This window comes from Astatotilapia calliptera, chromosome 16 (assembly GCF_900246225.1).
Source record: "Astatotilapia calliptera chromosome 16, fAstCal1.2, whole genome shotgun sequence".
In the NCBI taxonomy this organism is placed as follows: Eukaryota; Metazoa; Chordata; class Actinopteri; order Cichliformes; family Cichlidae; genus Astatotilapia; species Astatotilapia calliptera.
The window spans coordinates 22,745,011-23,257,510 of record NC_039317.1 but is presented as its reverse complement, the minus strand read 5'-3'; the positions used below and the strand labels follow the sequence as shown (position 1 = coordinate 23,257,510).

The 512,500-nt window shown below is 39.2% G+C and overlaps 2 protein-coding genes and 1 long non-coding RNA gene across 8 annotated transcripts; 1 reads left to right on the top strand and 2 right to left on the bottom strand.

The window, feature by feature from the left end:
* Positions 1 to 85,540: 85,540 nt before the first annotated feature.
* Positions 85,541 to 409,525, bottom strand: erbb4b (erb-b2 receptor tyrosine kinase 4b). Of its 4 annotated transcripts, none has more exons than XM_026144460.1 (28): positions 409,139 to 409,525; positions 255,560 to 255,711; positions 221,216 to 221,402; positions 193,974 to 194,105; positions 189,046 to 189,111; positions 182,156 to 182,274; positions 178,620 to 178,761; positions 177,029 to 177,142; positions 176,640 to 176,766; positions 175,501 to 175,574; positions 169,244 to 169,334; positions 167,551 to 167,750; positions 162,523 to 162,658; positions 157,204 to 157,297; positions 149,423 to 149,577; positions 148,260 to 148,304; positions 143,847 to 143,979; positions 138,909 to 139,031; positions 136,850 to 136,948; positions 129,777 to 129,962; positions 100,957 to 101,112; positions 99,107 to 99,182; positions 97,410 to 97,556; positions 95,620 to 95,717; positions 94,642 to 94,812; positions 89,325 to 89,574; positions 88,436 to 88,540; positions 85,541 to 88,203 (listed from the first exon to the last, which is right to left on the bottom strand). In XM_026144460.1, the coding sequence occupies exons 1-28, from the start codon at positions 409,215 to 409,217 to the stop codon at positions 87,533 to 87,535; spliced, it is 4,128 nt and encodes a 1,375-aa protein (XP_026000245.1). In that variant the 5' UTR covers positions 409,218 to 409,525; the 3' UTR covers positions 85,541 to 87,532. The 4 variants fall into 4 exon arrangements, with proteins under 4 accessions (XP_026000245.1, XP_026000248.1, XP_026000247.1 ...); XM_026144463.1 differs by having other exon boundaries at positions 129,777 to 129,959; XM_026144462.1 differs by having other exon boundaries at positions 162,523 to 162,655.
* On the top strand, positions 199,090 to 200,881 carry LOC113007668 (uncharacterized). Its single transcript, XR_003269929.1, has 3 exons — positions 199,090 to 199,119; positions 200,117 to 200,236; positions 200,319 to 200,881. It is a non-coding gene; the product is annotated as an uncharacterized LOC113007668 (long non-coding RNA).
* Positions 409,526 to 423,017: 13,492 nt separating the features above from the next.
* On the bottom strand, positions 423,018 to 445,796 carry ikzf2 (IKAROS family zinc finger 2). Of its 3 annotated transcripts, none has more exons than XM_026145241.1 (9): positions 445,615 to 445,796; positions 444,236 to 444,318; positions 442,865 to 442,911; positions 436,533 to 436,634; positions 433,571 to 433,759; positions 432,589 to 432,756; positions 429,519 to 429,656; positions 429,065 to 429,193; positions 423,018 to 428,147 (listed from the first exon to the last, which is right to left on the bottom strand). In XM_026145241.1, the coding sequence occupies exons 3-9, from the start codon at positions 442,890 to 442,892 to the stop codon at positions 427,336 to 427,338; spliced, it is 1,566 nt and encodes a 521-aa protein (XP_026001026.1). In that variant the 5' UTR covers positions 442,893 to 442,911; positions 444,236 to 444,318; positions 445,615 to 445,796; the 3' UTR covers positions 423,018 to 427,335. The 3 variants fall into 3 exon arrangements, with proteins under 3 accessions (XP_026001026.1, XP_026001027.1, XP_026001029.1); XM_026145242.1 differs by lacking the exon at positions 445,615 to 445,796 and adding an exon at positions 445,221 to 445,469; XM_026145244.1 differs by lacking the exon at positions 436,533 to 436,634.
* Positions 445,797 to 512,500: the final 66,704 nt, after the last annotated feature.

Below are 512,500 nucleotides of genomic sequence, written 5' to 3'. Positions count from 1 at the left end.
GTTGTGTCAGTCTCTGTTTCGAGTCTGACTTTGCTAACCTTCTTCAACTATAAAGCACTAACTTATACAAAATCTAATCAGACTACATTTTTTGGCTTCGGATCATCTGCCATGTGATAATAATATGCAGGGCTTAAATAGACTAATTCTTACCTAAACTTAACTTTGCCCTGATCAAAAACATGGATGATACAGCTGCCACAGGTACATGGAGCCATGGCCTTAGACTTGGAGGTGCTATACCCAAAAAGTTACCCTCTTGCCTTTTGCCTTGAAATTTTGTACATCAGTATTAGAAACATGAGTGGAGACAAAGGACAACCCTGGCTTATATGAATCACACAAACATAAATATGTAGCTGGGATGGTTGCTGCTAGGAGTGTTGATTAATTTGAAATTCCAGGAGAAGATGTTGTCAGGACAAGCACTCAGTTGACATTGGTGGATGTACAAAACAGTGCCAAAACTTTACTCATTATCCTGACTATTTAGAGCTGAACTCGAAATATTTCTGCTCCTTAATGATAAGGGCATTTTGATGTAATGGAGCAGAAATTAGGTGACATTAACTTAATGTGGAGCATCAGCAGGAGAGAGAGAATCCCAAAAAGTGTCTTGTGTTCTGTATTTCAGAAAGCCAATATATTTTTTATACTTAATTTTTCAGCCTACAGTGGTAAAAAAAAAAAAAAAAACAGTGGAAAAAAAAAAGCATGCATGTGCTGCACTATATCTGTCTATCTATATAAATTAAAAATAGATAGGTATCCATATTATATACACACATTATTTATAGATATAGATAAAAAATACACTCATACATAAATTTACCACAGAGGGACTCCAATCAAGTTGTAGAAACACCTAAGGTTGTAACATGACAAAATGTGGAACAAGTGAAGCATTGCAGATACTCAATGCACAACTCAAAATGAAGGCTCCAACACACGAAAACATCCATAAACAATATTATAGCCAATATTGTCCTATATTAATAGACATAAAACCTTCCCATCTCCAGTAAGCTGACTAAACAACAACAGGTGGTTATGAGCTATATCAGTTAATATATATTGCTTCCCCCCCCTCCTTGTATATTGTTTTCTTTTCTTTACTTTGCACCTTTGTGGTCCAGCTACCCAATTTCGCTGTGCAAGAAACCGCACAATGACAATAAAAAGCTCTAAGTCTAAGTCTCTAAGTCTAATGTTAGAAAGTCTCACTTATGTCAGCTGTGGTGGCAAGCCACACATGGTAAGCTCTTCACCTCACCACTAGTTGCTTCACTTTAGTTTACTTTGCAGTCACTACTTTAAATATATTTTTCTTATTGTCAAATATATTGTTTCTTTATTAAATTAGTTTAATGTTTATCTATCACACCTTCCAATGTTTAAATGGAGTACACACATATCTACAGTGCAAGGTCAAACTTCTGTTCTATGTTATATTAACAGATCTTTTTTTGGTTGAGTTACCTGGTGGGTCTGGCTTCTCCTTCCTGGTTAGCAAAAGGTGTGGCAAAGGGCCGGGGGATCTGAAGTACTGCTTGCTCACAGCCTCATTGGACTAAACCACATGCTTCATTGCCTGCCTGGGGGGTGTTTGGGAGTTTGTTTAATTGTTTTGTGTCAGTTGATTATATGGCAGCCATTTTGTTTTCCCCTTGTGTGTCATATGGTTTAGCTAAGCCATTATTTAAGTTCCCACATGTCAGTTGACCTCTTTTCTTTTTTTTAGTCTGCCTGTTTAGGTTTTAGCTTTGTTAATTATTTTTCATATTTTTGGGTCAATAAAACCCCCATTTTTGAATTAAACAACTGTGTCCTCTATGCTTTAATGCTTGGTCCCTGACATCCGCTAACAGTGGCAAAGACAGCAATGCTAGCCAACAGAAAAGTTCAGGATATCCTCAGCAACTCACCTCAGTATCGCTGTGAACAGAAATGGTAAATGGTAAATGGCCTGCATTTGTATAGCGCTTTTCTAGTCCCTAAGGACCCCAAAGCGCTTCACACTACATTCAGTTATTCACCCATTCACACACACATTCACACACTGGCGATGGCAAGCTACATTGTAGCCACAGCTGCCCTGGGGCGCACTGACAGAGGCGAGGCTGCCGGACACTGGCGCCACCGGGCCCTCTGACCACCACCAGTAGGCAAACACGTACTGCAAAAGATGAGCTTCACTGATTCATCGTATCTGACTCCTTTCACAAAGTTATATTGCCTCCAGAGTAAGTACATATTAGGCTAGCGTCACCTAACAGCCTACACTCACAACAGATGAACAGCGACCAGAGTTGTTTGCAGTGTTGCCAACTCCTCAGTAAGGAAAATCGCTATTGGTTGTCCTAAAAGTCGCTAGAAGTCGCTAAATGACGTCATCGCCTAATTTGCATAATTGGTCATGCTAATCTAATTGTAACCTATGTTGTTGGAGAGAGAAATAACATCTTGGAAGAGACATAAAGTGAGTAAAAAACGTCCTAAATGCATTTAGAGTTTATTTAGAACTACATATTGTGGCGTGTTGGGGGAGCGGCTAGTTCTCTCCCATCATGCCTTGGGACTGCTGTTTGGATGTTCTTGTTTTGTTGTTTATGGTTACACTGCTTTTAACTGTTATCTTGAATGTTGTGTTTGTACTGCGGTTCAAAGGCACTTACAGTTGTTGTTTTATAGAATGAATGCAACCATGGGTGAGTTCTGTTATGCTGTTGATGACCCTCGAAGCACAGTGTAGCATCAGTGTGTGTTGTAATAAAGAGCTCCCCCTACCAGCTTGGGGTTGAATAACAATCTCTGTGAGCTTCTTTGTAAAGATTCCTCTGCATGCCACATTGGTGTCAGAAGTGGGATTCCAAGAGCATGGCCACTATTCTGAAAGAGGAAGAGGAGCTGAGGAAGATTGAGGAGCTTATCACTCACCTGGAAGCAGTGAATGGAGCACAATCGAAGAAGTGGGGAGAGCCCCGGGCAGCAGCAAGCCAGCCAGGGGAAGATCTGTGGGGCTTACCAGATGGAGCCTCACACCCCCACCCACTGGGGAGCTGTCGGAGCCGCCAAGGCATGCTGCAGGCTCCAAGACCACGAGCGACCAGCCAGCCTCCACTCAGGGTGATGCCTGGGAGCAGCACACCCTCATCGTTGGCAGCCGAGGGGGACAACGCCAACTGTCTCCAGGACCAAGTGCAGCCGCCACTGCCATCAGGGGCTCCTGTCCGGGGGAGCATGAAGCTGCCACGCTATAATGGGGAGGCACCTCCAGAGACCTACCTTATCCAGGTACAGCTGGCTGCTCAGCTAAACGGTTGGTCAACAGAGGAGACAGCTGTCCAAGTTGCCCTCGCCTTGGAAGGCAGGGCCCTGCAGATACTCACAGATCTTCAGCCAGAAGAGCGTTTAAGTTGGCCTGCTGTTGCCAGAGCAATGCAGAGCAGGTTTGGCCTCCGTACACATGCAGATGATGCCCGAGATAAACTTGCTACACTTGCCACACTGTCCTCCGAATCACACTTGCGGGTTGGCCGGCTCGGCCAGACACGGGGACTGTATCTGGACTGTGACCTTGCCGGCACCACCTGTAGAGCCCTGATAGACACTGGATCCACGCTCTCCTTAGTACAGGCTGGAGTCCTCCCTGGTTCTGATGGCCCAATACCGCAGGGTTGGCAGCCTACTCAGCTCCACATCACCACAGTCACGGGGGAGCGTGCCAAAGTTAAGGGGGAAAGATCCCTCCCGGTGGCTGTTGCTAACTGCACCGTGGACCACCAGTTCTGGCTAGCCAGCATCCAGGACCAATGCATCATTGGCCTGGACCTGCTAGCCAAATGGGAGGCCACAGTGGATGTGTCCCGAGCAATCCTTTACCTGGGCACGGAGGCTGTGAAGCTCCACACCACAATGGAAGTCCCGCTGCCTGCCTCCACTTTTTCAGCCAGCGTCAGGAAGCCTGAGGACCTGTCACCGCTGGCGGGGGAAGGGGCCTCGCCTTCACCAGCAGTACCGCAACTGTCTGCAGAGACCAAGCAAGCTGTCGAGGACCTACACCAGAGGAGCTGCGAGGGTCTCCAGGCTGATCAGCGACGGCAGCTGCGAGAGATACTAGACTTGTTTGCCGACATCTTTGCAGCCAAGGATGAGGACTGCATGCAAACCAGCCTGGTACAACACGACATTGACACTGGGGATGCACGGCCCATCCGCCTCCGCCCTCGTCGCCTTCCCCTTGCCAAGCGTGCCGCAGCAGAGCAGAAGATCAGGGAAATGGCAGAGGCGGGCATCATCGAACCCTCAAACAGCCCCTGGGCAGCCCCGGCTGTACTGGTTCGGAAAAAGGATGGTACCTGGCGGTTTTGTGTCGACTATCGTCTACTCAACAGCATCACACGCAAGGACTCCTACCCATTGCCCCGGATTGACGATGCCCTCGATGACATTGCTGGGTCCTGCTGGTTCAGTTCCCTCGATTTGCGCAGTGGCTACTGGCAGGTGGAGCTGACACCAGAGGCCCGCCCAAAGACTGCTTTCTCCATTGACCAGGGACTGTGGCAGTTTAAGGTGATGTCCTTCGGCCTCTGCAATGCCCCAGCCACATTCGAGCGCCTAATGGAGAGGGTTCTGGCTGACATCCCCCGCGACCGCTGTATGGTCTACCTGGATGACCTCCTCGTCCACGCGACAGACTTCGAGAAAGCCTTGGCTAACCTGACTGCTGTTTTCCACGCTATCCGCCAGGCTGGCCTTCGCCTCCACCCCAAAAAGTGCCATCTCTTCCGAAAGGAGACGACCTTGGGTCACGTTGTGAGAGGAGCAGGGGTTTCCACTGACCCTGCGAAGGTGGCCGCTGTGAAAGACTGGCCCATTCCGGGCAACACCGCTGAGTTGCGGAGTTTCCTTGGCCTGGCATCATACTACCGGCGTTTCGTCAAGGACTTTGCTACCATTGCAAGCCCCCTGCACTGGCTCACACAGAAGGGCCGGGAGTTCCATTGGAGTCAGGACAGTGCCGTGGCATTTGATCGGCTCCGATCTGCACTGGTTGAGGCACCGGTGCTAGCCTACCCAGACCTGCAGCTCCCTTTTGTCGTGGACACCGATGCCAGCAACACAGGGGTGGGGGCTGTACTCTCGCAGGAAGGCCCTGAGGGGGAGCAGGTCATCTCCTACTACAGCCATTCCCTCAGCAGACCGGAGAGGAACTATTGTGTCACCCGTCGAGAGCTGCTGGCCATCATCCTGGGTCTCCGCCATTTCAGACCCTACCTCTACGGGAAGAAGTTCCTCCTGCGCACAGACCATGCGTCCCTCACTTGGCTGCTCAGCTTTAAAGAACCGGAGGGACAGCTAGCCCGGTGGTTGGAGACGTTGCAAGATTACCACTTTGAGGTCCGTCACCGGGCGGGACCACACCAATGCAGATGCCCTCTCCCGACGCCCTTGTGAGGAAAAACAGTGCAGGTACTGCCAACGCTTGGAGGACCGGGAGGGCATGACTTCAGTGATCGCGTCACCACAGGGCGGCCCTGAGAATGACTCTGTTCCAGGTGGGCATTGTAGCAGTCTTCAGGTTCAGTCCGCCGCAGGGGATACTGAGGGTCTGGAGGCCATGGATCCCTAACAGCTGCAACACGACCAGAACCAGGACCCTGCCATTTCCCAGGTTCAGTGTTGGATTGGAGCCGGTCAGAGACCATCATGGCCAGAGGTATCTGCACTGGACCTCGAGACCAAGGCTCTCTACTCCCAATGGGCCAACCTCACAAACCGAAACGGCCTCCTCTATCGCCGCTGGCAGGCTCCCGGGGATCACCGAGAGGTCTTCCAGCTCGTGGTACCTCAACAGTTGCGGTCCAGGGTGCTCCAGCTGGTTCATGGTGCAGCGGGGGCAGGACACTTTGGAGTTACCAAGACTCTGCGGCGACTCCGGTCTCGGTTCTACTGGCCCGGGTGTCGCCAGGACGTAGAGCTCCATGTCCATCGGTGTGATGCCTGCACGGCTCAGAAAGGGCCTTCCCAACGCTCTCATGCCCCCTTGCAGCAGTATCAGGTGGGGGCTCCCATTGAGCGGGTTGGTGTGGACATCCTGGGACCCTTCCCCACCACTGACCAGGGGAACCGCTACGTCCTGGTTGCCATGGACTACTTCACTAAGTGGCCTGAGGCCTATGCAGTCCCTGACCAGAGTGCTGTTACCACTGCTGAGCGTCTGGTCAACGAGATGTTCTGCCGGTTCGGGGTACCAGAGGAACTGCACAGCGACCAGGGCTGGAATTTTGAGGCTGCGGTGTTCAAGGAGGTCTGTCAGCGGCTGGGTATCAGGAAGACCCGGACGACGCCACTGCACCCCCAAAGCGATGGGTTGGTGGAACGCTTCAACCGCACCCTGGCCACCCAGCTTGCTATCCTGACCTCCCACCAGCAGCGTGACTGGGATCAACACCTTCCCCTGGTCCTAATGGCCTACCGTTCTGCAGTCCAGGAGTCTACTAAGTGCACTCCAGCGGCCTTGATGTTTGGTCATGAGCTTCGTACCCCAGTGGACTTGGTGTTTGGATCTCCCCCCAGGCAGGAAGTGTGCGGGGATCCCGGGTTGGACTACCTCCACAACCTCCTCGCCCGGCTCCGAGAGGTGCATCAGTTGACCAGGCAGGCTCTCCGAGATGCAGGCTGCAAGGGGGAAGGACTTTCGCCCAGTCAGCATGTGTGGGTCTACAGCCCGGAGAGGAAGAAAGGGCTTTCTCCCAAACTAATGAGCCAGTGGGTTGGACCCTGCACTGTTCTTGAGAGGCTGTCTGACGTGGTCTACAGGGTGCGGCTGGTCAAACGGAACAGGGTGGTCGTACTCCATCGCGATCGCCTGGCACCCTATCAGCCCTTGAGTCCATCCAGGGAGACGTCAGGGTCCCAGCTTCAACTGCAGGCCCCCAACCTGGCCTCGGAGGCAGCTGGGGGACCCACGGAACGTCCTCAACGAAGCTGTCGCCTTCCCCAACACCTCAGAGACTTTGCTATGGACATGCCGGTTGCTGGGGACAGCTAACCACTCAGGTGGGGGCTGTGTGGCATGTTGGGGGAGCGGCTAGTTCTCTCCCATCATGCCTTGGGACTGCTGTTTGGATGTTCTTGTTTTGTTGTTTATGGTTACACTGCTTTTAACTGTTATCTTGAATGTTGTGTTTGTACTGCGGTTCAAAGGCACTTACAGTTGTTGTTTTATAGAATGAATGCAACCATGGGTGAGTTCTGTTATGCTGTTGATGACCCTCGAAGCACAGTGTAGCATCAGTGTGTGTTGTAATAAAGAGCTCCCCCTACCAGCTTGGGGTTGAATAACAATCTCTCTCTGTGAGCTTCTTTGTAAAGATTCCTCTGCATGCCACAATATTAAATTTCTTTTAGCAATTATTGTTTTTTTTTTATGTCACAATTACACAAACCTGCTCCTTTACCCGGGCTTGGACCGGCAAAAGTGACCCGAAATAGGCACTCTGGTGGAGTTACTTTGTGTGTGTGTGTTTATAAGTAGTTTTAAACCTTGTGATCCACAAAACAGCATATGAGTAAAAGAAGAACTGACTGCGTTACAGCACCTGCTGCTTGTTGAGAGTAAAAGCGATACGCGCTTTCACGTCTTTTTTTTAGCGACTAAGGGGTCTGAAAACTCGCTAAATATAGCGTCAAAGTCGCTAAGTTTGTAACACTGGTTGTTTGTCCTATAGTTGGGAGGGGTTAAAAAAAAAACAAAATAGAATTCAGTTCATCGCAGTCTGCGAACTACTGACATCTAGTGGTGAGATTTTACACAGTGTACCTTATGTGACACCAGATGTAATATTGACTAAAAAAATACCTCCACCCTAAAGACACACAAGAAAAACAAAAAATTTAAAAGGATGGTGTGTACATTTACACTCTTAGTGCAGTAAAAGTAAAACATACAATGTTTTGTACTGCTCTTCTACAAACCCTATAGGTCACCTGTTGCACACGCAATCCAGGTTTGTTTGGTAGAAGAGTGTGCTGTAGAACTACCTTCCTCTGGATAGATGTTGTGCTTCTCCTGAGCTTTCAGATCCAGGGAACTACCGTCTAACATTCATACAGTCCCCAGCTATTGCTAAAGGAGTTCTGCCTTGTTTCAAAAACATTAATTTTCCTTCAGGTGCTTCATGGATCTAAAATTTCATATGGTTTCCAAAGAGAATCCAATGCATAAAGCCTCCACTAATGCATTACTCACTTATCAGGTCTGGTAATTCCTGAAAAAATTAAGTGGTTTAGTCTTTGTAAAATCATACATTGTTAATACATTACCCACAGAACTTTGTGCAACTGCAACCTCATGCTAATTTGCTCTGCTTAATATATCTGGCCCTAAGACACCTACTCATTCCTAAAATCACATTTCCATTCACTTGTTTTGGATGAAAGTTCCTCCATAGTTTGCACAACTGTAACAGCTTAATGTACAAGTAAACCCATGCTTGAGTGCAGAATAGTTAGAGGCTTGGAAAGATAATCCTATGATACTTTGAGTAGAGCTTCCCTGGGAGCATGTTACAGAGGTTGGCTGTGAGTTTTTAGCAGACTACACAGGTTTCCTCGAGTTGCACGGTTGCATGTACATTTGGGGGAGTGTGTGTGTTGAACAGCACACACCTCGTCTTTGACATTCCAGACAAAGCCTCAGTTACAACCTTCACAGACTGTGCAGGGAAATCTCCTCTCTACCACTAGAATACCAACACCCTTCCACATTGACATTTAATTGCCACCCTCTTTCACTAAACAAGGGGCGTGATTGAGCTTAGAGGAAGTTCTGTAATACTGATTGCAAAACATACTCGTTAAAGAACTCAAAGTCCTCCCTTGAAACCTGCAAGGTGGGAAAAAAATTAACAAAAGGGAGTTTGCCATCACTGCCGTTTCTCTTCCAAAGTGTTTCTAATTGTGTGTTAACAAGGAAGTAATCTAAACGTGGGCTCATCGGGGAAGCTTACAAATACAGGGATCTGATGTGATTCAGGGCTAGAGTAATTAGTTTTTTAGGCTTGCGATACATGTGCATGTCAAAACAATGAAGAAGAATGTACAATTTACAACAGACACCTTCTGCTAATCAAGATTTAAGAGATAGTCACACTGAACCGACTCAAAACACCTTAGTTGTATGAAATCACTTGACAGTATTACACTACTTAGTTGCACCACACTTATAGGTGTGACAAATTGTGCTTATTTGCTGGGACTTGCCATTGCTAAGATAACATTGCTTCACTTATTATCCTGGGTTTTTCTGTATTCAAAACATCAAAACAACTGAGCACGTTAAAGCGAACAGACAATCAACTGTTACTTTTATTTTCTTGCAGGTTTAAATCCTGTTTGTTTCTTTGTCTATACGTACTTCTGTTTTCTTGTTCTGAGGTTCCACGCAGGTCAACAGTTTATGAAGTGACCTGTCCAGCTTTTCTTGACTTTCATGGTGCTGGTGATGTCATGTTCAACATCACTGGGCTAAACCAAGCAGGTGAGTTTTCTTTCTGGAAATGTCCTCTCTTTTTTGTTTTTATGGATTTTGAAATAATTTTATGTAAGTGTTTGTCTTTATAAGGAGCCTTTTAACTAGAGATGGCACGATACCACTTTTTTATGTCCGATACCGATACCGATATCATAAATTTGGATATCTGCCGATACCGATATGAATCCGATATAGTGTTTTTTAATCAACAAAACTGTTTTTTAAAATATCTTGCTGCATTTTGCAAGTCTGCAAGTTCATACTCAAGTTTAAAACAACAACTACACTAAAGCTATTCTGTTATACCTGTATACAAAAAAAATATTTCATAGTTCAGCAATACTGATCAATCTAATAAACTTAGACCTACACCATCCTCCCTATTCTAGTATTTTAAAGAGTACTTAGCGTAAATATTAAGCAACCTAACTAATAGGGTTCCAACTCCCAGCAACAACAAACATAAATAAATAAAAAATAAGGAACCACCCCTCACGCGCCACCTCATGATGCTTAATCGACGTAATCAACCTTAATTTGATGCAGTGTGAAAAAAAATGCACAGAAATCAATTATTTTTCAAGAAATATTAAATAGATTCAACATCTTTCTTCAACAAAATTGCAGACTGCACAGATGGTACCTTCCCAAAGTAAAAAGTACTATAGCTTACTAGGGTATATATTAGACTTAATAGTCACTATATACAGTAATTGACTTCTATTCATTTTACATCAAATTAAAACTTTGGGTGTCAGATAATTATTTATTAAAAGCTCGACATTTTAAATGAGAATAAGAAAGAAAAGTATGTCTTTGTGCCCCCTTTTCCCTGTTCATGCCCTATCGGCCCCCCTGGCTAAACTTTGCTAGATCCGCCCCTGCACAGTTACCAGCCGTCAGCTACGTAGAAAAAGATCCTGGTGTAGAAAGAAATATTAAATAAATTCTAACAACAGCTTATCAAGCTTAAACGTTCTGCTGTTGTTCAGCCGCTGGTTTCCTCTTTCTGGTGCAACGTGGGCCAAAAGCAAACTAGAGACACGGACTCGCGACAGAAAAGCCGATCAGCTGATCATTTAAGCAGTTTCACGATTGAAGTAGCAGCCGGAGAGCGAGAGGCAGTCGCTTGTTAAGCTTAACGTGGGAATGCTTTACATTCAGAGATGGACTTACACACTTGCTTTACTTCTCTCGGGGATAACTTTGTCGGAGATGAAATGCCAGGTTGCTAGCGAAGCTCCACATGCTATCCAGACCACCGACAGGTCCGGCATGCCACAGCTGCTCTATCACGTGATGCATACTGCTCCGACTGCTAACGTTCTGAGGTGAGTTACGGCGTGTTGCAAGTTTTGTGAGGTGCTTTCGTGATATTTAATGGATCGGATTACATTTTTTATTTTTCTCCGATATCCGATCCAGTAATTTAGGTCAGTATCGGACCGATACCGATACGTAATATCGGATCGGTCCATCTCTAATATAAATATATATATATATTAATATATATATATATATATATATATATATATATATATATATATATATATATATATATATATATATATACACATATATATATACACATATATATATACACATATATATATATACACACATATATATATACACATATATATATATACATATATATATATATATATATATACACACATATATATATATACACATATATATATATATATATATATATATATATATATATACACACACATACACACACACACACACACACACACACACACATATATACGCTGGATAGCGTAGTGGTTAAACTACACGCCTTTGGAACAGAGGATCGCAAGTTCGATTCCTGCCTGGGGCGTCTGTATCCAGTAAGGGTCCTAAGGCTAGACCCCCTATGCTAAGCAAGCCTACCGCAGACATGAGCGAGACAGATAAATATGAAGGCATGCCGGCTCGGACGTCGCCCGGATCAACAAGGTCCGCGTCAGGTGTTGAGGAACCAGGGCACCCTGACGAAAAGTGGGCTACTGGAACAAGAAGGCATCGGTGGGCAAGGGACGAAAACAGGGCGTTGTTGGAATGCTACTACGCAAGTAACCCCGGCGGAAGGGGCTACATGAATAGGATGAGGGACCTATGGATTCTTCGATACCCAACATCCACAATGACGGCGAAACAACTAGTAGCTCAGTGTTCCAACATTCGAAAGAAGGGACTGCTCTCACAGCTAGAGATTGACGAGGTACAACACAAATGCTACGGCAAGGAGGAGTCAGGACGCCAGGTCAGGGGGGAGATATCATCACCCCCACCCGAGATTGGGTACATAGCCCCAAGTGCGATAGGAGAAGGATCGTTGAGTGCGAGAGGAACTGACCTGAAAAATAGGATCATGGCCAAGCTTGAAACCTGGATCCCCCGTAGCCGGTTACCAAGATTACGTGAAGTACCCTCAGAAGGTCTGCTAGATGATGTTAATGCAGCACTACGGGCAATACCTACAACCACGATTACCGACACTAACAAGCTGATCTACAATACGGCAGCAGTGATCAGTGAGATGCTTGGCTACAAGTTGAACAGCCACAAGGGGCAGTACCCTCCATGGAGAAGGAGGCTAGAGGGCAAGATCAAAGTAGCACGGAGGGAGGTTAGCCAACTAACAGAGTTGCAGAAAGGTGCGACAAATAAGGTGCCTAAGAAATACAGCAAGCTGTCCATACCTGAGGCCTTGGAAACTGCCAAGCAAAGACTCACAGCCTTGGCCAGCCGCTTGAGGAGGTACACCAGAGAGATAGAAGGCAGGAGAATAAACCAGCTGTTCTCCACAGAACCAGCAAAGGTGTACTCTCAGTGGCAAGGGAACAATAAGAGAACAGCACCACCAAGGCTGGAGACGGAGCAATACTGGAAGAGCATATGGGAGAAGGATGCAACCCATAACGGCAATGCTCAGTGGCTAGTGGATCTGAGGGCAGACCACAGCGACCTCCCTGAACAGGGTCCAGTAACCATCACAGTGGCAGATATCCAAGAAAGGGTCTCCAGTATGAAGAGTTGGACAGCACCAGGGCCCGACATGGTTCACGCCTACTGGCTGAAGAAGCTGACTGCACTCCATGGGCGTCTGGCAGCACAGATGAACCAGCTGCTAGTTAACGAGAGACACCCGGAATGGCTAACTGAAGGCCGGACGGTCCTGATCCCCAAGGACCCCAAGAAGGGACCGGTCCCCTCCAACTACCGACCAATAACCTGCCTCAGTACTACATGGAAGCTCCTGTCAGGCATCATATCGGCTAAGATGAACAGGCACATGGGTCAATACATGAGCGGGACACAGAAAGGAATTGGCAAGAATACCAGAGGTGCAAAACACCAGCTACTGGTAGACAGAACAATCAGCCGAGACTGCAAGACCAGACTGACCAACCTGTGCACTGCCTGGATTGATTACAAGAAGGCCTATGACTCAATGCCCCACAGCTGGATACTGGAATGCCTAGAATTGTACGAGATCAATGGGACCCTAAGAGCCTTCATCAGGAACTCAATGGGGATGTGGCGTACAACACTAGAGGCCAACTCCAAGCCCATAGCACAAGTCACCATCAAGTGCGGGATCTACCAAGGAGATGCTCTGTCCCCACTGCTGTTCTGCATAGGCCTGAACCCCCTCAGTGAGATCATTAACAAGACTGGCTACGGATACCGACTACGGAACGGAGCAGTTGTCAGCCACCTCCTGTACATGGATGACATCAAGCTGTATGCCAAGAGTGAACGAGACATCGATTCACTGATCCACACTACCAGGCTATACAGCAATGACATTGGAATGTCGTTCGGAGAAGTGTAGTCGGATGGTATCAAAGAGAGGGAAGGTAGTCAGAACTGAGGGGATTGAACTACCAGAAGGCAACATTGCAGACATAGAGGACAGTTACAAGTACCTGGGGATCCCGCAGGCAAATGGGAACCATGAAGAGGCCGCTAGAAAGGCTGCAACCACCAAGTACCTGCAGAGGGTCAGGCAAGTCCTGAGGAGTCAGCTGAATGGTAAGAACAAGATCCGGGCCATCAACACATACGCCCTGCCCGTGATCAGGTACCCTGCTGGGGTAATAGGCTGGCCAAAGGAGGAGATAGAAGCCACTGACATAAAGACAAGAAAGCTCCTGACCATGCATGGAGGGTTTCACCCCAAGTCCAGCACCCTGAGGCTGTACGCTAAGCGGAAGGAAGGGGGCCGGGGACTGGTGAGTGTCAGCACCACAGTCCAGGATGAGACAAGGAACATCCAAGAATACATTGGGAAGATGGCCCCAACTGACCGAGTGCTCAGTGAATACCTCAGGCAGCAGAAACCCAAGAAAGAGAAGGGAGACGAGGAACCATCATGGAAGGACAGGCCCCTGCACGGTATGTACCACCGGCAGATAGAGGAGGTGGCTGATATCCAGAAATCCTACCAGTGGCTGGACAAAGCTGGACTGAAAGACAGCACAGAGGCACTAATCATGGCAGCACAAGAACAAGCTCTGAGTACAAGATCCATAGAGGCTGGGGTCTATCACACCAGGCAAGACCCCAGGTGCAGGCTGTGTAAAGATGCCCCAGAGACAATCCAGCACATAACAGCAGGGTGCAAGATGCTAGCAGGCAAGGCATACATGGAACGCCATAACCAAGTGGCCGGCATAGTGTACAGGAACATCTGTGCCGAGTATAACCTAGAAGTCCCGAGGTCAAAATGGGAGATGCCCCCAAGGGTGGTGGAGAATGACCGAGCTAAGATCCTGTGGGACTTCCAGATACAGACGGACAAAATGGTGGTGGCTAACCAACCGGACATAGTGGTGGTAGACAAACAGAAGAAGACGGCCGTAGTGATCGATGTAGCGGTTCCGAATGACAGCAATATCAGGAAGAAGGAACACGAGAAGCTGGAGAAATACCAAGGGCTCAGAGAAGAGCTCGAGAGGATGTGGAGGGTGAAGGTAACGGTGGTCCCCGTGGTAATCGGAGCACTAGGTGCGGTGACTCCCAAGCTAGGCGAGTGGCTCCAGCAGATCCCGGGAATAACATCGGAGATCTCTGTCCAGAGGAGCGCAGTCCTGGGAACAGCTAAGATACTGCGCAGGACCCTCAAGCTGCCAGGCCTCTGGTAGAGGACCCGAGCTTGAAGGATAAACCGCCCGCAGGGGCGTGCTGGGTGTTAAAAGTTATATATATATATATATATATATATATATATATACACACACACACACACACACACACACACACACACACAGAGGGCGGAGACACAGTTGCATGTCATTAATGCTGTTGGGGATACAAAGCATGACATAAATAAGAGGTTGACAAAGGCATCTCCAAAACTGCAGCGCTTGTGGGATGTTCTCAGTCTGCAGTTTCAGTGATCATCTATCCATTGTGGTCGAAGGAAGGAACAGTGGTCAACCAGTGACAGGGGGAGCGAAGATTGCTGCCTGTGGTCCAATCCGTCCAAATTAATTTCACCCAAATTGCTGAAAAAGTGATTTTTGGTTCTGATAGAAAGGTGTCACAATACACGATGCATTGGAAATTATTACAAAGTAAATCGAACTCTTTGCAGAACGTTTGAGCAGCTTTATCAGTCATCCAAGCCTCAGTCTCCAAAGCAGAGTGATGAGCAGCATTCAAATGGTGGAACACTTAAACTCCATAGTTTTGTGAGAGACCTACACCGGTCAAGATAAATAACTTTCAGCCTATACACTGATACGAGTGCTCATAGCCGCATAGAAATATTTACCTATAACACATACATATACATATTGTTATTTTTGTGGAATCTGCACCTTTGTTATCCCTTGTATCTGCTGGAGCCACTCTTCCAGTTTCAAGGTTGCACCTCCTAACACTCCTATTACTGCTGGGACTTTACCTTCCACATCTGCTCCAGTTGTTCCTTCAGCTGTTGGTACTTCTTTCTTTTCCTGTGCTCCTTCCTTTCTAATGTTACTGTCAGGTGGGATTGCCACATCTATCACAGCTGTAGCCTTCTGCTCCTTGTTAACCACAACTATGACTGAATGTCTTGTTAGGTGCCCTGCAGCTGCTTCTCTATCTGAAACTTACGGTCCCACAGGACCGGTTGTTCTATACAACCTTTGGAGATGTCAGCATATCCCAATGGGAGACGCTGACTTCTAATACATATAATGCACTATCCCAACCACTTGGTTATGCCCCTCAGCTGTCCCAGCTTGCAATGCATTCATGTATCCATGTGTTCATGGATGCTTCTTACTTTATCTTGGGTCATGCACAGATGAAGCAAAAACTAGCAATTGTTGTCTCTGTGAAGTTTTCAGGTGGATCAAAATTAAAGACTTGCAAAGTAATAAGTTTATAGAAATGATTTTTGAGTTGCAGCTAGTGCATGTTAGTGTACACCCACTGACAGTCCAAACCAAATTCATTTGCTAAGGCAGATTTCTTTTTTGTGCATGCAGCAAGGATTTTTGTATTTTTGGTGATTCCCCCATATCCCCTCAGGGACCAACAGCTTGAATTTTACTGTTAACCTCAGAGGAATATTGAAATTAGGTGAACAAGAAAGATGTCAGAACTCTTATCTAAACATGAAAATCTTAGTAAACAGTCAAAAGAGCCTCACAGAACTCTTCAAGCAACATGAGGAGTTTTCATGTCTTGACATCATCTGTCATCAGTCGTCATCTATCGTCTCTTTTGGCCAGCTTATTATTCCAGCTATGAGATGACCACTAGGACGGGATGTAATGACAGATAAGATCTTATTCCTACTGTTGAGCTGGCATCAAATCTTTACTTACCTGTTCACCTGTTTTGCATATGGCCTTACCTTTGTCGGGTGCATTCGAGTGTTTTTCTTTTTTCACATATCTAGCTGCATCATTTGAGTTCCAGAAAGCTTATTTCATCCTTGGACCCATATGCAATAAAGTTGTTGCACTATTTCACTGAAGCATTTATGAATCAGCAATTAAATCATTTAAAATTGAATTAAATCTCACGTAATTAAAAAAGTGGCATTTCCCCATTGCAACTGTAAGTTAAGATCGTGCAGCAACATCCCAGTTTGGTTTCACAAAAACAGATGTTTTAGTTGAGTGTTACAGGAAAAATCTGGAGTATTTTCTAGGAGTAATCTTGGGTATTGATGTTGTACTAGTATGTAGTATTGATTACCTGCTCTACAGGCAATTAGGCAACGCTCCTCCTTTTAACTGGTAACCTTGCATGAACATGAAGAATACTTTAAAGGTTCATTTATATCCCTGAAATTGTTTTTTATTTTACTTTTTTCATCTGCTATTTCAACACAGTGAGCACTTAGTTACCGAAGCTCATCTTGGCGTAATTAAAAAAAAAAAACTCTTTCGTAATTGTTGTGAGGTTGTTTCACATTTTCTTTCCAGGACACGCCACTGGGTGCTCCTGTGCCCTTAGTCAAGTAGAACGAGAACACAGCTATGACCAGGTGTTACGACCCGGCTCAAAAGCCGCAACATTAAAAAAAAGGGAGACGAACAACAGAGTGTGGGTGAGAAGAGGGTTCATCCTAAAATGGAAAACCAGGTTGGCTAAAATGGCTGGTGCCACCAAGGCAAAGACTAGTGCACTGCCGGGAAGCTTGCCTCAGGTATGCTTTTATCCACACCTGACTAGGTGTGGCCAATTAGCACCAGCTGAAAACACTGAGACGATTAGAAGCTGCACAGGGACGTAACACCTCCTCCCTTAAAAGGGTTCCTCTAGGACCCCTAAACAAATTAAAAGTCCCTCTGAAGCCTTGATCCCTCAAAAGTAACTTGGCATCTTTAAGCATGGATGCCCCTACATGAGGATCTGAAGTTGCCACACTGAACACACAAAAAGTAACATGTGACCAACACAAAGGAGCACAACAGTCAAACCCAAAATGATTACCTGACCTGCTACAACACAAAACCAAAAGTAGCAACAAATAATCACAAGTGATCTGTTGTCTCCACCACACAGTCACATACAAGTGGCCCTATACCACAACAAGTTACTTTAATCCAAGAAGTTCAGTAAATCAAGCACACTAGTGACCAACCACAAACTGGAGAGCTATGGCCACACAATGATCACATCAAGGGTGGCTCAGCACCCCACAGTGTTATTGCCATCACCTGGCCAACAACACTCACAAGTGATCCAACAAAATAGCCATATTCCCCACAACACTAAAGGTCACAGCACAAGGATCTCATTAGCATCCATCCACACTGACATATGCACACACAGGGTGTGCACACAATGCCAACTTAAAAACAGCCTACCTGCCTCAGCTACAGACCATAATCATGAATGGTCTCAAACCTCCTACCAAGTTTGGTGCCACTGATTCACTATGTGCAACTCCCAGCCTAAAACACTAAAAACAACAAAACCCTTACTTTCCCTACCCTAGTCTTCAGTGGTGTACCAGGCTCGAGGCAACTTTAAACGCGAACTCGAGAGCAGGCAGCAGACCAGAGATACAGTCTCCTACCAAACTCTGAAGCGTACCCCCACCCAGGATAGCCACCAAACACAATAAACTAAAACAATAAAGCAAAACAACAAACAAGTGCTTCGATGGAAGGGCAGCACAGTCACCCAGCTGAAACACACTTACTAAAGGGAGTTTGCACAATTACACTGAACACCATCACTCACCCACTTAAAAGCAAAACAAAAGACTGATATTCAGTCTCCACTAAAATGTCCAAAGATCCCGGACGAGAAGAGGTTTCATCCTAAAATGGAAAACCAGGTTGGCTAAAATGGCTGGTGCCACCAAGGCAAAGACTAGTGCACTGCCGGGAAGCTTGCCTCAGGTATGCTTTTATCCACACCTGACTAGGTGTGGCCAATTAGCACCAGCTGAAAACACTGAGACTATTAGAAGCTGCACAGGGACGTAACACCAGGTCCTAATATACCAGTAGATTTAAATTCAGGAGAAGCAATCAGACTAACACACTGTGCATACAATTACTAGAACAAAAAAGGGCTACGCATACAAAAACTATGCAATATTTACATAAAACTATTTCCCGTGCTGTTTACAGCCTCCATTAATATTTACCAACCTCCAAATGCTCAATAAATACGGCTACATTGCCTTTCTGTGGGTTAATTAATTCACAGGTCAACAGCGTGGTGTAAATAGCCCTGTGTCACCTCTATGACCATGTAACTCACTGTACCCCGTCATTATTTAATCTATCTTGTAAGACGAGTGGTGAGGTAGTTGACACTGTCACCTCACAACAAGAAGGGTCTGAATCCAGCCTGGGGCCTTTCTATGTGAAGTTTGGAGTTTCTCTCTGGGTACTCAGTCTTCCTCAATCAGTCCAGGGTAATTTCAAGTTGTTCGTAGGTAGGAATGGGACTGTGGATGGTTGTGTGTGTCTGTGTTAGCCCTGCAACGGGTTGGTGACCTGTCCTCTAGTCCTGTGACAGCTGGGATGGGCTGCAGTCCCTTTGTTACCGAAATGGATAAATGAAAAAAGAAAAAAAAATGATGGATAGATAAGATGTGCTAATTTTGTGTATCAGTATGGCAGTATCATTTAAAGTGATAATCCCATACAGTGGCAATCACCTTTGAATGCCCCTGAAGAGCTTTGGATATTAACTGAGTTTATTCAAGCTGAGACTGACCGGCAGACCATACTAAACACAGAAGTATTTTGTGGAGGAAAGCAGCCTATTTGAAGGTTCAATAACTGGCAAAAAGGGATGGCTTCAGGTTCACACAGAAATATATTGCAGTTTATGTTTAAAGGAGAATGGAAACCAGTAAGGTCGGCCTGAGAGGCTGCAAGCTTCAAACAAGAAGTTTTCCCAACTGTTCCAGCTTACCTTGATGTTGCACTCTGCGATACACAACAGTCATAAGGAATCCTTGCACTGTTACAATTTCACACATTCTTATTCTTTTGAGGACTCAGAAGAAGGAAATAGTTCCTGGACTGTGAAACTAAAGATTCAGAACATTTTCCTGGCATATGAGTAAAGACAGAGCTGAGCTGGATTGGATTGTGCGTAGGTTGTGGAAAAAAAAAAGTTTCGTGTGTGTGTATGTATATATGTATATATGTGTATATATGTATATATTTTGTTAGGTGGGTAGAACGGTGACAATCAGAAGATACCTGATAAATTTAGTATCTTGTGATATCCTGGGTGTAGCCCGCTTCTCTGATCACATTAAGCTTTTGTACACGTTGGTGTACTGCTGTTGATAATGGCAACCTTGGTATAAGATCAAAAGGATGGTATAATAAAAGCAACATCAAACACACACACAGAGCTCATCACATAACTCAGTGAATGGTGGCGTATGATGTGGATGTTTATGCACAGTATAGTCATTTCACCAGTTTTTTTTTTTTTTACTTCTATCAAATCAAAATGTCAGAGCTAGAGTAACAAATTATTCTTTGTATTAAGTAAATTAAATGGACATTATTCAACTAATTTCATCAACACATTTCATATTATGGCATTTCCATTGTCTTCAGGGTATTAAATGTATAAATGTAATGTCATGTAATAAAAATACCTGGCATTCAAAACAAGGATGACATTCATTTCATTAAATATTAAGCAAAATCAATTTTTGGAAAACACTTTTTTTTTAAAAAACTTAGTCATTCTCTCTTTGTTTTAGGCACAGCTTGAGAGGGGGGGTCTAATGCAGATACACCTCCAAGAATTCGTTCCATATTGACATGATGGCGTTGCACAGTTGCTGCGTATTTGTTGGCTGAACTGCTGTGCTTCAAATCTCTTGTTCCACCACATCCCAGAGGTCCTCTAGTTCACTGAGGACCTGTGCTTTCATGTTGTTCAATACCAAATTCAGACTCTACCTTCTGAATGCCCCAGCAGAAATCAAGATACATCAGACCAGACAGCATTTTCTGTCTAATCTTCTAGTCCATGTTTGGCAAGCCTTCGCAAATTGTCGCCTCAGTTTCCTGTTTTTAGTCGACAGAAGTGACATGCAGTGTGGTCTTCTGTTGCTGTAACACACCTGCTTTAAGGTTTGATGCAGTGTGTATTCAGAAATGCTTAATTTTAACGTCATCAGGTTATCTTGACCATGTCTACAAGCCTAAATGCATTGAGTTGCTGCCATGGGAATGGCTAATTGGATAATGAAGGTGCAGTAGTTGGTGAGTGTATTACTACTTAAGCACTCATGATTATCTGTTAGCTTGCAGTCAATTTTACGTACTGTACATTGTGGCTTATAGTTCATTGCTCAGATTAAACTGTTACCCAAAAGTTGTAACAGCCACATTATATGCATTTTATAGAATTTCTTCACGTTCCTCAATGCGCTGGCTGATTGCCAGTCTAAGTCTTAGATCTGCCTGTCCATGGCTATAGCTTATTTCTCCCACTTATCTATGTTAATCCTCTAAATTACCCTTTCTGTGCTGAAGGTCCTTCCATAAAAGAGAGCGTGAGATCCATGTCCCCCCTTGATGAGCTCTTCTATTTACCTCATCACCCCACTCTAATCTCTGGCTCACTTAAAACATAATCTATAACTTTTGGATTGTCACCTTTTTAGTGAATGGCAATTTTAAAATGAGTTTTGTCATTATGGGAAGGATATATTAACAAAAAATGGGAAATGCAAGCATGCGTCTCTCTGTGATTTACTAGGAAGTTGACCAAGTATAGAGAAAGATGTATATATTCAACAATGAGTAAAGTGATAAAGTTTTGCACAGCACCTCTGCCACCTCTGGTATATAAATGTATTAATGAGTGCATGGCCAGGTGAATGCAGTCCATAAAGTATATTTTATTGATAGATATGCAAGAGTGTGGAGAGATAACGGCTAGCCAGGTTGGTTAGGAGGCAAAGCTTATTTACAGGTAGTACGGTATGTACAGTATGACATTTGTGACTCTTATGAGTATTGTGTTTTAAGATATAATCAACAAGAGCTGTACAGAAGAATGAAAACAAAACAAAAAACAGCCAGCGCTGATGTAAAGGTTTTAAATCGTAACCAGACTTAAAAGGGATGTGATTAAATTGGTGCTTTTGTCACAATTTACACCAAACACATTGGATTAATATAATTATTGGGCAGTTGTAAATTGCTCTAACTAATCACAAGTCCTCCATTAGGGTTGTTTGGGTTTTGAATGAAAGAGTTATTCATTGTGTTCCTCATTAAACTGTTAAAATTACAACATAATGTGCTTAGATCTACGCCACACTCCAGCTATCATTTAAAAGGAGTGCTCAGGCGCAGGCTTGTTGTTTATGGTTTTGTGTATTCCACTGAAAGCTAGTCAAGCACAGCTAAAGGTGGGCCCATACTCCATATTTATGAAATTGGCTCTGTGTGAAATTGGTTTTTGCCTAATGGATCCCTGCATGGGTGCTCCGTCTGATACCTCAGCTTCAGCTTATTGGCACCAGAGTCACATTGAGGACACAGAAACAAACTGGAAGAGGGACAAATGAAAATGGACCAAGACCTAAAAAGTTTAAAAATTTTGTAATTTTTGTAAAGAACTTGGACTAGTTTCAGCCTAGCCTTTAATGGTTAACATGAAATGCTTTCATTCTTTCAGTGGATTCATGGACTGTGTAATATTAATGCTTAACCCCAATCTGAGTATAAATCAATAAGCCACTTTATTTTAACTTCAACAACCTCCTCTACATTCTACATTCTTCTCTTTTACACAATCCTGCAGATTAGTCAGATGGTTAATGAGACTGAGGTTGCACAGTGCAGAATAACACTGGAAGTCATGCCATATTATGTGAAATAAGAATGGCACGAATCTCTGGATGAACCAGCACCATCTTCTATAAAACTCAGAGTCATTAGATAAGGCATATACTGTAAGGATTTCAGCATTGTTAAAGTAAATCAGTGTGCATTACTGTCTGGATCTTGGCCTCTTTAAAAAAAAAAAAAACTTTCATTCTTTTAATGTGTTCAACTTCATGTCGTGTCTGTGGTAACAATTGTTGTTTTCCCCAGCAATTTCCTCCAAATCCCTTCACTATGTGACTGGATTGGGGGATGTAAAACCTTCACAGTAAGTTCTTTTTTGTCTGCAGAAAGTGATAAAGGCCAGCTAGAACAGGCACAAAGAAAATCTTTGTAAAATCTGGCAAACGCACTCCTATTGCAGACTGATGTATGCTGTGTTGCATCAACAACTAATACGGGCGAATCTTTGCATCATTAAGTTGATTAACGGTCCAGAAAATATACTGTCAAGTTTGCACTCATATTCTTTATTAAAATGTCAAAAGATTTTTTTTAATATCTCCCCAGTTTTAAAGAAAAAATATAGTTCAGGATGTATTGTGGGTAGTCAACAGTACCAAAAACCTCACAGTAAGGAAAGACCCAGATAACAACACGTATGACCATTTAGTGTAAAACACCAACAATTTCTTTTTTCTTTTTTTTAACATAGGTTCAGAAGATTGAGCACCACTTTCAAGTTCTCTATAGACCCATATTTGGTTCATATTTGATTAGGTGCTTTAAGATGAGATATTATCCTGTAGTTGGAATTTGACATGTCTGATCAGTTTTCCCACGTGGCACTTTAGGCTTTGGTTTTTGTATTCTATTTTTAACCAGAAAAGTGGTGGAGTTTAAGGGAGGCGTGGAAGGAGCATGCAAAAGAGGAAACGGGGGAGGAGGGGGAGTGGATGGGTGGATGAAGGTTGGCTGGAGCTGTCAGTCTCATCTCTCTCCTGTCTCTCCTCATCCATTCTCACCATGCTGACAGCAGTCTTCCAAGCAGAACACCGCCTGCCTGCAAGGTAATTCATATTCCCTACCTGCACAGCCACCACCACCACTGACACAAGGAAACTGACATGCAGAGATGGGATGGTAGGAGAATAGAAAAGCACTGGGAGGTACGAAGAATAGAGAGATTTGGAGATATACTAAAACACAGATGGAAATCAATGGTCAGAAGCAATATTTTCATATAAGAGGGTAATATGAATGAGAAAATAACAATAGTGATGGCTTTTTTTTTTTTATTTCATCCTTGCATTGCCAATCTGCTCACTGTTTTCTCTGTGCCAAACCTCACCACCATTGTCAACAAATTATCCACAACTCCTTCCTTCCAATTCCCTGAAGGACTGTACAACAACACATATTAAAAACACAGAAAATCATATCTGACCCATCCCATTCTTACTACCTGTTATATCTTTTGTACTCCGCGGGTGTTGCAGAAGTCTGACCTTGAGGGTATTCTGTCCCTTAACTCCAGGATACACCCTTGCATTTATGCAACATTTCCTGAATATCTAGCAGAAGTTTTTTTTTTCTGATACCCAAGTATACCGTATTGAGCCCTATATTGTATAATGCATAATGTTGCTGCAAACACAACTTTGCTGCGATTTGGTGCTTAAATCAACTTTCAATTACTATGGCTGGTTAAAGTAATGAGAACCAAGGGTAAAATAGCATCTGCACCAACAGCAACACCACCAGTTAACTTCGTTTATTTTGTTTTTCGAATTACTGAAAAACTGCCCAGCAGAATAACTTTCTAAGACATTGTTTTTTAAAGTCAGTCAGCATAAGCACCATTTTCCTCTTAGATGACTGAGTAGACTGGCAGTGTATTATTTTGGTGCAACTTTTGTAAATTGCCTTTTGTGAGACAGGCATCTGGCCAGTGGGTGCAATATATCCTCTAAATTCCTCCAATAAGTCAACAACAAAGAAATCATCACAGTCACATTTCTTATTATAGGCAATCTGTGATTTTCTGCTGCCAAAGAAATTATGTTACTGTTCATTTAGGTATCATCCTTATAAGGACTATTTTTAAGTCTTGTTTAGATCTCTAAACAATTAGGGTGATATGAGTTTCTACATTAATGAAAGCCATAATATGGTACATGTTACATATATGTTATATATACATTATTGCTTCAAGAAACGCAGTGGGATTGTTTTTGTTTGTTTGCTTGTTTGTTTGTTTTTCTGACCAGTGACCAATACCAACGCCCTGCAGCGGTGTTACAAATGATTTTTTTTTAGTATTCCACAAACAGAATTTGATGGGTTTGATTTTAAAATTTGCTCCCTGACCAATAGCACAAGCAGCTATTATGTACCATTCTCGCACTCTCTGCTCCCCTTGTTCCTCTTGTGTCTCACTGTTCGTCCTTTGCAATTCAGGAGACATCACGTAGAAATCTCAGCCATCGGATGAGGACAGATTGTGGGCCTCTGTAGCGTAGCGTAACTGATAGGTGATTGGATTGAGAATAATTCCCTCTAATGACGAGGCCGGCTCAAGGCTGTTAGCAGTAATGAGAACACGGTACGTGCACCAAACTAGACACCGCTTCGCCTCCCAATGCACCACAGGAAACTACAAAACACACATACACACACACATCGTCAAAATAGAGAGACTTGCATATCCTGACACAAGGACAAGGCTTCAGTGTTGTGTTATAACACTGTTGAGTTGTACTTTACTAAACCTTAGTAGCCAACTGAAAAAAAGCAAACACACTGACCTGATATGTTAAGGCACACAAACTTTCAGAAAAACAAAACGTCACTATGTTTTGGTTTGGTTTGATTAAATATGCTTCAAAAAAGTCTGTCGGGATAAGTGAAGGACATTCACTTCTGCCTATTAGTAGCTGTTTCTCTGCCCTGAAAGTGCCCCATAGTGTTGGCATGAGATTGGCACAGCTCCCCTCTAGTGCCTGGTGCTACTAACTGGCACACACTATTGGTGTGTCACGAACCACCTGCCAGGCACACATGTTACATGTGTGTTGCCAAGAACCATATTTCCGCACCCCTGCCGTACTTATGTGAACGCAGCAGAGCATCCCTCTGTCTACCTATGTCCCTACCCTTCCATTCATACATGCACAAAAAGTACTACACACCTGCAACTCGCCAGCATTATGTGCACACCTACACACAAGGAAACCCACCCAGACACAATCCCAGAAACATCCAAGCAGAGCAGGTCACCTAAAAACCACCGTATGTGCATCAACAGATGTTGTCGCGCAGGTATCCACATATACAAACAAGGATTCGCCCACACACATACATATAAATGCAGTCACAATCACACAAATAACAGCAGGAAGATTGTGCGCTATGGTATTGGGAGCTTAACCAAACGATGCATGTCTATGATTTTAATAATCATAAAACTCGTCTGCTATCCCTTGTGTGAGTCACAACCGAGGAAGTGGCACTTCAGATGCAGTGCATAATGACGGACCGCCAGATGCTCAATGGTATGCCCAATGGAGCTGATCAGTGTTGAGTGTGATCACAAAACTCCCAGTATACCTGCTATTCTAACCTCCACTGGCAGGAAGACGTCCAGTGGTAGCAGTCAGGCAAGTCGTTCTGTTCTCCAGAGGAGAGCGAGAGCACAAATGCTGATCTCTTCATAATCACTTGAACATTCTACTGATTTGCTTTCAGACAGCAGCATCTCATGTATATACTCTTAAGGCCCTTTCATACTGTACCTGTGAATATTCTGTGCGTTAAAAATATTATTCCGACTCACCTATTGCACTTAATGCAGCCGTTCATACTTACTGCATAATTTCACTGGACAAATTTTTGGCATTTATTTTTTTCAGACCGAACTTGATTTTTTTTTTCTTCAGATTTTTCAGAATCGAATAAACAGATCTGACCAATCACATCGCTGTGCAACAAGCGCACTCGTAGCTCAAATCACACACCTCTACCGAATGTACAATGATATGGAAATAGTAAAATGATACTATTTTACCTCAGATACTCAGCTAAACACTGCTCTGGCTCACTTGGCTCTCTGAAATTATTTCTCTGCCTCGTCGAGTGTGGTCCCATTTGTCCTAACAACAGTTAAAACTGCCCCACTGACATCCTGAAATATGCACAAAAGCGGTTGTGATTCAGCGTCAACTCCTGGATCAAATCATAATATTCTCCCTGCTGCTGCCTCCTCTGAGAACTGGATGAAGCCAACGTCTCCTTTCTTCCTTTTTCATTTAGGACTATCAGGACCAGCTCATCCTCACTTCATGTCAACTTTATTTATTCTTTTTTTCACAATTTGAGCAACACATCCATTGTGTAACAGCCTTTAAACTGAAAACTTTTGGTTCTCTAAATACATATTTACATGTCAAGGTGTTGTTAGCTATACAAACTAATAGATGAGACTACTTACAAATTCAAAGCCCCCCCCAAAAAACTAACAAACTACTAAACACACGTGTATATACAGTACGTGAATATCAGCTGTCTAACATATCAGTTTCAGTTTTCCTAGTTTTAGTATATAATAGGATAATATGTTATTTTCATAAATTGCCTCCCGAGTATATATACTTAAAATGAATTTAAGGCACAAGCTCTCCATTTTTCCTTCTTCCTTTCACTTTGTGACATTTAAAGTTTTATGTAGTTTATTTCTCACATCTGATTTGACCCACCACGCCAAAACACCAAAGGCTTGAAAGCACCCCTCAAAGAGGGGAAAAAATGTTTAATTTGCCTTACATCCAGCAGGGGGAGGTATTGCAGCTTACCCAGAGTCAATGTTTACCCCCTGGTACAGGAGTTGAGTAACAGTTGTGTAAGATTCACTAGTGACACACCTGGGTACAAGAAAGCATTTTAATAATAATGATAATAAACAAACAAACAAACATAGATGCAGTGGATGGTACCAAATTTAGTCTCGTAACACCCCACTTTAAAAACATTATGTGAACTATCTTAATTTATGCATTGCATGTTAAAGACTGAGAACATTTTTTTTTTATTATCTGTGTGTAGTCCATCAATCTGGAACATCCAGGCACACACAGTACCAGTCAAAAGTCTGAACACACCCACCCCTTCATACATACAGTACATGTATAGTTGAGTAAACGGCTTCAGAGAAGCATAGTTAGATGAAGGATTTCAAAGGATGGAGCTTTGTCTATGGAACCATCTGGTGTTGCATAATTATATATAGTATATATCACAGTCAACAGTAACCAAATCATGTAAGATATGTATCAACGGTGTCCAGAAAAAAATAGTATTTAAAAGAGAACAAGGATGATGAGCAGTCTGAAAACATCGGTCTCTGTTGTGCCTCGTTCCAAAAGTAAACTCCGGGTATCCACCACAGATGATTAAATGAATTCACAATTATGAGTGCTCCTCATCATCTACCTACCTGCTGTGACAATGATGAGCCAGAGGATAGTGCTTCTTCCCATAGTCATATTTAGTAAACATATGATAAATGCTTAATGGGAGGCAAACTGTTATAATGTGATCTCTGCTTGTTTGTATCCTAATCCTCACACCTGTATTAAAGCAATTAATAGCCATATTCTGTCATCGGGGTACGATCAGTCATTGCTTCATACAGGAACATAATATATTCTTTGCTTATTGATTTCCAATTCCCTTCTATTGGCCAGGAGACATTTTTTTGTTATGTCAATGAGCACATGGAAAACGTAATGTTGCCTCTGAACACCACCTCACTGGATTTAAAACGATCAAAATTTGATTAAAATGCACACTTTTAGGTTTAAGAGACACTGTTGTGAAAGTAAATATACAGGCTTGACCAAACCACTGGTTACACTCAAAAACAGGAAGGCCAGATTAAACCTTGTTAGAAAACATCTAAAAAGAGGCTGTATAGTTCTGGAAAAAAAAATTTGAACAGAAGACAATAAATATTAACTTCTGTCAGAATGATGGGAAGAGAAAAGTATGGAGAAGGAGGGAAACGCCTAACATCTGAAACACACCACATGAGCTGGCAAACTTGGTGGAGGCAATGTTATGGCATGGACATATATGGCTATCAGTGAAAACCGCCCGCTAGTGTTTATTGATGATGTGACTGATAATGTCAGCCAAATTCTGCAAAACTGATTGGACAGTGCTTCACAGTGTAGCTGGATAGTGAGCCAAAGCATACTGTAGATGTCCAGTTACTTAAGAACCTCTGAAAAATGAGGGACACTGTATTAAAAAAAAAAAAGAAGCTGTAACTCCTAAACAAATTTAAAGCCTGCACTTCAACCACATTAATAAATAGACCTAAAACTGTATTTAAATCATTTTGCCAAATCATAGCTGTAAAGATCACATGCCAATCATCACGTTGTGTTAAATAAAGCATTTTTTTTTTTTTTTTTTTGCATTTATAACTAAATTCCACATAAGTTAGAGTGAAGTAATTACATGTAGAGTGTCCCAAAAGCTTCTGATACCTGAATTATGCTTTACATTACAGGTCACGCCGTAGATTTCCCACAGAGGTCAAAATTAGGCTTTACAGTCAAACTTCGGTTTGGTGGTGCAGACCAAAAATGTCATCTTGTATTAAGCACAACAGCTCAGGAAGCACTCATGCATATCATTTTGACAATTACAACCCAGTTATTTGAGAATGCAGTTTAGAGAACTTGGTAACTTCATAAATGTTAATATTTGAAATTCTCTTTTCTAGAAACCCAAGACAGCAGTCAAACTCATGTTTATTTTCTTCTGTAAATTAGCAAATCTAAATATAGTTTTAGTTGAACATGTGAAAATATTTTTGTGAGATGTTATGTTCTAAGTTGAAGGCATTGTATACGTTTTTGCTGTTCAAATTTAGATGATGAGGATGTAAACCTGAGGGGGTAGGGCTAAATAAGTATATACTTCTGCCTACTCCTTTTCAAACAACTGTATGGAATGATTTTATGAAACGTTGGTGAATGCATATGTTTGAAATAAAAAGGAACTGAACTGAACTAGAAACAGAGCAGCAAGTAATTTTGTAGACTGATTAAGTCAAAGAAAAGAGCCCAGCAGACTGACCCGCTCCCATTTTTGCCCCAAAGCTGCTTGCTTGTTTGAAATTTGCTTTTCCATGTTGCAGTAAGACTTTATAAGAGGAACAAAAATTAATTTTACTATTTTCTGTATCCACACTTGGAATCCAATTTCACAAATAATAGCTCCGGGCTTTGTTTGATAAGTCTGTCCTCATACAAATGCATGCATTATAAGTTGACAAAAGAGAGGAGAAAACCTACTTCAGAGTCAATCAATAATAACATTTCACAACTTGATGGGATAAAAAGAGCTGTATGGACGTTGCTTGTCAATCAGGCTCCATAGTCTGCTGTTCTCTTCTACAAAGCTGTCAGCTATGACAACTGACAGCAGCAGAACCCTGTCTGGTCCAGTATTTGCTGTAGGTGTGTGTATGCATACTGTCCTGGAAATAAATTCAACAAGTTTAGCTACATGGCTATTATTTTAAGGTAAGCTGAATCCAGCGTTAAGGTTGTTACTCAAAAAAAGTAATCTGTTGCACATTGTTTCTTTTCTTAAAAGTAATGCAGTATGTTGCTTAATTACTCACCAAAGAAAGTAATTAGTTACACTACTTGTTACTTTTTTGTAACTCATTGTCACTCAATTACCAGTTAACAATTTGAACCAATAGGCTACAGTCACACACACTAACACAAATGACTACCCTCATGAGAACACGCATAAAATCTGTGTTTTCGTTTTTACGTTTGAACACAAATCCAACAACACAAAGCAAAGATGAAAACCAGAACAAAGTGGCTTTGAAGTGATGGACACACTGATTCTACTTTAGAAACATGGACAGGTAGAAATGGAGGCTGCAGAGTGACAGCTCATCAGTTTACCTTTTGGAGATCAGGGTCCGGCTGCTGGGCTGTGGTCAGCATTCACTCAGCTTTAAAGTCGCTCTGGGTTCTTGTTCTGTCCTGCATGCAGATAACTGAAAAACCTTTGTAGTGAAAGTAAGAAAATAATTGTAACCCTAATGCAGTCACTCAGTTTAGTACAGTAATGTGTTATTACTGCGTTACTTAAAAATGCAATATGATTATAGTGTCTTTGTAACTCATTACATCCAACATCGGCTGAATTTGTATAGATATTTATGCAAGCATGCTTCATTACTTAATTTATTCAAATACTGTTTTTTGATCATGATTTTATTTACTATCAGTATCTCCGTAGAGATGAATAAGCGGTCCCAAAAGGTTGGAAATATTTTGATCATATATGCATGTTCAGTGAGTCTCAGCCACATATGACACAACCTCTACGTCAACTTTACAAGTATGGTAACTTTTTATGTGGGCGTGTTTTTAATTTGTTTTCATTTCCAATATTTTGTATGCACAGTTTTCCAAATCAGCAGCAAAATGCAATAGTACTTTAAAATGTCTGATTAAAAAAAACCAAAAACGAGCTGGGAATATATTCCATGAGAAATTTGGAAAACAATGACCACTTTGAAAATATTGGCACATTAGTAGGCTTAGAGGAAAATCTTTTCACAAAGCTCTTTTGACATGCAAGCAGCCAACAGAAGACAGAAATAAAACCTGGTTTTGTATAAAGCTATGTTAATGAAATCTGAATTGAATTAATTAATTGTGTTAGGAAGGACATTCGGTCTAAAAAAAATCTGCAGCTGAAAGTTGTTTATTAAAGAGAGAGTGCTTACTCATTACTGTGGATGTCCTTAAAAAAAGCAACACAAAAATTCAAATTAACATAAGGTAGCTGTGGTGATGAAGATGAGGGACAAGAGGATAAAGTGTGTTCTCATCATTGGAACAAGAGTGATAATGAACATTTTGTTGGTAAACACAAAGTCACATACACATCTGAGCTTCAGGTGCTTCTTTTCTTCTTCAGTCTTCTTTTCTGAAGAGGATATTTATGGTAATTAGCCACTTTTTGCTGCACTTGTTCTCTGAATGCTATAGTAGAATTTCTATTTCACTCTTAACCACCTGTCACTGCTAAGAAGATGAAAAATGGAGGGCGTACTGCAAAACAAGTGTGGATAGCGCAGTTGTACACCCTGCTCCTTTTTTGCTTTCTTAAAAGCGAAATCAAAGTGATTTATTGGCAGATAGGACATTCCTGCTGACGGTTATCTCAAAGATGGGAAAATGATTGGAAAAATGTGGAAAACGCACACGATCTAGTCGTAAGACAGAAGATATTTTCGTTGAAGGGGCATAGGTAGAAAGGCAACAACAAGAGCCATTGCAAGAAAAGCAAATATGCCTCATCCTCTGTTTGAAATGAACCGTTATTAATATTTTAACATGTTAGCTATGCGTGTGACTTTGAAGAAATGAGCAGTCTTTTTCAGTATATGCTAGAGGAAAGAAGGACAGAGATCGGAAGCTATGACAAAAAAGGATGGAGTTAAACAACGGAGTGAAATAATGGCTCAGAATGGAGCTCTCTCTCACACATAAAGAGCTCCGCAGCATTTTGTCAGCACTGAGCATAGGTAGGAGAGCATAGATGTGAAGTGGTTAAAAAGACCCCAAAGAGGAAGAAAAGTAGAGGAAGGTACATCTGCTTGTGCCTCTGTCATTACCCCTTCACTTTGCCTCTGCCAAGCCTATTACTTAATTTCCCTTGTTGTCCTTCACTATGACAGAGGTTCAAGTGAGTTAAAAGCAAGCCTGCAGAAGCTCATTTTATCAGAGAACTGTGATGAAAAAGTCAAATCAAACAATATCAGGCTTGAAATATGGTCACAAATGGTGCTGGTTGTTGGCTGTAATTGAGCAAAAGCTCAAAGGATTCTACTTATAATACATCACACAGTTAGTCACATTTTACATCTCTACATGCCGGAAACCCACTCTTTATATCCGATACTGGCACACACACAGACATATTCTGCAAAGAAACTATTCCTATGCAATCTCACAGATACAGGATTGTGGCCTAAGAGATTTGTGAGCTCATTTGCAGGCACATTATAGCTCTACTCACTCTAACTTGAAAAAAGAAAAAGTCTCAGCCTTCTGACAATTTTTTATTGTGGAAGTGCAAAACTCATTTAGGTGGTTGACACTAGGGTATAGATATCAGAGATACATGTACTTTTGGAGAGGAACTAGTGCGTGGAAGCAAGGTATGTCAGTAAATTGGATGTGCAAGCATTTTTGGTGCAGGGTGTGTAGGGTTAGGGTACACACGGAAAAAATATGCTTTTTTTGCTGTAATGAAATAAAGTGTATGCTTTCTGTAAGAGCAAGAGAGAAAATTCTCTGATAGGATTTTTCTGATGCCGGTCTAAACAGATGCTCAGATTTCAAGTACCCGCAGAGGTTGAAAAATATGCATATCAGCCTTTCCTATTTCAAAATGCTTTCCTTGAAAAATGCAGATTATAAAATACCAGCTGGGAAAAAGCATGAAGCTGACCCTATAGTTAGGTGCTTTGGGTGCAAATGCACCAATCACTATGTCCCCGCTTCAATTCCTCACTGACAAGACCCTTTGCTATTATTTACCTGGTGCCACAGATGCATATTAGGCAAAGTGCTTAGAAAATCTTGTCACTGTTAGTAAAAACCCATTACAGAAGAGTCACAACTGACTCATTTAGGTGCTGTGCAACTTTTTCAGAGGTCCAGAGCACCATCAGGTGAAAAATATCATATCCGCACAGCAAAACAAACAATTTTATCAAAAATTTTTTTTTTATCATTATTATTATTTTTTACATTTTTAGAAGGAAATAAAATTCTTAAATGCCATCAGTACTTACAAAGTAATACTAAGGGAAGAAACTATGGGAGCTAATATCATGCTCACTGACAAACTCATTTTGACCGAGCTGCAGCACCTTTTTTCACATCTGTCTGAAACTCACCATTTTAGGTCTTTATTATGCAAATGTGTTATGTAGCGACTTAGATAAGTCACGGAAGGAAAGCCTTGACTACAAACGAGGCGATCCGAGCAGTTCAGCTGCAGTGGGAAGTAGTAATTCAGTTTGGTGTGGACTTTGAATTTTGCAGCATGGCAAACATTTTCCATGCACAAAAAAAGCAATACAGTGCAGTAGACAAAAGTACAGGAAAAAAACCAACTGTAATATGAGTATTGTAATTCTTATTACTTTAACTATAGTGCAGCATGATTTTAATTCATCTGTTAAAAACTGTTTACATCAGGTGATCTGTGTTGTACGTAGGGGAAAACTGAAAGAGTACTCTTTCCCATTAATTTGGCATTGCAGTATTGTAATATTGTTGACATAGTATAGAAGAGAGAAAAAAGTACCAATATTAAACACATATTGTATCATATAATTTCAGAATTAATTACCTAAATGTTGTTTCAGATAATTTTACAGAATATAGTATAAAACCACTGATACTATTAACAAACTACTTTCAAAATGAATCTTGAATCCAAATTGACATGATGAAAATATTTTTTTTCACTCATTGATACTAGTTAAGGATCCATGATAACCTGCGATTTAGTTCCTGTGTCATCTACAGTTCGACTTGGCTGTCATGCCTGTCAGGCTGGCTGGAGCGGCTGTATGTGTGCAGTGGTTTTGACTAGTGTGTTGTGATGAAGAAAAAAGGGGTGGAAAAGAGTCTCAAAGCAAAATTCTTATTTTTATCAATTGATCTATAATCCCATCTTCAACTTATGGGGCGCCGTTTGTAAAGTGAAACATGCTGAAATTAACGGCAACATTTTTCCACATTTAGCTCAAAACAAGTCCTTTTTTTACAATATTTAGTAAAATATTTGTAACCTTTCATATTTAAAACAGAATTTTAAATGTTAAATATTCAATCTAAATATTATATTTAAATCTAAATGTTAAATCTATATATTATATTTAAATCTAAATGCTAAATCTAAATATTATATTTAAATCTAAATGTTAAATCTATATATTATATTTAAATCTAAATGCTAAATCTAAATATTATATTTAAATCTAAATATACATGTTAAATCTAAATGTTAAATCTAAATGTTTAGGCTAACATGCAAATTTATTGCACGGATCAGCGGAAATACCAAAATAAAAGCTTTCCGAAAACCTCCGGTGCAAAAGTGTGCTGGTAGTGGTCAGACACGTTCTCACTCCCTAAGCATAATAATTTTCGCTAAGTGACAAATTGTCAACATGTTATGCTTTCGGGTACCCAACACGTTCCTAAATGACAGCATCGGAAAAAGGAGAGCACATGAGAACCGTTTGGACTCAATCTACACATGTTCGATCATTTTCTAAAAATCGCTTTGGAAAACACTATTTTATGTCATTTAGCTGCTAGTTAAAGTTAGGGATAAGGTTAGGTTTAGGGCTGGAACACATGGCTGGAACGTCTATTATGGCGGGACCGTCATTCCACTGGAATTCAGCCATAACCAGGCGCGGACCATGAGAAAGCACGTCCGGCGATTTAGCTGAAAACATCGGAAGATCCGTTTTGTCGGCCATCCAAAGGTTTAGCAGTAGTGCACTCTTAGCAGCTGCAGTCTCCACTTCACAATCGCTGCAGCACATGTCCAGCAAAATCGCTGGACATGCTCGTAGGCAAGAAGTGAAGCAGCACATGGCTGGGAGAGGTGAGGAGGAGAGCAGACACAATTTTGCACCGGAGGTTTTCGGGAAGCTTTTATTTTGGTATTTCCGTTGATCCGTACAATAAATTTGCATGTTAGCCTAAATATTTAGTTTTCTGTAACATTTAGATTTAACATTTAGATTTAACATTTAGATTTAGCATTTAACATTTAACATTTAGATTTAACATTTAGATTTAACATTTAGATTTAACATTTGATGAAAAGTTACAAATATTTTACTAAATGTTGTAAAAAATTACTCGAAAACATGTTTTTGTAAGGTTTTGAGCTAAATGTGGAAAAATGTTGCCGTTAATTTCAGCATGTTTCACTTTACAAACGGAACCCCATATCAACTATGATGGCAAACAAATCAAATCAAATCACTTTTATTGTCACATCACATGTGCAGGTACATTGGTACAGCACGTGTGAGTGAAATTCTTGTGTGCGAGCTTCACAAGCAACAGAGTTGTGCAAAATACAATAATGTAAACACGGGCGGCTGAAATGATTTTCTACTCAGAGTAAGTAATTCTACTGCTTCACACTGCTGGAGCCAGCTGGAGTGGTTTCACTGGGATGAAACATAGATGCCTCCTTACACGAACTTTCAGGCATAGCCAACTGAGAGGTTACCATGAGGCAGAACAACATAATGCTCAAAAACATAGCTCATGGGATCACCAGTCCACCATAAGGTGCCAATTCAGTGATGAGCTTTTCTAAGTGTCGTTTATCTTATTCCCAGAAGAACTAACTAGTAACTTTCCACTTAGTAATCATCATACTAAAGGTATTTCTTGGATAAAATCATTGCTTCCTTCTTTGTTTGAACTCTTGAACTGTATTTCACAAAGGGATGCAAAGCGATGCATCTATCTATTTTTGGTATATGACTCCAGTAGGCTGAGTCAACGCACTTATAAAAGTTGTCTCGCTAAACATTCACTCACTTCCATCACCACCTCAACAATACCACCTCCCACATAAACCTCCCTGGGTTTTTTTGGGGTCCCAGGAGTGCTGTGCGTGTGATCTCGCATACATCCTTTATTCATGTAGAAGGAGTGTTTTTTGGTGGTCCTGCTTCAGACTGGGACATAATCTCTGCTGCTGGTAAACACCAATTTAATTGGCTCAGCTGGTTGGAAAGAGCTACAGTAAGCTGGGGGAAGATGGCATGTATAAGAAATGAGCAACACAGATGTGTCAGGCAAAAAGCAGCGAGAGGAATGAAGTGGCAGCATAGCAAATGTCTCAAACTAGAGAAAGACTAAGGGAGATGACAATGTGCTGGCGTGAGCTCTCCGTTCCCTCAGGGTGTAGGTACTGTATGCTGAAATGCTCTGAAATGTTAGTGCTGGCCCACTTTGCCTTTCTGAAACGGTGATACAGACAGGCAACCATGTTGAACACTTAACTCAAAGGTGACATATAGGTACATATTAGAGAAATTCCTGGGAGATAAACAAGTAAGCCCTGCATACGTGTGTGTGCACACAGTGGATGAAGGTAAGCAGTTATCTAGGGCACCAGAACACTCAGATCACTCAAAAAATGTAACATTACTTTTACTGAACATGGAAAAAAAAATCAGATTTGACAGTACAATTTGGACCATTCTCAGTTCTTATAATACAAAAACATCTTTCTTCCTCAGTTTACTATTTTGCTAATTCATTTGAAATATTTCTTAGAGGTGTAAATAGTAAGGGCTGTTGGAAAGATGACTCTACAGGTCCTGTGGCTCACCTGTTTTCCTGTATTTAAGGAACTAATGTTTCTTCTGAGAATTTCTTGGTCCCTTTTTCTAACGCTTCTGCCTTCCTGTTACCAGCGACTGCATTCTGAGGAAAAGGATGGATTATTCACCTGTGCCACTTCCTTCCATCCATGAATCCAGTCCCACGTGCACAGAAAGCATCCCAGGATCAACAGCTCTCACTACCTGCCTATTTGCCTGCCCCCCTAGAACCTGCCAGCCTTTCACCAGCCGCCTCTCCCACTTTCCCAAGTAAGTCAGAACATTTTCTCTGACAGTCTTCCTTACACTTGCACCACTTTCCTCTCTCCTAGTGGACCTATCTAAAGACCACAGCTTAAACAGTCCCCATCACTCTAGTGAACAAATCCTGCCCAGTTTTCCTTTCGAGTTAAATAAAGACTTTAAAACCGCTATCATCGTTTGGGTTTTATCTGCACTTGAGTCCTCCACTGTACAGGGCGGGCCATTTGTATGGATACACCGTAATAAAATGGGAATGGTTGGTGATATTAAAGTCCTGTTTGTGGCAACATTTCCAAACAAGCTATATTAGTTTGGTCTTTTTCGAATTGTACTGTCATCTACTTTAACATTTAACTCGTTAACTGAGGCCTCTGACATTGTATTATCTGACCCTGGGATGAATTAGTAAATTAGGGACGTCCACCACTCCTGCGAACACACACCGTAATGCTCCAGACCAGCAAACTGCCAAAAGCTCTGTTTTTACACAGGTGGTAACACTTGCTGAGGATCAATTATTCAAGTTCATTTCCTATGGATGCAGTAAGGATCTGCTTATTTTCTTCACAGAGTCCTGTTGAAACTACAAATATAGATTTGGAATTTATATGCAGACACTCCAATATGTGAGCTTGTGCTCAGAGTGGATGAAAAAGATGTCTAAAACATCAAGTTTGTGTCCTTATATGTTCCAAAGGAGCTTCATTAGCACAAACCTATCATACTCTAAGATATAGGAAAAGATGGGGGAATGAGGACAAGACAGCCGCTTGAGCTGAGAAGCTGAAAAATCAGCCGAGCAAAGCAGAGCAGACAGTAACTCCCCACACAAATCAGCAGGATAATGTCCATGAGTAGAAACAGCTCTGACACATACAGTGTTACAGCTACTGAAAAGGAGCTGAAAGAATTTCCCCTCCTTTTATGTTATGTCATATTGTGAAGATTTATGGAAACATACACGAGCATGGTGTAGCCTTCTTTGGTAAAGCTTAACAAATAAGTATGACAGAAATTGCTAGCTTGTGTCAGCGTGGCATGTAACACATTATTGTACCTGGAGCTGGTGCTATACTGATACTGGGATGTTGGCAACTCTTGTCTCCTCCACTTTGCATGTTGATTGTTCAACCAAACTGCTGTCAACCTCTACTCTCATCCTGAACCTGACAAGTTTTCACAGTCCTAATAAAACCGGTCTGAAGATGTTTTGAGGAGTAATGGAAATTAAATTAAATTGAACAAAGCCAGATAAATTGGCTTGGTGGCATTTGTTATTTAGAGAGTGTTAATCCACAGCAGTGCTGTCCAAATAAAAGCGAGGGCAGAATGAGCTGTTGCCTTTAAGCTAATGAGATATTAGCCAAATCCTCTTAGCCAAACTATTTTGTTAGGGTTCAGTGAGCGATTGCCTTGCTGGCACTAATATGGATGAAGAACTGTGGTTTTGTTAAGTGCCAGACTGAAAGCGACTCCAGTTGAGAGTGGTATTAACCATGGATGAATGAAGGAGGAAAAGTGAGAAAACTGAGATTGTCCTTTTCTCCATCAGGTCCTTCAGAAAGCTTGTTTTCATTTAAGATTTTACTGTTGTGCAAACCTAGACTTTTATATTCAGTGTTAAAGCAGAAAAATATGTCACTTAGCAAAGGAAATGAGATTGCTTTTCTGCATGGTGTTTGTAATGGATACAATGATACAAATGACACAACGAAAAATAAATCTGTATTTTCAATTTCTTGTATTCCACTTGAGAAATATTTTGTCGCTTTTGCTTTTAAACACCCCAAGGCAATTGATTTTGATCTTGATAAAACCAAACTGTCACCAATGTAGGCTTATTTTATTTGAAAGATTCTTTTAATTTATTTTGACGTAAAGATTCAGTTCTAAAACTGTGATATTTTTCAGGTTCAGTATATTTGATGGAGTTTTTAAATACTTGTTAATACTCCCCCCCCCCCCCCCCCAGATTTCTTCTCAAAATGTATTGGCTGCTTCTTGTTAAAAACTAGAATTGTATTTTCTTTTTACATGTTAGTTTGAGAATGCAATAAAATACAGAACTAATGATGTGTAATCCACTTCAACCAAACCAGTGGGGTATTGCAATAGAAGAACAGACGCTTCACAATAGATAGAATCAGTGGGAGTATAACAGAGTGGGGCACAAGCCAATTTTCAATCTGAGACGCAAAGCTTAGAATAGACTGACGTGCAGACGCTGTTTGTTTGCCAACTGACTTTCTTTTCTACACACAAGATGGCTTTACACGGGGTGTGAGTTTTACAAACTATAATGATAATTAACACATGACGACAGGATGGTCTTAGAAAAAAATAGGTAAAATGGACTCACGTGACCTCAATCGTAAGTAATCTATGCTAACCATAAACGGCATAAACAATACCTTGACATGAATACATGAGGAATATACAGTTACAAATGAGTGATGACAGTGCTGTGATAATACAGTCTCCTGCCAGTTTGTGACATAGTCACAAAATTGGTTTCACTGATTCTTGCTCACTGACAAAAATTGTCCTTTTGTTGGTGTTAAAGCAGCTGCCGCACAGTTTGAGGGCAGTGCATGAAATACTCAGGAAATTTGATCCTCTAGTTTGTGTTCATGGACACGAACTGCCAAATTGTAGTGCTTGCTCTTTGACAAGGTGATAAAGTCCACATTTGGTGCTTACTTCTGGTTTCACTTGCTGTTTGTCTGTTCTTGTTTAATTGAACAAAAACACTATGCTAGTTTTTAAATAATAAGTCATTTTTATTATTGTCGTACTTGTTTGTTTACTTATCTATAAGCGGAAAACCTGTTGGTAGCTTGAACGTTATTAATATTCTTTTGTTTTGTGGTATGGTGACCTCTATTGGCCACAGTTGGTATACTGGAGCCTTTGTTATACCTAACTATTTCAGTGCTCCGCATAGGCGCAGTAGCGGGTTTATTCCTGTAAGTTTGCATGCTGCCTAATATTCTAATTTACTTTATTTGATTTGTGATGCATGTATAACATGAGTACATTAAGTTGCTAGTTTGTTTGATAAGCTGTGTGGCTGTGTAATTATATATTACACGTATAAGTATATTAGCATTGTATTCTAACTTGTTCTGAGGAATAATGTTACTTCACTCAGTGTTAAGGTTGATCCAGGCTACTTTGAAATGTATGCATGCTCAGTGAATGAGAAAATAATGATCTGTGTTGTTTTGTGTTCGTTTAGTTTTTAGAAAAAGAGGAAACAGAAGAAAATGATTAAAGGATGCCATGTAGAGAAAACTCAAACTCTTTAAAAAATGCAAATGCAGATTTTATGTGTCAGTCACCACTGAAATTAACGTTAATTCAAATAATGAGGAATTTGTGTAGATATAGGCACCTATTGGTCTTATTGGCCAACGCAGCAGTTTATGATATAGTCACAACCACAAACTTATACCATGGGGATGCTACACCTTGCACAAATGGACTTAAAAAGTAGTCTGACTCCAGACTCCAGACAAACATTTAGTTTATATTGACAAGTTAATGAGTGAAAAGTTTAAACCTGCTTATTCTCATCAGTGTTTTGGGGGCAATTGGCTCTAAATGATTATATTATTGCCACAAACATTCTGCTCCAGGCAGCAGTAAAAGAAACATTTCCAGCACTAAGTCAGATTTATGTCAAAGTGTTAAATCAGCAACTGCTCAAATAAACCTAGAAGCCGATATTATCCTTAGTTAACACATTTGGACTACATTACATTGTAGTAACACAGCAGTCATTCAGAAAAAAATGCTAATAGCAAGTATAGCTTTATTTTCTTTTGTGACTTTCACAACTACAAATTTCTCAAAAAACACCTGTTTTCCTTTTGTCATAAGATATTAGATAATTGATGCAGTGTTTACAGTACTCCACCATAATGCTGTAGTTATGGGGCACCATTGAAGGAAATGAAATTCTAATATTTATATCTACTGACAATTTTACTTCACATTTCACATGATAGTGTTTGCTAGATTTACAAGGAAGACTGAAACTGATAGAAAGTATCAGTACACCAATCTTTGCAACTACCGGGCCAATTATAATACCACTTAAAAACACTAGGCACTCATCCTGTGATTATCACTTTAAAGTAGATGCAAACTCTCATGTTTAAACTGATCAACTTTGAAAACACAAATTTGCATATTTTTTTTTTCCCTCTGTCAATCCTGTGAAAGGATTGACAAAAAAAGTTGATTCTGTTCATCTGGACGTAGCGTTTTCAGTGGGAGACACGTTTCGTCACTCATCCAAGTGACTTCTTCCGTCTCAGCTGACTGCAGGTTTCCCCAAACTTACAAACAGTACATTTGCACAATAACTGAAACCGTGAGGTCAGTTTCCTTTTCCTGATGACACTCAGTTTGTGCTCCAGTGGATGATGAGTGAAGGTTTGACTCTCATCATCCACTGCAGCACAAACTGGGTGTCATCAGGACGCTACAACATAGAGCGAAAAACCATTCCCACAGACATAGCGGCCAGGGAAGCAGAAGAACATCACGTCAAGAAGGTCCTGAGTAAATGTGGTTATCCCAGCTGGATGTTTCTCAAAGCTGGGAAGGCACCTAAAAAAAGCTTCAGCTGATCCAGGAAAGAGGGGCAACTGCTGCCTAGGCTTAGTGATCCAATATGTGTCAGGAGTATCGGAACAGTTGACACACATTTTTCTCCAAACACTGCGTCTCTGTGGCTTTTAAACCCCAAAACACGCTGCTCCAAAAACTGTTCCACCGCAAGGATCGGGTCCCCCGACACAAACAGAGTAATGTCGTGTATGCTGTTAAGTGCCAGGAGGATTCCCATGATTTATACATTGGGGAAACCAAACAACTTTTGGCGAAGCAGATGGCACAACACAGAAGAGCTAACTCATCAGACCAGGACTTTGTAGTCCAGTGATGAGGATGTACACATTCTGGACAGAGGAACGCTGGTTTGAGCGGGGAGTCAAGGAGGCCATTTACGTGAAAAGGGAAAGAACATCTCTGAATCAAGGAGGGGACCTAAGGGTACATCTTTCACCATCTTACAATGCTGTGATTGCAGCCATTCTCCAACTCTCTCTGAATGGTACTCATGGCAATTGATTAATGGTCTTTGATCAGTGGGCTATGACTATTGAAAACGCTACGTCCAGATGAACAGAATCAACTTTTGGGATTTACTTACCTGGATTATTGAGCATGCATCAAGACAATCCTGTGATGATCTAACAGTTTTCATGTCCACCAGCTTATAAGGGCTTCATAGCTGCTAAATGCTGCACAGATTCCTCTGGCCGGCTTGGTTGCTAGGTAGCTTACTTTCAGTTAGTCCGTGAGACTAACTAGACAGTAAATTTGAGGCTCATAACAACATAACAATGAGCTGATGGATATTAAAAACAGTCTTTAAAGCTTTGGGGAGCTGCATGCTTGATTAATACAGCTAATGCAGGAGTTTTGCATGCTGCTACTACAGGAAGCAGTCTGTTCCTTGGAGGCAAACCTTGTGTTTCCCTGCTACATATGCTAATGAATTCTAAGGGCAAAAAACAGGTTGATTTACAAATTGACCCTTACCATCTCAAACGGCATTACAAACAGCTCTGATTTCCTTCTACACGGGAATCTGGGAAGACAGAGAGGGCAATCATATTCATCTGTAGCCACCCTCCCTCTGCATTTGCCTGGTCTGACAGAAACTGCAGGGGTTGTGTGCTCACGGAATGAAATGTGAATAAATAACAGCGAGAGAGAGAGAGAGGAAGAACAGGCAAAAGCATTAATTTCCCACCTTCATTCATATTCACATGGTGGGGCCATCGCTCTCAGACGTGTGATCTTAAACAGATTTTTTGGCGCTCACCCCCATCAGCGCATTTTTGCTGTCATGTATCAAAGCTGTCGTGTATATGAATAAACCCCGAAACCCAGCTTCATATCCAGCCTGAGCTAAAGTGATATGCGGAGGTGGGGTGGGTGCAAGGCAGCAAGGACCCAGTTGCACATTGCAGGGATCATGGCAGGAGACGACACCATACATCAGTGAGGACATAGGCTGTCAGAGCATGAATGGGTTTTGTCATGAATGAATAACTACCACAAATGTGCGGTGAGGGGAAGAGGAGAGCTTTACTTGCCTTAGCCTTTTCATCTCCTATGATCCACACTTCAGAGTTGGAGTGAAGAGGTGTGTGTTTGTGTGTAGTGAGCTTGTTGAAATAAACAGATTCCTCATTGGAAGAAACAAGGAAGGATAGCCTCCTCTTCACAATGAGAGAACACTAACGGAAAGTGAAGCCAAGCAAATGTTGCCAGGGCAAACGGAGTGTGTGCCGTCTGTGTCAGCATTGTGTTTTATACTCATGTGTACTGTCACCTCAGGCTTGTGTCGTCGGAACATCTCAACACTTTTGTCTCACTGAATAGAGCTAATTTCCCACCCAAAGGGAGTTCTGTCACAAGGAATGTGCAATGAGAAATGGACTCATTGCTCGTCACAGTCACTCAGTTGTCATCATTTTATTCCCAAGAGGTGTGTTCATTTCTGCCTACTATGTATTTGAGGAACAAAAACTACAGTAAAAATGACTCTCTAGTAAAAGAAAAAAAGATAAGAAAAACCCACCAAGATGGAGTGAGACAAAGAAAGATGTAGCCCCTCCTCTGGGATAAAACAGTCCATACTGTGAGGAGGTGGGTGAGACTGGGAAGGTGAGGAAACTGGGCTGAAACAGTAGGAGGGGGAGGGGATACTGAGTCTTACCCACCATACTGTGTTTGTACTTCATCAACAGTATCCCAGAATGCCGCATGCTGATTTCCCGTATGCCCTGGCACTCTCTCCCATGGCAGCTGGTGTCCATTCTCCTTGTACTTCCATTCCACATACCATGGCAACGACTAACTCCTTCCACCCCCTGGTTTGACTCTCCTGTTACCTGTGACCTTACTGTTGTTCTCACCAGGGGGTATGTTATCCTAACATACACATTCACACGTATGCATTTATATCTGCTCAAATATTTACAGATATGTTTTCTCTGTCCCACTTTGTCTGCTAAAAACATAAAAGTAATTACATTTTTTAAAAATATTTCGCATAGATTTTTTTTTCCTTTTGTTTTCTTTTTCCATTTGTGTCGATGCCAGCTGGACTGGACTGTTTCCCCTCAGCGCACACACATTTGCACATGGTTCTGCACTGTCCACTGTACCCTTGACTGTACAAGGTGGGAGTGATTTATGTATTTACAGGGACAGTGAACAATGAAAAACACTTATTAGGTGTCATGTTCTTCATCGTTCATGATCAAGGTTAAAGGAGGATTTTAAACATGTTCTGCAGCATAGGCGTTGGTGTGTGTGTGTGTGTGTGTGTGTCTGTGCCGGTCCCCAAAGGCCCAGTGGCTTCCCCTGAATAACTGTGTAATCGATCATAAAAACTGCTGATTAGCTCAGTGTGGACAAGAGACAAGAAGGCAGTCGTGTACAAGGGACATTGACTGAATTAATGATGGTTTATGTGATGGCCGGTGCACAGGCTATTTTATGATCAATGTATGAACTCAGTCACACTGGGCTAGTTTATTGGATAAAATTCTAATTTGTATTGGGTTAAAATAAATTATACTTTTGTTGAATCATATCCATCCTTTTTTTTACTCAATGGCCAATTTAGATATCAGAGCTATTGATTTGTGCCTTGCTTTCATTATGTGATTGCATGCAGACCCTGAACCACATAAGCATGAATTTTTGAAGCTCAAAGGAATACCTTAGGATTATTCATTCATTAGCGTTGCTGAAGATGAAGCCAACAGTTGCATCTCTTGCATGCACAACAAAGATCTTGTTTTCTGAACCATCAAGTCTAGTCAACGGTGTTACTTTTACAGCCCAATATTAGAAACTATGAATTTGCCACAAGCAGCTGCACATTATGCACAACATGCAACACCCTTTATACTCAAACAGTTTAAGACTGTTGGAAGTGTGAAATACAGTCACGGTATAATAATGCTTAATGCAAACAGTCTCCAACAAAATGATGAAGTACTAGACATTATTGGAAGTCATTAAAAGTCACCTTCAGTTTAGTTGGGCCCAGTTGGGTTGCATATATCCACAAGCAAAACCACAGTGGAAAACAATGAAAAATCAGAGTTAATTTAAAAGATTCTTTTAAAAAAACGCTGTGTTCAGTTAGGGCTACTGATATAATGTTGTTTAGATTATAGGTAAGAATTTAACCAAAGCATTCAAGCTATTTTAAAGTAATTAAGTATTCAAGGGATGCCCAGATGAACAGAATAAATTTTTGGGGATTTCCTTACCTGGATATTGAGCATGCATCAAGATATTCGAGGGATGATGTCTTTTCTTGTCCGCTGGTTCCTATCGCCTATTTCCAAATTAATTTCACATTGCATTTAAAATAAACCAAGTTTTGAATTTAAAAAGAAATACAAACAGATAAGATTCATATTACAACATATTACAACTTTGAGTTTTTCAAATCTCTTTTGTGAAAATGCCTCTATGGTGGGAGAAACTGGGGACGAACCATGTAAGCAAAGGTTGTAAACTCTAGACAAGAGGCCTACTAAGTTCAAATATGTGAGAAAATGTTAAACAAAGGATTTGGGCCTCCTAAAACAACGCAGTGATTGCCAGAAAAAACATCAAGAAAAATGTGCTTGCAAAGGACACCAAAACACAGACAGAAGAATCAAGCAGTGCACCCTGTCCTAATCCAGGCTGGATGGAGCCTGCAATACAGCGACTCATCCCTCCTTGTAGGCCCCAGTTCGTCTTTTATCTCCAAGGGACTGTTTACTTCCAGTAATTAGGCTATTCATCACACTAATGGGAACATCCCCCGCCACTAAATAACTTCTCTTTTCTCTGAATAAGGCTTACAATTCCGGCAAGGCATCATGAGAGGGAGGTGATACTCCTCCTAACCATGATGCCATAGCGGGCAAGTTGTCTAATCTGTCAACATTTCTTATCAAAAGGCCATTCATGGCCTACAATGCACTGGGGAGCATCATGAGCAAATATTAACAAAAAAAGTATAAAAATATAATAATTCCAAATGAAGTATAGAGGATTTGCTCTCCAAATGCTGAATATGCTATGTGAAGGAATTTTTGATCTACTTCCCACAAACAGCAATCTTTTGGAAAGCCACTAGATGAAAAATGTAATTTCAGTTCAGTCAGGGCCACTTTATTCTGAGTAAATTATAAATTACTGTGGATGGAATAATATTTGCTAGTATGGATCTTTGCTGGGACCTTTCTGCCCTTCACATGGAAAGCCTGAGGCGAGAAGAACAGCAGCAAAGGTAGAGGGCAAAGTAGGCATCAATGACAACAGTGATGACACTGATTAAGTCAGATACAGCTTAAAAAGCAGCATCTTTGGTGGTTGCAAAGAGGCATGCAGATGAAGAAGCAGAGTCAGATAGCAGCTCACCAGACTCATCTGAACCAGGGGCGATTTTAGCCCATTTTTGGGGGTCCTTCAAATCAAAGCGCCCCCAAAGATTTCTTACTTTTTTTGACAATATTTGCTGTTTGTGGGACACACTGCTAAAAATATAAAAAGCATACAGTACGTAATTGATTCGGAACATTTTAACAACAAAAGTATAGATAAGCCCTCCCTGTTTGAAATGGTTATTTTGTCCTATGTGTATGTGCCGATATTGAACCCAAGGTACTAACTAGCTAACTGGCTGGATGCCCATTAACCTTATAACTCCTGGTGTGTGTGTGTGTGTGTGTGTGTGTGTGTGTGTGTGTGTGTGTGTGTGTGTGTGTGTGTGTGTGTGTGTGTGTGTGTGTGTGTGTGTGTACAGAGAGACAGGAAGGTTTTTTTTTCAAACACATTCAGTGTAAGATCAAATGATCCATCAATAAAGGATAATGTTGGATCAGTGTTTCAATATTTATATCCTCTATTAGATGTACATGTGGTTTGGTTATTTGCCTTTTGGTTGAAAGTACGCTAAGAGAGGACTTTTTTTAATTAGTGATCTTAATAGTATTTTTTTTAAATCTAATTGAATACTATCTATTTGTGTATGATTGTCAGTCCAAAGAGGGAGAGAGGAAAGAGGAGAACATGAGGAGAAAGTACAAGGTCAGGAAGAACCAGGTAAGAAAACAGACAGGGAGTACTAACAGGCAAAACAGAAACTGTTAAACTGACAAAGAGAAAAAACAACACCTAATTTTACTCATACAATCTGGAAGTTGTGTTCTCCCTATATTAAAGCTGCTATACAGAATCTGCAAAACAAACTAGGTTGTCAGCCCTGGCACTGCATTACCATATTGTAATTCAGTCAGAGGAAGTCACAGTTGCCAAAAACCTTTTGAAGCTCAAGAGTGAGGCTGGTGCCATTCCAGACATGTTAACATTGTACAATCCTCTGGATAATCAGATCTTCCCCACACTGAAAACTGTTATTCGGGTTGTCCTAACAAACCCAGTTAGCAGCTGTAGCGGTGAGAGGTCTTTTAGTGTCTTGAGTCAGCTCCATACCTGGCTGAGAAGGACCATGGGTCAAAGCAGACTCCAGCACCTGGCTGTGATGTCAGTTGAGAAAGAGATGCTTGAGAGACTTGACCACCAAAATGTGATGGACAGATTTACCAACCTCAAGGTGAGGCGACATAGGTTAAAAGAAAAGAAAAAATTTCAAGGACTCTTCTATTTTTGGAGTGTATTTTTATTTATCTGTATTATATTATACATACACTTTAAAAGGGAATCTCTGTCCAAAAAATGCACTCAGTTTACTTTTTACTCACTATGAGCATCATTCATTATTCTCCCGCAGTAATTAAGGTTAGGATATGTATATATATATTTTTAAATTCCAATCCATTCTTCTTTTGCAGCATTTAAATAACCTTTATCAGATTTGATGGTTTTGTTACAGACTTTTCAGTGTTTTGCTTTTCTTTCACAAATGTGGGGATTAAATTGTGTTAGAATGTACAAAACAGTGACGTCATGTTTTGTGACGAGGACCCAGGCACAGAGAGACTTGATGAATTTAAGAATCTTATGATTTAATAAGGAAATTTGCAGATTTGCACAGAGAGGGTGAAACTATGATGACTGATAACGGAGACTGCTGAAGACAACAGACGATGAGGACAGGGAGGAACAGGGTTTTAAATGCACCAAGGAGACAGTCAGAGGGAACTCGGGACAACCGGAGACATTTAAGGATGTAGGGACTGACAGAGACAGGGAAGAAGTCTCATTGTGACGAGTAAAGTTTACCTTGCCTGCATGGGCAGCTCTCTGGGTGCTCAGCACCCCCAAAGCGCTGATCCTAGAATCGCCCCTGATCTGATCTTGGCTCAGAAAATACTGCAACAAAGTAAATTATAAACCAGCTCCAAGTGTTACAATCGTGAGCCAAAATGCTCTTTTTCTTCTGTTTTGTTTTTGTTCTACTTATTTGTAAGTTAGTGTTTAACACCAGCCTTTTCTGTAGTGCCAGGAAAATTGTTTTGCACGACCTTTTGATTTCATGAAATCTAGATAGATGTCTTAATTTGCAGCATTTGTAACTATTCCAAGGTACCATGCATTTTTGTACACAGCATCCACATCTATGCTAGTATTAACTTGTACCACTGCTGGTGTTGTTGCAGTGCTACTGACCTTCTGGACGATGGTTGTACTTTCTTTTCCAAGCAACCTGCAGGTTTTCTGCTTAGTCTTTTTTTTTTTTTTTCTGCTTAGTCTGAGTGACTGGAACAAAGTGCGATGGCTGCAGGTTTTCTTGAAATATCTTTCTTTATTCAAAAGGTTCCTTCAACCTTGCACTCTTGGCATCAACACCAGTGGCTGAAATGGAGAACTGAGTAATTTCTGAGATGTGCTCAAATAGTTGCTGTGAAGTCAGCATATGCTCACTGTTTGTTTGCTGCTTGTTGCAAATTGGCTCTGGCTACAAGGCGTTTAATTTAACCACCAGTTCAATCGCATACCTTTTAGCCATGGTTAATTTCAAGAGTAGCTTTTCTTTTGGCATTTATCCTCCGTGAAAACACAGATTTTAGAGGTTTCTTGATCCATGATGTTTTGCCACAATGTCTCAAAATAATATTCTCATCAGTACTGATTTTATGACATTTGCTGAGCGTCACATGTTTATGACGACTAGTTGGAAAACCTCTATTTTTCTGATCTTGTGACTATCAAGACTTGCCCTGTTGCAAACAACATCACCAAAGATCCAAGTTAAACTTGCAAACCACACTTGTGTCCATGTTGTATGCATGCATAAGTATTCACTCGACATTATCGTGGTTTAAATCTATGAGTAAACACACTGTCAAATTCAACATTTAATGAGTGTTAAAAATAACGATATTAAAAATAAAATGTAACAATGTTTCCATTACTATATGTTATAAACATTAAATTTGTAGAGTGTTGCTGCTGAAACTATGATATACTCAATGATCTCAATGCTCAAAGCATAAAAAGTGCTGGAAAAAATAAGGAAACTTAAAGGTGCCAAATTTCAAGCCATCACTCTATATTGAATTAAGATAAGATAAGATAAGATAGAACTTTATTAATCCCTCGGGTGGGTTCCTCTGGGAAATTCGACTTCCAAAAAAAGCACAGCAACGACCAAAGTTACAGTTACAGAACTGTTATATATATATACACACACACACACACACACACACACACACACACACACACACACACACACACACACACACACACACACATATATATATATTATATATAAATTAATCAATTTAACAGTTTTTTTGCAGCCACATTCAAATGTCTGGACCTCAGATTTGCACTGTAGTGAATGTGGATTGTAATCATAAAAAGTTAAAAATAGACAAACTTACAGATTCTGTAAAATTGTTTGCATATGTTTTATATCCAAATTCACCTCACAAGTACATACATATATAAAGTGCATATATGAATAAACCAAAAACATGTTGGAGTACAAACCTTTTTATCTAACCAATAGGCTTGGTGTCAGGCTTGGAAACATTTCTTTCAGTGGAGCTCAGTAGAATGATACAATTACTCATCATTTCTGGCTTCAAGAAGCTTCATCTCTCTACGAGAGCGAGTGAAAGCCATTGTGGCATGGAGAGACACCTTTGACAGAGCCATGGGAAGAGATGGGGGAGTATATTAACAAAACACCGGTGGGAGCTTTGGTGATGAGAGATTGGTTAGTTGATGGTTCCAGCAGTACAGCCTTTCCATTCATTACCCCGTGCTGCTGTATCGGCACACACTGAAGCCCAAAGCCTTGTCTCGTCCACGGGGAATGACTAGACGAGCTGGACTCCTCATCAACCTTTCTGATCACCACTCACCTCTCTGAGGTGCCTTTGTGTCCCGTCTCTCTTCATTAAGATAGGCCTTAATGGACTTTTTGCAGGCCTCTGTGCTTGCAGAGAGAGATAGACTAGGGAGATGTAAAAGGGAATATGAGGCTGTGGATGAATGTGTTCTCCATCTTCAACAGCCTCAACAGGCTAAAAAGAAAGTGCCTTTCAATAATGAAAGGGCTTCCTTTCTATATTTGGTCTTAGAGAGAGAAAAATGGGGGAAAAGGGGGATAACTGAGGCATTTTCCTGGGGTCTTTCTATGGACAATCATAATTTGAAGCAGTACCACCTTTTTCGTGACTGGAACTTATTCCTTGCCATATTGGCAAACTGAGACACAGTTAAATGACGATCAACTCCAATCATATTACACATATTTTTATCAAGTCTGATCTATTTAGGCATTCAGAAATACACATTTTCTCTGGACTTTTCCAGCACACTTTTGACCAAAGCAACTTTCACTGTTGCTCTTTATTTTCTACTCTTTAGCTCATTTTTTCATTTGTTTTTTTTCTGTTAAAAACAGAGAACAGTTTGGGTTTGATTTTTTTTCTCCATTTTCCCCTGTGTCACTATATCTCTGGTCAGACTAACTTGTCCTCTAGGCTACTCAGCCTGTGTTTGGTATGGGTCTACTCATAATGCTCATGCATTGTCTGACATAAACTGACTGACTGTTATACAGTAGTTCAGGGTAGAGCAGGGTCTGCCTCTTGTGTTTGTATATGACTTAATGGGTTATATTATACTTTTGTTTGTCTTTAACTTATCATACACTTTTTTACAGTGTGTATTCAGTATTTCTTCTCAGTTTACTGCTTTGATAAAATCTGTGTTATGCTGTTTGCCACTCCAAATCTAAAGAAGAATGACAATCACTTTGAGTGCACCTATTATTTAAAAAGTATATGAATCTTAATTACTCAGTGAATACAACAAAGATCTAAAAAGATTTTGTGTGTTAAGAACAGAGAGATATCTCATCTGGTTATGCCCCACAACTACTATAAGATGAAGGTTTTGTATTCAGCAAAGGGTCACTCTCATTAGTCACATCCTTATATTGCACAATAATGAATGAAATTAGGTAGCTCATTAGCAAGCGACTAGGTGATATGCGATCTCATTTGAAGAACATGTGCCTTCTTTAGTTTCAGTACTGATGAGGATGTTACTGGAACAGGAAGGTGTTTCACTTGGAAGCTGCTTTGTTGCTCATCTTTGAAGGTTTTACATAAGACATAGAAATGAAATCAATTTGTCACATATGTGATCTCAATTACTGAAAAAAAAATGAAAGCATCGTTAGATCATAATAAGAAAATGGTTCATCATCCACAACTTTCATCCTAACCTTTATAATGCAAGACTGAGATAACACTATTAAACCTACTATACTGGTAAACCCAACTTGAGAAATTACAGGTCAGGTCTACATACCTAAAAAAAAAAAAAATGGATGTATCCATTATGGATGAAATCCTATTCATTAAGTTAAAAGAGAAGGACAGAAGGATACAAGACAATTGTAGTATAATGCTGCCTGTATATTACCAATAAAAGAATAGTTACTACACAAACAGAACAGAAAAAGCCCCAAGCAGAAAAATAAATATGCCTTGTAAGTGTGGGCTAAATACATAATTTCCACATCTATGTGCAAATACGTTTGAATGAATAGAGCAAAATAATGTGGTAGAAGATCTTGGATGTGAAGTGTAAAAGGGTGATGATATATAGCCTTTAAAGTTGATGAGCAAAGTATGCCAGGTCAGTGAAAACAAGGATTAGACGGTCAGACAGTACTTTCCATCAGACAGGTTACTCGTATCTGATGGAAAATCAAATTGGCAAGACAGGGAGCAGGGTGGTTTCAAGACAGTGGGCATGTCTTACCATTGGTGTAGCGGTTTCCAGTGGCCAGGCAAGAGACTAGTAATGAAATCAGAAGCCCTCTGGGGATCGGGCAGGCAGCTAACTGCACAGGTGGGACCTCTGAAGTGGAATAGCTGGATACAGGACTTCCAGGCATGATAGAAGATGGCCAGAAGGTTGGAAGACATAGCAATCAGATACCAGATGGGTATCAGGAGACAGGCGGACAGATGTCGTCAGGGTGACTAAGAAGCCGTCCAATATTTTACCCATCACAAACCAGGTGCATTGTTATCTTACTCATTATTTCACAAATGTAACAAATTTGGTCAATGGGGGGGAAGACAAAAAAAGGTCTCCTAACAAGCCCAAAGTACAGTCTATTTGATAGTATTATTAGCTTTAATGAATTTAAATAAACATTTTAAATTAAAATGATTTTTACCGTTTCAGTTAGAAATAAGGCTTTATACCCATACCGCTGATTTTTGGTAAATTCTAGCATTGATGCTTCCACTGTCATTTGATGCAACTGCCAGTTTAAAACCTTTTTAGACCAAACTTTGCAAAATTGTAATTTTAATAGGTTCAAACTAAAAGCATTAAATATGTATCAAAACTTGGGAGAACAAAACATTCTAATAATGTTAGATCCACTTTAAAGAAAGTTTCACTAACAAAAGTTAACAGAGGCTAACAGCAAAAACAACAACGCTTATTGACAAAAAGGTTCAGCATGTCAGCTCGGTATCGCTGTTACTGGTGTGAGCTTCACTGACTCACAGACTCACATCAGCCTCCTTTCCCAGTGCTTCACAGCCTCCACAGTAAACGGACGTGGACAACAACTGAGGTCAACAGCAGACTGACAGTCTGTATTCCCTACAGATGAATGGCAGCCAGAGCCCACTGGAGCTAGGATAAAGCATTTGAATTGGGAGTGGTAACCTGATTATTTTATTACTATATAATAACGATTTAAGTGTAATTGGGAGACATCCGTTGAAGCATGGACTTCAATGAGCAACCCTTTTTCAGAATCTTTCACATTGTTTTAGGTTGTCTGTTTGAAGGACAAAAAAAATATCAATGTTAGGGTGTTGGGCCACAGAGGGAAGGGGGGGGGGGGGGGGGGGGAGAGAGACAGACAGACTTGCTTTCATGATTTAAAAGATTTCCCTGCTTAGTTTACTATTTCCACTGAAAAACACCTCTTCTCTCGCTCTCTCTCACACACACTAACAGGCACAGCCATGTGTACAAAACCACAGTCACATCACAAGGACAAAATGCACCATAATAAGAGCTGTGAGTATCCATTATGTTATAAAAAGGGGGGAAATGATTGATGCACATAGGAATTAAAGTTCAATTGAAGGACGCAGCTCCCTGTTATGGCAGCTATTCATCAATTAGTTCCAGAAACACCCCTCTTGCAAAGAGAGAAAAAAATTGAAGGTAACTCATAGTTTCTTTACTTTACTGGCTACTTTTAATTTGATGGGGGAAGGGTAACTCTCTCCTGATAATTTCCCTACAACAGAATATTTAAGAAGGTGGAAGCTGAGCATTTTTAACTTCGACTGTTGTTGGTTTTTTTTTAATGTATAAACTTCAAAGAATGTAAGGCTACCTGTAATTTCTTGGTCTGATTTTTAAACATCTCCAAAGAGGGGTGTAATGTTTTGCTAGTATCCAGACATGCAAACTGAACTGGGATGATGAAAGTGACAGCAACTAAGATTAATCCAAATTAACACTGCAGGCATTATTGATAATCTGTTTTTTGTTTTTTGTTTTTTGAAGATTTGCTGCATTGCTCTATTTTATTAGTTTATTTCTATTAGTTTATTTCATTACAATCTTCAGGTATTAAAGTCTACCATTTTTTTTTTACAATATACTGTGCTCCAGTCTGTCATAACACATTATACTGTAAGAGAAGTTGTTTTTCTGTTACATCACAAAAGGCAGTATCCCCTAAATTGAGCATGTCTGGTAGTAGTAAACAAGGACAGGCCAATCCCTATGTACACTTAGCAAAGGTCAAGCGATGTATGTGTGTGCAAAACATGTAACAATATCTAGATTTTTCAAGTAAGCAAGTATAAAAAGCTAGTAAGTTGACACTAGTATAATACTAAGTCCACAGTGTTGCAGATAATGCATGAAAGTTATGTTAGACCCTATGGTGTGTGTTTAAGGTCTTTTTTTTTTTTTTTTTTTTTAAATCTGTGTAGATTAGATATATAGCAAATTGTTTACTAGTCCTTGAGAGACCACAAGGGACTTTATGGAAAATGTATAAGAGTGTGTTATATCTGTATTTTGTTTTGCTGTTTTGTATGATTTCGGGATTCAGGAAGTAAAAAATAAAATGAAATCTACAATTGTCTGTAGTCATCGTCTAGTCTAGTATCCCAAGTACTGTATGTACTCTTTGACAATCATATACTTTATGAAACTGGTAAGGGTCTGCACAATAAAACATGTTCCACAGAGAGTGACAGTTCAGCAGCCTTTTGACATTGTGAATAGCGAAAAGCTCAGTTGCTCCATATTTGGCAACTTGCTTGTAACAGCAAATAACGCCATCCTCTAAGCTTTTTCAAAATCTTCACACGTTTTTCTATCACAGGTGCTGAATGCTTCTTTGAAATACCAGACAATGTCTCTTACACTTTTATACTGCAATTGAGCTGAAAACCAATAAAGCACCAAGCTTCCTTGACATTTTGCAGCTTTACCTGTGTCAATTTTACCGTACATTGTTTCTGACGGAGGTAATCCGTGACACAGAGCTTTGATCAGGCACTTGTTTATGGTGCTGCAATCTAAGGTCTTAATCTGCTAGGGAGATATCAGATAGTGTCATCCCTGGGTGGTGTTGAGTGGCTAGGAGAGTGTCTGGTCGTGACTTCGTGTGCACAGGAGGGGATTAGCTGAGAACAATACTGAGAGTAAGAGGAAAGTAGAGATACATAGAAATTATAATACAGGTAGAAAGATGCCTGTGCGTATATTTAAACAAGAGATTCATGATGACATTATTGTAATTGCAGAATATGCAAGATAAAAGTGAAAGAAATTTTTTCTGCAGTTATAAGGTGTAACTGCATGCTTACAGTTAAAAAAAGAAAGACAAACGGCACTCACTGAAAACAACTTCTGCTGTCTAAATGACAGAACAGGTTGGTTGTTTTTAGCGGCTCTAATGAGGCAGCATAAATATCAACATTACATTTAGAGTCTAAGGGCATGGTAATAGCTCAAATCAAAAACAGAATTTATACACCAAGTGTGCATATTGTATGATTACAATGTTTGCCCAGTTCTGGAAATTATAACAATTTGTTTGAAAGTAGTACCTTTCACTGCACAGTTAGGCACAGGCAAATGTCTCATGTTGGCATCATGGATGTATCTCCTGTATTCCACTGTGGGGAAACTGTCATTGCAAATGGCTATATGGCAACCAAATAGGTTGATTTTGGACTTGGGTAAGTTGCTTGTTTTAGTCTTTTTTTGAGCTACTTTACTGCTGATAGGTGGTTGAAGAGTTTTGCAAAAAAAAAATTTTGGCTTCGCAGTTTAAGCATCACCACAGTAAATCATCTGCCTCTATCTCACCTAGCTCTATAGCAGGGGTGTCCAACTCCAGTCCTCGAGAGCTACCGTCCTGCAGCTTTTAGACGCATTCTCGTTCCGACACACCTGAATCAAATAAATGGCTTGTTATCAGGCCTTTGCCAAACTTGATGGCATGTTGAAGAGGTAAACTAACCATTTGATTCAGCTGTGCTGGAGTAGGAAAGCATCTAAATGCTGCAGGACATTAGCTCTCGAGGACTGGACTTGGACACTTTTGGTAAAAATGGTAAATGGCCTGCATTTGTATAGCGCTTTACTCAGTCCCTAAGGACCCCAAAGCACTTTACCCATTCACACACAGGCAAGCTACATTATAGCCACAGCTGCCCTGGGGTGCACTGACAGAGGCGAGTCTGCCGGCCACTGGGCCCTCTGACCACCACCAGTAGGCAAACATGGGGTTAGTATCTTGCCCAAGGATATTTGGCATGCAGCCAGGAGGCAGCCTGGGATCGAACCACCAACCTTCTGATTAGTGGCTGACGTGCTCTGCCACCTGAGCTACAGCCACCCTCTTGCACTATAGCATCCACTTCTGTCACACCAACCCCCTGCATGTCCTGCTTCACTACATCCATGAATCTTCTCGGAGCTCTAAAACTCTGTGTCATATGTTTTTGTTAGTGCCATGGTCTCACTACAACCTTGTGAACCTTCCATTTCACTCTTGCTACTGTCCGTCTGTCACAAATCACCCCTGACAAGCATCTCCTCCCAGTCCACCGTGCTTCCACTTTCCTCTTCACCTGTTGTGTGGACTGTCTGTTGCATTGAGTGGTTGACCTCAGGTACTTAAACTCATCTACCTTCACTATCTCTACTGCTTGCATGCTGACCTTTCTATGCGCTTGTTTCTCATTCACACACGTTTTCTCTCTTGCTACTGACTTTGATTTCTTATTTATCCACAGCATACCTCCACTTCTCAAAGTTCTCTTCCACATGACCTCTACTCTCACTGCAAGCCACCATGTCATCTGCAAACATTAAAGTCTATGGAGATGCTGGCCTGGCTAGATATGTCACCCTGTCCATCATCACTTCAAAGAAGAAGGGGCTCAGAGCTCATCCCTGATACTCTAACCCCACCCCAACCTTGAACCCAATTGTAACTCTTCGTGCACATCTGACCACTGTCTTGCTGTCCTGTTTTTTTCCCTCTTTGTTTTCAAGTCTGTTTGTGGTTTGTTTGAAAATTCTAAATAGCAATTTAAGTCTTTGATTTTTATGTTTTTGATATTCTACTTTTCCAGAACTAGTTTGGGTCTCTTTATTTAGTCAGTCTCTGTGTGATGATCAGGCAAGGGTATAGTAAAATGCTAATTTATTTTAAAAAATTCCCTAATACTGTGAAGGGAGATACAAGGCTGTTTAGATACAAACAGCCTTAGTTTGGCAACACCTGGTATGCCACTGCCATGTTCAGATTAAAAGACACGAGAGAGAATTGAAGAAAAATGCCTAAAAGAACAGACGGAAAAGAAGGCTTATCATTTTTCAAACTGATGTTTTCCTCAGGACAAGTCTGGGAGGAGGACAGAGAGACAAAGCAAGAAAAAAGGGGAAAAATACCACAATAAGAAATGCTAATATGCACTGAAATTAATTAAATGATGTCAAGTTTGATTTTATCTGACAGGGAGGTAATTTGTCTCTCTTTGGCTGCCTGTGGACTATGGCATTGTCAGTATTTGTGTGTGTGTGTGTGTGTGTGTGTGTGCTGGTGTATGCATGAGTTTTGTAATTGCTTTGTGCCAATGAGGCACCTTCTCTCTATTCCATGTGACTGTAATATGAGCATTTTTTTTTTGCACTTCCCTGTGATTTTCAAAGTGGGATATGTCAGCTAAATCACATGGGGACAGGACATGAAAAACAGTCTTGTGTCGAGATCAGAATCGTGTTGATTTATTTGTGTAACGCTTTTAGAACAAAATCATATGAAGCTGCTTTAACAGAAACAGTGACGGCACACAACCAAGGAAAATTTGTACGTGGGGAAAAAATGGAAACCCTGAGAAATTATTTTAAAAGGCAGCTTTGGTTGTGTGATCAAAAAATTAAGTAATGCCATTTGAAATGCTACAGTAATGCAAATCCATTTAGCAAAACTGTATTCAGTCAGCACTGAATTCAAGCTGTGCATTCAAGCTGACAATACAACCCTAAAGACTCATTCAAATTAGAATGTTTAAAATGTCTTCCTAGCATTTTACTGTATTTAAATTTCAGTCTTGATCTTTTTCTGAGTGTAAACATCTTCATGAAAAATCTCTGGCAGACAAAGAGGTTGTGGATTAACAGTAGAAGAAGTTCTGGTCTAATAACCTGCTCCAGTAACCTTACATTCCCCTGATTTCTTCCACCAGGACTAAAGTCTTCTGACCTTTCCTCTGTTACGCATTTTCAGCCCTTGTGATTTGAGAAGGTGAAGGGTTAAGACTGGGATCTTTTGTGGGAGGATCCCAAAGGTTCTCCTTTGGTGTGGGTCTAACATGAGGAAAAAAAATCTAAGAAGAGGTCAGCACCAAGCAGCAACCTCAGGGGCTGAAAGTGAAGCCAGTGCTAAAATGCCAGTAACTGCAATTCCCAGTCATCAGAGGAATTGTATTAAAACTTACATAAATGCATACTTAAAGGTGTAGCCACTCAGAGTGAACTGTTTTACTATAAAGGGCAGTTCAGTGGTTCATTTCTTTATTCAGCAGTTCTTTATTTCTTTAAAACAAAAAGTCACATTTTTACCATGAAAGGTAACAGTGTAACAGTTTCAGCACAATACCATGATTTATACCCTTTTCTACTAATAACCTTTTTTGAGAGTTTCTCTACATGCAATCATCACCTCTTCTTTTGATATAGTGGTGTAAAATGCAGAACATCTTTGTGTCCAATCAGTACTGACTGTCCACTTGCAAACTGCACCTTAAAACTCTGTGCCCACAATCATAGCAAAACACTGGTACATCACTGTAGGAATTGTGCACTGATTGTCCTATTGTTATGAAAAAAAGCAGATTCAATTACAGATAAACAAACTTAAACATGGTGGATGGCAACAAGAAGCCTTGAAGATGGACAACATTAGGTGGAAACCACCTGAACTGTGCTGCATACCACTGTCACTGTGTGGGCACACAGATACCGGGAAGTGATCAAAACGGGTGGTAGAATGGTGGAAAATATAAAGCAAAAAGCACTGCAGTTTTGCCTTTTGCAACATGGTTTATGTTTTTAACTGACAACTGATAACAGCTGACTACTTAGACCTCAGAGAGATGAAAAAGCAGGAGTCTGTACCAAGACCTTTTTCACTTTCAACCTGTCCTGCTCTCCTGATTGGATGCCCTATGATTTCATCATATCTCCAAGAAATTAAATTCAACCAGAAAGGTCACACAGTGAGAGAGATCCAGACAGCATTGCGATGCAAGTGATGGACTTTCAGGAATGACCTAAATATAGCAGCTCTGTATAAAGTGCTTTAAAGGTTCATAAGAACATGCCCATGTATGAGAAACTTAATAATACATAGCTTTATTTTATTTATATTTTACCCATTTTCTTTTGATCACAGTGTGTGATCAAAACCATTTGTTACATCATCTCACATGTTGCTTTGACTTACAGTTCAACATTTAGTCCTCTTCATAGAAAATAGAAAGAAATATGTTGTATATTACGGTGGCCCCTAGAGACAAAGCACGTACAAACTCCAAAACACTTGCAAACTCCAAAACACATGCAAACTCCAAAACACTTGCAAACTAAAAAACAAATGCAAACTCCAAAACACTTGCAAAATCCAAAACACTTGCAAACTAAAAAGCACATGCAAAGTCCAAAACACGTGCAAACTCCAAAACACGTGCAAACTCCAAAACACGTGCAAACTCCAAAACACGTGCAAACTCCAAAACACGTACAAACTCAAAAACACATGCAAATTCCAAAACATAACGGAAGTGCTCCAGGACGCTAGGGGCAGTGTTGAGCTCGATTTGCAAAATAAACGGCAAGTTTGTCTGTATGGGACGGTCTAGTCTCCGTCGCGCTTCCCAGGTTGCCTAGCAACCATGATACTAATCGCTGGAAACGTGTCATACAACTTGGTTTGACAGAAATGAGGGAGAACATATTTTGTTCATTTGTTTGTTTGTTTCTACAAGAGCTTTGTGTGATTTGATAAGTATCTGAGGCTGAGACCACGGGACAGTGATTTTTGGGCTTCATTTCTGTACTGAACAGTTATTTCAAGATTAATTAGTAAATAAGAATTAGCTGATGTTGTTCATGAGACTAAAGTCATATCACTTTGGTAATGTAAATATAATATGGCCAATATTATAGTTATTATATTAATCATTATTAGCTATTACAGCAGTGAACATGAACTCTGTGTCAAATACTGAGCTTCAGTACAGATTCAAGTTGCAGTTATTTATATGTCTTATGACCTTAAATCTTCACTCAAAGACAAGTATCTTTGACAGTGCATATACAGGTGTATCATATATATGAGACAAATATTGTTCCTTCAGTATGTTGGCATTACTAAATTTGGCTCATTGCTTACATATATTTATAAAAAGAAAATGTACAAGCTGTGATAACTGTTTCTGATAAAATGAAGAGTAGACTGATATATGAAATATTCCTTTATTGGGTGAGAAAATCAGACCATGTCATAACTGCTTTAAGTCATACAGAATAGATATCAGAGCCTTAAACAGGCTGGCTTCTGCTAAATGGGTCAAACTGGGCACAAAGTATACAAACACATACAGTAACATCCTTATAGAATATGATGTAACACTATAGATCAACTTACCTCAGAATATATAAAGCATATAAACAATTACAGCAATATGATGCAACAAACACAGCAGTGCTACTGATCCAAAATACTCAAAGCTTCATAGAACTGGAACAAACATTTATTTTTAGGTCCATTCTGCTGCTGATACATACTTTAGGTTTCTGAATATTACACTTGTTACTGCCTTTCATAGTGTGTAACTTGAAGGCCCTTGAGTACTTTCTCCCACACTGAAAACACTGGAATGATAAAATGATTTGAACATTACCTAATAAGACTGATTCAGGACAGACAATTAGTTATTTTAAACTTTTCTAGCAGTCCTTCACAAACAGGGAACAGTCTGTCTATTCTCTCCATCTGTCAGCTGCTGCTGGCTCTTCCTCCTCCTCTTCCTCACACACTGTTGAGTTTGTCCTGGTGGATCATCAGGGGTGCAAAGCCTCACAGATGATGTGCAGCAGTGTGTCCCTCAGTCTGTCCTCACTCTGGACACTTGCAGTTGTCACACATGGAAATCAAATGTGTGATAAGCTGCAGGATTCAAACACAAGTGTGACTTATAAACACATGTTCATACTTTTATTACACAATCAGAGAGAAAGAAACAGAGAGCGAGTGCAGGACAGACAGACAGGTGAAAGTCTCAGGTGTATACACTGCTACAAAACAGCACAAAAGAAGGAGGATTTAGTGTTTGTGTTATTATGAAACAAGAGGAGTTCCCAGATGGTACAGTGAACACCTGTGTGACTCCTGCGATTAAAGCATCTTTCTTTCAGCTTAACGAGTGAACCGTCAGCTCGTTCAAACACACGTTAAAGTCCGTTTGGCTCAACACCACCGAACAGAGGCAGCAATATAGCAGAGCTAACATTAACAGTGCAGTGGATCCTGCTTGTGCCGTGATATTCAGGACTGCAAACCGAGCAGCATCACTGACTTTCAGCTTGTTGTGTTTGTGGATATATGACTGACTTTAATTATCCACAAAATCATCACAATCTCTGTAAGATTAAGGTCGACTATATATATATTTTTTAAAGTAAAGGCTTTAAAACCAAGTTAATTCTGAAAGTACAGACATCGCTAATGTCACATAACTTTCCCGACATGTGGCCAACAATAATGGTTTAATGTTTTTCATTAAAAAAATATTTGCGCATAAATAAGTGACATAATATTCAGTACTTACTTCTGAAAGTTTACTCTTCCTCCGCTCCGCTTCCACCGTTTTTTTTCGGCAAAATTATCCACACCACCACCGCACTATGAAGTCTGGGATATGTTGGGCCATGAAGGCTACACCGACCCATCCTTAAAATTCAGGGAAATTAAGGACGCATTTGAGGGCCGCATGTAGAGCAGCCTTCTCTTGTCGCTGTGACGTAATCGGCCTTAAAATGCAGCCTTTAAGGCTGCAAACCCCAAATCCGGTCATTGGTACTTCCTGGCTTGTGTAGTTACTAGGTAACAAAAGCTCAACACTGCCCCTAGCGTCCTGGAGCACTTCCATTGTGTTTTGGAATTTGCATGTGTTTTGGAGTTTGCAAGTGTTTTGGATTTTGCAAGTGTTTTGGAGTTTGTACGTGTTTTGGAGTTTGCACGTGTTTTGGAGTTTGCAAGTGTTTTGGATTTTGCAAGTGTTTTGTAGTTTGTACGTGTTTTGGAGTTTGCAAGTGTTTTGGAGTTTGCATGTGTTTTGGAGTTTGCATGTGTTTTGGAATTTGCATGTGTTTTGGAGTTTGCAAGTGTTTTGGAGTTTGCAAGTGTTTTGGAGTTTGTACGTGCTTTGTCTCTAGGGGCCACCGTAGTATATGGCCATTTAAACTAAAATAATGAGATATTCTACGAAATTGAATATAATAAGAAAAAATACACACAGGCACACAAATTCCCACAATTGGACAGTCACCATTTGTTTCTCTCAGCCGTAGAGGTCTATAAGCTCTTTTTAGTCTCTCACACTAAGTGCACAGAGGATAGGAAAAAAAAAACACTCCACATAGTAGAGATCTTCACCAAGGCCAAATAAACTGCTACATTCACAGTGAGCATTTTGCCATGTGGATAAGCCAAAGTTTACAGTCTAATAGTATTGCTGAGAGAACAGTCTCCGAAATCAATAATGCTCTCCATGGTGTAGGCATTAATGTGAACAAAAAGCTGTGATCAGGATATGCTCATTGACAAAAAAAAAAAAAAAAAAGAAGCTATACAGGGTGGGCCATTTATATGGATACACCGTAATAAAATGGGAATGGTTGGTGATATTAAAGTCTTGTTTGTGGCAATTTGTATATGTGACGGGGTAAACTCCTCAAGATGGGTGGTGACCATGGAGGCCATTTAGAAGTCGGCCATCTTGGATACAACTTTTGTTTTTTCAATAGGAAGAGGGCCATGTGACACATCAAACTTATTGGTAATGTCACAAGAAAAACAATGGTGTGCTTGGTTTCAACGTAACTTTATTCTTCATGAGTTATTTAGTTATTTAAGTTTCTCTTTGTTCACAGCCATTGACATGTTGAAGAGGTTAACACGTGAGGAGCGGATCGAAATTGTGTTGATATCTGGTGAACGCAGTAACCGAGTCATTGCAGCAGATTTCAATGCAAGAAACCCTACGAGACCACCCATCTCCCATGCTACAGTTAGCAAACTGCTTGCTAAGTTTCGTGAAACTGGTTCAGTGTTGGATTTGCCAAAATGTGGACGCAAGAAAACTGTCACTAATGAAGAAACATCAGTAGCTGTCCTAGCTTCATTCAGCAAGAACCCGCAGCGTAGCACTCGCCGCATGTCACTGGAGAGTAGTCAAACATCCCTTCGGCGGATATTAGCTACTCACAAATGGCACCCTTACAAACTCCAGCTACTGCAGCATCTCAACAAGGATGACCCAGATCGACGCACAGAATTTGCAGAATGGGCAAAACAAAAATTGGAACAGGACCCTCAGTTCACGCAGAAGATTTTGTTCAGTGATGAGGCAAACTTTTATGTGAATGGTGAAGTTAACAAACAAAACCACCGCTATTGGTCTGACACTAACCCACATTGGATGGATCTCTCCAAGACTGTTGGAACAACAAAAGTGATGGTTTGGTGTGGTATATGGGGTACAACGATAGTGGGTCCATTCTATATCAATGGAAACCTCAAGGCCACTGGATATTTGAAATTGCTACATGATGATGTGTTTCCCTCTTTATGCACTGAAGCTGGCACGTTCCCTGAGTTTTTCCAGCAAGATGGTGCACCACCACATTATTGGTGGCAGGTCCGAGCATTCCTAGATGAACAGTTTCCTAGAAAGTGGATTGGTCGTCGTGGGCCAATTGAATGGCCCCCAAGGTCTCCCGATCTGACCCCCTTAGACTTTTATCTTTGGGGTCATCTGAAGTCAATTGTCTATGGTGTGAAGATACAAGATGTGCAGCACCTGAAACTATGGATACTGGATGCCTGTGCTGGCATTTCTCCTGCGGTGTTGCTATCAGTGTGTGAAGAGTGGGAGAAGAGGGTTGCATTGACAATCCAACACAATGGGCAGCACATTGAACACATTTTATAAGTGGTCAGAAACTTGTAAATAACTCATGAAAGAATAAAGTTATGTTGAAACCAAGCACACCGTTGTCTGTGAAGGTTCTCAGTCATCCAGGTCATCGTCGTCAAATGAGCTTGCAAAGAAAAGCGTCTGGACTTCTTTAAGTTACTTGAAGACGTTTCACCTCTCATCCGAGAAGCTTCTTCAGTTCTAAGGTCAAATGGTGGAGAGTCCCAGATATAAACCTAGTGGGAGTATACCCCCACAGAGGGTCCCCTGATGATCCTCTAATTGCCTGAGCCAAGGTGTGAAACTGGGTGTGGGTCCCAATCAGCCAGAGTTTCGGGTGAGTTCATTGTGAAACCTGGCCCCACCTTATCATGCGAATTCCTGAGATCAGATGGCCCAGGATGTGAGTGGGCGTTAAGGGGTCTGGGAAGGGATCTCAAAACTGGATTATAGATGGCAGAGAGTTGGTGTCGTAAACCACCGCCTCTGTTCAAAGATGGTTGCTCACAGTGGAGATAGATGGCTTCTTTCACTCCTCTTTCAAACCATCTGTCCTCTCTGTCCAAAATGTGAACATTGGCATCCTCGAAAGAGTGTCCTTTATCCTTAAGATGCAGATGGACTGCTGAGTCTTGTCCTGTGGAGGTGGCTCTTCTATGTTGTGCCATGCGATTGTGAAGTGGCTGTTTGGTCTCTCCAATGTAGAGGTCTGGGCATTCCTCGCTGCACTGTACAGCATACACCACATTGTTAAGTTTGTGTTTTGGCGTTTTGTCTTTCGGGTGAACCAGTTTTTGTCTGAGCGTGTTGCTGGGTCTGAAATACACTGGGATGTCGTGCTTGGAGAAAACTCTCCTGAGTTTTTCTGATACACCGGCTACATAGGGGATGAAGTCCAGATGCTTTTCTTTGCAAGCTCCTTTGACCAAGCACACCATTGTTTTTCTTGTGACATTACCAATAGGTTTGATGTGTCACATGGCCCTCTTCCTATTGAAAAAACAAAAGTTGTATCCAAGATGGCCGACTTCTAAATGGCCACCATGGTCACCACCCATCTTGAGGAGTTTCCCCCCTCACATATACTAATGTGCCACAAACAGGACTTTAATATCACCAACCATTCCCATTTTATTACGGTGTATCCATATAAATGGCCCACCCTGTACTTTGTGCTAATCGCCACATACTAGTGTACTAACACTATTTAAGGCATAGAATATAGCCACTGTGATGCCATTCATTGGTTTTGGACTACCTGTTTTAAAACTAAACAATATTAAAGCAACATTAGGTGTAATTATGTGGACCACTGCATTACCCAATCAGGAGCAAAAAGGTTCTAGACCACGGGTAGACCACGCCAGGTCTCGAGTGTCCTGCAGGTTTTAGATGTGTCCTTGATCCAACACAGCTGATTCAAATTACTAAATTACCTAGCCAACATGTCTTGAAGTTCTCCAGAGGCCTGGGAATGAACTAATCCTTTGATTCAAGTGTGTTGACAGAGGGTGATACCTAAAAACCTGCAGGACATTGGCACCCGAGGCCTGGAGTTGGAGTAAATGTGTTAAAATCATTGAAGTAGCGACAAATTATTCATAACCGTTATTAAAGATGCATGTGTAAATATCCAAACATGTAAATACTAAATATAAACACAAATATGACCATGGTTAGCTCTGCAAATAATGTAAGAAAATTTAACTAAAGTATAAATTCACTGCCACACCTGAAATTAGTGTTTAATGTATTTTAGAACGAGAAATGACCATATTTGGATCACACTGTGCACACTACGTTATCAGCCAATGCTTAGGCTTAGTGAGCCATTTTTGTTCATACTCAGGGGCAGTAAGCAATTAATTAGAGCTTTGAAAAAGATCAATTAAATTCTAGAATTTCTCTCAACAAAACTGAAGTAAAAATATGTGGGGTGATCTGACACTCACAGAATTTATATTATTCAGATAATTCAGTTAAAAAGCTACAAAAAGAAGGCATCAACAGTACAAACACAGTAAAAAATGAGGTCTAGCAAACAGTGACTGACTCCAGCTGCCTGTGTTGTGACTCCAGTATGGATAAAATATTTTAAAAATCGACTTGCTATCAAAAGGACTGTGATCATATTAGATAGTTCTCACAGTTTTAACCTGTAGTCTTACTGTTTATTATACATTGATATACAAACTCTTGGCAGCACAAATATAACCAGTGTTTCAATCACTACTCCAACAAATAAAGTATCACACATTACACTTTACTTTTAAAAAGTTTATTTAATTATCCCTAACATGCTCTGAGAAAACAAGCACATAATTACCAACAATATGAAAATTAGCCTAAGCATTTTGCAATTTTGCATAATTTTAAAAAGTTTAAATTTGTTCAGTATTGAACAGCAGAAATGAGGCTTTCTTGTCGGAAATAAGTAAAAAAAAACAAACAAACAACAAAAACAAAAAAACCCAGCGGCCGACACCTTAGACTGGTTGGTAATAAGTAGGGGTGGGTTTTGATTAGAGATTGAGAGAGAGAGAGAGAGAGAGAGAGAGAGCTCTACATGAAGTGTGATATATATATATATATTTTTTTTTTTTTGGTGGTGGAAGCAAAACCGCAAATGTACGAGGAAATTCGTGACAATGTTTATGTGAAGCGAAATATGAAGCGAAATGTGAAGCGTAGTTTGGATAGTCTTTGTGGCTGCTGGTTCAGTCAATATTGTTTGGAGAGAGACAAAAACCTGCAGCTTCAGAATCGAGCGCTGTCGGCTTTCAGCCCCGAAGGCGTGTCCGCGTCCTCGTACGTGCTGTCGGGTGAGAAAGGCGACATCTCACTGATTCGGATGCGTTGGGTCCACGTTTTGTGTTTACGTCTTTGTGCAGAATCCGTGTACCTGCTCTCATTTACTGTTTTAGCTGTTTGGTGGTTGTAGAAAATTTGTGAGGTTTAACCTGAGATTCTGGCGCTTCGGGCAAAATAAATTTATATTTAAAAATCAATTCAGGATTTTAATGAATCAATATCATGTTGTCCAAGCCAGAATCGATTTTAATTGATATATCGATAATCAAAACCCACCCCTACTTACAACTCCTTCAGTTACATGCTAGACATAAGCCTAGTATGTAAGCCTCTCAGCAAAACAAATAGATAAAGTAGTGTTTATATCTCCTCTTCTCAAAAGTTGTAGATCCCTCTAGCATTTTCCTCACTCATGTACTAAGCTCAAATCACCTGAATAAAAGGGAAACTTGTCGGAGCGGCCCCTGCCAGCAGTGGAGAGCAAGCCACGCAAAAGCTGAGGCAGGAGTGCTGGAGGTTCGGACGGCTGGGACACCTGCGTCTGGGACATTGGCATGGTCCCAATCGGGTTATTTTACTGCAGTGCACCAGTTTGTATTGGTGGATTATGCAACATGACGTCCTGAAGCAGCGCTACTGTGCACCATTTCCGCAAAGACTTTGGCACGTGTGCTGTTTCAGGTCTGCATCCGGAAAGAAATACTGATTAGAAAGAAAGAAAGTGTACTTCATTAATGGGGAAATTCTTCTCTGCATTTAACCCATTCACTCAGTGAAGCAGTGGGCAGCCATTGGGCGCCCGGGGAGCAGTGTGTAGGGATGGTACCTTGCTCAGGGGTACCTCAGGGTAGCTGTTCAGGGGAATCGAACCCCCGACCTTCCGATCATGGGGCTACCACTCTACCTACTGAGCTATTCCTGCCCCAGGGATAGCTGGGGCATTAACCAGGACACATTGTTCATGTCATGCGTTCAGGGCCTTACAGGTTACATAAATATAAAATACAAATTGTTCAGAAGGAATTGGTTTAGATGTCAAAAATGCAAGTAATACAAGACTCACATGTGCTTGGTATAACCTGTTAGTTTTTGTGGTGAAAACAGATGGGCCTATATGGTTCTACCAACTATCACAAGGTGAATGAGGTCTTGCACTTTGATGCATATCTTGTCCCAGATCCACGTGTCCTGGACTGGTTAGGCACTGCTCGTTTTTTTTTCACAACACTGGATTCGAGGGTTACTGGCAGATTCTGTTGTCTGTTGTTTCCAAAAAGGAAAAAAAAAAATGACCGTCTCTACTCTGTAAGGTTTTTACCAATTTGTCAGACTTTCATTTGGCTCTTTTGGGGCCCCAGCCACCTTCCACCTCTTCATGGACTGACTGCTATGTCTGTAGGCAGCTTACTTGAATGATGTTGTCATCCATAGCGACACCTGGGTGGCATGTGCAGTAGGTGGCCATGGTCCTGGAATTCCTGAGGCAGGTTGGGGTCACGTCGAACCTGAAGAGGTGTGCGGTTGGATGGAGGGAGAATATGTATTTGGAGTACCACTTAAAGGCAGGTAGCTGCACCCACAGTTGGAGAAAAGAGCAGCCATTGCAGCCTGCCCGTGTCTTGGGAACAAACAAGAGGTGAGGTGGATTATGAGGCTGGCTGGCTGGCTACTACCACTGGTTTGTGTCCGGCTTCATGAAGCTGGACAGGGTGCTCCAGATCTGTTCCATTTAATGGTTTAACCGGACTTAAAAGGCTCTCTGTGGGGAACCCCTGGTCCATACCCTTAACTTTTCCCTCCTTGTCATTCTGCAGATGAATGCTCGGGGCTGTTTTGGCCCAGCAGGTATGGGAGGGTCAACCGCCCTGTTGTGTTTATTGGCCAGAAACTGAGAGGGAGGTATGTGGCGGGGTGTGGTCTGCGGCTCTGCTGCAGGGGAGGGGTGGTGCAGTGGATTTAGTGGGCAGTGCCAGATAGGCAGGCAGGACAGCTGAGACTAATCAGAGAAAGAGAGAACAGTGCCAGGAACAAGGCAACTGAAAAGCTGTACAAGCAGCCTCGAGAGAGAAAAACATTGTAAATAAATCAACACTATTCCTGCAGCATCATATAAGCCCCTTTTCCATTAGTACCTACTCAGATTGACTTGACTTGAAACGACTGGTTTTCCATTGCAATTTAGTACCTCCTAATGTGTGTGGTCATTGTCATTACAACGTTTCAGAGTGTCCTGCGACACAATTAATGCGAGATGATTGCTACAAAAAAGGTGGACGGGGAGGCAAGAATATACCTGCTGCTCAGTCTCTGCCTTTTTGTCAGACTCTGGGACAACAGCATTGTGGGGGTTTTTAGTAGCAATTTCCTTCATTGCTGGGTTCAAAAATGGTGGTTTTGATTTTCGTGAATGAGACTCTTTCATGACTCATCGATTAAAGCTACTCGCCAGCCAATTGGTGGCATGCAGTCTGATGATTAGTACCTGGTTCTAGATGTTTCATTTTTTTTATCCAAGGGTCTGCTTCTTCTGTTGTAAAATATGTTGTAGAGTCCAAGATATTTAACCCCTAGTGGGGGTTATTTTTTGGAAGTAGTCCTAAGGGTCAGTGATTCACTATTGACCATATGGGTCATCACATGACCAGTGTTGGGTAAGTTACTTTAAATTAGTAACTTAGTTACATTACTAGTTACTTCTATCAAAAGTAACTCAGTTACTTCAAGTTACTTGTTACTTTCAGAGTAACTAGTTACTGGGGAAAGTAACTTTGGTTTGTCTCAGAATTCTCTTGTTAATGTGTTGCTTCCGTAACTGGATACCCAGCAAGATTGCCAGTCTTCTAGCTTGCTTACTTGCCACAAGTGCAGTGTGCCACCTACCAATAGAAAGGAAAAAATAATGTGCACATTTCCACGAGAGAAATCCCACGCCTGATTCTATCCTAGCCTGCTTTTTACATCCAACACAAAAACTGCAGTCGTGGTGCTTTCGATTGTACTGAGATCTCGGAAATTCTGCCTTCTGAATAGGAAGATGTAGGTAACACCAGACTGCAGATGAGCTGCATACAGAGCTGGACTGGGACAAAAAAAATCGTCCCGGGCATTTTGACTAGAGACCGGCCCACCATTATAGGAAAAATCATAAAGCCTTTGAATGAAAATAAACACTGTTGTGACTGTGATGTACACTGTTCTGATGGTATATATGCATCAATCTATCAATCGTTTGTTGTAAGACTCAGATAATTATTTTTTTAAAAGTGAGACATTTTAAATGAGAATAAGAAAGTATTTCCTTGTGCCCCCCTCTCCCTGTTAATACCCTACATGGACCCCTGGCAACACTTTGCTAGACCCGCCCCTGCACAGTTACCAGCTGTCAGCTGCTTAGAAAAGGATCCTGGTGTTATTTGTCTCTCAGAAACAGTCCATAACTTCCCTTCAACTCATTCATGTCACCTAAAAGGTAAACCTGTTTCTCCATCACAGCTCTGATGATTCAGTAAGGACATCTCCTGGTTTCATCTTCATGTTTCCCTCTCACCACATATCCAAACCAATATCATGACCAGCAGGTTTACAGCTGTGGCTCCAGCAAACATCAGCTGATACTAGAAATTAATATTAAATAAATTCTAACAACAGCTGATCAAGCTTAAAAGTGCTGCTGTTGTTTACCGCGACATCCGCTGGTTCCCTCTTTCTGGCGCAAAGTGGGCGATAAATAAACAAGAGAGAAAAGCCGATCAGCTGATCATTGATCAGTTTCATGATTGAAGTAGAAACAGGAGAGGGAGGGTGAGAGGATGAGAGAAGAAGAGGCAGCTGTGCAGCAAAGACACAGAATAACTCCAGCTTTGTGTCTTTTTCAGCTGAAGTCCGGGACAAACTGTTCCTTTTCACCTCAATACGAAATGCGTAATATTTTCTCTGAATACGAGACGATTCCGTTTTTTACTGGACGGTTGGCAACTCTAATAATTAACCTTATGAACAAAATAAAGTTCAACATCAGTAACATAGCACCACCCAGCTGTATAGAAACTCCGTCATGCTAGCTAGCACGCAGTACGAAAAAGTCAGAATAACGAAAATAAACTCCACCTAAACTTGGTTCATATCTGACCCAGATGGACTGCAGGTTATAACTTCTTACCTGAAGTTCAGTTCACCTGACGCTCTCGGACCAGTGGCCGCTTCGGGTCTCTCCTCTTGCCTCCGTTTTCCTTCATCCACCTGTGGGCCTCCACCACTTGCTAATGTTATTGAATCTGTGGAAGCTCCGCGACAGCCACCACACGAAGTAACGAATAACGAGCCTATCTAAAATCCCAGTAACGAGTAACGCGTTCCCGGTTTTGGCATATTAACTAGTTACCGTGCTCGTTACCACAATAATAACGTAGTTACTGTAACGCGTTACTTAATAACGCGTTAGTCCCAACACTGCACATGACCCAAGGTGTGGAAAAATAGCACAAGTCATTGTCATTATCATAATCTGGGATTAAGAATGAAACCACTGAGATCTTGACTGAACCCATCATATGAATTTGAAGTCACCTGATGCAAGGTGTGAATGGAGCTTGATGCGCCTAAGAAGGAATGTTAACCCCTACATTGTAGTTGGCTGTTCAAGATGGTTGTTCAGAGTGGACATAGTTGGCCTATAACACAATTTACATCATTAAGGGATTTATAAATATTCTAAAAAGAATGTTTTTTCCCTTTAGTTTTGAGTCTAGTTATCCAGAAAACTCACAAAAAACTCGATTGTTGATAACAAGTCTTAACATACCAACTAGTTACGATTGCTGACACAAGAGTCTAATAAACTGATGGAATTTGTAGTAATGAAATAAAAGATGAGACACGTTATTTTAATACGGAATGGATGCTACTTAAATCAAAATATAGTGTTGAGATGTGCGAGCTTGATGTGTGAAAGGACACAATTACTCTACTGGAAGCCAACAAAGAACTGTCAGCAAGCCATTATGTTACACATGAATAGAGCAACATAATTGCAATGGAGTTGACGTTAACAATGACGCCTCCTCACTTAAGATCGCAGCTTAATTAAAATGCAGCTTTGCCACAACTGGTCTCATTTATCACTCTGCTCACATGTTATTAGTATATTCTATGAGTCAAAGTAATTTTAAAATCTTACTTCATTGCAATTAAGTCTGCAGACATGCTAGTTTGGCTGCTGTGTCCTTGATTAATCTTTAATGTGACTAAGAGGATGCGCTTACACACAACTTAATTAGTAAGAACTGGTATCATGATATAGTCATTTTTCTCTATTTTTGAAAAGACTTTATGCTTGACTGTGTTTTTGACAAAAATGTAATAGCTCTAAATACAAGGCTTTAAAACTAGCAAAGCCTACCCATACAAACAAAGATGACCAGGTCATGCATACAGAAATGGATTTTAATTTTAGTCTCCACTGTCTCTGTAAAAATAAAGCAAATAGTCCCAGAGTTGCAAGGCATATAAGTTGCAATATTTATACAGCTATAATTACACACCTGAATATGGGACAAATGTGGTATAAGCTTGTTGAAACTTCTTTTCATGGCTATAGTGAAGGTATATGCTGAACTTCACGGCACTACAAAAATCAGAAGCAAAGAGTGACTCTTTTTTTCATTGCCATCATTTCTGCTGGTCATATCAGGAAAAATGCTGTTGTATGAACATTAAAATACCGGAATTTCATCCACCTGAGCACCTTTTTCCTCCACATTGAACCTTTGTTTATTTATATACTATGAATGATATATTAAATATTTTTTTCCACTATGTTAAATGTCAGGACTTATGGTTCCAAATCGATGGTCTTCTGTGGTGAGTTTGTTCATAATTCGAACCTCAAGAATTTATAGCAACATAGTAACAGCACTGAACAGACAAAACGTATCCATCTGCAGGGAATTGATCAAATATGTGCCAAATAGATAAGACGGCCGCTGAGGAAGATGTCTGGATGACATATTTGTCTCTTTCGCACATGACACACTGTTCTAATTAAATGTGTTACTGCATGTAAATGCCCAACTGATTTAGAGTTTTACTTAATTGCTTTGGCACATTTCACGAGGCACATCTGAACTTGTCAGCACTAAGGATATACTTCCCAAAACAAAATAAACATGCAGTAAAACACTGTAAATACCCTGCAAAAGGCTTCAAATTGTTCATCACAATTGCTTAAATTGTGTGTCAAACAATGTTTTTATGTAAAAAAATTTCATTTTTTACCGAAATAATACAATTTCATTTTGTAAACCCAGATTGCCAGATTAGAAGTATCAGACTATAATTTTAGTTATATCTATCGGTGAAAACACTTAAGATGCTGTTTTCAGGAGAAGGTTATACATTTAAAACTGAATGTATTGTGTTCTTGTATGAACCCAGGTAGTGAATATGTTTAGACATTTTGTCAGAATGACAATGAATTCACACAACATAGTTCAACAAATTGAATAAAATCTGAAAAAAGACACTGATTATGACATGATTGCATTATAGTTTGCAGAATAAAAACTTTCATCTGATAGAAATCTTATTAATTTTGTCATATGAGATGAGCCAAGGCATTTGCAAAATGCCAGCAAATAATACAGAATGTTCTTCCTTTTGTGCACAAATACTATAATACAGGATTTCACAAACTGTTTTAAAAACTTTAACAAAAATGAGACAAAGCAACTGATCAAACTTGTAGAATTGGATCTCATGGAAGTAGTGTCCTCCAAGTCTTTTGCATGTAACCAGAGCACATTCATCGATTGTCACCAGGACCTCTGAATCAACTGAGCCAGTGTTAGCTAGAGTTCACAGAATGTCAATGAATTTAGTGACCTGTAGTAATTAGCAATGACAGGTGATGTAATGTGCTGGAGACCTGAGTTCAACTGATCTAAACTTTGACATGACACCTGAAGCAACTATCAGTGGGAGAGATGGATACTGTTGAGTGACATATGAGTGGGAAAGGCAGGTATAGCTGTTGGCCCCAGTACATCTACTAAACCTCTTTAGCAAAGACAAGAAGAAACATATGAAAGCAACACCAGGAAGGCGTTTCAGCAACTAACATTTAAGTTCTAAATATATGTTATTTCTAAAACAGTGACATGAAGGTAGCCTTTGAATTGCCCTGGATATAAGTCAAAAACTGGCAATGCCACCCTACACAGATGCACACCCTTTCCTCCAAAGATGTATTCAGTTCTCACAATGTATCTGCCATTATTGGAAGTGACAGAGAAAATAAATGAGCTGTAATGACCACTTTCTCATTTAAAGTGCCAATGCAGTTTCAACGGGAACCTCTTTGAGCGAATATTGCTTTGTCTAACAAAGCAAGTGATAAACACTAAATGCTGAGCAGCTAATATACAACACTAATCAGATGAGCTGTATTTCACAAGCAGTATGCAAATGACCAGAGAGATTGCCTTATTAATCTTAATGTTTTCATTTTCTAACCACTACTTGCTGAACTGTTGCGCTGTTTTAGGTTCTCCCAAGCTTGAAGTGGCATTATTTGAATGGAACAAAAAGGGAGTGCAAACCTTGCATATCTACTGGTCAAATTTAATATTGTCAATAAGTCATTAAAATGATTTTGGGTGCTCAGAGTTATGAAACTATTTAACCACTCATTGTCCTGACATAATGCAACAATTTGCAAGTTGTATATTTTTGCCACTTTATGTAGCACTGCTGTTGCCATTTCATTGGGGACATATTTCAAGAAACAAGTCCAATTAGAACTCATGATGTTCATTCAAAATTTGTTCAAATTCTTAGGGAGTCATGGAAAACAAATCCAATGTAATAACTATTCGCTGGTGTTTTACCTGTATTCACTAATTGAAAATATAAAATGTTCTAATGCAAAAACAGTGGCTAGGAGATAAACAGTGGGCTCTATTAAAATTTGTCAGCTGTCTTTCTCCAAAGTGTGACAGCACAATAGTTTTATACCCTTTATCAATGTTATGGTAATATAACCTTTGCAGTTTTTAAAAATACAGAAAGTATTACAGTTCTGCTATTGTAGAAATTCATAAAAATTCAAAAGTAGTTGCAGGCCACCCATGTAGCTAAAAATCATGTTTTCTGAGGTGAGGTACAGATGTGATATGAATATGAACCCATGTTTCTTGTCTGGTCTGTGGGCGTACTAGTTACTTTAGACGTCATGTGAAGTGTTTAATACCTGATTCAATAAGATTTCTTAGAATTTACTACTGGGTGGTCCTACATGCTGCCTTTTTAAAAAGATATTTGTGTGTGTGTGTGTGTGTGTGTGTTTGAGAGAATTCTTGGAGACACCAAAGCCTGCAGAGACAGACGCCCTGTGAAGAAAATCCAATATGCTGTTCCATAATGAAAAGGGGATCGCAACACTACTTAGTGGGCTTGATACAGTCCATTCAATCAGAGGCTGCCAACATGCTGGGATTTAGAGGCAGTAGCCCTCACCAGTGGCTCTCTGAGAAAAAGAGATAACAATGCCGAAACAGTGGAAACAACACAGAACAAGTTTTTGAGCTTTGCTGCTGTCATTCTAATATGAAAAATGATTGCACAGTTGCATTAGTTAAAATAAATAAATATATATCCAACAACAAAAATGATTATTTACTCCAGTGAAACATCTGTATGTTTCACCTGTGTTGAATTCTATTTAATGTGCTGTGACAACTGGTTCCTTCATAAAGCCAGCCAAAATGTTAGCAGTATAGACCTGTGTATGCGACACCCCGTGGCATGCTGTGGAAAACTGCAGCTGTGGTACACATGTCAAAGACAGCAGCACAAGCAATTAAAACAGCTTCACAAGCAAACGTGCAGACAATAAAACACGGTGGTAAAGAATGATGCATCATCAAATAGAGCCTTCACTTTTATTTGTTGAGAAGTGCCAGTCAATCGATTTACCTTAAGATCGTTTACATTCAGCTGTGCCGATCATCGCTCGCGTCACGTAAAAATCTATATAGTTTGTCAGGGCTGCTGGTGTGTGAGAGTGAGTGGATAGGCAGTGACAGATTGTTTCGATCACACTCTATTACCGTCTTAACGCAAGTGATTTGACTTTGCATGCGACAAGGGCTCTGAGATGCTGATCTTGTTATTGGATTTCCTATGATAATGTCATAAAATGTCATCAGCTGGGAAAGAGATGCATCTATCATGCATGAGCAAGTGTCAAAAGTAATAACACTTTACTATTGGCGCTCCTGTGTGATTTTTCTGGCAAGAGTACAAGTTTGTGTGTGTACGAGTGGCTTTTAATGTGAAAAAAACGTCTGAAAAATAGAGGTTGCGGTGATGGTAGCGGTGCTCTGTCTGGTCTTTCTAGCTTAAAGGCATAATATGCTGAATGGTGAGAGATGTCTGCAGCCTCATCTGGACAAAATGAAGATGTCGTGCTGTGTCTAGAGGCTACACAACACTCCCATGTGTCTGGCTGAACTACTTGAGAATGGTCTGACATTTGAAATAAGGACGTGCAAGGGCACTCAAAACTATTAGGGTTGAATTTGAAGAATCACTCAATCCCTGCTACAATGAGATAAAAATAGGTAACCACAGAAAACCAATAGAAACTCTGGATAATTAACACACTGAATTATTATTTTCTGCTAAAAAAAACCCCCAAAACATAATAACACTTAATAAGAGTGATCAGTGACATAAAGATCTCAAGTGAAAGGAAAACCACTGAATTTGAACCGATTTGGAGATGTCTTCGAAACATATTCAAACCACTTGGCTTATATTTAACAGTGTTTTGTTAAATATAAGCCAAAGATTTTGATGGATTTAATTTCCATTTAAGTTTTTCCAGTGTGTGCCAGCTGGGACTTTATGGAAAGCACTGTTAAAGTCTACAAAATGACCACAATTCATCTTTAAATATTGACTGATCTTTATTCATATTGAATTAAAAATATATTTTTGACAGATCCATGTAACAAAACAGAGGGAATATGTATTTAAATGTATTAGCTTGGGAAGGGTGTCAATTAACCAGTAAAAAGAAATATTTAAAACCGGTAAAATGTGACAAAGCAGGCCTATAAAACTAAGTTCTCAATCATTCTAGTGAATCGATACAAACAACTTATAATTTATGCTCATGTAATGATGGAACCTACTTTCTTCCTAACTTCAGTGTAATTTAATGAACAGATTCAAGGGCATTTGAGGAAATTTCCAAACTGACCACATTCCCAGATATACATGTAAGTGCTGAACGTTGCAAAATGGTAGGATTGCCACCAAAATCATCAAATGCAAATGCCAATATGCTATCTCAACATAAGTGTGTCATTGGCCCATATTTGTCTGTAAATGTAGTGTAAATATACAAAAACTATGACAAACATTTAAGTAATTTAGGAACATGCTCTCAGTAGTTATCATTAGTAAACTATACAGTGTCATCAGAAAACAGCACAAAACAAAAAGAGCTGTCTGGTTCATTTCCTGCATAAATAATGCAAGTTGTGTTTTTTCAATAGGTAAAATAATGCAACAGGAAGTTATACACCTAATTTTAAAATTGTGCATCCATTCAGTTTCCATAGGTATCAAGATTTAGGATCAAGATTTAGATCCTAAGTTTAATGGACCATTGAGCTTCAGTTCATAAACATTATGTCAGAATGAACTGCACTGCTTGATTGCTACTGACACATTTGCTACAATGCCACAATGATGATTTTGGTGGCATTATTCACATTAGATATTAGGTGTCATGACCAATCCACCATGGTAAAAATAATACAAAAATACCTGTAGTAAATATTTATTTTTGATGTCTTGTAAGACGTTATTTGTAGGCAAACGTAATTGTGACAATTAAGTACACCCCACTGAATCTCAAATGCTGCTGCTTTGTCAGAAACCCCTGACATTACAGAAAAATGCACGACTTAATCTTTGGTATTAGTGCCTCAATGTACTGATCATGTCAATACTGGAAATGGAGTTAACAGTCCAGTTTGGGGGAAAAAAAAGCGGCAGGAAAGATGGTGATGCAGTGAATCTTTGGAAGCTTTGCCAGTTACGCTTCATACTCAACACTTTTTTTGTTTTTCTTTTACTGTTTGATTAGGTTTTAACACCAAAGCTACTTTGTTAAATTCACAAAATGTTCAAATTTTGACAAGCCCCTTTACAACACGAATCCTCAACCTTTCAAAATAATTCTTTAAAGTTACCTATGGAAAATTTAGAAGGAGCTTTCACATATGAGTTGGGAATGAGGCTTGTTTCAGTACTGTCATGGCCAGTGCATCAAGGCTCCAATGCCAATGGACACTTTGTGCACTATTCTGCAGTATTCTGTGTGCCTAACTTCACAAAAGTCCTTTAAAAATCCAGTGAATTGAAAATATTAGCTTCATTTAAAAACAGAAGGTACCTACTTAACCGGCACAAGCAGTGCAATGCCAGCATCTCAGCATCCAAACTGTGAGAACACTCTTGGGGGTACACATGATTTTGCTACACCATTCAACCACTATTTTCCCAAATAAATGGATGTAAAAGAATCACTGAACTTACTGCAAATGGAAATTAAAGTATTGTATAGGTTCTCAAAATTCCTAAAGAGACACTGGTGGATTAATAGCATTAGTTAAGAAAAGGTTGAAAAAGGGTGATGTGATACTGAATATTCATTAGTATTGCGACAGCATTTTAAAAGTGTACAAAAACTTGAAAAAAATAAGACTCAAGAGGTGAATAATACTGAGAGATGTGTGTAAATGTAGTGTTGGTAATAATACACCCATTATTTAAAAAAAGGAGAGAGAAAAAATCACTCCTACAAAGTGAGCAAGAGCCAAGGTTGAAACACAAAATCCACAAAAGTTGTGTGGAAAACACAGTCACACATTACAGGAGAATGATGGCTTGGGGGAGGGGGTGACAAGAAGACCCTGCAAGCGTTTTTTAAAGTCAGAGTTCACGCTCAAATTACATTTACAGAATATATATATATATATATGTACTGTATATATATGTATATACATACAGAAAAGATATTCCCCAAAGAAATGATAAAATACAGTAGATCACTACTAATGCAATGATGCAAGGAGAAATTAAAAAAAAACAAAAATCCTGATAAAGAAAGCATCATTGTTCTATTTACAGCTGCACCTGGCCACCCTATTCCTGCCTATAAAAATATTATAAATTTTTTTTATTACTTTTTCCCGTGGTAAAACTGTTTAGCAATCTAATCTCTGAATGTATTTTCAAAAGAAAATTATTAGTTCCCTTGTGCAGTTTTACCATCAGTTCAGTACATTGTAAACTGTGCTTACTTAACCCCCTACCCAAATTTGTCATGGCATTGTAGAATTTACAAATATGAATCAGTGTAAAATAGCAACATCTGTTATAATGATAGATTATGTTTGTCAGCTGCATTGTGTTTGCCTTAAAAAAAAGTATTTTTTTGTTATGTACTGAACAAAAACTGATATCTAAAATGTAATGCAACCACACCACTCAGACCATTGGTGTACTGAATTTCCTTATACTGTAAAAAATATTCTAATGATATGAAAAAGAAATAAAGCAAATACTAGAGATATGCTGTCCTTCCATAGTCCCCATTACTAGGCTTGATGGATCTTAATATAACTAGCTGGTCTATTATTTGGGGCCTTCAGTAACCCACTCTCAGTTACATGTGCACCACTCAGTTTCTAACGCATTATGTTTTGACATTAATTACATAATCTTACCCTAAATATTAACACCAGCAAAAAAACATAACGGTGTGTAAATAATCTAAGGTAGATGGTAAACTTTATCTTTTTTTCATATTGACAATACACACATTTTAATCACATGGGGTTAGTAGCAAAGCCTTTTTTGGATATACAGTGGGGCAAAAAAAGTATTTAGTCAGCCACCGATTGTGCACGTTCCCCCACTTAAAATGATGACAGAGGTCAGTAATTTGCACCAGAGGTACACTTCAATTGTGAGAGACAGAATGTGAAAAAAAAATCCATGAATTCACATGGTAGGATTTGTAAAGAATTTATTCGTAAATTAGGGTGGAAAATAAGTATTTGGTCACCTCAAACATGGAAATTCTCTGGCTCTCACAGACCTGTAACGTCTTCTGTAAGAAGCTTTTCTGTCCCCCACTCGTTACCTGTATGAATGGCACCTGTTTGAACTCATCATCTGTATAAAAGACACCTGTCCACAGCCTCAAACAGTCAGACTCCAAACTCCGCCATGGCCAAGACCAAAGAGCTTTCGAAGGACACCAGGAAAAGTATTGTAGACCTGCACCAGACTGGGAAGAGTGAATCTACAATAGGCAAGCAGCTTGGTGTGAAAAAATCAACTGTGGGAGCAATCATCAGAAAATGGAAGACATACAAGACCACTGATAATCTCCCTCGATCTGGGGCTCCACGCAAGATCTCATCCCGTGGGGTCAAAATGATCATGAGAACGGTGAGCAAAGATCCCAGAACCACACGGGGGGACCTGGTGAATGACCTGCAGAGAGCTGGGACCAAAGTAACAAAGGTCACCATCAGTAACACACTACAATGGCAGGGAATCAAATCCCGCAGTGCCAGACGTGTTCCGCTGCTGAAGCCAGTGCATGTCCAGGCCCGTCTGAAGTTTGCCAGAGAGCACATGGATGATACAGCAGAGGATTGGGAGAATGTCATGTGGTCAGATGAAACCAAAGTAGAACTTTTTGGTATAAACTCAACTCGTCGTGTTTGGAGGAAGAAGAATACTGAGTTGCATCCCAAGAACACCATACCTACTGTGAAGCATGGGGGTGGAAACATCATGCTATGGGGCTGTTTTTCTGCCAAGGGGACAGGACGACTGATCCGTGTTAAGGACAGAATGAATGGGGCCATGTATCGTGAGATTTTGAGCCAAAACCTCCTTCCATCAGTGAGAACTTTGAAGATGAAACGAGGCTGGGTCTTCCAACATGACAATGATCCAAAACACACCGCCCGGGCAACAAAGGAGTGGCTCCGTAAGAAGCATTTGAAAGTCCTGGAGTGGCCTAGCCAGTCTCCAGACCTCAACCCCATAGAAAATCTGTGGCGGGAGTTGAAAGTCCGTGTTGCTCGGCGACAGCCCCAAAACATCACTGCTCTCAAGAAGATCTGCATGGAGGAATGGGCCACAATACCAGCTACTGTGTGTGCAAACCTGGTAAAGACCTATAGTAAACGTTTGACCTCTGTTATTGCCAACAAAGGTTATGTTACAAAGTATTGAGTTGTATTTTTGTTATTGACCAAATACTTATTTTCCACCCTGATTTACGAATAAATTCTTTACAAATCCTACCATGTGAATTCATGGATTTTTTTTTCACATTCTGTCTCTCACAGTTGAAGTGTACCTCTGGTGCAAATTACTGACCTCTGTCATCATTTTAGGTGGGGGAACTTGCACAATCGGTGGCTGACTAAATACTTTTTTGCCCCACTGTATAGCCTTGGCTGGTTAAACCTGGTCAAACCTGCCAGCTGTTGATCATGGGCGGAGATGAAACAAAATAATCTTAACAAGTCAGATACTGTGAAAACGGTGTCAAACAGCCAATTGTAGTTCAATAGTAGGTTGTCTGAAAACAACTCCTTGGTAAGTTGCATGAATTTTTTTTGTAGTCGGCAACTGATTACAAATTGTTGCGGTGACCACTGTCAACTGTGACGGAATTGCAATGTCACCTGGTGGGAGATGATGTGTCTCCAAACAGTGACATTGACCCTTAGAACGACCATAATCACCTCTATTGGTGAAGGTTTGAAAATAACTGGTAATTTAAAAATGCAGAAAGATTGTTACCATATTGTAATCAATCTGAGTCAGTCTGCATTGATGGGCGCATATCATCTTAATTAGGTCTCATTGTTACAGGGGACTCAAAACAACTGGTTGTATCTGGTTATATTCCTAAAAAAAATGTAGAGGAATTTCTGAATTTCCATTTCAGATCAGTAAGGCTCTGGTTGAACTCTGAAAGTAAGTACTTCAAATGAATTTCTGTTGTATATGCGAACAGATTTGCGATTTTCACAGTTGCCATATTATAACAGATTGTATGTAGTTTCCAGGTTACCCCGTTTACTCCCAAACTCTCTCTGTCTTATTGCTGTTTTATCTCTTTCTTGATGCACCAGAGATGCTTTGAAGACTCAAGTGGTCTCAGACCTGGTCCCTGTCTTCGAAGCAGCCACGCATCTACAAATTCATTACACACGACTGCAATAAACTGCAGTCTGCAATAGTGGTGCAACGGATCACGGTTGATCCGTAATCCGAACCGATCCCACTCCACGGTTCGGCACACATGATGTATGGTGGGCGTGGTCAGTCTGTCAAGCGATAGCTATGGTCAGCGCTAGCGGTCCAAGTGGAGGAGCAGAGGAGTTTGCGGTATTTAAGCAGCCCTTTGCTGCCCAATCCGACCGGGCTAAAGCTATTACAAAAGCTATTGGGGGTGTTAAGCTGCAGACGGGAGGCCGCATTCTGTTGTGCAAAACAAAGGGTTTAAACTAGTCAGTGCGTTAGTTGAGGCATTGACGCGTGCAGCCCCCACGCAAGGGGCAATCCGCGGTAACTAGTTAACGGAGATTTGTCGCGTTAATGCAGTTATGGCATTAACGTCATTTTAACGAGATTTACGCTGACAGCACTAGTTTAAACTATGATGAACGTGCTTGAGCCACGCTATGATATCCTGTCGCGCGTTCACTTCAGTGACAAGATCGCTCCAAGCATGTATGAGCAGGAAATGTTTAAAGTTATGGCTGAGCTGTCCCAGGCATCTTCTGTTGCCCTAACTACAAATGGACCTCCAGGGCAACGGAAAGCTACGTGACCGTGACCGCTCATTATATCACAGCCGAGTGGTAGATAGAAAGCCCTGAGCTGCCCTATATTGCACCTTAATTTGTTTTTATATAATTGCGTGGAATGAGTCTTGAATTGAGTGTTTTTAATAGGCAAAAAAATACTTAAATAAGTAAATGGCGAGTAAAATTTTTGTCTTCTGTTTTTTTTTTCTGCTGATCCGAAAATTGATCCGATCTGTGACGAAAAAACGGGATCCGATCCGAACCGTGAGACTTTTGATCCGTTGCACCACTAGTCTGCAACCACTGTTTTCCCTAATGTGACTGTATTAGACAACATGAGAGGCATAAGACGATGAAGCTACTTATTAAAAAGAAAAAAAAAATCACAATGAGACCCTGAAGACCAAAAGCTATAGTAAAACAAAATTTCTACTCAACTTAAAACATAATTACATTTTTAACACTCAACAAAAGTATGAAATATAAATACAAATTTTTACCAAAAAGGCTCATTTACTGAATTAGCAGTCAGCACTGAGAGGGAGTCATTGTGCTCCTTTACTACTTTACGCTTATGAAGCTTTCACGCAGAACATTACAGACTGCTGTATCGTTCACATTGTGCTGTGATTCATGTTAACATCTTTCATGATCACTTTTTCTCTCCGGACTCCTCTGGTTATGTTCACTCAATAATGACTGCTTTTCATTTTTCACTGCTTCAGCCGCACGACAGTGTTTGCTACAAAGAATTCTATAGTTACCACAGAGGAGGAAAAAAAGAATGGCAATTAACTCTGGTCCTCTCTGCCAGTTTCAGTGCTCTTGCGTCTTCCACCATCATAGCTTTTATAACATTGATGCATTGACTGGGTAACATTTCTTGAATGCTAATACCTACGTTTTAACCTCGCTGCAGGATTACAACCTATTGCCTGTCGTTCAGGGTTTCTCAGCTGGTGCACTGGGTGAGATGTTGGGTAACATGATTTCCCCACAGAACAACAAGGGAAAGTGGATGAATTAGCATTCAAAAAGCTAAAAGCCCCTTGTGATGGTTGCTGGCTGAGAGCACCAGTAGGTTTTCTCGTCCACAAGATTGGCTGTATTTTCCCACAGAGAGCCATTTCAAAGCCTTACAGTGACTCTCAACTGCTGCCGCTGCACTTAGACACACAGCCATATAGTAGTCCACAAGCACTACTGCTTTTTTACGGGTAATGGTAAAAATTGACTTACATAACTGACATTAATCTGTAAAAAATATAGAGGGGGCCATTTTGCTCCATAAATTAGGACAAATAATGTATACATAAGAGTATATTCAAATGATAGTAAATCAGAATACTTGATGATTTCAGAAGTGTAAGACAGTAGATCAGATTTCTAACAGAACAAAGGCCAAAGTGATACTTAACATGATAAAATTCACTATAAAATTCACATTTCTGTTGAGATGCATTTATTATGAGTGCTCTTATTGTGGTATTGTGGGACTAATCTGTCTTCCATTATGATTACATTTCAATAGGCCTGATGTCCCTTTTTGATTTAAAAATTTGTGCCTCAGCTGGAACTCTACTGGATGATTATTATTTCCATAAAACCTGAGAGGTGGAGAAATGCTGTGCCAGGGCAACATCTGCGTTTTGAACAGAAAATCATCGGCACCGCTCATCTGAATCTGTAATATTGAGGCACAACGTTGTGTAACTGTGCTTGTGTATTCTTTCAGCACTGATACATGCACAGGGGTTAGGCAGCTTCGGCCCTCTATAATACCACACATATATATGCTGTGATATTGTAAATGTTATTAAAATTAAGTCAAGCTAATCATATCTTTCAGAGTTTAAAGGCTAGGCCACCAGTTTTATTTATGGCACTCAAGCTACTTACTGCTTACCACTCTGCATCTGAAAAAAAAAGCTGAGAAAAATATCTCTGGTGATCTCATCACTGATGCCTTAAACAAAAATGTTTGGCAGGAAATACACATTTAGGAAGAAGGAATATAAGAAGTGTTTTATGAAGCAGGCTAGAGTTGCGTCACTGGTGATGTAGCTGACATTTGTGACCCTTACTCAAAACTAAAATTGAAGATATTTGATGGTGATTCTTTTTACACCTCCTCTTATTAATCACTTTAATCCCAAAACATTAGAAGTACAAAATCTAAGCACTAGAATATCCCTTTAATCTCTTGAATGTAATAAATAAACAATCAAAAGCGATGAAGAATCCTTCAAATTAAATATTGCTACCATGTTTGTGTTTATAGCTTCTTTCCCCTTGGTGTTGGTGTCACTGTCAGCCCAAAGTGATATTCTTTACAGAATGCTTCTTTGTTAGTTAAATGCAAAAAAAAAAAAAAAGCAAAATAACCCAAAAAACTCAGGTGTTATCTCACTGTAAATGAAAGTTGGAGTGTGATGGAGAAAATTGCACGAATTGTTGCTTATAGTGAGAATAACACCAACGCAATTTGGCTGTGCCAGAGTGTTAAGTGCTAATAAATTATCAGCCCCGACCTAAATTAGGCTTCAAAGTCATTTGACGACAGATGCTAGCACTCTCCATCATAATTTAATGTGGCATCTGGCAGTACTGTATGAGTACAGCAAGCTAGCCATCAGTAGATTTAGTGATAACTTACAATGTCAAACACCAAGACAGAAAATGTCCCTTTTTTTTTTTAAAACTTGTTACAGGGTAATAATGTAGCTGACCCTTGCTTTAGCTATCTTACAGCTAAGAGTAAGGGCAGATAGTGACTTTCTTAGTTTTCTCTTTTTATTACATACAACAGTATTAACACAGAGTGGTAAAAAAAAAAAACTCCTATAGGTGTTCTTTTCCTTTTTTGTTGCTTGTGTCTGTCTGGCGATGACATGTAATTGGCTTATTTCCAGCCATGGAGAGTTTTCCTTTTTCTGTCATCTCCAGAACGTTCTTTCGTGGCTGCATTACTGTGCTGTTCACCCCATCCCTTTATTGATCAAATACAGTACATTGTCAGACAAGTTGAGGAAATAAACAGGTCCCTGATGGATTAACAAACAAAGACAGACAAACAAAAAAATACCCCCGCTATACTCTGATAAAGATTTTAAAATACCGTCTTTCCCCCTCAGTTTGTGTTTCTCCAGAAACATGTTGTTGTACCTCTTAAAAGATTTGTCCATTCTTAAGCACCGGTTCCACTGAAATAAAATCTCTTCTACTGCAGTTACCAATGTTTTAGTCAGTCACATGAGCTCATGAAGGTAACATTGAACTGTGCGGTTTGTTCGCTACTCGGACTAGATTGGTAAAGATGAGGAACAGCATGGAAAATTACAGTGGAATTTAAAGGGTCATCTTGTGAGCAGTCAACCTTCTAATCCAAACTTGCCGTGGCAACAATGTGTCAAATGCTGCTCAATCAGGTACCAGGTGATATCACAGCTGTGGCGGTATGTACCGTCCTGTTGGCCCGTTTTAGTGCTGTAACTCTGGCTGCCATTATCGACATTATCTTTTTCAAGTACAAGGTCTAATGTTGTTTCTCCTTCAGAACATATTTCAAGTGGCGGCAGACTTATCTGTCAGTGTGCATGTATGAAATAATGTGTGGTTATTGTAGGTGTATCAAGCCTACAGGCATGTTAACGTGTTTCAGGTATGATTTGAAATATGTGTGTGATAAATGTCTGAATTTCATTACTGGTGCAGTGAAACGTAAAAGTCAAAGCAGCATGACGGCAGGCATGCAGGCCACATCTGGGGTTTTCAGCATGACTGCAGGTTTGCTGGTAAGTCATGACACAACTCTATGTGCATGGACATTTGATTGACTGCACCCAAGCAATAGCAGTTGTGTGAATAGTACAATGTGTGCATCTAGCTGGATGGAAAATGTGCCAAAGGGACAGTGAACAATGATTTAAGGGTGTATAAAGAAAGACATGTAAGGTCATGGAAATAACCGTGCTGGGGCTAACCACAGTTTATTTTTTCCTCCTCTTTTCATCTTTGATTGTGTTAATATTATTTATGTGCAATTTTGATTCTAAAAAAACTGGACTTTTTCTTTTCCAGGACAGAATACACCACAAAGAGATGTCTGTGTTTGCTTTAGGGGCCAAGGACAAAGTAACAAAAGAGGCCGTTAGTGAATGTTGTTATAGTTTTGTCATAGAAAATGCAAAACCAGTGAGTGAGAATACAAGATTAGCAGACATGACAAAGAGAAGTGTTAAGGAAAGGTGAAAGAAGAACCCAGTTTGAGAAGAACAGCATGGAAACGTGAGGACTGTTTACTGTCCATTCATCCCCACCCATACCCCTCTATTCATCGCTAATGTGCTACAGGTGGGTCACTACACCACAGTGTTCCTCTGTCTGTATGGAGGGGGTGGCAATACATTGCCTGTTTTCATAGCAGCCTCTGACAAGTATTCCTGGTTTTCAGCCACAGCAGGGCGAATGCGTCCATTCTGGCGGTAGAAGAAGCGTGTGCTGCAGTCCTGCAGGTACTCAGGGTTGTGCAGTGAGGACTTGGGAGGGAGACTGTGCTGCCAGTATTCAGGATTGTCAAAAGTGGCTTTCTTGCCTTTCTTATCAAACATAATGGTGCCGCTGGTGATGCCTGAGTGCAGAGCGTGTCCTGAATGCCCCGAATGCAGGGTGTGTGATGGATACGATGGGTGGGGGAGGTGGCCAGGGGGTACCACATATCCAGTGGAGGAGATGGTGTGGCTTGATGTTGGTGGGTTGACTGTCTGCAGTACTGATTGTGCAACAGAGGATCCGGAGCCAGAGATGGAGACTGTGCCAGCCAATCCATTCTTGGCCCCAGTGTTGAGGAGGGTATTCAGGTACAGTGGCTCGTTGACATACTCATCATCACCATGAGTGGATTGACTTTTGGGGGCAGCAGTGGCTCCAGCCAAATGCAGAGTGTGGCAGCTAGCTCCATCAATCACTGTGTGGGCATCTCCATTCCTACGCCGTGTGACAAAGGGGTTTTCCTCTACAGGGATGAGATAATCTGGAAACAAAAAGGGGATATTAGCATTAGCTAAGGTCTCTACAGTTCTGTTATTGAATGTTCTAAGTTATAGTGTACATATCAGATGCTTTCAAACCCTTAAAAGAACTGGGTACACATTTAATATATTATTTTAGATAAGTACTGTATCACAACACAAACTATGTCATTTAGCTCATTTTTTCCAAACATTTAGAAATTTGATGAAGACATTCAAAACTGTCAGAGTAACCTGAATTGCTCTTGTCTCTCATGGCATTGCCTTTTGCTCCTCGCTCTGATAAAAGACCAGTGGGATCGGCGCTGTAACGCTGTCCATTACTGTCCTCACCTCCGCCTTGCAAGAGGAAAGGAAGCAAGAGAGAGTTTTAAAGTATGCTACTATGAAAACCTTATGTCAAGATCCATATATATTTTCTAATAAACTACGAGGCAGAGCTATAACTGTAGCCAAGTAACTTTAATTTGGGTGATTTAGGGATGACATCTTTATTTTTCATGGGCTGACCGTACAGTACATGGATTCCGATTAGTGCTCGAACGCAGCCATTACCAATATGTTACACTCTTCTCTTTCACTTCTTACTTCTCCAATGAAGTGACATTATAGACACGCTTGCATTGTTAAACTCACTTTACCTACCCAAACAAATATTGGCAGCAAGCATAAAGGGAAAACGTAGAAAAGAATAACTTGAGTCACAATGTCAACAAATAATTCAGGACATTTTCTCTGTTCCGATCTCACCTATCTTGTCTACTGTGACATGACATTTTTGTCACTGTGTCACTGGCTATGGCGTCACCTTGTGGTACATTCAGGCTCAGTGACTGAAAATAAAATGAGGGCTGATTTTGTTTCGCGAATCCTCTCTTTACATATTATAATCAAACCAGATTTTAAAATAAATAAACTGTACCAAAGAATTCTTAGGATATGTCATTAAGTTTCAGTTTATTCATGTAGAGTTTGGTAATGTTTACAAAAACACAAAACATAATGACTCTATGCTTGATATTTGTTTTCAATTTACTGGTATGAGCAACCCAAAGTATTTTTCAGAGTCCCTCAATTGAATTTAATCCCATGACCGCTGCTTTTGAATGTCATTCTACTTTACCTTGCACTGTGGTGAGAGTTGAGCCAGCCTCAAGGGTGCTTGACCTTGGGGATGCCTGTTTTCTCAGAGTGCCATTACAGCGGGGGTCATCCTGGCTACCACGGCCAAATCCACCAACTATTTTTCCTCCTGAGGCAAGTTCCTGTGGAGCGAGGCAGCTTCCAGTAACAGGGGGACCAGAGATCACTCTCGGCACGGCAGCCAGCATATCCTCCATGCTGAAACTGGGATCCTGACAGCCAAATTGGTTCTGTGTAGAAGTAAATGAGAGAAAGGGTTCAGTTAGGATAGTAGGAATGTGAGACTGAATTCAAAGAAAATCAGTTTACTAAGACAGATATACGATGAGAGATTAATGGCAAATTGTGTTTAAAATCTAAAATCTAATGTCGAAGTCAATGAACTTTAAGTTCATTACCTTCAAGGGGAAACTGTTTCTATTCCAATCTTTTGTCTACAAACTAGTTTGATTTTCTGGTGTGGTACAAGTACAAAAGCAAAAAAAAAAAAACAATATAAAAAGTACAACAAAAAAAGTAAGACAAAGACTATTGTAAAAGTGACAATTGAAGTACTTTGTACTATTGTCCATCTGCAATATTAAAATGTGACAGGCAGGGGAGACAAACAGCAGTGCCAAACAATGATATGGCAGCATGACTGCCAAGTACAATTAAAAGGATTTTAATTAAAAGGCTCCATGCAGCAAGTCTTTAAGTAGCCATATCAGAAATGTCATGCTGTGTGCATTTGTGTCTACACTAATGACAAAAAAGGGCTTTTATGAACCTCAGCAAGTGCTTTACTCGGTTTATCTTTTCTCCCCCATATTTTCAGCAAGTTTTATTTTTTTAAAATTTTTTATTAACTTATCCTCAGGTTAATGCTGAGTCGTCTGTGATCTTACGGCAACAGTATATGGAATTTATTTCCCTTAAAGTGGACCTCTGGCTATTTACCTTATTTAATACTAAAAAATTGTTATAATAGTGGATGAAACATGGCTAAATTACCAGATAATGAGGTCAGCATATGATTAATAAACATTTTGAAAAATTTGGGATGCTGTGTAAAATGTAAATTAAAACAGAATGCAATGATCTGCATATCTCATGAACATATACTTTATTCAGAACCAAACCTGCATCAAATATTTAAACTGGGAAAACGTATCATTTTAAGAAAAGTAAGTACACGGCGATGTTTACAGGATCCCCTCGCTGTAAATTTCTGGGAACAGAAAATATAAGTTGCTGAACTTTTGGGGGAGGCATGCTGTCCCATTCTTTTTATCTCTCTCATATATATATACTACAGCTGTTCAACAGTCCTAGGTCTTCTTTGTGTTTGTATTTTTTGATTCACCACACGCCAAATGCTTTTAGCTGGTGAAAGCTCTGAACTACATACAGAACTGCATGCATACAAGCTGTTCCCTTTGTCCAAAGGATGTGGGTTCCGTGTTTTCCAAAAGAATTTCAAATATTGATTTGCGTTCTGCCTTGTTTCAGTCCACCTTAAAAAAAGCTTTGATATGGCTTCTTTGCATGATAGAGCTTTTACCTGCATTTCTGAATAGCACAGCAAACTGTGTACACAGTCGTGAAAGTGTTTCTGAGCCATGGATGGATTTCTATGAGTCTGACCTATTTTTAATTTGCAGTGCATTAAGGGCACAAAGATCACGAGCATGATCCAATATCGATTTTCATTCTTGTCCCATGTGCACATGTCCACATCCAAGAGATTTCTCAAGATCCTTTTTATCCTTTTAATGATCTTATATACTGTAGATGAAGAATAATTCACCGTCTTTAACATTGTTCCTTCAAGAACATTATTATGAAATTGTTCCACAATTTTTAGATGCACTTTTTCCCCCCAGATTGATGAACCTGTGTCCACCTTTACTTCTAAGAAACTCTGCCTCCCTGAGATATTCTATTTATACATAATCATGTTATTGACCTGTAGTCAGTTAATTTAATTCATTGCAAAATGGTCCTCCAACTGTTTCTTTTTAATATTGCTCACTTTTCCAGCTTTTTATTCCCTCATCTAAACGTTTTTTGAGATGTTATTAATACTTTTCATAAAATAGCAAAAAGTCTCAGTTTAAACATTTGCCTTTTCTTTATCCTTCTGTAAATGAAATATGGTTTATGAGATTAGTAAATTATTGCAACTTTTTTCATTTAGATTTTATAAAGTGTCCCAACTTTTTCAGAATTGGGTTTGTATCTAAGATACAAATGGCTTCATACTCTAAATGCCCAGTTTCCAACAATTTCTTTTTTCTTTTGGGTCTATATGGTGTCACACAGAGACAGGTACATACTGATGGAGAGATCCATAATACGCTCATCACAGGCACACATCTCACCCAGTGAACTGTTTGTTTACCATACCCAAATCAGTAGAAATCTGCCTTAAAAGATCAGTGTCCTTAAAGCGGGAGAAGCTTAGATTCCTTTTTTCAGACAGATGGTGAATTGAGGAGTTTTATCAAAGTACATTGTAGCAGAAAATTATTTTGAACTATGGAAAATAATTTAGTGAAGTCCACAAATACAAATCTAAAGCAGGAAATGAGCATACTTCTTTACAAGCTTACTAAGTTATTCCAATAAAGTTTTTACTGAGTGCCCAGTTACTGATGACATCTGACTCTTGTCGCACAGTCATGTAAATCTTTTTTGTTTCCTTTTTTTTTGTTAACTTAGAGATCGGAGTAATGCGATTATTAGCAAATAGGAGCTTTAAACAAAACTGTGCCTACTGCTATATTTTGTCCAAACCTTTGCTTGAAATCTCAGGAACTTCAAAGGGCAGAATTGAGGGGCATTCTCATTTTCTGTATGCAACAGCATCGTTCTTTTTTCCTGATATATTACATGTGGAGTCTTCCCCAGTTTCTCATCTAGTGCTCTACATTATAAGCCAGAAGCAATTAGTTGAGGCCTTAGAGCTCATGCTGTTTTCTCATTACAGTGTAACTGCAGGTATATCTACTAAATTTCCCTCTTTCAATCCTCATTTATACCTATCACTCATCAAAAAATAAAAAACAAAATCAATCACTAACCTTAACACAAATATAAAACTGTGGAGTTTCTTTAAATCATATTCAAACACATGCACAGCTGTATTACTTTGTACCCTGAAGATGAACAGAGACTTAATCCAGTGTGAAGTAAAATATTAACTATTACTTGAAGAGTCAAGTAAAGTGCCCCGTTCACCTTTTTATCAAAGCACAAGCTTTTGGCATCGCTTTAAACCAAATAGTTTTTAATCTTAGCATGCATTTTCATAATGACATTTCGGAGTATGGTGGCAATGTCTGTTTAAGTGAGTGCAGAACAAATTTCTTCCAGTTATGAGTCACAATAATAGAGTGAAATATGGCTGTATAAGTAAGTGTTTTAATAATCAAGCTCATTACAATAATCAACCTATTTGAAATTGAATGCAAATAACTTCATAATAATTTAAACTAAAAAGAAAGGCCCACTAGTGGAAGAAAAGTATAGGCAATAGTAGGGAACAGCAGGGGGATTGTAAATATATATACAGATCAGGCAAATACATAATCATTCACTCTCTGAAATGCACTAAAACAGGTTTGAGACATATCTCTCATTGGCATTCAGTGGGTATTTTTATTCTGACATAAACACAGGGGGATTTTGGAATAGAAAATGTTTGAATTCTGGCTGTGTGACTGGTGCTGTGATAGATTTAAGTCCAAAGAGAGACTATGAACATTTGAACAGTCCAAGAACTGAGAAGATCTAGCTGTAAACTCCAATTCAGAAGAAGGCAATTACAACAGTTACACAAAGGAGAAAGACGAAGGAAAACAGAAAGAGAATTGGACAGCAAGAGACAGATGGGAGTGAACGCGAGAAAGCTGTGTGAGTGCAGTTTTAAGGCCTCAGTCTTTTGTGCTTGAACAGAATAGTCCTGCATTGCACTGAGAAAACCATTCCCATATCACTTTAGAATGCATCTAAATGATTTGAGTACTTTTGCTATATTGTCCCATTTTTCATCTTTCAACCAGCCACACTGCTACTATGCTTAGAAAGAACTGGTAATAAGAGATGGTAATCCAGAGACCATGTCAAATTAAAAGATAAGAAACAAATTTAATGAAAAAAGTAAAAGAAAAACACACAAATTAAAACTTAAGTTCATTAAAGAAGTAATAACAAAAATAATGAAAAAGGGTTGGGCCACCAGTCTTCCTTACAGTGTTAATGAAGGGATTCACTTGGAAAACACAAACTGGCTTACCTAGGTTATTGCAAGAGGTTTCGAACTTTATGACTTTACAGTTTATCATTTAATAGATTTAATCTTGTGTACAATGTTAATAAGTTATTTAAAAATATTCCAGCTAAATATTTTTGTAGGAAAATCTGTGGACATCAACAACAGTACAGTGAACTGAAAACTACACTAAAATATTGGGTTAGATGTCTAGAATGTAGAAAACCATTATGACTAATGGCAGTTGGCACCTCCTATTACCACTGTTACTTCTAGCTTAAAATTCTGATAAAAACAGAGCAACAAGAACAAATTAATTGTTGAGTGAGTACATCAAAAACAGTTAAAATCAATAGCCCATCCAGCTTGACAATGACTACATTAGAAGGGCTAATGCAATCACATGTTCAACCAGCTGGCTAACCAGATCTGTCATCTTTTTAAAGCTCTATTTAGATATTTTACATAGACAAGAGCAAGTCATTTAAGAACTCTATTTGCTCTTATCACCACTGCCAGCTGGGTATACACAGAAGAAAATTAGTTGAACATTTTATGCACGCTTGATATTGTGAAGGCGTGTGAACCTACACCATAATCCATAGCCTTTTCTTAAGCCTATTGCACCATTGTGGTTCTGCCAGGGCCACTACAAAACCTAAAACTAATTATTAAGTGAAATCAACGCAGAACAAAGTCTGAAACAGGAGACAAACCGTGAGTTGTTGGCTGGCAAACTTGTGATTTACTTCACCACCACCACCCTTCTAGCCTCCAAATGTGGACTTAATCTCTCTTGTCACAGCACAGATGCCAGTGGCATCTGCCAGAATAGCAGTATTTGACATGCTAAGATGAAAACATGCTGTTAAGTCTAAGCTATTTTTAAAAATTCCTCCAAGTTTAAACAATCTATTTCTACCGCAAAACACATTGTGCAGTCACATTGCATAATGATCCACCTTAATAACACAATGTAAGTATATCTTCAGTATTTCTTCCACATATTGAACATTGTATTAGGGCGCTTGAAATAAAATACCTTGTTGGAGTCCATCCTTGTGCGGGGAGTGTATGCCAGTGGGGGGATGTTGAAGGAGTGGGGCACCAAGTACTCCTCAGCATCCATCAGGTCATCTAGTTCCTCCTCATCCAAGAGGCTCTGGAAGAACTTGCTGTCACTGGGGCTGGGGAGCTTCATGCGATCATCACCCTGAGTAAAGTTTGATTCAGTTCAATTCAGTTTTATTTATATAATGCTAAATCACAACAATGGCCTCAGTGCATTTTATATTGTAAGATACAAAGTCTACAATAAAACTGAGAAAATCCCAACAATCCAAAAAAACAAAAAACAAAAACCCACTATTAGCAACAGTGGGATTGAAAAACTCCCTTTTAACAGGAAGAAACCTCCGGTAGAACCAAACTCAGGGAGGGGCGGCCATCTGCTGTCACCAGTTGGAAGTGAGGGGAGGGAGAAAAACATTTATTGACGATAAAGCAACAAGTTAAGTCAGACTGTGGTTTGGGGCCTTGTCATTGGCAGATCCATCTGATACTTTTGAGAAAGGCTGATATGCAGAGAAACAAGAAAGGGAGGGTGGGGCACAGAAACCACAACAAATGTGTATGGGGTGGAAGTAGACATTAATAGATATATTATCAGACGGAGAGTGTTTGGAGTGAGGTCCAGCTTGTTATTCTGATAACACATTAGCTATTATTTTTAACACTTTTATAGCCTCTGCAGCTTATATTTTACTGAAGTTAATTTGAAAATATCAGAATAACAAGTGTGATAATGTCAGATTTGTTTCATGACTGTTTTACTTGTGTTACTTAGAGAAACCTTTTTTGAATGAGCACTTATTTTAACACAACATAAGCAAAATCCATGTTTTTTTTCTTTTACAAAGAAATGGGAAACAGAAAAACTCTCTATATGAAAAACTGACACAGTAACCGAAGACACACTATAAAGATAACATACATATTCCGATACCATCAATTTACCTACCTGGATGACCAGATATCTTTGGGGATCTCGAGCCATTCGAGTGAACTCGGCAGCCAGCTCCTTGAACTTGGGTCGACTGTCTGCATCAATCATCCAGCCTGAAAGGCATTTCTTTATTATATATTTAACAATATGATGTTCCAAATAAAAATAACGTGTGTGTGGGGTGGAGATGCCATCTATACATCTTATTGATGTGTATAACTTTCCCAGTCAACATTCAATTTGAGGCTTCATCTATCCCCATCAGGATCCTGTTTTTTGTTCCTGTGTAAATTTACTGTTACCCCATTTAACTATTAGGAACAATGTGTTGAGAAGGTGTCAGTGGAGATTTGGCAGTGCAGTTGAGTGGTCTTCCTACTTTGGTGTCAAGGGTAATGCCTCCATAGACTGAGGCTTTGGATTAAAGGCTACATAATAATGCACAATAATTAGACTTTGATATCATCTTTCAAGCATTATTTTTTGACATGCAGCTATCTCTACAAAGTGAATAATTCATTGTGAACGGGTATTTATACGTAAAGTGATAAATTGAAATTATTCTGAACTTATTTCCTGACTGGTCGATATGGTAGGTTAAATCTATCATGATGGTGGTTTCAATTGCACTCAAAGCAGCTCTGTATTACACCATTATGCTATTAAGTGGTGGTGATAGTGGAGTCTGGTGTGTTTGCTCGTGTATTGATGGGGCAGATGTGGTGGATTATCCCTGGGCCAACTGTGGTGGGAAGGTCTGGGTAACAAAAAACTGTAGCTAACCTGTGAAAGCTTGACATCAATCACATGACATGAAAACAGGCCATATTCCCCTACTTCTTAAGATTTTTGAAGATTTCATTTTTAAACCATTTTCCAGAATGCATTGTTTCATAATGATTAATTACATGAGTTTAAATTAAGTTCTCTTCTTTATTCAAATATAAATACTGTTTCATCGCTATAATGGCCATATGGAGCTATGTGCTCTTCTGCCAGTTTCCATGTGAACATGATGATATAATGCCAAAGCAATCATGTGGTCTGGCCTTGAGTACAGGCTGACTAGGTAAAGGATGGTTAAATGTGGCTTTAGATGTGAATACATAAATACATACACAAGCCATTTCAAATGTAAAATTGATTATCTTTTGTCTTGGTGCATAGCGTCTATTATTATTGCCAGTAAAGCAGAGGATAGTGAAATTAGTTAAAGCTTCAGAAGTACACTGAGCACATGAGCCTTTTCAGCATGTGCAGTGTTGCAGAAAGAAGTCAGATAAGAGGCAGGTGATAGTAACCTCTCCCTGCTGTGTCTGTGTCCACTTGCCAGATTGGCGCAGGTTGAGGGTGACCGTAAAAGCCAAGGTGACAGAAACGGCCAGAGGCTGAACCTTGGAGAGCAGTAGAGAAGGCTGAAGTGGTGCTGGCACCCAGTCTTTGTCCTGTCAGCAGTGGCCAGAGGGTATAGTGCCACCTGTGACCCCAGTGCCTGACAGTATAACAGCAGTGGCTGACCACTAAGGCCAACCTGTTCATGCTTAGCAGTCCTCTAAAATTTTATACAAGTATGATCAATTAAAAGAAAACAGGTGGGCTAAACTGTAGAACCGCAATCTACCGATTACCAAATGTTTTCTGAACATGTTTTCTATTCAAAACTAGCTAGCATGTTTCCTCATCGCTCTCAGTTTAACATGGTAGAAGCAGTAATTATTAATTCTGATTTATTTGATTTGTTGCATTTGATTTTAGTTTATTAAAGAGAGTTTCTGTTCTTCTGGTTACTTTGAGATTTTACTTACATTTGACCATGACCATGTAAACATCAATGGTGCAGATGGGTGGTTGAGGAAGACGCTCTCCCTTCTCTAACAGATCTGGGATATCTCTTGTAGAAATCCCATCATATGGCTTCCCTCCAAAGGTCATCAGCTCCCAAATGGTTACACCTGAAAGATGTAGGAGTAGTGATATATGAGCACAGAGGCAGACAGATTAAGTAAGGAGAGACAAAAAGATAATTACAAAAACAAGAACAAGTAGAAAGTTGAAAGCCCAAATTCACTAAGTAAGTGGAAATAGGAAAACAAAAATAAATGTTCCTTTTCTTTTAGAGTAAGGAAGCACAAGTGCACTTTGAAATCTTTTTCATTTAATGAAACAGACATTTGAAAAAGAGATGTCTTAAGAAAACAGTAAATGTTGTTTTACCAATAAGTCTCAGTCTCAAGCAAATTACATAAATAAATGACAGGAAAACATAGGCGTGACTCTGCTTTTAACCACCTTGCTACAGTGTCGCATTGTAAGCTATGGGTAAGATCTTTGTCAGACAGGTATGCAGAAATGACAAGGCTTGGATAAAAGCAACACCTTGTGCAAAGACTCATGATGTGACCAATAACAGTTTTATGCTTCCTTGTGCAAACTACACTCAAGTGTCCCCAAATTATTCCCTTATTCGCCGCAATTTTTTACAGATTGCAAAACCCACCAATCAGCCAGGTCTGGTCTGTTCTAATTAGCCACCAAGGAAAAAATCAACCATTCAAATGGTTCTTGATTCTTGTGAAACTAAAAAGATGAGTTAAAAATAATGTTCAGGATTTTATTAATCACAATTTACTTCACATTACACTACATGTATATGAGTTCAAAGTAAAGTGTCCATCCACTGTCTATTCACTGTCTCTTGGCTGCTCTTAGCGTTTTAAATGGACAGGGAAGAGTCGGAGCCAAGCTCTCAGCAGGAGCATGATCTCACCCTCTTTCCTCTCATGGTCCTTCTGTCCTCTCCCTCACAGCCTTGTACCTTCAATAGTTTTCTCCCACTACATGTATTTTGATGTAACTGTCTGTAAATAATGAATAAAACCAAGAATATGAAGATGGCCTTGAACACATTCTACCTCATGCACCCTTTTTCTATTCCCCTCTTTATTTCTTGTCACACACACAAGTCTTATTTTATTTTTTCCTTTGTCTGCAAATTCCTGCTAGACTGTCAGCGGTTGAGCAACTAAACTAGGCACACAGGTACACTTTAAAGGGCCTCGAATGCTCTTAGTGACATCTGATATTACGATGGCATCATGTTACCTAACAATCACCCACCACTGGCTAAAATAACCATTTGCAGTATTTATGTACCTAAAGCACCATACTAAAATATTCTATTGCTTAATTTCGGGACCGTAACATGTAATTTATATCTACAAAAGTTGAATTACACATCTGATACATTATGCTGCCATATGCTGCCTAGCAACTGACATTGTTGTTTCTAGTATATTGATGGCAACATGACAATAAAGTAGTAAGAAACAATAAAACTTTTTGCAAAACAGGTGATAAGAATCTGTGCTTTATTAAAATTGTGGCCATTTTTTTTAATTTCAGCTTTTCTATTTACATTTCATTGGATGAAGGTCAACCAGTGCCTTTGTTATCAATAAAATTATATAGAAAACTGTCATTGTTATATTCAAAGGACACTTACCATAACTCCAAACGTCACTCTGATGAGTAAACTTCCTGTAATGAATACACTCAAGGGCCATCCATTTGATGGGCATCTGTTAATAAAAGCAGAGATGTTAGTACCCTTATACTTAAGGAAAACTCTAATTTTCCATGTGTTTTTATACTAAATATCAGCTAGTTGGGTGTTGACAGTGATAATGGACCATTTTGGCAAAGATACATCAACAACACTGGTGATATGCAGCTTAACACTATAATTAGATATGAAATTCTATTTATTACAGCGATGGAAACTGAGAGGAGGGGCTATGGAAGATCAGAATTTGTCTTTCACTCAGCTGAGGGGAAAATACTACAGTGATCGTCACTGATATAAACCGTGTTGGAGACACTGGAAAGAGACGAAGAGAGAGGGATGAAAAAGACTTTCTTGAGTAAAGAGGTTTTGAAAACAAAATACAAAAGCGGCAAAGGATAAACAAAGATTAGAAGAGGTCAGAACTCAGTGTAAGTACAGCCTCAAGGATATATTTGTTTACTATGTTTACAGGGTTTTGAAATCCCCAAAGGTAAATAACACGGTCCAGTAGAGCAGAATACCATTTCACTCCAGTGAAACTGTCCTTTGTGATGGGCTAAGTTCTTCTTGTAGAATATGAAACCCTCATTAATGTTAATGTGTATCGCTGTCTTTTACAAAATGTCAGCCGTAAGGTTCAAAATGGTTATTTATTAATATTGTATCTCCTAAACCAACACTTTATTCAACAAATAACTGAGGTAGATGGGCCCTTATTACAAGTTCAAGTGATCATACCGGACCAATTGCAAAAGTAACAAAAAGCACTAACATGATGGTTACTGCAGCCTGTACACACTCCAACATTCAAACTGCATTTTTCATTTAAATGTTAAGGAAAGAATTATAAAGCAGACGTTTTTGGCACGTTTCTGGTTCAAATGCAAATGAAACTGAGATTTTTAAATGAAAGCTTTTGCATTATTCTCGTTCACTTTCCTGACAGTCAGAAGAGAAGAGACAGTCAGTCTATACAGAGCAGAAGCCAGCAGCAGATTAGTTTAGCTTAAATGCCTGATCTGGGTCTTTTTGAAGATAACAGGCAATCAGGCAATCAGCACCTCAAAAACTCACTACATAGTAGCTATTTGAGCTTAAAAAAACCAAAACAAAGCAAAGTTTCGGATCCCTTTTAAAATGACTCTCCTTCCTAGCTGTCACCATCTCAAGTAACATTATCTTCACTTCACCTGCCTCTCCTCTCCTCCGCTAAGAGTGTGCCTGCTTTACTCTGCTCTGTGTGTGACACATATAGGGGAGCAGATGAAGAGCACAAAAGACACAAGGAAAATGTGAAACAAAGAGCAAAGGAGAGGAACAAACAAACAGTGGAGACTTCAGACCAAAGAAAAAAAAATAGCCCATATAAACAACACAAGTCTTCAACTTCATACATTCAAATGTTGCTAATGTTAGATCGACCTTATTCACAATCACAAGCTCTGATAACTTCAGCCCATTCAGCTATGAAAACATAGTTATTAATTTATGTTTTTTGAGGCTATAATTTCGTACACTGCACTTCCAAGGTGAACATGTTCAGCGGTGGCATTGATGGCTTGTTTTGCTTGCGAAACAGTCTTCTACGATTTAAAAACTCATTGTTCTCTCTAGAGCAAAAGAAGGCTTCCCAGCCAGGAAATTGTTTAATGTTTGCTTTCCATGGCAGTGTGTGGCAGTGATCATCAACTCAGATTCTCAGAAGGAAATTAAATGTCTATTTACCCCCCAAAATTAACCAAATTTCATTATTTGACAATGTTTCTAAAGGAGATGTCACGATTTACCTTTCCTCCATCAGCATTATATTCTTTTTCATTGACATCCAACAGGCGAGCCAGCCCAAAGTCAGTGATCTTGATGTGGTTGGGAGATTTGACCAGGACATTTCGGGCTGCCAAATCCCTGTGGACGAGCCTACGCTCCTCTAGATACATCATTCCCTGCAACACAACAGATGCACATAAAGACAATATTTCCCTCCAAGTTCATTTGCAACAACATACATGATACTGCTGTCTATAAATCAAATGCATGCAAGTTAAGATCACCATATGTTGTCATCATTATCACTATCAAGTCAACGTTAGAATTTTTCTAATTATTTATATCAGCATCATTAAAACCACTTTGATATTTTTAGATTTATAATTCCCATCAATCAACAACTAGACTGTAGAAAAGCCCCCGTAACTGCCAAATGCTTGGCAATGCAATCAAAGGCAGTATCCATAAGCATGTTTTCAATTAAAACAGGACTCATAGGAGCAAGAATGTTGGAGTAAAACACTTCCATCTGTATATTTACTTAACAATTAGGAAACCAACCCTGTGCTCTGTCTTTACAACTGATATGCTTTAGAAAAAAACCCAACAAAACAAACTCTCAAAACATTTTACTGTTGCAGTTTTAGGTTAATAGGTTAATATTTTAAATCCCAATTTTAATGTCACTGGGATGTTTTCCCCATTTTTTTTGTGCTTAATAAAAACAAAACAAAAAAACAATTACAAGAAAACAAAAAAACATCATTACCATGTGTAGAGAGGCACGTGTGCACAAACATGTGCACCGGTAAAGAGGATATCAGAATTTGCATCATTACAAAAGCAGAAAGGCAACCTCAGCGTGAAGCAAAATGCCAGCCATGTCCTAAAGCTACAATATAATATCTCCATAAAGCTGTGTAAAGGCTTTTCACTTTCTACACCTTGTGCAGCACATCTTGAGCCTACACTGCCTATTGTGCATCACTGCTAGAGTGGACTTGAAGAGACAGAAAAATAGGGGAAAACTATTTCAAATTGGACAAGCAATAATGTAAGCCACTTTGTTTGAAGTGGTGAGAAGACAGAGAAAACGAGGCCTTATTTGAAGCCATAACAAATTGGATTTAGCTGGAATGGGCTGGAATGAAACGAGAAGTAGGAGCAGGAGGAGAGTAGAGGGATGGAGATAGGTGGGGTTGAGCTACACCAGTCTAAGAGGTGAGATAACATTCATACAGTTGTAAGGCTATGATCACACTGCCTCGTTTGGCTTAATCTCAGGAGCGAACAGGTGCTTTTAGCATACCTGCACATATACATACAAACCCATATGCACCTGTAGACATGAATATGACATAATATTGCTTTCATAAGACGCTGACATAATAAATCATTCTCATGAGCAGATAATTCTATTACAGTACATGTCCATCCAGCTATTCACTGCAGCGCAGTACAGGAACAAGTTCAATAACTGCATATGTGGGACTATATCACCATGCACCTACATCTGCCCTTAAAATTAAGGGCAGGAGGTGAAGTTATTTCACTTCATGAAAAGTATAATGATTTGTGCCAATCAAAAAAAATCACATAAATTGCTGTGGAGACTGAGATTCATAACTGTTGTAGGTAGCACCTCAATGAAGTAATCAAACATATCATACATAAACATACTATTACAGTACAACAGAGTGCATTCTTTGTTTTGGCTATTATATCAGAATGAATCAGTATCTCTCAGATTTGCATGGTCAGATTGTACAAATGAGTGCTTATTTATGAGCTTTAGCGTTAATGACTTTTACTACTGGCTCTAAGCTCAACAAGCACTTGTAAGGCAAATTTAAGCTCTGCTCTTATAGCCAGTGCTGCCAGTTTGGGAATATGTTAGGAGATTAATGTGCCCAATCGCTGAGACTGTGACTAATGGAAACTATGCAACTCGAGCAATGTACTTGTATTTAAACTTTTTTCTTGTAAAACATACGGCATGACTAATGTGCAGGTTTTTGCTATTTACATGAGCAATCTAATGATGTCTGATTCCACTCTGTGCCAGAGCTAAAAAAAAATTACAGTAACAATGAGGATCCATGAGCTGATATGTTATGATGTACCATATGCTCAAAAGCAGAATTTACATTAAAAGCAGAAACGCTGATATACACTAAGGGGATGATTATTAAATTTCAAACATGCCAACGTGTGATTTTCAGTGTCTATGAGAGTGTCTATTCTTTTCCCCACAGTGTTGTGCCAACTTTTGCAAGCATACCTTGCCCAAAATGCTGCAGAAGGGGTAGAATTGAAAATGGACAAAGGCCAAGCTGGTCATTGCCCATGGCTCATCGAGTCTGTGTGTATGTCAATGTATACACTGCCAGGTTTCTGACAGATTCTTATTTGTACATAAATCGCACCCAGTAATCTCCTCAATTTTCGAGACAATTAAGCAGCGGAGAGAGAATGGATGGTTTGGCAACCCATGAATTTTAATTTGCCAGCACGATGAGATTGAGAGGGGGAGGTGATGGTGTGTGTGCAGAGTGGGAAGTGGCTGCAGACGTGCGTAAGGAACAAACTTTTTTTTCTTTTTCTACTCGGTTGCTCTCATTTACTGGCCTCCCATGTGGACATGATGAGAACAACTCACTGCCAGAGGTTTTGTAATTGCAGCAAACCTGGATGAGACAGCCAGGCTGCTGCCAGTAGTGGAAGCTGTATTTCAGGTAAGCTTGCCACCAGAGAAAATCCACAGGGTTCAGACAGACTCTGTTATGATCGCACCTCCAGACGAGAGGTGCTTTCCAATCAGTAGGGATAAGACCTATGCCCTAAACCTTGCACACTGAGATTTTACATGGCAAAGCAAGCCAGGGAGAAAAATCTCTAGAATACCTAGAAGCGGAACAGTCTTCAAATGCCCCCATCAGAATTTTAGGAAATATAAGTATAACAGAACAACAACAACAACAAAACCCATTCATACCATGTAACTCTCACATTAAACAGGTTTTATTTACATATAATAAAATAGCATCACTGTAATCTACACTAACTCAGCCATCCTTATTAAACTTTCTGATGGGAAGAATGTTTGTTTAAAAAAGCTGCAAAGAAGATCTCATTTATAGAAGGGACGGTGAAAAGGACATAAGTAGATACTACAGGTATACAATCTATACAGGTGCTAAACCATCCTCATGGCAGTGAAGAAAATCGCTACTCTCTCGGAAAATATTCTGATATCCTGCCATGGTTATTTGGGCCTATTTCAGAGAGGCCTGCAAACAAAACCCAAGTGGAAGGCATTGTCCTTAGATGTGTTTTGTGAAGACAGATTTGGCAGCGAGTGGCAAAGGGCTGGAGATTAAATCAATAGGAGGAGAGCGAAGAGAGGTGGTGCCCATTTTTCACTGACTGGCACTTCCCACTGTTGTTTATTCTGGCAAGATACACACACACACACAGACACACACAGAGACACAGACACACACAGAGACACAGACAGATGCATGCAGAGAAAGCTGTCGACCCACATAGCCACCACACGCGCACACACAGAGAAATCTATAATCAAGTGATTCATCCTGAATAATGTTATTCATGAGGAAACACTTCTAATGAGACTGAACATCCAACAGAGGCTCTATAAACCTCTTGTGTGTTCGCTTTCTTCAGTGAGTGTATGTGTATGTGTGCCTGAGGTTATTCTCATGCTGTGCTTATGTAGGAGTGATGTTTCTCACTGTGGATTTATGCTCATAAAGATTCAGGAAGAATTTATAGATTGCACATGGTGACACATAATTAAAGCTGTATTCATAGTGTTACAATTTCCTACATGAACGGTGAACTTTAATTTCATTAAACAAATACAGTAACAGCATTTTTGTGAGGTGTGAGAGGAAAATAATATAGGAATACAATATCTTTCAGTTAAAACAACTCCGCACTTAAGACACAAACTAGTATTGACGATACCGTCACCAAGCATCAACAAATCAATTCTACCTTGGACTGCATTGTTCCCTTTCTGGCTAATTCTCTGTGTTATTTCTGCTTCCTTTGGTTTCTGTAGGCTAATATGTTTAAGTGGATACCATTTAACCAAGAACAGTCGTGAAAGCTTGAAAGAGAAAGCAACTAAACCTCTCTAGAAATGAAAGAAACCTAGTTGCCTGATAGCAGGATATAAGATGGAAGTTGGGACTGCATACACTGAGAAGCACAACTATGTGGCTGGGATAGTGTGCAGGAACATATTTGCCGCATACAGAGTAGAAGTCCCCAAGTCCCGATGGGAGACTAAAGGTTGTTGAGAACAACAAGAATAAGGTTCCAGACAGACAAGCAGATGCTGGCTAACCAACCTGATATAGTGGATGCTGATAATGAGTAGAAGAGCTGTGATTTGTAGTTGTTGATAGCAACATCAGGAAGAAGGAGCATGAGAAAATATAGAAACAGTGAAAGATACAAAGTCCAAAGTGATACCACTGGTAATAGCAGCATTAGGAGTTGTAACCCCCCAAACTCAAACAGTAGCTCCAGCAGACTCCAAATAAAATCAGATGTCATCAGATGCTGCGCAGATCCCCCAAACCGCCAGGCCTCTGAGAGGACCCAAGCCACCTGCTCACAAGCCTTCAAAGAGAAATGGTCCAGTCTTCCAACGTGACTCACAGCAGGAAGTAGTCAGTGCCCTGTCAGCCTTTGACAGTGTGTAATTCAGTCCACAGTTTGTTAGGTTGTTGTTTGCACACATCTTGCATTCAAGGGATCATCTCTGATCGCCCACAAAACCTAGACATTGCCCAGCTGTTCATTCCTGGGAGCGTCTGCAGCTTCTTTTTTGGAATGGGAGGTAATGTTGGAGCACCAGCATAAACTTATACACAAAAATTCCCTCTTTGCGAGAGAGTTCACTCTTTAGTAAATTCAAGGAACATTGCACTGAGCTACTAGGTGCTTCTTGGTCAGTATGGATGAATTCCCCCATGCAATGCATATAACCCCTCACACAGGATAAACTGGCATAGTAGCATCACATCAGCATTGCATACCATATGATCAGTCCTTGTCCATTCATGTCGACTACCTTATTCCAGTAGCACACTTTTCATCAGTATGTACTGGTTCCCCAACCCCTGATTTGTATCTTGTTAAGTATGGTTTATGTTCTGTTTTCAGTTAGGCTTGAGTATTGTTAGTAGCTCAGGAATTTAGATTCTATCGGAAATAATACCAACAGGTATATCAATCAAAGTGAAATGCACATTTTCTGTGATGTCGGTGTTGTTATAAAATACTGTGCATTTCCTTTTGAGTGCATAACATCAGACCCTGTAGAAAAGTGTGATTACAATGAATGATAGTAATTTTATAATACTGAATAGTGAGCAGCAAGAGAGCATGACTCATCTGTGCTATTTTTCTCTTTTATTATTCTGCCTCTTTTGCTCATTTTAACAGGGATGCCAGTATCTCTGGAGGGCACAGGATGTTTAGTGACTGTCTGTTTTGTGTTATCATATTGAGAATAATGGTGCAGTTTTATTGGAGACCGGTGACATCAGTACAGAGATCTGCTTAATGCGGTACATGTTTAATGTAGGGTTTAGATATAAAAAGACCCCAGTAGGCTCGGGAGAAGGTGAATCACCGTTTAAGGAATGAGGTGAAACAAATCGGACCAATGTGGAGGAGAAACTGAGAGAAAGGTGGGGGGGAATGATAACACAATAATGATGAAAGCGGTAGGCTTTCATTTCATTTTGAGCTCCCATGTCGGAATGAATTTAGAAAATGACATTAGTGGGCAGCTTGAATATGAACAATTTGTCTGTGCTCAGAATGAGTTAGCACTTTGCAAAAGGAAACCTTGTTCATATACATTTATTCTCTCTGATGAACCCTTAATGCAGATGCACTACCATACCTACAACCTAGACGAGGGGGGTTCTCTTTTATGTGAAAACAGACAAATCTGCACCTGCACAAATTGGCAATTGCACAAAGTGCATCTGAGCAATATGCATTCATCTCTTTAATTAAAGATCAGCTAGTAAAACACTAAAAGTTGTGAATTAAAGGTATTGAAGAGAAGGATAAGTGATACTGACAATGTATTTTTTTTTTTAAAAACTATGTCACCGTACAAACAATTATCCCCCACTGGTGAAAGTTCTTTTTGTTTTGAACTGTGCGCTGGGATGAATGCATAATGCCTATATGTTGTACTTTCATGTTTACTTCACTCTCTAGACAAATTATCTGTGATCTCAGAGACAAAACCGGAATATTGTGACAGAAGTAATTTTCCATAGTTTCTTTTGACCCACAACAATTCCAAAAATATGAAAAGTAGTACTTTTCCTGCATTTCGAGTGCATCTCAGAGTGATGTATTCCAAACTCTTTGCATACTCTTATGCAAATATGATGTGCCTTTAAAAAGAGATAACATTTGGCTTGCATTTCAGCATGTGTTGTGTGTAGAATTATAACACATACACACATTAGTACGCCCAGACAATCCTCAATTGTGCGTAAAGCATTCACGGATGCCTCAGAGCAAAGAGCTGGCCTGAGAATCTTTTTGTAGAATTAAGTCTCTTGTGTCTCGCTATTGCTACTATGTCAGGTTCAGCATTAATAAAAGGGGTTAGAGAAGCAATAAATGCCAGCTGAAGTCAAGTCAAGGGTTTTACTCACCAAGTGACCTATCATTTCTATTTTCTGACCTGTGCTCTGGCAGAAGCAGAGATGGAACACTAATAATAAATGATAAAAGATAAGTTTGTACACGTATAAAACTCAGCCCTTACAATCCCCAACAATTGCAATACTGGCAAAACTGTTTTGTTGTTTTGAATTACAACAACCAGCAATAAATATTTACAACTAATAATTTGATTTATGGGGCTATTTTGGATAGTTATTTTTTTCTGGGAGGAAATGTAAATTAACAGTATAAAACCGCTAATTCTCAGGTAATTGCTGGATGAAGTGTAATTTGAACTATTTTAAATTCTTTTAAAAAGTAGAACTGGTGAAATTCAGATTAGTTAAATGAGTTTTAAAGAGCAAATCAGGGCTGAATACATTTGTAGGTAAATTGGACTAACATAGGAAATTCCCTGATAATATGCAACTTAATCAGAGTAGTGCTTACAATATGGAAAACTATTGTACACTGGATAAATAGCATAATTGTTGTTGCTATTTTGTGAAAGCCACAGGCATCTGACAGATACTCACACTGTGTCCTTTTGCAAGAGACCAGTCTTACTCCTGACTTGTCACATTTGGAGACTTGGGCAGGCATCACGTTTAAACATTAGTAACTCATTAGTGTTATTTCTCAGTCTGTTAAAATTTTGAACCGAATCAGAATCTTTTCCTAATCCCTAATCCTAACCAAAGTTTTTGCCTTAATCTAGCCAAACATGGAGTAAAAAGAAAGCAGGGCTTTGCTACCCATTAAAAGCTGAAAACACTGTTCAGCTTTAAAAAAGTGACAAAGCCCTGCTTGATAAACCCGGTAATGTAAAGTTTGTCCTTATCATTGGATACAGTGGGCACATCAAAGTACAAAATACCTTGTATCATTGTCTGATATCCAGTGTCTTTTCTGTCTAACACAATGGGAATGAGAAGAAGTTGACTGATATGAGATTCAAGACCCACCAATGCGGATGATATTTGTGAATGCCAGCTTTAAAATTCAAAGTCCACTATAGGAAATACGTGAAGTATATAGAAATCTTATTGGAAATATTAAATATTTGTGATGTTTATGGGAGCTTCAGATATCGGGTTCACTAAAAGATTCAGCAGAATGAGTTGGCCAGTATGAGCATGGAATCTCTAATAGCATGTAATTCGTAATTACATGTGCATGCACCTTTTTATCTATACTTACATTAACCTCCTAGGACGTCCACATATGTGGACATCACATTTTGGGTTATTTAGACCAAAATACTCAATTTTGCTCTACAAGGGCCTGATATCCACTTACGAGGACATTATACCGCTACTGTTCTATAAAAATTGTAAACAAATATCCTCATATGTGGCTCTTATTTTTCATAAAAACAAACACAAGGTAAAAAAAAATCTGGCTATTCTTTCTTTTTACATTCATCGGGCCCCAATATGCTCAAATATCAAAGAGAAATTAAAGATGCATGCCGTGGAAGAGTTCGGGTCTTAGGAGGTTAAAGCGGGTGACTGTTAAAGATCAGGCAGTATGGATAATCTTCTGATCTTACAATCAATAACATCATAACTCAATAACATGAGTAAGCTAAGATGATACATACCTATGAAACTGTGCTTTATCTAATCACAGTGGAGATGAAGGGGAAGTGTCTCATTCCATATGCTGTAACGTATGGGGTATGTATGCTGTTGCTAAAGAGCTGTCAAGCAGCCATCATGATAAGTGGGATTTACTCTCTTGACTCTGAATGAGTAGAGGCTGACCTTACTTAGTCATAGCTGTAGGTGTAAGTTATCTACCGTCACACAATGAATATAAGCTGCTTTTAAATAGATAATGTATAATTCAGTCAAAGGTTTAGCTCATATCAGTGGAGAATAGCGTATGAACGTGATCATTTTTACTGGAAATTAAAATATCCATTTTTTCATGCAATGGAGAAAAAGCAAAAGGTCAAGTTTCATGTCACTGGTTGTATAAAAAAATCAGAAAAATATAAGAGCCTGAGAGAATAACAACAATAAAATATCATTAAGAATGCAAAGGGAATCCCTAAACTTTCTCTTTTTTTGGTTTTTGGAGCTTTTTCACCCATTCCTCCAACAATTACTGGTCTAGTCAAACACATATTTTATCTCAAGTCTATTAGGCAGTTTAAGCCTGCCTTTTAAGACTCATGCATTTTAGCTGGGAAGAGAGTTTTTTTTTTATAGCTTTGCTGTACATGTCAAGAATTTTAATTTTGTTGTGAATAAGTAGATTTAATGTTCACATAAGTGGGAGCTTGAATTGAGTGAAATAAACAAACAATACAAGAGAGTAAAGCGCCCAGGGCTCTTTGCTTGAGAGAAAGCTAATATTTTTGAAGCCCATCATCCAGCTGGCTCTTATGAATGAATGCATGAAGGGTATCTTTTGACCTCACCACCCACAGAAGAAGGGACAAAGAGAAAGCTCAGACAGAAAGAGAAATATAAAGAACAATGGCACAGATGGAAATAAAGTAACACATTACATTTAATGCAGCTTTATGTACTGAAAGTTTATGCGAAATGTATCTTGAAATGTCCAATATCTGGGAAAGTCACAGTTTTGCACTTACTCAAATCAATTATGGAGTTTAATCCCTTTAAAGAATGACAATGCACACATGCATTTTGAGTTGTGCCTAAAAAGTAAGAAATAATTTTGTTCAAAGAGCTCTTGACTCATGAAAGTCTGACTGCAAGTTGGTGGAAAATGTGAAACATTATTACTCATTATGTAATAATTATGTTTATCCACAAGGGTCAGTTTGACTTTGGAGATGCGCAGTATATGCGCATATAACGTGAAACAACAGGGAGGCCACAGAGGTTTTCAGAATGATGCGGCATTTCATCGACGTCTACATCATCTAAGATCTGGTGATGTCATAGGAATTCAAGGAAGCTGGGGAGAGGGGTTAGGTCTACAACGAAAGGGCACAGAAAAAAATCAGGTCTATGCATGGTGAGGGCAAAGAAATGCAAACACTCAGCAGAAATTTATCCATCCTTCCTTCTTTTTTTTTTTAAACCGAATCATCTTATACTGAGAGGTCAGAATGAAATGTTAAATGATGGTTTGGGAAAAGCTTGTTTCAGCAACTCACTCTTCACTTCTCTGTCTTTGTCTTTGTCTTTGCAGAGGCACTGGTTCACTGAACTCTAAAGTCAAGGCTGTGCATATAAAATCCTCAAGGGTCATTTGACCTTTCCAATCAGAAGCTGCAGAATCTATAGGGCATAGAAAACTTCCAAAGAAATGTTATTTGCTCAAGGAGATAAATGAAGGGAGGTGGTTGTGGTTTTACTTTCATAATTATATTTTTCGATCAAATCAATAAATGCTGTAGATGACTTTGGAGTGCTAACCACATAAACAATATGACTTCTGGTTTTGCTGCCTTTCTCTCTCCTCTCATTCTTACAGTATTTCAATATTACCATGTTTCACTCGATGCCTAGTTGCACTCTAGTTATGCCATCTGGCTGTTTACTTGTTTCAAAGATAGATGTTTAGATTGCAAAGATTGCCAATACGTGTGGCAGAAATACACTCATACGCATGTTAAGATTATACCATTATCACTGCCTGATGAAGAGAGACAAATACAAACAGAAAAGGGATAAAAATGGTGATTGAAAAAGACAGCATTGGCAAAAGGTGTTATTTTGTGGGAATACGTACGTGTGTGCATATATGACCCATATTATATTACTCTACCTTGCTTTCTATCAGTGTATAGCTACTGCTGCCACCGTGCCAACATGCTGGTATGCCAGGTCCCTACAGGCATCTTTGGGATCAGGTGGCAGGTTCATAACATACGGCAACAACATGACCTTGTCCTGGATGGGCCCGCTTGAGCCCAGTGACAGGGGCAACAGGGGCCAATGGGGTGAGTGAGAGTGGTGAAAAATGAGACACCAGATGGATATGTTAATATAGTTGGCATGCTGTAATCTGCTACTGTTCCTCTCTCTGTCTCTCTCTTCTGCTCTTACTCTTTTTCAGCCTGATTCGCTTGCTCAATTTGTCAATGAGCACACACAGCATAAAATGTCATTCTTAAAGCTTCAGAAAGAAGCAGATGACTGGGCTCCCTCTATCATGAGCCAGCCAGAGCTGTAGCCACACATAATCAAGTTTGTGGCGCAGACTCATTTAATTTGTGCCCTCTTCAATTACAGTAGCCTATAATTTACAAAAAAAAGTAAATACATAACAGAGGGAACTCAGCACACTAATTAAAACAGAGATCCAATCAAATATCAGCTAAAGCACTCAATACAATAATGATGAGTACAGATGGTGCAGTTGATGGGGTATTTTGTGGCAGTTTTTCTTTCTTTTTCACAGTTCCTGAGCCAAACATTTCAGCATTTGACTCTTTGGCATTGACTGGAAACCTTGTAAGTAGCATGAACCGATGTTTTTCTTTGAAAATTTTGTTCTTAAATGGATTTCATGACATTCTGCTATGAAATGTTTGCACACCCATGGGAACAACAGTAATCAGTAAGTATAAAAGATCAAAGTGTTTCTTAATTGCATACAGTATGTTGTATATTTTTTCAATTAATTTAGCACAATTAAGACACTTTTTGGTGTGACTAAGTGTTTTTGGTTTTTTGCAATGAGATGAGGTACTTGTAGATAGAAACATAATTGATTTGTACACTCTTTCTGAAAGAAGAGTCTCCCAAGACTATGAATCAAGTAATATTGATTCATAGTCAAGATAAATTAATCATCATCTGGAAGTTTATATTCAGAATGAGTCACATCTTATGAAGAGCAATGTACGTACTTTGTATGTACAAAGTGCTCTGAGGCAATGATAACTGAAATGGTATTCAAAATGATAAACAGTTTAAATTTTTATTTAAAATTTGTTCCTTTGGGGTTCCATCAGTCAGCAGAACTTTGTGTTTTTCTCAATCTGTTCTTCTCACATGAAGTATTGGGTCTGGTTGAATTTGCAGTTAGTGAGATGATTGCTGATATGTCACTATGTTTCAGTTTAAAGGTGTGTAGTGTCACTGACTGTTATATAATATAGTTAAAACTTGACAGGAGCTGTATATGACCCCTGTTACAATTGATAGTTTGACAAATCTCTGTAATATGTAATTAAAATTTGACATTGTACATTGTAACATTTTCTTCATACAGTCAAGTTTTCACGTCAATATATGCAGTTCTGTGAAAAACTAAGGATAGTTCCCAATTCAATAGCTTGTAGAACCAGCTTCAGCAGCAAGAACTTATATAATGATCATTTTCTATACGGCTTCATCATTCTCTCACATCGTTATGGAGGAATTTTGGCCCAATTTTTTTACAATGTTGCTTCATTCACTGATCCAGATTTGCAGGCATTCGTTTATGCACAGATCTCTTAAGGTCCTACTACAACATTTCAATTGGGTCTGAACTTTGTATGGACCGTTGCAAGACCTAGATTCTTTTCTTTTTCAGTCATTCTGTTGTGCATTTTCTGCTTTGCTTGAGATCATTGTTGATTGATCCAGATGAATGATCCAATTTCAGCCAAGCCAAGTCCCATTTGACTGTAGAATTTTTTGGTATACAGAGAAATTCGGCCCTGGTCCTATGGCTGTGAAATAAGCCAAAATAATCACCTTTCCACCTCCATGTTTGACAGTTGGTATCAGGTGCTGGTATGTGTTTATTTTTCACCAAACACAGTGCGGTGTATTTTGGCCAGTCATCTCTACTTTGTTCTTGTCTGTCCAAAGGACATTGCTCCACAAGTCTTGTGGTTTGTTCAGAAGCAACTTTGCAAACTTAAGACATTTTGCCATGTTCTTTTTAGAGAGAAGATGCTTCTTTCCTGGCAACCCATCAAAACAAACCATACTTGTTCAGTCTTCCTCTAATAGTAGTGTCATGACCTTTAACATTTAAGATGTTAACTGTGGAGCCTGAGATGTAGCGCTTGGGTTTTTTGCAGTTTCTCTGAGCTTTGCACAGTCTGACCTTGGGGTGAATTTGCTGGGATATTGACACAAGTGCATCTGATTAGCAGTGCCTCCATGTTACTTTTCTTTTTTATTTCCTATAGAAGCAATAATGATGTACTTAGACTGCATAAATTCCTGTGAGAACTTTCTTTTTCTCATAACTGTACACAACTTGGAATTACTGTTAAATGGATATGTTGTTTATTGATACGTATTAAGAAAGACATCTGTGTTGTTTGTGACAACATACTGAGATATAGATTTTGTTTGTCACCGTAAAGGAGTGCAGACTAAAAGAAAAGACTTACGAGTGAACTCTGCACGTCATACTGTAAGTTTAACAATTACTCCTATGAGTAAAGTTTAAAATTACTTTTTCTGTGTTACTTAACTCGACTTGTGTGCCTCACAATTACAAACAGCTGACCAATTAAAGAAAAAAAAAAATCCCCAAACAACATTAAGTGTCCCAGGAAGTTTCTGGATTTTTTGACTTGACTGGATATATGATTGAGCATTAATCTTCAAAAGCAATTTCCTCTCATTTGATGTTTTGATGATGTGGTGGAGCGCTATGTGACCAAGATCTTTTGCATGTGTGTGGGCACTATTATCTTTAAAGAGACCAACCACATCAGGATGGATGGGTTAAAGGTGACTCTGAACATCTTTGTGAACCTGCAATAATTTGCAGCAAGAAGATCAAACCATACCATCAAAATGCTCTTTATAGCGTAAGAGAGCAGCAGAATCGCGTCACTATAGGAGTCAGACGGATTTCAGGATTCATTCAATGTGTGTATGCTGTCGAGCTGAATGTAAATACATTCCTCTATGAACTGAGTATAACCCTACGGCCAATGAAAATGGTTCACTGCTTATGTCATTAAATCCCAAAATGCATGGTTGTCAGTCTAACCCTAAGTGTATTTGTCTTGACTCAGAGATATTTGACTCTCACGGAGATAATTTATGTTCTGCCAACAACATCATGATGCGATATTCCTTTATGTCCTTAATCGCATTGGTACAGCTTGTGCATCTGGCGTTTAACAACATAGGTTATGAGTCAGTTGTTGACTAAGGATGATGACTGCGAGAAACCGCAACTATTTAGAGCAGGGGTTTATTCGGATTTTTTCACCTCCCAAAGGTGGGACAGTCTCGCTATCTACTGAGCCTGGTCTGTTTGTGCTTTCCAGTGAGGGAGTGTATGGAGATTGCCTGGGGTTGTTTGCAAAGGGGTGGGTGTGTTGAAAGACTGCTGAGAAAGCACTTGAGTAAATATCAACTGCGTTTGATTTGAACTGTAATGTTGCCTACAGGAAGGGTCTTCAAGTGTGTACACTTCTTTATTTTCAAGTAGGATAGTGGGTAGTTCTTAAAGCTCCCTTAAATGGAAGCTGGACAAGACAATAACTGCACTGTACATGTTCAATACAAGCAATGAGCTGTCAGGTTACACTCTTTAGGCTGATGCAAATCTGGCTGGAGGCAATACTCGTGTGTAAATATAGTGTATAGACCTTCAATTGGCATCAACCCAAACCAAGTTTTTGAATCGGGAAGAAAAAAAGCATGGAATATTGATTTTCGGAAAATAACAAATTTACTTGTAGATTACTGTTTCGCTAGGTACCAGAGTGTGCACTGGTGCAGATCTTTATGGCAAATTGCCTGTGTGGTTGTTTGAAAGAAAATGTGATCAAGCAATTTTCCCTAGTGTGAAAATATTTTATCTGCAGGCATTTTCTTTTGAGTTACTATATTAACACAAAAGCATGCATTGGCCATATTTGATTTTCAATAATCAAATAGTTGTTTGATCTTTGATTGCCTCAATAAAATAGCTCATCATAAAATATACTTTACCCCCCTGGCTTTGCCCAACAGCAAATAGTTGTTTACATTGCAGTCAATCCTGTGAGCAAAGTGTATTAAATGCCTGCCCACTGTCAGTTATTTGTTTGGTGAGTTTGCCGTTTTACAGCCCAATAGTTCAAAACCCGGCAATAACTTGTCAGCTCTCAGACACTTTCAGTCAGAGGAGAAAACAGCATGCAACAAGGTTTGCACCTTACAACCAATCAATAAATGGAATAACTGCCACTTAGACCATTATACCATCCTTTTTTCAGTGCTGGAGTAATGAACTGTAATAGAGAAATGATAATAATGATGATAGTCATAATTAGTGGGATAATAACCAGGCAATCACTGGGTGTCGAAATGGGAGACATTAACTGTGATCTATGATTGATCTTTTGCGAGGCCGGCAGCTTGATAATCGAGCAGGAATTCTGTGGAATGGGTTGATGTAGAGAGTATCTGTTGAGTACCGAGTGTCTAATAAATGTTTGTTTTTTATTATTATTATTATTATGCTCCAGAAGCAAAAGTGTAATCAATCTGAATTCATGCTTGAAAGAAAATTATTTGCCGCATTTCCCCTTTCTTAATTGCAACCACACTATAAAACAACCTTGCTAACTGTGCAATGCAATTCAGCACAGTCACTCAAGTATAGCACCTTAAAGTGAAATTTGAGGAATTCAATTTGAGGTAGTCCTTTACTTGAGTATTTTTATGTTATGCTGCATTACACTTTCAATAAAAGCTACCAGTTCGTTTGCTATTACTATTAACCAAGAAAAAACATCCTTCAATATTAATCAAATACTCAAAAGGTATACTGAAAAATAAAACCAGACAGCATTGTCCATTCCTGAAATTCTTGCTATTTTTGTAATCTTAGTGTGTTTTGTCCACTGTCATTTCAGTAAATAATGCATACACTGTCTCCAGAGACAAAGGAGAGACTGTATCTGCACATATATGCACGTGAGCATACAAAGACGTGCATGTGTGTGCAAATGTATGTCTATATATATGATGGTGTGCATTTGAGCCCCCTTTTAAGAGTGCACTCTTGCCTGTCTGCACACTGAAACCCTCTATTGCGTGTGTGTGTGCATGTGTGTCTGATGGAAGTTGATTTTGTGGTAAGCCTTGGAGACAGTGAAGACTGTCATCAATATTGTACTTTCTTTTCCTCTGAGCTTTCGAATGTATCAACGTGTGTGTATGTGTGTGTGTGTGTGTGTGCGGGTGTAAGACCATGAGTGTGTGAGGCCTTTATAGACAGCCCCAATTTGACAAAGGCAGCGTGAGACTTGCCTGCATGCTGTCAACGAGTTCTAACAAAAGCCAAATTGTAACAGGGGGATCCTGTCTCTGCCATGATAACAGCTTCAACAATGTGGAACCTTGAGTCCTGATCAGGAGAAATGAGTAGGACAGGTTTTCTATAGTTTAGCTTCATTTGCTTCATTTCTCAGATGATACCGATGACATCCCAACACAACCTTGAGCTGTGACAATTCTACCGGGACCCTTGAAAGGGTTTAAAAAGAGCTGTTAGCTTATAAAATGTCCTATGCTGGCTTTTAAGATGTGCTCGGAAAAGGAATCTGCTCAAACAGGCTTCATAGGCACAGGGGCGCAGAAATGGATAAGGACAAGGAAAGTTAAATTACAAACATTGCAGTTTCATGTAATGATATTATTCAAATTTCCCTCAAACACTTGAGATAAGCAGGCCTGTATGAGCATAAACTAATTTCCAAACTCCCAAACCTCTAAACAACAAGTACCAGTACAACTATGCACTGAATAATTCTACAACTACTGTAGATGGTGTATTCACATCACATTTATATTGATAGCTACTGTATATCGCTTGAATCGCAGTTATGCTAAATAAAACAGCAGAGCAGAGCCTGGGACCTTGAATTAGGAAGCTTGCCGTTTTATGACTGTTAATGACACATCATGCACTTTCCAAACAGACAATATTTTCAAAGTTGTTCTGAAAAATGTAAGTTACACTTTGATCTAAACTTTTAATTTATTTACTTGGGAAAAAGTTTCTAGTGCAAGTAGTTAGCTATGTTTCTTGTTAAGGTAAGCTTCTTTTATGTAGGTTAACAGCTTAATTAAGCAGGTTATTTACTTAGGACATTATCACTTCCAAATTAGCCAAGTTAGTTAGTTTTTATGCTTAAAAGAAACCCCCACAAAATACAAAAACTATCTTTGCTTTGTTTTAATATATCACTTTGAAAACAGTTCAGAATAGACTGTGTCCATACATGAAGACATAAATAAACTTTATGGTTACTCAGGTTGGTTGACTCGATTGAAAACTATAAATATCTAGTTTTACATCCTCTGGGGTATGACATTTTGACACTCTATCCAAAATGTATTTCAAGGTGCCCAAGGTGAATCTTCATTTAACAAAACCCACCTGCTCTGGTTGTGCTAATGTAGGCAGTATGGCTCAATTCAAAGCAGGTGCTTTGGCATATCATTTCTCATGCCTCGATTGAGTAGAGACACAGAGTGGTTCTTTTCTGTAACAATGTCTGACTCTACATCTCTTGTCAGTCTGGTTATGCTTCTTGTTCTGTTCTGCAGTTTTAGTGAACTGGTTTTCTGGCTGCTGTAAGCTGTAGATCAGGGGTAGGCAACTCCAAGCCTCGAGTGCCGGTGTCCTGCAGGTTTTAGATCGCACCCTGGGTTAACACACCTGAATCAAATGATTAGTTCATTACCAGGCCTCTGGAGAACTTCAAGAAATGCTGAGGAGTCATTTAGCCCTTTAAATCAGCTGTGATGGATCATGGACACATCTAAAACCTCCAGGACACCGGCACTCAAGGCCTGGAGTTTGCCTACCCCTGCTGTAGATGACGCTGCTCAAACGGATCTTCCAGAGAGGAGAATAGCTTGGTTTTAAGGTTAAGTAGTTGCTAATGGCTTACAAGCAAAAATGTAAGCTTTATTAGTTACTATATTATTCCCTTTTAAGACACTAGGCTGTAATTTAGGTGGATGTCTTTTTATTATATGACATTTTCAGAAATGTTATTGCTTGTATACCTTTAATTAAAACAGAAAATAAGAAAAAAAATCTTTAAACATAATAAAGTCTGATGAAAAAGGTTTGCAGACACAGAGGAATTTGTGCTTCTGAAGTCTGACTCATGTACTTGAAATTGTATTTTTTCCCTGAGAAATAATTGAAGACAGAAGAAAAAAGAAAGAAAGAAAGAAATGTCCTTTCTATGAGTCAGAGACCACTGAAAATAACTGATGGTGTAGGTCTTTATGTGTGACCGTGTAACTTGACCTGCACTACAGCTACATCATAAGTCCACTCCCATTAACAATTTTATTGCTAATTGCAGTGAACTGGAATATGGAGAGGTTGAGACCATTAAAAGGTTTAATGGCATGTTGGTTGTACTTGACTTTGATTGCTTTTTCTTTGCAGTTAGTCTCTCTCATTTTGGCAAGTGCATTATTAAAACACCAAAAAGACTTCTTCTCTACCAAAATTGATAGTGTTGGGAGCTACTTAAGACACTTCTAACATTTTTATATAGCAATAAATGATATATGCTGGGCAAATCTTTTAGCAGGGAGAGTATTTCAATTACAAAAACAAGATGCAAAACCTGCCAAATGTTCTGCCTCAACCACCGTGACGAGATAAACTAAGGTTTATGTAAATGAGGTAAGTCTAATTAATGGAGCAAATGACTACATATATCAATAAATTATAACTATTAATTTGGACTTTACATTTCAAAGGGCTAGGGAGATTAGCATTTAATAATTTCTTGTAGATGTGCATTTTTGCAGAATCGTGGGTGTGAAAAAAATGTTATTACAATTTACAGGAGGAACGACTGTGATATCACCTCATACATAAAAAGTGAATCTTTGACAAAGTAATCTATGGAGGCCACCATCTGATATTGTCATGCAGTAAGCAATGTATCACAATTAGTTAGTCCGCTTTCACCTTGTCCTCAATTCAAAGAGCTGGCAGGTATGTTGCAGCCCGGGTGGGTGAGATGTCACAGAGCCTGGCACCTGGCTCTGGCAAAACAGCGGACATGTCAACCAGACATCACACTCAAAAACACAAATCCACTCATTGATTTATCTTTGACCATAACTGCTCAAATAGACATGTTTGTAATTCATTCAGACTTACAGTTCACATTACCAGACTCTTAATCTGTTATATTGTTACACACACAGCAAGGTTTGAGTCAATTCTAGAGTAGCTAGTGAGGATGTATCTACAGTGGCAGCTTAGTAATTGAAAGTGAAGTGGGTCTAAGCCACAGGTGTCGAACTCCAGGCCTCGAGGGCCGGTGTCCTGCAAGTTATAGATGGATTCTTGATCCATCACCAATGTTGGGTGTAATGCGTTACTAAGTAATGTGTTACTGTAATTAAATTACTTTTCCACTGAAAAAGTAGAGTAACTAATTACTGTTCATTTTTAGGTATTTTAATTACAGTTACTTACAATGTACTTGCAATACATTGTAAAATAATTAAACTCGCTGAATATCATTATTTAATTTCAATAATTTATCTTCTAAACGTAGAAGTAAACTCTGCCACTTTAACATCGCTGTAGTGCAGGTGCACGTCATTTCGCGCCAGTTTGCTGCATAGTCGTATTCTAAAGCGGAAGATGTCGGACTCGGCTGAAGCGAGTGGCTCAAGTAGCTGTTTTATGAAATGGACATGCTCTTCACTTCTCTGAAACAAGCAGACAAGAACATTACAGTAATATGTAAGCTATGTCCTGGGGAGAAAAAACTATCGGCTGCTGTTAATAGCAGGAGTAATCTACTGAAGCGCCTGACACGAGAGCATAGACGAACACTTCTGAATGATCCTTGTTCATCATCCATGGATGATGAACTAGGATCATTTTCGAGAAAAGTTAACCTCTGACCTTGAGGTCAAGAACACCGGAACTTGGACTTATCTGAGATTTTAAGTAGATGCACCTATGGTATGAACTTGAAAATCCGAGGTGATATCATTCTCGATTTATTGTGTTCACAAAATTTTCAGAAATCTTGACCTCTGACTTTAAATTTGAGGTCAAACGCATTGGGACAAACTCGGGTGTCCACACCACCTGCCCGCCCACCCAGTGAGGTCGACAATATCCCATCAGCCTTTTATGGCCAAGGGGTGAAAAAACAGACATCCTGGTTTTCAAGCATCTTTGTTTGCCGATAAGTGATGTGACTGGCTAAAAGTGAACTTTTTTTCCCTAATGCCAAAAGAAAAAAAAAGCCCAAAACAACCAGAGCAGGTAAAATTTGAGCAGTTTGCTCCTTACTACTTTACTTACTACTGACTCGAGACACAATGGAAAAGCTTATGGAACAATATATAAGCTGATTTTTGTGGTGACACCAACTCACAAATTCCAGAATTCAAAATGTCCTTACATATGAACTGTAAACAAAGAATATGTGAAACTTGGCCCCTTTACAGCTGCGCACAAAAAAAGAATCCCACAGAAAAGCTAGCCAAAACGCTTGTTGCCACACTTCAGTGTTGCCTTGTTCTTAATCTCATCATTACAATTTTACTCAGAAGATAGAATCAGGAGACAGAATCAATAACAATTACAAATGTGCAAAGCAGTTCTTTGTTTTTATAATGCTTTAAAAAAAATCTTTTGGTATTTTCTTGGAGTCCCGTACTTTTTCAAATGTAACATTAGAGTCCATGTTCACAACCTTTAGGTCACATAGCGATTTAAAAAAAAGACAGAAGGGGTTTTACACGAGCACACACACACATGCACGCACGTGTAGATCTCCAGATCTGTGTTTGCAGAGCCTGTTGATACATCTATATCCTCTGGGAAATAAATATAAAATGTGAGGGAGAACTTATCAGGTAATGAAAAGTGTGGGGAGGATATTTAGGTAGTTTAGTTTGTAAAAATATGCATCTCCAGCACAGTGTTTGGGTTTATTTCTGTTTGTGTTTATGAAAGGTTAAAAAGAAGTGAGATCATTTGTAGTTTGACACTGACACAGAGCGAAAGGAAAAGTGAAGTAAATAAAATAAAAAAATACAACAAACTATTATATAGTACATTTTCTATGCTAAACAAAGCCTGTGGGCGTGTGCTTGTTTACTTGAGGGCATCACAATATGTATTTGTGCTTGTTTGCATGTGTTCAATCACTTTGTTAATGTTTGTGTTTTCAAGTTCGGATGTCTACAAGCTTCCGTTTACCTGTGTGAGTTTGTGTGTGTGTTTGGCAGTCACTCATTAGTGTCGACCCGTCTCCCTGAGCTGCCAGTCTCATCCATTGTGTGGGCTGCCTGCAGTCATCTATTTCCCCCACCTGGCCACATCCATCTTCACTCAGCCAGACACTGTTAAAACCGTGTCACTGCTGCGTGTGTGTGTGTGTGTGTGTGTGTGTGTGTGTGTGTGTGTGTGTGTGTGTGTGTGTGTGTGTGTGTGTGTGAATGAGTGACTCAGTAAGGCAGAGTCAGAGGAAAAGAAAGAAAAGAAGAGAGAATGTTTTTTCTCTTGTCTTGTTTGTGTTTTCTTTTGACTGACAACACTGCAACTATAAGTCAGTACAGTCGTATAGTCTTTGTATAGCCTTCTGTCCTTTACAGTGACTTATCTGTCTGCTGCCTTGCGGTGTGTGTTTTTGCATTCAGGCCAATCCAAGTTTCATGACCAAGTGTCACTTTTCTTAAAAAAAAAAATCAACAAACATTTTTCAGGTAGAACAAACCCCAACTACTAAGACCACAAGGCCATCCATCTGTACATCTTCCATCTGTTGATTTTCCACTGCTTATCTGGTCTGGGTCATAGTGGCAGTGGACTGAGCAAGGTATCCCAGATGTCCTTTTCAATTTTCTCTAGCCAAGCCCTCGATCTCTTCCTGGGAAAATCCCAAGGCATTCCCTGTCCAGATGGGAAATGTAATCCTTACAATGTGTTCTGCCCTCCCCTCCTGTTCCCAGTTACATGATCCAAAAATGCCTGCAGAGGAAGGCAGCAAGGACGTAATACTAATTGTATGCCTAAACCAATCAAATTAGCACCTTTTGATGTAAAGACACAGCTATTCTAACTTAAAATACCTTTTGGCTGCTCGTATCCATGTTCTATTCTTTCTTTAACAAACCAAAGCTTGTCACCGTGCTGTATGTGAGAATTTGAAAGCAGGAAGACTGGCAAATCCTGAGCTAATGCCTCAGGCTCAACAACCTTTTCACCATGTTCCAACACAACATCTACACTGCCACTGATGCTGCACCAGTCAGTCTATCAACCTCACGATTATTCGATTTTTTTCCTATTCATTTGGAGCAAAGACCCCAACCAGGTGAAAGCAAAACAGTATTTTCACAGCTATAAATAAAAAACAGTAATACAACTGCAGGTTATTATTTCAAAACCCCAGTAAGTGATTTTACTCGAGATGTTTTACTAGCTAGCTCATTATGTGGTGACATCTTGAGTTTAAAGATATTTCTGATTTTAAATTACATGCTTTTAAATTTTTAAGGCATCTGGTATTATTCTCAGGTATTACCCATGTGTCTCATTGTGGCCAAAAGGACAACTGTGTACTGTTCAAAAGAACTAATGAATATTATCAAAATAGTTAACAATGAAATGTTCATTAGACAACAAAAAACGCTGTCTGCACACAGCAGTGAATACAAACCTAAATGCATTTGATGTGTGTCAACTTCTGCCTGATTGGTAGTGAGCAAATAAACTCTATATGGCAAAAGGCAGCAGTTTCTCAGAATGACACTTCTAGTTGACTCATAAATAAAATGATCGAAACCTGTAATTAATATGCAAACAGTATATGCTGTATATGCTAATGTGTTGGATTTCCATTAAACCCCTAATCAAGAGATATCAGCATCTCTGCAGATAGTGTTCCCTGTATCAATTATGATTTCATTTTTATTTGGATACACTGACAATTACAACAACATGTTGAATACAGGGTGCAACATGTTTCAAGACAGTCCTACAATTAAAAAAAAAAATGAAGATGGATCTTTACCAGGGCAATATCAGTAGAATCTCCAGATCTCAGCTATCCCTGTTTCAGTTTTTACACAGACTATCAAATGCTCTCCTCTTTCTCTCCCCTCTGTTTCTCAAAGCAAAACATTCAAATTGCATTCAGATGTTTGATTCCAAGCAAGCTTTGGCAGATTGCACCCTTGCTCTCAAACCTCATGTTAAGACATGGAGCGCGGCGCAGATCACAAGCATCGAGCCTTTGATACTACCAAACCTTAGAAACGTCAACAAGTGTCCGCCTATCTCTCTTCCTCTCTTGCTCTTACTGTCTCCTTCTCTTTCATGTCCAATCTAATTAATTCTGAAGCTCTTTTTTCTTTTTTTTTGCGGTGGTCTTTCATGATTACATAAATAACTATATGATTTAATGTTAGCGACCAGAATATAACCCCCCCCATCCCCACCTCCGATTCCCATGGGTAAATATTAGCTTGTTTAATTTAAGCGCATCTTCATGTCTGTTTTAATCACTTCTCAAGTTTAATTGAAACATTGTCCATTTGAATTTAAATTTAAGAGTAAGGAGTGCACCCCCTGCTAGGCTACCACAATCACTTCCTTCAAAAAAAGAAAAGAGGAAAACCAAAAACACTGCTGCAGTCATTTTAATTTATTAAGGTTTTCACATTAGTCCAAGAGCAGATCTTAGCCCTGAGGTCGATGGTGCCCTTGAAAAATTGTGTCTCGCCAAAAATAAATTTTTATTTAAATTTTTGCTTCCAATCATGACTACTAGGCAATAAATCAAAATACAAAATCATTAAATAATTTTTAAAAAGTAGTACTGCTGCTGCTACTCCTCCTCCTATTACCACTAATTATAATACTATTCCCTTTATATAGCCACTGTTAATATATGTTAAACACATACAAAGTCGGGCTGTGCCATATACAGCACAGTAACAAATCTATGTAGCACTGGTTGCTTATAGGAACATGGCTTTACAAAGTGGGCTCAAAGGGAAAAATAAAACAACCAGCCAGTGGGTAGTTTATCACAGAGATCTGCGTATGGTGAGTCAACACTGCCTTATTACTGACATGAGAATAGAGAGTCCAATATTTGTACCAACAAAAGATTGCAAACAAAAATAAGCATCCATGGGAGCCTAGGGTATATTCTTCTTTCTACAGTGCTCAGACAAGAGGTATAGAAAAAGAAAAATTGGAGATTCACATACTGAAATAAATACAGACAGGAGAGGGAGAATAGACAAAGTAGACTGGGGAAATGAGTGAACTGAGTTTTCATTGGAACCCTGGGGATGTATGTAATGAGTTGGAGAGAAGCATGTTTGCCTAGTCTGGTTTACACTGAGAAATGACCCTGTGAAACACACAGTGTGGCCCTCTCACCACACACACATTCACACAATCACTGACTTGGAGGCAACCCAGGCCAGCAATGTTGACAAAAGAAGTAGAAAAGGTGGTGGTGTATTCAGTAAAGAATTTCTACTATAATGCTTGGCTCGGCGAGGCATTCCTACAGCGTAACGTTGTCCAAAATGTGGCATTGAATTGCTGTCACTACTTGATACTGAGACAAGTCTTATAGTTAATGGGACACCGAGCTGTTAAATAAAATAAAAAATCACAAGCTCGATGGCATCATACAGACACTTCTTGTCACATTTTAATTGAACTTTTTAACACAGTGATTACAGATGCGTTATTAATGCATTAATCGCTAGCACTTAAATCTGATGCTAAACCAGGACTTGTGATTTATTGGGATTGAGACAAGTGTCACCATTGCCACAACCAAGCAAATGCCAAGGACCAAGGACACCTTGTGTGGATCATTTGCACACTAGCTGCTTTGCAAAAAAGCAGTGTTGGACTTCTGGGAGTATAAACACTGCAACCTAGCATGAGCAGATATCCCACTCTATGTGAGACTGCACAGCATTTGTATCTACTGTCCCATATCTTGAGAAAATATCCCACATTTTGATTGGCTTCGGTATTCTTGTTGAGTGTCTCAACAAGAAGTCCTTGCTGACAGTCTTGGTAGCTATAGCAATAAGTAATAGGGATATATATGTGAGACACCGTAGAAGACAAAAAGCAAGACAAAAATCCAAAGTTACGCACTAGGAAAAAGACATTTAAATAGAACAGACTATATGTCCTCCACGTGATCAGTGTCAATCCTTTTAACCCTCTCAGGCTCAAATTAAACTTTTTGTTGCTAATGCACAACCAAGTCCTGCAGTGGTACTTCTGAGTAAAAAAAACTCATAAAATATGTATGTGAGGTAATCAGGTTGTTAGTATTTAACTGTTGCAAATCTGCAACGCCTGCCTGGAGAGGGTTAACTGCATCCAACCACCTTCTTCTGCTCTGACAAAGATTGATGCAGAAAGATGTAGTTGACAGAAAGTTGAATAAGCTAAAAGGCTTAAAGAATTTCAGTACAATTCACGCAATATTTCCTCGATCTTTTCTTAGAATAGACATTGCCAGCTTGTCAGTCTTAGTCTGATTTTTTTATGTGATTTTTTCTTTTTCTTTTTAAGAGCTTAGTGGCTCGATGAAACTTCAGCAGACAGATAGAAATATGTTCCAGTGGGTAAATTACTGCCTGTCCCAAGTTTGATGGCAGTCCTTCACACATTTCAATTTTTTCCACTTAATGTCAAACTCATAGTAGGATCCAGTCCATGATTATCTGTGATTTAACTTAACTTTCTTTTTCTTTAAAAAATAAAAATAAAAAAATCAGTCTTACTTTAGAGGTGGAGATTCTTTCGAGAAACACTGAACAGTCTTTGAACTTTAAGAGAAGGCTTGAGAAAACCGACTCGGGCAAAGGGAGAACACACAAAGGAAGGCCATTACTTCAATTTGAAAGAGACCATTGGAGCCGATCTGCTAGCATGGTTAAAGGAAAACACTGGGAAGTGAAAATAATAAGTAATATGCAAGGCCAAGAGACAATATGAAAATTGTGTGGTGTTGTGTTCACAACAGTGCAGGCCTGCTTGTTATCCTCTTAGATCATGTGCACATTAGACTCAATGTGCCCATGAACACGTGTTCTATAGTATAACCTTTTGTATGGCTTACCAATAATAAATTCATAGTGGCGACTTTGTTTGAGGTGGTAGACAGTTTAAAGTCCTCCTCTTGTCAGCTGCATTCCAATGCCTGATTTAATCATTAAGATATAACACTTATTTATATCACAGTTATCACTCTGTATTGTAGTCCTTGTATTCAGTTGTGTAGAGCCAGAACTGACTAAACATATGACAAAGTCTACAAGTGGATTTCACTTCCCTTCCCAGGCAAATTAGTGTGATGGTTGAGCTGTTTCCACATTTCACCCATCACACTAATATAAAGACAAAGCTATTCATCAAGACCCTTGTGTAAAACTTCTCCAAGAAGCTGTCCAGATTGACTGGAAACAGCATTTCAGACTGCACTGTGCTTACCACAGCAAAACAGCAGAATAATCCTTTTTTTTTTTACTTAGCAGTAGCCAGATCAGTTCTAAATTACTCACATCACAACTACAACATATGGAAGAGAGTGCTGTTGGATTCAGAGAGTCAAAAACCAAAAAGTCATAGGGAAGAGAAAATGATTCTTAGTAACAGAACATGCAAGTATAAAACAAAATAGAGAAAAAATTCTGGGCATCATAGCTCTGCGTATGCGGTGGCTCTGATGAATATGCTCATTAGTATGGCTCTCATGACAGATCACTCCATTAATAATCTACAGCTATGATCATGGCCTTGACTGAGAGGGAGGACCACAGGGATGTTGCCTCAGAATGGAGCCCTGTCACTTGCAAGAACCTTAATAGCCATGTGAGGCTGCAAGAGTGCGTGCGCTGAAGATAAACAGAATAAAAAATGTGTATTTTCAAGACGCAAGTTTAGATAGACGTTATTATGAGTCTCATTCAGAGAATTCTTTTTGTATTTATGAAGGACAATTTGTGTTTGTGTCAACTCAAGGGTGGGCACCTTATTAACCGAGGCCCCTGGTGGCTATTTGAGTCTCCAGGAGCGGTAGCCAATTATTGAAAACACAAAACAATATATGCATGGGACACACTGTAACACAACACAGTGGTAAATAATACATTATCATATCTACCCTTTATGAATTATAAATCTCTCCATGTTGACAACTGTTCACAGCAGGCATATATTTATTCATGTACATGTAGCTTTTCTCATTGTTTTTTGACAACGTAATTTGTATGATTAATTCTATACCATGAAAATGTTACACAGCCTGGGGGTTTGTCAGCAGCGGCATGGCAAGACTAAATGCAAGCTATGATCGCCTTTGGTGTTAAATAAAAAGCACTTTATATGTGGTGTGATCACAACTGTGTCCCAAATTTAACTGATGGTTTAATATTTTCCCTTGGCAACTCACTTGGGCAAAGCCTGCTGCTGATGTAGCCAAAAACAGCAATTGAAAATTTTGTCTAAGATATAAAATCAGGGACTACAGGGATTACTAAGCCATTTTCCATTTTCATTCGGATTCTCCTGGCTTTTTAACCTGTTATTTTTCGGTGTGTATGACAATTTCATGAACCACTCAAAAAATGCAAGATATTTGGAGATTTAATCACAGACATGGGAAAACCGGACACATTAACACAGTCATAAGAAACAGAACGTTTTCATAGGACTCCGCAGTCCTGTGAATACCTACATCATCATACAGCCTATGATTCAGTAGCTTGTAGAACAACAACGAATAACTTGAAGTAATAATTGTCTGTATGACTTTATCAGTTTCTCATATCACTGTGGAAGATTTTTGACCCAACACTATTTTCCACTGTTGCCTCATTTCATTGTGTTTTGTACAGCTCTCTGAAAGCCCAGCCATAATATTTTGAATCAGGTTGAGGTTTGGCCTCTGACAGGGCCATTGCAACACCTTAATTCTTTTCTTTTCACCCATTTTGCTGTAGATTTGCTGTTGTGCTTGGGATCAATGTCCTGTTGCATGACTGAGCTGGCTTGGGGTAAACACTTTACTCCAAAATGCTTTGGTATACAAACATGTTCATGGTCAAGTCAGTAACACTAAGGTGCCCAGCTCCCTTGGTTGCAAAACAATTGTTCACCCTTCCACTACTGTGCATGAAAGTCAATAATTTGGTCTCGAGAGGTTTTGTGATTTGTTTAGATGCAAGTATGCAAACCTAAGCTGCATTGCTGCCATTTCCTTTTTAGAGGCTGGGGAATTCTCCCAGAAACCCTTCCAAATGACTCACACTTGTTCCACTTTTTTCCAATGTTACCGTCATGAACTTTAACATTTAACATGCTAACTGAGACCAGTCAGAGATGTAGCTCTTGGGTTTCTTGCAATTTTTTTGAGTGCTGTACAATTTGATCTTGGGGTGAATTTGCTTCCACCCCTGGGGAGGTTGTCGCATTGTGTTGACACTAATCTAAATGCTTGAGACCAGCAGCCTGCCCGAACTTTGCTGATGATCCCGTTAATCAAGAGTACTGAAGTAGAAGCATTTGGCTCTCTTATTTTCCATGAAAGCAGTAAAGGTACTGCACAGACTCCAGTGAAAACCTTTTTCATATGACTTCATGTGTATCTGTCAGCTATTGATACTGACAACAAAATTCTAAGAATTTGTAATAAACTCCATGATACTATAACATATTTCCTGCATTCCACACTTCCCCCACTAAAGTTAAGTAAGACTTTGAATTATTTACTTCACTTCTACATAGAGACGAAGAAACGGAAGTGCCGGTGTCTGCTGCTGAATCCATAAACACTCACACTTTACCAATAGCCACTCAGTTGTCCATGGCTTGCGGCCATGTGCTACGGACTAACATAAACACATTTTTTTTTCTCAGTTTAGAAATTATGTTGTAATGCATTTGGCCTCTATCGCTTGAAACATAATAGAACAGTACCGTAGTTGTTTTCCAAAGCAAATTCAAGCATGCATTCAATAAAAACCCTTGATGAATGAACCAGAATGCCACTCAAACCACGCACTAGGTTTATCACCAAATATCACTTAGAAAGTAAATACACTGACCATATTAGCAAATCGTGTATTTTATACTTAAATAGGTAATAATGGCTCAGTTTCCTTACCTTGGCTATCTGGACACACCAATTGAGCAATAGCTGTGATCCAATGTTGTCTTTGTGCTCGTGGACATAGTCGAGCAGGCATCCGTGAGGCATCAGCTGTGTGACCAGCTGGATTGTCGGACTCAAGCAGACACCCAGCAGTCGGACCAGGTGCGGGTGCTCCATGCTAGCCATGATCAGAGCCTCCTGAATGACACAGATATACACTCAGGCATGTGGAGGGTAATGATTACAGGTGGCTGTTTTAATCTGTAACAGTATGTCAGCAATGTTTATTTCCAACAGTCGTCATTTTCAATAAACACATAAAAAATATGCTATTTATTAGAAACATGTCAGATTGTGTGATGGGTATGAGGTAAACTGTGCCAAAACAATTTGGCTGCAGAAAAGACTGAAATGTATTTATTTGTGTTTTTCTTTCTACTGGTAATATTTTTTTATTTAATAATAAAAGAAATGTTTTTTCTTTTAGTTCTCCAAATTGTGAATGGATAAGAAGATGGCACTTTTCACAGCCTGAATTACAAGTTGAGTTTCAAGAAGTATTTTCTTACTGGGAATGCTAATTACATACCTGAGGAGACCACTACATTAAAAAAAATGACTAGGATCCTAGCAGCACATCTCTCTCTCTCTCTTCACATTTCTATTCATCTCTTCCTCATAGTTCCTGTCTGTTTTTCTTTGTCTGCAGGGACATATTGAGTGGAGCAGCACATGTGGCATCACCCCACAAGTATAATAAGCTTCCCTTTCACTTTAGCCAAAGAAGAATTTAATGCTAAATGATGTTTTTGTACAGCCTCACTTTTAAAATAATACACCTGCATTAGGACACAAGCCTGAAAATTGTGTTTTCAGCACCAATTTTATATTTATTCTGATGTCTTGTTTTAGTCTACAGTGTGACACTCTTTTGAAAATAACCTGGAAACAGCCTTGGCTGTCTGGTGCGAGTGCTGGTTCTGGCAACTCCAGCACTCACAACGCTCACTGAACTGGCACACCTGAGACTCATCTTCACATCAAGTCTCTTCACTCCATGTTCAGTATCCCATGTGATACATGTGTGATGGCCAAATTCTAGCTCTTGCATTTTGGTCTCTAAACAATTTAGTTCTTTTGTAATGCTCCTGTACTTCAGGTCAACTCCTTATTATTACACCAGTTAGGTCTCCAAGCCAACTCATTTCTGAACCTTGTGCCAGCCTCTACTCATGGCCTGCTACAAAGAGTCAGCTACTCTGGACTAATGCAGTAAACTTCAGCTTCATATGTAACAAAGTTTCTGTGTCTGCTTTTAGATGAGCGATTTAAACTAAAACAAATGTTATTGTAGCTTGATGTTGTTCCCTTTCATCTGTCAATATTTGTTGCTGCAGGGATTCCATTAAACAAAGATTTCACTAGTTAAAATCAAATTTGTAAGACCATGAATGCTTTTATGCCATTGTTTTTCTTGGTGGCCTAGAAGCAAAGGCAACACACAGATTTAGGTATCGGCTGTGTTTTGTGATATTTACGTCAACCTTAATGTTAGCTCAGACGAGCCTCTTGAACACACATTTATCATCTCTGACAGTGTCTTGTCTTCCCCCCTTATTTCTTACTTCTTCTTGCTGTGTCACCAAAACTGAGATGAACCACTCTCACAAAGGTAATTTTTAAACTTTCTCTTTCACTTCTATCAGTTTGATAAGAGTTTGAATGTTTCTTTCCCTAAATAAAATTCATACTCAAAACAACATTTCCTCATAGGTCAGGCTATTCTGCATTCTTTCATGATTGTTTTATGGCTTGTTTGTGCATGTGGAATGTGTCAGAATATTCACTGTGAGAACAGAGAACTAAGATTCTGACATATATGTATGTTTTTTGGAAACTGGTGCACATATCTTCCTGTGTTATCGAGGACTTCAGTTTTGGACTGACCATAACTGATTTCTGTCATCTGCTGAAGTCAAGCTTTAGATGGTCTAAGGGTGTTTTCACACCTTTGCTGCCTAATCAATTTAAATCAAACTCTGGCTCATTTTCCCTGGTGAAGTTCATTTGTGCAATCGCATTTGGTCTGGTTCACAACAGTTGAACTGAGACCCTTTGGAGGCAGTGATCTCAAAATGAACTCCAGAGTGGTGATCAGACCACAATCCAACTTAACTGCCAGATGTATGCTAAAGTTTGATCTGACCATCTTTGGGTAGCTAAGTATGTTTTGCATTCTGTTACCTTTTACCATAAATATTCAGAGGTCACAAAATTTAAACTAATCATCTTATATTACTTCTATTGCTCCTGCCCTACACCGAATGGTTGTAGCTTCGGATGTGATTTCTTTAGGAAGACATTTTGGTTCACTTGGTGTATACTTGGAGTCCAGACCTCCCTCTCCCCAGGTATCTCCTCCTACTCATCCAGGGGAACACAGAGGCTTCCTAGTCCAGCTGAGGGACATAATCTCTTATAATATCCAACACACTTTCACTCCTCCACTTGGGACAGCAACTAGTCCCTGAACGGAGTGGACACTTTACCCTTTAACGCTGAACACCATTATTGTCATTCCACTCCAGTGGGACTTGGGGACAACCACCTGTTGAAAGCAACAGAACCACATCATCTCCAAAAATTTGAGACGAGATCCTGTGGATCTACTGTACATCCACTATATGTACAGGTACTAAATGGCCAAACACCTAACGTACTCCTGAAACATCTCCTATAGGGGGGGGAAAAAAAAAAATATATATATATGTATATGTGTGTATATGTGTGTGTGTGTTTACATTTCTCAAAGTTATTGAGAAATTTAAAGCAGGCTTAGGCTACAAAAAGATTTCCCAAGCCTTGAACATCCCACGGAGCACTGTTGAAGCGATCATTCAGAAATGGAAGGAGTATGGCACAACTGTAAACCTACCAAGACAAGGCCATCCACCTAAACTCACAGGCCGAACAAGGAGAGCGCTGATCAGAAATGCAGCCAAGAGGCCCATGGTGACCCTGGACGAGCTGCAGAGATCTACAGCTCAGGTGGGGGAATCTGTCCATAGGACAACTATTAGTGGTGCACTGCACAAAGTTGGCCTTTATGGAAGAGTGGCAAGAAGAAAGCCATTGTTACAGAAAACCATAAGATGTCCCGTTTGCAGTTTGCCACAAGCCATGTGGGGGACACAGCAAACATGTGGAAGAAGGTGCTCTGGTCAGATGAGACCAAAATGGAACTTTTTGGCCAAAATGCAAAACGCTATGTGTGGCGGAAAACTAACTGCACATCACTCTGAACACACCATCCCCACTGTCAAATATGGTGGTGGCACCATCATGCTCTGGGGGTGCTTCTCTTCAGCAGGGACAGGGAAGCTGGTCAGAGTTGATGGGAAGATGGATGGAGCCAAATACAGGGCAATCTTGGAAGAAAACCTCTTGGAGTCTGCAAAAGACTTGAGACTGGGGCGGAGGTTCATGTTCCAGCAGGACAACGACCCTAAACATAAAGCCAGGGCAACAATGGAATGGTTTAAAACAAAACATATCCATGTGTTAGAATGGCCCAGTCAAAGTCCAGATCTAAATCCAATCAAGAATCTGTGGCAAGATCTGAAAACTGCTGTTCACAAACGCTGTCCATCTAATCTGAGCTGGAGCTGTTTTGCAAAGAAGAATGGGCAAAGATTTCAGTCTGTAGATGTGCAAAGCTGGTAGAGACATTCCCTAAAAGACTGGTGGCTGTAATTGCAGCAAAAGGTGGTTCTACAAAGTATTGACTCAGGGGGCTGAATAATTACGCACACCCCACTTTGCAGTTATTTATATGTAAAAAATGTTTGGAATCATGTATGATTTTCATTCCACTTCTCACGTGTGCACCACTTTGTGTTGGTCTTTCACGTGGAATTCCAATAAAATTGATTCATGTTTGTGGCTGTAATGTGACAAAATGTAGGAAAAGTTCAAGGGGGCCGAATACTTTTGCAAGCCACTGCATATACACACTAGCACCTTTTTCACAATATGTTGTACTGGGTCAGAATGTCAGAAGACAAATGCCAGACTCACACTTCTAGAAAATTCATCATGTTTACCAGTATAGACTGAACTGCCAAAGATCATAGGACCCCTTATTCTGTTTAAGGTTGAAGTTCCTCTTGAAGTGAACAGCAAGGTTCCACTCAGTCAAAAACAGTGCAATTTTATTCAAAACCTTGACATCAAAGTGACTTCGTACTTTGAGATTGTCAGCATTCTATGTAGTAAGCAAAAAAATGTAGTAAATAGACCAAGGTCAGATTGCTGCAAATCAGGAATATTTGCCTTTAAATATAGAGCAATGGTTTCTTTGTGCTGATGTTGTGTATTATGAAATCTTTCTGTTATACTCTACAGTATGTAGACACAAAGCAACTATACCTGAAGCTTGTAATATTGCATATTATTGCAACATAAACACTAACAGGCCCCTATTAATCCCATGGTATAGAAACTCTCCAAAAGACAGAAACAGGCGTAAATTTGCTCACCTGCAACTTTACAACAATTGAAAATTCATCATCGGGTGGGTAGGTATACGCCAAAATACACAAGACAGGCAGGTGTGGCCGTTTGCTTTTACTGGGGAGAGAATCAATGCATAAAGCTCCAATGAACACTAACAGAGAGATGCAACCACTATACATTTTAGAACTGATATGGCTCATCTATCACAATGCTTACATAATGAGGTCCCTGTTTACATGCCAGTGATGGGTATAGTTACACTGAGGGTAATGGCAAATTGGGCCAAAGTCTTTGACTGACTGGCTTTTCCTTTCTGCCTGCAGGATTCCGTACAAGCAAATTTATATTGTGGTGTTTACTTAGCACTGCAGTGGGGTATCCTGTAATCTGTTAGCCCTGCATCCTATTCAGATCCCTTCTGTGAGCTATTATCCAGAAAACAAAATACTTCCACAGCATCCTAAAGAGCATTTCTTGAGGTTTCTATATATAAAATAAGTATATACAAGAATTATACTAATTGAAAAACACATGACATGAGGAATTGTGACAATAGACTTTAAAGCCACTAAGTGGAGAGGTAGGGGCAGTAGTAGTTGTAGTTAGGTATTGTAAAAAGAGAGAGAGAGAGAATATGTCTGTGAATAACAAACCCTGTGAACATCCCTTTAGGCCCTGGAAAGCACTACTGTTGGGCTGAGATAACAGTTATATAAAACACAAAAAGGGATTTGCAGGGGTTGTTCCTTTTTGTACACTGACTGTATAAAGTTTACATCCCCACTGAATTGTAATTTTGCTGTTACAATTAAATACAAGCATTAGGAAACACTGTTTTTACAAACTTGTGCTACTTCTGTAGCTCGTCATGAAGGTAAACTGAAATAAGGTAGTTACAAATCTTCAGAATTGTATTAATATGTAATAATAGTAAAACAATTTCTTTAAAAAAAAGCTAAACTGAAACTTTTTCTCTTTTCTGTGGATCACTGTTGCGAAGTGCTTTATAGATTGCTGCATTTTGTGCATTGTATGGATGTCTCACATTATTAAAACTGATATATTGGAGGGCCTTGGAGAATAATACCTGAGTAAAACATTAATAAAAAAGAAAATAAGATTTTAATTATCTTTAATCAAAACTAAAGGAATAGCATGCTCTAGCTGTTATCCTTATACACAAACATGCACACTCCTAAATGCATGCAGATCGATACACACATGCCAGTACTGCAGGGAATAAACACCCTTTCCTTTTGCCAAGCACTTGCTGACAGCGTTGGTATTTTATTGTTAGCCATAAAAAAAGAGAGGTTCCCTTCTCTTACTGCACCACAGGTAAGGAGTGGCAAACTCCTACACAGAACCAACCACACACACACGCATGTTGAAAGACAATCAATTCTCTGTGACATTCTTCAAACAGTCAGTGGCAAGTGAGACTGGGGCTTTGAGTGGCCTGCAGCTAGAAGGTCACCAGTCAGAAATCCCAGTCTGCAAGGAAAATAATGGATGGCAAAGGAAATGAATGGCACTCTGCTTTCCCTTTGTAACTACCACTGGTGTTCCCTGGAGCAGAAGCTTGAGCCCCCAGCTGCTCAGCAGTCAGTCATTAGAAGACCACTGTGGATCTAGACAGAGGTGATGGAAGGTATTCTTAAAAAGAGAAAAGAAACCCCAAAACTATTTAGGAGGTAAATTAACCAAGTTTATGAGTAGATCCACATGGACACATGCCTTTCTGCTGTTATATACGTTATCTCCACTGTTTCTATTGCCCCTACATGTTGTTATCTCATTTCTCTGTCTGATTTTCTGATTGTCAGACAACCTCCCAAAGCACTTGGAACATAAATTAAACACATATGGGATATTCATCAAAGACATCGTGATAAAAATAGAAATGCTAACCCTCCAAAACTCTTCCTTTTAGACTGTCAAACTAAGTGCAAAACATGAGTGCAAGTGGGTCGCTTTCAATGTGTGTGCGTGTGTGTGTGTGCGTGCGTGCATGGGTACGTGTGTTGATATGAGTTATTTCATCTGCATTGCATCATCACAGGGTAATAATTTTGATTTTTTTTTCACTCTTCCTTTTGAAATGAGCCAAGATGTGAATGTTTTATAAATGGGGCCTAGTGCACTGTGCTAGGAGCCCATGGCATGGTGCGTGTATGTCTGCATATGTAGGGCTCCTACAGGCCCCTTATGGTTTCTAGTCTGCTGTTTGTGGGGTTCAACTTTAGTTGTTAGAGATTTCACTTTACAACCATCTGTGTAGCGCTTTTGTAGGCTAGTTTAGCGCTAAACTGAAGTTAACTTGTCAGCAACGAATGCAATGTACAGCTGGTTAAAGGCCTTTAAAAGAAAAGGTCAGTGTTCGCTCCCTTACATACTGTAAGTATAAATTGCAGCACCTTTAAACAGTGTCACTAACAGGCTTTGGAACAAAAGGTTGTTACATTACATTTAGCTTGTAATTTACCTGCGTATATGTTATCTTTATAAAAGCTGAGTTTGAATTGTATTGTCAAGTCTCTTTTTTTGGATTTTATTTTCAAGATACTCACATCCATGAATTCCACATTAGCCTTGGGTCCTGTGGCCTCATTTAGGATTTTAATGGCAACAGGGATTTTCACAGTTTCCCCCTCTGGGACCCAGATACCCTAAAGAAGAAACGCACACAGACACATACACACACACAACATGATGATGAGTCATTACACTAATTGCACAGTCACAAATCCTCTACTCACAGAAATGATGTTTAAAAAAAGTATTATAACTCCTGGAGGAACAGCAGGAATCTCAATAAATTGAGCGTTTTACACTCTAAATTCTACTTTGTCAGCTTTATAAATAACAACGTTCCATATTCTCACTGGCTGATTATAAAAATGAACTGCATGCTGTACGATTAAGGTTATTTCGCCCTTCAAAAAGACTTGGGAAAAACTATTTAATCATTTTGAAGTATCTAATTTTAGGGAGGTTTAAAGTGATTTAACAGCTGCCAAAGTGGATGGAATATTTGAAAGAGGAGAAAAATGAAGTACCTCTCAACTTTTTCAAAGTGATTAAAATGTGTTCCACCTTTGTTCCACCCTTATGTGACTACACATCCAGAGTGACAGAAGGCCTAGATTTCACACTTAGCCTAAAAACAACTATCCCATCAAAGAATTATCGTCATTAGGTGATAATGACGATCGATTTGATGCAGTTTTATGTTTCCTTTTACATGTAATTCTGCAGATGATCATTATTCAGCACAATAATTTAAGGGCACACTTTATGAAAGCTTGGACATCGATGTTCTAACTGGAAAAAATGGTTTACAGGTTTGTAAATGCCTCAGTTTATTAACAACACATTTATTTAAAACTGCATCTGCAAACGGGCTGCTACAGCCAACACTGCAGAATAAAATGACATATTTTACATTAGGAGGAGAAGATATCCATACACAGAATTTACCATTTTATTCTAAAATGTTTAGAAAACAAATGAAATTATTTACATATGTTACAGCCTGCTTTAGGGATTAGTACTTGTTTGTGTGTTTTGTGTTGCAGGAGTTGTGATACGGGAGGACTGTTTTGCTTTGAGTTTTCCTTTGAGTTTTTTTTTTTTGCACATACAATGTATACCATATACTTGCCTAGCCATCCATCACTATGCTACACCACTAATACAGACCTACACACACCTTTCTTAATTTATTTAATTACTTGTGATCTATGAGCGGGTTGCAACACATGAACTGCACATTGTGACAGAACATGTGACAGAAGAATCTATAGCTCCAAGTTGTTCTCTTAATGGTGAAATGCTGAGTTGAGCCAGTTAAGCATATTGCCACCAACTATGGATATGGGTCAAATCAAGGAACAGCATGTGGCCTTAGTTTTATTAAACATAAAACTAAATATTGCTACACTTTAATTAACTAACTGTGTTTTAGCTGTATGAGCCATCCTATAAAGCACTCAGTTTACAAGTTGGTCTAAATGCTGAACCTATGAACTCTCAGCTATGGAGATTAGGTACAAGTCTGATGTCTTCTGGCTGTAAAAGACCTGTCAGGGTTCTATAGCTCACCTATAAGACTTGAAACTGACTATACAGCATATCCTTACAAGTCTAGAAGTGCCTTGAAATTTCCCAGGAGAGCATGCAAGACCTTGCTTTGAAAAAGGACATACACTGATGCCACATACCTCTGGCCTAAAAAAAAGGTGCTACAATGAGAATGGGTGGACACAAAAAAAGACGAATTATAATTTCAGTGAGAGAAAGTCTGCTTTTTCTAATTTCAGATTTTTTTTTTCCAACTTCTACCCAACCCTTCATTGCTCTTATGGTGACCTCAGCTACCTCTTATTTCACTGTCACCCCAGGGGTCTCAGTGTCTGCTATTACTTATTCTTTTCATCTCCCGCCTCCAGCCTTCCATCTCATTTCCTGTCATTAATGATCCTGCAATGTCCCTCTTGTCTTTTTCTCATGAAGTGAGAATGTGAACACAATGTGACATCATGGTCTCACTTTTAGTAGAGGAGCAGTTAAGTATTTGAAGCTAAAATGCAAATAGTCACCGTTAATTCACATTTGATTGTATTTTACCTTGTAAACAGTTCCAAAAGCTCCGGAGCCGAGGATCTTGACTCTTTTGAGTTCTGTTTCTTTCAGGATGCGAAGCTGGGCTTGATTGGGTGCCGTTCCACTGGGTGTTAAGGGTTCCACCAACTAAGAATGCAATAAATAAGTCAGTGAGTGCTGGAAGACAAGTCTAGAATCTACATAACAAAAGCTACTAAGATTAATTCATGATACTTTAAATTAAAACATCACAACTTATCACAGGATTAGTCCAATTGCTTGTTGCTGAGCAATTAAATGCAATTTAGCTTCTCAGGATCTCAGGAACACACTTCCATATTAGAAAAAAACAAAACAAATAAAACCCCAAAATAAAACACACCTTTCTTCCATGCAAAATCCTTCTTTAGAGGATAGGACAGTTTCTAAAAGCTGTGACCCAAATTCCAGGAAGTCAGGTAGTGAAACAGGTTGTACAATAACAATGAAACTGAAATTACTATTTAAATTGTAGAAAAACAAGAGTAATTTCATACAAAAGTTTGACTCAAATGCAACATTTACTCTTAAGGAAGGTTCCAGTGGGTAAGAAAAGTACACACACACACTGGGTGGGTGGACAAGCAACATGAACACCCAAGTTTGTGACACTGATAACTCAAGAACAAAGCAACGTAGGACTTTCAAATTTATACTACAGGTGTTTCTACTAAAAATCTCAGATGAGTTTGAATCTCAGGGTTAGAGGTCAAATTTTCTGAAAAACTTGTGACTCAAGAACAAAGCGACATTGGAGTTTCAAATTGATACCATAGGTGTATCTACTAAAATCAAGACAGCTGGTTGTAGTTACGTTTATTGCCCCTGCACTTGTGGTTACAGTAGGGTTGTAATGGAATTTTTTTCCAGGAAGATAAATCTAGACTATGATGAACCATTATTATGACATTCTCTATGGTAAAAGGAAGTGAAAGCGATACTACATGGGAACAGAAGAGAGTGATGGAGAAAGGTGGATGAAAACAGAGAAAGACTGGGGGAGACAGATAATTGAGGCAGCTGAACGGGAGTTGAAATTTTTGTTGTCTCATTACTGCTCAAGTGGAGGAACAAACAGATGAAATAGTAGGAGAAGCAGAAAGATTATATCCGAGGAGGGAGGAAGGAAGATGTGGAGCGGGAAAGGAACTGTAGCAGAAACAACAACAAGACAGCGATGGAGAATCGAGCTGCTGAATTAGTCAGAGGATGCAAAAGCATAAGTGAGGGAGCAATATAAGGAGAATTAAAGGAGAGGGCGGAAGATTAGAGAGGGAGAGAGGACAGAGAGAGCCTAACAGACAGAGTGTAAATCAGCCTGGCTGTGCTTGGCAGCTTCTGTCCCTCTGGCTTATGGTTACCATTTGATTAAAAACAATAGCCATTCTTCATTTAAATGGAATAACAAATCAGCTTCTGCAGGGTGGAAACAAGTAGGCTGGGGGGCCACAAACACACCCAGGACAATACAGACGTCTTTAAAATGATCTAACCGTACACACACAAAGGCAAAGCTCTATGCTATTTCCACTGTGCTGGGAGCTGTCCAGCATTAGTGGTGCTGAAGATGTTGAGGCTGTGTAGCAGCCGAACAGCAGCAAATGTAGCTATCCACCTTCTCTCTCTACACTGCATTTCTGAAACTGAAGCAAGTGCTGCCTGAAATATACTGATCAAAATATTAACACCACATATCAGATCTTGATGAATGAAATATTTAAGTTAACATACACTATATGTGCAAAAATACTGAGTCACCTACACATTACATCTACTGGAGGACCAAGGTCCATGGAAACCATGCCATGGAGCTCTCGGTGCACGGTGTTTGTGTTGATGTTATTTGCCACTGTGCAATTATTGAATCATCAGAGCCATGGCAACCTTTACACACAACACACCTCAGCACTCAGCGACCCTTCTCTGTAACTTTATGTGGTCTTCAATTTTGTGGTTGAGTTGCTGCAGTTCCTAAATGCTTCCACTCTAAAATAATTCCACTAACAGGTGATTGTGGAATATCTAAGAGCAAAAAAACCCCCTGTGAATTGTCTTATTGTAACAAAGGGATCCTGCCGCAATATTGCACTCAAATTCAGTAAGTAAAATAATGTAATTTGTTGAAAACAACGGTTAGTGGAATCTAAAGTGCAATTCAAAATCATACCAAAAATCTAAATTAAATTGCTCAAGTGTTGCTTCATTGTTTTAAGAAGTTTATATGTTGCTATTCTATTAAAGTGGTGAGCTGGGCAAAATGACATTAAAACCATTAGACAAACATTTCACGTGCAGACTGATCTGATTAGATTTATAGTCCATCAACATTTTCTTTTAACAAGTCTAAAATTATTTGTTATATAGTGATAGGATGAGGGGGAAACTGTCATGGTCTGCGAGGGCAGACCGTATGGAGTGAGTTGAGGACCCAAGAGCAGACAGAGGCGAGGAGACGAAACTGAACTTAACAAAAAGCGAGCCTTTATTTAGGGCTGAAAACTCACGGAAAAAACAACAACAAAGTAACTGAGGGAAAACCTGAACATAGACTAGGAAACTATGACTCTTACTGAGAATTTAGACTATGACTAAACAATATACAAACTATGGCTGGGAAACTATGACAAGGGGTAGGGGAGATAACACAGACGACACGACGACGAACAAAGGAAGACTGAGGACTTAAATACACACATAAGGTGATCAGGGGAAGTGGAGACACATGAGAACACAGCTGACTATACATAACCGCATAGACAAGAAACATGACACGTAGACGCAGGAACCAGGGAGACTAAGTACAGGGGGAGATGACAGAAACAACTAAAAAATAAGGACTAACTAGCAACCTAGAAATTAACTGGATCGAAAATGAATACAAAAATACCTAAAACTCAAACACGGGGTCACACGACCCAGTACCATGACAGAAACTGATGCGCAGTGCCTGAAAACTAACTAGTTTCAGACTTTATTTTAAGCAAATGACTATTAATCAATGAACCTGCAATATAAGACTTTCCCTGCAATTACATAAAATGCATAATTTAATGTAAATACTAAAAATTAAGGAAAAATTATCTTCTTTTTTTTTGCAGCCCAGAAACAAATGAAGACAGGATGGTTTCAAAGACAAAAAAAGATTTCCCATTTCCTTCTCTGCTCCTCTACTTTTGGAGCATCTAATACAATTATTGGGCCATAAATACAGTATTTTTTATTAAATAAATGACATGTAACAAGAAAGGCTCTGTAATATATTAAAATAGTGCCTGGATTTATGTATGACTACTAAAAAGAGACTAATGTAAGTACTCAAGAAATAGTGGCAGTTTAAGGGTGGCCCATATATGAACGGGTATAAAAGAAGTATAATAATTTATCATCTTAATGCTATTTCTTTTTCAAGACTCTTCACTGATACTTGTGCCCTGAATAGAGCGAAAGCACTGAAATGAGACCTTATTCTCAGTGTGGACACATAAGTACATTAGATGAAGTACTCTTCTGGTTTTTTTAGATAAAGAAAGAGTACTTTTGCCTCTTCTAATGGTATACTCCCTTAGCTCTTCCTAAAAGAAGTGCCCCTATAATGCACTGTAGGATATTCAAACCCGAGTCGTCAGAGTTTCTAAAACTTTCTACAGTTCTGCAATAGTTATTTAGAATCCACCAGTCAGTCTCTATTTTATTTCTTTTTGCTTTTTTCAGTCTTGTTTTTCTCATATTTTGCACAAGCACAGGCCTGCAAGCACATACAAAGGAAAACGTCACATCCATATATATTTCCTATGTCTACGCATTTTGACATAACAAAGTAATGTCATGAACTGCATTGTAGTAACAACGGTGGCATTATGAAGGCTTTCTTTAAAACACAACAAAACACTTTTATTGCACAAAATGACACATTGTACATGTGTGTTCATTATGATGGAGACATTTGTTAGATAGGTTTATAGTCTTAAATGGTAATTATGTGACAATTTATCTTAGGCCATATTAAAAGTATTCCAAAAGTAATGTAACAAATTATTTTCTGTGGAGACTAATTAAGTAACATAGTGCATTACATTTTTTAAAATAATGAGCAATGTGTAATACGTTTCAAAAGCAAAACAAATATCTTGTGATTCCACAAAAGACCATTTTCATCCATTTGCTCTGTGATTGTGAATTAATGAGTCTGAGAGGAGGAAACAAACTAACTAATGAACCAAACACTGGTACGTAAGAGGCAAAATTCCAATCAACTTTGAAATGAATGAATACATTTACAAGGAAAATCTACGCATTTTAATAAATAATGGCCTACATTTCCAAAATTAAATACAACAAGCTCACTATAGTGAAAGGTGTAGCAGTAGGGGTGATGTAGACAGCAATAAACTTTCATTTGTCTATTTTGCACTTCCTGGTGAACAAAGATATATCCATACTTCTTTATTTATTGACATTTGTTGTTTTCTTCTGAATAGGTCATTTTACTGTAACCTCTCCTCAAAGTCTGGAAGGATGGTTTGTGATAACGTGTTGATTTGGGGACAAAATCAGGTGTATTTATTTACTGATAAATCCAATTGCAATGTAGCCTGTAATTTGATTATGTAATCTTCTCCAGGCATAACAGTACCATGGCATATTAGAGGGAAACAAATACGAGAAACAGAGCCAAGATTAAAGTAATAAATTTTACTTTTAGTTCTTTAAAACTATGGCAGAGTTATTTGCGCTAATGGGATCCAATTTTAGAGGCGTATACTATAAGATCTCTGTTGACACAAAACATTTAGCATAATTTGGGCCAAGGTAACTTAACCTATGTCCTTAGTTTCTGATTATCTTTCAGTGCAACAAACAGCATGCTCTTTCTCGCTGGAACATCAGCTTTTTTTTTTAAACTTAATCCACTTTCCTGTTTACCTCTGTCTCCAGGAAGCGGCGAAGGGCCCTCTTTTTCTTAATGTTCTTCCGTCGCACAGACACTGCTACACTGAGTACCATGATCACCACCATGAAGAGTCCTCCGATTACGCCTGCTGCAATCAGAGGGGTTCTGAAGAAAAGACATTGGAGAAGGAAAGGGAAGAAAATACATAAAGAACAAAGGGCATGCAATGAAATTACAGAAAAGGAAGAATGTTACTGGGTATCAGTAAAGAAGATCACACACAAGCACAAACTAAACTAAAAATACATCAAGCAAACATCGGGCTAATATAAGCACAAAGATTAACACACATAACATGTTTCTACAATATATATCCATGTGGCCGATCCCTTAAAAACCTCTTCACCTTCGGTTTTTGTGTATTTTCCCACTAAGCTTCATGTGGTAACAAATATCCCTCCATGCCCTCTCATTAAAATCGGGGCTGAGATCAAAAACATGGAAATAATCTTCAAAGAGAATCCTCAGAACCACGCTGATGCTGTCACTTGAAATGAAGAATCTCAATATTTTTACTGATATGCACCTCAAACTGTCCGAGTTGGCTTTCTGATATACTCGGCCATGGCTGGTTTATTTGATCTATCGGAAGAACCGTTCATAATCAAAATAAGGATGTTATTCGGGGTTGTATATTATGGACTTCAAGGATACACCTCTATAAAATGATATCACATTCAGCCCTGTTCATGGGAAATGAAGAATGCTTTATCTCTCTGTCATCACAGTCTGTGGCTGCACAGGGGAAATCTCTATACATGTGATGGTTAAAAGAAAGGGGGTCTAACCAATGAAGACACGCGGGCACTATTACCTTACTTTAGATAGAGACAGGTGTCAAATTAAAGGGAAAAAAGCAGAAAAGGTGCAACACATTATTGTATAGTTATGCAATTATTATCCTAGCATGCTCCACTGAATTTCTAAAAATGTTGAGCAGGCACAATTGATTCAGATTTTGTAAAAAGATTGCAAGTGACTTTCAAGGAGGGTTTAATGTTTCAGTCCCATTGACTTCATTATTCATAAGTGCTTCAGTAGCACAGTGACTAAATTACAGATTGTTACATTTGTATTTAGAGCTATCAAAAAGACACAAGTACATAACTAGGGTCAGAAATTATGGTTGTACCCATTTAGTGACTCTGGTGTTTGGGCATTAGTGCAGTATGCAAGAGTTACTCTTCTTATGGTGACTGAAAGTTTCAATACAAGATGTAATAAGGCCATAAGCACTGCTGTGCACCAAAAGAATGGCACAGCCTGAACATTTGATCGCTGCAATGACCGAGTGTTGTGGCTATGCTGTGATCGGGGCTTTTTCTGGTGTCTATTTATCCTCTTAGCACTATCACTGAATCACAATTAACTTGAGTCAACTTGATCAACTTTATCCTATGATTTGTGACTGGAGCTGTTGTGGTGGCATCACACTATATGTTATCCTAGTCTTAATTTTACCCCAATCTGTGTCTTGGAACCAACAGTGAAGGAGAAAAAAAATACTCTAGATATATAAAACCTGTGGTTCTTTAGATTGTCCACTAAAGACTTTGGATAATTATAAAATGCCCTGGTGACTCCATGGCATCATCACGATTCTTTGGTGAAACAGCTTGATCGTTGCCAACATACACAGGTTTGTTTCTCGGAAAGAAGAGATTGAGGCCATTTTAAAATTGCTCTGAAGCTACAACCAGGTGATGTTTACCTTATTTTTGAGGCTTACTAATATCTGCAGATGCAACACACTTACTTTATTATTTACATGTGATATGTATATACAAAGATAGCAACACTGGTTTCTTGCTGCCACAATGAAATGATTAGGCAGCTAGTAAATTCAGTGCACCCGGGGGTGAAATGCACCAGCATATAATGCCTGTGAAGCCCTGCACTGCTTCTACAATCTGGGTTTTATATGGATTAAACAATTGAGTTATGGTATAACGAGATGATTAGTGAGCTTTAGAGGTGCTGGTAGACTATTTTGGAAAATAATCTAGACTAATTGTTCTCCCCATTTCTCATCTTTATGCTGTTATCTATCTCTTGGTGTTACCTCCATATTTAATGGGCAGTTATGAAAGTGGTATCGATCTTCTCATCTAACTCTCAGCTAGACAGCAATGGTTTTTTTGTGTTTTTCTCCACAAAATATCAATAAAGTTCTTAAACAGAAAAGTTTAAGAGAGAGTGGTAAATGTAAATATTATGTTTGATTTCATTAACTTACGCACTGCAGTTTCACTATGGATACATTTCAAAGCAGAGGAATGAAGCTAATTTGTGTGAAATGAAAACCACACGGTTAATTTTGTGCACGTCTTATTGTTATAGAATGAAAAGAAAACTGATGGTGAAAGACACCGTCAGCATGGCACTGGCAGTAGCTACATGAGGCTTTTCTCACAATGACAAATGTCATTTGGCATTGGGATAAACAGCTAATGTGCAATTCATTCTATACACTCAAATTTGGTGGCTTTTGCACACTCAGCAGAAACTTGATAGCACTGGGTTGAATCTCCTGCCCTCAGAACTAGATCTAGATTTGAAACATTTCGACAAAACGATGGAAACACTCCTCACAGATTTGACGTCAGCTATACATTCATGTATGCAAAAATCCCAGTTCACTACAAAGGTGCTGTACTGGACTGAGATCTGGTGACTTCAAGGCCCTTTAAGAACTCACTGCTGTGTGTGAAACCAGTCGGAGATGGTGTGAGCTTTGTGGCATGGTCTGCTGCTTTCTGGTGAAGCAGCTATTGGAAGATGCATGTTCTATGGTCATAAAGGGATGGACATGAAAACAATACTCAGATAGGTTGTGGTGTTTAAATGATGCTCATTTGGCACTAAGGACCCTTAAGTGTGGGCTCCTTATCCCTCATCAAATTACACCACCACCACCAGCCAGAACTGTTAATAAAAGGCTGGATGGATCCATGTTTTCAGTTTTTTTTTAATATTGCCGCAGAAATCAAAATTCATCAAACCGGGAAAGATTTTTTCCTTCTATTGTATGATTTTATTGAGCCAATGCAACATGTAGTCTCACCTATCTGCTCTTAGCTGACAGGAGTGACACCTGGTCAGGGCTTCTGCTGCTCTAGCCAATGTGCTTCAAGGTTTGACATGCTGTGCATTTGGAATGGCTCTTCTGCATACCACAGATGTAACAAATGGTTATTTGACTTACTCTTGCCTTTTTGTCAGTTTGAAAAAGTATAGTTATTTTCCTCTAACTTCTGGCATCAACAAGGCATTTCACCCAGAGAACTGCTGCATATTTTTTTTCTTTTTCTTTTTTTTTCTCCATAAACCCTAGAGATGGCTATGTGGGAAAATCCCAGTAGATCAGCAATTTCAGAAATACTGCCATTAGAAGATTTTGTGTAAAAAAAAAAAAAAAGGAAAAAAAAGGCTTTGTGTAATGACATGACACTTTCAGCTATGCTCAAAAATGACACATCTAACAGTTAACAGATTTACTACTTGTGTGACACATCAGAGCAGGCAACTAGACCTGATAGCTGTGGCTACAGCTACATCCTGGCCAGAGATATCAGAGATCTGATAAAAGCTGATCTCTTCACAAGGTCGGCTGATAGTTACTTTCAGCCATCTGCTGCAGTCCCCATTCATCCTACTGGCAGTTTCCCAAATATTATTTCAGAAGCACACTTGTAGATTTAGTCTTTTGAAGGATATGACTTGTTTTTTTTGAGCTACAGTAGAAGCTTCAAGATACTGAATACTGATTGGTCAGTATCAGGCGGAATATACAGTAAATGCCTTTACAGTGATTATCTCTATGTGAATGTACGCTGTGCTGCAAGACGGTAAAAGCTTCTTTCGTTTCACTTTTTTTGACACCCACTTTGATAGTCATCTCATTACATTTACCTTTTACCTGAAATTTGTATATAGTATTCTTTTTGATGTGCTGGAAATCTCCATTGCAAAATAGTGAACTGCAGGCTGTTCCTCTTGCCTACCAGCCTCTTTTTTTAATCATCCCTCAAAACGCCACGCAACAATTTTTAGCACCACTTGATTCCAAACTGCTTCACTTATGAAGTCTTGAATCTATTTGCTGCAAACTATGAGCAGCATTTTCTTGCCTTTTCTCCCCCCAGCTTCAGAACAAATGCTAAAGCACAATCAATTTATCAACAAACAGGCACACACACACACACACAACCGTGCACAGAGAAGCATTAAGGACCTCACAGGGATTTGGGGCCTTAGAGCTATCCATTAATCAGAGACTTTGCTTACTGTACGGTTCTTCTATGTGTGTGCGTGTGTGTACTTCTGTTTAAGTGCGTTTGTACGTAAGCACATAATAGAGGGATCCAATAAAAGGAATTTTGTACCTGTCCATCCAGCCGATGCAGTCTTGAAGTCTCGGTCCAATGCACCTTAGTAAATAAATACAGGACAAATGCTGTATTTTATCCTATTCAAACATTAATATCGCATATATAAAAATGTTACCATAACACACAGGCAGCCAAAATTAGCCAGAAAGTGTTGACCGTCAGAGATGTTTTTGCTTGCTCATTGTAGAGCAGATGTCAACACAACAACGATACCTTTTATATGATTAACGCGTTTTGCCTTAAGTGTGGCACAAATGTGAATAAAAGCCTTGTTGGCTACCATTTTTAGCCTTGCTTTAGAACTCACTAAGAGTTTACTTTTAGAGTGACAGATTACAAAGTTATACTGACTTCTAATGAAAACTAACCAAATCTGTTGGACGTTTCACCAGTCGCCTTGTGTTAATCTTTCAGTGGCATCACACGTCACATATACTGTCTCTGAAATTTAGTAGCTCTTTTGAATGTTTGGAAGCCTCCAGCTCTGTCTCTCTCCCACTCAGAATATATATCCCTCCCCCTCGATCAGCTTGTTGGGTTTTTTGCTGCTCTGAGAGGCGGCCCTGCTTATGAAGCTGTACCTGTGACAGTGTCAGCCTGGTGTTTTCCATTTACGACAACATTGTTATGCTTAAGTGAGCTGGATGCTGTCACTCACAAGAGGAGAAATAACACACAGGGAAGTGACATAAACTCCCGGTGGAATTAAATACAAAATGATGTCTTTCCAAACCTTGTTGAATATTACATTGAGCGATCAGTGGCTAGTGAGCAGTGGAGAGTGGCAGGGTATTAACTACCCTTACTTTCATTCTTTTTTCTCTTCAGGTTCATTTTCTGCTTCACTTCTCTATTTATCTCACATGTCTTGCAAGATGTAATTTTATGATAGCAGACTATGGCTGGCGAGAGCTTTGCGAGCACGTGCTTTTCAACCGCTAAATATATGAAGGTCAAATTTCGCTTGCAATATGAGCATGAGAAAACATAGCATGAATATTCTGTTAGTAACTAGTCACTTTGGTAAAATAAATAAAACAGTGATGTAGCAACTGCTTGCGGGGCAAATGGTGTGCAAATCCACTTCTTGTGACGACGTTACTCTAAGCTGATTACTCCCCACATCTCGAACTTGTCCTTTTCCTGTCTGCACTTACCCTTGGGTGCAGTTAGCATGGCAGGGGTGGCATTCGTTGTTGGCTTCAGCGTACTTGAAGATGAAGCTGTTGGCACCTTGCAGGCCATCGGGACACTTTTCCACACAGTTTGGACCGTCTTTGAAATGAAGGCATTTCACACAATGCTCTGGGCCCTTCGTAAAAAGAAAAAAAAAAGGATTTTTATTGATTTATTTTTTGTTTGTTTAATTGTGAAAACCTTATTTTCCTACATGAAAACTTACCATGTATGGACCATAACTTGTTGTAAACTGATTTTGTCACATGTGCTAGATTTGTAAAATGAGAGTATGATTAGTTTTATCGCTGGTAAGTCTGACTCCCTCTTGACAGCTTTTTATCACTTGGTAAGGTGTCAGTTTCAGTGTCAGCATCCTTTGCTGGAAGTATAGACTGTTGATTTTTCTGATATCATTGAACAAATAGGAAGGATGTCAATGGAAAATTGTATTTAGTAGTCAGTATAATCTTTTAGTGATATAAGTTTGCTTATGGTAGGATGCTGTTTGTAGTTATTTGTATTAGGAAATGTTTAACCATGTATACTTAGAAGCATATAATTAATTGTGTAGTGACAGGATGTGTGCACCCCAGGAATGCACCCCCACGTCCTGGGAGCATGAGAGCTCGTACCTTGTCTTGTTGTTTATGGGGCCACACTCTGACCCCACACACACACATACACACACATACGCTCAATGGAGTATAAAATAAAGACCGGGGCAGTTCTCTCACTGGAGTCTCTTAGAGTGGAGGCTGCCCTTGCTAGCAAGAAGTTCTGTGTGTTTCTCTTCTCTGAGTCTTTACTGAAGAAGTGTTTTAGAACATTTTCCCTAACAAATGGTAAATGGCCTGTATTTATATAGCACTTTTCTAGTCCCTAAGGACCCCAAAGCGCTTTACACATCCAGTCATCCACCCATTCACGCACACATTCACACACTGGTGATGGCAAGCTACATTGTAGCCACAGCCACCCTGGGGCGCACTGACAGAGGCGAGGCTGCCGGACACTGGCGCCACCAGGCCCTCTGACCACCACCAGTAGGCAACGGGTGAAGTGTCTTGCCCAAGGACACAACGACCGAGGCTGTCCAAGCTGGGGCTCGAACCGGCAACCTTCCGATTACAAGGCGAACTCCCAACTCTTGAGCCACGATCGGACACAAAGGACAAATCTGTCAGGTTGAACAAACTGTGGGTTATTGTTAGTTACTTATGATTTTTCTTTTAAATCTGTGAAGCAGTGGAAGCTTAAGAGTGAAAACGCGATAACAAGCGGCAAAAGACAGAAAGTGGAACTGGTGGAGTGGAGGAGAGATGAGAAAAAAAAAAAGGAAGTGCTGTGGAGTAATAAGCGAAGGAGAGAGACTGGACATGGACATTCAGATTTACAGAGAGAGTAAGGGTGAACAAGATATAGTGAGAGAGAGAGAGAGAGAGAGAGAGAGAGAGAGAGAGAGAGAGATAGAGATAGAGAGAGAGAACTGGGAGCAGAGGAAGAAAGCATACGAGCATCATAAAGCTGTGTGAGCAGAGCAGGCAGATAATAACCATCGCTCACAGCACACACAATGACCATAACAATCCGCCTAGAACAGGATTTATGGAGCTAATATAGGCGAAGGAGGGGGTAGGAAGGGAGAGGAAGAGAGGTGAAAGAATCTCACAGACGGGCCTCGAAACATCAGCAGGCCTAAAGAACATCGTACTTACAGACTATATACATACATAAGCACAAATGGTTGTAAAGCGAACAAACCGCCATAGCTTTGAGTCACATAAGCAACACTGATTTCTTACTTGTATCTACACAATAAATAACAAAAAATGACCCACAGACACAAAATTCTATGTGCCAACTTCAACAATAAAATCCATCCCAACTGAACTATTTAAGGACTCTTTGCAACACAAATTAAAGTTAGTCATGAAGTTACACAGGTTGAAACTTTGCTCCACAGAAAACAATGCATTTCCAATGCATTGCTATACAGATGACATCAAGCATATTTATGACACTGACAGGGCACGCTAACATTTCTCTCATTTAAACTGATCTCCACTGGATCCTTTAAAATCTTCCCTTTCCCTGGCCTCAAAGTCCAGGCTCCATCATATCTTAATGACCTCATAGTGCAACACCCAAAAAGAGCACTTCACTCACAGAATGAAGGCTTAGTTGTAGTTCCAAGAGTTACCAAAAAGTACATCTAGAGGCAGAACATTCAGCTACAGCGTGCATGAAGGCAGACTCTCACCATTTTTTGGATTAAGCTCGAAACTTTCCTTATTGAGGAAGTTTTAAGTTAGGGTTCTTGCCTTTGAACCATCCTTTAGTTATGCTGCTGTAAGCTACAGGCTGCTAGAGGACCTCCAATGATTACCTGAGCACCTGCCATCTACTCTTGTCTCTATAACTGCCCATGCATTTGTACGCTACTATTGCATGTCATTAACTTGGTGGCTTTTCCCTTTTGTAGTGTGTGTTCTTTTTTCCCTTCGTCTTCATTTTCTTCCAAAGTTAATTTCCTGAGCTTCATATTCCTGACCTGTTGTTTCAGGCTCCACTAATCCGCCAAATGTTTATTATTATATTGTTTGTTCTTAATTGTTTCTCTATGCTCTTCTTTTCTCTATTGCTTTTCCCTCAACCTAGCAGTTAGAGGCAGATGGCTACCCTTCTTCAGTCTGAATGTGTTAGAGGTTTCCTCTTCTTAAAAGTTTTTTTTTCTTTTTTGCTCCCACTGTCACAAAAAGAAATCGCTGGCTTTCACAGTATAATATTGTGAGATGTTTATCTTACAATGTCTGGCATAAAACTACACTGAACTGAACATTGTGCACGACAAATGCAGCTGAGAAAGAAAGACACATAAAAATCAATTTTCTTAGGAAAAGCCATATCTTTCCTTCTGTCTCTATGTGTATTATTGCTTTGTCAGTCAAATCAAAACAAGAAGTAGTGTTTTGCATAGACTTTATATGGATGCCTATGTACTAATGCCTCTGCATGTGCTCTTTATAGCTTCTGTGTGTGCGAAAATGTTCTCACCGTGAGTATAATTATGCAAAGTGAAAGTCTTGCTGCTCTCGCTGGCTTTAGCGTTGAGCTTGGCACTTTGATTTTCTGAGTGTCTTCCCACCCGTGGATATTTGTATGTATGTGTATGCACTTGTGGCATCACATCAACAAGCTAAATTATGTGACAGAGCAAGCAAATGGTGTTTGGTCCAACGGGGTATTGGGGCAACTAAAGCTCCAACCTAAGCATCCTGCTGTAAATATAAATTAGTCTGCCAGCACAAAAGAACGTGTGTAATACTCTTACAGTATAAGTGTATGCCTATTTTTTCCATCACTAGACACATGAACTTCAGGAGACACTTAAAAAAAAATCGATATTATGTATTATAACTATGCACATGTATATTTACTTGCTGTATGCTCAATCATTCAGGTAAGTAAATGCCAGAAAGTTGATTCTGTTCATCGTGACATAGTTTTCAGTGGGAGAAACGCTTCATCACTCAGCCAAATGTCATGACCACTGATCAATGGCCATGAGCACTATTCACACAGAGTTGAGAAATGACTGCAACCAAAGCACCATGAGATGGTGAAAGAATCCCCTTTGACAATTTATATATTAATAATCATGAAACTGACCTCACGGCCCATTTTTAGTCAGTGGTGCTAGTTTTAGTCATCATGCAAATGTACTGTTTATAAGACTGAGGAAACTTGCAGTCAGTTGACAGTAAGGAAGTCACTTGAATGAGTGGCGTAACATTCCTTCCGCTGACACTATTGTGTGTTATGTTTATACTATGGTCAGTGTTGGGGAGTAACGGAATACATGTACCGCCGTTACGTATTTAAAATACAAAATATGAGTAACTGTATTCCGTTACAGTTACCGTTTAAAAAGGTGGTATTTAGAATACAGTTACTTTGTTGAAATAAATGGATTACACGGCGGTACTTTCCTGTTTCATATTGTCACAGGTCAGGACTGTTTGGGTTTTGTTTGACAGCTATGTTCTGTTGTTTCAGGCAGAAGCGTTATGGTTGCCATGGTTACAGGGTGACGCTCTCTCTCTGCGTGTTTCCTGGGTGAGAGAGCGCCTTTTTGTTGTTGTTGTTGTGCTAAGCTAACAGGCAGAATGCTACAGGTATAGCTCTAAAGAATGTAGCCTCATGGGCAGTGTAGTCCGTGCTGCAGGGAGAATGGACTGCCATACCCGTTATGTGTCTGTGAGCGCGAGGAGGGAGAAAAAGGAAAAGTACGAGCTGTCATCGAGCAGAAACGGGAGCTGGAAGCATGTAAATATAATAATAACCACTGCAGCCAAGAAGAGTGCCTGAGGAGCCCAGTTGTAAGTAAGCTATTAAGACTCGACTGTACGCTGTGTTCGTGTTTTCCTCCGAAACAATAAGTTCCGTTGGAGCAGCCTTTCAACACCTCTCTCTGTCTCTGGCTAACAAAGTTGACCCAGACAACAAAGTAAAGCTATTTTTCGGCTACGAGCCCAACATGGAACCCACCATATTAGTCAGAGGTCCCTTTACTACGGTTCGGAGCCGTGGACCGTCAGTAACAGTAATAAATCACAGCAATAGTACATTCACGTAGTTGTAAACAGCATATATTAAATAATCCAAAGTATTCAGAATACGTTACTCTCATCGAGTAACGTAACGGAATACGTTACAGAATACATTTTGGGGCATGTATTCTGTAATCTGTAATGGAATACATTTTAAAAGTAACCTTCCCAACACTGACTATGGTCATAGATGGCTACTGCATAGTGTCAGAGAGAGGATGGGTATTTCAGACATTCAAGATTAAGAGTTAAGTTCAAAGTGCTGCAGAGAGTCATTTATAAGTTGATAATAGGATAATAAGTCCATCCATCCTTTTAACCACTTATCCAATTTAGGGTCATGGGGGCGCTGTAGCCTAAACCAGCTTTCACAGGGCAAGAGGCTCTGAAAGCTTCTAACTGGTCCGCTTCACTCCATCACTTTTCTCAGCGTATGACAAAGCTTTCCTAAACTGGCTGGGAGACATAATGTCTCCAGTGTGTCCTGGGTCTGCCTGAAATCTCCTTACAGTTGTATCTGATGTAAATACCTGGTATAGGAAGTATTCAGAAGGTGCCCTAGTGAAATGGGCAACACCTCAGCTTGCTTCTTTAGATGTTGAAGAGTAGCTGCTGCACTTTCAGCTCCCCTCAAATGGTTGAGCTCTGTGTTTTGTATCTAACGTAGAACCCAGATACCGTTTGGAAGTTCATATCTGCTGCTTGTTTCTGTAATTTTTGCTAACCAGCATCTGTTGCTAAAGTTGTGTACTGTATAGAAATGCAGAGTAAATCAACAGTCCACATCACTGCAGATGCTGCACCAATCCATCAGTAACATGGCCCTGAAAAACTTAAACTCCTCCATCTGAGGCAGCAAATAATTCCTAACCTGGAGTGGGAAGACCAGCGTTTTCCATCTTTATAATATATACAGTGAAGTTTGGATGCTGCTCACAGTTTATACTGTGTGCTTCTTCATCTGTTTGGCAGATTTGGAATTTACAAACACTAAACTTGTCCTCCTTTTTAAACTTACACTTACAAGAAATATGATGGGCTGTATTGGGCTTAAAAAGATCAGTTATGACAGGAAAAAAACACTCTTGGATTTTCAGGTTATAAAATTATATTATTGGTTTATTTTCAGATCTATTTTCGAATGTGTATTTTAGCTTTGTGAGATTTTCAGTCTGACATCAACATGACTTTGGCTTAACTGCCTGTTGTAAAAATGAATGAATGTTCCACTCTTTGAATGATTTGAGCGTGTTTGTATATCTAATAAAAATCATAAACACACTAGATCTACCATCAGCTCTTATTTGGTCCACAGAATAGCCTATAATTATGAATATTATGAGAAATTCAGTCTTTATACTTTAGACTGCATTAACTCCATTAGATCGCTCTCTGTAAGCTGTAAGCAATTACTCTCTGTAGTTATAACATGATTGCTGTAATCCATTTGGATTCCCATGCTGCACATATGAGATCGACACACGCTCCAACAGGTTGAAGGATTATTCCAATCTTAGATCATTTCAGACGACCTTTATTTCGGACAATAAGAATGTGGCTCCTGCAGCTACTCATTTCACATCTGCTCTATTCAAGGAGTTCATGCATAATTGTTTTGAATGCAATATTTGTTCTCAAAAGTTGGACTGGAAAGGTCTTTGGGTGATTTTATTGTACTGAAACTGGGCTGGGGACTTTTGAGGCATGAAGTGGATAACCAAGACAATGAAAACAACAAATCTACTTCAGCAACAGCATTTGAGCCAACAATAATTTATGTGTTCCTTTTTTTCCCCCTTCCGAACTATGTGAACCGGCTGGCTATCATCTAATGATTAAGGGCCAAATTTACTAAGTGGGGCAAATTAATTTGAGGCCACAACTGCAAAAAAATATGTGGATAGTAGCAGAAAGTTACTAACAATGCCCTAATTTATAAACACAGATACATCCAATTAATTTCAATAGTGACCCGCATTCTACAGAGAGCAGCGCAAATTAGCGAGTCAACAACAAGCAGACCTGATGAGGGAAAGACTAATATACTAATCAAAATGATACACTGTAAGAGGGGCTGACAGGACAACACACAACATCCTGATTCGTCTCCAGGTTAATGAAGTTACTGTAACTATGCAACGCATGTAAACGTGTGCATTGCCAATAATTTTCTACGTTCCATGTGAAGCTAATTATCTATATCACACTTAAAATATATTGTAAAGAAATAAACCAAAACTCTGAACATCACCTGCTCTTAACCAGGTTACGTGTTCAGCATAAGTTACCGTAGTGATTTAGCCAGGTCTTGAATGGAGTCAAGTTTAGATTTCATACATGATCGGTCAATACTACGCTGGCTTCCAGTGCCAAAAACATTTTCAAAAGGATTCAGCAAACAAATCTGTTTATTTCTGTTGTGTCTTATACACTTAATCACAAACAATATTGTTGTTTTTGTTGTGCGTGTCTGAGTTGGGATGGCAAGACGGGGGGTTGGAGGGGTTCCACACTTCTAAACTATAGTGATCAAGACTGTCAGACAGGGTGTGATGGGATACAAAAGACAGCACAAGGACCCGTTGGCTTACATCTGTCCCGAATCATCCATTTCTCTGAAACAGCAAGATAAGATTTTAAGAGAAAGAGCAGGGTCAGGGGACTGATGTGGCTGTGGGTGTTGTATTCGCAAGAGACAGAGAAATGAAGGTCAGGAATTTCACTCTCCCCCTTTTTTAATATTTTATTTGCAGCTGCTACCAAAAGAATCTTCCAATAATTTGATGGGTTTTTTTTAAATAGTGCACAGTTAAAGTTTGTTGGGAATACAAATATACTTCCTTATTCTGACCTTTTTATTTATTTGTTTAGTTATTATTTTATTACAACAACTCCAACCTCCAATGTTTCTTTTATGTTATCATGGTATCTGTCATGTTTTGGTTTGATTATACATCGTAGTAAAGTTCATTTTTCAAAAATACAGTATTGTTACTGTCTTACTACTTATGATGCACAATATTCTCGCGCTCCTCAGAAGCATATTTGAATTGTTTAAACAGCCCCGTTCACTTTCTATATTAAGAATACATGTATGAACATAATGATTTGATCTGCCTTAAAATTGTTGTATGTAATAGAAAACTTACTGGCCCAAGACAGGTCAAAGAGTCACCGTCAGCTCTTTCACACTGGGCATCACACTCTACGCACACTGACCCACTGGCATATTCTCGAATATCCCTGACAGAAATGGAGAAAAGTGAGAGAAAGAGTCAGTCTGATGGATGACAAGAGAAAGACAAACATTAATTTGAAACAAGTTGGGGCCCAAAACATATTTTTTTGATAGCAGAAGCAACCACTTTAGTTAAATGTGTCTCTTTGCTGGGGTAGTTGGTGTAAAGAAAACAGCACTAATATTTATTTTTTAACCGAACTGATATGTCCTTGTAAAAAGTATGTCAACTCAGCTCTTTATTTGTAGGGACAGCATGTGTATATACACATATACAAACAAAACAATGCAATGACCTTTTCTTTATGTAAAGCACATTTGTGAATTAGTGTTGTTGCTTTTAATGACTGATCAATCAATTCAGAGTGGAGGAAACCCTGCCAAGAGCAATAATATACTATAATATACTATATTATAGTATATAATACACACACATAAACATACATACAACTGTGATACCCACAAGCATTATTACCTGTTAGCTATCCTTAATAGTGAAACCAGCACTCAGGGGGTCAGTGCTGTTAAAAGGTTCAGGACCTGGGAGGGGTGCTGCATTTTCAAAAATCAATCAAATAAAGTGTCTTGTTGTTCACTTTCTCCAATCCCTTTATAATTGCGCAACACCAGAGTGGCCTAGAAAAAGGCATTAAATTTGACCAAACTGCTACTAAGTTGGCACTTTGCCTTCGTCACTACAGGAGAAGAAAATTAAATTGGGGTACTTTTTTTGGCCAGTTAGGAAACACAGAATGTTCTTGGCTATAGAAATACATTTTGCTAACCCAGTGGGAACGAAATCATATTACTATTAATTATGCTTCATCGGCCTTCATAAAACCTTCCAAGAGGCAAGGAAGGTAAGCTTTTGTCGGAGCGCATGCTGTTTGGGATAATAAAGGCTGAAATGTAGCTGGAAGATATCATGGATACTTACGGTTTATAGGGCATTGCATAATGTTCTGGTATGATATGTTTTCCTGTATTTGCTGTATTCCTTTTACTTTCTGTTTGTTATAGGGAAAGAAAAAGCAATACACTTCAAGTGAATGAAAATAAATAGTGTTCCTGTTTAATTTGATTTTAGTTTATTTACATTTTGTAGAAACTCTAAGAAATTGCCCTTGATAAGGTACTTGAACCTCACAATGATCATGTCTGGTAAATGGTAAATTGACTGATTCTTATATATTGTTTTTCTACTCTTCTTCAGCACTCAGTGTTTATTTAACACGTCTCATTCACCCGTTCACACACAAATTCATACAAGCACTTTTTTCTATGTACAGGGAGTGCAGAATTATTAGGCAAATAAGTATTTTGTCCACATCATCCTCTTCATGCTTGTTGTCTTACTCCAAGCTATATAGGCTCGAAAGCTTACTACCAATTAAGCATATTAGGTGATGTGCATCTCTGTAATGAGAAGGGGTGTGGTCTCATGACATCAACACCCTATATCAGGTGTGCATAATTATTAGGCAACTTCCTTTCCTTTGGCAAAATGGGTCAAAAGAAGGACTTGACAGGCTCAGAAAAGTCAAAAATAGTGAGATATCTTGCAGAGGGATGCAGCAGTCTCAAAATTGCAAAGCTTCTGAAGCGTGATCATCGAACAATCAAGCGTTTCATTCAAAATAGTCAACAGGGTCGCAAGAAGCGTGTGGAAAAACCAAGGCGCAAAATAACTGCCCATGAACTGAGAAAAGTCAAGCGTGCAGCTGCCAAGATGCCACTTGCCACCAGTTTGGCCATATTTCAGAGCTGCAACATCACTGGAGTGCCCAAAAGCACAAGGTGTGCAATACTCAGAGACATGGCCAAGGTAAGAAAGGCTGAAAGACGACCACCACTGAACAAGACACACAAGCTGAAACGTCAAGACTGGGCCAAGAAATATCTCAAGACTGATTTTTCTAAGGTTCTATGGACTGATGAAATGAGAGTGAGTCTTGATGGGCCAGATGGATGGGCCCGTGGCTGGATTGGTAAAGGGCAGAGAGCTCCAGTCCGACTCAGATGCCAGCAAGGTGGAGGTGGAGTACTGGTTTGGGCTGGTATCATCAAAGATGAGCTTGTGGGGCCTTTTCGGGTTGAGGATGGAGTCAAGCTCGACTCCCAGTCCTACTGCCAGTTTCTGGAAGACACCATCTTCAAGCAGTGGTACAGGAAGAAGTCTGCATCCTTCAAGAAAAACATGATTTTCATGCAGGACAATGCTCCATCACACGCGTCCAAGTACTCCACAGCGTGGCTGCCAAGAAAGGGTATAAAAGAAGAAAAACTAATGACATGGCCTCCTTGTTCACCTGATCTGAACCCCATTGAGAACCTGTGGTCCATCATCAAATGTGAGATTTACAAGGAGGGAAAACAGTACACCTCTCTGAACAGTGTCTGGGAGGCTGTGGTTGCTGCTGCACGCAATGTTGATGGTGAACAGATCAAAACACTGACAGAATCCATGGATGGCAGGCTTTTGAGTGTCCTTGCAAAGAAAGGTGGCTATATTGGTCACTGATTTGTTTTTGTTTTGTTTTTGAATGTCAGAAATGTATATTTGTGAATGTGGAGATGTTATATTGGTTTCACTGGTGAAAATAAATAATTGAAATGGGTATATATTTGTTTTTTGTTAAGTTTCCTAATAATTATGCACAGTAATAGTCACCTGCACACACCCCCCTAAAACAGCTAAAACTAAAAACAAACTAAAAACTACTTCCAAAAACATTCAGCTTTGATATTAATGAGTTTTTTGGGTTCATTGAGAACATGGTTGTTGTTCAATAATAAAATTATTCCTCAAAAATACAACTTGCCTAATAATTCTGCACTCCCTGTATAAGTGATTGCTATCTAACAACTCTGATGAATGCATCAGGAGCAAAACAGTATCTGGCCCAAGGATGCTGGAGCTGAAGCGGTGATTGAACCGATCGGTAGATGACCCGCTCTGTCTCCTGAGCCACAAGAACCCAAGAAAATTGCAACAACATGCACTTAAACCACAAAAGGCCATTTGATTGGACTGATACATGCTGTTCAGATAAAAATAAAAGGGCCACCAGTGTTAACATAAAATACAGGAACTACGGAAAGCGCTGTGCTTGTGCGGATATGGCAAAGGGTTTGGACTGCATTCACAGAATTATTGGGTTTGGTGAATGTGCCGGTGTTGGTGACGCTGATGGTGTAGGTGACGCTGACGTGCAGGTGGACAGGTAGGCAGGGCGTGGCCCCGTGCGCAAGCAGTGACTGTGACACGCAGTGACACGCCTAGCCCCCCTGCCCGAGGAACACCTCCTCGTCCTCCTCTGTCCTCTCCAATGTGGCCACCAAACTTTTCTGATCAAGTTGGGACAGAACTTAAAAGCATCATCCCAGCTGTTCTGCAGGGTAAAAACATCTAAAATTTCATTAATAAAACTCCCTGGGGGAGCAGATCTTTCATTAGGAGGTAGATAGCATCAAGATATATTCTTTTAAAGTCAGGGGACCTCTATTGTTATGACACTCTGCAGGGGTGCCTTTTAAACTAAAAATTAGCACCACATTTTAAATTGTTCTTTTCACCCCCTGGCTCTTAATATCATCCCCAGTAAACAGAACAGTACTGCTTAACTCGAAAATGAAAGCGCCACGGGCTGTTCAGGTAAAGTTTTGATGAGCAGATGGCGTAGCAGGTCTTAAAAATAGAGGACTGTTTTAATGTCACAATGTATTTCATTAAATAAGACTAATGAAAAAAAGCATAAAAAATCAATAACTCAAATTAAAACTGCATTTATTCATAGTATTTATAAGATCATTTGGTAGTTGCTGATGCATTTGATTAATCGTATATTTAGAGGCATGCAGCATGCTCCAGCCATTGCTGACTTCAGTAGCATGAAAGCCGAGCTATATTCTCAGATGATTTTGCCAGCGCCTACGGACTGGCCTCCTGTTGAATAAGGTAATAAACTATCCCTGGAACATGCAATTATATCCTCTTGCTCAGAAATATAATCTGGACAAAAATCTATTGAAAAAAAACTTTGTTCTTAAAGGAACTCAGTTTCTTTAAGAACTGATAAAATACAAAATAAACTGCTTGTCATGCTGTTTAATCTGCGAGTTTGGGGCCATCTTTAAAAGCTTTTCTTGGAAGATAATGAACCAAGAAAATAAAAGACACCTCAGAGGGCAGTGAACAAAACGAAACAAATTTTTCTCACCTAGTTGTTGTGAGCATGTTTTATTTTGTTCATAAATATGTTCAAGTTAAATAAATTCCCTGTTGGCAGTAACAGGGTAATATATTTCCTTTACTTTTTTAAGTAGCTACATTTTGCCACACAGATGCCCGTCACTTCAAAAGCTTCACGTTGGTGACATGACAATCATTATCTGTTGCTACAACGGTATGAGTAAAGGACCGTACATGACACTCATGAGAGCATTCTGATGTTAGATCAACGTTTTGATGTGGCACTCATATGACCCATTTACCATACAGCGTGTCTGTTTTGGCACAATCTAAGAGAGTTATGGCTCTTAGGGGCTCGAACACACTTAAGAATAAAAAGGGCTATTGATGCTGTTCTTTTTGCCTAACTTATGAAAATTCCCAGAGAGTGACTGTGTTTCTGTGGTGTTCTAGCCCATTTTACTGTCAAGAAGCTGAAGAGTAATCATTAACTAAGCATTTGTGGGGACTTTTATAGACTACAACAGCAGAAAGATGTGTTTGGCACCTTAACAAAATTAAGTAAACTTTGGTGGTAAACGCATCCTGATCAAGCAAAGTCTAAGGGAGAAGCATACAAACCATGTTTTGTCACAAGTGTCACTGATTATAAAAGACTTTTTTATCAGTGTTGTCATGCTGATGCTGGCCTAGCTGTAACAATGTAACTTGTTTGGTCGTATTTTGTCTGCTTTACTGTTACTTGTTATAATAAAAAAGCTGAATATTTATTTTACTTACATAAGCTGACATAATATAGCAGACACTGCTTTCCTTATATATTTTTTTGTTTGTTTGTCTGTTTGTTGTTGTTGTTGTTGTCAAGCAGGTTTTCGAGGACAACATATAAACTTCTGTATATACGAACAATGCCACATCTGCTTTCTCTGAGTCAGTCCAGTAGCAACAATTAAACTCAGCCACAAACCATCCACCCACCTCCATCTTCTTATCAGCACTATATCTGAATATATATGTGCAAGCATATTCAGGACTCACCCCTCATAGAGATTGCAGGATTCTACACACGTTCGTCCACGACTGAAATATCGACAGGACAGGCATTGGTCTGGGCCGGGACCCCAACATCCAGCATCTGAACACAGTGGGTCACACACCATGTGCTCCTTGGCTGCTTAATACACATATAAACAAAGAAGGCAAAGGATTATACTCATGTAGCATGCAGCTGAGCTTTGATGACTCAGTGTCAGACGCAATGAATAAACCCTAAATTCCCCCAAATTAGCTGGGTATAAAATTAGCCAAATAATCCTATTATTTATGAAAAGACACAGAACTAGATTTACTAAGGCGCTTGCAATTTGCGAAGGCTTATTTTTGCATTAAATTTCTCCGCCTCCACAGAGCAGATGTTCATTTTCTTGGCCTATAAAAGCTAGCTTTTTTTCCTTCTTCTTCTTCTGGGGACTTCTTTCCTAAACAATGGCAAGAGTAATTGCAGCAAGACACAGGAAAAAGGTGTGCGTTTGAAACACGTGCTCTGGGATAAAGCGGTAAACAAGAAAGTGTCAAACAATACGCTGTACACTACAGAGTGACAGAATAATTATCCTCCAGGATGAACTAAAAGACGACCTAGTTCCTCCCACAAAAACGCTCTCATGTATCCCAGAAACTTTTTAAAAACATCACATTAATTAACTCAATTCATCAGAGGACGTGGTTGGCACTTCGTTTTTAGTGTATACTATATGTTCTCTATTAATATAAATGGCCTGCATGCTCAGTGTGTCTACAGTACTGACTGATATGGTGCAATTAGAAAAGTAGAAGGCTGGGTTGCTTCATTGTAAAATTGCTGTGCAAACAATGAAGAGTGAGATACAGGAAGCACATGCAGATGCCAGACTAGTCGAGTTAACAAAACCTTACAAATAATTAAAGAAAAAGTCATTTTAAGGATTTAAGCCTTTCAATTTGAAAGGGCAATCAAATATACAGCTACTGAATACTATGATTGTATATTATGAAGTTGTTTTACGTAGCAATAGTATCTGGTTTCAGTGCAAAAGTGCTTAGCGTGACATTTACAGCACAAACAAGTGTTGTTTGGATAGCCACGTAAAGCAATACTAAAAACCACCTGTGATACAAAGATACAAATGTTAAACTTGTAAGTCTGATATACTTTGCTGCACTCAGTCATGTAAAGAAATGCCCCTTTCTCTCATTTTATTCGTAGTGAACAATCTGTTCTGTGTTTCTGCCTCAATGTTTTTCATATAGCACCGACTGACTCAGGCCATTACATCTGCTCTATAATGGCCTGGATCTCTTATCTCTTTCTGTCTCTCTCTTGTCCCCCTCTAGCACTCAGTTGTACAGAGGTTGCTACATTTCAGAACATTACAGTGACAAAATGAGTGTTGAAGTAACGCGGTGACGGCGCTACAGATACACTGTGAACTTTTATCATCCCGCCTGCATCTGACGTGATTTCCCCCCTTGTAGGTTTTCTCTTTCTCTTCTCTTCTTTTCTCGATAGCCAGTGGTTACAGAACATGGTTGCAAAAGGGTCCCCTGCTGTTTTTGGGAACCTGGCTACATGCAAGCCAATGACTATGCCATAGTGTCATAGCCACAGCTTTATTCCAAATAAAAATAAAAATTCAGACAAAAAGATGCAGATACATAAAGAAAAGCAGATGAAAGTCTTTCGCAAGAGACAAAACCACTTCTTTCATGCTTCTAGCCTCATAGGTAAACTGACCAGGCAGAAATAAATGAGGAAAAGGAAGAATGATTGGTGCAAGATATAAACAAGGGGAAGTGGTGGTTGCATGGCTTTTTAACTATACAACAAGATCAAAAACATATCTTAACTTCAGATGTTTCTGACATGGCTGACTAACAAAAGCCCTGGCAGGAGCGTTTTTGAGACTGAAAGAAGACAAAAGTTCAGGCTATGATTACAATTATTATAAGGGCAGAGAAAAGAAAGAAAGAAAACATCAGAAGAAATAAATAAAGATTAAAAAACCTGTCCCTGAACAGTGCTGATTAGCACGACTGAGGGGAGAGATTTAGCTGGAACTAGACTGGAATTAGTGCCTCCAGTTTTGGGGACCTCTCTTTTCTGTATTAACATTTCAGGGGCAGTCTGTGAAAAGGTTAAAGAGAGTAGAGGGGGAGACGGAGGAGGGATCCTTTTCACATGCAACATAGGTGAAAAAAATAGTTCTGTATTTTAAAAAAGGCCATTTACTGTTTAGTTAATAGTGTAATTAAATAATGAGCCAATATGAGAGACTCTGTGTTGACTATTTTCTCAAACAACATGTATGTGTTCCACTGAGGTAACCAAACGGATCTATAACTGTACTATTTTACATTTTGTTAATAGAGCATTATTACAATGGCAACCAGTGACTTCTCTCAGTGAAGTAACTACATTTCTAACATCATCAGAGTACATTTGTTTCCATCAGTGGGAGTATTTCCTGCAGCTTTTTATCCAAATTTTGCTGTGAGAAAATCAGAGCTGTGGGGAAAATTACACTGATTCATATGTGTGCCCCTTTCACAGTATTTTGACTTGCATAAAAAGCGCTGGTGCTACTGACAGTCTCTTAAAGTATTATAAAATATGCAAATTCAGTGAGCACAATGAAAATCATATTTACACAAGAACCACAACATTTCTGCTTTGCTGTTTTCTTTCTTTACTGTACGCGCATGTAAAATAGTGCAGAAACAAACCAGGGATATTTCATTTAACTGTGTCACAATGAGGTGAGATAAACTTTTGATGCTAAATATGTATAAAATAATTAATACAGTCTGAAAAATATTAACTGAAAACTGTCCCATTTGCTTCTATATATATATATTACATTTCCATACAATCCTGGGTTATTATTGATATCTTATTGATGAGGCTATGCCAAAATGTAATATGTAAAAAGTAAACAAATTCAAAGAAAAATTATGGTTAAAAAGCCATCACAACTGTGTTTTAATACCATATAGCATGAATGTATTACTTGTTTTACATGCTAGTACACACTAGATCTCTATTCCAACTACTATGAAAACTAGATGTCTTAGTTTCAGGTTTCAGCAACTACTTAAATCGCTACAACCGCATGCATATTCACAAGAATACTCTTTGCTGCACTGTAACAGTGTGATAGCTGCCCTTTTCTAGCCCCATGAGGCTCAGTCAACTTTAGACACACAAACACGCGCACTCTGATGCACACATGCAGAACCATGTCAAGTATGTGACTCTTGAAACTAACCCAAAGTCTTCAAAGACTCTAAAGTGTGTGTGCGTGTGTGTGTGTGTGTGTGTGTGTATCTGTCTGTGTGTGTGTGTGTGTGTTCAACAGTAAGGAAGTGCCAAGGGGAAAGGAGCACATGAACAGTGAAAAGGGGCCAACTCAATAATGCAAATACTGGCTCATTAATGAACATTATACATAAATGAATAATGTCTTAACACTTGTGGCAGTGATATAATAAAGCTCTTCCATTTTTAGAAATGCAATCTTTATCTCACCACATCAGTTATTTGCCTAATTTCATTTTTCTAAACCTTGCACTCTCGGAATGACCCTGATGTTAATTTGTTTAATTATTGAATTATTGTTTTTAGTGTCCTTCAGAAGCTAGTGAGATAATGGGTACCATTCATAAGACAGACAAGCCTCAAAACCTTACTATGAATGGCCACTACAATAGCTCCTTTAAAACAAATGCCTTTGTTATGAAGGCTGGGTGATAACTTAGAAAGCAGAATTTTGTCTGTTGGTTTCTTGTTAGTTCGACAATTCAAACTTCTTTTAAATCTATACTACAAGAAATGTTGAGTAGATTCGTTCCTTTCTTTAGTGTACAACCTGTTTTAAATATGAACATGTTTGAGAAAAAAAAAAGCGTACTCTTGATGGTGCCTGAGGCTAGACAGTGAGTGTTAAATTAACAGCTAAAATATGCAAATGTATCACGGTTGTACAACACAGAGGTCATTTAGCACATTATAATGACTCAAATATGTCCTGCTACCAGAGGATATCCAGAATCAGAGGTTAAAACATAATTTTCATACAATGTCTTTGTTTTCATAGCTGTTCAAAAGCTGCAGCACAAAGATCTGCTCTTGTGGTAGATTTCACTAACAAATGCATACATATATAATGTTTTAACAGAAGTCGTTAAACTATGACTGGACAGGTTTGCTACTTAGTTTTTGTGGACATACAAACATAATTTACCTTTTTTAGTTTTTTAAAAGTTTATATTGGATATTTAGCAAATTTGCAACTAAATAATTGTATCATACAGTGCAGCACAATATAGCAACTGGTATATTTTCTGTAGCTTTTTTTTCACAAATACTAGGAGGTGACAAAAAGAGCAAACCAACTACCATGAAACTTGGTAGAAAGGTGTTGCTGTGGGCAAAGAACTAAAAACTTTAACTTAAAGTTTTCTTTAAAAGTGTCAATACGCTTTGAGTTGTGTTGTAAGTGGAAGAGGGACCTATAGAACAGTGGTAAAATATATTGCAGTACATCAAATTCATTAGATCGGTAAAAAAAAGAAAGTAAATAGGGTTCAAGGTTCTTTATTTGTCACATGCACAGTTATACAAGTATAACACACAGTGAAATGTGGCCTAAACCAGAGCAAAAAATAAGTAAAAAACAAGAAAAGTGGATAGTCGGAGCGGAGCGGTAAGGAAGGCGCCTGGACATGGCCGCGCCATCTTTCGAGTATATGCCAAGAATGGCGTTGTTGAAAATCTGCAGAAGTTTTATTTCTGTTTTATTTCTGTTCAGATGACTATTTTCTTCTTTTGCTGTTATAGCTCTTTATAAGTACATATACAATCTAAATAGCCTCTGATAACATTCAAAGCAAGGTGAAGGTTGTTGATAATTTTTGATCATTTATTTTTGTTTTGGTAGAGCAACTCATGAGATATGGTCATTTTTTTAGTGCAAAGTTGACCAAATATTTATTATTTAGATGTTTAGCATGATTGTGGCATCAACTTACAGCATTCCTGTGGACTTCGGTTGTTGCGAATAAGAACCTTTTGGTTTGTAGTACGGAACAGTCTTGTCCAATTGACGGTGTTATAGTAGCAAAGCTGGCTGTTCTCTGCAATGTGGACATTCCCAGCACTGATCTCTCTCAGAGACTGAAGCTGAAGTGATGTGATCCCCGGCTGCTTCAACACCAGCAGAGAGATCCCACTGAGAGGTAAGAATAGGTGGAGGTGAGAGGAAGACGGAGCCGACAGCAAAGGAAAGAAGGTCAGAGGAGCAGGAGGAGAAGAAATGATGTGGCGCAGGGACAAAAGAGGAAAAGAAAGGGAAGAGAGAAGATGGAATCATTTCACAGGTTTGGTAGAAATGCTGTTTAAACATCATAGCAGTCTACCAGTCATCTCAACTGTGATCTCATTAGTCAACATTAATTCTATCACTGAATCATAATTTCAAGAAGAATACACTGTGTTTTTATGAGATCACATTGTCCTATGTTGCAACAATGCAACTTACAACATGTGTTTTAATCATTCTGTCTGCTAGGCTCTCTCTCTTTTTTCTTCCTACCCCCAGCTATCCTGATATGTCCCACTTGCATGGTTTAAAAATGACAGGATGCCAGTGGGTGTCAGAAACATCAGATAGACCGAGAGTATGCAGGATCAAGCACGGGACAGGGGTGGGTGGCAGGCTATAATTTGTACTGCAGCCTGCTGTTTCCATCTGCAGGCAGGTGCAGTGCACATGCACACACTCTCACACGCACGCCTAGGGACACACACACACAAAAACACACTGAATCTCACAGTCTACACTTTATCAGCAGACACTCGCTTTGATTACATCCAAATCCCGCTACATTTTTATTGCATGTTTTCCAAATTAAGAAAAAAAAAATCTAAATGATGAATAATTAAGTGCTATAATTTAGGTTAAATAATTAAGCTGTCTTTAGAAAGTCATGTTTTAAGTACAGCATTCTTCAGCAGTAACAAAAAAAAATTACACTTCACACATTAACATGCATAGCACTTATCCAGATAAGGCTATCCAACAAAACCGGATCCACTTTCAGTTTGCATTAAAATGGTTTAAATATATAACCAGAGGTAGAGACGTTTGATTGCGACTGTAACCTCGTCTTTCCGATCTTCTTTAAACCACAGCAGTTTGCAACAATGCATGCGAATTTACATCTGTGAGATAAGCTGTGTAGTGTAAATATTATCTATGCGTTCATATACATACAATATGTGTACAGCCCCTCCATACCAATAGCAAAAAGAAATAGAAATTAGTCTACTGATAATAATAAACTTTATTTGTATAGAACAGGAAATAATCAAACTTAACTCAAAGTGCTTAACATAAAAAAGAGAATAGAAATTAATTATAAGAAGTAATAATAATAAAAACACAGCACAATGAAATACTCTAAATTTACTGTTATCGGCTCCGTCTTTCATTCCTTCATTTCAGTTTTCCAGTGAGCTGTGGCTTCAGAGATTGTTCGCTACAATTAGCTAAAAATAAATCTAAAACCACAAATTTTCATGCTTGCCATTGATTTAGAAGAACTGAGCTCTGATTGAGACATTTGTGAAACAACTTGGCATAAACTATTCCCAACAATCAAAAAACAAAATACAAAAGAAAGAAAGAAAAAGAATTTGTGAAGGTATTATGCACTCAGGTACCTGTACAATGCTCTTCCCCCAATAGTAGCCAGGTTGGAGAAAACACCCAAGTCTGTCATGTTGTCAGGCCATGACTGAATGTTTAGAAAACCTAAATGAAGACAGGGATGAACATAGGTTATAAATCCACATGAGTACTGACAGACCAGAATCACCTGTCTATCACACTGTCCATTTCTACAGTGACAAGAAGAAAATGAGCAGAGAGAACCGGCCTCTCTCTAGAATTAGCAACATTCCAGAAACACAACAATGCAACTGCACCACCTGAGCCTCATCTGAAATCAGCGAAGCACTTCTAAGCCAGATAAATGTCTGGCACAGCAATGCCACAGAGGAGTTTGGTGCCAGCTATAACAAGTCTGACTTATCAATATTTTTGCATTTCCTTTATTTCCCTGTCAACTGTTAAATAATTTAGGAGATAAAATCAAAAGCTGAGAAAATGGCCATGGCTCATTTAGGATTTTTAATAATAGATTCAGAAATATGAAATATTTATTAGAAAAAACAGTAGGGGACTACAATCCCCAAGCCAACACCAGAGGACAAACAACAGAGGCTACGAGACCAAAGAAAAATCCACAGTGGGTAGAAGAGCAGAGGTAAGAGGGGAGGAGAAGGAGGTGGAAGGAAAGTCTAGACAAATATAATGGCATGTTTTAAAAGCTAAACATGCAATACTCCAGTCAATAAACAGTATCAGACTCTATTATGCTAGACAGTGTGAGTTCTTCCCACAGGATGCATAATTTTGTTGGTCCGGGAAGGGAGGAATGGCAGAGAAAGGTAAGTAGAGCTTGTGGCAACACAATGCCACGCTTGGCTTGATGACAAAAGACAAAGTGCATCCAGTCTGAGTAGTGACGGGGTCTCAATACATGCTTATTACTAATGCTTGGGAAATGTCCAAAACAGGTGAGGAATCATGCATGCATTTTAACATTTTTTGTCATTTACACATTTTTTTTTTTAAAAGTGAACCTTTAATGAGAGCATAATGGCAGTCATTAGGATAAAAGAAGAATTTTTTCCATTATATAAACCATTATGAGGTATTCGTACAGAATGTCAAATATATTGCTGGGGAATTGCGGTTTGTAAAAGGTAATTGCACTTTTGGTATTTGTCCATCTTGATTCTCATGATGTGCAGTTTATGATGCTGTGAGTGCCTCTTAGCCCAGAGGCAGCAGTTCTATAGAATCGTTAGCGCTGTACTTGTCAACACTAATTGTCTTAATGACAAAACCTGCAGTGCTGAGGCACCTCGCTGTTCTGGCACGGTGCTATTTCAGAGGGCTTTGGGTGTTCTCTACTTACAATAGCAGTCTACTGCCTGTTGAAATCTTTCCTGTCTGTTCCAATGTAGGGATGTGATAGCAGCGAACGTTTGCTATCTGTATTTGCTATCATCAGAAAGTGGGTGAAGATTGTTGATAAGAAAGGTTAAAATATATAAATAAACAGTCTTTGTCCAAGCAGAGAGACACTCTAGAAAGAGTAGGTTTCCGCAATTGTGTTATTGTACTGCCAAGTAATAGTAACTTTCACGGTGTAGTAAAAGAGACAATAATGCTAATAAACATGGCGAGCACTGAGCTGCTAAGCTACAAAAAAAGTAGTACAATTCTAAAGGTGACTGGAAAGGTAGCTAGAATGACTGTTCAGTGCCCTGCTACATACGAATACAGCAACGAAGACATGTGATGCAGTCTGTATAATTTCATTGTGCAAGCAACTGTACAATGACAATAAAAGGTCTAAGTCTATATAGTTTGTGTATCATATGTAAAAATACACCAGTATTGTATTGTATTGTACATGCTTCCTAAAGTCTGTGCAGAGTAAATGGTCACAATGCATTTTTGGAACAATCTAACTATATACACATTAAATATCCTGCAGGTCTCTACACACTTCACATTTACACTTCAGGCAAACTTCATAATAGATCTTCCAGTGAAGAGCAATAAGAATAGATTACAGCAAGTTATCAACTCAGAGGTTCAACTTCCTTGAGGTAACTGTTGTTGCTGATTGGCATTAATAATAACTGAAATTAACTGAACTGATTTAAGTCTTTGTAGCTAATTTGTTTCTAAGTTGTGCTAGATGCCTTAATGTGCATTTGCATCACTATCAACAATCACATAGGAGCGGTCCATGAGGCCCTTCATAGGGGAAAAGTGTAAATGGCCTGCATTTGTATAGCGCTTTACTCAGTCCCTAAGGACCCCAAAGCACTTTACACTACATTCAGTCATTCACACACTGGTGATGGCAAACTACATTGTAGCCACAGCTGCACTGGGGCGCACTGACAGAGGCGAGGCTGCCGGACACTGGCGCCACCAGGCCCTCTGACCACCAGTAGGCAAACATGGGGTTAGTATCTTGCCCAAGGATATTTGGCATGCAGCCAGGAGGCAGCCTGGGATCGAACCACCGGCCTTCTGATTAGTGGCTGACCTGCTCTGCCACCTGAGCTACAGCCATCCCTTAAGTGTAGGCCTGATCCTTTCAGACAGATTGTGGAACCTCACTAGATAGAAAGATCAATGCCAAAAAGCAAGTCAACAAAAATTTTGTGTGCAACATTATGCTAGCGCTTGTATTTTTTTGTGTTTTCATGTGAATTTTCATGCACATGGAAAGATCACTTATCAGGAGTGTATGCTCTGCTGGGAGCCACATCAGCAGCACACCAATGTGCATAGTGAATTAAAATGTGGAACCACTTGGACAAGAAGGCCATGAGCTCATAAGCAAAGGTTAAGAGCGCTTAAGTTGTAGTGATTACATTCTGAGTCACAACACCGAGAAACCCACTTATGCTGAATCGTGCTAGCTACACCCACACTTTGGGTAAATCCTGACCTGGTAAGAAGCCACCGAAAAGACAAAAGCATAATGGATCAGAATTTGATTTGAGACAGAAAGATGCGTGTGCTGGTGTGGATGATGAAAGCTGTCCTACTACAGAGCTCATTTGAAAGCCAGAGCAACGCTAGCTGTGACCTTGGGGTCATGGATGCAGGTTGCCTGCTTTTGTAAAAAGTCACGTTCTTCTGCCAGCTCAGAGAAATGACAAGCTGAGATGACACACGTGTCTGACCACATGGCTGCTGGTTTATGCTTCATCACCTGCTTTCAAACTGTCATCACTATCCATCAGAGAGGAAAAGCAAGAAAACAAAATGACTTCGAAGTCAAGTTTTGGAATATATCTAAGTCAGTTTAAAGAGTAAACAACTGGACTTATACAGAGATTTATATACCTTAGCAGATACAAAGAGTTCAGATGCAAAGGTTTCAATCAACTGAGTTCAGTGTCTTGCCTGAAGACACGAGGAGCGGGTATCAAAATGGCCCCAATGGTGTTAATGGACAATTCACTCTATCAAATGAAAAACAGCTGCGCTAGTTTAACTTGCTTTCCTAACTCACTATAATCCTTCCTTTTTTCCCTTTGAGCAGGCTTAAATATTAGTTGTAACTGACATCAGTTGTCAGTTTCCATTAAGGAAAGCGCAATAATAAAAATGCTATTTTGTCTGCAGCATTTCATTTCTAAATCTTTCCTTTTAAGTTAGCTTTTGAACTGCAACAATACAACTCTTTTTCTATCAGAGTGGTTTATCACATTTAGATTATGTAGACAGATGGTGGTCGCAGCTCAAAAACATGATTTGGATTGTGAACAAGTAGGAAAACTGCTATTACTACTACATGTATGTTGGCACTTGATTGTGTATGTTTATTACCCCCCATATTAGCTTTTAAGAGTAACTGCCATTAGGTATAACAATATTTATTATTATAACTGCTACAGGTTATGTAGAAAGTAAAGTATCTAAGACACATCTTAGATACTTCACAATTTTCTTTTCTTTTAAAAAAAATATAACTGATGTAATCCTAAATAAATAAGTGGTGTTCAGATGAAAGGGACATACTGTTTAATAAGACATCTGCTTTTGTCATTCATGGCTAAATAGCAAGGCAAGGCAAGGCAAGGCAAGTTTATTTGTATAGCACAATTCAACAACAAGGTGATTCAAAGTGCTTTACAGAGACATTAGAAACAAGAACAAATAAAAAGCATGATTTAAAATTGATTAAAACAAGCAAATAAACTAACTAACTAATTAACAAACAAACAAACAAACAAACAACAGTATATAAAATCAAAACAGATAAAATCAGAACAGTAGATAAAATCAGTAGTTAAATGTAAGTTTTGAAATTTAAGCTTAAAGTGTGGATTTGGTGCTTTATTCAAATGCAGCTGAGAACAGGTGAGTCTTCAACCTGGATTTAAATAAACTGAGTGTTTCAGCTGATCTGAGGCTTTCTGGGAGTTTGTTCCAGATATAAGGAGCATAAAAGCTGAATGCAGCTTCTCCGTGTCTGGTTCTGACTCTGGGAACTGATAAAAGACCGGATCCAGATGACCTGAGGGATCTGGATGGTTCATACTGGGTCAGGAGGTCATTGATGTATTTTGGTCCTAAACCATTCAGAGCTTTATAGGCCAGCATCAGAACTTTAAAGTCTATCCTCTGACGGACAGGCAGCCAGTGTAAGGACCTCAGAGCTGGACTGATGTGGTCCACTTTTTTGGTCTTAGTGAGGACTCGAGCAGCAGAGTTCTGAATGAGCTGTAGTTGTCTGACTGATTTTTTAGGTAGACCTGTAAAGATGCTGTTACAGTAATCAAGCCTACTAAAGATGAATGCATGGACTAGTTTTTCCAGGTCCTGTTGAGACATCAGATCTTTTATCCTTGATATATTCTTGAGGTGATAGTAAGCTGACTTTGTTATTGTCTTAATGTGTTTTTCTAAGTTTAGGTCTGCATCCATCACTACACCCAAATTTCTCGCCTGGTTTGTGGTTTTTAGATGTATAGATTGAAGTTCTCTGGTGACCTGTAATCATTTTTCTTTGGCGCCAAAGACTATTACCTCAGTTTTGTTTTTGTTTAGCTGGAGAAAATTGTGGCACAACCAGTCATTGATTTCCTCAATGCATTTACCAAGAGCCTGTACAGGGCCTCGGTCTCCTGGTGACATTGTGATATATATTTGTGTGTCATCTGCATAGCTGTGATAGTTTATTTTGTTGTTGTTTATAATCTGTGCCAGTGGGAGCATGTAGATGTTAAACAGAAGGGGTCCCAAGATGGAACCTTGGGGAACTCCACATGTGATACTTGTCTGCTCAGATGTGAAGTTACCTATTGATACAAAGTATTTCCTGTTTTCTACGTATGTTTTGAACCAGTTTAGTACAGTTCCTGAAAGACCTGTCCAGTTCTCCAGTCGTTTGAGTAATATGTTGTGGTCAACTGTATCAAATGCTGCACTGAGATCCAGTAAAACTAGGACTGACATTTTTCCACTGTCTGTATTCAGACATATGTCATTAAACACTTTGGTCAGAGCGGTTTCAGTGCTGTGGTTCTGTCTAAAACCTGACTGGAAGGCATCGTAGCAATTATTCTGTTTTAAGAAGTAACTGAGCTGTTGAGAAACTGCTTTTTCAATGATCTTACTTAAAAACGGGAGATTTGAGATCGGCCTGTAGTTATTCATTTGTGTCTTGTCAAGATTGTCCTTTTTCAGTATAGGTTTGATTACAGCAGTTTTTAGTGATTCTGGAAACACACCTGATAATAAAGAAAAGTTGACGATCTGTAACAGTTCTGACTCTAAAGTCTTTGAGACCTTTTTGAAAAAACAGCACTGATATTTTACGAGAATAGTTTCCTATTGCTTTTGAAAATATGACATCAGAGATATGATGTGTTCTTCTGATGGCATTGTCAAATTTTGGGGCTGGAAGGATGACAGTGTACACGCAGCTAAAAAGTGGAGGTGGCATGGAGAGCTGGGGGATTAACGATGTGCACCGCATGTTCTGGCTCTTTTCTTCATGGTGCGTGAAGGGAGAGCTGGGGCTGCGGGACTCAAGGCTAGGGACTCCCTGAGGGAGAAGCAGTAGAGAGAAAGAGGAGACTGAAAGACTCATATGATATTCATCTTATTCTGCAAGGCCTGTCCTTGGTTTGGACATTCTCAAGAGGAGGGGAGGACTTGAAGAAAAACACATATGCTGATACATGGAAGTATTTATAAGCATTGATGTGAAACTTTCCTGTTCAAGAAAAGAGATGACAGTAAGAGTAAACATTTGTTCTTTCTTTAAATACATACGCGTATAAGACCAATGCAGTGCAACTTATACACTTACCTGTAATTTCCCGAACGGTGCGGAACACGTTGAGTTTTTCCGGGTCCAACGCTTCAATGTTATGATAGATATCCCTGTGAATAAAAAGAGATCAGAATGACAAAAACAAATCAAGTAAAAGAAAAAAAGAATGTGTTTTAGTATTTCCATCTGTATGTGTAAGGGATATACCTACTTAGAATAGAATAAAATAGTCCTTTATTGTCATTGTACATGTACAACAAAAATGCGATACTTACAGGAAATTTTCTTACTTACAGGTAAGAAAAGTTTGCTACATTTACCAGCTGAAGAGGTAAATCATGTATGTGTACTGAGAATACCTGATTGGGATATTTTAAGTGAACTATATTAAATACATATGAATGAATGCAAACAAATAGTACTGTATATCCATGCAGACATAACTAACCACTAACATTATTCAGATTAATCCATCCAATTAACAGTTTGATTCAATCTGTATCACACTGTTAATAGCTCGATGGTATTTAAAATACCATATTTTCACAAGTATTATAATCAGTTTTATTTCAAATTGCAATTTTGAGTCAAAAACAAAGTTTCTGATTATTGAGAGAACAACTCAATAAAGGAGACTGAGAATGGAGAATAAAAGGAAGGAAGCAGTCAGCAGGTACAGCGGTGGAGAAGCTGACACAGCCCCGGAGAGATCTTTGCACAGAGAGGTCACACTTAGCCACTCTAAACTAACATCTGTTAAGCACACATGCTCTAAATGTGTCCATCATGGATGTTCACTTGTGTGCTAGCTGAAGAGTATCATCTATCTTAATTAATAATTGAATCAATCCCCCAATCTGTATGCCAGGTGACCCAAATTAAACACACCATCTATGCTATGAGACCAACAGGTGCACATTTAGTCTAGTTGAAGGCTAAAATGGTCACAGTGGACTAGCAGCTGCGATTTTTACTTTTAGTTACTTCCAACTTCAGTGGAGTGTGCACTACCTGTGGGCTCTTTTTCAACAATCCACTGTGAATGCTCAGTGCTCGCTCAGCTGAATACAGAAAGGCTGAATGGAATGGGAAAAGCCATTTTATATTTAGGCAGATTTTTTTTCTCCCACACTGTCTTCAGTCATTCCGATAAGCTGAATCTTCTCAGCTCTCACCCTTTGATTCCAGTAATGAGGAACACCAGGTTGCCATTGATTTTGGTGCAGTTGACAAACTTGTCAATGTTGTTGGAGTCCACTGTCTGAGCAGTCTGTAGGCTTGCTGTGCCTATCCCATCACATGCTGAAAGAAACACAGTGAAACCGTGAAGAGAAAAAATTGCATCAATTAATTCAATGGTGCAAACATGCAAAATACGAGGTAGATTAGGGGTTTGATGCAATCAGGACAACATGTACTTTTCCTGCATTTGCCAAAATAAACCCAATAGTGAAACTGACAACAGTGCATACATACAACTATATAGTGTTAATAATAAAATAGCTAAATCGATGGAGACAAACATTCAGTAATTATCTGCTGCAACTATATGTTTGAATTTTACCTTTTGGACAGATGTCAGTACAAGGGATGCACATCTTAATGCGATTCTCCTCCACCTCCATCTTGTTACTGGGGCATGCTCTCACACAGGAGCTGTGGTCTACCACAAAGTTATCTGGAAAACAATTCATTGTAAATGTCAAATACAGATGGCTGCTGTTTGTCACACTGGAACATACAGAACAATAAGTGGCAGTGGAGTGTAGGCAATCACATAAAAAAAGTGCTGAAAGTGACTTTGAAAGTGACTTTGCCTCACCATTATTTTTATTTATTTATTTGGTTATTTATTTACTTATTTTGCATAGGATTTATGTGAAAAACTACCAAAATAAAAAAGCTGCATACTTTCATAACAGTAAACAGTTAAATGTTTATATTATTCTCTATCCTGTGTCTGTTTAAAAGTAACAATGCCTCGAAGCGCAGAGCTCCTCTTCCCTCCCTGCTGGTTGGCCTTTTCAGTGATGTTTTGAACAGCATGGGGTGTCTACAATTAGTTGTGGGTGTGGTGAGTGATTAGCTTGTGGTTAGCAGTGGCCAAAGAATAATTTATGAATAAAATGACTAAACATTATACACAGGAGTGAGAAGAGCTATGCTGCTAGTGCAGACGCAGGCCTCTACTTCCCCGTCACCTGTACTGGCTTTGCAAACAAGACTGCTTGTCAAGATGACATGTTGGAACGACCATTGACCATTTATGTACCCCCAAGAAGTGTAACAGTGTAGCAAGTCAACCATCCATCCATCTTCTTAACCACTTATCTAATTTAGGGTCGTGGGGATGCTGGAACTTAAACCAGCTTTCACAGGGTGAGAGGCTATGTACATCCTGGACTGCCAACTTATACGTACAATGGCAGTTATGTCAATTGGACTGGACTTAAAAGAAAAAAGAACATACAAATGTGAGAACCCAGCCTAACAAATACATCCCATGCCTCTTATTCTGACCTAAACTTTAAAACTTAATGATGTAACTTGACTTTTTCTACTCCTAACACAAAACTTTATACAAGTTTTACTTTTAAACAGCCATTTGCTGAAATTAAAATAAAAGTCCTTTGCAAAATGTCGCTTTTACAAAACTGTAAAAGTCAAATTCATCCTCACAGACATAGTCACGCTCACACACACATAAAGACTATTTTAGGAAAGAGACAAGCTATATTTATGTTGCTAGTATTTGCCCTAAAAATGATCTACCAGCAGTAATGAGAAAGTTATGAGAAACCTAAGGAGTAAATGCAATTCAAGAAGCAGCTGCATTTATCTTCCAGTCCAATGCAAATGAGGGTTATAAAGAACATAACAGGCATTGCTACTGTCCATTCCTCCTGCTTGTGGGTCTCGAAGACCAAGGAAATCAGCTGATGGATTGCACATGGATGCAGGTGTAATTATCCACAGTGAACTGAAACTGTCCCATTAAATTAGTACTTAAAGTGTAGCTATGTAGAGGTTATGACTTAAGATTAATGTTTAAAGCAGTATGCATGTATGTGAAGTATCCATGTTTGTGTGTGGGGGTGTGTTTGTCTGTGTGTGTATGTATGTATGTTTGTGTTTGTCCAGGTGGTCAGACTTACGTGGACACTTCTTGACGCAGAAAGCTCCATAGGTGTACTTTGCCCTAGGGTTATGCTCCAGCTGGAAGGTGGTAGGGTTGTAGACAAATGGCTGAGGGCACTGGGTCACACATGCCCCACTGTCATTAAAGTTGGTGCAGGCCTGCAAACATCCACATAAGTATTATTAGCAGTAGTAGTTGTAGTAATAGTACTAGTACTTGTAGTGGTAGTAGTATATTTACATGATCCGTACACAGTCACAGATTAGGTTACTTTTGATTGTGTGGCCAAAATCTGGTTTCACGTTTATTCATAACTGCTGCCAGCCTGACCCCAGGTTTGTATTGCAATTTCCTTTCAATGTCCAGTAGTGATATTACTGAAAGGTGGAGATGGAGACTATCAGCATGCACCCAATGATATTACAATCAGTTTAATTTTACTAAGAAAAATCAAGCCGGAGTGGAAAAAAGTAGATACAGAAATCGTATTTTGCTTGATTCTTTTTAAAAAAGTTAAGCTACAGAATTTTAGTCTGGTTGAGCTCTGGACTTTGACTGGGCCATTGGAATACCTTGATCGTTTTCTTTTCCAACTATTAATTTTTAGATTTGCTGTACTTCCCATCACAGTCTTGTTGTACGACCCAATTTGGACTAAGCTGTAGCCACGACGCAGACAACTTGACATATGACTTAACAATACAGAAGAGTTCAGGTTAACCTAATAACTCCAAAGTGGCCAGATTCTATGGCTACAAAACAAACCTGAATCCTCACCCGTCTACCAACGTGTTTAATAGTTGGTATGGGGTGTTTATAACATCCTGTGTTTTGTATTTGGCAATAATAATAATGGGTTGGATTTATATAGCGCTTTTCAAGGCACCCAAAGCGCTTTACAATACCACTATTCATTCACTCTCGCATTCACACACTGGTGGAGGTTGTAGCCACAGCTGCCCTGGGGCAGACTGACAGAAGCGAGGCTGCCATATCGCACCATCGGCCCCTCTGGCCATCACCAGTAGGCGGTAGGGTAAAGTGTCTTGCCCAAGGACACAACGACCAGGACAGAGAGCCCGGGGACTGAACCGGCGACCTTCCGGTTACAGATGCGCTTCCCAACCCCTGAGCCACAGTCGCAAATGTGTCACTATGGCCACACATTGCAACTTTAATCTTGTGTGTCCCAAAATGACCAAAAGTCTTGTTTGTTAAGGTTTGTTAAGATACAAATTTGCCCACCCAAGCTATACAGCATTGTTCTTTTTAAAGAGAAAAGGCTTTCTCCTGGCATCTTTCCAAACAACCTATACTTGTTCAGTCATTTTTAGTTATGCAATTGTACTGTCCTGAACTTTAACATCCATCCATTTTCTTCTGCTTATTCGGGGCCGGGTCATGGCCAAGCAGAGAAGCCCTCCCTCTCCCCAGCCACCTCCTCCACCTTATCCGGGGGAACGCCAAGGTGTTCTCAGGCCAGCCGAGAGATATAATCTCTCCAGCGTGTCCTGGGACATGCCCGGAAAACCTTACCCAGGAGGCGCCCAGGGGGGCATCCTTGTCAGATGCCTGAACCACCTCAGCTGGCTCATTTCGATGTGGAGGAGCAACGGCTCTAGTCCCGAACTTGGCCGAACTTCTCACCCTATGTCTAAGGGAGAGACCAGCCACCCTTCGGAGGAAACCCATTTCTGCCGCTTGTATTTGCGATCTCGTTTTTTTCGGTCACTACCCACAGCTCGTGACCATAGGTGAGGGTAGGGACGTAGATCGACCGGTAAATTGAGAGCTTCACTTGTACACTCAGCTCTCTCTTCACCACAACAGACCGGGCCAGCATCCGCATCACTGCAGTCGCTGCACCAATCTGTCTGTCTCCCAATCCCTTCTCCCATCACTCGTGAACAAAACCCTGAGATACTTGAACTCCTCCACTTGGGGCAGGGTCTCGTCCCTGACCCGGAGTGGGCACTCCACCCTTTTCCCGGCCGAGGACCATAGCCTCAGTTTTGGAGGTGCTGATTCTCATTCCCACCGCTTCACACTCGGCTGTGAACCGTTCCAAGGCGAGCTGGAGCCCATCACCTGATGAAGCCAACAGGACCACATCATCTGCGAAAAGCAGAGATGAGATCCTGAGACCACCGAAGTGAAAGCCTTCCGCCACTTGGCTACACCTAGAAATTCTGTCCATAAAAATTATGAACAGAATCGGTGACAAAGAGCAGCCCTGGCGGAGCCCATCACCCACCGGGAACGAGTCCGACTTATTGCCAGCTATGCGGACCAAGCTCTTGCAATGTTCGTATAAGGACTGAATGGCCCGTAGCAATGGGAACTTTAACATGTAACATGCTAACTGAGGCCTGTAGAGTCTGAGATGTAACTCTTGGACTTTTGGTAGTTTCTCTGAGTATTTGACCTTGGGAAGATGAACGACTTTCTTAAGTGTTTCCTACTTGAATGAACAATTTTTGTCACTGTAGGCTGATGGAGTTGTCCGTTTCCAGATTGGGCAGCAACAATTGCTTCTCTAAGCTCATTACTGATGTCTTTCCTATTTAGCATTGTGTTAACACACACTGAAATGCTTTTCACCTCGACTTCATTATTATTTTGTTATTGCAGTACCTGCCAGTCCATTGTAAAAATTAATAACAAATATGATTGAAATACTGATGAATTTAATTATACTTTGTTTTACTTTACACCCAGAGGTTGACTATATGCACACACTGGTACAACTGTTAGGCTACGTAATTATAATGCATGTGGAACTTGATTTTCTGGATGTTTGCTTGAGGAAATTTTCTCTGACTGGACCTCCTTAAATTTTAATTGAATATTCCTGTACTAAGACATGTACTTATTCTATATGTGTTTACAGACCCTAAAAAACATATACTTGTACACATTTAATGTTATCTATGATAATAATATAGAAATAAATTCTTGTGTCTAAAGACTTTGAATTTGCCAGGATTCAATCAAGAATTTACTTTGCCATTTTCTCAATTTTATGATGATTGTGAAGAGAACAGAAGAATAAAAAATTATGATACAGAACTTGCTTTTCCAAGGCCAGGAAGAAGAGCTCGATTAGCCACGGACTCACAGCCTCAGAAACAAGTTTAACATGAAAACAAGCACAGATAAAAGTGATAAAGCACATGGCAAAAAGTCAGAATGAAGAGTTCCCAGTGAAGTCTATATTTAACAATGACACTCATGTCAGGAAGAAAAGAGAATTAAATGTCATCAAACGATATTTGCCATACAAGTGGCATTTAAAAACTGAGTGAAATCCATTTTAAGAGGTACCTGAAATTGAAGGAAGGAAAAAGTCACAAGTAAAATGTGTCAGACTTAAGAAACCAAAAAAAAAAGAAGAAGAAGAAGAGAAACGTAAAACAAAGTGTTAACACAAAATGTTATCTGCGTAACCATATTGACATGGTAATATCACCAGGAAAATGATCACTTTAACCTCTTTTGTCACACCGTAATGATGTAAAGTGTGTGTATGTGTGTGTGTGTGTGTTCACTTACAAAGCAGTCTGTGTCCTTTGGGCCATAACAGCCACCTGCACACTCACGGTGGCAGCAGTCACTAACAAAGGGACCAAAGCAACGGCCGTCACACTGCTCCGCACACACTGTCTTAGTTACTTTGAAGTTACAGGCATGTTAAAAAGAGAGAGACACAAACAAAGGATAAAATGTATATACAATACACGTACTTTATGCATACATATATAAAACGTCTTAGCCAGTTCAAATGGCAGGTGAAGATAAAAAAATTTAAGCCCAGTCACTGGAAAGTTGTCACTGTAAAACCTTTGAGAGGTGGGGGGGTAACGTCAACTTCATCATCTGCTCTGGAAGTTATATATACTATACTAACCTACCTACCATCTATTGCTTTGTAAAATGCATGCATACACATGTTTTTACATGTGTCTGTGTCTGGTGAGTTCAGCTGAAGCAGAAGTTCTTTTTACCACCTACTAGCTATCTTCAATCATGTTTTCATCTCTGCTCTCGTCTGCTGTCTGGCTCAGTGCAACAAAGACATAGCGATTCTTATCTGAATGTACTACCAAAGTGAACATCTGTCCACCTTTGCAATCATATGGGCGGCCGCATGTCTGTGTGCCTTTCTTCTTGACAGCCATATATAAATGTACATAGGACCCTGCTATTTCACAGGTAAAGACAGCTGGTAATTGACATAGCTTAAGTGTCAGCAGTGGGACTTTCATTATAGAGCAGGAATACATAACTAAGCAGTTATGGATGAACCAGTAAAGTTGGCACAAGATAAAGTATTGGGGTGGGTTAAAAAAAGATATTATACATAGTGGTTTGGATAAATGGATGTACTGTAATTACAAATTAAACTATTTGCATAATTTTGTTGTTATCATATTTACTTTTACTTCTAAATGACTGAGGCTCTCTGTTCTTTTTATACTCAGTCATGTTGGTAATTAGTGACAGCTATGGCTTTTGGTTGTATGAGGTGAAAGATGCTCGACGATGTGGAGCCAGCGTTAACTGAACACAAACAACAAAAGCTTGTAATAAGAATAAAATTCAATGTCATTTTAAGAATATATTTGGTGATAAAGGTTAAAGCGAACTGGTCAGAACTGAAACTAAGAAAGTAAATTGCAACAGTAAATATTACTGGGGAACGTAAGGCTACTATTGTACACCATTACACATCTATTGGTGGTGCTTATTTTTGTTTTGAGCAGGGCCATTGTTTTTTTGATCTGTGTTATGTTTCCCTGCAGCCTTGTGTTGACAGGACACCATCACCATGATAGATAAAAGCTATGGACAAGTCGCCAAACAAACATGGACACACAGACACACACACTCATGCTACTGAGTGGAAAGCTACTGATTTACCATCAGTAGCATTCAATTAACAGTGCCTGGCCTGCATTGATATGGTCTGCTTTATTCAAAAGACACTTTGTCAAAATAATGGCCAAGCCACATCGCCAGAGACGGACACAATTATGTTTGTTAATTTGGCTTTAAAAATCCACTTTAACCTCCTAGGACCTGGCGTCCACATATGTGGACATCACATTTTGGGTTATTTAGACCAAAATACTAAATTTTGCTCTACAAGGGCCTGATATCCACTTATGAGGACATTATACTGCTACTGTTCTATCACAATTTTAAATGAATATCCTCATATGTGGCTCTTATTTTTATTAAAAACAAAAATAAGGTAAAAAAAAAAAATCGGGCCCCAATGTGACCAAATATCAATGAGAAATTAAAAATGCATGCCGTGGAAGAGTTCAGGTCTTAGGAGGTTAAGAATAACTAAAGACAAAAAACAAAACAAATCAAATTACAGACATCACTCACAGGAACCAATGCCTCTGAGTTCCCCTGTGAATTTATTATTATTATTATTATTATTGGGCACATCTGGTTCTCAACACCTGTCTTTTTCTGAGACAAAATATTCAGTTAATTTTTCAATTTATTCTTAAGTGTAACTTTATTTAAATAGGGAATGAATGTCTATAGATCAAATGTTTGCCTTACAGCGCAATGGCTCAAAAGTTTACAGTTAAAAGGTAGCAGTTTGACACAGGAGGTCAATTCAATTGCATATCAGTTACAGTGATTCCCAATGTTGAAAGTGAAATGACTTCTTAAAGCAAAGGGAAAACATATCAATGATAAATAGTGTGCTTAATTTGACAAGTATAAGTCTTTATTTGCTAATTAATACCCTTGTTAATGCCGTATTTTTGAAATTATTTGCATTTCAAAAATGCCTCATTAACTAGATGTAGTGATAAGGCTATGATGAATAAACTGAAATGAATAAACACCTTCATCATGGGATGTTTGTGAATAGATACGCTTCTTTTTTTTATCTATGAGCTGATAGATCTGAGATATTCACCACTTGTAGTCTCACAGTGTTTCTATTTTGTGTGTTTCGAAGGTCCAGAAGTTTATTTTGATGCAATTTAACATGGGAAAGATGGAGCAAAACTTCCTCTTTGCATTTCACGCAGTGCACACACAGAGACACACACACACACACACACACACACACACACACACACGCACACACACACACACGCACACGCACACGCACACACACACACACACACACACACACACACACACATATATATATATTATACCACAATCACCACCCAGTTCAAAGGGTCTGATGTCATCTGTTATTATCAAGGACCACAGAACTTGTCAGTTGCGATCTCTGCAGCCAGTGGTACAACTAATAAAAATTGCTGTTTCGTTTAGAGCAGGTGTGAGTACTTTATCCTGTATCCTTTTATAGAACATAACATGTACTTCTATGGAAAAAAACTACCTCTGCTGACAGAGATCCAGTTTTTTATGTGAGAGACTCAGTAAAGAGAGTGGTTTTGAATTGTAATTTACTTCCTCGGTGTATTTGGTTCGTCATAATTAAACTTCATAATTAAAAGCATTCCAGTGCAAGAAAAAAAGCTCTTCTTTTTTGAAAGCAAGTAAAATAAAAGATGAATCATGGCATCCACAAATAAATGGATGAGGATAGAGAGATGGCGCGATCACAGCTGAAACAAGGCAGATAGATGGGGCCAGGGCTTATCTGGGCCTCCTCTGTGACGTGTTGTTAACAGGTTCTGGTCAAACAGTTCATTCCTCATTATCTTAACGAGATCACAACCACAGAACAAATAAGATGTGACATGCCAGGGTTGGAAGGCATAGATGAAGTGGTCTAAGTACGAAGTGATGGACAAAGAGCAAGAACTTGATGAAGGGTGGTACAATAAAAAAAAGGAATGTGAGAGGTAAAGAGGTATGTAATGAGGAAAGAAATGTGAGCATGTGTCCATGTGAGTACATAATTTTGTTTCTGACTAAAACTAAATGTGTACATACAGTTTGCTATAGGTCAAAAATATACTAAATATGAAGTCTTCCTGTGGATGTTAGTATGTGTTAAACACAGATAGAAGGGTGAGCCACTGTGGGCTGTGAAGAGGGCTTGTAGAGCTAACCATTAACAAAAGTGCAGCCTTAAAAATTACCATTTTATGACACCTAATTAATTTAAGCACAGTTACTCTGAACTACGCTGGAAAACAATGCAATTGTAACAAAATAATTCTTTAGTATTAGTAAAAATAAAAAAATTTTTTAATTAATTTTATTGTTAAAAAGTGGCCTTATTTGATGTTTACTTGTGTAGGCAAAAGCATGTTGCATTAGCCAATCTCTCTCTCTAGCCAATGTTTACCGAACACCTCAGAACTCGTTAAGTTAATTGCATTCTGAAGCATCAGAATATGCACAACATTGTCGTCAGTGCTGCCGTGCTGCTACTGACTAAATTTGAATGAGACCAGATGCTGGATGCTGGCATGCATGACTTAGCTGTTGCTGCAGCCTTTCATGTCCATGAGACAACGATTTCTGATCTGCCTATTGGTCGACTTGGTCAACATTTGACTGGATAGAGTAAAAATGAAATACTCCAACATGCATTTGTGCAATTCTTGCAGCAGGATCCCAGCCCCGTGGCTGTTTCAGCAGGACAAAGCCAACCTTCACACTGCCAGGGTAGTTAAGGCCTTTCTGGATCAGGAGCATATCCAGACACTTGCTTGGCCAGCATTTAAACCCAATATTTCTTCAAATGCAGCCACAACCAGTGAGCATTACACAGCTGCAGGCTGCACTCATCCAGGAATGGAGAGCAATTCCTCAACAGCAGGTCTAAACACTTGTGCAGTCCATGCACAGATGGGTGACGGCTTGCATCACATCCAGATGAGGCTATGCCTTGTCAGAAACATGTTGTATACAATTAAGAATTGCTTTTCCTGACAGGTATGAGAGCCAAAACCATCATTAGCATTACAATCATCACCGGTTCCCAACCTAAACAGCACTCCCCATGCCTGAGGTGTGGGAATCATCATCAGAAAATATGTGACGAACCCTCTCTTACAACATTCTCAAATGTTTTTTTCTAAAAAGCCTTGTTTTGTATTTTTCAGAACTGTAGAACAATGTTAAAATGGAGGGATTGTTGCTGTTCCTGTTTCACTACTTGCAGTTAGGCTGTCACATATCATTTGCATCACAGTGAAACTTTTGTTATCTTTTAATGATCCGGTTTAAAATAAGAGCTTTCCTCATAGGTGAAGACAAGAAACAACCACTCATCACAGCCTTGTGTAAAATGTTTTTCCTTTTGTAGACTTCAAGTTATTTAATCAGTGAATGTAGATGATGTTGTTTTTTGTCCTTGAATCTAGGATTTTTGTATTAATGATCTTTAATAAGGTTAACACAGAAGATTTGTCTGATTTTTAAATTGCCGGTAAAACTTTGTTTTTTAGAAATTTCCAACCAGTAGTACTAATAAAATCCGTGTGACGACGTCTATTTAATACCAGTCAAAGCCACATCAAACTTTCTGCTTGATAGAATGATCTAAAGAGCATCCCTGTTTTGATTATTTTGATCTGATCTGTTGATTATACATTTTTGAGGCTAAAATTCCTTTGCATTGTGGAGCTGTGTTCATTAAAATACCAGAATATCATGTGTGTTAATTTGGAGAGCATACAGTCTCCTCAAAAGAAATGATGACTTTCAACAGCAAAAAAACCCCAAAGAAAAATCTGATGTCATCCCTTTGGGGCAACAAGCAGGAAAACCTTCACTTTATGGAATTCAAATATAATTTTAGATGCTAATTTATTGGTGATATTCTCATGTCCCGTTTCCACAGAGGCAGCATGGGGTTGTGCTTAGTTTGTGAGTAATATGCTTACAAACTACTGTGCTCAATCCTGCCTCTTATTTCCATAAACACCTGTTGCCACTGATTTGCAGTGCAGCTCTTGTGTAATGTGGCATACCTCTGCCTTTTTCCCTGTTTCTCTTGATTAGGACTAGCTTCTTGACAGCCATTCGTTCACTTAGACCATTTCTAAAGAAGCTTCGGTGAACAGTAGATGGTTCTACTGAAGGGCTGGATGGTCCTCTCCTCTCAGGTCCTCTATGAGGTCTTTGCTGGGTTTTTTAAAAATATATTTCTTGGGACATGACTTTCTGATACTTTTCATCTGCTTTTTTAGACCTACCACTTCTTTTGTCCTCCACTTGTCCAGTTTCCTCAAGTTTTTTTTCTATTTAAGAACACACTGCACACCATGCTAAAGACATGCCAAGTTTTTGCACTTTAGGAATTACCTCACCTGAATACAGTTAACAGGTCATCAGCAAGACTCTATAGAACTTGACTGCATGCTGCGGTGACAATTCAGCCATTTGATTCATGTTACAGCAGTTCATCAGTGAATGATCATGGTGCAATAAAAGTACTTTTAGAAGTACATTTTTCCAAACATTTACATTTACTTAGGAGTTACCAATCCAGCATGCAGTCAAGTTCTATACCCTTGCTGATGACCTACTAATTTTATTAATTTGTGTTGCAACAGGGACACATGGAAAAGTTTCAGGACACCGGCCCTCGAGGACTGGAGTTTGAGACCCCTGGGTTAAACTAAAGACTTAACCCTTTGTCACCAATGTATCAAACAGGCTGCCTAAACTATTTTTGTAATTTTGCCTGTGAAACTACATAATATTATGGTTATGGTTGTCCCCAGCTAATATATCTATCTACACACATATTACAGTGTTGGTCAATACAGTCTATATTTTAACACAAAGTTGTATTTCTTTTTATGACTAGTATAAACCAAACAAAATAAATGCAAAATATCAACAAGTGAGCAAAAAGATAAAGGTCTTTGATTATTTGGAAAATTGTTTTTGGCCTAGTGTCTAATGTCTCAAAGTTGATATTGTGATTTAGTGAAATTTGCCCAATCAAACAGATGACTCAACTTTAATTCAAGAATAAGAGATTTGTCATTTACAAAAATGGCACTTTCATTTCCTGTTTTCAAACTGAAAGATGCTGCAGTAACAAGTCTCACAGTTCATAACACTGTTCACGCACATACACGCACATATACACACACACGGCCTCGAGGGCCGGTGTCCTGCAGGTTTTAGATCTCACCCTGGGTCAACACACCTGAATCAAATGATTAGTTCATTACCAGGCCTCTGGAGAACTTCAAGACATGTTGACGAGGTAATTTAGCCATTTGAATCAGCTGTGTTGGATCAAGGACACATCTAAAACCTGCAGGACACCGGCCCTTGAGGCCTGGAGTTCAAGACCCCTGCTTGGAATCTCGTTCCAAGTACATTGCCAGGTATGCTAAAGATATGCTAAATTTTATTTTTGACCCACAACAGTTATCAGTAAAGTTTTGATGCATGCAAAAGTCACTCAGTGGTGATTCTAACAACTCGAAGTTCTAATCAGATAATAATAATTAACTTACAGCTTTGGCACTGGTCCTCTTTGGGTCCCCAGCAACGGCCATTGCAGGAACGGTGGCATTTTTGACCTGCACAGAGGTTCAAGGAAAGAGACTATTGGCATTTCAAACTGCAACTTCACAAACTATTGTCAGTGTCATTCAACCTTAAAACAGACCAGAGAATTGCTGCTGGAGTTTGTCTTCAAGCACTCAACCAAAGGCAAACCAAACTCACATAGTGAACAAAACTATGGAGGATCATGTGGTTTAACTTTGAATTCACTTAATATCTATTTGTATGTTTTTCTTTGGATATGCATGCATAGGTGCATTCTGTTTGCTCACACTGAGCAATTGTGACCTTTTTAAAACTTTGAATAAGTCTTTCTTCTGTTATACCACAATAGTGTCTTTCTCGCCTAGTTATGCAACAGCTCAACTTCTTCCTGGATATAATCCTGTACATGTTAGGATTGATTTTTAGATTTTAATGTTCATTGACTTCCTTCAAATCCCTTTATTGGTATTTTTTAGGGATACAATTGTGCAATTTGTGCTAATGTTCTTCTTTTTATTTTTGGCTCTTGGTCCTTCTTTTCTGTTTGAGTCCTGCTTATGCTTGTCTGCCAGAGCAGTTTGTAAACTCTTTATACAAAAACTCTTTAAAGGCACCAAATAATTAAAGTTATTGCCATCATTGCAATTATGATTGTAATCATTGAACTGTAGGTACTGCAAGTAGCATGCAGCAGTTAATTTCGTTAATATGACGATGATACTACATTTAACTGATACAATCTTAAGAGTTAAGAAAAAAACCTTTGAATTCTCAACATTGTTTTTTTTATACATATATATTTTAAGGCAGGAAAGATCCATCTTCCTTGACTGATATATGCTGTTGTGGTAATAAAATCCAAAATAACCTTGGCACAGGTTATTTTGGGAAAATGAGATGATTCTTTTTGCCACTTCACGCTAAACCAGCCCAGCATGAAGCCAGCACACATCAGGTTGAGATAAAAGCAGTAAAGGAGCGGTAAGCAGCATCATACCCTCAGAGCTTTAGCCAGTGCCTTTCTGGGTTTTTGGAGGACTTAATTGACTGTCTAGTAATTGACTGCTGGGAGAAGTGAGTCTGGATAAGTGCAGAAGTGCTGTCCTCTGTCCATCAGCCTCTCCAGATGAGAGCTATTAGCATCCGACTGACTCCATTGCTCAACATGAGAATCTCCATCTTCTGCCCTCTTCTTCTTCCTCATTTTTGAGCCCATCTACTACACATTTTTCTCTTCATCCATCACTTATAGATTCATCACTCCTCTGTAGCTCTCTTTCCCTTAGTGCCTATTCCTGTCCCTTTTTTCTTAAACCACTACATTTCTCTATTTTTTTTCTGTTTCTCCAGTGTGTCCCTATTGAACTGACAATTTAGTAAAATTTGAGAGAAAAGCTGGCAGCTTTGTCTGTATGAAAGCAGTATACAAATGGGATATTAATACAAATGTCCGCCAGCCATACAGGCAGAACTTCTGCTGTTCTTCCTTAATTCTTTGTTCTTCTCCGTGCTATGTGCCCCAGGAAGTCAAGTCAAAGAGTTTTCATTCAGTGACCATGGCCTTCACTATCTCAGCTTCTAAATCCTCATTGACCTTGTATAAGACCGTCAAACCCCCTTTCCCGGAATGCACCGTAATCTTTAACATCCCCTGAAGGTTAAAATGTTGAAACTGCTGCCATACCAGCGTCAGTGTACAGCAAGCGAAAGATGGAGGTGTTTAAACAGAATCAACAGGGCATCAGTTTAAAAAAACAGAAAAAAAGATCACAGTCCTATTTTGAAACCAATAACATAACACAACCATGGCACAAATAAGTCACAAGCAAAACAACATGAAGCTTGTGTCGCCGCAAAAAAATGAAACAGAGATTATGTTCTCAATTGTGGATTACAAGTTTGCAGACCCTTGATCTTTCAGCGAGGGTGGAAGACTTGCAAAGGAGTCGGGGTCGATCAAGGGCTAACAGGGCTGCAGGGAGGAGGGTGATTGAGCAGAATATCAATGCTTGGAGCTTTTAGCATGCATCTGAAGCCCTCAGCTAGTACTATGAGATGATTCCAAGGACATATGCATCAAAAAGGAAAAGTCTGTTTGTTTATATCAGAGTCAGTGATAGCGTATTTTATCATTTGTTTATTTGTTTCCATTTGTAAATGAATGAGATGAGACAGTTTGAAAAAAAAAACGTGAAAACAACATTGGATTTAAATGTCAAAAAGTGTGAGAAATTAATGTTAATTAAAAACAAAAAGAAACGAGTATGCTAAGAGGTTTAGTCAGCAAATTAATAATAATGGGTCAGAGGAGATCAGTAAATGCATTGTTATTTCACTGATCATCCCCTGTCCTCTGACAGATTGAGTATGTGTATTTCACACTAATAAATCCCATCATAATGCTATGCATTCATTAACGGGTCTTCCAGCTGGCTACAGAAGGACATTTAAGTGATGTGAGCTAGCAGTCATTGTGAATTGTTATGGTAAGCAGGGTGACAGAATAGGGTCAAAGGGTGATTTTGTGATGACAGTGTTTTGCTGCTCACATTCAGTCATTTATTGTGAATCGACCAGGTTGTGATAATGGGCCTCCTCTGGATCCTTTCTTTTGTCAAAGATAACCTGCCACTGAAAGACCTTGGCAAGTGTGTGGGGAATAATTGTGAAAAGACATTTTTAAAGACTAATTCAGAATTAGCACAAATTCCTGCAAATTTGAGTTACAGAAACTGCCAGGTAGAGTGGCCGTGACTTCATTCAAGTTTGTTTAAGCAACTGAGCCATCACATCTGCTACCCTCATTATCAGGGTACACTGTCTCAGCTACTTTTTTTTTTAAAATCAAGAAATAAATTAAATGACAGGTGAGAGAAATTAAAGATTATTATTATTATTATTATTATTATTATTATTAGGTTGTTTAAAAGGGAAAAAAAACTGTCTATCAGTTGCAAAACTACCTTAAATATATACCATAAATAAACTAAATAAAAAAAACAACAACGCCTATTTGGTAAAAGTTTGATTGGTAAAACTTTAAAATAAGGTATTGGGCAACAGTAACTCACTCAATGTATAAAAGTGTATTACATACATAAAACAACAGAATGCACACAAACACACACACCCACACACACAAAAAAGGGACCATGTTCCCTTCACCCTCCACATCTTCTCGAGCGCTTCTCTCAGCCCATGGTACTTCTTCTGCTTGTCCACCACCACTATGTCCGGCTGGTTAGCCATCACCAGTTTGTCTTTCTGTATCTAGCTCGGTCATTCTCACCCACACTAGGGAATGTGTCCCATTTTGACCTCCAGGCCATACTCGGCATATGCTCAGGTGACTGGATGGGCCATTCTAGCAGCTTTATTTTGGGATCATTGCCTTTCTGAAACATCCACCCTTGTTTCATATTCATAGCAGATTTTTATCAAGAATGTCTTGTGTTTTGTTACAGTTTTCTATTCATCTGTCTTTCAATTATATGAAGTGTGCCAGTGCAGTATGATGTTCCCACCTCCAAACACTGTCGTTATGGTGTTGTTATGTTCCATAGACTTCAATTTTGGTCTCCTCTGACCCGACTATATTGTCTCAGTATTTCACAGGTTTGTCTAATTGCTTTTTTAGCAAACGTTAAAAACACTTCAACATGCTTTTTTTTTTTTCGACAAAGGAGTCTTGCATGGTGAGCTTGCATACAAGCCATGTTGGCTGAGAGTATTACTTATCGTTTTCTTTGAAACAATTGCATGCGCTCATTCAATGTCTTTCTGTAGCTCTCTACAAGTGGCCCTTGACTCTTGGAGAACTCTTCTGATAAATCTATTTACTCCTCTGTCTGAAATCTTGTGGCACACCTGGTCGTCTACACCAGGTTTATGGTAAAGCATGTTTTGATTATGGCCCCAACAGAGCTCACTGGAACTTTAAGTAGTTCAGAAATTCTTCTGCAACCATTGCCTTCAGTGTGTTCTGCAGCAATAAGGTTGCAAAGGTGTTGAGAGAGCTCAGTGGTTTTACCCATCATGTTTCTTGTGTGACACCTTTGTAATGAGACACCTTTTTATAGGCCATCAGTTGGGACATAACCGGCTGATATTAATTTGCACTAAAGTGGCAGGATTGCTTTTTAATTACTGATAGATTTCAGCTTGTGTCATGACATTCCATGCCTTTTTACACCTCCCTTTCTTCATGCATTACTTCTTCAATAGTTCTCCCCTGTGTCATTTCTCATTATTACACATAAAATAATTTATGGACAACATATGGTTTGATTTCTTTGCATGTGTGGCTTGGATAGGTTATTACCGACATCTGATGGAACCCAGTATCACAGCAAAACATGTAATAGACACGCCAGTCCACCTTGTCCATTTCTACAAAACGTGAAATGGACATGCATGGAGAAATTGCATTACTGCATGCAGAAGTTGCATTACCAGTGGGGGGAGATAATATGTTTAAAACCAAGAAGTTGGTAGTGAGCAAAAAATGTGTGAAGTACATTCCATGGTCCTTAATTGCCAGAAACAATTAAGCTAGGCGGCTAATATGTGTTTACATGTAAATGTGCTAATAATGTCTGTTTAAATCCTGTGATTATTTTCACGTTGGGTTGAAACAAAATCTCTCTCTCTGTTGTTACTCCAGCTTACTACAACTCTCTGAAATGTTTTGCATGCATCTACACTTCATGCTTTGGAGAGGAAAAGCATAAAATGGAAACGTTGGACAGGTACGTTGTTTTTGAAATCATCTTTCCACTGATTCAGATTTTTGTTGGGCTTTCCTGGATATCCATATATTTTAAGTGCCTTTTTTGGCTTTTGCAAATAATTTTTTCTCATTTTCTTCATGTGTACCATTTGGGTTACTTACATGTGACACTGCTGTTGGTGGGCACCACCACAGGTTGGATCCTTGGGTACTTGACGATATCTTGCCAATGGATTGTGTCCGCATGGCACAAGAACTTGTTTTGGTCAACATAAACACCTCCATTTAGGATTTCTGTAAGAAAACAAATAAATAAGGGACACACTAAGTACATATATACAAAGAGCTCTCATGTCTTTTTACCTGTAGGATGTACCAAATTCAGCATGCTGCCCTTCTCTGGATATGTTTTTCAACTGATTGACTTTTTCCTTCTAATTTTTCAATAACAAAGAACATGACTAGATGAAGTTAAAGCCATAGTCATTAAAAAAAACGTAAGGACTACGTTTTTCTTTTAGCTGGGGAGAAGAAATTATTTGGGGTGAACAGTTGATTTTGAGTCACACAGATGTAATGATTGCTGTTGGTGTGAAGCACCAAGGACAAAGCCATGTTATATTGCTGTTATTACAACCTCTGATCTTTTCCCATTGTGTTGTTTTTCTCATCCTTTTCCTTCTATGCTGTGAGCCGATAGAATCAATTATGCCCCATGGCCAACATTAAATCCATAGGATTTTATCCTCAGTAAGGGGCAGCAGGCCTAATATTTTTTTTTTTTTAATTGTATTTCATCAAGGATGTGATGTATCTCAAATCATAAAATGCTTTCCCTTGTCAAACCAATGATCATCAGGCTTATAGGGACAATTGATCCCCCCCCACACACACACACACACACACACACATAGAAATGTACACCACTGTCTGTTGAATGATTGGATACAGAGGGTGGTTCAGATTATCGTCATGCAGGACTTTAGAGAATGCTTAATCTTGACTTTTATGAGAGAGAGAAAGAGTGCTAAAGAGAAAGAGAGAGACACATAAAGAAAGGCACAAAGAGACGGAATGCAGAAAAGGAAAGAAGAAGTGAAGCCCAGTAGCAGATTTGCATTATTTACAGAGCTTGTGTGTTCTCTATCTCCATACAAACAGATTACTGACACAGGGCTGAAACCGATGAGACACATAATCATACATGAGGCGCCCCACCAGCTCCACACAGAACGAGCCAAATACAATATCATCCCACAAAGGCTCATATAAATAATAATCATTGGATAATAGGTGGCAGTGGTATTACCTACACAGATTCCCCACCCCACAACCCCAGCCACCACCACCCCACCCCCATCTATCTGCATTTGTGCTGGGAGTTAGGGAAGAATTTAATCCTGCTTCTCACCACATAAGCGATATCGCTCGACCAGGAGGAGGCCATGTCTCAAATTCAAATAGTTTACACAATAGAACGATTTGAACCGCAGTTTAGCGAGATACATGTATTTTTTCTGTGTATTCATCTTCATCCTGGCTGGTTTGTTAGCCAACATGTATCAAATGTATACATCAAATTATACATCGGTTATGAAAAATATGTATATATAATTATTATTATAAATATTTAAAGTTTACCGATCTTACAAAATAAAAATACATCATTATTATCACTTTGTAGTGGTGGTGATCTATCTAAAGAAAACAACAACTATGAAACAAGACAAAACATATTTGCTAATCCCTGTGCGTGTAACCTAGAAAGAAATGCTGCTTCGACGAATATCAGCTGGACAGATGCAACAGTCGTGCTCTCAAACACTATGTGTAAATCTCTCACAAGTGGATCCCCTGACTGTCTAACCCATTGTCTAATTCTTTTCACACGTGATGCATTTAGACATGCGCTACGCATACAAAACATGTATTAATAGTCTGACATGACATGTTCATGAATTTAGATTGTAGTTTACTGTAATTCGCTCCCTGAGGGCGCTTTGCCCAGGACAGTTTTAGTATTTCCCATCAGGATATTTCATGGCCTTCCTCATCAAGATATGAACAATTAACAAACAAATATTACATAATAATTACAATAACATTCCCTTCTCATGCAGGCTTTAGTTTTATTAGAAATACATGCTTGGCTTGCATATTTTCTGGCTGTGCAGCTGGTAGCCAGGGGGAGATCAATGGTTAAATTCTGTTGTTGATTGTTTGGTGGGTAGAGAAAATGTCTTAATTAGTTTGCTCATGTAGCTACTACTCATATTTCTGAAATGCACCCCCCTAAATCACCTCCAGCCTTGTCCCGAGAGCAACTCCAAGCATCTCTGTGTGACTGCAGGCTTCAAAAGGTGCAGCAATCTTCAGTATCAGGCTGCATAACCATTGCAGAAAGACAATATGATATTCAAGGCAGCACAAATGTATCCTGGTAATTGCAAAATGATGTTAAGTGCTTTCTTTCTCTTTTTCTTCCCTTTATTGCAGTGTGGGGATGAGTTTGATTAAGACTGGGGGGCAAAAAGCAAACCAATCATCAGAAAAAAAAGGCACATTAATGAGTGCGTAAGGCTGAATTAATTGGTGCAGAGTGAACAACTTAATGAAGACATATGTAGGACAACAAAAACCCCATAAATCTGGCCGAGCTTCTGTAATGTTGGAGAATTACATTATCGTATACCTTTACTTTTTTCTGTACACTTAAGAAAATCCATGTGTTGAATCAGCCCAATCAAGGAAACAGATTTACTGCGATTCTTAACTTCAGTCTCACTTTGTGCTGTCTTTCAGTGTCAGGAAGAGAAACACCCTTGTTTAATAGAGCAACCACAGTAAGCTAGAGAGTAGTTAGAAATATAGACAGGTACCCAGGGACTCAGGAAGACACTCAAACAGTCAGGCTATTACAGTAGATAGATAGGTATTCAATCAAAAAGATAAAGGTGTTTCCTCTATCCTATAGCAGTGGAACTGGGGATTTAGCCCTGGGTCTCCAACATATTGTCTTATTGACTCTGAGAGCTTCAGCTTGGTTTCAGGCGATTGTTGCTATCAGCTCATCAAAACAGTACGGAGAAACTCTGCGGGAAGATCAGGATGCATTCTGGGTCAACAAGGCTAAATGCTCAGGCACACATCCTGTTGGACATCACAGCAGAAGTATTAGTTGCTAGGATGCATTCCTGAGATGGATTGGCAGAAATGCAGCAAAATAAGAGATGAGACATGACATGCAGTATACACATACAGGCACACAAACGCACACAGAAAGAGCATGCTCAAAAGCCCTTGACATATATAAACATTTACAAATATGGCTCATGCTTGCTATTAATGAGGTCCTCATCACATGGCTTCAGCATCAATTAAATTACCAGATTGCTTTATCAAAAGGTCACTAATTTCAATCTTTGTGTAAGAGCAGGGGCGGGTGGGGAATGTCAGTGCTACTCAGCTGGCCCCTTGCAATTTCTTTTACGCATCAATCATAGTTTCATTTCCAATCAATCTAAGAGAAATGGATGCTTCGCAAGTAAAGCGTAGAGAATGGCACTGCACAGTTTATCTAATTCCACTTACACTGTGTCACCATTCACCGATCTGCCGTTAGAAGAAATAAAATATATATTCAGTAACTGGTTTAGGAATGCTAAAGAATAAAAGAGATGGCAATGGTATCAAAAACATCTAACAACAACATGTACCATGGAATGCAATAAAAATCATACAATTATTAAACAGTGCAAGGTTGTGAAAAATACCATTTTTTTCTTAGTTTTTTTTATTGCGTGTTACTATAAAGTTATTGTTATTATACGGTTTTTGAGGGCTAATTTTCAATTTTTAAGTGTAAAAACATAATAAGGAGTAACACATACACACTGTTAAAGTAAAAAAAAAAAAAACTGCCATTGTGATATGATGTATTATCAACTGCCACAGCTGAAAAAGGAATCAAGAAAGTGCAAAAAAAAAAAAAAAGTAGTTTCTGGAACTGCCACTTGGGGCTGATGCTAAATGTGAAAACTCCCCATCATTAGAATCTTAGCTTTGTAGCAGAAATAAGCATGTTTACAGTCTGGTACAAACTGTATAACTAACTGTATAACTAAAAAAAACACACAAATGGAAAATTCCTGTGTCTGGTTTTAACACACTGCTCATGCTGCCACCCACACTGTAAAAAATCAAACTTGCAGTTGTTGAGCTTACAGTCATTTCTTTCACAATTCAACAATAAAAGTTCAGTTGGCCCATAAACTCAAATACATTAAGGGTTTCAACTAATCATTTAACGTTTTGGAGCAAAAGTTGGTCTCAGATGAAATTTATTGCTGGCAAAATGAATGAATTCAAGTTTTACATGAGTTGAAGCTATTGGCGCCTTTCTGTGCCTGAGTACGCATGCGCATCTCATATTTTTGGATGCTACGGGGTCTACTTTGCGCTTTTGCAAGGACTGAAAGCCACCTGGCCGTCTGCCTTAATGAGAACGTGAGGCTTTTTATACCAGGAGCTGGATAGATCGTTCATCTCAAGTTTCTAAAGGCAAGTAATGTTTCTTTTATTATATCAGACAGTATATGTTTGAACAGTCTCAATTTGTCTTTTAGAAATATCACAACTGAAGTTCTTCGTATTTTTCCGAAACTTAGCATAGCATTACTTTCTTGGCTAAGAGGCCTTGTGGCTTATGGGTATGTGTTTACTATATCATTTAAGATTCCATGTCACAAACTACGTGCCATGTCACAAAACAATGAAAATCCGACAAACTTCGCTACTAAAGAGGCGCGCTCATATCTGACAAGCCTCCGCGACACCCCCTATGCGTATTTCATGAAGTGCAGTCTGTGGCCGCCATACCACCTAACGAAACAAAATAGGCTGGCTCACTCATGACCAACGGCAGCAACCCCCCGCCGCTATTTAAATAAAATAAAATAAAATAAAATTCGGGGGCGCCTGCTGCTATGTCTTAATTTGTTCGAATCACATTTAGCCAATAAAATGTGTGCTTTAGTTTCTGTGTGAACGGGGTGGTGGAGTCCTCATGGCCAGCGAGCTCCACTAAATGAACTAAATGAAATATGAGATGTGACAATATAGTTTATATCGATGTAGTCTACATTATCATTATACTCGTGGAGCCGCAAGTTTGCCTCTCTTTCGTCCACTTTTGTCTCTACGCTGTGTTACTCCGCCTCTCTCCTTCACTGAACACAACTCCCCCTCCCCCATCGCTTCACCTGCAGGCAACGACAAGATGGACACGGCAGCTATCAAAGAGGAGCTGGTCGGTAAAAAGAAAACATTTGAAGATTACTATTTTAGTGCTGTCAGCGTAAAGTTAATGCCATAACTGCATTAACGGGGCAAATCTCCGTTAACTAGTTACCGCGGATCACCCCGTGCGTGGGGCTGGGTGGCGTTAGTGAGCTAACCGGCCTAACGCGTTGACGCACGGCCTAAAATCCTTTCATCTCAAAAATCGACAGTCTGCCTTATGCATGAATTCTGGTTGTGCTTACTGACCTCGAACCAATTTTATGTGGTACACAGCTTAAAAAAATATGTCAAATGTTTTGGTACAACTTTGGTAAGCTATGAAGCTGCACTGCTTGATGGATTGTTGGAGCATTACGGCTGATACGAGTGATACGTACTCTGCTTCAACGTAATATTACCATATTATGTGTGTAAGGACCATAAATGGCACCTGTAAGAGACACGGTTACAAAGAGGATTTCAAACTCCAGGCTGTCAGTTGCGCAGTAGAACTTGGAAACAGAGCAGCTGCAAAATCTGTCTTTGTTATTATGCTCAGCATCTTTTATTTTACATTTTGACTGCACAATTGTGAGCTTTTTGTTATGCACAAAACAACATTGTTTTGGTTTATTTATGGAGCACCATTAATAAATGCACTGATAATTTAAACAGATGCTTCAGGAGTTTTATCCCACTCATACTCTCAATCCAATGTTTGTCATTCTAAGTTGTAAAACCAATCACACAAAATTATCCTTTGCTTACATAATACATCCCAGTATACTGTTGGTGCATTCCATGTAGAATACAATTTGTTAATAATAAATTAAATAAATTAAACATTTGATGTAATGTATATTTTGTAAATTATTTGTTTTACTGTGTTTCACATGGCATTTTACAAGGCAGAATCAGCTCACTTTAGTGAGCCAAAAAAATTAGGACAGGAGAAAAAAATTCTTAAGTAATGTCAGGAAGCTGGCATTTTATTTTAAAACTAATTGCTATTTTTATTTATTTAGAGAATTAAAAGCCAACTCCAGACCACTGCTTGTCCTGATTTATGAGGGACTGATGAGGAGTTGGTAAGGAGAGGAATCAGAACAGGAGTGCCTGCCCCCCCGCCCCAAACACATTATCAGGTAATGTAACTTTGGTAATTTGAGATTAATTCAGGTTTCTTTTGAATTGTTGACACTGTCCTCTCCTCTCTTCTCATTATAGCTTTTGTATGCAGTGCCAGTTCTGCTCTTTTGTCTGTTCAAGCCAAGAAGTACTCTTAAGACATCACCAGCTACAACATAGAAGAGGATTTCATTTGCCCTGTGTTTACAGTGACTGCGTCTGTTCGTTCAGGACACGAGGGGCATTGAAGTCTCACCTCAGCAGATCACACAACAGGGCTAAGAAACCAGATAGAAGTTGTTCACATCCTGCCATCTGATGTTTTGAATCTGTTTGTTAGTGACTATCTATCAAGATAGGTTTGATATTCTGTCTGACAACACCACCTTTAAAATTGGATGAGTAACATTTGTTACAAAAATTTTTTTGTGTTTTTGGAAGGACTTTATTTGTGGCTGAATGTTGTCAGTATGTTAAAAATGGCTGATCTCAAAAGTCAACATTGTCAGTGGTGCAGTTGTGTTTGAACACAAAGTTATCTGAAAATCAACTGTGTAAACATTCATTGGTACAACAGGGAGCACCTCATGAAAACTATGAAAGATACTTTTTCTAAACTTTAGGAAATTGATTGGCAAAACAAAAAAAATATGTTGTGTAAACTTTAGGAAATACGTTGCCGAAACTAAAACTAATACCTTGTGTAAACTTTAGGAAATACGTTGCAAAAACAATAAAATATGAGTTGAGAAAAAGGACAATTATTAATTTTGTCAACACAAAAACATTAGCTAAAGCAACTTATCTCCTAAACTTGAAATTATAAGTCATCCATCAGAACCTAAAAACGTAAATGCAGTCGGTTGCCTTGAGTTTTTAAGTTTTAGCAACGTTTTTTTTTTTTACAGTGCCGTGTCAATCACTGTGCTTTGAGCCACTTGCTTGCCGACAGTAGATGTCAGGACAGCAAATCTCTGCATTTGCTCTACAAATAGGTGATCTACCCTCCAATCCATCATCTGCTGCCACCACGCAGTTCCATCCGTGCCCTACAGTCCCCAGTGTTGTCAATGAGATGCAGTGAGGATGCAGAAATGTAGTTTATCGGCATAGTCTGTTTTCGTAAGAGCGAAATGCAATGTTTTTTTTTCGCTTTAGTGCATTTATTTGTATAATTGTGTAGATATTCACATACAAGAGCAGAAGAAGAAAGAGAAAATAAATTTACTGTGTACATGTTTTTTCCACATAACACTTGTTGAGAGGGATTTGTCCCTGCAGGAGAGAGGTCAGAGTGGAACTTCTATGCCTCTAATAGCATCATGGACCAAATGAAAGAGATCATACCATTATAACATATTCTTCCATAGTCTTGTATTATACAGTATCTTTGTAACTTAAGAGTAAATATAAAGATTTTTAAAAATATTTTCTGTAATGTTTAGAGGAACATAGCAACCTTTAGTAAAGAGTGGGTGGCTATTAAGTCTTGTTCAACATAAAGGAGTCGGCTGTTCAGTTTCTTTAAGTGAATTTTTAATAATTTAGTTTTTGCCTGTGAAAATTAGCATCCCTATGAATATCACAGTGAATTACCAATACACATTTCTACCCAAAATCATTAATCGTTATTTATCAGTACTGACACACCAAATTTCAGTATCCTAAGATATAACCTCCACCAGTAAGCAAAAGACCATGGCTTAACTTTAGCTTCAGAATTATTGCTTACGGGGATATGAAAAATGCATACTTTTATACACTGTGGGGATAACTACTGTAGCACTTTGGTCAACATCTGAGTTCTTAGAAATGTAATAAAGCCATTCACTACCACATTAAAATGACACTTCTTTAATACGGCTTCCATAGTGTGAAATGCATCCCATCATGCATCACAAACTTTAGATTTTCTATGAGGTCCGTAGATGGGGCACCTCCCACAAGAATTGCATGCAATTTTAACACTGTTAATGCAGTCCCCAAGCAAAACGGTGGTACCCATTCAAATGCAATTGCACTTTTATGTGTTTAACTATTGACCTGAAAAGAACAACTGCATTAATTTGACTACATGGTGCTTCATGAGAGCTACAACAGAGAGATGGCAGTGGTGGGATTTGACTGTCTCAGAACATGCGGTCAGGAGCAGCAGCGTGGGCACTGTGTATGTGTATGTGCATCTCACACAGCTCGACTGATAATAGAAAGAGAAAAAACTGAGATTTAAGCCATGAAATGGAAGAAAAGGGGAATATGTTAAAGACTGGAAAAGACTGTCTTTCTATGAGTTACAGACTTAAGAGTGCGTACAGATACACTTTGGTGTGCTTAATTAAATTCTCTACTATTCACACAACCTTTGAACATCATGACATACCCAGACAACTTCAGCAACATTGTGCATACAGACCCACTAATTTAGACAAATCTAAAATTAATTATGACAACACATGCCAGAACGCCTTCCAAACATTCCCGATGTCACTTGCCAAGACCCTAATAATGTCTTTCTCTTTTGTCCTTGTTGGTCATCTTTGCTAGTCAAGTTAGCATACATTTTCCTGTAAATGGATCAACAATGCTACTGGTAGCTAGCACAGAAACAGCTTTTTTATTAGGTAATAACTGTTGAGTTTGTTAGAAAAGGTCACATTTAAAATGAACTGTCATATAAAAAAAGGAAAAAAAAGAATGTTTTTACAATATATGTTTGTTTTAGCTCCCCTTCTGTAATGCTAGGTAGATGCTAAAGTACCACAACCACAACTTTATTGACATATGCCGATTCGAAATAAAAAAAGGAAAAAAAATCAAAGGCTATTTTATTATCTGCAGGCAGGAACACAGAGCAACGTTACTTTGTTACTTTTTAGTGAGTATGAGTCAGCTGGACTCAAAATTGGGCTCCAGCACATAAAGAATAAACGTATTTGATATTATGATGCATTACATATGCCTATCACATTTAATTTTTAATTAATTTAGGGTGATGTAATGTTGTTCCATTGTTCTAACTGACTTCAACTCCCACTTTTAAGCGTAATATTTATATTTATATATTTATATATTTATATATATATATATATAATATAATATATATATGTGTGTGTGTGTGTGTTAGTACTTAAATGAATCCATTTTATTCTCTGTGTCACCCTAAAGGAGAAGTGTTAAGCTCTTTTCTGATGTATAGTAAATGTCATGGGGGTGTTGGCCAAGGTCCCATCCCCCAAACCTACGCCTCTCCTTCACCAAGATAATTGCATTCACAGGCTGCTGATTAAATTTGGCCCATCCTTCATGAAATTGTTTCCTATGAGTCTTTATGAAAAATGGCTGAGATTTAGGGATTATAGTATTATACCCGAGCAAGGCAAAGCATCTGCTGAAACACAAGAAGAGGGAAAAAAATAAAATAAAATCATGACAGAATTGTTAGGGGGGTGTGGGGTGCAGCCTTCCTTATTTACAACTTGAACTGTGATAAGCCCTCATAATCTGAGCTTTATGGATAGGAGAAGAGCAGAAAGGAAGCGGAGAAAAATCATATTCCAATACTTCGAGATAAGACACATCTACAAGCAAAGAAGACAAAACCAAGAAAACAAATTGGGAACTAGACAAAATAAAATATAGAAAATAAAGAAATAAATAAAGGTTGAAAAGATTATCAAGGGAACATACAAGCAAGTGATTAAAAAAGAGTAAAAGGACCTTCAATTGCTGCTGCTGAGGGCCACTTAGCTTATCAAGGCTGATGTGTGATCAGCCTGCCAGCTGAATTAAAATGAGCCACGCTCTCTGCTCTGGAATGGACAAAACAAACCAGGGTCTGAGAGGGGAAAAGAAAAAGAGAAGGAAAGATGGAGAGACTGAGAAGAGAGAACGGGTATGTACCACAAGCATACCAAGTATGTTGGTTTTACCCAGAGGAAGCTGACTTTAGTCAGTGCATGATTTGCTAAGGCAACAACACGTTACCGAGACCTTGTTTTTTCAAGTCAAATGAGAGATAGTGAGTAACACACTGCAGACCATGGCTGCTACTTTGTTTACACACCTCAAATATGTAGTGAGCATTATCTGTACATCAAGACTCAGTAGATTTAAAGCCAAGGGATTAAGCACATAATCAAAACGTATTAACTTAATGTATTCCTTTTTGTTTTTTTGGTTAGAAAGGTTCAGCTACTCAACACTGATCTGACACAAACAGGTAAAAAAAGGTCTTGCTATTAGCAAGTAATAAGACACCAAAAGAACAACTGGCAAATTAAGCAAAGGTGAGGTAGTTTTGAACTGAGTAAGATTTCATATAACTTTTCCAAAACTTACAATATTCACACCCACTTAACACAGTCACTAGCCAAGCATACTGAAGTGAGAAAGAAGGCAGGGTTTGAACTTCTCTATCAAGCTCTCTTCTCACTACACAGCTATTTTTGGCACATAGTGTGTACACAACCATGTTGTATACACACTATGACTGCCTTCCAGGAGAGATTATCTGAAATATGTGCCATCATCCCCATATTTAATAACTATAATGCTTTCTTCCTCTCTGTAACAGTTAGGTCTTCATTCAGTTTTTGAATATGATCCTTTGGAACACTAAAAAGATTGCTGCTTTGCCTTGGTTGTTTGCTTAACTAGCTCTTTTTTGAGCAGATCTCTTCCTTAGAATGCATACAGAAGGGACAAACAGAGATATTGTCCCATTAAAAGACACACTACAGAAGTTCTCAAATTACAAGGCCTTGTTTCAAAACCCCATGCACTGTAAATATCCAAACACAATTCCAATAAAGAGTAAAATCCAAATAAAAACAGAATGGATCTGCACAGAATCTTTTACTACCTCATTAAAAATATTACCTAATTTCAAATTTCATTGCGACATGTCAAAAATGTTGGGATAAGGTCAAGTTTACCATTGTGTAGAATCCCTTTTTCTTTTAATAACAGTCTATATTCTGGGAACTCAGACCAGTTGCGGAACTTACTATTTAAGCTTCGTCTTTGTTATATATCTGATTTTACAACATGCCAATTTTTTTCAATTGGTGAAAAGTCTGGATTGAAGCAGGGCAGTTCAGCACTTGGCCTCTTCTGCTGTGCTGTTGAAGCAGATTAATTCAATTCTCTTGTTCGGATGAGAACACATGTTGCATTAAAACCTTTATATACCTTTATATTCCTCTACCCCCCCCCCCCCCCAATTTTTGCACATGTCGAGGAGCGTGTCAGGCTACATTACACTGTGTGTTATACTTGTATAACTATGCATGTGACAAATAAAGAACCTTGAACCTTGAACCTTTCAGCTCTAACGGTGAATTTCCAAACGGCAATTCCATAGGCACTGATACACCTTGATACCATCTGAAATGCAGGATTTTCAGTGACCACTGATAATATGTCAGGTGGTTTAGCGACATAGTTTGTTGCAGATTAGCAAACGTCTGCCCATCTTTACGTTTGAGAAACTCTGCCTAAGATGCTCATTTTTACCCAGTACTGACCTTTACCGAGTTAACATAATTAGGTGCAAAATGTCCTTCAAGCTGTTTCTTTTTAGTACCACCTAATTTTTCTAGCCTTTTGTTGCCCCTGTCCCAACCTTATTGAGACATGTTGCTGCCATTAAATTCAAAATAAAGAGGGTTTTTTTGGTTTCTTTGGCATGCAGCATCCCAACTTTTTCAGAAATGGGTTCATATATAGATTTTAAACTTTTTGAGCAGCAGCATCAAGGGTAAAAAATGATGGGCGATCGTGGCTCAAGAGTTGGGAGTTCGCCTTGTAATCGGAAGGTTGCCGGTTCGAGCCCCGGCTTGGACGGTCTCGGTCGTTGTGTCCTTGGGCAAGACACTTCACCCACTGCCTACTGGTGGTGGTCAGAGGGCCCGGTGGCGCCAGTGTCCGGCAGCCTCACCTCTGTCAGTGCGCCCCAGGGTGGCTGTGGCTACAATGTAGCTTGCCATCACCAGTGTGTGAATGTGTGTGTGAATGGGTGGATGACTGGATATGTAAAGCGCTTTGGGGTCCTTAGGGACTAGTAAAGCGCTATATAAATACAGGCCATTTACCATTAAATAATGTACCTTTTAAAAATGAAGGACATCTACTGCATTCTGCATTCATATTGTCTAATTGTATGATATAGTGTGAGATTTTCCAGTTTTACCACTTTATTGTTTGGAATTGAACGTTAAAAGAAGAAGAACATAGAACAAGTTTAATAAAGACAAAGAACCAATAAAAGCTAAGATCATGGATGACTGAGATGCACTGATGCAGTCGCTAATGAAGCTTACATTGATTACTTTTAATGTGTACCGTCTTGCACAAATTAACCTTTGAGTGCCTTTGTCTCTAAAGTCTCAAGATAGTGAGGCCACTTAACATATTTTAATAACCACTTGGATTTCCTACTGTTTTATGTCTGATGCCAGCCATCATATTCGAAGAGCACGATTGTGTTGGATCTTGCCATATGCACAATCCTGACCTCTTTGTATTGGAAAATAGAATAGGTCCCACTTAATATGAACAGGACAACCTGGAAGATTGCGAAGACTGATCCAGAGCTTTAACAAAGAATACCACTGGTGAAAAAAAAGCATGTACCACAGACAGAAACAATTAAAATTTAAATATTTAGTGAAGCCATGGCTGGTGATGCATGTATTAACACCCATCATATCTGTGTGGAAAAGTGAGATGGACAAAAAAGTCTTTTTCATGTCCCATTACCCACCACTGCCCCCATCAATAGCTGTTCCACTTACCCAAGGCTTTGGCCTTAGAGACAAAAATAAGCATATTAATTATTAAACGGCCAGGGGAGAAAGGGGCGAACTTGTCGGGTCCGAGGGTAATATGTGTGTTTATGTGTGTGCTGGCACTAGTGAAAGATATTAAATTTAGGTTTGACAGCAGTGTCTTTTAAATTCACATTAAGCATTTTTAATAAAAATGTAACACCTTTTATCCAGCTGTTTAAATATGTACTTTATATGTTACCAGGATGTAGGATATTCTGAAAGACTCGAGGTTTATACACTATCAAACGCTTAAAGTCCAATATAGGTTTTTGATTTCTGTTTTAACATGTCAACATAAAATTTAATGAAAAAAAAAACTGTTTACACTGTCAACGGTTACAAAATAAACAATTTAAAAAAGTTAACAAGAAACAGTATTTTCTGTGTGATTTTAGGATTGCTTTCTATGAATATCAACCATCTCGTGTCTTTAAGAGTAAAAACATTTCATCATCAGTCCACAGGTGTCCATTTAGACCTTGTAACTAAGTTGATAAAAAGTGACATTTTCCTTAGTTACTTCGGAGACCCATGGAGCTGCCAGTCAGCTCCTATTTTATTTGCTTTCTTACTCATTTTGTTCCTCCTCTGAGATGAGCCCTGAGCGCCTCTGACATCAAAGGCCTGTCAGAAACTCTGTCTGGTCAAAGTAAAAACTGTGTGTCAAGTTTGCACAGCCGTGAACTGACATGGTAAAGGCATAATGACAGCCAGTCAGTGACAGAAACTGAGCATGATGAGCACCATGTGATTGTTTTGAATTTTCAGAAACATAGAAAGAAAGACAATGAAGTCGATACAGTATAAACTGGAACTTTTAAATCTTTAAAAGTATGAAGCTCTTGACTAATTTATATGTATCCACACATATATTTACTTTATCTCTTTTGTACACTCAAAGCAGTGCTCACCTAATCAGGACAGGCGTAATTAATACAAAATACTTACAGAATTTATAAGATTTGTAATATTTTCATTGACCAAAACGTACATAGCTTTTGTGTTTTGTTTTGTTTTTTAAAGAAAAAAGAGACCCGTTTAATCAACAGTATGTATTTTAATATGCTTCTCTAGTGAAATAGTTTACTTATTTGTCCTTTGGAGGTATACTATTGTATGGACTTTGCGGTGTAAGTACCGCAAAGTCCAAGTCGCACTGGCACACATGGTAATTTACATAATCTACAGAGGAGACATACATGCTTGGGCTCTTCTGTGTTTCCTGTTGGAACAAGAGGGAACAATTCAAACGTGGTTATGAAGTAAGAGAACAATGTCCTGTTGGTCTCTTGCCCAATTTTACATCTACATCGTGGCGGATCTATGTCTGATCTAAGCCACTGCCTGGGGGGATGGAAATGTTTGAGAAAAGAGAAGAAGACTGTGTTTTGATTATTAATTGGCATTAAAATTCTTTCCACGCCTACTTTAACTTTTAATGAGGTGAAAGTCAACTCTCACTTAGAGGAGGCCGTAGAGGCTCCTTTAGGAAGGCAGACTGGTAATGAGTGGTATGTAGGTATGAGAATATTGTGATATTACCAGATAATATTGCAGTATTATCTGCTAAAGGGGAAGCTGAAGTAAGGTCATGTCCTGGAATATATTCTATTCAGTGAGGACAGACTGGTCTGCAGTGTAATCATAGGAAATGTAAATTGTTTATTGGAAAGAGACGAGTGTAGGGACTAGTGTAATGCATTCACACATTAGCATTCTTGCATGAAATAAAACAAGCAACCGAATAAAGAATGACATAAACTGCTGTTAGAACAGACAAAATTGTCAGTTCTATGTATCTGCATCAAAACACTTTAAAAGAAGTTGCTGACCAAAACAATCTCACTTAGGGAGGATAATTGATATCAGACTGCTTTAATAGCATACAGAAGAAGCAATCACTAATCTGCCCTGCACTTTGCCAGATGCTGTCTAAATGTGCAGTACTATACTAATGTCTTGAGCCGCTCCTCATTTCTTTAGCTCTTGCTTCCATGGAGCCAGACTTTTGTATAATTTGTGGTCTTGAGCAGTAGTTCTACAGTCTCCATTTTCAGAGGCTTTTCTTGTTTCTTGTTTGTTTTGTTTTGTTTGTTTGTTTTGATTTTGGTTGTTTAGCCACTTAAAACTAACCCATGAATCATTGATGCATAAAAACATTCCCTAAATCAAGGCATGAACTAGTGAACAGAACAGAGATTAGCAAAGAACCAACTTTAAATAGCATATTTAAAGAGATAGAAGAAAAGTGGAGAACAAAATAAGAGCTGGGCTGATTCTCTTTTTGATACAAGAGACATCGGCCTTGGCTCCCTGGTGCTGGACTATGTCGAGCTTTACCTCTGCTTTTAAAAAAATAAAACTTTGTTTTACACCTTTAGACACTCCGTATATAGCGATCTGTCACTAATAATTTTTTCTCCATTTCTGTAGTTGGATCTATGAAAATAACAAAAATAATAGTTTTACAGGTATGAAATATATTTGCTACAACATGTCTACATTGTCTGCAGTGTGTCCTTAACAGAGATGGGCAGTAACATGTTACTGTAATCCGATTACTTTTTTCAAGTAACGAGTAAAGTAAGGGATTACTATTGCCAGAAGGTAATTAGATTACTGTTACTTTCCCATAAGCAGGCTGCGTTACTGCGTTACTAAACCGTGATTTTGTTTGGGAGAGTGTCTCATTACAATGACGTCTGAGCGTGTGACGCTCATGGCAGCAACAAACATGTGTAGATCAACAATGGATAATATGGAGTGCAGGAGAGAGAACGACCATGCAGCGTTCAAAGCTTGGAAGTCCTGACATTACTTTGAGTTTGATTCCATAAAAAGTGACAAAAACATTAGCAAACATTAGTGCCAAATCACAACAACGGTCACCTCAGAGCACTTTATATCGTAAGGTTAGATACCATGTTTCTAAGATTTTTACGGCCAAATACAATACTCTGTTTTCTCTGGATTTAGAAGTAGGAAATTAGAAGTCATCCAGGTCTTTTTGTTTTTAAGACATTCCTGTAGCCTAACTAATCAGCTTTGTCACTTGGCTCCATAGATTGATAAAGCTGGGTATCATCTGCACAGGATTGAAAATATATAATAAGTCTTTGATATGATACTGCCTAGGGGAACCATGTGAAATGCAAAAAGACTGTATCCCAGCACAGATCCTTTGGAACTCCATAATTAACCTTGGCATGTGAACAGAACTCTACATTTACATGAACAGATTGAAGTCTATTAGACAGATATGATTCGAACCACTGCAGCCAAATACCTTTTAATACCCGCGTGTTTTAATCTCTTTACTAAAGTATTGTGGTTAGTGGTATTAAATGTTGCACTGAGGTCTAGAGATGAGTCCACTGTCAAAGCCCATCGTTACATTCACTAGTGCTGTTTCTGTATTGTTATGAATTCTGAATCCTTACAGAAACTCTTCAGATAAACCATTCATCTGAATATGATTAATTAGCTGTTTTACAACTACTCTATCATGAAATTTTGAACTTCGTCAGGCTATAATTACCTATGAGTGCTGGATCAAGTGATGGCTTTTTAAGAACTGGTTTAATTACTGCCACCTTAGAGGCCTTTGGAGTATAGCCCATAAAAAGAGACAGACCGATCATACATAAGATTGAAGCATTAATAAACAGTTTTGTAGCATTAGGGGTCTAATAGAGCTGTTGATGGTTTAGAGGAAGTAATTTTTGAGGTTGACTAGTGAAATATTCACCTTCAAGTTTATTAGAAATATGCAAATGCTGGTTTTGCCTTGTATTTTGCATCTCCATATATCTTTGCATATGTTTCAATAAATCACTGGAAGTATTTCCCAGTTTCCCAGCAATAAAAATAAATAAATAAATAAATATATATATATATATATACACACGTGTATATATATATATACACACACGTGTATATATATATATATATATATATATATACACACGTGTATATATATATATATATATATATATATATATATATATATATATATATATATATATATATATATACACACGTGTATATATATATATATATATATATATATATATATATATATACACGTGTATATATACCGACACTAACAAGCTGATCTACAATACGGCAGCAGTGATCAGTGAGATGCTTGGCTACAAGTTGAACAGCCACAAGGGGCAGTACCCTCCATGGAGAAGGAGGCTAGAGGGCAAGATCAAAGTAGCACGGAGGGAGGTTAGCCAACTAACGGAGTTGCAGAAAGGTGCGACAAAGAAGGTGCATAAGAAATACAGCAAGCTGTCCATACTTGAGGCCTTGGAAACTGCCAAGCAAAGACTCACAGCCTTGGCCAGCCGCTTGAGGAGGTACACCAGAGAGATAGAAGGCAGGAGAATAAACCAGCTGTTCTCCACAGAACCAGCAAAAGTGTACTCTCAGTGGCAAGGGAACAATAATAATAAGAGAACAGCACCACCAAGGCTGCAATACTGGAAGAGCATATGGAAGAAGGATGCAACCCATAACAGCAATGCTCAATGGCTAGTGGATCTGAGGGCAGACCACAGCAACCTCCCTGAACAGGGTCCAGTAACCATCACAGTGGCAGATATACAAGAAAGGGTCTCCAGTATGAAGAGTTGGACAGCACCAGGGCCCGACATGGTTCACGCCTACTGGCTAAAGAAGCTGACTGCACTCCACGAGCGTCTGGCAGCACAAATGAACCAGCTGCTAGTTAACGAGAGACACCCGGAATGGCTAACTGAAGGTCGGACGGTCCTGATCCCCAAGAACCCCAAGAAGGGACCGGTCCCCTCCAACTACCGACCAATAACCTGCCTCAGTACTACATGGAAGCTCCTGTCAGGCATCATATCGGCTAAGATGAACAGCCACATGGGTCAATACATGAGCGGGACACAGAAAGGAATTGGCAAGAATACCAGAGGCGCAAAACACCAGCTACTGGTAGACAGAACAATCAGCCGAGACTGCAAGACCAGACTGACCAACCTGTGCACTGCCTGGATTGATTACAAGAAGGCCTATGACTCAATGCCCCACAGCTGGATACTGGAATGCCTAGAATTGTACAAGATCAATGGGACCCTAAGAGCCTTCATCAGGAACTCAATGGGGATGTGGCGTACAACACTAGAGGTCAACTCCAAGCCCATAGCACAAGTCACCATCAAGTGCGCGATCTACCAAGGAGATGCTCTGTCCCCACTGCTGTTCTGCATAGGCCTGAACCCCCTCAGTGAGCTCATTAACAAGACTGGCTACGGATACCGACTACGGAACGGAGCAGTTGTCAGCCACCTCCTGTACATGGATGGTAAATGGTAAATGGCCTGTATTTATATAGCGCTTTACTAGTCCCTAAGGACCCCAAAGCGCTTTACATATCCAGTCATCCACCCATTCACACACACATTCACACACTGGTGATGGCAAGCTACATTGTAGCCACAGCCACCCTGGGGCGCACTGACAGAGGCGAGGCTGCCAGACACTGGCGCCACCGGGCCCTCTGACCACCACCAGTAGGCAACGGGTGAAGTGTCTTGCCCAAGGACACAACGACCGAGACTGTCCAAGCTGGGGCTCGAACCGGCAACCATCCGATTACAAGGCGAACTCCCAACTCTTGAGCCACGATCGCCCCACGATCGATGACATCAAGCTCTATGCCAAGAGTGAACGAGACATCGATTCACTGATCCACACTACCAGGCTATACAGCAATGACATTGGAATGTCGTTCGGACTGGAGAAGTGTAGTCGGATGGTAACAAAGAGAGGGAAGGTAGTCAGAACTGAGGGGATTGAACTACCAGAAGGCAACATTGCAGACATAGAGGACAGTTACAAGTACCTGGGGATCCCGCAGGCGAATGGGAACAATGAAGAGGCCGCTAGAAAAGCTGCAACCACCAAGTACCTGCAGAGGGTCAGGCAAGTCCTGAGGAGTCAGCTGAATGGTAAGAACAAGATCTGGGCCATCAACACGTACGCCCTGCCCGTGATCAGGTACCCTGCTGGGGTAATAGGCTGGCCAAAGGAGGAGATAGAAGCCACTGACATAAAGACAAGAAAGCTCCTTACCATGCATGGAGGGTTTCACCCCAAGTCCAGCACCCTGAGGCTGTACGCTAAGTGGAAGGAAGGGGGCCGGGGACTGGTGAGCAGAGATGGGCAGTAACGCGTTACTGTAATCTGATTACTTTTTTCAAGTAACGAGTAAAGTAAGGGATTACTATTGCAAAAACGGTAATTGGATTACCGTTACTTTCCCGTAGGAACGCTGCGTTACTGCATTACTAAAACCGTGATTTTTTGCGAGAATGTCTCATGACAGTGACGTAAGCGAGTGCGCCGTTAGTGACAACAGCTGTCTGCAGATCAACAATGGATCACATATCGATTGTGGGAGAGAGTATGAGCGTGCAGCGTTTAAAGCGTGGAAGTACTGACCTTACTTTGAGTTTGATTCCATAAAAAGTGACAAAAATATTAGCGTCCATTGTGCGTGGGAAGAAAACTTCTTTTTACAGCGAAAAAAAACCCCTAAACTTCCAAGCAAGCACCGAGTGCGCCATGACGTAATGGGAAACTCACAGAGAAACTCGCGGATTCTTCAACTGACCGCGGCACACCTGCACCAGGGTAAACCTCCGCCTACCGTAGTCCTGCTTTACAGGTGAAAATAGAGCAACAGCACTGCTGAGTCTTTGACTTTATTTATTTTCTGCTGTGTTTTACTTGCATCTATTTGAAAGAGTGAGTGTAAACACAAAAAATATTTTATTTTATGTGCTGGAATGTGCAGAAAATAGCTTTAAATGTTAAACTAATTTATTCAAGTCAGAGAATGTTGCATATAATTAAATTTTTGCTTGATGCATAAAGTTAAAAGATTAAAACTGATAAAACAAGTTAAAAAGAGACTTTTCCATTTGATTACATTTTGTATGATGGATTATGTAGAAAAAGTAGAATTGGGCTGAAAGATCTATCGCTTTATCACCTATTCAGGTTGTAAATCGTGTTTTTAAAAAGTAACTAAGTAACTAAGTAATTAATTACTTTTGAAAATAAGTAATCAGTAAAGTAACGGGATTACTTTTTTGGGGAAGTAATCAGTAATTAGTTACTGATTACTTTTTTCAAGTAACTTGACCAACACTGCTGGTGAGTGATCCATAGAGGCTGGGGTCTATCACACCAGGCAAGACCCCAGGTGCAGGCTGTGTAAAGATGCCCCAGAGACAATCCAGCACATAACAGCAGGGTGCAAGATGCTAGCAGGCAAGGCATACATGGAACGCCATAACCAAGTGGCCGGCATAGTGTACAGGAACATCTGTGCCGAGTATAACCTGGAAGTCCCAAGGTCAAAATGGGAGATGCCCCCAAGGGTGGTGGAGAATGACCGAGCTAAGATCCTGTGGGACTTCCAGATACAGACGGACAAAATGGTGGTGGCTAACCAACCGGACATAGTGGTGGTAGACAAACAGAAGAAGACGGCCATAGTGATCGATGTAGCGGTTCCGAATGACAGCAATATCAGGAAGAAGGAACACGAGTAGCTGGAGAAATACCAAGGGCTCAGAGAAGAGCTCGAGAGGATGTGGAGGGTGAAGGTAACGGCGGTCCCCGTGGTAATCGGAGCACTAGGTGCGGTGACTCCCAAGCTAGGCGAGTGGCTCCAGCAGATCCCGGGAATAACATCGGAGATCTCTGTCCAGAAGAGCGCAGTCCTGGGAACAGCTAAGATACTGCGCAGGACCCTCAAGCTCCCAGGCCTCTGGACCCGAGCTTGAAGGATAAACCGCCCGCCTGGGCGTGCTGGGTGTTTTTATATATATATACACACATATATATATATACACATATATATATATATATATATATATATATATATATATATATATATATATATATATATATATACACACATATACATATATACACATATACACACATATATATATACACACATATATATATATATATATATATATATATATATATATATATATATATATATATATATATATATATATATATATATGAACGACTTTTGCACATTACTGACTATATTATGTTATTATTACTTTCATTTTCCTCTTCATTGTATTCATGATTTGTAAAAGCTTTTTATACAAAATATTTGTACATTTCTATATTCCTTGCAGGCAGGTAAGAGAATAGTTTAAGGCTTTAAAGATTAAGGGGAAGTAAAATGCAATAAACCTAAGGTGGGATAATAATGGTCACCGCTGTTTGAGTTAAACTTTGCAGTCTAAACATATTTAAGGGAGCATGAACTCTGTTAAAACTTTTAGACAACACAGTCCATCATTTCAGTTCTTTGCCAAATGCAGCACACAGAGAGAGAGACGTACACATTTTTAATTGGAGATGCTCCATTTTGTATTATTATCTTTCCTTTCTCATGGCAGGTTTTGCTATTGTTGTCCATTAATATTTCATAAAGCACATTTATTTTCTGCTTATGAAATCTCAGGCATCGCATTATTAAAGACTGAAGAACAGAACAAATAACAAAAGCATAAAAAAGAGAAATATCCATGCACCCTTTAGACCAAGCTGTGAGTGACAGATCCAGATGGCCCTGGAAAAAATATAATCGGGTAAAATGTTAAAGCTAAAATAAGTTAATTTAAGGGAAAGTAAGAATAATATGAAGTCATTTAATTAAAGGACTCCAAACTGTAAAAAATGAGAAATTAAAAATGACAAAAATATTTTACGTTTTTTTTTTATTAAAAATGTGAAAAACCCTTTATATTAAATGAAGACATTAAAAAAAAGAAACACAAAAAGAAACTTTTTGAGGAATTCAGCTTTGCTGACCTGTGGCATAAAAACAAATTGCTTTGGTAATTTCTCTCTCTCTCTAAGCCACATTACACTGCAATCACTTGATATCAGTTACTACTCATGGCTTGTTTCGGGCTTAAGTTTAACATGTGCTTCCCCACAATCCACATTAGAGGCTCACAAATGTGACAATATGAATGTCGTCCTTCAAAAAGACGCCCCATCTTGCCCCCTTCCTGCAGTGGTGAAATATTGAGTGTGACACAGGAGTAATTGCATGGGAAGTAATCAATTAGACACACAATTGAAGGAGACCTGAGGTATGTGGGCTCCCAGGCAAGAGGCTTGGCTGAATTCTTGTGATGTGCACTGGACCAATCTTCTCTGGCTCCCGTGGCAGAATTTCTCTTTCGTCTACTAGTAGTTAGACGGCGAACGAAAATCTTGGGGATCAGAAAAAGGCACCAATTTTATGCCCCCCATTTACCAGTTCCTTGTCTGGGGGAAACACATTAACTCAAATCATTCCCGTCAACGTGCCCCATTCCATCCTTTTCCTTCTTCCCCTGTGTATCACTGTCACATAACACTAAGAAGGACACACGGAGCAGATGATATTGTATGTTCGTGGTCGATTTCCACACTCAACAACTGCAGTAGCCTTTGGAGAACAGAGTCAGACTCAAGTGCGCAAGAGACTTTTGCATACAGTACAGATTGGTACAAGCATGCATGTGTTTGTGTGAAAGGCATCAGTGTGACAAATCAAGACAGCCAACTAAAATATGATGACCAACAGAGAGCCAAAGACAGGGATAAAGAGATGGAAGAAAGACAAAAAATGGGATAGACAAAGAGAGAGCAGATGGGCCATGAAGGAGTGGTTAACGCCTTGGCGTAAAACACAGGCTTGTGTACATGCATGCGATGAGAGAGGATCATTCAGCAGATGGGGCCTCAGATTGGATGCTTCATTTTGGACAGACGCAGTGCAGGCGTAGGGTGGTTAGAAAAATGAATCAACAACACAAAACAAATCTGAAAGAAATGAAATGAGGAAAATGGAGGGGGGGAGGGGGTGGCAAAATCAGAAAGCTCATCTGTGTTGTGCTCCTTATTGAGGCTGTTATTATTTTGCCAGGGAAGCAGGCTGTAATTACCATGTGAAAGCACAGAGGCTACCCAGGGTTCATGTGAATCCAGACAGAAGTGGTGAAAATGTTTGCCGTAACAAGAAGGAGGACAGTGCGGGTCATTATGCATCAAAATATGGATAGGGAACTTTGAAAATGTCAGAAGCCAGCTGTATTTAACCTTTTTTCTTGCTTGGACATAGGGAGAAGTAAAAAGAATGACTTATTTAAAGCTTTTCCTTGTAGCTATCAGAGAGCTCACTTGAACACCCAAAATGCCTAAAAATGAATAGTCTTATAACGGCCGGGACAGTTATTTGTTCCAGAGGAAGAAATGTCAAACAACAAAACTAAACTTTCTGCACTTAGTGCCTATATTTCTTATTCTATACACCCCCGTGCACACACACTATCCTTAACTTTCCCCAGCTTGACTGTGCCTTATATTTCATATTCATGAGGATAACTTAGCTAAGCTTGATTGAAAGGTGCATCAGAGGGAGTCCTATCCCTGCTCAGCCAGAGATGTCCTCCACCCCATCCTCCAGTCCCCTCAAATCCAGAGAGTCCATTCACAGCTCGCGGAGAGTGCACCAGAAAAATCAATAAGTGCAATGCTACAATATACTAGCGACAAATTGATTTCATCCCAAGGCAATTTCAAACCAAGTAGAACTGTGTGTGGGTTTCAGCACCGAAGGGGTCTTTCACTGTGCCTTCTTTCGATTAGCCCCTTATGTATTTAATATGTTTTATCCTCTTATATATGTTGCTTATGAATTTTATTGATCATTTTACACTTCCCCTGGGAGCTACTGCAAGAAGAACGATGGGCTAATATGACAGCAACATCAAAGGCCTCGTAATGAATGAGACTGCTTTGGACTTGCTACAGCAGCTGAAGGAAAGGAAGAGTTTGATCTCTGCTGCTTGAAGTACAGGAGCGGGTTTATCCTGATAGTTTTAGCTTATTTCCTTTCTCCGCTTGCGCACAGCAGAATGATGACAACTGCAACAGAACAAACTGGGACACAAGTGACTTGTCTCTCCCCACAGCAAGAGCTTGTTTAACTGTCAGGTCCATCTGCACAAAAAACAGTGATATGATAGACCCTTCAAGACAAGTTTCTTGTTCTGAAGTGACAAGTTTGTATAAAGGTTTTCTAGGGTCCACAGTTATAGATATGATCGTGAACGGCCCTATCTACCCAAAGCTGACATGCATGTATGTGTGAAAAGTTCAAGACACAAGAGGATAGGTCCTTTTAAAAGTAATACTATCAAGCTATTTGTGATTTAGGTCACCTCAGTGTCTTATCTCCCTTGATGTAATCCCACACTGACCAAGTGATGATTAGGGCCATGTGGGGTATATTAATTGTTCTTCTAGAAGCACACGTGAGAGCCATTTCCGATCTCTACATAATATACTTCAACACAAACCAAACCTTTAATCGTTAAATGATTGCATCTTAATAAGAACAAACAACAACCAACATGTTTTTGTCACCACGAAAGCGAGCACAAGGGTGAAACACAAGCACTCGTAGTTATGAAGTAGAGCAGATTCTGACCCTGGTTGTTGTGCATAACTTCCCCCTCTACTTCATGGCTTGAGGCCACGGAAGGCACATCAAACAGCAGCTTCTCACAGAGAACCGCCCTGGCCTCCCTCCGCACTCACTTCAACTTGGCACCACAATGGAAAAGGAAGGGCACAGCAAAACGCTATGCTGGACAAATGTAATTCCCCAAGTATGGCACCACGTGTGAGAAAGAATAGAAGGCAGAACGTTAACACCCCAGCACATACTGAAGCTGCACATGCAGACTGATGGCTGCGTTGTTTCTCGCAACTCTGGGGAACAACCAGGAAAGAACAGCTGAAGACAACAATGAATTATTTAGAAAGTGAATTTGGAAGAAGTAAGGAAGGCACAGTCTCAGTACCATCCTCACACATCTTCATAAATTCAAAAATTTCACTAGGTCATTTTGTTCTTTTCTTTTTACATTTTTTGAACAAGCCAATGTCACTGTCTTCTTCTTATGACTCAGTGTTTCCCTTGGAATTATTTAGATTGTGTCTGTATTGTTTAGATAGCTAGTTGTTCAATTCTAGTAAATTCTGTGTGCTGTAAATCTGATTTAAGAGCGTTCTAATTAAGAAATAATTTTAAAACAACATTCCTTATCAGTCGTAACATGCGTGCATTTTTTGTGGTACTAATCATTCATATATCATTCTTAATGCTTTCCTGTGGATGTCAGACTGTTTTTCATGACAGCAGACCAAACATTTTAGAAAAGTGACAGTTTTTGCACTTGATATTCAATTAGTTTTTCCAAAGACGTGTACTAGTATGTCACCTGCAACAGACACCGCCCCAACATGACCCACTTTGAGTAAGCAATTAAGAAAAGTTATTATTGTTTTTATTTATTTATGTTTTGTTATTGTAATTTTTAAATGTAGGCAACAATACAGGTATTCATTATTAATGTCAAAGCTGCTGCAGAACAAGAGCTAACATGTGTGGCAGATGACATTTTTATTGCGATCAACACACAAGCATAGAGATGTGCTGATGCATTGATCACTTAATGTATCTATTTCTCCATCTTGAACATTATCAGAGCTGCCAAGGGTCATGCAAACCCTTATTTACTCTTATTCAGCCACCACAATGTATCGATTCTGTCCATATCTTCGCCCGCTTTGATCATTTGTGATGTTGGATTTAGCTTCAAGATGAGTGAATGGCAGCTTTGATCTTATTTCGAACACACTGCAAGAAAGGTGTGCTGCTCTGTAGTGGAAAAGCTGTGCATCTTTTTTGCGAGTCTAGAGGTTCATTTTGTGCTGACCTCAGGGTCAGTCTGCAGAAGATAACCTTCTAGCACTGGATCATTTTTCATAAAAAGGCAGAGCCGCCCACACAATCCTTTCTTTCTTACTACACAGTTTATCAGCAATCACTGGGACACAATATTCTCAAATAGATTTCAGGTGGTAACTCATACAAGAATACGTTTTGTCTGAGCAATAGCTGGAAATAATAAATTAGATGTATTTTCTCAACTTTGTCAGATGGTATAACATCCCTTCATATAAAAAGGTGAACTGTGATAACAGCACCCGTCACTATAAAGAAAAAAAGTAAAGAGTAACCCACTTCCAGCACACTTAAATTGTTTGACTGTGCAATGTGAATTATAAGTGCAAGTATACATACAGTATGCTCTGTGTCTTTGCCAAAAGAGTCAAGCTGCAGTTTACATCCATGGCTGTATGTTTGAGTTTTTTAATCTTGTTTGACAAAACTCCAGTCACGACTTCCATGAGTCATAGTTAAATACTGAATATTTTCAGAGTCACAGACCTTTAAATTACATGGTGATAGTTTAAAATTTGACATTTTTAAAATTGTGATTTTTTAATTTCTTAAGTTCCAGAAGCAGAAAAAAATATATATTTTAAGGAATATTTTAAGGAATGACAACTAGAAGATGAGCCTGATATCAAAATATAGGTAAAAAAAGAAACCTTTCATATTCTATAACTTGTTTTGATCAGCTAAATATACCACATGGTGATACAACCCTTTAAAGTTTACCCAAAAAGTACTTTTGAAGTTTGTGAATTATCAGAAAACATCTAGACTTCTAGTGTTTGATACTCCATGACTAAGATATTAATGATGGAGTTTTGTTTTTGAAGCTCAAGTGTATCCATGATATAAATGCTCAAATTTGGTAGCAATAGCAAAGTCATGCTGAGCATAAATGGGAATTTGGCTTTAGACTGTGAGACTTGCAATAATTATAAACTTTCATGTGCTTTGCATGTTCTTGTACTAAAGGCATTGTGATTCTGAGGGGATCATTTTGGAGACACTCACTGTTTTTTTTTTTCATGGAATGGGCCTCTTGCCCTAACTATTGCTTGCACGGAGGCCTAAAAACAACATAAAATGAAAATATTCCTCTATTTTCATCACCTTTTGTTATAATTTTTCTTAATACACACAGCTGATTTTAATGTGATCCTTCTAACTCAACTCTGAATTGTAAAAATTGATATTACAGGTGTTTTAAAGCTGGATTGTTTTTTTTTTTTACTCATTACGTGTCCATTAACATAAAAAAATGTAAGTAACCAAAAAATAATTCAACTTGCCTGTGAGATTTTTTAGACCCAACTGGCGCAGGCCAAAGTTTCCATCACGTCTGTAATTGAGGAAGATTGCAAGGGAGTAGCGGTCCTCGTATAGCTTGGTTCCTCGGATGATTCTCAAGTTCTCTAATGGCAGGTAGTCAAACTGGTTCAGAGCCACCAACACATAGCCTGTCACTTCCCTGATAGACTGTGGATAGAGGTATGGAAATAAGTGTTAGTGTGCAATTTAAGTGTGTACATGTTGCATAGATGAAAACACTAACAACACATTTCTAGGGAAAAAGAAGAAGAAAAACAACTTGTGCTTCTCATGGCGAATGTAAAATTAATTCAGTAAACAAGTTAGTGTAAAGGCAAAAGGCACAAGGTTATCACAGTTCTGTGTTTATAGTGGCTGCATGTTCTCAGGCTAAAATTCATCACATAATATCTAATTGATCAAGAAAAAAGATAACACTGAATTTCTGCAAGAACATCCATTTTAGCGTCTTCCAGAAACTGTTATTAGTTCAAAAACCTCATGTTTAGTGTCTGTAACAAATTATAATTTGACAGAAATATAATTGATGTTAACATTGCCTATTTTGCAGTTCAGTATATTCGTTATTATTATATATATTTGGACAATGACACAAGTTTAGTTTTTTTTACATGTTTACTGAAACATGTTCCAATTGTAGTTATAACTACAATTGTCTATTATATATATATATATATATATATATATATATATATATATATATATATATATAATAGACATGGACATAATGTGTAGACTCTCAACTTTTATTTGGGGGTTTCCACATTCAAACTGGACAAAGGGTTGAGGAGTTTCAGCTCCTTAACATGTGCCACCCTCTTTTTAAAGGGACCAAAAGTAATTGGACAATTAAGTCAAAGGCTATTTTATAGGCAGGTTTGGGCAATTAATTTGTTACATGTATGTCATTATCAGTTAAGCAGATAAAAAGCCTGGAATTTATTTGAGGTGTGGTGCTTGGATTTGGAAGATTTTGCTGTGAAAGACAACATGCGGTCAAAGGAGCTCTCCATGCAGGTGAAACAAGCTACACTTCAGCTGAGAAAACAGGAAAAAAAAAACATCCAAGAAATTGCTACAATAGTAGGAGTGGAAAAAATCTACAGTCTGGTACATAGAAAGAAAGAAAGAAAGAAAGAAAGAAAGAAAGAAAGAAAGAAAGAAAGAAAGAAAGAAAGAAAGAAAGAAAGAAAGAAAGAAAGAAAGAAAGACCGACCGACCGACCGACCGACCGGATTTTAACGAGGAAATGTGGAAACACAAGGAGGATTTAGCAGGAGATTTGCAGACGCACCGACAAAGGACTGAGAAAGACAAACAATAAATACACTGAGGCATGATAAGAGTGGAAACAGTGAAACTGCAGTGAATTGGATGCGACGAGACGGGGAAGCAAAACGTAACACACTGAACACAGGACGTGAGATAAAACAAGAAACACTGAGACACAGACCTAACACACAGCAAAGGGGACGAACAAGCAAGGAGGCAAAAGATGAGACACAAGGAGAGGAACAGGGGAAAAAGGTTAGTGAGCGAGAGAGCGAGCGAGAGACACGGAGAGAGATACAAACATGGAGACAGAAAAACCTAACAGAGAGGAAACTACAAACTGGGGAGCAAGAAACTCAGAAACATAGAAACAACTAAACTTGAGTCTAACTGTAGGACTGGAACCTAACCACCCTTATAATACAAAAGTCACAAAAAAAAACCAACTCAAAAAGCTGAGTCAAAAGATACCCTAAATGAGTATTTTCCGTTACATAATTTGTCCAATTACTTTTGAGCCACTGAAATGAAGGGATTGTATTAAAAAATTCACTAGTTCCTCTGATTTTTATACAATCTTTTTGTTAAACCCACTGAATTACAGCTGAAAGTCTGCACTTACATTTAAAATTCATAGTGGTAATATGCAGAAACAAATATATACAGACAGAAGTTTCCCATTTCTTAAATATCAGTGACAGAATTAGCCAGAATGACCAATTCTAACATCTATTTTCTGTTTAGGTTTTAGCCAAACTCAGGACAGAGCATTTGAAATAATTCAGCGATTGCGTGTTATCCTGTTTATTTGCAAAGCAATAGCAGACATGCATACTTCACCTTACATTTGCTTTTGATGTATTTGTTCAAATTTTTAGGTGGACATAGGTACAATAATAAAATAGATTAAAATAGGAAAGCAAAAGAATTTAAAAAAAAAAGAGGACTACAAGACAAAAAATCAAACAAACTAAGTAATGTACTCTAAGCATCTGTCTTCAAGGTCGTTCAATAATGCCAATGAGCTGAGTTCAGGCATCTAGGAGAAGAATTGACTGTGGGGTTTGTGACCTTACTTCAAAACTTGGCACAGGGTTCGGGATTCGTGTCCGGGGCCTGGCCTGGGGTGACTGAGCCACAAGGACAGGCACTGCTTCACACTTTAAATGTCATTTAGGAGGGGATATAACGACTGTCGAGACTTTGGCGAGAAGCCATCCAGTTGGATCTGCTATTGCATGAATCAAAGTGACAGGCTGTGTCCTCTTTCTCCCATCCACCATCATGGTGGCTGTCATTAGCAGACAGGCGGTCAGAGAAGTCTTTCCACGCTGGCCCACTGATGCTGATAATCAACAAGTCTGTGTGTGAAGTGCTGCTGCAGCTGATGTACTGAGCTGAAATAAGTCCTAAGGAGGGCCCTGGCAGTGTAGTCATGGCGGCTGACAGCTGTCAGAGAGCATGGCCATCAGCCACCAGTAAGTAAGCCACAGTCGCAGCTCTGTCATCATTACCCAGCTGATTACCATTAATAGAAACAGACAGGCCTTGAGTGTCTGTGTACCTATGTGAGTGATTGATGGGGACGTTACATTCAGTATGTCTCTGAATGTGTTTATCAATTTAAAAACTACCTGGAGAAAAAAGGACATAGCACAAACTTCTTTGTGCTGATGAAAATATCCAGTGAATTAATAAGAGCAGTGGTGGGTTTGAGGCTTCAAACGTTGAGGAGCATTATGATGGTGCAACTAAACTTGACCACACCATAAATGTACATTTATTGATTTGAATCAAGAGTGTGTGTACATAGAGAATATATTGAGCTTTTTTTCAAGTGAGTGCATGTAGTACTCTTTGCCTCCATGTCAACACAGAGTTTGGCAAGGTCTTTAGATGAGTCACATTCACCCCACTGAGTTTGAAGGTCTTTTCAACCCTGCTACAAAACCAAATATGCGGCACTCTGTGACATAGCCTTGGACACTGCCATATCCAGGTACTCTTTCTTCCTCACAGAAGACTGAGGGCAGCACACAACAGCAAAAGCAATCAGCTCTGGCTGATTAAATTTAAGCATATACAGTAGCTAATAATTACTTCAAGGCACATACTTCACAGATGCCTTTTATATTGTATTTTCTGAGGTTGTTTGTTGTCCCACTCACATAGCTGTCGTTTGTTATTTTCAAGCCACCAAATCGATAGCTTCGAAAGTGCAACACTGCAAAGGGAATAAAAAGAGGGAGAAGGAAGTGGCAGAAGCACATGTCATCCCCCCACAGAATGTTTGTTCTATAATGAACTGTGAGAAAAAAAGGAAACAACTTGTAGTGATTACAGGCTCTTGCTGAGCTAATGGCCGAATCTGCTCTGTGCGTGGTCACTTTCATTAAACACAGATCAACAAAACAAGCACCCCTTGGCAATACCACTGGTGCAGGCCAAGCGCATAGTAAAAGTACTTCAGGGAGACAAGAACCTGGATTTCAACACGTTTTGATGCATAAGTTCCCAAAGGGGTATATCTATATATAACATTCAAACAGATATTAATGCAAAGAAGCTGATGTGATTATCAATGCAGACTGCACAGGTGCCAGTGCAACAGTTTTTCTATGTCTATATTAGCACTAAATACAATGATTTGCATTATGCCCTCAATTTAGCTACAGTGAAATTAGAGCATTAAATTACCTGCTAAATATAACACCATGACACAATGTTGTCCTGGATTTCTACCAATAAAAATAGCTCTTCAGTGTGTCGATAGGCGCGTGGGCCACATCTTCCAGAAATCTAAGTTGCAATGGTCTTTGCATGCATTTTCAGGATTTCTTTTTAATCTTAACACAAGTAACACAAGTAATTATTTATACCAATGCATCATTATAAATTCAAAGAGGTCAGTGCAAACTGTTGATCATCTGCAATCTCTTAAGTGAATAAAGACAGCTTTTTAAAAAAAAAGAGATTATGTCTACAGTTGGACGTCAGACTCCCTCTAGCAACTTTTCAGTTCATCCAACCACACACCCTACATGCCTCCTAAGAGATCAATGCGTCAGGATCTCAGCAACAGTGAACAAAAAAGACCTAGAGAGCCAGATTCACTAGATTAACAGGGATTTCTCCCTCCTCCCTACGCTGGAGCATTTGTGAACGGAAGTGTGGCAGCGGAACAAAAACCTCACTTGAGTCACTGAGACGTGCACAGTTTTGAAATCGAGTCCTTCAATCCCTGACTTCTAAAGGAAGAGAGGGAGGTTTTGGGGGTAGAGTCAGTGAAGGAAGGAGAAAGAGCAGAAGATTTTCTTCTGCACACTGCAGGAGAAGCTCAGACGAGTGGACTAGGCTAGTCTTACGTGTATTCTTACGCATAATTAAAAACATACCTGTTCCAGGTCAGAAGAGACAGAGAGTAAACCAAAAGGTGTGAGGAAAAGGTGAAATGTTAGGCTGCGGGTGGAGGACATCGGCACCATTAGCATGTTTGAAGACACTGAACACACGTTAGCACGATTGCCTCTCATTTCCATACATATTGAGGCAAAGATATGTGCTCTGCAGGGCTGCGGTCACTGAAGTCAGATACACAGAAGTGCACTGGGGGTGGGCTTAAGGTTTGCATCGCTAAGCCTCCATCCTCTATTTCCATATCGGTTGCTTAAATCCTCTGCCTGAGCTCACATCCACATTTGTACACAGACACAGAATCGGATGAAGTGTCTACAAATGTAAGTAAGAAAACCTCCTGACTTTTTCCAGGAGATCACCTTCAGTGGAACTGGCATATAATGGAAATATTACTGGCTGGCAGTTGTCCCATAGTGCTTTACTACTGTTTTGACAATAATTTCTGAAATTAACTCTATTGTGAATAAAGGCAAATGACTTCCTAAATCGGTTATAATATGATGTTGCGACGCCATCCCATTAAGTGGCCCTGGTGAAACTGGTATCCTTTTTTCATTCTCAGCCTCAGAAGTGTTGCCGTGCCAAGTGCCCACCTACAACCCACCAGCTCCTCAGTAATACCTCAATCCTTCTGGAGTGGCTCAAACCCAATATGAGCCACTTCAAACACCTGCAGGTGATACTGCCTTTGATGTATGTGTGTATTTGTGTGGAAGTATGCACACCAGTGTATGTATCGGAATCACAGAAGTATCTTTTATTGCCTTGGCAAGTTGATTATGATGACTCATCTTTGACGATGAAGAGAAACTCTCACTTGTGTTTCTTACACCACTTGTCTTGTGCTTATGTGTGTGTCTGCGTGTGCAAACGTGTGTATCTGTTAGTGTGTGTGTGCATGATGATGCCTGTGTGGCTGTACAAAGGCATTCTTGTGTGAGATTAGACAGATTTTTTTTGTTGTTAACAGTGGTAACAAAAGCCAAAAGAACAAGTGACATGAAAGATTTGAAACCTCTCTGTTGGCGTTCCACGTCCTTCCTTTGCCTCTACAGTGGGAGAATGCCAGCTGTTTTCTAGGAATACTACTTTACTCAAGCACAAGTGAGGATTTCAGAGGGAAAATATTATATTATCTTTATAACAAAGCAAAAAAACTAGTTTAAGTGTACTGAAATAAAAAAAAATCACAAAGTTACAAATAATTTTATGACGACTGAATGCAAGATAAAACATCATAAACTGATATTTGTTACTAACAAGTGTGGGTTTGGCATGTGGTTGATATTTGGGTTGGCTGTTGCTGGCTAATGAGATTGGCAAGAATGGGTGACTTTGAGAAGTCCCTGTTCAGAGTGATGTACGGAGAGGCAATGTGTAGTACTCAGTTGGAGTGTCATTGGTTGCGACAGGATGACAGTCGACTTGTCAAGCATGATGACAAAAAAGCCCTGTAAGGTGAATGCATCATTGACAGAATACACCATCCTCAAATTCTGAAGGAAAGAAAGGCTAAACAGTGAAACAATCATATGAAGAAAGAGAAATGGATTGAAAAACGGTAACGCATAATGTATGAAAATCGAGTACACGTACAATCTCATTTTAATCCAGGAGAGCCAGAATTTCTTAGAAAGCATTTTCATAATTCTATTTGGTCTATGGTGTATTTTCAGGAAAGGTGGTTATATAAGTAGAAAAGAAATCTCTCACAACTTTCTTGACAATATTGGCATTGAGGTGTCAAACTCCAGGCCTCGAGGACCAGTGTCCTGCAGGTTTTAGATGTGTCCTTGATCCATAACAGCTGATTTAAATGGCTAAATTATCTCGTCAACATGTCTTGAAGTTCTCCAGAAACCTGGTAATGAACTAATCATTTGATTCAGGTGTGTTGACCCGGGGCGATATATAAAACCTGCAGGACACGGGCCCTCGGGGCCTGGAGTTCGACACCTGCGGTTTAAGCTTTCACAGAGGGAACTTATAAGATGAGGCCAGCTTATTTCAATTTCCCTTAAATGTGGCTATCATAGGTCTGTGTCCAATCCTATATTTTACATACTATGCCATTAGGGCAAGTGTCTTGAGCCTCTTTCAGTTCTTCAGATATACAGTGCATCTCCCATGTGTACTACATATGTCAGACAGAACTTAAAATAATTTAGTAGACCCCGGATAGGAAACTGTGATGTAGCAAAACTAACAGGTCCACTGCAATACCCTCATCACCGCAATACCATCTCTGGTTCTAGTGTTTTAAGAGGGTGTCAGACTAAATTGTATCTGTAGCCTTATGATTTCCAGGCTATTGTGCTAAGATCTGAGAACAATGTGAATGTGTAAAAAGCACAAACTGGGCTACCACAGAAATATACAAAAACAAGTATGTATTTACTCATCCTAAATATAAGATCAATAAATATAAAGCATTTATTTAAATGCAGCATCTGAGGACTCTGATGCTTCTTTTTTATCTGGAATGTTTTTTTTTTCCATCTGTATGAGACATGTGGTGATTTTCTTAAAAATTATTACGCAGATTTTTGGTCAGACACTGATTCAGATGTTTGCGGTGTCTGAACAGAAAAAGGGACATATGTTAGACTGTTACAACGTCTGCCTTTTATTTTTGTTCTTATGGACAAAGCAAAAGGTTCAACTTTGCTGATGTAGTAATAGATGGAGGTGGCACATTTGGTCATGTCTCTCAGCTTATCTCGCACAACAATCATGACACAGTTCCTCTTGCTTTACTTAGGAAAGTAAACTGAGAGAAAATCAATATTTTATTTCCTTTTATTTTTCACTTTGTCTTGTTTTCATCCAGTATATTGACTGTTTGTTACACTAAATAATTATGTAATGAACATGTTAAAAATAAAAATGTTCTGATGCAGATGTCGGGCATATTGCAGTTATCAGTCATCAAAACTGTGAGATCAGTGTTTCTGCCAGTTGGTACTTTGATCAGATATGATACTGACTGGCTTTTAACATAATTAAACACAAAATTTGTATTTCTGAGACTCACTGATTATCCTAAAAATCTAAAAGAATAAAATATAACCAAACTTGTGCCACAGTGGCCAACTAAAATACTATTACTGTTTGCAAGTGTCATGGAAAGTCAGTGCTAGTTTGCCATCACTGCTCGTGCTGAAGGAGTCCTGCTTTCCTGAATTTTGGCCAAGTTAAGGAGCTACAGCAACAGCTCGGATTAATGTTTGCTGTCATTGCTTTCCATTATTATTATTATTATTTTTAAGCATTAGACTTTTGAGCCAAACTCATTTACGGTGTGTAATGAAAGTCCACAAAGACTTTGCAATCCCTGTAAAACATTTTACACCCACCTGTTCAGTATATAGCAACTCAGTACATCTGTTCTGCCACTCAGCAGCTTACTTTTAAGAAGCTGATGCATTTTCAGTTTTCATTGTCTAATAGCTTTGATTTCACTTTATGTTTATCACTGAGATCATAATTGGGGGTGGTGATGTACTGGAGTGGATTTAAAATATTTTCCTCTATTTTTCTTCCTTCATTTATGTTAGTGAACAATGCATTTAAAAAACAAAGAGCAATGTTAAATTATTTATTAAAAAATACATTACTGAATTTTATATTGGGTAATATATAATGTCTATCTTTATTTTTTTAATCTGCTGTGTTTACTGAATGCTCCTTGCCTTTCATGGACTTGTGGGCAGGAAAACGTATACACAGCCACACATACACACACATCCATACCCTCTTTTGCTGTCTCTCATCATGGCAGTCTTTCCCATTTCACCTCCCTGACAGTTCCTGAATTGAGCTAGAAAGCCCTCTGTCATTAAGACCGATTCCCACCTTTTGGCAGGGAAATGAATAGTGTGGTGTTCACCTTATCCTATGCTATGAGAACCATCAATACAGAGTGTGTAGAGAAAGGCATATAATTCATGCTACCACTTTCCTTCAATACCCGTTTAGTTAGGTATACTTTATATAATTCCTGTAATTTGGCCACTGCACTATCATTTAGGGGCAGTGGATAGCGGAAGTATGGTAATACAGTAGACGACCATCACTTTTGCTGTATAACTTTTGACAGTATTATTGAATGTTATAAGGAAATGTGCAGAATAAAAAACACAAACAATGGGCAAAATCAATATTACAACTGCCTTTTAAAGGTTTATATAAAAATGTGCTTGTATAGTACAAAGTCTTCAAAGCTTGGTGGTAGACAGCCTATTTGTACTTAGGATACCCCTGTAAAGGTGTCCTCATTAACTTTGATTAGCTTAATGCTCTTCTCCAGTTGTACCTATAATCGAATGTTGTGTAGCTGACATTTTAAATTGCAATGCAAAGCTAAGCAGCAGGCAGCATCAATTTCATCCTCCATTTGTCTTCCGAAGCCTACCTTCAGAAAAGAGATAAAGACAGATAGAAAATGAGAGCAATGAAGTGACACCACTTCCCAAGAGAAAAACTTGCGACTCCATCAGAGCACTGGTAATGAGTGGACTCCAGTGGGGAATTCTCCAAATTGACTAATTTGTAATTGATTCACTGCATTAATTACCGGGCTGGTTACGCCTGTGTCATGGTTAATATTGTGCTGATCTGACGACGTTGGGAAGCCCATATGCATTGGGACTGTTCGGGTGAGGCAGCCATTATTTAATTATGCCACACATATCTCCCGGTAAGGCAAGTCTTAATCCGAGAGTAATCACTTGCCCACACTTTCCTACAAGGATGTGTGGGAGGAGGGTGCTGGGGTGGTAGGTACTCCTGTAGCCCATGGTTAGCTCGTTAATCGAAAATTTTAGGTTATGAAAGTAGAAGGCTCTAAATGTCATTATTGCTGAGGTGCTAATTATTTAATTGCAGTGACACTCAAAATAAATACCTACTTTGGAAATATTGACAGCAACTTAACCCATTAACCATCTTTTTTTAAATTATTATTACTTTAACTTTTGCATTTGTCTACGATTCTAATAATCAGGCTTGTGTGAATAAATATATATACGAAATGGATATTCTTTGAGTGACTGAAAAATCTCATTATCCTTTTGCACAACAACCTGCACTATTAAAATGAACCTAATTTTTAAATGAGTGTTGGCCATGTGACTCATCAAAACAGACCACATGACCTATTTCTAAAACCAAGCACAGAACACATACTGTACCCTCCGTTTTTCTTTCTCTTTATCAACTCTTAGTTCAGCAGCAGTCCGTTTTCAGCCCTGAGCAAAGAGACATGATAAAGTAGAGGTCTTTCTCTCTCTCACAGTTGATTATATTTTTGCTTTGATCTACAGGGGCCATCCTTTAACCATTCTCTAAGAGTTTGGACCTAGCACAACACAGCAAAAACAACACCCACGGCTATGGGAGTAACCAGGCTCCATTATGCCCTTATTTTAGTGTAGCAATCTAAAGAGTGCCGGCAGGATCTTTAAATCATCTGCAGTCCACAGAAGCATAGAAAATAGTCAGTCCCTAAGTGAGTTCTAGGCATCTTTGAAGAAGCTTCAGGGCAATCCTATAGGTGCCTAGAAATTATCTAAAAGTAAGAATTACAGGGTGTTTGTTGTTTTCACTTGCATTTGTGTACATATGAGAAACAGCTCTCACATTGTAGAATCCTTGGGTGGACTATAGCCTTCCTTCTAAGAAATTTCAAAATGGAAAGGGCAATCACTGTTTTATCTAAAACAGTGAATATTTGCGTTTTTGCTGCATTTAACACTGGCAGTCCCAGGCTTCTACCTTTCTACCTTTAAAACCCGCCACCAGCCAAATGGCTGGTAGGCTTTTAGCTAAGCTTTAGCTTCAGGCAAGTGGAAGCTAAATTGGCTAGTCATTCATATGTAAATTGGGTTGTTACCTGGGAATTCTGGAGGGAGGGGAGTGGGGGTGTGTGGATGGGGGGGGGGGGGAGCTGCTAAAAGCGGTGAGCTTCCTTTTGTTTCATCTTGATGCATTCTTAATCATCCAGGGAAACAAATCTCCAAAAGTCACCAACTTGGAGTGTTTCAGTTTGCCATCTTAGGGAGAAATCAACACACATGGGTGTATGTCCTTTGTTGCTGAGATTTATTGATAAAAACAGTACAAAAAATCAACCATTTGTACACATTTTTACAAATAATTATAAAAAGTGAGTGAGTACATTTCAACATTTTCAGCAATCACTCACAATCCTGGCACTGCCATGGTATCTGTAGTCTGCATTTACCACATGTGTATCTGTTGCAGTGAACACATCGCACAGTGGCATGATTGTTCTTGCAATTGTGTTTGACCTGACACATGGCTCTTTTTCCAGGGCTCGGTGTGGAGGGTTGTGTCAAAGGCAACTGTTCTTTTCTTGCCTTCTTCGCAGCTACATGAGAGTGAGCTAACTCCCTTGCAAGCTCCACCAGGAAGTCCACCCGTCTTTCCTTCGTCCCGGAGCATGCTTGATACAGCACATGTGCATTCAGTGCTGCCATGTCAATCATGTTATAAAACACGGCAACTGGCCAGCGCCGTGTTCCTCTGCGGACAGTGTACTCCCGAACCATCTGGTCCATCTGGACCATCTGGGTTTTGTGCCTCGCCCCGCGCTGAAACACAAAAACGTGCTCCCCAGGATGGAAGCTGGCTCCAGCAGGTTTGTGAGGACCTCAGAGCTCAGCTTCAGGGCCTGCAGGGGGATGTCTGATCACAGCTACAGCTGCAGTTATTATATGATATAGCTGTTTACAACTAACATTTAAACTCTCCATTCCTTCAACCTCTGCTGCCACGCTGACGGCGTATGCGGCCAAACGGAAGAAGACAGTCTATATTCTTAGCAGCATGCACGGCGTGGTTCAGACTGATAACACTACCAAAAGGAAGCCAAACACTGTCACCCTTTACAACAAAACAAAGTGTGGCGTGGATGTGATGGACCAGATGGTTCGGGAGTACACTGTCCGCAGAGGAACACGGCGCTGGCCAGTTGCCGTGTTTTATAACATGATTGACATGGCAGCACTGAATGCACATGTGCTGTATCAAGCATGCTCCGGGACGAAGGAAAGACGGGTGGACTTCCTGGTGGAGCTTGCAAGGGAGTTAGCTCACTCTCATGTAGCTGCGAAGAAGGCAAGAAAAGAACAGTTGCCTTTGACACAACCCTCCACACCGAGCCCTGGAAAAAGAGCCATGTGTCAGGTCAAACACAATTGCAAGAACAATCATGCCACTGTGCGATGTGTTCACTGCAACAGATACACATGTGGTAAATGCAGACTACAGATACCATGGCAGTGCCAGGATTGTGAGTGATTGCTGAAAATGTTGAAATGTACTCACTCACTTTTTATAATTATTTGTAAAAATGTGTACAAATGGTTGATTTTTTGTACTGTTTTTATCAATAAATCTCAGCAACAAAGGACATACACCCATGTGTGTTGATTTCTCCCTAAGATGGCAAACTGAAACACTCCAAGTTGGTGACTTTTGGAGATTTGTTTCCCTGGATGATTGAGAATGCATCAAGATGAAACAAAAGGAAGCTCACCGCTTTTAGCAGCTCCCCCACCCCCTCATCCACACACCCCCACTCCCCTCCCTCCAGAATTCCCAGGTAACAACCCAATTTACATATGAATGACTAGCCAATTTAGCTTCCACTTGCCTGAAGCTAAAGCTTAGCTAAAAGCCTACCAGCCATTTGGCTGCTCTCCGGGTTTTAAAGGTAGAAAAGCCAAATGGCTGGGCTCTGGGCCTTCCTAGTGTTAAGTGACATACCAATCACCCTCTGGGGGAGCTGCGCTGGTCTTAGCAACATCAAATTAGAAATCTGCTCAGACACGTCGGTGCAGTGGGGTTGTCACAGTGTGGTCCTGTTACTTCAGTCCTCAAGTAGCACCCCACAGGGACTGTTAAGTGTTGCTCTGGGTGAGTCTTGGCCACACTTAATGGCCCTAACAGCATTATTAGCTAATAAAAGTTGATGGGCCTCGCGGCTCAATAAATTCAGGAGGACAGGAGTAGAAGAGGCAGTGGCCACGTTAAAGGTGAGATCTCAGTATGGGAATTTGTAGATCCCCTTATCCAGGATAGGAATTGTGCTAAGATCTGTTAGTATTAAAAGTTGATGGTGTTGGTTACATAATGTGTTGTTTACATAATGTGTCATGAAAACACTGGCAGCAATTACAATCAATCTCAACTTGTTTACAGTCGCTTATCATCCACCTGCAAAGCTGCTTTCTTTGAGTAAATCAAAGACATTATCACAGTAGTTCAACTATCAACCATGGCAACTGCAACTGCGCTTTTTGTCTGTTTTAGCAGGGCCTTTACTGGGGCATTCAGTATGTTAATTTCCCATACAGACAATGCCATTGTTATATCATTGCTTCCAGTTATTTGTCTTGATGCATGCTCAATCATCCAGGTAAGTAAATCTCCAAAGATTGATTCTGTTCATCTGGACGTAGTGTTTTGTGGGAGAAACATTTCGTCACTCATCCAAGTGACTTCTTCAGTCTCAGCTGACTGCAGGTTTTCCCAATCTTATAGACAGTACATTTGCATAATCGATTAAGGAACTGACCTCCCAGCCCATTGTTCAGTCAGTGGGCTGGTTTCAGTCATTATGCAAATGTACTGGGACTGAAGAAGTCACTGAGTGACGAAACGTCTGTCCCACAAAACGCTACGTCCAGATGAACAGAATCAATCTTTGGAGGTTCCATTTATTTGCTGAATTTGCCATGATTTCAACTGAAGGCACAACTAGAGTGCAACAGTGCAATGAGAGTGCAGTGCATTTGGGTTTAGGATGGGTGATTGTGGAGGTCACCTAATGCAGCACTTTATCCATCAAACAGCTATCACGCTTAGTAAAAAAAAAAGATTTCATGCTTCACGATAGGCTCTAACCATGCTGATGTCATCCATTTTACTTCTCTATATGTTTAGGAACAAAAATCTGTAATTTGAACTATTTCTCACTGATCCTTGATGTCCTTATTATTTTGGATCCATACTTATTTCTTTTTTGCTACTGAAAGACCAACATGTCTACCATGATGGTTCCCTGTAAGGCTGGCCCATAAAAGCACAGAGTCCAAACTTTTTTTTCTGCACTGTGGACAAATGTAAGCGTAACATCAAAAGAATTTATTTCACTACACATTCAATCAATGAGATATATTAGTATAAGAAGTACAATTTAAACAGGACTTTTCAGTTTTTCTACATGATATACGTGGAAAATTCTAGAAGATGTTCTGGTAGCTCGCTGCCCAGACTGCCCCGTGTTTATAGAAAAAAAGTTTTTGCTGATTATTAAAAATGTCAGAAGGTGAACAAAATGAAGTTTTCTTTTGTGTAGAATGAACGGCTGTGGAAGAGGGCTTTATTGGAAGGAAAAGCTGTAAATCCTATACAAATATTATTAAAAATCCATAAATTTATGTTCTCCACATTTTCCAAAACTGTCCAGCTGGCCACCTTGGAGTCTTTGTTGGCCCAATTTTGACCCTTGGGCCTTATGTTAAACACCTCTTAGCAAGATGGAACTGTAAAAGTGAATAGCAGCTGAATGCCACTTCAGTTGCTTTTGTCAGTTTCCATTTTTTCCCTGGAAATTGTCATACAAGGCAGCAAGCACGATGATTCATCTGTCATATTTGTGAGTCACCAAAAGGCAAGATTCAATTCAATTCAGTCAAATTTGGGTTTATTTATATAGCACCAAATCACATTAACAGTCACTTCAAGGCACTTCATTCTCTAAGGTAAAGACCCTACAGTATTCTGAGTCATATGATTGTATAACTCTAATTTGACACAGAGGCCATAATAACAGATTAAAAAAAGGGAAGAAAAAGAAAATACACTGTAGTGTCTGTGCCTGGTTTAAGGTGATGTCATTTGGCAATTGTTAAAGCTGCTAGAGTCAGCTGAGGCTAACTACTAAGCCTTCACTTGGGTAGTGAACATGGGAGTATGTTTTTTGTTTTTAAGCAAGGAACGCATCTTAAATGAAAATCTTTGTGTGTTACTATTTGATCAACCTGGCTACCAGTAAAGCACAAAGCTTTCATCCATGCACATACTGCCCACTCTTCAACTCCATCCATCCATCCATCCATCCATCCATACTATACAACTCCACATGTGTTAGTTTATCATTTAATAGCTTAAAAGAGGTAAACATTTAATGACCAGGTGTGTCTCATTATTTACTGCACTGTGTGCTGCACTGGATGGTAATTGTGAAGAATATTTAAGATGATAAGCAATTCATAGTGTGTAACTCAAAAACATAATTGATCAGTTTGATGATATTACAGTGTTATACAAAGTAAGTAGCAGTAGCATGCAATGTTATTATGTGTATCAGGGACAAATATACTGCAAAAATATACTGCACTTTAATGTTCTGTAATACTGAAATTTCACTGTGAAAGGGCAATATATGTATGTTTAAGTTAAAACAGAAATACCAGACAGCAGGTGATATCAAAAATATGAAAGCCCAAATAAGTATCAATAAAGACAGAGAACGAAAGGCCAGCGAGACATGTCTAACAAAAACTACATAAATAAACCCCCATTATATCTGTTCTTTTGACTTGTCTGAGTTAAGGGATGGCCCAATAAAACAAGTATAAGAGTGGAAGAGAAATAGGTGATGTGGCCTCTTATTCTGACCACAGAGGAAATCTGTGAAATTGAAGATAAAGGTCTTGCTGTCTCCACAGGGAACCCAGAAATCAGTTTTCTGACCCACTTGGCTGTTCCCTCTCTCTCTCCCCCTCTCTTACTCTATCGCTTTGTCACACACACACACACACACACACACACACACACACACACACACACACACACACACACACACACACACACACACACACATAACTGAGTGACTCCATCCACTCCTGGGAGTTATATTTGGCAGCAATACCCATCAGTGTTTCTAAGAATTAAACAAACCCAGATAACAATCATGTTTAATTAAGATGCTAAAGTATTATGGTAGAATTAGAGCAGGGTAGTGAATAGATGTGACTCCCTGCGTGCTGCTTACGGATCACATTCAGCAATAAAACAAATGTTACATATTGTGTTTGCAGTAAGTAAAACTTAATTCTCACGGTACTGAGGGACATGTAATACTGCTAGTCAAGAAAGCTGCTAGTGGCAATTATTTGTTTTCATTCTAGTAAGTAACTTGGATTATCACATACCTTTACAAAAAAAAAAAACGTACAGGACTTTAGTTAAGAAATCAAAATGTCTTTATAGTAGAGAGCTTTCGGTTTTAGTTAATTATAGCAACTGAAGCGCAGATAAAATTAGAATATTCTTGCTGAGGCTTTATCCATCCATCCATTCTATTCTGCTTATCCAAGGCCGGGTCGTGGAACAGCAGCCTGAGTAGAGAAGCCCAGACCTCCCTCATCCCGGCAACCTCCTCAAGCTTGTTCGGGGGAACACCAAGGCATTCCCAGGACAATCGAGAGCTATAATCTCTCCAGCGTGTCCAGGGTGTACTGTGGGGTCTCCTGGGTGAGGTGCCCAGGACACCTCGACCAGGAGGTGCCCAGGAGGCATCCTTGTCAAATGCCCAAACCACCTCAACTGTCTCCTTTCGATGTAGAGGAGGAGTGGCTCTACTCCATAGGTGTCAAACTCTGGCCTAATTACATTTGGCCCGCGAAGCCATACCAAATTACTATTAGAGCTGGCCTACTGGTAGTATACAGTTAATATATATATTGTTTAGTATTAAGCTTTGCTTGTTCCATATTCAGTTTTTCAGCTAAACTTGTTTGAGTCCATAAGAAAAGATTCATTCTTATATCTGGAGGAAGATTTTTTTTTCAATAAATATTAATGTTAGCCCACAACTTTGTTCCAGTTTTGAAATTTGGCCCACTGTGTATTTGAGTTTGACACCCCTGCTCTACTCTGAACCCCTCCTGGCCGGCCGAACTCCTAAACTTTTCCGGATGAGGATCATGGCCTCAGATTTGGAGGCGATTCTTATTCCCACTGCTTCACACTTGGCTGCAAGCTGCTCTAGTGCGAGCTGGAGGTCACCGAACAGCAGCGAACAGAACTACATCATCTGCAAAAAGGAGAGATGAGAGTCTGAGACCACCGGAGTGGAAGCCTTCCACCCCTTGGCTATGCCTAGAAATTCTGTTCATAAAAATTATGAATAGAATCAGTGACAAAGGGCAGCCCTGGGAGAGCCCAACACGCAACAGAAACTACTCCGGCTTATTGCCGGCTCTGTGGACCAGGCTCTTGTAACGGCTGTGTAAAGACTCAATAGACCGTAGCAAAACTATTTAATGAAACACTGGATCAGCTGATGCTTTGGTCAGTTAAAATGTGACAGCAGCGCCAGTAACATCCTCATTTGGGAATTGCAAAGAATATAATGTACCTTCATTTCCATTGGTGATTAAGTCTGTACTGTTATATCTGTGCTCTACAAGGATTCTCACAATGCTGGTGAGAAAGGTCTCTTGTGTAGTCCAGTGCTTTAGACTTTTTAGAATTAAACAATCGAATTTAAAGTAACTGGTATTTCTTTTCCTTTCAAGACTTGCAACTTAATTTTTTCATAATTTTGGAGATGATCTATAGAGATAATGTTTTCTCCGTGGAGACAGAAGCAGTGCCAACTTACTACATAGCTATGCATAAATGTATTTGTGTACCTTTGTGAGAGAACTGGAGTTCTGAAAAGTTTATTCTTGTGCAGAATGGGCATGGGAGAACAAGTTGGGAACCGTTACCGGGCTACAGAGTGATGAATATTTAAACTGTTTTAATGGACATATCCTGTATGAGTACCTTAAGTACGACGTGGTGAAAAGTTAACTAGATCACAAAGAGAAAAAAAGATGTAGAGATATTCTCTGTGGTTTTAAGAGTTCCAATGCAATGTGATTGTTTTCATCTACCTCACTGAGTTTCTCCCCTTCTAGGAAAGTGCAAGCCTGACAGACTTGAACCTGGCTGGAATTCAATGATATGAATGGCCAACTTAGGGCTTTATCAGATTTCATGGCTGAAAGATTGGCTGACTAACCCGTCTAACAGCTAACTTTGCTCTAACACTAGGTCTGGTACTGAGTATATGTCAGTTCTTGTCAGAAACGGATAGATCCATAAACATTTGTCCAGTTACAGTTCCTTTTTGTATTGGTGCACAACGACAGTGGATTTTCAAACAATCAAGAAATCATAAGTGAAGTCTCCGTTTGCTCTTTAGGAATCCTTAATGCTTAAAAAGAAGTTTTATCTATCATTCCAGAGGCTCTTCATCTCTGAGAGGTGGTGGCCTACGACACTACCTATCAGCCACCTACAATGCAGTCTTGAGATTCCTTCCTAGGTGTTTCAACCCTTACTCACATTTTGCCTCAGCTGACCTCAATAGCTATTTTAGAACTGAAGTACCTAGTGAATTTTTGGATGACAGGCAAAACATCTTCACAAACCTAAAGAAGTCTAGCTGGCTTCAAGGCTACAATGTCCTGGATGACTGAGGACTTGCGCAGATATATTTTGGAATTGCACTCATTTTTATACACAGTCCCCTTTTCTCTTTTCTCCCATAAAACAATTGAATTAACTAACGATTCAGCTCAGAAGTTATGCTGTCATACTGCTTAAGCAGTTAAATGAGCAAGCTAAGGGTAGCATGCTGTACATTAGTGTAAGCACTTTTAATCCATTCTACAATTTGGGCCTGGTGTTTAGTAACAGGTGTGGTGTTACAATAGAGAAACTCGCCAGTGCTGAATTAAATTGGTCTGTCTGCATTATCTTCAATTATGGTGCCCCTGACTAAATATGAAATGTCATTAACCTGAGAAATCATCATAAATATTAATCCAACTTGTTGTATGACCTTTCTCTCCATCTTAGCTTTATTACCTCTTTTCTACCCCTCTCTCTTTATTAGCATGGCTCTTTTGCTTTGTCCTCTTTTTAGAGCTTGCCGATATACCGTAGATGTCAGTAAAAGAGCCATAAAAGTCAGACCAATTTTCGCTTCCAAGATAGTTGTGCAAAGGGCTAGACAAAAGCCTACGTAATTACAGTAGTAGTCACTGGTCCATTAGTGATAAAGACACGATGGCTCACATGGGTGGAGCTGGCACCGTTAGCTCTACACAATGCATTCATTTCATGGTAAAAGCTGCAATTATACTAAAAGAGACTCTCTTTCTAATTTTCTATCTCTTGCTCTTTTTCTTTATGTTTCTCTTTTCTATACACTCAGTCTCCTTTCTTCCCCTTCTCTTTTGCCGCTCCTTTATCTGCACTATGGCACTGTCATGCAAAGGGATATTATCTGCATAAAACACTGTCATCAACTCAATGAGCAATTAAGTTATTCTCTCATCTACTTAGAGGAAGTATCTGAATCATTCGGAGCCCCCCCCAAACACAAACCTTTTATCACCCACCACCTCTGTCACTTTTGTGTCTAAGCTCTTGGCTTCCTTTGTGATTCCTCCTCAGATAACACAGCTGTACTTTTGGAAGACATAATGGAAATGTTGCATGGGCAAGAGCTAGACTTGGCTATAGCAGGCTTTGTCTCTATTTCGGCCCAAATAATGAAACTCCTTATTTGCCGCCCTCCCAGCACAAACAAGTCCCACATTGACTGACCAAGCAAGGGCCCACCAAGTGAGAGTGGCTGAAACAGGACATATGTTGTAAAACAAGCTGAGCATGACTCCACTGACACACAGAAGACAATGATGTGGAGGAGACATGCTGAAGATGCCTACAGAACAGTGAAACACACCAGAGGTGCCATCACTGGCAGACTGACTGACTGACTGGCAGAGAGTACACAAGGAGGATATAATCAAGTGAGAATTATTTATAAAAGATCCAGGTCATCTCAATCAGATCAGGGCCAGTGAACAAGTAAAGCTCCAAAAATGAGTGTCGATAAAGGCGTAAAGTAGCTTTGAAAAGCCAATGACTGAATGCCTGAAGGGCAGTAAAACCACCAATTACACAAAAATTAAGAAGAATGTGATTTGAGGTTCAAGGGTGAAACATGCACCAACAGTCCTTCTGTAACTCAATTAAATTTTAAATATTTTTTAAAAGTGACAATATACTCCAGAAGGTTTTTCACATTGATCATCATCTCGCAAAATTTATATTGAAAATGTAAAAAATATATAAAGATAAAAACAAGTCACATAGTTTGTTAGCATATTTGTAGAGAGTGAACACATCAGATATCACTGATGTGCATCCAAAACATACTGTCTTAATATTTTTGTATGTTTAACTGTTTAAGTGTAACCAGCAACAGAGTGATACTTTGTCTGTCTTTGATAGTTTGTTGCCATCACTTCCCAGTCAATTTGGCTTTCCCCTTTCTCAGCCTCCCCTCCCACAACACCAAAGGCCACCCCACATGATCGCCTCTGGCTACTTGTTCCCAAGACCCACTGGTGAAATTGTCTGACGGCTAATAAACATTTAGCTCCTCCGAGTGTGTTATTACATTGCAATTGATGGATGGTGCAATTACACCCCGTGTCACTTAGCTAAATGGCTATGTAATTCTAATGAGTTTTTATTCAAACATTTAGTAGTTAGTGCAAGGAGTTCTGGGGAGGGGGCAGAAGAGTGCAGTGATGTAAATGGAAAGGGAAGCAACACTTGCACATATAGAACACAAGTGAAAAGAGGAGAAATTAATACAGGAGTGTAGTGGGTAAATAAGATATTCAGGTAACGTGATTAATGTGTGTAGCTCTTGTTGACTGGACTCGGCAGGAATACGGCTTTGGTGGTTAAGGTACTGAGTACTTATTAGTCTCAGTTTAAATTTAAATGCAGGAAGCTGGAGTGGAGTGTTGGAGCGAAAATTAACTAACTTAACTTGTGTACTCAAAATCGCAGCTATAATCTGATTAAACATTCCACATTTATCATGTCCACACCGAAAGATTCTGCAATTCCTCAGATTTACATCTACGGTAACACCTGTGCTCAGTACAGAAGGCTGGCATTTTGCATGAGTAATGGTACAGAAAAGTAATGATATGGAAGCAAAAGAGGGGAATTTACTGGGGCTGGTCTGTAGGTATATGTTCCTACAAAAGCCCAGTGTCTGTTCTTAACTAATGTTTCAGTCAAAGACAGAGAGGGAGACACAGAGAGAGAATGTCACTGCTATGGTTTGTCAATTAATTTGGTGCACAAAAACAAACAGCTCTCATCTCATTGCATGTGAGACTTAATATTTCATAGATCATATCTTCTTTAAATAGGTTTTAATTTCTTATATTTGCTGCAATTTCTTACTGTTTACTTTTGTACTTACTACTAACAATAAAGATAGACAAATAGATAAAGAAATTAATAACCAAACAAAAACAAACAAAATCAGTTAAACCCACATTATGTGCTCTTATAATTAAGGCAAGGGCGTATTATTGTTGGTTATCAGTAGTGGTGTATTTATTTATCCAATTATGACTATCATCTTTTATTAAATGCTTACTAAACAAATAAACAGATAAATGATTTGGGATTTTAAAAATAAAAGATTACAAATGACATCTAATGGAGTAAAATGAGAGTTAGTAAAACTCTCTAATGTAAACTTAACAATGAGTTAAAGTAACTTCACTTGAGACATTAAAAAACTTAAAAGTATAATACTGATTTCAATACATTTTTGGGGTTTCTTTTTTTGTGTTTGTTTGTTTTAGTTTTGTTTTTACCAAACTTGTGTATGAAAAAAAATGCATGTATGGTTTGAGAATTAAAGGTGGAAGAGCAGGAAATTTAGTCTTTTGGAATAACACCTGATGATAGCGTTTCACATTAACATAGTGACAGAGTTAATGGGACACACTTTTAAATGCAGGGAAGTATTATAAACCTCCTGGGTGTACCAACAGCCTTTACTAAACCAAGGCTTCATCTTACTCCAACCTGCCCATTTATGTAGTACAATGTGATGTTTATATGTATTCCATGTAAAATAATCTAAAATAATGGTTGTTGCATATCATATTTGCTGTATTTGTTGATACTGCTTTTTAATTTATCTGAAATGTATTGTCTTTCTTTGAAAGCAACACAAAATACACAAAAAGGTCTTAGTGTATATTAGATGGCAGCAATCTCAGGAAATGTGGAGATTAAGAATAAGTAAGCCCACTTCAATAGTAACTCATGCTGTTAATGTGTCCAGTGTAACCAGCAGGAGATTGTGGTTTAAAAAGTTTGAGCAACCAAAATAATAAGAGCGTGACAAACAGGCAGAGAGAAGGTATTGTCTTACAACAACAAGGCAAAACCACACGGTCCCTTATTAGCATGCATAAACTTATGATGGCAGGTATAATGTAAGTGTGTTTGAGGTTGGGGGTGTAAATAAAACCAGGCAGGATTACATGTGCTGCTGGTTGTTTTCAATAAATACTGTTATCAATTAAGTTTTCTTTTTCTTATTTAAACAAGGACGGAGACCGGTTCCAGAGGAGCAATTTTACTTTACCCATCTTAACACTAGCCATTCAAATGGACTCCCCAATCTAAGTCGCAGTGGGTAGAAATTGATTTCGATCCTCCTGAGAAGCTGGTCCATATCATTCACTTCTTTTTTTAGGCAAGTTGCAGAGGGAGGCAGATATGAAGTTTGAAAGGCATCAGAGAAGCAGGGTGGGCTATTGTCACAGCCCAGTTTGCTTCTCCTCTCGACTGCCTCTCTATTCAGTGTGGCACTGCTATGTTACGATAAGAACTATCACCTCTGGTGTGACAGTGTGTGTGTGTGCAGTGAGAAAGTCTCATGCATCTTCCACACCATCTAATCCAAGACAGCTTGCAGTTCAAGCAGTAGCTTCTAAATGACTGGAAGCTACTGCTTTAGTCTGGTGATGCATGGCAAAGGAGACATTACAATTAGATATATTTAACCCTATACACTCTGAAGATTACCATTCAATCACAATAGAGTAAGGATGAAGGAAAGTCTAATTTGTATTTTATTGGGGGAGATGGGAAAATGAAATATTCCGAGCGCTACTATGTAATTTAACACATCATTCCACAATTTAAGCATCTGGAAATGAGGTCATTTGGTTTGCAATAGATACAGGTATCTGGCATGATAAAATAAATGCAAACATGGAAGTTGACGAACAAACAGATTTAAAAAAAAAAAAAAGAGCCCCGTGTAGAGTTGCATATAAAGGCACAAAGGGCAGAACAGAGAAGAAACATGAGGATGCTGTGTGAGGTCGTTTTGAGTCACAGATGATGCTCGTTTTAATTCCAGTGAAGACAAATCACAACAGACAAACAGGAAATAAGTATTAGTATGATTAGTATGACTCTGCGTGCCATGAATTTCCCGAGGATATCATTATCTCCAGTGACATTTCAAAACTTGCTGGAGTTTCATCAGGTTTACAAGATAATCAAGTGATAATTGTTTATATATTCATGGGTACATTATCAACACTAGCTGCCAATAGCTAACCAGGGACTTTTTCAGTGCTATCAATTTGGCAAGATGTAAACAAATTAAGACACAATGTTTCAGGAGCGAATGCTTATGGGTGATATTACATTAAATTAGTGATCTCGCTGCTGTCATACTGATTCTCAGACTGTTGGTGTTAGCGTGTTTCCATCTATCAATAGAAACATTTTGTCCTACTCCATGTCCCAATAAAAGTCCCATTTTACATATAGCTTGCAACAATAAAGGATGGGGATGCAAAACTACCCATACACGTTCACAAATTAAATGTTGACGGGAAGGAAGGAAGGCAGGGTGTTGACAGGACATAAAAATATACGTTATGAGTTTTACATTAATTTAAATGCTATGCAACATCTGGCCACTAAGGCCTAATGCTGAATAAGATTTTCAGTGGTAATGCTCATTTGAAAACACTTAGATTAAGCAAAAGGGAAAATAATCACTACTTCCATATCAGTTGTAGTGTAATAAAAATACTGCTATAAGAAAATAGTGAACACAAGAACATGGATAAGGTTTGTTTCTTTATTAGATGCAATGCAAGTCTGCAGAGGCAAAATGTTTAACATGCTTAAAGCTTTCCCACACTGAGGGCAACAGTATCCTGATGATTCAGTGCAGGTTTCCTTTTTTTTTTTTTTTTTTTTTTTTTTTAAGTAACTCGCATTATAAAATAGGTCAGCACAGTTCTTATTGCCCTGCAGGAATCTACAGGTCAGTACTAATGGAAAAGTGTGTAGTGGCTAATTTAAGGAATGGCAAACACAACTCGTAGAGAGAGGTTTTTATTTTCTTTCTTTGTTTTTTCAAACATCTGACATTTCAACCTCTACATTTCTGTTACTTCGCAGTTATATCAGTTTGGATCATTTCATAAAGACATGGGAAGAAAACGATATCGGCAAACCAAGAGTGGGAAGATGAACGAAAAAATGTATGTGTCAGTCGAACAGTGAGGCTTATTTTAACCCTGTGCAGGTGTACAAGCATGCATAAACACAAACTTGCAGACACACATACTATCATTTGCTTTTGTCAATTTGTGGGAATGAGGGTTTAAAATGAATGTCAGTATGTTAAAGATAAACTTTTCTGATTTCCCAATTCGTATCAGTCGAAGCGACATATGCCGTTTAATGCATATGGACATACACACAACAACAACGTGCACGGAAAGACATAAACATGACACATCATCAACTTCTGCCTATCAACTCCTGCTTCTTTTGCTTCCGCACAAGGATGGGGAGTCATTCATTTTCAAGTCCCGCTGTCCCCATATCGCACACATTCATCTTTCTCCCATATGCACTGACAAGCGATCCATTTGGTGACTGCTGCAGGTGAGAGAGGAAATGTGGAAAGTGAAATAGTGTGATTTGCTAAAGAGTAAAAAGCATACTGAACTTTATTGGTGATAGCAGGAACTGCATAGTGGAGATCACAACCTAGACCTAGCTTCCAGGTATGAAGGTGGATATGACTAGTACAGAGTTCCCTCTGGCTGCTGCTGTACATGACAAAAAGCAAGGGAAAAAAATGTAAAAGTAAGCTATAGAAAATCATTTGAGACATATGTGAAAAAAGTTCTAGGGACTTGTGTTTCCTTTCTCCCTGTGTAGCTTTCAAACTAGTTCCTGGTCAAACTCCTGTACATTATTTTTCCTTGGCAACCTTTCTCCTCGGGACTTCTTTCCCTGAATGGTCTCAATTCCAACCCCACACTGTCCTTCCTCATGTCAAATTAAAGTGATGGAAATGAACTTCAGGAGACGCTAATTGCAATTGTCAATCCAATCTAGGTTGGGGCTGAAAGACAGGGGCTCCCTAGCACTTCATCAGTCTTCATTAATATTGAAGGAGTTTGGTGAGGAGCAGGGGGCCATCGTAATCTGCACTCATCTAACAGTGCATCAAAAATTAGGAAGCTGGGGAGGGCAGGGACAGAGCCTGAGGGACAAATATGCCAGTCAAAAAGAAGTATGAAGGAAGATGTCAGAAGACAGGGATTGTGTGCAGGAAAGGGATTCTGCTTACAAATGCAAGGGGATTAGCAATTAAAAATCAAAACTTTATACATGCTGCTTTAAATTGCAGTAATTTAGTAAGAATGAGCCACCAGGTAAAAATATAATGGATGGAAGCATCAACAGTAATCAGTCATGAATTGTATGCAACAGACTTCATTGAGCTCTGGTTGTGAAGACTGGTTTGAGATGAGTGCATCAGAGATGTGCACTGAAATTCAAGGCGCATGGGTTAATTTTTATAGTCACAGGGTATAATAAATAGCACGAGTTGTTCTCTCTCTTGTAATGCCAGCAGACCTATTGCACAGTAGTAAACACAGGTGTTACTAATGACATTAATGAATGCTCTGTTCTGTTTAGGTACAAAGGCTTAATTAATGTGATTAGTAACACCTGTGTTTGCCTACTATTTCAGATGAAATTGGCCGCTCTGAAATATACACTTTTAATACCTGTTAAACTAGCTACGGTCTATCATGTAGCTCCACGAAGAGAAACAGAGAAGTAGAATAAATAATGCATGAGACAAAAGATGTAATAAGTAATTTTTCAACCACAAATACTATTCCTCGGTTAACAGCGAAGAAATGAGCACACCTGTATTTAATAAGCACTTCATGATAAACCATCACACCATTATTTCCTAATTAGTTTAAATGACTCATCCGATGATAAAACATTTAGACAGTTAAGACCCGAGAGTAATCTGGCCACATAATCTTTTTCATACTTAGTGAAACGGACGGATGGACTTGTTTACATCTGATCAGATAGGAACTGGGGCCTGGATTATTGATTCTACAAAATCAGGGCACTGCAACATGTTGATAGTATATTGTCATGGTGGAGCCCATCTGTTCAATCCCACCTCCAAGACTATGACAGCTGAGATGGGCTCAAGCCCCACCACAATCCTTAATTGGATAAGTAGTTAAGAGAATAGATAGATATTTTGGTTGATATGTTACATGTTAAATATGCGAATGAGAATGTAATATTTTATTGCAATCTAACCATTCAACATGCTCAGATCACTTCTTCACTTTTACCAGAGAGGCCTATGATTGAAATCATGACATCTCTGAATAAAATCCATGTACTCATAAAGTAGAACAAGTAATGTGCCAGTATTTTGTTTACTTTCCTTCATTGATTCTTATAATTTTTTTACATAAAAATCAATATTTTGTCTACACTTCTTTTTTTGAGCAGTTCTGTTTTGTAACTTTGTTCATATAAACTATTAAAAGGTTAAAACCCTGTTGTTGAAAGGTTATGATGTCCATTTATAGTAATTTGTTGTATTGTTTTTAGACTTTCCTGCTCTTCAACATGAAGAAGTAAAAGCCAAAATACAGGAAAAGCAAACCCTCCCCACATTTTAAAATTAAAGCTGGAGGCAGAGAAAGCACCAAAACCCCAGAACAGAAAAAGCATCAATGACAAAACAAGCATGAGAAAAAACAAAACAAAAACAAAATAAAAAACAGAAACTGTGTGAAATTAAGAGTCATAGGATAGAGCTGGGATGTAAAGCTGCTTGCAGGTGCATGGCAACCACAGACAGGTTAAATAGCATGACCTATAAGAGATTTCTGAGTTTGCCAACTCAATGGGCATGGCCACCCAGTATAAGAATAGAATAGCATAGATTAGAATAGCCCTTTATTGTTATTGTACATGTACAGCGAAACTGTGGGTGCTCCACACCAACTGTGTCAGAATAAAATGTAAATAGTAGACAGCAGGAATTATTTAGAAACAAGATACATATATACAATCAAGAGGGATAGCAAGCCAAGCTGTGCTTGACCAGTGAAATCTAAAATACAAATCAATCAAAATGTTACCAAAGTGAAAGTAATCTATATTCTAAATGCTCAGAACAATATTCGGTCACGTAATATTCTGTATTGCCTGTTTGCAATGCGTCATGTAAAATACTGCCATCTTGTGGCAGCAGTTTGTTGTTGTCTGTAAAAGCTAGCTTGACTATCCACCATCAGATCTGTTGCATCTGTCATTTCTGACAGATATATGAATATGCCCACATCCAACTGACAATGGTTAAAGTATTGTGTGTGAAGCACATTGTACAGGGTGGGCCATTTATATGGATACACCGTAATAACATGGGAATGGTTGGTGATATTAAAGTCTTGTTTGTGGCACATTGGTGAGGGGGCAAGCTCCTCAAGATGGGTGGTGACCATTAGAAGTCGGCCATCTTGGATACAACTTTTGTTTTTTCAATAGAAAGAGGGCCATGTGACACATCAAACTTATTGGTAATGTCACAAGAAAAACAATGGTGTGCTTGGTTTCAAGGTAACTTTATTCTTTCATGAATTATTTACATGTTTCTCTTTGTTCACAGCCATTGACATGTCGAAGAGGTTAACACGTGTGGAGCAGATCGAAATTGTGTTGATATCTGGTGAACGCAGTAACCGGGTCATTGCAGCAGATTTCAATGAAAGACACCCTACGAGACCACCCATCTCCCATGCTACAGTTAGCAAACTGCTTGCTAAGTTTCATGAAACTGGTTCAGTGTTGGATTTGCCAAAATGTGGACGCAAGAAAACTGTCACTAATGAAGAAACATCAGTAGCTGTCCTAGCTTCTTTCAGCAAGAACCCACAGCATAGCACTCGCCGCATGTCACTGGAGAGTGGCATTAGTCAAACATCCCTTCGGCGGATATTAGCTACTCACAAATGGCACCCTTACAAACTCCAGCTACTGCAGCATCTCAACGAGGATGACCCAGATCGGCGCACAGAATTTGCAGAATGGGCAAAACAAAAATTGGAACAGGACCCTCAGTTCACGCAGAAGATTTTGTTCAGTGATGAGGCAAACTTTTATGTGAATGGTGAAGTTAACAAACAAAACCACCGCTATTGGTCTGACACTAACCCACATTGGATGGATCCCTCCAAGACTGTTGGAACAACAAAAGTGATGGTTTGGTGTGGTATATGGGGTATAATGATAGTGGGTCCATTCTATATCAATGGAAACCTCAAGGCCACTGGATATTTGAAATTGCTACATGATGATGTGTTTCCCTCTTTGTACACTGAAGCTGGCACGTTCCCTGAGTTTTTCCAGCAAGATGGTGCACCACCACATTATTGGTGGCAGGTCCGAGCATTCCTAGATGAACAGTTTCCTGGAAAGTGGATTGGTCGTTGTGGGCCAGTTGAATGGCCCCCAAGGTCTCCCGATCTGACCCTCTTAGACTTTTATCTTTGGGGTCATCTGAAGGCAATTGTCTATGGTGTGAAGATACGAGATGTGCAGCACCTGAAACTACGGATACTGGATGCCTGTGCTGGCATTTCTCCTGCGGTGTTGCTATCAGTGTGTGAAGAGTGGGAGAAGAGGGTTGCATTGACAATCCAACACAATGGGCAGCACATTGAACACATTTTATAAGTGGTCAGAAACTCATGAAAGAATAAAGTTACGTTGAAACCAAGCACACCATTGTTTTTCTTGTGACATTACCAATAAGTTCGATGTGTCACATGGCCCTCTTCCTATTGAAAAAACAAAAATTGTATCTAAGATGGCCGACTTCTAAATGGCCACCATGGTCACCACCCACCTTGAGGAGTTTTCTCCCTCACATATACTAATGTGCCACAAACAGGACTTTAATATCACCAACCATTCCCATTTTATTACAGTGTATCCATATAAATGGCCCACCCTGTAGAAACCTTGTCCTCTTTGATGGAGAGAAACAGTTTACTAGTTAAGCTGCTTGTGGATCACCTTTGACTGCTCCAAGATCAGTTATGCGCAAATGACATTGATTTTTAATCCCCAAGAAACAATTTGTCTCTTGCTAACCACCTTGGTCAAGATGAGTTATCCACTAGCAATTAGAGTCCACTGTTTTAATAGGTTTAAATAACTCTAACGCTTTAACAAGGTGTCTTTAATCAGATCAATCAGTTAACAGACATAGGACCATAAATAAACCCCCATCTCTAACTTTTGAAGAATCAATTTAGCACATTTAACATTTGTATTTATTTGGTTGCTATTTGTAAAAGAGCATTAATGGATTTTTCAGATTTCAAAACATTATGTGGCTTTCTTCTGTAATCATGAAGAGGAGTAAAAAAGTGGGAAAAATAAATCAGCGCAACCCCATCATTTAGTTGGAGTCCCTTGGAGTATTTAAACTTTCTGTTGTATAAAAATGAGCCATACCAGCATTTAATATATGTTCTTTTTTCCATTCTTTACATAAAAATGAAATGGAAATATGGAGTTTAAAGGGAAAAATCTTTATTTGAAATTTTTTTCCTCCATGTTTCTTTCTTCTTCTAGATTCTCAGTTGTCATCCCAACACCACATGTTATTATTGAAAACCAAAGACTCGTTGGAAATATAAAATGTTCCGTTTGTAAATTATGATTCCATAATTTATTTACAACTACAGGCAAAGAGGTGGGAAGTCAGTGAACTGTTGTCAGTCTGATAAGGCAGCTGATCACCGCATTAATATTGGGGAGAAAATTACATGTTTACTAATGATTGCAATGGCAAGACAAACAATCCAATCTAACTGTGTGGTTGTGGGTTCCTACTGAGCCTGGGAAGAGAGGAGGAGAAGGAAAAATTAATATTTCATAATCAGTTCTGTTTGTGAGCGCACACAAGAAAGTGACATGAGAGAAAAGAAGGATGCAAAGTGTGTGCTTTCTTCTGCATCCACCCAATAAACAATCACAGTATATGTTCAGCTGGGAACAGGATGTTATTTGTTTTAAGGGTGACAAATTATTGGAATTTAACCGGGAAGGTGTTTCAGTGACTTGTTTGGCTGCCACAACAGTGTGGATGTGCTGAAACTTTACTGTAGGGATAAAACACTCCAAAAGATGCTGGTGGTAGAGAATACTGTTTAACACTATAAACCAAAATCTAACACAGACTCTGCACTAGCATGCTGGGGGCTTGATGAACTGAGTATTTCTTCTTCACTATGTGACTGTCAGTCACTATGTGTTTAAACACCACTGTACATTTAATCATTAGTTATTATTACAGTTTTTTCTGAATGCTTAAACCCTAACTGTGATTCCTGTAGCACAATCTCTAAAACTATTCAGACTTATAGCAAAACCACTCACTGAGTTTGCAAAACTAAAAGCACAAAAACTGCTTTGCACTCAGTTTGCAATTTTGTAACACACACTTTGCAAAACTGTAGGCACAATTCACTGCACAACACTCAATTACCAAATTTCCAACACACTCCTAGCAAAAGTATACACATGTATGGCTATCATTAACACTAATTTGCCAACTGTCTGGCACACTTTCACATGTCAAAACTTTCTTAGATAATTAGTTCACTTTGCAATCAGCCTAAGCACTATAATACAGGTAAGCTGTGTGTGCGGAGTACAATGGAGGGAGCAGAAAGAGTGAGAATTAGAGGAGGCCGAGGAAGAGGACGTGGAGGTGAAGAAATAGGATGAAGAGGACGACAAGGACAAGGAGGAGCAAGAGGAAGACGAGGAGGGGGGAGAGGAAGATGAGGAGGGGGGAGAGGAAGGGTAGGAAGAGTAAGAAATAGAATTGCTGATGACATCAGAGCTACAATAGTGGACCATGTCATCAACCGTGGAATGACCCTGAGGGTAGCTGGCCAACGGGTCCAGCCTAACTCGAGCCGCTACACTGTAGCAAGTACCATAAGGACATCTTGAAATGAGAATCGGTTAGTACAGTCACTTCGCACAAAGATTTGTAGCACTGCCATATGCCAATGAGAAACACACCAATACCATTGATGTAAAAATACTGAAATTGTTACTTTACAGAATTGCTAGATGACCAGATGCTGGGGCAGAGGAAGCATGTTCACTGCAGACCAAGTAACCCATATAGTCATTATGGCGATTGCAAATAATCTTATACTTGGAAATAAACACTTGTGTTTGTTTTGATGTGTTTGAATAAACACCAGTACTTGAAGTTTGGATCCCTCTATGCTTATGAATCTATGACAGAAGTATGAGCTCAAACTGACATAGCCTACCTTGTGCACAGAGAAAGCAAAAGCCAGATGTGTTTTATATTCATACCATCAGTGTGCAGTTGGCGCATTGTGTGCTTAGTAGATGATGGCTTGTGTGTACTGTTTGATACGGAAACACCATTTTTACGAAGGTGTGAAGAGTTAATCTAGCTGTGTTCGCTTTTGCAAGAGAACTACAATGTTTTGATTATTGGGTGACAGGTTTTCTTATTTGTGTGAAGAGTTTTGCAAAATTAGCCAATAGTTACAAAAAATGTGCTTAAGCAATCAGAAAAAACTGTAATCTCCGGCTCTATTCCACACTTTGTCATAACAGGCTGCCCCTCCCTGAGTCTGACGATTCTTCCTGTTAAAAAGGAGTTTTTCCTTCCCAGTGTCATCAAGTGCTCACTCAAAGATTGTCGTTGTTTTTTCCAGTTGTATTGTAGGGTCTTTACCTTACAATACAAAGACTTGTATTCAAGTCTTGTACAAAGTCTGCCTGTTGTTGTGATTTGGCGCTATATACATGAAACTGAATTACTGTGTGTGTGTGTGAGGGATGGGGATTTAAGCACTGACAATGTAAAAATTGCATGTGGTTAAAGCTCACGGTCTAGGTTGTTGGTGCAAATGTCCATATGTGATAGAAGGGAGAAAGCCTCAGTGCTGAAAAGCAGTTATTAATCACAGTGCAAGCGTTGATTCATCAGTTGTTGAGGCAGTTTGGAAGATAGAGTCTATTTACTGCTAAAGTTGTTTGAGGGGCTTTGGGGAGGCAGCCATCAATCTCTTGGCTATCTTCAAAAAGAAGGAGCCAATGCACAGGCATCAGTTTCAATCACCTCCCAGAGACAGGTGGTATGGTAAGCTGCTGCACAATAGTTTTGTCTTTACTTCTCTACTTCTTTACCTCAAGGTGATTTTTTTTTCCTCCCTCGGGAAGCATGTTAATAATGCATTTTATCATAATAATAATAATATTCTCTAAAAATAAATACTCCACCTTGCCCTTTTGCTCCCTCGGTGTTTGGCACCCCACATTGCTAATTAGCATCTTCAATTAACCCACATTAATTGCAAGCCATGGAAAGGTGGAGGAACCTGGCAAGTTAGTGCCACAGGGAACTGCTTTGTAAATGATTGGTGGTGTAATACAGGCGTGTAAAAAGGGGTTCTGTACTAGTGCTCTTTTAACCTCAATCTACAAATAACTCTTCAATGTAATCCTATACACATGACATTGTAAAAAGCACGGCTAAACTAGAGAACTGATGTTGTTTTATAGTGCATGGTGGTCCCATGTAGTTAAACAACAATCACACTTGGTTTTTGAGCCACATCTTTCCCCCCTACTACCGTTTTTCATCTAAGTCAGTGGGGCCCATTACCTTTGCAGGAGTCTAATGGTAGCACTTTTGCATCTATTGCTCCCTCTTTCTTAATATCATCTTCGTTTTGTTTTGCATCACAGGGGGCATTATCAGAATTGTGCTTCACGATGTAAAACACTTAATGACTTTGTTTTGGTGCTTTGATCAATCTTGGCGTTTTTGTGTCTATTCAAATTAAATACAAAAAACAGAGGACTTTTTTTTTACAAAAAAATGTCATATTGCAGTATTAACTTCTAAATCATCACAGTAAGGAGCAACATCTAAAAAATACAGAATGCCTTGTTGGAGGACTACATCACTGGCAAAGCCTCCTTAGCCCAGTTCATTCACACAGCACTATTGGACCATTAATGCAGTCAGCACTTTAGTGTAACACCAGGGGAGCTCCCAAGACCCCCAGATAGACCGGAATCAATTGGAGTTGGATGCGTTAGTAGTGCAGAGCGCAGCCAGCATAGTCTTGAGTTGGTGTTCATGAGAAGTGAAGGGCTGATAGAGGTCACTAAGAGCAGCTGATTTCACCAAAAAACAGAATGCATGTGTTTTCTCTTTTTTTTTTTCTCCTGTAAATTCTCCTGCAGTTACCACCTTCTAACCCTTAATTACTGCACTATTACAGTTTGGCCCTCAGTGGAGCTGGGACCTTCCATCACCTGACACTCAGTTTGTATGTGTCCTCTCAACCAAAGTGAAAAAACGCATTCATGTAAGCAATTCCAAGAGTGTGCTTCCACAGTGTTAGAGCACAGTCTTTAACCACATTTTGTATCCTAGTGTTTCTTTTTGATAACAATACTATTAGATTGTTGCAAAACTATACTTTTCTTAGATGGTCCAATTCAGTTGACTCACCTGCTCAAGTCTTGGGTATAATTATATGAAAAATGAAGCAATAAAAATAATAAATATCTTCGAGATTAAAGCTGAAGGCTCAAAAGTGAAATAAAATGAAATGATGACCAGCTCCGTGGAACTTTTTCACTGTAGTCTGTGATTCACGTTCAATCAAAAAGGAGATTTAAAGGATCAAGTTATTTGGATTTTGATTATTCTGTGCTTCAGATCACAATGGTGCGAGCATACAATCAGTTAGACACGCTGAGTAGAGAGGAAGTTTGATTACCCGCTGATTAGAACAACTTTCCTCTCTAGTTATCATTGGTGAGATAGACACTAATCCGAGTGCTGATTGGTAGAAAAAGATCTTAGCACAAAGCATTCTCTGGGTAACAAGGTCATATGAGAAGAAAAAAAAGACAAAGTTCACATTAAGAAGTTTAGACTCAGTAACTTGTGAAAAAAATGAGTATTTGTATTTCTATTGTGTAGGTAAAAAGACAGATGATAGGCATTACTAGTCAAAAAGGAATATGTGAATCTTTTAAACAGAATATATAGGCACATATCATTTTATTCAAATAAAAATATATTTTCTCAAATGTTCATGTTGATTTTTGTGCACTATTTTAAGAAATTTGGTGGTTCCAAGCTAGAAGCCTATAACTTTGCACTTAAAATGTGCCAAAAAAAATGCGGTCTATTAGTTGACGGTATCATGTTGTTTTTTTTCCCTTACTCTGAGGAAGGTGAGGTCACGACTGCGGTCAATGCTTGTGATCTCGAGGTTGCCCATTACAACTTCACAGCTCTCATAGTATTTCCTCAGAGTGCGATACTGCTGCTCCAGGTCCGACAGCGTGCTCAGCTTGTTCTCCGTTCCAGCACATACTACGAAAAGAGAAACAGGAGAAGAGAGATAAGTCAGTTGTAATCCAGCTACATTCATTTTTTTGACTGAGGATGGGTTTGGACATTGCCCCAAAACACCTCAATGCTATTGTTAAAACCTGTATTTTGGATTTCTAACAAAGTATAAAATGTTTTGTATGTATAAAAGGGTTTTAATGTAGAAATTTAAATAAGGACAACAATTTAGGAAAAGACATATAAACAGCTTGTTTTTCAGCACCACACCTGTGCTGCAAAGAATCTAGAGTGTTGTCATGTGACTAAGCTGGCCATGTAACACGATGCAGCCACTGAACCACTACACCACAAGGCCTTCCTAGAGCTTCCCTTGGTGCCTACAGGGCAGATGAGAGCTCTTTAGTACCTAGCTGCGCTGCTTACTTTAAAGGTAATTAAACAGGACCATTTCCACCCATCACATACCTTGCACACTCAAGATGACACAAGCCATCTGCCCTATCAGCTGGTGTTCCCTAGTCTAACATTAAAACACACATGTATGACTGCATGGACACAAACAGATAAATCCCAAGGTTTGTGGCTAAATCTTGAATCCCTATGAAATTAAACATCATTTGCCGTTCCTGCCCACCTATATTCCTTTACTAGTCTTAAAATATAAGCCACATTCACAATAAGGTATTGCCTTAGTGTTTTCACTTAGGCACATTTTGCAAACCTGCTGATATAAGCCCAAGTTACAGATGTACATTGACATTTGCTCCTTTTGAAGAATTAGCTTCATTTCCACACACTGTCATGGCAGTGTGGTTTCTCCCACCTGCACCCTGTTCACGCTTGATAGCAGTGAAGCCATCACTGTGACCGAGGGGTGGTGGGTCCTTCCAAGAGTCTTGTCACACTGTCTCCCTTGAGCTGTAGCCTCTCTCTGTGAGCACACCCACCTCAAAAGATCTTTACTGATGCTTTGCATTTCAATCCCACCCTACTATGTGCTATACTGCAGTCTCCATCACATACCTTAGATCACTCTCAGTCCAACTTGCACTCTGTCCACTCTGCTAGCAAAACATATGCCACAACCCATTTACACCGTTATCTTCACACAGGCACAATGCAGAAAAAATAGTTCTTATTCACTCCATTGATTACACAATAGATATATGTGAGGAGAAGAAGATTCAACCTCAGGGCAACAAAGGCTCAAAAGACAAATGAAACTGTGTTTAAATACTTCCACATGTAAGCAGATATTAGATAAGTGGAGCTATTCTTCTATGACCTGGACAATACCCATTCTATCTGGGGCTGATTAGCTATGTTGCGCATAGCATTCCGTGCTGCTCAGGAATGATATATAGCAGACCTGGGTGTTTTCAATAACAGTTAGCGTGGGCTTGAGGGGAGCGGGGTGGAAGTGGTGGGGGCAGGTGGTGGGGTGGGTCATAAAGTGAAGATAGGTGTAATAAACTGTTATTGCACCCTTGAGGCAGAGCGCCGAGATCAGAGGAAAGGGGCATTGTGGCATGTGATGATGTGATGTCTGGTGAAATTTACTTTTTCGTACCCATTTGCAGACCTTCAGTAAGTCTGCTGACTTTTGAAACCTGTCTAATGCAATGTATAGAATGTTTACATTTTTTCTTTTCTTTTTAAATGTGACTTCTAATGACCTACCACGAAAGCTCTGCATGAGCTTGAGATGGTGCTGGCTGCCAAGTGAACCACAACTAAACCATCTGTGCATTTATACTGTAGAGGATGTGTGAACTGTTAAAGGTTTACTGCAGAGCCCGGTGCTCCAACTGGTGTAGACTCTTATGTCTGCATGTGTGTGCGTGAACGTGGGCAGGCTGTAAACAATAGACCTCAGGATGTATTTTCCCCCTCTCATCGCATGATCGAATCCATTTGTCTCCATGCTCAATACGTTACATCTGAGTCCGTATGTCACACTAAAGGTTGCATAAAACAATTGGACAACCTGCCCACCCATGAGCACAAGCTATAAGATGCTGAATTGTCAATTGTTAACATACTGCCAGGAATACAGGAATACACTGCAAGAACTAATGAATCTTCATACTGTTTAATGCTTATAGCTATTCCACAAAAGGAAATCTATGTCATCTGTTTGATATATTTCACTCTCTGGCACTCTCAATGCTGAGAATGCCAATGAGTTTAAGTGTCTTTCTTCCATGTATGAAGGATAATTGCCTGTGAGAGTAAATTGATGTGATGTGTTTGCGGAGAATTTCACCTCAGAAGTGATACATCGTAGCGATAAATCATAATAACACAACATTTCCCAATACATGTAATTAATGAGACTGTGTGCCAATGGGGAAAAAATGCACACGGCTCAATTTCTATGGTCTCGAACAGCATATAAAGGCTTTTGCAGCAAAGCTTGCATTTAGCCAGATAATGCGAAACCACATATTTATCAAGTAAATAGATAAACAGACAGAGAGCTCCCGTGTATCTTTGACAGACAGCCGCCAAAAAAGACGACAATGCATCTATCACCGTTTGACACGATCAAAACCTTCAGCAAAGAGTAAATTCTTTACACAAAACAAAACAATGTTTAAGTCTTTGCAAACAGGCTGAAATGCCCCTCAGCTGTATTTTCATCCATTTTAATTTCATAAATATCCTCATCAGGATTACACGGGAACTTTAGTGTTGTGATTTCTGATCCCTTCTCATTTCATTTGGTTGTGCACACAACAACTTCATCAATAGTGACTTGTGCGACTATTGAATGCCTATAAAGCTGGTGAGCCTCCGAGGTTTATAGGCTCCTGCCAGTGAAGCCAGCAAAAGGTCATCCCAATAGCAAGTAACTGACCGAATTAAATAAAGTTGCAAATGTCACTTCCTTGAGTAAACACTGTCAATAGCTGAACTTCGTCAGCGTGAACTGAATAAATAGGAGTACCTTGTAGAAATAAGCTTTACACAGTGGAAAATACTACATTTTCTGTCAGGCACGTTGAATAAAGTACCATATTTGAGGTCAGAGTTGTCCTTTGTCCCCTAATGTCTCCCAGATGAGCCTCAGTGGCTAAGTGTGAGTTACAAGCCACTGCCTCAGATGGTAATCATGGCCTAGATTATCGTCCATCTGCTGAGCAGTTTAATAAGCATCAGAAATAATAACTAGATGAGTGTTCGTGATAACGGCACGGTCCAGTAACACTAACCTCTCGTTGCCCTCTGAGCTCTGGTCATCTACCAACAATGCTGTCGCTGTCGCCATATGGTCTACCATAAATTAGCAATCGTGTCATCAGTGGTGCATATTTCCAACACCTTGTGAGAGTTTTCCACAAAGGATAACTTGCTGTTGCTTCTATTTAAATTCTAAATATTTTCCCCCAGGGATCAATAAAGTATTCTGATTCTGATTCTGATTCTGATTATGCACTCTCGCTCCCCTACAAAAGCAGACAGCATTGCATGCATTTTAAATATTAAAACAAATACTATTACTGGTACTATTTAGGCTCACCTTCTTTTTCACCTATTTTAACTCTATTTGCTTTCAGTGAACAAGCTCAAACACTTTGAGATTTCAAAACCAAAACAACAACAGAGAATGTATACTTTATGTTACTTTTTGTAATTGCAGTTTATCTGTATGTTCTCTGCCTCCTGCTGTTCTTTAAATCTGCTGTCAAGCTACAACTCCATAAACAAAAAAGAAAAAGCCAGCAATCCCAGTGTCTGATTTGGTTGTTGCCATTACTTATGATTACTATTACTTATGCTATTAAAAGAGTAAATATACAATTATGTAACACAGCACAGCATAGTATAGATATCACACCTACTGAGTTAGAGTCATAAAACGTTATTAAAAATTGCTGATGACAAATTGCAGATTTAACTTTATTTTAAATGTATGTATTTAAATGTAAATGAAATGTATTTTGTAATCCAGTAATTACTATGGTGAAACTGTGCAGAACAGTGTGCTTCACTCTAACCTATTTTTTCTCTCTTAGCACTCTGCTCTCAGTATTTCAGTGGGATTTAAAGTTGTCTCCAGACAAAAAAAAAACCCACCGAAGTCACAGCGGAGTGATTGGCTGACACTGAAACACACCTCATTACCCCAAATCCTCTAGCTTCTTCTTCCTGACTGAGGCCACGACTGACAGTAGGTATAGTGAAAAGACTTCTAGACCTGCACTGACCTGTAGAAATGCTTTGGAGTTTGTCTGATCTTCCACTTTGGCTTACGCCTGTAATGCACACGTTATGGTGTGCAATAATAATAAAGGACACATTAAGAACCACTGAATGACTCTCAGAGCCCTCGCATTTTGCCTGCAGAGCCATCATCCATAGACATGGACTGCCACAGCACCTGGACTCCCTAGGAACACAGACCTCAGCTCTGCCTTCAGTAACGTCATTTCAGTTTTGCTGTATAAAAGAAATTGCAGGTGGATGAGAAACTTCTTGTTCGACACCACGTGAAACTGTGAAAGCATGATGATATCCACAATCAGTGAGGCTTCCTGACAAGACTGTGTTCTTCCTGCTGTACTCTTGTCCCTGCACACCAACAGCTGCAGTGTGCAATCTGTCAAACTCAAATGTTTTCTTTGGCTGGGTCGAGTCCACTTACAGGTGGGAGATTCACTATCTGGTTGCCACGTGCGGTCCCATTCCATAACAAACAAACAAAAAAAGAACATCAGAGCATGTACAGAGCATGTACTTCCTGTAGCAGCTGAAGAAGGTCAACCTGCCAAAGACTAAGATGGCGCACTTCTACACCTCCCCTGTCCATCCTCACCTCCTCTATCACCATCTGGTATTCTGCTGCCACTGCCAAGGACTACAGCACGTCATTTGTTCTGCTGAGAATGTGATTGGCTACAATCTGTCATGTCTCCGGGACCTGTACACCTCTAGGATTCTGAGGCGGGTAAGAAAAATTGCAGCTGACTTCTTCCACCACAAAAACAAACTCTTTGAATCATTCTCCCTCCAGGGTGGAAGCTGTGGTCTATCAAGTCCTCAACCTCAGGCCCCAAAGAACTGCAGATGGCCTCATCACCACCACAGACCTTCATGCCACCCCATAGACACTACTTGTTATATTGATTTAAAGTCATGACACCTGTCACCATGTGTTGCATTAACATCCTTTTCTGGGCTGCTGCTTTAGCTAAGTGGGTGAACAGGGCACCACATACCATATGGCCAGTGTGCAGTGACCTGTGTTCAAGTCCCCCCCACCTCTCCACTTTCCTGTCTACCTTTAAAGCAAAAATAGAGCCTTTTTATTTCGATTTCTAGAAAACTTGCCAGGCCCAAGGTTTTGCATATCCTCAGGGTTTCTGTTTAAGTTTTGGTTAATCTGTAAATAGTGTTTATGTGTTCCATGCATCTACTCTTGTTTGTTAAATCTAAATGATGTAGTTTTAAGAAACTTATTGCAAAGTCTAGTACCAATTTTCAACCCAAACACCAAAATACCACTTTGCTCTGTTGCTGAGGGAACCTTCTAACTGCCTGTACTGATCCTCTCACCTATGCACCACCACCTCTTTCCACTGCATTAAGACATCACACAGACAGACAAGGAAATGTATTGGAAGATACAGCCTGAGCACTGTTTTCACTGGTCACTATAGTGTCACTAATCAGAGGTTCACACTCTTCCCACGATGGCAAATTGGCCTTATGGAAAAAAGAAGGAGTGAGTACTTCAAATATATGTTTGGACTGCATGTGGCAGACATTTTGAATTCAATAATTAACTCAGAACAATTGTCTCAGAGCACAAGTGCATGACCACCAGCTGCTTATACTGCACCACACGCTATACCAATTATGCTTCAGCCATTGGAGGGCAAAATTAACTAGGTTTTGTGAAATGCTGAAAACAATATATGCATAATTTATGATGCTTTTCAAAACTAAATAGCACTAGCAGCACCTTCTTCATTTTATCTTAAGCCTTACCAAGGAAGCGGTTGAAGATTTTCTTTACTGGAGAAATCAGATGCTGCTCCAGCAAAGATTAAAGCAGCCAGTGAAGGACCCTCCAGGGCTGCTTTGGGGGCTTTTGGCATGCACACAAACCACTATGTGGTTCCAGGGCTTGGTTTTTAATGCGAGTGAGGTGGATGATTAACCTCCTCTATGATAGGCCAGGCCAGACTACTCAAAAAGCAGGCATATTTTGCTGTTGAACAAAGAGAAATTGCTGACCCTCTTGTCAGGCAGCCTTTGTTCTCTGCTATTTCACTACAACAGTATTTTGATTAAGTATCATTCCAACACAGTTCACTCATTAAGTTTGAGATGGGAGCTTGTTCTCACCTAGACTGTGAGACCTCTTACAGCTCAGCCAACTAGACACTTATTATTGTGTGAGGCAGTTAGATCAGCTCTTTGTCAGAATGCACTCAGTTGTGGTGGAGACAGAGATGTTAATTTACAGTAAACTAAAAGACAGGTGAAAGGTGTTTTTCATTTGGACTCCTTCATGCTACTATTTCCTTTCAGCAGGTTACCTAAAATGTGCGTTTTTGAAAGAAAATATGTATTTAGACTGACTTCATGTGTCTGTGTATGAATGGATCTGTATACTCTACTTAATAACAAATCCACCTGACTTTCCTTTTTAGCTTAAAGCACAACTTTTCCAGCCACTGATTTTTTTTTTTGAAGTTTTCCTCGGTGGCTTTGCCTTTGCTCTTGAAGTCTCAGAGGTTTCCTCCTAATACAAGGTGGAGTGAAATTTATGCTCTTTATATGCTAATAGTAGAAACAGTAAACCCCTGAGGTGGTTCATATCCCAACAGTCTGCTAAAGAGAGAGCAGATAGGCTGAGCAATGGGGTCAAATGAATCAGTTGCAAACTACCTTGGTGTGTAAGTGTGCGCAGACGCGGGCTGACAGTGTCGGCGTGTGTTTGTGAGAGGGACTGAGCACTTTGTACGTCTGCATCTATGTTGTGGCCTTAAGCTATTATGTTTTTAGCAACATGCCGACACACTTAAGTGATCCTCAGAGGCTCACTTCTAAAAATGGAAACGCACACATGTACCTACACACAAACACGTAGTGCTACTATTTAGAGATCATTTTGGTTTAATTTGTTTGTACTCACACAAGTGAACACATAAATCATGGAAGAACAAAACAAAAAGAACTGTTCCTTACATCTAGAAGAGGCTAACAATGAATTAAACATGCAGACCGACTCGTACAAAAAAAGCAACTTAAAGCTACAGCAGTAACATTTCTTATCATTATTGTGATTTTCCTATATATATATATATATATATATATATATATATATATATATATATATATATATATATATATATATATATATATATATGTGTGTGTGTGTTTTAGTACACCAACAAAATCTCTGACTAAAGAGGTGATACAGAGTGTTATTTGTTATTTAATTTAACAATGAACAAAATCTCTCCTTAAATCATGGCAAATTACTCATGTCTATGGTCAACAAGTTTAACCAGTATTTTTTCATCACTCCCGCAATAAATCTTAAACTTGTGCAGCGTATCAGTGCGTCTCTTTGTGAATGTGTGTGATGCCAGGTTACACACATGGTTTTAAATCAGCCTCTCTTTGAAATTCCTCTGACTTAATAAAGTGTAAATAGAATATTTTAACTTTTGTGTGGTGTTCGCATTTTTGGTACTCTGCCAGTGTCATTGTATCAGGAGGAAATTAGACACGCATCTGTATACATTTGCCTCTTATTTTGTCTTGTTCTGTCCTGTCATTTCTGCATACACTCCTTTTAGCCGTCAACCCATGACAGTGCATATGTGCCAGATACACTACTTTATTTTCTAGTATATGTGTATACCCACTCAGGAACTGCAGAATGCTTTAGATATTCTACAGTATAGCTGCCCCCATGTGAGTTCTGTGCTTTCATAACACATCAAAAAGTTACAGGAAAAAAAAGGACTGACAGGTATTCATTGTGTTAGGTGGTGTTATGTTTTAAACATAAGTTGCTGTGTCCAGGAAATCAGATTGGCTCCACTCACTTTCTCTACTCATACAAATAGTCACATTCACAGCAGGAGCAATACTATACTGTATCTCCTATTGCTCCCCACCGAGGGCCTCTACTGGGGCAGTTGTGTGTTAAGCACAGTGCCAAAAGGCTCCTCAAGGATAGTCGATGATGAGTGGCAGTATGTATCTCGCGCGCTTTACTTTTTCTCCAGCCTGTTTCCAGAAATTCTGGGGATAGGAACCACTGACCTTCAACATTCAAAGCTTCTTTTTTTTTGCCGCTGGGTTTCCACTGCTTTTTGCCCTACTTCCTAATCCATTCTAGCCTCTATTCCAAATCCTGTTTGATAGTTTTTTCTCTTCTTCTTTTTTTCACCCTGCATATGGGACGACACTCTATCAATTAAGCTAGCAGGCGAGTCAAAATGTTGCCTCATATCCTTCATGCCTCTAGCACATACTGGTTTCCAGCCCCCATGTGTGGTCCTTCCAATGAATCTTAATCTCGTACCCAAACAGTTGCCATCAATTATCCTGGCCGCTACTGCTAACTCATCCCCTGCCTCCAATTTTTCCCCATTAAAAAAAGCCTTTTTTCCTCCTTGCTGTGACGGAATTGCCTCGCTTGCTTGCCTGGGAAATGATTTCTCAGCAGGTTCATGGACCCTGCGCTTTCCACAGGTAGGACATATGAATGGACGCATGTGTGTATTTATGTGTTTATTGTGCATGGGCGTTCAAGGACATACATGTCTGTTGGTCATGCACTGGGTATTAAAAACAGCTCCTCCCAGTAAATGTTCTTGCAACAGCTGATCAGCTCAGCAGTCCGGATGTAATTAAGACAGGGCAAAAAATATATTCATACAATGCAGATAAATATTACAAGAAATCCGACAATCAGCTTGAAACAACAGGGCATACAACTTTAAAATCATTCCAAGTGATATTTACCCTTCTCAAAAACAATAGCTTGAATTCTTTATTCTTTTGAACATGTAAATACATTAAAAATATTGCTTGAGGCAAACATAAGTGAAATAACACATTTTTAGTCAAAAGTCCAAAGAATGCATCCAAGATTTTAAGGAAGAATTTAATTTTATGTCTGTATTTTTGCCTGCAGCACTGATCATAGTGACAATGAATAAGGGGTACTGTAGCAACACTGGTACTTGTAATGACTTAAACATTACTTCATTAACGCATCTCTTCCCTCAGCACTCAAATCTAGAATACATGTCTTGTTTCACAAACAAGAATCTTTTCTCAGCCTTCCAGATAGTGAGAGATTTGTCATTCAGGGGACATACGATGGCACGTCACATATGAGAGACATGTCTAGAGTTGTCACCATAATAAAATCATTTATTTCATTAAACTGCTGGAACACACTGACAGGAAGACAGGTTGAATGTGTTAGTCATCAAGATGACGAGCAAATATTACTATACAAACTCTATTAATTTATCCATCCATCCATCTTAGACATTTGGACCAATAACGTGTAGTACCTTGACAAACGTACCATACAAAAACGACATCACATTTCTCATTCTGTACTATTGTTTTGAAATATTTCAGCTACCCAGAGGCATTGCTTGCAGGCAAAGCCTGTGAGAACACAGAAATCTAACTTGTTAAAGCTGCAATAACCCTAAGCACAGACTTTAGAAAAGCAATGCCATTTGGTTGGAATTGTGGTTGAATTACAATGTTCTTGCTCTTGTTTATATTTATTTTTATACACAGTATGTATTATTATTAGTATTATTATTATTATTTGTAGTCATTGTCCTTAGAATAGGTGAATCATATGATATAATGTATAGAATAGAATAGAATAGAATAGAATAGAATTCAACTTTATTGTCATTGCACATGCACAGGTACAGGGCAACGAAATGCAGTAATTGTTCTTTTGCTTTTATATCTTGATGATCAATTGAAAGGATTCATGTACATGATTGTCTAGTGAGACTGAGATGAATCCTGACTAATTAACCCTCTCGAGGCAGGCGTTGCCGATTTGCAACAGTTAAAAACTTACAACCTGATTACCTCACATACATATTTTATGAGTTTTTTTTTACTCAGAAGTACCACTGCAGGACTTGGTTGTGCATTAGCAACAAAAAGTTTAATTTGAGCCTTAGAGGGTTAAACTGATTAGACAGTTTGTTGCACTTTCTAAAGAAAATAAGTTTTCCTACTGTTGACAGCTCTCAGTAATGAGTGACAGAAAACACTTAGGTCTTAACAGAAAACTTTGTACTATGTGTCTTGGATTGCTTGCACATCTTAGACGTATGAGTTGATGGTCTTTTTTTTTTGCACCACACACTCTGAGAGGAGCTGATTGTGATTCTTTTGTCCTTGTCACCTTGCATTCTTTTTAATTTGCAGCAGTCCACCCTTTTCATCACGCCCAAGATCGATTATAATTTGTTTTAAGGCTTAGTGGATGAATGTAAATAGCTAGGCACTGACGCTTAAAAAGATATAAGCTAACACACAGGCAGGCAAAGCAATCAGCTGGGATGCACATAGTGAATTCAGTGTTGCTTGTAATCTATGTTCTTATTAGAGGAGGGAGCAAATACATCTTGTAATACAATATCAGACTCAGCAATGAATTACCAAGTGGAAAGCTGCAATGGTCAGACAAAGGGGAGTGTCTTATCTTTGTGTGTGTTCAAGCATGTTTTTTTTTAAAGAAAAATAGGCTATACAGTGTATGTTTTTTTTAATCAATCTGTCTGTAGATACTATATTACAACAAGGGGAAAAAAACAGGAGATCATGGTTTACTAAAGAAGAGATCTAAGCCGAGAGCCACATCATTTTTCCATACTTAGATTTCCTATATGGGCGACCGTGGCTCAGGGGGTTGGGAATCGCATCTGTAACCGGAAGGTCGCCGGTTCAATCCCTGGGCCCTCTGTCCTGGTCGTTGTGTCCTTGGGCAAGACACTTTACCCTACTTGCCTACTGGTGTTGGCCAGAAGGGCTGATGGCGCGATATGGCAGCCTCGCTTCTGTCAGTCTGCCTCAGGGCAGCTGTGGCTACAACCGTAGCTTGCCGCCACCAGTGTATGAATGTGAGAGTGAATGAATAGTGGTATTGTAAAGCGCTTTGGGTGCCTAGAAAAGCGCTATATAAATCCAATCCATTATTATTATTCTCTGTGAGACAGATTACGTGTAAGGTAATGTTTCTCTTACATTGTTTTGTTTTTTTATTATTTGTTGGGTAGTGATTCTGTTAATACAACAAGCTTTGTCCAATTTTTAAATGTTAAAACAACATGAAATGTGATTGATTACACGAGTCAGTCTACTTGATTATTTCCCCCCCTAAGGTTAGACTTTTATGAATGTAAATATGCTAAAAAATAAAATAAAATAAAAATCACACACACACACACACACACACACACACACACACACACGTGTGTATATATATATACACACACACATGTGTGTGTATATATAATTCTATTAAGAGATTCACATAGCTCTCCTACATCAACTTTATCAAACAATATTAATTCTAACAAAGGTCAGGACTAATTTTAATGAAAGGACTGAGGGAGGTTGCTAATACCATCTGACACTAGCCAGCTATCTTCCAAATAATCCATGCCTATAAGTGTGTAAAAACAAATCTAATAAATTAAGAATGTAATAAGTTAACATTTATAATATATCTATATGACATATATCATTTCTTTGCTACTTCAGCAACATACTGTTATCTCCTCTGATAGTGATACAATGGTGCTTACATGCATACATGCTGTTGATTCATACTGAGAATTTAAAAAAAGTATAGTCCTAGGGTGTGTGACTGTTTATGAATTATGACATGATTAGAAAATCATGCCTCATAATACGAAAGGATACTAAAGTACTAGCTGTAAAATAAAATTCAACTGAAAAACAGCTTTGGAGACATCATGAAACACAACTCTCCTCCACACTCTAAGTGCTGTAATATTTCTCCCTGCATCCTTAAGATCCCAAACACTGACTTCTCCAGCTTTGTTTATTATCTGTTAGAATATTTGTTTAAAACTAAATAGAAAAGTCTGTTTTATTTTTTGAGATAGAATCTTGGATTTTCTTATTTACGCTCTCTAGTAACTTGTTTATTATTGCTATTATTTTCTCTTATCGTTGTTTCAGATGTTACATAAATGAGTTTTTCATTAAAGTAATTTAAAAGGTTAGACCAGCAGAGATTTTCTTACACACTGATTAAAAGCAGTGAGCTAGTCTGATATAGGTCTAGGAGACTTTAAAGTTTATATCACTGTATTTCAAGATATATTGCTGCCTCTTTTTAAAAAGTCATTTTGGGAATGATTTTTTTGAGGATGGATGGATGTTGTTTTGGAGTTGTTGTTTTTTTTACTTTATTCTTTGAAAGACCACAGCATATGCCTACTTGCACCTAGTGTTCTATTAATATTTTGCATTATAAGAAAGACAGAAAGAAAAAAAAGGAAAGATTCCAAATAGCCAAAGTATTAAGTGCAGGGTAAGAAATTCAAACATGATTTTGGTCTTAATTGCTTTAAACGGTAAATACCTCATATTCTTTCAATAAATTACGTCTGTCATCAAAAATGAACATGTTAATAAAGCCTTTTTTTCTGCTTGATCTACTCTGAGCACATTTTAATTAAATATTGCACAAATGCAGGTCACTGTGTAAACAGCGGCCATGGAGTTGTGACAATGATGAATTTCTTGAACAACCGGGTTATTCTGCGGAAACTCCAACGCCCAGTGAACTCAAAAAAATTGCCCAATTCAACTGCTTTATACGATTTTTAATTGTTTGTCCAGCTAGTGGATAGATGTATCTTTGCTAGAATGTGTCAACTAAGCAACTGCTCAGTTTTTCATTAATTGCGCTCTGGTGGGCTGTTGTGTAATTGTTTCTATTGCCACACTGGAAGTGGCCAAAGGAGCTTAATATTAATTTTCCCCGGCCACAGCCAAGGGATTAGATGTGCTTTCCCCTGGCAAGGATGTTTGGCAGCCACACTTATCTGCAGCGACTTACAAGGCTTATTGAACATTAGCATGCAATTATCTTTGATGGTCTAACTTTCCTGCTGGCTGACAAGACCCAATGATTCCCTGTTAGGGATTTTCTGAGGACATGACATGAATATAAAGGTGCAGGAAATGCAGAGAAAATAAAAATGTCATCTAGTTAAAATGGACTCTTAATAAAGTTGGAGGCAGACTAGAGCACGTTTAAAATTCTGACTGATTTTCAAATGCCTTGTGTCATCCATCATACACAGCTATTGATTTGGTGGTCTGTTTTGCTTCTTGGTTGTCAATATGCTAAAAGTTGAGATTGTTGACAAATTAAAGGAAAACAACAACAACAACTACAAAAAACCCCATCATCCTATAAGGTGTACCACATTCCACCACAACAGCTTCACTGCCTCTTGGCATTGATTCTACAAGTCTAAAAAATGCTACTAGTTGAAATGCCTTTGGTGTTCGATTGAAATCTGATGATTGCAAAAAAGCTACAGCATGTGATTAAGATCATACCCACGAGCAGTTCAGCAACTATGTTGGGGGCACTTTCATGTCATGCTGGAAGCAACCACTCTTATTAGGATGTTTATTGTATCATCATAAAGATGATCACTTAGAACAGCTCTGTATTGATTTGCAGTGCCACTGGGGTCAAGAGTTTCAGTTTATTTATTTATTTTCCAATTCTCCCATATTTATATGCCCTTTGTGCATAGGTGGAATACTGCCAGTGGTCTTATTAACAAATGAACATAAATAAATAAATTGGCTATGGACTTTTTCAGAGCTTACACAGAGGTAAGGGAGAAGAATGGAAAAATAACTTAACTTCACTTTTTACAATAGTAAAAGCAAATATAAAGCCAGGTTTAAGGTTTAAAATTGCATGGTGCTCAGTTGAAGCCTCCTTTCATAATGAAAAAATAATTTCACTGACCTGGGTTATTTATTTATTTATTTTTATCCTTTCTCTGAGCCAAACTGTAAAATTTGATCAGATAGTTATCATCAGTTATTTTAAAATTCCAATGTGACAAAAAAGTATGACCTCATGCTCCTTTGTTGCTCCTTTTTTAACTGATGGGTGTCATAATATTAATATGCAAATGACTTTCAGAATGCACAGTACAATACTTTTGTTTCACAGTGTGCATGTTGCATATAGAATAATGCTGTGCTGACCTTATACTGGTTTCTGTGCTAGTTTTTCTTCTTCTTGATTACTACTTCAATGTCCCCAGATGCCTCCAATTAGAGACAGCTCTACTACCCTTTGAATACTTTAATTCCCTTTCTCCTTTCTTTGTTTCCCATCCTGTGTCTATCACCAATTTCCTCTGATTGCCTTTTGCCCACTGCCCATGTTAAGTTGTCTTGCAGTGAGCGAGAGAGGAGATCAATTCTCTCCCCCATCAACAGTCAATATCTGGTCAATGGCAAGAAAAAGGAGAGCAGGCAACTCTATTGATGACAGAGGAGATCTTGTCACACCTGATTTTCTCTTTATATCTTGCTCACCTGGGGCCCTGTGATAACATTGCTATTGATTCGAACTAGCCAGTGCTGGGTAATTCAATAATGGCGGAGATGTAGGTGAATCAAAGGCAATTACATTTATGCACGGTTTTTATTGTGGGTGCAGTGGTGCTGGAAGCAGCTGACATTAAAGTAGTTTAAACTAAGTGAGGGATTAGAAAAACTGTGCGTGTTTGGGTTAGTCTATATAACTGTAGTAGCAGGTGTTTTTGTCAAATCAATGGCTGGTCTATTGACTGCATTTTAGCCCATTGCATTCTATCCTCAAACATAAACATACAGACACACACAACCACATATAGACTCCCAGAAAAGGTTTATGACCAGTGACCTCCTTACTGTAGTGGATTATTAACTACAGGCTCACTGTCAGCACAGAAGGTGAAGAAAAGGAAAGAAAAGGAAAGAAAAGTCCCTTAATAACCCCGGGGGCTAGTGAAATAGTCATATGTGTGTGTACACACATATTACTGGACATGTTTCCATTCTTTTTTTTAATTTTCTTTTTCTCTATGCTGTGTGAAGTTGCTATACCTTCTGTCATTTTCCTTGGCTTTATTATTTATTTATCATAAAAATTCAATTTCTAGCACATTTACAGTTGTTCTTTCTACTATTTGGAAGCCATGATACCAACATACTCTTGATTACTTGTCAGTTTTGGTTATTTAAAATATTATACTTTGTTCACAAGTCAATAAAGCTATCACCTAAATGCCAAATGTGTGACTGTAGAATGAAGACAAGGCACACGGGCAGAATGATGCAGTCACATAAAGACAAATGGGGAGCCAGTGTAAACAGGAAGCACAGGATTTTTACTAAGGTGAGAGGTATAACACAGACTTCAAGGAGAGAATTAATGGGACTCCTAAATCAGAAACTACTGACTCCTGCAGCAGTAGTTTCTCACCACATCCTCCAGAGAAAAAGTAAGTCTCAGTCTCCACATTACTCTGACTTTAGAGAAACTGCGGAATTGCTAAATACATAAAAGTCAACTAAGTACAGTTAGGTCAATCAGTTTTGGGTAAACTATTAAAAAAATATATCATTTTTTGTTATTTTATTTTACCACACTAGCAGACTCGAAATCAAACAATCAATATGTAACTGAAATGCAGATTTTCAGTTTTAATGCAAGGGCTTTAACAAAAGCATTACATTAAACATTTAGGAAATACAGCCATTTTTATACACAGTCCCTAATTTTCAGCTGTTTAGGAGTACGTGTATACAGGTCTAGAATCCATGGAGCCAACCAAATGCTATATTTCCTTCTTTGAGATGCTCTGCTAGGTCTACAGCCATCTTCAGTTGCTGCTTGTAAGTTGTCTTTCTGCATTCAGTTTTGTGTTTAATAACTGAAAGGCATGCTCTATTGAAATGAAATCAGGTGCATGACTTGGCCACTGTGAAATATTCCCTTTTTTTGCTTTGAGAGTCTCCTGGATTGCTTTTGCAGTATGTTTTGGGTCATTATCCACTTACACTGTGAAGCATTTTCTCATCAGTTCTGCCCCACTTGTCTGAATCTAAGTACTCGTAATCCTGCGACTCATATCAACGGTCGCATCTTTAATAAACACTAGTCAACCTGTTCTATTGGCAGCTATCGATGGTCATGCCAGAGTATTGTCTCCACCGTGTTTTACCACAGTGTTTTCTAGACAGAACAGACTTTATCAGATATTTTTCCGCAAGTCAAATCTGACCATCCTGAGTGTGACCAATGGTTTGCACCATGTTGGAAACTCTCTGAAGATGTCTCTTGATTGTAGACTTGACAATGATAGACCTACCTCCTTAAGAGTGTTATTGACATGGTGGTTTGGACATTTAAAGAGAAGGGATATTGGATATACTGGGCACAGGATGTTGAAGATGAAGCTGCCAGGCAGAAGGATATGATGAAGACCACAGAGAAGGTTCATGGATGTAGTGAAGAAGTCTATACATAGGGTTGGTGTGAAAGAAGATGATTGTAGGTTAGAGCTGGGCGATATAAGATTTTTCATATCATGATATGTTTTTTTCATTTCAGGCGATAACGATATCTATCACGATATAAGCCAAATAACTATATTTGTAAGATTTAAATGTGCCGTTGCTCACAAGTAAAATGTGAAATAATCAGCAGCTTGTTTTTATTTAAATATTTATTTCCCATAATAAGTTCATCCATTAAGCGGACGTGAATGGATGGATGAAGTTCAACAGGGTAGATGTACTTAAGGAACATGAGACTTTTTCAGATAAATAAAGGCAAATATTGCAAACGACACAAAAGGCAGCCGCTAAAGCGTTTAAGTTTCAAAATAGAACAAACGAAACAGACTACTAAATTGTCAATTCCACTTAGAAACAAAATATTAATTCTAAAAATAAATCTTAGTTTGTTTTACAGAAGAACAGACAAAACTGACTAACTTTTGTCAATATCAAATAAACTGAGAACTAAAAGGAAATTCTCAATCTCTCCTTGTTGTATAGCTGAGCTTTTCAAACAGTTTTAACAGTTACTTTAGTCTGACAAAAGCCGAATGACGAATTAGCGCTTCCAGTCAGAGACTGAGGCTACATCCACACGTACACGGGTATTTTTGAAAACGGAGATTTTCCGTTTTCGTTTTAAAAAATAATCCCGTCCACACATAAAGGCAGAAATGAAGGAAAACGCTGCTATGAACATGCCAAAGCAGCAGGTGGAGCTAGATTCCTAACTTTGCAGAAATGTTGGCCAATCAGAAGTCTAGAAGCCTCAGTGGGAAAAAGTAAACAAAGCTGGGGCATAGAAGCAGAACCGAGTCGTATGTGTGGAGGGACAGTAACTGTGTGTATATGTAAGCATTTAAACACTGCAGAGAGTAGAATTAACAGTAACAGTATTGTAGAAATTCATTTCACCGAAACAATAACGTGGCGCACAGTGTGACGCATGCACCAGTTTATTGTATTTCCAGACTTGCTTTCGGCACAATTTACAGTGCACGCTACTCTGTTTTTTGTCAGACTTGAAATAGCCGAAATACCTTCACACTATGAAACTTCTATGGCTCTTCCGTTCGACAATCTCTCCGGCATTGGAACCATCATCTGTTTTCTCTTCGGTAACCTTCGGTCACGCTCGGTTGATTTTTCTAGTCGGCACACTCATTTCCTCCATTACCCGGGCAGTACGGTGGCTGGCTGCTTCCCAAACAAATACACATGTGCGGCTTGGCACTTGTGCTGTACGTAACAAGTCACGCGACGTGACGCTGCGGCTGTGATTGGTTCGGCTCTGCGCTACTTAATTTGGATTGGCTTTTTTTTTTTTTTTTTTTTTAAGAGGACAAGAGCGGCGAGGTCTATCGCGATAGTTTAATTTCTCTATCGAGTAAAAGTTATATCGCGATACATATCGTTATCGTTCTATCGCCCAGCTCTATTGTAGGTATAAGGATAGAACCTCTAAAGGGAGCAAATGAAAGAAGAAGAAAACTTTGAGAGGCATTTTTTGCGATGGTACTTTTATGTGGTCTTTCAGGCTTTTTGGGGTTCCTGATCTGCCCACTGCACGTCTTCTTTTTAAGGATGTAACAGACTGTGGATTTGGCTACGCCTAAAATTTTTGCTCTGTTTGATTATTTTTTTGTTTCTTCGAACTAACAATGTCCTCCTTCACTTCCTTGGACCTCATATTGGGAATTCCAGTGCAAAAATGGCAAATACAAGTCCAACACTTGGAATCAACTACCGTAATTGTCGGGCTATAAGCCGCTACTTTTTGCACAAGCTTTGAACCCTGCGGCTTTTAGTCAGGTGCGGCTTTTCAATGGATTGTCCATGAGCGGATTTGTTTTGTTTGTTCCGCTGTTGTACGGCACTACGTTGCCTGGCGGAAGGATCGGGGTTCAAGAGTGGTATGTTGGTCACATGTCCATCCGTCAGGCAACGTAGTGCCGTACGAAGTAGCGCGAAAAACAAACTTCAAAGTAGCACTACGCGTTCAGCGGGAGTCGTGGATGACGAGCGTCGATAAACTTGCCAAAAGCAAGTTATGCTCAACTCCACCATTGGATTCTGACAGCGTGGAAAAGTGTGAAAACATCCACGATCACCAACGGATTTCGAAGGGCTGGACTACTGCATGATGGAGAGGAGGACACCGCCACGGCCCATCAGAGGGTGTTCGACTCTGACACTGACAACGAGGATTTGTTTGGTTGGTTTTGAAAGTGACAATGAAGGAGAGAAGCGGAGAGTGGATGACGAAGCCATCCTGAGCCTGTTCGTTTCCGACACTGGAGAAGAGGACTTTGGTGGTTTTATTGCGCAGGAAGAAGAGGAAGATGGTGGTGAATGACTGACTTTTCTTCTTGTTAAAGCTGTGTCACTGCACCTGAGTCTAAAAGGTAGGCCGAATCTATTTTTCTGGTGTACTGTAGGTTATTGTTATGTACTACATTTGTTACTCATTTATGAATCACAGTACATGTTTTGTACTTGTAATTACCGGTACTTGTACATATACCTAAAAAGTTATGCAAATATGTACCCATAAATTGTTTTTCAAAATATTAATAAAAGTGATGTCTCCAAACAGCCATCTCTTTCCTGACAATTCCCTTTGTGCATATTCTCTTACATATGATAAGTCAGCATTGAAACACCTGCGGCTTTTAGTCAGGTGCGGCTAATGTATGTACAAAACAGGATTTTCCCCTGATTTTAGCTTGTGCGGCTAATATTTGGGTGCGCTCTGTAGTCCGGGAAATACGGTACATATATTTTATCAACTGAAAATGCCTGTTAATCAACTGTCCATTAATTTTGATCCTCTGAAAATGGGGGCTACATACACATGGCTGTAAGTTCCAAACAATTAATGCAATACTATATCAAACCCTTCAAATCTGAAAGAATCCAGTTCCAGCACAGCTTGACAGTTTGATTTAAAATGTTCTGCCGTGATGTAAAAATACAAAAAAAAAATAACCCAAAATTATGGATGTAACTATTTTGCAAACCTAAATAGGAGAAACACTTGAAAAAAATGTGTCTTTATTGAAAACTTTGTCACAAATGCACCCAGGTGCACAGTGTGAGCAAAATCAGCAGAATTAGTCTGGCAGACTGTGTAAGACAAACACAGACAAGCACTGATGCAAGACAAAGAGCTTGTTGAGCAATAACTGCACTACAGCACGTACAAGTTATGCTTCCTGACACATAATTTGATTTTAATGAACAACGAGTCACAAAGAATGAAGCTCAAAAAGCCTGTTTCCATCGGTGTCCATCTGCAGGGCTGGGCTAATGAAGTGCCTGGCACAGAGCACCTGGGCAGGGAGAGGAGCAGACTGTAACTCAAGCACAAAGCCTTTTCTCCGCATCGCATTACTGCATACAGTGAATTCCAACATTAGCATCAGAGCAACTACATTAAGGTATCTGTAAGAAGAATACTTTTATTGTCATTATGTGTTCACACAACAAAATATTGTTTGGTAGCTCTCGGCACAGAAGAGAAGGGGCACTTAGCTCACCCTCTGACATACATAAAGGACAGCAAGCAGCACAAAATCTCGTTTTCGTTTGAACTATTCAAACCCAAAATCTTTAGTCCCCAGTATGTCTCAGAATAAGTACTGTAAGATTGAATCCAAACCACCTTGATGGTCACCTGGGTGTTCACTAAAGCTCCAAACATGCAGTAACAACATTTCCATCAACCTCCTGCCGCTTACTGCTCATTAACAAATATAGCAGACAAACATTACTGGTCAACGTTGCTAACCATTGGGATGTGTGGCAGCTGGCTCTTAGTCTTCCATTACCACTATTCCACTTCATTTACTCTGGCAGAAAAAAAGGATGAATTTGCCCATTTTACTCATCCAACAAAAAGCCGACATATTATCCTCACTCGTAGTGTTAAGCAACAATAGACTGATATTTTCATTATTGAAATGCTGTTATAAGAAATAATCTACAACTAAATAAACTGCATTATATCTCAACTGCTGTTAGGACTTTGCTATTTCCAAGGAAAAGGGGACCAGGTGGGCAGAATCCTTTTTAGGTTCAAATGACTGATTAAATGAGATTGATGAAGAAAAGAGGGGAAATAAATATGAGGGAGAAAAAAAATGAAGCAAAACAACTAAAATGAAGCCAAGTGAGCTCAGCCAAGCAGTCAGAAGCTGGGTAGAATTTTGCATATAGTGTAACAGATCCCACTGTGTATGGCATGTTGTGTTTACACGCTTGTATGATACGTTTCGCATTCAGTCACAAACCGTGCCTCCTTTGCATTTTGAGGAAAACCAAAAATATTGTAAAGATAATAACCTAAGTCAGTAATTTCTGGTGTGAGCATATGGTTGATTATGTTTAGGGTGAGTAGTGGTTATGATTAGTGTTACTGTAAGCCCCAGTCTTCAGAAAAGGAGTGGAAATGTCCCCTGAAGTGACGGAAGCATGACTATGCTTCTTGTGGCAACATAGGATTATCAGCTCTGACTGAGTCTTCACATATCTGAGTCAGAGCTCACATATTCACACTTGCAAGTAGATACACACACACACACACACACACACACACACACACACAAACTTGTGTCAAGAGCACACAACAGTATCCACCTGTCACACAGACTCTATATCTATTTAGCACTCTCTCATACACACATATGCACATTTGTCTGTTTGGTCTCTGGCTCCCACTCATACGCCCAGCTCAAACACCCCTCCACCCAAGCACATTATGTACGCAAAACTAAACAGTACTGTACGCTCTCACCCAAAGTGACAGCTTTTCTGAAGATAAAATGAGTCAAATCCTTGCGTTCCAGACAGCAGCCTTCAGATTTATGACAGATCACATCTCTCACATAGATGATGCTGCAAGACACATTTTACCAGCTGCAAAATCAGTTTCGTCTAAGTACTCTGGCAAGACAAACTGGCAGTGATTATGCCTCTATGACTACTTATCCCATTTTATAATTAGCTTTAACTGCATATTCTCGTTTTCTTTAAAGAAATGGGTCCCATCAGTGAAATAGAGTCATAAAGCTAAATCAATCAGCTACAACTCTCTGCCTGATGTTCTGATTTCGTGTAGGTCATGCTGTCCTTACAGCACCCCCTATTGTGGTGATATGGATATATATGGCTTCTGGAGGTTTACAGCAGGGTCTGGCACTGGAATATTGGCAGCAGCTTGTGTGAACGCTGTCCTACACCAAGAGGAATCACTACAGCAACAGCATCTACTATTATGGGAGTGCCACTGTAGGTGTGGGTGGCATAAAAGTTGCAAGATTTCCCTCTACATTATATAAAAATGATCAAAGTTAGTAATTTTTATCAAATTTAAATGTTATACAAGGTATATAACTATTGCAAATAATTGCAATATAAGAACTAATAATTGCAGCACCAACAAAATACTGGCACAAAATAGCATCTACTATATTGCATCTACTATATAAATAAATAAATGAATAAAATAAAACATTGCTGGAAACCTCTGCTATCTCTTATATTCTAGTCGATGCACCTGTGGCAGAAATTTGACAATTCCTAGATGATTTTCAGAAAAGTTGACCTCTGACCTTAGCCTTGAGGTCAAGGTCACTGGGATTTGACATCATCTGAGATTTTTAGTAGATGCACCTGTGGCAGAAATTTGACAATTCCTAGATGATTTTCAGAAAAGTTGACCTCTGACCTTAGCCTTGAGGTCAAGGTCACTGGGATTTGACATCATCTGAGATTTTTAGTAGATGCACATATGGTATCAATTTGAAAATCCTAGGTGACTTTCTTCTTGAGTTATTGCATTCACAAGATTTTCAGAAAACGTGACCTTTGAGGTCAAGATCACTGAGATCCTAATCCGTTTAAGGTTTTTAGTAGATGCATCGATGGTATTAATTTCAGAATTCTACATTGCCTCATTCTCGAGATATCACATTCACATATTTGGGTGTCCATGCCACCCACCCACCAGTCTGCCCAGCAACTCTCCTCAGCCTTTTATGGCAAGAGTGATAAAAGAAGTAAAGAGGGGTTAAAAATGACATCCCCAGTTGCCCCATACCTGTGTTTGTATTCCAAAAAAATGTCCTATAAACTGCCTGCATGAAGATGTGCTCAGACATAGAGTGGATAAGAGCTAAGCACACTGGGATGCTGTGCTTTAAAGAAAAAGTTGATATGCTCAGAGAATCAACCAGACAGAAAAAACTTTTGCGAAATACTTTGGACTTTAAAGATACAGAGGCATGTCTTACGTGAACCTTAAAACCCCAGAATGCTTTTGAGTATAGTTTTTTTCTGCCTTAAATCTTTACTGAAATATATCTATAAAATTACAGTTTACTGAATCTGATAATCAGAGTATAGATATCACTACTTTGAAAAAATCCAAATAATTGCCACGGAAGGCAAAAGAACATTCTGAACCAGACGCTGGGTTTTTGTGAAGATTTATGGTTTATATGTATAATGCGGACAGTGAAAAGCTTCCCAAACAAAAGTTGTGGTGTGTAACTGTGGGTGTGGTGTTTGATTATGTGGCAAAGCTGTCATGTCGTTTTCCCATTTAGATTGCCTCTCCTCGGGGGGAAACACTTGTTCGTGCGTCTGGCGCATACAGTCACGGCATGGCAACCTCGATTTCATCAAGGAGATGAGGAAAGAGGAAAGAGAGGGGAAAACGTGTGTTTGTATGAAATGTAGGATTGTGTCTGTTGTGTTCTGGCTCCATTCCCCCCTGTCCTGGTGTGTGCTGATGCATACCTTTTTTTGTGCGTACACTTAAAATATGCCTGTGAGTGTGTGAACAATGAAAATTTAATGAAACCAACTGGTAGCATATGATTGCAATACATCATGTTTCCATCCTCGCAGCACTCCTTATGAAGGCGGCTTCTCCATTTACGTTTTCTTTCTTTTATTTTTCTTTTTTTGGAGTCAATGTTGTAACATTCAGGTACACGCCACAAAAAGTATTGACCTTTCTGCCCGAATGCCGTCAGAATAGATAATCAAGGAATTAAGTGAATTAGAGGCTGGCAAGGGCATTTAGAGAGGGTGAGGGATGGATATGTGAGAGGGACTGTAATGAAGTCAATGGTGCGAGAGTAATGCCCCATCACCCGGCACCGACAGCACCCCTGCCACACACACTACCCTACTCCTCCCACCCTGCTGCAATACCTCTGGGCATCGGGGCAGAAGATATTAAAAAACTGTGGCACATCTTTTTCAAGGACGATTAGACATTTCGCCCCTTTGGTATCCTTATTTACAGATTGCCACAGACTCCGCTGAGCTGGCTCAGGAGCAATATTTTGCAAGCTAACATTCATATCAAACCTTGTTTACTAGGTGATATCTGGCATTTCCTTCCGCTTCCAACACAAACAAAAAGGCTTCCCTACCTTCGCGGGCTATTTTTGAGCCTGCATTAAAGCCTGTAAGATGGCAGCTGCTTCTGACAAACATAAGCTAATTGTCAATGACACTCAGTGAAAAACCACAGGAACCCTCATAGAGCAGCTCTGCGGCATGCTGAGTTATGTGAGCGCTACGTCTTACTATCAGTGCCTATTTACAGTGAACCTTTAGCTACCTGCAAAGCACAATAATTCCCATTACTATAAAATCCTGCCATTTTCCTATTATTACAGCTCTATTTTACAGCCAGTGGAAATATTCCAAAGAGCCCTCAGAAGCACGCAGAGGAGAGAAGAGGGAATAAAACGTTTTGCACGTTTTGCTTCACAGAAGCGCAACTTCAGCTTTCCTTGAAAAAAAAAAAGTTATATGGTTTTGATTGTCACGTTTTAGGTAATACATAGTTAATGTGCTCCTGTCTGGCATGCGCTTATGTTCTGCTTAAGGCCTCAGCGGACACACGAACACACACAGAAAACTTTATTTTTATTTTTATTTTTGCAAGTTAAATCTCATGATGATGACAGCACATCAGACAAAATGCCTGCAGCAAGCAGATCTTTAGAGCTGTGTTCTCAATAGAAGTAGTCATACATTGACAAATGGGTAGAGAGTGTGAGCAATCAGGGACTCAGCTCCCACCCACTTTTCTTTTGAGTCGGTACAGTCCAGTACAAAATATACTGCAAACTTTTTCTTCCACATTTTGTCAGTGCAAATGTACTTTACTGTGACATTTCCCTGTCTGTATCAAATTTGAGAACGTGACATGACTATCTTGGTCTAACTTTGCACCACAGCTGATCTGACTCGTGACATAGCAGGCAAAGGGCACTCGCAGGCTCAACTGAGGCAAACTGAACTGAACAGACTTCCAAAGACTGGAGAGTGACTGCCTCATTGAATTAATTATCGCTACTTTGTGGGTTGGCATCTTGAGTGCCCCTGTTGCCCCTGCCTACTGTGCAGTGACTGAAAGTTACTTTTTATACTTTTGAAAAATATACTATATGAAAGTATTTGTTGGGTATCAAACATCCCCACGAGCTAGAATGGTGGCTCTGAAAATGGCAGCTTTAGTTAGTGAATCCACACAGGCTTTAGAGCCAAAGCTATAGAAAATCACATGAATTGTCAGTTTTCAGATAAAATATTTAGACTTTTGCAGTAATATTGACCATTTATTAGTTGTTTAAATGCTTCTCTGTGGTCAGAGAGCCGTGGGTCAGTCTGCCAGATGGCCTTACAGACTTCAGAGTGCCAGATGGCCTTACTTCAGTTCAGTTTTATCAAACAAAAAGGTACATGAAAGGAGTTTTGTCCTTGTACTTTGGTCTCAAATCAAAGCTTCACTGTCATCTTTGAGAATGCCTAATCTCATAATCACTTGAAAGCTTGCTTAGGTTCTTTAAACTACCACATATATCCTTCTGGAGCCAGAAGAAGCTACAGTGCATGTAGAAGGTATCTTGGAGGGTGGGAACACCGCCTGTTAAGCCACCTTCTGTCGGTCTAAATTTTCTATTTCTTAAATTTAGCATTTGACTGCAGTCACTCAGCAGACTAGTAAGTAAGTTTACAGATATCAAACAAAATTCCCAAAGAGTTAAAAGAGAAGATAGAGAATGTGGTGATAAATGAATCAGCTACCCCTCTGGTGTTGTGCCTGTTACTTTCTCTCCGACTCTCTCTCTCTCTCTATTCTATTACTGCCCCACTCTCCATCTAATTAAATTTGTCTGTAACCTCAGTGTTCCTGCCCTGCTTTCAGCTTTCTTTGTCTAGCAGCAATGCTTGATCCCATCCACCACAGCTCAGTTTGCAAATGGGATTTCAACCCACCACAGGGATTTTTTTTTAACTTCTTTCGAACACAAACCTACTTTAAAACAACAGAAACAAATGTGTTGTGGGAAGTGGTCTCTCTGAGTGTATGTAGGTATAGCCTATGCGTAAAAAAAAAACAAAAAAAAAAAACACTTGTGTTTCTATTATGACTGAGTTGACTAAGCTAATGGCTTAGTCACACTGGAATAAAAATGAGATAGCAACCTCTCTGTGTCTAGGAAAAAATCTGTGGTTGCCCAGTAGTAGTTGAGCAACCAAAACAATTGCCAGAGGTTGAACGTTGAACATTTAACCTCTGGGCAACCATTTGGGTTCACAAGCTGAATTTGAAGGCCACAGATATGCAGTTTAGTTTATTGAGTTCTCAACTTCTTATCATTAAATTGTAAATTGCCAGCAGACTGATTCTTCTCATTGCCATTTTATCACAGTTGTGATGCAACAATGTTGCTTTGAAGATGGCAACTGACAGTGAGAGGTCGTAGCCCTGGTTCTTGCTCTCAAAATTATTAATTAATTAATACTACAGGCTACTATGTTTCTTACAAAGTCTAAAGCCTCTGAGGTCCTACAAACCAGCCATATCCTCATCGCTTCACTTAAATATCTTGGGCCTTACACCTATTTGCTTCTTTAATGTATTACAATGATTACACATTCATAATGTCTTACTTTTTATTCTAAAAAGAAGTGTAATTAAGCAAGATAAATCCCTCTTGAAAGGTTGTTTGCATGTGTCTTGGTAAAGTAACAAGCAAGACTTTGTGTTCTAGCTGGAAATTATGGATAAGTGCTGCAGCTTTAGCCTCCATCAAGTGTGCTGTATTCTGTTTTTAACCTGCTTGTTCATTGTGTGTTCTGTTCTGACAGACATGAATTAAAAACTATGACTGAAACTGAAAGACTTGAAAAGTTAAATCTTTCAGGCCTTTTCATTCCTGTCGTGTAAAACAATGCTGTTTTGACAAAGATGCTTGTGAGTGTGAATTATACACAAGGCATCCTTTGGCAGTGGTGTGTCACATGTTGGGCTGTTACATCAGTGAGATGGCTCTATAACTTCCAACTCATCATTTTTTCAACATGGGTGGTAGCTAGTGTGAAGGGGTGTATTTGAACTGAAACCAAGATCTTTTCCTAATTGTAAATATTACTGAAGTTGGAATAGAAAGCAAAACAAACACAGAATATTAAACTTTACAGATTGTAGGACAAACAATACAACAAAAAAGAAATTCCAGTACAAAACACAAATGATTTTGTACTGGAAAGATAATCTGACACTTACACAGAAGATGAAAATAAGTTTAATATTTTAAGTTGACACATTCTTTTGTCCATACTCTCTTGAGGGGTTGTGGGGATATTTGCATTTGGGTTTTATAGTCTTAGTTCCCTCTGTGTTATCTATTCCTCGTGTTGTTTTTTCTTTCTGTATTTGAAATGCCATCAAGACATTTCCAACGTATTCCAGTGTTTTCTGGAGGTTGTCTTTGGACATTATCTGCTTTTTTCACACATTTTCAGTCACAACAGAGTGTCCATAACCTTCTGGTGGAAGCTCTGTTATGGTTTTGTGCCGCATTTCAGCCAGTGGTGTTGGGAATCTTGTTAAAATTGAGGCAACCATGAATTCAGAAAGTATCGTCAGAGTGGAAATCATCTAAATGGCAACATACTGCAGGATATGCCCTTCAAGAAGCCTGGAGGACTATTTCCAAAGACTACTTAATGAACTTACAAGAACACTTGCCTAAGACAGTTCAAACTGTGTTGAAAAGTAAAAGTGGTCCTACCAAATATTCCCTTTCAACTTGTTAGAATTGTACAAACAGTTTTTCCCTGCATACTGTATTTCCAAGTATGTTCATGTGTTTCAATAAATTGCTGCAGTTATTTCCCATTTTTCTTGCAAAATATAAAGAGATGACATGTGGGTCATGAATTTTGCACTGCATTATACTGTAAAGTAGAAAATATATATATCTTTAAATTAAAATAAACAAATGAGAATTCATACTAGTGAGATCAGACATCAAAAGTTGATATTTAAGAGCTGCTTTTTGCCTGCTTTATAGATTGTCTAAAGTAAAATGCACTTCACCAGATGTCCACTCAGTGTAAGCAAGGGTGATGAGATTGCAGGTGAAAGGGCCTGCCAGTGGCCACTGATCCCATTACTAAACCTGCTTTCCCAGTGCTAAGGTCAACTGGCTGTAGCAAGTGATGCAGGAAAAGGGAAAGGGTGAGTGTATACGTTTTTTTGTGAATTCATGTGCGCATTTGTGGATACACACAAGCTGATGTAAGTGTGTTTAGAGTGCAAGGTTGTGTGTTTCAAAGATTAATGGGTTATTGAGGTCCACCTTTGGTCTTGGCTAACATTAAAGAGCTGACCACATATTACTCTTGAGCCTCTACTGGCCAAAGTAACAACTCTGTGTGTTGAGATACAATTTTCCCATTCAAGGGATAGACTCTGCTGGCCATCTTTTGGTAGAGTTTAGAGAGAATGTGAGGTAGAAAGAAACACGCCAATGGAAACACTGAGATACAAAGACAGAAATATTGACCAGCGGGCAGGAAGACAAAGAACAATAAAAAGCTAGAGTCTCAGACTGACTGTGAATAAAAGAGCAATAGAAAAACAGAATAACACAGAGAAATGTTGACAGAGTCCACCCCAAACCCGTAATTTGTCTGCTGAATGTTGCTTAGGAATTATAAATCTATCACAGCAAGGCAGGGCTAGCAGCAGGATGCCACCAACACATAATGAACTGCCTATGGTAATGGAGATAGAAGCACAAACAATGTTCTTTAATAGTCACATTCAACCCCACCACCCCGACCCCCACCCACCCCTCTCATACACACACACACACACACACACACACACACACACACACACACACACACACACACACACACACACACTCTACCCGTGTCTCGTTCTGGCACTGAAACAAAAGCACTTCCCTCATCATTTTATGGCCCTCCAGGTGACAAAACTGTCCCTGTTGTCCTGGCATTCACTGGTCCTTACTCAATACTCACTTTGGAAAGTGTTAATAGTGTACACACTATTATGGTCTTGAAAAAAAAAACAGAAATAGATATAAATAGAGCTGGAAGTAAAAAGATGTACTTGAACAAGTATTGTGGAATGATGGCGATTTTGGCAATTTCAGAATAGCACATTAAGTTACTTGAAAAATCATCTGTCTTTCTCTTGGTTGGGCAGAGTAGTCACAGTCTACATGTGCATGTACACACACACACACCTCACAGACACACAATTATATTCGCACTTCAGTCTGCAGTTCTTTTAGCCAGGAGGGGAGGATATGTTGCCAGCATACAATTCTCCTCCCTGTGCTCTCCTCTCCTGCATATCTATGTGGAATGCTTTTGAAGATGATAAACTGCTATTTTTTGATTTGCCCTCTGCAAGACTTTTTCTGTCTTACAGCTTTCAATGGTCCGACCAGACCAGAAATCACAAACACACACATGTAGGGATGTACAAGGTACCAAGCCAAGGCTATTGCTTCAGGCGCTGTGGTTGGCTCTCCAGCTAGCGACCAGGCTGTCAGGCTTGACCTTGCCAGAACCCCTGTCCCACTATCATCCACTATCACTTCACAAGAAAAAAAAAAGGCCAAGGATGGCGTTCAGGGAAAAATTCAAAGCCAGTGGAGGAAATTTAGTCAAATATTTGGATGCACTATTTCGTTGTGCTTTTTTCTTTTAGAATTGGACTCGTCTTTGTCAGTTTTTCCTCCAAATGCAAGTCTTGCAATGTTGCCACAAAATCAAATACAAACTTGGAAGAAAAGTGCGCTTTCTCATTCAGCTGAGACTTAAGAAAATACAAAGCAACAGCAAACATGTCATCATGCCCAGAAAGCTCTTTTCCTTCTCACACTATATTTTAGGCAACACAAGCATAAAAATATAGCAGGGAATAGTGACTGCATTCTCCTGGTCAACAGTATGTATATAGTACATGAATGCAGTTTAGTAGGTTGACTGTTTGTTAACATTGGGTAAGATAAGCTTTGATTTAGTTGACTTAATACTGGGGCTGTAGTTCTTATGGATTTGGGTTTTTACAGTTTTTGTCCTTGCTTGTTTCTTAGTATTTACATTCATTTAACATACACCACTCCATTACTGATGATATAAATTCTTAGCCAAAGAAAACAAATCAGCTAAAAAGAAATGGCTCATTGTAGCCCAGCTAGAAAAAAAGAGCAGTGGAAAGTAGTTTTTTTTTCATATATAATGTAAACAATTTAGTCATTTCTTTTTTCTTTTATGTTTAAAGGAAGATGTGGACCAATAAGATTATCTGTTGTCATTTAACTTGGCCAATCAGCAATGAGCTCCCAGTGACCCTTGCTGTTGACCTTGATCACATGATTTCCTGTGTTGCCATTTCATTCCTGTTCATATAATGCCATGTGCCAGAGAAACTAATGTTCCCGAAGTCGAATCGCTAGGAGTTAAAAGCAAGTCTGCTGCAGTTGTTTTTGGTTGTTCAGAGTTTCACCCTGTCAACGGATGACTCGACAGACGGACCCAGTCTGAAGCAAGCCCCATCGAGGAGCAGCGATTCCACAGTTCCAGTTAACTGGATGGCGAGCCAACCCGAAATTGAAAAGGATTTGCCAAGGTTTTATTGAAGCCAAAGTTTCGTTCCCATTGAAGCTTCAGATACCTGCAGGACTACGAACTTTCTTCCTTCATCGGAGTGTGGTAGGACAAACATTAAACAAACTGAACGGGCCCCAACGATCCATCAGTTACCAGACATTGTCCATTCATACAATTGACTCAGAGAAAGCTGTATGCGCGCACTTTTATTTAGTTTGTTATTTTGGGGGAAATATTTTGTATTTTATTTTATTGTTTTTTTCATTACATTGTTGCAGCTGCTGTGTGTCAAATATAACAAATTTGTGAACAGTCTATTGTGGTGTGGTCTCTCCTTATTGGTGTTTATACCTTGGGCTCCTGCCGATCCTAGATCTTCTGCTACTGGCTAGTGGAGTTCGGTCATTCTTAATGATAAGTCGTAAGTCCGGTTACATCATTCTTTGGTTTACATGTATAAACATATGTACACTTAGTGAGACCATTTTTTACAGGGATACAGGCATGCAGAAGAGGCCCCACATCTAAGATGTTTTAAAGACTTGATTTTTTTTTCTTTTTCTTTTTTTTTTTTTTTAAATGACATCAGAAACAGCAGTATGCGACATTACGTGATGGCAGAGCTTCAGTTCATCCTTTGTCTTTTTTTTTTTTTTTTTTTTTTTTTTTTTTTTTCAAAATTATCTATCAGAACTATATTGGGCCAAGGTCTAAAGTAACATGAACCATTTTCTCTGACACACACATACACATACATTCAGTTCTTGCAATTGACCATTTTCAGAAAAAAATATGTTTCTTTGTTAAGCCGCTTAAAACTAACTCAAGAAAAAAAAGGCACCTACCACAAGGGATACACCACTCTTGTATCTACATATAAAAGACAGCCTAGTACAAAAAAACAAACAAACAAATATATAAATCCATAAATTCACAAATAATTAAATGGTATCTTTAGGCTCTTTTCTACTAGCGATTGAATGTAAAAAAAATGCCAAAGGTAACTGTGCTAAACCAGCTTTGAATGTCTTTCAAGAAGCTCAGAGACTACTTAAAGAAATTACAAGAGCATTTGCTTGAGAGAGTTCAGGCTATATTGAAAAATAAAAGTAGTCATACGAAAAATTGACGTTCAACCCTGTTAGAATTGTACAGACTCTTTTTTTGCCTCGCCTTTTTGCCTGTATTTCAATATATCTTTCGATAAATCACTGCATTTAGCAACATATGATTCCTAGCGATGTCTTTTGCACAGTGTATATATGTGTGTTTGTGTGTGTATATATGTTATAACTCACTTTGTTAATGTAACAGTTAACTGTTGGGTTATAGGTCCCTCCTCCAAACATCAGGGTTGCAACCCCAGGAGAAAACTAGATTCTATATCCATGCAAATGGATAGAATGAAAATCAAATTGGGACAGATGACATCTAGTAAAACCACTGCGGCATGGCAGTATTTTATTCTACAAAGTGACCTTGCCACTGCCATATAACCACCCTAGAGCAATGTGTAATCACATTCAGTAAAGTGATAGAGAAGTTAACCTGCAAGGCAAAGAATGTTGCTGGTGCTAGGATTGCCAATATTGTTCAAACTCTGAGTGTTTGCTTAATTTTACAGTTTATGATTAGATTTGCTTATATGCTTAATCAATTAGACATCAATTGCTTTTCAAAATAAGAGTCTAAGATGTAGCATACTAAATTAAAAGACCTAATACATTTCCAATCGAGACGGGCAGACAGTAAGACTGGCAATCCCTCTCTTATCACCATCTGAGGCAAAGTGGGTTGCCAGGTTGAGATGAGGTCACACATGGTCTACAGCCCAGCGACAGGACCCTGGCTCTGCCTCATGCCTCTGACTGTGGGACATACAAACACACACATACTTGCAGGAACTGGCAGCTTAGAGGAATGCTCTCATTCAACACAGGGGCAACGGAAGTCTGTCAGAATGAAACTATCCCACAGAGCCATGTGTTAATGTAACTACCAGAAGTTGGCATCATTGGGGTTTCCAGTTCGGTCTCCAGCAAACAGATACGTACAAACACAAACTGTAACCAGTTTAAAAGATTTGCTAAAAAAATAGCTATTTAGCTAAAAGAATTTAATTCATAGACAAATGAGATATCACACAGGTTTGCAATTGTTGATACATACTCTGTCGAATATTTATTCACTTCTCTTCACTACCCATAAATCTTTATTAGAATGAGCAGCAGGCCGGACAGAGATGCACTGATTGACAAAACCACATCGCGGTCCTTAAATGAGAGTTTATGTGTGCATGGCGGGCATATTTACAACTGTTAACAAACAGCCTTAGGGGAGAGAGGAAGCACCAGATAGAGTCAAAGGAGTGGGAGGTAGTGGAGAAATAAACTTTATGGAAATGGTGGACCAATGGAGACCCCCGACTACAAGCTGCATAATGCAACAAAAGAAGAGGATGATGTTTGTGCCAGAGTACTTTCTAATATTCATACGTTACATTTTCCAACTTAATTGGAATCTGTCAGGGTGCATTGGCCGTGAGTGGCATCACAGTGGCAGCTGGGCTGTTTCCCTGCGGCTGATGAGATGCAATAAAGAGAGAGAGAGAGAGAGAAAGAGTGAGAGAGAGAGACAGAGAGACAGAGAGAGAGAGAGAGAGAGAGAGGGAAGGGGATTGCTGAGCGCTGAATGAAATGCAATTCAGAGTCAATGGGAGTCAAAAATGTATTACTGCAAGAATGGCTTGAGTAAACCTGTAAAGGGAAGATTGTTTAAGACAAATACGTCTGCCCATTTAAACCTTTCAGTTCTTCCCCAGGGGTTTGTCTCACTGTTTGTTATATAGTTATGTGTTAAAGAAGTTTTTTCACAGGACTTTCCACATGACTTTATCAGTCTCTCAGAACCACTCAGCTTTGGGACTTCAGGTCAGGGGTTCGACTCCCAAACAGGCCGTGTGTATCCAGTAAGTGTCCCCAGGCTAGGCCCCCATGCTACCCAAGCCTACCTCAGAAGATTATAGATGTATAACAGAAGCTATACTAGCTCGGACATCGCCTGGATTAACAAGGTCCGCATCAGGTATTAAGGAACCAGGACACACTGATGAGAAGTGGGCTACTGGAAGAAGAAGGCATAAGTTGACAAGCAATGAGAGTAGGGCGCTGTTGGAATTTAACTACACAATGTAGGACCTATTGCAGCTTCAATACCCAACATCTAGACTAATGGCAAAATAACTAGTAGGATAGTATACAAGAACATCTATGTCAAGTATGGCCTGGCACCCCTTAGGTCAAAATGGGATACACCCCCAAGGGTGATTAATAATGGCCAAGCTAAGATCCTGTGGGACTTTCAGATACAGGCAGACAAACTGGTGATGGTTAACCATGGGTGGGTGTAGCTCAGGAGGTAGCGCAGGACATCTACTAAGTGGAAGGTTGGTGATTTGATCCTTGGCTGCTCCAGTATGCATACCAAATATCCAAATATGAGACAAGTTGTATAAAGCGCTTTGAGTACTCAGAGTAGAAAAGTGCTATATAAGAACCAGTCCATTTACCATTCAATCAAACAGACACAGTATTGAAAGAGCAGAGGAAGAAGGCCATAGTGATAGACATAGCTATACCAAGTGATAGCAACATCAAGAAGAAGGAATACAAAAAGCTCAAGAAATACCAAGCACTAAGAAAAAATCTAGACAAGATGCAGTGGGTGAAGGCAACAGTGGTTCCCATAGTAATCGGAGCACTTTGGGCAGTTACCCCCAAACTGGACGAGCGGCACCAAACATCCCAGAAGTGACACCCGAGATATCTGTCCAGAAGAACGCAGTTTTAGGGACAGCAAAGATACTTTCAAACTACAATTATATTATGAGAGGCATCAATTCCATGATGAATTTGTCCTTGCGTGATCCTTACACAGATATTATTAGGTCAGGTTCTTTTTCTTTCATTTTTTTAAATTATAAGCAAGATTTGTTTGTATTAATAAATAATGAAAAAAAAATCAAACGCCTTTGAGCTATTTGACAGAACCCGAATGACCACTGACAGGTGAAAATGAGATAACAGCTCTATGAAAACAGAATCACACATACAACATCCTCATACACATTTGCATATGGTCACATCCACACAAAAACTAGTTACACTCATACACACACAAACACACCAGGCATATTGCTGGGAACATCTGGAGCTGAAGTCGAGTGGAAGTCAAACCACAAACCTGGCGGTAAACCAAAGCAGAAGGCCACAGATCTAGGCAATCACAATGACTTTGAAAAAGAATCACAGCCTCTTGCCACCAGCACTATGGGTAGCTGGAAGGCAAGATCAGAGTCAAACAAATGGTGAGTGAAACTAATTAGGAATTTTAACTCTGATGGCGTGCGAAGCAGTACATTCAGAAGCAGTGTGCAGGTTTTGCTTTTATTTTGTACCCCTAACATATTCTAAGAGACCTGTAGTGGCTGTCAGAGACTGGTTACAGTTGCATCAGTACCTCTTTAATACAATGACGACTATCTTAATTTTAAAAAAAAGTCATCTCCATTTGATTGCTTAATATATACATATTTTACCATCTTTCTGCTCTGTATACAGACTAAAAAATGCATGATAGAGAGCATTTTATTTCCTTGAGCAGAAAATGCATTAGCAACACTAAAACATGATTTTAGTAAATGTCATAAAGTAGAGGGCAAAAAAGGGCTTGCAATGGCTCAAGCTACATGGTAATTATTCATCTTCCCATACAACTCATGTCCTCCCTCTCCTTTCCTCTTCTGTCACTCACAAAGTTAAAATATGCAATAGAGCACAAATGACATTAAAAGAAACTGCAGTACACAAAAATAAGGTATACTGTATATGAGCTAGGATGAAATCAAACAGTTGGCCATGTGTGTGTGTCCGCAAAAAAAAATTAAAATAAAGATAAGCGAAGATAAAGTACAGATGTTTCAGTAAGGTTCAGTTAAAAGCCTTATAATTTAAAATGTCTCACTAGGTGAGTCCTGTAAAGATGTGACTGCACTGTCAGCTCTTTCTGGTTGACATTTAATAGAAATTTCCCTCCCACAAGAATTAATGTTGCACATGAAGTAAAAACCAGAGTACACACAAACAGCCTCACACACAAACAGCCGTGACTAAATTCTCTCATAAAACACCTCCATTAGTCAAACTAATTCTGAATTTAAGCTGTGGGCATGTCGTAAAAAAATAAAATAAATAAAAATAAATTAATAACCATGTAATTTGTGTTACTTAAACAAAATAAAAGCACAAGGTTTAAGCATGCATAAGTATGGATTTACCATCTTGCCACTAAAATAACACTGATAGTTCAGTAACAAGCACAAGCACAAAATAAACGAAAAAAAACAACAACAACAACCAATTTATCTGTTCCAGACTTTGCAAGAGAGACAGAGAAGAAGAAGAGAGAGAGAAGCCCCTCAGGCAAAGAAGAAATGCAGTGTCCCAAGTTGACAACATAAAGTCAACTTTGAGTTTTTTCTATCAGAACCAATTGAAAATAGCACTTTGCATGATAAACAAGGAAGGGTAGCATGTACATAGCAAAAAGCGAAGATACCATGGATTGGATAGAACTGCATGCATACCTGTTGCTCCCATCACAAAGTTCTAGAATCCTAACAATCAAAAATCATGGCTAATCTCCCAAAACACTAGATCATTGGCATCATTGGCATTTTAAAAATCGCATAACTGTTAAATTAAAACAACATCATCTCATAGTTTTGACCTTTTAATCATCAAATACAGAATTTCGCAGCGTGTGAGATAAAAAATGTATTTTCCATGATTGCTTGCACACAGTTTGACATGAAGACCACTATAACATGAGCCAAAGCTAACTATATTGATAACGATATATATAGGTAGCTGTAGTTAGATAAAAGATTACTGCTGGTCTGGGATTTTAAATGTAGGCAAAATGACCCCTCCTGGCACTTCTACGGTGTTGGAATCCTTGTGGTTGTTGTGTTAAATGTATTTTTTTTCCCTACAATTTCAGAATTATTTTAGTGTAGTTGGCATTTTTTGATTATACTTAGACTAGTAGTCCCATTATGACTACTAACACTATGTGCTCAATGATTTCGCCACAGACCTCGAGCTTACATAGAAAACAATTATCAACTTCTGTTCCAAACTGTCCCAAATTCTGTGGGCCTCAGGCAATGACCCAGCAGTTTTCCACTGATGAGTCTACAGTTTCTAAGCTTAAAGATGACCAATCAAGATGAAGAGAGGAGAAAAATGAGAAGCATAGTTATCTGAAATGCTTAATCCAGTTAGGAGAGAAATTTCAGCTCAACTAGCTACTTTGATCTGATAGTGCCATATTAAATTTAAATGTAGTTAAATAACAGACATGTACATGGTACATGTAAGAAACACATCAGTAGAAGCTTTAGAACTCAAAACTGATAGAACATCACAAACACACCGAATAAAGACGATAGCTCCAGCTAGAAAAAAAATCATCAGAAACAGCAAAGCAATTTTGTTTTAAGAAGACAAAAAGCACATAACAGAAACAGCGGTGCACCCAAAGGTAAAGCATGCCTACACAAGATTATAGAAACAACTTTGGACTGGCTGACAGAAATATGTTTATATCTCCCACGACAGTTCTTTCACGCAGTTATTTTTCTCCCATGTCAGGGGCCAGGCCTCTCAAGGTGTGTTATCATTTAGTGCGGCGAAGAAGTTTTCTGCTGGTGAATTGATTCTGTGGGTTGAAGGCTACCCGTCTCCTTAGCATCCTCCAGCTAACCCAGCCAGACCGAACCTGATGCATTTGTGCCCACATATTCTCTCTATTCTTGTCCAAAAACTGTAAGGGGTGAGCACGAAAAGCCTCCTTCGAGGGAGGAGTGTGAAACCCTCCTTGAAGGAAAAATAGGGCCTTCCATCTCTCTTTTTCCCTCTCCTCAGCTTGTGTGTTGCTCACAAAGGCAGCAGACAGGCTGGTAGAAATCAATTCCATGGAGCCACAGGATGAAAGTCGGGAAGAAAAAGAGCAGCAAAAGACAGAAGCTGTATGAAGATTTCACTAGGCAAAGAGTAAAAATAACCAGTGCTTTAGAGCTGGACTTCCACCTGTCTACACATAATACAGTATAAAACTCTGGCATAGTCGGCAGTAGGATACATGAACTCTTACTGTAATCTACCAACAAAAAAGCAAACACAAAACTGCAACAAATTTAGTTTCAATCTTAGTCTTTTCACAATAATAAGCATTAGTTTTATTATTAAGTTCAATTAAATGTCTGTTTTGGCAAGAGTGAGGCCTCATTTTAAAATAAAAGGTATTTGTTAAATGTATGTAAATGTTAAATATATGTTAAGTCATATATTTAAATGAAATACCCTTTTTTTAAATTAACACTTCATGTACATGTTATCGTCACTCCAGTTTACTGACAAACCATCACGGATGCTAATTTTTTTAACTCTGCACTCAAAACAAGTCTGATGGTCGATCACTTTGTCTGTAAGATACATAGTTTCGAAACAGAATTTAAAATTTGGATTCATCAGACCCACAGATAGGGGTCCACTTTGCATAATTGCATTGTAATTGAGCCTCGACTAAGAAAGTTTCCTTTTCGTCGCCTGTACGATAAAGTTCTAACTAAAATAAACTATGCTGATTGATAACTGGTTTCAAAAATGTTTCTGTTCTGTGCATAAAGGCATCTCTCTCAGGATTCTCTGGATATTTTAATTATATTATATACAGCTAAAAATATAATCTCCAGTTTTTTGCAGTTTTTGGTAGAATGCTATTCTGTTAAACTACTTGCCCAGACAGTCTTTAAGAGAGTGGCTAACCCCTATCGTCTTTACTTGTGAAACACTTAGTCCTCAGGGATGCTGTTTTTACATCCAGCAGGGGCTTGTTGCCAATTAACCAAATTAGTTGTGAGTTGCTATTTGTTTGCTTTTAGTTTCGCAACTTGGAAATGTTCACATGACACTTCTCAGCAAACATTTCAGCGCTGAATAACCATTTGCTGATTGCCTTTTCTCAACATCTCATCTTGTTTGAAAGATGGTTTCCAAATGAAGTGACAATGTTAGAAATTTAGTTTTCCTTTGTGAGTACCTCTTCAACATCTGAACATTCTTATTAGACTTTTGGCAGGAGAAAGATTTTTGTTCAACACTTGTTTTCTATCATTTTTGGGTTTTTTTTTTTTTTTATCAAATGAACGAGCGAATGAATAAAACATCCTCAAATGAAAGAAGAGAAATATGACCAGTTATGATCTACTGGACCATTATTGTGCGTGGAAACAGCACTGACATCTGCTTGCCTACGCTGCAGTTTCCGACACCATGTCATGACCAGTTTTGCCTGCAGCCTGTGTGAACCATGTTTGTTGAGTTATTATTGGTTTAAGATCAAACTTTGACATCAGCGGTTAAATTGGGCTGGGGGCTATCAAAGCTGAGCACCAGGTCCTGACATTGCACCATGCTGGAGACCAGCTCCATCACCATTATCATGGCACTACCAATTGACATACAACTCTTTTACACATTGCTTAACAAACCAGCAAGAAAGAAAAAAAAGTGCTTTAACTGTGCTATATTTAGAGTCTTGCTTGCTAAGTTTCATGACTTTTTTTTTAATTAATTGGGTGATTGATTGATTGATTTTTAATTTTATTTTTAAAAATGAAAATAAAATTAAACAATGAGAATGCTGTGGCTTATACCTCGAGGAATTTAACAGTTTTAATTGTTATTTTAAGGCCTTTTTGTTCTACGCTGACAATGAAGGTGAAACGACTTTTAGAACAGCTTTACGAAACTACTCTGGAAGTTAAACAAATGATTTTTACCAAAGAAAACCATGATCTTCCTGACCTAACTAAACAGGGGCTCATCCATTCTAGAAATTTCAATATCCCCCTGTACAATGGTAAAATTTCTATCTAAGAAAAATGAACAGATTAAGAAAACTAACCTTGATCCTTTGAGAAAGATCTTTCAGACAAGATATTGACTTCTAGAATAAGCAGTAACTAATAAAATGAGGTAGTCATTTCCATTTAACTTCTAAATATTTCGCACAGTCAAAACAGTCCCAATTTTAATCTATGTCTTCTCATTAATTTAGAAGTTCATGAAAGACAAGGGCAGCATGACAGGGCAGAGAATTCATTTTACATGGACCTTGGGTGCCCCGACATTCAAAGAATGAATACGCATATATAGACTGCCTGTGTGTGTGTGTGTGTGTGTGTGTGTGCACGAACGAGACACTGATTAAAAGCGATAAACGAGTATAAAGTGATGAAACAATGAAGTCTGAATCCAAAAACCAACAAGGAACGAAAAAAAATAAGACTACGGGAGTGTAAAGAAATACACACAAAACACACATACAGAGCATAAGGAGCTTCAATCTGACTAGGATCCCAAACGGCCCACTTACAAGCAGACTTTTGGCGCTATCTACAATCTGCATCACTGGTCTTGGATGCATGTGTGTTTGCACTCAGACCACAGAGTGCCAACAACTCTCAACCAGCATTAGGATTAACCTACTGATCGATCCTGGCACAACAAATATATATGGGGAAAGGACAAGGAGAGAGGAAGAAATAAAGTGAGAGAGCATCCTTAAAAAATGGGAATGTAGAACCACAGTAAGAAGGAAAGCTGAGAGAAAGAAGAGGAAGATGAGTACCAGAACTAGAGTCTGGAAAGAGATGAGAGTGAGTGTGTGTAGGTGTGCATTAGTGGGAGGATAAGAGAGTGGAGGGAAGGACAGAGGGAGGGAGATGAGACACACACACTCACTACCCACTCATAAACCTATGATGGCAGATGGACCATAGCACTTTCCAGACAATGCAAAGTGTGTGTGTTTGCGTATGTGTGTGTGTGCATATACTTTTCTGAGACCATTTTAGACTGTTCATTGACAGTAAGGACTAAAGTGTTTATTAAAAAACACTCTAAAGGTAGTAATACATGAAACTGATGGTGTGAGCAAAAGTATACCTTTTTTTTGAGGTATTGTCTATTTCTTTTTGAGTCCTAAACAGAAAAAGACAATACCTATTAGTGTGCGCATTAAACCAACCCTGTGTCTGTGTGTGTTAGTTTGAGTGAAAGTCCTTACATGCTTGCTTTTAAATGTATTTATGTGCACACTGACGTAAAGGACACTACATCCTTTACCTCCGTGTAGTATCTAGTGAACTGCAGCGGCTACCTCAATAGTTCCTTTAGCTCAGTGCTTCACATTGGAAAAAGGAAAAAGAAACAAAAAAACTTTCCCTCACATCCAATGTGGCAGATTTGAGCTGGCAAGATATCATTGGATTACGAAGCTCATTTCACCGTAAGTTCAACGCTTGACACACTACTGCCTGGGTTGGTCAGGCATGCAGATAGAGATGGAGTGGCGGTTCTCTTCTACCCATCATTGTCTGTGACATTTGCAAAGGGCACTTGCAGGAAGCCTTAGACATGACAAGCTCTAGCTCCATCTGCATCCCATGATTGCTCTGTGGGCTGAATATAATAGATGCTTTCCAAATCACTGGAGCGACGGGACACTTAAGCGGCAGGCCGTGAAAGTTACACTCAGGTAAAAACCATTAGTGCAATAATGTTAATACTGTTTCTCTGTCGCCCACTTCCTCTCCCACTAAGGCAGGAGGCCACATGCTGGCTAGAGCACTGGCCTTTACTGGAAAAAAAATTAACAAATATACAGTCATCCAGGCGAGATAAAACAAAGACATGCTTGAGGGTAATTGAACGAGAAGGCAGGGCACTGCAAGGCTGGGGAAAAAGATGAAAACGCATGCAGCTGCAAGGCGAGGGAGCGCATCAAAGCTTGATTAGCTGCACATAAGAAAGCAGGCCTACGTTCTTTCTGCAAGTACTTAACCCTCACTGGGGCCCCAGAGTCTTTCACCCCTTCAGCTTGTACCGATGGAAAGAGAGAAAACTTGTGTTCTCTTTCATGGTACATGTGTACATCTGATGTGTAGCGGGGATTGTAATGTTCCTGATGGCAAGCCCAAGTGATTTGACAAAGATGATGGTACATCTGCAGGAGAGAGTATTAATGATGCACTGGCCACAGTTACAAGCTCCTTCCACAGAGTAAAAACTCACACACATCCACACACAAACATTATGTGACACACAGTATTCTTAGTAAAAGTAACTGTACCCCTGCTCCAAGTTTTTTTTAATATAACTGATAGCGCGCCCTTTTCTAGACGGGAGAAAAAGTTTGCATAGATCAACAAAAAGAACAAAAAAATATCAAGCAAAAAATATGACACCGCATTTGATGGTTCTGGGCTTTTTAATTTTTATTCTTTTCACTCAACTTTTTGGTCGATCAAATAATTCATTTTAAAAAACAACTACAGAATTACCTTCAGCAGAATATTTCATTGCAGCCCTTTAGCTGTAACCATAATTAGTGTATGACATATATAACAAATCAATAAATAATGGAAATAATTAATAATAATAATTGCAATTGGCAATAATTATAGTTGCAGTCTAAAAAGTAAGTTTATTTGTAATGAATATCTGCATTATACAAAAAAAGGGAAAAAAACCCAGTAAAAATCGAGACATCACTCCAATGAACGAGTGCTAAATCACAGCCAAAGTAGACAGGCTAGAAAGAAAGCAAGGAAGAATGGAGTACAGCCTAGGACACAGAGAGGTTAGGGAGAGTGAATTGAGCTAGTACAGTGGGTAAGAGGATGGTAGGAAGGCTGCGGGGGCATCTGTCTACTGTTTAATTTGCCATCTGTGAGGGATACTATTGCCAGGGTCGCTAATCAGGCAATCCATCACACCCCCATAGAAACAGTGTCAATTATATGCCATCCCAAACCTGACAGTTTCCCTCATGCCATTCAGAAGAAGTAGTTGGCTTGTCATGTATCACTGTGTAGGGCTTGAGTTTTCTGATATCCAACTGCTTTTTCTTGTCTGGTTCAAATTTGAATTGCAGTTGTTAACACAATACCCCAGCTTCTGTGATACATAGTTTTGGGTGGGCCATTAATAATAAGATTTATATTGCATGTGCATGAGCTTATCAAGATTTTATGGGTTCCACATTTATTCAGTGATTTAGAACTGGGACTAAGACCTTAATAATAAACTAAAATATGATCATTGATAGAGATTTATTGTCTTTGAAAATGAGATTCACCTTGTTAAACGTCATTGCCCTTATCCAAACAGACAGTCAAACCCTAATCATTACCTATTTTGTGCGTCTTTTGATTTACAGCGAAAAATAACAATCAATCGTAATTCTCCTTTCTGTATTTAATCGACAAGTTGTCTTGATTTTTGTTTTACTATAGTATTTTAAATAATTCAACAATATGCCGACGTAAACTCATTTGAGGTAATAGCTGCAATCAAGCTTGAATTGCACTTCTCAAAGCAGAAGCACCCTGGATTGTGAACCCATGGCTCTGGTTCGCTCAGTTTTTGATAGGTGCCTTCTTCCAAATTTAATTAATATCAGGATTTGTGGCAGTCCACTTTTATTGACTATGACAAAGTCATGACTGAATTCTTGGACAGTATGTATGAAAAGTGGTCCAGTGAGGGAACAGTGGTGAATCAGCAACAGCTTTATGGGCAGCCAAGGAGCACTGATGCACGTGGAAAGTGAAGGCTGGCCTGTGTGGTCCGATCCAACAGACAAGCTACTGTAGCTCAGATTTCCAAAGAAGTTAATGCTGGTTATGATAGAAAAGTGTCAGAAAACACAGTGCATTGTAGTTTGTTGCATATGAGGCTGCACAGCCATTGACCAGTCAGGGTCCCATGCTGCTGACCCCTGTCCAACACCAAAAATGCCAATAATGGGAACATGAGTATCAAAACTAGACCACAGAGAAAGTTACAAGAAAGTGGCCTAGAGTGATGAATCACATTTTCTTTTAGATCACATGCACAGCTGGGAGTGTGTGCAGTTACTTGGGGAACATCTGGCATCAGGATGTACTATGGGAAGAAAGGTAAGCTGACAGAGGTACTGTGATGTTTTGGGCAATGTTCTGCTGGGAAAATTTAGGTCCTGCCATTCATGTGAATGTCAGTTTGACACATGTCACCTACCTAAGCATTGTTGCAGACCACACCCTTTCATGGAAATGGTATTTGCTGGTGGATGTGGCCTCTTTCAGCAGGATACCAAAAATGGATCAGGAACAACAAGGCATTGACTTGGCCTTCAAATTCCCCAGATCTTAATCCAGTTGAGCATCTATGTGATGTGCTGGACCAACAAATCATTAATAGGCATTAATAATAAAAAGATTATTATCAAAATGTTCTACGTGAAAGACTTTCACAAAACTTAGAAGAAGAAAAAAGGTAAAAAATGTCCTTATACTAAGTGCACAGGTAAGCTGGTCCTTTAGTCTTTGGGGAAAACTGTCACCAATAGTTTGGTTAGCTTAACACAATTAACTGTCATATGCAAAAGTTTAAACAGTTACATTTACTGCACATTTAGTTTGCAATACCACAAGTCATCACATGAGGCCCAGAATCACCCAGAGCCGAGAGTCATAAGATCTGTATGTAGTTATAAAGAGAAAGAGTTATGTAACAGATATAGCCCAAAGATCAAGCACAGATCTCCTTAACTTGGTCTGTGATAACATGACGAGCCAATCATAACTTAGGTCTTACCTCAGTTGTTAAAAGCAAAGTGGTTAAACTAAATATCAGCTTGATTTGTTTTCTTGAAGTACAAAATACTGTAACTGATACATTAAAAAAAATCACACCATTATTTGTGAAGCAAGCAACCTTATGTTACTTTTAGTACCCAAAAGTTTTACTGCACATGCATTCCCACAGTGGATATGTCTGCACCCCCCCCCCCCCCCCCCCTTTTTATACATGCAAACCATTTCTAATTTGGAGGCCATCAGCTTGCTAAATGCACTCTAACTCTCTCTGGCACTGAGGTCACATAGCCTGCTGAGCACACTCATAAACAAATTAATTGGCTTGCCAACACAATTTATGTGCTGTACAAACACAACACCAAATACACACTTCCTCTTTCCCTACTACCCCTGGTACACTTTGGTATAGAGAGTAGTGAATAGGTACTTCTGCAAATTAATAACATTCCACCTTGAATGAACATTGACTTGAAAAACGATAAAATCCGGAAGTTTGTTAAAGTAAATTTTTGATGATGAAGGTAAACACTTTCCTATTAATGAACAAAGCAAAGACCATACATGATTAAAATTTTCCTGCTATCATCTTCAAGGTATTCTCCTTGTAATACACATGTATCAACAGTGTGTTTTTTTTATTTTTAATAAAAACAGAATCAGCCCATTTCAACAGAGGTTAAACTACTAACTAGAATCAGTTGAAACAAACAGCATATGCTTTAATCATTTTATACTCTCTATTGGCAAATGTTATTCAAGTGGCTATTTGATATTGGCAATGCATTTAAGTTTTCATTTTACTGGCCATGATTCAATATTCTAAAGTAAGAAGTGAACTAATTTAATCATTTCCACTATGGTAACAAAAGCCATCGTTGTAATTGGGAAGTTGTGCTTTCTTTCTGTGACAAGCTTCCCAGGTTGAGGCTTACAGGCTAAATTTATTTCATAAACTTAATAACACGTTTCGGTAAATAAAATCTTTATCATGGTCACCAAAATTTAGCAGTGCTTTACTTTAAAGGTTTTGTATTTGGCTTAAAATAGCATTTAAAGCAGTTGCTGTTACTATCGTTTATTCCCATTTATTCCCATTTGCTGCAGGGGCACATGTTCCAGTGAAATGGCACATTAGCAAACAAAGAGCCACCTTTTTCAGAAGGCACCAATTATTCACGCCATTCTTGTCCACATGAATAGCAAGTCCTTATACATTTGCAAAGCAAGCCATAAGATTAAAAAAATGTATTTGTGTGATAGATCATTTAGGCTTACAAAGGAATAGAAGATACATAATAAAGATGATCCCTTTTGCTATTTTGAGGCTTTATAACTTATTTTCTGTGTTTTCTGGAATATAAGGATAAGGATCAGTAAAAGCCTGCTAAGCAATGGCAAAGGCCAGGGATCAGAGTACAATACTATTTTTCAGAGATGCCATCCTTATTCCAAGACCATATACTCAATAAATGCATATACCAGCAACAAATTATAGTGAGTTTAAATCCAACACTGGTACTGTGTTGTTGAATAATGGAAATATTCTTGTAAGTTGATAAGCTTTTCATTATTAGATATCATTATTACTATGATGATAATGAATATTATTATTACTAGTAGTAGAAGTAGTAGTAGTATGTGTAAATATGTTCTGTGAATAGCAGCGGAAGGTGGAGGAAGGTGGGAAAAGAATAAGAGATTACACATCTTCCTCTTAATGCACATTTATTGTGTGTAAGGGACAAAGAAGTTAATCCAAAAGATTACAGAAAATTACAGTTACAATCTTTCTTTTTTACTTTCTTTTGAGTTTTTCTGATTTTTTCTCATGTGGTCACAGTTTAGTGTTGTTTTTCAGCTGCTCTTTGATTAGCTGTCAGCACAAAAAACTACATTATTAGGTTAAACAAAAAATGCTCCCATTCACAACACATGCATTACATGTGTTGTGAATTAATATAATATATGTGTTCAGTTGTGATATTGTGACTTAGTAGTAGGATTCATCTTTTACATATAATGCATGACAGACAGATTTTCTGTAGTTTGTTTACCATAGGTCTTCCCACATTTACATGTTTGCTGGCAGTAATGTTTTGTTGAGGATATTATTTACTTTATACTAGTGTGCAGTATTTCCTTGAAAAAGCACAAAATAATCCCCCTTTAACCATTTCATTAAACTTAATGAATAATCTAATGTAAACACACAAGGCAAACACCCACATATAGACAGTCAATAGAGTGAATATCAATTAAAAGTTAGATACATACAAGTACATGTACATATGCACCTGAACAGCAGGCTAAGGGCCTGAATGCCCTACAGCACCGGGCCAGTCTCCAAGCATCATTTGTAACACACACATACCCACACCTAGACACGCACCCACACTGAGACACACACACACACATACACATGGCCACACACATCACTCTGTTACCTTGAGGCAAAACGGTTTACATAAAACCTCAAATCTCAGCTGGCTCACAGTGTTGATCAGTGCATGACTGGTATTGCTGAAGTAAAAGTAGAAAAACTGCTTGATTGGTGAGGGAGAACACAAATACCCACAGATATGATGGTTTACAGTAATGTCTCGTATTTGTGCTACTGCGCAGACGAGAATTGTGGGTAATGTTTTCACAAGAACAAACAAATAAGAGTCAGTGAGCCTACTGGCCTAATGGCTAAAGAGTCAGGCTTTGGGTTAAAGTTGAACTTAGCGGAGTAGGAGGTATTGTATGTAATTAGTAAGCTCCTGCATTATGCACCAATAAAATGCAATTATAGGATTTGTTTTTGTATACATCTTTAATGCCAAATGATGACTGCTGTCATCAAAATGCTTTTTTTTAACAGTTGACACTATAAAATAAATAATATAACGTTTTGTGATATGTACATGATACTGTAATAATACATTTAGGTCTGGAAATTGCAACAGGAAAAGAAGCACACCAATGAGAATGAATATAAAAGCTAGGTATGATTATCATTGTTTGTGAATCATTAATTCTGGTTTTGGTTTCCTTTATCCTTGTTTAATATGTTTTTCTTTGATCTTTTTTCTGGTAAAATCTGTATGCTGTATGCAAGATAATAAGCTTAAGCTTCAGCCTGCACCTTTTTGGTCAATAATTAGCCAGTTATTGTTCTTCAATTGTTTGTTGTCAGTATGTTTAAAAAAAACCCAATACAAATAAATCATTCAATCAGTCAATCGGTCATTCGTTCAAGCATCGTGAAATGGTTTTCTTAATAGGTGAGCCTTATAAAAAGTGTTCTAATGCATTGTCTACCAAATAGCCAAACACTCATCTCTAGCGAGCTATTTTATACCATGATCTGCTCCAAACTAACTACAGAAAAAAAACCTTCAGTCATGACTTTAAGAGATCATTGTGGAACATTTCAAGAAGGTTTACTTCAAGGGTAGTAGTGCTTTGATGGAGTGCTCCAATTTGTAACTATCTTTTTAAGAGTAGCCCTACAACTGACATTAGTCTTTACTATTTATATGTAGAATGTACTTTTTGTTTGGTTTTTTTTTTTTTAGATAAAATTGGTTATGAGTCATGCACAGAGGCTTTACTATACAGTACACTTACGACTGGTGCAGAGGCTAATACAACAGACTTTTTGTAAACAGGGACAAGTTATTGAAAATGGATAAATGACAGTCCTCGGGCAGCAACAGTGGGATAGAAAATAAAACCCAGCAGTTAAAAAAACCTCTGAATGAGGGTTAGTAGAGCGACAACTTCAGAGCATATTAAGGTTCCCACAAGTGCAATAGCAGAAGGAAATCAAAGATCTCACTGATGTGTAAGCTGTCTTTTTAAATAACAATAATAATAATAATAATAAAAAGTTACGTAAATGTCTGTATGACCCCTGTATCTCTCTATGAATCTGTCTGAATATTCAATCTTTCTTAATAAAAGCACACATGCACATACACACTGTCACATAGCTGTGCACGTACCTGGCTTCATCTCAATTGAATCTTAGCCCAGCAGGACTCATTATTCAACTCCTACCTGTACTTTAAACAGAGGGAATTACAAGAACACTGCACTTACGTCTGAATGTAAAGTGCATACCAAAGGGACTAAGTGTGCATCTGTATATGAGTACATGCACAACCTTCGGTAAACACTCGTGAACAGGCCTTGAGAATCGAATGTACAACTTAATATAATCAAACCTTCCTAAGGAAAAAAATTAGAGTGGCTCAATCAGTCAGTAATGAATCAATCCAGAGATGTAAAAGACACAGAATACAGAGCATAATAAATCCTCTTAGCGTAAGTATTGTTGTTTTGCGAGTGTTCATTGCATGTAATAGAAACTTTAATAAACCAGTCTGCAAACTGAATTTTGTGGTTGGGTTAGCAAGAGTTCTGCACACTGTCATGTTACAAAGTAAAGAGAAAAGATTGTTGGGCTATGAATAATGAATTGTCCTGAAGTTTGCCAAGTTATGTTTGCTCTTTGTGATCAGAAGAGATATAATGATGACAGAGAGATTATAAACTAGATTTTAATGCATTTCAAAAGAGGTTCACAAGAATACCAATGAGTTCAACCCAATCCTTTATTCATATATTAAGCACAAGACCCAGCTAACTGTCTGGGTTTTTTTGTGCCTTTATTTTACCTTGAATTGCATTGTTTCCTATATGGAAACTTAACCATGTTATCAAGTCTAAAAGTCGTTAACATAATATATATACATCTTCTTTAAAGATAGATAGTGGAGTATGCATTAGCGCTTTAGTTTATAGTTGCAGGGACAAAAACCTAAATGGCCATTATTAGGGACATTACAGCAGTAGTGTTTCTCTTTGCACCCTGTATAATTTTGTAGCTTTGAAAATTATAGGCAAAGATGATACTTTCTCAAGACCACATCAAGGTGTCTACATGCACCCGCCGGCCTGGATCACTTCGGAAGATTCCCAATTTTTAATCCAAGGATGATAATGTGTGAAAAAAAACTTTTTAACTGAGGCCCTGACTTCATCAGACTGACAGACAAGAGGAGGAAGAGATGAGAAAGAGAGGAGCTTTTAGCTTTTCTCTGCTCTTTCAGACAACCCTCAGGTGCGTCCAGAATGTACTAAATCCCTTTAATCTCACATATCAAAAAGCAACTCACTTGCAGCACTTAGCTGTCTGCAACTACTGAAGCAACCTAGGACATGAGGCTTTTTTTCTTTCTTGTTTTTTTTTTTGGTTTCTTTTTTTTACAAAAACTATACTTTATTTAAATTTTTTATCTTCCTTTCAGGTAAAACAAAAGATTTTTACCACTGCTAATATAATATTCTCTGCCTTGTTTATATGCCTTCAGTTTAATGCACCCTTTGTTGTCACAATAATCCACATTATTTTCTCCTCTGTTTGCTGTAAGATGCAGCTTTTTGTTAATGCCTTATCAAAGCTGCCCTCCCTTTTTAATTCTCCATTTTCTCCATATTCCCCTGCAGGAAAAGCAGTGTATAGTAATTCACATCAGACAATACTGCTGCACCACAAAGCTTTTGCAATAGTCAGTCAAATGGATAAATTAGTGTCACTGCTCTTGTCCACCTCCTACTGGGGGTTATCTCCCCTTGCATCACACCAACATGAATCTTGTTTGAAGGCTACTGCTGACTATACATGTCAACTAAAACCTGCCGTTTTACAACCATGGCAAAGGTACCATCAATCATTGCATTTCTGGAAGCACTTACACAGGCAAGTAGTAGACAACATTGTACATGTATACGCCTATGCACGCTCATAGCGACACATGCGAAAGCCTGGCACACAATAACAAATCAGCCCTCAAAAAGACACTAGACAGAGATCTACCATTTATAATGAATTTTGAGGCCTGATGCTAAATCAAACAATCAGCCAACCTCATCGTGTGTGTCTGCGTGGGCACTGTCATATCTCAGCAGCCAATGAAGACTGTCAGTCAGGCTGCCATCAAATTAAAAGGATGTGGGGAAGCCAGAAGAGACGAAGCTTCATTCAAACCAAGGAATGAACAAAGACAAACATGTCAGCCAACATCGGCAGCTCGACAGCACACGCCTATCTGGTCGCACTGCTTCAAGATGACGGAAACATTTTGTAGGATTTAAGATTTAAGACACTTCACATGTAATTATCACAACAACACGTGTAAAGGGTTAGAGCTGAATTAGCATGGCTAGGAGAGACTACAGACATTGAACATGAAAGAAAAGAAATGACAGGTTGATTATAGGCCCAATTTACTATTCAAACACACCCCAAACCTGATTTACTAACAGCGTAAAATGAAAATGGAAACATTCTTTTGTAATTGCTTTACTTTTAAGATGACATGCCTATAAATTAAAAGTTCTGATAGAACTGAAGATTGAAATGTACAAAATTACAGATTCATATCTAAGCTATTGTGAATTCATGCAGCCTACAACATGCTTTCCACACTATGCCTTTAATCTACAACCACAAAACATATTTAAACACAGTTCTTGGTTTGATGCTCTGTGCTTATGTCATTTTTTTATGGTTGTTTGCAAGCTTGTTAATGCAATTTTCAAAGTGTGCAATTAGTAGAATTGGATATTTTAATGCTAATGAGGAACTGTATGGTGGTCAGAAGTCACTTTTTCGCCCAAATCACTATACATTTTTGTACGCTGTTGGATTTGTGTGGGCAATTTCAGGTGTCAGTATGAGACTCAGTGACGGCCAAGGGCGCCCTATAAATCGTGTTTAGAGAACACTTTCACCTGGTGTAAAATCATCACATATGGCCCAACGTGACTGATCTCCTAGTCTACCTGACACTTTTAGTAACCAACAGGTTTTGTTCATTGTGCAGCTTTCTTTATGCATTATTCCTGATTATTATTATTATTATTGGGTGACCGTGGCTCAGGGGGTTGGGAAGCGCATCTGTAACCGGAAGGTCGCCGGTTTGATCCCTGGGCTCTCTGTCCTGGTCATTGTGTCCTTAGGCAAGACACTTTACCCTACCGCCTACTGGTGTTGGTCAGAGGGCCCAATGGCGCGATATGGCAGCCTTGCTTCTGTCAGTTTGCCCCAGGGCAGCTGTGGCTACAACTGTAGCTTGCCTCCACCAGTGTGTGAATGAATAGTGGGATTGTAAAGCGCTTTGGGTGCCTTGAAAAGCGCTATATAAATCCAATCCATTATTATTGTTATATTCCTTAAACAGGATACATTCCCCTGTCTTTGAGCATATCTGCAATTATATGAAGTCAGATCTGCTTTGTTAAACTAGCAGTAATAGTCTCTTTTTTCATGAGGTATTTCCATATTAAATACAATATTCTTTGTATTAAAATGGGGAAAATTGGGAAAATTTACAATAGAATAGCTGATGAAAGACTCAAAGGCCACAGTTAAATGGTTAGATTGGTTATGTGCCCTTATTGAGATCAGAGGTGAATACAAATGAAACAAGTGGCTGAAAAAGGAGTGAAAAGACACACTCATGGACGAAGGACAAAGTAGTAGAAAAGAGCGCCTCTACACCAAGCGTCATCTAATAAAAACACTTGATACTGGCATAATGGCACATTACTGAGGCACTGAAAGGAGAAAACAGCCCTGTAAGATATGGGAGAAACAGTCCTTGTACTGTACACATCAAACACCGGCGACAATAAGGTGACAACTGTAAGAGGGACTTCAAGAGATTAGGCAAGCTTACAGTGGTGTGTGCCAATCCTACGTTATAGGCAGTAATCTTAGGTAAGTCATGCAAAAAGGAGGCAAATTAGATGGGACTTAGGGACTAATAACCCAGATAAAGATATCCTGTCTTAGAAGAGACCATTCACAACACCTCCCTGGCCTCCCTGATACCTTTCCTTGATTCCACTGGGTGGATAAAGACCTCCTTGGAGGCCTAAGTTGTCTTCTATCAAGCCAGACAGACACTGTTTTAGTTCATTAAATTGGAGACATGAGCAAGACCTTGATGGGCTGGACTGTCTATCATCAATTGCAATGTATCTAAATCTCTCTGTCCTTGTAAAGGTAAGTAGAGCTGAAACAAAAGAGGCCTTCTTTCTTTGGGCCAGTGAATTTTATTGATTGTGGCATATGGGTGGAATGAGGGGGAATCAAAAGTAATGCATTGCTCTTGTGTATTTATGTGCAAATTACAGGTGTCATGTTATCATGAATGGAAATTAATCAATTCAGTTGTTATGTTTGAATCTAAGCAGTTTAGTTTTATATTTCTTTTATATTCACTTTTGCAAAAACATGCATTTCAAAGCATGCCAAATGTTCTTTGGGATTCAATTTTATTTGCTGGGTTTTAAATACACACAACTGTATCAACAGTAATTCATTACTACACAACAAGGTGAGAAATTAAAAGCAGAACCTGAGGAGACAAGTCTGCAGGGAGGCTTAGAATATGCACAAGTGAGGTGTTCTGTTTACTCATATGCTAATTCATCCCCATGCTAAAGCCCACATCTAAAATGGATTTTCTGCACTCTGCTATTAAATTATGAGCACTCACTATCCAGCTGTTTTTTGCTTTATTTCCTATCCACTTTCTCGTGTGCTTAGGTTTATCTACAGTGTTCTTGATTCTCCTTTTATTTTTTTTATGCTTGTATAAAACATCATTTATAAGGCATATTATTGCAATAATTTATGCTTGATATCAATCTTTTTACATTCTGTTATACATTTAGGGTATTTTTTTTAGAAATGCTGAAAGAAAGTCCAATAATCAGACAACCCCCTATGTCTCCAGGTAGAGAACAGGAGTGATACACCTGCTGCTGTCAGACCTGCAGGTATCAGGTTGTGATGTTCTCCTTTATAGTGGACAGAAATTATTTTTTTGGAGTGGCACAAATAATTTGTGTGGCATCTTATTGAGTGCAGAACAGCTGATTGTTATGTAAATAGTTTGAAATTGTTATTTAATAAAGGGTAAAGGTAAATGGCTGCAAATAACTTTGTTGTTTGCAAAAATTGTGCATATGATTTTAAAATTGACAATTTATATTTGAATTTAAAGTTTAAAAAAATGTAACTTTCTACTTGGATTTTACGTTTTTTGCATGATTTTAGATCAATTGTTTTAACACAGTATGTCAAAGTGAAAACATAACTGTAAATTCAGACGTGTTTCGAATTTACAAAACACGGTTGTGCTGAAAAGAATGATACCAAATAAGGCAAAGTAAATAGTTTTTAAAGGTGAAATGTAGAGGTAAAAAAATCAAAAGTAGTCAAAAATGGCCAATTATAACGTGGACCCCAGAGGGTTAAAGATTGTTTTTAAAGTAACGCAATTGTTACTTTTCAAGTAATTAATTACCTTTAGAATCTTGTAACTCAGTTACTAACTCAGTTACTTTTTGGAAGAAGTAACTAGAAACTATAATTAATTACTTTTTCAAAGTAACTTGCCCAACATTGCCGACTACTAGGGTTGGTTAGTTAAAAGGACTTCTGATTAAAGACAGGTATCCAGTTCACTGAGTTCGGCCTCCAAAGCCATATTTATTACAAATGCTATTAGTGCTCACAGAGGCAAAGTAATAAATAAACATTTGGCACACTGAGCAGAAAAGTGCCAGTGAGATGGCTGAAGAACTGCAGGGCATACTGTTAGTGGCAGGTTAAGCAAACACTAGGACTATAATCTGAAGTAATTCAGTGCTCTGAAAAAGCATATACTGTATGTAGGTTATAGTATAAAACAAGTCACTATGAAAAAGTCTGCATTATAACAGATACAGCAAGTGATACAATATCACAGTGAGAGCCAAAACCAAGTGAGATCACATAAGGTGGTATTGTGGTATCAGTATTGTTTTACCATGTGGACCATGGTTTTGACTATATAGATAAAGATTCTAATGATATCTTTCAATAATCCATTGAAACACAACTAATATTTATATGCACCCCTTTCAGTCTCACAATAAACATTCCTATGGATGGCTCAGTAAAAAAAAAAGCATAGCAAGAGTACCAAAAGTGTTTAGTTTTTCACATTTGTGTTGTACATGGATAATCCACATCAAAAGCACATTGGTTAGAGCACTGAAATGGAAATGTTTGGGAATTTTAAGAAGTCTAAAACCCATACATCAGTTATATATAATATTTATGTATGTATTTTATATGTATCCATATAAAGAGAGAGAGTAGTTATTTATAAGTAAACACAGATGTCTGCCCACACTCATTGTCTTCTCACAGTTACCTAATTTCCCCACAGGGATAGACACTTTTATCTCATCTCATTCAGTATAACGCTCTGCTCTTGATCTGTAGATGTTGCTAGTGGTTGTAATTACAAATGCCACGTGTGAACACAATCTCTCAGAGAGGCACAGGTGATAACCATCTTTGTGAGAACTGGTATCCAGGATTTCTAATTTTTCTATCTAGGTAGCTAAAGGATCTAAAGTAAGAAAAGAATGAATTGTCATAAGGGGATCCAAAGAGATTCATGCCAACAAAATGGTGCTTATATCATAAAAAAGTTTCTCACTTGTTCTTTTGAAATGAAGTAAAGAGACAAGAAAAACACATTTGTCGGAAGCAACTCTGAGAGCCGTAGAGCACTGAAGAGCATCTCTGTAATCCACTAGGGATTACCGAGATCAAGGAACATAGTTGCAAGATAAAGCTCAACGTCTGTGCAGATTTAAGGTAGCTATTAGTTTTGTTCTCACTTCTATGCCCTCCCTGTGGTACACTCTACCTTACACAATGGTTACTTTGGAGAAAAAAAACTCAGTTTAGGCTTTTAGAAATGTAAACTTTCACTGGAACCATACATCAGCATGACTGCTGATTTTTTCAAGTGGCAAGGGCCTCCTTATAGATGTATGCTTATCAAGGCAGGAGGTCTATACATAATTAAAATTGATTACTTGCTCAATTTTCAACTTTTTTTTTTTAACTGGTATGGTTTGTTGCATTTGCTAAAAGTGCATTTGTGATATGGGATGCCCTTACATTTAAATACAGGCTTTTAAAACAAAAGTGATTGTCTAATGTAGAAAAGAACCATGGTTGTGCTACAATATAATGTTAGACAATGTCCATCGCAATAAAAAGGTTTTATTTGTTGACTATAAATAAGCCAGGATAAAGTAAATTACACTGATTCAACTTAATTTAGTGGCAGGGCAGCAATGAACCATTAAATCATATCAAGTACTTAGTGTTAAATATTGTTACATATGGTTAATTTTGTCATTTCTTTCAGTGGAGCATCAACGAGCAGTACCAATGATTTTCAAGTATTCTTACAAGATTACATCAAAACACAAAAAACTATGCTAAGATATAGAGTGGAACAAGATACGACTAACAAAAATCAAATATCTGCCCAGGAAAAAAAGATCAAAATGAGCCCAAAAGAAATCTAACAAAAACAAGGTTAAGTTTAGAACATTTTAGAACATCTCATCATAACACTTTGCCCCAAAGTTTCCAATAAAAAAAAGGAAAAAAGAAAGAACAAAACAACATATTTACCCACAAGAAATTTAGAGCACACTGAAACTTCAAGGAACAAAGTGTGCAGAAAAGATGAAAACAAGTGCACTTCTTCCCTTACTATCATCATTATCTCAACTTAATGTTTAAGCATAGGCTATAGATGATTACTACAGCTGCTTTGCTGTGTGAACGCACAATTAACGCAATCTTACATCAACTGATCCATCTGCATATATTTTATGTGCATATTGTGTGTTTTTGTATTCTAAGGACCAGTGTGAAGTTGTATGCCAGGTGTCTGTTTCACCTGTTTCTGTCCCCTTATTTAGTCCAGGCAGATATATAACAGACTGCCACTCAAGTCATGACCTTTTCTTTTGCCTTCTCACCTGCCAACCAAGGGTCAGGACTAATGAGTGGCAGGTCAGTCAATTGGGAAGCTAGGTCAAACAAAAGGTCCAGGTGACATCCTCCTAACACACACAGCCCTGCCATCAGCAGGAAGCAAACCTCTGATATTGTGCTTGAATTAAAAAAAAAAGGGGGGGAAACTTTAATAGGAAAATTCCACAAAACAGCTGAATGTGTTGGTGCGTGGATGTGTGTGTGCGCACGTGTGTGTGTGTGAATAATGGCTGTAAGGTCAGAAGCAATATCGTAGGCCAAGTCACAGCGGGAACAGGACAGAGAGACAAAGAGCAAGCCATGCAAAAACATTCTTAAAACATTTGACAGATCCATCCCCATGCAATATATGCTTGAATAATTTGTGCAGACTGTGCTATCAGTCACTACGTTTAATGATTCTCCAATGTGTTTGACAAATGTTGTGTGATGTGTGATGAAATAAACCAATCCATTAAAACACGGGGTAAAATTTAAGCTTATACCTTTTATCTGTACAATTATGCACGCACACAAGCGAGAGCAAAAATGGCTCCTGCCGTTTTATTAAACCTGTTCTCGCTCCGATATTTCTTTCTTAATGACATGTATAAATGAATAAGACGGCGTTCCGTACTACGCAGTTATATCCGCACTGTGATGAAACGACACCATACACCTGAAACTAAAGAACATATTAAATTTGAAATGAGACGGAAAAATGTATCAAAGCAAATTGACTTGCTGTGAGTGAGTTTGCTTTATGGCCTCTTTCTTGTACTGTATTTTTTGTCGTTCTTTAGACTTTTTTTTTTTTAATTTCTTTTCTTTTTTTAAATTTTAAACACAGGATGCAAAACACTGCTCTGATCTCTTTTCGCTTCACTGCTTCTACTGGAGCTTTGGGTCTTTGTGCACTGACTGTTTACTTTTTAGCAGGCACACAAATGCAATGTATTGGCTAAGTGCCAGGTAACCAGGCCAACAGTCAACAGTGTAATCATAGGGTGTATGTGTTGATGTGTTGACATTTTTATGATCCATGACTGGAATTACCACTCCACTAACAAACTCCTTACAGACACATGCACATACCCACACCATGGAGGGTGAAGGTGCTGAGATAGTCTGAAAAGGCGTTCGCTCTGTTTAAATATTATGAAAACATAAAATGAATAGATCTGCACACTGACTAAACCTGTTTACGTTGTGTGGGAGAGAGAAACACAGTAATATACATGCTGTAGTTCTATGAGTTTAAATCCAGATTTTTTTTAAAAAAAATTTTAACCAGGAAATTTTGACTGACAAGTACAATGTGTGGGCAGAATCAACTCACAATACATGTGAAGCATCTTAACACAAAATGCAAAACACTTTACTCTTACTTGCATAGCGCATAACAGACTATCACTAAAATAATCTAGACCTCAGTCTGTAAACATGCTGTGGAAATTTCTTCACAGTTTGTGGTGCTGAAAATGGTATCAGGGTACATAACACCAGATTCTGTACGTTTGATTAGAGGATTAGACCTGGACACTTTGATAACACAGCAAGTCTATTCCGCGCTAGAAGCCTAGGAAGTTAAAATCAACGTCAGGTTATCAGTCATACCCAGGGAAGCAGAGTAGTGCGGAGAAGAAAGATTTAGGAAGGGAATTCTGTATCTAATCCAAATCACAAACTAGAAGTGTATTTTTTTTCTTTTACCTGAACCATTATTTGTTACAGCTAATTTCTTAAGGCAGTAATTGCAGGTATACTTATTTGATTTTTTTTCTGACAATGAATAACAACGAAGCCAGTTCTTGCAGGCAATCACAATAGCGCAGTGTTTATCGTATATCCCTAAGTAAAAACATGTATGTCTTTTTATTTTTAAAGATTTTTCTTTATATAAGGATAAAACAATGGGCTAATTAATGAGCTTTAGAAGTTCTGGAGATTGCCTTTTTGAACCTGGACAGTGCAAAGTTATGTTTCCACAGCCTTCCTACCATTATTTAAATACAAATCTCACTCACCACCTGAAGTTAATCAAATTTAAGTTTATCCACTGGTGGTTCCTGCTGCATATGCACTTGTGGACACAAGCATGCTAACAAACAAATGAGCAATTTCCTCAAAAATATTTGTTTTTTTGCGTTTTTTTCTTTCAAGTCGCAGTTCAATTAGCTAGTTTTAAGTAAACAGTGAAATTTGTATCAGCCAACAAAATGTAGTCGGAAAGTTCTTCCTAATTGCACCAACTTTAAAAAATTCTACCTTTTCAACTTTTTTTTACTTTAAAGTTCTTTAAAGTTTCGTTTGCTTCTGGTATCTTTTCTTTCATCCAAGCCTGATTAGACACTCTGGCAACCTCCAACATTTGGCTTTAGATCAACTCAACCTAATCCCCCTGCCTGTCTGCTGCTACCTACAGTGAGCCTCTGTACATACACCTACATGTATGCTCAGTAGCACCTACACAGTAATACAGATGGGACCTGGATAAAAATTCTCTCCCTTTCCTTATTGAATGACCTATTTTTCCTGCACATTGGCATGGATTTAGTATTCAAAATGTGACAAATGTCATAACCCCATTCAAATATGTATATATATATATATATATATATACATATACATACATATATATATATATATATATATATATATATATATATATATATATATATATATATATATATATATATATATATATATATATTAGGGGTGCAACGATACACAAAATTCACGGTTCGGTTCGGTTCGATACTTTGGTGTCACGGTTCGATATTTTTTCGATACAAAAAAATGTTCATGCCTTTTTAATTTGTCATTTATTAAAATTATAAATATATATTTTAACTCAAAAGTACAGTTTTTAAATTTAACCCTAACCCTTGTGCGTGTTTTTTATTTTGACAGCGAATGCGCACCTGCGGACCACTTATGTGCAGCCCTGGTTATTTAGCTCGTCATATTGCAGCCACAGAAATTATTTTGTCCATGAAACCATAAAGCTGCACTTTCTTTTTGCCTTATAGTCTGATTTGTCATAACTTCTCCATTTTGTGGTAAGCTTTTCTTTGGCTGTCACTTCTTCACCCTGACCTGTCTTATTTGGCTCAGCAGAACTGAAATATATATCTGTCTGTGAAGGTTCTCAGTCATCCAGGTCATCGTAGTCAAATATAAATCCTGCTGCTTTTACACACTCACTCACATAAGCTCAGCGATTCTCTGCGCGATCAACCTCTCACATGTTTAAGCTTGCTGCGGGAGATTTCACTTGTCATGTTTGCATAGTAAGCTAACGATTAATAAGACGATGTCAGAGGAATTGGTGCACAAATTATCATCACTCACAGATCAGTGCTGTCGCTCTCTATACACAGTTCGCACGATTGCAAAGTGAAAGCAAAAAAACAAGCGCAAATTCAAACGCGATTTCAATATGTCACATATTGACAGTGGCTCACCGATGCCAATGACATAATTACCCAGCTACATTTCTGAAAGAATGCAAAAGCATTGACATATATTTTTCCTTCTTACAATAGCCCGACGGGCAGGGCAGAGATAGATTTTGGTAGCCCGACTGAAAAAATCGCTAGCCCCAGGACGTCAGGCTAGCGATATTGCAAGCCCTGTATCTGATTGAGGAATCATGCATCTTTGGAAAAGAGAGTTTATTACAGAGAAATGTCTCTTTCCAAAATAAAAGCTATACTATCCGCTTCTTCTGGGCTATATTCTCAGCAGCATAAGGAGAATCATGTGCTAACAGCTGTCTAAATGACTCGGCTAAAGTTAGTAGCATGCTTGTTGTTTTTGTCTTTGCACTAGGATGATGTCGGCGTAAATGTGCAGTCATATTCGTTGTGTTCCCACTAGTGCTTTCAGGTTAATCTCGTTGAAATGACCTTAACACCACAACATGGCAAATCTCCGTTAACGAGCTACCGCCGATCGCCCCATGCATGGGGCTAGACGGCCAACACGTTAACGAGCTAACTGCGCTAACACACTAGTTCCCACCCATGTAATTGAGCATTGCATGGCACATCCAACATACTGTTTTACTTTAGTCCATGACTCGCTTACCTTCAGGGTCATACGTCACATGAAAACCAAAATAATTCCAAATGCCAGATCTGAATGAGGGTGGGGGAGGTGCCCTGCGCTCTTCCTTCTGACTATGCTGTCTGTGTGGAGCGCTCAGTGGATCTGCGCTCGACAGTGCAGCCTAGGCGGAGTAGTCGAACGCAGATTCACTGAGCGCTCCACACAGACAGCATCGTCAGAAGGAAAGTTGATAAAATAAATTACAAATGTTGTATTGTTCGATACATACGCGTACTGAACCGAAAGCACTGTATCGAACGGTTCAATATCGATACGAATATCGTTGCACCCCTAATATATATATATATATATATATATATATATATATATATATATATATATATTGGAATGTCGTTCGGAGAAGTGTAGTCGGATGGTAACAAAGAGAGGGAAGGTAGTCAGAACTGAGGGGATTGAACTACCAGAAGGCAACATTGCAGACATAGAGGACAGTTACAAGTACTTGGGGATCCCGCAGGCGAATGGGAACCATGAAGAGGCCGCTAGAAAAGCTGCAACCACCAAGTACCTGCAGAGGGTCAGGCAAGTCCTGAGGAGTCAGCTGAATGGTAAGAACAAGATCCGGGCCATCAACACGTACGCCCTGCCCGTGATCAGGTACCCTGCCGGGGTAATAGGCTGGCCAAAGGAGGAGATAGAAGCCACTGACATAAAGACAAGAAAGCTCCTTACCATGCATGGAGGGTTTCACCCCAAGTCCAGCACCCTGAGGCTGTACGCTAAGCGGAAGGAAGGGGGCCGGGGACTGGTGAGTGTCAGCACCACAGTCCAGGATGAGACAACAAACATCCAAGAATACATTGGGAAGATGGCCCCAACTGACCGAGTGCTCAGTGAATACCTCAGGCAGCAGAAACCCAAGAAAGAGGAGGGAGACGAGGAACCATCATGGAAGGACAGGCCCCTGCACGGTATGTACCACTGGCAGATAGAGGAGGTGGCTGATATCCAGAAATCCTACCAGTGGCTGGACAAAGCTGGACTGAAAGACAGCACAGAGGCACTAATCATGGCAGCACAAGAACAAGCTCTGAGTACAAGATCCATAGAGGCTGGGGTCTATCACACCAGGCAAGACCCCAGGTGCAGGCTGTGTAAAGATGCCCCAGAGACAATCCAGCACATAACAGCAGGGTTCAAGATGCTAGCAGGCAAGGCATACATGGAACGCCATAACCAAGTGGCCGGCATAGTGTACAGGAACATCTGTGCCGAGTATAACCTGGAAGTCCCGAGGTCAAAATGGGAGATGCCCCCAAGGGTGGTGGAGAATGACCGAGCTAAGATCCTGTGGGACTTCCAGATACAGACGGACAAAATGGTGGTGGCTAACCAACCGGACATAGTGGTGGTAGACAAACAGAAGAAGACGGCCGTAGTGATCGATGTAGCGGTTCCGAATGACAGCAATATCAGGAAGAAGGAACATGAGAAGCTGGAGAAATACCAAGGGCTCAAAGAAGAGCTCGAGAGGATGTGGAGGGTGAAGGTAACGGTGGTCCCCGTGGTAATCGGAGCACTAGGTGCGGTGACTCCCAAGCTAGGTGAGTGGCTCCAGCAGATCCCGGGAACAACATCGGAGATCTCTGTCCAGAAGAGCGCAGTCCTGGGAACAGCTAAGATACTGCGCAGGACCCTCAAGCTCCCAGGCCTCTGGTAGAGGACCCGAGCTTGAAGGATAAACCGCCCGCAGGGGCGTGCTGGGTGTTTATATATATATATATATATATATATATATATATATATATGTGTGTGTGTGTGTGTGTGTGTGTATATATATATATATATATATATATATATATATATATATATATGTATATTAGTAAAACTTTATTATTACCATTATTATAATCATGAAAGTGTTATAAGCTGTTGTAAGAGAAAGAGAGAGAGTGGGGGATGTAAACATTTGTGTTTGATTACATTATTTACCTAAGTGAAGGAAATGGACCAGTCTAAATATTGCATCAACCGCCCACATGGAGCGAGAATGGCTTTATACACAGATTGTGCATGTTTGCTTTCACCATATCAGGCAAAAAAAACAAATTGTGCCAGAGTAAATAAAAAAGTGTGTGCATGTGTGCATGAAGGGCTGTATCAATTATCACCGCTTTAAAATCAAATTCTACCATGTTCAGCGAGGTGACATGGAAGCAGATGGTATACAACATAATTAAGGTCAATCTCTGACCCCTTGTTCCTCTTGTGTCATGCTGTTCGAATATATTTAATGTTTTTGTTTTTTATATGTAGTTTAAATGCTGAATACTCCTAGACAAATGTAAATTGTGAATTCAGTAATATTTTCCATCTGGTATTATAGATATCAGTGTATGCATGTATTGCAAAATATTTTCTGATGGTATTTAAAAATTATAATATGCAAAATTCTGCAGAAATAGCACTCAGTTTGTGAAATTGTGTTTCTCCTGCTCTGTGTAAATAGTCAACAGTGGTCAACAAAGTAAAATTGTGTTACTCATCACATCTGTAGTCATCACTGAAGCTAAACCCACGGGGATCAACAAAAAGATGTTACCTGCAACAGAGAATGAGAGAAAAGACAGCATTAGACGAGCGATGCCTGCATCAAATGAGCTTCCACATGTTGCACATGGGTAATTATCTTACTGCGATAATCAATTGTGACTTTGCAAAAATAGAACTGATAGAGGTTGCCTTGTGTTTACAGCAAACACGGCTTGGTGGATTTAATTTCCTTTTCAGTAAAATATTGCACACTGTCATAATCAAAAAGGAGACAAAGCAAGCTGGATCATATTTAATCCACTATTTATTTTCATAACGGGCAGGAAAACAGTTAGTTGAACAACAAAGGGTTAAGCCTGTCAGGTGAGAACCTGTCTTTATCCCTACTTTTTGTTTTCTTTTTTTTTTACTAGACAGACTGGATGCCTATTTGGGTTGGCAGTAGCAGCTAAATGCAATCTCCCAGTAACAGAGGTCCTGCTGATGTTTAACCCATTCAGGACGGTGGAGCAGGGAAATCAATCACAGTGTTAGAAAATATATTTATATATCCTGCCAGCTGCTCCCTAACAACGATTCCTGTGCCTGGCTGACATGGAAAGGAAACCCATGGGAGAGACAAAGAGGTCAAACTCATTTAGGGAACATTGAAAAATGTCACACCAAACATTGTGTTTAAATTGGTGAAGTCTTTAAATGCTTGAACTGTGGTCTTAAAAAAGGCTGCAATTATTATAAAATGACACAAAAAAATATGGATTTAGGAATGTAGATTTAAAATGTCCCTCAGAGCATTAGAGCAGTTTGGTAACACGTATGACCGTGGATTGCCTGTGCTCTGATACAATCCTCTGGAGCCTTTCTTAAATTTGTGCCTTTCCCGACATCAGAGGATTATGCACATATTTTGCACAAATGTAGTTTTATTTATTTTTAGGCAACGGGTGAAGGGTCTTGCCCAAGGACACAACGACCTGAGACTGTCCAAGCCGGGCCTCGAACTGGCAACCTTCCGATTACAAGGCGAACTCCCAACTCTTGAGCCACGATCGCCCCGTGGATAAATAAAACAGGCTTGAGGTTAGATACAAAAGTGACTTGGACAGATTTAACAAAGGGAGTTTGGGTTAAAACAAAACTTCCACATTCAATGTCAAGTGTTATTTTCTGTTTTTTTTTTCTGCCAGTGCATTGTCCATTATTAAAATTCAATGCATGGCTAGTGAAAAACATCCATACTAAGTAATTTAAAAAAATTATTATAAATCATATTTACCAATCATTTTTTACGGTTGTTTTTTTGTGGGGGGTTTTTTGTCTGTTTTTCATTGTTTTTACTGTGACGAATGTTGAATGAACAATGTTAGAAAAGGGAAACAAACAGCAGCCTGATCTGATCCATCCTAACCTATACAGACTTGATAGTTCTGTAACTATTTAACCTTATTTACACCGTTTTCCAGAGGCTTTTAAGTGATATATACAAAGATTACATAGATATAAAAAGTAGACACCCAAACTTTTAACTCAAACTTATTAAAATACATGGCTTGTATTTTACATGTCAAATTTTAGCCATGTGTGTAGCATTTTCCCAGTAAGCGGTTTCAAAAGAATATAGCACTATAGTAAACAACTGCTAGTAAAAGCTCACTCATGCAGTTATTTGGAAAACATTTTACCTAAAGGTCATGTCATTGTCAGAGGATGTTACCCCCAAATATTCCTGGCCTTGAAAATTATTTGAGGCAGAGACTAAAAGATACTCTTTGAGACATGCTGTGGTTTCAGAAACGTGCTTCTGAGAACATGTTTATTTAAAATGTATGACTGCTGAAACCCGACAAAAGAGAGTCGCCATCTGAAACTAAAGGGACTGTCAGGAAGAAACACAACCATGACCCTCGGCCCCATCATCAAGGATAAGCATCTCTGGGTTATTTCAAATTCTGTTTATCAGCCTGGTTCTCTCATTTGCCTTTTCTCTTTTATCTCTGTGTCTTTTCTTCTTTTTTGCACAAATAGCGTGGATGTGGTGCAGTGTTGATCCCCCTCGCAGTGCTAATTAATTGTGACTCAGGGCCACGAAACAAGCCTCTTCATTTTGAACACTGAGCAACCCAGTGTCCAGCACTCACTGCACTTGGTTTTAATGAGTCTCTCTAAAGTCCCTTTACCTCTACTGTTTTCTTTTCTGTTGTGTTTTTTTGTTTATCTTACATTTCTTCTCAGTTCATCTCCCTCTGTCAATGGGCATTCTTTGGCATTGCCTTATAAACAAAATATTTGACGCCTCTATCACTAGGGCAATATTCTCAGCAATGGTATAGTCAATGATTGTTTTCCTGATGGCAAAAAGGGGGAAAAACACATTACCACTACTGCTCTTTGTGCTTTTACAGGATTAATCCAGAGCAGCAGCAACATTTTACAGCCAAAGCTGTTAAGGTTCAATAATATTGGCAAGAGGAATTAAGATCTAAACACACAGACAGAGTAAGCTAAGTTACTACATAGTTGCAGGTGTTTTAGAAGCAGGAGGCAACGAAGACACAGTCAAGCCGAAAGGGCAAGAATGCAAAGATTTTGTGATATTATTGTGAAGTAGGGAGCTAATGACTAAGCTATGCAATTCACAGCTGTTCAAGAAAGAGACTTATGATCGGCTAAGTTGCAGTAGGTTGGTTGGTGTAAGTTGGTGTAGAAAACTTTGAGTGTCAAGATGCCATTGTGACAAATCTTGCCATCACGTTCCCTTTCTTGGATATGGGGCACGCTCTTTGCAGTGATTTAAAATACGAAATCAAAATGCACCAAAAGAAAATACAATTTTTTTCTACTCTAGATATAAATGTGCTTTGATCACCACGTAGCGTCCAGATTTAAACTGACAATTGGATGCACTGTTTGAACACTTTAAGGAATGTTATTTATTTTTCTTTGTTTGCACATGATGTAATTTTTATGAAGTATATATAAGCATATGAAACCAAAAGACAGCCCAGGGTTGACAGCCAGACTTCATTTCCATACCATCTGCACCTTTCAGTGTAAAAAAAAAAACAGCATGTACATAAAAAATCACTACGTAATCAGCACTACGATCCACAAAGTTGCTGTGCTGTGCAGCTCTGTGAATTTTTGGTAGAAGGGGTTTGGGGTAAGATTCTGGAGACCGGTGCCACTGCAATAATTTGGGCTAATATTCCTAACCTATAGTACTATGGTCAAAGTGGGCTGGCCTCTGCCCCTATGCCTCCTCTTCTTCTCTCTCCTTTTACAGAAGGAGAACAGCCAATATGTGCCAGAGCAACATATCCTTCCCTCAGATAATGGAATTGCCTGGCTGTAATAATAATTTGAATTTCACACTCTGCTGCCTCGTGCAGAGGGATCGCTGGAGCAATGGCATAAATTAGCCTCCATGCACGGAGCTGATCGATGACTGCCCAGTCCACCACCTATTGATCTGAAACAACTCCTAGGGATGCAAGTGTACCCTGCATCTGTGCACACATACACATCCACACCACAGTTTTCTTCACCAAAACTTAGCAGGAAAGGGTAAATGATGTAGAGATGAGAGAGAGATTAAAGGAAAAAAAGAGAACAAACACTGATTTGGATTGATTTCTAAATGTATTTGGAACTCAACTGGAAGGGTGGAATGCCATCTTTTCAAAAGGAATTCCCTTATATTGAAATTAAGAAAAGTGGAGCGTGCGGGGCAGAAGACCCATGTGCTGTGTGTGTGCAAAAACTTCAAGTGATGTTCATCTGCTTTGAGAACTTCTGAATGAAATGACCATAGCATGCAATCCTCATTATTTTCATACTCATCAAACACTATCATACTGAAAGAGACCATAACAACCTTATCCGCATAAAGATTTTTTATCACTGCATAAAGGCAATCTGTGAGATTATGTACAGATTTGAACGACCCTTTCACCAGCCTTTTGAGAGAACAAGTGGATCCAAACCATGCAAGCAAAATGCTCTCCGCAGGAGAAATTATGAGTGCTTCACAGTTTTCCTTTAATTTGTCACATATCAGTATTTCCTAATTAATGCTGCATCAAGTTGGACTTTTTAAAATATAGAAAGCATTCATAATATATTTTTATAACAAGAGAATATAATATGCATGTTTACGTGCTTCTGCTCAAATGTCTCCAATTTACATAAACATTTTATGGTGGTCGTTTCAGTCATTATGCAAATGTCCTGTTTAAAAGGTTGGGGAAACCTGCAATCAGCTGAGACTGAAGAAGTCACTCATATGAGTGACGAAACATTTCTCCCACTGAAGACGCGACGTCCAGATGAAAGGAATCAACTTTTTCAGGATTCATGAGCGGTGATTTCAAACAGATACTTAAAACAAAATCATATTGGCTAGTTTAAAAAGAAATCCTGAACATGAAATTCTTAGTAAAAATGCTATTTTCATTCAACTTTCATGCTGGCTTCAGTTGTACCACAAAAACAAAAATATCAATAGACAGTTTAATTAAAAAAAATAGTTTATGGAAGAAGAATAGCAAAAATACCTTAAGAGTAAAAACCCTAACCTTAAGAGTAATGAAGACGGGCTAATTTAAATAGTCTTGTGAGGCCAAGGTGTTGTGTCCACATGCCGTAATTGGTAGTCTGATACAAGATGGTTAACCAAAACCCCTAATCCTAATCTTAACACTGCTAGACAAAAACAGGGGTTAGGCAATCAGTATGCTAATACTGCAGGAATTGAAATATAAATAAATATGCTATATTGTTGCGTTTTAATACTTCTTAGTGTATTTTAAACTTAGCCTGAATTATAAAACTGCTCCAGGACAATAGGTCTTGAAAGGGTAAATAGATGAGGTCTTGAAATTGAAGAATACGCACATACTTAACAAAATGTGTTCTGTTCAATACCTAATGATATGTTTTTGGTTTAGTTGTTTAACCTGCTTAATCCAGCATTAAAGTTAAAGGAAAATAACATTTTCTTCATTTTTCCGACAAAGAATTTCATGTTAAGAACAATTCTATGTTTTATTTTACATTATTGTGAACTATAACAAAAACATTTAGAAATTGTCAGAAGTTATCTTTTCTAATGTGAAGGTTTTTTATTAGTGTGCTCAAATATTGGACTTGATTATTTATTATTTTATTATATTTTATTATGTACTGGACACAAGGGCTGGATTTTTTTTCTTATTTTAAATTACCTAATGTTCAAACATTTTTTTAATGCATCCTAAATTACAGATTCTGATCCACCTTGATGATAAGATAAATCAACGATTTATGTTCAAACATGTTCGAAAAAGTGCATTGAATGACCTTTTTTAAATACAATTTTATCTGAAAAGTATTTTATATATGAAACTAACATTTCACAGAAGTTATTATAATTTTTTAAACTGCAGACCATAAAATTTTGAAACAAATTGGAAATGGTCGGGCAAAAAAATGTTTTAAAAATAGGGGATGGAATGACCCTATATTACAGAGTGACATATGTGGACAAAAGAAAAAAAACATCTCCACAAATTCCTTCCTAATTTTTACTTCATGTTAAATTTTGATGCATTTTTCTTGAGGCCAGAACGTTGTTAAGCCTGCCTGGAAACTCACTCTGGAGCTGTACTCCAAATAAAAGTCATGTGTGCTTAAAACAACAAACTCAGGGGAAGAACTGTGACATTTTGGAATGATCATCAAGGACTCCAGTCACCCCAGCCATAAACTGTTCAGACTGCTTCCATCAGGAAGGAGGTTCTGCAGCATCCGGTCCCGTACCAGCAGACTGAGAGACAGCTTTTTCCATCAGGCCATCAGACTGCTGAACATGTCATAGACACCTCAGCTTCACTACTGGAACTTCAACATTATGCACTCCACACTGTATATAAATTCCACTTGTTTTGCACATATTCAACTCTGTATATTTTATATATTTTATTATTATTATTATTATTATTATTTTATTTTATTTTTTTACTATTTAATTTGTAAAAATGTGTATACACACACACACACACACACACACACGTAGGAAAATATTTAGTATACACATCCAGAAATGCATACACTATTATATATTGTACATATATTTATTAGTTTCAGGTTGGCCATTCTTGTATTTTGCTCGTTTGTGTTGTTGTGTTTGCACATCTCTGTTGCTTGTGGGGCTCGCACACAAGAATTTCACTCGCATGTGCTGTGCCAGTGTGCCTGCACATGTGATGTGACAATAAAAAGTGATTTGATTTGATTTGAACAAACATGTGTTTTTGGGGGGGGGGGGGGGGGGGGTGTTGGTCTTCTTTCTATACTTTTTCACCAATTCTGCTAAAAAAAAAAGAAAATTAGTCTTGCAATTTACATGCAGCCTAAAAAAGGAGCTATGAAAGACAATCATGAAAAAGTTTGAACATCAAAGATAAAAATTATCTTAAAAATGAGAAAGAGAATAGAGAGAGCTCCTCCATAACAAAAGCACACTCACACTTACTCACACTTACACTTTCAAATTATCTAAATCTACAACGACAACGACACTCAAATGTAGACACACTAATTAACCAAGTTCATCAAATGAACCACTGTGCAGAACTAAGCACATCTGTGAGCACGTTCAAAGCATCAACCCAGAGTGAATGGGCGAAAGACAAGGGAAACTATCCCTGTGGAAAAAAAGGGGAAAAAAATCACATGCTGAGCAAAAATACTGTGCTGAAATATTGAAAAATTCATCAAATTCACAAATCGATAGACCTGCAAGAAGCCAAATCATCCTGACAGGAGAGGTAATTTCTCTGACCTTTCTACAGGTCTGTAAGAGAGTCAGGGACATTGGGACCAATAATGATGATAATCAATTCTCAGTTCAGGCCTTTTCCCCATATGTGTGGGCAGGTTTTTTTTTTCTGCACAACGCAGAAAGAGCACTGCTTATATCTATCCACATATTACGCTAGGGGGTGGAGGAGGGGGTCCAAGACTTCAGGATAGGGCTTATCCTGAGGCAAAGCTGCATGGCAGTACTAAAGGACATCTCAGTGACAGCTTATTAGAAGCCTGCTCATTTTAAAAGAAACTGTAATTTTATGGGTGCAGTTAGGTAGTGCGAGCTGTAGCAAATAGTTGGTTATACAGTCTCTAATTACAGTTACAGTCAAATTACCAACTGGTTCTTTAATGACCAAACTCTACCACGAAGATCATTAAAAGTTTTACATACTGTATATGCTGAATACCCTGAGAAATGCAATAAGATACTCTGTATGATCAACATTTTTCGGACTTGCTGGTTAGGTTTCCGTGATTCATGCCCGTTATAGTCAGATGCACCGATTTACTTAAGCAAGTTATTGATATAATTAAGCATAAAACAGAACACTATTTATGGTAACTGTGATAAATTGATAAGATAACTTGAAAATTTAGCATAAACATACCAGATAACAGTACAGTGGGCTCTGAGTGTGGCAAACAACTTTAATAGATTAAAAAAAATTCCATATGGCAAGCTAGATGTTTTCCCACATTTACAAAAGTTATCTTTCAAAACAGCCAAAACAGCACCATATTCTGCTGAAAAAGAGACACAATTAGACTGAGAGAAAGCCAGTGAGAGATTACAACTGACCTCCCAACCTCTAACGGTCATGCTTTTTGCTTTTTCTGGCATCAACAGTCCCTTTTTTTAAAAGAGATTAAAAAAAAAACAGTTTTGATAATGCACACCATTTTTTTTCTGCATTGAGGAAACACACAGGGTAATTGCATTATATAATATAACAATATACGCATTATCTGACCAGTAACTGAAGGAGTCTCTGTGTGTCTGACATTCTGACTTTTTTTAATCTGATTTCCTTCAAAGCCAGCAGGCATCTCTGAAGACCTGAGTGAGTTAAGTGTCAAAATGTTATGATTTTTCAACAAGGCATTCTCAACTTAGGTTTAAAGTAGCTTTTAGGGGGATATTTATTAAGCTTCCTCACAGTAGTAAAAAAAAAAATCATTCTCACCACATATGATTTGTCAGTATTGTGCATTAACTTGCCAAAAAGAGAGCTTTCGTTGAAAACAAACTTTTTTTCGAAGGTCAAGTGAATCAGCTAAGCTGTAACTACAGAACCTGCCCGAAGAATTGCTCAGTTTCTCAAGTGTGAATGAATTTCATGAAGTGCTTGCACAGCGTGTGATGGACTCAACAAAAATACAGCTTCGTGGGCTAGACTGTAGTAGCAATAACAAATACCAGGCATTTTGTATTTATCAGCAGTGACACACATACACATGCCTACCCATGTGCTGTATGTCTGCTATAAGTTTAAAATAAATGAATACATGCATGTCTGGGTGACATTCTCCCCGAAAAGGAAGCTGTATTTTAGAAATACTGTGCAGTGAAATTTATGTGAGAAAATTCCAGGAAATTGTGCAGTCCTATGACCCATCAAAGCAATTTGGATTCTGGATTTTACTTTTGCATCTTTAGAATCACTCCGTTTAAATCCAGGATTGGACATGTTTTAGCATACTGCATGTACTATTTTACCTGCATATTTTATCTTCATGGCGTAACACAAACACTCATGAATACTGCCTCAAAGAGAAAATGGAAGATCATTTTCTGAAGATGTTCAGAAAAGAGCAGTTGGGCTGGCACTTCTTTCTAGAGCCATTTGATAAGCTTTTGATCTTTGTAACTGTGAATGTTACTTTCACAGTTACAAAACGGAACACAAAGACTTCACCAAAAGCCATCACATCTGAGTGATGCAGTTTGCTGCAAGACCAGTCAGCTGAGATGGATAGTATGTCTTTTGCAATCAAACTGAACGAGATTGGCTTTTTTTTTCTGCGCACATTTTTATTCTATAGGCTCATTAAGTATCAGAAGAGGGCTGAGTTGTTGCACAGTTGATAGCCACTGGGTCGAACCATGAATTGAAGGGGTATGTGGAAATAATGCCAACCACATTATTTTTCTCCCATCTCTGTCCGACAGGAAAAACAGCTGAAGGGCATGAATAGAGTTAAGAATTCTCTTTCAGCCTCTCAGCCATACTGGGCCACGTCCTCTCTGTGGATCACATAGAAGCGAAACATAAAAACATAAAACATAAAAGAACATATGATGCACTTTCTGAGGTAAAGCACTATAAATAGCAAACACTGAATAGCAAACATGTATGTTCTTTCTCTCAGACCAATTCATTTGTTGTTTTACACACAGAGAAATATTAGTTCACAAATAGCTGTTTCAATTTTTAATTGCAGGATCACAAACACATCACCTACTGTGTGACCACTTCTGTGATTATTTTAGTGACCTTTTATTAAAGTGTGATGTTACAGCATAGGCATCCTGTTGTTAACCAACTGTCTATCTGGCTTAAACAAGGATGGTATCAAGTGCCGTGAGACAACTGATGCTGTGAACTGGCACTATTTATTAAATAGAAATGAATCGAGCTGCACTGAATCGAAACAATTTGTTTTGATGTTGCATGGTTCACTGGTATTGCAGTTCCCATATTAAAGACGGCAGGATTAATGAATGAACGAATGAATACAAAATACAAGCTGTACTGTACTGACTTAAACACTGATGTGAACCGCTGATGTCAGTCTATTCAGAGGTTTCCCTCTTCACTTGTTCTCCCCTGCTTATCAGTAATTAAGCTAATAAGCAAAGCAGAACACTTAACTTAAAACCCACCCACCTAAAACCCTTAAAACTTTAATCTCCATGTATGGAAAAATCTCAACATTGTGGCTCCTAAGTTAGCAAGATGTGCATCTTGTTGCAGGCTTCAAGTCAATGACTTACAAGCTTCTGTGTGATTACACCATATGGTGTTTCTTAATGAGGAGGTTCTGGGTGCTGATATCAGTATTCTACCCTCACTTCCTCTCCCCACAGGAAGACACCCCCCTCCCCACTCATAAGGAATTCACCACACGTCGGTGGCCCACTTTGTAAAAGAAAGTCTCCTTGAATCATTGAAGCTGTGAGTCTCTGTTTCAGTCAATCCTCTGTGCACTGTGGGAAGCTTATTAGCCAAGCTGAGGCATTACAAAAGGATTTTAAAAAAAGAGAGGAGCAATTGTCTAAAGTCCTATACTAGGAGTGTTTTTTCTCAGCCCATGACCTAACTCAGGTGCATATCTGGGAGAGACGAGATTAGAACATTATGCTGTGTTTACTTTCAGAAATACATTTTCCAGTAAAGGCCAGATAATACATTTACCAGTTTACACAATTAAAGCAGGCCTTCAGAAGATAAACTACAAACAGTAAATAATTTTAGGTTAAATTATGCCATTCTTTACAGCTCTGGTACGCTCATATCTGGAAGTGGGTAAACAAATTTTAATTGAGATCAAAACTGAAATTGAAATTCCTGTTTTTAAACATGCAACATGTGCTTTCATTCTGTGCCGGGGTGCTGTTATTATGGATGGTGTCACTCTTTATACAATGGAAACTGAAATATTAAACACATATATACTCAACACACACACAGAGTTGGGTTTCCATCTCTTTAGAAGACATAGCGATGACTTAGTTACATGAAGACTTATTCTACCTGCAACCATACCTATCTATGCTTGACCAACCCTTCACCTAGCCGTAACCCTAATCTAATCTTAAACTGCCCTAAAAGATCCATCCATCCTTTTTTCCTCACTTATCCAGTACACAGGAAGGCTGGAGCCTATTCCAGGTGTCACAGGACAAAAGGCAGGGGTCACCCAGAACATGTTACCAATCTGTCACAGGGCTAACACATAGGGAGAGCCAACTATTCTCATCTACAACGAATTTAGAATCACCAGTTAACCTCACCCCATGCATGTCTTTGGACTTTGAGAGGAAACTGGAGTACCTGGAGATAGCCCACAGAGGCATGGGGAGAACATTCAAATGTGGCAACCCAAGACTTTTTTGACACCACCATGCCCACCTAACAGCTGTCTTTATCTTAAATGTATTTTATTTTTTGTTAATCAGCTCTAAACTGTACTTTGATACCATTTGTTTCCAATGCAATGTTGGCATTCACTATTTTTATAAATGTGGGAAAAGTTCCACAGGGAGAAACATGGATGCAACAACATGCTGGGCCGGAGAATTGAGCATCTAATAGAATTCTATTCGGTTGCAGACGGTAAAGCATGAGCTTGAAAACTGACAGCTTATTTTATAATTTAAGGGTGATGAAACTGCAAAAATGAGTCCAAAATACTTTCCCCAGTCTCCTGGCTGTTCTTACTAACAAGGTGAACCCAAAACAGTTAGTCTCACCTTTCGAAAAGGGCAGGTGGGAAACATTTCTATCACACCCCTTCGTCTCATAAATAACCCAGTTGAATAAATTACCCTGTTCATTTGACGTTTAACCAGATAATTACGTGGTGCGTTGCAGAGCCGAGAGCTTGGTAGCAGGGCAGCTCTCTTCTTGGCTTGCCAATGGCTGCTAACCCAGCCATGACATTGGGCGCTCCTCATCAATCTTAATGAGGCCGGCATCACCACTGGACTTAGCAATGAGTTTCACCGATGCACACACAAGGACATGAGTGACACCCTCATATACTTATGAATATACGTGTTTTGGAATGGGTAATGGACTTGTAGGTACATGCTTAAAACACCAAAACTGTTGTTGCAGTGGACCTGAAACAAGTTTATTTATTACACCGTGTTTATTTGTGTTCATGTTCAATTTCTCTTCTTTTTTCACAAAGCGCCAGCCTTCAAAGGAATCATCTTTCAGGTCAATGTTCTTGACTTTTTAATAGCGCAAGCACTTACTTACGTGAGTAAATACACCTGCCAGTGCTCTTTACTGGTGTACTATTTAGAACTCAACTATCTTTCTGAATCTAAAATTGTAACGGGGCGCCATTAATATAATTTTTCTATCTGTCTTTGCAGTCTTTTTTTTTATTTTTATGAAAGCTCAAGAAAATGAATCAAGTGTTTAAAGACCAAAAACAACCTTAAACATTAAACATTGTTAACAGGAAATTACATTAAAAAATGAATGTTTTCCTTGAAATGCAAGATACTAACTCCAAATTGATCTCTGATGCATTCATCAGAGTATGAATGTGCATGAATGGCAGTTGGGAAGCACTAAGAAACTTAGAAGAATGTGGCATGTTGTATAGAGCGCTTTGAGTACTCTGGGAGAGTAGAAAAGCGCTATTTAAGATTATGATTTAAGATTACGATTCACTGTTTTGCAGTAATATATTTGATCAAATTGTGTGACTTTTGCTCTACCTGACACTGATTGCACATGGAAGGTTTAACACTGGGTTTTCAGGATTATATACTGTATAAGTGCTTAACTTGTTACTGGGGTAACATGATGTAAATCTAAATTACTCATTACGTACAAATCCTAGTATCCTAGTAAATCCTAGTACAGGCTTCTGGTGTCTTCTCATATCACACTGAGCTTTAGCAGCACGTAGCACAGGCTTACATTCATGTTTACAGCCATACATATCCACATGTGCACACACACACACAATACACGAGCACAGAAACTCTGTGGTTCTGCTTGTGTATGTTACATGTGCTGGGAGCAAATCACTTTCAACTGCAGCAGGTTGACATTGTTCGGCACCAAATGTGAACAAATTAAATGAGGCAATTAAAGAGTGAATAAGCCAGCGTTGATAATTGCGACCTGATATGCCAGCAGCAATCATAATGAAGCTGCCATTCTGTTCAGCCTGCCTAGTAATATTCCACAAGCAACCACAAGATAGCGCATGTGTATGGGCCGCTTAACTTGAACTCTGAATTCACTTCTTTACACGCGTATTCCAACCATCGGGTGGACTTCCGATATCCCCATGCCAGGATCTGTGTTATGTGGTGTATATGTGAAAGTGCTTGGTGAGAATGAGTGTGTAGTTGCATGCATATATATATATACAGATGAGGAGGGGAGCCAGTGTGGCAGAAAATTGAGACGGTCGGCCATTTTCAACTCTCATCCCTCTCAGTTTATGGCCCGTGAAGTCTCTTGTCATTCTGACTCACCATAGAGCCAAGTTAACAGGGCCTAGCCTTGCAAGAGGTATTACTCTTCATCATTAGCCCACCTTGGATACACCATAATACACAGTCAAGATAGAAAATAATTCCAACAAACCCTGACTAAAACAGCAATGATGCATACAAAACAAAAACTTAATTAACCAGTTTAGCTTGTTTGTTATGCAAGCTTGTGTAACACACACACACACACACACACACACACACACGCACACACACACACACACACACGCACACACACACACACACACACACACACACACACACACACACACACACACACTTTTGTAGGTCATGCAGTAAGGCATGGTACACAGCCTTTTCATGTGGTTTAACAATATATTTTAAGCTTGCTTCCACAATTTTTTAAGCAATAAAAGACAGAAATAAAACTGACTTGCTTGTTGTTCATTTAGATAATTGTAAACTACATGTTTTGAGGCTTTTGACTGTTATTCAAGCACAACTTTTTTTTTTCACTTTTGGATATTAATAGATTCAGTTTTTCACCTTTTTATTATATTACTGGCACCTGATCTGGCACCAGAAAAGTTTTTAAAGATTTCTAATTCACCAAAAATAAGTTACAACAATATCCAATACAGCAGATTGCCATCTTTGGTTATTGCTGAAGTATTGCAAGGCTTTAACAAACTTTTTTTTCAAATAATAAGTGTCTACAATCACAATTTTAGGCACATAGACATTAAAATAAATACCTTTGTGGTCAAAATTCAAGATCAAAGCAAACTGTGAACTTGATCTTGCAAAGTTTTATTGAAAATGTATAAAAATGTATTGAATAAGTTTGCACCAACTTTATGTGATGTAAGAAATCCAAAATAAAGTATTTCAGTTAGTGTAGTAGCTTCAGGAAAGCCAAAAGCCATCATAGCATAATCTATTCCACAAATACAGTAAGAGTGTTTGCTCATTTTCTTTTCAACAAAGTGACTTGGTCAACTCAATGACGTAAAACACACTGAAGACAAACCGAAATTTCAAAAAAAGAATCTAATCTCTAAAAACTCAGACACGTCATGCTTTGTGCTACCTCAATCATCCTTGCTGCACTGCTGCAGTAAACAACCTAGCCTTGAAACTCTCTGTTTTCAAGCCTACCACTTTCACACACTCTCAATCTCTTCTCCTGTCACAGGGGAATCGGGCAGTCAGTGCTGGCCAGCCGCCATGCAGTCCCACTCTGTTTATCTGTTTGTAATCGGTGCCTTTCCTCTGCAGGGACAAATAGAATCCAATCAGTCTAGCTAAGCAATGACAGGGTCACAGGCCTGACACACTGGCCAGCTATCTATTTGTCAATAGTGTCAAATGGTGGGGAGGTCCAACGTGTTGCTGGGCCATCACATCAGTCTGGTATATCACTGACGGTAGGGAGAATGTGGGGAAGAGAGACAGCAAGACACAGATAAAGTGCCAGAGAAAAGAAATACACACTGGAATACTGAGCATAGGGTTATCAAGATAAGCTAAACTTGTTTGAAAAAGCTGTGCGGGCAAGCATGCCGATATGATTGAATGCACACTCACCAGCATACAGACAAACACACATACTGTACTTTTAATCCTTTGACAGTGAATAACAGACATGGAAAAGTTATAAAATATAAGTTAAAAATATATCTAGAAGTAAGAATTAAATGGTGAAGTTTCCCATACACAGCATAAACACAGCAAATATGAATTGTACAAACACGCAAACTCTGTCACACTCTCAGTGTTTGTTTTGCAGATATATCTATTTCAGGGAATGTCATCTGTCATCCTTTCGTCATCCTTAAGGGGAACTGTTAGACACAAGAGTGGGTAAAAGCCCCATTGGACACCCATTTTTGTGTGACCTCTATTAACAACACCTGGGGTATCTGAGTGTGAAATGAGCAGCGTGTGAGTTGGGACTTGAATGAATCAGGCAAAAAAGAAAAAGAAAGATAAAAACACATTTGTTCTTCCCTTTCTCTCCATTCTTATTCAAACTAGGGCTGGGCCATATCATACCGTTCACGGTAATACCGGTATAATGTTGGGCAACGATAAGAAAATGAAATATCGCGATAGAATGTGGGTAAAACGGGCATGCGCAGTGCCTTTGTTTTCATACGCACATGGCGGCGACGGAGAATGAGAAGGGCGAAAGCAGATCGTTGAATGAAACGGATGAACCAGAATTAGTTTGTAAAAATGCTGCAACTTCAGTGGTGTGGAACTGGTTTAGCTTTCGTCCGTCAGATACACAACAAAGCACTATTTTTGGTAGAGCATGCTAGCGGGCCGTCGTTATTACAGTGTTTTTTGGAAAATACAGCACACTTAAAATCAATCCTTTGATTTTTCTGAAAATCGACAGTGCCCCATATAATCCCGTGTGCCTTATGTATGAATTCTGGTTGTGTTTACTGATCTTGAAACGATTTTATGTGGTACACAGCGCTCGAAAATCTGTCAAACGTTTTAGTACGGCTTTGCTAAGCTATGAAGCCGCACCGCTTGATGGATTGTCGGAGCATTACGGCTATCGTAAGCAGGATCCTCGCGGAGTGATACTAGGGTTGCCAACCGTCCCTTAAAATACAGAATCGTCCCGTATTTAGAAACAAAAGTACATGTCCCGTATTGAGCTAATAAGGGACGCACTTTGTCCCGTAATACAGTGAGAATCAAAAGTAGTCTATAACTTTTAATGGAATTAACACTTTGTTTGAAAACATAATTCCCAGCCCCTCTCCTGCTTTGTGACCAATGAGCTGACAGCACACTTATGACAATTCGAGTATGACAATTCAGATTACCGCTTATCTCATTGGTCGAGGAAAGGTCGCTTGCGTAGAAAATACCGGAAGACAACAGATGACCACAACAAGAAGCATGGCCAACAGGGAAATAAACGCCGACACGGCGGCGCAAGTCTTGGATGACAGTACACCTAAAGCTGGGCAGACACTGTGCGATTTTTTTCAGTCACGTTATTCAGCTCCTGCTCAAACTGCACGATTGACTCACAGGGGTTAGAAGTTCGTAGGTCACGATGCAGGTCTCACACTATACCGCCCGATGCTCTGATGGGACCTGAGTGCTCACACTGTGCCTCCATAACACGAAGGTTATAACAGAAAATCTGTTGCTCGCTCTCTCTGTCTTTCACTCACACAGACACACCACCACCATCAACTTTGCGAAATTGCTAATGAAAAACATTGATCAGGCAGCTGTGATTGAGCAGCAATGTAAATCCAACTATTTTCACGGTTGTTGTGGTCGTGATAATTTTGTGATGCCACATGGAAAAGTTCTACAAGTTGTGCCTCCATCGCTTGTGTCCAAATCACACGCTGCACAGCCGTGCTGCTCCGTCTTTTTCACCGACGTTTACGTTTGCGCGTGAGCAGTGTGAGCGCCTGTGGTAACACCCTCACGAGCGATTGATGATCGGGAGCTGGTCGTGAGGTGATAATCACTTCTCGTTACCCCACGTATACTACACGACGCACGATGAAGGCCAAAATCGGGCCGATCACTCAAAAATCGGCTCAAAATGGGCCTAAAACCGCACAGTGTAAGCCCAGCATTAGAGCAGCAATGTTTGTTCCCCTCAGAGAAAGAGAAGAATGGGAAAAGGAAAACACCTGGCTGGAAAAAGTTAATATGGGCATGTGCAGTGAATATCAGCGCTATGTGGCCAGAAGTGTGATAATATAATTTATTTTGTGTAATAAACAACTGCAAGGATAGATGATTACAACAAATAGATCACTAATACATAAAAGTAATACATAGATGAATAATGATGATGAGTTATGATGCGTAATTATGGGAACAAGCGGGTTTACAAACAGGAGCAGCTGATTAGCATTAGAAAAGCTGAAATAATACCTCAACTGAAGCCAACTGTACTAAATGCACTAAATGTGCACTGTTACAAGAATATTTTTCTTTCTATTGTTTTCTATTATCTTAAGTTAAGCAGGACAGAGTGCTTTTAAAGAAAGATTTACTTATATTCTCAAAAGTTAAGCATGACAGGCTTCTGTTTAAGAAGGAGACCTGTTTTATTGTGTTAATGTTGTCATTTTGAGCTAAAAATAAATGGCTAAATGATCATTTGTTTCACATGTGTTCATATCACAAAGAATAGAATATGCATCTACTTAAATCAACTTCAAGTCAAATGGTTAAAAAAATAATTTCACACACAAAAAAAGAGCTAGAAAATTCACCACACTGGGAAGGGTGAAGACAACTGGGTCGCCCGGCCCTGGCCACGAAGTGTCCCTTATTTATTTTTCAGGGAGTTGGCAACCCTAAGTGATACTACTGAGCTTCAACATAATATTACCGTATTGTGTGTGTATAACCTCATTTTAAGTTTTGTGGATATTATACATGGTTATGCTGAGGACATGTCGGCCAATTTCCACTGGAAATGCCTTTTGGTTAAACTGTCAGCAAAGAATTTGCATTTGCACTGTTAAATTTTTATATAGCTTTAATGCACATAAAAAACAGCTGCTTGTTTATGTGAAAATACATTGATGGTTTTTTTTTTGCACTAATAAAGTTGTGGAGTTGTAAAGTATTTTATCTTTTGTCAATTATATCGTCAGTTATATCGTTATCGCAAATTTTCAAATGTATATCATGATGAATATTTTTGGTCATATCGCCCTGCTCTAATTCAAACTATTAATAAATTAGTTATTTTTTAGATGTCTATGGTGGTAACTCTCAGATGTCTCATGTTGGTATTTATAATAGTGCTTGAGTTTCCACAGATAAAGGGCCTTCTACTTCTACGTCTTACAGCTCATGGTCTTTGCAGCCTTTGAGGGAAAATCTGTTTTCAATAGAAAATGGAAGTGCATAAACAGACCTTGTACTGTTCAGCAAGAGAATCAAAGTTTTTTCTTCTTTTCTTTTTTCTTTTTTTTTGCAAAATGAGAAATTATAAAACCAAGATAGGAACTTTAAAAAACGTTTTGTTTTTTTTTATATATATTTAATCATTTTTCATCTCTCTGTGTTACACAGTTGTCATCAGAAGTTTACATATGCATCATGAATGGTATGGTAATTTTGGATTTTAATGATTTCTTCGAACTGTTCTTTTTTGAGGGTGGAATGATTATACAGCATACTTGAAAAAACAAGAACTGGGTGCACACGTAGAGCAGCCAAGTGCCATCTGGAAAAAAGGTGAGGCTTTCAGACCTAAGAACGCTGTACCATCTGTAAAGTATGATGGTAGCAGGGTCATTTTAAATGAATTCTATCAATTCTGCAGAGAGGAGTGGTCAAATATCCAACCATAATTACAACAGAAGCTTGTTGATGGCTATGACAAACATCATGTAGAGGTGCAAAATGCTAAAGGACATTTAACCAAATACTACTGAGGGGTGTATATATCTGAGACTAGATATATACTGCTGACCCTGTGTGGATTAGAGAAAAACAAAAATATATTCACACCGTTGCGCTTAGGTCTTGTTATTCGAAGAATGTTGTATGCTGTATACATACATAATTACTCCACACTGTTGTACAAAAGCCTGTACTGTTTCTACAGTGACATGGTAGCAGAAGTTGGAAGGTTTATTCTGCACGGCACCGATAATTCTTTAGACGCTGGCAGCATTATAGGCAGTTAGCATCAATAATTAGCTCACTATAAGCAGTCAATATAATCCTGAGAGATTTATGGCGTCATAGCCAAATGTATTGTGACTGCTCACCCTGATGATAGACCTCCAACAGGTAAATAAATCATTTAGTGCTGGATGTGACTGGGATATGACCATGCACATATATAACGCCGCATATAAACACCCTCAGATACACATACATATAAGTTACACCTAAAATCCACTATTAAGCAGAGAACAACAAGAACTACAAGTTTTCAAGAGGAGTATTGTTGTAATATTTATGTAGAAGATACCTCATACTTTTAAGTGTGTCGCATTGACTGCTTTGACGTTTAAAAGAAAAAGTGTTACATTAGAATAAATTGTAAAAGGGATCATCAAATAAATTCTACAATTTTTTTTAATTGTCCATTATTTTTGTAATACTCAACATTCTAAAAGATACTAGATTTGAATATTAAAAGTCATAGCACTTTGCAACAAATACGCAAAATACATTATTAATGCGAAAAAACAAAACAAAATTATGTGGTTTCTCCCTTTTCTGCACTCACCCCACTATATCCTGTGACACGGGACAGACCTTTCCATTTAGATCTTCAAATTCTATTGGCCGAAATGCAAAACCCTAGTTCCTCTGACATACTTGTTTCCACTCTGCCCCATAGAGGAAAAGGTCACTGCAAGTCAATTCAAAGTTGTTGTTGTTTCATCCTCCGTACCTTTAACCTCACACTTCTATCTTAGAGGGTAACAACAGCATCATTCAAAGAGCTTCACTGGGTCACTGAATGATCTGATGAGGTTGTAAAATAATAATAATAATAATAATTATTATTATTATTATTATATGCTAAAGTGATCAGATACAAAGACTGGTGGCAATCGATGGAAAAATATCTGGAAGAATGAGTTAAAAAAATGGAGGATAACCTTTCTGTGGTCTAAAGTTCTGAAGGATTGTGGTATTTATTTACTTATTCATTTCATTTTGTTTTTTCCAAGTTATCCATTTTGATTTTTTAATTTATTGCTCTGCATTACATCAAGAGATTCGCATGTGTAGATGTGAATCATAATGAAATATTGAAAAAAGAAAAATGAAACAGCGACCTTAGGGAACCTTAGTGCCAACAGAATCAGATAAATGAAATACTGAGATAAAGTTTCAGTTTGTTGGGGATGATTTGGGCTGATAAGGTGAATGCAGTTTTACAGGACCATATCTGCCTTAATACATAGCTTATCCAGGGATTCAAAAAGTATTGTTGGAGCTGGATACCTGCAGTAGTCTAGTCAGCTTTGCAAACTCTTCAAAATGTGGTGCATTTATCAGACATATGTATATAAAGGCAAGGAATTTAGTATTTAATAATAATCAAGTAACCTCACAATCTCTGTCAGGGTGTTTAAAACCAACAAACGACAACTAACAAGAATATATTAGAAAAATGTATTTTTTAAAAACACACTAATGAATTCACCCATGATACTCTAGTTAAGAGAAATATCAGTGTTGCAAGCAGCGCCTCAATAAATGGTTCTCACTCTCTGAAAGCAAATTTCACTGGGCACTGAATCGTAAACAATTATTTCACTCTTATGGGATACATGGCGCAGAAAAGCAGCCATTTGAGTCAAAGTGGAGGTTGTTGCGTGGGAATAAGAGGTGGTGTCAGCGATAAGGGAAGAAGAACAAGATAACCCTGACTGAACAGCGTTGAGCAAAGTTAGGTGTTATCACCTCCTTTCAAAAAGGGCGAGGCGGAGAGGGAGATGGAATGAGAGTGAAAGAAGAGGTGGAAAAAAGCGAGAAGAGCAAAAAACCATGAATGGAAAGTAGAATATCTTGGTATTACAAGACACACATGGAAGGTGAAATAATTAACATGAACAGGAATGAGGGACTGGGAAAGTGGCAAAAGAAGAGGGTGACAAAAATATCAAAAAGAATGACATAAAGGAGATGGAGAATAGAAGAAAGTACAAGAGGGAGAAAGAGTAAAGCAAGCGAGGCAATGAATGAGTAAGTAAGAGAAAAACAGGAAGATAAAGGTAAAGGGAGGTCATTGAAGTGCGTAACAACAGCATTATTTAAACAGTAAAGATGGCCAAAAGCATATAATATGAAGGGTAGGTAAGGATGATGATATTAATGGCACTGGAAGACCCTCAGTATATGTCAGTATACTGTCACTGTACTATTACACCCACTGAAGAAACGTTAAGCATCTACTGACATACTATCAAAGCCTGAGGTCATTTACAAATGACACAGCACATTTTTTTCTCGTTTCAGTCAGAAGCAGTGAAGCCGAAACTTGATGTGATGTGTGCTTGGATATCCGTGCATTCATACTATAGTTATCCCCTATTTGGTATTAAAGTTAAATAAAATCAATGCACTGATCTGCTTTCAGTTTTTTACTACAAAAAATCAACAATGTGTGAGCTTTGTTTGAGAGTTTTCTTGCAATTTACCAACCTAAACTAAAATGCCTACGTTATTAAGTAATCTAAATAACTTGAATGAAGCATGTTTGCTCTTTTATATCTACTTTAACTCATAAAAAAGCAAATTTCTGCTTGTACTGAGTGTCTTGGCTTGCTTTGGACTTCTGCCTTTTGACCCTCAGAGATTTATGTGTCTTTTCCCCCCATTTTCTGATCTTATAATAATAACAAAAAAAAAGGTTGAGGCGGAAAGGAAGATATGGGACTTGAAATTCACCTTTATCTTTTTGATAAAAGTACACACCAGAGGTCACAACTCCCATTAGGAGCTCTGAATATCTTGCAATCCCTCAACATTTTTGCTTTGATCAAATTAGTGCAATGCTTTGTGTCTAAAAAGAAATGCATCCCAGTAGAAAGAATATAGGCAGACAAATGCTTTGATCCAGTCATACAAGTACAAACGAATATCGATACACCAATAAATCAAGTCAAAGAGCAGATGAAGTGTTTTGAACTTCAAAGCTACAGAAGACCAGAAAAGCCTTTTAATTAGGGTTAGGCACGACTCCAAAAAACAAAAACACCAAAAAAAAACAGAAAGTCTTGTTTATTGTTATTAACAATAAACTTAGGTCAAATATCCACAGTGCATTTCAAAGTCTATATTCAAGCACTGAGAAACAATATGTGCATATACAGAATCAAAATCAGGCCATTCATGTTAATTCATTCATTATTCAAGGGGATCTCTAACTTTGAATTAGCATTACGGTTTGCATCTTCATTAGTGATCTAGGAGGGTTCAACCAGCCTCACGAATTCTCTTTACTCCCCCCCCCCCTCTTCAAAATCAACTGGCGAGGAACATCAAGAAGAAAAGAGAGCCATCAGAACCAGTCGTTCTCCAAACAGCTGATATAGCGAAATGTGACAGCCCTGAAGAGATGACATGAATAGTAATCAGGCTATCATAGAGTGTAAAAAACACCTGACAAAAGGTACTTTGAAAATCTCTCAGGAGTTTATTTTTCTCGGTGTTCTCGAAAAGAAAAATAAAAGATGCCTTTGAGGAGTAATATTTCAAAGCTTCAACAGTAAGGTGAGAGACTTGTTGTCTTTGTCTTACTTTGAGATTTGTGGAGATCCACATACAGCTACACATACATTGTTTCTAGGTCCCAAGGCACATGATCTCAAGTGAGGCATTATGCAAGTCTAATACTGTTACCCTATCTATCAACATCAAGAGCTCTTTCAGCACCATTAATTACACCGTTGACTGTGGTATATACAGCGTATTTCTGGAAAAGTTGAGTCAAATGTAAGTTACACATAATGTATTGACTTGCAAACCATATAAATCATATATTGAGGTGCAGACACTGAGACTGACTCTCTGATGACTTACACAGATGGCTGACTGACCAATTACACATGTCTGCCAGATCAAGCCCCACCCTCTTACTTCCTGAATTTTCAGAGAATTTCATCTCTATGTAATTGACACTAAACTTAAGGATTTTTTTCTAAACAAAAAAAAGGAAAAGGGGGGGGGGGGGGGGGGGGGGGGGTCTGTTAATGTATATGAAGTCCACAGACATTTGCCAACCACAATAAATTTTTGGCAAGCCAAATGTGTGGTACTGAATAATCCTACTGTTTTGAGTGCCAGGAAGCAGGTGACAAGTAGGTTATGCTTTTGGGGGGAAGTAGGCTGCAGGTGATGAGAAGGAAAGAGGAATGGTTTTTGTCTTCAGTCTATGAACTATTGTTATCATTCCCCAAGGACTCTATCATTACAATGGTTTAAACCGAACTCCCTCTGAGATTAAAAAAAAAAAAAAAAGAAACAATCTAGATGCAGACGCAATTGCCTCAGTTCCCCAGGCTGCAGCCGTTTTCTTTTTCACACACACACAAATGGACAAAGTAGCTATAAGGGCTAAAGATCACTCACAAAGGAGTATTGGTAACTGTGCTTGTAGGTGTGTGCAGGCTGTGAATGTGTAAAAGAGCGAGGGCACTTGTGGCTGCATGCATGTATTACCTTTAAGAATCTTTATGAGTGTAATATCTCAGACTTAGCTTTCCAGGTTACTGATACTGTATGTGCTTTCTACAGACTTGTGCTTATGAATGCGACAAGACAAAGGACCCACGCACACGGCGTCTCACACTGAAGGCTTTATTTTCAGTGTTTCCCACAACATGTTTTCGTTGGCACAGCTTTCCAGCTACATCCTTCCACTCCAAACACCGCAAACCGCCCTCTTGTCAGGTTCCGGCATCCTACTGAAATAGGGAAGGCATGACCAGGTGATGAAGAACAGCTGTGTGGGTCAGCGTCTCCTGACACCACATCCTGAACCCACTGCTCCACCCTTCCCCTGCAGCTGAGCCACAAACCACACCCTGCCACAATGAATGAATTAAATTAAGTTTTACCTTTTGAAGTTTAAACTAAAACTGCCCATTAAGCTACAGATACATTACATATCAGTAAGAAACGAGACATCCATTTATCCATCTATCCAGGGATAGGAAGAAGTTTTCCTAGCTACTTATCCAATTCAGGGCTATTCATTTTGTTTTGCAAACATAAAATGCACCTACACAACCACACAATATATTTCAAAATACATATACACATACACATAGTACAAACTGTACATAGATATAAAAGATAAAACACTGATGGAGCTGATTAGTGAAGCCATTGTGGAATTGTATGCTAAAGTCTTACAACTTTTTTCTAATGTTCATGAAGGGGGCCATGTCAATCTTTTATACCCAGTCTCTCTTAACGCATCCATGGATACATACATTCCTCAAAGATTTGAGGCCCAAGATGTGTCTAGAAAATACTCTCCACAATCTTCCACAACCACCAGGATTGTAAACCACTCATACAAGGCAGGAAGGATGCATGTTTTCATGTTGTTTATGACAAATTCTGATGTTGAGGCAGAAATTGAGACTAATCACACCAAGCAATACTTTTCCAGTATTCTACAATCAGGTTTTGGTGATCCAACTGAAGTTTCCTTCTTAGTTTGCATGAGGGGCACAAAGTGTGTGTTCAGAGATGCTCTTCTGCATACCTTATTTGCAACAATTGGTTATTTGAGCTACTGTCACCTTCCTATTAGCTTGAAGCAGTCTGACCATTCTCCTCTGACCTTTGGTATCAACAAGGCTTTTTTGTCCAGATAACTACATATTTTCCCTTCATTCGATGCATCTCTATAAACCCTATAAAATCCACTGATTTAGTCTTGTCTACACGCATAAAGGTTGCTGTCATATCATTAATTATTGATTAGATATTGGTGTTAACAAGTAATATTCACCTTGCACAATAGAGAATGAGTCCATGTCAGCCTAATATAGGGTACACTTGTTAAATAGTTTCTAACTTGGAAAAAAAAATCACTTCAGAAGTTTATAGATTTTTCATTATGTTCTGTAGGTGCTGTTAAAATTGGCTGTCACAGTATTAAAATGTCCAGGATGAGCCTCTCCCACACCCAGATATTGTTTCTCCTCCCCTTAGACAGGCTAAAAAATGGCCTAACCCAAACCGGCTTATCCAGCGTACAACAAGTTGTAGAGAAACAAGAATGAGTAATTTCTGTTTTTCTTTTTACCAAATTTGCCCTTTTGCTACAAATTAGTGGCAGGAATTTTAGACAGAAAAGACAGCTACGGAAGCTATAACCTGAGTCAGAGTAGACACTGGTGTTAGTAAGGTAGATATCACTTCAAACATCTTTTCCACCACTATTCTTCCTTCTCCAATAGAAAGAAAACTGACAGTGTTCCTCATTAGTTAGTCTCCCTAATGACTGTTAATAATCCACAATCATTATAAAGATTAACTCCAACAGAAAGGTTAGCTTTCCACTGTGTCTGGGGAAAGTTGTGGCATTTAGAAGCAAAAACCCTAAAGCTGCATCAATCTCTCCGTGGCAGTAGTTAAGCCACGACTTAAGGGAGAACAGCAAAGGGTAAAAAAACAGGCAAACAAAAGATAACAAATAAGCTAGTGGTTTCAACATATGTGACTGTCAGTTTTCACAAAAAACTGTAACAAGAGTGCCATTTGTAAATTAGCATACTTTTCAGTCTATGAATGACTGCTTAAATCCCCATGAGAGATGTAGAAAATCCAATGATTTTCCATTTGTCTGCCTCTCTTATTATTGTTTTTGTTCATAATGTCAGCAAGCATCTGTTCTGAGATAGAAGTGCAAATAAAAATGAGCAGACCATACTCTCTATTTTCAGCAACAGGCTATATCTTTTTTATGGTTTGACAGTCATCATAAACCATCTCCTTGAAAGTAGGTAAGGGACTCCCAGGGTTTGGTGCTTATATAAGGCAGAGGCACATTGACCATCTTATCTTGGCGTGCAGTGGAAGAAAAGTTAAAATACATAAGTGTACAAAAGGAACCCATCAATTTACACACATTCATTGTTGTCTAGCTAGATAAAAAATTATAAAATCTTTTTCGAATAAAAATACAATAAAATTTTACATATATATATATATATATATATATATATATATATATATATATATATATATATATATATATATATATACCGTAAATGTCGGGCTATAAGCCGCTACTTTTTGCACAAGCTTTGAACCCTGCGGCTTTTAGTCAGGTGCGGCTTTTCTATGGATTGTCCGTGATTTTTGTCATATCGTAAGACGATTTGTTTTGTGTGTTCCGCTGTTGGACGGCACTACGTTGCCTGGCGGAAGGATCGGGGTTCAAGAGTGGTATGTTAGTCACATGTCCGTCCGCCAGGCAACGTAGTGCCGTACGAAGTAGCGCGAAAAACAAACTTCAAAGTAGCGCTACGCGTTCAGCGGGAGTCGTGGATGATGAGCGGCGATAAACTTGCAAGTTATGCCCAAAAAGCAAGTTATGCCCAACTCCACCGGTGGATTCTGACAGCGTGGAAAAGTGTGAAAACATCCACGATCACCAACGGATTTTGAAGGGCTGGACTGCTGCATGATGGAGAGGAGGACACCGCCACGGCCCTTCTGAGGGTGTTCGACTCTGACACTGACAATGAGGATTTCTTTGGTTTTGAAAGTGACAACGAAGGAGAGAAGAAGAGTGGATGACGAAGCCATCCTGAGCCTGTTTGTATCCGACACTGGAGAAGAGGACTTTGGTGGTTTTAGTGCGTAGGAAGAAGAGAAAGATGGTGGTGAATGACTGACTTTTCTTCTTGTTAAAGCTGTGTCACTGCACCTGAGCCTAAAAGGTAGGCCGAATCTATTGTTCTGGTGTGCTGTAGGTTATTGTTATGTACTACATGTGCAAATATGTACCCATAACTTGTTTTTCAAAATATTAATAAAAGTGATGTCTCCAAACAGCCATCTCTTTCCTGACAATTCCCTTTGTGCATATTCTCTTACATATGATAAGTCAACATTGAAACACCTGCGGCTTTTGGTCAGGTGCGGCTAATGTATGTACAAAACAGGATTTTCCCCTGATTTTAGCTTGTGCGGCTAATATTTAGGTGCGCTTTGTAGTCCGGGAAATACGTATATATATATATATATATATATATATATATATATATATATATATATATATATATATATATATATATATATATATATATATATATATATAGATATATATATATATATATATATATGGAGAGAGAGAGAGAGAGAGAGAGAGAGAGAGAATGGATAAAGAGAAGTGGGTTTGCTCAGATGAGATGATATCTGCAGTCACTTTGAGTCTTTCAAGCAGCAAATCAATAACCAGTAAGAGTGACCACTGAGCAGACATTTAATTGACATAGTTTCTATTACTAAAATACATAATTAAAGCACAAGTGTTGCCTTGGTTCTCAGTTGCAGTTTTGAAATCATCGTTAAGAAGATGACCTGTAGTTGTGTCTTACAGGACCTTCAAACATTGTCTTGCAACTTCTGACTTTTAGGGAAGTCACAGTTTTAAAATGGATGACTCTGTTTGTTTACTCCAAATCAATTTATCAACTTGAAGATTTTCTCCTGAAGTTTTGTTTCAAAGACACGAAGCAAACTTTAACATTTAGTCCATTTATTGGTCAGATGTGTCTTGGGTGGGGGCAAAAAAAGTAAAAACAGGAAGAAGGTGCTGTGTTCTGCCCTAATGGATAATACAGATACCGTAATTGTCGGGCTATAAGCCACTACTTTTTCCACAAGCTTTGAACCCTGCGGCTTTTAGTCAGGTGCGGCTTTTCTATGGATTATCCATGATTTTTGTCATATCGTAAGACGATTTGTTTTGTTTGTTCCACTGTTGTACGGTACTACGTTGCCTGGCGGAAGGGCATGTGATCAGACACACAGTATCGGGGTTCAAGAGTGGTGTGTTGGTCACGTGTCCATCCGCCAGACAACATAGTGCCGTACAAGTAGCGCGAAAAACAATGCGAAAAGCAAGTTATGCTCAACTCCACCGGTGGAATCTGACAGCGTGGAAAAGTGTGAAAACATCAATGATCACCAACGGATTTCGAAGGGCTGAATGCTGCATGATGGAGAGGAGGACACCGCCACGGCCCTTCTGAGGGTGTTCGACTCTGACACTGACAACGAGGATTTCTTTGGTTTTGAAAGTGACAACGAAGGAAAGAAGCTGAGAGTGGATGACGTAGCCACCCTGAGCCTGTTCGTATCCAACACTGGAGAAGAGGACTTTGGTGGTTTTAGTGGGCAGGAAGATGGTGGTGAATGACTGACTTTTCTTCTTGTTAAAGCCGTGTCGCTGCACCTGAGCCTAAAAGGTAGTCTGAATCTATTTTTCTGGTGTGCTGTAGGTTATTGTTATGTACTACATTTGTTACTCATTTATGAAGCACAGTACATGTTTCCTACTTGTAATTACCGCTACTTGTACATATACCTAAAAGGTTATGCAAATATGTACCCATAACTTGTTTTTCAAAATATTAATAAAAGGGGTGTGTCTCCAAACAGCCATCTCTTTCCTGACAATTCCCTTTGTGCATATTCTCTTACATATGATAAGTCAACATTGAAACACCTGCGGCCTTTAGTCAGGTGCAGCTAATGTATGTACAAAACAGGATTTTCCCCTGATTTTAGCTTGTGCGGCTAATATTCGGGTGCGCTTTGCAGTCCGGGAAATACGGTAATTCACATTCATGTTGCAGCTAGTTTCTAGCCTGTATTGACCATTATTTTGTACTCTGCACATCTATATTACCTCGCTGCATCCTAGAATGCAAAGCATACCTGGCTATAGGAAGGCGTTTAGCTCAAACTCGCAGTACGCACTTGGTCGTTTGCTCAGATCACATTCACAGCATAAAAACCAATTAGAAGCAAAGGCTCTTGGTGTGCCTGTGTGTACCGGAGTGGGATTATCATACATACACCTGCACAACCAAAACGCACCAAGGGGGAAAACAAAACAAAGTGTTTGGTTTAAATGGACTAAACATTGCACGTGTGAAAATAGCATTAAAGCTGCATTAAAAATAATCCTTTCAAATCATTTCTCTGCTCATGATCACTCTGTACAGCGCCCATGAAAACAGATGCAGGTAGGAATGAAGACTACAATGCTCCAATCCTGAATGCTTACCACTGCTTTGCTTACCTGTTAAATATCAGGCTCTGACTGCTTGGGTGGAGCCGGTAAACAGTCAACTTTAAAATCATTGTTTTTGCTTTGCTACTAGCTTTGCATTAGCGTTCTACTTTGCAAATTTGCACTTTACCATCATGTTCTTGTATTTTCTCACAGCTAATTCAAGAACTGTGTAAAGCAGGCAAAGACAGTGTTACATGCAATACTGCTAATAAATATTAATACTTAATGCATTCACATTTTTTATGGATGTCAAAAACATTTATTTATTTCTACCAAATATACACATTTATGAGCACATTTATCTGTACAAAACATGCTACTGGATTTTTTTGAGGTAAAAATATATATGCTTCATATTCTCTACACTGTGCGGTGTTCACTCCAAGTTATCTCTAGGGTGTACAGTATCCTCTGCTTTTACAAACTGAAAGATTGTCTGCAAAAATAAAGGCCACCCCAGTCATATGAATGCTTCCGCAGCAGAGTGCACTGTCTAGACAGCACATCCACAGAGGAAAAAGAATTCCTGTGTCCACACAAATTGTGACAAATCACTTTGGAGCAGAAGCAATATAAGCTTTGATAACTGTGAAGGTTGAGGAGAAAACACAGGTGAAAAATAAAAACAAAAAGTCACGAGGGGGGATTGTGGGTTTGCGTGTCTAAATGAGTGTGTGTGCAGCTCTCTGGGTATGTAAGGGACAGTGGGTAGCGTATATGAAGGTGTCAAGGGGGGACACTCAAGTGTGTGAGTGTGCACGGATGTGTGTGTTGCAAATGGCTTGTCACAGACTATTGTGCTATTAATATCATTACGTTCACACACTCCCTCACACATGCAGGTGCTCATGCTCATGAACGCAAAGCTTCTTTGCCAACAGAAGCCCAGCAACAACTCGGAGCACGCAGAGCACTCAATGGGATTCATCTCTCCATGTGTCTCTCTAGGGATCTCGGTCACAGGCTGTGTTAGCGATGAGGCCAGAGCCTGGTGGGCCTTGGAGAAAACCAGTCTGTTACTGGTTTCCCAAATCTATGCTTAAACTCTCCACCAACCTTACCCCTTAGTCTGCCATCTGCACCATCATCTGCTCCAGCATTCTAAAACAGTCGAAGATACAGACTAGTGAACAACTTCTCGGCCTTCCTATAACAGATTTTGTGGTATAACATTCACACTATTTGTATATATGTATGTGTATATATATATATATATATATATATATATATATATATATATATATATATATATATATATATACACATGCCCGACGGGCAGGGAAGAGATAGATTTTGGTAGCCCGACTGAAAAAATCGCTAGCTCCGGGACGTCGGGCTAGCGATATTGCAACCCCTGTATCTGATTGAGGAATCACTCATCTTTGGAAAAGAGAGTTTATTACAGAGGAATGGCTCTTTCCAAAATAAAAGCTATACTATCCGCTTCTTCTGGGCTATATTCTCAGCAGCATAAGGAGAATCATGTGCTAACAGCTGTCTAAATGACTCGGCTAAAGTTAGTAGCATGCTTGCTTTTTTTGTCTGCTTCCACTTGTCTTTGCACTAGGATGATGTCGGCGTAAATGTGCAGTCATATTCGTTGTGTTCCCACTAGTGCTTTCAGGTTAATCTCGTTGAAATGACCTTAACGCCACAACACGGCAAATCTCCGTTAACGAGCTACCGCCGATCGCTCCGTGCATGGGGCTAGACGGCCAACACCTTAACGAGCTAACTGCGCTAACACACTAGCTCCCACCCATGTAATTGAGCATTGCGTGGCACATCCAACATACTGTTTTACTTTAGTCCATGACTCGCTTACCTTCAGGGTCATACGTCACATGAAAGCCAAAATAATTCCAAACGCCAGATCTGAATGAGGGTGGGGGAGGTGCCCTGCCCTCTTCCTTCTGACGATGCTGTCTGTGTTGAGCGCTCAGTGGATCTGCGCTGGACAGTGCAGCCTAGGCGGAGTAGTCGAACGCAGATTCACTGAGCGCTCAACACAGACAGCATCGTCAGAAGGAAAATTGATAAAATAAATTACAAATGTTGTATTGTTCGATACATATGCGTACCGAACCGAAAGCACTGTATCGAACGGTTCAATATCGATACGAATATCGTTGCACCCCTAATATATATATATATGTATATATATATATATATATATATATATATATATATATATATATATATATATATATATAAAACACCCAGCACGCCCCTGCGGGCGGTTTATCCTTCAAGCTCGGGTCCTCTACCAGAGGCCTGGGAGCTTGAGGGTCCTACGCAGTATCTTAGCTGTTCCCAGGACTGCGCTCTTCTGGACAGAGATCTCCGATGTTATTCCCGGGATCTGCTGGAGCCACTCGCCTAGCTTGGGAGTCACGGCACCTAGTGCTCCGATTACCACGGGGACCACCATTACCTTCACCCTCCACATCCTCTCGAGCTCTTCTCTGAGCCCTTGGTATTTCTCCAGCTTCTCGTGTTCCTTCTTCCTGATATTGCTGTCATTCGGAACCGCTACATCGATCACTACGGCCGTCTTCTTCTGTTTGTCTACCACCACTATGTCCGGTTGGTTAGCCACCACCATTTTGTCCGTCTGTATCTGGAAGTCCCACAGGATCTTAGCTCGGTCATTCTCCACCACCCTTGGGGGCATCTCCCATTTTGACCTCGGGACTTCCAGGTTATACTCGGCACAGATGTTCCTGTATACTATGCCGGCCACTTGGTTATGGCGTTCCATGTATGCCTTGCCTGCTAGCATCTTGCACCCTGCTGTTATGTGCTGGATTGTCTCTGGGGCATCTTTACACAGCCTGCACCTGGGGTCTTGCCTGGTGTGATAGACCCCAGCCTCTATGGATCTTGTGCTCAGAGCTTGTTCTTGTGCTGCCATGATTAGTGCCTCTGTGCTGTCTTTCAGTCCAGCTTTGTCCAGCCACTGGTAGGATTTCTGGATATCAGCCACCTCCTCTATCTGCCGGTGGTACATACCGTGCAGGGGCCTGTCCTTCCATGATGGTTCCTCGTCTCCCTCCTCTTTCTTGGGTTTCTGCTGCCTGAGGTATTCACTGAGCACTCGATCAGTTGGGGCCATCTTCCCAATGTATTCTTGGATGTTCCTTGTCTCATCCTGGACTGTGGTGCTGACACTCACCAGTCCCCGGCCCCCTTCCTTCCGCTTAGCGTACAGCCTCAGGGTGCTGGACTTGGGGTGAAACCCTCCATGCATGGTAAGGAGCTTTCTTGTCTTTATGTCAGTGGCTTCTATCTCCTCCTTTGGCCAGCCTATTACCCCGGCAGGGTACCTGATCACGGGCAGGGCGTACGTGTTGATGGCCCGGATCTTGTTCTTACCATTCAGCTGACTCCTCAGGACTTGCCTGACCCTCTGCAGGTACTTGGTGGTTGCAGCTTTTCTAGCGGCCTCTTCATGGTTCCCATTCGCCTGCGGGATCCCCAAGTACTTGTAACTGTCCTCTATGTCTGCAATGTTGCCTTCTGGTAGTTCAATCCCCTCAGTTCTGACTACCTTCCCTCTCTTTGTTACCATCCGGCTACACTTCTCCAGTCCGAACGACATTCCAATGTCATTGCTGTATAGCCTGGTAGTGTGGATCAGTGAATCGATGTCTCGTTCACTCTTGGCATACAGCTTGATGTCATCCATGTACAGGAGGTGGCTGACAACTGCTCCGTTCCGTAGTCAGTATCCGTAGCCAGTCTTGTTAATGATCTCACTGAGGGGGTTCAGGCCTATGCAGAACAGCAGTGGGGACAGAGCATCTCCTTGGTAGATCCCGCACTTGATGCTGACTTGTGCTATGGGCTTGGAGTTGGCCTCTAGTGTTGTACGCCACATCCCCATTGAGTTCCTGATAAAGGCTCTTAGGGTCCCATTGATCTTGTACAATTCTAGGCATTCCAGTATCCAGCTGTGGGGCATTGAGTCATAGGCCTTCTTGTAATCAATCCAGGCAGTGCACAGGTTGGTCAGTCTGGTCTTGCAGTCTCGGCTGATTGTTCTGTCTACCAGTAGCTGGTGTTTTGCGCCTCTGGTATTCTTGCCAATTCCTTTCTGTGTCCCGCTCATGTATTGACCCATGTGCCTGTTCATCTTAGCCGATATGATGCCTGACAGGAGATTCCATGTAGTACTGAGGCAGGTTATTGGTCGGTAGTTGGAGGGGACCGGTCCCTTCTTGGGGTCCTTGGGGATCAGGACCGTCCGGCCTTCAGTTAGCCATTCCGGGTGTCTCTCGTTAACTAGCAGCTGGTTCATTTGTGCTGCCAGACGCTCGTGGAGTGCAGTCAGCTTCTTCAGCCAGTAGGCGTGAACCATGTCGGGCCCTGGTGCTGTCCAACTCTTCATACTGGAGACCCTTTCTTGGATATCTGCCACTGTGATGGTTACTGGACCCTGTTCAGGGAGGTCGCTGTGGTCTGCCCTCAGATCCTCTAGCCACTGAGCATTGCCGTTATGGGTTGCATCCTTCTCCCATATGCTCTTCCAGTATTGCTCCGTCTCCAGTTCCCTTGTTCCCAGTTCCCTTATTGTTCCCTTGCCACTGAGAGTACACCTTTGCTGGTTCTGTGGAGAACAGCTGGTTTATTCTCCTGCCTTCTATCTCTCTGGTGTACCTCCTCAAGCGGCTGGCCAAGGCTGTGAGTCTTTGCTTGGCAGTTGTATTTCTGTATTTCTGTATTTCTTATGCACCTTCTTTGTCGCACCTTTCTGCAACTCCGTTAGTTGGCTAACCTCCCTCCGTGCTACTTTGATCTTGCCCTCTAGCCTCCTTCTCCATGGAAGGTACTGTCCCTTGTCGCTGTTCAACTTGTACATTCGAACATTCGAAAGAAGGGACTGCTCTCACAGCTAGAGATTGACGAGGTACAACACAAATGCTACGGCAAGGAGGAGTCAGGACGCCAGGTCAGGGGGGCGATATCATCACCCCCACCCGAGATTGGGTACATAGCCCCAAGTGCGATAGGAGAAGGATCGTTGAGGGCGAGAGGAACTGACCTGAAAAATAGGATCATGGCCAAGCTTGAAACCTGGATCCCCCGTAGCCGGTTACCAAGATTACGTGAAGTACCCTCAGAAGGTCTGCTAGATGATGTTAATGCAGCACTACGGGCAATACCTACAACCACGATTACCGACACTAACAAGCTGATCTACAATACGGCAGCAGTGATCAGTGAGATGCTTGGCTACAAGTTGAACAGCGACAAGGGGCAATACCCTCCATGGAGAAGGAGGCTAGAGGGCAAGATCAAAGTAGCACGGAAGGAGGTTAGCTAACGGAGTTGCAGAAAGGTGCGACAAATAAGGTGCCTAAGAAATACAGCAAGCTGTCCATACCTGAGGCCTTGGAAACTGCCAAGCAAAGACTCACAGCCTTGGCCAGCCGCTTGAGGAGGTACACCAGAGAGATAGAAGGCAGGAGAATAAACCAGCTGTTCTCCACAGAACCAGCAAAGGTGTACTCTCGGTGGCAAGGGAACAATAAGAGAACAGCACCACCAAGGCTGGAGATGGAGCAATACTGGAAGAGCATATGGGAGAAGGATGCAACCCATAACGGCAATGCTCAGTGGCTAGAGGATCTGAGGGCAGACCACAGCGACCTCCCTGAACAGGGTCCAGTAACCATCACAGTGGCAGATATCCAAGAAAGGGTCTCCAGTATGAAGAGTTGGACAGCACCAGGGCCCGACATGGTTCACGCCTACTGGCTGAAGAAGCTGACTGCACTCCACGAGCGTCTCGCAGCACAAATGAACCAGCTGCTAGTTAACGAGAGACACCCGGAATGGCTAACTGAAGGCCGGACGGCCTCCAGATACAGACGGACAAAATGGTGGTGGCTAACCAACCGGACATAGTGGTGGTAGACAAACAGAAGAAGACGGCCGTAGTGATCGATGTAGCGGTTCCGAATGACAGCAATATCAGGAAGAAGGAACACGAGAAGCTGGAGAAATACCAAGGGCTCAGAGAAGAGCTCGAGAGGATGTGGAGGGTGAAGGTAACGGTGGTCCCCATGGTAATCGGAGCACTAGGTGCGGTGACTCCCAAGCTAGGCGAGTGGCTCCAGCAGATCCCGGGAACAACATCGGAGATCTCTGTCCAGAAGAGCGCAGTCCTGGGAACAGCTAAGATACTGCGCAGGACCCTCAAGCTCCCAGGCCTCTGGTAGAGGACCCGAGCTTGCTGGGTGTTTTTGTATATGTGTATATATATATATATATATATATGTATATGTGTATATATATATGTATATGTGTATATATATATGTATATCAAATTCAAATTCAAATTTTATTTGTCACACACACACAACCATACACAGTATGACATGGGGGTGAAATGCTTGTAGCTGTACAATGCCCGACCATTAAATGACAGAAGAAAAGTTCTACAATATTTACAATTTACTACAAAAATTTACAAATTAACTTGGGAATTTACAGTAAAGAATGTGCAAATAGCAGAAGAGATTATAAAGATAAGGATTATAAATTATAGGAATTATAGGATTATAGGAAATGTGTGGTGGTGCGTGTGGTGACGTGTGTGAGAGTCCAGTCTTATAGTGACGTGTTTGGGAGAGTCCAGTCCTACACCTGGTTCAGGCCCCGAATAGCCTGGGGGAAGAAGCTCCTCCTCATTCTCTCTGTTTTGGCCTTAAGGGAGCGGAAGCGCTTCCCAGACCTCAACAGTGAGAAGAGTCCATTGTTGGGATGGGAGGGGTCCATCATAATCTTCCTAGCTTTGGACTTGCACCGCTTGGTGTAGATGGACAGCAGGTCAGGGAGCTCTGATTGAATGATGCGTTCTGCCGAGCGCACCACCCTTTGCAGATCTCGTCTATCCTGCTTGGTGCTGTTCCCAAACCAGGTGCAGATGTTTGACGTCAGGACGCTCTCGATGGTGCAGGAGTAGAAGTTCTTGAGCACCTTCAGTGGCAGATGGAAGTCTCTAAGTCTTCTGAGGAAGAAGAGACGCTGACGGGCTTTCTTAACCAGGGTGTTGATGTGACAGGACCATGACAGGTCCTGAGTGATGTGGACACCCAGGTATCGGAAACTGTCCACTCTCTCCACTGGCGTGCCACTGATGATGAGGGGTTTGTAATTCCTCGCCTGCTTTGTAGTGAAGTCCACGATCAGCTCCTTAGTCTTGCTGATGTTTAGGAGGAGGTTATTCTCCTGGCACCAGGTCTCCAGGTTCCTAATCTCCTCCAGGTAGGCCATCTCGATGTTGTCGGAGATCAGGCCCACAACAGCAGTGTCGTCAGCAAACTTGACAATGGAGGTGGTGTCGGATGTGGCTACACAGTCATAAGTGTACAGTGAGTACAGCAGGGGGCTTAAAACACAGCCCTGAGGCACTCCAGTGCTGAGTGAGATGGAGGGGGAGACTTGTTTTCCCACCCTCACTGATTGGGGTCTGTCTGTGAGGAAGTTGAGGATCCACTGACACAGTGATGAGCTGAGTCCTAGATCCGTCAACTTGGTGAAAAGCTTAGAGGGAATTATTGTGTTGAATGACAATATTGTGTTGACATTTTGATATTATCAATCAACAATGACTGCCTCAGAGACAGTTCACCTGAGAAAAATGCCTTACCAAATTTGAATGGTTTACCAAACTAAGTACTACTACTGAGGAAAACACGAGCATTCTATAGGTACGCTTACACAGATGTAAAAATTTCATGTGGTATAAGAATGTATATAATATAAATTTCACCAAAGACTGATAATGGCATTCTTACTTACACACATGCACTCTCGCACATCCCACAACTCCCCTTCTGTTCCTCTGCTTAGCTCAGTAAGCATAAGACACCAGAGGATCCCATTCATCAGGTTTAGTTGCTAGCTAAACAGATGGGGTTTTGAGCAAACTCCTGCGGTTTCCCCTGAGACAGATTACCAACCACATTCAGTGAGCGTTGAGAGAAAGAAAGCTTTGAATGAGCTTTGATAGAGAGACAGAGATTGAAGCTGGTTTCATGTAAGCATCAAAGTCTTATTCTGGTTATTCCCATTTTCCCATGATTCACACACAGAATAAACGTGGCTATCAACATGTCCAATAGAATTTCTTCTTGGTAAATTGCAGATTGGAGGATTCAGGATTCAAGTCTTGTCACCTCTTAACAACAGTATTTGTCTGTGTTTTCCAAAAGTACTGCATAAGATTCTGACAATACTATGATTCAATTCTTTGTCTTTGTCCTGCCTATATCCCCTCATCCTCAAATGGTCATGGCAGATTGCTGCCCCTTCTTAGGTCTGGTTCTGCTGGAGGTTTCTTCCTGTTAAAAGGGAACATGTCCTTCCTACTGTCACCGAAGCGCTAGTTTAGTAGTGATTGTTGGGCTTTTCTCTGTTCTCTCCTTGTAGGAGTTGTGATTTGGTATTATACAAATAAAACTGAACTGAAATAAACAAATCATTATTTTTTGTTAAAATAAGTATGTGGTTGGAATCCAGAATTGTTGCAACTATTGGACAGGGTTACATATAAAATACACACACACACACACACACACACACACACACACACACACACACACACACACACACACACACACACACACACACACACACACAAAATATGCCAGACTGCACTTTTTTGGTTGTGTTTTCCAGTAAAAAATAAAAGAAGAGAAGTGATAATTGTCCTCACAGCTTTTTTGTGGAAAAGAAGAGGAATAGGGACTTGGGAGATGCTTGCGGGGGAAGATGACTTCCAAAGACTCATGGCTGTGTTCCTGACACTCTCCAGATGCATGTGATGCCTTTAGTCAGCCAAAAGAGCTAAAAAATTCTGCTGGTTACATGTGATGACAATTCTTGTGATTACAATTTTCTTCCACAAGGGGTTAGCCCCTTAGATAGCAAGTGAAAACTGCTTTAAGAAACATGAAAGACAGGAAGAGTTAGATGCTCTCTTGCTAGGCAGTAAACCATCCGGGTCAGTGGTTGCTCTGAAAGTGAGTTAACGATCACGACCTAGATCAGAGAAACCTGACAGTCTACAAGTTCAGTTCGCTCAACAATCCGTAATCCAATGCAGCTACTCAGACACATATCAGATGCAGTTATACAGTGACAAGCAGATGCAAACCTTGTGTTTCTGACATTTCCTCCTCTGCTTACTGAACTCATAAACCTCTGCTACTACCACTTTTTCACTCTTGGAGTCCAAACTTTAAGAGGATTCCATCCAATGTTTGATCTTCCTATCATATGGAGTGCAACTAGCAAGTGCTGCAGTGTCACTCAGTTGAATCATTTGTTTACTTTTGGGTCACACATAACCAGCTGCTTGTACCTCCTTATGGCGTGCCTTCAAAGCCTGGAGATATAAAAGTCTGCAAAAAAATTGTTCCATGGTGTGTTTTTGCCTGAAGTGGTGAAAACATGTTTATTGTTTCCACCGTTAGTGAGAACAGTTTTCTTGCATATTGTGCAAAGTGTTGTACTTTGCTGGAGGGTTTTAAAGTAGTTCCTTAAGGGACAAAATCATTGTTGGAAGCTGACATGCTGCTCTGGCTGTCCTGTATCTCTGGGTTTTTCTCATTCTTGGGCCCAGTGACAAAAGTAAATACGTAGCATTGCTATATCAAGTAAAAATGTACACTGATTTTATTGTGGATGGTATGATATGCCACATGCCTACTTTGCAAACACACCAGTGGAGTTGGTGTGCTTTTTGGCTCAGGAACCAATATGAGCCCTGCATGCTAACTCTGGAGTATATGAAAACAGAATGTACAGAGAAAATCTGTGAATAAGCAACCGTGAAACCACTGAAGCCAAAACATGCTCTCTAAATTTCAATATGTTTTACCAAATCTTGACCATAATTCCTATAACTGAAAGCATTCTAGTTTTTGTTTCAGAACTCTTAAAAACAAAGGTCATATATCTAAGTGATAAATGAGTGTTTATGTGAAACTGTCATCCTTTCACTGAGACCACAGCAAAGTTTCAATGTCATATTACACAGTTGAACATTAACAGCTGAACAGGCAATATTTATAAAGGTACAAAAAAACCACTATAGATATCATCTTGCAGTTAGTAAAGCTAAAGTAATCATGGTAAGCCCAGTGACAGAGCACTATACTCAGTGCCTGAAAGAAGCTCTCACTTGGCAACACAGGACAGCAGCTTGCCATTGTAAAAGACAATGAGATCCATGTCAGCTTTAGCTTCTTTAGATGGAGTATTTGTGCAGAAAATGCACTGCTCTTTTCTCCAAGGGAGGTGGACACAAAGGCAGAAAGAGGGATTTGTGCCAAACTCTTTCCAAAAATATACACCTACTCCACTCTCTTCTCAGCTGGGATCTTTCTAAAATCATTATGACATCTTCCACGTTTTTACATCGACTGCTGATCACACTGCCTCTGTGGCAGAGGAGATCTGGCAGATGTGAAGGAGTTGTTTCACTAAGTGTTGTTGACTGTTTGGGGGGATCTAAAGTAGCTCAAAGTGATAGAGGATACCTTTTTATAGTTTGATGTATTATATATGTATGCTAAATACACATAAATATATTGAAGACTAAAGTGTAGAAAACTTATATAGAAGATTTTACAGCATATTAAATTAACGTTCTGTGAGTATTTGGTATCTGAGGTCAGTGACTACATATGTGTTTAAATGGTGCCTTTGAAGAAGGTCATTTTTAGCAAACTATTTGAAATACTGAATTAAAGTGACAAATGTTTCTCTTTGTCTATAACAAAGATAATCAATTTATCCTATCTTTATTGTGTGTGTGTGCTTATCTTTTGAGTCTGAGGTCAGTTAATGATCATGCATGGTGTGAATCCAACGGACATGCTGCCTGGACAAGAAAAGCAAGACATCACCAATGTCTTTGCCATGGCAACATCTTTCCACTGGAATAATTTTACCAGATGTGTCCATTTCCATCCAAGAAGCCAAATTGAATGGGAACTGACAACAGTTGGTGTGTTTTTTAGCCTGCTCTTGTACAATACTCTAAGGACACTGCAAAAAATAAAACTGTGCCATTACAAATTTAATAAACGCATCTGTTGTATAATTATATAGTATGGTTTACATCCAGGGCAATACACTACACAATGCATGAACCATCACTGGCTCAGTGCATGTGTTCCATATTTGACTTGAGCTTATGCTGTAAGAACCATTGTCAGCTAAGAGGAGATAAGAAATAAAGGAAGTTCATTTAGTGAGTAAGTGACAAGGCACTGGGTACCAGAACTGGAAATGAGACACTGACAGGAGGAGTTATATTTGAGACCAATTTAGTCACCTTTGTGAAGCAGTGGAATATAAAGCCAACTGGTAAAGCTCTGACTACAGATCTAAGGACTTAACACTTCTAACGTTGCCAAATGAGGTCCCGTTTGCTAGATAAGAATAGGAAAAAACAGACTGTGCTAGATGACAATTGGAAAAGCACATTTGTTACTCTTCTGGATTTTCTGCCATAAGTGAAAATGCTGTAGAAGATGAGGATGAGGTAATTGTGCTCTGAATCCTGAAATGAATAAAAGTCTCAGTTATTTTGATATGCTACTTGGGTGGGTGACTACACAGACCATATAAAAATTTGTCTGAAAAGTGAAGCCAATAAAAGATAAATAAAACATTCCTTAAACCATAGAAGGGCTGACTCTTTTAGTTGAAAAGTAACATATAAAAGTCTATGAGAAAATTCATAATTCCGAAACTGATGTTTACCGGATGGGTTTATGGTTATGGTAAGTAAATCTTGATATTGACTTTGTAAACTGTGGTCTTAATTAGAGCCAAATAATAAATCAGGTATAAAATATTTTAAAAAATGTAAATAATAAAGGTCAAATAACTTTAACGTCCAAAATACATAGCAGTATTCATTTCAAGCATTATATAAGTGTAAGTAAACAGCAATGCAATCAATCCAGCTAAGTCATGTCTGCCGGCACTTGTTGGCTCTCTCATTCTTCTCTTAAATCTCTACACGCGGGCCAATTAAATTTGCAAGCCCTCATTTGTTACATTATATGTTTCCCAGTATTGACTTGGATTTCGATAGTGCTGGTTCAGAGTTCATTAAAAGTCAGCTGAGTCTGAAATGGTCAATATTATTAAACAAACAGGCTGAAGAAAATGAAGCTCCGACTTGGAGTTTTAGCGACTTCTTAAAGGCTGATTTTTTTTATTAGCAGGAAGCAAGTTAATTTGAAGAAGTAACTCCAAGCAAATCTATGAAGAAACATCAAATTTCAAACTGGGTACAGAAGGGAAGCATTAGACTTGTGATGAATGAGTAAATGAGACCTTGTTGTTTTATCAGACCCAGTGAGAATGCAGTGTGCCAAGTGTATATGCATCATGAGAGCCAGTCCTCACACTGAATCATTATTGATAAATAACACAAACTCCCTAGACAGAGCAGTTATTGCAGTATGCATTATTAATAAAACTGTACCTGTTCATTAAACACAACACAGTTTGGTGGGTAAAATAAATAAAGAATGTTTCTTACAAAAATAAAAAGTACTCCATTACATTTTTTATATATTTCCCTGCTCAAACTATTTCTTTATTATTCTTTTTCTTTTACCATTACATTAAACTTGATCTATCATTAAGGATGTCAGTATTGTAAGCCAGGATAGGCCCAGCAGTGCCCAACATTACCAATGTATATCATTTAAAAAGTTGTCTTATGAATTGTATTCACCCCATTTAGTTTCTCATCTTTTTTCAAGCTTAAAGCTGAATGTTTTTCTAAGTACACAGAGTTCAAATGCAAGATGTAATAGATTGCATCAATTGTGCAAAGAAGTCAACCACAGCAGATGAAGGGTAAAGACTGGATCTAATATACCTGCCTAGAGAGGCAATGGAACAGAAAAAAAAGACAGAAAAGAAAAAAAATGCAAAAACCAATACCACGAATTTCAAAGCCCAAGCAGCAGTTTATGATTAACTCCATATCTCCATATCCCATAATGACCGCTGCTGGCCAGTCTGCATTTCCCCATGTAGGCCATGACCAGCCAGGAAGTGTCTACTGCTGTCTATGTATAAAAAGATTGTTGATAAAACTGCTGCATTTTAATATATTTGAAAAATATAAACACTTAACAATAAAGAATGAAAAATACTGTTATAATGAAATATTTAGTATTGAAGTTAAAGTATTCAGTATTCCAAGCGGAAAACAAATATAGCGCACATAGTTACATACATTAAGTCATTTACAGAATTTGCATATAAGTTCTCTTTATTGAAAGCGCTGTGGCTCTCAGCATTAAAGATGAATGGTTCTCTTCCACTTTTTTCCCCAAATTATTACATATTCAAAAGTATGGAAATTGAGCCAGGCTGATTTGGGCCTGTGTCCATGGTCCTCCAGCTGTATGGTTTTAATACACTTTTGGATTCTTTCCACACCTTGGCATGAAGCCACATCTAGTTAAAATGTATGACCTTATATGATCTGCATAATAATTGCAATCTCCCTTGATGTGTTTGTAATTGAAGCTGTATGGTGCATCCCTCTTTTTTTCTGATAATTTATTTAATTGTATTTATTTATTTTTGTTTGTGTGTATGTGTGTTTCTTTCTGTTTTTAACCCTAAAAGAGCTGTCTGTATAGTGCTCGTCTTGCAGCCTAGCTCTTTAGAGACTGATGCCTCTGTAAAGCTTCTGTAGAAGCCTGAGCATTCTGCTTGACCAATTGTCCAAACAGACAGAGATGTCATTGAGGATCTAAGTGAGAAATAACACTTTTGCCTGTCTTCACATTCCTCTGTCCGGCCCAGTGTATGAACACAGTGTGTGTGGGATAGCAAAAAAGAAGAAAAGACTACTCTTGTTTCATCCCTTTGGCTGGTATATTAGTCTGAGTCTGCCATTGTTTTGTTTTTTGTTTTTTTCTGGGTTGTTTTGAGCTAGTTTACAGTAATGCTTTAATTATAAGTTATGCTTAATTTAAAAAAAACCAAACAAACAATATACATTACTAATCTAAATTTAGATGAACGTAAATAAAGTTTATCTGTGAAAGAAAAGCAGAAAACTGTTACAACAGGATAAAACGACATACCATAATTTTGAAAGTGCTGCATTTAATTTAAGAATTTTTGACAGAGAGGGACGTGCTCATATGGTCTCAGTGGGCCAACTGATAATCCTTTCACTCATATCCGTAGCACACATGCTAAGACACACATGCCAGGTGACACAGCTAACCATGCCAAAGGAGATGTATTACATCATGTGGGATTTCATAAGGAGAGCTTCCTATAATTATCTAAAAACAGTCAGCCAATCAGAGATTAAAATGAAATTTGAGGATGCAGTAGGATTTCCCCTCTGCAGACGTATCTATCGATTTTATAATTAACATAGTGTATTATTAGACAAACACATTCACTCTGTGGAAAATTCTAAAACGGCTATGCGAACATGAAATAAACGCAATAAAAAAAAAAAACTTACCAAAGTTACAAGATCAAATCACTGTGTTCCTTAAATGCGTTTCTGTTTGACATGCTCAAGTGCTTATTCAGTGCTACTTGAGGGTAAAGAGGTGACTAAATGTATTGTTATTCTATGAGAATCATCTCCAATCCGTCTCCCAACCAAGTTTCTAGCGAGACAGTTCCTGCCCCCTTCCACACACAGACGCACATATTGCTGCCAAGTCAATGGTTGCTGTGGTAACCTGTAACCCTCCTATTAGTGCTCAATCTTGACTGAAACCCACTACAGAGTAAGACCAAAATGTATCTTTACTGATCTGGCAGTGTTACAGAGGATAATGGTGGGAAACAGTACAATAGTATTTGTGGACCTAGTTTACTGTATGTTTGCTGTGGATGGAATTGATTTGTATATTGCCAACTATTTTCCAAAATATAGATGAATTTTTCTCATGGCTGTTTTTTTTTTCCCCTTTGTTCTTTTTTCATTTGCTTTGTTTAGCTTCAAAGCAAGGATTACTAGGAACTTTCACTAAAATTGCTTTGTTGCTCTGTTGGTTTAGACATTTCTATACTTATTTACTGTGGGAACCTGCAGTTGTAAACAAAAAGAGTCTAAAAGGTAAATAGTCCAGTCTTTTGTTGGTTTGTTGTTTTTGTTATTTGAAATTCATATTAAAGTCATATATATTTAATTTGATTTTATTTACGCAAGTCACTATAGGAGACTGCACTGCAAGGAATGATAAGATTCTTGTCACTGTCCTGAATGAATCCTTTGTTCTTAATGCGATCTGTTAAGGTCTATAAGGCACATTTACTCCTCCTCTTTTCCATTTTTTGTGACATTGCTCTGACGTCTCTACGACTAAAGTGTCCAACTGCCCTCTGTCTGACCCTCCACTGCCATTTTGTATGGCTCATAAACCTCCACGCCTCTCACCCCCTGCAAGTACTACCATCCACCCAGCTCCGCCATGGGTACAACACTGGTCTTAGCCACTCCAACACAACTGAGTGACCAAACTCAATTACATGTCCCATTTATCTCTGCTGGAGCCGCCTAGCCCTGTGGCTCCAGTGTAAATCTCTGGTCCCAGTCAATAATCTATTCTCAAACTCGTCCAAGGGCCCTCCATTGTCATTAGACATCCGTTTGGCAGACGATGGATGAATGGAAAAAAGGGGATAGAATAAAAGAGATAAAAAGTGAAGTGGTGGGAAGTGATAGGGGACTGAGAGACCAGAAGCCATCTATCTACTCAACGTTGTGTGGTCACCATTCATTATGAGTCCTAATGCACCCCACCATCACCCATAGCCAGCATTAAGTTCAAGCAGTGCTCTGGTAAAGGTTGGGTTGGGCCTCTCTGTCTTGGCTGAAGTGTTTACTTGTCTTCCACAGATGTAAAAGTGTATGTTTGAGCTTGGATTTCTATGCTGTACTGCCTATAAAACTTGCTGAATATCCAGCAAGTACAAAGCTAAACAGTCAGAGAACTCTCCCTCAGTCTGAAGAAGGTTTAGGACTGAAGTAAGCCCATCTAACTCCCTGACTATCAAACAGACTATCAATGTTACTGTCAGATGATATGAATGTGTACTGCAAACACGAGTTGATGATAACCAACAGGAGTATGCAGTGTGAAACTAAAGATGTCATATTAGATAGATAATTGCAGCTGATATAGAGGTGTGGGCTCCTGTTTTGCTCTCCCACAAACTCTAGGCAAAGCGATCTAATTAAACGATGAGAGGGCATATTCATCCTGTTGTCTGAGAGTCCACTGGTGATGGATGGGATAATGAGTTTCCTGAAGAGCAGCAGACTGGGATAATGAGTTTTATCCAGGAGAGGCTCACAGGGTGCTCAAGGAGGGCTGCTGAATCCCAAGTTAGGTGACAAACAACTCAAGGCGTTCAGTGAAGTGTGCCTGCAATTGAGGAAATGGCATCATAACTGTTGGCCAACGCAGCCTATTATTTTGTGTGACTGGCTGTTAGAAATGAAAACTGCCAGACGTGTTGGCATACGAATCTGTGAAGCCGATCATTCTGCATGATGGGAACGCTGGCCTTTGGTATCAGGCGCAGACAGATTAAATGATGGTTCATTCTCTGTGTGTCCTGTTAGGAGACATTTGCGCAAACCTGTTGTATCCCTGTCAGAGCTTGTCCTCCCAAAATAAAAATCTTTCTTTTTAATATGTATATAAAAAGTAAGAAAGGGACAGCTAAGGTGTGAGATATACTGAATAGTTACTCAGATAAATATAAATCATACTACTCAAAATAGCACAGATTTTCTTTTTTAAAATACTGAGTCGTTATCATTCCAGTACATTGTTACTCATTCGATGTTGTTACATTGTTGCCTTTCTGTCTGTTCTGTTTCAGTTTTTCTGTTATGCAGCTGGCAGAAAAGTTTTGAGTGCCATCTGTGTGGACTTTTTCAGTCACAGCGGGCTTGATCTACACTGCCGCAGGCATTTGAGAAAGACAGGATGAGGCAAAGCTGAGCGTATCCTTACAATGGCCATAATGGCACAATGATGAGACTTCTTAATGCAGCTTTATGTCAGTAGGCAGCTGCTGGTTCCAACAAGTACAAGTTACGGAAGGGCACAATAAACAAGGGTATGAGAAACAGAGTAAGTATTTGTACTTGTACATTTGTGTATGTGTGTACATCAGTGTGTATTTACTTGAATACACACATGTACCAGCACAGGGAAAATAATTCAGTTTCTCACACTATCTGAGCAGCATTAAGTCAAAACAAGAGTGGAATCAAATCGACATGTTCAGAAAAGTGCTACAGAGCCACAGTCATTTCCAAAAGAACTCCTTGCCTGTCACTCAAACTCTAGAGGGAAATGGCATGGAAATGTTTCCAAATTAGCACATTTGTGTAACATCCTCACAGATTATCAGCTTAGTTTGGGCAAACAGAAAAATTATCTTTCAGCAGAGGTAGGAATTGATGATTAGGGAAATCTGTATTTACATTTATTGTTTTCATCTTCTTCTGCTTGCAGGTAATGAGGTGCATTCTAATTACCAGTGGTGCAGGTGACTTATCCCATGTCAGAGTATAAACATTCATAGATTTACTTCCCTCCTAATGCCCAAAATTATAGTATGATCAAAATATTATGATTATTTCATTTGTAATAGAATTTGTAGAGGTGTTTATCTATTAAAAAAATAACTAACTCACAAACATATAAAGGTGCAAATTGCTTAATTGCTGTTATACATGTATCAGTTGGAAAACCTTTCACCCCAACACACACACACAATCACACAACAAGGCAAAATGACATATTCCTAGCAAGAAAGAAGAAAAGCACTTTTCAGGCTGCAGATAGAGATCACATCAACTTTCCTTCTGTCGATTTTAAGACCGTCGTATTGCTGCTATTGAACTTTGTGAGAATCGATGTCTTAAGTAAACACTAAGTAAGCTACACCACTGGTGTTCATACAGCGTGACCTGCCTGGTAAGAAACAAAACGAGTAAAGGGACAGACAAGGAGAAGGCACTAGAGAGCAAGTGTTGGCTGAAATAATCAATAACTCATACCATACTGGTCTGGCATGGCAAAAAAGGGAAAGCAGAAATAATTACAAAAATTGAAGAAGTAAGGAGTGCATTTGTCTCTTGAAATACACATATTTTGTAGGGGTGCAACGATACTCGTATCGATATTGAACCGTTCGATACAGTGCTTTCGGTTCGGTACGCATATGTATCGAACAATACAAAATTTGTAATTTATTTTATCAACTTTCCTTCTGACGATGCTGTCTGTGTTGAGCGCTCAGTGAATCTGCGTTCGACTACTCCGCCTAGGCTGCACTGTCGAGCGCAGATCCACTGAGCTTGCAACACAGACAGCATCGTCAGAAGGAAGAGCGCAGGGCAAGCTAGCGAGACAGAAGTTAAGCTCTCCTTGCAACATGGCAAATTGAACCTCCCCCACCCTTATTCAGATCTGGCGTTTGGAATTATTTTGGTTTTCATGTGACGTATGACCCTGAAGGTAAGCGAGTCATGGACTAAAGTAAAACAGTATGTTGGATGTGCCACGCAATGCTCAATTATATGGGTGGGAACTAGTGTGTTAGCGCAGTTAGCTCGTTAACGTGTTGGCCGCTCATTAACGGAAATTTGCCGTGTTGTGGCGTTAATGTCATTTCAACGAGATTAATGCTGACAGCACTAGTGGGAACACAACGAATATGACTGCACTACTGATGTGCGATACCACTGATTTCCTTTCCGATCCGATACCAAGTAATTTTCAGGGTGGTAACGACGATACTGATCCGATACCGATACTTTATCCAAAAACCGTATTTTATTCTTTGTATCTCAAATTATAGCGTCATAATGATTACAGGACATCAGATTACTTGTTCTTATCACTTAATAATGCAGAGTTCATCATATAGAAATAAAAAAACCTGAAGTTGCGCGCTATTTGAACACCTTGCCAGCCTACATCACTAAAGGACTCCATGAGAGAGGTCTGTCTCGCCCTAGCAGCACCTGTCCCTCTCATCCTCTTCAGTTCGTCTCAACATACGCGCCTCATATTCTGTGATATGATTTACTCTGAGGTGTTTGACAAGGTTAGTGATGTTGCCACAACCATACACGCCAACCCTCCCGATTTTTCCAGGAGAATCCCGGAGCCACCATTCTCCCGAATTTCCACCTGGACAACAAAATTGAAAAACCATATCGCAGAATTCATAGCGCAGCCCAGCCAATTCCAGTTTCCAACAATGGCAGCAGCTACTTAGTTTTAATATTACTTTTATTTCTCTTTCTGGGTTCCAAAAAAACCCAACTTTTAACATGTTTTCAGGTGAGAATGTAGCTGTGTAAACTTCAAATATCTGAGCCGATCGACACATCGTTTTCAAACCCCTGTGGCCTTTCGCTACTCGGGTTAAACATGATATATAAGCAGTGTTGGGTAAGTTACTTTAAAATAGTAACTTAGTTACATTACTAGTTACTTCTCTCAAAAGTAACTCAGTTACTTCAAGTTACTCGTTACTTTCAAAGTAACTAGTTACTAGGGAAAGTAACTTTGGTTTTACTCAGAATTCTCTTGTTAATGTGTTGCTTCCATAACTTTGCCAGTCTTCTAGCTTGCTTACTTGCCACAAGTGCACTGTGCCACCTACCAATAGAAAGGAAAAGATAATGTGCATATTTCCACGAGAGAAATCCCACGCCTGGACCGTCGTTGACTACTGCCATGATTCTAGCCTACGTCACAGTGTCATGTGCACCTTTTACATCCAACACAAAAACTGCAGTCGTGGTACTTTCGATTGTACTCAGAACTCGGAAATTCTGCCTTCCAAATAGGAAGATGTAGGTAACACCAGACTGCAGATGAGCTGCATACAGGGCTGGACTGGGACAAATAAATCGTCCCGGGCATTTTGACTAGAGACCGGCCCACCATTATAGGAAAAATCATAAAGCCTTTTAATGAAAATAAACACTGTTGTGACAGTGATGTACACTGTTTTGATGGTATATATGCATCAATCTATCAATCGTTTGTTGTAAGATTCAGATAATTATTTTTTAAAAGCTAGACATTTTAAATGAGAATAAGAAAGAAAAGTATTTCTTTGTGCCCCCCTTTCCCTTTTAATGCCCTACATGCCCCCCTGGCAACACTTTGCTAGATCCGCACCTGCACAGTTACCAGCTGTCAGCTACCTAAAAAAGGATCCTGGGGTTATTTGTCTCTCAGAAACAGTTCATAACTTCCCTTCAACTCATTCATGTTAACTAAAAGGTAAACCTGTTTCTCCATCACAGCTCTGATGATTCAGTAAGGACATCTCCTGGTTTCATCTTCATGTTTCCCTCTCACCACATAACCAAACCATATCATGACCAGCAGCTTTTTTGCAGCTGTGGCTCCAGCAAACATCAGCTGATACTAGAAATTAATATTAAATAAATTCTAACAACAGCTGATCAAGCTTAAACGTGCTGCTGTTGTTTAGCGCGACATCCGCTGGTTTCCTCTTTCGGCGCAAAGTGGGCGATAAACAAACAAGAGAGAAAAGCCGATCAGCTGATCATTGATCAGTTTTCATGATTGAAGTAGAAACGGGAGAGGGAGGGGGAGAGGATGAGAGAAGAAGAGGCAGCTGTGCAGCGTAAACACAGAATAACTCCAGCTTTGTGTCTTTTTTCATTGTAGCTGAATTACGGGACAAACTGTTCCTTTTCACCTCAATAAGAAACGCGCAATATTTTCTCTGAATACGAGACAGGACGGTTGGCAACTCTAATACCTTATGAACAAAATAAAGTTCAACATCATTAACTTCATAGCACCCACCCAGTTGTATAGAAACTCAGTCATGCTAGCTAGCACGCAGTACGGAAAAAGTCAGAATAACGAAAATAAACTCCACCTAAACTTGGTTCATATCTGACCCAGAGAGACTGCAGGTCATAACTTCTTACCTGAAGTTCAGTTCACACTTGGACCGGCGGCCGCCTCGGGTCTCTTTTCCTTCTGCGTCCCTTTTCCCTCCTCCACCTGCTGGCTTCCACCACTTACTAATGTTACTGAATCTGTGGAAGCTCCGCGATAGCCACCACATGAAGTAATGAGTAATGACCCTATCTAAATCCCAGTAACGACTAACACGTTCCTGATTTTGGCATAATAACTAGTTACCGTGCTCGTTACCACAATAATAACGTAGTTACTGTAACGCGTTACTTAATAACGCGTTAGTCCCAACACTGTATATAAGTCACTTTGATAACTTAAAAATGTTATTGTTTGGCTTTTTCAGTGTTTTATTTGTTCGTGAGTAAATCGGTTTGGCTAAGATTAAAGTTATAAGATTAGATTAAATTAAATTTAACTTTATTAATCCCTCAGGTGGGTTCCTCCTGGGTTTTCACACAGCTGAATAAACATCAAACAGAAAACTAATTAAAGAAAGTGTGAGACGGTCAAGAGTTTACGCCAGCGCCCGGTTATATTTTAGAAAGCAAGGAGCAGACGGCAGTTTCACTCCACCGAGGGAACTCATGACGTACTACCCGGCTTTCTTTAGACCGTGAAGGGCGGGTCCTCAGGTGGAAGCAGCCTCTGAATTTGGACACTAATAATAACGGTGACATTTAACGTATTTTATCCGATGAATAAACACTGTAAAATGTATTTATCAACCCCCCCAACAAGCCCTTTTGAATGTCTCCCTAATTCTGAGGTCTCAAGGTTGGGAAAGTATAGCCACAACACCTCACTCTTGGAGCACTTTTTTATGTATCACAAACCATGTCTCAGCTGTTTGTGGAGGTAAAATACCTCTGCACAATTATGCTCAGCCATTGTTGTGAGTGTGCGCGCCAAGGGGCTGTGAGACATTTATACAGCCGTATTTCGCACATGACTATGAAAGGCGGAAGAGGAAGTAGTTCCTTTGAATGTAGACAATCCGAATGTTATAGTTTCTTTCCACTATGTTGCTGTTAATGATAAACTACAAATTAACCCTAAATTACTAAAAATATCGATATTTTAATGTGAGAATCGATTCTAGAACATAAATGACTGGTATCGGAGGAATCGATATTTCAGGATCGATCCGCACATCACTAGACTGCACATTTATGCCGACATCATCCTAGTGCAAAGACAAGTGGAAGCAGACAAAAACAACAAGCATGCATGCTGCAAACTTTACCCGAGTCATTTAGACAGCCGTTAGCACATGATTCTCCTTCTGGGGACCTGATATGTTTAATATTGTGGCGAGCTCAGACAAGGAGGAGACGGAGGTATCGTTTGGTCTTGCTTCCCGTGAGCTAGCCAGGGAGCACAGCCGTTTATTGACATCTGCAGAAGAACGCTGCCGCTAGCTAACTGCTCAGCGCGGCAACCGCACAGCAACAACAACAACAACACACAGGGCGCCCTCTGACCCCGGAAGGACACACCGTCGCAGCGAGAGGGTGTCACCTGTCACTATGGCAACATAAACAAAACATAACTGTACAAACAGAACCCCGAACAGCACTGACCCGCTACAATATGCTGCTGAGAATATAGCCCAGAAGAAGCGTATAGTATAGCTTTTATTTTGGAAAGAGCCATTTCTCTGTAATAAATTCTCTTTTCCAAAGATGAGTGATTCCTCAATCAGATACAGGTGTTACCGCGCCAGATCCGCGGCCCCAAACCGTAGTAAGGAAACCTCTGGCAGTTACTTGAAGGTTCCGTAACTGACTCGTAGCCGGCAACAGCTTACTATACAGGTCAACTCCGCTAGCAAAAAGATCGAAGGAGGCATAGGAAACTGCTTCACCGAACTTTATTTCTTCTCTAAGGCACGAACACCGCGTACAGTGGGCTGAAACAGTTTACTCACGGCGAGCATCGCCGACACAACTCTGGCTGTCGAGGGAGTTATTATATTCCTTTTATTTCTTTTCTTTTCGTCTCTTCTGTAGCTAACCGTTACTTTTTCCCCTTCTCCGCTCTCTCTCTTCACACACACACACCAGGCAGTCCCGCTACACACATCCCGAATACATTTCCCATCAGGCTTCATCCTTAGAGGGCGATGCCTGTAACACAGGGCTTGCAAAATCGCTAGCCCGACGTCCCGGGGCTAGCGATTTTTCCAGACTGCTACCAAAATCTATCTCTGCCCTGCCCGTCGGGCTATTGTAGGAAGAAAAATATATGTCAATGCTTTTGCATTCATTCGGAAATGTAGCTGGGTAATTATGTCATTGGCATCGGTGAGCCACTGTCAATATGTGACATATTGATATCACTGTCAATACACTGTGTGTGTGTGTGTGTGTGTGTGTGTGTGTGTGTGTGTGTGTGTGTGTGTGTGTGTGTGTGTGTGTGTGTGTGTGTGTGTGTGTGTGTGTGTAAAAGCAGCAGGATATATATTTTAGTTCTGCTTAGCCAAATAAGAGAGGTCAGGGTGAAGAAGTGACAGCCAAAGAAAAGCTTACCACAAAACGGAAAAGTTATCACAAATCAGACTATAAGGCAAAAAGAAAGTGCAGCTTTATGGTTTCATGGACAAAAGAATTTCTGTGGCTGCAATATGACGAGCTATATAACCGGGGCTGCACATAAGTGGTCCGCAGGTGCGCATTCGCTGTCAAACCCCCCCCCCCAAAAAAAACGCGCACAAGATATGAAGTTGCAACGCGTGTTTGCATACATAAGATTTTCTGGAGGAGGACAGACATTTGTTTAAAACTCTTAAAGATGTCGAAGAAGCTCCTTTAAGCAATTACTTTGGTGTTCCTCCACCTCCAAAGAAATGTCAGAAGGAGTCCGAACCACAAAAGAAGCGCGTGTTCTCGGAAAAGTGGTTGCAGGAGGTGAGCTGGCTTCAAACAAATGATGAACGCACAGAGATGTGGTGCGGAATGTGCCGTGAAAATCCCACTCTAGCGAACAAAAACAGTGCTTTTTATATGGACGCAAATGCGCGTTGCAACTTCTTATCTGGTGCGCGTCTTTTATTTTGACAGCGAATGCGCACATGCGGACCACTTATGTGCACCAGTGTAAATAACATAATGGGTGTGTTGTTGGTTTTCTCTCGATTTCTGAGTCGACAAGCGCCTTTGTTACTGGGACCAGTCATACTGGGACTCGGGTCAGAACATGGGGTGCCACCATCATCCCACTTCTGACACCAATGTGGCGAGCTCAGACAACGAGGAGACGGAGGTGTCGTTTGGTCTTGCTTCCCGTGAGCTAGCCAGGGAGCACAGCCGTTTATTGACATCTGCAGAAGAACACTGCCGCTAGCTAACTGCTCAGCGCGGCAACCGCACAGCAACAACAACAACAACACACAGGGCGCCCTCTGACCCCGGAAGGACACACCGTCGCAGCGAGAGGGCGTCACCTGTCACTATGGCAACATAAACAAAACATAACTGTACAAACAGAACCCCGAACAGCACTGACCCGCTACAATATGCTGCTGAGAATATAGCCCAGAAGAAGCGTATAGTATAGCTTTTATTTTGGAAAGAGCCATTTTAAGAAAGGCCCCCATTAGAACCCATGAGAAATGCAAGAAATGCATTATTGCTCAGTCTGCAATATCTTTCCCAGAACAAACACCAATTGCAAATAACATACTAAAAATAAACCTGAAAAATCTGTTTAGAACAGCGTACTAGGTTGCAAAGAGTGAACTACCACTGGCAAAATTTAGCAGTCTTTGCAAACTTCAAAAAGCAAATGGCCTAGATCTTGGTTCCACTTGTCTCTTACTTCAGCAGAAATTTCAAATTCAGGATCTGACACAGACGGATTCATGTCCTACACAGTTCTTACAAGTTCATAGAAATTTCTGTTCAATTAGAACCAAGTATTTGAGTTGATGATTGTAATTTTTATACAATGTTGTAATTTGTTTTTCAACAATTTTTTGATTAATGTTTTGTTTCCTTTACAATATTATACTTTAATGTATAATATTGTAAAGGAAACAAAACAGGAAACAAAACATCAATCAAAAAATTGCTCTCTTTTTTTATTCGGGCTATTTATTTTGGGCTACCAAAAACTGAAGAGTCCCTGCCCGAAGGGCTACCATGGATTTTGAGAGCCCTGAGATATATTAATTTTTTAAATTACTTTTGTTTCAGCAACATTAAATTTAAAAACTGTACTTTTGAGTTAAAATATCTATTTATAATTTTAATAAATGACAAATTAAAAAGGCATGAACATTTTTTTTGTATTGAAAAAATATCGAACTGTGACACCAAAGTATCGAACCAAACCGAACCGTGAATTTTGTGTATCGTTGCACCCCTAATATTTTGCCACTAACTACAAACTTGACATGAGCTGGCAGCATGAGAAACGTAGACTCTGAGGTCACAGGAGTACTTTTAGGAAGTTTAACCTCATCTTGCAGCAGTACAGTCCACAAAAGACCTGCATCACAGGAAACAGCCCCTAACAGTTTCACTCACAGAAATTCTCCAACTAAAAATACACTGTCTTGCTAAAAGTATTTGCTTGTCTGCCTTCACACACATATTATTCTTAATCCATAACATGATTTTGGCCAGCCTTTTCCATAATTTCCTTTGGGATTAATAAAGTATTCTGATTCTGAGGAGGGTGTTTATAGGAATTTTTGGCCATTCCTCCAGAAGCATATTTGTGAGGCCAGAGACTGATGTTGGATGAGAAGGCCAGGCTTGTTATCTCTGCTCTAATTCATCCCAAATTTGTTTTATCATGCTGAGGGCAGGACTCTGTGCAGGCCAGTCAAGATCCTCTACACCAAATGCTGAAGCATTAAGAGTTACTTTCACCGGAACTAAGAATCCAAGGCCAACTCCTGAAAGACAATCCCACAAGATAATTCCCCCCTCCACCAAACTTTACACAATGCAGTCAGACATATACCGTTCTTCTGCCTACCACCATACTCAGACTCAGTCATTAGATTGCCAGGAGACACATGATTTGTCACTCCATATAATGTGGGTCCACTGTTCTAGTGTCTAATAGTGGCATGCTTTACACCACTGCATCCAATGCTTTGCATTGCGCTTGGTGACTTAAGGCTTCGATGCAGCTGCTCGGCCATGCAAATCCATTTCTTAAAGCTCTCTACAGACTGTTCTTGAGCTAATCTGAAGGCCACATAAAATCTGGAGGTTGACTCACTCTTCAGAATTTTGGTGACCTGCATGCGCTATGTCCCTCAGCATCGCCTGACCCTGCTCTGGGATTTTACGTGGCCTATCACTTCGTTTCTGAATACCTGTTTATCCAAATTGCTTTGGTTTTGTTGTAATGCCCACTAGCAGTTGAATGTGGAATATTTAGTAGCAATAAAATTTGAGCTTCTGAGAGCAACTCATTCTTTCACAAGAATGGAGCCTGCATCTGTGACCACGGAAGTGATTAGAACACCTGGATTCACTGATTTGGATAGCTGAGTGAATACGTTTTGAAGATTTAAATGGTATTGCATATAATGGCATTGGCATTTCACTGTATTGGGCCTTTTATCGATTCTACATTTAAACACACTATAATTAATTAACCGGATATTGTATTATAACAATTGGTTTCTTTGCCTTGCAATATAATTTTGTTGTATTATTTTTTTTTCAAAACATATTCCATAATATTAACATGCTACATCTGTTCAACGGTACTGAGGGCTGTCAGACAGTGTGGAGTAGACTTAAGCTAAGGCATGGCTGCAATTATGCAATTATGTTGTTTATTAGACATATCTAAGTCAAGTACACTCAACAAATGCACACTGCAGAAAAAAACTTCAGAATTATATAAACCAAACATGATTAACATTGCACCTGCACAGCCATGTGAACCAATACATGTAATGTATATGCACATACACATAAAAACATACTGGTATTATTTATGTAGACAGGTATATACATTGTGCCTTGATGTACTGTATGTTTGTTTTGCTGGACAGGTCCTCATTAAGCAAAGGCAACCTTTTAGATGGCAACAGCTTCTAAGATTCACTTAAGAAATCACCAAACATGAACTAGCAATGTAGGTTTCAGTTACAGACACCCAGCAGATTTTCTGGGTATGTATCAAACAGAAGAGTGAAAGAGGTGAAGGGATACACTGTTAGAATAGAACAACCATCTTTGTGTGGAACTACTTCTTTTTTCTTTGATGCTTTATCCAAGTTTAAAGTTCACAAGAGAATCAGGGGTAACCTACTTAAAAAAATAAAGGAGCAATGGTTAATTGAGCGTGCCAGTGCAAAGCATTGAAGCACATATACACACTGGTACACATACACACTACAGACCTTTTGATGGGCTTCTTCTTATACTCAATCTCATTGTTTTTCTTCTATAAAATGTTTTGACAGGACCCCCCACAAAAGTTAGATCAAAATGTGTAGCTCAGTTAAGAACAGTGCGCCATGAATTTTGGTAGCAATTTCATGCAGCACTTTGGAATCCTATCACTACGGTATTGTTATCACAGAAACATTATTCAGTGTTTATTTTATTTTCTTCTTTTTTTTTCTTTTTTTTTTTGGCACTGTCAGAGTTCAAGTTAGTGAAAAAAAAAATTTTTCTCCTTCACTGCATACCAGATAGATGACACCCCTTAGTCCAGTTATTCTGATTATTCACTAAATGCACAAATTACACATCAGGCAGTGTGCATTTTTGTCCTCTTTCACTTGATGTTGCTCTTGTGTTGCACACTACTGTCATGTCTGCTTTTCTTTTTCCTGTATCCTCTGATATCAGGTCCATTAAGCTGTAAATCATATAACCACCACCCGTTCATATTCCTACCCTTACAAACCATACTTCATCCTACAACTTCTATTCAAATTTTAATGACCCACTACCTCCACATAGCTGCTTTTAAGTTTCACCTGACTCTTCGCACATCTTCATACACACACAACTGTTGCAACAGTTATTGACATGTATGCCATTACAAATATGTTGCAAGATTTCCTCTCTCCTGCCAAGAAAACCTATAATATACCCCTGTTGTTCCCCCTTTAATGCATCAGATTGTGTTCGGATTAAGTTGATATATTTTCTGCGCTCATGGCCTTAAGCTCCAGGAACATTAATGTTACAAGCTTTGTTATAAGAGCTATAACCTGAATTACATCAGCTTTGATAACTCACACAACAAGCATCTTTCACATATTCACATCCAGCACAAAGGTCAAAATCCTTTAAAATTCCAAGACAAAACAGTAGCTCTAAGGGGGGTGGTGAAAAACTAAGAAAAAAAAAAAAGAAGAAGAAGAAGAAGGGAACTGAATCTATCAGCCTCGTCATCTCATCTTGAAACACACAGCACCTGCCTTTGAGCTCAGCATTCATAAGACACAAGAAAGACGACATGCCGGAGTAATGTCTACCTGACAGAATGCCCTCAGGCCTCTGCGGTGTCTGAAAGTGTAGAGAAAGAAATAAAGCAGAGAGCGAATAGAAGCATTCTTTGGCTCAAAAAGTCAAGTTACTCTAAGAAGCCAGACAGTGGGATAAAACAATTTTTTTTTCCATTTAGTGTTTCTGACATGGCTCCTGGATGACACGTGCATTTGCTTTACTTCAGTTTGCTTCAGACAAAATGGAAAGTTTGACTGCGAAGCCCAATTTAGGCCTTCAGGCCGGTGCAGAGGTCTGCAATTCCCCTGTGAACCCCAGTAGTGAAGCAACATTACAGTGTAAACCAGCTGTGGTTTTATAGTCCCGTGGTTTTATATCTACCTTTAAACACTGCACTTGGTTGAACCTGAATATTAGGAGACAATGACCTCCTCATGTCAAACCCAGGAGAGGGTTAAAAAACCAAGAAACATTTTTTTTTTGGTGTGGTGTTCTACAGGTTCAATGAGATTTTAGTATCGCTCAGTTATACAGTGTTAATATTTTTTATTGAGGCCATAAAATAATAATCTAATAATCTAATCTAATAACAGTGGATATTTGTTACAGCTAGTGTCACTGCATCTTCTTTATTATTCTCGTACTGTCAAATAATTTGAAGCATGGCAGTTGTGCATGCAACTAATTACTCATAAGTTAACTGTATATAACCGATACCTTTTTTCAAACTTCTTTTCCATTAATTGCCCTTTTAGCAGTTCAGATTCAGGTGCATTAGATACTTTAACAGAAGACTTAACTTGCTGGATTTTAAATAAAAATACTTCTTTGGCAAGTCTATAAAATGGCTAATTAACTCTACAACCATACTTTCCTAAAACTATCCTATAATGAGGCTTTGGGCAAAGATTATTTTTCTTCAATTGTCATGCCATTAAGTTTTAATTAACACAACTAGGATTCAGTGTCCTTTAATTAACTCCTTGAAGAAGACATCCATACTCATTATCAATACCTCTAGCTTAATATAAATGAAAGGTTAGTTTAATAGTCTCCAACAGCGGAAAGTTGTTTGTATTACAATTTATTTATTTATTTTAATTATTTTTTTTTATTTTTTTATTTTTTTTATTTTGGGGGGTAACACCAGAGAATAAATATATGAAAGTGAGTTACTAAATAATAACATTAAAGAGCATAATAACACTTTAAATGCCTAATAAAAAAAGTTCTCAGCAAATAAAAAGAAATTGCCTTGGTACTGCAGAGGTTTGCAATTACATTAAAATAAAACTTGAGCAGCAGGACAAATATCTGGGAATACCTGAAGATTTAGTGAAACTATTTTTAAAAACTTTCTTTTTTGCTTACTTGAGGTACATGATATGGAGGAGATTGTTTTTTAATTCAGTTTTTATATAGGTTCTATATCCAAATGCATCTAAAGGGGTTTTTTTTCATTTAAAAAAACCTTATACTTCAGATTACTTTTTTATATCGCACCTTAAAAATCCTGACCTGAATTTGTCACCTGACACAGGGCTATAGCAACCATGCTAAGACAAGAAGGTCAGGTGCCTTTGTATAGCACTACTGTAAACTCATTACTTTGTCCCAGTTTAAGGGCTAAAAGTGACAATCATGTTACCATGCATGCTTTTTTTTTTTTTTTTTTTTTTTTGACCATGCATGCTAATAGCTGTTCATGTACCGACAGAATCAGGCTGCTCACAATCCCCAACACTGCCTAGACCCTCTGTCCTGATAAACATTAATTTAAAAGGGTAAACATAATCCATGCAGTCCTGGTTTCACACGTCCACTTTCACACACATCATTTATTCTGCAGTTCAGAACTCTTTGAGCAACAGGCAAAAGTAGATCTGTAAGTAAAGTGCTGTATGTTTGTTGTTAGAGAAATATATCACCTGTATAGGATTTCTGGTTGAATATGTTGGCAATAATAGGATGTTCATGTAATATACTGTTCTGTTTATTACAATGACATCTATCAATTTTCTTAACCACTTATCATATCCAGAGTCATGGAATGGCTAACGCCTGAGAGAGAAGCAGGGTATGCTGTTGATTCAGCCCAGAAAGACAGACAACAGTTCATGTTGGCGATCGTGGCTCAAGAGTTGGGAGTTCGCCTTGTAATCGGAAGGTTGCCGGTTCAAGCCCCGGCTTGCACAGTCTCGGTCGTTGTGTCCTTGGGCAAGACACTTCACCCGTTGCCTACTGGTGGTGGTCAGAGGGCCCGGTGGCGCCAGTGTCCGGCAGCCTCACCTCTGTCAGTGCGCCCCAGGGTGGCTGTGGCTACAATGTAGCTTGCTATCGTGAATGTGTGTGTGAATGGGTGGATGACTGGATATGTAAAGCGCTTTGGGGTCCTTAGGGACTAGTAAAGCGCTATATAAATACAGGCCATTTACCATTCATGTTCACATTCACCTACAGTCAATTTAGAATCACTAATTAACTTAACAAGCATGTTGGATATTGGGAAGATGCCAGAGAATCCAAGCTAAAAAATGTGGTGACTAGGGCTGCAACAATTTGTGGGCATAATCGACACAGAATTTTAATGTTTACGTGTCATATTCTAAAACCACAAAAATGTGTTTTTCTAACTGCAATAAACTACAGGAAGCTATGGGGGCAGTATCACCTATATCATCTACCAAGACAGCACTCAGGACTAACGAAGAAGACCGTAGTGCAAACCAGAAAACATTCAGATGGAAGAAAATTGAAACTGAGATTAAAAAAAAAACGTGAAAGTGAAAGCATTTCACAGAAAACAAACTGAGTTAAATGTAGAACTGGAGGTTTGCCCACAGGAATCAAAGATAAGGAGAGTAGAGCAGAGATACTCGCTGACTAATTGACTAATCAAAGCAAAATTAGGCTGATTGGTCGATCAAAATATCAGATTGATACGCAGCACAGGAGCTGCTCTGTCACTGAAACTCATGCCATGAAGCTCCCAGTGCACAGATTTTGTTAATGCCAGAGGAAGTTTGGAACTCTGCAGTGCACCACACACCTCAACATTCAGTTGGTGTGGTTCCTAAATACTTCCACTTAAAGTTGATCATGGAATATCTAGAGGGGAAGAAATTTCACAAACTGACTAGTAGCCTCCTGTTATAGCACCATGCTGGTGTTCAGTGAGCTCTTTCGCACAACCCATTCTTTATTATTTTATATATTTATATTACTTTATTGTATTTCAGTGAAGTTCACTGTTCTTTCATCACAGTTGAGGTCCTTTTGTCTGCCCTGTGTCATCTTGGCTTCCCTCTGATCTGGATGCCGTGAATGCTGCATATTTAGGAATACATTTCATATTTTCTTCTACTGTATGTCTGTCCATCTGTCTTGTGTTGCCCTCCCTCTCTCATAGGAGATGGTAATGGGATCTTAGCAGAAGTCTGATTAAAAGGACACTTCCTCCTTGGAGACCACCCGACAGTTTCCCTTTTTTCTTCCCTTCTCTTCCTCAGAGCGTCAGAAACCTTGGGTTTGGAAGCAGAAGGGCCTGATAGCAGGCTCACGCAGCGCAAGCTAATTAAATTAGGCCTCCTTTAATAAAAGAGGAAGTGAACTTAAAGCTTTTATCCCAACTCCACCATCAAAGGAAGAGAAAAAATAAGGCACTGAAGAGGAAAACACACAACCTGAAGATATGAATTTCTTCCTGTTACATTACATTCACACTTCCCCTGAGCTACATTCAACCTCGCGTGGGGAAAAAAAAGAAGTAAATTGTTTTTAAGAGAGTAATGGAGTTCATGGAGACCAATACTGTAAAAAAATGTTACAAAGTTTTCCAATCATCTGGCTTTGGGTTAAGGTTATCATTGTATTCACTGCATATGCATTTTCTTGTTTGGTTTTTTTAGTCATTTGTTTTTTTTGTTGATTTTTTTTTCAGAATAGCGGAATATGATACCAATACATTATATATAGGCAGAGAATACCTACTCTTCGCTATATTAATTACAGCTCAATAGACTCAATAGACATTTATGATTTAATATCAATATCAATTGGAAAAAGCAGGTTTTTGGGTGAATCATTATATTGATGAGGTGTGCACTGGGTTCAGCTTTTTAGCATTTTTAGCATAACAACCAATGGCTGAGGACTAAATATGTTAGATGGTAGAGACCTAACTAACATAATTTTCAAAATAAGAAAATAGAATTTGTGATGGTGGTAAGACTTGATTAAATAGATAGAACATATTTTAAAAATTAATGGCAAAATTTCCATTCAACGTGCAAATGTGAAGAACTAGAAATTTGCCCTTTAATACGTGACAGTAAGCTTTCTTATTTTCAGGTTTTTCATTGTAGTAAAAGTCCAAGTCCATCACTTTCCATATCTTGGAAGGGGGAAATGAAAGGTATTGGAGTGGGGCAAAGGGCAGAAGGAGAAAGTCAAATCGATTATCATAAATTTACATGACCAAACTCTCAGGTCTATATACAAAGACGCTGGAAATCTCAGTGAAATTAAAAACAAGTTCAAAACAGAGACATGTCTGTTGTACGGCCTAGAAGTGCCAGATAGCTGTGCGAGGACTTATCACGTGATCGCAAGTTTTAAATCAATTTTCTGTCAGTTCCCTGAGCTACATTCCTATGACTACATATGGTGGTATACCAGGGCTGTGGAAGCTGTATGACACTGGTCATAAGCCACAGAAGGAAGGGCTGTTCTTCTTTGGTTCAACAGGCCAAAGACAGAAAACCAGAGAGAAGGAAAAAGAGGAGAAAAAGAGTCTCTCCTCTCATCCTCATTATGTAAACGAGGTGCATGACTGTTCAGTGGGTCCCTCGAGAGTTAATTACCAGTGGCTTCTCAGCCTAATTGGCTGAAACTAAAGAATTTGCCATTTCTTATTCCCATGCTCACTCTCCCCTACCCCCACCCTCGCTTATTCTGTCTTTCTCTTTGTTTCTTTCTCTCTCACAAGCATATTTTCCTTCTCCCGCTTTTCAACCTGTTTTCTTGTTTTCTCCTCTTTCCCTCCTCAGCGTTGGTCTTCCAGCTTAGCTTGATGCCAGTCGAAAATCTGGCACTGATACTTAATTTGAGCATCTGCTCCAGCTGGCAGTGGATAAGCAGATTTTTACATTGCTAATTCCAGCTATTTGGCTAGACTAATCTACTGGATAAAGAAGAGAAACGTGGGCTGAGAGTTGCCCATCACTTAGAAACAAAAAAAAGAGATATTGAGAGCTGGCATCTCATCTATTTCTAAATGGATGCAAATTAAATTCAAAAAGACAGGGATAACAAGTTGGAAGTAAGAATGAAAGTGGGCAACACTGTGAGGAAATATTAATAAAATGGGGCAGGCAAGGAGAGGAACTGGAGGATACAAAAAGCTTTGATTTTTACTGAACACTAAAAAGTAACCAAAAGCTATGTTGGACGTGCCATTCCAACATTCATATTCTTTCTTTTTTGACTTCTTTGACAACGTTTAATATCGATTTTTTTTCTTAAGATATGAGCTGCATAATATTTAGTAAAGCATTGAATATTACATCCAGTGTCAAGACTCAAAATTTGACTAGCACAGACTCTTATGTCCTTAAATTTCTCCCTCTAGTATTAGTCAACCTTCAAAAATGCAGAATACCACACTCTCCATTGTGCTTGGTTAAGCAAAGCATCGACTTACTTTTGTGAGACTCTGTACGTCTGCTATTAAAATCTGCACTCTTTGCAGAAAGTAATAGGGTCTACCCATAGGATGAGCTGGTCATTGCAGTTTGGCATAATGCTGTGCCATACTGCAATGACATGCTTTTTCACTGCAACTTCACAGCAGGGGATAGCCATGTTGAGCTGCTGCTGTGGTCATACTCAGTCAGCATAGCCAAATAACCAACATATTCTCTGTGGTATGGAAGTTAATTTAATTCTGTTTGTGAAATCACTAATAATATTGATTTCAGTTGGATTGAGTTCCTGTGTTAGTATTAAACAGCAAAACCGTATCAGGAGCATGCAGTTGTAACTGTATTACATTTGTCAATCAGTGTGATGAGTAACAAAAGTGTTGAAATAATATTTAAATCCACTAGCTGGGCCCACGTCCTCATTTTAGATTTGACAGTGTTTCAGTAGGTAAAGGTGAATGCTTGGACATGAAGGGGGGAAGGCCTCGAAGGGGACTGGTGACGGCTCCCGGGCCTGGCAGATCCCCATGTACTAAATAGAATTGAAGAATTTAAATAATTGAAAAGGGGAAGGACGGTGGGGCACGTAAACAAGAATGACAGCTTGCAGAACTGGGGGGACCTGGAGGCGAGGTCCGGCTCCTGAAATTCCAATACATAATACTGAATAAACAGCGTAATAACTTCACTTATAATGTTGTTTTTCTCTATTTAACTATATTTAAAGAAAAGCTTTACAGTCTTACAGTACAATGTCCACTTGCAGTGACTAATGTTTACTTTTTATTATTATGGAAACATGGAAAACAAAACCATCCACAGTGATTTTACACACATGTGAATCTAAATACATAGTTTGCAGAGTGAGTCTAAATGCACAGTTATAGTTGCTTACTCAATTTGAGATTTGTAATGTGCGGCAAAGTGATTTAAGAGTAGGGGTGGGTTTTGATTATCGATTTATCGATTAAAATCGATTGTAGCTTGGATAACGTGATATCGATTCATTAAAATCCTGAATCGATTTTTTAATATAAATTTATTTTGCCCGAAACGCCAGGATCTCAGGTTAAACCTCACTAAATTTCAACAACTACCAAACAGCTAAAACAGTAAATGAGAGCAGGTACACGGATTCTGCACAAAGACGTAAACACAAAGCTCGGACCCGCCGACACATCAGAATCAGATGTCGCCTTTCTCACCCGATGGCACGGACACGGTCGGGGCTGAAAGCCGACAGCTCACTGATTCTGATCCGTCGGCGGGTCCGCGCTTTGTGTTTACGCCCTTTTTGCGCTCGTTTCTGAAGCTGCAGGTTTTATCTCTCCCCAGGCAATATTGACTGAACGAGTGCAAAAGAAGATCCAAACTTCGCTTCACATAAACATCGTCATGATTTACTTTTGCTGTTTTGCTTCCACCACGATAAAATCACACTTCATGCACAGCTCTCTCTCTCTCTCTCTCTCTCTCTCTCTCTCTCACGGTACACTTCAAGAACAGTTTCCCATCTAAAAATCTGTTTTCTGCATTATTCGCTTGCTTTCGCTGTTTTTTTCCTTTTACTTACTTCCGAAAAGAAAACCTAATTTCTGTCATTCAACAGGCTACTGAACAAATTTAAACTTTTTAAAATTATACAAAATTGCAAAACGCTTAGCCGTGTCTCTAAAACCTCTGTAACTTTGCTCTGCTTCACTTCAGCAGCATCAGGTACTGTTCATAAGTTGATTAATGGTTTTCTTTCGTTTTTGATCTACTGCAGAATATTTTTATAAAATCCCAGGCCAGGAAAATCACCTTCACGTTTTTCTGTTTTATCCTCAGCTACTTTGACACAAAGGCATCTGCTGTGATGCTCACACCTTTGATTAAGTCTCGCAAGTGTCAGCTTTCTTTTTATAGATATAAAAATATGGAAATGTACTGATGCATGATCTGAATTATAATATTTCTGACTGTCTGAGGCAAAATTTCCCCAAATCGAATCGAATCGTGGATCGAATCGATTGGGGACCTTGTGAATCGGAATTGAATCGATTCTAGAAATCAGTGACGATACCCAGAACTATTTAAGAGTTGACCCGGAAAAGGAATTATGAATTAATGTTTGTGAGTCTTCCCTGAACAGTGAGTTTGAACAACAATAATTATTAGCATGAATCTGCTCTAAATGGTAAATTACTAAAATTCTAAGAAAAGTCTGAGATAGAATCAAACCAAGGCCTTTGCGGTGTGTTATTGGGCAACCCCAATATCAATGACATCGACTTATTTTCAAGCTGTACATTATTGTTCCTCAGCCTGTTTACTGTTCTTTTTTCTTTCTTAAATCTACTGACTTGTACATGAAGCAAAATATCCACCACAATGTTCATCCATCAGTTAGTAAAGTTGTAAAGGTACTGGATTTTCATTGTTAAAGTATCCTCGTTGTAAAACTAGATGTGATATACATGTTATCTAACTGAGAAACAAACCAGCGGACAGTGCATGCTGACTGGTCTTTTACAATAAAGGCTCACTCTAAGATCTGGAAGGTGTGTCTGTCTATGACATACACTCTATTCTTTCATATCGTCAATGTTGGGGAAAAGAGAAGCTTTACACATCACTTCTTACTTTTCTTAAAAGTAATGAGGTATGTAACTTAACTACACCAATCGTTATATTACATTGCTCCTTAAAATGACCTGAAAAGCACAGTGACAAAATAACCAATTAAAAGTATAAACCTGAGGCTACAGTCCCACAAACCAAAACAAATCCCTATCCTCATGAGGGCTCACATTCGTTTTTACATTGAAACTCAAAGCCAACAACACAAAGCTAAGAGAAAAAAAACAGGTCTAATAGACTTTGAAGCTATTGCCACAGTGATTCTACTTGAACAGGTAGAAGCAGCGGCTTCAGACCTGACTGCTCCTCACTGCTTTTGTTTCCTGTTGAAGTTCAGCTTGTGCCTGCTGGGCTGGGGTTGGCATGCACTCAGCTTTAAAATAACTCTGGGTTCTTGACTAGCTTTGCGTTAGCATGTTATCTGTGCATAGCTGAAGTTCTACTTGCAGCATAACGCAGTACTTTCTGTCTTGGATGCAGTTCCCATTTTACCGCTCTTGTCCTTTTGTGCAATAAAACTAATAAAAAGCACAAAGTTCTATCCTAATAAGGAAGACACACAGGAACTCTTTCCCCTAATTTCCTTTAATGTGAATTGGTGAAAGTTGGTGAAAGTCAGTGAAAAAGAAATCATAGAGCACTTCACAGAAAACTTGTAGTGATAATAAGTCTACTGTAGGAGCTACAGTAGACGTATTATGGCATAACTATACAATCCTACAAGCCTCTCCATCTGTGCTTTTGTTACAGTAACACAGAAGAGAAAGTTTTCACATTATTTTTCAACTTGGAAATTTCACATTATTCACAAGGGGAAAACATTCAAGATAGTTGCCAGTCTTACCAGAAGTAAACATCCCAGCAAATTCATCTGAAGGTCACACTGTGATGCTCACAGAAATTGCAAAAAAACCCCAAAAAAACCCAAGAGCTCCACAGTTATGGTAAATGGCCTGTATTTGTATAGTGCTTTTCTAGTCCCTAAGCTTTACACATCCAGTCATCCACCCATTCTCACACTGGTGATGGCAAGCTACATTGTAGCCACAGCCACCCTGGGGCGCACTGACAGAGGCGAGGCTGCCGGACACTGGCGCTACCAGGCCCTCTGACCACCACCAGTAGGCAACGGGTGAAGTGTCTTGTCCAAGGACACAACGACCGAGACTGTCCAAGCCGGGGCTCAAGCCAGGGCTCAAACCGGCAACCTTCCGATTACAAGGCGAACTCCCAACTCTTGAGCCACAATCTCCCCAGTTAGCATGTTAGATGTTAAAGTTCATAACAGTACAATTAGAAAAAGATTGAACAAGTATAAGTTGTTTATAAGGGTTTCCAGGAGAAAGTCTTTCCCCTCTAAAAAGAACATGGACAGCATAGTTTGCAAAGTTGCATCTGAACCAAAGTAGCCTAGAATCAAATGTGAAGTCATCTGTATGACAGCTACAGCTTGGCTGAAATTGGGTCATGCAAAGGAACGTTGATCCTAGGCTTTCCAGCAAATCTACAACAGAATGACTAAAAAAGAAGAGAATCAAGGTAATGCATTTGTCTAGACCTCAACCCAAAAGCTGTAGCAAGATCTGTAGAGAGCTATCCATAAATCCCTTCAGTGAACTACAGGATTTTAATATTATAACAAAGAATACCTCCACATCGATGTACGAGATGTAAAAACAATTTAATAAAGAAAATGATTCTTCCAACTTACTGCTGTTAAAGGTGGTTCTACAAGATACTGAACATAGTATACTATGTTCAGTATCTTGTAGAACTATCTTGTAGTTTTTCACAGGACTGCATAGAGACCTAAGAAAACATTCTTTTCGCATGACTGAACCTGCTGAAAATCAAGCCTTGCCTGCTTGGTTGGGGTCACCATACACTCCGCCTTTATACAACTCTGATTATGGAGGTCTCTTGCTGCTAGCTTTGTGTTAACATCATAAACTCAGTATAAAAGAGGAAAGCATGTTGCTTTCGAAGTTGCTTTTAAAGCTTCGATGTTGTGGTCGCAGCAGTGGGTTGTTGTTTGTGGAGTGAGCACAATTTGCTCTTCATCATCACACTGTTGCCCCTTCATGCAATAAATATGAAGAAAGCCTCATTCCCCAAAAGATCACGTTTCTGTTTTTGTTCTATCTTCCACAAAAACTGAGGTCAAGTGATTGTAGTTCAATGTGAATAAAAGGGCAGACTTGGTCATATTTTTCCACCCATAATGCAACAAAGTAACTTATGTAATACAAGTAACATTATAAGTGATTAGTAACTGAAAGGTATTACTGTATCTAGTACAGTCATGCTAATAACACTATGTTTCAGACAACTGTAATGTGATGTGGTACACCCAACGCTCTGCATGACCCAAAACGTATGACACAACTGGTATTATGATTTACTTACTAACATTTTCACAAGTTGCTATAATTGAGCTACTCTTCGTCTGCATTTAGTTAACCATTAGCTAATAGTGTGAGGAAAAGTCTATTATGTCTATTATGATCTATATTAAGATCAAGAACTGCAAAATAAAATTCAGTATGGATCCAGTAATGCTGCCCCTGATGCTGAGCCCCCCCACCCCAAAAAAGCCTTTAACAAGTAAGCTTGATAGCCGAATTGTTATTGAAATGAATAAATACTGGACTCATAAGAAGGATGGAAGACAAAAAACAAGCAGAGAATAGGATTTAATTTAATTTTTTTTTTTTTTAATTGCAGACATTTTGAGTACACCAGTGCAGCTGGCATTGTTCCATTACTCATTACTCGGCACAGATGTCTTCACTTAGTAAAAACATGTTTTCGCTTTGCACTAATGTCTTCACTTTATGTAGGAGGTTTTATTTATTTAATTCATTGATTTATTTATTAATTTATTGTTGATGACAGAACAGGCCAAACGGGTAAACTTTCTAGTAATACACATATTGACACTGGAGACCAGAGCAGGGAAGACATACACACACAAAAGAAAAACAAAAAACAGACCAAAAAAAAACCAAACAAAACTCTGAAATGCATTTTCTTACTTAAAAAATGGGGGAAAAAACATCTGCAGTGAAAGTATAACAGAGCCTACTGAGCAATGTTCAGTAAAAGAATTTAATTGGATGTCAGTAGGAAGTCAGTCAGTTTCATGTCTCTCCATTTGCTGAAAAAAAAACCCAGAGACATCCAAACAGAAATACTGAGGGACTTAACAGCACTTTTGTGTTATATAAACAATGATCAGGCCCCAGCGGTGGTGTGGACAAAATATGATTAGCTGCGCTGGCAGTTCAAAGGCACAGCACAAATTGTAGTTACTCCATGCACGCATATCTGTACGTTCGCAGCTGCGTTTTTAAAGATAACCGCCATATTCAACATGTTCTGCAAAGAAATACCATTTATTCACTGTAATGAGCAGATATTAAAGAGCGAATGAGAAAGCGAAAATAAATAAATAAATACAATTACAGACACAGGATGAAAAACAGAGAAATATTAACGATAAAGGCAGAATAAAGCGGAAAAATAAAAAAGACATTAAAGCCATGAAAGGTAGCATTTTATTAAAAGAAATGTCATTAGCAACTTTCTTTATGTCCTGAGTGTCTAATTTATGAAACAATTGTACTGACATCCCCCACCCGCAACCCCACCCGCACTCCCTTCCCATCAAAGCACGAGTGCAGAAGTGAAAGGCAGTGTTTAAACAAATATTACTGTCAGTCCCATTATTCAACTAATTATTCAACATGTTTTCTAAGGAACGTGTATTTCTTTGTAAAATTGGCATTATTTGTGAACAAAACGGAACAGCTTGGACCCAGAGTGACATCTCTGGGAAAAAGAAAACTTTTGAGGCTTCTGTGCTTTTTGAACTTCCAGGTGAATAAGTAACTGTAAATAAATGTGGGACATTTAAATTAATCCCCTTACTCTGGTGCCAAGAGTTAGTTATGTTCCTTCCGAGTGGATAGCTGACAGTTACTGCTGTGCTGAAGAAGATAAATGAGATTTGTCTGTTATGACAGAACATTTTGGCAGCCCTCAACGAGCATCCCATCCTGTTATCCTCTCTGTCTCCTTCTTCTGGTTTTTACTCCCTCTTTCCTTCCTGTTCCACACTCACTGCGAGCAGCAGCAGCAGCAGAGAGGATGCTGCTGCTGCTTCTAGTAGTGGTGACATTTACGAAACAGCTGCTTTTCTCCTACTTTCCTCACCCTGCACCTATTACAGTGATTATCAGTACTGTCAATCACAAGTCCCCTTCCACCTCTCAATCCCACTGTCCCACCCTGGTGCTGATACGCCGAACCAGCTTTTCACTGAGATGGAGGGGAGTAGAGGGTGACAGTGGCAGGAACAGGAAACTTCTCTACATCTCAACAGGAAAGAAAAGCAGCAAGAGAGGAGACTGCTACTCCCTGTTGGTGTTCTTCTGGGAAACACAGAGTTTGCACAAAACTGATGATTTATGTTGACAGGGACTGTCCATTAAATGAAACATTTAAAAGTGACTGTACAGAATAAGTTACTGTGAGAAAGTAATCTACATACCAAGATTACTCCACATTCACGTGACACTATCACCTGTGGTTTGTGCAAAAGGCCCAAGAAGTTCAACATTGTTAATGGAAAAAGATTATCCAAAAATAAAAATGAATCATGGCTTGCTGGTGGAAGCAAACACACACACACACACACACACACACACACACACACACACACACACACACACACACACACACACACACACACACACACACACACACACACTGCTGATCTTGAACTATGCCCAATATAAGCTGGATATGATTTTTAAATGTGCAAGTCTACATACTATATAATAAAGATATTTACTTTAGATACTTCAGATATATTTTGATTATATAATCTGCACACTATTTTGCAGCTTAAGTACAACAGCAACATTTACTTTGATAAATAGTATATAATATTAAATTATAACTATAACAGTTATTTATAATAGTTAACAGGTTTTTTATGCCAGTTTGAGCCTGTTCCTATATGTATCAGCACTCGCTTAAAGAACGCATGCAACTAAAGTGAAATGAAGTCAGCAGAGGTCTCATCCCATCAGTGTCTCCTCTTTCGCTTTGTTTTTGTCTTATGAGTGAAACCGAACATAACATTAGTGCGAGCTGTGCTGCCTGCAAAACAAATTCTTGCGTGTTTGTGCGTGTCATATTTTAGGTTTCAAACACGTTCAAACCTTGCTCTCTCTCTTAAAGCATCTGTTCCAGTACATCATTAACCCATGTCACTGGACCAAACACTAAAAAGCAGTGAATGGGACCGGTAAAATAAAGGACCATCCGAAAAACCTTTGATCTTTTGTTGTGCTTATGCCATTAGTGTGGGAAGCAACACACGCACACATTGGCTTACTGCCAAGACTTTGTTAGATCTAGCTAACGAGGAAGGCTCAGGTAGTCCTAATAGAATCTTTCCTGCTCTTATCTGTATTGACTTCAAACAGTGAGGAATGAATGGAAAACAATCTGGGCCTGACTTTGACGGTGAGGTTGAAGAATACTTATGGGCTTGTGCTTTCCTACAGGGTGGGCTACCAAGCTCCTACTACACAGTGCAGATCAAAGTTAATTCCCCTCTTAATTAAGCTGAAATTGGATGAGAGCAAGCAGGGACTAGCTTTTGTTTTCTGTTGTGCCAGTAAATATTATGAGCTCTATATCTGAATAGGTTTTGTGTGCACAAGGGGAATGATTTCTTGTATCTATAGCTATAACCATAGGTGTTAGTGCATCCTACTGAAACGCGTGAGTCGATATCCTTGTTTTTGTGCGTTAGAGCTAGTTGTTCTCGCTCTCCTTCTCTCCCGATGGCCAATCTGTCTGCATGTGGCCCGGTGTAAGCACAGTGGTGCTGTGTAATGAGACTCCTTCTGCCACTCTCTGTTTCATGGCCGTGTCCATGTGTTGTGATGCTAATGAGCCCTTGCTACCACAAACACCCCCCTTAATTGTCCTCTTTGATCTACTGCTAATTCTGCTAATTAGAAGCCCAACTTTCAAAGTTAAACGTTTTGTTTCAACCTCCAAGTGTGCCTCTTCGTGTGTGTATGGATGTGCAATTGAATAATGAAAAAATAAATAAATAAATGCAACTGGATAAAGAGGAAGAACTTTGGAAACCCTGCGCCTTGCTAAACATTACCTAGGTTATGTTGGGTGCATTTTGTTGCAGGCCATGTGAAAGTAACACATTCACCTGTCATGTGAAATTCATTACATTAGCTACAGTACTCCCATACAACCAAATGCGCACACAACATATACATCAGCAGGCAGATACTGTATCACGCTCCAAAAAGAGACAACGGCATGAAATCGCGTTCTGCACAGATTATTCCAGATGTCCCGTTTTGCATAAAAACACGTGTAGTCTCACAAATTATTGTACTGTATGAGCAATTCCAGCTCAGAGATGGGAGCAAACATTCACTACTGACATAATCGAATGGATACATGCAGCAAGGTATCTTCTTTGCCCACCGACTCGTCGGCACTGCAGTTTGACACGTTACACAAATAAGCTCTGCAAACCATCTTAAGAGCAATTTTGCATTCGGAAATCAGATAAAGGCATTCAGCTTAAGTTAATAAGTTCTCAGGATTTCTAATTCTTTAAGAATCCAGAAATATAAATATTTCCTGTATTTTATTTAACAATCTATCAGAGATGTGAAGTTTTGTTGTTGCTGTTGCAGTCTTTTTTTTGTTTTTTGTCTTTGTGTGTTTATAGTCTTATATCATTGGAACAGGTAGTTCACACAAATCAACTACAGAGGCCTAGAAGTTGTGTTGTCTATGAATTTCTGGCATAAAGAGCATTAGTTGATGGACAGTAATAGGATGCGGCTCATCATTTCACCTTACCTTATTCTTACTTCTCCATGACTTTGTTGATTAAAAGCAAACACTTCTATGACATCTACAGTATGTTCTTGCACATATCATACACCTCCAGTAGACATATGAAGTTGCCTTCTGTGGCCTCTGTCAGCTCTGGCTAACAGTACTGTTTTTGCTCAGTAGATAAAATATAAAAGAGACAGAACTAAGCTTGTCAGCAGTGCAGCATGCCCTCAAATCATCTCCGACCACAGCCGTCACCAGCTAAACCATCTCCAGACTAAAGTAAGAGTCATTGCATTTAAAAATAAATGTATAATTTCTTTTTCAAATTTCCAGAGCCATCTTTAACCTCAACAGTGACCTGATCTTTTATGTAAGCGGGGCTGAAAATTTAAAGGGAAAAAAAAATGTACAAACATAATTTTACAAACGCATGTCAATATGTTATTGGGATAAGACAAAATTCTTTCAGGAGAACACTTAGTTGGAAAGACTACAGAGACATTAAACAACATTTAGTATGGGTCAGTTTAAGTTGTTCACACTTAATTAAAAAGACTTTATCCTGAAGAAGGCAAGTTGGCCTAACCTGCATTCAAAGTGACAGAGAGACTTGGCTGTATTCAGTTGCTTGTGAGTAATCAATATTAATCACTGGAAGGAGGGGAAAAAAAGAAAGAAAAAAAGCAGGAGATAGACTGAGACCTCCCTCCACCCACTATAAACAGCCTGTGGTCCCTTTTCATCCCCATCAAACTGAACTGTGAGAAGCTAAAGCAAAATGAGCAATTACTAGTGTTGTCAGACCAGTAAAAGAATTTGCCATGTATTTCTTCAGCATATTGATTACATGTTTGACTTTTTTTTCCTCTTAAAAATAATTAAAAATGATTATAATTAGACAGGGAGAGAGATATTATTATTAAAAATGCCTTCCCAACAACGGAGAGGAGAGGAAAGAAGACTGTAGCTTGACACAGAGCAGCCAGGGGATCCCATGCCAATCGGAGCATGGCCTTTTAGCCGAGCACTCTGTCAGAGATGCCAGTTTGACGGACGATGCCCGCCCAACTGACATTTCTCCAGGGTAGGAAAGAGGGGACAATACCAATTGTTAAAGAGAAAGAGGGTAAAAAGCACAGAAAAGCACCTATAAGCATAAAAGGGTGAGGGTAAGATGGTTATTTTGGAGTCAATTTTGTGTTATTTCCCAGGTGTGAAGTGCACCAAAATGCCCTACTCATGTTTAAGTACCACCATTTTGCTTGAAATTGTCTTGACGAGTATAGATGTGTGCAGAACTCGGCGTGTTTGAGCGCACTCAAGTATAAAAAATGCACTCACACTCATGTACATTTTTTTAGAAAATTCTTTACAATATTCTTTAAACATAAAACAGTCTGTACTATATGGAGATTTCATAAAATGAAGTGTATTAAACTGTATTAATAGCACAACTACGGTTCTGGTCAGCATGCTGTAAAATGTCATTAAATTGATTGAAAATCAATGTATAAATGATTTTTAACATCAAATCAAATATCAAATATTCCTTCTAAATTTAAAACCAACAACACACTTAAAAAAAGTTTTGTTTTGACAACATTTTTGTCGTTTTAGATCATCATACACCCTCAAAATGATAATCCTTACAGAAAAATAAAGAAATTAGCAGCCTTTTTAAAAAGCTAATAGGATCACTGAGCAACAAGTCAGGGACTTGAATATCAAACTGACATTTATTTATTCTGATTCATAAATATCTATAAATAAGCATACCATATGGACAACTTTAAAACTATAATTAGTTTTAATTTTTAACTACTAAAAATAAATACCATTAAAAAAAAACAAAGTTAAGAAATACCATCACCTTCTCTCAGACCAAGCTTGTTTCAAACTGTGGGAAACTCCCCTGAGGTCTTAAAAATCCCCTTTACCCCAATATTTCGATTACGATGGTCCCTCAGACTAACAGGAGAGAGATCATCTGGTAATGATTCATCTGTGACGGTACTGAGATACATTAGTGACATAGGCAACTTGCATTAATGGTGAAGGCAGCATTGATTCTGAGATCATGACCATCAAAAATATTCCTTCATTGGCCAAAAGCGAGACATTAATATTCCCAGTTTTACAGCATTTAATGCATTTTTTTTACAGTCTGGTACAAAACAAGGTTTTTGGCCACTATAAAGTTTATTCTTCATAACAACTCTGGAAGGGTTAGGGTTATTTTTACTTCTCATTTATGTATTTTTAAAAAAGAAATCATCCAGTTAGTTAATTAAAACGCTGGCGCCCACATTCAAATATGGTAATACTACTGTTTGATACTATCTACGTGTGAAATTGGCCTGCAATGTAGAGCTGTCACACACTGAAAACATTTGGCACACTATGAAATAAATCATCAATAAGCAGGTTAGGTCCTTTATCACGCAAAATGGTAAAAACAATTTGCTGTCAGTTCACAGGTTTTTACAAATTGTTGTCAGAATAAGCAGCAACGCAACAACGGACACAACCTTTGCAAAAACACAACTGTTTTGGAGATGAGGTTCTATTTCAGTGATAAATAGATTTATGACTGTACAAAAAGAGTGCGTTTAGCTCACATTACAGTTCTCATTCTTCCATTACCGTTTTTTTGGTAATTTCTGGCATCCTGGCTGAATTCACTTCATCATACCTGCAAGGTTGTTAAACAAACAAGAGTGGGGATCAGAGGTGAGGGGAGAGGGAGGTAGCGCTTGTTTATTAGCTTGTAGCTCATTAGCATCACACCCATTAGCGTCCTGCCAGTTTCACTGCCCCATCTCCTTCATTCAATCCTCTCAGAAAGACTGGCTGTCAGAGCAGAGAAGAGGCCAACATGCCCCACAGAACAAATACCCCTACTGCCAATTTTTCCTGTCTTTATTTATCTATGTGCTGGCCCTGTCTGATGAATAAAGGACAGGTTACCAGACAGATGAGAGAAGTATTTTGGCAAGACGCAGAGCACTGTTGGGAATTGCAAACAGCTTTTGTTTAAACTTGAGTTTCTTTATAAAGCAGTTTAAAATGTTTTCTTTGACTGATAGAACTATTCATTCAAATGAAAATTTCATATTTATAGTTATTAAGTTATAATTTATTATTTTTGGCACATCATCAAAACCAATTACTTGTGAATTTAGACTGTGGTTAGAATATTCACCATTTTTCAGTTTTGATACTTAAGCAGTGGGAATGAGAAGCAGTCAAGGTAGGAAGGGAGCTATATATACCAACCAGTCACTGTTTTTAAGGTATATCTGTTTAATGCAAATATTGTAGCTAATCTGCTAATAGCATGGCAACAAGTGTATTTCACATTTCTTCCCCATCAAAATGGGGAAAATATGTGATTATTTAAATGACTTTGAAAATGACATGGTTGTTGGTGCAAGAGGGAATTGTCTGAGTTTTAAAAGAAGGATCTACTGGGATTTTCCCATACAGTAATCTCTAGGGTTGAGAGAGAATGGTCCAAAAAAGAGCATTCTCTGAGTGAACACATTTAGTTTGAAACTGATGGGGTACAGCAGCAGAGGACCACGGTGGGTATCAGGCCTCTCAGTTAAAAAAAGGAAACTGAGGCTACAGCCTCACATGATTTGGACTATAGATTGGTAAAGCATAGTCTGATATGATGAGTCTCAATTGTTGCTATGACATTTGGATCGTAGGGTCAATCTTTGGAGTAAACAACATGGATCCATCCAGCTGAAAAAGATCAGGCAGGTGTGAGTGGTATAATGGTGTGGGCCGTGTGATATTTTCTTGGCTGACCAGTTGAGCGTCATTTAAACGCCACAGCCTTCCTGAGTACTGTTGATCATATTGATACCTTTATGATCACAGTGTACCCATCTTCTGATGGCTGCTACCAACAGGATAACGTGCCATGTTCCACAGCTCAAATGATCTCAAACTGGTTTCCTAAATATGACAATGAGTTTACTTTACATACCAGGTCCATACAGTCAGCAGATTTCAATCCAATAGAGCACCTTTGGGATGTATTTTAACGGGAGATTCACATCATAAATGTGCAGTTGACAAATCTGCAGCAACTTTGTAATGCTGTCGTGTCCAACAAACCAGAATCTCACAACAATGTTTCCAGTACCTTGCTGAATCTATGCCATGAAGAATTAAAGCAGCTCTGAAAGCAAAATGGGATCCAATTTGTACTTAAAAGATGTACCTAACAAAGTGTTGTAGGGAGTGTAGTGGTGCAGAATAACAGCAGGAGGTACGAATTTTAAAGATTTTAAGGAAACAAGAAGAACAAGGTCTGGTAGTTCTTTTGGGCATTCGTTATTACTTTCAGATGGGCTTAATAACAAGAGCTTTGTGCTTGCTCCAGTTACAGTAAGCAATTTAGGGAAATGCTAAGGCAAATGGTTGGTGGAAAATCTGAAAAATTCTATGGCTGCCCTGCTTCTTATATTCTGTCTAGGTTTTGGGGTCAAAACATACATGCATTTTATGTGGGTATAATACACGGCTGGTGTTTGTAACTGTGTTTAGACACATCCATGTGTCATCTACTGTCATCAAGCATTCATCACTCTGCACTTCCTGGTGATAGTCTAGGAATTGTTCCCAGCAGAAGGTGATGCCAAGGGAATAATGGTAAGAAACAGGCGTTGGTATGGAAGACTGGCTACTGCCTCTTGTTTTCCTGCTGAAAACATCTCTTACACCAGATGATTATCAAGAACAACCAGACCAATAAATGTGACAAATATGCTTTGTAGGCTATATATTTATATGCCTCATCAAGTCATGTATGAGGATGACTGTAAACTAGAGCTGGGCGATAGAACGATAACGATATGTATCGCGATATAACTTTTACTCGATAGAGAAATTAAGCTATCGCAATAGACCTCGCAGCTCTTGTCCACAAAAAAAAAAAAAAAAAAAAGGTCAGCCAATCCAAATTAAGTAGCGCAGAGCCGAACCAATCACAGCCGCAGCGTCACGTCGCGTGACTTGTTACGTACAGCACAAGTGCCAAGCCGCACGTGTGTTTGTTTGGGAAGCAGCCAGCGGGTAATGGAGCCAGCGCGTAATGGAGGAAATGAGTGTGCCGACTAGAAAAATCAACCGAGCGTGACCTTAAGAGAAAACAGATGATGGTTCCAACGCCGGAGAGATTGTCAAACGGAAGAGCCATAGAAGTTCCGTAGTGTGAAGGTATTTCGGCTATTTCAAGCCTGACAAAAAACAGAGTAGCGTGCACTGTAAATTGTGCCGAAAGCAAGTCTGGAAATACAATAAACTGGTGCATGCGTCACACTGTGCGCCACGTTATTGTTTCGGTGAAATGAATTTCTACAATACTGTTACTGTTACTTCTACTCTCTGCAGTGTTTAAATGCTTACATATACACACAGTTACTGTCCGTCCACACATACGACTCGGTTCTGCTTCTATGCCCCAGCTTTGTTTACTTTTTCCCACCGAGGCTTCTAGACTTCTGATTGGCCAACATTTCTGCACGGTTAGGAATCTAGCGCCACCTGCTGCTTTGGCATGTTCATAGCAGCGTTTTCCTTCATTTCTGCCTTTATGTGTGGACGGGATTATTTTTTAAAACGAAAACGGAAAATCTCCGTTTTCAAAAATACCCGTGTACGTGTGGACGTAGCCTCAGTCTCTGACTGGAAGCGCTAATTCGTCATTCGGCTTTTGTCAGACTAAAGTAACTGTTAAAACTGTTTGAAAAGCTAAGCTATACAACAAGGAGAGATTGAGAATTTCCTTTTAGTTCTCAGTTTATTTGATATTGACAAAAGTTAGTCAGTTTTGTCTGTTCTTCTGTAAAACAAACTAAGATTTATTTTTAGAATTAATATTTTGTTTCTAAGTGGAATTGACAATTTAGTCTGTTTCGTTTGTTCTATTTTGAAACTTAAATGCTTTAGCGGCTGCCTATTGTGTAGTTTGCAATATTTGCCTTTATTTATCTGAAAAAGTCTCATGTTCCTTAAGTACATCTACCCTGTTGAACTTATTATGGGAAATAAATATTTAAATAAAAACAAGCTGCTGATTATTTCACATTTTACTTGTGAGCAACGGCACATTTAAATCTTACAAATATAGTTATTTGGCTGATATCGTGATAGATATCGTTATCACCTGAAATGAAAAAAACATATCGTGATATGAAAAAATCTCATATCGCCCAGCTCTACTGTAAACTATTTTTAGTAGTTTTGAAAACAGGGGACTCTAGTTGGGACTCCACTCCATTATGTTATTAAAATTTTAACTTCCCTGCTACTGACACAACCTGCCTCACTCTAACTTCGTCTTTAAACATCTGGCCCTCGCTCGGATAGTAGTGTGTGTGTGTGTGTGTGTGTGTGTGTGTGTGTGTGTGTGTGTTTTGGTTGGCATAAGGCAGAAAGTCAGGCCAGCCTGTCAGGCCCCCGAGGGCCCTCGTTGTTTGAGTCTCCATTAGGCTGATGAGGTTTGGCAGCTGAAGTTGCTGGAGTTAGTGCTGTGCTTCAACCCTCCTCGTAGCTAGGCCTAATTAAACCTAGACCTCAGCCCTAATTTAAAGATAATTAGCTGTAGGGGTTAGCTACCACCACCACAGGGTGAGATGAGCCTCATGTAATATGTGTAATAATGCGTGCTAAATGTTTTTTTTGGTGGTTTTAGTCAGTGACAGACCAGTTGAATGAAAGGCACTTACCATATGTAATTTGGCGGATGGTTTTACCCAAAGCGGTTTACAGTAACACAAGTGCAGACAAGTTTCCACTCTGGTAAATATTGTGTCACTCTGAAACATAATGGATTATCACATTATAGTGAGACTTAGTAAAGCAAACAAGAATGTGTGTGTTTGTGACATACAAACAAAAGAAGTGGCAAGACTGCATTTTTGTAGGTGCTGCACAATAAACTGTCTGACCCTTGGGATCGGCCCTATGTTTTCCCATTAAGCCATACTGACAGTTTGACATTTCCCAGGGTAGAGGGCTCTGATTCAGGTATGTTTTATTCATCCTATTGACTTCACATTGCTGCCAAGCCAAACAGAGAGCAAAAGCCTGAAGTGTGGTAGGCGGCAGTGAGAAGGAGAGCAGAAGATACCTGTTGTTGTTGTGTTTGCTGCTCAGATAGCCAGGCAGTCTGAGACTCGGAGACAGCTGGGTGACACATACACAATACACTCATCACAATGCAGACAGAGATTGGGAGATATTGCAAACACTGAGTGGATAAAACTGCCTATTTACTGAGAAGACTTGAGGCAGACAGGTGAAAATGTGGGATTACATGCTTCAAGAAGGTTTGTATGCTTTTCTGTACCCTACCTCCAAAAAGCTACATAAAACCAAACTTAGATAAATTTGACTTGTTAACTTCTACTTCGACTAGTCAGCCTACTGGTTGTTTATCTCCATTAAGTTGTAGAATTCTGTTGCCTGCGCTGTGAAGAACATCTAATTTACGCCAACTCAGACCTGACAATGGACTTTTATTCGCTTGCATTCCAGGTATAAGCATTATTTCTAGATTTATGTTTGCCTGAGTTTTTCCTGCTTTTTGCCAATTAATAAATAAAATATATCTGCAAAAAACTGTTTTGTTTTGTTTTTAGCTAACAGAATGAAATGTTCTTAAACAGGGTAGTTTTGTTCCAGCACATGGGGCCCTGAAACCAGTTTTAGTTAGTGTTGGTTAATATGTTGTCTGGGGTCTACAGAGTACCTTTTGGTTGCTTAATAAATCTGGCAGATGGCTGGGATATCCCATCTTCACCTGTGATTTCAGTAGTGAAAAGCATCTTACTCATAATTACTGCTTTCTTTTGAATCTTTCTACCCATTTAAATCTTTATTAAGTAAATATATTGTCTTTACAAACGTATTTCTGTCTTTTTCTAATACATAGAACAATTATGAGAATGTCCCATGGAATTCTGATATAATTGTGGCAATTTTCTCAAAAACAACAGCAATAATTTTCCTCCGAGACATGTGAGAATTTGACCCCAAGATCAGTTTTGGATTTATAACGACAACATTCGTTCTGAGTTGTCTTGTCTGTTTCTTTTTAATACATCATGCAACTCACTGCCATCGTAAACACATGGGACCATTTTTGGATTTATTTTGCTTGGCTCCGTGCAGACAAGTGCTTCCCTCATCTTCATGCATGTCACGTGAGGCTGGGAGCTGGGTGCAACGGCGGGAGCCTACTCCAGGACAAAGCACTTGGGGCAGGGAGACACTGTGGGCCTTGTTCCCCCTTTGACGGCTTCATGTCAAGTGGGTGTTAGCTTGGTGGGACACCCAGACCCCCCTGGAGGGTAAAGCACTACACAGCCTGCCTCCAATTGAGGAAAGAGACACCGAGGGCTTATTGAAGATGCACTTATGATCCCGACATCGGCGACGCCTATGTCTGTTTCAATACACACAACAATAATAACAGCATATTTTTAAGTAAGGCTGTTTAAAAGACGAGAGGTTGAGGTTGAAGATGAGGAACAACCAAGACAGTTGATCTGAATATGTGAACCGTAGGTTCTTTTTGGCAGAGGCTTGGAAAATTCAAAAATTGTCTCTACATGTAGTACTGAGAGATAAAGGAATTGATTAACTAATTACATTTTATGTGTACGCTCAGTTACAATCATATTATTCCATGTTACTTGAACCATACTGAAAAAGCCGCAAGGTGAATAAGGACAGGTGTACCGTGAAAAAGATTACTCACCCTAGTAACCGTAGCAAGCCATAGTGGTCAACAGTGTCGAGTGCTCTTTCCTTTCTTCATCGTCTACTTTCTCTGTCTGCCTTTTCCCCAGCATCTGGCTAAGTCTCACCAGTGTCCTTGCTAATGCCCTCGGGTGAACCGGGCCATGTCAAACTCAAATACATCAATCACTTGGTGCTAGCCATGGGGAAAGAGAAGGGATGGATTGGCAGAAATGTAGGGATGAAAGCAAAGAAGAAGGACGGGGTGGTTAAGGTAATGTATAGCCACTAGTCAACCCTCTTTCACCTTATTTTTCTTCTCCTCCAACCTCCCTGTCTCCTTCCCTCTGCAGCAACTCCTACAGACTTTGGACTCAGCTGTCACATCACAAGAGGCCCTTTCAACTGATTCTCATCAAGCGGTTTGCAGACCTAAACACATGTTGGAGAAGAACAGAGCAGTGGCGAGGAGAGCAAAAGAAACAAAAGGACAGTCAAGGCCAGAAGAGAAAGCATTAGAAAAAGGAAAGAAGAAAAAGAGCAGTGTAAGAAGGGAGATGAGCACTGAAAGCAGGTCGACGAGAAGGAAATAAGATAGCAAAAGAACAGAAGCACAAAGAAAGAGGTGACAAAGCCATGGGAGAGCCTATCAGCAGGTGTGTGTGCGTGTGTGTGTGTGTGTCCTGCAGAATAAAGTGTCCACGTCAGAGCCTCGGTTTCCCCCCTGGGCAGTTTCTGATTAATTGTCCGTCCAGCTGCTGTGATAGCGACTACTTTAACCAAGACTCCCAAGACACTCACCCATGTCCCATCCTCCACAGAAAGACACCTCTACTCCTGTGTACCCAGCTTCCTGGCTGACCTTCTCTGACTAAAATTAGGGTTTTTTTCCTATTCTGATACCCCCCCCCCCCCCCCCCCCCTTCGTTTTTTTCCTGTCTCTTTTTGGCTGCTACAAATAATCTTACATCAGCACCCCATTCACCTTGCCATCAGGGGATAATGTCTCTCTGTGGGAGAGGGGTTTTGGAACAAAGGCAGGGGGAGCTGAAAACCGCATGATATGCTGTGTGTTCCCCCCCTGTGTGTTTACACATGCTCTGGTGACTGGCTGAGATAAAGCATCCCTGTCTCAGGTAAACAGTCTAGCACAGCAGGGTAAAATGGCAGGGTTGACTTTGGACCTGGCTTATACTTAGTCAGCACCTCTAGATATAAAGTACCATCCCACCCACCCACATTTAATCACACAACTGCACACACATAATTTCCATTTCAGTACATTTTCATTATGGTTCAAATTCAACAATTACGAATTCAAATCTGCTTTTCGACTCTATGAACAATAACTGCCGTACTCAGCACTGTCCCCTTCTTTTCCTCCCTCTTCTCCAGACTGCATAACCATAGCATCTAACCTGATGGCTATATAGCCAGCCCCCAAAAGCAGCCAAGGTCAATTGCCTTTCCTGCTCCTCTCATCTTGTGCTTTATGTACCTTCACATCCAGGGGAAAAGAGCTGCACTATTTCTGCTCTGCTGCAAGGTGACTGCTGCTTCATACGAGTGACAGCTACACAAACCAGGAATACCAAGAGTACCAATCATTTTGTTTAAGGTTTTCATATTTTGAAAATAAATCCAGAAAGTTTAATTCATATAAAATTGCAAAATGTTACATTTCACGCAAAAAAAAAAAAAAAACACTTCTAGGTCACGGCTTCACTCTGCTGGTAAATGTTGGACTTGAATTTCTAAAAAAACAATTTAATTAACAGAAGCTATACATGGAGCTACCTTTGACTTTGATATTATGGACCATAACTAACAATAATGAGAGTCGATCAATACGTTCAACTCCGTAATTACTCCACCAAGCAGTGACTTTCCACTATTTTCTGGTTCAAATCAGCATTCCACTGCAGACTCCTGAAGCCATTTTTATGAACTCAGGTAATCTTTTAATGTTAGCAGAATAACCCCAGCAGTCAGTTTTGTAGACTGTAGTATATCAAAACATTTGTCCACAAGTAGGATGGTATTTAGAAGGCATAAACACAAAAAAGATGATGATTAAAGTAAATGTATTGTCTGACATGTTGGGAATTTAGATGATGAGACTAAAGGCTGAAAAAGATTTTTTTCCCCGATGATGAATCTGTAATGAAAATTGAGCCCTTTTTTTTCTTTTTACATGCTTTATACTTCATTATCTTTGTCTCTGCCTGTTTGATTTTCTGGTTGATTCTTTACAGCAGTCATTGTTTTTCCTCATCTACAAGATGAATAATAAATATTTGCCTAATATTCAGACAGAAACTCCCAAGCCACAGTGTATATTGTGTGTGTGGTATCCATTTTTACATTTTTTCTCCCTTTGGTATTGAATAGTAAGATCATCATTAATCCCGATTGTGTTGGATTATCGGCGGTATTATTTTTTACTCGCTGCATTTTTCCCCCTGACGTTTGTGTGGTAAACTGCGGGAATTTTACAATAGGATTTCCATTTGTTGTATAAGTGATAGCGTGTTTGGTGCAACCATTTTTCATCCTCGCATAGATAAACTGTTTCCCGGTGAAGTCTGAATATCTCCCTTTCTTTCTCTCTCACTCTCGTTCCCAGATGTCTCCTTACAGCTGCCATGACTGACTGCAAACTCATTTATTACAGGTCACAAACACCAAGTGCTTCATTTAAAAGGACACCCCACCCCCAACTCGCGCACGAGTGAAAAATCGACCTGCAAGAATAGCATACAGGGCACACCGTTCCATTAACACCAAATGGAAGCCTGCAGGATTCAAAATATGGGAACGGGGTTCAAGTGGCGGGGTGCAAAACAGAAAAAAAATATGAGGGATAGTTTAGGGACATGTTTTAATCTGCTGCAGCGACCACAGTTAATGAGCACTAAGCACATAAAGTACGGGGCAGCATCATTACAGCTCCTATGACAAAATCTAAAATATTTATTGCATTGTGGGGTTTTGGCATGAAAATCTCTTGCTATAAGTTTGCTGACAGAGTTATTAAAAGCGTAGTTTGTTTGATATCACTCTATTGTAAAGAGTCTTAACCGACATACCACGTCCCATGTCTGCTACATATTTATTGAAGCAGGCAAATCACCAAGTCAAGATTTTGTTGGAAGCATGTGTTCTGCCGGCCATATCCGATATCACTCAGAGCCGTCTGTAATTACATTGTACATGCAGATTAGCTATGAATATTTTAGAAGGGGATTACTAAAAGAGGAAAGAGACAGAGACGCAGAGAGTCGAGAGAAATCAGCCCTTTAACACACACCCACATGCAGAACTGCATGAAAAGCTCATTTGAAGGTGGAGCCAGTCTTTTATGCCCAAGTTGTCAGCCTATTATCATCCTTTCTTATGTTTGCCACCATTATTAACTGTGAGCGGGAATAGAAAAATAACACAAAAAGTGAGAATAAAACACATCACTCCAGCATGTCAGGCTGTCTCTTCAGAGTGGGGGGGGGGGGAAGAAAAGCATGGCAGACCAAGTCTTATCATTGGACTCTAATTCTAAAACGTGGCAGTAATGAGTGTGTCTTAACAAAGATTAGCCATAATTTCCATTGTCATTTTAAGGCTCCCACATTATGTGGAGGCTTACAAAGCCACAGATGAAGGCAGAGGGTGGGCGGAGGAAGACGAACAAGCAGACACTGGAGCAGAGAGAGCGTCTCTGGAGCTTGGTTAGTCTGTCAGTCACCCTCTATCCCTTCAACCGTGCATCCACACGCGCACTGACAGACAAAGTCATAACACACACACATGTACGCACACACACACACACACAGTATATGTACATTTCCCAAACCCTTTGTCGCCACATTTTGAAACCCTCAAGATGCGGTTGTCAAAAGGGTCGGCGCCTGACAGCCTCCTGCAGCCCTCCAGGAGGATGCAGAGGACAGACAGGCTTATTGTTAGAAGAGTAGCAGCAACAACAAAGCAGATCAAAAGTCTCACTGACTGACAGACATACATGGTGCGTTCAGACTCCCAACATCTACATTGTTTTGTGCACGCAGGGCTGAGGCTTTCAGGGGCCTGGATCCTGCACATTTGCCTTGTACATCAGAGTGATGGCCCAGGGTCAACGAGGTATCAGAACGTGGGTATGTGTGTAAGTGTGTAGGAGTTTGGGTGTGTGCCAATCTGCTACGCACATTGACACCAATCTGCACTGGTAACTTTATATTTATCCAATTAAAAATAATATTTAACGTTGAAAAAATAATGAAGTTATTTGATTGATAGCTACAAGAATATGGCTGATAGCAGAACAGATTTAGGCTGATAGTCTTACTTTAGGCTTAATTAGGCCAAAAACACGTAAGTCTATTTTTCATATTTATATTCATATGATAGCAGACATGAACCTTGCACCACTAGCGATAAAGAGAAAGCAAATCTGTTAAGAAATTTTTATTTTATTTTACTTTTATTTTTGCCTGACACATGTCCTCTTTTCTTGGAGTGCTGCGTATTGGACCACAACACACACAAAAAGTTGAATGGTAGCAACAGCACTGAGATTTTCTTTTCTTTCAGCAAGCTTGCTCTGGTTGCCCTAAAAGCATACGTGCCATCCTAATTAAGGTCCATCTGATTGATTTCCCCCAACTAAAATTCAGTCCCCCCATCTGTCTAAAATAGCTAGAGTACATTGTCAAAGATACCAAGCAGGGCCTCGCTCCTGCTTGTGTATACGCGTGTTTGCTGCACTACCTTGTTAATGAAGGACTTTGGTTGCTGTGTATTCAGCACTCAGGGCCATGTTACACGGAGGCAATCAGCCTTTCTATTTGCATGTCTTTCTCTCACTCCTTTTGCTTTCATTCTCTCTCCAACAAACACAGAAACTCAAAGCTTGCTCAATTTACAGAGAGGAAAAAAAGAGAAATCATAAAAGCATAGGAGCACAGACGGAATGAGTGATAAACATGAAACAAGCATTCTGTCTTCAAGAGTTAAGACACCTTTTCAGATCTAAAGTAATCTAAGAGCTTGAAAGTCATGTTTCAAACATAAAAGTTGCTTTTTTTATATACAGATGTCCTATAAACAGCTGCCCAGATTAAGGGATGCACGTCCATGGGTGATGGCCTGTGATCTAATTATGACATCCCTCACTAAAGGGACATTTATTAGGTAAGCTGACAATGACACATGTCAAAATAGACGTGGATGTATGGTGCATTTGTAATGGCAGGTGATAAATGAAGGTGCATCGTTTGCAAAGGTCACAGAGGATGCGAGCCAATCATTTCTGCTGATGTAGATAGGAACCTGACTGATTATAAGCCCAGCAAAAATCCAACACGATACCTTTACTTGTGTGTTCAGAAAAGAAAACTCTCAAAAAACATTTGGAAATTCAGTGCTAAGTAATCAATAGTGAACTAAGACATCCTGGTAGTAACTAAATGGTAAATGGTCTGTATTTGTATAGCGCTTTACTTGGTCCTAAGGACCCCAAAGCGCTTTACACTATACACAATCATCCACCCATTCACACACACATTCACACACTGGTGATATTGTGTAATATTCTTTAATCAGTAGGCCAGTACACATAAATCTTAATGATTTCCTACAATACTACGATTGCACAAAGAGAAAATTCTTAGTCTGGCTGGCTGGGGGTTTAAATAACACAACAAATCATTGTCTGTTTTTGTATTTTTATCATTAAAGAGGAAACACTGACTCACCAGACAGATTAATCTAAAAGCTACATATATGTGCATCTAACGGTCCTTTTCTCAAATTCTAAAAATAGCTTATTTTCCATATTTTTTTTTTTTAATAATTTCAGCAACTTTTAAAAACAATACAGGAGGGTCTTGCATCAGGCTATAATAGCAGTAACTGAATTTACTTTATTGTGGAAAAGTGGCTTTATATTGCTCCCTATGTGTTACTCTGGCCAATAAAGAAAGGACAAAAGCAGAAATGTTTATGTTCTTCTTTTCTTTTTCATTCTAATAAAATGCCTGGTGGTGGTAGACGGTCAAAGCTTCTTTAATGGGTGACAGCAGATAGGACTATAAGCGTGTTCTGTCCAGCTATGTTGGCTCCTCAGTGTCATATCATTCTTTCATTATCCTTGATGCTGGACAAAAAGGGAAAAATATACAATGAGGAGACATTTACAAGAAGTGCCAGGGTCTCCTGTAAAAGGTGCAGAACTGGTTGAAAAAAAAAGAACTATCTTGTCTCCCTTTCTAGTAGGATCCCTGTCAGTGTCACCCTCAAACCTTAAATGTACTGTGACCACACACATCAGCTTACAAATAGGACAGTACTGTCAGTTTCAACCCAATAAACAGTGAGTGCCACTGTAAGTTAAAGGTTGTAGTTGCATTCTGTTCAGCAAATTAGGAAAGAAGACGCCGCTCAAAGCCATAAAACAGAAGGGATGTAGTTTATCCAGATTGCAGTGGTTACATGCAAGTGAAAAAACTCCATGCACATGCAGACGCATTCAACAGATGATTTGAAGGCGCTCCTGTGCACAAAATATATGAATATTCATAAACACAAACAGAGTTTTGGAATGTGGCCATATGGTTCAGAATTGCAAGCTGTATCAATTTCCAAACTTGTTCAGCTGTAGTGTGAAACTGCAGTCCAGTGAAGAGGAGTGTGCACAGTGGACTCACATGGGGGACATTCAGCATATTGCAGGCATGTACCCTGCTGTCATGAAGCATAAAAGTCCAGTTTAGCACAGGATTTTCTTTAAGTGGGGTTTTTAACACTAAACAGAAGAAAATAAATGACATGAAGGTGATGAAAAGTTCATAAAATTTCAAAGCAAAGAATTCAACTGAGGATTTTATGCATATTTATGGATATTTGTATCTTGGGACATATTAAGATAGATGCCAACGTTAAGTGAGGAAACTCAAGAAAAAGAAACTTTGAGCATGAACGCGTGTGCATTTTCTTATTTTTCAACTGAACATAAGATAACCATAACACCCGCGCTCACATCCGCGCACGGGCGCGCGCGCGCGCACACACACACACACACACACACACACACACACACACACACACACATATTTGAGCATCCGTTTCTGTTCTGTTTCGTTTTATGTTATTTTACTATTTTCCAATATTATTGAAATGATTTGGAGCTTCACTGTTGGTCGAAGCTTGTCTAGTCAGAAAAGACATTACGACTGTGATCTTCATACATAGGTGCGTCAGATAATGTATAACGAAATCCATATTTTTTCTTTCCGGATGTTATTTAAAAAATTAATTTAAAAAATGTAAATTTAACTTCGAAATATGAGCCTTGCTCGGACACGATTAAGATAAACCCCAGGATAAAGTAATGTTATCAAAAACAATAAGTTGACTAAAATAAATGAGCAAAAATATATAACTGCTTTTATTTTGGAACAACAATATATTATGTTAGGAATATTATTTTGACGACGTGCAGCACACGTGGTGAGTGTAAAGCAAAAAACAAAAACAAGAAAACAAACATGTGGAAGCATCCCTCCATGCCCTGTCTCCTGAACTGCATTCAACATTTTAATTCAGTCACTGTCTCTCAGCTGTAAGGCTCTCACACACGAGGATTTATTAAAACACGGGTTAGAATTTTAGATGTGCCCTAATATTTGTGCATTATACATCACATTTAACGCAGTATGATGTTTAAATAATCGCGAGAGACGTGGTGCCAAAAGAACTTATATTGTTTGAAATTGGGTTTTTTGATGTTGCTGTTATTTATTTATTTATTTATTTTTTGTGGTGTTATACGCCTTAAGTCACATAAATATGACTCTAAGATATGCAGGGTGAAACTGTTTAACAGTCAGCATGAGGGGAAAAACGACTGTGTGTGAATTACGATCTAAAGATGCTGTGTCAGTGCAGCCGATACTTGGATTTAGTCTAATTTTAGTCGTAGTCATCCCAAAATGTGATTATCAGTGGTGATGATGGTGGTTGATGAGGTGGTATTGCTTTTGTCTAACTAATCTCTCTCTCTCTCTCTCTCTCTCTCTCTCTCTCTCTCTCTCACACACACACACACACACACACACACACACACACACACACACACACACACACACACACACACACACACACACGAAGACGCACAGACACCGCTGAGTGCACCTATACCTCCCTGCGCGTAAAGAGCGCCCCTGCACTCTACAAACAGTACTGCTACTGTCAGAGCGAAAAGTCCCGTGCGCTGCAACGATGGTCGTCAATTTGTGCTCCACAGGATCCCCGAGGGCATTTACTATAAAACGATGAATAATCTAATTTGACTATAATCCGCTTTGTTTTTATCCCGATTACAGAATGCACGTACATGTTCACCACTCTTATCATCGTTTGCACAGGTGAGAGTTACACAGATCAACACAAACAACAAGCCAAAAAAACCTAGTAATATAGAGAGCGTTCCCACAGCAGTCTCTGCAGGACTCAACGGTTTAAAGTAGTCTGAATCACCGGGTGACTACTTGCGGAGCCTCAAGCTGTTACTGTTAATACAACCCACTGTCCAACCAGCCAAATTCATCAAAAACAATAACCATGGGGTTACGTCTTATTACCATGACGACAGTTGTGATTATTGGGATAAATTAGTCAGAAGGGGAAGAAAGAGCAGAGATTGAAAGCAACTTTTGAAATAGTTTTGCGTTAGACAGCCTGTCTATCCACAGGAGGGAAAACAGGAGCACAGTAGCCTGTTGTAAACCAAGGCTATAACTCCTCTGTGTTTGTCTAGCTATGTCCTGAGGACACGTGTGATGAACAACAAATGCTCTCATTTCTCTCCAAATTCAACAGTGCCGCTCTGCGCAAGAAGACGGAGCGACGCGCTCGCCTGGATCCTTTCGTCTTGTCAGATGTACTGCTACAACCTGCCATCTGCTCTGACCAACACCTGTGTCTCTGTGCAACTGTGATCTTTACGTCATCTCATTGGCCGCTGTTTAAGACGTTCTCCGGCGTTAGAATTCAGTGCTGGTGGTGAAACCGTATTAGCGGGTTTGATGTGATCTGTTAAGCTCCAATAGCCATATGCGCAACAAAGAACAGTAACAGAAAAGTATGCACGGTGGGTAGTTGTGCTGCGCTCAGCGCGCACTAACCATCTCCGCGGACACACAGTTTTGCGCACTGGGGAGCATAGGGTTGGAATTCACTCACCTGATTGTGAAAAGCTGAACCCAAACAAGAGGCAAGTCAGAAGAAAGCCGAAGCAACACTGGGCAGTCGTTGGTTTCATTGTTGTGCTTAGCAAGTATCCCCTTTAAATTCACATGTCCAGCAGCGTATCCTTCCCTGAAACAGCCAGAAAGGATGGATCGTTTGGGTTTGACGCCTCTTGGGCGTGCGACTTTGGGGACTTTGGTTGCTTTTAAGTAAGTTTGCAGTTTGTCCGAGTGTCCTTTTCCTGTCCTCTCTGAGCCTTCGGGCTTAAAATTGTGGCTTACTTGACGGCAGAGACAGTCGAATAATAGTTTCCTACGCACGCTCTGAAAAGCTTGTCTAAACAGTGTAAAGCAGTACTCATGGCATTACTCCCCGACTTGGATACAGTATGCAGCTGCAGACTCGCATTTTTCGGACACACCTCCCAGTCCCCGAACTCCTCCTACACGCACTGCGATTGGCACAGGTACCCGACTATCATCCTTAACCCCGCCAGTTTAGACTTCATGCATTGTCCCATTGGTTACCACAAGATCCCAAAACCTCATGAATTTGTGCGTCGGCTCTGTTGCACCTGTCACACCGAACACAGCAGAGATCAATCCTGCCAGAAGGATTTATGGGTGTACTGAGTAAAATAAAACAGAATACCACTTACCAGTGGTGGATTCCCATGTGCTATGAAATATGTGATCCGGATAAGGTATATTTTCATCTTGTAAGATTTGATTCAATACTAAACCGTGAAAACGGTACATAAAATTTATGCTTAGAATGGAAATAGCATAGTTTCATCAGGTTTATTGTGAACGAAGTTCCCATTTTTCCTGTAGTCCCCCCCATAAATAAATAAATAAATAATTGATCTACTCTAATCCCACTTCATTTTATAAGGTTACCGCATAAGTATAATCAAGTAAATAAGGGCATGTATTCTTACAGCAAAATCATAAACCATTTGTTTCTTTGTTTTGCTTTTCTGCATCTTGAGACAAGATTTTCATTTTTCATCACTTATCAGGCTACATTACTCCTGAAGGCAATATATCTCCATATCCAAGAGAAACATTTCCCCACCAGGGGATGGTCTTGGTGTAAATGACACAAATAAAAGTCAAACAGAACGTTTAGATAGCGGTATTATTGTGCTCACTGAGCTATTTGTAAGAGTTTGAAACCAGTGACTTTGGAGTAGCGGGAAAATAACTTAAGATAATGGGGGTAAATGCAAAACAACATGACAAAAGGTTATTACTTTCACCAGCTGCTGACTACTTTTGCACTTTAAAAAGAGAGGTGAATGCCTCCTGGAGTTGCAATATGCCCACACATCTGGACAGAAAACATGCACTCTGACTGTCCCCCAACTCAAAGTTTTCTTGAAACATGCACACGCACTCAAATGTGATCACAAGTGCGGGCAAAGTCCGAAAAAGGCTTGAAATACTTGAGTGATGTTTGTCTCATAGAGTTGGTTCATCAGAAAGTCAAAGCAACATTGTTACAAAACACTTTTACCCATTTAGACTATATTTACCTGCATGAATGAATGGTTTATAATGGAGCTTAGACACATTTTATAACACCTTAAGTTGAAATGGAAAAGTCACTCAGATTATTAGATTGACTATATGGCACCACAACAGCAATATGTTGAGGGCTTTAAAAGACAGAAGTATGATATTAATGCTCTGTTTTTAGCTTTATTATGACTAGATGAGGCAGATTTTAATTGCAATAAAAGCATATCCACACAGTGAGCAATAATCTACCCCGGCCAATAAACATCAATCTTTTAGCTATAGTTCATCCAGGGCCTTTGCTCTCACATTTACTGAGGTATTCCATTCACTGGCACTAACCCACAGATTCCGATACTTGAACACTGAGCTGAACTTTCTGATTCAAGTGTACAGTTTGGAAAATGGGATGCATACAGTTTCAGCTTTCACTTTCAAGAAAGTCAAAAGGCTCTGTTGTTTTCAGCTTGGCTGCAGAATGAATAGTGCACTGAACTGTGAGGGGCACTTCTTGAACCTCTGCTGCAGTGTTGACCCTTCACCAGTGGGGGGCAGTCCATTTCTCGCCACACAGGTCAGAGGTCCGGTGGCGTGGCGCGGTGGGTGGTGGGAGGTTCAAGCTGCCACCTACAGTTTCCTGACTCTGTCTTTGACACTGGCTTCCTATCACACAGAAGCTTTATTAAATATTCCAAAGCAAAAATGAGCTTTTAATATTACTGACACTACAAATTTATTAAGAAATATTGAAAAATGAGATCTGGCAGCATGCTATGAGGAGAGGCTTCACTCTAAATATGCCCCAAATGGCTGACGTTTATCATTTTTAATACCAAAAATGCAATTTAGCAACGTTGTGTATTTTCATTATACATTATGCTTTAAGTGGCACCTTCTGACAGTATCAACCTAATGCTGTCAATTAGGTAATTTATTCCAGGGATTATGAGAGGGAATGAGATGAGGTTTCGTGTGTTCTTCTAGGCGTCCCCAAGTGCCTGCTGTACAGCTAATCTAATACATAACCCCCTGATTTGTTTAATGGATGAGACTTTGCTGCTGCAAGAGGCACGCCAATAAAAGCCAGGCCCTCCAGAGGCTATTGTGCCTCATAATGATGCCAGACACACAATGTGAGAGTTATGAAGCAATTTTTTATCATGCAGCACATTGTTTTGCTCTGTTGGTGCCATGCAAGTAAAGGCAATCTCTCCCTGCAGCATAGCACTTCTCCCCCACACTTAGATAAACCTTCAGTATGATAAACTATCCGAGCAACATGTTGCAGAGATGAAGGAAGTTAATGACCGTAATACACGTCTGGAACTGATGATTAGGTAGTCATAGACAACTAAGACTTTTCATTATCTGTTTGTTAATTTTCAGGTAGATTTTTTTCTGTTTATATATTGAAGGATGTCAGTTTTGCATACCAGTTCAACCCCATATCCCCTCCGACACCAGCTATTAAAATGAGAGGTTACACAGTGAGGTTATGAGGTTATAAGCTTCATTCCCTCCATTTTTATATATATCAAAATGTCTTTAAAACAATATGATGAACGTGTGAACGTGTGACTTCTACAAACACGTGAAACCAACTATTTACTAAATTGCTTACTTTTTGAGCAGCAGTTAAGTCATGTGCATCTATACAAAGGACCCTCGGATAGTAGCAGTCAAGGTCTTCTTTCATGCCTTTGATTGCTTCTATCTTTCCTCGACAATAAGGAAGAAAGAATATGAACAATAACCAAAAGTAAAAAAGAAAAGAAAAACTTGAGTTTTCTTAGATGCCAGAGTTGCAAAAACTCAGAGGCATTTGTTACTGTCAAAACGAAATGGTTTGTTGAATATATAATATTGAAGTTGTCTAGGGAAGGCAACGGAAGAACCAAAAGACTATCACAACAACGTATTTCACACTTTTTTTAATCCACTGTGCTGAAAACTCAAATCAATATCAGCGTGGCTGCATATATTAATCTCAGGGAATACAGATAACTATGATTCAATAAAAATGTACATTTAGCACTCAAACGGGTCTTTTTGCCATTAATGCTGCTCGATCTAAAGCACATGTTTAGCTGTTTATTAATCATTTTGGATCAGATGTGGGTTTTGGACATGCTCATTCCATAATGACAAAGGACAAACAGCAGTAATGAGAATTTTCAAGTATAGATTGCCACTGATTCTATCTATCAGCTGACAGCTCAGTCTGCAGGCTGTTCTCAAGTCATACAAGACAGTGGATAGATAAACAGAGATGACACATCATTTGTCATATTGACTGATAAAAATTCAATCAGCAGCCACCCCCACCTTCCTGTTCCTCTTTGTAATTATTCACTGTTAATGGACACTTTTTGGAAAAGTAACTTTGTTTTAAGCGTTCTAATTTTTAAACGGCTAAATTAAATATATGTTAATAACATGGTATTTGGTTTCTGTTAAGAAATTCAGACCTTTTTGCCCCCTTTTAAGTCATAAGACAGTGCTCATTTGCATTGCATAAAATGGTTTTTAGCAAGTCACAGTGCCAGAGCCAGTGTGGAAATGCCATAATCTGCTGCTCCTCTGGTCACTCGATGTGCTTAAAGCCAAGTCTGATGCCCCCTTTTAATACACAAACCAAGGCATTCGGTAAGAGATGAGTTATAACTTTTGCTTTCTTGTGATATTCCTCCATAGTTTCTTGCTTTTGTTGTGGTTTTCAGATGTTCAATCCACAGATCCATCTAACATCCTACTGTTTTCATTTATTAACTTTATCTTTTGGCATCAGATACCATGTAAATGGTGTCTGATGCTGTAAATGGTGTTTTACTTAATTTCTATAATCTATATTAGTGCGTATGCCATGAAAGGTCTCCCAGTTTACTATGATGCATCTATGCTATGCTATCCTAAATTAGGTTTGAATGCATAACAAGGTTAATATTCATGTGCAGACCAGGAAATCTTTGGCTACATGAAAGCCAACATACAACACTCTGGACTAAATAGTCATGAGTGACTCAGATAACTCGTGCTGGTGTGAATCATATCAGAAATTCAGCTTATTATAAACTATATGCTACTGGAGCAAGCGCAAACAACATTAAGGCTGGCAGTGTTTTTACACAGAGTGGTATTAATTACCTCAAAAATAATTTTATATGCTGGTGACTGATCATCCTGTCATCAGACGCCACAAGGAAGTGATTAACTTCCCTCCGCGTAACATGGCATTACATTTGTTGCATTGGTTCAGGCATGAAATCCGGATGCAGTAACAGTCCATCATACATGTCACTTTAACTTGGGTGTTTTTAAATATGAGGATTTTTCAGACAGCTTGCTTGCTGCATATTGATTATTCCACTGTCAATATTATGTGCAATTTCTGTACATCTGCAAGTAGACTTTCACAGAAAATTCAAACTGAAGGATTGCTTAAAGATTCACTCAGATTTTCACAGCATGGCCGCTATCACAGTAATTCCTACTTTTAAGACAGATGAGCCAGTCTTGAGTCAGTCAGTGTAAAAATTACACTAAAGCTAAAAAATGACAACCTGGCTGCATCCATGGAAGAGAAATTCCTCCGTGTTTACATCAGTGTTGTAGTCTAGCCAAGCATAAATCATAAAAAGTCCCTATTTTCCACTGTAATTTATTCATAGTCACTATGTTGAGAAAGAAGAAGCATCAGGGATTATTTGGTTTTAAGAAGACTTGTCTGTCTCTCCCTATATACATATGTGTGTATATGTATACATGTACTATAAAACATGTAAATACCCACAGCAATACAGATAGCCCTCTGAGTACACGTGTCGTACATTCAGCGCCATTTCCTTTGACATTTCTCCTATCATCAGACTCATATGGTGGCTAAAGAATCATCTGAAAGTCTGACTGGCTCTGCATGTGCCTGACTCTGTGAGCAATAAGCAGTGTTAGCACATTACACACACATGATTACGTGGCCATTTCCTCAGTGAATGAGTCTCATCAGAAGTCAGTGAAGAAGCCACTGAGTGTGTAATTGTTTCCCATTAGGGGAAATGTTGACTGCCATCGAGTAGCATCTCACTGCAGAGTTTGCTGACGAATGCTCACTGTCCACTGAGTGAAGCGGGTTAATTCTGCTGTGGGTTATGATGGAATTACCCCAAACTCCAAAACCATCAGATCAGCCCAAGGATGAGGGTGATGTGTTATATTGTGTTTTTTTTGCCCTGCAGGATAAGAGGTCAGATTCTTGTTGATTCACTTCAGTGACACCAGACTTTAAACATTATCAGTCATGTCGATGCCTGTAGCTCTCTGTGGTCCAGATGCAGTCTTTGCAATCTATCTATCTATCTATCTATCTATCTATCTATCTATCTATCTATCTATCTATCTATCTATCTATCTATCTATCTATCTATCTATCTATCTATCTATCTATCTATCTATCTATCTATCTATCTATCTATCTATCTATCTATCTATCTATCTATATATATATTTATATATATATATATATATATATATATATATATGCAGTGTAATGCGTCCCCATCTTTATGTTCTTTTTTTTGTGCATCTTTACTTGGAAGGGGTTGAATGCATATATCTATTTGCATTTTCATACAGTTTAGGTTGTTTTCTTTTCTCCATCTGCAGTATCTCACACACATACACGCGGGCACGCACACATACACACTGACTAGCCTGCACTGCAGCAATAAATAATTGTTGGCATGTGTCCTTGTGAAGGTGTTGTAAATTGGATAGCTTACATTGCACATTACAGGCCGGTCAAAAGTTCAAAAGTGACCAACCATGTCAGGTGAGACTTGAAGATGAGACAAAGAAAGGACTTTGCTCAGGTTATTAATGCTGCCCTTGATGAGCTTTGCTGCTGCACTCTTAGGCTGAATGTGTGGAAGCCGTAATCATCCGTGGTTTGTTAGGTTCGCTTTATAATGCTGCCATCTACAGGGCAGAAATGGAAACGTCATCACCACTGCCTGATGTGACTACTGTAGTCCATATGAGTAGAAGGAAGGACAATAATTGATTCAGATAAACCCCAAATAACAAAAATAAGTAAAAAAAATACAGTGTTGTGTCTTGAGCACACTTCACTTCTTTGTATTTTGCTTAAAACAGCCTTGAATCTTAATTTCTGGAGATCACTCAAAGTTTTTCTTTCTACACTGACAGCTTTTTCACTTATTTTCAGTCCAGTCCTTCTAGCTGAACATTTTCAGTGGAATGTTTTCTTTTTTACTTTGATTTTTATTAAGCCACATAACACCAACCTGTGAATTATTCAAGAACAAAAAAGGCACCTAACTCAAGGGATAAACTAGTTTTAGGCACTTTGCTGCTGGCAACCTGCTGCAAAAACACAGAGCTTGCCCCAGTTTCTGAACTTGAATCGATGAAAAATGTCAACGATATCACACTTTGAGAGACACGATACAGTGTTTTTACTGCAACAAGGTGATTCCCAAAAACTATTAGCTAAAAATCTGCATGTCATGGTGTGCAGCACATCCTTAAAATAATTTGATGAAAGTAGACAAGTGGAGGACAAAACAGAGTGGAAGGCTTAAAAATCTATCCATAGCAGATGAGCATTACGTAAAAGTCATGTAATTAATAAGAAAAAAAATCAGTAAAAGTCTCTGGCCCAGATGATCCATGTACTGTTCACCAAAGACTCATCAGAAATGGCCACAGTAGGAGGGTGGCTGCCATTGAAAGCTGTTCTTAAGGAAAGGAAATAGAGAGAAAAGGCTGTGGTATGCCAAATTACACAAGAACTGGACTAAAAATCTGTGGTGATGTGTCTTAAGAAGTGATGAATCCGCATTTGAAATTTTTGCTTCAAATCATTGCAAATATGTATGGAAGAGGGATGAAAAGCGGCACAACAGTGAGTGTCTACAGCCATCTGTACAACACAGTAGGGGCTCTGTCATGATTTGTGGCTGCATTTCACCCAGTGGTGTCAGAGATGTTGTCAGAATTCATGGGATAATGAACACAGAAACCAGAATACCATCAGATTTGATCCATCGTGCAATACCATATGGAAAGTCATCTGATTGAAAACAGCTTAATTTTTAAGCATGACAATGATCCCAGACACACAGTAAAAACATATCTGTATAGAAAAACACTCAAAGGAACACAGTCAGTCATGGATTGGCCTCCCCAGAGCCCGGACCTCAGCATAATCGAAGCAGTGTGGGATCATCCTATTAGACAACTGAAAAAAAAAGGCAGCCAACATCCAAAGATGAGCTGTGAATCTCCTTCAAGAATCCTGGAGAACTATTCCTAAAAACTACTTAAAGAAATTACAAGAAACGTGCCTAAGAGTGTTCAGGCTGTGTTGAAGAATTAATGTGTTCGTAACAAATATTGGGTTTCAAATTTGTGAGAACTGTACTGCATAAAGGCAAACTGTTTCTGTCTTAATATAGTATTTCCATTTAGTTTTGAGCATGTTTCAATGTCACATCTATAATTTCATATTTTTCTAAAAACATGAAGAAATGAAGGATGTCTCAAGACAAATATCCAACGAGAACAGACATTACCTGGATAAAGTGTTAGAAAATCGAATTTAAATCTAATGTAATCAAATTGATATAATTGTTATTCTTAATTTTTATGAGCGTTCTAGTTGTATTATTTCTAGTGAACTACTTCTTTTTTAGTTATGCAAATAAAACATTATTAAACTACTGCAATATTGTCAACTCCCAAGGGTGCCGACTACAGTGAAAGCTTTACACAGTTTGACCACTTGATGGCAGTAAGAGAAAGCATCTGAATGGTAGTTACTATCCAAGGGCACAGCTGCTGCATAAAGAGATAAAGAGAGGGTGTGTGTGTGTGTGTGTGTGTGTGTGTGTGTGTGTGTGTGTGTGTGTGTGTGTGTGTGTGTGTGTGTGTGTGTGTGTGTGTGTGTGTGTTCTTTTAGGTGGGTGGCCAGACAGAGAAAAGAGACAACACGGTCCACATAGGAAATAGTTCTGTGTAGAGCAGAAAAAACCCTCTTCTCTACAAAGAAACGTGGCCAAGTAAAAATAAGGTAATAAAAGTAATATTATTCACAGTCAGTCATTGAAAAGTAACAGTTCTCTTCTGAAGGGCACAAACTAAAGACCCTTTTTACATGAAAACGTTTTTTTTTGTCAGTGGAAAAATACAGCGATCATCAAAATCAATAAAGAGTGACTGTTGAAACTAGGGCTTTCCAGAAAACGCAGCGTCTTAGATGGTAGTTGAGTGTCCGGTACCTCCATGATCAGCCGTATATTAGTTCTTGTGAAACATTTAGCATTGAATGCTGTGCAAAAGATTCATCAGAGCAGCTGGATGTGAACTTTTTTTAGTTGTGTGTTTTTTAACTTTCTTTTCAGATTCTGATTCTGTTTCACATTTGGTTGCTAAAGTGACTTGCTAAACATTAGGCAGCCCGACCAGGAATTCACTATCCTAATGTACATATTGTATCAATAAAACAACTCTGACTCCAGTGTTGCTTTAACACAAATTTATGTTGGTGACCTGACATGAACTTGAATATTTTGAGGAACAGGAGACATTAATGTAACATCACTGACCAGTCTGTGTCTTTTCTCTTGAACTAGACCCGTTTTTGATAAAGTGATAAGGAGAACCATGCTTGTTTAGGTTTAGTGACACTGGTTTGCTTTGGAGCAATCAGATACACAAACACAGTCACCTTTTAAACTTTATAAAGTGAGTGTTTGTGTCTGTGTGCGTGCGTGTGTGATTTCAGATGGAAGGGGCCCAGTTAGGTTGGCCTCAGCACTGTGTAGATATGTGTCAGGATTTCCATCTGAGCCTCCTCCTTCTTCTCTTGACCCAGGAGTCTGCAACCACATGAAAAGCGCTGACATTTGAAACACAAAAGGTAAGAAGCCAACCCAAAGTGCTTGTACCAACTGTTGTATTCTCTTTCTTCCATTTCGCTCGGTTGCAAGACAAGTTGAATGCACGAAATACTCTTTGAAAGAGACAAACAAGCAGTCGCTGTTACTGCTCCCGAATAGCTATTAACTTCTACCTCTTCTGTACCCATTTTACCTTGTGCTACTTTTGAGAAATGAGCAACTTCAGCGACCGATAAAGAATACCCCATATTTTTCATTTTTAGCACAGAATACTAATTTTGTGTTCTATATTTTGCTCTGTTCTTTTGTTTTTGTTTGAGAAAGCATACACATCACAGTTGCAAGATTAACAGTATTAAAATGACAGCATTTCAGTTTGAGTAACAGTGTTGTCCCGGCCTTTTCTGAGAAGTAGACTAAAGCCAAAGCTCTTGGATTTTCTGACAACTCATCAGCATCATTGTACAGAAACAACTGTGTGTGAGACCCACTGTGTTGATAGCTTACAGGCAGCAAAACATGTGTTGACTACAAAGTAGAGCACAAATGTGCTATAATTCAAAACCTGATTTCACTTTGAGTATTACTGCTCTGTTGAAATGCTATCATTACTAACATAGAGTACTATAAAGACTACTGAAGTGTTATGGTGGCCCAGCAATGTAGTCTAGGCTGATGTTGATTGATGATAAAATGCTGAAAAAAACACAAGGAGGAGCTGATATACTGTGCCTCCCCAACCCACATTGAGCTGCAGTCAATGCGATGCAAATGGAATAACATCAAGGGCTGACATTTTATTTTTGCACTTTGGTTTACAGTATGTGTGGTTGCCCTTTAAATCACTTGTGATAATTTTGAACATGACTCCTTCTGTCGACCCCTTTTAGGTCCCACCTCAAAAAAAAAAAAATAAAAAAAAAATAAAAAAAAAATAAAGAAAAATGCAAATACTCTGATACTCTGTGGTGGGAGAGCAGCTTTTCACAGTCAAACTGAAAATGATGAAAAAAATATTTACAGTCCAAGCAAATATTTTTGGAAATGACAGTGATAACATGTGCTTCCCAGCCCATGTCTGACATTCACATCACACCGAATATAGTTTTGAACTGGTGAAACTTCCCTCTCTTTATTTGTTAGTGTGAAAAAAGGGTTAGTGTTCACATTTATTTCCTGTTTTCAGTTCAGCTCATTGCAGCTGTGTATCCATTTATGTCAAACCACCGGTGTCTGTATCCCCACATCCCAATTTCCTACAGTAAACCTGTGGTTGTCTGCTTCATGCCAGTCTTCAAAACTGTATCTTGCCTCCTGGTATGTTTTCACAGTTCAAGACAATCAGCAGGTGTGGACACTACACAACCTTATTTTCTTTCTTTCTGTCATGTTCTCGATCTTCCTGTGTCAGATGCATTCATCCCTCTCAATTTGTCTCTCTCAGTTTCTCTATTAACCCTCTGTTTCTTTCCTGCAGTCGCACTTCCCAAGAAGTGTCTAATGCATGTGCCGCTTATATGTTTACGTTACAAACTTACCATTGCTGACTTTTCTCTCTCTCTTTAACAGTGCTGCCCGTCTTCACACTTTTTCATTGCCTCTTGTAGTAGCACATTATTGTTTTTGTCTGAAATGCACCTATCAACTTGTCTATCTTTTTTTGTGCATGCTGTTCACCCCACAATACCTCCCCATTCAACATGGCTGCAGGAAAGTGGAAGTTCCCCCTCTACTTCCTCCCCACATGAATACTGAGACCTCTCTCTTTTTTCTCTCTGACCACAAACCAGAGAAGGCCTTTTGCACAGTCTGCACAGGGTGTAGTTGGCCTCAAAATCTGAACTATTGAAGCTTCATTTCCAGTGAACTGAAAATATAATTTGCTTGAACCCCGACTTTAAATGGATCTAAACAATTTCAAAGTTGCTAACATGTATAGCAGCCCTATAACTGAACCTGTTCCTTCAGCCAAGTGGGTTAAGAGTGCAAGAGCCGCAGAGGCGCAGACCACCATTACCAGCGCAAATCCCAAGCAGAAAAATTGTAGTGTACCACATCTTTTGCAGTGTTTCCACTGTGACATTACACCAATCAGTCATTGAATTGTATTTATTTTCTCACAGCATTTCTCTTACATTGCAACACCAGCGAACAGTTTAAAACCACATTACTATATGTGATATCAGATTTCTAGCGCTTCAACTTGATTACTCCTAAAATATGGGCGTGTAACAGAAACTAGCTAGGCGTGCAGGTTGTCATCCCGTGTGTATGTGCGTGCACGCATATCTTGTGTTGGTGTGTGTGAACGTTTTAGGGCCTGTCTAAACATCCACCACTACCTGGCAGGAAAAACAGGAACAGGACTTGTCACGAGCCAATTGCACAACGTTGGTGGGGATTCACACAAAAAAGATCTGGAACTACTCCCTGTTCTGTAAGCTTGTAAGCTGAAACCTAAAGGGCAGGCAGCACTCTTGGTATCTCAGACTGTGTGATTTCCAAGTTAAACACTATCCATCTTTATGAATGCAACTTTGCTTTACTGTTCAGTCAGTGTTGACATGCAAGTGTAACTAAATACCTTTTTTCCTGTTTGCTAATAAAGAAATTAAACTGATTTAGCCCAGCCACAGATGATTAATATACTCTTATTTATTCACAACATACTAAGGTTGCTCTTGATATACTGTATGCTGGCTTTCTACAGTACTAGTATAAGGTGTGCTTTGTTTTAATCTGAAGTTGTCTGTATGTAGGGTGGATACCAGTAGTTTCCAGTGCTTTTGCAACTCTGTGCAGCTTTTATTGTCTAACAGGATTTGCAGAAGAAGTTTCACGGGGAGTGGAACCTGGCAGAGGAAGTCTTGCAGTCACAAAGCTTTATTCAGCTATCTGTCCTGAGAAGTAGACAAAAAAAAGGGGCTATAGCTGCACAATACCTAACACTCACATATCAAGCCAGTATCAACAGCAGGTTCCACAAACCAACAATGACTGCCATGACTTACAAATCATACAGTGTTCTATACTTTATTTATGCGGCAGCTACAAAATACTACTCTGTTGTATTTTCTGGGAGAAAACACATTTAGCCCTTTGAAATCTAACAGCTAAAATGGCTTGTTGATTAGACAGCTCATCATAGAGTGACGAGTGTGTACTTCATCTGCAGATTGGCACGATTTCAGGTTCATGTGTCATCATTTTCCTTGACCACTGAAAACCATGGCACTGACTCAAACCTTGAAAGTGACTAAAAGGTTAATTTTCAACATGTCAGACTCTAAGAAATGTCATAGTACGGTAAGCACCGTCATAATCAATGACAGATTAGTTATACTTAGTAATAAAAAGAAAATAGTAAGTAATAGTGATGAATAACTGTGATGACTACCAAGCACCATGAAAATGTAGTATATTTTGATATACGACGTTTAGAAATATTGTGTTTTTTGTGATATTGTAATAATTACTGACTCAAAATGATGGCAATAATCTATTTTTCAAATAAACTTTTTTTTCCTTTGCTTTCGGCATGGAATGGGTGAATATGTTTTTCCTTTTTTTTTGTTTTTTTGTTTTTCTTTTTTTGCAACAGTACCACAAAGAGGGCAGGTGTATCACTCCTATGCTGAAAGTATGACTCAAACAGAGATATCATCTAGATGGGAGCAAACAATCAACTGACAGGCAGAAAACTGGAGGAATCTGAACATGAAAAGATACAGTTTGGGGTCTGTTCAGGCTTTGCACTTCTCAGTTTTGCGACCGCCTTCACGCAGCTTTGATTTAGTATGTGTTTGCTGTGTGAATATGTGTGAGGGTGTCTGTGTGCAATATACCGATTAAAGAAGTAAGGGGGTGAGGAAGACTGCTCTGACATTTGAGGCTTCAACAGGCTCTAGTAACCACCTGTTCACAGACAAAGAGTGGAGTGGAACAAACAGTCATTACATTGCAAATGAAGGCAAGCCTCTGTGGCTGTACAGTAAGGATTTAGGAGGGTTGGCTGCGCACTTCATTTTTAGAAATTATTCCTTACCATGATAAAAGATACAGCAGACAGTTTACATTGTGGTTTTCCATTTCCTCAAATAGGCTCATCAGTGTTGTGTTATTGAAGCTGTTAAATGCTGATTTTTGTATTGCTATTTTTTGTGTTGCAAATATATATTTTTTAGCAATAATATGAATTTGGCGCTTGGTTAAAGTTCTAAAGTTTCAAGTACAAAAAAAAAAATCACGTTACATTTATTTATTCAATTATTTTAAAAGATATATTACTACTTACTAGTCTGGGGCTTATTTATCTCTTTGTTTTTATTATTCATGGTTATGAAATTGGCCTTTTATAAGAATTAAACTGCACATTCAGTACACATAAAATCAATATATTTCACATATACTTTATTTTTTTTATACTAGAAAGCAGATTTTGAAGTAGAGATACAGAGATTGCTAAGAAAATTCTTTCTTCATATTCGGTACACTGTTCTATAGAATTAAAGCTATCGCCAAAGAACATGACTTTGGCTGATAAGATCATTCAAACACAACATAGTCTCAACATAGTCCCAGTGTCACCAATTCAACTGTCACCTGATGATCATTTGGTCTTTTGTGCGTTTCGATTTCAACTGTGAAAAACATTAGAATACCTTTACATATAACCAACATTGCAGGTGTAAGATAAACAATTCAAATTCAAACAATAAAAAAAGTGTGGAAGTTGAATAGTTTTTTAGGGATGTTTTCTGACCTTTAGGCTCTTTAATGTTGCATCAACAGATTTCAACATTCAATTTTTATCTTGCAATAAAGAATTTTATTTGCAAGTAAGGTACAGTTTGCATGTTTTGCAGAAAACAACACAGTATTATGTTTGTCTTCCTGTTTAAAAATGAATGAAATAGGCAAAGCAGTAAAACCATGTATAGAGAAGAGAGAAAGTCATGCCTTAAAATATACATTGAATTCTTCACAGCAGTGTGCCTTCATGTATGGTCACTGTTGAAAAAAGGGGCTTAAGAATACTCCAACTTCCTTCACCATATTCAGTGTTAAACTATTTTAAGTCAAGAGAAATGATCATAGAAATTAAATTCAATATGCATCTTTTTTTCATAAATAAATCACATATTTTAAGACTTAAAAATACACATCCTATGTAAATACCTGAGAGCCCTCATATCAGAAAGTTGGTATCGATATCAAAGTTGTTCAATCAGCACACATATATGGATAAATGTTCATTTTCAGTGCCAAAATATACACTGTTTGTATACTGTTTCTTAAAAAATACAATGCACCCGGAACCCTGCCTTTTACATTTTTTGTAAACATTTTTAAATAAAAAAAAACACACAAAATTCACAAAACTATTTGCAACATTTCAGCAGAAAAATAGACATTTACCACACTGTACAAAAACATTCCCCCCGATCTGTAACAATAGCAATAATCGTTCAAGTAAAGTCCTCACTCACTAGGAAAGCTGACAGAAGACACTTTTTTTTGTTATGGTTTGTTTTTTTTGTTTGTTTGTTTATATGGCTGCTTCAGTAAAGGAAAAAGAGTAAGTCAAGAATCTGTCAACAGATAAGTAAATAGTTGGAACTGTGATATATACCTGTACCCCAAAGGATGTTACTAAATATAACCTGGAGAGTAAGTAACTAAAGAGTAACTAAAAAAACAAAAATAAAACAACAACAACAACAACAAAAAACCCTGTAATATATTATCCTACATTTAGTTTAAGCTCTGTTCTGTCCTGGGATAAGGAGAGAAAACCAAGGTATCCTTAACACAGATTTTATCACAGGATAAATAAACTGACTCCTTTTTTTCTTTTTTCTTTTTTTAGAAAAAAAAATAGGAATAATATGACAGAGGAATGTACAGAGTCAATATCACAGCTGCAAGATGTAAACAATTTCTAGTGCCAAAACTTTACAAATAGTAAGGTTTTATGCAAGCTGGGCACCATTTGCGCATGAAAAGAAGCAACATGTAAACAGAGAAAAAGCTGCCTTTTGATTACGAGTAGATACTGAACAAAAAGAAAAGTTCACTGAGTTTAGCCTTAGAGCATAATAGCCTGCTCATAATGTTAGACAATACATGTTTAAAACTCATAATGCCAACGGTTTTGTGAGTCCATTAAAAAAAGTACATGTTCATCAGGCAGCAGAGCAAAAACCGACACAGTCCTAATTTCCAGTGTCCTGCTCAAGATTTTTCCCTCAAACAAAAGTCTAACTTTTGTTCTGACAATGATCGTTTGAAACAGTCACAACACTTAAAAATTAAAACTAGAAAACATTTGACATTTCTGCTTTAAAGAGACATAAAGTGCATGACCAACTGTACCAAGCACAGTCTTATCGGAGTCCTTTCACAGCAGAGACAGTAACTTTGAAAGAACTGGCTTTGACAATGTACTGCTAAATGATGGACAAGCGAGTTCGGAGGTTGTAATACTCCTACTCTATAGATTTGGGATGCTACAACTATCAAAAGAGCCTTCAGAGTAGTAGTACGTGGTACGCTTCTTTAACTCCGCCTCCTGCTCATGCTGTCTCTTTCGTGGTCCCCTTTGTAAAAGGTCATACATGAATTTGGTGACATTATGGCGATGCAAAGAGTAACATTCAGAGAATGAGGAAGAGGAACAGACATTAGTGTGTATCTGTGTGGGAGATGGGGCTTATGAGGAGCGGAGAAGGGGCAGCCTTAAACAAACAAGATCAGGTCGATAATACCATATTATCACATGACAATTTTAGGAATTTAGCCTTAGAAAAAAATACACTTCCCCATATTAGTCATGTCTACAAAAAGGATGAAAGAATATATTACACATGCACAGACAGACAGACCATCCCAATTAATTCAAAAAGTGGATTAGATCAAAAGGAAAGGCATACAGTAAAGCACAAAGTGAGGTACAATAGAGAACATCCAGTGCTGTCACTTTGGTATCCACTGCCATAAAGAATCATACTGCAGCCAGGTAGTTAAATGACTTCAAGATTGTTAAGGGCTTCTATACCACCATCATGCTTTTTTTGTCCATGTGGACAACATTTCTGACAGTTGTTTTTTTTTATACTCAAAGTTTAAGAATATAGCAGTGTACTCAAACTGTAAGCAACACAATGTCTGAGTCAACAGGACACAGTAGTATTCCGCAGAAGTACAAAGGAAATTAAAAAGGTATTTGGACATCTTACCCTGAAAGTGTAGAGAAAGAAAACAATTGAAAAAAAGACGCCCTCAACTGAACTTTTAAAAGTCACAGATACAACAAGAATGACTAGGCAACAGTTTTTATGTTTAACTTTCAGAGTGATTTTTCTTATGTCCTCTTGCATTTAAATGGTGACTGATTATAACAGAGAAAAATATGTCTCAATATAAGCAACAATTTCAGTTTCATGAACTATAAATAGGATCATTTCAAAATGTAAGACAAACTGAAATTTGTCTTAGATAAATATTTGAGATAATTCATTGTGTTTCCAGTGCTCTGTTAAGCAACCTCAAGAACACACTAGACATTGTGCTTTTCAACATGTTTTTCTCTTAAACAGAGGAGAACACTTTTTTTCCCCAATCAAGATATTTCAACTATGTTTACCAGCTTAAACACTGCCCTAAAGTCATTTTCATATGTTGCTTTAGATAGTCTCTTTTTTATTTGGCAGGATTTTAAAATTACAAAATAGACAAGCCACCAACAGGAAGTTGGTGGTTTTCTTTATCTGCGCTAATGGTTCACAAATGCTTTACAAGCCCCTGAGAGATGGAAAAACATGGGTGGTATGATATGGTAAGCTAAAACATGCACCATTTGCAGAGAGTTAAAGTAACATAATACAATAATAATGCCTTCAATATTTTCAACTGCTCATTATCAGATAGGCAGATAGCAATAGCTAAAAGACTCTCCTGAGCTTTTGCACAGGAAATCACATTGTTTATCATTGTTTATAATGATATGCAAGACAATTTACTCTGAATTACAAAATGTGATAAGGTGGTGTATATATATTTATGGGGGCTAATAGCATTTTCTAAATCTAGGCAGCAATGCACTTGCATACCCACTGAGAATAGAACCAGAATGCATTCAGTATATTTACTAACATCTGATAGCATCAATGATCAAATTTTTTATAAGTACAATAATGAATAAGTGCTACTATTTTGTCAAACATAGTGATGTTTTTTAGTGACATTATACACCACCTGCAGCCTTGACGTTTGTCTAGTAATCTGAAACTGATTTTTATCAACCACACTGAGCCCACAGGGCAGAAACAAGTTCTAATATACCATCTATATGCATGCATTATGTCTTCAGAATAAAAACGGTTAAAAGCATGATGAGAGGGAAAACACAAAAGAATATACTTCAGAATAGACTAAAATGAAAAAAAGAAAAACACTTGTCAATGCCCTTTGACAGCTGCTCTAATATAGAATCTAGTAAGATTTTGAGAAAAAAAAAGTCCTTCCTTTACATTAATCGCAATTAAATAGTACAAAATGTGTCTTTGGCCCATACCTTCATGTGATTGTTAAACTGTTCAGATTCGCAATAAGTAGCTTAAAAAGAAAGTCTGTGATTGTGCTACACTTGTCTACAATGCCATTCAACAATACAGTCTCAGAGGAGATAAGGACGGATATCAGGGTATTGCTCCTTTCACTTCTTTGTCTATCCCTCAATTTTCTACCCATCCTCTTACTGGAAGGTGTGTTCACCCCGTACTATGTGAGAGGAGAACTCATAGCGGTCCTTGCTCCGGTGACCACAGATGTTGCACTCCAGTGGATCTCTGTATCCGTGGCAACCCATGTGGATGGTGTACATGACATGGTCCAGGAAGAGCACTCGACAGTGCTCACACTGGAAGGCCCTTAATTCCTGGCCCTCCCGTCCAAACACCCGTATCCCTTCCTGGCTCACAGGCCTCTCTGTTGCCAGTCGCATTATCCCAACCCCGAATCCTGCCCCACTTCTAGGTGATGCATCTCTCATCCGCTCACCTGAAAAGACCACTGCTGGACTGCCACGAGACCTGAGGCCCACGGGGGCATTGCTGCCATGGTATCCCTGCCTTTCCTGAGGGCTGCTGCGAGCTGAGTCAGCAGATTCAACACCACTGTTGCTGGGTGACTCCTCTTGCCCTTGTTGGGGATGCTTACCTGGCCTTGTTAAACCAGTTGGGCCATTTGAGGTGGGATGACCGGGGAACTCATGGGGCTGAGGCGGCTGTGTTGGTAGTGTGTCACAGTTTCCTGAACGTTCTGTTCGTTGGCTCAGTGGCAGGACATGGGGGAAGAGTGGGTTCACAATAGGCACCACCTCAGCCATAGAAAGTGGAGGACCTGGATGGTGGAGCATGGGGCGTAGGGTGTCTGATCCCAGGTATGTGATGGCATTGTTGATAGCCTGGTCCATCATGTGGGGTGGCATCATTTCAGACTGCTTCTCATACTTAACAGCCATGTCATAGCTCATATCAGGATAGCTATAGCGAGGCATCTTTTCACCTGTAAACAGCAGAGTAGTTCATGACTGCATGTAAATAATGATGATGGCAATTTCTTGTTAAAATAAGATATATATATAGATGCAGCAGCATAAGTGGCAAAAATACTCTTATTTTTATCTTCAGTCAAGAAGGAAAATTAATATGTACAAATGCAAATACTGATTGTAATTTCCATTCTAGACAGTGAATGTTATGGCTTGGTGATATTTTGAACTTGTTTTTCACATTTTGTGCATGATGTTTGAGTCTAATGAGTGGAAAGCCCCATCCATCTACGACTGCAGTGTTTAACCCCTCGAGAACAGGGATGCGGTAAGCTGTTTTCTCTCGATAAGAGCAATGGCAAAGTTACAGGTGTACGTAACCACAGAGTGAAAAAAACACTTCCTTGCCTCTCAGTCAGCTTGCTCTAGTTGCTCAATCTCATCTTCTAATAGTGTGGCAAATTAAAAAAAAACTGTAGGCCAAAGCTATTGTGTGATATTATATAATACTATATAATGCAAAACTATGGAACAAGGGGAAGACAAATCAAACTAAGTAAGCTCAAAAAATAAAATCGGGTAAGCTGATAAAAACAATAACATGTTATTAATGCTCAAGTAAAATCATTTGCAAGACTCCTATAAACCAATTAAATTAATCAATTCATTGTTGAACAATAATATATTTAGATGATAACAACAGCATATAGGCATGCTTTGTAGGTCAGAGTCGTAAAAAAGATCACTGCATGCAGAACATAATACAACAAATTATTTCAGTTGGTACTTCAACTGCTAAACCCCAACCTCCCCCCCCCCCTCCCACCCCACTCCTCTGAATAAAACATCATATGAAACATTTGTTTTTTATCTTCGTGGTAATTAGAGTAGTCGATTTGCTGACTATGTCTGAAATGCATGTATGACTCACCCACAAATTTCTGAGGTGTGGTGCTCTTCCTCTTGCCTACATTGCTATGCAGTCTTTCAATAACAGGTGGCCGATCAAAGGTGGCCATGGTGGGCTCTGGCATGGGCCTTGGCTCTTTTGGAACGTCACCTTAAAAGGAGTGAACAGGTGATAAGAAGGAGCACGAATACAGCTGGGTGTTTAAAAGGAAAAATAAATGAAGAAATGATCGGGTTTAGAATAAAAGTAAGATGAATTTTGCTTAGGGCAAGTGCAGCTTTATATTATTATTATTTGCAAAATAAATAACTTATCTGAGTATTTTGTAAGTATACTCAGATAGCAAAAGTTGCGCAAAATAATATATCAGTCATTAGTGCTTAATGGTAAGGATTATTTCCAGTTCATTCAAGAATTAACTTTACTGTATTATATGTACGTTTACTGGTTTCAATTCTAGTGAATTTATTTTTACCTGTGTAAGGCCCACTGTTGACATTAGGATCCAAGCCGATACCCTGCAGGTAACCATGGCAACGCTCTTTATGTTCCTCTAAAGATGTCCGCTGTTTGTAACTCCGCCCACAGTAGTTACACTTGTGCGGTTTGCCGACTAAAAGCAAAAACATTCAGTCTATTAATTTCATTCATCGCTGTAGACAGAGAGTGGGCAGTATCCAGTGCCGCAGTATTTAGGTGGTGCGTAGTAGTACACACTGTGAACAGTAAGTAGTACAAACAAACCAAGACCAAGCTTCTGAGATCATGGAGGTTCCACTACTAGTGTGATTCCACACAACTATTGCCAGACAGAAACACAAGTTGTGGGCGACCAAGACTGTTGCGCCATAAAGTCTGCATTTCAAAACGCTTTGGTCTGTGCAGCAAACTCCCACTGCAGAGGCATAGCATGAGTAAATAATGGAATTGATCATGCATCCCATTGTGGCGGTAGGAAACTAACTCCAGGTTAAACTGCTATGGAGGTGGAGTGTGATTCATTGTTCTATTTAATTAGATTCCTTCCTACGAAGAAGAGTGAAAATATAAAGACTCATTCTTTACATCTGTCTTAGTCCACTCATTTCCTTTCATACGTCACGTTTGCTTCAACAAGCATTCAACACACCAATGAATTATTGGAGGTGATTTCTGTTGTTTAAAGAAGTTATTGTACACTATCCGGGCAGTTAGTTATCAGCTTACTTGTGAGCAACACGAGCTGTTTCCATACTGACATGTAAGTTGAGTCAAAAATGGTTAAAAAAAATAATAATTGCAACATGCTTCAACAAGCGAAATCCCAGACACTGCAGAGGGAAAGATCTGAGTCCTGCGTCAGAGTATTCTCAAAATTAGAATGACTCATGAAGTGAACTGAAGACCACAACAGCTAACCAATATGACAAACATGGCACCTTTGGCCAAGTGATGTAGACTCATGGTGACAGTATTACTAGAAGAAGATGTGATCCAGTGCTCTTTTCACTGTGAGAACAGAGAAACCCAAAACCTTTCACTTTGAGCATGGAGGTTGTAACACACATACGAGCAGTCACACAAACTACACACACATTTAGAGCTAGGTGACAGTTCACATGTTAACAGAAGTACTCTTTCTCACATAGAAAAGGCGAGTGGAGTTATTAAAAAAAAAGAAAAGTTTCCAAATGTTACGCTGTCTGTGCTGGACTTTTCCTTTTGATGATGTGAATGAAATAAAACCCACTTGTTACACAATGACATGACCAGTCATGGCCAATCTTACATTTCTTGCGTGAATCATTTAAAAGAATAATAGTTTTTTTCTGCCGTATATGTCATTCAGTACTTCTGTGGTCTGTGAATGACACTGTATGGGCTGAACTTGAAACTGGGGTTTATTATCTTTTTTTTCTGAGTATGAACAGTTACAAGAGTACTGCATAATGACAAAAGGTTTCAATATTATCAAAGTGTGGGTAGTGTGGAAGTGTGGTGTATATGCAGGGTCATCTCAGCAATATTCATTTTGGTAATGAAAGAGTTACTTCAAAATGAAACGTCATCATGGAAATAATTGCCTTTGCTTTCCAGCCGTGTGGTACTCTAACAGTGGAGTAGGCAGTATTCAGTCAACAAGACTCACTCCCTTGTTCTCAGTGGCTATACAGATTCTCACTCACACTACATAGGCTTCATTACTTTTTCATATTTATATAACCACCCACACACAATCTTGCACAGATGTTGAGTGGACACATTACAGGTGCTATTCTTATTCATGCAAACAGTCCACTGTGAACTCAGACCCACTTTATTGACGCCATCTGGATAATAAATAAAAACCTGTTTGAATTTAGACCTTAAATAATATAAAACCCTGTCACCTGATTTTCCTGCATTACTATTTTACCAATCAACTGTGCCTGAATGAAAAATGTCATCTTCCAGTATAAGGTTTAATCTAGCCTTTGTCTTCACTGTCTCTCACCGTAGTCTTCCGTTTTCATCATCTGACCTCTCTGTCAAAGCTTTGTATTTCTCTTTTCTTTCTACCTGTTCTTCCTGGCAGGGCACCAAACCACAAATGCCAGGATTCCAATAGTCGTATAATGAATAGTCCCCGAACACAGAGAGGGAGGGAGTCAAGATTACACACGTCGGTCAAATATCCAAATCGATGTTCGGAAGAGTCAAATTTAGAGTCTACGAAAGGACAAACAAATTCAGATCAACAGAAGTGTAACCAAGAAAATGGTAATGAAGGTAGGTGACAAATGTGACAAAAATAAATAAGATGTGTGTAAAGGAATCATGTAAGTAAGGATTTCTAAGAGCAAAATTACACCTGCACGCACACGAAACTGTACATAAACATATGGGCATACACATAAGCACAAAAGTTAGCTTTAACAAAGAGAACTATATATGAGTAAACCCTGCGGGGCATCACAGACAGAAATGACGGTATTGTCTGACCTTGATTTCAAAGGCGCAACAAAAGGGAGAGCACATCCTCATATAGGAAAGTGGGTTACAGTTGATACAGCCAGCACTCCCCATGTGTTTCTCAACAGACAGATAGTTTCCTCCTTAGCGACTAAGGAACAGCGTGTTTCTTGGTACCTAACCACAAAGCACTCACTGTGCCGTATATAACACGCAGATAAAAAGAAGACATAATCTATCTAAAAGACAAGGTATGGCCTCACCAGCCAGCATAAATACTACCTAAGAGGTTAATAGTATGTTGAAAGGGTTTGGGCTTTTTAAAATAGTGTACCTCAATATCGAATGCTTATGTCGACTGCATATATATCTATATATATATATATATATATATATCTATATATATATAGATATATATATATATATATATATATATATATATATATATATATATATATATATATATATATATATATCTATATATATATATATATATATATATCTATATATATATAGATATATATGTAGATATATATACACACAAAGTCTCTTCTGGTTAGCACAAGTGGGCAAGTAAAAAGGGAAGAAAAGGGGCTGAGGAGGAGAACACTTACCAGCATGAGTGCGCAAATGACCAGTGAGGGCATCGCGCCTCCGGCAGGCGTAGCTGCAGAAGGGGCATTTGAAGGGTTTTTCACCTGTATGGAGTTTGATGTGTCGTAGCAGGTTTCCCTTCTGGGTGAACGACACACCACACTGGTTGCACTGGAACGGCCTGTCTCCTGAGAGTTTCATGAACAGGAAGTCAATGCCACAATCACTGTGGATATTTTTTTGAAAGTATCAACAAACCTAAGAAGACACTGTTTATAACTGGATTTTTTTTCCCTTAATATTTTAAAATATGTCATTCGAATTATTATGACATGGTATTTGACTCTTTGAACAACTTGGTAGTTGCCAATGAACAACAAACAAAATAATTATTCAGTACAACTTCTGACCGTGATAATACATCACATAGTTACAACACAAAAACTTGATAACATGAGCGTAGTGTACTTGCGACTCTCTTCTGGAAACTCTTAAGGAATCAAAAATATATTGTAATCAGCATTAACATTAGCATTAAATATACTTTTGGCTGAAGTAAAGTTACAAATGCAAGTGCTACAGTGTCTAATACACAAGCACATATATGTATGGACTACTTTAGACTACTTTTAATCTGGAGATGGAAAAGAGAAATATGACCTGTGATAACCAGAGTACTCATGGCGTCAACTGAAACCTGTTGCGGAGGATTCCAAGGATATTTTTTTCCCTTGATAATAATTCCAAGACAGGGCTATTGTTTCAACCAAAGAAAAAAGAAAGAAAGACGGCAGTCCACACCCACTGTCGAGGAAAACAAATGGTTTCTGACTCACTCTAAAGGAGTGGAAACTGCTGGTTCCCCTGCTGGTTTAATGGTCGGAACAAGATAAATTCTTTGTGGATCATTCATCTCCAAAGAGTTTTATAAAAGATATGTCAATTATGCTAAAAGGTTTATTTAAAAACCTTTAATGCCATTTGGAAAAACAAAATGAGTACCGTTTGATCGATTTCCTGATTCGGCTGTCACATTTGGCCCAGATAACCCATCCTGTACGTTGCTTGGGCTGCCACTCATGGATTCCTCTAGTGCTACTCCTTCTTCCCCTGTTTGGCCTATTTCTTCCACTGCTGGACTTCTGTTGTCAGACTCATCCATGATTTCTTCTTCTTGCTTAATTGTCAGTTCTGAAAAAACAAAGCATAGTACAATCCTGATGAGCCTGATGGCACGGCAAATGTTAGGTGTATAGGAGAGTTAAAAATCTACTTTTACTATACAAATGCTGTCCACAGCGATCATGAACCATACCCAAACCCAGGCTGGCTACACAACTCTGTCAAAGGTAAATATGCATTACAATAAATTTGGTCAGATTGAATTGTAATGGATGGAGATGAACTAGGTGAAGGTAAAGGTTGAGCCACAAGGCCGAGTCACTTCTGTAAACTGAATTGGAGTGCAACGGGCTGATTTAATCTGTGTTGGACTTGCTATGTACTGTAGACAAAATGAATATAGGCTAGAGATAGAGAAGATTAGAGGTACAGAATATAAATAAAAATAATTAAAAAAAATTAAAATTAAAATTAAAAACATTTTTACATACCAACTGATCTCATAGATAGCATTGACTTGACATGGTGACAAGAAGAGACAGAAAGGGAAAAAAAAGAATAAAACAGGCTGGTCTAGTTTCTGGCTGTCCCTGGGAAGAAAGGGAGTGCCAGAGGCCTTCTCTGGCTGCTGCTCAATAGCAGTGTGAGACCGGCTGGATGGCAAAAGCAAAATATTGTGTAATATTATGAGTGCATCTGTGTGTGTGCGTGTGCGCATGCGTGCATGTGCGTGCACCGGTGCGCATGTGCATGTGTGGGTCTGCATGCTTCTGCATGTATATGTGTCTGAATCTGAGCTGGCGGGAAACGTATCACTTAGTTTCTAGTTATTGGTTACAAGCATTTAGCAATAATTTAACATAAAAATACTAATTGTAATATTTTTCTAAGGTCTTCTACTCTTTATAGAATAAAATCAACAAACTCAACACAGCAAAACATTATCACAAAACATCATCTTCAGTCATTTAAACACAAACGCTATCTTAAATACGCCATGAACAAGCAAAATAAAGTGTTTACATTTATAGTTTATTACATTTGATATCTTTGATCTCTGTACATCTGTCATATGTAGCAATATCAAAGTAATATGCACAGGGGTCAGTTAGCTTTTGTTGTGTAAATTATATTTTTAATTTAAAAAAAATCACATGAGCCTGAAGTGCTTTAAAAAACATTCAGGCACTACATAAAATCTTGTAAATAGCTTTTGGGGCTTTATAGGTTGCACAGGCAAGGAGTATACATTATCCAACTACAACTAAACAATCCTGGCTATCTTATTATGGGATTTTATAAAAATCAATAATATAAGCATATGTGGTTGGATTACTAAAGCCTCCCATTAGACAGCAGTTAGTAATTGTTCTCTTTGACATGAAGTTAATTCTCACAGGCCAATATGAGATATGCATAAATGTGGTCATTGCAAGTGATTGAATCCATGCATATGCATACAAAAACAGCATTGTTCAATCTAATATTGTATGTTTTTCAATGCCACAGTTTGTACAGAAGAACACTTATCCCAATACCCAAGTTGCAATCGAGCCTGTCTTCGACAGCTGTATCCTGGCAACACGGAGCAGACCTGAACGTCCTTGCTATTCAGCTCCTTGCATCTTTACATCTGTCTCTCCAGTGTGGCAGAGTGGAATGCAAAGATTGGTCAGATGAGGATACGCTTGAAACAATCCGCATGACAAAAACAGCTAGGAAAATCATCTAGATACTGTTTTTTATAATTACTACGTCTCCGTTCAATTTATGAGTTATCTGAATTTTCATACAGTGAACAGAAAACCTAGAATCATGATCACTACTGATTGAGAAGGTGACCGAACCCCAAAAAAGAAATTCAGGCATCCCTCAATCTGTCATGTAGTCAGCTAGAGTGTAATCAGCGCATAACACAAATATAACCCCCGTACGGTTTCTGCTTTTGCTTGCAAGTTTAAGAAATTTGGCACCAAAATTTGTACCCCTTTGTGCTTATTGTCAGTATATGATGAGTAGTAACACAACTCTTTTGAAACAAAACCTCAAATGGCAAGCATGTTAAGCAACTGAGACGATGACAACAGCTCTTATTGGTGAAAAGTATTTCCCTGTGAAAACCATCGCACAGCCCACCTCCCTGCATCTCTAAACATGTGGGAGATAAGCTTCCCCTTTTTTTCACTGAGGTCCCTTGTCTTACTTTGTTTCCCCTTTTCTTACTTTGCTGCTTCACAGTGACACTGCTAGAGATGATCTATAGATATAAGTCAGTAGGCTGAAAGGAACCAAGCAACACTTCAGACCAAGTGCAACATGATATAAGATGCAACAGGGCACATTGTTTGCACGCAAGCTTTTACTGTGTAATCTACAGCCCCTTGGTAACGCTGCTTTCGTCTTCAGGTATATTTTATTCGATAATTTTCTCACGAAGCTTCTCAAATTTAAGACAAGAATGTCATTCTAGCTTCATGCTTTGGATGGCTTTTCCTCCACTTTTTTACAATTTAAAGTTTCCACACAAATCAAATGAACATGTGTTCCATGCAAGATACCAGAAATATTATCACAGGCATCTGTTTTCTGATCTGCTCACATCTGCCATGGTAATTTACCTGGCGCAACCAATTATAAATGTATCAGTTATGTATTCCATAGTTACTGATGGGAAACAGAGTATTCTTTGTTTCCTTGCAAAACTTTTTTTGTGAAAAAATATCTTAACGCATAGCCAACCTGAATCATCTAATGCTGATTTTTAATGATAAAGTGCCTCTGCTCATTCTACAGCTGTTCTTGGAAGACTGCAGAAATGTGTATCTAATAACTGAGCACTCACCACCAGGGGAATTAGGACCCTGAGGAACTGTCTCTCCATTAGGTGCTGATATATCCGCCAACATTCTCGAGTTCTCCTTACCAGGAGAGCATTTGCCGTTACCTGGGAGACACAGAAACACTGCAATCTGCATTGTGCTGTAGAATACGGTACTTGAACAACAAATGCCACTGTTATGTGAAAAATGCCAGTTTTCTTGATTGTGTTAAATATGCAACTAATTGGTTATGTTACATCAAAAGGTTTCAAAGACTGAGGTTAAGATTGAGAAAGTTGCTGTTGAGAAAAATAAATGGTGTTATTGAGGATGACATTAGAGACTGTGACAGCAAAATACCAGACCTTACTGCATGCTTATTTCTGGTCTATGATCTTAATGCAGGTAAATATAGTGACAATAGAACAGAAATAAATATAATGTCTCGATTTGACATACTGAATAAGATGAAGAAGCCTTCTGCTGCTTGCCTTCTCAGATTGAAAATGATTAATTTCTTCATACTCAGATCTATTTCAAGACCTATTTTGAATAGTCATTAAGGTAGTCAATATCCAGAATGCAAAACCAAACTACCCAAAAGTTTTTACCCACCTATGTGATTATAATGTTCAGCAAATGTAGATCAAATTGCATTCTCTCAGCAGTTTGTACAGAACTCGGGCTATGGATAGCCCGGTGTCCACTCAGAGGGAGAGCAAACCAATCCCTTATCCCCTTACAGCATGGCCCCATCAGGGTCACTAGAACAATGCAGTAGCAACAGGCAAACACCCCTTCTGACCCCTTAGGAGCCACAGTGAGAAATACTGTAAAGTATCCATTGTGGTGTCACCACACTATCAGTCCGATTTAAAAAGGATAGCTGCAGCTATGGAATCTCTGTAAAAAATCAAAAGAATATGATAGATGCTTCCTGTGAATTGCTACAATGGTGCACTGTTACAATTTGTTTTTTCTGAATATGTCTAAAGTGACCCCGCATACATGAAAAAAGAAATCTGTGTCAGATCTTTTCTCTCTTTGACAGCTCCTCTTAACTTGACAAGCTTTTTCTGTGGCATTGTTCCATTGTAGTTACAGCCTCACTGAGTGGGCTTACTGGGAGATGCTGTCCAAGACACAATCCCTGGGCCTAGGCTCAGGTTGCACAGGTTGGGGTTGGAGGAAATCTCAGGTGACCAACGTTGGCTATCCCTTGGCAATACTGTCCTGGAGACAGGAGTGGCCCAGATTTGTCATGGAGGATTTTCCATTACTGTAACAGATGCTGTCAGACACCTAACAGTACCATGGTAATCTAGGTAATCCCAAATCTATCTATCTATCTATCTATCTATCTATCTATCTATCTATCTATTAGGGGTGCAACGATACACAAAATTCACGGTTCGGTTCGGTTCGATACTTTGGTGTCACGGTTCGATATTTTTTCGATACAAAAAAATGTTCATGCCTTTTTAATTTGTCATTTATTAAAATTATAAATATATATTTTAACTCAAAAGTACAGTTTTTAAATTTAACCCTAACCCTTGTGCGCGTTTTTTATTTTGACAGCGAATGCGCACCTGCAGACCACTTATGTGCAGCCCTGGTTATTTAGCTTGTCATATTGCAGCCACAGAAATTCTTTTGTCCATGAAACCATAAAGCTGCACTTTCTTTTTGCCTTATAGTCTGATTTGTCATAACTTCTCCGTTTTGTGGTAAGCTTTTCTTTGGCTGTCACTTCTTCACCCCGACCTGTCTTATTTGGCTCAGCAGAACTAAAATATATATACTGCTACTTTTACACACGGACTCACATAAGCTCAGCGATTCTCTGCGCGATCAACCTCTCACATGTTTAAGCTTGCTGCGGGAGATTTCACTTGTCATGTTTGCATAGTAAGCTAACGATTAATAAGACGATGTCAGAGGAATTGGTGCACAAATTATCATCACTCACAGATCAGTGCTGTCATTGCAAAGTGAAAGCAAAAAAACAAGCGCAAATTCAAACGCGATTTCAATATGTCACATATTGACAGTGGCTCACCGATGCCAATGACATAATTACCCAGCTACATTTCTGAAAGAATGCAAAAGCATTGACATATATTTTTCCTACAATAGCCCGACGGGCAGGGCAGAGAGATTTTTGTAGCCCGACTGGAAAGATGCTAGCTCTGGGACGTCGGGCTAGCGATTTTGCAAGCCCTGTATCTGATTGAGGAATCACTCATCTTTGGAAAAGAGAGTTTATTACAGAGAAGTGTCTCTTTCCAAAATAAAAGCTATACTATCCGCTTCTTCTGGGCTATATTCTCAGCAGCATAAGGAGAATCACGTGCTAACAGCTGTCTAAATGACTCGGCTAAAGTTAGTAGCATGCTTGTTGTTTTTGTCTTTGCACTAGGATGATGTCGGCAATGTGCAGTCATATTCGTCCTGTTCCCACTAGTGCTTTCAGGTTAATCTCGTTGAAATGACCTTAACGCCACAACACGGCAAATCTCCGTTAACGAGCTACCGCCGATCGCTCTGTGCATGGGGCTAGACGGCCAACACGTTAACGAGCTAACTGCGCTAACACACTAGTTCACACCAATGTAATTAAGCATTGCATGGCACATCCAACATACTGTTTTACTTTAGTCCATGACTCGCTTACCTTCAGGGTCATACGTCACATGAAAACCAAAATAATTCCAAACGCCAGATCTGAATGAGGGTGGGGGAGGTCCATCTTGCAAGGAGAGCTTAACTTCTGTCTCGCTAGCTTGCCCTGCCCTCTTCCTCCTGACTATGCTGTCTGTGTTGAGCGCTCAGTGGATCTGTGCTTGACAGTGCAGCCTAGGCGGAGTAGTCGAACGCAGATTCACTGAGCGCTCAACACAGACAGCATCGTCAGAAGGAAAGTTGATAAAATAAATTACAAATGTTGTATTGTTCGATACATATGCGTACCGAACCGAAAGCACTGTATCGAACGGTTCAATATTGATACGAATATCGTTGCACCCCTATTATCTATCTATCTATCTATCTATCTATCTATCTATCTATCTATCTATCTATCTATCTATCTATCTATCTATCTATCTATCTATCTATCTATCTATCTATCTATCTTTAACAGACATATCTAATTCAATCCAGTCGCATGCAGCAATTCAATGTATATGTATATGTTGCATGACAACCTGCTAAAATTTAAACTGAGCATCAGAATAGGGGAAAAAAGTGATTTAAGTGACTTTGAATACAGTATGTCCAAAAAAAAATCCAGCGAATGGCAGTCCTCTGTAAAAAATGTTTTGTTTTATGACAGAGGTCGGAGGACAATGGCCAGACTGCTTCAATCTGAAGGAAACAGTAACTCAAATAACTACTTGTTACAAAAAGGTATGCAAAAGAACATCGCTGAGTGCACATCATGTTAAACGTTGAAGCAGATGGGCTACAGTAGAGTAGAAGATGACACTGGCTGCCATTCTGTTAGTTGAGAACAGAAAACGGAGGGCTAGAGTTTAAACAGGCTAACCACAACTCGACAACAAATGATTGGAAAGTTATAGGTTTCAATTTCTGCCTCAGTACTCAGATTTATAGGTTGCGATTTCATTTGAACAACATAAAAGTGTGGCTCCATTCTGCCTTATATCAGTGACTCAGGCTGGTGGTGGTGGTGGTGCTGTGATGGTGGGGAATAATTTTTTTAGCACACTTTGGGCCCTTTAGTACCAATTGAGCATTGTTTAAATGCCACTGTCTATCTTGGGATTGTTACTGACCATTTCCATCCATTTATGACCACAGTACATATCACAAAGCTGAAATCATCTCAAACTGGTTTCTTGAGAATGAAAATTGGTTAACTGAACTGAATCCAGTAGAATCCCCTTGAAATATAAATCTATATCAATCGATACATAGATACATAGATATCACAACCAGTGAGTTTGCAGACACAAACTTTTAACGTTTTACTGGCTGATAGATAATACATTTGGGTATGGGTAAATAATAGACTCAGACACACACGTATGCTTTCATGGACTGAGGTTTGCGTTGGTGCCCCTGGTTTGCTGAGTCAAATCTGTATGAACAGATTAGGATATCAAACACTTTAATCTTACGGAAGAAAATGTTCTTTGAGTAATATACAAAATTGACATGATTTAATGTGTTGGCAAATGGAAAGGAACAAATGTGTACACATGAAACTTGTAGGTGTAATAATTGCTGACTTCACTAACACACAGTGAGCATAGCTTATAAAGTCCAATCATTGTCCCAGGATAGCAAATGGAATTTCTGCTCTTATAACTTGTTTTAAGTGTCAATATCATACATACTTATTCAATTTGTCAAATATAGGCAATTTCTGAGTTTTATACCAGCCATACATTTGGAAAAAGGAAGATCGGGGACAACAAACGGCTGGAGAAGACAAGCTATTACGAACATCCCAGATTAGTTGGACTCCCACAGAAGTAAAGATGGGGAGGTTTTTCACTTACAAAATCCTACATTGAGAGTTGTTGAAAGACCTACAGACTCTGGAGAAATCTGTTCGCGTGCCCAGAGGAAATCATTACATAATCTCAGGATACTACTGAAAACCACTATCACTGTGGAACACAGTTTAGCAACATTACTATGCAAAAAAAAATTTAAAAAGTAAAATTAAAAAAAAGTGTTGCCTATATAAACAAGATTTAAAAACACTAGCACTTTGTTCGGACCTGAGTTCATATAAGATGGACAGAAATGAGATGGAAAACTGTCTTGTGTGCCGTTCCAAAGCAAAACCATATGGGGATTCATAAGTGCACACGGCATTTCTTACAATGAGTGTTATACACAGTTTTCTGTTTTTAGTTTTCTTTTGCAGCATAACCATAACCAGCATCTTTTGCAGAACAGACCTTGCTTATATCAGCAAATCGATACCACACGACATTCTGTACTTATGACAACAGCGAGGCTTTGAAGTAAAAGAGGCTTGATGCTAAGTTGAGAAGGCTGCAGATAAAAATAAAATATAAAATAGACAGTTAAAAGATTTTTTAAAACGCAAAACAAAGCATCGAGAAAGTTGCGTCTTTTATCTAGCAAGACTAGAAAGGCATTTTTTTATAGTATGCTAAATGGTTATGAGTAGTGTTAGCAGAAGTCGGGATGCAACACAGAGGTAAACATGTCGCTTTCCTAAATTATTTGAAATATGTTGCTGCCATAAAGTTTGAAATTAATCTATGTGTCTTAAAACAAACAAATACATGAGAACAATATAATGTCTCCCTTTTAACGTTTTAACGTTTGATACGTTGTCTTTGTATTTTTTTTTTTTAAACGTAGGAATTACAAACCACTACACTCAATTTTTTTGTTATATTTGTAACATAGTTTCCCAGAGATTTTGGAAAACGTGTAAACAGAGTGTTTATATGTAACAGGGGATGCTAAGAATTAGTGTAGTAGGGTAGCTGTGTACATGTGGAAGAGTACTGAGTGAGACTGTGATGATGTGTGACACAAAGGTAGACTACTTGACCTAAATTTTCACCCACAGTACACAGTGCCTCGCCAAACCTAGGAGAAAGTCAAAATATATGGGAGCAATGACAATTCCATCTAGTATCCTCCAAAGATGTATGCCTTTTGAAAGATATATAATTATAAAAATATTATTTCAGAAGTGACGCACCGACAGGCAGGGAGAAAAAGAGCCTCCATTTCTTTTTTCCACCTCCAAGACTATTCGCCTGTGTGTTCCTGCAAGCGCAAACCCCAAATGAAGACCTAAAAGTCCCCACAGATCATCAACAACATGCTACCTGTTTTGAAATATGCACACCAAAGCGAAATACATGGTGTGGAGGGGGGGGGGCAGGGAAGATATTCAAGAGACCTGCCCAAAGGAAACCAGCAAAGGGCAATGGAGCACCACAAAGCGCATATCCAGTATCTGCTTCGTTCAACAGGATGTTGCTAATGCATTTTCTCTAACTTTAAGGGGTGAACAGGAAAAAGGCTGCACTTGGGGGAAAATCCCTTAAAATGTTGTGTTGTGATTGCAAAAATGTTTTGGGGTTTTCTTTGTTTTTTTTTCATGGTTTAAAAATAAATCAATTAAAAATCAAATGAAAATTTTTGGATTCACTGTGAAATTCAAAACCACTTTTTAAGGTCAAAGTTCTCATAACGATGCAATCATTATTATTCTCATATTCAGTAGAATATAAACATGCATTTGAATATATGCGTTATAGTGTGTCCTTGTTTATAATGTATGGGTCACAGTGTCAATTGAATGTAATAAATAATACATGTAAAGACTTACTAGTACGATAGTCTTTGGAAGTCTCCATTTCTAGGGCTCTGGGAGTGCTGCAATAGAAAATTGAGATATTACTGCAACGTTTACATTATTAATTTGTCTTAATTCTTCATTTGTTTAACGATGAAGACAAACAGATAAAACTAAGTGACACAATGAATGATCACGTAAACCTGCACGATCAAAGCAATGCATGTGCAAACTAACTGCAATTCACAGCAGCTAAAAAGCTTTGTGTGTATAACTTCCACTCTACAGAAGTTTATTACAGCAACAATAGGTCTGTGCTGTTTTCTTTTTAGAGAAGTAGTCATGTATATTTAGCAAGTTACCCTGTGAACTATTTTAAATGTGTGAACAGCCGTGTTTTAGTTTCACATTCTACAATGAAAAGAGTGCTTGTCTAAAAAGAAGTTGAATTGTTGATTTCATGGTTCCTTTATTCACCTGTTTCCACGAAATTACATAATCATTGTACAAACGTTATACATTTCACCTATCTTTATTTCAGGTTAAATGAACCCCTCAACTATTTGAGCGAATAACAAAACGGGCAAGGGAAGATGAACCAAAATGTGCATCATGCTGACAGATTAATCACTAAAATTTATTACGTTACAATTTGAACTTTGGTGCCAAACAAAGTGACAAAGCAACCAACACAATAAGTGGCATCGCCTCAAAACGAAACACAAGACATTCAACTTTCTAGAAGGGCAGTGTAAGGCACGCTCTGTTTTTAACTGAGTGTTGGTGTAATGGGGCACATATGAATAAGTTGTAATGGGATTTCTTATTTTTATATGTTAGAAACTGAAGTTTGGTTCAATCGTTATCGCTCAACCTCCTTTCATTGCTGAGTCTAAAAATGTTATAATTAAGAAATACAAAGTGACTTTATAATCATTAGAATTTGGAAGCACATAACAACAACAAAAACTCTGATATTATTTAAACGTGTGGAGTGTCACAACAACATTACATTGTATCATTGCACAGCTATCACTGCACAGCTGCTGGCTTCCTTGAAGAACATACAACTAAGCTCTTAAATAATGAGAAAAGAGGGCAAGACAAACGCAGAATCCACATCCCCTTTTTTCATTTCCCATGATTAGATATTAGATACTCTAATAACAGTTTACTGGTGAAAAGAAGTCAGCCACAATTTTCTCAGTACATACATGAGACCTCCTCTTAGCTACATGGGGGTAATCTTTGGCCATTTTATAGTCACAGCAACTAGGCATAGCCATTTCTTTTAAACAGTGATTATTTATATACGATAAGCCACTAAAATTAAAAGTGAAACGTGAAAGTAAAACAAGAAAGTAATGTGGAGTGAATAAAATATATATATATTCACATAATTACCTTCAAGAGTCTCCCTTGTGCAAAAATTAGTTGGTGCTTTCAGTCAAGGACGGAGGAGGGGGTGGCAAGGTGTCTCCACCTCCCTTTAATGAAACAAAGAGTAAAATATGCCTATTTAGTCCAGGGATGTCTCAATACGAAAGAAAGGACTTCTTTTTAGATCGACACGTCTCATTAGCAGTCCACTAAAAGCGAAAAACATCCTCTAATTCACATGAGTCAGCTCAGAAAAAATCATTGGAAAGTTGAGGAGGTGCGCGTCGATAGTGTCCTACAGGTGAATGTCAAAAGCTTCTTCTGCGTGCGTCCCGCACAGTTTTCCACATTAAAAAAAAACGACACTCGCGCTGCCCCACCAAGTTATACACTCACTGGATGTGACTGTAAAGCATTCCATTAGAAGTCGCACGACTCTTGTCTTACCCCGTGGACTTTTGCAGTAGGAACAAAGAAGTGGAAAACTCAACAAGTTGGTAAGGAAAGAAAGAGAAGGATCAAACTGGATCCACCGGTTCCTAAGGAATTAGCCATAGCGACAGGGAGCAGCCAAGCTATTTTGAACAACCAAAGGACTGGAAATCCGCGGGTAATGATAATAGGCAATGATAAAAAGCTACTGTGGAGATGTGACTCAAGGTCAAACCGGTAGAGCTTCATCTGTTTTAACTGCTGCTGCTGCTGCTGCCAACAATAGGAATAATGTGATGCAGTGGCAAACTAAACGGCGGATAAAGTCGACAACAGCAATGCGTCCAAACGCTAGCCAACGTGGGGCACTGTCCCATCAGCCATAATAATAAGTTAAATTATCAGTTTCCTTTTTAAATAAAGGCCTTCCACTTTGAAACTACTTCCTACTTTGTCTGCACGATTACTTTAGGAAGCCAAAAATATTCAAACTAAGAAAAACAGCAAAAAGGCAAGAAAAGTGTATTTTGCAGATCATCAGGCAAGTTAAGTAGTAAGCTAAGGACAGAGTGCATACCTGGCTGGCAACAGCGCATCTCTGGAATTAACCATCAGCTACAAAACCGTAAAGCGACTTTTTGTTCTTATAGTGGCAACGCGCTGTTTCTCGTGTTAAGTGATTTTTGCTGGCTGTGTTGCCTGGAAGGCTCGGAGCTGGCTGACAGCTGCAATTCAACAGGTTATCCGATCACCGCAGTCTACAGCAGAGCCCGTCTGGCTTTCCATTCATCAGACAGACGCTCCTTGTCTGCCTTTGCTGCAGACATGCGCCCCTAGCAGCTCTGAAGCGTCTGTAGCCAATTGATAGCCGAACGAAATTCAATGGCTATATCAAAGCAGTTACCTAGTTCAAACAGGAAACCGATTCACGCACTAAGGTTTCTCCCGCGCGCTCTCTTTTTTTAATTTACCTTAAACACGTAGGAGTTTATATAATCCCATGAACTTGCACACTGATCCAGACTGAATGTCTCGGGTTGAAACGGAATTCATTCTTGTCCGACATCTAACATGCAGCGCGGACTGACAGGTATGGTTCCGCAGCGGCAGCAAAAGCAACAGTTGTTACATCCACCACTGACTTCCTCTTCCATCTCCTCCACAGACAACCAGCACGAGCTGCTATTCTGGGAACTTGGTCTGACACAGAGAAACGGATCACAGAGTGTGGACCCAGTCTGCCTCCCTGCTCGGCAATCGATTAGGTTACAAGGGGCCTCTTATTTCTAAGGCTGTTGCCAGATTATATCCCTGTGACGACAAAACATAAGTGGCATAGTCTATTGGGGGTTACCGTGTACTCAAGGGACATGTAAAGTGACCACATGTTATGTATATATATGTATATATATATATATATATATATATATATATATATATATATATATATATATATATATATATATATATATATACACATAATATTTATCACTAAATTACTACAATGTTATTGCATTTCTTTGGAAATAAAATTGTGGCAAAAGCATAGGCTATTTTATAGAATGATCAGTGTTGTCAAGAATGCAAACCATTAGTCTATAACTACTGCTTGTACAAGCTACAGTAACAGTTGATTTTAAGAATTTCAGGTATATATCTTCCAGTATTCATTCTTTTGTGGTAATTGTAATCATTGTTTTAGAAATGTGTTAAAACTTTTGACAATTTTAATTTCAGTGTACTGGGAGACTCCATCACATGACACAGACCTCAGGCATGTTTTGAGGGTGAAACAAAACAAGAAAGAAAGGAAAAAAACTACTTTCTAATAGTCTCTTTAAATTCAGTAACTTAAAAGTAAAAATAATTTGTACAGCACCAAAGTACAGTGACAAAATGGGAAAAGTTCAAGAACACAGCACCAAATATACGTCATTTCTTAGAATGATTAATAGAAGAAATTATGGTGCAAATTAGGTCATGAGGTCTGGTTTGCAGTGACATCATTGTAAATGTCAGAGTGTGGGAATGATAGTAAAGGGTGCTTTTAAACGTGAAAACAAAACCAAAAATCAAACCAAAAAGAGGTTGAGGGTGCAGGTGAGTTTAACACCATTCACACAGTGGCTCCCCACAGTCTAATTAATAATTTGTATTATATTGTCTATATAAACAAACAATATTTTATAATATTTATAAAACATATAGCTTGAAATTTACTGAAAGACAAGCCAAATTATCTGCTAGGTGAGATACACATTAAATGTCTATCGAGTTTAGATTTTGCTACAGAATTTCTGTTTTGGAAACAACGCTTAATATTTGAAATTGCCCTGTCTCATATACACCACACAAATCAAAAGTTTCCATAGGTCATGTTTGCAAGCAGCGGCCAGTCATCATGATTGGAAAAAATTAAGTGAAGCAACATAGCTACCAAGCCACAAATCCTCAAAAGTGACAGATGGAAGTTTTGCACTCCTTGGTCTCCCTTTAGGTCCCCCCAGGCTGAATAGAACAGAATAGAATAGAATAGAATTCAACTTTATTGTCATTGCACATGTCACAGGTACAAGGCAACGAAATGCAGTAAAATGAAGCCTGCACGTGCAGTTTCTTTAACAGCCACTTGAGGGTACCTCCAAAACTGAGTCAGTTCATCAGTTACTTTTTCCTTGATAAAAATTGCCACAGGTAGCTGTAGCCAGCAGCTGTCTGCTAGGCATCACGTTTACAATTCAAGTCACTGAGTAGGACCTCTTGGCCGCTTTTGCTCTAAGGCCATCTTTGTGTCCAGTTATAGAGTCAAATTCCAGTGTTGTATGCTGTTGTTACTTCAGACTTGTGTAGGTGGAATTAGTGCACTCTGCCTCCATATTTTATGAAGGTAACTTGCTGACCAAGCTTTCCTTTGGAAAACAGACTTTCAAGAGTTAAAGTAACACTGTCATCTATCTTTATGGTAGCATTTGAATGTCTCTGTAAGCTGCTGACTGGTGTGTTGCTAGCTAGCTTACAGTTTTAGCCAATGACTGTTTTCTACAGTCATTGGTTTTAGCTAAGACTACTTACATTGGCTTGCTAGCAGCAGTCAGTCAGCAGTCATAATTTTAAGGTGATCCAGTAAAATAAGTCAAAGATTACATGGTATACTACAAGTGATCTCGTTAGTGTAGTGCTCTTAGTTTTACTCTTGATGGTAAAACTAAGAGCCCATAAATTGTAATTTCATAGCAGAGTGTTTAGGCCCAGTAAAAACAATGCTGCTTAGCTGGCTTATCCAGGACTAGCTTCATGTAAAAAACATACTGGCTGCAAATGAAAGGTAAGTGGAGTGTTGGGAAATCCAAAAGTTTTATTCACCCTTATGTTTTGTTCGTTAAAGAGTTATGTGATGTGCTGTTAGCTGCATTTGGAGAGGTGTAGCCCTTATTATTATTATTATGTCCATGATTATTAATATTATTTGCAGTATTATTTTTATTAGACGTTTTGCATTGTTATATCAAATACACACAACTGAGTTGGATGTAGCTATATTTAAATATATTTGCCAAACCTATCCATCATCCTATTATACTTCAAAGAGCAAAGTGAGAGCTCAGTGTCTGGTTTGAAGGGGGGAATTGAGAGCTCAAAATTGCCAATGAAAATGTTCATTTTTTTCATACAAACGTATTTATTTGGTCCAAATTGGACCTGCATACAAAAATATATAAGAAATGAGTATGAATCTCTCAGATTTTCTTTTCAGATTTGACAAAATGCATAAAAAATTCAATCTGTATTCAGTGTAGTGACCACCGTCTGCTGCCCAGGCTGCAACACACTGATTCTCATAGTCAATGCTATAATCTTCCTCAGACATTCAGAAATCAGATAGCTTGTGTGTGTCATTTACAATGTAAGTCTAGTTATTATTAGTAGAAGTTAACACAATTTTTAAACTCAAAGTGTAAATGAATTTTCTAAACATTTCCTACGTGATAATTTAGTAGTAAATGTTGGACTTTCTTACACTGCATTTTATTTTATGGTTTTTAACATTTCACATTTAAACTATAACCAGTTTATGAAATAAAGTAGATTTCAATGAATGTTCTCAGATGTGTATGATTTGTTAACATATTCACCTGTTTTCACCTATTTATAATTATTTTCATCATTACTTCTGAGCTTTGCTTTCTGTTTTTCTTTGTTTGCCTACCCCGTGATTACCTTTCATACCCTATTTAACATTTTCCTATATTAGTAGTACACTACTACAACTAATACTACTACTTGAGAGGTTCTATTCTAGGACAAGACTGACCAGTTGACCATTTCCTCTGTCTCACTCTTGTCCCACACATTCAACACATTTATCTATATACGTGTCAGACAAAGAGGTCTTGGTCAATACCACAAGTGGAGGACGATCAGTAAATTGCGTGTCTGGTTCATTTGTTACCATCATTATTCTGAATGAATGTCAGACTGGAATGTGAATATTTCAGATTCACCTCAGGAGTGCCTTTGTCACACTTTAATCTTGGTAAAGGTTGTCTTTAATGTAAAATTAGTAAGTATTTATCCTGTTTTATCCTTTGTTGGTGAGATACCTTTGTAGTTAAGTTTTATTGTACTTTTTATTTGTAACATGGAATGGTTCTTTTTCTGTTGTGACCTGCCTGGACTTTTTTTTTTTTTTTTTCAAATCTAAATATCAGATGTATTCAGCAAGTTTAGTCCAAATTGTGCACACTGTCTGGATTCAGTCTGTTATATTATCATTGTGGTGTTTGTCTTAAAAAAGAAAGAAATCAAAATAGTTTCTCTGATCTTTCTTTCTTTCTTTCTAAAAATTCTGGCCACTGTTCTGTTAAATGCAGTCAGATATGGGTGTGTTCTTAGCAGAGTATTTCCACAGTGGCAGTAATGAAAAATGTCACCGAAACAGATGTTACATTAACTGTATTTTGAGTAGTCAACACAATTAGACCTGTAAAAACAACATGGTATTGTTACTGATGGAAGCTTGACCATATAAACATTCATATAAACAGCAAAAATGAATCAATTTCAGTAACTGCAATTTTCATTTTACTGCCAGTGTTTGGTAATGTAAGTGTGTGACGTACATTGCCACTCTTTGCCGATTCACATTATTGTAGTGCTGAAAGTATGGAGTTGTAAGAAGTCAAAGGCACCTCTAAGACTTATTTTATGAGACTTTCTTTTAACATTTATTCAGTGTAACCAAAAAACACTGAGCCTCTACCGTTAAGTGGCTGAATGCTTCCCCCTAGTGTCAGTGTGTTGAATAATTAGATACCCTTTTTAAAAGCAGTCCATAAATTAAATGCTTACACATGTAGGAATAGATTGCTTGCTAAAGATATAGATATTCACAGTGACAGGTTTTGTCATTTTGAGCCTTGCATAAATCCTTCAAACTCGAACTTCGAACAATACAAGAAAGATTTTTTTCTCTTCTCTCCTCTCTCTCTGTCTTTATATCACACAGCACACACAACACAGCACTGGTTTTCCTCCTTATGATACATCAAAATCTATTTTATTAAATTCTGTACATAACATAGACACATAGATCATAAGCATCTATTTTGTTATTTGTAATACTTGTGTGTTATCACTCGAAATGTATTACCAGCAAGATTACTTCAAATCAGTATTACTTTTCTGTTCTGCTAGCATGCATTTTGCTTCCTCTCTAAGTATGGTCAGAAAGTTTCAAACATAATATAAACTTGTGTTAGTAAAAAATGAGTACAAGGCTATAAATGAGGCAGACCCATATTGGAAAATTGTCTAGCAAGGTCAGATAGAGCAAATAAAGATATGATCAACTCTGAGGAAGGCGCTGGTTTTTCTTTTTTCTTTTTCCCCACAATCAGTTTTCAGTTTCAGAAACATAAGCAAACGCTAATAACTGCCTCAAGACCCTTTACCTCAAAAACAGCCCCACTGCATATACGCCCACGGTTGCGGTTATTGCATCTGTGGTAATTTGTCATAGTGTCACATCCTCATCTACAACTGAAAATATACATATAATATATTAGGCTCATAAATTATTAGACAGAGACATGTTTCATGTAATCTTGTCTTTGCACACCACTTGGTACACTTGGTACAACTGTTGGGATTTATTGTATAATATGTGATTGAAATTCAGACTTTAATTCAATTTATGCAGCTTCAGATATTAAATCTGAAGCTGATTCAAAGTGTTTTATATTTTGTAGTTTTTTGCTGTAATTTTAAATATGTTGCCCAATGAAATTGGTGCAATCTGAAAACAGTTTTTAAAACAATGCCCTGGAAAGCTCAGCAATAACAAAAGGCCTGAAAGACTGTTCGTATTTCATGCATTGACTGTATGATCCATTTCAGTTTAACCTGGATAAGATACCATCTCAAAGTAAGTGTCTATATCAAATTTCAACATACTACCCAGTGCTAATAAATTACCTATTCATGCTTAGCTAATGTTATATAGAGGTGGTGGTGGTGGTGGTGGGGGTTGGGGGAGTTGGTCATTATACCAAGGACTTCAAGACACAACAGCCATAAAGATTTTATTATATTTTATTGAAAAGGATGAGAATATTCTGGAACTGTTGGCATTTATTATCTAATTATGTATAACCATTACAGCTGTTAAACTCCTTCCTTGCTGTTATATCAATAAAAATGCTTATACCTACCATCTATAATTATCAGTATGAATTCAGTACTAAGTAACATTTAAAACACAAACCACAAAAAACAGGTTGTTTAAAACTAGTTTGTACATTCAAATCAATTGTAGGAAACCTTGCATGTGTGAAACTGTTTTGGAGATATGTGTTTCCAACACTCAGTGAAATGAGGTCTCAGCTATCTTTTTTTAAACTTATGATTTCCACACCCCAACCTCTCTTTGATCTTTGCTTTAATCTCCGTTAGCTATCAATTTAATCCCAGTTGGGTGAGAATGAATCTATTCTAATTTGGTTATTTTAAGATTATTTTGTTACAGTGCACATGCTTGTGCTTTCAGGTACACATCTTGCATTTATGTCAAATCACCCTCTGACCTCTGTGTGACCTCTGTTCCTTTTGTTCATTACATATGATCACGCCTATGCTGTTTTACTCTTTCACTGTTTCGAGATTCCCCCATGAGCCTTAAACGTGGTGGGAACTCAAACAGTTCTACCAATATTGTCAAAGTCCTCCTTGAGCTCACTACTCTCCCATTAAAAAATACAAGAAGACATGACATATTCAAGAAGACATCTGAGTAGACATCTACAGTCTACAGAAACATTGATAAATGGAAACACAGATGGTTTACAACAAGGTGTAAACCAGTTGCTATACTTAAGATGAGGAAAGCGAAATTAATTCTCAAGGAAGGAAACAGCATTTGGTGACACCCATGAGTTCCAGACAATGAACTTTGTCCAAGTATTGAAAACAATTTAAAGTTATGTTAATTTCTCTAATTCATTTTAACCTTCTAGAAAACGCTGTTACTACAAAACCTTTGTAAAACATCTTGAACTAAAGCTGAAAGTCTACACTTTAATCAGACAATAATTATTTGACTTAAAATCTACTTTGTTGATGGTGTACAGAGGCAATACGGCTAAATTGTGTCTTTGTGTCTTTGTCCAACAATTTGCACACGCACACATGCACACACACAAGGGAATACCAACTAAAAGTCTGTGATATCCCTGTAAATGTTGACAGAGGGCACTGTAGCTCTATCGAAATACAGGGGCTTTAAAAATGTGCAGAGCCAACACAACTATTGTCTTGAGTGCTTTAATACCAACTGACAAAAACAAAACAGAACATGACCACTGGTGCCTTCTGTGAACATCACAGAATGAAACAATGCATTATTTTAAAGGTGAAGCAGCATAGTGCAGCAGCATAATGACAAGTGATTTTATTTCAAAGCCAAAAATCTCAGACCACTCATTCTAATTGGAAACTTATATTACACATACATCCCATATACAAAGACCTCCCACACTTATAGATCTTGGTTGTAGTCATGTTTTGCCATCATTATAGTCATATTAACCTTTCAATAAATTGTAATTTAGAAAGATAGTGAGTAAACTAGATATCTGCACTGTTTTTAAAATGTAAAACTTGTGATCATAGAGCTCGCTTATCCTTTGCTTCTTATCCAGAAGAAAAAAAAGCAGACTTATAACAAAGACTGTTTAAGAGAGATTCTATATCAACAAACTCAATCACAGAACTGGAGTTACACCCAATAACAAGTGTATTCTTAGTCGTCCCCCCCCCAACCACCCACATGCAGGTAATCTCCTAATTTAAATGCCTTAATAAATTCCTTAATACTTTGTAGTGGTTCTTTATATATATCATATAATATCATATATCATATTATATTCATATATATATGAAAGAAAATGAAGACAAGCTACATTTAACTTTTTTATGCCTATGCTTACAACAGCCATTACTAGAAGGATTATGTTTTCAGATTAACCCTCAGTTTGACATCCTTGGTTCAATATGTGAATCCATCTGACTATTGTCTATAATTTACTTTGACCCAACATTGACACTTGGACTGAAGGACGAATTGATTAGAAGTTGATGGTCAAAGATTAAGATCAACATTTTTCTGGTCCTAGTTAATTCTTACAAAAATGGCCACAACTTTAGTGTTAATTTGAACATTGAACATTATAGTCAGCTGCTTTAGCTCTTTATCTGTTTGTGGGCATTTTTCTTACTACAGCAGAGGGCTAGTTCTAGCTAACCCCAAGTCCCTGAGTTTAATACAATCTTTCTAGTAAGGAAAGTAATTTTTAATAATAAATGTATTTATAAAGCGCCTTTCAAGACACCCAAGGACACTGTACAATAGATGAAAACACATAATAACATGTCTTTACATGTTTGATATTCAGTTTTGTAATGGGGAATTATTTCTCAGTAGATTTCACAAGAAAGTCAAGTACTGTGGATTTATTGATACAACTGAAAGTTGTTAACTAGCTGTCTAGCTCTCTGCCTAGTAAAACATTCTGAGTGGGTGTGTTGTGATGGTAATCAGGGTAAGTGGGGAGTATTTGTGTTTGTTTCTGTAAGCATGATAGTGTGTAGGAGGAGGATTTTTTTTCTTTCTTTTCTTTTGGTTTTTTTTTTTAAAGTTGCTTATAAATAAAATTTTAGGTTAGTGTTTAAAGATGCAACTAGCTTTGGTAATAAAGACTGCCTAGTGCTCGGTTTACACAGTGGCTGTGGAGAATTTCTAAACAGACAGTCCAGTTCTATTTTTGTTGTGATTACTCTAATCATTCAAGCCCCCTGAACTTCCTGCTGTGCTTTTTGCATTTATTCATGAGTACCGATGTAGCATATCAAAGGAAAGAGATTATATGATTATCTTGACTGCCTATGATCTGGTTAGCATTTTGTACGTATGTTTTTCCCATATGTGTGCCAAACATCAGTTGCACCAAATTTCAGTAGGCGGATGTTTGACAGTCATGCAGTACTACTCTTAGATAACTTTTTCTAAAATCCTTTTAAAGAACACATCTACAAGTCTATAGATTCTGCCAGTTTTTGGTCGTCTGTATCCTCTCCAATTTATATTGATCAATTACGGCCATTAGCAGGACTTAAACCATAAAATCCAGTATGAACGTGCCATGAAAGAAAATTACAAATTCTAATGTGAGTCCTCTGTTTTCCTGCTCAACTATATGTTTTCACTGAGAATCCATTAAAAGTTCACAAGGACACAACTAAATCGAAAGTACCAGCAGAGAAGTCACAGGGACGCGCACAGACACTGTGACAACAACTGAGGGGAAGGACAGGACTAGACAAATCAGGTAATCAAAAAATTGAACACAGAAAGATAATGAGGCACAGGTAGGTCGAAACATGGATGTGAGGACTACCGATGACAATGAGACAGGAGGGGAAGTAAAACTAATTGCAAGACACAGGAGACAGATTATTCTCAATGTAAAATTGCAAATAAATGACAAACATGGCTGAAGCATAAAAATCTGAGTAGATTTAACAGATTAGAAATCAGCAGAGGATAGGACAAAGGATTAGTAAAGGGAGGTAAATGAACTCCATAATTACAAAACTAGGAATCACTAAATGCACAGAATACCCTCCTAAGACCCAAACTCATGGCATGCAGTCTTAATCTCTCTTTGCTATTTGGGCTGATTGGGACCTGATGAATGTAAAAACAAAGAATTACGAGATTTTTATTATTATTATTTTTTTTACAAGAGTTTTGTTTCTGAGAAAAATGAGATCCACATTTACATTTACATTTTATGAAAATGCCAGTCACATTTAATTACAGAGGACCCACTTTAACCCATGGCCATTGGGAGTATATCTGGTGGGACACTTAGCTATTAGGTCAGAGTTACCCTTGTTAACAAAACATAAGTATATATAAATTAAGTATATCTGACAATCATCATACCAACGAACCTGCACTTAAAGGAGTTTACATGTTTCAGTAGATTCAGTGGCTACTGTGTGAGGGAATTTCCCACATGCTGTTAGCTGGTTCAGCCCAAGGAGCTTGCCTTGCATTGTATCGCTAAGGGAACAAACAAGCACACAGTAACTGGTGGGTGACAAAAAATAAGCCTAGTAATTATTAGTGAATATAAAAATGTATATAATGAACATAACTCTAAATTTATAAGGTACGTATAAAACTTTCTAACAGAATGCCTTAAATAAAATGTATCCCAAAAGCTGTATTGTGAAATAGCCCTCTTAACACTACACCCCTAGGAATACCGATGAAGTGTAGTGCATATTTAGCATAGGGACAAAACAACATTCATCACAGGATATAAACTGGACCAAAGAACATTTTTCAGTCTCATTGTCTAAATTTGCTTCTTTATGTTTAAAGAACACATGGTGTGGGTTCATTTGTGTTTAAATCAATGTGTTTGGTAGAAACTATCTTGGCATAGTGCCCTACCATGGATATGGATATCATTTTGCACACATGAAAAGCATGGATATTAGAGCGAACATGTACACTATAAACACACTATAAACAGGCTGTTTGAGATTTCAGTAAAAGATCAATTTTCTACTCTTTCTATGAACACATACATTTTCCCTTGAATGCACGTTGTCAATAAAAGTCAGTTTGATCAATGCCAAAATAGTATATTAAAGCCCATTTAGTCATCTTATCACATCTTTACAACCACTTTGTGTGTTCACAGACAAACAGAGTTGTTATTCCTGCCTGTATCTGCTATAACACATACCATTCTGCTGTCACATTCAGTCCCCATTAGACACTTCATTGAGGCTAAAACTTTATTTAGCAGAATTTATCTTCAGTGTTAATTCCTACATTCATTTTTGTAACTACTGGAAATCTGTCATTAATTCGAAGCTTGAGGTTCTGACTTGTTATTTTGTAGAGTTGCTGTTTGTTCAAAAACAGTCCATTTCAGATTTAATGATGGTGATTCTGTTCTGAGACATGTGAAGCTAGAGACACCAGCAACCATAGTCAATTGTCTTCCAGGGGCGAGAGCAGGCGACATTTGAGGGAAATTTAAAACTGCTGGCTAAGTGTAAGGGTATTCACGTCAGCAGTAATGACACCCGGTTACGTCAATCAGAGGTCACTAATATTAATATTGAATCAGTCTGTAACTTTGCCAAAACAATGTCGGACTCTGTAGTTTTCTCTGGTCTCCTCCCCAATCAGACCAGCAGTGACATCTCCTTAAATTCCTCTGATTAGTGTCCAAAAAACTATGTTGACTTTATAGATAATGGGGAAACTTTCTGGGGGAAGCCTGTTCTTGTTCCATCCCTCATTTTTAGAAATCTGGCCAAATTTATTAAACCCCCCAAAATGTGACTATCCAGAGTTGGGACCAGGAAGCAGAGTGGCAGTCTTACACGTCTATCTGCAGCTTCTTCCTCCCATTACCTCCTCAAACCCCATCCCCTTAGGGACTGTGTCAGCTCCCAAACAGAGAAAAAATAAACTAAAAATCCACAAAAAAAAGGACTGAAATAAAAAAAAAAATCACAAAGGAAGAACAATACAGCATCCACATTTGAACCAAAGAGTAAAACAGTGAATTGTGGATTACTAAACATCAGGTCTCTCTCTTCCAAGTCTCTCTTAGTACACGAGTTAATAACTGATCAACAAATTGATCTACTCTGTCCTTACAGAAACCTAGTTACAGCAGGATGATTATGTTAGTTTAAATGAATCAACCACCGAGTCAAGTCAAGTCAAGTCAAGTCAACTTTATTTGTCAATTCTGCCACATGTACAGGACATACACAGAATAGAAATTGCGTTACTCTCAAACCCTAGTGATTAGAAAAATGCAAATAAAATAATTAAAAAGTAAAAATTTAAATAAATACAATACAATTTTACGTATAACAAAAAAAAGCTATGCAATATACAATATACAATATTCAAGTAAGTAAGTCATTCTAACCATCAGAAACCTCGAAGCACAGGCCGAGGGGGCAGTGTGGCAGCAATTTTCAACACCAGCCTATTAATCAACCAAAGACCAAGAAAGACTTTTTATTTCACTAGCTTGGCCCACGTCCTCATTTTAGGTTTAAGAGACATAAATCAGGACCTTTCCACAAATGTTTATCCATGTGATGATGTCCTCTTGTTTCTTTAATCTAACTGCTGCACTGACTTCTTTTTGAATTAAATGTTTGTCTTTGTAATCATTTTTTTGTATATTTGTAATATTCTTTTTCTGTATTTCATGCATGTATTTTAAGGCAGGTGGGGATTATGTCTCCTCACCCCTGTCTTCATCATTAATGACCTAGTCCAGTATTTACTTGGGCGTAACTTAACCAATTAACCAATACTAACCTGACATATGTCAGCTGGTTCATCTGTGAAGATGTGATTGGTTAATTTGAATTTTTTTCTTTCCTGTTTTTAATTTAAGCACACTTTTACTATATGTTACTATGACTCTGATGAAGGCCACAAGCCGAAATGCGTTGGTCAGGCAATAAAGTTGTTCCTCTTCCCTTCAAGTGTTGCTGGAGTTCCTGTATTCCCATTTTAGGTTTGACAGCGTTTTAGTAGGTAAAGGTGAATGCTTGGACATGAACTGAGCTGCAGTTTGGGGAAGGCCTCGAAGGGGACTGGCAACGGCTTCCGGGCCTGGCAGATCCCCGTGTACTACATAGGAGTGAAGAAGTTAAAGAACTGAGAACAAGGAGGGAGGGAGGGTGGGGCACGTAAACAAGAATGAACAGCTTGCAGAACTGGGGGAATCTATATAGATGACAACCGGAAGGCAAGGCAAGGCAAGGCAAGTTTATTTGTATAGCACAATTCAACAACAAGGTGATTCAAAGTGCTTTACAGAGACATTAGAAACAAGAACAAATAAAAAGCATGATTTAAAATTGAATAAAACAAGCAAATAAACTAACTAACTAATTAACAAACAAACAAACAAACAAACAAACAAACAAACAACAGTATATAAAATCAAAACAGATAAAATCAGAACAGTAGATAAAATCAGTAGTTAAATGTAAGTTTTGAAATTTAAGCTTAAAGTGTGGATTTGGTGCTTTATTCAAATGCAGCTGAGAACAGGTGAGTCTTCAACCTGGATTTAAATAAACTGAGTGTTTCAGCTGATCTGAGGCTTTTCTGGGAGTTTGTTCCAGATATAAGGAGCATAAAAGCTGAATGCAGCTTCTCCGTGTCTGGTTCTGACTCTGACTGATTTTTTAGGTAGACCTGTAAAGATGCTGTTACAGTAATCAAGCCTACTAAAGATGAATGCATGGACTAGTTTTTCCAGGTCCTGTTGAGACATCAGATCTTTTATCCTTGATATATTCTTGAGGTGATAGTAAGCTGACTTTGTTATTGTCTTAATGTGTTTTTCTAAGTTTAGGTCTGCATCCATCACTACACCCAAATTTCTCGCCTGGTTTGTGGTTTTTAGATGTATAGATTGAAGTTCTCTGGTGACCTGTAATCGTTTTTCTTTGGCGCCAAAGACTATTACCTCAGTTTTGTTTTTGTTTAGCTGGAGAAAATTGTGGCACAACCAGTCATTGATTTCCTCAATGCATTTACCAAGAGCCTGTACAGGGCCTCGGTCTCCTGGTGACATTGTGATATATATTTGTGTGTCATCTGCATAGCTGTGATAGTTTATTTTGTTGTTGTTTATAATCTGTGCCAGTGGGAGCATGTAAATGTTAAACAGAAGGGGTCCCAAGATGGAACCTTGGGGAACTCCACATGTGATACTTGTCTGCTCAGATGTGAAGTTACCTATTGATACAAAGTATTTCCTGTTTTCTACGTATGTTTTGAACCAGTTTAGTACAGTTCCTGAAAGACCTGTCCAGTTCTCCAGTCATTTGAGTAATATGTTGTGGTCAACTGTATCAAATGCTGCACTGAGATCCAGTAAAACTAGGACTGACATTTTTCCACTGTCTGTATTCAGACATATGTCATTAAACACTTTGGTCAGAGCGGTTTCAGTGCTGTGATTCTGTCTAAAACCTGACTGGAAGGCATCGTAGCAATTATTCAAATTCAACAAATTTCCCACGTGTGGGACTAATAAAGGTTATCTTATCTTATCTTATCTTATTCTGTTTTAAGAAGTAACTGAGCTGTTGAGAAACTGCTTTTTCAATGATCTTACTTAAAAACGGGAGATTTGAGATCGGCCACGCTCGGAAGGAGCATGTTTGCAGGCGTAGTCCCGCTCCTGAAATACCGATACATAATCTCCAATAATTTGAAAGCCTGATGCTTAGCCTTGTTCACCCTAGCTGGTAAACTCAAAAACCAGTCTTATTTGTTATCATCTATCGTCCCCCTGGGCCTTACAAAGTTTTTGTCTGATTTCTCTGACTTTTTCTCAGATTTAGTACTCAGCTCAGATAAAATAATCATTTTAACATCCATGTAGATGTTAAAAATGACAGCCTCAACATGGCATTTAATCTGTTATTAGACTCAATTGGCTTCTCTCAAAATATAAAAGAACCCACCCACCACTTTTATCACACTCTAGATCTTGTTTTGACACATGGCATAGAAACTGAACATTTAACAGTGCTTCCTGAAAACCCTCTGTTGATCATTTCCTAATAACATTTACATTTACAATAATTGATTGCACAGCAGTGGGGAGTAGATCTCATCACAGTAGATGTCTTTCTAAAAGTGCTGCCAATAAGTCTAAGAATATAATTCATCCACTGTTATCATCTTCAATGTCTTGTACCAACACAGAGCAAAGCAGCTACCTGATCGCTAATCCAATAGAGGTCGATTATCTTGCTAATAATTTTACCTCTTCATGATATATGACTCTGAATGTTGTAGCGCCTGTGAAAAAGAGACTTAAATCAGAAGTACTTGACTCCCTGGTATAACTCTCAAACGTGCAAATAAAGAAGATAACTTGTAAGCTGGAGAGGAAATGGCTGGAGAGGAAATTTAGAAGATCATCATTTAGCCTAGAAAATAGTTTGGAGCTTAATAAAAAAGCTCTGTAAAGCTAGAACATGTTACTGCTGCAGCAAGACTACTGACAGGGACTAGAAAGAGAGAACATATTTCCCCTACTTTGGATTCCCTTCACTGGCTCTCTGTTAAATCCAGAATTGAACTAGCAATTAAGAATTTGGAAGGTCTTGAATAATTGGGCCCCATTTTATCTTAATGACCTTATGGTACCACATCACCCCATTAGAGCACTTTGCTCTTGGACAGCACACTTACTTGTTGTTCCTACAGTATTTAAAAGTAGAATGGGAGGGAGAGCCTTCAGCTTTCAGGCCCCTCTTCTGTGGAACCAGCTTCCAGTTTGGATTCGGGAGACAGACACTATCTTTGCTTAAAACTTTCCTTCTTTCTAAAGCATATAGTTAGGGCTGGATCAGGTGACCATGAACCCTCACTTAGTTATCTTGCAATAGGTGTAGGCTGCTGGGGGATTCCCATGGTGCATTGAGTATTTCTTCTTCAGTCACCTTTCTCACTCACTACGTGTTAATAGACCTCTCTGCATTGAAACATGCTTGTTATTAATCTCTGGCTCTCTTCCACAGAATGTCTTTTATCCTGTCTTACTCCTCTCACCCCAACCAGTCGCAGCAGATGGCCGCCCCTCCCTGGAGGTTTCTTCCTGTTAAAAGAGAGTTTTTCCTTCCCATTGTCACCAAAGTGCTAACTCATTGGGAGTCGTATGATTGTTGGGTTTTTCTTTGTATGTATTATTTCAGGGTCGACCTTAGAATATAAAGCACCTTGAGGCAATTGTTGTTTTGATTTGTCGCTATATAAATAAAATTGAATTGAATTGACTTGAATTCATATTTTTAAACCTGATCCTTTGTTGACATTTATTTGGTGCTCTTTGATTTATTTATTTTTTCATTAGCAATTGGAATCCATTTTAAAGTTGGGTGCAGACAAAGTAAAGTCAATAGACTATTTAATTTATTCTCACTCTGTCTGTAGACCCTCAGCTGTGAAATTGCAGAACAGAAACAGAGGCAATACAGACACTTTGAAAACACTGAGAGAGGATGTCTGCCTGGAGTGCAAAGTCACACCACTCTTGCCTGCTTCATTCATGCTATTTGTTGTGGTGCATGTGTGTCTCAAAATGTGTATGTGTTCTACACGTATGTGCGGGCCACTGTTTTTTGTGCTAGAGGAAACACACATAAATGTCACACATAAAAACTTCCAAAGATACTAATCAGTCATCCTTGACCTTTACAAATTACAGAAAGGGGTTTTGAAGCCGAGACACCTTAGTCTGTATTAAATCACTCTCCAATTACACTTGGCCTTGTAGAGCTGTGTCCTGGATTAGTTATAGTTTTTTGATTCTTACTGTTTACACAGGATTTATCATCATGACATCAGTGGCTGACAAAAGCTCAGAAGAAGACTTAGATGGAAAATAAGCAAAATTGCCATGCAGTGGCATCTGGCAGACAGTCAAAAAGGTCAAAAAGCTTTCCATTTTGTGAAAGCACAAAGATGTGTTTCTACTCAGTATATGTCATGACCACTTTCAGGCTAGTCTTTTGGGTTTATTGATAGTTACTTAGAGTCCAGCCATGTGTATCACAACATCTCTTCGTCAGGAAGTTGCAGCAAAGTTCATTACATTGCCCAGGACTGATCTGAGCTCTCCTACAACAACTACAGAGACTTTATTTCTATTGATCAAGTTTTTTGTTTTGTTTTTATTTTTTTATTTTTGTTTTGTTTTGCTTCAAACAACATGGTATGAAGTGGCCCTCTAGCAATATTGCACTCTACTATTACATTCCACTATATCAAAGACACAGTTATAGCGTCGGACTCTCTGACACAGTGATAAAGTGATTGTGACCATACAGCTTGTTGATGTATAAACTGAAGGCTTTTGTTATTAAATGCAAAATACACAGCACTTCACATAAAACGTATAGCAGATCAATGTGGCATTCTGAACAGGCAACTGATCCAACATGTCCAGCTTAAAGACATTTTTTAATTGTTCCATCAAGAGTTTGGCAACATTTGACTTCACAGTGTTATCAGCTTTAAATCACAGTGGAGGGATATATATATATATAGCTCATATGTAGCAAAACTGCCCCAGAGTACTCCACTTTTCTGAATTAAATGAGATTAGTGAATTCTTTACCTTAGACAAATAGTAAAAGGATAACACATTTCTTATGTAAAAAGTCAACTAAATATTATTAAAAATGCTGCAACATACATACATTGTACAACATAATATTGCTGTGCTCTTTTCTATCAATAGCATGTAATGAAACAACAGCAAGAGCAAAACCAATTAGATCAATTAGTAAAAAATATCTTTTTTGTCATGTTTTTCTGAATTGTTTTACAGAGTTGAAGTACTGTGTGCTATTGAAAATGCTTCTCTGATGAAAAATTCCAAAACATCACACATAAGTGTTCGATATGAATAACAAAATAGAGACCGGACTGCCTTCAGTACTAACTGATTGGTTCCCAATATAAAAAACATGAAAAGATATTGATACAGTCTGTAGCGTTGATGGAAAAATAATATATCAAAAATAATTTTATATTAAATAAATATTTAAATAAATGTCAGGTTCACATGTTATATCCTTCATAATAACCATATACATAGGCAGTGGTTTTCTGTCAAGACAACCAAAATTTAAAAACAGATAGAAATAAAAAAGTTCCAAAGTAAATGTTGTCATGAAGCTCCATGCCTGTTAATAAGTATGGTTGTGCATGCTTTACATCACTGCCATCTTGTGGCTGCAGATGGCTACACATCCTGAAACGTGTTTCAATCTCATAAAAGACTGCAGCTCTCTGTTTTGAGGGTGTGTCCATCTTTTATTGACTGGAGCTGGGGTAGCTGACTGGTTAGCAGCCATTTTTTTTTCTTGTGGTTTGTACTGGTCTTTGATGGTAAACTGATAGGAGAGCAGCGTGTGAAGCAAACTGCCATTGGCTCTGCTTTTACTGCTCTGAGATCACTTGCTATGGAAACAGAGCTAGGACAGGCAAGTAAACGAGCATCAGTGATTTTGACACCACCTTAAATAACATGTGTGATGTAGAGAAGCGTGAAAAGGTTGACAATAACTTCTTTAGTACATTAGAGAGGAAAACTGTGGCAATGAAGAAGAGGACACAGCAGCTCAGACCATGTCCAATCTAATAAAACAGACAAGTTGCGTAGATGCAGGCTCTGCCAGCACTCAAACTAGCATATATAAGATTGTCTGGATGTAATTTTGCCAACACTCCATCTTCATTTTTCATAAATAATTGTAATCCCTCCTGTACTTATTGACATTTAACCATCTCCTCAAGCCTCTTTATTCAACAGCTTTGTAAAAATTACTATTTTATTTAAATTTACTTAAAAAATCAAGACTTTGGCCTGTGTTTCTGATCTCATGAACTACTGTTTCTTTGCTTCTTGTTCCCCCCCTCATTGGAGGACTCCACTGCAATGATATGATTTATAGATTATAAATTATTATATAATTTTTAATATTCCAGTGTATTCTAATAATAAGACTTTATGCATGCTGAGGTGTTTCTGTGCTTCTTTTCCCAAAGGAATGGTTTGAAACATTTCCTGCACCACTTGCATTGCCAGCTAATAATAATATATCCTTTTGATAATTTTGATATTTATTTAACTGTAGTACAATTCTTCAGCCAGGAAGGAGTGCACAAAGATAAAGATTTCCACGTAGAGTGCAGGCAGGCAATGCACATGGCATGTTTGAATCTGATTCTTTTTAACTTCTTAAATTGATAAATAGTTGAAGAAGATATTTTGTTTGTGTTTGTATTTCATGTTGGGGGAGTTATCATCTTCATGCCTTTCAATAAAGGCCACTGCACCCCACTGAGCATACCTGTTCAACTGCACATTAACACAAATAACCAATCACGTAGCAGCTACACAGTGGATTTAGACATGTCCACATGGTCATGGCAACCTGCTGAAGTTCAAACTAAGCATCAAAATAAGGAAAAAACGTGCTCCATGTGACTTTGAATGTGGCATAGTTCTTGGTGCTGGTCTAACTATCTCAAAGACTGCTGATACACCCAGATAAGCATCTCTAGAGTTTACAGAGAAAGGTCTGAAAAAGTGAAAATATTCAGCAAGCCACAGTTTTTCAGGTGAAAATGCCTTGTTGATGTCAGAGGTGAGAGGAGAATGGGTAGACTGCTTTAATAAGCTGGTATCACAGCAATGGTAACTCTACTTGTTACAACAAAGGTATGGTACATTCAGATGACAGAGTGAGAATTCTGGCAAAGAACAACAAAAAGCATCTTGCCTTGTATCAGTGATGGTGTGAAGGAGATGGTAATTCCAGACAGAATTTGTGCTGCTTGGTATCAACTCAACTGAACTTAAACGCCACACCCTACCTGTGTATCATTGCTGACCATGTCCAGCCCTTTATGATCACGGTGTAACCATCTTCTTACAGCTCTGTTCAAGAGTATGTGTCATGTCACAAAGCTCACTTCTTCTTAGCCTCATTTCTTGAACATGAAAATGAGTTCACTGTCCGGAATTGGCCTCCACAGTCGCCATCTCTCAATCCAGTGCAGCACCTTTGGTATATGTTGGAACAAGAGATTCCCATTATGGATGTGCAGCCATCAAACATACAGCATGCTGTCATTTCAATATGGACCAAAAACTCTGAGGAATGCTTCCAGCACCTTGTTGACTCTGTGCCATGAAGAATGAACAGATTTCGGAAGGTGTCCCAGTACTAGCAAGGTGTACCTTGTAAAGTGTCCACTGAATGTATGAAGCTGGTGACAACTGAATAGATTCACAATAAATCAACAAGCTTTGTTATTTTTTATTTTTTTTGACAAACTAGTCATCACTTTCTGTCCCTCTTTGACTTGTAATTTGTATGCATTTGGTAGTGTCTTGGCTTGACACATTCACTTGTTTACAGTTAACACCTATTTGACAGTTCTGTATATGTATGCTTTGAGAAATCACACTTACACACTCAATAAGCACTGACACTATGTTGGAAATACGTGGGGGTGTTTACAATCTGTGGACCCCCCGTTTCTCATACAGTAAGTGACTCTTTTCATTACTGAACTGTGAGATATGCAGTGATGACAAGTGAAACCTTCTCACGTTCTCTTGACTCCTCCTACATACCCACAATTGGTTTGCAGCATAAAAACTTTATCTTAGAATCTGTTGAAAACAGCACCTGACTTAAAAGAGATTCTGCGGTCTAGAGGCAGTTGCATGTTTTGTGGAGGGGATGGGTGTTTGAAACACACACACATGCACACCACAGAAACACAGACAGCGTGTGTGTTTGTGTGTGTGTCTATGAAAATCAAAATAATGATAAGATATGTTGCTGTTATAGGTGGATTTATTTCTTTGCTTAATTCTGGCTGGATATTTGATTATTCTTTTTGACAAACGGAGTTCATTTAAATTGCTTGGTTACCTGGCATGGACCCAGCTTTTAAATATAGTCTACGAAATTTCAGTACGGCTGATGGTCCCAGAAGCTTAAAGTAAGTCTGGCTTCTCCATTCCAAAATCAGTTTTAGGGTGTATTTGGGATTAATATTCCAATTGTGTCCAAGTGTCAACCATCAAGCTGCTGATTTGAGGTGAAGTTTAAGAATTTGGAATTTGGAACTTCTTTTTCATTATTCCGTCCATATTGTGCAATGTACGACTGGCAGCAAATGGCAGCAAAACAGCCAAGAGCATGATGCTACCACCACCACGCTTGCTATGCCTTTTGGTCAAAAGTCAGTAGTTAGTGCATCATCTGATTAAGTTACATAAGCAAGGTGATAAATAAGTTCAAAGTTAAGAAATATTATAAGTAATTCATGCTAAAAACAGTTAAAATGTGTGGGTTCGAAATTTGCTCAGAGTGAAACATCGTTATCGCACGGGATCTTTGTGTTGTACATGCGGAAATGGGAGCGAGGGAGCGCTCTGATCATTAACCTATCTTTGACATATTTTCTCCGTGAACGCTGTGAAAAGTGTTTCGTACGGAGCCCCGCAGGGGACATGGGAGAAAAAAAAATTAAGACGGACTTTTGCGAAATCTCGCAAAACAAACTCGGGATCTCGCAAAAGTTGAATTCCAACAATGGCGGCAGCTACTTAGTTGTAATATTACTCTTTCTGGGTCACAAAATAAACTTTTAAGATATTTTGAAGCGTAAATGTAGTTGTGTAAACATCAGATATTTGCTCGGTTTACAAGACATCACATATTTGCAAAAGTGCTCCGACGTTTTCGGAGATCTGACACCCACCATCTTGAAGCTAACGGGTGGTTGAGACCTACTACAGCCGGGAGGAACACCGCTTTCCCGGCACATCGTGCCTCGACCTCCCGGTCGGCTTCGAGCTGGCCGCTAAAACTTTTGCGAGATCTTGCAAAAGTCCGTCTTAATTTTTTTTTCTCCCATGTCCCCTGCAGGGCTCCGTAGTTTCGGAAGTATTAAAACAGTGAATAAGCTCATGTACACACTAAAAGTGCCCTACACGCTTGTACCTTTGGAAACGTTCGTCTTTGTGAGTATTAATATGTTCAGAAACAACTTTTATATGTGTTTACCTGGAGTGAACTGTGATGCTAACGTAACGCATGTGTTAAGCTAGGCTAATCATTAAGTTTGTCATTAAGATGTGTATTAGCTAGCAATTTATTTTCACTTTCTGTATATTTCAGTTACAAATAAGCATAAATAAATAGCAAAGAGAAGCCTTGAGAGAGGATAAGTCTTTAAAGGATCTTCATTAAAAGCAAGAAAAGCAAGCCTTGTGTGGAAGATCTCATCTATTTTGTTCGCTGGATGTCTAGCTTCACATGGTCAAGTGTCGTGAGGGCAGCACAACACTTGACAGCTGGTACATTATTCTTAAGCTTGAAACCTTTACTCCTCGAAACATACTTCTTGTAATTGTGACTAAATAGCTCAGCCTTATCTGATCATAAACACAAAAGGCATTTAGCTTGGCTTTTTGGGCAGCTGCACATCTGAGTCGAGTTTGAAGGTGTCAATTCTGGAGCAGGAGATATCTCTGAGATGTTATTAGATTTAGGTCGGGCCAGTCAATGGTATCAATTCCTTCATCCACTGGGAAATGCTCTCACCACTTGAAGCTGGGGATTGTTGCACATCAGGAAGAACCCAGGACCCAATGCACCAGTGCAGGGTCAGACAACTGGTCCAAGGATTTCATCATGATACCTAATGGCACATGTTGATGTTGGACTACCTGAGCAAACTCTGTATGGTCCAGGTATTGGTTCATTAAACCAGTAGTGGCACTAACCCTGGCCAAGTGCAAAACCAGTTAAAAAAAACACACACACACAATCAGAAAAGATAAGGAGGGAAAAATGTCAGTGGTCTTCACAAAATTGTTCTTGTTTTGGGGGTTGTCTCATTTTTTCCTCTCTAATGCATCTTCGGTTAATTTAGTAACAACAACATTTGATTATTACAACAAAAAGGTTATTTAAGACAAAATTATGTTAAGTTATCTTAATGACCAGTGAAAGTCAAGCTTCACATTCACATTTTGTCTGAATTCTCCCAGATCTCACAAATGAGACTGGGTCAGCTGTGATAGAAGTAAAATGACTTCCTGATTGATCGAAATGTTTCCACCATTTAATCACTCTCAATTTAATCCATTTTAAATTAGAGCCACTCTGGGGGCATCATCACTGTGATATGGCTCTTAATATATGAAATATTTACCTATTTTCTACTGCAACCACAAACAAGAAAAAAACTGGCGCACAATATGGAAACGCATCTGCAAATTGAAAATGACTGATCGTAGATTATTTAAGGTTATTTAAGGATATAAACTAATGGATTCAATCCACAAAATGGGCATTTATTATAAACGTCTCCTTTTTCTGTTTTCTGTCTAAAACCTCATACATAAGCATGAACTATCAGAATCAGAATCAGAAAGGGGTTTATTGCCAAATGTTGAGCAGGTTTACAACATTAGGAAATTGCTGCGGTGCTTCAGTGTAAACATAGTGTCATAAATAGCACTTAAATAGACATGAAAAAATAAAAGTAGGGATAAGAATTAAAAGTGCTACGTAGAAAGATATGTGCATGAGCTATACATGAGATATATACATGAGAATAAGAATTAAGAGTGCTACGTTGAAAGATATATACATGAGTGCAGGTGGTGATCAGTGCCAATCATGGAATGATGCAGTGAACACAGCGTAGGGTCATGTGTTAGTAGCGGGAACAGTCATATGGTTATTGTTCATGTGTCCAACAGCAGAGGGGAAGAAACTGTTCTTATGGCGAGAGGTTCTGGTGCGAATGGACCGGAGCCTCCTGCCTGAGGGGAGCAGGTCAAACAGACTGTGTCCAGGGTGAGAAGGGTCAGCTGAGATCCGAGCTGCACGCCGCAATGTCCTGGAGGTGTACAGGTCCTGCAAAGATGGGAGTCTGCAGCCAATCACCTTCTCAGCAGAGCGCACAACACGCTGCAGTCTCTGTTTGTCCCTGATAGTGGCTCCAGCGTACCACACGGTGATGGAGGAGGTGAGGATGGACTCGATGATTGCAGTGTAGAACTGCATCATCGTCCGTGTTGGCAGGTTGAATTTGTTCAGCTGCCTCAGGAAGTACATCCTCTGCTGGGCTTTCTTAATGACGGAGGTGATGGTGGGCTCCCACTTCAGGTCCTGGGTGATGGTGGTACCCAGGAAGCGGAATGAGTCCACAGAGGTGATGGGGGTGTCAGTCAGGATGATGGGGGGGAGTGGGGCTGTGTGCTTCCTGAAGTCCACAATAATCTCCACTGTCTTCTGGGCATTCAGCACCAGGTTGTTGTGGCTGCACCAGGACACCAGACGTTCAACCTCCCTCCTGTAGGCAGACTCATCCCCGTCCGAGATGAGTCCAATAACGGTGGTGTCATCTGCAAACTTGATTAGCTTGACAGACTGGTGGGTGGAGGTGCAGCAGTTGGTGTACAGGGAGAAGAGCAGAGGAGAAAGAACACAGCCCTGAGGGGAGCCGGTGCTGATGGTCCGGGAGTCCGAGACATTCTTTCCCAGCCTCACATGCTGCTTCCTGTCCGTCAGGAAGTCAGTGATCCACCGGCAGATGGGGTCAGGCACATTCATCTGGGAAAGCTTGTCTCGGAGATGGTCTGGAAGGATGGTGTTGAAGGCAGAGCTGAAGTCCACAAACAGGATCCTGGCGTAGGTTCCTGGGGAGTCCAGATGCTGCAGGATGAAGTGTAGGGCCATGTTGATGGCGTCGTCTACAGACCTGTTGGCTCTATATGCAAACTGCAGGGGGTCCAGGAGGGGGGCCGTGAGGGTCCTGAGATGGGAGAGAACTAGGCGCTCAAAAGACTTCATGACCACAGCTGTTACCATGAGGTGAGAAATGTAGCTTGTTGGTCTCACATTAGCAAATACGCTTAGTCTCCTTTATCCTGCTCAGACAGATCACTACAGTGTGCCTGGTGTACCTTTCTCTCTACTGCACTGTCAGCTCTGGTAATTGACTCTTGCAGTCTCCTCTGAGCTGTCCACTACATGGCCTCTCAGGCTCCACACCCAATTACAGGCTGCAGCTCCCTGATGGGCTGAGGTGGATGACTCAAGGGAAGTGTCTTTGATGTGTAACTGAAGGTCAGGTACATATACATGGACAAACCTACACTTCAGTGCTATGATCCTTGTAAAACGATTAACTTAAGTTGACACAGGTGATACAACACTGACGCAGTCCCCTGGATTTGACAAATTCATACATAAGTGTTGTTGAATTGTCAGTGTAACCAGTTAGTTAGCTCACGATTGTATCCCTTTTGCTCTGCATAAGGAAACAATTTACTCTTTTGCTAACATCTGACAGACAGATTTTCTTTTTGGATTTCTAGTAACTCGAAAAACCAATGTGAGGGTGCTGCTGGCCAGAGGCAGTCTGTTAAAGATTATATCTATCTGGGTCAGCTGTGATTGCCAGAGGGAATACTTGAGTGGATCTTTGCATTTTGTATCTATCTGTCTCAGTCGGGTATTTTCAATAAGCCATTGTTTATTTCTTAGCTTTAAACCAAGTTAAAGAAAAGTGGATTACTGCATCTCGTGGCTCAAACTTGTTTGTGACTTCTCATTAATTTTAAGAGCAAACATGGTCAGATGATCAGACAAGTTGATAAAGATATTACTCAAATTATCTTGAAGTAAAATCAACAGCAGACACAATGAACAGTTTTATAATAATCCTCAATTACAATGTTTGTGCAAAAGAGTTTGCTATAAATATTTTAGACAGTAAATTTAGCAGTTTATTACTTTTTAGCCTCAATTTGCATATAACATGACAGCATAACTACTTAGCCTGTGCTTGTCTGGCTGCTGTAGCTACGCTGTAGCACCTTCTACAAATGACATATAAGTCAAAGACTACAAAGTGCATACCAAATAGAGACAGTAATAAGCATTTTGTCAACATGGGCTGCTTGCTTATTTTTCTCAGTACTTCGTAAGCCATTGAGTTCATAAAAATTATGGGTACATGTTTGGATCTTGTTTTTCTCAGAACAATACTAATGGATATGTTGATATTAAACATTAAGGTCACTAATCTTCTCCATTTCAGTAAAACACTTTTAACAAACCCATTAACTGCAAACATTCCCCTGGCTGCAAGCAGCAGATGTAAGCACATCTTTTCAGTAACGAGATAAAGGGAACTAAAAGGAAGCAACCTAAATGTAATTCTAGGCATCCATGTGATAGCAGCTGTCACAAATACATTGCTATGGACATTAAATTAGTTGCAGTGCCGCCCTAATTATAAACCTACATCAATAATATCTGTGCATTACTTGTTGTGATAACATGCTATGATTACACCTAGACCATTATCTCCATATTTTACCCCCTTTTTGGTAAGGATATAACAAAATAAACTTTAAAAAGCCCAAGACATGAAGGGCCAGTACTTTTTGCTTGTGACATTTGAGCCACAGATTGCAATGGATGTGATTACTTCTCGCTGGACCGTTATAAGCGGCTCCATCAGCCAGCTACAAGTGACAAGTGAGAGAAGGAAATGTTTTTAGCTTAGTAGTTTTGAAGCCTAATGGCCCATCTAAGATGTGCACAAACCAATTAGCCTGGCTGACCTCAGAGATGGAGTGTCAGCCATGCCATTCATGGAGAAGGAGGGGCAAGAGACAACTCTTATCTCTGCCTCACTGTTAAAGGGGGCAGATGAGGAGATGAAGAGGGTGGAGGGAATTGATGGCAACCTTGGGGAGAGTGGAAGGGTGAATTAGGAAAACCACTAGTGGTCCTGATCTCTAAAAAAAAAGAAAAAAGATCCAATGAGGACTATTGTATCATCATGAAGGGACAATGTAAAATCACCATTATCGCTCACGTTACTGTTGCCAATATTGTTGTTCAGGATCAAATTTTCTAGTGAAATCCTACAATTAACACCACCTTAGCACAGACTGATGCAAATTTAACATCATTTTCTGATATGTTAGTCTGAAAACTAGGTTATAAAGCTAAAGCTTAAGATGATAAGCTTCAAAAGTACTTTGTAATTCTGGCTTTTAATAACTTTATTCTCTTTCAGACCTCTGTGTCATTTCAGCACGCCTATAATCCAGAAGTTAAAGAGAGAGAGGTTGTCAGAATCAGAATCAGAATACTTTATTGATCCCTGGGGGAAATTATTTTTTGTTACAGTGCTCCATTTTAAACCAACATTAAGACAAGACAGACAATACGCTAACTAAGAATAGTACAATATATACATATATATACATACATACATACATAAGTCACTTATAAATAAATATTTGGAAAAGAAACATGTGTAGTTGTAGCAGCAAACAGTGTGTTAAGTGGATGCGTTGTACAGGGAGATGGCCACAGGCAGGAATGATTTCCTGTGTCGTTCAGTGGTGCTTTTCGGTAATCTCAGTCTCTCACTGAACGTGCTCCTGTGACTGACCAACATGTCATGGAGTGGGTGGGAGGTGTTATCCAACATTGTCTTTATCTTGGACAGCATCCGCCTCTCCGACGTGTTCTGTTGGTTTTAAGATTATGATGTTCCCTGGAATGTGAATGGTTCAGCTTTTTAAGTACATTTGGAAAACTTTGTTTTAAAGATAGACATGTTTCAACTTTTTACCTTTTTAAAGTCGACACGAAACACCAAATGTATAAAGGCTAATTTACAGTGTGGCGCTCTGCTTTTATAAACAGACACAGATTTAACAGAAGCCGGATTTAAGAAATAAGTGCTTAAAGTTTTCAGAGCAATTTTAATGCCATCTTGTGTCAGTACAGAACGTGATGTCACCGGGTTGGTTGGTTTGTTGTGGCTAATAGACTTGTATTAGTTTATGTTGGCTAACTAGTAACACATTTTACAAATTTTTTTACTACATAATAGGTTACTACACGTGCACCACACTACAAATATAACTGTTTCTTACCGAAGCACTGAGAAACCTATCAGCATGCGTACAGGAAGAATAGGTCAAAGTGTGGGATGCACAAAAAAAATAAACAACCAAACAAACAAAAAAACATCCAAAGTTTAAGACCACTTGAAAAATGGCAGAAAATCACTTGGAGCCTTGTTAAGATCAAAGCGTGCAAACACGCCCCAGGGAGGGGCCACTTGCCCCATCCTTTCTTCCCTCCCCATCTTCAGCTGCCTCCCTCTTCCCGCTCCACCACACCCACACACATGCAGGCTTGGGGTGCAGGTGTGTCACCAGTGTGCAGGGGAGGCACTGGCCTCCTGTGCCTCAATTTTATTCTGCAACCTAGACATCCACATTACTCATACTCTCATAACACATACATATAGGGTCTTAGGGGTGGGCACGTTATACAACGTCCAGAGGATGGTCTGTGTATTCTAACCCACCTCTGGTGCTGGTACTACCTTCAATTTTAAATGCATATAGACACTGAGGGTTTTCGGGAGGAGCCGTGCTGCTCTCTGGCAGGAAGCACCATGCCCTCCTATGTTTTAAATGCACTTTAGAACTAGGGGGTTCTGACATAAACAGTAGTAAGCAGGCCGAAAAGCAGCGCACATTTTGGTGCGTTTTTTTTGGTGCTTTTTTTTTCCTGAGATGTCATACACTTTGGATTCTAGCCAATCATTTTACCTTTGCAAGGATAGTAGGCGGGCCCAGGTACGTACGTTCTTGTAGAGCAGAGCTACAGATTAAAAATGGCGAAGTGGTCAAAAGTCTGGCTGTACTTCACAGCAAAAGACGCAAACTCAGCAGCCTGCAACAAGTGCTTTAAGGTGATACTGTGCAAAGGAGGTAACGCCTCGAATGTGACGACGAACCTGGCGACATATAGCATTTTGTTAAAAGTCGAGAAATGCACCGTATTTGATAGCTTGCAGCGAGACCTCACACCGGCACATCTGCTGTGGGTGTTGTTGCAAAAGCAGTTTCACCCCGGTTCGTATATTCGTCAGGACTCCAGAAAGAACACCGGGACTCAGTAGTCAATTAACAACACTTTTATTAATACACACTTATTGATTACACCTTCTAGAAGGGATATGTACAGGACCCCGGACTTTCTCTGCAGATCTCAACTCCTTTGTCTGTTACATGCAGTTTTGTATAAGTGACCCCCCTTCTAAACCCTCTACAAGGTGCCATAAAACTAAGTGCTATGTTTACATACTTTTACTTGTGTGTGTGCGAGCACATGAGTGCCTACATGTGCGCGTTTCCCGCATGTCTATGTGAGTGCTCGTGAGTGTATGTATGCGCTTACCTGTGTGTATGTGTGAGTGCACGTGAGTGAGTGTGCGTGTGGATGTGTGTGCATGACAGTTAAAACACTGTGGGTGTAGATGACTCCCTAGAGGTCATAAAAAACCCATCTCCCTTCCAGACCACAGTTATCCAGTTACAAAAGTTGAGACCCCCACCCAGATATCCTCTGGGGAATTTCCACTCAGCATTGACTCCTCTTTGTCTTAGTTTCACAGTCCAACTGGGGAGGGTCTCCTAAAATCTACTCCTAAGTTCATGACACAATCAGGCCTTTATTACATTGAGGGCAGTGTCAGTGTCTGTACAATAATTCTAGATTCTATGTTAACACATTTCTAAACTCTAAATCAGCTAAACATTCCTACAGTGTGGTGCCTGTTATTGGACCCGGAGTTAGCAACATCCCCCAAGAACCCGAGGAGGAGAGTCCTGGCCCCTTGCCCTGCCAGTGCAGCAGAAATGACGGATGATGATGGCAGCAGCAGCCGTTCTTCTCTGGGTGAGTAGCTTAATGTTGTCCGTGTGTAATTTACGTTGAGTAGGCTAACCATGTTATTAAATTAATGCATGTAAGGCGAACTAGCAAACACCGTCATAGTTACATGCGGCTGTCTTCTTGTTTGATGGCAGGTACTCCCTTCACCCTGGCCAAAAAGGCTAAAATGACCAAAGAAAAAGTGGAAAACAGCTAAACATGAGAGGTTTTTGGACAAAGTTTGTGTTTTTTCCATTGTTTAAGCACTGCTTCCAGCCAAGAGTGATACCATATATGCCCCATAGCTGCAGAAAAGGCTAACATTGTTATTGTTTTACAAAAAACAGCTAAACATGAAAGGTTTTTGGACAAAGTTTGTGTTCTCCATTCTTTGAGCACCATTTAAGCACCGCCACCGTTTCAAAAGTACCGGTTTGGCACCGGTATCGGATAAAACCTAAACAATACCCCTCCCTATTTAGAACAGCACACAGCAACACTACATATGAGTGGGCGGAGGGAGGTTTAGGGTCTTCACTCACCCCCGTTCTGCTAACCGTCGGGGCTGGGGGGCTGTGAGGAGGTGCTGGTCATTGGATTGGGGTCTGGGATGCAGGGCCTCCCTGCTACTGCAGATAAGGAGGCGGTCTGCTTTCCTCCACCCCAGAGAGAAGGGTTTCATCTCCTGGGTCCAGGTACAGTTTACCCCTCTGGGGGCAGGGGTACCTGGACCTGGGATATAGAGTATGTTTGGGGAGTGTGAATGTGTGTACAGTGTTTATTTGTGTCTGTCTCCACGTCGGGTGAGTGAGGGAATGCACGTTTGTGTCTGTGTGCGCCTGTTTGTCTGTGTCTATATGTTAGCTTGGGTCTTAGACTCCACCTCTCTGGGAACATCTCAGGCTCTCTGAGGTATGGAGGCCTATCTCCCCTCACCACACTCCCTGCCAGTGGCTGATGCCCTCAGACGTTGGTGTGTTGGTGGTTCTTGGTGTCTGGGGCTGGGCGCTCATGTATGTTGTAACAGCAGTCTGGCGAGGAAGGAGCGGCTAGCCGGTCCAGCGGGCATGTGGTGTGGAGGTTAGCCGGATAACACGGAGCCAGTCAGTTAAATTAAACAACAGACCTTTATTCCTTGTCAGCAACATAAGACCATACAAGCCAGGTCTCCACGGCTCTACACTGTCTGTACATACATGTGCGGGGATCGGTAGTCGCCGGTGCCAGGCCGTTACAATGGTGAGGTCTATCCTGAGAACAGAACACGAGCAGCATGTATGGCTGCCACGCTATACTCACACACCCCCTAGGAGACTCCCCCCCCTAGTGGTGCTATAACCCAAAAGGTTTGTTACAATGTACCGACTCACTCCTGGTGGCCGATTGGATGGGCCATTAGTTTTAAGGCCTAATGGCCCATCTAAGATGTGCACAAAGATGGTTTGTGCACATCTTAGAGGCCTGGCTGACCTCAGAGATGGAGTGTCAGCCCTGCCATTCATGGAGAAGGAGGGGCAAGAGACAACTCTTATCTCTTCCTCACTATCCCCCAGTCATGTCTGTCCCTTCTGTAACAACTGAAAATCAAATAAAATAAATACATAATTATAATAAAGGTCAATCAAATGGACCATGATGAGCCAATTGGTAAAGTAAATCCTCTTGGCATCTTTCTTGGCCTTCAGACAACAGTTCTGATGGCTAAAGATCCAAATGGGACAGGCAAAAAAAAAGAAAGAAAAAGAAAACAACGCTTAAACTGAAACGGTTTTGCAGGTTCTCAATTGGATTTAGAACAGGGGAACATGCAGGATGGTCCCAAAAAGTGATGCTATTCTCCTGGAAGAAGTCCAGTGTGTAAAAAACCCAGTCATTACCAAACAGAGGAGAGCCCTCAGCCATAAGTGATGCTGTCTGCAACATCTGGACATAGCCAGCGACCGTTTGACGCTCCTGCACCTCCTGAATGTTCATTGTGCCACTGAAGGAAAAAGCACCGTAGATCAGCTTGGAACCTTGTTAAGATTCAACCATGCAAAATATGATTTTTTGCAAGTGGTCTTAAACTTTTGATCGGGACTGTTTTAGACGTGAGGCAAAGATAAGTTCGAATGTAAGTAAAGGAGAGTGTAATGTGGAGAGTTTTCTTTTTTTTTTTTCTATGGACATGCTGATGGATATGATTCCCAACAGACTATGAAAAACAGAGTTATTTTTGTTGTGTAACACGCATATGTCTGTGAAGGTTCTCAGTCATCCAGGTCATCGTAGTCAAAGGAGCTTGCAAAGAAAAGCGTCTGGACTTCTTTAAGTTGCTTGAAGACGTTTCACCTCTCATCCGAGAAGCTTCTTCAGTTCTAAGGTCAAATGGTGGAGAGTCCCAGATATAAACCTAGTGGGAGTAACCCCCCACAGAGGGACAAAAGGACCCCCTGATGATCCTCTAATCGCCTGAGCCAAGGTGTGAAACTGGGTGTGGGTCCCAATCAGCCAGAGTTTCGGGTGTGTTCATTGTGAAACCTGGCCCCCCCTAATCATGCGAATTCCTGAGGTCAGATGGCCCAGGATGTGAGTGGGCGTTAAGGCATCTGGGAAGGGATCTCAAAACTGGATTATAGATGGCAGAGAGTTGGTGTCGTAAACCCCCGCCTCTGTTCAAAGATGGTCGCTCACAGTGGACATAGATGGCTTCTTTCACTCCTCTTTCAAACCATCTGTCCTCTCTGTCCAAAATGTGAACACTGGCATCCTCGAAAGAGTGTCCTTTATCCTTAAGATGCAGATGGACTGCTGAGTCTTGTCCTGTGGAGGTGGCTCTTCTGTGTTGTGCCATGCGCTTGTGAAGTGGCTGTTTGGTCTCTCCAATGTAGAGGTCTGGGCATTCCTCGCTGCACTGTACAGCATACACCACATTGTTAATTTTGTGTTTTGGCGTTTTGTCTTTCGGGTGAACCAGTTTTTGTCTGAGCGTGTTGCTGGGTCTGAAATGCACCGGGATGTCATGCTTGGAGAAAACTCTCCTGAGTTTCTCTGATACACCGGTTACATAGGGGATGACAATGTTGTTGCGTCTTTCCTTCTTATCCTCCCTCGCTGGTGTCTGGTCTTCTTTTCTGTGCCTCTTTGCTGACTTTAAGAACGCCCATTTAGGATAGCCGCACGTTTTGAGTGCTTCCTTTACATGTGTGTGTTCCTTCTTTTTCCCTTCAGGCTTAGAGGGAACATGTTCTGCCCGGTGGTGTAGGGTCCTAATTACTCCAAGTTTGTGTTCCAAAGGGTGATGGGAGTCAAAGAGGAGGTACTGGTCCGTGTGTGTGGGCTTCCGGTAAACTTCGATGTTGAGGTTGCCGTTCTCTTCAATGTGCACAGCGCAGTCCAGGAAAGGCAAACAGTTGTCCTTTGTGTCTTCCCTGGTGAACCTGATGTTTTTATCCACAGTGTTAATGTGCGCAGTGAAGGATTCCACTTCTTGTGTCTTGATTTTGACCCAGGTGTCGTCCACATATCTGTACCAGTGGCTGGGTACTCTTCCTTTGAAAGAGCCAAGAGCCTTCCTTTCCACTTCCTCCATGTAAAGGTTGGCTACAATAGGTGACACGGGGGAGCCCATGGCACAGCCATCTTTTTGTCTGTAAAAGCCTTCGTTGTACTTGAAATATGTAGTGGTGAGGCAGAGGTCTAACAGTGTGCAGATCTGATCGGGTGTGAAGTTGGTCCTGTCCTCCAAGGAGCTGTCTTCTTGTAGTCATTTTCTGACAGTCTCCACGGCCTCCGTGGTGGGTATGCAAGTGAAGAGAGAGACTACATCAAAGGACACCATGGTTTCATCTGGATCCAGGGTAAGTTTCTGGACCTTGTCGGTGAAGTCGGTGGAGTTCTTGATGTGGTGTGGGGTGTTCCCCACGAGAGGAGCAAGGATGGTAGCAAGGTGTTTAGCAATGTTATAAGTGGCTGAGTTTATGCTACTGACTATGGGTCTGAGTGGGACAGCTTCCTTGTGGATTTTAGGAAGTCCATAGATGCAGGGTATGGCATCCCCTGGGTAAAGGCAGTGATATGTAAGGCGGTCAATAATTTTGTCCTTTTCAACGTCTTGAAGGCAAGCTATAACTTTCTTTTTGTAGCTGCTTGTGGGGTCTCGCTTTGGGGCTTCGTAGGTATTGTTGTCACTGAGGAGAGTAGTGATCTTTGTATGGCAATCTGTAGTGTTTAGGACCACGGTGCATCTTACCTTATCAGCTGGTAAAACAGTGATGTTGTGGTCTTTGCTCAGGGAAGCAACGGCCTTCTTTTCCTGTATTGTGAGGTTGGATGGAGGGACTTTGGCACTGGAGACGCCTTAACGCCCACTCACATCCTGGGCCATCTGACCTCAGGAATTCGCATGATAAGGGGGGGGGCCAGGTTTCACAGTGAACACACCCGAAACTCTGGCTGATTGGGACCCACACCCAGTTTCACACCTTGGCTCAGGCGATTAGAGGATCATCAGGGGGTCCTTTTGTCCCTCTGTGGGGGGTTTCTCCCACTAGGTTTATATCTGGGACTCTCCACCATTTGACCTTAGAACTGAAGAAGCTTCTTGGATGAGAGGTGAAACGTCTTCAAGCAACTTAAAGAAGTCCAGACGCTTTTCTTTGCAAGCTCCTTTGACTGTAACACGCATATTTTAACGTGTTATGTTGTAAAACTGTTTTGTAAAATGTGGTTGGGAAAAGCAAGACTATTTTATTGCATAAATTAGTGCTGATCACATCTTTTGGACATCTGCTTTGCCAGCTGATTGTGCAGCTCAGCACACCTGGCCTGGCATGGCAAAGAAAAGCTGGAGTGTCGGATTCCAGCTCGTTGGTCTAGTTGCTCAAACAAGCTCTCCTCCACACTGTTCTCATTTCCAAACTGCTTCACAAACCTGGGCAAGCAACACAGAACCCCTGACTGCTTAAGAGACAGAGTGAAAATGGACATTATATCCTTGTTTTATCAACATAAAACTAATTGTTGCAATGAGGAGCAGTACACAAGTGATCTCTTGAGAGTGCTTTTAGGTTTTAGTCCCCTTGTTTTCCAGTGAATTATTGGTTATTTAAACAACCGACCAACCAACCTGGTAACATCACGTTCTATACTAGCACAAGACGATGCTAAATATGTTCTAAAAAATTTAACTTTAAGCACTTATTTCTTAACTCTGGCTTTACAGAAAGTGTTAAACGTCTGTCGGTTTTTGAGAGTAGGGCTCCACAGGGCAAATTAGCTTTTATACATGTGGCGTTTCATGTTCACTTTCATAAAGGTTTCAACAACCTGGTCTCCTTTTTACGTTCTACTGGTTACCTCAAGGATTCATATCATAGATATGTGCAAAGAAACTAAACTTACTGGCTGGAGGAATAGTCCATTTGTTTTTAAGGAAATGTACATATGCCTTGAGTTTTTTTTTTTTTTTTTGTATACAATGGCATCAAACCATCTGTTGTTAGACCCAAAGCTGTACTTCCTGAAAGAGTTCTGTTGTTTAGTTGTGTATTGCAGAATAGTGGCTTTATATACATTTCCACCAGACACCCAATTAATTTCTTTTCTTCATATTTTTAAACAATGCATAAATTTGCCTATAGGAAGTGTGTATATATAATTGAGTTCTCTTTATGAATGTGTCTAATGTCAATTTTTGATGTATTTAATCTAACATGTAGGATGCTCTGAAGAGAATTTAATTGTTTACGCATTAATTGGTGGGTGCTGATTATTTTAATATCAGCCAGCAAACCATTATCATGTATCCAAACCATTTTTAGATCTCAGAGGCAGAAAAGTGTGCTAGAGTGTATAGAATTGCTTTAGTGCATCACTTTCCTCATGCCGCTAGGTTTGGCCTGTCCCTGAAGGCCCTATACAGACTCTTTACTCTTTGATCATGACTTCTGTCAAAGCTAGAAGCAAAGATTGATCATTTTTAAGACCAGGTTCTGGCAGAGTCATCTTCTCTGTCCTGGTTGTTAGCACATGATGCATCTCTGCTGCTCTGCTCTTTCCGAATCGTGTGCTGTATGTGACTCTTCGTGGCTAAACTGATGGACTCCAAACCAGAGGCGCCAGGACAATACAATCAATTTGATGTCAAAGTTATACACCAAGGACACACTGCTACAAAAAATGACAGTTTATATGTAATGTTTCTAAATGGCAGAAGAAGATAGGTCTACACATAAAGTGCTGTGAAATCACCTTTATATTTTGCCATTCTTTGGATAAAGAGGCTAGATAGTCTGATATTGCATGAACACAGTATAGTAAAAGCCTTTTGATGTTCTCATTATTGTTGTTTTCTAAAATTTTCTGTGCAGGACATCAACAAATCCACTAAATTATAACAGGATTATGTGATTGGACATTGTCTTGCAAAAAATGAGCATGAGTAATAGCTCTGATGACAAGTACTTTGTTATCCAGTAGTCTCCTTTTGAACCAGCGTACAGATAAATATCCAGTATACCCTCATCTTAAAATTGAAATTATTAAGACCACTGGGACACCAGATTACTTTGGAGACACTGTACTGACTATGAATATAACAAACTCTAACCAAGGCAGACAAAATCAAACAAAAAAGAAAGAAGAGCATAATTAATTTGCATTACAGGGCAGAGTTGTTCAGTTACTACAAATGTAGCAGATGAACATATTTCAAATGAGTCAGTAGGGGGCAAAATTGGTCCAACTATCCTGGAATCAATGACCTAACAGCAGCTGTGGGAAATGCCAGGCTGTGTGTAGGATGTGGAGAACTTATAGGGGAAAAGACATATTTATTCCTCATTGTGGAGCACTGTGGAGGACTAACATCCTGCCCGAGACATTTAACCCTACTCTCATTCCTCATTCTCATGAAATATTTTATTCATTAAAAAAACAAGACAAAAAACAAAGGTCATGTTGTACTTTGTGAAACTTGAAAATAATGGTTCCTATAAAAAGTATTGTTTAACAACCTTTGTATCCATACACCAACAGCAAGTCTGATATGTCTGTGAGGGAAAGAATACAGAAAACATTTCAGGAACTATAGTACAAATATTGCACTAATATCACACAAGGGTTTTGGGACTGATGGGAGACAGATAATTAATCAATTAATAAATTATTGACATTAAGTCTAAAAAGTTTAAATGATAAATTTTGTGTCTTGTAACTGATTAGAGCATCCTCCGTGTAGTAGAGGAACACAGAAAACATTTATTCTTTTGATGATTAAAACAATGTTTATGCAATTCAGTAGAGGTGTTATGTTGCATCATTGGAATAGCAGAGTAAAAAATCTCACTAGTAAGTACCTCATAATATGCCACAGTCACCAGGGACACCACTGCAGCACTTGCACAGTTCCCTGTGAACCCACCATGTTTGGAGGAAGAGAAAGGGGTATGACCCAGACAACATCATCCCCACAGTCAAGCACAGAGATGTTATGACACTATGACATTATACTTTAGGGCTGTTTTCTGCTAAGGGTACAGGATGACTTCACCACACTGTGTGGCTAATGTATGGTGTCATACAATACATTTTAAGACCAGAATGAGAACCTCCTTCGCACACCTGGAAAACTGAAGATGGGTCTTTTAGCAATGACCTAAAACATATCCCCAAGGCAACAAATGAGTAGGTAACGACGGACTATAAAGCACCAACAACCGGTATGACGAACGCGGCCGTGACTCTGGCAGACGAGCTGAACACTTTCTATGCTCGCTTCGAGGCTGCAGCTAAGGTCTCCAACAATGCTAGTGTTAGCGGCGCTAATGGCTGCAGACAGGAAGATACTGCCAGCACCAGAAACGTGCTCGTCATCTCCGAGCATGAAGTAAGGAGAGCCTTCAAGAGAGTGAACACCAGGAAAGCAGCAGGACCAGACGGCATCCCAGGTCGTATCCTAAGAGACTGCGCATACCAGCTAGCTCCTGTGTTCACTGAGATATTCAACATCTCTTTATCTCAGTCGGTGATCCCCACATGCTTCAAAGAGTCCATCATTGTTCCTGTCCCGAAGAAAACCCACCCTGCTTCTCTCAATGACTATCGCCCTGTAGCCCTCACCTCAGTAGTGATGAAGTGCTTTGAACGCCTGGTCAGAGACTTCATCATTTCTTCACTACCAGACACACTGGACCCACTACAGTTCGCTTACCGTCCAAATCGTTCCACAGACGATGCCATCTCTCATCTCCTCCACACATCACTCACTCACTTGGACACTAGAAGGGGGAATTATGTTAAAATGCTCTTCATAGACTACAGCTCTGCATTTAACACCATAATTCCCTCCACACTCACCACCAAGCTGGAGCATCTGGGACTCAGCTCATCTATGTGTCAGTGGATCTCCAACTTCCTAACTGGCAGACCACAGGCAGTAAGGATGGGCGGACATGTCTCAGCCTCCACCACTCTCAGCACTGGAGCCCCCCAGGGGTGTGTTCTGAGCCCCCTGCTGTACTCTTTGTACACATATGACTGTGTGGCCACTACCAGCTCCACCACCATCATCAAGTTTGCTGACGACACCGTCGTGGTGGGCCTGATCTCTGATAACAACGAGACGGCCTACCTGAAGGAGATTAGGAATCTGGAGAACTGGTGCCAGAGGAACAACCTCCTTCTAAACGTCAGTAAGACAAAGGAGCTGATAGTGGACTTCAGTACTAAGCAGGAGAGGAACTACCAGACCCCCGTCATCAACGAGTGCCCAGTGGAGAGAGTGGACAGCTTCAAATACCTCGGAGTTCACATCACGCAGGACCTGTCATGGTCCTGTCACATCAACACCGTGGTGAAAAAGGCCCGACAGCGTCTCTACCACCTCAGACGCTTGAGAGACTTCCAACTGCCCTCCAAGGTGCTCAGGAACTTTTACTCGTGCACCATAGAGAGCATCCTGACGGGAAACATCTTAACCTGGTTCGGGAACAGCACCATGCAGGACAGACGAGCTCTACAGAGGGTTTCCGCTCCGAGCTCCCTGACCTGCACTCAATCTACAGCAGGCGGTGCTGGACCAAGGCCAGGAAGATCGTGAAGGACCTCAGCCATCCCAACAACAGACTGTTCTCTCTGTTGAGGTCAGGAAAGCGATTCCGCTCCCTGAAGACCAACACAGAGAGACTGAGGAGGAGCTTCTTCCCGCAGGCGATACGGTCTCTCAATCACACCACCACACAGTACTGACCCACACATATGGTTCTTACACACACACTGGACTTTCTGGACATTGTTTTTGCACACATTGTTTTTTTGCACAACACTGGTCACTATATTCTTCATTTCCGGTTAATACTTCTACAGCTGCTGTTATTGTGTATATATTTATTTATATTTAGATTTCTTCATACATTCTTATATAGTTCTATATTGTGTATTTTGTTGTACAGTTATTTTATTTTCAACTTTAATTTATATATTTTATCTTATTCTTCCCAGTTAAATTTACCCTTCATTCTAATTTGTGTTGTACAGTTATTTCATTTTTAACCTTAATTTATATTTTATTCCTTCTTAGTTAAATTTACCCTTTTTAATTTTTCATATTTATTTCCTATCTTATTCATAGCCTTTTCCTTTTTTGTTTTCTTTAGGTCACGAGCAGTTGTCCAAGCATTTCACTACATATCGTACTGTGTATGACTGTGTACGTGACAAATAAAATTTGAATTTGAATTTGAACGAATTGGCACATAAAGGTTATGGAGTGGCTTAGCCAGTTTCCAGACTTCAAGATACTTAAAGGAATTCCTGTAAAGAGGAGCAGACCAAAATCCCTCCTGCACAATCCTGATGACAAACTACAAGAAATGTCTTACCGATGTGGTTTTCAACAGGGGTTTCTCCACCAAATACTAAGTCATGCTTGCTGTCTGCTCAACTCAGGTAGCAGATCTTGCAGGACGGGAGCTCCAGTAGTGTTTTGTCTAACAGTGGTGGAAATGACAAAAACTATGGGTCACTACGGCAGTAGAGGTGGATTGTCTTTATGCAAGGACAGAAACTGATCAGAATCAGAAGAATCATCTTTGTTTGGCCAAGGTTGTGTGGATAAACAAGGATTATGACTCCAGTTCACTTTGCTCTCTTTGTGCAAAATAAAACAAGAAAGAGACATTTTGTTAAAAAGGCAGTATATATATTATATATGTAACATAATAGAGAAAAGAAGAAAGAAACAGTACAGAAATTCTTTAGAAACTATGCAATAAAAGTACAATACTATAAGTGCAAAACTAAATTGTGCAATGTGCATATGACCTGAATGAACAGTGGGTTATGTCATAGTGTTCATCAGAGTGACAGCCTGGGGGAAGAAACTGTCTCTGTGGTGACTGGTTTTAGTAAACAGCGCTCTGTAGCGCCTGACTGAAGGCAGCAGTTTGAACAGTTTATGCCTGAGATGTGAGGGGAAGGCAGAGATGTTTCTGCCCAAGTTCTAACCCCTGACCTGTGCAGGTCCTGAGTGGAGGGAAGAGCAGCAGAGATGATCCTCTCTCCAGACCTGATTTTCTTTTGCCGTCTGACCTTGTCCTGCTTCGTGGCTGAGCCAAACCAGACAGTGATTGATGTGCACAGGACAGACTGGATAATGGCGGTATAGAAGATGGCAAGCAGCTTCTGTGGCAGGTTGAACTTCCTGAGTTGTTGGAGGTTATACGACCTCTGCTGAGCCTTCCTCCGAACAGAAATATATGTGAGCGCCAATTCAGATTGCGTAAAAAGGTGGATCCTAGGAATCTGAAGTGATCCACAACAGGTACTTTATTGTTTAGGAAAGTGAGAGGGAGGAAGGTGGAGGGTGTTGGGTGGAAGCTTTCTCTGAAAGTCCACCGTCATCTCTATAGTTTTGAGCACCTTTAACTCCAGGTGGTTCTGACTGCACCAGTGAACCAGCTGGTCCACCTCCTGTCTTTACGTAGACTCATCATCATTCTGCATCGTCCACACACTTCAAGAGTTTCACAGATGGCTCACCTGGGGTGCAGACATAGTGTAGAAGGAAAAGAACATACCCGTGGGGAAGGCTGGCGGTGATGGTTTGTGGGATATGATGCTGCTGCCTGTCCGTCAGGAAGCTGGTGATCCACTGGCAGGATGGCACTGGGGAAGCTTCTGGTGAAGGATATCGGGGATTACTGTGTTAACCCTTTAAAGCCGGTCGGAGCGGACACGCTCCATTTTGCGTAACTATTTTAAAATCCCGGTAGCACTGCAACCACGTAAGCTAGCGCAATAATTTTTTTTTGCATATGAAACCGGAGGAGTTGTACTTACATCTTATGCCATCAGCTTGTCCTAGGTCACAGTTTCCTTCCACATATAGCTTTGCAAAAATTGCATAAAAAGCGCTTGCAGCAACAAAAACACAATATTCCAGAAACACGCTTTGCCGATCCGATCAGCTGTTCGTAACACTTCCTACGTCCATCAGCGTGAACTGTCGCATGTCCGCCATGACCTAGCCCGAAACCGGAAGTGACGTCATTTTGCGGAAATGTAGTTTTTTACCATCAAGGCCTCATGAGCCTATACTGGTGTTTTTAAAAGTTATCTTTGACTTTATGACTTTCTGTGTCATTTCTGGGATGCTTAGGACTCATATTGCACTGCTGGAAATAGTTTATTTTGATGCACATGCTGTTATTTTGCAAATTTACATTATAATATTTATTTTCGTTTTTCCTGCAGTATATGAAAATTGGTGTATTTCAAAAATAAAACTATGAAGACACTCAAAATAAGTTTCCTGTGGTGGAAAACTAGTTTGTGCAACTTTTTTGTATTTACAGTTTTGAGGGATAAGTCTCTTAAATTTCTCTAACTAGAAATATATGTTAAAAAAACAAAAACGATTTTCAATTTTTTTGTAGTTTATTGCACTTTTTTGCAATTTATGTAAGTACTATGCACTTAATGCATACATATTATTAAAATTTGGGCTATAATGTTTGTATTGATGTATAGCAACTTGAAATGCTCCCAAAAATGGCTCCACAGCATGTAAAAAAAATAATATAAGCTCTGGCGGACTTGGTTCTATGGTAGGTCTTAAAGCATGGCTATTCAACTACGAAGTTAGTTGGGCCAGATTTTCAAACCGAGGAATTTATCTGGGCCAGATTTTTTTTTTTTGAAGCCAGTAAGCAGCAGATCATGATCAATTTCAAACCCACACAACTGTATTGAAAAACAAGTATTTTTTTTATTCCTTTTCCCCTGTAAATCTGGTGGTGACCTCACAAATGCACACCAAAAGGTCCATTTAAAAATAAGGGAGCTATAACTAAACTATTTTTTGCACATTTGAAATCATAATAATAATAACAAAAAACATTTTGATAATTCCCTTTCAAATTAAAATAAATATTTTGCTGACCACTCACTTTTCCTGCCATGGATGGAGCCCCATCCGTCACAAGTATACAGACACGCTTCATATCCAGACCATTTTCCTCAAAAAGAGCTTAAATCTTCTCAAACATCATTTCGCCAGCTGTGTGTCCCTCTAACGGTAGTAAACCGAACAATTTCCCATCCAAAAAACGGACATATACGCACAGCTTGCATTATCAGTTCTATCTGTGATCTCCTGCTATAGACATTACATCAGTTTTCTTCAGGTCATCTAACAGCATTTCAAACTCGTCTGACGCCAGAACTTCAATTCTACGAATATTTGAACTGTCCTACAGGGGTACGTTTTTAATAGCAGATGTCACATTCACTTTTCACTGCATCCACCACGGCCAGCATGCAGTACTTCATTGTTTCAGAATCTGTGAAAGGCCTTTTCTTCATCGCCAAGAAGCAAACACGAAGGGAAAATGCTGCAGCTCTCTCTTGGGCTGTACAGGACCCTCACCATGGTAGTACAACTCCGGTTGTAAGATTATTAAACTCGGTAAAATGAATAAGTATTTGTCAGTCCAGGCAGGGTTAAACTGACAGTTTTCATTGTCAATTTTGCGCTTTAGGAGTGAGAAAGACATGCTGTTGTCACATCATATATTACGATCACATCACGGTGCATTGTGGGTTAAATATTGCTAGGCTACTAGGAGTGTTGCATTCACAGTCTACACTACGCTGTAGGAATTTTTAATTTTTTAAAAATTAATTAATGAATTAATTTTTTGCGTTTTCTCTGTGTTTCTGCCAGGACCACAGGCAGGGCCACTCGCAGGTTGCTTCTGGGCCGCATTTGGCCCGCGGGCCGCCATTTGAATAGGCTTGTCTTAAAGGGTTAAAGGCTGAGCTGAAGTCCACGAACAGCATCCTGGTACAACCCAGGTTGCGCATTGTGATAGAGGATGTAGTGCAGTCCCATATTGATGGATCAGTGTTTAAAAAAAAACATGTAAAGGGATGGCTGGAGCTTTCTGTTGTTGAAGTTTAGCTACCAGCAGTCAGTTGTCAGAAAGCTATAATTCAGTTGCCTGGCAATGTTGCCGAGCAGTGACGCACTGACCACTTTCTAAAATCTGCTGCCTCTTCCAGTGCCCCCCACCCGGCAAAACTGTCCTGTGCTTGTGTTGTGTTAAAACTTTATTAAACGTGAGCACAAGAGAGAGGAAGACACCCTACAATGAGTTAAAAGATTGTTATTTATTTCTTCATATACAATCATTCAATTAAAAGGGATTATTATGGATTTCATATTCTTATTTTTCATCTTTAATAGCAGGACATTAACTAGGTATATAATTCTTTTCTTTCTCTGTTTTTTGCCATATTTTTCCAGTAACCTAAATTTGACAACAGCACAATAAAACTTGAAATTCCATCTTTGGTGTGCTATCCAAGTATTGTTAGTGGGCGCCATATGGCCTCACCTATAAGAAAATTCTGGAGACACCCCTGGGTGCAAGGAGTGCATCCATGCATCAAATGAGAGTCAGAGTAGGAGAAAGGCATAAAGGCAAAACTCATATACCACTGAAGTCAAACCTTAGGAAATGCCAGTGCACCTGCCAGATGAACTGCTACCATAAACATGCATCCTTGCACTCTATGGTGGTAAACAAATCCCACCAGAGAGAGGGTAAATGAGAGGGACTGACACTGGCTAAATAACTCCAGAAGAGAATTTTCCCACATGTTATAGCAAATATTTAAACTAAGTACCATTGGGCCAGTCAGTATTGACATGCTGGAGAGCATGGTGTATTCTGGTAGAGAATGGATCCAGGGGTTTGCTCCTTTATAACTAAATCCATCAGTTTATTTGGCATTGAAGAAGTGAGGAGAAGACCACCTAAGTGGTTGTCAACACAGCTGTGGCTCACAAGAGAAGAAACATTTGGAGAAGACAAGAACAAGATGGCGCCGGTGTGTATGGCAGGCTGTCCTCGTCCTTGTCTGCGCCTTGGCTTAGTACTCCTTATTGTTTTGTTTTTGGTTTTATGCTCATTTGGTGGCTGTGCACTAATAACTTACGACAGACATATGCTTTTGAATCTCAGATTCTCTAACTCGCATCGCCATGTTGGACCCTGGGTGACGCCTCTATGGCCGGACTCCCTCACCAGTATGTCCTGCCTACCCCTCTCCAACCTGCACAGGAAACGTTACAGGAAACGGGGTAAAAGGAGTGGTCTTCGCGTCCGTCTCAAGGCTTACCTCAAAGCCAAGTCTACGAATTATCCATATGCTAGCTGGGATATTCTACACTTTATCCCCTCCTTCAGAGGTCGCCCTGATGCTAAACTGCAGAGCCATCGATGGATCTGCCCCGCTGGACTTCAAGTCTACCCAGCCCTTCTAGTGGCTTACCTCCCTGTTCGGTCCTGGATAACGTCCTCCAGACGTGGCATCCATCACAACAACCTCAGCGTCCTGCGATGTGCCACCGCCGGTGACCTAGCTCCTCGGGCACAGATGGCTTTATTTAATGTCAGGTCGCTGGCGAACAAGGCTTTTCTTTTAAATGACTTTAAATGACTCACCACAGGACTGGACGTTCTACTCCTTTTTTTTTTTTTTTTTTTTTGTGTCCCGTTTGGATCTTTAGCCATCAGAATTGTTGTCTTAAGGCCAAGAAAGATGCCAAGCGGATTTATTTTACCAAGTGGATCATCATGGCCTTGCCATATTGGTCCATTTGATTGACCTTTATTATAATTATGAATTTATTTTATTTTCAGTTGCTACAAACGGGACAGACATGACTGGGGGATAGGACAGGGAGAAAGAATGAAAGAAAGAGGGAGAGAAAGAAAACCAAAGGGGAGAAGAGACAGTGAGAAGGGGGGGAAAGAAAAAGAAAAACAAAAGAAAAAGAAAAACAAACAAAACACCTGGGTCACCTGTATGGAGAAAGAAAACAGAAGAGAAAGCAAACAACAAAGAGCAACATAATAAATAAAAACAGCACCATCACAATAAACTAGCTAGCAGTAGATAACAGTAGATACTAAATAATAAACGATATTGTGCAGCACGCAAGATAGACAGCGCACAATGTACTTTGAGGCAGCAGCCAAGAAAGGTGTAGTCCGCGTCTGTGAACACCCGTGTACACCTGTGTGCATACCTGTGTGCATACCTGTGTGGATCAGCATGCTTGTATTCCAAAGGTTTCTCCATGTAACGATCTGCTAGGGAGTGTGGGGAGCCATAGCCCCGTCCACCAGGGTATGAAGCAGGTATGGAGGAGATCCAGGCCCCAGATATCCAGAGGCCCCAGAGTACAAGGACCCGAGGAGGACCACCAAAGGGGGGGGGGGAACCGTGCCACCCTCCTGGGAAGAGCTGAGAAGATAGTTCTTCTACAACTCCAGGCGTACCTGGATGAGAACGACATTAATGATAAATTCCAGTCTGCCTTCAAACCACATCATAGCACCGAAACAGCGTTGCTTAGAGTCCTCAACGATCTTCTTCTAATTGCTGATACTGGACGCTCTGCAGTCCTAGTTTTATTGGATTTATCCTCGGCCTTTGATATGGTAGATCACAACATCTTATTAGCGAGGCTTGAGCATACTGTAGGCATTAAAGGTGTTGCCCTTGATTTTTTTAAATCATACCTCTCCAATAGGTCCTTCTTGGTCAACCTGGGCACCTGGTCTTCCTCCATTACACCTGTCTGCTGTGGCGTGCCTCAAGGATCTGTGTGGGCCCCTATTCTTTTCTCACTTTATATGCTCCCTCTAAGTGCAATCTTTGGGAAATACCGCACCGCTTTTCACTGCTATGCTGATGATATACAGATCTACTTTGAACTAAATGATGATCTTGCTTTGTCCTTGCACTGCTTTCAAGAGTGCATGTGCGAGGTCAAAGAATGGCTCTTAGCAAACTCTCTTATCCTAAATGATAAGAAAACTGAAATCGTGGTATTTGGCAGCAACGCTCCTCGTGGCCAACTTTGTGATGCCTTTGGTTTCCTTACCAGCTCCCTTTCTGACACTGTTAGCAATTTGGGTGTGTTGCTTGACAGCTCGTTCAAATTCGATAAACAAGTGTCTGCTGTAGTTAGATCTAGTTTCTACCAACTGCGTCTCATTTCTAAGGCTAGGCATTATGTTCCGCATAAGGACCTGGAAAAGCTCATCCACGCCTTTGTGACCTCTAGGGCTGGATTACTGCAATTCACTGTATTTCGGTCTTCATTCTGCCCTTCTTCATAGACTGCAGACAGTCCAAAAGTCTGCGGCACACATTCTTACCAGAACTGGGAAGTTTGCCTGTTCTAGCTGACCTGCATTGGCTACCCATTAAATACCGCATCCAATTTAAAATCTTGCTGCTTACGTTTAAAATTACCAACAACACACCACCGAGCTACCTTAGCGAACTCCTTAAATCGTATGTTCCCGCCAGAGCACTAAGATCATCTACTCAGTTACTCTTGGTGCAGCCTAGATCTCGGCTAAGGTCTAGAGGTGACCGTGTGTTTGCCTTGGCTGCACCAGAGTTGTGGAATAACCTTCCGATTGCGATCCAGGCGTCCGATTCTATCCAATCTTTTAAATCACGGTTAAAAACCTATTTGTTTAATCTCGCTTTTCCTGCTTGTTAATGCTTGTACCTGACTTTTAGACTTACTCTATTTTTCTTTATACATATCTTTTATGGCTTGTGTTTTTACAATGTTTTTACTTGATATGCATTTTATGCTACCCCTGTGTATTAGTGGCAATGACCTGTGAGTATATTTGATACTTTGCTGAGGTCTTATAATACTCATGTTACTTTTCTGTCTTTTATGTTAAGCACTTTGGTATACCGCTGGTTTTTAAATGTGCTCTATAAATAGAGATTGTATTGTATTGTATTGTATTGTATTGAGAAGGGTAGACACTTAGCATCTGCATACAAGCTGTGTCTGATCAACCTCAGCTGGATAACTTGAAGGAGGGTACATGATATTAACAGACCCAAAACACCCAATGATTCCTGCCACCACCCTGAAAATGTGTCCAGAAGCATTACAAGATATATATTAGCATAACAACGTTTTTTAGGATTGTTACCAACCTTCTTATATATAACTAAAAAAGAAACACTTGTGGTAGAAAATTAGAAACTTTACCTGAAAAAGCACATGCGGCTACACTTTTTTTTTTTTCCAAGGAGATCAAGTAAGATTTATGAAAGGGAAATATTAAAAAAGGCAGCCGGGTAAAAAAAAGTTAATATATTATACATCAAAATTATTTTCTGATTCTTTTGTTCTAAATTTACTTAAAGCTTGTGTCATATCAAATGCTGCAGACAGTTGAAAGCCTTCATGAAGCATGACCTGAACTCTGTAGGATTTTATGAATTTGTCTTATTCATGAATTGCAAAAAGTTCAGAATAGCTCCCATCTTAATATTTCAGGAAGCTATTGAGAAGATATGCATGATTCAGGAGTTCTGGCTTCGAAGTGAAAAAAGTTAATGATGATAAGATATTCTTGTTTTTTTCATTATTTCTTCTCAAAATATTATTTGTTATGTAATTAATGTTATCTAACTAAAAATAGACTAATATCATTAATTGTTGCAACCATACAATTAAATTACATATTTTGTAAAACAACCATATATACTTTCCTTTAATAAAATTTGCACCTGTCACCCCAAGTACAATCAACATAAATACTTAACAGCTTATTTACTATCCATAAATTCTTATTTGACTTAGTTTTCAGTAATTTTAAGCAAATATTGTGTTGTATTGTATCTCCAGATTCACCTACCCTAACGGTGTGTTCACACCGAACGCAATAGACGCAAACAGAGCGTCAGCTTTACATGTATAGTCAATGGAAAAGCGCGAAGACGCGCGATTGCGGGTCCCGCGAAAATTCGGAAGCAGATTTCCGCCGCGAAAACGCGTGAAACGTGCGTCAATGTACCACGTGTGGCGCGTTTGACGCGCGAGTAAAAATGCGTCAGTTTTTGTTGCATTTTGTGCATTCACGCGCATCGCGTCTACTGCTCGAGTCAAAGGGGCAGATCCAGCCAAAGCCCTTCACCAAACTGCTCACGCCTCTGGAGGACCTGATGGACCCAGGTACGACAAGGACGTCCTTAACGCCGCTGCTCTGCTCTCCAGAAGGGAGACGCTCTCTTCAAGTGCTAGCTCGACAGCTGCCATCTTGCAAAGATACCGTCTGGCACAACTTCCTCCCACATTTCCAGTTCACGCGTGTCATATGATTTGTATTGGACACGCGTCGAGGTGCGAATGTGCATGCGTCAAGTTAGGGGCATCTGGCGCGTTTTTGGTTGCATCTATCGCGTTCGGTGTGAACACACCGTAACACTGGCAATCAGGGTAAGTGGTCACAGCTGGTTACTAGCTAACAATCTAGCTACAAGGCTGTTCATATGAAAGGAGTAGGGAAGGGTATTGTTTAGGTTTTATCCGATACTGGTGCCAAACCGGTGTTCAGGGAATCCATCCTACCTGAAAAAACATCCTACCCAATGTTTCTGCGCAGACACGGTGCATGCGCACAAAACCAACGCCGAATTAACTTCTTTTTCTCTCACCCATCCCGAATACTTCTGAAGGTTATGGTTATGGTTAGGGGTAGAGTTAGGTTTACTCGCAAGTCACCATCAAATTATAATACGGGTAGGACGTTTTGTCAGAGTAGGATGGTTTCTCTATTTTGAAACGGTGCTGGTGCTTAAATGGTGCTCGAACTGGTGCTTAAAGAATGGAGAACACAAACTTTGTCCAAAAACCTCCCATGTTTAGCTGTTTTTATTTGTAAAAACATAACAATGTTAGCCCTTTCTGCAGCTATAGGGCATATATGGTATCACTCTATCAAACAAGAAGACAGTCGCATGTAACTACGACGGTGTTTGCTAGTTCACCTTACATGCATTAATTTAATAACGTGGTTAGCCTACTCAACGTAAATTACACACGAACAACATTAAGCTACTCACCCAGAGAAGAACGGCTGCTGCTGCCATCATCATCCGTCATCATTTCTGCTACACTAGCAGGGCTAGAGGCCAGGACTCTTTGGGTTCTTGGGGGATGTTGCTAACTCCGGGTCCGATAACAGGCTCCACACCCACAGTAGATGTGCTCGGTGTGAGGTCTCGCAGCAAGCTATCAAATACGGTGCATTTCTCGGCTTTTAAAAAAACGCTATGAGTCGCCAGGTGTTTGATCAGATTCAAGGTGTTACCTCCTTTGCACAGTATCACCTTAAAGCAGTTGTTGCAGGCTGCTGAGTTTGCATCTTTTGCTGTGAAGTACAGCAAGATTTTTGACTGCTTCGACTTGGGCATTTTTAATCTGTAGCTCTGCTCTAAAAGTATCTGGGCCCGCCTACTATCCTTGGAAAGGTAAAATGATTGGCTAGAATCCAAAGTGTATGACATTTCAAGAAAAAAAAAAGCACAGAAATAAAGCACTGAAATGTGCGCTGCGTTTCGGTCTGGTTACTACTCTTTATGTCAGAACCCGGTACCCATCCCTAGAAAGGATGGGGGGGGGGGGGGGTTAGGGGGAGTTAGGAGCATCTCACCAGTCATAAACATAGCTGATTTTTACAAAGAAAGATAAAGGTATATTAAAAACGAAATTATGGAGATGCTACATACAGCACAGACTGAAAGTGGCACAACTATTGCCTACAAATCAGCAGAACATCTCTGAGAAGAAAAACACAGTACTTCAGTTTGCAGAAGTAATGAGTCATAAAACAAATAGATCTTTGTCTTATTCCTTCAGCAGTGTTGCTCAAATAACCCAACAAAAAAAAAAATCCAAAAAGTACATTAGGAGCCAACTCAACCACAGAATCTTTTGTGGCAAACATAATTATCCTTTAAAAACAGTTAAACTGCAATCTACTAAGTAATGTTTTTCTGTCTTTTTTGAGCTCACAATTGTTGTTTTCAAGTATGCAGTTCAGTAAGACAACTGAGAAAGTTTTGACATGAGAAATCTTTCTGAAGCAATTGAATAACTTGTAATTGGTGTCAATCGGTCTCACCGCACCTTTTTTCCCTCAACAAAATACACAAAAAGGAGCAGACTTTATGTGTTAAGTAGCAAAAATAATAGATGAGAAAAGATAGCCATCAAGAAAATACATTTTTAAAGGCAATACAAGATAACAGAATGCCAGTTAGCCTCACTGAGTAATAATCCAGCATTACCAGTGTTGCCTTACAGCAAGTGTCTCTGTCTGATTGTCTGTGTTAGCCCCGTGACAAACTTGTGATCTGTCAACGTACAACGCCTCTCCTCTCATGGCAGCTGGGATAATCACCAGCCCTCCATGACCCTGAATTGGATAAGCAGGGAATGGATGGATAAATGGACAAAATTTGTGTATAAGAAATGACAAGAAACCAGATGTATGATGCTCTCAATTTCCCGAGAAAGAACCCTCAGAAACTTCACATCAGCAAGCAAGCAAAGTGCAGGGCAGCTTCAGTTTGCATTTTCTTTTATGTTTCAAGTTGCATTTACAAAATGTAAATAAACATGTTAATGTAATTATTTGTTACTTTTTTCTCTTAAACTCTTCCAAACATCCTAACTCGTGAAATTTCTGTTGCGTTAACAAAATTAAGTTTCTTTTCCTAAACTCGTTTCTACATGAAGACAATGAGGTCTATAAGTCAGTGAAAGCTTGAATGAGGAGCTCTTGTAGAAAAGAGTTTAAAAAAAATTGAATGTAAAGTGCTGGGAGCACTTTGGGTTAAATGCATTTGACACCCATAACTTTTTTGTGAAAGGCTGCACTCTGTAAGACAGGACAAAGTGTAGGATTGGGTACAGATGAACAGAGATAATCTGGAAGCTGTGTGTCAAAGAACGGGTATTCTAAGGATACACGGGTTTCACTTTGATCACAATGAATATTCAGCTGACGCTGCCTTCTTTTTTGGTCTCCAAGGATGTTGTGAGATGGGAAGGGGGTATTTGAAGTCTCATAATAGAATTGGGAGTGGTGGGGGTGGGGGAGGCTACCCAGAATAGGACTCCTTTATGGCTCATTTTGTAAATGAAAACATGACATCTGAACAGTTGGCATGGGCAGCCTCAATATAAATAATATAATGATATAAATTAAAATTTCTGTTTTACAGCGATTTTTTTGGTCCACATCAAGGCTGCTACACTGATGCTAAGCTGAGAGCCTTAACTTATCTTATTCACTCATTCACCTCACTGAAGACTCTTCGGCTATCACCCTACAGTTATATTAGTTTTACACATGCATTTTTTATGAAAAACTGACATGTGCTCAATTAAACTTTCCCATTTGTGAGATCATGCTTTATATGGTCCAATAAGAGCATTGTGAACAGTAATAGCCCAGCACAAATGACAGCACATTAAGGACTGGATTGTTCAGTGCTAAAGAGAGATGCAGGGGAAAAGGCATAGGGCAAATCATAGAAAAAGAAATGTTCCTTAACATTCTCTACCACCTCCCTGCTTTAAATCAATACAGAAACCTTGCTTTTTTCCCCCTCCAACCCCAAAATGCAACATAATGGCTCTATATAAATATCCCCTTTGGCCAAGAATAGTAAAGACCAATCTCCATCATGGTGATGCTTTTCCATGTTTCTGTATTCTGTCAGCTATATTCCAAATAAGTGTTCATTTTCATAGCGGTTTATGTGGCTCCATTTGCATTAAAATGATATTGGCAGCCATGCCTGGACAGCTGGACACTGCTTTCACTCTCAAATCCCTATTATGCCCTGTTTGGGAGCAATAATACGTTTAGTATTCTTAGAATAATTTTCAGACAGAATTAGTCAGACTCCCTTAAGCTAGACACATGACACAGCAAACTGTAAATGAGGCTAGATGGTTCTTCCTGTCTCACTTGCTGAAGCTCTGAAACAGATATGTGAATACTTACTGTTGTTTTTACTGAGAGATTAGGATCTAAATACTGTAGTTTTATACTTTTAGCAATTTCCTCTTTACCCAGTCTTTTACCAGCTATTCATTTTAAATGGACCTGTACTCTCAATCAGTCCTGCCCACGCTAAATAAGTCAGTTGGGGTCCTTCTTATTTATATTGCTGTGTATCTGGATTCTTACAACACTTGTGAGAGAGAGTCATTTTGCCAGGCTTCCCAATTGGTTTAAAAAAATCGGTTCAGTGAATACATTTCACAGATATAACTGTGTTTTAGTATTTTAATCTGATTTTTGACTCATCTAATCACATGCAAAGTTGTGATTTTTTTTTCTTTCTTTTTGAAAAGGCTGTCTACAAATGCCCTTTGATGTGTATTTTTCCTTACAAAAGGTTAACTGACAACATGGCTAACTAAAGTGACTACATGGCAACTCAAAGCTTCCAAGACAGTGTTTTTTTCTTTTTTTGACTCCGTCTTTAACCATCTGTTGAGCTATCTGACTTTTATTTAACCTCTGTTTTACCCTACTAGAAAAAAACCCCAGACACGTATGATATCACAGAATCTGTTAAATTACATTTCAAATTAAGCTTACGCATAAATTCAGTAAGGAAGCATTGCAATCATTCATCTGCCTATTTTCCCTGGTTGTTTGGCTGCTAGTCTGCTCTTTACATCTCTTCCACTTTCCTACGCTGTCAAACCCAATACGAACATCATTACTTTCGTCCAATCATCTTCTCGCCCACCTTCTTCAAGCCAATCAGCCTCCACTCTGCCTGCTGAGTGCTTTTCATTCCTCACCGAGTCACTCAGAGTTCTATAAAAGCCACCATATTCATATTCACCATCACCAGCATTTAGACTCTGGGGGGTCCTGTCCTAAATCTTATCATCACTGGGATTCTGCTCTGCCGTAATGGGTGATCGGAGCCTCATCTCCACATATATATTGATTAATTTCCGCATGGGAACAAAATAATGTTCGCTTCCAAATGATCTCTCTTTATGGACAGATCACTATATTTAAAACAGTTCAATATGCAGGTATTCTGCAGTAGCTTTGTTGTTGCATCCAATAGCCCAGCTGACTTTAGGCCACACCACGAAGTCTGTTCTATTCTATTTTATTCCATTCATTCTGTTCCGGTTTAATTTTGTAATCTTAGACTGTTTACACTTGTGTCAGTTAATGATTCTTCTCTTTGTTAGTTTTACCTCTTTTGTGATTGGTGCCACCTCCTGATTAGTGTATCGTCTGTTGTCTTTCATGTTTGCTTCCAATTAGTCATCAGTCTGCTCAGTGTATATGTATATCCCTGCACTTGTTCTTGAGATTGTCTTATTGTATTTGTTCTTTGGCCTTCTAGTGTTCCTTGTGCTTCCTGGATTTTGTAGTGTGTTTTCGTAATCCTGGTGATTAAGTCTTGGTTTCCTCATGTCCTAGTGACATTTTGTTATTTTTCCTTTTGCCTACCCTTCCTGGATTCATTTGCTTCTATTGTCTGCTTTCATGTGTATGAGGCAGCTTGTTTTTTGTTTAAAAATTTGAACATTTATTCTGCCCTCTGGGATCCTACATTTAGGTCCTGTGATGGCTGCACTTACAGCCACACAGTGGTAATACCCACCATGTTAGTGTAGAGGCTTATAAGTAACATTGCATTCACATTTCTTTCTTTAAATATAGGAATTTATTTACAGGACAATAAATAACTGGTTTTGGTTTAGTTAATTCATATATCCACATAACGCTGCATTCTAAAATAAGTGCGCACATTTTAGTTTACACTGTTATGTATGATTAATCTTTTGTTTTCTGAGTTACCTTAGTTGCAGCTGTTCCAGTCCCTTGATTAAGGAGCCAAGAGGTGGAAAAGGGGCGGAGCGAGCTTTAAAGGAAGGCTACAAATTGGTTCACGCCATAACTCAGGACCATGGGGGGGAATTGGAGTTCATTATGTTTGGTTTAGTTAGGTTTTGTGTGTTTTACCCCTTCTCCTGTTTTTGTGGGCTGATCAGCCACTATTTAAGTTTCCCCTTTGTCTCATTAAGTTAGGTCAGTTTGTGTGTGTTATCGGTTGTGTTGTCAACGTTGAGTAGAGTTTTGTTAGTTTGACCTCTTTTATGGGCCCAAGATTTTGATTCTTTTTGCATGAGTTAACCAATTATGTTTTTTGGGTTAAATAAAAAATCATTTTTTGGACTTTAACCTGTGCCTAAGTTTCCTTCACTGCTCGGTCCATCACAGGTCCCTTCTTCTGAGATGTTATCATACAATCTGAACAGCCAGGGACCCATTGGATACTAGAATTTCCTCTGAGGAATTTCAGGAAGTAATGTCTGTTTATATCAGCTCCTTTTTCATGAAATGTTCAATGAAAATTAAGCTGTAAGCCTTTGATTCTCTGAAGGTCAAGCCTTTGTCAAAACCCGGTGCTCTGAGGCTTATGTCATTAATTACTTTTTGTCTGGGATTGATGAATCCATGGTGGCCGCCATGAATTCCTTGTCTATCCCTGAAGCTAGAGCTAACCTGCTACCAACCGCTAGCTCCTGTGTAAGCTAACCACCAGCCTGTTAGCAACTGGCTAGCTAGTCTGCTGCTCACCTCCTTGTCTGTTACGCAGCAGGAAAAATGTCACATTTGTTTGTGCAACTAAATTTTCAGTGATACTTTTTACTGAATACCAAAAATTTAATATTATTATGGATGTTGATTGCCTTATTTACATTTAATGTGATGTGATATAGTAACGGAATTCAAGTAGATTAAGATAAGTTCTGGCCTTTGGAGATCAAGTATACTACATGAATTCTGCAAAAGGGATAGTTAGGGGCTCTTTTTTCTATGCCCTCTGGGAGTTTGAATCAATTTATCTTCCTAATGTCACATTCACAACTTTTTGTTTCTAGAGAGTGCACATGAATCAACTGTGCACTCTGTGTTTAAATTTCTTTAAAAAGGGTCTTAATATATTGACAGCGTGGGCGAGTGTACAGTCCACTTTGGGAGTGTCATTAAGTTGACAATGATCAAGAGCTTCATTAGAAGTCTTGAATGGCTTCCATATCTGAAAAAGTATGCATACTATGTTGATCCATCCACTGAACTGAATCTGTCTAGGGGAGAAAACATGTTTTTGTCTTTTTTCACAGTCAAAGAATAGTTTGTGCCATCAAGTCTAATTATTATCTAACTTGGCTTATAGTGCAAATTAGTTAATACTCTACTGAAATTAGGTAAAGAACTTAAAAATAAATGAAAACGACATGGCTGGAGTCCAGTAGACTTTAATTAACAAGTGCTTGTACCTCCAAAAGATATCTGGCTCCAAGCAAGTGAGTGAGTGTCTGCATGGGCAGGCAGCTTAATTGTGATCAAGTGTCCTTCTCCAATGGACTAAAAAAATTGATGTTTTGAAACATACTCTGTGGTTGTCGGCTTCTTTTATCCCTAGGAAAGCTGTCATAATGGTAGGTTGAAGTCTTTATGCATAAATGTTCATTTGACTTGGGAAGTGTAAATGAAGATGGAATTAGCAACTAAATACTATGAAATATTATTGAATTGTCCCCAGGAAAAACACTACTCTGGGAGAGGAGGCAGGGCAAGACTGTTAGGAATAGAGTTCTAGAATCCTTCTCCATCATTCTGACAAAATATTATGTCAATCTCAAACAAACTTTGTCAGTTTGATAGACATGAATTGTTCACTAACACAGTAACTTTATTTTGATGCATTAGTAAAATTATGTGAGTTATAGTATTTGCAGGTTATTCATAATGTTGTGCTAAATTTATGCGCAGTTCAAAGAAAACAATATTTCGTGTTGGGATTATTTTTTTTGAAATAGCTAAAGCAATCTAGAAAAAACTGTAAATGTGGCTTATAACATTCTTGTTTATCAAATGCTGCTTGATCTAAGGTATGAGAAACTTCCTATTTATTTCTGAACCTTGAGTTTCCCCTGACAAAAAAATTACAAGTCAAGCTGTCTGCACTCCATATCAAGGGAATTTATGAAATGTGAATTTGGTCAGTCTTTTCAACACACTGCTACATTTTGCAAACTCTACAAAGTGAAATAGCCAGTGCTGGGTCACCACTGAGTAATACATTCAACACTAAGAACGTGTTCTTAGTCATCTACACGAAAATGAGAACTGTCATCTCTAACAATTATACAATTATGTTGACAGTCCTGTTGAATAAAGGCATCTCATATTTGAATTCTACACACAGCAATCAGTTCCATAACTTTTGACCCAAAAAGTTGTGAAAACATTACAGGATACATTAAATATTTTACTGAGAGCCTCATTGCTCTTTAATATGCCCTCCAAGACTTCAATAATTCAGCCAAATTGTAATCTTTAAAAAAAAAATCTAAATGAAAAGCTCACTGATTCAGGTGTTTCTTTACCAGTGTTTTTCCAATGTTTATATGTTTATTGTATTTTGCATTTGTGAAGAAAGGAAGAGAGATTTATAAAGCTTGTGATATTCAAACAATAGATGTTTCAGCTACAGTAAGTTCCAGCAGCTATTATTTCTGCAACCTAAATCTCCAAACATTAGTGCAAGAGACAGCCTTACCGAACTGCAATATTGCCAAGGTTGTTGATACTGTTATATAGATTTAGTAAATAAGTAGGAAATAAATAGAATTGACTAAAGTAACCAAATCATTAAATACAAGCTTTAGCTCATACTTCATTGCTGCTTTCATTAGATCGTGCATTTCCTCTTCTGCATAGTTGTCTGAAAATCCTTAGAGAAGTGAGCAGAAAGGTTCTGTTGATGCCACTTAAATATCTTCACAGTAGCAGAGCCAATGCATGAGATTTGACCTGAGTACTTCAAGAGTGGGTATGTGTCGGGTTGTCTTGGTCGAGGCATCTCTGGAAAGAGGGTATGTCCGGGTACTGGTGAGGAAAGTCTGCTTGCTGTAACTTATGTAAGGATACTTAAAGGTACATGAGAGTTTGCCCAACCACTTTACATCCATTATATAGACTTGGAGAGAATGTATTAACATGTCCCTATGGGTGTGTTTTCGGTTACCTTACAGAATATGGTATATCCTGTTCTCATTGGCTATTTGTTCTCTGTAATTTAGACTCAATCCTAGGTGGGATTTGGACAGTGCAAGGGATGCTCTTTTGTCACGGATTGTGGTTATAACTTTAATGGACTACATTTCTAGGCATAGTCAAGTGGCGGAAGGTTTCCAGTTTTGTGGACTCTCTAGATTTTGCATATGATCCTTTGGGCTTCAACAAGCACTGATCTCCAGTTTGCACTGGTGCATTTGCTGCCAAATGTAAATTAGCAAACAAAACACGCTTGAATTGTGTAACAGGGACCCTGACAATCAGTCAGTGCAGTGGTAAGCAACAGTCAATTTGTAATATATTAGTTTAACTATGCTGTGCATAAGCAAACTGGCACACAATTCCATGCATTTCTTGGCTCTAATCTATTCATTACAGTAACAACAGATTTTTCCGATTATTATATAACATTTAGTGGTGTTACATATAAATTAATTGCATGTGAAACTGTTTTTTGTTCTTTCTTTCTTTTTTGTTTTATTATGTTTTTAGTAACTAAAATAAAACACATTCACCATGTTAGGATTGTAGGTTAAAGTTGGGATACTTTTCAGTTTCCAACCACCTTTTTGGGTTCTGAAATTAGAACAGCCAAAATGTAGTTTCTGTAAGCAGAACTGATTTTAAAAGTTTTTGAAAACCCAGAATCAAGTCACAATACTGCAACATGTTTGCTATGAAATTAGCCATGTCCACTTTTAAGTTATTGTTTTAGTCCCGTTGAGATAACTGATTTAATATTTGTCAAAGCTGTTTAATCTAATTTATTAATATTATAAAATTAGACTTCTCCTCAGACGTGTTCTGTTTTTGCTTGGGGTGACACTTTTATAGCTTTGGTTCGCTTTGTGTTGCTAGTGATAAACGTAGGGAATGTATTCCTGCTTGAAATGAAATTAGATTATATCAGACTTATGAATTAAAAACACCTTGTCATATAGCTCTGACTAATAAGGCTCAGGCAGAGTAGATACATTTGTCAGATTTTGTGTGGCTTCCTGGAAGAAACAGAACAAAAAACATCAAATTAAAAAAAGTATGCAAGGTTTTTTCATACATTGCTTTTAGTTTTCCTAATATTAAATCGGATTATAACAGAGGAATACAGGAAGCTCCTTAAGGCACTAAAAGATCTGCAGCACATCCAGGCTTCAAAGGTAATATGTTGTCTTTAGTTTTACGGTGCCAAGAAATGTTTTATCACACTATAATTTTTTTTTTTGCTGGTCTTTTTAGAGTTGCCATCATATCTCACCATTGAAAGTATGTGGTGCCTATAGTAGATGAAGGAAGACTTCATATTTCGCCAACAACCTGCAGTTTGTTGGAATTACTGGCTTATTCCTTTTTTCATTCATATAACAGAGTTAATGAATATTTTATTAATTATGGTCAAGCAAGGAATATGCTAATCAAATTTTTCTACTGCCTCTTGTAAAGTGCCAACATGTAGGCGGATTTCATGACATGTACATATTAATTTGATGATCTCACAACATAATGACCTAATAGTACTATACTGTTTATGTTTTTATTTGATATTAAAGAAGGCATTTGGGGTCTGTTATAGTTGTAAAGCCAGATTACAAAGTAAAAGAAAACTCTAATAATAGCGAAGAAACTAAAAGCACATGGTTCTAAATAGGAAACAAAGAATTACTGAATTTGATGAGGATTTAAATAATGTTAATCCCATGCAATGACATCTGCCATGACCTAGTCTACTGAGCTGGGAGATTTCAGACATGCTTAAGACATCCATGGTAGCAGTGCTGTTGGATGGATACAAACCAAGTGTGTGTGGTCCAGATTGTCTTAATTAAAAGAAAAAAAGTACCACAGATGATGAAACTGTGAAGGAAAAAGGATGATTTTTCTTTTTTTTTCATTCTTCTGTTAATTTCACTCTTATCCAATGAATATATAATTGCAATCATTGCTTGCTTAAAATAGTGGCCCACTGCTCCAAAATAACATGAAATAAAAATGGGTTCATTAAAGACACCAAATTAGTTTCCAGGTAAAAAGTTCTATAAATATATAAAGTGCATAATCAACTATAAAGACGATTAGCTTTGCCTAGCTCTGGGTCACTCATTTCTGTGAATAATCATCCTCCATGAATAAGAGATCACCAAATCACTGAGAACTAAAACCCTGTCTAGTTCCAACTCAAGGTCAATGTTTGGATGGGCCATAACTACTTTCTGCATTATAGTCATTTTATAATATTACGGCTAAAATGTCATAGGTATGCATTTACATCAATTCACTGTATTGATTAGATTTAGTTAGATTTACATATTTACTATCATCTCTTCTATACTGTTGCTTCTTGTAGACTGGGAACTATCCTATTGAACAAAAAGAGACTCAGTTTTCTCAGTGGCCCTAAGTTTAATTCCTGAAGTTGCAAATTCGACTACCACCATTGTGTACCCTTTTCTAGGGTTAATATGAAGTCACTCTACCAGTTGGGTGAAAACATTGTGATATTAACTCTCTGAGACCAGAATGGTATTTCATATTAGACATTAGTGATGATTCAGCTTAATTCTGCAAAAAGAAATGAGATATTTACTACACATGTTCACACGATAAAAGAGAAATAATGTACAGCAAAAATAAGAAATGCCAATCCAATCTCTAGCCATAGTCCAAGTCCTCACAGCTTTCATGGCATGTATAAATAATAATAACAATGATGATTTTGTGGTTGCTTTTTGTGAGACACTGCAGTGTTGTAGTACAGTGTGTGAGTGGTTCATACTAACTTCCAATGTGTTCCAGGCCTTACAGAGCCTACAAATACCCCCAGTTCTCAAAGCGAGTTCGAGTGACTGATAAAAGGCTTTTTCTAGCTGTGAAGTGTGCCGGCCTTCACATCAAAACCCAACCCTCCCAAAGGACTCAGTAATGTTTTGAAGTGTAGCACAGCTTGTCAGTGGTGTCACATCGCATTTTCCCTCAGTTACCGAGCCCAGGTTATCATTTTCAACTGGAGTTTTAGAGCAACTTTCCTGAGGCAATTAATTTTCCAGTTTTCATTTTACCTTTATTACCTTTAAGTCTGGTGATCAAAGCCTGCAATAAAGGAGTTATTAAATGGGAATCCTTACCTGTACACAGCCTTTGTTAGAAGCCTAATCATAATATAAACCCTGCCTTTCAACCATTTGCATCTATACTGTGGGGATTTGTACAATATCTTGCCACATAAGGCTTTCCTCAACTGTGGCTGTTGAACTGGTCAGACTAAAAACAATCAGCAGCATTACTGATCTATATATGGCTCTTAAAGAACATTGTGGATCAGTTCACACTCAAAAACCAAAAAGTCTCTAAATGCTGAATGACGAAAGCTGAAACATTAATTCTTTGTTCTCTTGTCGTAAAAGGTTTAAAAGAGACTCTCTACGGTCTTTTGCCCTTTTAATTTGACTTTACAGTTTTACATTCACCGTTCCATCAGTTCGTACAGAGCTTGCCCTGTCTTCATGAAATACATTGCAGAAAGATTTGAAGCTCTCGCAATTGATTTCACTTGAGGACTTGAAAAGACGTACAAATGTCTCTGGGAACTTCGACATTAAACATATTTAGGTATTTTATTGGTTTATTTACATATTTTTCATTATTGTTGTGATTGTAATGTTTGTCTGGAACAGGTCTCTCTTGTAAATGAGACATTGGGTCTCAATAGTCTCAACCTGTATAAAAAAAGGTTGAATAAAAAATAAAATAAAATAAGAAAAGAAATTGTCTTGAAAACAAAACCAGTAAATGAAATCACCAACATATCATGTTATACAGTCGCAATACTTATGCATATGGATTAGTATTGATTTCAAACTTTTAATTCATTCTTAGCCATATTGATCACTGGTAAGGAAAAGCCTACATGTTGGTCAATATTATGTTTGTGCAAACATACTGTTGACCAAAACTCTGCTATGCAGTGTTGGAAGTAATATTTTATGATGTCAGTGACCCTTTCCATACGGTATGGGAGGTTACTGCTTTAATGAGTATAAAGTGCAACTCATGAGAATCATGTAATATAACATTCACAATATCAAGATCTCAGCTTAAGGAAACGGACAAATATGGGGGGGGGGGGGGGGGGGGGGGGGTTAATATGATTAGGTTCAGGGTCCTTTTATCACTTAGGACAACTGTCAACAAAACAGCCTCTGGGCATTACCTCTTTGAAGCATACACTAGTAGATAGAGTCGTAACCCTGAGTGCACTGAGATAGCATCATTCAGCTATACACTATTATCTGTCTTTACCATTTCATTTCTTCCCTTGACTCCACTAGACTTTAATCATTTATTAATTTCCCTTGTGGTCTGAGGGAAGGAATCATGGCCTGAATTTAAACTGGCAAGATCAGAGGATTGGGGTGTCACTTGTTCATATGAGAAAGAATATGGAATGTGCAGCTGTCATCCCAGCAATCAGCCAAATCCACCATGGACAAGCATATCAATACAGATATGAGCGACTGCTTCAGGAAAAGTATATAAAGAAATACTGACTGATCTAAATTTGTTGAAAAAAAAACAAAACATTTTTTTTCTTTATCAGAATTGCAGCTGTGATATAGAAACTTAAGATTTATCTGTGAGAACAGTCTGTTGATGATGTATATAATGAAAATTTTGATACTGGACCTGTAGTTCATAGGGGAACACAATATAAAAACAGATTTATGACCTTTTTACCTTTTTTGTCATCCAGGAGGTCCTGGTATGCATCCAGTTGGAGCCTTGGTGTTTTGCACTTTCTTTGGATTTTGTTTACTTGCTTGTTTGCTTTCATTTGCTGCTTAGGTTTAAGTACTAAAAAGTACTTGCTTTGCTTTCAAAAAGCTAATAGTGTCAGATAAAACACATCCTATAAAAGTAATGAGTGATGCCAAAGAACACCTTTGCACATGAGCCATACCAGTGGCTTTGACAAAACTGCACTAACTGACACTCCAGGAGTGAGAACAGGCTGCCATAGCAGTGCAGGGCTTTCAAGAAAAAGCACTGCACACCAAGAAGCTATATAGAAGCTACACGATTATATGTGTGTGGTAAGCCATACTGTTTCACCTTGCACCTTTCTTGTTCTTCCAATCCCCTTCACCCCAGGAGGATCATAGGCTATTGACAACACCCTGTCAGTGCACTTGGCTCTGGGCAGCCGTCTCGATATCTCTACAGGAATATCTGACTAATTGCATATCTGGCTCGATGCCCTCGCTATGCTGCCTTTTGCTCTTCTTCTTTCTATTTCAGATTTCCAGGTCCAGGCCTGGCTAGTAATGTCATTGGTAGACTTCCTGAGCGTGTGGCTAATTCTGCTCCACTTGCTTTTCAAGAATTGTATTGTTATTTGTTCCTGGTTTGGTCTTGCCTGCAGTTCTTCATTGGTAATGTCTTGCCACTGGATATAGAGGCTTTTGAGTGACATCTGTTGATGAAGGTAGTAGTAGTAGTTTGTAGTGTTCACCCTATCTGATGTCGTACTAAATAAATATGTATATTACATTATTTATTATAGTTTTGAATATCATACTGCCAGATTGTCCTGAAATGACTGGATCAGGTGTCCTGAATTATCCCTTAGGTATGACGCTATAGGTTAAGGCTGCAGGGGGACCTTTTTTGATGCACTGAGTGCTTCCATCCACTGCCCTCTTTTTAGTTTCCATGAATTTGTAAGCCACTATTGTATGTCATTAACTTTTGCCTAGTGGTCTCTTTGTGCATCCATTTTCCCTCATTTTTTTCTTCTCACCATTCAACCACTTGCCACAGTTCACTGCCCTCCAACATCTGGTTCTGCTAGTTTTCCTTTTAAAAGTTAATTCTTTGTCCTCACCTTTGGCAAGTGCTTGCTCCTATAGGGGATCATTCTTCATCGGGGTTCTCTCTTTGATATGGTAGAGTTTTTACCCTATAAAATAAAATGCGTAAAGATAATTCCTGCTTTGAACTGGTTCTGTATGAATGGTAGTTGATTGAAAATCAAACTGAACTGAAAGGCAATTAGGATGGAAGTTAAGATGTTAAATATGTAGAAAAAAGTAATCTTATGGAAAAGACAGAGGAGGAAACCCTGACCTGATGGAAGGTTGCCTTCAAAAGACAGAGATAAACACATAATGGGAGTCAAATGCACCAACAGATGCAGGTAAGATGAAATTGTTGCAATTTATTACTCCAGTCTGTGCCCTGCCCAGTCTGTCTAAAGACAATAGTACTGAGAAGAAAAATAATTTACTTCCTCTCACACTCCTGATTACCATATGGTTTAATGAAAACTGAAGCTTTTTAATTGATGACTTAACTGCTCTCAGTCTACTGTATATTGGCCTGTATATGCCTCTGTCGAAGCATATACATGTGCTGCCTGTTTCCTGTTCTTTTCATTAATAGTGATCTAGTGTGAGTTTTCTTTCAAAGAGACACAAAAAATCACTCTAGCCTGTCATGTCATGCCTTGAATAGATAAGGCCTGTGTGTATTTCACATGAGCTGCCTTAGGGCATTTTGTGATGCTTTACAAAATTTCTATGCAGCCCTCCAGATATTATTCTCTCCTTTAAGTGCTGATGGCAATGCAACAAACAGAAGAGTAGTCCTGATTTAAATCAAATTGTAACATTTTTGACAATAACGTGGAAGCAAAGACATTTCTATTTATCACCAATTTTGTAGTTTCTTTCATGGGCCATAAGTTGCATTGTACTATTTTCACAAAAAACAAAAAGAAAACTAATCACAATGTCCAGTTAGTGTAAATGCAAAAATGTATTAATGTTTTAAGAAATTTGGATCACTGTTTCCCCAAACAAGCCTCTTGGCTTTTACAAATACCAAGCAAAAAAGTAAGAAAGCCCCTAGAAGCGTAATGGCTTCCTGGATTTGGAATACCTCCATAAAAAGCTCCTTAGAGACAAAACAACCTTTTACAATCCAACTCCACACTATATTTTCACATGTTAATGCTCTCTCTTTTTTTCACATTTATGGTTCTCTTCTACCTAAGTGGACCGTAAAATGTGAGGCTATAACATGTACAAATTGTCTTAAAATGGATGGGAGTTTACAGTTAAATGCGATATGACTACATATCACACATCTCATTTTATGTTACCTTTCCAAATACAGTGCAGCCAAAGTTTGACCTAATCTATGGCAGCTCTATTCAGCATCTGTCATAGCCAGGGAGAGCAGCTGCAGCTGTGCTCACAGCCAGTGTCTTACCTGACAGAGATGCAGGTGCAAATAGAAATCCCCCATGCTGTCAACTAAGACATTAGTTGGTCTTTAACCTGCCAGCTTCCTAGTATAAAGTCCATATGATATTGCATTGTGCTGATGGGAGAACAGAGAAACTAATATTCTGGTGCATTCACCTCTAGTGAGTGGCTGTCATGTGTGCTGTCCATTGCTTGCTCCCTTACCTACACCTCTCAGAGTATTTCCAGGAGGGCAAATGTGTGAAAGAGACTAGTTCCCACTGTGTGCTATATTCAAGAAAGGACAACTAAGGAAAATCATGCACATGGATCCAGAACAGACCCATGCTGCCATTTTTTTTTTTTTTTTTTAACTTCAAATGAATTTCAGCTTTACCTAAACAAGACCCTGGCCATCACATTTACCTTTAAAGAATTCAAGTCAAATTATGAAACTTCATTAGAAAGATGTGTCTGTTTCATATACGGTATTGGTCAAGTTACTTGAAAATAGTAATTAGTTACTTTATTACTTTGTTACTTTTTTAAAACCATGATACACAACATGAATATGAAATAAAGCAAAAGACCTTTCACCCTAATTCTATTTTTTGTGCATAATCTATCATATAAAATTGAATCAAATTAAAAAGTCTTTTTAAAAATTGTTTTATTAGCTTTAATCTTTTAATTGTATGCATATTGCATCGAGCGATAATTTAATTATATGCAACAGTGTTTGACTTGAATAAATTTGTTTAACATTTAAACCTATTTTCTGCATATTCCAGCATTTAAAACAAATGATTTTTTGTGTTTACACTCACTCTTTCAAATAGATGCAAGTAAAACACAGCAAAAAATAAATGAAATCAAAGATTCAGCAAGTCCTGTCGCTCTTAAATCTATTTTCACCTGCTTAGCAGGAATGGGGCCGGTGGAGACCAACAGCATCTCTACCTAAAAAAGGTTGAGGTAGAGGTAGGTCGATCATGTATTCTGATTAGATGTGTTACATCAACATGAATCCAATATTCAAATGAGGTCTGTTCAAGCTCTGAATCAATTAACTTTTCATAGGGCTAATGGTTATTAATAAATCCTTACATGTAACAAAGTCTTTTTAAGTTAGCGCCAAATGGAACCATTAGAGGGCCAAGCAGTTTTCATAACAAATGCACACACATACTGGTCATCCACACAACAGAAGGATCAGTGTTGATACACAGAGATCCAATGTTCCCTTTATGGGTCTTCCATGTAAACCATGAAAGAAAGTTCATCTAGACCTTTTCAAGAATGGTAATAAAAGGCAGACAACATGGACCAACATATCTTTTGCAAATGGGAACCAAACCAAATTGCAAAGCTTCTACAGACTGTGCCAGCTCTCTTTGTTATTTTTGGCTTCATATAATTTATGTGTGCATTATTATGCTTGTCTGTGTCTTCAAACTGTAATCCAGTGGGCTAATTGCTATTCATAGATTTTATTTTCCATGACATGGATGTACCACTCTATGTTAAGGTGCCAATTAATGATGTGCTGTAATACAGGAGTAGTATATCAAAAGCAAACTGTTTTTATAATGTAATGTAAAAACTGCTATACAGTGAAATACAAAAAACAGCAATGAAATGAGTTTACTTTTTAATGGCAAAAGAAATTAATCCTGAAAAAATGGTAATATGGATGTGTTTGGGCAATCTAATGGAGAGCAGCATTCCAAATGCAATTTTTCATTATTTCTGTAACAAAAAATATTACTGAGAATATAGGCCAAAGCACACAAAATACTATAGCATGTACTGAATGTGCAACCCATAAATGGAGAGTAAAAAAGAACATTCTGTGTTCAGATTGTCAGTCAATCTGAGTTTCTCAAACAGCATATGTCAGAGAAATCAGGTCGTCCTTGGTGTTGCATTGTGATTGATGACGAAGGCTCTGTGAAAGTAAATGTGTCTCTCAGAGACTGAGTGATTTGGCCTCAGTAAATCAAGGCATAAGGCGTGAATGAATGCAAGGACTGCCACCTTTCTGTATTGAAGACTTATTTCCAGATTTATGTTAGAATAAGCAACATTTATGCGCCTTACAGTAAATAATTCTGTTGGGTTATTTTTGCTGATTGCATGAGTGAAGATTTTCGCATGTCTGTCATGACTGGACCCATTTATCACAGATTAAAGTTCTCCTCACTGCTTGCTCTCTCATTACCAGTTTACTGGATTAAATCTCTGCCTTTAAATGCCGTGGTACTTATCATTCCCGTGCTTGTATAATGGCTATAACAATTAAAGATCTAGCCATGCTAGCAATCCATCTGTGTTTCCTTGTATGTATGACTCTGCACCAAATTGGAATGTAATTGGACAGGTCCAAGTGGCAGCTGACAAGGCTTGCTTGGCAGATGTGATCAGGAAATGTGTGCACAGTGGGTCCAATTGAACAGACTATGGGGCCTTTTCACAAACCCAGATGGAGCTCTATAGAGAGAAAGGAAATGATACAACATAACGGATTTGGAGTAAGATTTCAATTTCACAAATGGCTTCTTGCTTGGATGCAGTTCAAAAGTGAACGAGTTGTGTCCCTTTCATTTGTTTGAGAATGTGACTCTTCACTGTAGAACAGTTTGAGTTTAGAGTATAATATGATCACTGAATTAGATTCATGAAGTTAGCCCTCTATCGCTTATTTCCTGTTTCCAAAAAAAAATGGGTGTGTTTGTGTTATATGAAAATTAAAGTTAAAAGTTTGTGTTTAATTTTTTATTTCGTCTACGCCAAGGGTTGGAAGAAGGTCATTCCTTTTTTATGTAAGGGGTATACATCATTACAACAAAGTTTTGAATAATAAAACATACCAATTGAGAGAAATACATTTTAGGGATTTATGCATTTTTTTGTTAGAAATGTACATTTTCTCCAGTGGACAAAAATATGCATATATTATATAGTTATTTAGTTTTAGTTTGTATCATATTTGCTAGATCCAGATTTTCTTTTAAATTATTATTATTGTTTAAAATGCATTGTGCAATTTATTCATTTTTATTTTATTTTTTTTGTGGCTCACACTGATGATGTAGAAGTCTCAAAAACTCATATATCATACATGATACAATGGCTTTAAAGGGTTTAAAATC

Excerpts from the sequence above, each read along its gene's own strand:
- erbb4b (XM_026144460.1), bottom strand. The coding sequence starts at position 409,217 with ATGAAACCAACGACTGCCCAGTGTTGCTTCGGCTTTCTTCTGACTTGC. Across the intron at positions 194,106-221,215 it reads GGGTCTAAAAAATCTCACAG|AAATCCTAAATGGAGGTGTT; the intron begins GCAAGTTGAATT and ends GTTTTCTTACAG. Across the intron at positions 178,762-182,155 it reads CAAAGGACACAGACTGCTTT|GCCTGCACCAACTTTAATGA; the intron begins GTAAGTGAACAC and ends GGATGTTTGCAG.
- ikzf2 (XM_026145241.1), bottom strand. The coding sequence starts at position 442,892 with ATGGAGACTTCCAAAGACTATCGTACTA. Across the intron at positions 432,757-433,570 it reads ATCAGGAAATCGATCAAACG|GAGACAGGCCGTTCCAGTGC; the intron begins GTACTCATTTTG and ends TGAAACTCTCAG. Across the intron at positions 429,194-429,518 it reads CAACAGTGGGCCTTACACAG|GTGACGTTCCAAAAGAGCCA; the intron begins GTAAAAATAAAT and ends ACTCCTTTTAAG.